The sequence below is a fragment of the Microtus oregoni genome, unplaced genomic scaffold (assembly GCF_018167655.1).
Source record: "Microtus oregoni isolate MIOR12 unplaced genomic scaffold, Mior012 000009F_ref0000495, whole genome shotgun sequence".
In the NCBI taxonomy this organism is placed as follows: domain Eukaryota; kingdom Metazoa; phylum Chordata; class Mammalia; order Rodentia; family Cricetidae; genus Microtus; species Microtus oregoni.
The window spans coordinates 37,564,252-38,072,829 of NW_024543068.1; the positions used below are offsets into that span (position 1 = coordinate 37,564,252).

The following is a 508,578-nucleotide window of genomic DNA, read 5'->3' on the forward strand; positions in this document are numbered from 1 at the left end:
ATGTATTTTCTCTGCAGTACAGGTAGCCCTGCCTATAAACTAGAAAACAGACTGTAGCGATGGTAGCTAGAATCTCCCCAAATCCTAACTCCTGGAATCTATGGATCAGAGTAACAAGGGTTACAAGTTAGATGATCTAGAAGTAGGGAGATTATCGTAGATGGTCTGATGGTTGCGGTAGATTCTAAAGCAGAAAGGAGAGACCGACAAGGATAGAAACGGGCAGATGGCAAAGGAAGAAAGAACAGAGGCGCTCTGTCGCTAGGCTCTCCAAACTGGAGAGCGTAAGGAAACAGGGTCATTCTTGTTCCAGGACAGAAGTGGTGCAGGTGGCCCTGCATGTGAGCCCACAGGAACCACATCCAAAGAGCGGTGCACAGACGGCAGGACGAAAAGCCTGCTCTGCTCAAGCCTCTGTGCTCCGAGCCGTTAATGCCACAGTGGCAGGGATCACGCGGCTTTCTTCTGTCTGCTTTCAAGGGTCTCCTTTTACCAGTACTTTTGATTCTCAGCATTTTTACACACTGCACACATCTTCGCACACTTTTCCCCAGAAGATAATTCAGAGAACAATCTTTTAAAATGTGCCATTAAAGAGAAAAGCAATACCTTGGAAGAGGAGAAATTTAAACCCTACATAGTTGAATGTTTTATAGAAAGCAAAATTTTCTGATGAAGACAGACCATAAAATGCTCATCTCTGGTTAAGTGCAGTCAATATCAACAATACTTCTAAGAGATTATACATTATTATCAAAGTCCTAAGGCTTTACGATAAAAAAGAAAGAAAAACAAGTGCACACATTACAGCTGCTCCATGAGGGAGCAGAGTCCACTAATCAATAATATCAATGTTTGATACACACCGCATACTGAAATGTGCTCGGCTCGTTTGTCTTACTTTGACTTAATAAGCTCATTTCATTTCAAGAATAATGAAAGAATAATGGGTTGGAGATGGAGCTTTGGTGGTAGAGGTGTCCACAAGGCATGGACAACGCCTCGTTTGATCCTCAATGTTAAGTAAACTGGCTGTCACCACACATGCCCAGAATCACAGAGGTGCTGAGTTTGAAACTGGCCTGGACTATTTAAAACTAGATCTCTCAAAAGGAAACATTTTGATGGTGCTATTTACTGATTCATCTAGTAACTTTCTTTCAGACATGTGTGTGTGTTGTCTGAACGTGTATACCACATGCATGCCTGGTGTCCACAGAGGCCATCATGTCCCCTGGAACTAGGGTTACAGATGACTGCGAGATGCCATGTGGGTGCTAGAAACTCAACCCAGGTCCTCTTAAAGAGAAACAAGTGCTCTTAACTGCTGAGCTGACACTCCAGACCCTCATCTGACAACTTTATATTTGATACACATATTGAATTTTTTTTTTCATTTTCTTTCTAAAGAGCTTGGAGAACTTTTGTAGATATAGCTCTAAGTGACAGGGAAAAAAATCCCAAAAATTTTATCAAAAGGGAATAAGTATTCCCAAATAAAGCCTTTAACCTACCCTACTTTCAAATGCTAACACTAGAAAATCTCTTGTTTCTAACTACAGAAGCCCTGGAAATAGCTTAATCTCTGTGTTGGGGGGCGGGTGTATGCATTTGTGTATGAGTGCAGGCATGGGCATGCCACGGCACATGCGTAGAGGCCACAGGATCTTAGGTCCTCACCTTAGGCTCAGCCTCTTGCTTGCTGCTGTCTTTGCCAGGCCAGCCTACCCACAGGCTCCTGGGGGCCTCCTGTGTCCACCTCCTACCGTGCCGTGGGAGCCCTAGGGTGCACGAGCACATCAGGCTCCTGGGGGTCTCCTGTGCCCACCTCCTACCGTGCCGTGGGAGCCCTAGGGTGTACGAGCACATCAGGCTCCTGGGGGTCTCCTGTGCCCACCTCCTACCGTGCTGTGGGAGCCCTAGGGTGCAGGAACACATCAGGCTCCTGTGGGGCAGATAACTCTGCTGTCGGAATCATCTATGCAGCTCCCTGGGGATACGGTCAACAGGCTTACATTTTAAAAGGGTCCAATTTTGGCAAAAGGAATCCACAATTTTCAGGTAATTTGAAGTAACTTACTTTAGAGAAAAAGAATTTTAATTTGAACAATGAGGCCCAGGCACAGTGATATATACCTTTAATCCCAGTGTCTTAGTTAGGGTTTCTATTGCTGTGAAGAAACACCATGACCACGGCAACTCTTACAGGGAAAACATTTCATTGGGGTGGTTCACTTACAATTCAGTGATGGAGGAGGGAGGGCTTGTTGGTTCCCAGCCGCCAAGGTAGCTTAGACCCGAAATAATCACACAGAAATTGTATTAATTAAATCACTGCTTGGCCCATTAGCTTTACCTTTTTATTGGCTAACTCTTACATTAATGTAACCCATTTTTATTAATCTGTATATTGCCTCGTGGCTGTGGCTTACTGGGTAAAGTTCCCAGCATCTGTCTCCAATGGCTCCATGGCTTCTCTCTGAATCTGCCTCCTTTCTCCCAGCATTCTGTTTAGTTTCCCACACCTAGCTCTGTTCCCCTATAGCCCTGCTATAGGCCCAAAGCAGATTCTTCATTTATCAATGGTAATTACAGCATACAGAGGGAAATCCCGTATCAGTTCAGTTCATTATCATCTTGATGGAGAGCATGGTGGCATGCAGGCAGACATGGTATTGGCTACATCTTGATCAGAAGGCAACAGGAAGTGAACTATAACACTGGGTGTTGCTGGTGCATATATGAGACCTCAAAGCCCACTCCCTACAATGACATACTACCCCCAACAAGCCCATACCTACTCCAGCAAAGCCACAGTTCCTAATAGTGCCACTCCCTGTGAGCTTATGCAGGCCAATTACAGTTAAACTATTACACCCAACACCCAGGAGGTAAAACAGGTGAAGCCTGTGTGAGGCCAGTCTAGAATCACAGAGAGTTCCAGGCCATTCAGGGTTTCAGAGAGAGACCTTGTCTCAAAAAGAAGGAGGTAGAGGAGGAGGAGGAAGATGAAGAGGAGAAAGAAGAAGAGGAGGAGGAAGAGGAGGAGGAGGAGGGAGAAGAGGAAGAGGAGGAGGAAGAAGAAGAAGAAAAGAGGAGGAGGAGGAAGTCACAGCTGGTTGTAGTAGCATAGCCTTTAATCCAAGCACTCAGGAAGCAGAAGTAGGATGTTTTCATCAGTTTAAGACCAGTCTGGCCGGGCGGTGGTGGCGCACGCCTTTAATCTCAGCACTCGGGAGGCAGAGGCAGGCGGATCTCTGTGAGTTCGAGACCAGCCTGGTCTACAAGAGCTAGTTCCAGGACAGGCTCCAAAACCACAGAGAAACCCTGTCTCAAAAAACCAAAAAAAAAAAATACCAGTCTGGCCTATTTAACAAGCTCCAGTCCCTACATAATGAGACTGTCTCAAATAGATATATGTATGTGTGTGTGTGTGTGTGTGATATGTCTATTTTCTAAAAACTGGTAAATACAATAAACAGAGAAGAACATTCTCTCGTAAGCCTAATGTCTATTGCTGAAATGTCCCCCATCCTATGATGTCACTGGAAAGTGGTGGAGTCTTTAGGAGCCAGACTCTAGTAAAAGCAAGTCAGAGCACCGGGAGGATGCCCCTAAAGAAAATGTTGGGACCCCTCTCCCAGCCCTTCCTGACTGATGGTGGGTAAACAGCATTTTCCTACCTCAGACTCCTTCCCATGGTCTTCTGACTCACCACAGATCCAAAAGGACTGGCATCAGGCAGCAGCCGACCGAGACAAACCTTTTGTCCCCCAGCAGTTGCTTACCCCACTTGTGCTGTCATGGTAACAGAAAGCTGACCCACACACGAGATGTCGTCTGTTCGTGCATGGGCAGGCATTTGCTGAACTCTCTGTTTGCCACACTAGTTCTGCTCTCGGTCCTCACTGCCCTGCTGTGCGCATCAGATCTATATAGAGTGATCTATATAGAATACACCCAAGGAGCTCTCTACAGTCTGGCTTCTGGCTGGCCTTGGAGAATGAGAAAACAGACAAAGGAAAAGAGAGAGAAGCCAAGACAGTAGTGGTTTGAATAGGAGGGGCCCCATAGGCTCATATAGTTGGATGCTTGGTCATTAGGGAATGAAGCTGCTTGACAGGAATTAGGAAGTGTGACCTTGTTGGAGGAAGTGTGTCCCTAGAGGTGAGCTTTGGGGTTTCAAATGCTCAAGGTTGGCCCAGTGTCGTTCTTTTCCAACTGCCTGCAGATCCCATTGTAGAACCCTAAGCTACTTCTCTAGCACCGTTCTCCCTCCATGACACCATGCATCCCACTGTGCTGACAATGGCCCAGCCCTCTAAGACTATATGCAAGCTTCAATTAAACACTTTCTCTTATAAGAGTTGTCGTGGCCTTAGGTGTCTCTTCAGAGCAATAGAATACTGACTAAGACAGTGGTTGCTAGGCTGTTAAAACTGTTTTATGTCTGGCATGTGAAAGACTTTGGAACTTTGGGTTATGAAAGCCTTCGGATGCTGCAAACATAGTTTAACTAGCCATTTTGGCAAGATCTTGACAGATAAGAATTTGAGAGAAATGTGGACTGTGAAGGCCTGGCTAATGAAATTTCAGAGGAAGCAAGAACTCTATTAAGAATTGAACTTGGGGCTTTTGTGTAGTGTTTTAGTCCATAATCTGTCTTAGACAATGGACCAACTTATTTGTCAGAAGAGAGGCGTGAGAACAAGGTGAGCGTTTCAGCCATGAAGAGCACAGACAGCAAAGCAGCTGTCGTGGCTGAAGAGAGGAACTCCATTAAAGAGAAACCTGGTGCTCTGTACCGAGACAGCAGGAAAGTCCTTGAGGCCAAGACCCCACCAAATGGCTCTAATTTATGCAGCTTCTATGACAGAAGAAAGCTTGAACTAAGAATGCATCTGAGACAGTTCTCGGCTCCTCAAAATCAACCGCATAGGAGCATGATTCCTCAGGGTCGGTACACAGAAGCTCATGCAACTGTGGTCCAAGAGGGCCATGCTCCATCCTGAGTTGGCAGCAGAACTTGCCAGTGTTGCCACACGATACTGTTTTGGAAGCATGGAAGAGACAAGATTGAGCGGGTCCGTGGAATCATGCTCCACAATTTCAGAAAGCAGCTGAGGCCAAGCAATGTGTGGCTAAGTTGAAGACCCGTGAGAAGGCCTGGAGAGGCCAATGGGCAAAGCTGTAAAGGTTAAGTCTAGACAGCAGTAAAGACCTAAAGACGTTGCAGAGCCAGGACCATGGGATGCCCACCAAGAAGAGCTGCAGGCATACAGAGTGGAGCTGGCCCAAAAGAGGGGCTATTTATATTGCAAGGAGCTACACTGGAGAGTTGTAGCTACTTTTGGAGACCAACCAGTCTCATCACAAGCCCTAGAATCGAGGTCCTATATGCTGGTCACTGTGGCAGACTTCAGTGTTTGCCACGCCTCATTTTGGTCTTGTTTTGATCTGAGCACATCTTGCTCTGCTCTGAATCTTCCCTTTTAGAATGAGAATATTTACTCTGACATTCTATGTTGCATGTGTCTTGTTTATTTTTATTTTATAAGAACTCACAGTTAAAAGACTTTAGATTTTCATTCATTTTGAGAGCATGTGTGTATGTGCACATACATAGACCACGATATTCACATGGGAGTCAGAGAACAGTTCACAGTTGATTTTTTTCTCCCCTGTGGGACACAGGGATCAAACCTAAGTCATTGGACTTGGCGTCAGGTACCATTATCACCCACTGAGCCATCCAGCAAGTCCCACTGTAGACATTAAAAGTGTTAGAAGACTATGGGTACTTTCATATTTGGACTGAATGAATTGTGTTTTATAACATGATCATGTCTTATGGGGACAAGAGGTGGGATGCTGTGGTTTAAAAGTGGTGTGTTTGAGAGTCAAGTTAACAAGGAGAGAAACTGTAATAATCAGTGTCAATTGTCCGCTCGACACAATCTAGAATCGCCTGAGAGACACCGGACACGCCTGTGGAGGGTTATTCTGATTGTATTAACTGAATTGGGAAGGTCTACCTGTTGTGGGCTGTGCTATTCCCTGGGCGGGATCCTGGACAGGTAAAGAAAGGAAGCTGTGCAGCAGGGTGTGTTTGTTGATCTCTATTTCCTCACCACGGGTGCAATGGAGCCATCTCAAGCACCTACGACTACCACTTCCCCTCCAGGTTGGAGAGTACTCCTGAGCTGTGCACAAGCTGAAATCAGCCCTTTCTACCTTAAATTGCAGTTGTCGGGTATTTTATCACAACAATGGAAAAGCATGACAGGATACATCCGACCTTTGAAAATTGCAACATGATGCGGCCGTCTACAAAGTTCATACTCTGAAGAACTTCACAATCAAGTTACCAAAAAAAAGACCTCATATTGTTAAAAGTTTATGATTTTGTTTTGGGTCGCATTTATAACTGTCTTTGGCTCCTTGTAACCATGTGCAGCCCGTGGAGCACAGATTAGATGCATTTGGTTGCAACAAGTATCCATATGTGTACTTTACATTATACTTTTTCCTCTCCTTGATGCTTTTGCTGTTGGATAAACTCCTAGTGGCAGTGTCTCTGAGATAAAGGTTATGTATATATTTAAGACATCTTTGTTACAGACAGAAAACCAGCCTCTTCACTTCTGTTGTCTTCACCCTGCTTGGCACTGCAATAAAACCACATCCAATGTCACCAAATTGCTGGATAAAACAACTAAATAAATAATTATCTTTTGATTTCAATTTCAGAAATTACACAGTAGTTTTTTTTTCTGATATCTCCTTTGTCTCAGTTTTGTTGTTGTTTTTCTGTTGCTGTAAGAAACTGACAAAAGCAACTTAAGAGCTGGCTCAGCCCATGGAGCTGGCATTTGCCATCGAGGCTCAGTTCATGGGCTGCTTTTCTTGTAACTGTGATAAAACATATGCTCTCGCACACAAACAATAAATGAATAAATAATTTTACATGTATATATATTTGTGTGCGTGTGTGCATGTGTGTGTGTGTGTGTGTGTGGTATATATGAGGGCCAGGGGACAACTTGTAGGCATTGTCTCTTTCCACCATGTTAGTTAGTGCCAGGGATCAAGTTCCGGTCATCAATTTTTGATATCAAAAACTATTACCTGCTAAGCCATCTTAACAACCCAACAATTCTTAATGTAAAGCAACATAAGGGATAGGGGTTTCTTTTAGCTCACATTTTGAGGTAAATTTCATCATGGTAGGGAATTCACGAGCTTGAAGAAACTGGTCACAATATGTCTACTGTCAGTAGAAGAGTGGGATGAAGGCAAGCTCTTGCTCAGCTCCTTCTCTGTTGTATATAGTCTACAGTCACCTGCCCAGGAATGATGCTGGCCACAATTAATACCTGTCCTTCCAAATCAACTAATGTAATAAAGTCATGACCAGTGCCTGTGGCCCAGTGGATTCTAAATTCTGTCAACTTGAAAACTTCTGCCCATCACAGCTCCAGCGTGTTACCCCCAACAGCGCAGCGTTTTAGCCAGGGAATATAATGTATAGTCTGAGGAAACTGTGCCTCAGTACGGCACCTGCCTTGCAAATGGGACTTCCAGAGTTCGGGTCCCCAGATCCATAGAATGCCAGGTCACCAGTGATTCCAGCCCCAGAAGGCAGAGGCGGATGACCCTCGGAGCAAACTGCTTGGATGATGTAGGAGGAACACGACCAAGATAACAGCAACAAAGGAGTGGAGATCACCTTAGGTGGACGGCTGATTCTTCGGCTTCTTTTACAACTACTTGGAGGGAAAGACGCACAAAGGGCTGCATAAAAAGCCGTTGTCATTGGGGATAAGTGACTGATACAACCAGTCTCATTAAGGCTAGGGCGAGGGTCAGAAAACTAGACACACGAAGATGTCCTTATTTTAAAAGATGAGAAGAATTAAAAGCATAAGAAGATCAAAGAAAATTATTTTTAAAAAATCATTCACATTCTAAAATCGAAAATTGAGTGGAGAGGAGATAGTGGCAATCACATGAGGACCCAGTTAAATTCTGACGTTTTCATTTAGAAAGGACAAAGACGGTTGTCAAGACGCTGACTGAAGGGCTAGGTGTGCGGAGGTCTGAGGTGAACAGCAGGGCCCTCTGATCCTGCAGTAATTCAGGTACTGTTTTCCCACCCATGCGGGCAGCATGAACGACTGGTTCTGATTGCTCCGATCTCTCCACCACTCGGGGTGGAACTGAACACTACACTGAAGCTTAAGCAAAGCTGTCTTTACCACACTGCGCAATATATATGTATTTTTTAAAATTTCAAGACACAGGTTCTTGCTAAGTTGCCCAGGTTAGCCTCAAACTTGCGACCCTTCTGTCTTAACCTCCCCCCCCCCCTCCACGTGGGCTTGTGGACGTGTGCTACTACTCTGAGCTCTTCTTGATCCTCAGATTTCTAGCATATGTAGATTGAGAACTTTCCAGGCGTTACTTTCAATCAAGCCTCTTTCCTTCTCTCCTCCTTAGATTCTGTTTAAACTCTGCTAGGGTATGAAAGGCAAGCTACACAGAAAGAATAAATATTTATACGTTTTGTCAGTAACCAACACCTGTCTAATTGGATTTAAGGCCAGCTCAACGGGGAGAAACCATGCCTGGTACTAGAAAACTAGCCATCTACCCATGACTAGTGAGGTCATAGACCCCAGAGGAAAACCTTCTACTCCCAGTTTAAATCAGTGCAATTCCTAGCTGTGTTCTAAACAACCTGTCCTTATGCCCCCACACAAATATAGCTCCCATCCCTCATCAAAGAAGCTCCCCTTTGCAGTAGCGTTCCCCTTACAGAACTCCACAACGGGTCAAAGTGTAGAGAACAACTGGCTGTGGGGTGTCCAGTTCAGGTTGATACATCTACAACACAACCCCGACATCTAAAGCTTGGGGAACATTGAGGAAGAGGAGGCAGAAAGATTATAACAGACAGAAGACACACATCAGCTGTGAGATGTACCTTCTAGCTATCACAAGGAAGACACGCCCATGATACTGCAACAATACAGCTGCTTAACCAAAACCTGAACAATGGTAACAACAGTTAACATGGCAACATGGATGGGTGAATCTCACAGGGCTCCACCCCTAGATGAAGAACTACAGGTAATTGATTGTAGGCGGAGACTTCTCGTTCATTTCCCTGGTGTGGGAGGTCCTTCTGTCTGTGTGTTGCTTTTCTTGGTTAATGAATTTAAAAAAAAATGCCTTGGCCTGATGATAGGGCAGAATTTAGGTAGGCAGGGAAGACGAAAACTGAATGCTGGAAAAAGTAAGGTGGAAAGGGAATGCCATGGAGCGGCCACCAGAGATACACGTGCTGAAGCTTTGCTGGTAGGCCACGACCTCGTGGTGAGATACAGATTAATAGAAATGGCTTAAATTCAGATGTAAGAGTTAGCCAATAAGATGTTAGAGCTAATGGGACAATCAGTGATTTAAAGAATACAGTTTCTTGCCGGGCGGTGGTGGCGCACGCCTTTAATCCCAGCACTCGGGAGGCAGAGGCAGGCGGATCTCTGTGAGTTCGAGACCAGCCTGGTCTACAAGAGCTAGTTCCAGGACAGGCTCCAAAACCACAGAGAAACCCTGTCTCGAAAAACCAAAAAAAAAAAAAAAAAGAATACAGTTTCTTGATGGAGGAAGGTCATTGGCTAATAAAGGAACTGCCTTGGCCCATTTTATTGGTTAGAGGATAGGTGGGAGGAGTAAACAGAACAAAATGCTGGGAGGAAGAGGAAGTGAGCTCAGAGTCTCGACACCTCTCCTCTCTGGAGCAGACGCCTGAGAGAGACACCATGCTCCTGGCTCCTGGGCAGATGCACGCTATGAAGCTCCGACCCAGGATGGACATAGGCTAGAATCTTCCCAGTAAGCGCACCTTAGGGTGCTACACACAGATGATTAGAAATGGGCTAAATTAATATGTGAGAATTAGCCTAGAAGAGAATGGGCCAAGCAGTGTTTAAAAGAATACAGTGTCCGTGTAATTATTTCGGGGCATAAGCTAGCCGGGCAGGCGGCTGGGGTGTTGGGGACGCAGCCCCGCCACCACCCCTGTTACTACAGTTTCTGTGTGGTTATTTTGGGGCTAAGTGGCCGGGAACAACCAAGCAGCCCCCTGCAACATTTCCTGACTGCTCAGATCTGAATACTTACACAGAAACTATATTAATTATTAATTACTACACTGTTCGACCAATGACGCAGGAATATTTCTAGCTAGTTTCTACACCTTGAAATAACCCATTTCTATTAATCTATGTATTGGCACAAAGTTGTTGCTTACTGGTAAGGACCTGGCATCTGTCTCCTTTGACAGCTTCATGGCATCTCCTTGACTCCGCCTACTTTCTCTATATCTCTGTTTGGGTTTCCCACCTGGCTTTGCTCTGCTAAGCCATTGGTCAAAACAGCTTTATTCAATAACCAATGGTAATAAAATAGATTCACAGCATACAGAAGGGAATTCCACAACATCTAATGACTGCTGAAAAGGAAGAATCAGTCTTCCCCAAGAACTGGCACCCTAAATGGTTATCAAGTTCAAGTGCCAAGCAGTCAGCCTTAAACACACATATATGCAAGCAACACTAAATAGAGTCAGCAGGCTGCATTTACATATTTATTCATATGTATATATATATGTGTAACAACAATAATTATATAAAAAGAAACAACGGATTTGAGAGGAAATGTGGAGGAAGACATGGGAAGAGTTGAAAGAGGGGGAAATGCTATAACTATACTTTAATAACTTCTAAAAATATGTCAAAAACTAAAAAATACCTACATTGTGAAAAGAAATGTCAAAATTCAAGAGTAAAAAAAATTAAATGACAAACATGACTGACAAAAAAACAATGAAATGATTTCTAATAATGTCCAAATATACTCATAAATTAGTGACTAGTCCAGTCGCCATCAGAGAGGCTGCCTCCGACAACTGATAAGAGCCGATGCAGAGACCCACAATCAAATATTAGTCGGAGAAAGAGTCCAGGTTAGAAGTCCCCATCAGAGACCTCCACTTAGAACTGAGGAACCTTGCAGAAAAGGGGGAAGAGGAATTGTGGGAGCCAGAGGGGTTGAAGACACCAGAAGAACACAGAACCAACTAAACGGAGCTCATGGGGACTCACAGAGACTGAAGCGGCAGTCATAGAGCCTGCATGGGTCTGCACCAAGTTTTCTGCATATATGTTGTGATTGATGGATTGGTGCTTTGGAGCGATTCCTGATAATAGACAGTGTCTCTGACCCTTTCCTGACTCTTTTGCCCGCTTTCGGGACCCTTTTCCTCCTACTGGGAACCTCACCGGCCTTAATGTGAGGTTCGTGCCTAGTCTTATCTTGTTGGGCAGCTTCCGGTTGATATCCTTGGGAGGCCTGCTCTTTTCTGAAGTGGATCTTCCAGTGAGTTCATCATAGACAGAAACTGTCGTTGTCCCAAAAACTCATTAACATAAGAGCGATTTTATAATGGAGTGTGGACTATGTCATATACACAGATGTGGTAGAAAACATAAAATACAACATGCTGAGCACACGGGCAACTCAGCACACTAGAGAATACTATTCATCCTCGTGATTGCATGGCTCACTGGGAACTCAAGCTTGATGCTACCACCCAGCATCAAGAGAGAGAAATTAACAGAGTATATAACCAGCCCAGGAAAAAAGTCAACATTCAAATTTGGGAGAGCTGTTACTAAGGCCTGTGAGATGGCTCCACAGGTGAAGCCCATGAGAGAAAGTGGGGCATTGTGAAGTAGCATCCCAGCACTGCTGGGAAGTAGAGACAGAGAATCACCCTGAAGCACACAGTGCGAGCACAAACAGTAAGAGAGACCTTGCCTCCAAAACAAGGTGGAAGGAGATAACAGAATCCCCAATGTTGTCCTGTAACCTACACATACACACAGTAATAATAATAATAATAATATAGTTAGTATATATGTATTTTTATTTTAGGTTCATTGATGTTTTGCATGCATGTATGTGTGAGGGTGTCCTGGAAGTGGAGTTACTTATAGACAATTTTGATCTGCCATGTGGGTGGTGCGAATTGAACCTGGTCCTCTGGAAGAGCAGCCAGTATGCTCAGCCACTGAGCCATCTCTCCAACCCCTTTGTGGGACTCTTAAAAGCCCTAATAGGAGTCATTCAGGAGACAAAAGCCAAACCCAGAAATCTCAGAAGCCACGCTCTCTTACTTTAAGCTTCTGCTTAACTGCCTAAGACCCAAGTCCTCAAGCTCCCCGGAATAGTTCTGTAAGGCACTCTGGGTCTCTTCTGTGATCTCAACAAAGGACTCCATATGCACATCTACAACTTCACATACAATGCTCTGGATCTGATCTGTAATTAGAAGCCATTTCTTAATGCTAGTGCAATTTGTTTTTGGAAAGGCTGGGCACAGAGAATGCTCATCCCTACTGAAATGATTCTCGTTTTGAAGACCATCCAGTGGGCAGAATATAGAAGTACACTTAATCACCTGATGCACCCATCTGCATAATTCCAATTTTAACAAGTTTCTGTGTGTTCTCTTCTTCTTTCTATTACCCTGTTCTCCTTGTAGTCATACGAGAATTTGGGCTCTCAAGGAGGAGGATGGAATAATACATCCCATAATTACTACTTGTCTTAATTTCACACCTCCAGTAGCATTACTAATATTCTCCCTATTCCTGATATTATACTGCTTGTCTGTCAGCGCCGTATGCTTTACTTTGTCTCTCCACCAATGGTGTGCAGAAGCCACCTCGCGTCATTGCAGGAGAGCAAACTTTCAAGAACTTTGCAAGCTGGTTGTTAGTTATTAAAGTAATAGAGACTTACAATTAAATAAACTATATTAACAGCAAAAAAAAACTTGTCATTGCTACTACATGGTACTATCTACACTTTGAATATACATTATATATTCATATATGCGCACATATAAAACATTGCTTGGCAGAAATGGTTTCATACTACGCATCTCCTCTTTTGCTATTGTTGAGTACAGGGTCTCGCTCTGTCAATCGGGGAGACCTTGAAGCTGAGCTCCTGCTGAATCCTCCTGAGTGTTGGCATCACGTGTGCCCAGTCTTACACGTCCCTTTTCAACCCCACATTCAGTGACATCCTGCTCGTGAGCCCAGATCAACCCACAGTCAACTGTCTGCACTAATGAAGCTAGGGAAGGCTAGAAATCAAGACTAGAGTTTGCTTTCCAAGACAAACCAACGTGAACAAAGGTGATTAAGCTGGAAAGTGTGTTGTACTGTGGTCATTCATTGTACGTAGTGCCCCCAAAGTGAGGAAATGTTTGAAAGCTATTACCCAGCTCATCAGTGTTCCCACATCACTGGAAATGAGGAAACTGCTCATCTTTATAAGAGTCATTCTACTTTTGGAATGATGTATAAACGGGGGATGGTATATGATTGCACATGCCCAAGGAGTCCAGAAGAAGGTGTCAAATACCCTGGAGCTGGAGATACAGCAATCAGGAGCTGCCAATGCAGATACTATGAACTGAACTTGGGTCCCCTGGAAGAGCAGTAAGTGCTCCTACCGATGGGATATCACTCCAGCACCCATGGCCTGCTTGTCATGTTTCACCTGTCATTAACAAAAGCGTACCAGTCAACATCTGCGTCAGGAAGCTCAAATCAACAATATGAGCAGTTTCTTGGCTAAATCATAATGATGATGTCATAATAGATCACCGCGTGGTTTGCTTTACACTGTTGTTACAAGACAATTTAGAAGAACTGATGGAGACTTAACAAGAAAGAGCACCTCACACTGGAATTATAGTTACAGACTACAGAACAAAGTGTTACCGGTTGAAACTGGATTAGTCCTAAAATAACACAATGTGGCTGTCATCTACCAGTTGGTCTCAGCCATACAGCTAACAGTATTCACCCCTCCTGATCTGAAAGTCTCTCTTGGTCATTCTAATCATCAGAAGCTCATCCTCTTGTACGCAGCAAAATTAAATATAATTTTTTTTAAAAATCTCATGTGATTAGATATCTTATAACTAATATACTTTATAAATTCATTTTTTATTTTCTTATTTATATGTTTGTTGTTTATTACAACACAGGCTGGCCTTGAACCGTTGACATTCTTGTCTCAGCCTCCCAAGGGCCAGGATAACAGGCATGAGCCACCACATTCAGCTTAACTCATTCTCTACATTTATTTTAACTATCTTAAAATTATATGTACCTTTATCACACAGTTTAGTTAACTTGATTACATCTGGGATCAATTAAAACCCAAGATGCTGGCACTCCTGTAAGAGATTTTCTTAATCCACTTATTTAAACAAGAAGACGGACCCTAAATCTGGCCGCACCCAGTGTCAGGTCTTATGAAAGGACATGGAAGAAACTTGGCTTTTTGCCTACAAAAGCAAAACTTCATTCTATAAGTTCTGTTCCTTTAGAGAGCCGACAAATACAATAAGGATAAGTAGAGCATGGGAGAATTTTGTTTAATGTGTGTGTGGTGCATGCATGCATAATGGTGCATTTTATAAGGACATGGGGACCAGGCAAACGGTTTGGAAAGCGCTGCCCTTGTTCACCAAGAAGGCTTTCTTGGCAGTGACTCTACAACCTCATCTTAGTGTTTGCTTCCTATCTACTAAATAAAAGCTCTGTAAATAAATAAATAAAATAAAATAAAACCGCGTCTATCCCTGGACTCCATGACAGAAGCCTAGGCGAGAGCAGCTGGCACTGGGAATAGGCTGGAACGGTGAGAAAATTCAGGGAGTTTCCACCCCTTCCCACTTACTCGTCCGGGCACGTCTCTCACACTCATTCCCACCACTGAGATGACAGGTGTTTAGGACGTTTAAGGTGACCAATCCCTCCTCAGTCCCAGAGTTTGTAAACTGAATCCAGGAAATTAGGAGATGTCAGGTATGTCTGCATCAACAAAGTCTGTTCTCGGACTACCTGGAATTGTAATGTAAGACTCCAAAGCGCCCTCTGCTGGCAGCCAGGAAGAAAACCCTGCAGAATTCATGGGTACACGCGGTTTACATAAATAGTTCACGTATACTCCATTTACCACTATGTGCCACAATTGACAAAATGAAATTCAAGCCCCATAAGTAAAAGTTTAAAAGGATCCTTTTGAAGCTTATGTCTTCACATATGACAGACAAATCTACATAATATGAAAATGAACAGACCAGTCATTCTGAGAAAGCTGTTAGGTGAAAAGCAACTGTTTGGAATTTTAGTATTGGATACTGCTGCTCCAGAATGCGTATAATTTACGTGTCCACGTGGACAAGCGCTCAGCCACTGAGGCACACCCCTGTCCACCAACATGCCTCTGAGCAGGTGCTGGACCATCCTCTCTCAGGCCTTGTCTCATATCTCAACCAACTAAGAATCAGGACTAATAGCGAGAACAAAAATTATATCCTGGAATTTGTTCAAAGATTGAGTTGTATGTGTTTAGGTGTTTTGCCTGCAAACAGGTCTATGCACCAAGCATGTGCAGTGTTTCCGGAGGCCAGGAAAGGGAGCTAGATTCCCTAGCACTGAAGATTCAGGCAGTTGTGAGCAGCCGTGTGGGTGATGAGAACCGAACCTGGGTCTTCTGGCAGAACAGCCAGTGCTCCTAACCACAGAGCCAAGTCTCCAGTCCCAATTCCTGGAATTAAGTTAAGTTTATAATAATGTAGTTTACCACTACTCTGTGAACTTGTATTTAAAAGGGTATTGGGTCGGGGAGGCTGGTGGACAAGTGTAGTGAGTTAAAGTACTTGCTACCGAGCCTGATGATATAAGTTTTCTCCCTGGAGTCAAATGGTGGAAAGAAATAATAGACTCCCATGAATTTTCCTCTAATCTACACACACACACACTCACGCACATAAGAAAACCATATGAAATCAAATAGAGTAGTGAATAGTATCCTGAAAAAATCAGATCATGTGAATTAGTAATTACTAAACTATTTATTCTTATGTAAGTCCAGCCATAAAGAAAATAACTTAGCCAGCAGTGGTGGCGCATGCCTTTAATCCTAGTACTTGGGAGGCAACCGTGTTCTCCTCTTCCACTGTATGGGTCCCAGGGATTGAACGCACACTGTCAGTTCAGTGGGGAGTGCTCTTACTTGCTAAGTCATCCTGCCAGCCCCACAAAATAGCTTTGATGAAAGACAGAAATGATGATGGTACTTTTTATTTATTTATTTTTGTTCGAGACAGAGTTTTTATTGTGTAGCCCTGGCTGTCCTGGAATTAGCTCTGTAGACCAGGTTGGCCTCAAACTCAAGACTCTTAACAGTAGCAAAATTACAGTTAAGAAGTAGCAATGAAATATATGGTTGGGGGCCACCACAGTAGGAGGAATTGCATTAAAGGGCCACAGCATTACGGAGGTGAGAACCACTACATTAGAGAATCTACTGATGTGAACCAAATGATTACATTTTAAAAAGCATATGGATTATATTGTTTATTTTAAGAGCATATTTATTTTAATAATTTCACAAGAGAATCAATAGACAAATACAAGCTATATTCCTGCCACATCCCTTCAAAGCAGTTGTTTGTATGAAAGTTCTAGTGTTTCTTTGTTTAACTGAATACTTTGTTACTATAGTAACTCGAAAGCATATAATTGGCTGCAACTTCCCTAAGCCTTTAACATGGTACATTCTTTTCAACTAGTAAACAGCAATAAAATATAATCCTTGTTTAGAACTTCATCATCTTCCTGAATATCCCTTAATTAGTATGCAATAGGATTAAAATCAACTTTAACCTCATTATAAGATTTTGAATAATTAGAAGGAAGAGTCCAACTTCTAAACTAAGCACATGTATCTTGCAGGAGTTTGCTGCCACCTACAGGTTTTAATCAAATGCACAGGAACTAGAGCTCCTACTAAATTTCCTGGAGGCGGCCCCTAGGCAGTGTAGTTGAAATGTTATTGTTTTTAAAAGAAAAATACAATTTAAATTAGCCTGTAGCTTGAGATAGGCCCTTCTTCCTGTCTTTATACCTAATGTGAGTCATTCAATAACATGTCATTGGAAACGAAAACTGGAGTTTATTTGATCAGCCATTCTAACTGCAATTATATAGTAGAAGCTGCCAAAACACTGCCACAAATACAAATATTTTTAAATTTTAAATCTAAAGAATAGTTCTCAGAACTAGTTTAAGGCCAGGCACAATGGCACATGTCTTTAATCCCAGAACTTCGAAAACGGAAGGGATTAGGAGCCCAAGACTGATCCTGTCTCAAAAGAACCAAGAAGGGGCCAGCAGGATGACTCGGTGGGTAATGGGTTTGCCAGACAAGCCTGATGACCAGAGTTCTATCTCCAGAACCCAAATGGTGGGAGGAGAGAACCAACTCCACAAAACTATCCTGTGACCTGTACATGTGTGCTGTGGCACGCACACACATACACACACACGGTTGATTTAAAATTAAAACGTTTTTTTAAAAACTAAAAATTATAATTTAACTGTCTTAAATGTTTCATGTAGCAAAAGCTGAAGAGATGACTTGAGAGGTTAAGAGCACCTCCTGTTTTGTTCCCAGCACCCACCCTGCCTGCATCACAACCACTTGTAATTCCAGTAGTAGCGGTTCCTATGCTCTCTTCTGGTTTCCATGGACATACACACCATCACACATATACATATAAATAAAACTAAAATCTTAAAAAAAAATAAAAGTTAGTCTTTTGTATATTGATGGTCCCCAAGCAAAGGTCAGCAGGAACTCACATTGGCCACGCTTAACTTCTCATACACACTGGTTGTGAGCACACTAGGAACAGCAGGCTTCTGAGTAGGACAGCATTTAGAAAGGACTCATGGGACTTGACTTCTATTAGAGCTGGAGTAGGGTTCCAGGAAGGGGGCTGTCTTGGATAAGATACTCACAGGAGTGCAAGGAACACTGTGATTTGGGGACATTAATACTGTTAACAAATCCAGATGAACAAAACAAAGCAAAAGCTCAATAAGGCAGCATTTACACAGCTACAAGAGAGACCTTTTGACCTCTTGTGGTTTGCAGCTAGACCTTCTGTATGTCTACAGTTAGACAAGCTCATGGGCATGGAGAGAGTGTTCCCTTCATCCTGTCAGAGTGGCCTTGCCAGATGCTGGTGTGCGATGTTGATTGCTGATGCTTATAAGAGAATGCAGAGGCCGGGCGATGGTGGCGCACGCCTTTAATCCCAGCACTTGGGAGGCAGAGGCAGGCGGATCTCTGTGAGTTCGAGACCAGCCTGGTCTACAAGAGCTAGTTCCAGGACAGGCTCCAAAGCCACAGAGAAACCCTGTCTCGAAAAACCAAAAAAAAAAAAAAAAAAAGAGAGAGAATGCAGAGTCTAGCAATGAGGACCAGGTAGTACTTTGGGAATCTCTCTCTCTCTCTCTCTCTCTCTCTCTCTCTCTCTCTCTCTCACACACACACACACACACACACAATATTCCATAAACACTTTAGTTTTTAGTCTTTGAATTTGTGGTTCAAAGTATAAAAGTTTACTATGTTCTTCAAGATGGAAATCAATAAAATATGAAGATCTAGAGTTTGCCACGTGCTTCAAGAATGTGACTGGCTAAAGAAAATTTAGAAGGCAACCTCTCCAGAAGTTTCTGTGACACAAGGAAGCCTTGAGTGCAGTCAGCTGATACCAGCAAGTTCAGTGCCAAGGAACTGTTAATCTCTCAGCTCTTCCCACAAGAGAAAACACTGCCTACCATTCTCAACTGTTATTGTCCCTGCTTCAACATCAGAGGTACACTGCTTCTCTTCAGTTAGGGAAGGACCCCACCTCATCAGGACATGAGGACTTAGACTGGATGGATGTTAGAGAGATGGTGTTCTTGCTGAAACCACATAGTCGGGACCAGGCAAGAAACATTTATTGGAGAAAGTAGAAACACGGAACTGCATAAGCAAATGAAGTAAAGTCCAGCTGGGAGTAGAAAACAAAACTCGGATCTGGGTTTTAGAAATACTGTTAACATTTCCTACAGAAAAAAAAAAAATGTTCCAGTAAAATAAGGTAATGGCCAAACTGGGGGCATTAGGAAGAGGAGAAAGGGGGCAATTTCAGAAAATGTTTATTAGAATCTGTAAGAATAATTACATAGACGTGTGGAGTACAGTAATATATATAATATATACTATGATATATAACATATAATTATATAACATATATAATTATATAATAAATTACATAATATATATATGGGGAATATGCCCAAAGGACTCTATATTCTACCGCAGAGACACTTGCTCATCCATTTTCATGGCTACTCTATATTCTTAACAGCCAGAAATTGGAAACAGCCTAGACATCCATCAACATATATATGCATGGATAATAAAAATGTGGTAGGTTTACACAACGGAATATTATTCAGCCATTAAAAAAGAAAGTCATAGGTAAATGGATGGAACTAGAAAAAAATCATCCTGAGTGATGTAACCCGGGCCCAAAATGACAAATTTTGTGTGTATGTATATTTTTTATGTATTACATATGTACATTAGCTTTTAAGTTTTTGGTAGGCATGCTACAATTCATATAACCACAAAACTTAGGTATAGAGTAAGGCACTAAGCATGAGGGGAAATAGAATATTTAGTAATGAATATTTACCAGGGGTGAAACTGGAATAAGAGAATTAAATAGGAAGAGAGAGGAAGGAGGTGGGTAAGGGAGGAAACAGAAGAAGGAATCATATGGAAACCTGCTACTGTTTTCCTTTATAAGAGTTGCCATGGTCATGCTGTCTCATCACAGCCATAGAAACCCTAAGACAGAAGTGTCAGTGGGTATATAACCCACACTAAATAGGCCCCATGTCCAGCAATAGGTGGCCAACACAATACAAACTTAATGGTAGTTTTGTAGATTTTTCTTCTTAAATTTTTGGTTTGGACCTCCCCCCATTTGATCTTAATCATTATTTGTATGTTATGGGCTCCAATTTTGTTTTGTTTTTGTGTGCATGTGTTTCTTGTACTTTTTTGATATTTTTTTATTTTATCTTGTTTTTCATTTGCCTGTTTGTTTTCTAAAGAGAGAAAGAGGACACAGAGTTTTATGGGTGGGGTATGGAAAGATCTGAGAGAAGCAGGAATCAGAATACATCGTATGAAAATTATTTTCAATTAAAAATTAAACTAAAACACATACATATACATATAACTTTTCATTTTATACTATGTAACAAGCACTCTTCTATACTCCTACATATATTATTAAATGCTCACTCCAACCCTATGAAGTCTAAATTATCACTTAATTCTCAGATGGGGAAACTGAGGCCTCAGAGGTTACGTTTCCAGGCATATAGTCAGCAAGCGGAAAGAATTCGCAATCAGAAATAGTCTAGTTCCAAAATCCAGGAGTCACGTCACCTACCGCAGCCTTCTTTACAAAAGTCTAAGTGTGGATGGTGGTGTGAACAAAGAACAAAAACAAAAATGGAGTCCATCTGACACAGGGAAAGGTGGAAGGAGAAGACACACCCTTTGTGTTTGTGTATGCTGTTTTGTGTATGCAGTACCAAGAACATGAGCTATGGGATAGCCCAGTTGCCAATATGGACTATGAAACCATAGTGAAAACAGTAATTGATTTGAGATTGCTCAGGATAACGATGATACTGAAGCCCAGGAAATGAGAGCAGTACTTCAAAGGGAGTACAGTGAGGGTCTAGCTGCCTAATTGAAGCAAAGGGATTAAAGTGAACAAAGAAAAATGAGATTAAATGAAGATACTGAAAATTACCCGTGTTTCTGTGATTAGGACAAACAAGCATCCCTAAATATTGTTAGTTGGATTACAAACTGGTACTGTTTATTTATAGCAAAGATTGGCAATATCTAGTAAAATATAAATTCCCCATTGAATCCAGCAATTTTACTTAGGATATGAGATACAACTGTCATCTGTAGACGGAAGTATCCATCCTACCCAGTCCTGCAGCCACTCAGTCCCAAAGAAACACACAGAGGCTTATATTAATTATAAGCTGTTTGGGTCGGGCTTATTACTAACTAGCTCTTACAACTTAAATTAACCCAAGATTCTTGTCTATGTTTAGCCATGTGGCTTGGTACCTTTTCTCAGTAAGGCATTTTCATCTTGCTTCCTCTGTTTCTGGATGATGACTGTATCTCTGCCTTTCCTCTTCCCAGAATTCTCTTGTCTGGTTGCCCAGCCTATACTTCCTGCTTGGATACTGGCTAATCAACGTTTTATTAACCAATATGAGTGACAAATCTTTTCAGTGTACAAGAGCATTACTCCACAGCAGTCCTCTTCACAGACTAAAAGGTTTATGTGCAAGAGTGTTCATGGCAGACTTGTTTGATTAAGAAAGAGGAGAGGCGGTGGAAGGAAATGAAAAATTCAAATATTGGCCATATGGTGTGGTATATGCCACACTGTCAGGCCACTTTATTTCAAAAACAATGAACACTATGTAGAAGGAGCTGCAGGCAGGCCTGCTTTCCGTCCTGCCCAGCTAGCTTAGCCCCGGAAATAACAACACACAAATTGTATTCTTTTAAACACTGCCTGACCCATTATATCTAGCCTCTTCTTGGCTCTCACATCTTGACTAACCCATTTCTAATAATCTGTGTAGCACCACAAGTTTTGGTGGCTTACCGGGAAAGATTCAGCATGTCTGACCTGGCGGTTGGCTCCATGGTGTCTGTCCCATGGCCTTCTTCCTCCCAGCCCTCCTCCATCAATATTATGTGGTCATGAAAAAGTTCAAGGTGGATCTCCAGAGAGTGATGGAGGTCACTGTACTGGTCACATTTTCATTACTGTGATAGTGAAACACCTAACACAGGGTACTGAAAAAAGTTTTAATCAGGTCCCAATTTTGGAGGTTCAAAGTCCAAAACCAGTCAGTTGCACTTGATTGGCCTCTGGTGAGGGCAGATGGCAACAGCTCATGACTGTGAGAAACAGATGAAAGGGCTCATGGCTCAAACTGGAGGCAGCTAAGCAAAGCCCTGGGCAGACTTCCAGAACAACCCTCACTAGAAATCTAAGGGCTTCCATGAGAACTATCTCCCAAGGGTGCATCCCCAGCGGGCTAAGGACAACCTCTCACTGAGAACTCACTCCCAGTGGTGCCCCCGCATCCCAACAGTACCACTCTGCGGACCAAGCCCTCAACCACAATAGACCTGGAAGACACCCACACCACAGCAATTACCAAGGCATATTGCACTTGCAAAAGAAAAGGATGCTGAGAGTAAAATACAGTCTTCCTTTAGTGTAAAACCCAGACCTTCTGTGTCCCCTCCTCCTTAACTGAAGACATATATGACAGAATCCTAGAAAATCTTCTAATCCTTGGATCGAGGTAGAAAAGCTACAGAGAATCGGGGTGTTAAGGAGGCAGTGACCAGCAAGCAACTTCCCTCTTCAGTGGCTTAAACACAGGCCATGACCTCAACTGAATGTTCCCTTGGACAACGCATAGCAAAACAGAAAACAAAAGCTTTCAAGAAAGGGAAAAATGAACGGTCTAAGCCCTGGGTTCCCCTCTGTAGAAGGCCAAAACTCTCAACAGAAACTCTGGGCCTGAGCAAGGTTACAGTGTGTGACTCTTGTGTAGTGGGTAACTGTTGTTTTATATACATAAATATTTACAAACTATAATTTAACACCACAGAGTATAAGGTTCAAATAAAAGACTTTCAATCTCAGGAGGCAGAAGCAGGTGGATCTCTGAGAGTTCAAGGCCATCCTGCTCTACAAAGTGTTCCAGGCTAGGACTATATAATAAGATCCTATCTCAAAACAAACAAAACTGCTAGGGTTAGGGTTCATAGATAATTTCAAGGGCTCGAGGTACTTGAGTAAAATGGCCCACTAACACACTTACATTACTTACTGAAATCTGACTTCCATGTGCAATCACGTGGGCTCCTATAGACGCCGGCTGCAGAGCCCTTCAGTAACAAACAAAGTAGAATATCTCTCAACATCCCTGCAGAGAAGGTTAAGCCTCTGACTAATGATTCTTCCTCACAGTTGAACACGATTTACAACCTTTAGTAAAAAAGGTTACCAAGCCAGAACGAAGGCAATCCTCTCTTCAGAGGACTACAGCTACCTTCCAGCAAGGTCACCCACCTGAGCCTATTTTAGCAACAAAAAGACAGAAAAGAAGACTCAAAAGGTACAGCTTGCTTTTAATCAAATGTGTCTTGAAAGAGAACATAAGCTTCAATTTTTGGGGAAAAGAATTTATACACTTACAAATTTTAGCTTTCCGTGGCAGAACATACACATATTTTTCTGAAAGCTAAGCTATTTGAGCCTGTTTCAAAACGTTCATGGTATTGACCTTTCATGTTTGGAGAAAAATATAAGGTCAAAAACTCCCAACATAGGACAAATATGTAGTTAGAATTCTGACATTTTATTCATTTTTGTTTTGAACATGCAAAAATTAATGAATTTCAGGTTCTACATTAAATACAAATAACACATGAAAGACACTCAAATGACGATTTTTTTAATCGCTGGATACTCATTAGTCACAGGTTCCACCCTGTTCCAATAAATTGGTCAGAGTAATAAAATACATGGTCTAAAAAGTACGTAGAAGGGGACTGGAGGAGATGAACTGGTGTTTAAGAGCATTTGCTGCTCTTCCAGAGAACCCAAGCTTGGTTCCCAGCTCTCTCGTCTGGTGGCTCACAAATGCCTACAACTCCAGCTCCAAGAGACCCAATGTTCTAATGACTAGCGCCCATATACCTGTGAGATCCTACTCACACAGACACACAAGCACACACACAAATGAGTGTTATTAAAAATAAATCTTGGGGCTGGAGAGATGGCTCAGAGGTTAGGAGCACTGCCTGCTCTTCCAAAGGTCCTGAGTTCAATTCCCAGCAACCACATGGTGGCTCACAACCATCTGTAATGAGGTCTGATGCCCTCTTCTGGCCTGCAGGCACACACAGACAGAATATTGTATACATAATAAATAAATAAATAAATCTTAAAAATTAAGTGGGAAGCTATGGAGGGCAAGATGCTGGCCCACAGTAACAATGGGGACTTCCCACAGGTCACCCACATTGCACCAGCCATGGTCTCTGCAGCTCCACGAAGACAAGAGACATGCCTCCTCTCTGCCTCTGAACTTTCCAGTGCTTTTTCATATTTTACATCTCTGAATTTTCACTAGCTTACATTCCAATTTGGCAAGACTGTAACAATCCTAGCTAATGTACTCGTTCACCCCTTATTCAATCCCTTTCCTTAGGAGACACGCGTTTTGGGTCCACTTCATCTTAGATAATGGTTGGGGTCTTTTGTCTTAAGTGTGAGATGGCAGGGCAAGGTGAGCTCGATGTGAACAAGGAGCTGTGGTAGGAAAGTCCAGAAACTGCCAGCAGGAACTGATGATAAACACGCAGCAGCAGCAACTGGCCCATCTCATCGCAGGGTTCCCAATGATCTCTAATAACTAACAGACTAATGGGAAACTGCCTGCAACAAGCTATCTCATGGTGCTCATATCGCTGACCAGCATGTGCTTGCCACAATCTTAATATGATACAGAAATTCAAATTTTCATAGTAAGCATGAGAAACAAGTCTTTATTTTTTTTTCTGGTTAGAATTTCAAAATACAGAGTATACTTGCTAAGGTATAACACAGCTGTGTGCATATTTTAGTTAAGTATAACTTAGGCCCTGATACCTGCACATGTCCCGCAGAGGTGCTAGTCTGGCTAGCCAAGTGCAAGCCCCTCCACACCGCTGTGGAGCTACCGATGACAACGGGCTCAAATCTGCCCAGAAGTGGACAGGGTAGAAACAACTAAGCATAAGTGAATAACACACAGTTCCACAAATGACACTCAAACACTTCTTTTTATTACATACTAAATTTAAAAATACAAATCTCATTAAAAATGTTTATCAAACATCATATATATATATATATAAGTACTGTCAAATGCTCCTGGATTGCAACAGTAAGTCCAGCTGCTAAGGTTGATGAGAAACAGAACAGAGCAGCACAACACTGCTGATACTAATTTCAAAAGTCGAACGGGTTACATTTGGCAACTGTGAAGTGGTGACCTACACAGGATACCTGCAGAGGTAAACTCATAAGGAACTAACGGAATCATGCAGAGACTCCTTGGCTGAGTGTGAGCAAGTGAATCTTCCTCGTCCTCCTAAATACCACGGTAACAGAAATTAAAGTGCATGAGACCACCAGAACACTTGGTTTGGTGGCACCCTAAACACATACTATAGCCAACTGTGCTGCCAAGTTGCAGGCTTCAGTGTTCTACCTGGTTCCAGAGGCTTTGGAAGTTAATTATGAATGTGGCTAAGGGAAGGGAGGCCAACATTTTCTAAATTGCACCAAATGGCCTTAAAATGTAAAAACATATAATATTTTAAAAATGCTAATGGGGAGGGCTAGATTCAAAGGAAGTGTTCACATCTATCCTAGCAATAAAATTAGAATAAGGATCTAGCTTTGCCTCTGGAAAATGCTTACTAAAATCTTCAGAAGGTCAGACATGTGCAGAGAGCACCGCAATACTGCCAGCCGCTGCTCCCGCAGACACTTCATTACCAACACCAGGGGGCACCTGCCCTCCAAAAGCTCACAATAAACACAGCAGCAGCGTGGTAACACGTGACACAATGCTACCAATACACCTCTAATATGATCAGGAAAAGAGGCCACCATCATGAGGCAGAAGAGAAGGAGATCCAGTCTGTAAAAGTGCTCCATTTACTTCTCAGACCCAACAGTTCAACATGGAGTAAAACACTGGACGGCTGGGCCGCCGGTTCTATGTAAGCTGATGATGCCATATATACATACTCACAGACATATGTATAAATTTCAATTGATTTAAACTAATGCGCTAATACAAATCATGTATAGGAAATATTTTCTCGGTCTTATTTACAAACACAATGAGTGACGAAGGCAAGGCGTGGAGACTTTAAAACTGCAGCTTAACTGTAGTTTGTAGTGCACTAAAAGATGAGACACTCACATAATTAAAACACAAAATGAAACAAAACTGAGGGAAAAAATACATACCAAATATACCTGCTGGCCACAGGACTTAAGAGGCAAATAAATGTGATGGTCATGATTAAATTTTTTCTCTATTTTTCTTAATGACTTACCAATATGGGTCTACTTAGAGTTCTACCTAAAAGACACATTCTCTCATGACTAGATGAAGAGATTCAGCTGCTGAATACATTTTCTTGGCTCCCATGGCACATTACACTTGGTAACACTAATAAGGTAGATTTGGATACACTTAAATTGTGATTACGAATGTTTAATTGAGTATTTTCCTTTCTGTAGCTGTGAAATGTAAAGCTTAGATTTGCTTCCATCAGGCCTCTTAAACCAAACTTCATCATGGTTAATTGTTGTAATTACAGCACTAAAAAAGAAAAAAAAAGTGAATGAATTACAATGTGGTTCATTTCATTTCACTTATTTTATTATTATGGGGGTTTATTTCTCTTTTTTTTTTTTTTTTTTTAGACATGCCATAGAAAGCCCAGGCTGGCCTTGAGCTTGCATTCTTCTGCCTCCTCTGGGCTTTACTAATCTCATTAGATTACTAGATTAACAAGGTTCCATACTTTACAAGCTCAGGAGGTTCAGGTATAAAACTGATGTTTACACAGACACTGCACTGTCAGCAGGGCATGGAGCAGAAAATATCACGATAACCATCAACAACTTACCTTCTAAATGAAATGGACAAACTCTTCCTATTAGACCTAAGCCATGCAGTATGTAACATTTTGATCAACAACAGATTGTATAGACAACAGTGGCTCTAGGAGCTAAAACTGAGGCTAAAGGCTCATAGTTAGGCTGCAATGTCAAACATCACAGCACAATGCGTTCTTCGTGTGTGTGCTGACACTGTTGCACAGAAACCTACTGTGCTGTCAATCACACGAAAGCAGAGCCTGACACTTTGCTACCTGCCTAGGTACTGACGACATCAACATTTTCCCCAGCTGAAGACCGACACCTGGACCTTGTGCAGGGTTGCCAGGCTCCCAACCACCGAGCTACATCCCCAGCCCTATATTGTATTAGACTCTTTTGTTATAATTTTAGCATATATGTTTTTCCAATTATTTTTTTAAAATAAAATAAAAAGTATTGCTGTAAAACATCTTACAACTCTTGGTAGCACCAAGTGGCTGCATTATGTGACCAGCCTATACTACGTAGGTGTGTGTAAGTGAGCTCTATGGTGCTGAAAAGCCCTGTGGCACATATCCCCTCATTGAGTGAGTTACTGGCTGTTCTAAAACACATCATTCCTTCCCCATCCACACTTCATCTTATTCAGTAGCATTAGAGCCTCTTCTACATCAACAGGGAGTCTTTCAAATACTAATCTGTCAATTCCCAGTGTTAGATCACCTGTTGGACTGATTTTCTCAACACTGCTCATCTTCACATAGAAAAGATATTCAAAATCTACCTCAAAAGATTTATCACTTTCACTGCTATCTCTTTTTAATCACTTTAATGCTAAGTAGTAGCAAAATGTCTCAAAACCAATAAAACAAGAGAATCCTGGGGCATCAAATGAAATTGGTATTATGATAAACGAACTTCTATGAAAAAAGCTGTTATGCATATTCTTGAAATCCAAACATTTACATATGAAATCATAATCCAATTATGATTATTTCAAAATAAGAAATCACACTAAACTCAAATGTTCTTATGTAGAAAAGACTGTTTCTTACTTAGAAAGATGATACTTTGGGAATTTAACCCTAAAGGATGAAAGCAATAACTCATCAATATTTTCAAAAAGACCACAGCAAGATAACTTATAAGCTGCATGAATAATTAATATAAACATTAAATCTAAATTAACTCTTAAAGACTAATTTCTAGTTTTCAAGTTATATTTTAGTTACAAAAGTACTCTTTTTTAATGCTTTTCTTTTTTGCTTTATGTGACTATTTTAGCTATACAAACTGTGTGCAGTGCTCGCAGAGGCCAGAAGAGGGAGCTAGAGTGAACTGACAGCTGCAGTGCTGGGAACCAAGGGTCCTCTAGGAGAGCTGCTCTCTCTCAGCTGAACCATCTCTCCAGCCGCACTAGGCAATTCTTAAAGTTTTCATTAATTTTCCATTTCTTTCCTGCCTTGATACTTTTTTGTCTGAAATGGAGTCTCTCCTGTATCCCCAGCTTGCCCTCCAACTCTAAAGTAGCTAAGTGTTGGGAACACAAAGGTCCTTGTGCTCACAGATAACATCTAAGGGAACCAGGAATGTTAAACACACGGTTTTCCACCCAGAAGGCTGGAAATGGAGGTGGCTAATAGACTAGGTGATCCTTGGGTTATGTGCACAGCCAGCTCTCCCAGGCTCCCACACACAGGACCCAGGATGGGGAATAGTCTAGATGACCTCTATGCTATCTGTATGACCAAGACCACACCAGATCCTCCCGAGGCCCTTAAGATAACATATGTAGCCTATCTTTAGAACCCACCTCCACAGAAGTCACATGTACTTTGAGAAGAGTTTCCATGTAATTATGACTCTTAGTGCACACACGTTTTTCCAAATGTACTGTATTTAAATATCCCAAAACTAAACTGGCAGGGTCATACTCCAAAGTTGAGCCCAGCACTGGCTACTGCATTATGATGAACTGGGTTTACTTCTTGCCTCACATGAACCGTTACTCTGCTGGCCCTGCCACTGCAGAGACCCCAGCTAAGACTGCCCTTGAACTCCTCATCTTCCTGTCTCCACCTCCCTAGTGCTGAGATTACAGGCTCTCCGCCTGCCCAGGTCATATAGTGCTGGGGACTGGAGCCAGAACTATCTGTACACTAACAAGCACTCTAAAAACTTAGCTGCATTGCCAGCTGATATGGTTTTTTAATCCAGAAAACTGAAATGGGACCAAAAGAGTTAAGAATTAATAGGCCCACCAAAATTTCTTAATAGTCTGGTTTGAAAGTCATTATATTAGGATTGTAACAACTAATATACTGTAAGAATTAACAAACAGGATCACTTCATGGATGAGTAACCCCCAACACATGCACTTTTTAATGTTCTGCTCAACTCTCACGTAAAGTCTCGTGTATGAACACTACCAACTGCACACACGACTGGATCCCGAGGAACAAATGAGACATGGCAAATATCCTACAGAAGCTGCAAATGTTCATGGACAACAGGTGTAAACAGCAATTCTCAGAACACTAAAGCGACAGGAAGCTTCTTACCTTGTAGGACACTCGTCTTTCTTATCAATACATATTGTTTGTCCACGTATATACCATTCGCCATCATAATACAGTCTTCCCTCTTCAGATCGAGCACTGTGCAGGTGTTTCTCCAGTTTCACGGGGGCTAAAGGGATCATTAAATAACTGTGATGTTAATAAGATACTGCCAAAACTTTACAAGACAACAGGAATCCATGTACATGTGTGTGTGTAAAAACCATCTGAAATATTCTTACATAGGAAATTCTCTGACTTTAGAGTTCACTGTCTAAGACGAACAAAGATCAGTGAGGAAGAATCAGGAGAGTGAGCAGGCACGTGAAAGGCTAACTACCAGCACCACTTTTAAGTGCTCCTGAAAAACATGAATTGCCTTATTTCCAATTTTGAAAATTGCTTTTCAAATCTCCTTCCCTACAAGGCATATCATACTTGGAAAAAGCAAAATCTAATGTATAATGAGAGGTCCCCAGAACTTTTAATTATCGTAAGCAGAACTTCCATGTCCAACCCTGAGAAATGGTCTGGCTTTACTAGATAAACGACTGCAGGGAAAACACGCTCTCAGGGGAACGTAGTCGAAACCACACCACGCAGTAGCTGCACCTTCACATTCAGCAGCCACCTCTGAGACAGTCTTCACCGCAGCTCACCCGGGCTCCGTATGGTTATCACCATCTGGTGCTAACTCACTCACTTACTAAAAGGAGCCTCCAAATCTTTCCTTCCCCATGTCTCTCCAAGAACCTAAAACAGTCTCTGGTATGTAGAAGGTAGTGATAAGCATATATGCATTTGTTTTTAGTGATTCGTTCGTTCATTACACATCTGAGCCCATCCTATACACAGCACACTGTGCTGGGTGCTAAAGAAAAAACAAGCAAAAAGATATGTTGCCAGCCTTTGTAAAGCATACACTCCAGTCAAGAGGCAGATAAACAAGGCAATTAATTTAAAAGTACCAATGGGGCCAGTGTGATGGCTCAGCAGGTAAACATACATGCTATGCAAGCCTGATAATCTGAGTTTGGTGTTTGATTCCTAAAACCCCCAGTGGAAGGAAGGAACCAACTCCTAAAGTTGTCCTCTGATCTCCACATGTGTGCATGGAATGCATGTAGTCACACATGTGTGCATGGAATGCATGTAGTCACACACGCCCCAGATGCACAACAATAAATTTTCTTTAAAAAGAATTGTGGAATTTATTATTCTTAAAGGTACAAACAGAGGTAAATGTTATGAATAAAAGTAGTAGAACATTAAGCTAAAGACAAGTTAGAAGAGCCATTCGATGGGGTGGCGGGACTCTAATCCATGAGGGGCTGGGAGACAGCTCACTTGCTACACAAGTGTGTGAAAACAAGAATCCACAGAAAAGCCAGGCAGGCACAGCATCCACCTATAATCCCAGCACAAGGGAGCAGAAACGGGGACTCCCCCGAGTATTCAGGGCAGCTAGACTTGCTAGCTCTATTCAACAAGAAATCTTATATCAATAAAAATAAATGGAGAGCCATGGAGGATATAGCCTCCGCATATACACATACATGTCCACACAAGTGAACATGCATATCACACACACGCACACACACACACACACACACACACACACACACACACACACACCAAGAAAAATCAAAGACCCAAAAATGATTCTAGAGATTCAGACATCAGTCCCTGCCAGACAAGGGTAGTACATAGGAACAATACTGCTGAAATTTATTGATATGAAATAAAGTTTAAAGGAACCATTAAAAGAAAAAAATGAAACTTTCTTAAAGATAAATACCTCTTAAAGAAACTTTTGAAATGAAGCAAGAAATTCTTTCCTCACTATTTAAAACATGTTTTTTAAAAGCTAACTTTTAAAGAATTACAAAAATGTACAAAAAAAGCAAAAACAGACACCAATATTCATCACAATTTTGGCAGCTGCCTCAGAGTTGAAAACATATATATATATATATATATATATATATATATATATATATATATATATATAATGCTAACACTAGCACTCAGGAGAGAGAGGCAAATAGATCCTAAATTCCAGGCCAGTCAAGGCTACTTAGCAAAGTCCTGTCTTAAAACACAACAGGTCAATCTCACTGGTAGATAATCTCTCAGTGTTCCACTGTCAGAACTCTAATCTCTGCTCACGGGCAAAAGAACTCCTAAGAAATTTAATACACAACCCCCAGAGAGTCTGGACTCCCTGAAAACAATTCACGTAGTGATATATTATTTGTATTTTGATAAATAAATCTTTCCTGAAGACCAGAGGCAAAGCTAAAGCCACTAGAGATCAGGCAATGGTGGCATACACCTTTAAATCCCAGGATTTGAGAGTCAGATGGATCTCTGTGAGTTCAAGGCCACCCTGGGCTACAAAAGATCGATGCAGAAACAAATCCAGGTGGTGGTGGCTAGGGCTGATCTCAGTACTAAGAAGTCACACGCCTTTAATCCCAGAACTAGAAGGAATATAAAATGCGAGGAGAGAGAGGCTTAGTGGCTTAGTGTCACCCCGCCTTGGTAAAATTAAGACTTCTCTAGTAGCTTGGCTGCTTTGCTTTTCTGGGTTTTGGGTTGAACCAAATTTCTGTCTCTGGGTTTTTATTATTTGTGCTACAAATTCATGAGTTCTCAACACTTTACAAATAATGGGCCAATTAAAAACAAAACAAACAAAAAACACTGGGAAAATACATCTTGAATTACAGAACTAATATCAGTAGTTAAGAATGATTCAGCTTAACAAGAAAGAAGAAATCGAAGAGATACATATGAAGCTTTTACATGAAACAGGAGACTCCTGAGTTCCTTGTAATATCAGTTAGAGTTTGCTGACTAATGAAACCAGTGATATGTAGTTCTTCAACGACACAGGGCATTTAACCACTCTGATTCAACAGCTCTCCACAGACAGGATCTCACAACTCATGACTTACGTTCTGTTTTAACTCGGTGTGGACCCAATGTAGCCATTGCCTTAGAAAAAAGAGGGAGAGAGGGGAGAAATCTGAGTTCAGACTGAAAATGCATTTTGTTATCTGTAACATATACAATTTTCTTCATTGGTTCAATAATGGAATAAAATATAAACATTAGCTGCTCTCATTTTATTCTGGTGCTGGGGAAAGAACCCAATGCATCCGGCACACTAACTAGGCAGGCACACTAACTAGGCAGGCACACTAACTAGGCAGGCACACTAACTAGGCAGGCACACTAACCAGGCACGCTAGGCAGGCACACTATCTAGGCAGGCACATTAACTAACTAGGCAGGCACGCTAGAACTGAGGGTATGCCCAGCCTCCAGACCATGTCTTAAGTCATAGAAAACACCTTCTCACATAGGCGTTATTAACAGCTGAAATCTTTTCTCTGGATAACTTATAAAAATGAAAATTTTTAATAAGGAAAACAAATCTCAAGCCAGGCCTGTTGGCACAAGCTTGTAATTCAGATCCCAAGAAGACCAAGGCAGGAGGTTCACAAGTTCAAAGTCTTTGGGTACTTTCTATAGAGCAGAAACAGAAAAGCTCTGAGTCCAAATACTCTAGAGCAAACTAAACATATTCAATTCCATATTCTTTTATAAACTATTAATGGCTTTATTACAGGAAAAAATACAAATTACAAACATGTAGAATTCTTAAAATATTCTACAGTCCACTGCAAAGCAAAGTATATTTACAACAATTATATTTTTATATACTGATGAACAAACTCCTTAAGGGTGACCCTAAGAATATACTTCTGCTGTATCATTTGTTAATCATACCTTTCTAATTGTTGTCCAGTCTTCAAGGATATCAAGATCCTGAAGCATATAAACTATATATGGACGTTGAGAGGTCAAGGTCAACTCAGCATTGAGCAAATTATACACTTTGGAGCCCAATGTGGTGCATGCATCTGTGATTCCAGCAATGAACTGACTCAAGGGGATTATGGGTTCAAGGCCAGCCTGGGCTACACACAAGACCTTGTCTCAAAAACAACAAAAAGCGCCTGTAAAAACTAATCACACTGTATGTACTATAAACGGCTGTCTCCCCTCAGTCCTGTGGGCGGGACACTATCAGTTTCCAAGCTGAGGTGAGGACTGGCATTCCTCCTCTCCCCTCCCCTCTATCTCTGGCTTCAGTCATTTTGTGAGTCACTGTGTACTTGTTAGGAAACAGTCCAGTAAGACCAGAGTGTGAAGAAGTAAGGAAGGCAGGCAGTGTGGAAACCAGACAGCGTGGGAAAGGATATCTGAAACAACAACGGGCTTCTTTTTGTCGGGGCTGAAAGGGTCCTTCCTCTTCTTCCGTGACTGAAGCTCATCATTCCACAGCTCTGCAAGCAAATCACAACAACAGCTGACTTCCAGGGCCACAGGAAGAAAGCGCAGTACAGAATTTCACGTTTACTGCTTACTTACATACAAAGCTCCAAGGACACTATACAGAGAGGGAGTTTGTTTTCAGTTATTATTTATTTATTTACTCATTATGTGTGTGTTGTGTGTACACACACTTGTACACCACAGCACACATGTGGAGGTCAGAGGGAACTTGTGAGAGTGGGTTCTCTCTTTCTACCACATGGGTGCCGGGGACCAAACTCAGTTTGCCAGCCTTGGGGGCAAGCTCCTTCACCCACTGAGCCATCTCGCCAGCCCTGAGGTGGCCATTCTTTTTCAGACAAGGACATCCATTTAGAAAAAACTAAGCAACTGTCCACAGACACCCAACTCACAAACAAGAAAACTCCCTCACTGATCTCATCAAATTGCCCCAACTATAGCAGAGAAGCCAAATGCAAACCATAAAGACAATACATACTCAAGAACTGTGGGCCAACCTAGTAAAACGTCTATTAGTGTGCAAGAGAAAACTTCTCTACTGCCGTCCTGAAGTGGACACATTTCATACTGACCTGATCTAATCATCAGGGTAGTGTTTTCTTTCTCCAAGGCAAAAACCTGTCACCCTGTAACACCTATCCACTCACCTGGAAGAACACGGAGCTGTCTTCCAGTCTGGTCCGTGTCAGCTCCTGTCATACTTCTGTCCCTTTTCCTATGCTGTACTTTGTACATCTTCCTAGACAACCTCAACCTGATCATTCTTTAGAAGGCTCCTCCCCTGCTCCCTCTGGCTGGGACACTGTATTCACACGGACAGCATTAACACAAGACTGAGGCTGTATGGGACACCATCACACCGCCCGCGGCCCTGACCTGAGGTAATGTCGATGCTGTGCCTGTCCTCCTCAAGCCTTCTTATCTTCTCCTCAAGCTCACTCTGGACTGTATCATATAACAAAAGCTTTTCACTCTGGAAAGAAACGTGATACTCAAGTGAAGAGAAAGAACATACCAGTTCATCTTAACAATACCAAATTACATGGTAGTTGTGCTTGCTTTTTTGTTTTCTCTCATTTTTACCCTTGCAGTTCTGAGTACTGAAGCGAGGGGGTGTGTGCTCAGTGCTCTGCCACTGAGCTACATCCTCAGTCCCACAACTGAAAACTTTTAAAGAAGAAATGTGCAATATGTAAAATAAAGCAGGGAACAATTATAAAAAGATTTAACTAAGTACAGTAACATCCTGTTTAAGAATGTCTTAATTGGAGCCAGAGAGATGGCTCAAAACACTTGCTGCTCTTGCAGAGGACCTGGGTTAGTTCCCAGCACCTATGTGCTGGCTCACAACCATCTGTAACTCTAGTTCCAGGGGATTGGATGCCCTCTTCTGACTTCCATGGGCATGCACACACACATATGCACGAGTTAAAAAAATACTTTTCAAAATTAAATAAAATAGATACTGAATTTTTATTATCTACATCATATAAAACATAGCAATATACTACAAAGAATATTTAGATAAACATTACAGTCATTTAAAGTAATTCAATAAAATAATACATTTCAGCTAGAATATATATAAGCAATAGACTGACTAAGAGAAAACTGACATGTTAATTGAATTATAAAATTATAGATTAATTACACCATACTTACTAAAACAACAGGGTGGGGATAGAAATACAGCCTAGTGGGAGAACACTTATCTAGCATATTAAAAGCTCTATGTTCAAACCTTAGCACCACACACAAAAAATAAAAACATGAATAAAATAGACAAGGAAAACAAGACAAATAAATAAACCAGCAGACAGACAAATAACAGAAAGCACTGGGACTAGAGAGATGGCTCCATGATTAAGGCACTGGCTGCTCTTCCAGAGAACCCGTGCTCCACCCCCAGCACCCACAGCAGCTCACACGCACTTGTCTGGAACTCCACTTTGGGGATCCAGGACCTTTTTCTTGCCTCCTCAGGCACCAGGCATGCAGGTAGCACGCATACAGGCAAAATATTCATATGCACAAAAATAAATGTATAATTTAAGAAATAGTAAAATAAATAAAAGAAAAACACTGTTTTACCAGATCAGGTTCTAAAAACACTGCTTTAGAACCCAGGCTACAAGGTCCAGTTCATTGATTTTGATTGCACGCCACTGTAGCTCTTTTTATAAAAGCCACAAAATGGATATAAATATACTACAAAGGCCTTTTCATAAACAGCTTATAAGGCAAGGCATGGTAAAGAAGGTCTATAATTGCAGTTTCATGGATGACAGAGGCAGTAGGATCCCAAGCTCAAGGGCTATCTGAAATCCAGACTGAACTCAAGATCAGCATGGGCAACTTAGTAAGATTCTATCACAAACTAAAAGTAAAAGACGGCTGTAGGACAGTAGTAGGCACTTGCCCAGCATGTACAAGGCCCTAGGTTCAATCCCAAGTACAAAGGTGAAGAGGGGACAAACCTCTAACAGAATCGAAACCCACCCCCACAAGATTAGCTCAAAATACTGTCTTATGAAATCTACTATAATAGATAGGACTTCTGGTGGGGAAGGTGGGGAAGCCACACTACTGTAGGTAGCATGCCCATGTCAATCATGAACTGTTCTAATATAGATTTGAAATTTAATCTGCACATACCTGAAGATTATTCTGTATGATAGGGAAAAGACAGGAGTTAAAGAGACAGCAGCTTATCTACGGCCACACTAGCTGAACTTGCCATGCTAATAGGAATTCAGAGGCTGAGGTGTGCTTAGTATCCAGATGGGAGAGTGAAAGCTAAAGCGGAATAAATGTCATGAAAAACCACAGCAGCAGATGCTGGAAAGAGGGCAAGAGAGGGTGGTGGAATGGATAAAGAAAGACCACATGGAACAAATATATGAAAACTTAACGAAACCTCTTGTTTTGTACATTAAAATATTTAATAAAACACTAAATATCAGGGCTGGAGATATGGCATAGTCAGTAAAGTGCTTGTCACATAAGGACAAGGACCCCAGAAGGATCCCCAGCCTCCACTTAAAAAAGCCAGGTTTAGTAGTTCACTCCTTGTGGTAATGTGAATGGAGTTGCCCCCTATAAGCTCATTGGCATTATTAGAAAGTGGAGCTTTGTCCGAGTAGGTATGGCCTTGTTGGAAGAAGTGTGTCACTGTGGAGGTGGGCTTTGTGGCTCAAACCACACCTGGTGACTCAGTTCACTTCCTACTGCCTGTGTAAGGTGTACAGTCTTCACTACCTCGCCAGCACCATGGGGCATGCTGCCGTGTCCCACCATGACGATAATAAACTAACTCTCTATTAAATGTTTTCCTTTATAAGAGTTGCCACGGTCATAGTGTCTCCTCACAGCAATAGAAACCCCAACTAAGTCACTCCTATAATCCCCATGCAAGGGATGCAGAGACGGGGATTCCTGGCTTGCTGGCCAGACAGTCTACCCAACTTAGCAAATTCCAGGCTCAGTAAGAGACCCTGTATCCAAAACTAAAGTGGAAGCTAACTGAGGAGACATCAGATGTCAACCTCTGGCCTCCACATGCCATGTATGTGCACAAACATGTACATACACATACATACACAAAATAACTATCTCATTACATGCTGCTCTCAATACTTCATTTTGCTTATTTCTCTGACTTATAAAAAGTCTTCTGAAATATTCCAACTATATCTGCATTGCATTACAGAAATGAAGAAGGAAAATGAATGAGGAAAATAATCCTCAAGAGCGAGGCCTCATGGAAGCTGTCAGCAGATCCAGTTTCCCCAAGCAGAGATGACTTACATCGAGTACTGAAGAGATAAGGCTTTGCATGCATGAATATGAAGTTAAACTGGTATACCCTCCTTCCTTTATGCTGGTATACTTGCTCTAGGCGACGCAGAAATTCTGAGTCCACTAACCATTCTTCATGATTTGTTTTAAAAATCCCACCAAAATAGAAACTAAAATGTTTGAAGCGTTCAAGTCCTTTTTAAAAATATTAGCTATATATCCTACAGTGGGCAGGGAGGGGTGGGGTTAGGAACGTAGCCTAATTGGTAAAGTGCTAGACTAGTCTTGACAAGGCCCTGGGCTGTAATTTTAGCACCTCACAAACGAGGCGAGGTAGGACACACCTCTAATCCCACTGAAGGGAGTTCAAGACCAGCCTGATCTACAGTGAGTTCCAGGCTAGCCAAGGCTACATATTGCATCCAGTCTTAAAAAAATAAAAGACAAAAGCCTAACACTAGAAACATGAGAACCTGTTTTGGAAAAGAAAGAAATTACAGAATGAAATGCCTTATATCTAAACACATTTCAGTACCTTCCTGAATTAGCACTTATTCCAATGCTGTCGCAATTATACATCTGGCAAAAGCAACTTAGGAAACGAAACTGTTTATTCTAACTTACAGTCTAAGGGGCTACGGTCCACTGGCCTGGGGCGCTGGGCATAAGGCATCCACTCAACAAGTAGAGAAATACTGTTAGTGTCTAGTTATCTTCCGCCTTATTGACTACAGGACTCTAGGCTGTGGAATGGGTGTTGCCCATAATCAGGGTGGGTCATTTTCTTTAATTGATTTTATTGAGCTATACATTTCTCTCTGTTTCCCCCACTCTGCTTCCTCTCCCCTCCCCTTCAACCCTCTCCCATGGTCCCCATGGTCCCAATTTACTCAGGAGATCTTGTCTTTTTCTACTTTCCATGTAGATTAGATCCATGTATGTCTCTCTTAGGATCCTCACTGCTGTCTAGGTTCTCTGGGATTATGATTTGTAGGCTGGGTTTTTTTTTTTTTGCTTTATGTTTAAAAACCACTTATGAGTGAGTACATATGTTAATTGTCTTTCTCGGTCTGGGTTACCTCACTCAATGTGATGTTTTCTAGATCCATCCATTTGCCCACAAACTTCAAGATGTCATTATTTTTCTGCTGTGTAGTACTCCAATGTGTAAATGCATCACATTTTCCTTATCCATTCTTCGGTCAAGGGGCATTTAGGTTGTTTCTAGGTTCTAACTATGACAAACAATGCTGCTATGAACATAGTTGAGCACATGTCCTTGTGGCACGATTGAGCATCCTTTGGATACATACCCAAAAGTGGTATTGCTGGGTCTTGAAGAAGGTTGTTTCCTAATTTTCTGAGAAATCGCCACACTGAAATCCAAAGAGGCTCCCACTAGTAATGCACTCCCACTAGTAATGCAGGAGTGTTCCCTTTTCCCCACAACCTCTCCAGCATAAGCTCTCATCAGTGTTTTTGATCTTGGCCATTCTTACAGGTGTAAGATGGAATCTCAGAGTTGTTTTGATTTGCATTTCTCTGATGATACTGGTTATGCATCAGTTACTGGTATCACCTCCAGAACCTCCCCCAAATGAACTAGAGTTCAGTTTATAAAGTTAAATCCAAAAGAAATAAAAATACAAATTTTTCTCAGAAAAGAACATGAAAGTGTCCTGATTAAAAGGCTCCCCCGAAAGTGGGTAAAGCAATGGACTCCTGCAATCTCTGCACTTGGAAGTCTGTCAGAAAGAATACAAGTTCAAAGCCAGCCTTGGCTACATTGGAAGACCCTATCTCAAAAGAGTAAAAGTTCCAAGTATCCAGCACAATGAAGGAAAAGGAGACCCATGCTTCACTGCTCCCCACACCAAGGATGAAGAGAAAAGTCCTGGATGCATTCAGGAAGAACACAGGGCAGCAGCAATCAAAAGGACTTCTCAAAAGCAGCAAGGAGCCAGGCCTGGTACACATTCAGAAGACTAAGGATGCTGAGGGTTAAGGACCAAAAGTGCAAGGTCAGTCTTGAATCCATAGCAAGATCCCATCTCGAAAAAAGCATCGGGAGTAGTGGCACACGCCTTTCATCCCAGCACTAGGGAGGGAGATCTCTGTGAGTTCCAGGACAGCCAGGGCTACACAGAGAGACCCTGTCTCAAAACAAACAAAAAGAAGGAAAATGAGCCCTGCACCTTGCCTGGGCAGCACAGTAGAGCTGACCCTGTAGACAGCAGCAGAGTTAGTACCTCCTCCCTCGTCTGTGGTATGGTGATGGGGGTGAGGGAAAGAGGCCCTCCCTCCTTGCCCCTACTGCCTCCAGCTGATGAGGGAGCCAACCCTCCCCTTTACCAGCTCCAACACTCGGGAAAGCAGGCCCTGCACCTCTTCTGGGCAGCACAGTGGAGCTGACCCTATTGGGGTGGAGGGAGTGACAGGTGAGCCAGCCCAGGAAACATGAGTGGGGAGATCTAGCCCTACCCCTCATCTGTCATTTGGTGGCAAGCAGGGGAGAGATGCCCCACCCACCTAATGCCTGAGGCAGGTGGGAGAGCTGGCCCTAAGATCCTAAGAGCAGCAGTGCCCCTCACCAGCTGCAGCACTTGGAACAATGGCCCCTACCCCTCACCTGGGAGGTAAGGACCTGGTAGACCTGGCCCTGAAAGTATGGGTGTGGGAGAGCAGATGCTGAGGATGTGAAAGCAGGAGAACTAGCCTCACCCCTTGCTCCCTGCTGCAAGGGGTGAATTAGCAAGGGCAATGCTGGAGAGCGCACCCTGGTGGTGAGGACAAGAAACAGCTGGCAGGCTGACCAATGCTTTAACTACCCAGGCTCAGATCCAGGGTTATAAGCTGGCCCACCCCAATGTCCACCCCAGATCTGCTGGAACACATGACAGCCCTGCAGACCCAAAGCTGCAGGATCTCCACAGATCAGCAGGGCAACAGCAGGGTACCCAAGAGGAGTCCCAGTAAGGGTTCAGCATCAATACTGTAATAGAAATCAGGGTCTCAAACCAGACCAATGACTCTCTGCAATGAGCTCTTGCACATAAAGATATATGGATAAAAGGGTTTACTGCATGACTCACATGTCTCAGTGCAGCTTCCATGATGAGATTTTCTTTTTTCTTTTTTCTCTTAAATTTTATTTTATTGAGGGGAGGTTTGCAAGGGGGTTTACAAAGGGACAGGAAATGAATAGAATCAAGATGCATGATACAAGATGCATGACACAAAGGATAAATAAAAAGAGCTTAAAATATAGTAATACAAGGTAAGTGAAGGGTCAGAGACAGAGCTCAGGGTGGAGCACCGGAGCAGCCTGTGCAAAGCCTTGCATTCAGTCTCGGTACAGAAGAGAAGAAACAAAGCTATCAAACAGTAAATGAAGGATTGTTAGTCCCACCATGATAACAAAAGTGATGTCGAAGATTAAGTAGACCATAACTTTTTTCATGTTTAATGTAAATTTTAATTGCTAAGCTTTTAAATATAGTTATTATCAACTTCTGCACATACAGACATGGTATACATGTGGTATACAAAGGCATTATCTGCCTCACAGAAAGAATCAACAGCAGACCATAGCTCTGGCCCATGAACAATACTTACAACCGGAAAAAACAAAAACTAAGACACAAAGACATAAGAACAATACAGTGAAGAGGCTCACAGAATGCTTGGCTTCTGCTAACAAAAAAACTAACCAAGTGTAAACGATAGAAATATGGCCTAACTCCAGGGCAGCATCTAAGAGTCACAGATAACAGTCAGTGAGATGCGGCTTAGAAAGAGGACAGCACACTTGTTTCACTGTCAGCCTCTGCCTTCGGGAGGATGTGTGCAGACAACAAAGAGCATCCAGAACCACAGCATGTGCGTGAAACCCTGCTTGAAAATACACTAGAGTACTACAGAGCTGCTCAGAATCACACCAGCTCTGTTGTACAATTTACACAAACATGCTCACTTATTAACAGTGATTATCTCTGCATGGTAAATTATGATTTCGGTTCCTTCTTTACACTTATTTTTCAAATTTTATCAGTAGACATTTTAAGCTTATAAAACAAAAGCAAATTTTCTTTTTTTTTAAGGATTTATTTATTTATTATATATACAGCATTCTGTCTGCATGTATGCTTGCACACCAGAAGAGGGCACCAGATCTCATTACAGATGGCTGTGAGCCACCGTGTGGTTGCTAGGAATTGAACTCAGGACCTTTGGAAGAGCAGGCAATGCTCTTAACCACTGAGCCATCTCTCCAGCCCCTAAAACTAGTCTTTTTGTTGTTGTTGTTGTTGTTTTTGGTTTTTCGAGACAGGGTTTCTCTGTGGTTTTGGAGCCTATCCTGGAACTAGCTCTTGTAGACCAGGCTGGTCTCGAACTCACAGAGATCCGCCTGGCTCTGCCTCCCAAGTGCTGGGATTAAAGGCGTGTGCCACCACTGCCCGGCCCCCACTCTCTAATCTTAATAGTCACTGAAAGACCTGCAGTAAGGTTCTCCCAAATAAATCATCTCCAGCCTTTTTCAAATAGAACACTAATACTCTACGCATGCAATTTCCTTCTAGTTTGATACATCCTACCTGCTGCCTCTATCCCTCAGCAAGGCAGCAGTACACTTTCTGCGTCTGTACCCATATGCACATGTCTAGTCTCAAAGCCAGGCTTCGCCTCACTGCTGCTACTAGAGCAGACAGACAAATGGAGCAATGTCTTCTGTCTTTCCTCTTCTCTTGACTCTCACTTCTATATAAGTTAAATATAAGAACTACCAAATAAGCAGGCAAAAAGCCCTGACTACTGAAGTTCAGAATTAATGGTAAAGCACATGAACAGAGAAAGAAAAAGGACTTCGGTGCTGGTCTTGCTGATCATTCACTGTGCGGCCCTGAGCAAGTCACTCAATCTCTCAGTTTCACTGATCCCATTTCACACGCTTAAAATAATTCCTATCTTGTCTGTTATAAAAAGGTTTAAAATACAAATTTAAATATTAAACACATAGCATTCAAAGTATAAGGTACTGGGCTAGAGATGGCTCACTGATGTCTCTAGAGCACTCACAGCTCTGGAAGGTTTGGCTGGGTTTGGCTCTTGCAGCTCACAACCATCTGCAACTCCAGTTCAATGGAATCTGATGCCTTCTTCTGGTCTCCACATACACAGCACACACAGAATACATATACATACACATAAGCAAAACTACCTACACACACGCGCGCGTAACTCATTTTTTAAAAAGTTCACTTTCATCTTTTATTTCATCTTTCTAAAATGCCCTTGAGCTCTGCCTTCTTCAGACTTTTTTATAAAAGTTAATTACACACTAAATATAAAAACACCAGCTTTTTACTATACTACAAGTTGAAGCAAATAGTTTGCATATCCATACATGAGAGCAGACTTTCAACACTGAAAAATTATAGAAGAGGAAGATCAATATTTTTCTGAGTTTAAAAAACTAGCTTTTGCTTCTGGCAATACAGCAGTCATGTTCGTCTCAAGAAAAAAAACCACACACCTAAGGGAATCCACCGGCTGAAGTAACACAGGCATCCATCCCAGACAGTAGCATGTTAGTTAACCTGATCCTAGAGCAGCAGCTTCCTTGAGGTGTCAACACCTCACAGCACCATTTTCAGTCCCCATTTAGGGAAGAAAGAAAGGTGTGGAGCTAAGCAAAGTGGGGAACTAGCAGGGGTCTCCAGACAGGCCTAAGGGAGAGATACCTGTCTCACACTAGACAGTTATGTCAGACCTGATAGATATCTGCACACCTGAGGTTCAAACATGGACTCTCTGCAGCTTCCAAAAGATCCCAAGTGTTGCATGAGAAGTCATGAGCCAGGGACACGCCAGACACCTGGACAAACAACAAGGAGAAACACTGCTGGCACTTCCTTTGGGGCTGCAGCTTCTGCTCACAGCCCCAGGATCCAGTGTCAGGAAATCAGAAGTTTAAATTGCAGTATTTGCTGGAAATTTACAAGAGGACATAGATCTAACTTCAGGTAAGGACCTAAAATTGTGATTCAAGTATTGGAGATCTGGGCACGGTAGCTCACACCTGTAAGTCTGGAGTTGGGAATCAAGAGGAATATAAGGTCAAGGCCAGCCTGCCCTACACAGCTAGACCATGTCTTACAAAATAAAATAAGGAGTTAGAAATACGGCTTATCAGTTAAGAGCACTTGTTGTTCTTGCAGTTCCCAGCTCTCACATGATGGCTGAAAACCATATATAACTTCAGTTTCAAGGACTCCAACACCATCTTCTGACCTCCGTCCAGCACCAAGCATGTACATGATGTGCATACATACTTGCACATAAAATAAATCTAAGAAAAAGAAAAGACGAAGATAAGGACTACAGAAGGAGGTCTCACTTACAGTGAAGCTGCAAATCAAGCAGAGAAAAGGGAATGGGAATAAAACCAGAAAAGATGATAGCTGCGAAATGTCCAGAATTTATGGCAATCACAAACTCCAAATGTGCAAAAAGTAAGTGAAAAAAGAAATGTATATGGGGACACACAGTAGAACAACGGAAGAAAAATGGAGAGAGCTTAAATGCAGCCAGAAAGGAGGAAATAACTTAATTAAAAATGACTACAGTCACCTGCAAGCACAGACTATGGAAAAAGCAAATCTAAAAAACGTTAGAGAAGCCGCGCTGGGGTGCAGCTCAGAAGTATGTCTGCCCGGCGCTCCATCGTGACAACACACAACATTAGGAGAATAGCTGCTACACGAGAGTTGCCATGTGCTCCCCTGTCCTTCCAGAAGTATAGCTGGGCACGGCGGCACACGACTCTAACTGCGGTATTTGAGAGGCAAAGGCAGGAAGTTAAGGGCCAGCATGGGGTACATCAAAAAAAAAAAAAAAGACAAAAGAAGTATTTCAAGTAATGCTATTTTGGGACAAAGAAAACAGACTTTTCTGCTAAGAGACTCTGGGTGACAGGCCAACATAGAATGGAGTCCATGATTCTACAAAGGAAGGCTGTGATTGAAAGCAGAGAGAAGAGCTAGACAAATAAAGATGAGCCTGAAAAGAACGGACTCTGGGAGACCAGCGTGGCTCATATAAGGGAAAAGCAAGATGAACCTAAGAGCTCTAATGTCACGTGGGAGAAGGAACTAGGTGTGCTCTAGCTCCAGACAGAGGCACGTTCAGGGTTAGAATTCAGAGCCACCAAAGGGAGATGTGCATGCTAAAAAGGTAACATAAGAGATACAAACACTCCCTAAAACACAAGAAATAGAGATTACAATCTTAGGACATACCAATAAAACACCCTTTGAAAAAGGTCAGAAAACAGTAAAAACTACAAGCCAGGTATGGTTGTGAACACCTGTGATTCCAGCACTTAAGAGGCAGAGGCAGAAGGATCAAAAGTTCCAGGTCATTGTCAGCAATTCCATAAGTTTAAAGTCAGCCTGGACTGCATGGATCCCTTAAAAAAACAAAACAAAACAAAACACAGGGTCCATGGCCTGGCACTTAAGAACACTCACTTCTCTTTCTGAGGCTGGAGCTCAATTCCTAGCACCCCTTTCAGGCTTCTCACAAATGCCTGTTAACTCCAGTTCCAGGGAATCTGATGCCCTCTTCTGGGCTATGTAAACACTGCAGCACATACAGACCAGCCCATACATACCCAGGTGCAAGTACACACAAAATAAAATAAATCTTTAAAAAAAAGAAAGAGAGAGAGAGAGAACAAATCAGGACAGTGTCAGGATCAATGGCACAAGCAGAGGCATACACAGAAAATACAAAATAGATTGGTATTAAACAACCTCTATAAAAATATGTGAAATAAAGTTATCAGTTAAAACAGATACAGTGGTTGGAGAGGTGGCTCGGTGGTTAAGAGAAATTACTGCTCTGGCGGAGGACGTGAGTTCAGTTCTAGTACCCACACCAGGCAGTTCGTAGTGCCTGTAACTCCAGTCACAGGGCATCCAACATCTTCTTCTGGCCTCTGTGGGCACTGGCATGCACACAGCACACATACATGTATGTAGGCACTCATATATATAGAAAAAATTAAAATGAATATTTTTAAAAAGAAAACACAGATACAGTTTTAATATAAAGGTATATGCTATCTGAGAAAATAATACAGAAAAATGCAAAGCCAGGGGGGGAAAAAGCTTAAAAATAAATTCAATGGGCTGGAGAGATGGCTCAGTGGTTAAGAGCATTGCCTGCTCTTCCAAAGGTCCTGAGTTCAATTCCCAGCAACCACATGCTGGCTCACAGCCATCTGTAATGAGATCTGGTGCCCTCTTCTGGCCTGCACACAGGCAGAATATTGTATACATAATAAATAAATAAATATTAAAATAAATAAATAAATAAATTCAAGCCAGGTGGTGGAGATCCGCATCTTTAATCCCAGCACTCAGAGGCAGAGGAAGGAAGATCTACGTGACTTCAAGGCCAGCCTGATCTACAAAGGAGTTCCAGGACAGCCAGGGCTACACAAAGAAACTGGCTGATCTTCCAGAGGACCAGGGTTCAATTCCCAGCATTCACACGGCAGCTCAAAACTGCCTATAACTCCAGTTCCATATGATCTGATCCCCTTATACGGACATGCATGCAGGTAAAACACCAATGTATATAAAATAAAAAATAAATATTTTAAAAAAATAAAGAAAATAAAAGAAATCTTAAAAAAAATTAACAGCCAACTCCCCCGGGCCAGATAAAACCAGGATAGCTGTTATTCAGATAAGTTAAATCTCCAGATCAAAATCATTATTGCAGAGATAGAAAAGATAAAAATTAAAGTTATTAAAATGTATAAAAAATGTAAGATATGTGTGACTATGTAAAAATTTATAGAAATAGAAGGAGATACTAGACAATGTTTAATCTCATTAAAGCCGTGCATAATGGCACATTTGTGTCACCTGGCACCTGGTAGGTGAAGCAAGAAGAGGCCAGCCACGGCTACACAGTAGGACTGTGTTGAGAGAGGGAGAGAGGGGGGAGGGGAGGTGAGAGGGGAGGGAACAGAAGGGAAAGGGAGGGGAGGGAACGTTTTTAAAATCCACTGACAACAGCCGACATCCAGCATGGTGCAGTGGTGTGCACGTGAAATCCACTGACAACAGCTGACATCCAGCACGGTGCAGTGGTGTGCACGTGAAATCCACTGACAACAGCCGACATCTATCACAGTGCGGTGGTGAGCACATGAAATGACAACACCGGAGGCAGAGGCAGGAGAAGCAGGAGCTCATGGTCATCTCCGGCTGGATAGTGAATAAGGAACTGCCTCAAAAGCCAAAAAGGAAAATAACGTAGTATGTCCAAGAGGCAGATGCACACCCACGTTCACTGCGGCATTATTCACGACGCCCACGCTATGGAATAATCAACCTAACTGACCACCCACAGATGAATGAATAAAGAAAATGTGATGCACAGAAAATATCCATATAAAAATGATGGAATGTTATTTAGCCTTTACAGAGAACAAAATCCTGTTACTTGTGACATGGATGAGCCTTATTCTAAGTACAACAATCCAGAAAGAGATAAACAAACACTGTAGGATCTACTTATATATGAACTCAAATGAAAAAGTGCCGTAATAACTCGTAGCAGCAGAGGCTAGGCTGGGAGCCACCAGACACTGGGATAGGAAAGGAACAGGAGACACAGGTTTAGAGCAGAGGACTAGGTCCTGGGCCTACTGCACAACAGTAGTGACTACTGGTACCAGGAACACACTGCACGCTTAGAAGTTGCTATGAGAAGAGCTCTACAGCACTATCTCAGAAGATGAGAAATTTGTTAAAATAGATACTGTTGTAGTTTGAGTAAGAATGGCCCCCAAAGGCTCACAGCTGAGAATACTTGGCATCCAGTTGGTGAAACTGTTTAGGAAGGATTAGGAGGTGTGGCCTTATTGGAGGACGTGTGTCACTGGAGGGATGGGCTGAGGACTTACATATGCTCAAGCTATACCCAGTGTAGGACACAGTCTCCTTCTGCTACCTGTGCATGTAGAACTCAGCTCCTTCTCCAGCACTGTCTGCTGCATGCCACAATGTTACCCACCATGAAGACAACGGACTGAACCTCTGAACTATAAGCCAGCCCTTAATTAAATGTTTTCCTTATAAGAGTCGCCGCTATGGTCATGTTGTCTCCACATAACAATAAAATCCTAACTAAGACACACATAAAGAAATTTTTAACATATTTCCATCAGGAAGTAGTAGGCAAAACAAACAAAAATAAAGAAGCAATGACTTCATATTAATACAAACAAACAAAAAAATGGAAAGTTGTTAAGAGAAACAAGTTCTTTGCACAGTTTTAAAGTTTACTTAGACGGCTGGAGAGATGGCTCAGAGGTTAAGAGCACTGACTGCTTTTCCAGAGGTCCTGAGTTCAATTCCCAGCAACCACATTGTGGCTCACAGCCGTCCGTAATGAGATCTGGTGCCTTCTTCTGGGCAGCAGGCATATAGACAGACAGAACATTGTATACATAATAAATAAATAAATAAATCTTTAAAAAAAAAAGAAAAGTTTACTTAGAAAAAACTGCAATTCCAATCAAGTGATTCACATAACATCACCAGTAATGGGACATAGCAAAATTGTGCACTCCTCATCAGAATTCAATAAAAATTTAGTATCAGTGATATTCCAAATTTATAAAACCTTGCTCATAAATATTAGCAAGCAAAGCCCTTGATTAAATCTGTAGCATCACAAAAAAATAAAGAACAGATCATGAAGTCAAAGAATGCCTACAGAAGTACTCCACAGTGTACCCAGCACCAACATGCAGGCTAACTGTCTATAACTCCAGTTCAAGAGAATCCAATGCCCTCCTCTGGCCTTTTGGGCACTGCACACACTTGGTGCATAGCAAGCAAAACACCCACATAAATAAAATAAAAATAAATAAAAATTCTTTAAATCACAAGCACACTTAACACATGCAGAACTACAGCTAAAGTCTTAAATTCAAATTTCTACAGCACAGAAAATATCAACTATTCCTAGCTCATCTTATACATCCTGAAATCAAAAAAAAACAGTACTGAAATTTGAAAATTAAATTTTACTTATAAACAAAGGAATGAAACAACTAAACAAAATATTACCAATGTGCTGGCATAGTGGCACACCTGTTATCACGATCTTAAAGCAGAGGCAGGAGGATGGAAAGTTCAAGGCTAACCTGTACTACATAGTAAGCTTCTGCCTCAAGAAGGAGGGGAAAAAGCAACAGTAGCCTGGGTGTGATGCATTCAAGGGTCTGCATGTTAATCCTAGCACTCAGGAGACAGATGCTCTGGGAGTTCAAGGCCAGTAGGTCTACACATCAAGTTACAGTCTAGGTATGGCTACATATGGAGATCTTGTCACGCACGTGTGACACACAAAGCAATAGGATCCACTGCTTTTATACATATTCAGAATGGCACATTAAAATAGGAGGGCTAGAGAGGCTAGAGAGATGGTTCCGTGATTAAGAGCATTTGCCGGTCTTGCAGAAGCCCCAGGTTAGATCCCCAGCACCCACTGGTGGATTACAATCATCTATAACACTAATTTCAGAGGATGCAATGCCCTCTTCCAACTTCTCAAGATATCAGGCACACACAGGTGCCCAGACATATATTCAGGCAAAACACACATACACATAAAATAATAAAATATTTTTAATTAAAAGTAGGAGTCATTCTAGAAGGTGTCCCCTTTTTTATACTTGTCTCAGTTTTTTAAGATATCTAAGTCTAAAGAAAAGTTATTTGTGAAATGACCATGATGTTTTAAACACTATTCAATATAAACATAACATTAAAAAAAATCTATATTTTTTCGTATAGAAAATGCTGCCCTAAAATGTGGAAACCAGTCCAACCATCAAAACTTAATTCTATAGCCCAATGTCCTTGCTGCATTATGCCATATTCATTTTTGGCCTAAAGTTCTTATTGTGTTAATTAGACTCTAATTCCAGTTGTCTGACGGCATGACCACTACAGCTCTCTACAGCAATGGTCGCGCCGTGGGCAGCTTGGCAGTGCAGCACTCGCCCGCTGCAGATTATGTACAGGGCTCTAGGGGGTTCCCGGTACCACAATGTAAATATGTTTTTAAAGTAACAGTTGAAAAACTTCCAAAATTATCACAAGTCTTTCTTGTGTTCCTCTGAGCTTCCAGGTGAACTGCACTTTCTAAAGCTCACCAAGTGATGAGCACCACTGAGTTTTGTCTCCCTCATTTTATTTACTTTTTAAGGCACTCTATTCAGAAAGGACTCAAAGTCAGACAGGACAACGGTACCTCGCAGTGCTGGCGTGAAGCCTGGACTTCACATTCGTACTTGTTCTTCACAGACTCTAGGCAAAGCTCTCTGTAGATGCCTGCAACAAGGACAGCGATTCTGATTATGTAGGCAACAAAGAGTCACAGGTATTCTCCACCATAGTATGAGTCAGTCAGAAAGTCACAATCAAAACACATAGCAAAGAAGATGAGAAAATAAGAGTTAATGAGCTAAGAAGTTATACAGTTACTTTTTGTTTTGCCTCACACTTCCAAGAACACTCCTAAATGTTTGCTAGAGAATCATCAAAATAAAAAGTACAATCCTTTTCTAATAAAAACAATACTCAGATTTCGGGCTGGAGGGATGGCTCAGTGGTTAAGAGCATTGCCTGCTCTTCCAAAGGTCCTGAGTTCAATTCCCAGCAACCACATGGTGGCTCACAACCATCTGTAATGAGGTCTGGTGCCCTCTTCTGGCATGCAGACATACACGCAGACAGAATATGTATACATAATAAATAAATTTAAAAAAAAAAACAATACTCAGATTTCTCCTAACAGAAGGGAGGCAGACAATAAACTCAGGTTTCATTGGGCATACATAATCAAAGCAAGAAATGGATACTTTACTCTGCCAAACCACTGTATCCAAACTAGGCTCTTCAGAGTCAAGCCTTTGAAGGAAGACAGGCTGAGCAAACTGGCGGAACAAGGCAGCTCATGCGGAGAGCGCTCCCGACAGGCAGATGCCCAGGCGCTACTCTCACAGGGAACAAGTAGCATTATAAAACAGGCAGCAAGGCCACGCACAGGCGCACATGCAGACGTGACAAGACAGTAACTCTATACATGTAAACTCCATGCCGAGCCACGAGTGACCTAGGGACATAATCAGCTGTCCGTTCCGTCAAGGAGGGTGGCAGAATCCTGGACCTATGCCATCTGCAACATATTGACCCAAACAATGTCACAAATCAAAGTGCCTCTGTCCTACCTGCCACCTTTGTGCGAATCTGCATATTTTCTTGCAAAGTAGCCAGTGGTTCCAAATACTCTGGGGCTTTTCCAGCTATGACTTCTTGGAGTTTCGCATCCACCTGACTCAACCGCTCTTTATAAAGTCTTAACAAAGCAAAAATTAAGACATTAATTAAAAGTTCCCACCAAGAAGAGCAACTTCCCCCCATGCATTATTGTTTACTAATAGAGCTCAGGTTCCAATAACCTATCAAAGGGACTCCTGCCTTGACTGCACTCAGAAAACTCACATTACTTGATTTTATATACATCCTAATATTAAATTAGATATAAGTCCAAGGTTTTTTAAAATTAGTATAACTCCCGAGTCACAAAAAATATATAAAGTTCAGGCTCAATGTCTTTCGTCTTGTTGTCTAACGTTGCTGGGGGATGGGAGTGAGGAAAGAAAATGGCTGGACGACACAACACAGCAAGAACAGCTCAAAAAATAAAAGTGGAAAAAATTGAAATGACTATTTGGGGACTCCTGATTTTTATTTTAATTGAACAACAATAAATCAATTCTAAAAGAAAAAGTTATTTTAAACACTAAGATTAAAAGAAATAAGGAAATCATTTTTAATAGTTTGGGTATAGATGATATTCCTGTCAAAGTACGTAAATCCCTGGCTGTTCTCCACAGTGCCATAGTCACCGGCTTAATTTCTGTTTGTTGTTTCTGGTAATGTGAGACAGGTCTCACTAGAAACACTCAAGCTAGTCTAACATTCACTGTGTAGCCCAGGCTAGTCTCCAACTCACAGGTCTTGTCCCAACCTCCTGGGGGCCAAGATTACAGGTGAAAGTGACTACACACGGCTTCTAGTTAGTGTTTAAAACAAAGAAGAAAGAGCAATGGGGTGAAGGGGTGATTATAAAGCCCAGAATCTGGGGTGCATAACTCAACCCAACTAGAAATGAAGAAAGTGAAATAAAATGAATTAATGGACGAAGAAATGAAAAACAAAAGTTAAGCACAGGAAGCACCACACAAGGCTGCTGCAATCCCAGCATTTGGACAATGGAGCTAGATAGAGCCTACAGTGAGCTCTGCAACACCTGGACTACGATGTGATAAACTACAGAAAAAGGAAAAAGAAGCCTGTTGTGGAGGCTCACTCTGGGGGATATGTGAAAAAGGTAGAAGCACAGGATCACAAGCTGGAAGGCAGCCTGGGCTACACCTTAGGACTAGTAAGACAGTTCAGTGGGTAAAGGCATTTGCTTCCTAAACTGATGACCTGAGTTTGATCCCCAGAGCCCACCGAGTAGAAGGAGAGAACTGACTCCTGCCACCTGTCCCCCGATGGGCACCATGGCCCAAGTGCACCCACACATACACTACATTCTTATATATGCACACACACAGATACCAGGTCCCAGGTTCAAATCCCAGCACCCACATGGTAACTAACAACCATCTGTAACTCCAGTCTAGGGGGAATCTCACGCCCTCTTATGGCCATCACAGGCTTGAACACACATGGAACACAGGCACAAATGTGGGTAAAACACAAATACACATAAAAATTTAAAAAACATAAATATAATAAATACAATATAAAAAATAAACAAATGCTTTGAAAAAGAATGAAATGAAAAATGGGTACAGGTCTCTATTGTCCCTACTCATGGACACTGTAGAAAAAGGAAACTTAGAAAAAGCGCCTTAATCTGAAGCTAGAAATATAACACTAGCCAGGCAGTGGTGGCACACACCTTTAATCCCAGCACTTTGGGGGCAGAGGGAAGTGGATCTCTGTGAGTTCAAGGCCAACCTGGTCTACAAGAGCTAGTTCCAGGACTGGTTCCAAAGCTACAGAGAAAACCTGTCTTGAAAAACCGGAAAAAAAAAAAAAAAAAAGAAACATAACACTTCCCTAGAATGTACAAGGCATGGGGTTCACTCAGCAATACCAGGTTTAAAAACAAAACAAACAAACAAAAAACCCTTACCAGCTGATGCAAAAAGATTCCACATGTGAGAAACTATTTTTTAAAATAATCCTACAATATAGGGTTCTTTTTAACAGGAAATCCTATTAATTCTTTTTTGTTGTCTTTGTTTTTGTTTTTCGAGACAGAGTTTCTGTGTGTAGCCCTGGCTGTCCTGGAACTTGCTCTCTAGACCAAGCTGACCTTGAACTCAGAGATCTTCCTGCCTCTGCCTCCAATAGACTCATTCTTAAATGGCAAGGCAAGTTTGAGTGTTAATATAATACACAGTCCACTTTTGTCTATGTGGTCCCTCAGCAACAACAACATATGATTTGTAGAGCTAACTGTTAAATAATTACATTCCTACATCTGGATTAAAGCTTCTTGGGCTCAAAATTCAACCATAAACATATAAAGTCAGAAGTATAATATGATGGACAGCTTTTTAAAATTCCAACAGATTTTAAGGAAAACTCACTAAAACACTAACAGAAAGGTAACACACCTGAAGAATGCCAAATATACACGAAATACTGAAAGAGCCCTTTAAATTTGTGATGGAATTTAAATGAAGAGGAGGTATAAATTAATAATAGCCTGTTATTTAACTTTTTGAAGACAAGGTCTCATTGTGTATCCCAAGCCAGCCCAGAATTTTCCATCTTCCTGCCTCAAACTCCTAGCACCGGAATTACAGGCATCTGCTATCATGACCAGCTCATCTAACCTTTCCAAAAAGCAGATTCCTCAAAATCAATATAAATTCTATAAGCCTGGTATTCAAGCTAAAATTCAAAAAATGCATGCCCTTCAACAGTAACTATTACCATTTATTACAGAGCAAATGCTCAATCGTTTGCTCACTGTCAAGTAGTAAAATGAATGAGGGAACCAGAGAGAGAGTTCAAGTCCCAGCACCCTGTGGTAGCTCACAACCATCCCTAACTCCAGGTCCAGGTGATCTAATGTCCTCTTCTGACCTCTGAGGGCACTGGGTACATATGCAGGTGACTGAGGGTGGTGGAAGACGTTACTCCACACTACAAAAACTGCAGCGGCTGGGCTGGCTGCTTTATGCACAGTGCTACAGCGCCCATGGGCGCTAGAACAGGAGGAGGAGCAGCACAATTGTATCATTCCCTATCTCTTCTAAAGCTTTAAGACACCCTACAGAGATACACAGCATGGCAGGCTAAAAATAGGCTAGACATTTGGAGCAAGACGAAGAAGTAAAGATTTAAAACCCAATGCAAAAAAATGTCTTTTTTCTGATATGCCATTCTACAAATCAATTCCTCAAGAAAGAACATTCCTATGCGGTGGTCATGGATCTACTCCTAATACATCCAGAGAAGAACGAAGATTCGAAGGGGAACTAGCTGGTGGTCACAGTGAACCAGAAGCAATGTGGTCCAAGGTGAACAAGATTGGATTCCATGACTCCTTGCAAAGCTGTCCCACATAGAACTTGAAGCAGTCTTCCCCTGCTGGGTAGCTCTAAAAGACACATCACAAGATTAACAGGGAAATCTCAATCAACTGTATGAGAATTCTTCATTCATGGGTTACTTCTGCTAAAAAACAAAAGTCCAAATTTGGGGCTGGAGAAACATTCCAGTGGTTAGGAGTGAGTGTTTGGTTCTCAGTGGGCATGTGCAGATGGCTCACAACCACCTGCAGGGAACCCAACTTCTGACCTCCATGAGAATCTGCACACTCATGTATGCAAATTGCATCCCCCAAACACACCCCCACTCACATCATACACATCATTTAAAATAATTCTTTAAACACACACACACACATTCACTTGCTTCCTCTCTGCCAGAATGATGCTAAACTCTCTATATTGCCTAAATAGACTTAAACTAATTCTAATATAAAATTAGTAGTGGAAATCTTTTTTTAAGATTTTTCTTGCTATGTGACCTAGGTTTACCTGCAATGCCAATCCACCTACCTCTACCTCTCAAGTGTTGAAATTACAGGCATGACAATAAACATGCTACAATAATTTAAACCGGTACAATAAAATATTATACTGCCAGGTGATAGTGGCACTCGCCTTTAATCCAGAACTCAGAAGACAGAAGCAGGCAGGTCTCTATAAATTAAGAGACCAATCTGATCTACAAAGCAAATTCCAGGACAGCCAGGACTACATAGAAAACCTTTGTCTCAAAAAAATCAAAAAACTTCTTCAGCACCATGTCTGCCAGCCTGCCACCATGCTCCCATCATGATGATAATGAACAAACTGAAACTGCAAGCCAGCCCCAACTATATGCTTTCTGTCATAGAAGTCACTGTGCTCATGGTGTCTCTTCAGAACAATAGAACACTGACGAAGATACTCCTTAATAACTTCACAGTGGATTGTGAGATCACTAACAGCATTGTTTTTATGTATGGGTTGACATATTTATTTACATATTAACTTCTGCTGCTGGGCATCAAACAGGGCTTTCTAACCTCTTGTGCTCAGCAAGTTCCATAGCACTAAACTCCCCAGCAACCTTTACATCTGTTAAGAAAGCCTAATTTAGCCAGGCAGTGGTGGCACACACCTTTAATCCCAGCACTTTTGAGTTCAAGGCCAGCCTGGTCTACAAGAGCTAGTTCCAGGACAGGCTCCAAAGCTACAGAGAAACCCTGTCTTGAAAAACAGAAAAGAAAAGAAGAGAAGAGAAGAGAAGAGAAGAGAAGAGAAGAGAAGAGAAGAGAAGAGAAAGCCTAATTTAGAAGCTGGTAAGATGGCTCAGTAGTTTAGAGCTGCTGTTCCAGAGATGGGAGGCTGACTCCCAGCATGCAAATGGGAGCTCACAACCATCTGTAATTCCAGCAATGCCCTCCTCTGGTCTCCGTGTGCATGTGATACACAGACATACATACATGCGAAATACACAGAGAAAGAGAAAGAGAAAGAGAAAGAGAAAGAGAGAGAGAGAGAGAGAGAGAGGAGACATTCAAATCTGATTCATCAGCGTCTATGCTCTTCCATTCTATAACAATTCCTCCAAAGATGGAGCCTTAAGGGAATGCACTTGTAACACTAGAGGCAAAAGCCCTGGCTTTATTTACACTTTTTGATAAACTATGGGAATAAATAAACTTCTCTGAGCATCAGTTTCTTCGTTATTAAAATGGAAGCCTTACAGAGCTATTACAAGTAAATTAAGTAACACACATGTGAAACAGGTAATATACACACTATTAAATGTTAAGACATAAAATCAAATTAAAACCAAATAGAAAACTGGAGGACAATACTCTACTTTATTCTCAAATTTTAAAAATGGTATCTCAGCCTGATGGCACAGAGCTGTAAACCCAGCTACACTGGAGGCTTGGTTAGAAGGATGATAAGCTCAAGGCCTACCTGAGTTATAAAGCGAGTTCACAGCCAGCCTGGGCAACTTAGCCAGACCCTGCCTCAAAGGAAAAAGGAAAAAGAGGGATGTGGCCATAGCTCAGCAGCAGAGCCCTCGCTTATCACGAACACGGTTTCATCTCCAGCACCAAAGGGGAAAATCTTCAGCCAATTATTTAACAAAGGAATGAACAATGCAGATTAGCACCAAGTGTGCAACAATACAAACAGCTGAATCACCAACGCCCACAGGCAGGCACCTACTCCATCCCACCCCCAAAAAGTCTGTTTGGTTAATGAGATCCCCACCGCATTAACAATAACTGAAGCCTCCTTCGGATCAGATCAGTCTGTTCCCATAAAACACAAAAGGGAACACAGTGGAGACCATGTAATTGCCCTTGTGCTAGTAAAAATGATACCACTGAGAGGCAGCGACAAAGACCTTCTGAAGTTGATACTTACTGATCTTTGAGATCTGTAAACTGTTTCTCAAGATTGGACATTTCATCTAAACATTCCATCCTTCTCCTTTCACAATCTTCATCGTCCATCTCTGTTAATAAAAAAACAAAATGGAAAATATCAAAGATAAAACTTCAAGGCAGGCCTGGTGGCACACATAGACCTGGATCCCAGCATTTGGGAGGTACAGGCAAGAGGATTAGGAGTTTAAGGCTACCTAAAACTATACGCCACACAGCAAGTTGGAGGCCAGCCTGGGCTACGTGAGACCATATATCAAAAAAACAAAAAAAAAGATAAAACTTTCAAATATATCTGGTTAGTCCAAACAGAAAAAAAAAATGTTGTAATATGAAATTGGACATCCAAGGTCTATACTAAACCTTAAAGGAAAATAAACAATTTTTTCCAAAATAATTACCACTATAGAATTAATTTAATGACAGATTAAAACCCCAGCAGTCTGTAGAGCTTCCAGAGTTATCCATTTTTCAGTCTTCTTAAAGGACTTTAAGAGCTATGTCAATGAAGGTAACTCACCCACCTTTGGTTTTACACTAATTCTTGAGAACTTAGCACCAAAAATGCCTATGCTCATAAAATGTCATTATTCAAAAAACACATCTGGCATCCGTCCCTCACAACTGCGGCGTGTCAGCTGTGCAGTGTATGACTCAGAGGCCAGAAACGATGAACGTTCAAAGCCAGCCTAGGCTGAAGGGAAAAATCAAAGAAAGAAAAACCAGAACTGGAAAGATGCCTCAGAGGTTGAGCATGAATCCTGCTCTTGCAGGAGCCCCACATTCAGTCCCCAATATCCATGCTATGGCTCACAACTGCCTGTAACTCCAGTTCCAGGGGACCAGATGCCCTCTTCTGACCTCCAAACATGCCACACACATACGTGTGACTTGAATTTTTTTTTAAGTAAAAAAAAAAAAAAAAGAGGATGGAGGTAGAGAAGTCACATGGCTGATTATCCCATCACATAAGAAAAAATAAGCAACTAATTGCTAGGCAGCATGTGGCACTTAAGAGGCAGAGCTAGGGGCTGGAGAGATGGCTCAGTGGTTAAAAGCATTGCCTGCTCTTCCAAAGGTCCTGAGTTCAATTCCCAGCAACCACATGGTGGCTCACAACCTCTGTAATGAGGTCTGGTGCCCTCTTCTGGCCTACATGCAGACAGAGTATTGTATACATAATAAATAAATATTAAAAAAAAAAGAGGCAGAGGCAGGCGGGTCTGAGTTCAAGGCCAGGTTGGTCTCCTAGAGGCTACACAGTGAACCTTATCTCACACCACAGAAAGTGAACTAATCCTGTTACATTTAGTTTGAGGAATCTTGGACTGCTACTCACCCACTCTCTGTTCCCTCTCTCTCCAGATATTGTCAGTCAATGAGAAAGAGCAAATGAGGAAAAAGAAAAGCCAACTTTCTGGGCGGTGGTGGCACACGCCTTTAATCCCAGCACTCGGGAGGCAGAGGCAGGCGGATCTCTGTGAGTTTGAGACCAGCCTGGTCTACAGAGCTAGTTCCAGGACAGGCTCCAAAGCCACAGAGAAACCCTGTCTCGAAAAACCAAAAAAAGAAAAAGAAAAGAAAAGCCAACTTCTAAAGACAGCTACTATTAATTATCACATCTTCTGTTTTTATTTACATATATGCAACATCAAAATAACAGGCACAAACTGGTCTGAATCTTGATCTTCATCAAATAAAGGGTCAAACTATGAGAGCCACAGAATGTATAGTTATTTTTATATAGCAAGGAAGTATATGATGATAATTTTCCAACACGGAAATATTTCTGCCTCTTTGGAGCTTGCTCTGCAGGGCTTTAAAACTCATCCCTCAACTGGAGAGCTAATCCCACATAAGAGCACGGGCCCAAACTGCTCAAGTCCCAAGGTCTGACAGGGAGCAGAAGGGACACGACAGAGACACATGATCACACACACAACATTTGCTCCCTCCAAATTTCCTATTTTCTGCATTCTGTAGGAAGTTTCTGTGTCCACAGGACCTGCTCAGTACCGAAGTCTAACAGGAAAACTCTGACAAGTAAAATACAAAGCGCAGTAGACGAAAAACAATCCCAGAAAAAGTGAAAAGACAAAGTGCATCTAAGTAATTTACCTTGTGCTGAAAAAAAAATGACTTTTAGTTCAAGTTACTACTATGATCCTTGGGCAGTGGTGGCGCACACCTTTAATCCCAGCACTACTATGATCCTTGTAAATTATGTTCTTTTCTAGAATGAGTTTTTCTTGAACATTTTAAAAACCGCGACAATGCAAATACTAGAAGGAAAGAAGTATAATACATTTAATGGGAACCTGGCTCCCATTAAAGCCTAAGAAGAACACGGACCGGAGAGATGGCTCAGGGAATCTGAGCACATACTATTCTTTAGTGGACAAATAAAATCTTATCTTTTTTTTTTTATTTTTTTGAGACAGAGTTTCTCTGTAGCTTTTGGAGCCTGTCCTGGAACTAGCTCTTATAGACCAGGATGGCCTCGAACTCACAGAGATCCGCCTGCCTCCCAAGTGCTGGGATTAAAGGCGTGAGCCACCATAGCCCGGCCCAAATAAAATCTTTTTAAAAACAAACAAACAAGAACACTTGAACATGAAAATGCTCCTGGGCTACACTGCACAACCCTGCCCTCTATACCCCACCAGGAAAAGAAAAAAAAAAAAGAACTAAACAAAAAACGTTTTTCAGATCCAAGAACTGTATTTAGAGTAAAATAATCCCTACTTTATGCTAAATAACTGGTTAAATTTGAAGTCTCGCCTATGTCCCTAGCTAGGCAGAGGATCTCAGAATCCTTCTTCTCATCTCAGGCAAGTTCCAATGTTAGATTTCCACCCATCAGTACAGGCATTCTTACCTAAGCAGATCATACTCAACCGCGACAGGCTCAAAACACTTTATTTTATATCTTCACCCCAGTATTTATCTTACCATCCAGCTGATGCTCCCCACACCTCTCCTGTATCTGAGTGTTCCTCTTACCTTCGCTCCTAAAGTTGGATTCCTCAATTTCAATTTTTGCCTTCCTTGAAATCTCTCACAGCGACTACGTTCTTTGCCTTTTCAAGCCTCTTGGTCTCCCAACCAAACTGGTTTTCTCATTCCCCTAGAAGCCTTGAACTCTGGCCTTTGCACCTTTTCTCACATTCCTTCCCCTATACGAACTTTCCACCTAACTATCCCAACCCAAAGGCTTCAAAACAAGGCAATCCCGCTTGCTCAACTCTGCATGCCGAGTCTTTCCTCCGTCTCTGAATTCCCATGGCATTATTTACATTCGATCGTTTTATTTGGCAACTTGTGGAAATTCACAACAGTATTTTTAGACACGTTTATTAACTCTTTGAGACTTGTACAATGTATTTTGAACACATTCACTCCCCTCCCCCAACTGCTCCAGATCCACCCATCTCCCTACTCACACAACTGCAAGTCCTCCACTTTTTCTTCTTTGCAAAACCATAGAGTTCAATATGCTCTACCCAATAGTTCTTGGGTTGGAACCTGCCCTGGCATGGGCTAACCTACCAGGGCTCATCTCATGTTATTAAAGAAAACTGACTCTCTTCCCCCACCCCCCAAATGCTAACAACTCCTGAGAGAGTGGTAGAACCTCATGGCCTCCACCCCTTCACACTGGGATTAGGTCTTGTGCATGCTGTCACGAGTGTCATGAGTTTGTATGTTCAACTGCTCTGTTGGGTAAGGAAAATGCCGTTCTTTATCTGAGACAAGATAACATAACTAGATATTTATACCTCAGGCTGAGTAGTGCCCACTACTGAGCAAAAAGTCTTCCTCACAATTATTTACTTTTGGATGGCTGATTTATGCCATTACATTCTTCCCGTGGAGGCAAGCCTGAAAATTAGTGCGGAGTGATAACACGCTGTCATTAACCCGTCATCAATGCTTCCCTCATTTACACGGTCAAAAACAGGGTTAGGCAAAGAAGCCATTCTCCGTCAGAGAATGAGCCAGAAAAATCACAACTGCTACTCGTTTTTGAATGACAATTATTAAAGATTTACAAAATCTTTTTTGTATTTGTGCTACTCTACCTCCCCCATCAAAAAACCCATGAAATACAAGTAAAGAAATCAGAAACTGTCTAAAGTTACAAAACTATGAACGCTAGAAGACTGGGAATGTCGACACTGCCCACGTCGTCCTGATTATAAACCCATAAAGATTCGAAACCATCCCTCTGGCTGGTCCCTTTTGGGTCTTGGAAACTTTAGGGACCTACTACGAGCCGGAGAGTTCCCAAGTTAGTCCCCTCCAGAGCACTGATGACAGCACTAGACAGGACGACCTAAAGCAAATGTTAATGAGTTCCAAGCCCGCCAAGGACCGAGTCAAAATCTATCCACAGCCCCGAAACACGCCGACAAGGGTGTGACTAAGTAGGTTGGGGAAAGGGACTTCTCCACGGTCTTCCAGACTAGCCAGCGGGGCATTCCACTCGCGAATCGGTAGCCCCAGAACACTGCCAGACGACCCTAGGGCAGGCCCCACCCTTGGCCGGAGCCGCCTCAGGTCGTCACAAGTCAGCGCCCGCCCCGCCGCCCCGGAGCCCGAGCTGGCGGCGCCCCGCAGCTCCCGGGTGCCAGAGGCCGAGCCAGTCCCCGCCCCTTCCCCGTCTCCCCGCCCCGCGCTCGCAGCAGGACGCGCCGCCCGGCGTGAGCACCGCGGCCTGTCGCGCGCCGGTCGCGGGGACCCGGCATCCCTGCCCTGCTGGGTCACGCACCTGAGCTGTCCCCATCCTCGGAGACCGACGAGCTCTCGGTGTCCTCGTCTTCGGAGCTGCTCCCCTCGTTCTCCGCGTAGTCCACCTCCATCTCATCGTGATGATTCGTCTCCTTCTTATCCCCTCGGGAATGGACCGGCATTTTCCAACCGCGCCGTCGCTTCCCACTCCCTGCTCCCAGCCCGGCCACTGCCGCTTCGGTGAAGGGCGCGCCGAACGCCCCGAATCACCGGCCGCCGAGCTCGCTCCGAAACCCTCGACTCCTCCCCACCCCCCGGCCCGGGCCTCACAACCTAACCCGCAGGCTGTGCGCTCCGAGCTCTGCCATTGGCCAAGTCTGTCCCGGGGTTGGGGGCGGGGCTTGGCCTTGTAGGAATACGATTGGTTACCCGTGATTACGGCGCGGCCTTCTGACATACGTCGGGAATTGTAGTCCTTAAGCCGCAGAGCTTCAGGGGCTGTGGGTTTCTAAGGTCCAGCTAGCTGAATCGCTTCTAACTTCGGACTTCAAGTCCCACAAGGCAGGAAAACTGACATACTAGAACGCAGTTTATAAACTAAACAGAAACAGATTGTGCTGATTTGGTCAGTATTTATCCTTTTCCCGCCAAGTGGTTATCTGATCTCCCTAGCTACGCGAAATGTGAAAAGGTCCTTTGCCTGAAAGGGTCTTTCCCTATGTACTCTGAGCCTGGGGAGCTGCAGAATCGTTTCTTCTACCGTATTAGTACATTTATTGCCGTGAACAAACTATTAAATTGAATTGTATGTATAAGAAAAAAAACTTGTACTTTTTTTAATTTTCACAAAGAAATTTAATCTTGGAATTTTTACAACCAAAAATACAGAGGGGAAGGTCAAGTTTTATCTTAGTATTTTGATCTAGCATTTTTGCATATATTTGTTTAATGGAAGATGCCACCAGTTGATTTAATTTCAGACTTCAGTGAGAAATACCTGTTTGACTTAAAGAGATTTCCTATCTTTTTTTCAAAGACAGGACACATTAAGTACTATGACTGTTGTAACTCATAATAGCTGACCTCTTTAGTGGTAGTGAACTCTCCAACAGGTTGTCTTGGTAAGCTCATTGCACGGATTAGATGAGTTTAATTTTCAGTTCAATAGCCCTGAGGCGGGAGTCAGTATTCTATCCATTTTGTAAACAAGAAAATCATTTCCAAACAAATCTTTTAAGATGGGAGTGGTGGCACAGGCCAGTAACCTCCACTTGGGAAATAGAGGGAGGGTGGTCACAAGTTCAGAATCGTCCTCAGCTACATATTGTCTACCTAAAACCCTGGAGGTAAAACGTGAAAACCTGCACTTCATCACTCATGAAGATAAGAGCAATTTACTATTGAAAGATAGCTCATAGAATGGGCTGGAGCCTTTAAGGGCGTGTTCTGCTCTCTCAGAGGACCAGAGTGTGTTTCCCTGCACCCATTGCAAGCCTCACATGCACACACCCACACACAGACTCAAATATAGTTAAAAATAATAAAACATGAATCTTACTTTAAAAGAACTTTTCAAATAAATAAATAAGTAAAAGATCTTTTCAGGGGACTGTAGAGATGGCTCGGGGTTAGAGCACTTGTTCTTGCAGAGGACCTGCATTCGGTTCCCAGAATCCACATAATGGTCAATCTAGGCAGAGTTTCTCTATGCCCCAGCAACTGCTTCATAATAACCACATGGAGCCTTTATATCAATTATAAATGCTTGGCCAATAGATCAGGCTTATTACTAGCTAGCTCTTATATTTTAAGTTAACTCATAAACCTTATTTACACTCTGCCACATGGCGGTACCGTTATTAGCATGGCACTTCCATTTTTATTTTACTTTTTAAAAAAGAAAAAAAAACTGTCTCTTTTCATTTTACATACCAGTCCCTGTTCCCACTCCCTCCCCTCCTCCCATTCCCTTTACCACCTTCCCCCCTACCCCATCCCCCATCCACTCCCCAGGGAGGGAAAGGCACATTGCTCCAAGGAACAACCAAGGCCCTCCCCACTATATCCAGGCTGAGCAAGCTATCCATCCAAAAAGAATGGGTTCCAAAATGTCAGTACAAGCAGAAGGAACAAAACCTGGTATCACTGTCAGTGGCCTCACCATCTACCCTAGCCATTCAACTGTCATCCACATTCAGAGGGTCTATCTTGGCCCCATGCTGGTTCTTTCCCTGTCCAGCCAGATGGGTAAGTTCCCATTAGCTCAGATAAGCTGTTTCAGTGGGTGTCTCCATCATGGTCTTGACTTTTAGCCCATATTCTTACTCCTCCAGCTCTTCAACTGAACTTTAGGAGCTCAGTCCAGTGCTCCACTGCAGGTCTCTGACCCTGTCTCCATCAGTTGCTGGATGCAGGTTCTATGGTGACATTTAAGATAGTCATCAAAATGACTAAAGGGCAAGACCATTTTGGGCACCCTCTCCACTATTGCTTAGGGTCTTAGCTGGGGTCATCCTTGTGGATTCCTGGGAATTTCTCTAGTGCCACGTTTCTTGCTAGCCCCATAATGACTTTCTCAATCAAAATATCTCTTTCCTAGCTCTCTGTCTCTGTCCTTCCTCCATCTTGACTATCCTGTTCCCTCACATTCTCTTCCCCTCTCCCCTTTTCCCCTACCCCTCCCCTTCTGCCCTCCCTTATCCTCTAACCCCCATGCTCCCAATTTTGTCAGGGGAACTTGTCTATCTCCTTTTCCCTGGGGATCTATATATGTTTCTCTTAGGGTTCTCCTTGTTACTTAGCTTCTCTAGGGTCATGGACTGTAGACTCGTTATCCTTTGTTTTACAGCTAGTATCCACTTACGAGTGAGTACATACCATGTGCATCTTTCTGGGTCTGGGTGACCTCACTCAGGATGGTTTTTCTAGTTCCATCCATTTGCATCGCTTGGCACTTTCATCTTCTGCTCCCTCTGCATATGGCTAGCAACTCCAGACTCTGCCCTTCTTCCTCCCAGCATCCTCCTAGTCTGTCTCTCCACCTGAACCTGTCTTGTACCACACACCTGTAACCTTTCCTGCCTGCATGAGGAAAGACCCCAAACCCACTGTGCAGCATGTAGTTTAAGTTCTCAGGCAGCAGCTGGGAGAAGCTTCTCTGTACCATTGCCCATGTGAGAGGCTGCAGGAACCCGCCACACAGGCTGGTGGCCGGCTTCATCTTGCAGGTATGTGTCTCTGCACTGCAGCTGGTGTGAGACTGTGATACTAGAAAGCTGCATTTGTCTGTTTTTGTGCATTAAGAAACTTTCAAAAACCTTTCTCAGGTTTTATGTGGATGTACACAGCCCTGAACATTGGGCATCATGTTCACAATCTTCTAACTTTAGTTTCAAGGGAGTCAGTGCCTTCTTCTGACCTCTGTGGGCACCATGCATGCGCGTCCTTCACATGCATACATGCAGGCAAAATGCTAATATTGTGAAATATTAGTTTAAGATATATTACATTCATCTATGCTGTGGAATATTTGTTTAATGATGCAAACACGTGCTGCATTCTTTTTTTTTTTTTTTTTTTTTTTTGGTTTTTCGAGGCAGGGTTTCTCTGTAGCTTTGGTGCCTGTCCCGGAACTAGCTCTGTAGACCAGGCTGGCCTCAGACTCTCAGAGATCCGCCTTCCTCTGCCTCCCTTTAATCTGCTGGGATTAAAGGCGTGCCCCACCACTGCCCGGCGTTTTTTTTTGTTGTTGTTGTTGTTGTTGTTGGTTTTTTTTGTTTGTTGTTGTTTTTGTGTGTGCTGTATTCTTTTATGTTGCATTTGTTTTGCCTGTCTCAAACACCTGATTGGCCTATAAAGAGATGAATGACCAATACTAGGCAGGAGAAAGGGTAGGTGGGGCTGGCAGGCAGAGAGAATAAATAGGAGAAATCTAGGCTCTTGAGAGAGGAGTGAGCAGTGAGAAAAAGGGGAGGACGGTGCCGGGGGCCAGTCACCCAGCCAGTCACAGAGTAAGAAAAAAAGAAAGATGCACAGAATAAAGGAAGGTTAAAAGCCCAGAGACAAAGCATAGCTAATGAGAAATTGTGTAATTTAAGTTAGAAACAAGCTAAGCTGAGGGCAGGCATTTGTAAGTAAGAATAAATCTTCTTGTATTTATCTGGGAGCTGAGTGGTAGGCCCCTAAAGACTAAAACAAAAAAACAAAACAAAAACCAACTATGCACTAAGACACATAAAATTAATAAATCTAAAATGAATGTTTCAAAATATTCTTTTCCTAGAACACAATGCATCCCACAGCATTTCTTTCTCAAGAATGAGGTCTATAGGCATTAGGCCAAATGTGATAACAACAACTAGACAAAACTACATTGAAAGTTAGATTTGTAATTTAATGACAGAAAACATTTCAAGAGTTGTCCATTTTCTACATGGTAAAATACAACTTAGAGACTTCTATTATTTTGTGTTAATCAATCCCAGCCAGTCACAGAGTAAGAAAAATAAACTCTGTAGGAAAGCTCCCGTTATGGTTGCCCTAATTTTTTGAGGGGAAAATTATTGATCAAAGTGTTTGATAAATATTTTGACAAATGACCTAGAGCAGTCACAATATTGAAATTAGGGTGATTTTTTTTGTCTTTTCTTTCTTTCTTCCTTTTTTTTTTTTTTTTTTTTTTGAGACAGGGTTTCTCCGTAGCTTTTGGTTCCTCTCCTGGAACTGGAACTAGCTCTTGTAGACCAGGCTGGCCTCGAACTCACAGAGATCCGCCTGCCTCTGCCTCCTGAGGGCTGGGATTAAAGGCGTGCGCCACCACCACCCAGCTTCTTTCTTTTTTTTAACATTTGAAAGACACTGCCAAAATAAGGTATGAATTGTCAGATGGATACAATGATATTAGAATAAGTCTTCCCATTTTATAGTTTTTTGTTTTTATAATAAATACCGTATTTGGGCTGGAGAGATGGCTCAGAAGTTAAGAGCACTGACTGCTCTTCCAGAGGTGATGAGTTCAATTCCCAGCAACCATGTGTGGCTCACAGCCATCCATAATGAGACCTGGCGCCCCCTTCTGGCTTGCGGGCACACATGGAAGGAATGCTGTACACATAATAAATAAATAAATAAATAAATAAATATTTTAAATAAATAAATATCGTATTTTATTATATTTTAAAGTATAGTCTACGTCTTTTTATTTTTTTAAATATTATTTATTTTGTATACAGTGTTTCTGCCTGCATGTATGCCTGCAGGCCAGAAGAGGGCACCAGATCTCATTATTGACGGTTGTGAGCCACCATGTGGTTCCTGGGAATCGAATTCAGGGCCTCTGGAAGAACAGTCAGTGCTCTTAACTGCTGAGCCATCTCTCCAGCCCCCTCATCTAAGTCTTATAGTAGCAGAAGTATAATTCTAGTTTTTACTTTGTATGGTGCAGACTTGATAAACTGGAGACTCTGAAATGGAAATCTCCAAATTGTTGTGTCAGGATTTTAGCTGGACCAGTTATTCTTTTTTTTTTTTTTTTTTTTGGTTTTTCGAGACAGGGTTTCTCTGTCCTGGAACTAGCTCTGTAGACCAGGCTGGTCTCGAACTCACAGAGATCCGCCTGCCTCTGCCTCCCGAGTGCTGGGATTAAAGGCGTGCGCAACCATCGCCCGGCCGGACCAGTTATTCTTATGTGCTACATATAATTCATAAAAATAAAACTTAGTTGCAAATTGGGTATGTAAGCAATTCTGCATTTCCATAAGGGAACGAAATGAATGGAATTTCATGAATAGATATAACTTTTATAATTCTCAAAAGATAAAAATTAGTTGCCTAAATGAACACTGTTAGATGGGTCTCTTAGACCATATGTATGAGAATTTCTCTACATCAGAATCACAAAAATGGGTTAGGTTTATGCAGAGAAGAAGGAAGGAAGGAAATATTAAAACTTTTATTTGTTGACTAATAAAAAATTGCTCAACTTTCATAACCATCAAGGAAACACAAATCAAAACACTGAAGTTTTACGTCATACCAGTCAGAATGGCTATCGTCAAGAAAACAAACAGCAAACATTAGTGAAGATGATGTAAGGAGCAGAGCGGTTCTTCCACATCGCTGGTGGGAACGCAAAGTGATGCGACCATTATAGAAGACAATACAGCTGTAGTTCTCAACCTGTGGGTCTTGACCCCCTTGGGGTCAAATGATCCTTTCACAGGGGCTGCCTGAGACCATCAGACACTACAGATATTTACATTATGATTCATAATAGTAGTAAAATTATAGTTATGAAGTAACAGCAAAAATAATTATATGGTTGGGGACCACCACAACATGAGGAGCTGTATTAAAGGGTTACAGCATGAGGAAGGTTGAGAACCCTGAAACAGAGGTTTCAAAAACAAACAAGCAAAACCAAACCAAAAGTGGAACCCTAACACAAAATGAGGGTGGTGGTGCATGCCTATAATCCCAGCACTCAGGAAGCATCGACAGAATTGCTGCAAGCTCAAAGTTAGCCAAGTCTGCATTGCAAGCTCCAGCCCCGATCCCGAGACTGCACAGTGAGACTATGTCTCAAAACTACACCAAAATAGAACCAAAATCATATCATATGACTATTCTACCCCAGTCTTCTGTATATATCTGGAGGAATCCAAGCAAACCACAGGAATAATTCCACATCTATGTCTACTGTAGCACTATTCGCAACAGCTAAGGCAGGGAACTAGCCTGGATGCCCATCAGCGGGTAAAATAAGAAAATGTGGCATGTATATGCAATGCATTTTATTCAGCCATAAAGAAGAAAGCTATGCCAGTTGCAAAAGCAGAAATGATGGAATTAGAGGCATGGTGTCGTAAGACTCAGGAAGACACATAATGTATACTTTCTTCTCCTCCTCTCCCTCCCCCTCGTTTATTGAGACAGAGTTTCTCTGTGTAGCCCTGGCTAGCCTCAAACTCACAGAGATCCTCCTGTCTCTGTCTTTCAAGTACTAGAATTAAAGGCATGCACTACCTCATCTCTTCTTTATGATATATATACACACAGATATATGTGTGAGATATGAAAACAGGGTAACTATTTTGTGGGCTAGGAAAGAAATCAGATGGAGGGGAAAGGTGAATAAGAGTGAAGAATAGTGATATACATATGAAAATGACCTAATAAATCTCATTATTTTGTATATTTTCTTAAAAAAATTATTTTAAAACTTATAGTGTTGGCTTGTGTGGCGGTGTATGCCTTTAAACTATACACTTGGAGCACTTGGGAGACAGAAGCAGGCAGATCTCTGAGTTCAAGGCCAGCCTGGTCTACACAGCGGGTTCCAGGACAGCCAGGGCTACACAGAGAAATCCTGTCTTGAAAAACCAACTCCCCCAAAAGAGCTCCAAACGTACAATGTTTTCAGTTCTACCTGTTTATAAAGTAAATACAGAGACAATGTTTCCTTTTTAAGATTTATTTACTTATTTAATATACAATGGTGTTTTGCCTGTGGATATACCTGTGTGAGGGTGTCAGATCCCCTAGAACTGAAGATACGGACAATTGTGAGTTGCCATGTGGGTGCTGGGAATTGAACCCAGGTCCTCTGGAAGAGTAGTCAGTGCTCTTAACCTCTGAGCCATCTCTCCAGACCCAACAATATTTCATTTTTAAATTTTCTTTTCTGTTTTGAGTCTAATAACATATCCAAACTATCTTTGATATTAATAATCTTCCCGCCTTCACTTCCCACTTAGTATTATAAGAACGAGCCTCTGCTCCTCTCTTGTGAGTCCCTGTTAAATTCTCCTTTATCCTCCTTATTATGTGTTTCCATCCTGTAGGTCCTGTGTTTGATGGAAAGCAAACAATTCCAATATCTGCCACATGGTGGGGCTCAGACACCAGTCACACAATTCCCAAACTTGTGATGGACCAAGGTCAGATGCTGGAAGCCCATAAAACTAAGACAAAATAGCAGAGGCTGTGATTTAATAACTAGTACCAAAGTTTTTTGCCATATCAACTATAAGACAAGGCTTAAGAGAAGCGCATTAACAACCAGAGAAGACTGGTTTTATGCCAGGCTAACCTGGAACTTACTACAAAGCCCAGGCTAGCCTCAAATTTATGATCTGCCTGTCTCAGCTTCCCAAGTGCTGGGATTACAGACATGAGTTACTGTATTCCATACTGTATATGTTTTTCATTTTTTTTTTTTTTTGGTTTTTCGAGACAGGGTTTCTCTGTGGTTTTGGAGCCTGTCCTGGAACTAGCTCTGTAGACCAGGCTGGTCTCGAACTCACAGAGATCCGCCTGCCTCTGCCTCCCAAGTGCTGGGATTAAAGGCGTGCGCCACCACCGCACGGCTCTGTTTTTCATTTTTTAAATGGAAGTAGTGAATAAAATATATTAAAATCTCCCAACATGACTTACTATTATTGTTTAAAATTTCCTTCTCAGTGGAGGGGTTGGGTACATGGCTTAGTGGGTTTAGTGCAAGCTGTGCAAGCATAAGGACCTGAGTTCAAATCTCCAGGACCCATAGAAGAAAGCTGACCATGCCAGTATACTCCTGTAGTCCCAAAGCTAGGAAGTTGAAAAAGGAGGCCGGCCAGTCTACACACACATATACTACACACTTACACACACACACACACACACACACACACACACACACACGGCAGTGGGGGAGGGAGGGATGGTGGCTCATGGCTATAATCTCCAAACTTGGGAGGTTGAGGCAGGAGGATCTTCTAGAGTTGAAGGTCAGCCTGGGCTATATAGTAAATTCTAGACCAGTCTGAGCTAGAGAAAGACCCTGTATCCCCCCACCCCCAATTCCTTTTCATATTTATAAGTACATCATTTACTGAATGTATGTTATTTGATAGGTGTGGTACAGATTTCAAGAGATGACTTGCTGAACAAAATAGGCACAGCTGTCTTTCTAGACTTCAAGAAAAGAGTAGAAGGAAGCATCAAACAGGTCAGCAAATTGAGGGGAGCATTCTTATGTGTTACAAGAACAGGTCTTTGCTTCCAATGACAGAAGTCAATCTTCTCTGGGCTGGGGATACATCTCAACTGTACTGGCTGGGGACACAGTAGAGAGATGGTTGGTCTTGCATGCCTCACATGTACAAGGACCCTTATTTAGCATAGAAAAAAATCAAATTCACCAGTAAAAATTACGAATTTGGAAAACCTGCTGGGCGGCGGTGATGCACACCTTTAATCCCAGCACTTGAAAGGCAGAGGCAAGCGGATCTTTGTGAGTTTGAGGCAAGCCTGGTCTACAGAGTGAGTTCTAGGACAGCCAGGGCTGTTACACAGAAAAATCTTGTCTCAAAAAACAAACAAATAAGCCGGGCGGTGGTGGCGCATACCTTTAATCCCAGCCCTCAGGAGGCAGAGGCAGGCGGATCTCTGTGAGTTCGAGGCCAGCCTGGTCTACAAGAGCTAGTTCCAGGACAGGAATCAAAAGCTATGGAGAAACCCTGTCTCAGGAAAAACAAACAAATAAACAAACAAAGAATTTGGAAAATCTTAATGACCATGATAGGCTTCCAATATTTAAAGGATTTTTCTGAAGACTATGATTATTTGATATTACTTTTTTTGGGGGGTGTTTTCGAGACAGGGTTTCTCTGTAGCTTTGGTGCCTGTCCCGGAACTAGCTCTTGTAGACCAGACTGGCCTCGAACTCCCAGAGATTCGCCTGCCTCTGCCTCCCGAGTGCTGGGATTAAAGGCGTGCACCACCACCGCCCGGCTATTTGATATTACTTAATGAAATTTAACATCTGATATCCAAGTGTACAGTTCTTTTCCAAATGAAAACATATAATGTTTCAAAGTTTTGCATAGATAAAAGATTTAGTTTTTTTTTTTGTTTGTTTGTTTTTGGTTTTTCGAGACAGGGTTTCTCTGTGGTTTTGGAGCCTGTCCTGGAACTAGCTCTGTAGACCAGGCTGGTCTCGAACTCACAGAGATCCACCTGCCTCTGCCTCCCGAGTGCTGGGATTAAAGGCGTGCGCCACCACCGCCCGGCTGATAAAAGATTTATTTAAGGTGTAGAATTTTGTCGTAGAGAGCAGAGAATGTTTGCCTTCATATTCCCTAGTGCAACCCATCTTTACAAAGCTGCTGATTCGAAACTTTCAGTGACATGGTCACAAGGGTTTGAAAAGAACTGATCAAAATATATCTGATTTCATAGAGACCTGGAACCAGGTTTTTTTTTTCCACACACTTCAAGCAAAAAATGGTATCCTCATAAGAATCTAGCTATTGCTAGGTGGCAGTGGCACACGCCTTTAATCCCAGTACTCGGGGAGACAGAGGCAGGCAGATCTCTGTGAGTTCGAGGCCAACCTGGTCTACAGGGCAAGCTCCAGAATATGCTGCTCTAAAGAAACAGAGAAAAACCCTGTCTCAAAAACAACAACAAGAAAGAAAGAAAGAAAGAAAGAAAGAAAAGAAAAAGAATCTAGCTATCTTCTATTTGAACATTAAAGAATTGGGGGCACAACAATGATACTTTTCTAACAAATACTTTTATTTAGAAAAGACTTTCAGAGGGGTTGGGAATGTAGCTCGGATGGTAGAGGGCTCTCCTAACACTCATGTGTCCCTGGCTTCAGTCCTAGCAGGGCATAAAACAGAGTGTGGTGGTGGTGAGTGCTTGTAATTCTGGCACTCACGACATAGAAGCAAGATCAGTTCAAGGTCATCCTTGTCTGCACGCAAGTTTGAAGCTGGTCTGGAATACAGAATATTCTGTCTCAAAAAAGTTTATCATCCTGCCATCTCTGGTGAACAGCACAATTTACACTTCAGTGTTTAAAAGATATAGTCTCCTTGTCTTTTTTCCCTATCCTCTGAACTTCGTTCTTACCTCAACCATATATCAGGCACAAATATGTTAAGATTTTAATAATAATTGAATTTCCCTCACTTGGTACTACACTTGGTCTTAGTCAAAGGCATAGAAGTGGTCTCACAACCGACACAGATAAAAATCAAACATTAAATATACGAGCCTGGGGCTGAAGAAGTGGCTCAGCGGTTAAGAGTACTGGCTGCTCTTCCAGAGTCCTGAGTTCAGTTCCTGGTAACGCATGGTGACTCCTGCCACAGTGGGGTCTGATGCCCTCTTCTGGCATATCATGGAGATACAGCAATAATATGCATAAAACAAACAAATAAATAAATCTTAGAAAATACGAGACTGGATATGTAGCTTAGTAATTAACACTTACCCAGCACTTGTCAAGCTGTGGGTTTGACGCCCCTAGCACGGAACCCCCCAACAGTTTCTTAAATGTAAGGAAAGCAGAGAATATATTTCGGTGTGCTTCCATCTTGCAAAGCATCCACCATTCTGACACTTTGGCTTGCTGTTATTAAGCGCAGTTTCCCATTTTTTCTGCTGCCCACCATCATCTCTCCCCTCTGGTGTTAGCCTTAGGCAACAACACTGTCCTTACGGAGCTGACATCAAAGAAAATGACAGCTCAGATATATTTGCATAAATCGAGTCAGCAGTTCCTACTGCTTACATAGCCTTTGCATACCTGCAGACTGAGTCTCTACTACACATCCAGCATTGAGGAGGGAGAGGCTGGGGAGGGAGAGAGGGAGATGGGAAAGGGGGAGAGGGGAAGAGAGAGAACCTTGAATTGTGAAGCATAGGAAAACTTCTTAGAGTTTATCCTTCTGTCGAGATTGTTGTCTAACATGATGTAAGGCAGAATGACTGCTGGGCAGAGTCAAGGGTGGTGAACGTCACTGGAGAGGACTTCAAATGGAGTTCCAAATTCTGGGAGGCAGGCAGGGTCTGGGTTCTTTTAGGGAAGTTACAGAAACTCGCTGTGTAGCTTGGTATTCACCACAAAACCCAGGCTGACCTGGAGCTTGTACCAGTTCTCCTGCCTCAGTCTCCCAAGAGCTGGGTTTATAGGAACAACAGCCATTACATGGGGCTTGCACAATTGCTTTCAAGTACCCCCTCCCCGTTTTTTAAAGGTTCTATTGATTCTTTGTGGATTTCATATCATGCACCCCAATCCCACTCATCTCCCTGTCCCTTCTTATCTGTCATCTGTCCTTGCAACTCCACCCCAAAAATAAAATTAAATTAAATTAAAAAGAGACAAAAACAAAGCCTCATTATGTCAGCTGTAGCGTGTCACAGTGAGTCACACAGCATACACTTTTTTTTTATTTTTTATTTTTATTTATTTATTTATTTTATTTTATTTTTTGGTTTTTCGAGACAGGGTTTCTCTGTGGCTTTGGAGCCTGTCCTGGAACTAGCTCTGTAGACCAGGCTGGTCTCGAACTCACAGAGATCCGCCTGCCTCTGCCTCCCGAGTGCTGGGATTAAAGGCGTGCGCCACCATCGCCCGGCTTATTTATTTATTTTTTTAGCATATGCTTTTGTCCTTTCATCTTTACTTGCAAATGTCATTGGGCCGGTTCGAGGCTTCTGGCTTCTGCTACACTATCAATACTGGATCCTCATGGGAACTCCTCTTGCATATCCTGTTGTCGCCCTGTGTCGCAGAGATCCTGAAGCTTTTGGATCTGCAGAACATCCCCTTCATGCGCTCTAGCTGTTCACAGATGAGGGGATGTTGGGATGGGCCAACTCACAGCCCTGGGTCCCGGCCTTGGGTCGTAGCTGAGTTGGTCAGCTTTCCAGCATCCTTACCACCAGGGGGAGCTCTCGAGCACTGTGAGCTCACCCAGTGCCATAGGCAGCAAGGGGTGAGGCACTTCTTCCACGCCCTCAGTGTGGCTCACCACACACATCACCAGGGCCAGCTCTGCCGTTCTACCCAGGCAAGGTGCAGGGCCCACTCTCCCAAGTGACTCAGTTGGTGAGGGGCAGGGTCAATTCTGTGCAGCTCTTGGATAGCGACATGGTCTCAAGCTGCAATCAAGACCAGGGACATCCACATGGACTTTGATAGTAACGTGGGTCATGGACATCGACACAGACCCCTGCTGTTGCTTGGTCATAGACCAAGACATGGCTCTCAGCGTCAGCATGGGCTGGGACTTCACCTCAGGTGACTTCACAGGCTACTCATGTCAGGCTCTTCCTCTCCACCCCTGAGTCTCCAGATCCACCTATTTTCATGGTGCCCAGGCTGTTCCCCTTCTTTCTCTCACACCTCTCCACCCCATAATTGCACAGTGTAGTGGCTTATACTATGGGTGGGCCACACACTGGGTAGGGCTCTTGGGAATCTTCCAAGTATTTGTCCAACCCGACACTTCCTAAGGAAATAAATCTCTGGCCAAAGTTAGACACAGCACAGTAAAACTGTAATTCAACGCAAGAGTCATCCAGTCTCGTGGTTGAGCCGACACCACAACCAACTAGAGAGATCAGCAGATAGGCCAACACAGCAGACATGTCCAGTCAGTCGTGGGTCTCCGTTCTGCAGGCACTGCTCTTCTTCCTGGGCTAGGATGCAGCTCTGGGGATCGCATACAGTGATTCGTACAGTGCTTGGGTTTCTCAAAGGAAGAGGACATAGGCCCACTAGCGCTTGGCTCTATTGATGGGTAGTGTAATTCACCGCCTTTGCCTTTCCTGTTCTGCCTCACTTTGTAGCGTGCAAATCACTCGTCTTCCCTTTCTCCACCACCTATCTGCTCGCTTCTTTCCCTCCCACCGCTTCACCATCTACTCAGCTCACTTCTGGCTGGGCCGAGACAACCCGTCATGCCTGGGCCCTTTTAGGACCTGGTCTGGTTCACTGTGTTGGCTAGTCATTCCCCAGTGCCCAGGATGTGTCTCTTGATGATCCCAACCCTGCCGGGTGCCCCCGCTGTTCCTCGCAGCCTCCTCACTTTGGTCCTCTCTCAGTCCTGCCTCACCAAGCTGGAGGAGAGGTGACAAAGCGCTCACTCTCTAGAGAAAGAGAGGCCCTAGCCGAGGCTACAGCAGTTGAAGCTGTCTCCGAAAGTCAAGAGCCTGGCGCTCAGGCCGCTGTGGCCCCTAATAGCATTTTTATTCCTTCTCATCGCTTCCCGCCCCCATTTAAATTACTAATTCCTATACATTGTAGCATAATCTCTTTAAATTATTTTTATGATTTATTTATGTGTTTATGTGTGCATGTGCCTGAGGAGATCAGAGGCATCCTCTGGAGGTAGAGTTACGAGCACTTGTGAGCTGCCTAGTCTGGGTGCAGTGAACTGAACTTGAGTCCACCGCAAGAACAATACATGATCATCTTAACCATTAAGCAATAGCTCCAGCCCCATAATATTGTTTTTAGGTTTGGTCTATAAGATTAAAAAATTGATGTATGTGCATGAGTGTTTTGTCTTTACGTGTATATGTGCACCTCTTGTACGCCTGGTGCCTGAGGATTCCAGAAGAGGGTGTCAGATCTCCCGGAATGGGAGTTACAGGCAGTTGGGAGTTGTCAAATTGGCACTGGGAACTGTAAATGCTCTTAACTGTTGATGTATCTCTCTAGGCCCTAGCATAGCTTTGAATGTAGAAGTCAGGGCAGGTCCGATGACTCAGAGGGAAGAGGTGCTTGCCACCAAGCTGGACAACCAGAGTTGTATCTCTAGACCCACACGGTAAAAGAAGAGAACTGGCTCCTATAAGTTGTCTCCTGTCTTCCACATGCCCAACGTAACTTGACTGAAACTGCGTTAGGCAAACAAGGACTTTAGTTGACATAAACGATCATAGTACTTAAGTTAACATCCAGTAGACCCATCTTCCTCACACTCAGTTCCTTAGGAAAATGATTCCTTCTTTCCAGTAGTGTAGGAAGGCGTTTCACTGGACTGACCTCCTCCCCACCCCCATGCGCTCATTCCTAACACCAAAGTGCTACTCAGGCTTCGTAGACTACTGAATAAAAGCAGGGCAGTGGAGTGAGCTCAAATGGCACAGAGAGGGATAGCTTTCCAAGCACAAGGTGTGGCTCTCAGAAAAGCACACACGCAAGCCACCAACATTTGTTCGCCACAATCGATGTATCTGCTTCTGTGCTCTTCCTTTTTTGTTTTCATTTCCACATTCAGGAAGACCAGAAACTAGCTCTGCTTTCTCTGTGTCTTCTAGGTCAGCGTGAAGACCCTGATCATGTTGAAGTAGAAACAAGGTATAAAGCTAGCTGTATTTAGTCTTAGTTTCTCTGACGTCTGTAGGACAGTGTGGGTTCTTGATCAGAAATGCTGTGCATTGCCTAAATATCCATAGACTGTGCCCCAGGATGATAAGTGCTGATGCCTGTACATCAATTGTGTGTGTGTGTGTGTGTGAGTGTGTGTGTGGTGTGTTTTCTTTAGCATGGCAGATTCTATACCCCTGAGCTACATCCCCTGCCCCCAGACAATCACATATTGATTCCAAAGAGGAAAGACTGTTGGTACTATTTTAGTTTTTAATTTTACTTTAAAAGGAGTGGATTTCCCTAAATTCTATTGAGTATCCAAAAAGCCCTCTGGTGGTTTCCCATCACCACATAATCCAGGTGTGGTGGTGCCATGTCCGTGATTCTGACGTTCAGAAGATGGAGGCAGGAAGTCTAGGAGTTCAAGGCCAACAACAACAGCACAGTGAGTGAAAATGGTTTAAACAAAGTCTTCGTGGGTAGTGGGATCTTCAGGACTTGGTTTGATCAGACATGAGGGGAAAAGAAGTCTCAAGAAGATTCTATTTGGGGGGAGGAGGCTAGGAAGATGGCTAGTGCTCATCATACAAGTGTGGGAACCCAAGTTCAGATCCCCGGTGCCCACGTGAAAGCAATAAACATTGGGTCTGGTCTTATGCTTAGAACCCAGTGCTGGGAGTGGGATAGGGACAGAAGGATCCTGGGAGACAATGGCCAGCCGACCTAGCCAATCGGTGAGCTGTAAAGTGGAAAGTGATAGACGACCCCTGAGATCAACCTCTGGCCTGCATTTGAACATGTGTTTACACACTCACACTAACATGTACACACACCACACGCTTACAGATACAATTTTAAAAAGATGATCCTGGTTTGTTTCTTGAAAACGTGTTAGCATTAGCACTGTCTACCCAACAAGGGAAAGGTGAGTTATGAGGGCAGAAGCAACACTTTTAAAGACACATCTTGTATTTAAAGAGTTTCTATTTACTTGTTTATTTGTAGACAGTCCCAGGCTCACCTCTAACTCCATGTGTAGTTGAGGATGACCATGAACTACTGATCCTCCTGCCTCTACCCGCACAGTGCTGGGATTACAGGTCTGAGTCACCATGTCACCCAAGCATCCTACCAACCAGCTCCATCTCCAGCCTGAGGGTTTATATTCATATTAGTTATTAATATGAATACATATTAATTTGTTTAGTTTAAAATTGGTATATTAGATTTTCTCAATTGCTCTAAAAATGTGAAAGATGGCAAAGGTTAATAAATTAAATACTGAATTTGGGTAGGTTTTAAATTTTTTGTTTAAATTTATTTATGTGAGAACACACACACACACCAGCACACACGTGGAGATCATAGGACAGCTGAAGGAAATGGGCTTTCTTCTTCCACCATGTGGGCCCTGGGGATTGAACTCATGTTGTCTGTCATGTTTGGCAGCAAGTGTCCTTACCTACTCAGCCATCTTGCCGGTCCTGAATGGCTGTTTTTAAAGAAAATCAGAGTCCCTGATTGTAAAGGGAAATTTTTATCTCAGAAAAGAAATTTAGGAAGCTGGGCGGTGGTGGCGCACGCCTTTAATCCCAGCACTTGGGAGGCAGAGGCAGGTGGATCTCTGTGAGTTCGAGACCAGCCTGGTCTACAAGAGCTAGTTCCAGGACAGGCTCCAAAACCACAGAGAAACCCTGTCTCGAAAAAACAAAAAAAACAAACAAACAAAAAAAAAAAAGAAAGAAATTTAGGCAGAGACAGAGACATGGGATTCTAGAATGCCTAATAATTTAAGACTACCTGCTATCTATCAGTTAATAATCCAGGTTCTGTTCCTCTCTGTTTTTCCTCCCCTCTTCCCTGTTTTGAAGCAGGGTCTTACATGGCCCAATCTAGCCTAGAACATTCTATGTAGCCAAGATGTCTCCCCCATTCTGGACTTGCAGGCATGAGTCGCCACATCCTTCCGTGAGATTGTTGTTGTTGCTGCTGCCATATAGCTTTTAAGACAAGTTCTCCATCTTAAGCCCAAGACGGCCTCAAACTCATGCCAACCCTTGCCTCAGCCTCCTTGGTGTTAGGATGACAAGTGTATGCCATCACACTTAATCCATTATCTAATTGTAAAATCAATAAACAGTTGGTCCACGCTGCAATGGGATATAAAGTTTTTTTTTAAGCACTACTTATTTTTAAGCAGTTTCTCCTCTTAGATATGTCCATCCTAACTTGTTGTTAAGTTTAAATTTGGGATGCTGGGGACTAGGGGAACTCTCAGTCATTTAAGTGCTTACTGTGCAAGTACCAGGACCAGAGTCCAGTGCCTGAACCCATCTAGGAAAGCCCAGCAGGTCAGTGTGTACCTGTAATCCCAGGGCTGGGGAGGTGGGCTCGGGAGGATCCTGGGGCTTGCTGGCCAGCCAGTCTGGCTGAATCAGTGAGCTCCAGGTTCAGTGAAAAACACTGTTTCCAGAAGAAGGGAGAGGACGTGGAGAGATGGCTCAGTGATTAAGAACATGTACTGCTCCTGCATGCTGCCTCAGTTCATCCAACACCCATGTCTGAAGTTCAGAAACCCCTATAGCTCCAGCACCAGAGGATCCAACACCTCTGGCATCTGTGCACATGGGTGCACACCACTATGCACACACACCACACACACGCCTACAATTAAAAACAATGACAATAAATATTTTAAAAAAATAAGGTGGAGGCCCGGTGTGGTTGTGAATGCCTTTTAATCCCTGCAGTTGGAAGGCAGAGCCAGGTGGATCTCTGGGAGTTCAAGGCCAGCCAGGATGGCGTAATGACATCCTGCCTCATAATAAGTAAATAAATAAATAAATAAATGGTGAAGAGTAATTGAGGAAGACACTCACTGCTGACCTGTCTCCATAGCATGTGAGCACATACACATGTTATGTGTACACATAAGATGAGTGCACTAGATTTTCTTTGTTAAAATTTTTTTAAAGATTTATTTATTTATTATGTGTACAACATTCCTTCCATGTGTGCCCGCATGCCAGAAGGGGGCGCCAGGTCTCACTATAGATGGCTGTGAGCCACCATGTGGTTGCTGGAAATTGAACTCAGGACCTCTGGAAGAGCAGGCAGTGCTCTTAACCTCTGAGCCATCTCTCCAGCCCCCTTAAATTTTTTTTTTATAAAAACAGCATATACTTTTTGTAAAGAAAATAGAAACTGAGAAAAATATTAAAAAAGAAAATTAAAAATACTTGCAATTCTACTTTGTAAATATAATCGCTATTTAGGAGTATTTTCCACTTTTATTTCCAATTATTTTACAAATACAATGTCTCTCAAAATTTAATAGTGTACACATTTTCATTTTGTATCCACATTTTTTTTTGTATTGTTAGGGACTGAACCATGTATTTGTTTTTTTTTTTCCCATCTGATACTGCCAAGTATCTTTCATGCCACGAAATGTCCCAGGGCCAACAAGATGACTCAGAAGGTAAGCCAAGCCTGGTGAACTGAATTTAATCACTAGTTTACATGGTGGAAGGAAGGAAGTGACTCCCATCAATTGTGCTCTGACCTCCACACATGCACATATGCATAGAAATAAATATAAAATAAACAAAAGGCTTCATAGCTGAGTGTGATGTTGCATACCTATAACTACAGCCCTGAGGAGGCTGAGGTAGGGGAATTTGGAGGTTCTAAATATATAAGTATATAAATATATAATATGCATTGTTATATATATTATGTATTCTTTTTTTGTTGTTGTTTTTTGAGACAGGATTTCTCTGTAACTTTGGAGCCTGTCCTGGAATTAGCTCTTGTAGACCAGGCTGGCCTCAAACTCACAGAGATCCGCCTGCCTCTGCCTCCTGAGTACTGGGATTAAAGGCATGTGGCCACCTTCTGCCTGGCTTATATTATGTATTTCTATATAAGTTATTACATATATATTATGTTGCATATTATATCTACATATTTATTATATGTATAATATGTAATATATAAATATATAATGAAGCCTTGCTTAGAAGCAAGACCCCAAACTATCCAGGCAATTGCCACTACTATTGATTGTTCATCAGAAGTAGATGGTGAGGCCCACTGCTGAAGCCAGCCAAATGCATTTAATGCAGCTATCCAGCTAGAGCTGGGCTGGCAGCCACCCACGCCAGCCTAGCTCTCATAGTGCTGGAAGGTGTTATGCACGCTTCAGAGGGAGAATAGCAATCGATAGCCTTTCTTCAGCTTCGGACACTGCTACCAAACTAACTGGACAGGCGAGCTGAGGCCTCTGCTGCAACAGTAGGAATTCTGTTCCCAGAGTAACCACTAGCTTCCTCCTGGTATTCGATATCTTCTCCACAGGACGAAATCCACATTGTAAATCTACTCAAAAGCCTGTGGCTGGGGAGGTCCGAGCCCTTTCGGAGAGAATTACTGTTGTTTTGCTAGATTGACAGGATGCGACTATCAAGTTTACTTCTAAATAACTAGGTTTATGCACATAAATATGCTGCTGTCAGCTTTGGTAGGAGAAGCTTCTGTTTCAGTGGCCAGCGGTTATTGCAGAATCATAACTTACCAAAGAAGTGAGAATAGATATTGACTGTTGACTGCCGGGCTGTTATGGGACACCCATATTGCTCTTTAAAGAGGGACAAGGAACACTGGCGAAGTGCCTCAGTCCAGCCATAGCCAGAACTAAAAGGTGATTGACATAGGCACATATTTTCAGGAACAACAATCTCATTCAAAACATATTTACAGAAATAGGGAAGACCTGCCTCCAATCCTGTCTGCATTGAGTCAGAACAGCTCCTGGGGTCTGGAGTGACAGCTGCACCCCCAGACAAGAAACCTGAGAAGCATCAGCTCCCAAAGAATTTGGAGGGAAAATATTCGAGAAAAAAATAGGGTTCCAGTAATGATCACATCTGCCCCACGCATGACTGACAAGATGACACTAAAAATAACCAAGAGAATCATCAACGTAACGAGAGGTAAGAGAGCATGCAGGCCGAGAGGCCCCAGCAGTATCCTGCACTACCCCGAAGTCCACTGGTCCTTGCTGAGACCTGTTTGACAAGCTCTCATACGCTGGTTTGAAACTGGGCCGCACAGCTGCCAACAGAGAAGGGGAGGAAAGACTCTAAGAGCTGGGAAGTGGAATAGGTTTGGAACACTGACCAGCCTATGGTAGGCTGTTGCCCTCTTGAACTCCCAGCAGCTCTGTGAGTTACTTGGTTACCTGCTGAAAATTTGCTCAGGATTGGACCCATCAACACACAGCTGCAGTGGAACAAGTAGTTTGTGGGGCCCCGAGCCTCCTTGAGAATCCATATGCAGTTTATGGCAGATGAGGGATGGAGAGACATGGAGAGCCATTTTCTTCAGCCGCATAGTCTCTGGTACGCTGCCCACGGCTCCTTAAGCAAACTCTTACCCAGACTGTAAATAACCCTAATGAAATGCATTGGGTCATGTGGAAGATAAGTGATACGGTTCATGTTTCAGGTGTTCTTGGAGGTCATCGGACTCACAAGTGTGCAAGAGGTGCTATGTCCCCCTCTCTCCTAGCTGGAGGTTGGCACACGCTGGCCTTGGAGCACTAAGGCGTGGAAAGTACCAGACAGTCTGTCAAACCAGCAGGATGGAGAATTTGGAAAGGACAAGAATAGTATCTTTCTGGAGAACCAGCCTACAGAAAAAGACAGCAGGAATTTCTTGCCATAGAGAATTTCACCAAACAAAACGCTATTTTGTGCCAAGTTGGCATGCCAGCCATTTTTGCCTTTCTTCTATGGTGGCATCCTATTCTGTAGCATCATATAGTACAGACGGTTTTGCTGGGCCTGGAGAGATGGCTCAGCGATTAAGAGCACCTGCAGGTTCAGTTCCCAGCACCCACGGAGTGGTTGATGACGGCTTGTTAAATCCAGCTCCAAGGGACCTGACATCCTCTTCCGGCCTCTGAGAGCACTGCATGGACACTGTACTTAGACACATGCTGGAAAAACACTCATGCACATAAATTAAAAATAAATCATAACAAGCTGTTCTGTTTTTGTCTCATTTTTTTTCCCACCGAGTGAGGGTGGGCTTCCTTATGATTACACACATTAAAGAGACATGAAAATTCGAGAGGAATGGGGGAGTGGGAGGCAAGACAGGGATCCAGGAAAGGTGAAGCGAGAGTAATCCATGATGTGTATGTCTGAAATGTCATGATGCGATGCATTATCATATAGAACAAATATAATACTAATAAAAACATTCTAGAAAGTGTTCACAGCAATCACTTCACAGTTGTATGGCTGCCCCAGTTAGGTTTTTATTGATGAACACCATGACCAAAAGCAACTTGCAGAGGAAAAGGTTTATTTCTGCTTTAAGAAGGGAAGTTAAGACTTGAAACTGGGGGCAGGGACTGAAACAGAGACAGAGAGAAATGATGCTTCTGGCTTGTTCCCCATGGTTTGCACGTACAGTATCAGGTTCATTTACCCAGGGGTGGTACCTACTACCCACTAGGTCCTCTTACTTCAGTCTCTGCTCTGTTCCTCTCCTGGCCATGTTCAGTCCTTCTCTTTCTCTCTCAGACTTTCTCTGTCTTCTCTGGACTCTTCCAGATGCCTCTGACTGTTCTCTCATATCTACAAAAAAAGTCTTGCCCTTAACCATGGCATGGAACGGTCATGTTGTTAGTTTATACAGTTAGAAATCATGCTTTAATAACTATTGAAATATATATATATTGGTTTTTCAAGACAGAGTTTCTCTGTATATCTTGGAGCCTGTCCCGAAACTCGCTCTGTAGACCAGGCTGGTCTTGAACTCACAGAGATCCACCTGCTTCTGCCTCTTGAATGTCGGGATTGAAGGCATGCGCCACCACTACCCAGCTCATGTTTTAATATTTACAAAGAATTTTCCCTCATTTCTGACACATTTTTAAAAAAGAGGTCTAAAAGCAGAACTTTGTAGTGGTATTTTAATTGTATTTTAATAAATAAAGCTTGCCTGAAGATTTGAGAGTAAAACAGCCCCACTGGTCAACCTACAGACAAGCCGTAGCCCTTGCCATCCACTTGCATGGTAATTTAAAGGAAAAGGATGTACCACACGCCTGCACATCTCTAAAGCACAGTACATTTTTGATTATTATTTTGCAAAACACAGGGAGAATCCAAATTAGAAAGTGAAAGTGAGATGACATCACAGCCAAGGGTTCAGCGCTGGCATTAAGTTGGCCTTGCCCATCTGCTTTGATGTTTAAGTTACTAGAAGAGCGGAGATGAAAGACCTTTTCAAAACAAAACTCTAGGTACTGCTGTTTACAGCGAGCACACGGTAAAGAACACCCTCCTTAACTTTCTTGCCCTTCTCCTTGTGTGCGAACACAGGAAACCGAGAGATAATAGCGGCAGGCATGAGCTCACGCTAGCATGACGTCACGAGCACTTGACGTCAGAAGGCGGTTGCTAGGGGGACCGTTCGCCACCGACGGCAGCGTCGTGAAACTCCATCCCCACACGACTGGGTTTGGGCCTCTGCGCGGTTGAAGCTGCAGGAGAAGCTTCAACCTTAAGGGGGCCTCAGGGAAGCGAGGAGTGGCGCCGCGGCGGAGCGCTCCTTCTCCGCGGCTGTGGGGCCCGGGCCGCGGCCTGGGCGGCGGCCCCCGCTCAGCGTCTCCTTGTCGCTGCAGCGCGCGGGGCGGATCCGCCATATTGGAGCCGGAGCCGCAAGTTCCCTGCAGCGGCGGTGGCGGCGGCGGCGCGAGGCGGGCCTGGCAGCGCGGCCCGCGCGGCGGGGGAGCGCATGAGCCGCCGCGGCTAAGCCTCTTCCCCGCCCACCGCCTGCGCTCGGCCGGGGGGACCCGGCCGGGAGGGGCCGCGGCGGCCGCAGGATGTTCTCTAAGAAGCCGCACGGGGACGTGAAGAAGTCCACCCAGAAGGTGCTGGACACCAAGAAGGACGCGCTGACCCGCCTCAAGCACCTGCGCATCGTCATCGGTGAGGAGAGGAGCGACCCGGGGCGCAGGGGGTGAGGGGTGGGTGGGGGGAGTGGCGACGCCTCGGCCTCGCTGCCCGGCCCGTCACCCCGCGAGCGAGCGAACTCCGGGTTCGCCCTCGCGACCTGGCGCGGTCGGGAGTGAGGGCCGGCCGGCGGCGCCTGTGCCCACGCGTGGGAGGGCAGGCGGGCGGGCGGCGAGGGAAGGGGCAGCTTGGCAGTTGGCACAAACCAAGCCGCACCAAGACAGAGGGACCCACATTTGAGTTCGTGGTCTGAATTCTTTTTCTAAAGAAACAAAAAACAAAAAACGAGCGTCAGGCTAGAAACTTAAGTCCTTGGTGAGACTTCAGGGACACTTGGTGTTGGGGTAATGGTGTTTAGAGGGTGTGTTTGCTAGATGACTACTGCCATCCCCGCCCAAGTGGAAAGGAAAGCAAACTGCTCGCTCGGGCAGTGGAACCCGTAGTCTTTCAAGTTTTTTTGGCAGGTGAGGGCCTGGAGGAAGCAGTTACACCTCTTTGGGAAGTGGGTGGTTCCTGAAGCTTGTGGGAAAGGAACCCGCCCTACCCTCAATACACCCTGTTCTTCATTTGCTGCCCTTTAGAAGGAAAAACTAAATATAGAGAACAAGATTCGCGAGAACTGTCAGTTTTCATTAAAAATTTTCTTGCTGTCAGCCGTCTTCAACTTCAGTTTTTCCAAAGATCGAACCGAGATGAGCTTGGGATAGAATGTTAAATGAGGGTTTTGGATACTTGGTCATAGATAACATTGGTAAGGACTGAATTAATGTACTTACGGAACTTTTGGTTCTGTACTTGATGAAGAAATTAGAGATGAAAAGTTAAGTTGGCCAGAGTTCATGTATAGATTAATAGCATAACTGAGGTTAGAGCCCAGATGCTTGGATTCTAAATCAAAGTTTATCGTCTTAAGCCTCCTTCCCAATGACTGCTAGTTTAGTGGTGTGTCTGTTTCAGGGATATATTTCCTTAGTGTGTTGACCAACGCCACTGATAACACCCAACATCTGTGTGGTGCTTAACCATCAATAAAGGATTTCACATGAATTATTACAGATCTTTGCAATCTTCTGGAAACAGAGATCTTATTGCCTTTTTTTTTTCGTACAAATGAGAAAGTGTAAGGTAAGCCATGTTTCTATTGAGCTGACGAAGTCCAAATGAAGTCCAGATTTTGTGTGTCTGATTTGATTTTCATCCTCCCTACGTGTATGACTGTGTACCTTTAGCCCAAGTTCTTATTCCTCTGGTATAATGAGAAAGGAATTAAATCCAGTTTATGTAAACCATTTAAACATGGTAGAGGTTTTTAAACATTTTATTTTCATTCTGGAGTTGTCACTGGAGCAAGATTTGGCTGAAAAGATAGGACCGAGACGTACAGAGTCATCGTGAATTACAAAATAATGGCGGTTTGAAACTGGACACTTGAGTGGAACGTGACACTCACTTGAGACGAGCTGTGGACTGCACAAATGCAGAACTAAAGAGCTGAGTTACAACAGGGGATTGGGATTTCTTAAATTAACCGCCTTGGTTGATTAAGGATTGGTTTCTTTATATTCCTTTGACATGTGGTTTCTGTGGTTCTGTGTGTCACACTGTGTGTGTGTGTCCTAACTTGGGAAACATGACATGCATTACAGCTTTACACGTTAGACATTTTTGTAGAACTAGCTTCCTCAGTTTAAGAATAGAATTTTTAAAAAGAAAATAAACTTTTTTTTTTGCTTTATTTAAGGGCTCTTTTTAAAAAATAGTCACTGGGGAAGACACTGTTCAGGATGTTCAGATGTTGGACATTCTTACAGACCTGTGCCTTGAGAGTAGACCACACTAACCATGGTGCTTAACCAGACACAGTTTGCCAATAGAGCAGTAACCACATCTTGAAATACTTTTTCTGTGAGGAATTGTTCCTAGGTATATAGTATGCTAGACACTGCTGAATGAATAGAGAAATCTGTCACAATATTCAAGTTCAAAGTGTCAGAATACTAGGTTCTGAGACCTTGTCATAATGCGTACTAAAAGATGGACCCCCAAATCTAAGCTTGGTTTTAAGTTCTCTCCTGCTGCAGGGCTAGGAATTGAACCTGGGGCTCAAGCTTGCTAGCAGGCATTCTGCTGCTGAGCAATATTCCAGCTTCAATATTTAAATTTAGTCAAATATTCTGTATTTTAAATGGTTACATTATTTAAAATAAGATTAATATGATTTCTAAGAATATGAATGAGAGAAAGTTGAACCCTTAGAGGCCTGCCAATTGGTATCCTCTTTTGTAGTTGGAAAAGCCAAAAATCCTTTTTGAAAATAAGTAGGAGTTTAAGTAAATACAGTGAGAAAACTAGTAAGTTGGTTACTTACTTGGCTAATTACACAGAACCATATTTGACCCAACGAAAGTGCTGTTCATTGCAGGTATTTATAGAGAATTAATTATGTACATCCAGCTAATAGAATAGCAATTCCGCTTAGGAATGGTGTTTCCAGACATGACCTGTCTCCTGTGGGCACCACTGTTCTACAGTTACTTTAGTGTGGTCTTTCGTCTAGATCCCTCCTCACAGGGCAGAGGTCTGGAAGAGTGCTCAACATTTGAGTCTTTGGAGATGTCTTCTTTAGTGCTTTTCATTAAAAAACAGTGATTTTTCATATGTATGGATGTTCTGCCACAATGTATGTCTACGCAATATATGTGTGCTTTGTGCCCAAGGAAGCCAGAAGGGAGTGTTGGATACTCTGGGAGTGGAGTTAGAGACAGCTGTGAGCTGCCATGTGGGTGCTGGGACTTGGACCTCTAGGTCCTCTGGAAGAGCAGCCAGTATTTCTTAACCACTGGGTCCCTTCTTAAGCCCACTTTTCTTTCTTTTTTTAAATTCCTTTCATTATTAAAAAGCAACAAGGCTCTTTTCCGTTAAAAATTATTATATAAAAACATAAAATTTAAATATCCAGTGTTAATCTTCCACTGTAGTGAAAATTCTAGTTAAATTTATAGATTTTAGCTAGGTGTGGTACTGCACTTCCAATGCTGAGGCAGGAGGATTACAAGTTAAGACGCTCTGGAATACACTGTTATAGGAGTACCCGGGCAACATAGTGAGACTGTCTTAAAATAAACAGAACAAAAATTCCTCTGTTGCTTTTGGCTTATTGCTGATCTCACGTTTGGTCTGTAGGCACTGGAGGGGTTAAGCAGAGAGAGAGAAGAGGCCTTGTCTGGTTTCTAGAGTTTGGGGATGGGATTTTTCCTCCCACTTGTGTTTTACAGCTAGTAGCTCTTGGGTGCTGATAGGAAGGCTAGCACATGTGAAGTGACTAATACAGTGCTTGGCATATTATGCATCTTCTGGATATGTTGGTTTGCTTCTGCTTAAAGTGACAAGTTAGAAGTTCAGTCATCTGGATGAAAAATATAAGTGCTTATTTAGCTAAGAATAGATTATTGCAATGGTTCTCAATCTGTGGTTACAACCCTTTCACAGGGGTCACATATCAGATATCCTGCATATCAGATATTTACATTACATTTCATAACAGTAGCAAAATTACAGTTATGAAGTAGCGGTGAAAATAATCTTATGGTTGTGGTCACCACAACATTAGTAACTATTAAAAGTCTCAGCATTAGAAAGGTTGAGAATCCTGGATTATTGCTGGGTCGTTTCAACAGCTTTATTAAGGTACAGTTGTCATCCAATAAATTGCACATATTTAAAGTTTGTACAGTAATTTTGATATGGGTCATACAATCAACATTAGACATATCCAAACAAGATAAATATAGCTAGGCGCTGGGTTTGTAGCTCAGTAATAAAGCATGCACTGTATAAGGCCCTGGAGTTATCTTCACCACACAAGAAACAGAAAAAAGAGGTCAGTGGAAGAGTGCTTGTCTAGCATGCTTGAGGTCCTGGGTTCAACCTCTACTACCATCAAAGCCAAGCACCAAAAGCTTATAGTCAGATACGTAAGATAATATGTCCTTAACCTCCCAAAGTTTCTCCATACTTCCCTTCCTCCTTTCCTTCTTCCTCAGCTTATGCCTTCCTATCCGTTCCTGGACAAGTCCCAATCTGTTCTCTGCATTTGCATTTTGTAGAGTTTTATATGAATGGGATTATATAGCGGATAACTGAAACTTTATAGTGTTTTACATTTTCTTTTACTCAGCCTCATTATTTTGAAATCCACCTGTGTTGTACTCGGGTGTGTCAGTGGTTTGTGTTTTTATTCTTGAGTTGTAGTCTACTAGACCACAACTTTCCTGCTTATCTGTTGATTAACATGTGGGTTGTTTGGGGGCTATTACAAGTGAAGCTGCTGCAAAGTGTACTTGATAGACAGACTTTTCATTTCAAATGGAGAGATACCTAGGAATGGAGTGGCTGGATCAAGTGGCAGTGGTATATTTAACCCATGAGGACCATACCAGCTGGGCGGAGGTAGTGCGTGACTGTGCAGTACTCAGGAGGCAGAAGCAGACAGATCTCTGAGGTTTCAGGGCTATACAGAGAAACCTTGCCTAGAAAACCCCCAAACAAAAAACAATGTGAAAACTTGGAAAGCCAGGTGCAGTAGCTGATGCCTGTAATCTCAGCACTTGGCTGAGACAGCTTCAAGTCTGAAGCTAGTAGAAGCTGCATAATGAGTTGTAGTCTAGCCTGGGCTACAGAATGAGAGAGACCTTGTCTCAACAAAACAGCAACAAAAGAAACTGCCAATCTCTTATTCACTGTTTAACATTTCAATAGCAGGTTGAGGGTACCAGTTCCTCCATATACATTAGCACAGCTCTCTGTGGCCAGTTCTCTTCATTCCAGCCTCTGTAATATGTGTACTGGTCATGTCTGATAGCATGAGATTACTATTGTGTAGCTTTTCCCGTAAAGTTTCTCAAAAATCTCTTAAAGTGTGTGTGTGTTTGTGTGTATGTACATGAGTATGTGCAGGATTAGAGGTTGAGGTTATGAATATTTCTGTTTTATTCTCATCTTATTTAAGGCAGAGTCTCTAAACTGAATCCAGAGCTTCCTGATACCAGCTAGTCTAGCAAGCCAGCTTGCTCCAGAAATCACTTGTCCCTGCCTTCCAAGGTCTAGGGTTGGGATCTGAATGCAGGTCCTCATATTTGTTTGACATGACCAGTACACATATTGCTTTATCTGCAGGTCATCTCCTCAGCCCTGATATAATTTTTTAAAAATTATTTTGTTTTCTAACTCAGTTTTTAAAGTTCTTTATATAAGTTTTTCTCTTTTTAAAACTGTTATTTTTATTTCATGTTTATGAGTGTTTTGTTTGTGTGTATGTTTCTGTACCATGTGCATGCAGTGCCCACACCAGGACAAGAGAGGGTGTCAAGACCCCTGGAACTGAGTGAGTATCCATGTTGGTGCTGGGAATTGAGCCCTGGTTCTCTGAAAGCTCAGTCAGTGCTGAGTCTTAACTTCAGACCAAGTCTCCAGCCCCTAGCATCCTTAATTTTTATTAAATGTTTATGAGTTGGGGATGTTTGCCTACCTGACACAAGTTCTTGGGTTTGATCCCCAGAAGGACCACCAAAATCAAAACTTTAGCTTAATTAAAAATTTATGTCAACCTTTTCTTTTATGTAATTTTTGGACAGTGTCATCTAAAATCTGCCTAACTCACAGGTACAGTTTTGTTGGTTTTTGTTTGTTTGTTTGTTGTTGTTGTTGTTTGTTTTTTTGAGACAGGGCTTCTTTGTATAGCTTTGGGAGGTTATCCTGAAACTCCGTTCTATAGAGCAGACTGGCCTTGAACTCACAGAAATCTACCTGCCTCTGCCTTCTGAGGGCTGGGACTAAAGATGTATGCTACCACTGCTTGGCCCAAGTGCATATTTTCTTACGTGCTTCTAAAAGTGATAGCATTTTAGGTTGTGTTTGGGTCTGTTATTCATTCTAAATTTACTTGGCTTTGTAGGTGTGATGTGAAGTGTGTTGTAGGGTGCTTCCCCACCCTAGTCTTTCTCAGACTTCTGCTTAAGTCCTGCTTTACTGAGTTACCCATGTGCTTTTGTTGAAACTTGCTTGTCTAAATATGTGTGGGCCTATTTCTAGACTGTTTTGTTTCAAGATCTGTTTTATTTGTACTGTTGCCAATACCACAATATTTTGATTATTGTAACTAAAATAAATCCTGAAACCTATTTAGTGTTCTCTAACGTTTCTCTTCATTTTCAGAGGTGTTCTTTGTTGTTGCTTGTGCTTTTGAAGTGCCAGATCCTTAGTATTTCTATGTGAGTTTAAAATTAACTTGTTAAGCCCAATGCATCCTGGTGGCACATGCCTGTAGTCTCATCTAGTTTGTAGTCTAGCAGTTCAGGATGTTGAAACCAGAGGATCATTTGTGACAACTGCTTCAAGCATAGCCTGGGCAACATAGTGTGAGACCCTCCAAAACAACAGAGGTGCTGGAGAGATTGTTCAGTGGCTATTCCAGAAGTCCTGGATTAAGCTCCCAGCACTCACTTGGTGGCACACAGGTATCTTAACTCTACTTTTAGGGGATCTAATTTCCTCTATGGTCTCTTATGGAGGCACCAGGCATGCACATAGTACACAGACATATTCAGGCAAAATACCCATACACATAAAATAACATTAAAAAAATGAAAGACTAGTCTTTCAGTTTCTAAACAAAACAGAAACCCATTGGGATTTTGATTGGGGCTGTTTTGAGTCTGGACAAGAGTCTGGGAAAACATAAAGACAATTTAAATATTTCAAGTCCTGACCCATTGTGTTTCTTTTAGGGCTTCTTTAATTGTCTCAGCAGTGCTGCATTGTTTTCAGCATCTTGTGGGTCTTTGTCGAGACTTCACCCCTAAATATCTTCTACTCTTGAAGCTCTTACGAAATGTTGTCTTAGGCATCTGTGGTGGCACACACCTTCCATCCCAGCTCTTGGGAAACAGAGGCAGGCGGATCTCTGAGTTCCAATCCAGTAAGGACTAGATGTAGACTCCATCTCAAAATAACAACAAAATGACTAAAAAAAGCCCCCCCCAATACTATCTTGTTATTTATTCCTAATTATAGTTAGTTTAGGGAAATACAGACTTCAAAAATGTGTGTGTGTGTGTGTGTGTGTGTTTTGCCTGCATGTGTGTTAATGCACTACCTGTGTGTCTGGTATTTGAGGAGGCCAGAAAAGGACGTTGCATCCCCTAGAACTGGAGTTACAGATGGCTATAAGCCACTGTGTGGATGCTGGGAATCAAACTCATGTCCTCTGGAAAGACAACCACTCTTCTTATTCCATGAGCCAACTCTGTATCTTGAGATCTGTCCCCACCCTCACTTGATGAATACTCTCGATTTTCTTCTATTTCCCTTTCTAATGCAGGTCCTCTATGTAGTGCCCCTCCCCTTTCCTCTCTTGCTTTGAACTGCTCAGAAATTCTGATTCTATGTGGAAGTTTTGGCAGACTTTTTCTTACACGAAAGAAGAGAGGATGGTGTGTGTGTGTGAGAGAGAGAGAGAAAGAGAGAGACAGAGACTGAGACAGAGCGAGAGGGAGCAAATGAGTGGTGACCAGAGGTCAACATTACAACATTAGGTGTTTCTTTATCTTATTTATTTATTTATTTATTTATTTGAGGCAGGGACTCTCACTGAATTCAGACTTTGCTGATTGTGAGACTAGCTGGCTGGCCAGCAAGCTCTTGAATTCTACCTGTCTCTTCACCCCCTAGGGATACAGATGCGAGCCACCACACCCAACTTTGTGTAGGTACTAGGAATCCAAACTCAAGTCCAGAGAGCTGTCTCCCCAGCTTTGGTTTTTGTCTTTTTAAAACAAGAGATAGATTTTATATTAAATTTAGAAATTTTTTCCTCAAGCCTACTTTTCTGGGGATTTTTACTAGGAATCAGCGTTGGAGTTTTCTGCTTACTACAGGTTATACATTTTTTTTTCATTTAGTCGTGTTATGAATCACACTCATTGTGGGTTAGGTTTTTGTTTTGTTTTTTCCTTCTTACAGTTTTTTTCTTTGTGATGCTGGAGATTAGAGACCAGAGCCTTAAGTATATTAGTACTCTACCACTGAGCTACACCCCAGTCAGTCTTGATTATTATTAGTATTGTTTTGTTATTGTAGAGTTAAAAAAGAAGCTCATTTTTATGTAGTTATTTTGTGCATATGCACTATGGTACCGCCATATGGGTCCCAAGGATCAAACTCAGGCTTGGTGGCAGGTGCCTTTCCTCACTGAGCCACAATCTCTTGTTTTGAGACTGGCCCACTGCTAGCCTGAATTTACTTTATAACTCAGGCTGCTCTAGAACTCATGGCTATCATTCTCCCTTAACTCAAGTGTTGGGGTTACAGGTGGGAGCTATAATGCCCAGCTAGCTAGCTTTTCCTCACATCCTCTTCTGAAAAACAGTCTCCCTATGTTGCCTAGTTACTAATGGAACTAGTAGAACTTGTTTTAATCTAGGATGCCCCTCATCTTCAGCCTCCTGTTCATGCCTGGCGCCCGTGGGGCCCAGAAGAGTGTTGAATCCGCTGGAACTGGAGCTAGAAACGTTTGTGAGCTACTATGTGGGATCTAGGAAGTGAACCAGTGTCCTCTTGAAGAGCAGCCAATGCTCTTAACTGCTGAACCTTCTCTCTAGCCCCTGTCTTTAGGTATCTTAAAGGGTTAGGTTGTGAGTTGTATTGTAGCCTTTTGGTTAAGATCCACTATGACATTTAAGTTTGTGAATTGTTTTGTCTTGTTTCTTTTCTCTTGAGAGAGTGTTGCTGTATTGCTCCAGACTGGACTTGAACTTCTGGGGCATAAGTAATTCTCTTGCCTCAAGTCATGATTTGGGAGCTGATTAGTGGCCCAAAGTAGAGGATATTACAGATACGTGCCACTATATCTGGCTTGTTATTTCTTCTTCTTCTTTTTTTTTTAAATAAATTAGCTCCTTATCATTATGGAGTGGCCTCTTTATTACTAGTGTTATGGGGTATCCACCAAAGACTGCTTTGACACAGGTTTAAGCCAGTAGAGAGTCTTTTATTAATTAGCTGTTGACTATATTGGGTGTTTGGGATCCCAATGTAACTGAGCCCTTCTCAGGGTGAGCTTTTAAACACAAAAACCATGTCCTGGGTTGTCATACTTCAGCTAAAGAGAACAGTTAGCTAGAAGTGGAACTATAGAAGTCAAAAATCCAAGATTTGTAGCAGGCTTTCTTTGGGCCACCAACCAGCTCCCAAATCATGACTTGGAGACTTACTAGTTTTGAATGCTTGACGTCAGCTTATGCTTGTTTCTGGCTAGCTTTTTTTCTTTAACTAAACCTGTTCTTCTTCATCTACGCTTTGCCTCAGAGCTTTTTACCTTTTCTTTCCTTCTGTATGTCTTAGTTTCACTGCCTCTTGTGTCTGGCTGGGCCTGGGCGACTCCTTCTCTTTCCCCCTCATTCTGTCCTCTGTCTTCTCTTTTCTCGAGCCTAGATTCCTTCTTCTATTTTTCTTTTTGCCTGCCAGCCACACTTATCCCTTTATTGGCCTAACTATTGGCCATTTAGGTTTTTATTAGACCAATCAGTGTCTTAGGCAAGCAAGGTGAAACAAGTGCAACACATCTTTATATAATTAAGAACATACCCTTACATAAACAAATTTAACACATCTCTACACAGTTAAAGTCATATTCCATAGCATAAATAAATTTAATACATCTTTGCCTGGTTAAAGTAATATTCCACAACAAAGATTAGTACATTTAGAGACTTTCCTGGAACTATGGACTTTGATGGATTAAGTTTTTTTTTTTTTTAATTTTAGCCGGTGGTACTGTCTTCATGCTGAGTTTTGTGGCCTGAGTAGTACTTCTGTCATGGAGTCAGGTCGTGCTAAAGCCTTGGGCCTACTAAATTTGGGGCCCTGTTATACTAGTAACAGTTTTTGTCCTATAATCTACAATACTATTTTAAAAAATTGATAGTGTATGGTGTGTGTGTGTGTGTGTGTGTGTGTGTGTGTGTTACAATGCTCATATAGAGGTTGGTTTGTGGAATTGATTCTCTCCTTCTACCTTTACAAGGGTTCTGGAGATGGAACTCTAGTTGTCCGGTGTGGGTGGCCAGCCCTTTTAAATTGCTATTAATATAGCCCCATTTGCTTTCATCTGATTAGTGTTGAATGATAAGAGTTTTTCCATTTTTTAAAATATACTATATGTTTAATGTGGGTTTCCTATTACTTGGTTGCCCCCCCCCCTTAATTTATTCATTTTGAGCCAGTGTAGGAAGCAGATGAAGTCCAGAGTGAATGTATGTTGTTGACATGGGCACAGCTATGTCAAAGACCTTAATGCCTTATACCCATGGGAGTGGCAAAGGCTTTCCTGGGTGAGGCTTAGAGGAATGGTAAAGCCCTTCCGTGGCCTGTGTGTGGATGTTGATAGTGTGTGCAAAATAATTTCCACCGTAGCTTTCTCCTCTTGGGTATTTATAGCCTGAAGACTGCTCGCTTACAAAGACTGCCCCTAGTGAGGTTAGCAATCACTAGCCTCCCAGTTCAACTGTATATGGTAACCACTGAGCTTCTGGGGTGCTGTGGTTTCCCATTAGGGAACCCAGACTCCAGTTTCCCAGTTTTTCTGTGTCTGTGTCATTCACTAGTCAGCCCTAGTTAGAGTTCCATCTATAGATGTGATAAGATGTATCTCATGCATCCCAGACTGGCCTCAAACTTACTGTGTAGTTGAGAATGATCTTGAATTTCTGATCTTCCTCCCTTCACCCCCTGGCTGCTGAAATTACAGGCCTGTGATTCCATGCTTGTATGTGTTGAGGATTAAACCAAAGCTTTATGCATTCTAGATAGACAAGCACTCTGCTGACTGAGCTACACACCACAGCCCCACCTGGTTAGTTGATGCTTTTTTTAGAGACACCAAACATATTGTTATGTAACCCTTGCTGACCTGGCATTCACTGTATAGCCCAGGCTGGCCTTGAAACTTGAAATTCTCTTCCTGCCTCAGCTTCAGGAATGCTGAGATGACAGGAGATCATCATCATGCCTAGTGAGAACCCTAGTGATCTGCCTTTTAATGGAGAGTTCATTGCATGTAATGATTATTGATGTAATGATTATTGATATGATCAAGTTTGAGTCTGCCATCTTGCTTTTTGTTTTCTGTTTGGCTTGTTTAGTTCCCGTCCTTCCCCTTCCCCTTTCCCCCTTTTGTTTAGTTCTTAGCTTGTATCCGTAAAGCAGTGAGGGTCTACACCTCTAAGTGATATTACAGCAGTTTGCATTTAAGGTCCTTCTAAGAGTAATGCTTCCATTTTCCCACTTGAACATTTGTGCTTTTGTTATTATGCTTTACCTGTATGCTGTAAATCCAATGCCATATTATTTTATCTATGCAAATAGTTATCTTTGTAGGATTTTTAAGTTTTTCAGGGCTGAGGATGGAACTTGGGGCTTCACAGATGCTTGGTATGTGTTCTGCCCGTGAGGCACACCCCAGCCTTTGTACGATTTGTAGATGACAATAGAGTCTTACACTCTTCTCTGTTTAGTATCATTCTAGTACCGTTATTCTCTTACATAGAAACCATATGTAGTCTGTGTAATAGATGTATTATGCAAAACATTCTGTAGTTGTGCTTGAAAAACTAACATTTCCTCTATGGTGATTGTCTGCTAATGAAAACCTACTCTATTTTTAAGACTGCCTTTAATACTTTTTGGAACATAGTTTTGCTCTTTTTAGCATCCTAGGTTTATGGGTTTGTTTTCCCCCTGTTAGTCTTTACAATATTTACTTCACTTTTTCCTTGCTTGTAATGTTTCTGATGAGTCTTTTTTCATCTGGATCCTATCCTGTATGCAACATATGTTTTCTTTTCCTTATTGGTTGTGAGCCATTAGGTTATCTTCATATTTCTTGATGTGTAGGTCATTGAGCTTCTTGGATGCAGATGATAGCCCGTGGCAGAGGGCAACTGTTCACACACCGTGATCAGGAAGCAGCCTTGGAATAATGTACTTGTAAGGATCTGTCTGCAGTGATTTACTTTTCTCAGCTCTGCTCTACCACTTAAGTTTCTAGAACCTCTCCAAAAATAGCACCATTAGCTGGATACCAAGTTTTTGAAACATAAAAAGATTCAAACCATAATTCTAGTTCATATGCTTACTAGAACAAGCTGTGTTAATATAGTAAGCCATTTTGTGACAGGATTTCATTTATTAAGGATTGTATTGTATCCAAGTAAGCAATGAATAAAGTGTAGCGTGAATAATTAGAGAAAGAAAGAACAACTCAGTAGTCACCAGGTGAAGAAAAGAAACATCTTCAGGTTAGAGATGAGCCGATTACAGCTATAAGTCATCGAGTTCTGTTCTTAAATTTCCTGGTGGCTCAGGTGAAAAGAGAAAGGTCATGTTACAAGTCTATGGTGTCTTTGTTTTTGGCTAAAACCTTCCTTTTCTTCGTTTCTGTCTGTTTCACTCACTTGCCTTGAGTTTAAGATAACCCTGCCTTGTCCTTTCAGGTGCGAGCATTGCACCATGACTGACTTTGAAATTTTTTAAGTTTAATTTGAAATTTACTTATGCCATGTGTGTGCACTCATATATTTATTATATAGTACCTTTGTTGAAGTGTTCATAGAATAGAAACAGATCTTGGAGAAAATAGTAGAATAGGTGATTAGTATTTATGTTTCTGTAAGTGATATCACCTTCCTCCAATTGGCATAAATCTTTAATAATAGATAGAAAATGGTAATTTATATTGAGACCTCAGAGTTGAAATATATGGGCCTCCCACCCTTTGAGACAAGGTCTCTCTATGTAGTCCTGGCTATCTTGGAGCTCACTATGTAGGCCATATTAAATTCACAGAGGCCTTTTGCTGCTGCTTCTGGGATTAAAGGAATGTGCCACCATGCCTGGTCTGTGTGGGACATCTTTACATTACATCTTCAGCTAAATATTGATCTTTTTGTTTGTGTGTAGGTGGATTGGGGTGCATGTGTGTGTATGCGCATATGTGTACATATGGAGGTCAGAGGTCAATGAAAGATATCTCAAGTGTTTCTCCTTATTTATTTATTTAATTTTGAGTTAGGGTCTCTCATTTGGCGTGGAGCTCACTGATTAGTTCTACTGGCTTACTAAAAAAAAAAAAAAACCCTAGGGATCCTCCTGTCTCTGACTTTGAGCTTTGGAATTAAAGTCCATAGTCCCTAGCTTTTTACATGGCTTTGGGGATCCAAACTCCAAACCTCTTACTTGTGTGGCAGCACTTTACCAACTAAGCTTTCGCACCAGCCCCAACCAACTCCATCCTGCTCAGGTTTGACTGTTCTTACTATCATTTTTTTTATTAAAATGTTTATTTTCTTTTGTTTAATAATTTGTAGCAGTTTATTAGTTGGTTTCCCTTTCTGAACTTTCTTTTTTTTTTTTTTTTTTTTTTGGTTTTTCGAGACAGGGTTTCTCTGTGGTTTTGGAGCCTGTCCTGGAACTAGCTCTTGTAGACCAGGCTGGTCTCGAACTCCCAGAGATCCGCCTGCCTCTGCCTCCCGAGTGCTGGGATTAAAGGCGTGCGCCACCACCGCCCAGCTCCTTTCTGAACTTTCTATAGCACATTACTAAGTATGCCACACCAACTGTTCTTAAACCTTTCATGGATCCCCACTGTAGGAAAATGAAGTTCAGAATGTTTAGCTTGTATTTAAACAATCAAATTATCTGATCTTACCATTCCAGCTGAGTGATATAGTTGAATCATCAAAAGCAAAGGAATGTAGTAGTACTTTATTCTGTTAAAACTCACTTAACTCATCTGAATCCCACTTCTCTCCTTGATAGCAGATTTCTTTGATGAGTGGCATTCCTCTCCCATGCATGAGGAAGCCGGCGTCCTGTATTTGCCTTAACTGCTCTTAAGCTTCTGTTTCACCTTTGCATTCATCTGAAAATACCCCATGATTTGGGATACATGTTATTTTCTCAGTGCTCTGAGTTCTCTACCTCTGGTCTCTCTCTCTCTCTCTCTCGCTCTCTCTCTCTCTCTTTCTGTCTTTCTCTCTCTCTAGTGTTTTTTGAGACAGGATTTCTCTGTGACCATAGCTATCTTGGAACTCACTATGTTAGGCCAGGCTGGCCTCAGACCCCCTGGATCCCTTGCTCCCCCTAGCCTGCCTGTGCTGCGGAGGCACCACATGATCAGTCCATTTCATTGATTACACTTTTGCAGACTTGTTTCTCTAGCCAGGTCCTTTCTCCAGTGTTAGTACTTTCAGTGTTCTCTTTACAAGTCTCGTTTCTGTACCTATATATAATCTTGGATTAAATTGCCCTGGCTTCAGATGCTCCCGTATGTCCTGTTGATGACTCCCATCACACTCCAGGCTTTAGCTCGGACATGCTTCCTAATCTCAGAAGCAGAATCTGCCCTGAAAAGACCTCTTCAAGCATCTTGAGATCTTTTCTACCACATTCATTGCCTACCTGTTTCCCCTAGTTACAACTCTGGCGTGTTACACTGTAGTGCCGAACCAGAAGTCATTGCACTGTCCCTGTGCCAGTCTGTCTTTCGATCACCTTTACCATCTGAAAGTTTCTACTTTTGCAAATTTCGGGGGGAGATGCTCCATAGAGCTTCTGTAAAGCCTTTCTGATGAGGTCAGCATAGGAACTGACATGAGGCTTTCATACACTGCTTATTTATCTCTAGTAATTTTCAAACTTTTGGGTGACAATATTATTTCTTTTTCTTTTTCTTTTTTTATTATTTATTTATTTATTTATTTATTATGTATACAATATTCTGTCTGTATGCCTGAAGGCCAGAAGAGGGCACCAGACCTCCTCACAGATGGTTGTGAGCCACCATGTGGTTGCTGGGAATTGAACTCAGGACCTTTGGAAGAGCAGGCAATGCTCTTAACCACTGAGCCATCTCTCCAGCCCCGACAATATTATTTCCATACCTAAGGAATGCCTCAAGTGTTTCCTGAGCAGAGAACTATCTTTTTATATCCCTATATAGAGAAGAATAATGGAAATTTCAAGATACTGACCTTGAAGATTGGAATTATGTGACCGCGAGGTGAATGGCAAATGGTTCTAGAAGATGGTACAGGCAGGATGGACTGGTTCTTCTCTGCAGTGTCTGCAGGAAGACAGTGGCACCGCTAGTGCCTTGATTTTAGCCCATTGATTTCAGACTCTGGGCATTAGGTCCGTTTGATATTTTGGGCTGTGGTTTCTTGAAGTCATAGAAAGCTAAGAGCAGCTTCTTGGCTGCTTTTGGCTTTTTCCTCTCTCCCATATGTATTTGGAAATCAGCTGGCTAACTTCCATGAAAAGCTTTGATTGGATGTTTTGTGTTTTGAATTAGGGTATTTTACTATATTGCTCAGGCTGGTCTTGAACTAGAAATCTTCTTGTCTCGCCTCCTGCTAGCCCAGCTGTGTATGTTCTTGGTAAGTTTTTAGAGTGAATATTTTTATAAAAAGCAGCTGTCATGTATTGGTAATAATAGTATTTTTGATAGGCTCTATACTAGGTATTTTTTTATACTTTTTTTTATTTTATTGAGCTCTATGTTCTTCTCTGCTCCTCTCCCTGCCTCTCCCCTCCCCTTCAACCCTCTCCCATGGCATCCATGCTCCCAGTTTACTCAGGGGATCTTTAGACTGGTATTTTACATGTAGCATTTAATCCCCGCAGTAGCTTCATGTGGTAGGTAGTGATTAACCGCTGAGAGACTTGAAGACTGGATAAATAGGGAGAGAAAGCAGACGACCGGAGTCTGATTTCAGTCGTTTATTACTTAATACTTTCAATCTTTAGTTTACCTGTCCATGAGACTGTTATAACAGCACCTCAAACACAGAGATTCACAAAACATGCATTTGAACTGCGAAGTTTATGGGGGCATTTGAGGTATTTTTCAAGTTTAATTAAATCGGAGGGTTGGGCTTGTAGCTCAAGGTAGAACACTTGCCTAACACTTTCAAGACCTGGATTCTGGTAAAGAAAACACAAAAATGGATGTTATATGCTACTCAGTCAAGTAATCGAATTTGTTTTTAAAGAATAAATGAGCCCTGCATGTCTGGTAAAAATTAGCGACATAGAAAATGGTAAATTTATGCTAGAAAACAAAGGAAATAAAATTGACTACTGGTATTTTATTTCAAATAATGCAAGGAAGCCACAAACTGTTATCTTTTCTCTCCACCCAAACCTAAAATAGAATGACCAGGCTAAAATGGTGTTTATTGGAATTTGTTGGTTTTGTCTAAATTCCTTTAAGTTCATAGACTTGAGGGTCCTCCTCATCTTTCTATCAAGTGTTCTTTTTTTTTTTTTTGGTTTTTTTTTTTTTTTTTTTTTTTTTGGTTTTTCGAGACAGGGTTTCTCTGTGGCTTTGGAGCCTGTCCTGGAACTAGCTCTGTAGACCAGGCTAGTCTCGAACTCACAGAGATCCGCCTGCCTCTGCCTCCCGAGTGCTGGGATTAAAGGCGTGCGCCACCACCGCCCGGCTCTATCAAGTGTTCTTATAACTTTCTAGAAGCAGGTTAGTTGTTAATGTAAGCCTTTTAAAAATAATAAACATGCCATTTCTCATCAAACATGTTTAAGAGGAGCTGGAGAGATGACTCTGTGGTTAAGAGCACTGGCTGCTTTTCCAGAGGATCTGGGTTCAATTCCTGCAGCCACATGGCAACTCACTCATACCTGCCTGTAATTCCAGTTCCAAAGCTTCTGACATGCTCACACAGACATACATGCAGGCAAAACACCAGATAACATATAATAATAGTAATAATAATAATATAAAAATAAAAATAATTAAAAACCATGTTAAAAACATAACCATCTATGTATATGCCTATTTGAAAATTTAAAAATGATGGATCTAAGCAGTCATATTCTGAGCAGGTGGTGGAGCACTAAAGAGGTGATGGCTTGGTAATGTGGGGTCATATGCCAGCTGTGAAACATGCTGTGCACACAAGAGAGAAGTAGTATCTAAATACTACCTCCATAGGGACGGGGGCATTTGAGCTATGCCTTGAAAGAGAATTCGAATTCAGAAGGTGCACAGTAAGATACAGCAGTTTGGGTAAAGGTTATGAATGACAAGAACACGGACATGATTGCAGGAAAGCCAGTACTCCTTGAAGGTTTTAAAACAAAACATCAGACTTCACTTTAGATTTTCAGTTTAATTGAAAATGAATAGAAAAATAAATAGAAGAATCCGTGTTGTATACTGTGTAGAGATACTTTGTGATTTCGTTAAAGGCTTTCATGAGGGTTTAAGTGGAAATGACTTCTTTGATGCCTTTTTTTCCCCCCTGTGTAGACCTGGCTGTCCCAGAACTTATTCTGTAAACCAGGCTGGCCTTAAATTCACAGAGATCTGTCTGCTTCTGCTACCACACCCAGCTATGCCATTATTCTTTTTAAAAATCGTAGTTTTGTTGTGTATTTATATCAGAAATTCTTTGCTCTGGTACCACCATCAGGGCTGTTCAGCTTAAACACTGAAACTGTACCATTCCTTCCATAGTGGATGCTCCTGGGACACCAAGTATAGTTTGTAAACTGGCACACACACACTGGTGGCTTATTACAGATCTGCAACAAGGCAAACATACAAGTCGAATGTGTCGAGAGGTTCATCTCCCTTTGGCAATACCATAACATCCAAATGTGCAATTATTGAACTTAACAAATAGGATTCAGAGCATAGAACAGTCCACCTGCTTTTCACTTTATACAGGTTTTATTTATAGTTAAACTTACAAGCATATACACAAAATTTCACATATGCAAATATTTGCATTGTGTGAAAACTCATTGCTTATTATGTCTGCCTGGCTGTTTTAGACTTTAAACTCCTAAAAGACTTATGCCTAATCTCTTCAGTATCCAAAAGAATATTTTCATTGCTAGAGGACTGACTTTATGAACTGCAATACCTATTTTGGGACATGTGCAACTGGTTATAAAATATTAATATTACTCTTTTGACTACTTTGAAAACAGATAGCATCATCTGTTGGACTAGAGCCTTAGCTTTTACATAATTTAGATACAAGAATTGGAAACCCACCACACTAGTGTAATTTCCCATTAGAATTCTTATTTGTGCTTCTTTATATTTTGAAATAGTTGTACAAGAAAACTTCCTGCTTACAAAAAACAAAGCCCAAAACAATTTCTATAAAATATGTTTGTTGTAGAACTCTTTCTGGAATAAGCACCCAGACACCAGGGAGAGTGGAAGAGAAGAGATGTCACCAGTACACTGAAGCCAGCACACCTGAAAGCTTTCCATGCTGGGTCTAGTTTGTATTTTCCTTTTATACTCTAAAACCACAAGTGGGGCAGGCAAGCAAGATCTTAGAGAAGTGTACCTGGCAGTCAACAGGTTGTTAAGGGCAGCGACCCATTGTTTCAACTGCTTGTCCAGTCATTCTGTTCCTGGTAGTAAAGTGAAGCCATGCTTGGCACATAGGCAGTATGAGCAGTACTTTAAGTAAGTTGCTAAATAAATCAGTATCTAATAATTGTTTTTTCTACCTTATTTGCTTTTCATTAGCCTTCTTTAATTTGTAATTCTTGACTTTGTCTTTAATTGGTGAGTCAGTATAATTGTCTGGATTAGGATCTAGGTTGTGTTTCTTTTTTTTTTTTTTTTTTGATTTTTCGAGACAGGGTTTCTCCGTAGCTTTTGGTGCCTGTCCTGGAACTAGCTCTTGTAGACCAGGCTGGCCTCGAACTCACAGAGATCCGCCTGCCTCTGCCTCCCGAGTGCTGGGATTAAAGGCGTGCACCACCACCGCCCGGCTAGATTGTATTTCTTAAATTTTATCCTTTTCAATCATTTTTAGATTTTGTTTGTATGTGTACATGCATTTTAGGAAATACTTTGTAGTTTTTTTTTTTTTTCGAAGAAAGGACTAATGTATGGCCTTAACTCTCTAGGTAGTCAAGGATGACCTTGAGCTCCTGATCTTCCAGCTTTGTCTGCTAGACAAATTTTATACCAACTGAATCGCAACCCGCCTTTATGCTTGTGATAGAGTTAAACTGTGTGTAGCCCTGGCTGACCTGAACTTGCCATGTAAACTAGGCTATCCCTGAACTACCTATTCCTCCCAAGTGCAGGGTCCCACTATGCCTGGCTTTATTTGACTTTAAAGAGTGTGTGTGTGTGCACATGTGTGTGGGTGCCCTCGGGGACCAGAGAGTGTGTTGGATGTTTTGGTGTTAGAGTTACAGGTGTTTGTGAGCTACCCAACATGAGTGCTGGCAGCTGTATTAGTCAGGGTTCTCTAGAGGGACAGAACTGATAGAATGGATGGGTTGGCAACTAAGGTTAGCCATTCCAGGACCCAAACTCTGGTCCTCTGAAAAAGTAGTGAGTGCTCTTAACCACAGGCCATCTGTCTAACTCATTATCCAGCATTTCAGTGTGTGCCCTGAAAGAGTGGTCTGTGGATAGGCCACCATATTGCTGGACCCATCTTCATTATTGTTGATTGCCTTAAATGTTTGCTACTTCATTATTAGAAGCAGATTATTTATGTTACATCTTACAGGCTAACAAATTGTACCACCGTTTGAGGAAAGGTTGTTCTAAATGACAGTTACTATTTAGTAGATGAAGGATAATTAAATTGTTGAGTTTAAAAATTTTTTAATCTCGGGGGCCGGAGAGATGGCTCAGTGGTTAAGAGCATTGCCTGCTCTTCCAAAGGTCCTGAGTTCAATTCCCAGCAACCACATGGTGGCTCACAACCATCTGTAATAAGGTCTGGTGCCCTCTTCTGGCCTGCAGGAAGAATATTGTATACATAATAAATAAATAATTTAAAAAAAATTTTTAATCTAATTCTTTATTGACCCTTTGGGAATTTCACATGAATGAGCCCTAACCCTGTTCACCTCCTAGTCTCTCTGTATCCGCCCCTTACCCCTGCAGCATGTCCCAAAAGAACCTCTCCAAAGTTAATTAGAAACAAAACAGAAAAACAAAAAAACACTTCTCTCCTCCACCTTTCCAACACTTCTTCAGTCATCCCAGTGGCTTTGGGGGCTGAGGCGTGTCACGCAGTATATCCTTTTGTCTAGTCAGCCCTACCCACAGATTTTCATTGTGAGAAGTCATTGGTCTGGTTCAAGGCCTCTGGCACACCATCATCCCTGGATCCTCACCAAAACTCCTCTCAGATATCCTGCTGTTGACCCAAGTCCTGGAGATCTTGTAGCTGTCCTTCCACAAGAGCAGTCCCTTCATATACTCCAGCAGGTCCTAGATGGGGCAGATGTTAGGATGGGCCAACCAAAAGGCCCACACAGTGTGGGTCTGAGTGATAGCTGAGCTGGTCAATCCCAACACTATGACCACCCCCTCAGGCATGGGGATAGCCAGCTCTTCGAGGCCCATGCTGGCAGGGCCAGCGCTACCGCACCTGTGGTGAGGGCTGGGGCAATCTCTCCTGAGTGCCGAGGAAGGGGGCAGCTCTCTCTTGGTGGGTAGGGCCTGCTCTCTTGCTGCAGTATCTAACAGGGGACAAGGCCAACTATCCTAGACCCAGTGAGAGGTGGTGCTGGCTCAGCATGAACCTCAGACTTCAACACACATGGTTCATGTGACCTCTCTGGTAACACAAGCCATGGACATCATCACAGACTCATCTGCAACAGGAACACAGGCTCAGACATGGCTCTTGGCAGCAGCTGAGGCCTAGAAATCACCATGGCCTAGTGACAGAACAGGTCCCCCAGATCAGTATGGCTCTGGCAGCAGCAATGTTCTTGGACATCATTATGATTTTAGGTGGCTTTCCAGACCCTGGGCATCCATCCACATAGCCCCTGGTGGCAACAGAAGCCACAGATATCAACACAGACCTCTGCTATAGTAGGACCACAGATCCAGACATGGTTCTCAGCTGCAACCCAGGCCCAGACATCACCAAGACACCTTGTTGCACAGTGCAAGTCACTTAGATCTGTATGACTCAGGCTGCAGCATGATCCTCTGATCCCCATCTGCATGGCTTTGGTATATATTCGGATACCAGGAGCCATGTATATCAACCCAGACCCTGGTGGCGATGGGGCTCAGACTCAGATGTCGTTATGGCCCTAGAATGATAGCACAGACCATTCACATTAGGATGGTCCTGGTGGCAGCATGGTCCCTGGATACCAAATGGACTCAGTTTTCTGACCAGACTCCGATCATCCTCACGGCTTTCAGTGGTTATTGAAGCCATGGACATTAAACAGACCCTGGTTGCTGCAAGGACCATGGACCCAAACATGGCCCCTGGCAGCAGCTCGGGCTGGGGTGTCATCATGTCCATCTGTGGCAGCACAGGCCACTCAGACCAACATGACCCCAGTGGCAGCACAATCTTTGGACACCAACGGGGCCCCAAAACGGCATCCCCATGGTCTTGGTGGTGACATGGGCCACAGACATCACACAGATCCCGACTGCAGTAGTACCACAGACCCAGACATAGCCCTAGGCAGAGCCCAGGTCCAGGCATTACTCTGGTCTCAGGTAGCAAGCAGGCTATCAATACTAGTCCATTTCTCTCAGCCCTTGCTTCTTCAGAACTTCCTCTTACTACAGCACACACAGGAACCATCTCCAATTTCACCATCGTATATTTGCTCATCATATTGACAGCTATGGCGCCGAGTGGGCATGTGGATACCTTCAGGCAGGACGGATCGTGAGGACCGAGGCTGCCCCGTGAGCTTCAACCCTCCTGAGCCTGATTTTTTTTTTAAGATCTTCACTTTTTTTTTTTTTAAATCATATAAAGACTAACACGATCTTTTTTACTAGGTGGACAGTCTTGAGTAATCCATTCAAGGTCTCTTAGTCCAGCTTAATGAAGCCTGTGTCCTTTGAGTGCTGTCAGAAACACTGACAGCACGTGTCCAGCCCAGATTTCTGGGTCAAACCATGGTGGTTAGAGCAAACGTGGCAAGAGTGAGAACCCTGGCTGAACTTCCGTGAAGACTCCAGTAGAGTTGCTGGGGTCCCATCTTGCCTTCAGACAGCCAACAAGAAAAAAGGACGAATTTTTGATTTTCACCCAGGTTAATTCAGTAAACTTTCAGGGACACATTTACTATCTAGGCTTTAAAAGGAAAGTTGATGAGTCTGGAGAGATGGCTCAGCAGGTAAGAGCACTAGCTGCTCTTTGAGAGGTCCTGAGTTCAATTCCCAGCAACCATATGGTGGTTCACAGCCATCTGTAATGGGATCTGGTGCTCTTTTCTGGCATGCAGACAGAGCACTCATGCACATAAAATAGAGAAATAAATCTTAAAAAGAAAGAAAGCTGACCTCTGACTTTTAAAACTTTTGTTTGCATACATGCTATAGTATTGAAATGTTTAAAAATATGTGAAATGTGAAAAGGGGCTGAAGAGATGGCTCAGTGGTTAAGGCTGTTCTTCCTGAGCAACCAGCAACCACATAGTGACTCACAATCATCCATAACGAGATTGGTGCGCTCTTCCGGTCTGACCTGCAGACAGAAAACTGTATACATAATAAATAAATCTTTAAAAAATAAATATGTGAAGGAGAGTAAATATATTATCAGGTTCTTAAAGGTTATCCCTTTATTTAAAAAAAAAACAAATGAAACATCTGAGAAATTTAATCTGTGGAAACTAAAGTCTAGAATTATCCTGCTACTTAAATTTAGTATTCTCAAGGATCTGCAAAGCATTCCAAAGCCTAATTCATTTTCTTCTTTTTCTTTTTCCTTTCCTTTCCTTTTTCTTTTTTCTTTTTCCTTTTTTTTTTGTTTGAGTTGCTTTTAAAATTCAGAAATCTTAATTTGGATTTCTGGTGAAATAATTATTTAGTTTCTTTTGGAAAATACTGGTTCACAAGCACTTTCCAACAGAAGTGTTTCTGAAGATAGGTAATATTTTTTGATCAACTTTGTGTGTGTGTGTGTGTGTGTGTGTGATGATGGTGGGTGGGTCATCACCTTGTAAAACACTTCCCCTAGATTAAAATGTTAAAGGTTTGTGCAGAAAGTAAGGCTCACTCAGTGCTCCTGAAGACTGTGCAGTGACTGTAGGATATCACTGGCTTCTGTGCCTGATTAATACTTCACTAAAGTAGTCAGAGCCTTCAGAAGAGAAGCAGAAAAGTTAGTGGGCATTTGGAAAGGTAAAAATTTGGTATTATGATACAGAATTGATTGATTTTTTTTTTCTGTAGCCTATCTGCAAATGTCCTTTTCTATTTTCTCTTGAATTGTTCTAGAGAGCGCCTTACTATTCTCCAGGTTTATTTATTTATTTATTTTAATTGATATTTATTGAGCTCTACATTTTTCTCTGCTCTCTTCCCTGCCTCTCCTCTCCCCTCTTCAGTCCTCCCCCAAGGTCCCCATGCTCCCAATTTACTCAGGAGATCTTGTCTTTTTCTACTTTCTATTTCCCATGTAGATTAGATCTATGTAAGACTCTCTTAGTGTCCACATTGTTGTCTAAATACTCTGGGATTGTGGTTTGTAGGCTGGCTTTTTTTGCTTTATGTTTAAGAACCACTTATGAATGAGTACATGTGATAATTGTCTTTCTGTGTCTGGGTTACCTCACTCAAAATAATGTTTTCTAGCTCCATCCATTTTCCCGCAAAAGTCAAGCTGTCGTTATTTTTTTCTGCTGTGTAGTACTTATTGTGTAAATGTACTACATTTTTCTTATCCATTCTTCAATCAAGGGGCATTTAGGTTGTTTCCAGGTTCTGGCTATGACAAACAATGCTGCTATGAACATAGTTGAGCACATGTACTTATGGCACAATTGAGCATCCTTTGGATATATACACAAAAGTGGTATTACTGGGTCTTGAAGAAGGTTGTTTCCTAATTTTCTGAGAAATCGCCACACTGAAATCCAAAGGGGTTGTACCAGCTTGCATTCCCATCAGCAATGCAGGAGTGTTCCCTTTTCTCCACAACCTCTCCAGCATAAGTTGTCATCAGTGTTTTTGATCTTGGCCATTCTCACAAGTAAAAGATGGAATCTCAAAGTTGTTTTGATTTGCATTTCTCTGATGACTAAGGATGTTGAACATTTCCTTAAGTATCATTCAGCCATTTTAGATTCCTCTGTTGAGAGTTCTCTGTTTAGGTCTGTACTCCATTTTTTTTTGATTACGTGAACTTTTGGTTCAATTTCTTGAGTTCTTTGTATATTTTGGAGATCAGACCTCTGTCTGATGTGGGGTTAGTGAAGATCTTTTCCCATTCTGTAGGCTGTCGTTTGTCTTGTTGACCGTGTCCTTTGCTTTACAGAAGCTTTTCAGTTTCAGGAGGTCCCATTTATTAATTGTTTCTCTCAGTGTCTGTGCTGCTGGGGTTATATTTAGGAAGTGGTTTTCTGTGCCAATGCATTCAAGGTGTACTTTCCACTTTTTCTTCTATAAGGCTCAGTGTGATTGGCTGCATGTTGAGGTCTTGATCCATTTGGACTTGAGTTTCGTGCATGGTGATAGATATGGGTCTATTTTCATTTTTCTACCTGTTGATATGCAGTTATGCCAGCACCACTTGTTAAATATGCTTTTTTTTCCATTTGATATTTTTGCTTCTTTATCAAAGATCAGGTGTTCGAAAATGTGTAGATTTGATATCTGGGTCTTCTATTCGGGTCCATTGATCTTTCTGTCTGTTCTTGTGTCAATACCAGGCTGTTTTCAGTACTGAAGCTCTGTAGTAGAGTTTGAAGTCAGGGATTGTGATGCCTCCAGAAGTTCTTTTATTATATAGAATTGTTTTGGCTATCCTGGGTTTTTTGCTATTCCAAATGAAGTTGAGTACCAATCTTTCAAGGTCTTTGAAGAATTTTGCTAGGCATTGAGTTGAATCTGTAGATTGCTTTTGATAAGATTGCCGTTTTTACTAGGTTAATTCTGCCTACCCAAGAGCATGGGCACACCACTTTCTGGTGTCTTCTTCAATTTCTTTCTTCAAAAATTTAAAGTTCTTGTCATACAAGTCTTCCACTTGTTTGGTTAGAGCTACTCTGAGATATTTTATGCTACTTGTGGCTATTGTGAATGGTGTTGATTCTCTGATTTCTTCCCCAGCCCCTTTATCATCTGTACAAGAAGGCTACTGATTTTTTTATTTTAATTTATTTATTTATTAAAGATTTCTTTCTCTTCCCCGCCACCGCCTCCCATTTCCCTCCCCCTCTCCCAATTAAGTTCCCCCCCCAGCCCGAAAAGCAATCAGGGTTCCCTGTCCTGTGGGAAGTCCAAGGAACCCCCACCTCCATCCAGGTCTAGTAAGTTGAGCATCCAAACTGCCTAGGCTCCCACAAAGCCAGTGCGTGCAGTAGGATCAGAAACCCATTGCCATTGTTCTTGAGTTCTCAGTAGTCCTCATTGTCCGCTATGTTCAGAGAGTCCGGTTTTATCCCAGGCTTTTCCAGACCCAGGGCAGCTGGTCTTGGTGAGTTCCCAGTAGAACATCCCCATTGTCTCAGTGTGTGGGTGCACCCCTCGCGGTCCTGAGTTCCTTGCTCGTGCTCTCTCTCCTTCTGCTCCTGATTTGGACCTTGAGATTTCAGTCCTGTGCTCCAATGTGGGTCTCTGTCTCTGTCTCCTTTCATCGCTTGCTGAAGGTTAATATTCAGGAGGATGCCTATATGTTTTTCTTTGGGTTCTCCTTTTTTAGCTTCTCTAGGATCACTAATTATAGGCTCAATGTCCTTGGTTTATGGCTAGAAACCAAATATGAGTGAGTACATCCCATGTTCCTCTTTTTGGGTCTGGCTTACCTCACTCAGGATAGTGTTATCTATTTCCATCCATTTGTATGCAAAATTCAAGAAGTCCTTGTTTTTTACTGCTGAGTAGTACTCTAATATGTATATATTCCATACTTTCTTCATCCATTCTTCCATTGAAGGGTATCTAGGTTGTTTCCAGGTTCTGGCTATTACAAATAATGCTGCTATGAACATCGTAGAGCATATACTTTTGTTGTATGATAAGGCCTCTCTTGGGTATATTCCCAAGAGTGATATTGCTGGGTCCAGGGGTAGGTTGATCCCGAATTTCCTGAGAAACCGCCATACTGCTTTCCAAAGTGGTTGCACAAGTTTGCATTCCCACCAGCAATGGATGAGTGTACCCCTTTCTCCACAACCTCTCCAACAAAGGCTATCATTGGTGTTTTTTATTTTAGCCATTCTGACAGGTGTAAGATGGTATCTTAAAGTTGTCTTGATTTGCATTTCCCTGATCGCTAAGGAAGTTGAGCATGACCTTAAGTGTCTTTTGGCCATTTGAAGTTCTTCTGTTGAGAATTCTCTGTTCAGCTCAATGCCCCATTTTATAATTGGGTTGGTTAGCCTTTTACGGTCTAGTTTCCTGAGATCTTTATATATTTTGGAGATCAGACCTTTGTCAGTTGCGGGGTTGGTGAAGATCTTCTCCCAGTTAGTGGGTTGCCTTTGTGTCTTAGTGACAGTGTCCTTTGCTTTACAGAAGCTTCTCAGTCTCAGGAGGTCCCATTTATTCAATGAGGTCCTTAATGTCTGTGCTGCTGGGGTTATACGTGAGAAGTGGTCTCCTGTGCCCATGTGTTGTAGAGTACTTCCCACTTTCTCTTCTATCAGGTTCAGTGTGTTCGGACTGATATTGAGGTCTTTAATCCATTTGGACTTGAGTTTTGTGCATGGTGATAGATATGGATTGCCATTTTTACTAGGTTAATTCTGCCTACCCAAGAGCATGGGTACACCACTTTCTGGTGTCTTCTTCAATTTCTTTCTTCAAAAATTTAAAGTTCTGGTCATACAAGTCTTCCACTTGTTTGGTTAGAGCTACTCTGAGATATTTTATGCTACTTGTGGCTATTGTGAATGGTGTTGATTCTCTGATTTCTTCCCTAGCCCCTTTATCATCTGTACAAGAAGGCTACTGATTTTTTTTTTTTAGTTAATCTTGTATCCTGCTATATTGTTGAAAGTGTTTATGAGTTGTAGAAGTTCCTTGGTAGAATTTTTGCGGTCAGTGATGTAAACAATCATATCATCAGCAAATAGGGAGAGTTTGACTTTTTCTTTTCCAATTTGTATCCCCTTGATCTCCTTTTGGTGTCTTATTGCTCTAGCTAGGACCTCAAAAGCTATATTGAATAGATATGAAGAGAGTGGACAACCTTGTCTTTGTTCCTGATTTCAGTGGAATCACTGGGAGTTTCTCTCCATTTAGTTTGATGTTGGCTGTTGGCTTGCTGTATATTGCCTTAACTGTGTTTAGCTATGTTCCTTGTATCCCTGTTCTCTCCATGACCTTTATCATGTAGGGATGTTGTATTTTCAGCATCTAATGAGATGATCATGTGGTTTTTATTTTTCAGCTTGTTTATATGGTGATTACATTGACAGATTTTTGTATGTTGAACCATCCCTACATCTGTGCTGTGGAATGAAGCTGACTTGGTCATGGTGGATGATGGTTCTGATGTGTTCTTGGATTTGATTTGCCAGTATTTTATTTAGTACTTTTGCATCAGTGTTCATGAGTGAGATTGGTCTGTAATCCTCTTTCTTAGTAATGTCTTTTTGTGGTTTGGGTATCAGGGTAATTGTAGCCTCATAAAAAGAGTTTGGCAATGTTCCTTCTCTTTCTATTGTGTGGAATAATTTGAGGAGTGTTGTTATTAGTTCTTTGAAAGTCTTGTAGAATTCTGAGCTGAAACCATCTTGTCCTGGGTCTTTTTTGGTTGGGAGTCTTTTGATGACTGTTTCTATTTCTTCAGCAGTTATAGGCCTGTTTAATTTGCTTATGTGGTCTTGATTTAATTTTGGTAAGTGATATTTATCCAGAAAGTTGTCCATTTCCTTTAAGTGTTCCAATTTTGTGAGGTACAGGTTTTCACAATATGACCTGATGATCCTCTGTATTTCCTCCGTGTTTGTTTTTATGTCCCCCTTTTCATTTCTGATTTTGTTAATTTGGATATTCTCTCTCTGCCTTTTGGTTAGTTTGGATAAAGGTGTCTATTTTGTTGATTTTCTGGAAGAACCAACTCTTTGTCTCATTGATTCTTTGTATTGTTTTCTTTGTTACTATTTTGTTGATTTCAGCTCTCACTTTGATTATTTCCTGCCATCTAGTTCTCTTGGGTGAGTTTGCTTCTTTTTGTTCTAAAGTTTTCAAATGTTCTGTTAATTTACTAGTGTGGAATTTTTTCAGCTTCTGTATGTAGGCGTTTAGTGCTGTGAACTTTTAACACTCCTTTCGTTGTGTCCCATAAAGTTGGGTATGTTGTATGGTCATTTTCATTAAATATTAGGAAGTCTTTCATTTCTCCCTTTATTTCTTCCTTGTCCCATTGATGATTCAGGTGAGCATTGTTTAATTTCCATGTGTTTGTGGGTTTTCTGGAATTAGTATTGCTGTTGACTTCTAGTTTTATACCATGGTGATCTGATAAGATACATTGGGTTATTCCATTTATTTTTTGTATTTGTTGAGGTTTGTTTTGTTACCGAGTATGTGGTCAATTTTTTAGAAGTTTCCATGAGGTGCTGAGAAGAAGGTATATTCTTTTCTGTTTGGATGGAATATTCTATAGATGTCTGTTAAGTCCATTTAAGTCATAACATCTGTTAGTTTGTAGTAATAGGAGCGGCGGGGCTGCGTCCCCAGCACCCTGGCCGCCTGGCTAGCTTATGCTACGAAATAACAACACACAAACTGTATTCATTTAAACACTGCTTGGCCCGTTTCTATCTAGCCTCTTCTAGGCTAATTCTTACATATTAATTTAGCCCATTTCTTATCATCTGTGTAGCACCGGTCTTACCGGGAAGATTCTAGCCTAGGTCCATCCTGGGTCAGAGCTTCATCGCGTGCGTCAGCCTGGGAGAGAGGAGCACGGCGTCTCTGCTCCAGAGAGCAGAGCTGTCGAGTCTGAGCTCACTTCCTCTTCCTCCCAGCATTCTATTCTGTTTACTCCTCCCACCTATGTTTTAACCTGTGAGAGCCAAGCAGTTTCTTTATTGCTTAACCAATGAAATCAACAGATTGATATATGACACTCCCACATCATTAGTTCTCTTATTTCTCTGTTAAGTTTTGTCTGATTGACCTGTCCAGTGGTGAGAGTAGAGTGTTGAAGTCTCCCAGTATTAGTGTATTGGGTTTAATGTATGATTTAAGCTTTAGAAGTGTTTCTTTTACATATGAAGGTGCCCTTGTATTTGGGGCATAGATGTTCAGTATTGAAGTTTCCTTTTGATGGATTTTTCCTGTGACTAATATGAAATGACCTTCTTTGTCTCTTTTGACTGATTTTTAGCTTGATGTCTATTTTGTTAGATATTAGGATAGCTATACCCACTTATTTCTTAGGTCCATTTCATTGGTATATTTTTCCCAACCCTTTACTCTGAGACGATGTCTGTCTTGGAGCTTGAGATGTGTTTCTTGTATGCAGAAGAAGGATGGATTCTGTTTTCGTATCCAGTCTGTTAGCCTGTGCCTTTTTATAGGTGAGTTGAGTCCATTTACATTAAGGGATATTAATGACCAGTGATTGCTATCTCCTGTTAATTTAGTTTTTATCATTGGTGATGTTAATTTGTGCATTTTTTTCTTTGAGATTTGCTGTTATGAGATCATCAATTCTCTGTGTTTTTGTTGGTGTAGCCATCTTCCTTGGGTTGGAGCTTTCCTTCTAGTATTTTGTGTAGGGCTGGGTTTGTGGCTAGGTATTGGTGAAATCTAGATTTGTCCTCCTATGGTGATTGACAGTTTTGCTGAGCATAGTAGTCTGGGCTGGCATCTGTGGTCTCTAAATGTCTGCATAATGCTTGACCATGACCTTCTGGCTTTCATTGTGTCCAAGGAGAAGTCAGGTGTAATTCTGATAGGTCTACCTTTATATGTTACTTGACCTTTTTCATTTGCAGCTTTTAATATTCTTTCTTTACTCTGTATATTTAGGTTTTTTTTTTATTATGTGACGAGAGGACTTTTTTTTGGATCCAGTCTATTTGGTATTCTGTAAGCTTCTTGTATCTTCATAGGCATATCTTTCTTTGGGTAGGGAAAGTTTTCTTCTATGATTTTGTTAAATAAATTTTCTGTGCCTTTGAGTTGAACTACTTCTCCTTCTTCTATACATATTATTCTAAGATTTGGCCTTATGGTGTTCCATATTTCCTGCATATTTTGGGTTAAGCTTTTGTTAGATTTAATGTTTTCTTTAACTGATGAGTCTATTTTCTCTATTGTATCTTCAGTGCTTGAGATTCTCTCTTCCATCTCTTGTATTCTGCTGTTCATGCTTGCGTTTGTGATTCCTGATCTTTTTCTCATGATTTCTGTTTCTATAATTTCTTCGGTTTGTGTTTTCTTTATTGTTTCTATTTCAGTTTTCAAGTCCTGGATAGTTTCTTTTATATGTTTGATTTCTTTTTCTTGGTTTTCTTTAAGTTATTTACTGATATCTTCCAATTCTTTGTCTTTTCCTCCATTTCTTTAAGGGAATTTCTCACTTCATCTTTAAGAATTTCTAACATTTACTTGAAGTTATTTTTTTGTTCATTTTCTTCTTTTTCATCCATATTTGGTTGTTCAGGTCTTGCTGTTGTAGGGTCTTTAGGTTTTACTGGTGTTGTTTTGCTCTTTGTGGTGTAGTGTATGATCTTACCTTTTCTACTCATCTTTTCCTCTAGTAGGTGTGGTTGGGGCTGTCTGAGATTCTCTTGAATAATCTTCTAGGCGCCAGTGAATCCAAAGCTCAGATGGTTGTTCCTCGTGGTACAGTTAGTGTCACAGTTCTAACCGCTAGGTTACTCGGTGTTCCTGGAGATAGCTCAGCGCTCTGGTCCTTGCTCTGCTCACTTGCAGTTTGCTCTCTCAGGCCTACTTTGGCCTAGGTTGCCGGCTTTGCCCTGTTTCTGTACATTCTGGTCTGGATCCCCTCCTGCAGAAGTCCCTGGCTTGTAGTTGAACATGTTCTGGCGGAGATCGCTGACTCTGGATTTGGTTACTAGTTCAACCTTGATCCGCCAGTGTCCCAGGACTGGGTTGGCTCCCAGGACTTGATTTGCTCCTGGCTTCTGCTTCCGGTGGAGCTATTTGTGAAGCTATTTGCTCTCTGTCCTAGGTTCTGCCCCACTCCTATTCTGGTGGAGATAGCTGATTTGCTCCTGGCTTCTGCTCCCGGTGGAGCTTGTTTCTCAGGCTCTCAGTCCTAGGTGGCTCTTAACTTTAACCTTGACCTCAGTCTGAAATAGGATCCTGCATCCTGGAATCTCAGAAGGAGACTCCAGGTTTATTTATTTTATATAATATACGAATAATTTGCCTGCTCATCTGTCTGTGTATGTCTAATTCTTGTGGATACTAGAAGAGGGTATTTTTAGCTCCTGGAGCTGGAGTTATAGATGGTATACACTGCCATGTGTGTACTAGGAATTGAACTTGGGTTCTCTGAAACTGCACCACATATCCTTAATGCTGAACTGTGTCTTTGGGAGGGAGGAAGATTTTAAATGTGCAAAGACCTCTTATATTTTATCTAGTTTGTCCTTGTTTTTTCCTCTGCTATGTAAACTTTGTTAATTGACTATCAAACATTTTATCAGAGTTTTTGCTTGCTATTGTGTTTTTAAATATAAATATAGAGGGGCTGAAGAGGTAGCTCAGTAGGTCTGAGCATGTAATACCCTTGCAGAGGACCAGAGTTCAGTTCCTAGTGCCCACACCAGATGACTCATAATCACCTGTCACCCCAGTACCAAGGAATTCAGTGCCCTCTTCTGACCTCCATAGACAATTGCACTCATATGCACATACTCCCCCTTGTCCTCCTCTGCAGATATATAGGTATACACATTATTTAAGGTAAAAATAAATCTTAAAGTAAACAAGAACAACAAAATCAGCTTAATTTGGATAGACCCATCTCCCCTGCTTAGTCAGGATCGAGCTATATAGCTCCAAGACTGGCCTCAACTTTATAATCTTCCCATTTTAAACTCCACTGGAAGTTCAGGAGTGCGTCATTCTGCCTGGCTTCAGTACTTGTTTATTAGGCTTACCCCACTGTGCAGCTTCCAGGCTTTGTTCATAGCCAGCCATCTGGGAAGGAAATGGAGGGACAATATCTCAGCTCCTAATATGTTGGGAAGTCTTGGATTGAGTCACATGTGCTTTAGAGTTTTTGTTTTGTTATTCTCATTTTTTTGTTTCTCTTGGGACATTGTATTTTTAAGATTGGAAAATTTAGAGGTAACTATAATGTATTTCCTTCTCGGTTCATAGTTCTTAAGTTTATTCAAAAGGAAAATGTTTTCCTTGATCATATTTGTCTAAATTTTTTTTTTTTTGGTTTTTCGAGACAGGGTTTCTCTGTGGTTTTTTTGTTGTTGTTGTTTTTAATTTAATTAATTAATTAATTTATTTATTAAGGATTTCTGCCTCCTCCCCGCAACCGCTTCCCATTTCCCTCCTCCTCCCCCGATCAAGTCCCCCTCCCTCATTTGGAGCCTGTCCTGGAACTAGCTCTTGTAGACCAGGCTGGTCTCGAACTCACAGAGATCCACCTGCCTCTGCCTCCCAAAATTTTTTTATTTTCATATTCACAAAATAGATGTATTCTATGACTTTCTCAGGTAACAGGTAGTTTTTATAATGGAGACTATACAGAATAGCTGTGCAGAGCATGGGCAGCAGTTGCAGTTCATTAAACTTTGAATGTAATTCTGTGTTTTGAATTTCCATATATGGTTCTTTCATTTCAACTTCATAATCTAACTTTCTTTTGTGCATATAATTGTATATTTTGTTTGTATTCTGTACTGACAAATTCTTGAGAGCAGTTTGTGTTTCAAGTTTTATAATCCTCAAATGCTCACTAACAAAGTCTGTTGTTAGGTTATTTATTTACTGAATTATTATAAATTACTATTATAATAATTCTTTAGCTGTTAGGGAAGATAATAGAAAAGCTGGAGCCAGGAATTAAAAATAGATCTTATTTTAGAGATTTATTTATTTCCGTATTGTGTATGTATATGGGTGTTTTTGTCTGCATGTACATCTACATACCAGAAGAGGGCATCCTATCCCACAGGACTACAGTGATAGGTGGTTGTGAGGCACCATGTAGTTGCTGGGAATTGAAGGACCTCTAGAAGAGCAGCCAGTGCTCTTAATTGCTGAGCACTCTCCATCTCCATCCCCAAAATAGAGCACTAGATTTTGAGTCAGTCAGTCAGTTTCTGTCTGTCTATCTTCACCGGGTCCCACTCTGCTTCTTAGGCTAGCCTTGATGTCTTGATCCTCCTGCTTCAGCCTTCAGGGTAGCTGAGATTACAGCTGTGCAGCACTGCACCCAGTTACATCGATTGTTTTTAAAACACAAAGACTATGATAACTTTACCCATATGTAAAACTTAAATATGTAAGGGCAAAAATTGCAAAAATAAAGAAGCAGTTATATACACATTTGTTTCGTATATTTGAAAATGATAGAATTTCAGGTGCAGATCTTTGACATTGAAGGAAATTTGGCACTGTGCATGTTTGCTAATGACCATTTAACCTTGGTGGAATAGTTGTTAAGGACTATTTTGTTGTTGTTGTTTTTCAGAGAATGCAGAATCTATTGACCTTAAACAGTTTTTTGACCAACATTTTTCACATATATACTATGTGTTTTTTGAAAATTTTGTGACTATTGAAGCTAGTCTTAAACAAAAAGGTAAGATATTAACATATATTATGACTTGTATGTTTATGTTTCTAATAATCATAAGCATTAACTTAAAAAGAAGATCTAGGCATTAGAATTTTAGTAAAGTTTTATTTTGATACCTTTCTTATACTATCAGAATTTACTTTTGAAAGGAAACCAATATACTTGTATGACTATCCTTGTTGCTTTGTGAAGGCTTAGAATATTTGCATTTTTCTGGTCAGGCTTCCTCAACCTACCTTCTTTGTTTTGCCCTAGGAATGTTTGAATAGGAAAAGTGTTTTTCATGTTCAAATCTCATTTAGAACCCACAATATATGATTTGTTATTAGATGTTAGTATAACCTAAATCTTTGTGTTTATCCTGGGTATTGAATCGAGGACCTTGTACATGTTAAGTGTAGTCTTCCCAACCCCCAGACCTAGAACTCATATTTAGAGTAATTATGCTAAAGAATAGAGAGAGGGGCCGTAATACTGTCTGTATAATAAATAGACTATGCTTTAGCATTTCCCTAAAGAATTTCTGAAGAAAAGCCCAGGGATTGAAATATTTAAGTTCATTAAGTATTGTTAACAGTTCAAGTATTTTTCTGTTAAAAATGTTTCAGGTCACAAGTCTCAAAGAGAGGAATTGGATGCTATACTTTTTATTTTTGAGGTAAGTACTGTAATCATACCTTTTAAACTTTCCCAAAAATAATTCTGGGAGGCTGGAGAGATGGCTCAGAGGTTAAGAACAATGATGTTCCTCAGAGGTCCTTAGTTCAATTCCCAGCAACCACATGATGGCTCACAACCCTCTATAATGAGATTTGGTGCCCTCTCCTGGCCTGCAGGGATACGTGCAAGGAGAATTCTGTTAACATAATAAATAAATCTTACAAAAAAATAATTCTGGGAACATATGAAGAAATATATTAAAATTATCAGATACATAATGAAACACAGTTAATCTGCCAGATTTTTTGCAGAACTTAATTTATAACTTAAAAATGTATCTGACTAAGTTTGTGTATGATTGAAGCATAATGTATTTCTAGGGACAAAATTATATATGCTTTTGATGACACAAAATTAATAGCATATTTGCAAAATGAAAATTTTAATTTTTATAAAGTTTACACAATTATTTTAACCTCTAGAATCTTTGCGTAGGTGATTTATCATTTATTTATTTTGCTTTTTTTTTCCTCAAGACAAAGTCTCTGTAGGTGGAGTTTCTCTATGTCCTGGCAACTGCCCCACAAATAACCAGAGCCTTAGTATTAATTATAAATGTAAGGCTGATAACTAGCTCTTATAACTTAAACTAACTCATTTCTATTAATCTCTGTGCTGCCTGAGGCTCATTTACTTCATCTATGAACTTCCCATATTGCTTCTTCCATGTCTGGTTTGCAACTCCTCAGACTCTGCCCTTTTTCTTCCCAGCGTTCTCTATATCCTGAAAATCCTGCCTAGCTATCGGCCAATCAGCTTTTTTATTAACAATGAGAGCAACACATTTTCACAGTGTACAGGATTATTTCACAGCTGGTCTCACTATGTAGCCCTGACTGATCCAAAACTTGCTATGCAGACCAGGCTGGCTTTGAACTCACACAAATCTGCCTGCCTCTGCCTCCTAAGTTCTGAGACTGAAGGTATGTGTACCATGCCAGGCTTTATCATTTAGTTTTGATACAGGGTCTTATAGTGTTGTATGATACTATTCCTGTGGGTGTGAACAAACATTTACGCACTCCAGATAGAGAACTGATGGAAGATCAAAGCAATACGCACTAAAGTCTAACTTTATGGACCAATGAATTTATTGGGTTTACAGGAATATGCATGACTGACTCAGAGACAGCTGAAAGCCCACCACAGCATGGGTGATGACTCCAGAAAGTTGGAACCCTTGAGCTTTGTGCACCACATGGGAGATCTCTCCTTAGCAGTCCTTACTGTTGGTTTAGGAGATCTCTCCTTAGCAGTCCTTACTGTTGGTTTAGCCTTAGGGTTGGGGAGGAGGGTGTATGTAGTAAGTTTCAGGGACTTTCTGAGACTTGTGAGTTATTTATTTCCTGTGCCTTAAAGAAATCACTTTAGAACTTCCTGAATCTTAATCCCCTCCAGGATGGACTGTTTGAATTGGAAAGAAATTGCTATACAACACACATAGCTCAGGCTGGCCTTGAACTTCTGGTCTTTTGTCCACATGTGTTTGGATTAAAGGCATATACCACCACACCTAGCTCATTATTTCTACTCTAATGGCTTTTCATTATAAATTTGAACAAAATAGCCTTGTTTTGTAAATTGTTGTTTTATATCACTTTGAATTGGATTGGGAAAATATTTATAAATAAACAGAAAGCATTGCTTGGAGGTAGATAAGCTCTGCTAAAATTTGTTTCTATTTTTAGCACATTCAGAAATTATGCCCCTCTCATCCCTATTTTAAAATAACTGTTATCAGAGGAAATAGTCGTAGAAATATTCTTGTCTTTACTGAGACTGTAGAGACCGATAGAAAGCCAAGACTAGAGCTGATGACTTCAGAGATCAGAGAGAGAGAGCATAAAAGCCCATTTCTCATAGTTGAGATGCTTGTGCATCTGCAGTCCCGCTACTCAGGGGGGACAGATAGTGAGGCAGGAAGAATGCACGAACTGGGAATTCATGAGCACGTCAGTCACCTATGTCGAATAGGGTCTTCTAAGAATGAATGTATCTGGACATGGTGGTGCATGCCTACACTCTAACTATTGTGAGGCTAAGGCAGGAGACTTACAAGTTTTTAGGCCAGCTTGGGCTACATGGTGAGCTCCTGACTCAGAAAAAAGAAAAACAAAACAAGGTACTAGAAAACAGTAACTAATACTCTGAAATTAATTTTCACTGGTCTCGAATTCTTTGAAACCTGATTTTATTTGGTAGGTAAACTACCTTAAGTCGCTACATGAGGAGCTTGTAAGTGGAATAGTGAGCACAAATGTTTGGGGAAGATTAAAAGTGTCCTGGAGAATGCTTGGACATTCTTAAATTCTTAAATTTAGGGTGGGTCTTCCAGATTCAAGTAAATCTCTCATAGGACTGCCCAGATGCTTGTATCTTAGTTCATCCCAGATCCAGTTAAGTTGACAACCAAGATTAGCCATCAAAAGGACAACATACTTACTTTTTATCACTGTTAAAGATAATTTTTATTCATTTTTCTCTTCCAGAATTTCTTTAATATTGCTTATTACTTTTTGCGTAGGAAAGTTCAGTTATTTTACTAGTTTGTATTTGCTGTACTTTAACATAAGAAGCTCTTCATTTGGCCTTCATATTTCATACTTCACAATATATTGACTCATTATTTGATTTCATTCTTTATTTTGCTTATATTGATTTTTAGAAAATTTTACAACTTCTTCCAGAAAGAATTCATCAGCGATGGCAATTTCATAGTATTGGTAAGTAATATAAATATATATTTCACATCTGAAATAAATTATACAATAGCTTATCAGTTATTTTTTTAATGAGTTCATGTTTGTTTTACTGAAAACAGACTATAAGAGGCCAGCGACATGGCTCAGTAGGTAAAGTGCTTGCTGGCCAGCACCCAGGTCTAAAGAGCCAAGGGTGGCAACCAAGGGTGGCCACATTCATACCAGTAACCCCAGTGCCATGGTAGAGACAGACACTGAGCCTCTCTGACCTACCAGTCTAGCTAAAACCACAGATTCCAGGTTCAGTAAGCGACCCTGTCTTAAAACATAAGGTGGAAAGCACCAGTATTAAATCTCTGGCCTCCACTTTCCACACACATATGCATATATGTACATACATGAATTTAGGGGTGAGCTAGGTGTAGTGCCACAGGTTTCTAATCCCAACTACTTGGGATGCCAAAGCCCAAGGATCACAAATTTAGGGCCTGCCTGGGCAAGCAAGACCCCATCTAAAAATGAAAGAGTGAAGAATGAGCTGGGTATATAATCAGTGGTGGAGTGCTTGCCTAGAATATGTAAGCTTCTAGATTTCATCCTCAGTACTATAGAGAAGAAAATACACAGGCAGACTGGGGATCTAAGACTAAAATTTAAATGAAGGGCCAATTGGGTCAGTGGTAGATCTCATGGTTTGCATGTGAGGCCCTGGTTCAGTTTCCTGTAAATACACACAAAGGAGGGGAAAAAGATGAGTTGAGGAACAGGAGAGAGGAGAATGTGTGTGTGTGTGCGTGTGTGTATACACACATATATTGACTTGGTACACAATACTGTGTTTTTTATCTACCTCTTTACTCTGAATGCATTAGCAATGATGATGAATTATTTTTAAAAATAGAAGCAGGCTTCAACTCAAGATAAATATCTTTGTGAATCAGAAATAGGAGAGAAATGCAATGCAAAAAAAGGGAGAATCTATGAAGCTATGGCTTCTGGCTTGTTTTCTGTGGTGGGGTCTCTCACATTATAGTCCAGATTGTCCTAGAGCTTGTCATGTAGCATGAGCTGCTCCTTAGCTGTGCACAACTGCTCAGCAGTCCTCCTGCTTCAGCCTTTGATTACTGAAGTAATTTTGGGATAAATTCTCACTATGTAGTCCAGACAAGCCTTGAATCCATGATCCTCTTGCCTCTGCCTCCCATGTGTTGGGATTATAGGCATATGCCCCATGTATGATAGCCCCAAATTTGAAAACAAAGCAGGGGGACTGGAGTTAAGCTTACTGTTACTTGAATGATCAAAATATGGCTGTCTAGTTCATGAAACAAAAGCTGAAAAGAAGAAAGAAAGAATATGTTGTAGATTACTGTGGAGTCCAAGTAGGAGAAAACAGACTTTCTGTTTTTCAAGAAACAAGCTAAAACAATGAAGTCAGGTTTTGCTACATTCAAATTATAACCACAGGGATTTTGAGCTGTTATTATAAGACTTATTTCCAACCCCCTTGGTTAAAAAAGGGATCAGCAAGTAAGTGGTCAGTGCTTCTTCAGTGTTCGCACTGTCTGCTTTGGTTGCTGGAGATTTTCATGCCTTTTGTCATAGGGAGTAAATGGCCCTATGTCTACATTGTTGAGCCAGAACGCAACTGATTAGAAATTTGTGTATGCTTGTATTTGAAAAGAGAGTCACAGTGTCTAGAGAGATGGCTCGGTGGCTAAGTGTGCTTGCTGCTCTTACAGAAGGCCTGAATTCAGTTTCCCAGTGTCCACCTCAGATAGTTTACAGCTGTGCCTCCAGCTCCAGGGAATCTGTCACCCTTTTCTGGCCTCCTGGGGCACCTGCACTCACATGCACACATTCCCATTTAGACACAAACATATACACATAACTAAAAATAAAAATGAAGTTTTAAAAATCTTGTGTATATGTGTATGTGCTTTCTTGTCTCTATATGCACCACATGCATGCAAGTGCCATGGAGGCTGGAAGAAGGCAGCAGATCTATAGAACTATAGCTAAAGATGGTAATGAGCAACCCACCTGAAGGGGGCTCAGAGAACTGAAGAGAGGAATGAGTGTTCTTAACCACTGAGTCATCGTCCAATTCCCAAAATAAAATTTGAAAAGAAAGGAAAATCAGAGGTTTATTTAGGCCTCAATTTCTTGGTTAGTTGTGCAAATAGAAGCTTTTTCAAATTATCCCAGGAAAATAAAGGAATATTAGACAGAGATGGGGGAATATTGATATAATGAATAAAACATCAAAATCTTAAATAAAATGAACTTTAAGGATTGACTTGGGGCTTTAACTCAACAGTAGGATGTATGCCTAGCATACAAGTAGCCATGGGTTAGAGCTCAGAACTGCCCCCCAAATTAAAATTTTTTTTGCATTACAGCATACAATATTCGAAAGACAAGCTTTAAAAGGTGTCCAAATATTTTAATATACATTACACAAAAGATATTACCAGTGAGCACATAACAAAGTGCTCAAAAGAATAGTGAACTTTTATTTGAACTTCCTTATCATGAAACTGTTCTTGAAGATTGTCTTTGATGATTGTCTTTGTAAAACTTTTTTTGAGACATCTGAACTTTTAATGTATTTCTTTATCCATTTCTATATAATGTTGAACTTTTAATGTTGTATTTATTTATTTATTGGTCTTTTTTTTAGAGGCAGGGTTTCTCTGTGTATTCTTGGCTGTCCTGGAACTAGCTTTATAGACCAGGCTGGTCTTGAACTCAAGAAATTCTCCTGCCTCTGCCTTCTGAGTGCTGAGATTAAAGGTGATCCACCCCTGCCCAGCTTAGATGTGTTATATTTCTTGAGGACTGCGGCCTTTAATCACCAAAAGATCTTTATGTTACCTAGTTGTCATAATTGTATTCCAAAAATGTGTATAACTTGTGAAAATTCATAAATGGTGATTTTCTTTGTCATTCAGATGATTTCTACAAGCTGTTGGCTTTATGAGTTATTAATGAAAGAAAATATAACTGTAGTTGATTTAAAAAAATCACTTCATTAAGATACACAATTTGCATAGATAAAATTTATTCTTTGAAGTGAAATTCAATATTTTTAGAAAATAGTCCTCATAGTCCAGTTTTATATGTCTATCCTCCTCACATAGTTTTTGAAGCCATTTGTCAAAATTCTAGCCTCAACTATGTTATAAACTCCAGGCCAGCCTTGCCAAAATCCAAAATTAAAAAAAAATAAAACACCTCACAAGGTTTTTTGTTGTTGTTGTTATTTTTGTTTGTTTGTCTATTGTTTTGTTTTGTTGTTTTTTCTGAGACAAGGTTTCTCTGTATAACAGTCCTAGCTGTCTTGGAACTCTGTCAACCAGGCTGGCCTTGAACTTACAGAGATCCTTCTGCCTCTGCCTGCTTCCCGAGTGCTGGGAATAAAAGCAAACACCAATGCCTGGCACCTCATAAGTTTTTGAAAGAAGTATTTGGTTTATCTTTGTAGTACCAAAGTCAAGGATTTCTTTATAAAAAGAAAATACACCTAAAATATAAGTGTCAGTCATAGGGAAATTTATACACACATAAACACAAACATGCAGACACTTGCTTTTTGCTGTTTTAGATACAGTCTCACAAAGCCTAGGCTGCCTTCTTACTTGATCTGCAGCTGAGACTGGTCTTGAACTCCTAATTCTTCTATTTCTACCTACCTAGTGTTGGGACTAAAGCCATGAACCACCGCACCTGGTCTAAACTTTAAGACATTTGCTGTATGTGAAAGAATACTCCTCCCCCAACAAAAACATAACTTACTGGTCTGAGAAAAGATAGCTCCAGTTTATAGAGCTGGCAGAAAATTAGTAGGACACACACACACAAACACACACACACACACACACACACACATAGAACTGTTAATATTAAACAAAAGCAAAAACTTGAGGGCTGGAGAGATGAACCAGTGGATGAGAAGATGTGCTGCTGTTCTGGAAGATCTGGGTTCAATTTGCCAGCATCCACAGCAAGCAACTCACTCCGAGGGAATACTGATGTCCTCTTCTGGCTGCCAACAGCACCTGCACACGTGGCATTTGTTCACACAGACACAAACACATACATGCAAATAAAAACAATACAGATCTTTAAATTACAAAGGTTTGTCCACTTGAAAATTATAAAAGAACATAATAAACAATTGAATAAAATTTGAATGGACAGACAAAAGGACATTTATTGTCACTAGAAAACATCAAATGGAAACATAAAAACTTAACACTAATTAATTATCAAATGTTAGAGTCTGTCTTTGGGTCATGCTGCCATCACATACCAGAGCAGTGTCACATACTGCTTGGTATTGTTAATTTTCATTATATTGTAAAATTTCTTAACATTTGGTAAAGCTGAAAGTGAGTGATTTTGCTGCAGTTTATATGTCTAAGAAAAGTCATATTGTAACAGTCATGAATAACTATAACATTTGTTATAGTAGTCTTGATAGTGGCAGAAAATTGAAAGTAAGCCAGATGTAGATGTCTTTGTATAAAGTAGATACATTTTGTAGTATATTTGCATAATGATAAAATTTAAAGCAGTTAAACATGAATTATCTAGAATTACATAGACCAGTGTAGATAAATTTGAAAAGTTAATACTAGATATAAGAAGCAATAACTTATAAATGAGTTGCTGTATATGATACCCTTTATATAAGGTTTTAAGTGATTGATGCCAAGAAATGAATAGGTTTATAAGTAAGTAGTAATATAAAAATATTTTTGTAAGTGATAATTCCAAAACATATGTAATGCTTTCCTCTAGAGAAGAAAGGAAGAAAATGATTTAAGCTTCAATGTGCCATTGTATGGTTAAGTAAAACAAAGATAAATGTTTAAATAATAACCAACGTAATATTGTATTTGGATTTGTTCATAGTGAATATTCATTTCTGGATGTTACTGTAATGAAAATAATTATTAGGAAATAGTGAAATTAATGAATGTTCTTTTGGTTAATTAAAACCTTTTTACAGTAGTTTTTATTAGTGGTAAAATGTTTTCTTTATATTTTCAGCATAAATATGAGGTGGATAGATTGTTGCGTTAAGCAAAATTTTAGGATCAAATTTTGTCAATAAAGTAAACACGTTTAACTGTGTTGAAAGGTGACTTTTTTATATGCCCCTCTGATCTCAGTTTTGATCAAAGGGTTTACCAAAGTCACCAAGAACAATTTAGAGATTGCCAAGGACTTGTTTAAAAGTGTTTTCAAGTCTGACCGAGAACTCTGACATTTATAAATATATAAGAAGATAGGAATATTTAAAATCATGTTTTTTTTTCAGGTTTGATTTTAAAGAAACTACTCCACACAGGAAACTCCTTAAAGGTATAATATAATTATACTTATTTTCTATGACAAAAAATAGCCCCAAAAAACCCTGAGTAAAAGAGCTGGGGTGACTCAGAGTGTTTGCTAAATATATGCAGGGCCCTGAGTTGGTCCCCAGAACTGCATAAAGTAGGTGTGATAACGCCTTCTTGGAACCCCAGCACTCAATAGCTGGAAGCAGGAGGATTTCAAAATAGTGGGAGTTGTAGAGATGTCCTGGGTGTATCTGTTTTCACTCTCTATCCTGTCTTTTTCTTTCTTCAACAAAATAGCATTCTAAAGAACTGTGTTTTAAGGAGCAAGAAAGTATGTCCATTAAGAAATACTGTATTTCATTTTATTTTATTTTAGATCAGACGGGAAGGTGTTCGTCTCTTCTTGCTATGGTTGCAAGCTCTTCAGGATAACTGTAGCAAAGAACAACTCTGGATGTTTTCATGCTTGATCCCTGGGTTTTCAGCACCACAATCTGAATATGGACCTCGAACTTTAGATAATCTTATTAATCCTCCACTCAACCTTCAAGAAAGTAAGATTGATGAGATGTTTTCTGTCAGCATGTTTTCTGTAGAATTTCTTTTTTAAAAACGTGTTCGTTTATATGCATTTTGTGTAGTATGCAGTATGTGTAGTATTTTGGTGCACAAATGTTTGTAGTATATTTACATGTGTGCAAGTGTACTTGTCCATGATGGCCATGTGGAGGTCAGGCATTGACAGCTGGATATCGTCCTCAGTTGCTTCTCCGTCCTGAGTCTGAAATTCACCGTTCCAACTGTACTCGCTAGGGACAATCCCCCACTCCTGCAGTCTACTTGTTTTTGCCCCATAGTATTGGGATTACAGGTCTTCAAGGCCATATCAATCTTTTTTTAGTGTAGGTGCTGGTGATCTGATCTCAGGTCCTCATATTTGTTTAGTAGGCTATTTACTCACTGACATCTCTGCAGCCCTCTGTATAGTTTTTGTTTTTAATGTCAAATGTCTGTACAGTTATGGTACATGGTATTTCGAGGCAGGTAAATTGGAATTACTCTAGCTTGGTGAGGCCTGCAGGTTAAGAGAGCTGTTGGAACCGTACTTTGCTACTTAGTTTCCAAGAAAATGCACATTCCATGCCATTGGCCTATGTAGACAATGTATGTGTGTAGCTCTCTGCGTGAATGATCAGGGTTAGTCAGAGGGAACAGATGTTCATAAGTTATTGTGGGCAGGAGATTTTATTGTGGTTTCATGGAAGGAAGTAACAAATCAGTAAGAGCAAGTAAAAATCAGCTAGTGTAATAATTTAAGTGGGTTTTCATACAAAAAGGTGGTCCCTAGTTGTTTAGTCTTTGGCCCTGAAGTGATCAAGGCAGGAAAATAATACCCTTGATTCAAGAGTATAGAGGACTGTATGGGGTTGTGGACTTTAGACCGAGTGGTTTGTATCTGAGAGTCATCATTAGCAGGTTAGTCAATTACTATCTCTAGGAATTAACCAGCCCCGGTAAGGACATTATCTCTGGTAGCCAAGTTCTAGATATCAGAGCATCTAAACCATATTAGGGTTAATATAGACCTCTTCACATCATGTTTTGCTGTGTTTTTTTGAGATAGAGTTTCATATATTTCAGGCTGGCCTTAAATTCCCTATGTAGTAAAAGATGACCTCAAAAACAAGATTCTCCTGTGGGGATGTATTGGATACTACTCCTGGTTTTAATTTATAATTTCTATTCTTATGTATTGTTTTGTATGCGGGAATTAGCTTATGTGTACAGAGAAACAGAAGTGTGCTTTTCTTTGTGCAGTGACTATAAACTGCTGCATGTAAAATTTTATAAATCGAAAGTTGCTTTTTTATTTTAAATTTAATTTGTGATTTTAGAAGTGTTATTTAACTTCTGTTTTTTTCACTAGTGAATCTGTGTCCTTTTTAGCCCTAAGATTTCTGATGTTATTTTTTCTTTACATTTTAGTTTTTTCCTTTTAATATTCTGCTTAAATATCAAAGGTTTTTTTTTTGTTGTTGTTAACATATTCTTCTTGTACTAGTAAGCATTTGTGATAAATGTTGCTGTGTTAGTTGACTAGGGCTGCATAACAAACTACCACAGACAAAGTGGCTTCAGGCAGAAGTACATTTCCTGGAGGTTGGAGCTCACAGTAGATGCTGACAGGTCCAGTTTCTGGCGAGCCTTTTCTCAGCTTACATATAGCACCCTCTCACTGTGTGCTCGCATGATCTTTTCCTTAGTGCATTTGCATGCTTGTGCACACAGAGCAAACCCTCTGATGTTTCTTCTCTCCTTATATCCAGTTTCATACATTTAGGATTGAACCCTAATAGCCTCAGTATAACCTTACATGCTCTCTGTTTAAATACAATCACATTGAGGGTTCATGTTCCAGCAAATGAATTTTGGGAGTACACAGTTTAGTCCATAACTTGTACTCAATTGGATGTTCCATATTATTGTAATATATATTTCCAAAAATTACAGGTTTTTATAGCAAAGCAAACTGTACTTGTAGCATAAAATTTCAGAAACAAAACCAAGTTTGCATAAAAGTCTATAAATATACCAGCTTAAGCAGACCACTTAAATCTGCTTATTTACATACATGTCATTCTGAAGTCTTCAACTAATGTTCCTTGAACATTTTTTCTTTTGGATCACTGCCGTCCATTCCATCTGTAAGTTTCCTTTTGTCTCTATTTTTAGATCTAGGTTTCTTTTTTTTTTCCATTAGTTTCAAATGCATTTTGACCAACTATTTTGCATTCTCTTTCTGAGAACAAAATTTGAGCTTTCCTTTAATTTTTTGTGCGTATGTATGTGTGTCTAATTGTCTGTGTACCATTTGCACATAGGTGTCCACAGAGCCCAGAAAGAGGTCTCAGATCTTCTGGGATTGGAGTGTCCAGTGGTTTTTGAGCTACCTGATGTAGGTTCTGGGAACTAAACCTGGGGCAAATAAGAGCAGTACACACTCTACAGTGCTGAGCCCTCTTTCAGCCCCGAGAATAGAAGTTTAGCTGTTTACAGAGCTACATTCCTCTATAGCTGCTTAGAAGTTCTTGGGTCTTAAATAGGGGCTTATAGCTTTGCAAAATAAAACACTGGTACTACTCTGTGAGGACAGGGTGCAAATAGTAAAAGGTTGTTCTTTTAAATAGTAAGTTTTTAAAATGGGTGTAGAAATGACATACTGTGTATTATTTTAGAACTGAAAAATACCTTTGTTGTGGGCTTACTAACTTGGGCAGTATAACCAGTTACTGATTGTTCTGTTTGGGAAATTTGAGAACATTTTGCTAACTGTGGGTTTAATTAATTAATTAATTAATATTTATTTATTTGTTATTTATTTTTGCAGCAGCATTCATTATAGTGAATTAATATCTGAAAAGTAAAACACAGATTTCTCACATATAATCAGAATGCTAACTTTATGTAGTAATGTTTCTCATCATATTGTGGCAACCTGTAATTGACACTCCCAATGTGAATCTTCTCCAGTGAGGTCCTTGCATCCTCAATCACTACACACCTGCTCATCCCTGTTCAATTTCCTCTCAATCATGGATTCACAAAAAGCCAGTTTTCAAGTTTACAATGATTATAGATTGCCAGGTTATACTCAGATATATTTCAACATAAAATAATCAGAAAAATTTGAGAGCAGTTTTCATTGCTTAATTATTTTGTTAAATTTTATTTGGTCATATTTTTGTATAATATGTAATGCAGTTTGTCTTATGATTATACATTTTTTTTTTTTGTCTTCGGATAGCTCAAGTAACTATAGAGGAAGTTACCCCTCTTGTTCCCCCGCAGTCAGGAGATAAAGGACAAGAAGACCTCACAAGCTATTTTCTTGAAGCACTTTTAAAATATATAGTAATTCAGGTATGTTACCATCTTTCTACTGCATGGGCACATGGCCTTTTCTCTGTGCTTACTTGCATGCGCACCCAGAACCTCCTGGTGTTCTTTCTCTTCTTTTTTCTCCTTATGAAAAGATACTCTCCATTCTGCTGAATATTTTTCCAGTCTTTTATCATTTCTTTGTTATAGTAGATATTTGCATATTTTCTTGAATAGTGACACAATTTTTAATTTTGAAGATATATGTTATTGTCATTTCCTCAAATGAAAATCATTAGGAGATTATGAAACTCAGAGAACTTGCATCTTTCTTTTGGTGTGATAAAGCACCATGAACAAGAAAGACAAAGAGTTTGAGCTTACAGTTGAGGAGAAACAGCAGGGCAACAGGAGTGGAGGCTGAGAAGATGAACTGGAACTGACACAAGTCTTTACATTCTCAAAGCCTGCCTCCCATGACATACTTCTCCAACAAGTCCTCTCCTTCCAAACACTACCGTTCTTATTCAAACTGCCTTAGAGCTGAAGAGAGAAATGTGTATGAAGTAGATTCTTTTATGTATGTGTGCATGTGTGTATGTACATGCACATCTGTGTATGGAGGCTAGAGATTGACATCAATTGTCTTCTTCAATTCCTTTTCCACCTTTCTTTTTGATCCAGGATCTGTTATTCTGTCAGTGAACCTCATTAGTTCAGCCAAACTGGCTGACCACTGAGCTTCGGGGATCTATTTACCTGCCCCTCTGTCCTGCCATAGATGCAAGCCACAGTGCAGTTTTTCCTTGAGAACCTAGCATCCATGTTCAGATCCTCATGCTTCCAGGCACTTTACCTCCTGAGCCACCTTCCCAGCCCCATGAAGTAGTGTCTTCCGTTTATATTTTGAGACAGGATCTTACTATGTATCTCTGGCCAAGCTGGAACTTGCCGTGTAGCTCTGGTGGCCCAGTACTCAGAGATCTGCCTGCCTCTGCTTCTTGAGTGCTGGGTTTGCAGGTGTGTACTATCACCCTGCTGTGAAGTAGACTCTAGATGTGTGTGAGCTTCTTACACAAGTAGTCAGACTTACTTTCTGATCCTGCCATTATTACCAGCACTTCTGATGCTTAAGTGAAATATGAACAGCTGCTTGATTTAGGATCAATCTCTCAGGATGTAACAAGAGGGTGACTGACAGGATAGGAATCAGGGAAAACTAATTTACATTTAAACACTTAAACAATAAGTGTTTCTCATCTCTAGTTGTGAAATATGCGTGTTCTAGTTGATAAAAATACCTTTTCACATACTTTTACTATTTGTAATTATTCACATGCAAAAGTTCTTTTACCTGAGAAACAAATACTATATTGTTAATGTGAATCCTGAGCAAGATTAGCAGAGTTTTAATTCTGATTTTATTTTTTTTAGTTGTTAGTGACTTTATTATTTTTTATTTATTTTTATTTTTTTATTATTAAAAATTTCCGCCTCCTCCCCACCTCCCATTTCCCTCCCCCTCCCCCATCCCCCTTTCCCTCTCTCTGCAGTCCAAAGAGCAGTCAGGGTTCCCTGCCCTTTGGGAAGTCCAAGGTCCTCCCCACTCCATCCAGGTCTAGGAAAGTGAGCATCCAACAGGCTATGCTCCCAAAAAGCCAGTACATGCAGTAGGATCAAAATTCAGTGCCATTGTCCTTTGGCTTCTCAGTCAGCCCTCATTGTCCGCCACATTCAGAGAGTCCGGTTTGATCCCATGCTTTTTCAGTCCCAGTTCAACTGGCCTTGGTGAGCTCCAATTAGACCAGCCCCACCGTCTCAGTGGGTGGGCACACCCCTCGCCATCCTGACTTCCTTGCTCATGTTGTCCCTCCTACTGCTTTTCATTTGGACCTTGGGAGCTCAGTCCAGTGCTCCAGTGTGGGTCTCTGTCTCTATCTCCATCCATCGCCAGATGAAGGTTCTATGGTGATATGTAAGATATTCATCAGTATGGCTATAGGATAGGGCCATTTCAGGCTCCCTTTCCTCAGCTGCCCAAGAAACTAGCTGGGCACATCTTCTTGGACACCTAGGAACCCTTCTAGAGTCAAGTCTCTTGCCAACCCTAAAATGGCTCCCTAGTGTGACCTTTGTTAAATTACCTAACCATTCTACATTTAGGTTTCCTCATTTATAGAATACCGTCTGTTCTATTTAAACCTTCAGTAGTGCAAAGTGCTAAGATTCAAGGGGTACAACGCATAGGAAGTGTTCTGTAATGGGCACTTGTTACTCTCATCATTATTTTTTGTTTTTGAAAAGTTTATGCATCATATGAGTTTTTAAAACTGCCTTATAGGTTAATTGAGATGTAATTGCTTATACAGTTAATTTTGACATTGGGTTTTATCATTTGCTGGATCTTTCTTCTCGTCTTTTCTTTTTCTCCCCCCTCCCTCCCTTCCTTTTGTAGTCTCATAATACTTTGAAACTACCTACATAGCCTTTCCTAGGCTGGCATCAAATCATAATCTTCCTGATTCAGCCTCTGGAATACTGAAGTTGTAGGCCAGACACGATTTATTGAATCTTGTTTTATGACACCATCACATATTCAGCCTTTGGAGTTTTCTTTTCTTGATCCTTTGACTTTTACATTCTTTCCATCTGTTCTGTAAGCCTTGGGTGGGGATGTATTTTGACCCGTCCATGGCTGGGCATTCTCAGTCACTTCTTATTAGCACTTTGACTAGTTTTTTTACTAACTGTTACGGCAAGAAAAAGCTTTTCTGACCATGATTCAGAGTAAAACAAATCTGTGGATGTAAGCATTAATATTTAGAAAACATTTTGACTGCATAACCATTTAGCAAAACATCACCTTGGGTTCCTTACTAGGGCCTATGAGCTTTCCAGTCAAGAGACTTTGACCAAGTTTATAGTACTAGACATGAGCTCCCTCCTGTGAAGCAGGCCTTTAATCCACTAATAATTGTTTACCTCCATAACATCATGCCTGTTCTTACATCAGTAGGCATAACTGTCCTGGCAGCTCAACATTGTAACATTCAGGGTCCAGTCTTACATAAGATCACCAGAGTCTTCTCCCACTCCTCACAACAGTCTTCATAATATCTTCCAGAAATATGCTAGCTAGCCAACAGGAGAAAGTTTTCTGGTGAGTTTGAGACTGATTTCTCTATGACCTTTAACCAAAGTGGGTGGCGTTTTCAGCAATAGCATCTTTCTGTTGTTGGAAGTTTCTGTCTTGCCTGGTTCTGTAGCCGTTCAGTCCCAAAGAAACACACAGAGGCCTACATTAATTATAAACTGGTTGGCCTATTAGTACAGGCTTCTTATTAACTCTTATATCTTAAATTAACCCATAATTCTTGTCTGTGTTAGCCACATGGCTTGGTACCTTTTATCAGTGAGGCATGCGCCTGGGTGACTTCTGCAGACTGGATCTTTCCTCTTCCCAGAATTCTCCTGTTCTGGTTGTCCTGCCTATACTTCCTGTGTGGCTACTGGCCAATTAGTGTTTTATTAAACCAAAACAAGTGACACATCTTTACAGGGTACAAGACCATTGTCTCACAGTATCTTTCTATTTTCTTTTTTAGATTTTGTCATACAGAAATACCACAGTTACTTTATAATGTTGGCGGGCATTTGGGCATTGAACTCAGATGATCAGGATTGTGTGGAAAGACTTATCCAGAGAGTCACTTTGCCTGCCCTATTTTCTTTTGAAGAAGAGATACCTTTTAATTTGACAAAGTATAAGAAATCAAGGCTTTTTTTTTCCTTTTATGAACCAGATTTTTGATGCTGCTTTCAAGGAGAAAAAGATCTTGCTAGGATAAATGGCGCACTCCTTTAATTCCAGAAGTGGGAATAGCAACAGGTGGCTCTCTTAAGAGTTGTATGCCAGTATGTTCTAAATTGTGAGTTCCAGGCCAGCCAAGGCTATATAGTAAGACCCCACCCCCACCCCATACCCTAAGGAATAAAAGAAAAAAATCTTTTTCTACTTCAGTGTCAAAAAGATATTTTTCTAATTTTTTAGTCTTATAATTTAATGATTATTTTTGAGATCTCTGGGTCTTTTTGAGTGAATTCATGTACATCTGTAGTGTAGATCTTGATGTTTTTATTAGGTTGTATCTACCAGGCTTTTCAAATGTGATAATACTATTAATACTATTTTTCCTTTTATCAGTCAATATTTGGGGGAAATACATTCTAATTATGTAACCTCTTCAAAATTTTACTCATAGTTTTAGTATCTACTTAAGGCTTCTGGCTGAATTTTTTTTTACCTTGAGACAGTTTTCTCTCTTTAACAGCCCTGGCTGTCCCAGAACTCTCTTTGTAGACCAGGCTGGCCTTGAACTCACAGCGATCCATCTGCCTCTGCCTCCCCAGTGCTGGAATTAAAGGCATATGCCACCACTGCCCAGCCATCTGGCTGAATTTTTATTATGATGGTTGCCAACTAGAAATTGTTTGAGTGTGGCTTATTGAACTGTCATGGACATGCAGTCTAGCTGTCACATGGAATATGCAGTGTAGTGGGATGTTCTTAAGGACTGTCCTGCTGTTGTTACATGCAGTTTTGAAATATTTTAATTTCCTCTCATAAAATAAAATCTCAAGCCTGTTAAGAGTCTTATTCCAGTGTCACTCCATGTTCTGCTCTAGGAAAACACTAATATTTTTGCTTATCTTAACATTTCAAATAAATGAATTCATTTGGTGAAGTCAAAATGGATTCACACAATGTATTCTTTTTTAACCTGCTTCTTTTACAAATTAGCAAATGCTTTACAAATTCATTCATGTTTTAGCGTAATTAGTTGTTTCTTTTTATTATGTGTATATGCCAAGTGTGTATCTGTTGGGATATTTGAATATTTCCTCTTTTTAGCCAACATTGTAAAATAATCCTTTCACAGAGTGGAAGGTGATTAATCTGTGTTGCTTTTATTCAGCATGTGTGTGGTAGCCTGTCGTAATGCCAATAGAAAGCTTATGAGATATGTTATGTCATTTTAGCTTTTTAAAACACCTCGGCAATTTAGTACAACCAGAGTCTCAGATTACAAATGAAACCCAAGGGTGTAAGGCTGTTTAACGTGGCATACCCACATACAAAAAAAATAATAATAATAATCCTGTCATAGCCTCTACATTCATGTAGGCCAGGAATTATCTGCAAAGGTTTTCTTCCCTACTTATTTTCCATTGTCTCTAATAATATTCTTTTAAAAATTTGTTGCATTTTTATTTATTTTATTGGAGGGAAGCAAGGGGTGTCCATGATGCAAATGTGGAGGTCAGAGAACAGGATTGTTTTCTTCAACCATGTGTGTCCTAGAGGATTGAACATAGGTTTCCAGGCTTGGTGGCAGTACCTTTACCCACTGAGCCATCTTGCTCTTCCTCAGTATAATTCTTTTCGATCTCGTAGATCCTTTTTTTCAGTTATTAAATTTGTTTGTTTTGAATCAGAGTCTGTCAGTGTAGTCCTGACTGTCTTGGACCTCCTGTGTACATCAGGCTGGCCTTGAACTCATAGTATTTCACTGGCCTCTGTGTCTTGAGTGTTGTGATTAAAAGTGCTCCAGTATAATTCTTTACTGTTACAGTTTTGTCTTTTACTTTCCTTTGCCATCTCTGGAGGCTCCTGCTTGAAATCTAGTATCTAGGTACTTGGATTGCTCATTACTATCAATACTGAGTGTTGCTATTTCTGCATCCTCTTAAAGACTAAAGTCAAAGAATAAATATGTATACACACATCTATCCCCTTTGGTCCATCTTTTCCTTTGTGACAAACTTGTCTCATATTCTCAATATATTATTTAGTTAGCCTTCTTAAAAGTGATCATATTTACCCAAATACCATTTCCATGCAGACATTCTCCTTAACTTGTCTGGGCTCCAATAATTTACCTTGGGCCTTTGCAGACTCCTTTCTTAGGTATCTTTCTCATTTTGCTGGAAGTCCAAAATGGAGTATTATTACTCTGTGTCTTCCTACTTCTCTACTTTACATTGCATGAACAATCTGTAGACATCTCAGTCTCCAAGTCTCCACTGAGCTGCTGCCTTTCATGTATAATCTGCTTCCTGTTCTTGGGTTTTGATATCTGCACTTGCCTACTACCACTGTGAATGCACACACACATAATCCTGGCCATATATACCTCTGTCGTTGATCACAGTTATCCAGGAAGAGATAGAAAGAACATTACTGTATTTGTCATTAATACAGCCAAACAAGTCATTTTCACAATTTTGCAATATACAATATAGTGTAAGAATTTAAAAAATATATGTAATACAGTTTTATATAGACCAATTTTAAAGGATGGATTATAATTAAAGCGCATTATATGTGTATGTATGAAAATTATGTAGTGAAACCACTTTGTATGTTAATAAAATGAAGAATAACATTTGCAATATAGTATGATGTTCATAGTCTAAAAGGTTCAATATATTATAACCTCTATAAGCTTGTTTATAACAGCTAAACTATATTCAAGAGATTCTGTATTGGAATGATTCTAACAATATCATTTATTTTTAGGTAAAAAGTTTAGAATGGAAGAACAAAGAAAACCAAGAAAGGGGATTTTCATTTTTGTTTTCACATTTTAAGAAGTTTTACTTGCCTTATATTTTCCCAAACATCTGCAAGGAGAATAGTTTATATCATCCTGTACTTGGTAGGTATAATTCTGAATTTTATAAAAGAACACACATAAGAATAGAATGTCAGTGTAAAGTTGGTATTTACTTAGAGAAAACTGATCATTTGTATTGATTCTATACCAGATTCATAATGAAAGTGCATTTGTGGTAACAGATTTTTACTGAGAATGGAAAGGTTTCAATAAAAGTTTACTCTCTGGATCTCATCCATTGGAGTTAGCAGTAGATTAAATTGAATTCTCATGTTTCTATGATCATTAGGGTGTGTGTGTACTTTTTTCTTTTCTTTTTTAAATTTTGATCAGAATTGGTAAGCTGCCTAAGTTGGTCTGGAACTTGATACATAGCCCAATATCTCAGACCCAGACTGGTCCCAGGTTTGTGATCTTCCTGTCTCAGCCTCCTGAGTGCTGGGATTACAGGTATGTGCCATCATGCTCAACTTTAAAATTTATATTGTGAATTTGTTTTCCTACGATTTCTCAAGGGTTCAGCGAACAATCAAATTGTAGAAATTGTTAAATTGTTTATTTTTGTCATTTCTTGTCCAATTTTTATGTGGTTTTGCCAAGTGACCTGTTGGAGCCTTGCATTAGAGTCTTGTGTACAAATCTTGATAGACCTGGGCAATGTGTATATGAGAGGAAGAGATAAGTCTGTATGTAGAAAATTTATTTTGAAGAAGGATGTGGCAAATTCAGGCAACTAGCAGACTCAGGTGTTGCCATCATGACCATCTCATTGAATGTTTTTTTGTTTGTTTTCAAGATAAGGTTTCTCTGTGTAACAGATACTCAGAGATCCACCTGCCTCTGCTTTGTGAGTGCTGGGATTGATGGTATTTTGGAAAAGTCATACTTTTATATATTAGTCTAATATAAGGTTCATTCTTCTAGGTTCTTAACTAGCATCTCACATTATAAAATGATTATTTTTTAATTAACACTTCTAAAACCAGTATAGTGTCAGAATATCTCCTAAAAATTTAAAAATATAGGCTTAGCTAAGAGTAATTGCATTTTTCATTTTATGTTTTGCTTTCTATTTTTCACATAGATATCCCACAGATCAGACCAAAGCCTCATTACGTGATGATAAAGAAGGATGCTGAAACCAATGAAGCAATATATTGTACAAAAGAGCCTTTCATCCAAGCTCGGGTTATTGTCATTCGTTGGCTGGTTTCTTTCTGGCTTGAGCCAAAACCACATTCAGGACCTAATATTCCTGGGATGGAAGGTGAAGTTTTGCCAAAGAATATTCAGGTAATATACAAATAAAGCAAGGCTGTTAAAGCTAGAAATGGCTTCCAGAATTCATCTGCCTTAGTTATACAGTATGTTTAGAATAGATGCTAGAGACAGCTTATTTGCATAAATCTATCTCATAAACTCAAACTTTAACCATTATTATTGTAGAAATAGTATTAGCTGGGTTGTGGTGACACATTCCTTTAATCCTAGCACTTGGGAGGGAAAGGCAGGCAGCTCTCTGAGTTGGAGTTCAGCCTGGTCTACAGAGCAAGTTCTAGGACAGCCAGGGATAAACAGAGAAACCCTGTTCCAAAAATGGAAGAAAAAAAGGAGAAGAAAAATTAGTATTAATTTCTTAATGGAAAATAAAGTTTGTATAATAAATATCTAAAATTCTTTTTTAAAAAGTTAAGATAGCCTGGGGGATATAGATGGTAATTTTAGTCCTGTATTATCACAGAAGTTTAATAGAAAATAGTCTCCTTTATTCATAGAGTATAGGTTTGGAGGTCCCTTGGATCCCTGAAGTTGCAGATAGTACTGAACCTTTGTGTGATGTTTTTCCCTATTCAGGGTATGGTAAGTTTAATTTAACTCTGATTCTCATGCTTTCATAACCATCAATTTGCCTACTAATTTATCTTCCAACCTCATTCTTTTTACATTCTAAACAGTCAAAGAATACAGATTTGAAATCTGGCCCAAATGCTTCCATTTTAACAGACACTGAGTCTAAAAATATAAATGAATGTTACATAACTATACAGTGGAGAAACTAGGATTTTAAATTATGTTGTTTTTTTTTTAATTCAACAGTATTTCATCCTTATACTTCTTTTTCAGGTTCTCTTTTCCCCTAATATTGTGCTTTCCCCAACGTGTGTGTGTGTGTGTTTACTGAGTGATGCCATTTATTTGAATCTAATGTTGGCACAAACTTAAATGTCAAATCCTTATTTCTTTTTATGAATTTAAACAATTTTACTGAAAATAAATTATATTTTGATTTCATTTTTCGTTTTTCCTGCTTCCTCCCAGATCCTTCCCACTTCCCTATCCACCCAACTATATATTCTTTACCCTATCTCTTTAATACAAACCCAAAACAACAACAAAAGCAAGAACCACACACACCTACAAAATGAAAATAAAAACAAGCAGAAGACCAATAAAATAAAAAAAATTAAAACAAAGCAAAATGAGGCAAAAAGTCTACAAAAATATCATTGAGTTTATTTTGATTGGCCAATTCCTCCTGGCCATGGAGCCCCCCTGAGGTGTGGCTAATACAGCCAGTGAGATTTCCTTAGCCAGCGGGTATCAGCTGCAGAAAGCTTCTTGGTAAAGGTGGGATCCCATGTCCACTTCAACCTTGCAGTGCTGGGATTCCATCTGGCTTTAATCTGTGCAATATATATGCTTTCACAGTCTCTGTGAGTTCATATGTGCATCAGTCCTGTTCTGTATGGAAAATAAGGTTTCCTTGCTGTCATCTGTCACCTTTGGCTCTTACAATCGTTTTGCCTTTTCTTCCAAGTAGATCCCCGAGCTTTGAGAGGCGGGTTTGATGAAGAAATTCCATTTAGAATGGAGTGCTCCAAAGTCTCTCATTCTCTGCACATTGTTCAGTTGCTGTCTCAGTGTTAACCCCCATTTACTGCAGGAAGAAGCATCTTTGATAAGGATTGAGTGAGGCACTGACCTATGGGTAGAGCCATATGCCAGTGTCATTGGAAACCATTTTATTGCTGTTCACTTGTAGCAGAATCATAGTATTAAGGGTTTTTTTTTCCCCCCTAGAAGCATGAACTCTATGGTCTCAGGTTCTTGGCCACTTGAGCAGATGGTACCAGATATGAGTTCCATCTCCTGAAGTCTACCTGAAATCCAATCAGAAAAGGATTGTTTACTCCCATGACATTTGTGCCATTGTTGCATCAGGATGTCTTGCAGTCGGGTTATAGCTGGGTGATACTGATGATGTAAGTGTCTTCAGCAATAGGTTCGTTCCATCAGGTTATTGGAGAGTAACCAATAGCCTTGGTAATAGCGTTGATGTTTGGGTGTTTCCATTGGGTCCCTTTAGCCAGCGACCAAAAGTGCAATCCATTCCTGGCACTGGAGGTTTTATTTGGTGGCAGAATGTCTAGGTGGGGCATTGTCTCCCTTATTTGATGACTTCACTTAAATTCTTCATTTATGTATAGATTGTAGGAAGCTTCTGCAGTAGTAGGTTTCATATGGTTTTTCAAATGGCCATAGTGTTAGATGTTCCTCTCCATATTCCCTGCTTTACCTTTCTCCTTTGTCTCTCCACACTGCTATACTCTATTTCCCCTTCCTTGGGAAATCCTCCCCTACTCCCAGTCCCATATTAAAAACTTAATTTTTGTGGGAATTGTAGCATGCACATCGAAGATTTGAAAACTAACATCCACATATAAGAGAAACATACAATATATGCCTTTTTAAAGTTTGAGTCACCTCTTTCAGGATGATTTTTTTTTTTTTTAGTTCCTGTGACTCATTTTTATTATTCACTCACTAGCTGATGAACATCCAGGCTGTTTACAATTTCAGGCTATTATGTATAGAGTAAATGGACATGGATGAGTAAGTACCTCTATTAGTAGGCTATAGAGCCCTGTATATCAAAAGAACTTGTGTCAAGAGTGATATAGGTGGCTCTTGATTTATATAGATTCCCAGCTTTCTAAGGAACCACCACACTGATTTCAATAGTGACTGTACCAGTTGGCACTCCCATTAGCAGTGAATAAGTTTCCCTTTTCCCTATATCCACACCAGCATGTGATGTGATTTGTTTAATTGATCTTGGCCATTCCTACTAGTATAGGATGAAATCTCAAAGAAGTTTTAGTTTGCATTTTACTGTTAAGAGGGCTGACCATTTATTTCTTTAAGTGTTTTTCAACCACTTGTGATTCGTCTTTTGGGGACTCTGCTTAGTTCTGTATCTCAATTGTGTTGTTGTTGTGTTTTTGTTTAATTTTTTTAGTTCTTTATATATATTTAGATACCAACCCTCTATCATATGTTTTCCCATTCTGTAGGCTGCTACTTTGTTGAAATGATAGTGTGTTTTGCTGTACACAAGCTTTTCAGCTTCCTGAGGTCTCATTGAGTAGTTGTTGATCTATTGTTATCAATGTCCTGTTCCGAAAGTAATTTCCTGTTCCAATGAGCTTGAACCTTTCCAGCAATTTTTCTTTTATCACATTCAAGGTGTCTGTGCTTATGTTGATATCCTTGATCCATCTGGAGTTGAGTTTTGTACAGGTTGATAAATAATTGTTCTATTTGAATTCTTCTTGACTAGAAACATTTGTTAAAGATGTGATCTTTTCTCCAATGTCTATTTTTGACTTCTTTGTCAAAAACCAAGTATCCATAGGTGTGTGGACTTATGTCTGGGTCTTCAGTTCAGTTCCATTGATCAGTGTGTGTTTTTATGCCAATAACATGCTGTTTTTCTTAAGGTAGCTCTGTCATACAACTTGAACTTTGGGATAATGAACTTCTGTCAGTTCTTTTGTTTGCATGATTGTTTTGGTACCCTGAATTTTTTTGTCTTTGCATATCAAGTTTTAATTTCTGTGAAGAATTGTGTTGAGCTTTTTGGGGGATTGCATTGAATTTGTAGATACTTTTAATAAGATAGCTGTTTTCACAATAATCCTATGGGTCCATGAGCATGGGAAGTCTTCCTATCTTCTGATGTCTTCAGTGTCTTTTTTTTTACTTTTTAATTATTTATTTATTTTTTTGCTTTATTATTATTATTAAAAATTTCCACCTCCTCCCATTTCCCTCCTCGTCTCTCTACTCCCCCTCCCCCTCCCTCTCCAGTCCAAAGAGCAGTCAGGGTTCCCTCCCTGTGGGAAGTCCAAGGTCCTCCCCCAGGTCTAGGAAGGTGAGCATCCAAACAGGCTAGGCTCCCCCAAAGCCAGTACATGCAGTGGGATCAAAACCCAGTGCCACTGTTCTTGGCTTTTCAGTCAGCTCTCATTGTCTGCCACGTTCAGAGAGTCCGGTTTGATCACATGCTCCATCAGTCCCAGTTCAGCTGGCCTTGGTGAGCTCCCATTAGATCAGCACCACCGTCTCAGTGGGTGGGTGCCCCCCTCACGGTCTTGACTTCCTTGCTCATGTTCTCCCTCCTTCTGTTCCTCATTTGGACCTTGGGAGCTCAGTCCATTGCTCCAATGTGGGTCTCTGTCTCTATCTCCATCCATCGCCAGATGAAGGTTCTATGGTGATATGCAAGATATTCATTAGTATGGCTATAGGATCGGGCCATTTCAGGCTCTGTCTCCTCAGCTGCCCAAGGACCTAGTTGGGGACATCTCTGTGGACCCCTGGGAATCCCTCTAGAGTCAAAGCTCTTGCCAACCCTACAATGGCTCCCTTAATTAAGATATATATACTTCCCTGCTCCCAAATTCATCCTTCCATTATCCCAACCATCCCATTCCCCCAAGCTCTCTCCATCCTCCCCTTCTCACTCGGCTCTCCCCATCTCCCCTTTCCCCCATCCCACCTCACCCCCTAGTTCCCAATTTTTGCCCAGCAATCTTGTCTACTTCCAATATCCAGGAGGATAACTATATGTTTTTCTTTGGGTTCACCTTCTTATTTAGCTTCTCTAGGATCGCGAATTATAGGCTCACTGTCCTATATTTATGGCTAAAAACCAATTATGAGTGAGTACATCCCATGTTCATCTTTTTGGGTCTGGGTTACCTCACTCAGGATAGTGTTTTCTATTTCCATCCATTTGCATGCAAAATTCAAGAAGTCATTGTTTTTTACCGCTGAGTAGTACTCTAATGTGTATATATTCCACACTTTCTTCATCCATTCTTCCATGGAAGGGCATCTAGGTTGTTTCCAGGTTCTGGCTATTACAAATAATGCTGCTATGAACATAGTTGAACAAATACTTTTGTAGTATGATAGGGCATCTCTTGGGTATATTCCCAAGAGTGGTATTGCTGGGTCCTGGGGTAGGTTGATCCCAAATTTCCTGAGAAACCGCCACACTGCTTTCCAATAGAAAAAAAAAAATGGGGCACTGAACTGAACAGAGAATTCTCAACAGAAGAAGTTCAAATGGCCAAAAGGTCATGCTCAACCTCCTTAGCAATCAGGGAAATGCAAATCAAAACAACTTTGAGATACCATCTTACACCTGTCAGAATGGCTAAAATCAAAAACACCAATGATAGCCTTTGCTGGAGAGGCTGTGGAGGAAGGGGTACCCTCATCCATTGCTGGTGGGAATGCAAACTCGTGCAACCACTATGGAAAGAATTGCCATTTTTTACTATGTTGATCCTACCCATCCAAGAGCATGAGAGATCCTTCCATTTTCTGGTGTCCTCTTCAATTTCTTTCTTCAAAGACTTAAAGTTCTTGTCAAATAGATCTTTCATTTCCTTGGTTAGAGTTACCCCAAGATACTTTATGCTATTGTGGCTATCGTAAAAGGTGAAGTTTCTCTGAATTCCCTCTCTGCTTCTCTATCCTTTGTGTATAGGAGAGCTTCTGATTTTTTTGAGTTGATCTTGTAACGTGCCACATCGCTGAAGTTATTTATCAGCTGTAGGAGTTCTTTGGTAGAGCATGGGAAGTCTTCCTATCTTCTGATGTCTTTAGTGTCTTAACGCTTTTATTATAAGTCTTTCCTTGCTTGTTTAGAGTTATTACAGTATGTATTTTTGAGACTATTGTAAAGGTACTATTCCCTGTTTTCATTTATATATGAGAAGACTACTGATTTTTGTGTGTTAATTTTGTATCCTGCTATTTTGCTTAAGTGGTTAGCAGCTGTATAAGTCTCCTGGTGGAGTTCTTTGGGTCTTTTATATATAGAAATCACATCATCTACAAATAAAAATACTTGAATTTCTCCCTTTCCTATTTGTATCCCCTTGATCTCCTTCAGCTGTTTTATTGCTCTACTTAAAACTTTAAGTACTATATGAATTGGTATAGAGAGTTGACATCCTTGTTGTGTTCCTGGTTTTAGTGGAAGTGCTTTGGTATTGTCTCCATTTAGGTTGTCATTGGCTATGGGCTTACTGTAAATTGCCTTTATTATGTTGAGGTATATTCTTTGTATCCCTAGTCTCTCCAAAACTTTTATCGTGAAGTAATGTTGGATTTTGTCAAAGGCCTTTTCTAATGGAATGATCACGTAGTTTTGTCTTTTAGTCTGTTTTTGTGCTGAATTATGTTTATTTATTTATATATATACATGGAGCCATCCCTGCATTTCTGTTAAGAAACCAGTTTGATCAGGTTAATCGTGGTCTCCAGGCTTGATGAGTATTCTGTTATTATAGTGAATAGCATTTTCTCAAAATTCCGAAGATTTTCTCTTAATTTTATTTCTTTGTTTTCTCTCATGAATCTTGCTTCCTCCTCTCTGTACTGTCGGTACTACTACGTGTACTACGGTACTACCCCTGTAGTGCAGCGCCTGCACTAGGAGAGACAGTTCATGAGTCTCAGGCAAGGGCCTGAAGATTTAAACACACACACATATAGAGATAGAGACATGGGTCACCGTTGAAACAAAAATGCCCCCATTATTGTTTTCAGGGGCAGCTTGTATAGGGCTCTGGCCATGCCCCAGCTCTCAGGATCTTTCAGCTGCAGACCCATCATAAACCACTCCCCTGCCATCAGGGTCTCCTGCTCAGAGCAGAGGGAAACAATTGTTTACAGGAAATTCAGGGTCTGGTGGTCTGCAGTCCCCAAACTCCTCTTGTTCTGCTTCAGGAAAGTTTAAATACTTAGCATTGTGAAATAAATAGCCTAGTGCTGTTTTCTTGTCAGTTATTTACTCATTCTTAAAGACCTCAGCTTCCTCTCTGTGACTGTGTGTTGAAAGTTTTTTCATATGGGTTTAATGATGACTTAATTGAATTACCTCAGTTTAATTAAGGGTATGTAGATGATTTGTTATTACACATTTTGAGTTTTTCCTCTGTCACTTAGGTATTATCTGCATTTCTGCTTAGTTTTTCAGCATGGATTGTAATTGTTTATCTGGCTTTTAACAGTGTTGGATGTAGCCTTGGGGTATGCTAGTATTTACTAAAAGCAAAACATTGAGTTGAGTGATAATGATATCTTTCATTTTTGTTTTCATTAGAGAGCAGCTGCTAGTTTGGTATCCAGAGAAGACAACAAAAATGATAATGTTGATAAAGCAGACAAAAGTGCCGAGCCAGAGCAGTCCCATTCCAATACCAGCACTCTCACGGAGCGAGAGCCTAGCTCCTCCAGTCTCTGCAGCATTGACGAAGAGCATCTCTCGGACATCGAGATTGTTCGCAGAGTGTTTTCATCCAAAAGAAGCAATGTAAACTTTGTCACAGAGATATTTCGCCAGGTAAAATACAAGGGAACAGTTTCAGATTATAATGAAAATTATGTCATTATTACTGAATATATTGATGTTTAGCTATTTAAAAATGATTCTATAAAAATTTTTTAAGTTAATTTTAAGTTTCTTAAACCTATTTGAAAATCCTTTACATTTCTCCTTTCTCCTCCTATTTCTTGCTTGTTGTTTTCTTCCCGTAGTGAAACAGAGATTTGTGCGTGCAGAACACATGCTCTACTGGAGTTGCACCCTCACCGTTCCTTTCTTTTTCCTCCCCTTCATATTCCCTAAATTATCCAAATAGTTTGTAATTATTCACTGTGCGTCTTAGGGTTTCTGTTGCTGTGATAAAACCCCGTGACACCAAAGGTAACCTGGGGATGAAGGGGCTTATTTATAACGTGTAGTCCATAACCAGAGAAGTCAGGGCTGAAACTCAGAACAGGAACTTGAATGCAAGAGCTTATACAGAGACCATGGGATGTTGTTGCTACTTACTGGCTGCTCCTCGTGGCTTGTGCTCAGCCTGCTTTCTTACAGAACTCCAGGGGTGGTGGTGCCCACCTGAGCTGTGCCCTCCTGCATTAGTTACTAACCAGGAAAACGCAGCACAGGCCGGTTCGGTACAGGGATTTCCTCACCTGAGGTTCCTTCTTCCCAGGTGACTTTGGCTTGTGTGAAGTCACTATAAACTGGTCAGACACTGTGGTAATTAGTTTGTCAGCCCGACACAGCTTAGAGTTATCTAGGAAGAGGATCTGATGAATGGTCTAGATCAGGTGGCCGATGGGCATGGTGGGTTGTTTTGATGATAACTGATACAGGAGCAGCCAGCCCCATGTGGACAACATGATTCTTTGGGCTACTACTGTACTGAACCGTGTAGGTGTAAGGAAAGAGAGCTCAGTGCTGGAAGTATGCATGTTTCTTTCTTCTCTGCTCCTGTGTTATGACTAACTGGTCCAGCTCCTGCTGTCAATGACTTTCTAGCAGCAGTGGGCTGTACCTGGAATTGTAAGCTAAAATAGACACTCATTATGACATTTTCAAGCGTGGACATATACACGTCATAGTCCTCTGTTACTCTCTTTTGTACCCTCCCACTTGTGCTCTCCCCCTTCCTCATCTCAGCTATCTCTCCTCCTTCTCATGTCTAGTTTCATTACAGTTGTTCATTTATGGGAGTAAACTGTGGTTATACCACTGAAGAAAGTGTTTCTCCCTCCCCTGCAACCCTTTATTGTGTATAAATCTTCAGAGCAAGGTGGGGGCCCATGACTCTTTCCCTGCTCAATGACAGGATGTTGACCAGCCTAGTCTTAGGCAGATCTTGTGGAGGTTAGCAGAGCTACTGAGAGTTAAGGAGTGTGACAACCACGGCATTCCTGGAAGTCAGTGTTCCACACTTGTATACCTCCCACTCAGCTCTTACATTCTTTCTGCCCTCTTTCTGTATATTCTCCATGGGGAGGTGTTATAGAGTCACATTGTACCTGGCCATTTCATAGTCATTTATTCCCTGTCCTTGACTAGTTATGGCTCTTCGCAGTCATTGCTGACCTCTGTACAAAGTATTTCTGACTACCCTAATAGCGCTAACCTGTGAGTATAAACATAGTTATTTAAAGAATAATTTCAGGACCAAATTTGGTGGTTCATGATTTCTAATTCCAGAACATGGTCTGTAGAAGCTGGCAGGCCAGACAGAAGCAGGTGGATCTCTCAGAGTTGGGCCAGCCTGGTCTAGTGACATCCTGTCTCATAAAAGGGGCACAGGGATAGTTTTATAGACATATCTTATTTACCAGAATGACAGCAATAGCCTCCCATCTAAAGTTTATGATTTCCCTAACCTAGGCATTTGAATGGGTTTACAATACCAGATGTGAACTTCTTATGAAGCAGGCATCAAACCCAGTTAGAAAGCAAGTGGTTACTCACAACAGACTTAGAATATTGCATCACTGGGTTATCTTGCCTATCTAGTTGTTTTTTGTACTTTTTTCCCCTTTTTGATAGAGATTCTCACTCTGTATCCATGGCTGGCTTTGAACTCACTCTGTAGGAAGAGCCACTTTCGGGGGGGGGGGGACTATTGTGAACGGGGTTGTTTTTCTGATTTATTCTCAGTGTGTTTATCATTGGTTTATAGGGAGGCTACTGATTTTCTATGTTAAATTTGAGTCCTTGCTTGATACTGAAAATGCTCATCAGCGCTGAGTTTTCTGGTAGATTCTTTTGAGTCTCAGGTGTAGTGCTGAGGGGTATACACCAGAGACCACTGCTTACAAATGGGTTTAAACCGATAGAAATCTTGATTAGTCTGCCAGTGAACATACTATGTGTTCGGAATTCCAGTGTAGACCCAGGCCTTTCTCAGGCTGAACTTTTAAGCACAAAAATCATGTCTTGGGTTGGCTTCAGTTAATGAAAACTATTAGCCAAAAGAACTACAGAAGCCAGAAAGCAAGGTTAGTACATTTAGAGACTTTCCCAGAACTATACACTTTAGTGGGTTAGGTCTTTGTTTTAGTTTTGGCAGGTGGTGTTGTCCATGTACTGAGTTTTACAGTCATACTTCTATCATCGAGTCATCTGTGCTAAAGTCTAGGACACTGCTACATATAGAATCAATCAAATGAAATAAGGACACATTGACTTAATCCTTTCCTATTTATAGCCTTTTTACTTCATTTCGTCTTACTGCTCTAGTTAAGTCTTCAAACACTATATTGAATAGCAGAAATTCTTAATTCTTGTCTTGGTGGAAATGTTGCTAAGTTTTGCATCATTTAGCATTTTGTTGACCATAGGTTTGTCATATTTTACCTTTATTATATTGAGACATGTTCCTTCTATTCCTACTTTCTTCTACATTTTTAATTGATATTTATTGAGCTCTACATTTTTCTCTGCTCCCCTCCCTTCCCCCCCTTCAATCCTCCCCCAAGGTCCCCATGCTCCCAATTTATTCAGGAGATCTTGTCTTTTTCTACTTTCTACTTTCCTTGTAAATTAGATCTATGTATGTCTCTCTTAGTGTCCTCATTGTTGTCTAAGTTCTCTGGGATTGTGGTTTGTGGGCTGGCTTTCTTTGCTTTATGTTTAAAACTTACCTATGAGTGAGTACATATGATAATTTTCTTTCTGTGTCTGGGTTACCTCAAAATAATGTTTTCTAGCTCCATCCATTTTCCTGCAAAAGTCAAGCTGTTGTTATTTTTTTCTGCTGTGTAGTACTCTGTTGTATAAATGTACCACATTTTCTTTATCCATTCTTTGGTCGAGGGGCATTTAGGTTGTTTCCAGGTTCTGGCTATGACAAACAATGGTGCTATGAACATAGTTGAGCTCATGTCCTTGTGGCACAATTGAGCATCCTTTGGATATATACCCAAAAGTGGTATTACTGGATCTTGAGGAAAGTTGTTTCCTAATTTTCTGAGAAATCGCCACGCTAACATCCAAAGGGGCCGTACTAGCTTGCATTCTCACCAGCAATGCAGAAGTGTTTCCTTTACCCCACAACCTCTCCAGCATAAGATGTCATCAGTGTTTTTGATCTTGGCCATTCTTACAGGTGAAAGATGGAATCTCAGAGTTGTTTTGATTTGCATTTCTCTGATGACTAACGATGTTGAATATTTCCTTAAAGTGTCTTTCAGCCATTTTAGATTCCTTTGTTGAGAGTTCTCTGTTTAGGTCTGTACTCCATTTATTTTTATTTTTATTTTTGGATTATGTGAACTTTTGGTTCAATTTCTTGAGTTCTTTGTATATTTTGGAGATCAGACCTCTGTCTGATGTGGGGTTAGTGAAGATCTTTTCCCATTCTGTAGGCTGTCGTTTTGTCTTGTTGACCGTGTCCTTTGCTTTACAGAAGCTTTTCAGTTTCAGGAGGTCCCATTTATTAATTGTTTCTCTCAGTGTCTGTGCTGCTGGGGTTATATTTAGGAAGTGGTTTTCTGTGCCAATGCATTCAAGGTGTACTTTCCACTTTTTCTTCTATAAGGCTCAGTGTGATTGGCTGCATGTTGAGGTCTTGATCCATTTGGACTTGAGTTTCGTGCATGGTGATAGATATGGGTCTATTTTCATTTTTCTACCTGTTGATATGCAGTTATGCCAGCACCACTTGTTAAATATGTTTTCTTTTTTCCATTTGATATTTTTTGCTTCTTTGTCAAAGATCAGGTGTTTGAAGATGTGTGGATTAATATCTGGGTCTTCTATTCGGTTCCATTGGTCCTCCTGTCTGTTCTTATGCCAATACTAGGCTGTTTTCAGTACTGTAGCTCTGTAGTAGAGTTTGAAGTCAGGGATTGTGATGCCTCCAGAAGTTCTTTTATTGTACAGGATTGTTTTGGCTATCAATTTTTTTGCTTTCCCAAATGAGGCTGAATACCATTCTTCAAGGTCTGTGAAGAATTTTGCTGGGATTTTCATGGGCATTGCATTGAATCTGTCTTCTACATTTTTTTTATTATTGTTTTTTTTTATTGAGAAAAGGAGAAAAAAAAAACAAGTTTCCACCTCCTCCCAGCCTCCCATTTCCTTCTCCCTCCTCCCACCCTTCTCCCCCTCCCCCCACTCCTTTCCCCCTCCCTTTCCAGTCCAAAGAGCAGTCAGGGTTCCCTGCCCTGTGGTAAGTCCTAGGTCCTCCCCCCTCCGTCCATATCTAGGAAGGTGAACATCCAAACTGGCTAGGCTCCCACAAAGCCAGCACATTGCGTAGGATCAAAACCCCGTGCCATTGTCCTTGGCGTCTCATCAGCCCTCATTGTTTGCCATGTTCAGAGAGTCCAGTTTTATCCCATGCTTTTTCAGTCACAGTCCAGCTGGCCTTGGTGAGCTCCTAGTAGATCAGCTCCACTGTCTTAGTGGGTGGGTGCACCCCTCGTGGTCCCGACTTCTTTTCTCATGTTCTCCCTCCTCCTGCTCCTCATTGGGACCTTGGGAGCTCAGTCTAGTGCTCCAGTGTGGGTCTCTGTCTCTGTCTCCATCCATCACCAGATAAAGGTTCTATGATGATATGCAAGATATTCGTCAGTATTGCTATAGGATAGGGTCATTTCAGGTTCCCTATCCTCCGCTGCCCAAGGAACTAACTGGGGACATTGCCTTGGGCTCCTGGGAGCCACTCTAGGGTCAAGTCTCTTGCCCACCCTAAAGTGGCTCCCTTAACTAAGAATTGTGGTTCCGTGCTCCCCTGTCCAACCTTCCTTTATCCCAATCCTCCTGTTTCCCCAAGTCCCCTCCTCCTTCCCTTCTAACTTTTCTCTCCCCATCTCCCCTTACCCCCATCCCACCCCACCCCCAAGATCCCAATTTTCTCCCCGGCAATTTTGTCTACTTCCCTTAGCCAAGAGGATAACTATATATTTTTCCTTGGGTTCACCTTCTTACTTAGCTTCTTTAGGTTCACCTATTGTAGACTCCGTGACCCTTATTTATGGCTAGAAACCAATTATGAGTGAGTACATCCCATGTTCATCTTTTTGGGTCTGGGTTACCTCACTCAGGATAGTGTTTTCTATTTCCATCCATTTGCATGCAAAATTCAAGAAGTCATTGTTTTTTGCCACAGCGTAGTACTCTAATGTGTTTATATTCCACACTTTCTTCATCCATTCTTCCATTGAAGAGCATCTAGGTTGTTTCCAGGTTCTGGCTATTACAAATAATGCTGCTATGAACATAGTTGAACAAATGCTTTTGTCATATGATAGGGCATCTCTTGGGTATATTCCCAAGAGTGGTATTGCTGGGTCCAGGGGTAGGTTGATCCCGAATATCCTGAGAAACCGAAACACTGACTTCCACAGTGGTTGCACAAGTTTGCATTCCCACCAGCAATGGATGAGGCTACCCCTTCCTCCACGGCCTCTCAGCAAAGGCTATCCTTGGTGTTTTTGACTTTAGCCATTCTGACAGGTGTAAGATGGTATCTCAAAGTTGTTTTGATTTGCATTTCCCTGATCGCTAAGGAAGTTGAGCATGACCTTAAGTGTCTTTTGGCCATTTGAACTTCTTCTGTTGAGAATTCTCTGTTCAGCTCAGTGCCCCATTTTTTAATTGGGTTAATTAGCATTTTAAAGTCTAGTTTCTTGAGTTCTCTATATATTTTGGAGATCAGACCTTTGTCTGTTGCGGGGTTAGTGAAGATCTTCTCCCAGTCAGTAGGTTGCCTTTGTGTCTTAGTGACAGTGTCCTTTGCTTTACAAAAGCTTCTCAGTTTTAGTAGGTCCCATTTATTCAATGTTGCCCTTAATGTCTGTGCTTCTGGGGTTATACATAGGAAGCGATCTCCTGTGCCCATCTGTTGTAGGGTATTTCCCACTTTCTCTTCTATCAGGTTCTGTGTGTTCGGGCTGATATTGAGGTCTTTAATCCATTTGGACTTGAGTTTTGTGCACGGTGATAGATATGGGTCTATTTTCATTCTTCTACAGGTTGACATCCAGTTGTGCCAGCACCATTTGTTGAAGATGCTTTCTTTCTTCCATTGTATACTTTTAGCTCCTTTATCAAAAATGAGGTGTTCATAGGTTTGTGGGTTAAAATCCGGGTCTTCTATACGATTCCATTGGTCGACTTCTCTGTTTTTATGCCAGTACCACACTGTTTTCATTACTGTAGCTCTGTAATAGAGTTTGAAGTCAGGGATGGTAATGCCTCCAGAAGATCCTTTATTGTATAGGATTGTTTTGGCTATCCTGGGTTTCTTGTTTTTCCATATAATGTTGATTATTGTCCTCTCCAGATCTGTGAAGAATTTTGATGGGATCTTGATGGGGATTGCATTGAATCTATAAATTGCCTTTGGTAGAATTGCCATTTTTACTATGTTGATCCTCCCAATCCAAGAGCAAGGGAGGTCCATCCATTTTTTGGTATCCTCTTCAATTTCTTTTTTCAGTGCCTTAAAGTTCTTGTCAAATAGATCTTTCACTTCCTTGGTTAGATTTACCCCAAGATATTTTATGCTGTTTGTGGCTATCGTGAATGGTGAAGCTTCTCTGATTTCCCTTTCTGCTTCCATATCCTTTGTGTATAAGAGGGCGACTGATTTTTTGGAGTTGATCTTGTATCCTGCCACATTACTAAAGCTGTTTATCAGCTGTAAAAGTTCTTTGGTGGAGTTTTGGGGGTCGCTTATGTACACTATCATATCATCTGCAAATAACGAAAGTTTAACTTCTTCCTTTCCAATTCGAATCCCCTTGATCCCATTATGTTGTCTTATTGCTATTGCTAGAACTTCAAGCACTATATTGAAGAGGTATGGCGAGAGTGGACAGCCTTGTTGTGTTCCTGAGTTAAGCGGGATGGCTTTGAGTTTCTCTCCGTTTAATTTGATGTTAGCTGTCGGCTTGCTGTATATAGCTTTTATTATATTTAGGTATGACCCTTGTATCCCTAATCTCTCCAATACTTTTATCATAAAGGGATGTTGAATTTTGTCAAATGCTTTTTCAGCATCTAATGAAATGATCATATGGTTTTTTTCTTTCCGTTTATTTATATGCTGGATTACATTGATAGATTTTCGTATGTTGAACCAGCCCTGCATCTCAGGAATGAAGCCTACTTGATCATAATGGATATTTTTCGGATGTGTTCTTGGATTCGGTTTGCCAGTATTTTGTTGAGGATTTTTGCGTCGATATTCATGAGTGAGATTGGCCTGTAATTCTCTTTCCTGGTTGAGTTTTTGTGTGGTTTTGGTATCAGAGTAACTGTAGCTCCATAAAAGGAATTTGGTAATGACCCTTCTGTTTCTATATTGTGGAATACATTAAGGAGTATAGGTATTAGCTCTTCTTGGAAGTTCTGGTAGAATTCTGCATTGAAACCATCTGGTCCTGGGCTTTTTTTGGTAGGGAGGTTTTTGATAACAGCTTCTAATTCTTCGCGACCAACAGGTCTGTTTACATTGTTCACCTGGTCCTGGTTTAACTTTGGTATATGATATTTATCTAAAAAAGTGTCCATTTCTTTTACATTTTTCCAGTTTTGTGTTATAGAGGCTTTTGTAATAAGATCTAATGATTCTCTGAATTTCCTCTGTGTCTGTGGTTATGTCCCCCTTTTCATTTCTGATCTTATTAATTTGTGTATTCTCTCTCTGCCGTTTGATTAGTTTGGATAGGGGTTTATCAATCTTGTTGATTTTCTCCAGGAACCAGCTTTTTGTTTCATTGATTCTTTGGATTGTTTTCTGTGTTTCTATTTTGTTGATTTCTGCCCTCAGTTTGATCATTTCCAGTCTTCTTCTTCTCCTAGGTGAGTCTGCTTCTTTTTTTTCTAGAGCTTTCAGGTGGGCTGTTAAGTCTCCAATATGTGCTTTCTTTGTTTTAAGTGGGCACTTAGTGCAATGAACTTTCCTCTTAGCACTGCTTTCATAGTGTCCCATAAGTTCGAGTATGTTGTTTCTTTATTTTCATTGAATTCAAGGAAGACTTTAATTTCTTTCTTCATTTCTTCCTTAATCCAGGTGTTGTTCAGTAGTTGACTGTTCAGTTTCCATGAGTTTGTAGGCTTTCTGGGGGTAGCATTGTTGTTGAATTCTAACTTTAATCCATGGTGATCTGATAAGACACAGGTGGTTACTAATATTTTTTTGTAACTGTTTAAGTTAGCTTTGCTACTGAGTATGTGGTCAATTTTCGAGAAGGTTCCATGAGCTGCAGAGAAGAAGGTATATTCTTTCCTCTTTGGGTGGAATAATCTATAGATGTCTGTTAAGTCCATTTGCTTCATTACCTCCATTAATTCTCTAATTTCTCTGTTAGGTTTCTGTTTGATTGACCTATCCATTGGTGAGAGTGGAGTGTTGAAGTCTTCTACTATTAGTGTGTATGGTTTGATGGCTGCCTTGAGTTTTAGTAATGTTTCTTTTACGTACGTGGGCGCTTTTATATTAGGGGCGTAGATATTCAGGATTGAGACTTCATCCTGATGAATTGTTCCTGTTATGAGTATAAAATTTCCCTCTCCATCTCTTCTGATTGATTTAAGTTTGAAGTCAACTTTGTTAGAAATTAGTATGGCCACACCTGCTTGTTTCTTAGGTCCATTTGCTTGATAAGCCTTTTCCCAGCCCTTTACTCTGAGTAGGTGCCTGTCTTTGTGGTTGAGGTGTGTTTCTTGTAAACAGCAGAATGTTGGATCCTGTTTTTGTATCCAATCTCTTAGCCTGTGCCTTTTTATAGGTGAGTTGAGCCCATTAACATTAAGTGATATTAATGACCAGTGGTTGTTAACTCCGGTCACTTTTTTAGTAGTAGGGTTTTTGTGTTTCCCTTCTTTGAGTTTCGCTGGTGAAGGGTCTCTAGATGTCTGAGTTATTGTGGTCATTGTTGGACTCCTTGGTTAGTGATTTTCCTTCTATTATTTTCTGTAAGGCTGGATTTGTGGCTACGTATTGTTTAAATTTGTTTTTATCCTGGAAAATTTTGTTTTCTCCATTTATAGTGAACGAAAGCTTGGCTGGATATAGTAGTCTGGGCTTGCATCCATGGTCTCTTAGTTTTTACAGTACATCTATCCAGGACCTTCTGGCTTTCATGGTTTCCATATCGAAGTCAGGTGTAAGTCTGATAAGTTTACCTTTATAAGTAACTTGGCCTTTTTCCTTTGCGGCTCTTAATATTCTTTCTTTATTCTGTATATTTTGTGTTTTGATTATTATATGGCGAGGGGATGTTTTTTTTTTTTTTGATCCAGCCTATTTGGTGTTCTATATGCTTCTTGAACCTTCATAGGTACATCTTTCTTCAGGTTGGGAAAGTTTTCTTCTATAATTTTATTAAGTATATTTTCTGGACCGTTGAGCTGCACTTCTTCTTCTTCTACTCCAATTATTCTTAGGTTTGGTCTTTTTATTGTGTCCCATATTTCCTGAATGTTTTGTGATGAGAGTTTGTTGGACTTGCTGTTTTCTTTGATCAGTGCGTTTATTTTCTCTATGTTATCCTCAGAATCTGAGATTCTTTCTTCTATCTCTTGTATTCTGCTGGTTATGCTTGTTTCTGTAGTCTCTATTCGTTTACCTAGATTTTCCATGTCCAGCCGGCCCTCTGTTTGTGTTTTCTTCTTTGCCTCCATTTCAGTTTTCAAGTCATGAACTGTTTCCATTATCTGCTTGATTGTTTTTCCTTGGTTTCCTAGGGTATCATTCACTGATTTACTCAATTCCTCAAACTTTCTGTTACACTTCTCATCCATTTCTATAAGGGCGTTTTTTATATGCTGTTTAAGGGCCTCTATCACTTTCATTAAGTCAGTTTTTTCTACTTCTTCTTGATTAAGGTGTTCATGTCCTTCTGTTGTGAGGTCGCTGGGTTCTGGTGGTTTCATGTTGTTTTTCAGATTGTTGGGTGAATTCTTGCCTTGGCGCCTGCCCATCTTTTCCTCCGAATGCTCCCCTATGGATCTTCCTTTACAGGATCAGGTCTTCTTGCCCACTGATGTACCTTCCCAGTGATGTCACTCCCCAGTGATGTTTCTCCTTGTGTCCAGCACGGATCTCTGTGCTGCTTGGGTGGCTCGCAAACAAAGTGCCCACCTTGCTTGCTGCAGGCAGGCTATGGAGACAAAGGAGCTACCGCCCTTCCCTTTGCCCTCCCGATTTGGGTTCGGTCCCAGCGCCCAAGCAGGCTGAGCTGGGATGTGCTATGCCGCCAAAGAAGGGAGGGAGGGAAAGAGACGGGGGTGGGGGGATCTGGATGTAAGCTGGATGGGATAGGAAGAGAGAGGAGGTATTGCGCAGTATAGCCCCTGTAGGATGACCAGGAAGTGTTGGAGGGATGAGGAACGTCTGAGCTCCCTGTTCCTGGCTGCCGCAGCACTCACTCACCACAATGATGTTTCACCCAGTGCCCAGATCGAAACTCCATGCTGCTTGTGTAGCTTGCAAACAAAGGGCCCTCCCTGCTTGCTGCAGACAGGCTATGGAGACAAAGGAGCTACCACCCTCCCCTTTGCCCTCCCTATTCAGGTTTGGTCCCAGCGCCCGAGCAGGCTGAGCAGGGAGGTGCTATGCTGCCAAAGAAGGGAGGGAGGGAGGGAGGGAGACAGGGGGTGGGGGGATCTGGATGTAAGCTGGATGGGATAGGAAGAGAGAGGAGGTATCGGGCAGTATAGCCCCTGTAGGATGACCAGGAAGTGTAGGAGGGATGAGGAATGTCTGAGTTCCCTGTTCCCGGCTGCCGCAGCACTCACTCACCACAATGATGTTTCACCTCTTCTACATTTTTTTAAATCAGGAATGGATACTGAATTTTATCCAAAGTGTTTTCTGTATCTGTCGAAAAGATCATGTGATTTATGAGATTTATTGCATTTATTGACTTAGATATGTTGCATATTTAAGAATAAAACCAACTTCATTATGATTAATGGTCTTTCTGTATGTTATTTAATTTATTTTTAAAGTATCTTCTTGACATGTTCTGCATATATATTTATTAGAGAGATTGGTTTGTAATTTTATTTTTTGTCTTTCTAGTTTCAATCTGTTATTGGTCGATTTAAATTGTTTATCACATCACAGTTTATTTTTAGCTTTTCTAACTTAATGGAATATGTTTGTAAGGTACAACCTATGTTTTTTTTTTAAATCTCAGTGGTGTTTGTTGTAATGGCTCCCTTTTTATCTTTAATTTTATTAGTTGGAATCTTTTTTTTCTTTTAGTTTGTCTGAAGGTTTGACAATTTTGTTTATCTTTTCTAAGAAACAGTTCCCTGTTCTGTTGTTCCATGTTAATTTTTACTGTAGTCTTAGTGTTCTTTCCTCTAATGGCTTGGGGTTTGGCTTGTTGGTTATTCAGAACCCTAAATTATTTACTTGAGATCTCTTCTCTTATTTAATATGGGAAGTAAGAACTCCAAACTTTCCTTTTGGGCTGCTTTTATTGTGTCTTAGTAGGTCTTTATTGTGTTTTTGTTTTCATTCAGTTCGGGAAATTTCTTATTTTTTTCAAGGACTCATTCATCATTTAGTAAAATGGTGTTTAATTCCCATGAGTTATGTTCTAAGGTTGTTCTTACTATTGATTTATAGTTTTACTCCATTGTGACCATAGGATACCAGAAGATAGTTCAGTTTTCCTGTGTTTGTTGAGACTTGCTTTGTGGTCTAATATATGATCTTTTTTGACAACATTCCAAGGGATGCTGAGAAAAATTTATATTTTTGCATGGAATACATATTTCGCTGAAATAATCTAAAGGTATCTGCTAAGTCCACTTGATGTACGATTTCATTTAATGCAGATGTTCCTGATTGTTTTCTGTCTAGATGACTTGTCAGTAGACGAGAGGAGGATATTGAAGTCACCCACTACTATAGTGTTGGGGTTAATGTGTGCCTTTACATCTAGTAGCATTTGAGGAAATGGGTGTGCCTGTGCTTGTAACACATTTGTAAAGAATTACAGTGTTTTCTTGATAGTTAATTTCCTCAGTGACATGAAGTGGCCTTCTTTATCTTTCCTCTTAGTTTTGTAGTGAGCTGTGCTTTGTCTGATGTTACAGGAGTGACATCTGCTTTTCTCCTAGGTCCGTTTGCTTGGAACACCTTTTTATTTCCTTTTATCCTAAGTGTTTTTTTTTTTTTTTGTGGTGAAGTATTTTCTTAGAGGGAACAAAATGTTTCCTGCTTTTGATCCAATCTGCTTGTCTGTATCTTGGTTTGGAATATTGAGATCATTAATATTCAGAGCTCTTATTTAATGCTGTGCACTGATTCCTGTTATTTTGTTGATTTTTTTTATAGTGTTTTGTTTTTTTCCTTTCCTGGTGTGACTTGTTTCATGTGGATGGGTTGTTTGTTTGTTTGTTTTTAGTCTGGAACATTCCTTTAAAGTAACTTCTATAGAGAGATGACTTAATGGTTGTAAGTTCTGTTAGCCAGTTTTTATCATGGAAAGTTTACTTCTGCTTCTGCTGTGACAGATATCTCTGCTTGTTCTGGCAGCATTTGTGGGTTTGCAATTGACTTTTAAAACTTGAAGTGCATCTTTCTAGGACCTTCTACTTTTTCACTAAGTTTTAGTTGACAAATCTACTGTTATTTTGATGGATCTGCCTTTATGTGTAACTTCATGTATTTCTCTGCTACTTTTAGTATGCTTTCTTTGTTCTGTATATTTAGTATTTTAATTAGAATCCAAGGGGAAGTTCATTCTTGGCATCCTGAATACACACCCTCCTTATATGGATGGACATTTCTTTCATGATTATTTTGAAAAGTTTTGTGTGTTTTTAAAATAAAATTTTTCTCCTATGCCCCTGACCTTTCGACTTGGTCTTTTCATAGTATCACATGAGTCTTGGAATTCTCACGTGTACGTTTTTATTACCTTGGTTTTGTCCTTACTGAATTTTTCCAGTTCCTCCATCTTGTCTTTCGGCTCGGATATTTTTTCTCTCTTTCATCTATTCTGTTGGTGAAACTTTGTACAGAACTTTTAGTTATGACTTAATATTTTTCTTCAGTATCATTTTATTGACTTCTTTCATGCCACACATCATTATTCTTATTTTATTCAACTGTCTATATTCTTTATCTGCAGTAAATCTTTTTATGGGAACACTTTTTTCTTCTGGTTTTTCAAGACAGGGTTTCTCTGTGTAACACTCCTAGCTGTCCTAGAACTAGCTCTTGTACTCACAGAGATCTGCCTGTCTCTGCCTCCTGAGTGCTGGGATTAAAGGCTGTGCCACTACCGTCTGGTTTATGAGAACATTTTAATAGTAATAATTCTCAAAATAGCAGTAAATATAAGTTTATAAAATGTGGCTTATCATGAGAAGTTATATTTATTTGGAACTTTGTAAGAGTAAAATTTCATGAAACAATATTACCATTCAGAAGTAACGCAATTAAAAAAATCTTTGAAAAAAAAAATCTTTGTTCCTTCTGCTTGAATAGTTATGTACCGTATTTCTCCTTCAAGGTATTCACAGAACATTTGGAGATAAAAGGCTTTTTGTGAATTGATTAGTAGTTAATGAGTTAAGTTTGTGAAATTGTTAATATCCTCATTATGTGAGATGAGAAATATATTAGTATGTTTGTGACAAAATAAAATGTATCATTCTTTTTCTTTTTTCCTATTTAATAGGCATTTTTATTGCCAATTTGTGAAGCAGCAGCTATGAGAAAAGTGGTGAAAGTGTATCAAGAATGGATCCAACAAGAGGAGAAGCCTTTGTTTATGCAGGAGCCTGACGAACGTGTGCTCCCTTCTTCAGATATACCTTGTCTCGAAAACATTACAGACCAGAATATTTCAATAGAAGATGGAGAAAAAAGAGAAGAGGTAAAATGATAACTTATATATGTTTTAATGTAAGGTCAATAGATTAGAGTTTTTCAAAAGTATAATAATGTGATGATATGAATTTGTTTAGATAAAGGTTGCTTTCAGTATAATTTACGTTTTATATCACAGTATTTATCTCAGTACTCTTTTGCAAAGTTCTGTGATGTCACAATTTTATTTTATTTTTATTTTGATGCTATAATCTAAAAGCAAAAAATAAACAAGTAACAGCAAGGTTATGTTGTGTACATCAGGGCTTTGTAAACTTTTTTCACTGGCAGTAAGTTTTTATACAACACTATATATCAGCGTAAACAAAGGTACCTGAGATAAATAAGATGGCACTTGGGGGGCAGAGGCAGGCAGTCGCTTCTACATAGCAAGTTGCAGGCCAGCCAATGCTACATGGTCAAAAAAAGAAAAACAAAAGATATATGAATCATTCATTAAGAATAAATCATAAAGAAATTTATTTTTAAAGAGTTTGATATATATAATCTTATCATTTATTAAAAACAAAAACAAATTTCCACTCTAATAGACTGGATAGGAAAAGAAATAGACTTGACTGAGTATTTGATACTGGAGGACATGAGAATTTTCCTCATTTTTAATATTTAATGGATATTTTTGTTATAATCACCACTGCTAACTATGCCACTTTGTGTAAATATGTAGTGCAAAATATTGGAAGTTATCTCTCAGGCCATTTTAGAAATTTTGGAAGTTCTATCGTAATGTCAAGCTAATACTCATTTTTTAAAATTGCTGCTCAATTCAGCAACTTAACAACAATTTTTTAAAAAATCAAATATTCTGACACAGTTCAATCCAAAGAAATACTAATTTGATACTTCTATGCTGGGGAATGAAAAACATGAAAATATTAAGTCTTTGTTTCATAATTATGCCATTATATTTTCTAAAAGCAGGAAACTTGCATGTATAGTAAAAACACTGCAGTTCATAACACACTGTAGTCCTTAATCTGATCAACATTTATTGATGTTTTGTCGTGTGAAGACATGCTCAGTAGAAATTGTGTATATTGTGTATTCAGAGCCAGGGACTATAGTCCGTCCAGCCATGAAATGAATGAGCACAGGCCAGTGTGCCAGGAACAGCTTAGATTCATTATGTGTTTGATTGTAATTTTCTATTATACATTCACTGTTGCTAAATGGTTCACTTATCTGACGTTCATTTCTTAGCCTATGGTTAAGAAAATGTTGGGGTATATATCAGAGGTAGAGCCTGCTGTATTTTAAACATGTGCCAAATCAAAATTGCTACTAAAGGACATACATTGTGTGTTATGATTATCAAATTATTGTTCCTTTTCTCAAAATATTGCCTGCTTATACTGTGAATGGCTACCCATTACAAACTAGAATGTTTTGAATTCTTCTCTAGAGTCTTTTGCATTAGGGCTAACTGCAGAATTCAAAATTTTCCTGACATGATGAAATATATTGCTGGTGATAAGAAAGCCTAGAATTTATTCACAGAGCAGAAAGAAAAGGGAACAGAGGTAGAACTGGGTCACTGATTCTATTCATTCCTGAGACCTAAGCAAATTTTTGAATGTTCAACTCTTGTCATGTATCAGACTTTCTAGGACCTAGAAGCCAAGATGAAATTAGGAGTAAAAAAGACTGTCTGGCCAGGCATTGGTAGTGCACACCTTTAATCCCAGTACTCGGGAGGTAGAGGCAGGTGGATCTCTGTGAGTTTGAGGCCAGCCTGGTCTATAAAGCAAGTTCCAGGACAACTAGGGTTACGCAGAGAAACCCTGTCTCGAAAAAAAAGAAAAAAAAAAGCAGACTCTTTTTATCTGATTTGCTTTTCTATAGTCCAAAGTTTGAGGAGCAGGTTAATTAACCTCACCACTGGAGTTTAATCAGGATAAGGATGCATGAAGAATAGAGGGGTTCTTCATGGATTAATTGAGAGAGGGATTGTGGGTAGGGAATACAGAATCTGCCTAGAGAGCCTAGGATGGTCTTGAACTGTCAATGTTGGCTTAGTGTTTTGAATGATGCTCTTTATAAGATAAGGAAATGTTTAAGTAGTATTGCTGAGACAATGGTAGAAGCCTGATTAGCATTTATGAGACCTTGAGTTTTATCCCTAACTATCCCCAAAAAAGTAAATAAAAGAAAAAAGGACAAATGTAATTGTATTATATAAACTATTTTTTTGTTTGCTTGTTTTTGTTTGTTTGTTTGTTTTTGAGACAGGGTCTAATGTATTCCAGACTGGCGTCAGTCTCACTATATAACCTAGGGTGATTTTAAACTCTTGATCATACCTGTCTCCACTTCCCAAGTACTGGGATCACAAATATATACCACCAGGCCCATCAAAGTATATAAAATTAATCATAAAATTTGTGAAAGATAGTTCAAAGTACTGTTAGGTATTAGTAAGAAATGTCAGATATTTCAGTTATGGTAGAAAGTACACCTATCAGGCTAAATGATGTATTTTCCACCACCCTTTTAGTTATACTGTGCCTATGTACCTACCCTCCATCATTTATATAGTAATAGTATAATAAATATATACAGAATTAAAAACACAGGCTAGACATTTTGGTGTATGCTTTTAATTCCATCACTGAGGAGGCAGAGGTAGATGGATCTCTGTGAGTTTGAGACCAGTCTGATCTACATAGTTCCAGGACAGCCAAGAGCTACACAGTGTGAGACCTCATCTCAACAAGAACAAAAACAAACAAGCATGAAAACAAACAAGCACACAAAAGACCAATCAAACAAACCAAAAACCAAACTGCACCCAAAAAGCAAATAGAAGTAATGAGTGGGTTGAGGGAAGGTGAGTTGATAATACAGATATATTGATAGCTTCATCTTCTGTTGGTTATTCACATAAATATTGCCATTATCAGTGTGATTTTTTAAGAGCTAGTAGTTCTTGTAAGGATATTAACCCAAACAATATAGTCACTAATTGATTGACATCTGATTAGTTCAATATATATTACAATCGCATAAATTTTGGTGTTATAAAAATGAAATTATAGAGTCAGATAATTATGAATGGGTTTTTATTTTACATAGCATTTAACATGTTTGGAAGACACTAGGCTGTTTTTCTGTGAGTTTTTCGTACTTTCGTGCACCTTGTAGGACATTTCCTAGTGCATCTCTTTAAATTCCAGTGGCATTTTTCAATAAAGTACCCACAAAATGTTCAGAATGTCCTCTAAAGCACAGTATGTGTTATAAAACTGTTACTGCTGTGATCCTAGAGCGTGAAGGAGAACACTTTATACTCTGTAGGAAGGTGGTAATACCGTATGAACAGCCAACAGCCGGTGACTCAGTGGGAAAGGAGTCATAGAGTCTAAGTTGTAACTAATATGGCTGGAGTAGGTAGGAATGGGGAGTTTGTGGGGAAAAGGCTTGTCTTTATACTTACAGGTCATTTAGGAAGACTTCAGAAGACATATTGTCATAGAGATACAGAGAAAGGCTGGGCTAGAGCTTTGAGTGTTGTATTGACTCCTCACAGAGCTGAGTTCCCGGTCAGTTTCTATTTAGGACAGAGTATTAGATAAAACTTCCTATATGTTGTAGGTATAACACTGCTCAAGCTGTAAGAAGGCAGCTCTTTGGAACTATTGGTGACAGAGGACTAGGAGTGTCACTGTGGTAGAGTGCTTGCATACCATACGGAAGGCCCTGAGTTGGTTTCCTGCACCACAGAAGGGCAGGAGCAGGCATAGTGGCTTCTACTTGTAATTCTAAGCCCTTGGGAGACTGAAGCAGAGAGACTTAATAGTTCAAGGCCATATGGGCTACAGAATGAGACCCTGTCTGGGAGGGAGGAAGAAAAGGAGGTATTATTGATGAATATTCAAAAACAACAGTGGTGGGGGCGGGGTAGCTCGGTGGATTAAGTATCCACACAAGCACACTTGGATACAAGTACTTTTACACACCTGTGTACACACATGCACACAACACACATACACCTTACAACACTACAAAACAGGCTTTTACTTGAGGGAGCTTGTAGCCTGTACCTACCAGCACCAACTCAAGCAGAAAGCTTCAGTAGTAGTTGTCTGAAACAGTGCCTTTTGTTTTTAAGAATTTTACTGTTATTAAAAATCTGTTTTCTAGTTATTTAGATTTTGGCATTCAGTATAGAACAGAATTAATCTTTTATAAAGCAGTGAATAGTGTAATATGATTGTTGAATATGTGAGAATATACACAAATGACTCCATATATGATATGATATTAACTCTAGCTAGTCATTATCCATAATTTTTTCTGTTAAAATTTTTTATAGTGAATAGATATCACTTATTAGTTAAACCTTTTTTTATCTTTTGGTTTATTTTTATTATTTTTAGTTATGTATAGGTCAGCGTGTGTACATGTAGGTATGTGCACATGAGAGCAAGTGCTTTCAGAAGCCCCAGAGTCTTGTGGAGCTGGAGTTATAGAGAGTTGTAAGCCTGCTGATGTGGGTGCCAGGAACTAAACTCAGGTGCTCTGGAAGAGCAGTCAGTGCTCTTCACTGCTGAGTCATCTCTCCACCCCCTAAAACGATCTGTTTTGAAGGAAAGACTCAGTTTAATAGTGGGATCTAATAATTTCATACACATTTTATGTTACTGACTTGTTGCAGCATTCTCATTGATGAAATATTTGACATTTTGCTTCAGGAAAATGGGACCAATATTTCTGAGCATGTTCGAAATTCTAGTTGGACCAAAAATGGTTCTTATCAAGTTGCTTTTCATGCCTCTGAAGAAGCCACAGAACAAAATATTCAAGCTGGTACACAGGCAGTTTTGCAGGTGGGTAGCTTTATACTTACTGTTGTTTGTGTGTATATTTATAGTTCCTGGGATTGAACCCAGGGCTTTGTGGTATGCTAGGCAAGTTTTCTACCAATGAACTACATATCTAGCCCTTCAGCTTAAAAAAAAAAGTCATTAAATATTTCAAATGCCCATAGTTTGGTTTTCATATTATATTAAATTTATATATAAATAAAATTTATATATATACCACTCACATCTGTGAGTTATCACTATGCCATATTTGTCTTTCATAAAATAAATACTGACAAACATTACATAGTTCATAGATGGAAAAAGATGTTGAAATTCAATACTAATAAAGGAAAGGTAAACTGAACTAGGAAAATATAATTTTGTTTTTACATTTAGTGTGTGTATTGGGGGGTACAAGTGTGTGTTTGCCATGCGGAGGTCAGTAGATAACTTGAGCCAGTGTGTTCTCTTCTAACCATGTGTAAGCATGTGTATGCCAGAGATCAGACTTGAGTCATCAGACTTGGCAGCAAGGGCCTTGCCCACTAAACCATGTCACTAGCCTCAGAATTTTTAAAAAACAACATTTCACATCCTCTGTAGACAGTGAAGAACTACAATATGATAATTCATGTAATGGGCGAGTGTACAGAAATAGGAATCCATAAATGCTTCCTGAGTCTCCATCTGCACATCTCATCTGACTTGCTATGTGTTTCATTATGCTTTTCTCCCACTGTTAGATGTTTGCTCTTTTAAAGGATTTGCAGGAGTTTCTTATATTCCTTTTCTCCTTTTCCTTCTCATCAGTTTGTGCTTTTTTTAATGGTACTTAGTACAGCACCCAAGGCATAGGACATGATGCTTGAGCATCCTGTCACAGAGCTGTGCTCTCACCAATTCTTTTTTCTTGTCAAAACCACTTCTAACATCTATCTTGTTAAATCAAAAGTCCTTTTTTATTTTATTTTTATTTTTTTTAACTTTTTTTTTTATTGAGAAAAAAAAAACAAATTTCCTCCTCCTCCCAGCCTCCCATTTCCCTCCCCCTCCTCCCACCCTTCTCCCCCTCCCCCCACTCCTCTCCCCCTCCCTCTCCAGCCCAAAGAGCAGTCAGATTTCCCTGCTCTGTGGTAAGTCCTAGGTCCTCCCCCCTCCGTGCATTTCTAGGAAGGTGAACATCCAAACTGGCTAGGCTCCCACAAAGCCAGCACATTACGTAGGTTCAAAACCCCGTGCCATTGTCCTTGGGTTCTCATCAGCCCTCATTGTTCGCCATGCTCAGAGAGTCCAGTTTTATTTTTTTGAGGTAGAGTTGCACTGTATATACCAGATGGCCTCTAACTCCCAGAGATCCATCTGTCTCTGCTTTTGCAGCAATGTGGTTAAAGGTACACACATCTGTGTTTTACATTCTTACCTGACTGCTGGCCTAGTGAGGAGCATATGCAGGGAGAGGGTTGTTCTCCCTGAGACCCTCCCACACTGTCCTCAGAATAGCCTATCCTCCTGTTCTTTTCTCACCGACCGCTCTCTAGGTAGATGATTTCACATTGACTTTTTCGTGTCTCCCTGACTGTTCTCATGGAAGTACCTAGAACTGCGTACTTGATTATGACTATAGACCACTCATTTTAGAAATGTGCTTTTAATATGGATCCGTTTATTTGAGTGTTAATGAGCTTAAATATCATATGCCAAAATGGTAGTAGAAATAGGAGTATTAACTAATATATGGTGGTTTTAAATTTATTCTAGATCAGTACTTGTTTCTTTCTGTCTCTCTGTCTCTCATTCTGTGTGTGTGTGTGTGTGTGTGTGTGTGTGTGTGAGAGAGAGAGAGAGAGAGAGATAGATCAAGTCTTATTTTTAGAGGGGGGGGACAGAGAGACAGAGAGACAGAGAGAGACAGATAGATCAAGTCTTATTTTTTTATCCCAGACTGGCCTCACACCTTCAGCCTCCTTGTCATCTTTCTGAGTTCTGGGATTACAGATATTAACCCTGCATGCCAGTCTAATTTTTTTTCTTTAAATAAGAAATTTATCATTCAGTCAGATGTGTTGGCTCATGCCTATAATTTTGGCACTCAAGAGGCAACAGCAGCAGCAGCAGCAGCAGCAGCAGCAGCAGCAGCAGCAGCAGCAGGATTGCAACATATTCAGCTTATCTTGGTCTGTGTAGTTAGTTTCAGACCAACAGTGAGATCCTGTTCTAAAGAAACGAGAAAATGAAAACCACCATTGAAATGTCATTATGAATAATTAATGATTTCTCTTATTATAGGTGTTCATTATAAATTCATCAAATATATTTCTTCTTGAACCTGCGAATGAAATAAAAAATCTTTTGGATGAGCACACAGATATGTGTAAACGTATTCTTAACATTTATCGATACATGGTTGTGCAAGTATCAATGGACAAGAAGACCTGGTAACAATTCTTTATATAGTTATTGTTCTCTGTATAAGTATAGTAATTTTTCAAGGGATAATGTCTATGAATAGGGCATGTGACAATATTAGCGTGTTATTTCTGAATGAGTACAAATATTTATATACTAATTATGGTGACAGTAGACTGTCTCATTTTATTCCAAACATCCTTGATTAAGCTTCCATAAGACCCCTCGAACTATCTAAAGTATACGTATGTTGTAATTTCTTTCTCCTATGAATGAATGCATGCATTTCTATATATACAGAGAAATTAAATTTTGCTTGTGTTAAGTGATTGAAGATGTTAGTAGATGATTGACTGAACTTTTAAAGCCTATTTATTTACTGTGGCTTTCAAAGCCTTGTGTTAACAGGCCCCTTCCTGCTTTTTCCTTATGTTTGACTTCTTAAATTTAACTTACACCTTGCATCCTTCCCAGAATTGTCAAAGTGATCTTTCCTGAGCATGTTCTGAATTTTGCTTTAGAATGTCTACCATGTTTTCTGTGGTCACTAAAGGTGGTGGATTCCACCTTCCTCTTTCTTTATTTCTTTTCTATGTATTTTTCCCTCACTTCCTTTTATTCTAGATGGGCACTACTGTATAGTTCTCAAAATTGTCTGGATTCCTAAGTTACTTGTATTAATGTCTGTTTACTCATATGTGTTGGAGCCCACCACCAAGAATAATAGAGTTATCTTAATTTTGTATACTTACTTTACTTAGTGTAATACTATATACTTAGTCCTTTATGTACTTGGTGAGTTAAATAGAAAAGTAGACCTTTGAGGAAGAGCAGTTTTATTGCTTTTGTTAGAATAATGCTTATAATGGTTATAATACTTATGGTTATAATCAAAACAAGAAAAGTTAAAAAACAAAAAGGAAAGCCTAAAGTTCCCATATCCCATTCTCTTGAGGTGTTTGTCCTTTTGTATACATTTGACTCATTAGTTCACAATGCAATTGTATAGTAATAGAGCATGTGAAACATATTTTTGTTGTGTGGGTTTTTTTTTTTTCAGTATTAGGTACTGAACCATGGCCTTGCACATGCTAAGAAGTTCTCTAACACACAATTATATAGCTATATCCCTGGGTCCTTTTTTTTTTCTTTCTTTAAAATTTTATTTATTTATTTACTTACTTACTTTTTGACTTATTTTGTGGAAAGATCTTGCTATCTGTGAATTCCAGGCTGACTGGGCTTCTTGACTCTCCTGCCTTAGTCTCCTGAGTGTTGGGATTATGATTGTAAGCTACCACAACTTACTGATTTTGAGACAGGGTCTCATTAAGTTGTCCATCCTAGCTCAGGCAGGCCTTACATGTATGATCTTCCTGCCTCAGCCTCCTTAGTAGCTGGAAACACAAGCCTGTAACTATCCTAACCGACATCTATTAATGGGCACACACACACACACACACACACACACACATGTATGTATGTATGTATGCATGTATATGTATGTATATATATATACATACATATACATGCATACATACTTATTTTGGGGCAGGAGAGTATAGGACCTTACATTTTTTGAGTTATTTTTAACAAGTGGGAACACTTGGTTTAAGGGTGTGCTTAATTTATGTTTCCTTACTTAGAAGGAAATGGCTTTAAAGATTTATATGTGTATTAGTGTTTTTCCTACATGTTTATAACTACACTATGCCTAGGTTCTGTGGAGGCCAGAATAGGGCCTCCCTTCCTCGATCCCCTAGAATTGGAGTTAAAGAGCCTTGTGAGCTGCCATATAGTGCTGGAATTGAACCCGGCTCCTCTGCAAGAGCAGCCAGTGCTCTAACTGCTGGACCATCTCCCAGCACTCTAGCTACATTCTTTACTGAAGTCTATATAGAATTGCACGTAGAAATGCTTATTAACATATTTGGAACCCTTTGTGCTCCAGACATTTTCAAGCATTTCACATGCATTCTCATCACATTGTTCCTTAATAATGTGTGTCTCCTTGAGTTTGCCACAGGGGATTCAATGACTGGATTTTGTCTATGGAACTCATGATGAGTGATAAACAGAGTTTGCATTATAGTCTTTCTCCTTTTGAAAAGTATTCTATTTAAAAAACCAAACATGGATGTGTACACTGGTAATCCAACACTTGGGAGGCAGATGTGGGAGGATTGCAGAGTTGAGGCTCACCTGGGCTACATAGAGGTATACTCTCTCCAAAACAAAACCAGGAAATCATACCAAACTGAAGTATAGTTTTTTTCTTTACTTTCTTTAGTTTGCTTTGTTTTTCAAGACAGAGTTTCAGTGTATAGCCTTGACTGTCCTGGAACTCACTTTGTAGACCAGGCTGGTCTCAAACTCTTCAAGATCTGCATGCCTCTGCCTCCAGAGTGCTGAGATTAAAGGCATGTGCCACCACTGCCCATCATGAAGTATGCTTCTTTTGATCCTATGATTTTTTTTCTATAAGTTTCGAATCAATGATGAGCCAGGAATGTTGCCATGTGAAACACAGTTTTAGAGTTTATTTCAAAGTTTTAATTAAAAATTTAAATTTTATTTTTACATATATGAGTGTTTTTCCTGCACGTGTGCTTGGTGCTGCAAAGGCCCAGAAGAATGTACTGGATCTCCTTGGTCTGGGATTACAGGAGATGTGAGCCACCATGTGGGTGCAAGGAGTCGAATCTAGGTTCTCTGGAAGAGCAGCTCATGCTCTCCACTGCTGAGTCATCTCTCCAGCCCTCAGAGTTCTTTGAAATCCCTTTAAAGCTGAAGTCATAGTGCCTAAGGCAATATGAGTACACATATTTTTCATTGATTTTATGAGATTTTCTGTGCTAATTAAAGTTACTCTTTTTGTAGTATAAATTATGAGTCACCTTATATATGAATTAAAGTTAAGTAGTAAAGCCAAGCGGTGGTGGCGCATGCCTTTAATCCCAGCGCTTGGGAGGCAGAGGCAGGCGGATCTCTGAGTTCGAGACCAGCCTGGTCTATAAGAGCTAGTTCCAGGACAGGAACCAAAAAAGCTACAGAGAAACCCTGTCTCAAAAATCCAAAAAAAAAAAAAAAGTTAAGTAGTAAATAAGATGAGATTTATTTATAAACTGTGTTGTATGTAGTTAGATTTTCGTTTCATATAGCTAAGCTAGAAGCCTAAGGTAACAAATATTTAACTTAAAATTTTAATCTGTGGTGACCGTGTGGTCATAAGAATGGGAGAGCTGACCCTGACCCCCACAAGCTGCACCACTAGGGAGAGCATGTTCTGCACCTCACTTGGGCAACACAATGGCGCTAACCATGTTGGCAGAGGTATGGGTGAGCCCCCTGAAGTAGTGGGCAAGAGTGTGCTGTCCCCATCACCCATCACCCATCCGTCCTGTTGCAGCATGGGCAGGGACAGTTACCCCCCCCCCCATCAGTGCCTGAGGCAGATGCAAAACTGGCCCTGAGGTCACAAGAGCTGGAGAGCTGTCCCTGCTGCCCACCAGCTGCAACACTTGGGAGAGCAGGCCCTGCACAGTGTAGGTGAGCCAGCCTGAAGTTGTAAGCATGGGAGAGATGCCCCCATTACTCATCTGTCAAGTGGTGATGTGGGAGGGTGAGAGATGCTCCTCCTTACCCCTTGCCACCTGCAGCATATGAGACAGCTGACCTTATCAGCTACAGGACTCGGAAGAGTGGCCCCTGTTCCTCACCTGGACAACACACTAGAGCTGGCCCTAATGGTGTAGGAGTGAGAGGACCTATTCTGAGTGTGAAAGCAGGAGAACTGGCCCCACCCCTCACTCGTTGCTGCAAGAGGTGAATCAGTAGGGGCAGTACTAGAGAGCTCAACCTGGTGGTGAGGACAGGGGAGAACTGTAGGCAGACCAAGGGCCCAGAACCAGAGTTATGACTTGGCTGGCCCCCAATATCCACTCCGTCTGTGATTTGCTGGGGCATGTGAAGGGACCTGACTCACAGACCCAAAGTGTCAGGATCTCCATGACACAAGGCAACAACAGGATATCTAGGAAGAGTCCTAATGAGGGCCCACCAGCATCTTCAGTGTAGCAGAAACCAGAGGCCTCGAGCCCTAGCAATGACTTTTCACAATGCGTGGACAAAGGGTTTAGTGCATGACTCACTGTGTTACACTGCAGATTTCATGATGAGATTTTTAATTTTTTCCCTTTTTTCCCCTTTTGTCTCTTAAATTTGTTTTATTTTGGGAAGGGGTGAGTGCAAGTGTAGAGGGCAGATGCTAAGGGATGGAGAAATGAATGGGATCAAGATATATGATGTAAAATATGCATAGAATAAATATAAAGGAAGTTTTTAAAAAATTTAGAAAATAATTATAGAAAAATCTAAAAACAGATTTTATTCTCTGAGCAATGGCTGTGTGTTTTGTTTGCTTTTTTTTTTATGGTGTTGAGTCTTAGCTCACACACTATAGGCAGATGCTTTGCTATTGCCTCTAGCCTCAGGAAATTTTATTTTTATCTGATTGTTAATTTTCTATTTGATTCACTTCCTCCCTCCAAATGACATCTAGATCTGGGACATCTTACTGCTTTACCCACATTTCTTAACAGTGACCACCCTTAAAGCTGTGCCTAGATAGGGCCTGTACAATAGCTTCTGTGGTGGAGACTCTGATCGGGGCTTGGACTCTGGCTTGCCTCTATACTCAACTAAAACTCTCTTGTCAGTTTTCTTTCTTTCCTTTTCCTTCCTTCTTTTTTATTTACTTATTTATTTTTTTGGCAGACAAGGTCTTACTGTGGTCCTAAACATACCACCGTCCTGCCTCAGTCCCCTGAGGATTACAGGTGCATTCCACTATGCCTAGTTTTCAGCCTCATATGTCGGTATGTTGCTGAATTTGTTTCCAAATATCAGCTGTAGTTTTATGGTATCAGCAGGAAGCATCTAGAAGAATGAGTTTAAGGTAAAGACAATGTTAGAATTAGTTCCATTTCCAATACACATGTAGAACAAAAGACTGAAACAGTTGTTAAATGGGGCTCAACAGTTAAGAGCTCTTTATGCCCTTCCAGAGAACCTGAGTTCAGTTCCCAGCACCCACATTAGGGGGTCCACCACTGCTGGTAACTCCAGCTCCAGGGAATCTGATGCCTTCTAACTTCCTCAGGTGCCTGCACACATGTGACCTATACTCACACAGATACACCAGTAAACATATAAATGATTTTCTAAATCACTGAAACTAAAAGGGAGGAAAGGGTATGGTGGCAAGCTTCTGTATCCTAGGGACATGGAATCAGAGGGATTAGGAGTTCAAAGTCATCTTTGGCTATATAGGAATGTTGAAGCCAGCCTAGGTTTTATGAGACTCTGTCTCAAGAAACAAATGGGGAGGGGGAGTTGGGAGGAAGAGAATCAATATCCTTGCCTTTTCTTTTTTCCCAAGTGTTCATTATTAAAACCATACAACATAAAATTTGTACCGGAAGGCATTGTACCCTTAAGGGTTTCATGATAGCTTCATAAAGGCTTATAAACTTCAACTCTTAATTTTAATATTAAAGAATACTAAAAACTTGGTACTCTTTCAAAGATTTAGTATTTGAGTTATTCCAGTGGTAATGTTATTTTCACAACATATGGATATGAAAATTGATCAGTAACCCAAAGCAGGAAGAAACATTAATGGATCTTCTTTCTTTAAGGGAACAGATGCTGCTCGTGTTGCTCAGAGTCACGGAGTCTGTGCTGAAGATGTCATCACAAGCTTTTCTACAGTTCCAGGGGAAAAAAACCATGACCCTGGCAGGTCGACTTGCAGGACCACTTTTCCAGGCAATAAAAATAAATAGATAGCTAGAAGCGTGTTCGTTTTTAAAAAGATTCATTGAAGCTGAGCTTGTTAGTAGGGGAAAATGCTTTAAATCAGAAATCTGTTTAAGTATTTTTTATAGAGCTAAATTAAAAGCCGCTCAGCTGAATAGCCATGCACACAAATTCACCACATAATGGAAGAGAAATGTTGTGACGAAGAGTAATGGCCTTATTTTCCCTCCAGTGTGGTGCATGCTTATGATTTCAGAGAGCTAGCAAAGGGCTTCAGGAATAATACCTGAGTGTTTTATGAGTTTCTGAATTTCTGGGATCATTAAGGAAAACATTTTTCATTTTGTTCTGTAGTAATAAAAATGTAGTACATAACCAAGAGTCATTCTTGTGCTGCAGCCCCATAGACTTGTATTGTTCTCCTTCCTCGAGTTGATTTGATCAGTGGTACTTTTGATTATACAGGAATTGCATAGTTTTTCAACATGAAGGTAATGTACTGACTTTAAACTTACTGTAAACTCTGAAAACAGGAAATATTTTTATGGCGACACATTAAATAAAATTACATGGTTAAAATAATTCTTTATGTCAGAGGTAAAGACTATTTCCTATCTAATCCTTAACCATAAATGTAGCCATTTATAACTGGCAATTTTCAGCTCATAGTCACTACCTAAAAATCTCTGCTGATGGTAAATTAACTTTTAAAATAGAAATGTGTTATCTAAACTTTTAGAAAATTCTTCATTTTTATAACTAGTCCAATGATAGGAGCTACAAAAAGATACAAATTTAGCTTGCTGTGCAAAATAACTTTTTTTGAGGTTTGAACATTTAGAGACAGAACGAAAGGTCACTAGTCACTTCAGTGCTGTCTTTACATTTCATGTGTGAATTTATAATAATTCCTTAGCAAAATCCATGAAGTTACAGTTTTGAAAACTTTTTGTTACTTAATCATTAATATGATAAATATTTAGTAACAATTTATAAAACCTCAGGGGATACCAGATAACCAGTATTTTCTGCCCTCTAAAGTATAAACTTTTAATACTGTAATTGGATTTATTACAGAATGCTCTTAATTGCTGTTGTATCTTTAAAATAAAATGTAATTTTAACCTTTAGTTTGTGTACTATTTTTCAAGAATATTTCATTAAGTACATCTCTAGGACCCCCTCCTTTTTTGTAGTTGTAGTAGAAAAGCAAACCTCCACATTATAGTCATTTCCATCTTTAGTTTGGGAATGTCGTTTGAAGTTTTTCACTTAAGAACTCAATTTCAGCACAATTTCAACACTAAATAATACAGAACCATCTCTTACAGAAGTTTTACTTAGCAATAATGCAGTGCAACATAAAAGTTATGCCTTAATGTTACTGCGAATTAGTAGTTACCCAAAATTCTTATCAGGTATTAGTAATTGCATTAGTTGCTTGTACAACATATTCTGTGATAAATTTTTTTTTGGTTTTTAGATAAAAAGAATTGAATAGTTGATTTTGAAGTCACACTTCAAACAAATCTCATTGTTATTTTTGAATATTTGTCTTTGTAGACTCTCATTGTTGCCTGGATCAAAGCAAATCTAAATGTATACATCTCTCGAGAACTCTGGGATGACTTGCTGTCAGTGCTGTCGTCGTTGACCTATTGGGAGGAATTGGCCACTGAGTGGTCTCTGACCATGGAGACACTAACTAAAGTGTTAGCCAGGAATTTATATAGTTTGGATCTCAGTGATTTGCCATTGGATAAGCTGAGTGAACAGAAACAAAAAAAGCACAAAGGGAAAGGTAAGAGTTGTTCAAAGATTCTCCATAGCAGTCTGTTTAAATAATTGAGTTGGGGAAAACCAAGCCAGAAAGATTTTTTTTATTCTCCCTTCATTTATCCTGGAGGTTTAAAACTTCCAACAATAAAATTCAGAAATATATTGTTATTTTCTTAATCTTAAAATTAGTAAGATAAAGAATGTCATATATATGTGTGTATGTATGTTTGTATGTATATTTATATGTGCTATGGTCAGTCTTATATTTAACTAAAATTAAATAATATAGAATGTTAACTTTTATTTTAAATGATTAATGCAAGTCAAAATTTATAAACTGTATTTGCCTTTTAGTATTTTTGTAGTTTTTATGTAGAAATGAAAAGAAGACTTTCTTCTATGTTTAAAGTATAGAGTAATTACTTGGAAAATTCTCTTGAAAGCATTTTATTTTAAACTACAAGTAAACATTCTCTAGGTGTAAAATAGTATTTATGTAATATTAAAGTGAAGTGGGGGCAGTGGCATAATTATTATATTACTATCATGTCCTTGGCATTTTAAAAAATAAGTTGCCAGCTAGAAATTATACTTGTCATATTTTATATTTAGTCATGATAACTAAGTATATTTCCAAACTATTTTCCTGCACTTTTTATTTCTCAAGTGGCTGTTATTGGAGAATTTCAAAAACTGTCACTACAAGATGACTTTCCTTTAGGAAATTTCTTATCTCTAGATGTAGAGCATTATAATAGTTTATTGTTGATGAAATAATTAATATAATTTTGAAAATCTTCCTAAGTTCTGACTATGGTTTTTATGCAAAATAAAGTTAAAAAAATCTTTATAGTGACTTTCTAATGTATTGTGAGGCAACCTTAGAATCTGCAACAATGTATCCCTGATAATTTAAAGATGGCAACCAGGCAACCACTATTCTACATACTAATGCTGCGTTTCTAGGGGTTGGACATGAGTTTCAGAAGGTTTCAGTTGACAAGTCATTTTCTAGAGGATGGAGTCGTGATCAGCCTGGCCAAGCACCCATGAGACAAAGAAGTGCAACAACCACTGGCTCCCCAGGAACTGAAAAGGCAAGGAGTATAGTACGGCAAAAAACTGTTGGTATGTACTCTAAAATCATGGGATTAGACGAGCAGTACAGGGATAGATGCTATCTGCGTACGCTTTTTTCTTTGGGGAGATAAAAAACTTCTAGCACCTCCTTTCCCAGTAGTTTGCATAGTCCAGTAGCATGCCTATAAGCCTAATATATATACTCTTGTGTTTATGCAGTTTACTTCATTCTAGGATCCTTGTTTCCAAATTATATTTTATATTATTATATATATTATATATCCAAAATCTATATTTCATAGAATTCAAAAAGTAGAACTTGGATTCAACATGCAGAACTCAAGAATGAGCTGGTATATTTTTATTAAGTAATTATCTTCACAAATATGGAGATGTTGGCGAACTTTTATATAATAGAGAGGATTCTGCCAGAAATTCAAGGAGGGCTTATGCCATAAATTCTTTCTTACTCTTTTTTCTTACTAAATATCTAAGTAACCTTGGACAATTTGCTAAATCTTTCTAGGTTTTATATTTTAAAAATGGTCTTGTGTGCATGTGTGTGTGTGTGTGTGTGTATTTATGTGTGTTTGTGTGTGTTCCACTTTGTGCATAAAGAGGTCAGAGAAAAACTTTCTTGAGTTGGTTCTGTTTCCACCATGTAGGTCCCAGAATTTAATTCAGGTTGTCAGGCTTGGTGATTCACTGACCATCTAGGCTCCCCTTTCTAGGTTCTAAGTGCTTCATTTTTTTAGTGGTAGCGATACTACTTCTCCTACCTGAAACAGAATTGCATGATATTGTTTCAGGTTTCAAGTCCAGTAAACAAAAAGTAAATCATGAAAAGTTTTATGAAGAAAGGTACCTGCATAAAGTTGGAAAGTGCTTTGAAAGTTAGAGTTAAATTTTATTTGTTTGTTTCTTGCTTTCTGAGACAGGGTCTCACACTGTATCCTGGGCTGGCCTGAAACACTTTACCTCAAACTTTAGGTAATTTTGTCACAGCTTCTTGTGTACTGGGATTATAGATAAGAGCCACCATGACTGACTAATTTCTTAATTTTTAAAGTTAATGTTTTATGACCATGGTGAATTAATGTGCTTATTTAATTCAGTCTGAAACCCATGCATTCCATTAAGCCCTCCTAGCATCCTCTGCCCTGTCTTCACCGTTTACTTCACTAGAGGCAGACCTACCAGTTTCTTATACATTCTTCTGAAGACCTTTTATTCCCTTAGAGGCCTAACATGCATTGCCTATATACTGTGGTTAACCATGGATTTTATACGTTTGCATGGACAGAAAGTTAAATATTCAGTATTAATACACTGTTCTAAACATTAAGGATATAGTTAAGAACAAATACTTGATCTTGATTAAAAACCTAGGAAGTGATAAAGCAAATCAAAATTTAAAAACAGTCACTGGCACTTACAGTTTTAATGTTGAGCTTACAGATCCAGTCGACATAGCATGTAGTAGGAAATTGCAAAGAATGCAAGGCAAGGTCAAAGACTAGAGAATAGCAGGAGGGAGAGCAAGATTTAGATCAAGGTAGGCTTCTGTATTATACAATTTGAGAACGTAGATTTGAGGAAGCATACTTTGGAAGAATCTGTAGGAGATAGGAGATATATTCTGGGCAAAGGGAAAATGTAAAATCCCTGAAGCCAAGAGTTTTTTTTTTTTTCTGTTTCTTTTTGCCTCTGTCATTTGCACTGAATACTATGCAGTGCAGTTTAAGTACAGTGTTCTTACATAGCAGTGCCTATAAGTTCATATAGTCAATAGTTTCTAAACTGAAGCAGAAATTACTGAGAAGTTTAAGTTACTAGTTACTGCTATGGGAACTAAAAGTTTCTACCTTTGTGATCTAGTGACTCTTCTATCAAACTATCCAGTGCAACCAAAAGTACAGGTTTTGGAAAGTACCCAACAGTTTTTGTCTTTAAAAAGAGACTTTGAAGTTTTTATGTGTTTATTATTTGTATGAGCACAAATTGTATATTTTTCTTAAGAGCTTGGTGCTGTATTTGTTGTCATTGTGTGTTTGCTTTGCTTTTAGAGAGGGTATGTTGTGGACCAGGTTGATCTAGAACTCACTGTGTGGTTGGAAATGACTGTGAACTCCTGATCTTCCTCCTCTAACCACCCTAGTGCTGGGAGTACAGGTGTCCACCCATGTCCACTCAGGAATGTGATTCTTCATGTTGATGAGAGTTCTACTTTCTATAAATGTTTCTAATTAAAGCTTTAAAGTTGTACTATACCCTAGTGTAAGTGACAGACACTGGTTTGCTTAAGTTTTCTCTCACCTGGAACAACTACTAAACACAAGAGTACGTCATGACAAATCAAACTGCATAAAAGGACCTATTAGTAATTAGAAGGCTTTATTTGGGTAAGAATATGAAAATGGAATGATTTGCTAGTAGAATTTAGCTTTCTTAAAAAGAATTGCTCAGACAAATGACCAGCTAGGGTACCAGCCTTGTTTTGGACTAATAATATGGAGTATTTTTCAGTGATTCCATTTGATAGCTTTTTCATTTCTTGTTTTTTTTTTAAACGTGCTGAAGTGTCTGCTGTTTTTTTTTAATGCTGTTCCATTGTAATTGCTAATAGTAGGCATTTTCCTGCTTTACACCAAAAGAATTACATTCAAAATGTGTGTTGTGATTTCTTTTCTTACAGCTTGCCAGTATTTGCCGTGCTGAAATGTTTTTAATTTAAAGTTTCCTTCCTTTGGATCTTTTAGTTTTCTCTGTTGCTGCTTTTTCTGTGACACAGCCTTTCATTGTAGTCACTCTTCTTTTTTCCTCCCCACTTCTTTCTTTTCCTTTTTAAAGCCATGAGAAGCCGATCCATTGGTGAATGTGCTCTGCCATCGGCCTATATTCGCAGTGCTAAAAGTGCTCCTGTTCTGATCCATACTTCCAAACCCTTCTTGCCTGATATTGTTCTCACTCCCCTTTCTGATGAGCTTTCAGGTAGTGCCACCTCTGCTAATTTCTGCACCACCCTGTTCACTTTTTAATCCTCTGCTTTCCAATTTGCTTAATCAAATAAACTCTTCAAAAGTTAATTTCTTTGGGGGGAGGTATGGGAAATTGGAAAATAATTGAGAAATCAACATTTTGAGTTATTTGAACTATTCTTGCAGTTCATTCTGGAAGTGCTAAGTTTAGTGCTGTGCCAATGTCTTACATTTTTTATTGTAAAAGGTCAAGTTGTTACATTTGATTTTTTTCTTTCAGATGATTAAAAGATATAGTAATGAATACCTGTATCATAGATGTCTCATGACAGATAATAGACTTTGAATGTTTTATTGTTTTGATTAACAATATGGCAAATCTTAAATATTATTTCCTCCCTTCTGTATTTTTGGAACTAATTAAGTGTATATAATCACTAAAGAAAACATTTAATCTAATAGTTACTTTGTATTAGATAAAACACTATGTAGAAAGTCAAAGGATGCTCTCAAATCTCTTTAAGCCATTTCATGTAGCCCTAATTCCAAGGAACTTAAAAACCTCAGCTTTCCCTTTGGATTGGATCTTGATTATCAGTACCAGGATGGCATGCTCTTTTATTAAAACAGTTATCATTTAATAAAATGCATGTATTCAGTTCAGTGAGTCTGGAGAATTATACATATACCATCCACCCAAATAAAATATGGAACATTTCCACTGCCTTAAAATTTCCCTAGTTAGTCTATGCCAGTAACCACTCATCTCCACAGTGAGTGCTGTTTACTTCATCACCACAGTTAATATTGCCTTTAATTTATGTTGCTTATATATAAAATTATACAGTATCATATCTTTTGGACAGAAGCAAACTTGAGTATAGTTATTGTGAAAAATGTGGTATTTCAATGAACTTACCTGGGCATTATGAGGTACCTTTCCTAGAAGTTTGCTTAGGTGTTTCTGTGACATTGCTGGTTTTAAGAGGTACTGGCGTCTTTTGGTTTTGTGTGTGTGTGTAGGGTGTTTTTATCTTTTCTTTTTAAAGCCTATCTTAAGTTTAGTGGACTGAAAGATCTGTGCTAATGATATTTTAGTTAATTTTTCTTTCGTCTGTATTCTATCAAGATCAAATTTTCTTTTCTTTCTTTTTTTATTCTTTTGTTGTTTGTTTATGTTTTTGTTTTGAGACAGGGTTTCTCTGACCTGGAACTAGCTCTTGTAACCAGGCTGGCCTTGAACTCATAGAGTTCCACCTGCCTCTGCCTCCTGAGTGCTGGGATTAAAGGCATGTGCCACCACTGCCCGCCAAGATCAAATTTTCTTTTAAATTATCAGGGTTCCAATAATTGAGAATTACTTATATGTAAGTGCAGAAATGTCTAAATATATCTTATGTTTGATGCTTTGTGAAGAGTTATTAATGACAAAATATTTACATTTCTCAAATTGGAACAATAAAGCATTTTGTTATTAGATATATGCAATTTCTAGATAGAATATATAAGAATTACTTCTGAATAGTATTCTATACTGTTCTTGTTTTGAGTCAGGGTTTTACTTTGTAGCTCAAACTAATCTAAAACTACGTAGCTTAGGCTGGCCTACAATAATGATCCTCTTGCCTCAGCCTCCTAAGTTCTGGGATAGCATGCACAAACCATCATGCCCAATCTCATATTATGGTGTATTTGGAAAATATTCAAGTATTATTTTGAAACCATAATGTAATAAGTTAGAGCTAGTGTATAATTAAATTGGTATTTGAACTTGTAGTTAAATGCCAAAAGTAAAGTGGGCAATTTGGCCTTAATCCAAACCTTGATGACCCATAAGATTTTTTTGGTTTTTTTTTTTGGTTGGTTGGTAGGTTTTCCTACAGAGCACTGGCCGTCCTAGAACTCACTCTGTAGACCAGGCTGGCTTTGAACTCAAAGATCACCTGTCTTTGCCTCAGAGAGTGCCTGGATTAAAGATGTGAGCCACTGTGCCAGATGATCTATAACTATTTGATGAATACATCAGTAAAATTTAGGGCTTCAGTGCAGACTGTAGGACAGTTGGATGGTATATACCTGGAATAATATAACTTTATTTTTTTAAAATATTTATTTATTATGTATACAATATTCAATCTGTGTGTGTTTGCAGACCAGAAGAGGACAGCAGACCTCGTTACAGATGGTTGTGAGCCACCATGTGGTTGCCGGGAATTGAACTCATGACCTTTGGAAGAGCAGGCAATGCTCTTAACCACTGAGCCATCTCTCCAGCCCCCCTATATACTTTAATTCATGAGAGAAAGTGGTACATATTTCTCTTAAATGTGGCCCTTAGTTCTAAATAAATGAATAAATGAATATTTTGTCTTTGGCTATAAGTATTAGCCATAAAAATATGAATATTTTGCCTTTTCATTGCTCCTTCCAAATAACAAATATTTCTATGCAAACAGCACAGATTTTCATTTGTGTATGTGTTACTGTAATTGATTTCTTTAAATTAGCAAACAAGGCAAAGTTTCTGATAACGGAATTAGATACAATTCAAGAGAACCTCCTTGTTTATTGTAAACAGATAATTATTTTGCTCTAGGCTTTTAAAAGCAATCTACTTAAAATATTTTAAAATCTTAAAAAACACAATTTTTAATTATTTAGAAAAATTTAAAATAATTTTGGTCACTAATTCTTAACTTTTGGTTGGGTAAGATAGTCTCCTATTTTAAAAACTGTCAGTAAGTTTCTTTTTTGTTTTTAGAACCTTTGGGCTTTAGAAAATTTCTTGTCAGAAACTTTATATTTTGACAAATAATTATCGTAGGTGCTAAAATTTTTAAAAGCAGGAATTTTATTTAAACAAGAAGATGCTTGACTTGAAGGGAAAACTATCTAGAATTCACACCAGTTATTTGTGTACAATAAAGAAATAGGGATGGGGAAATTAAAAAAACAGAAATCTATACTTCAGCAGTCAGGATATTTTGGAACCATATTTCTGCTTGCTTGCTTGCTTGCTTTTAAATTTCTACTTTCTAATTGAGAATGTATTCTTTCATTTTTATTTTGTTTTGTTTGGTTTTGTTTTTTCAAGACAAGGTTTCTCTGTGTAACAGTCCTAGCTGTCCTGGAACTTGCTCTTTAGACCAGGTTGTCCTTGAACTCACTGAGATCTGCGTGCCTCTGCCTCCTGAGTGCTGGGATTAAAGACTTGTGCCACCACTGCATGGCAGGAATATATTCTTGGTCTATAACAACATGCTATAGTAAAGTAGCAGTCTCCTTGTTTATTAGACACCTCCTGTCTGCTGCTGGAACACACCAAGTTTATCTTCTGCCTCTATTTCCAGTTGCACAGGTGTGTTTATTACACTGATTGGTTGGTTATCCATCAAACCAATGTCTTAATGACAAGCCCTGTGATTCACAATAGGCTTTCATTGGTTCACTGAGAGGTGTTTGCTTCTTAAAGTGCACCCCAGAACTATCTGCCTACAACCTTCAAATTTATGTGATTATTGTTCTCAGTCTTGACTCCTTCTTTGGGTTTCTCATCTGCGATAATGGTTACTGGCATCTCCTCAGCTACTACTCCACAGAAGAGGCATCAGGTCTACCCTGAAGGAACACACAAACAGCACCAGAAGCAGCAGTAAAATGTGTTTTTAAATGCTAAAAGAAAAATGAAATATTTCCTCCTTACCCCTCAGATCAGGTGACCCTGTTGTTTGAGACAGTCTCATGTAGTGAAGGCTGGACTTGAACTCAGTATGCAGCCAAGGATGGTGTTAAATACCTGATCTTCCTGCCTCTGCTTCCCAAGCACTGGGCCCAGGCTATATTGTTCCTTTCCAAATATTCCAAGTGTTATCTTAAGTAGTATGAGATGTTTCTACTTCACAGTTCTTGCTTTGTTATTATATTTTAATAAGTAATAAAGATTACCCTTTAAAAATACCTTTAAATATTTATTGATAATATTTAAAGATTTTCTAAGGGCCATGTTTTTTTTTTTTTGATCTTCATTTTCCTCATTTGAGATAGAATGCCTTGTATGACAAATTTAAGTGTTTAGATAATATTGGTATACTAGTCACTGGAACAAAATATTTTATATCTTTCTTTCAAAATGTTGATTATTTATTTTTTTTAGACATGTTCTTAATATATATCACATGCTGACCTGGAACTCATGGCAATTCTCCCGCTTTAGCACCCTGAGAGATTACAGGCATGAGCTCTCTGTGCCCGATGTCCTTTTAGACAGTGCAGATTATCTCAAAAAGGACAATTTTTAAAAACACAATTCTCCAAAACCAGTTTGTCCATAAGATACTTTGCCACCAGTGTTTTATGAAAATGCACACACACACAATGTCAAAGTATAATTACTTTCAATTAGAAAGTAATTTTTCTCTTAGGACTCAAAAGAGGCAAGGCACACAACATTTTAATATAACAGCAAACCCTCATCTTCCTCAGAACTGATTTAAGATGAAGTCACCATGTGTAAGCTGGTGCACTCAACTGTTAGAATACTAAGATACAATGAGATTTAAAAAGGATCTGAATGAAGATTCATAGTGTCTGCTAACATACTGAAGGCTCCCCAAAAGTCTGTTAACACATAGAAACTGCAGAATTCAGTATTTTTCAAGTTTATTTCAGCATATACACCTTCTCTCACATTTTGACAGTTTAATATATAATAACATCAAGGTTCATAGAACACAAATTTAGAAGACACTGAACTAACCTTTAAATAAACACATGCACACTATGAAATCAGATGATTATATTTGTTTATATTGTAGGAATGTGAATTATTGCTTTATTTTTTGCATTGTAACTCATGGAAGTAGATTGATGGCTTGCAGTTTGTTTCTTCAGGGGGTAGGTGGAGAAGAGAGAAAAGATAGTTGTAGAGGTATGTAAAATTAGTGCTAAGTTATAAGCAAATCATGGCTTGAATCTTCAACCATTCCAATTGGTTAATTATTTATGTTTTTTTCAACATTTGAGTACATTTTACTTTAAAGTAGTTTAGTGTGTGAACAAACCATTGATGGGCAGTCAAGCCATAAGTAAGCCAACCGTAATGATTTGGGTCTGTTGTCCTAGCACCAGTGGGACTGAGGGAGGAATGGGAGATCAAGGGCACAAAAGATAACGTCTTTAAATAGAAAAAGAACTCAGAGAGAATTAGTAAGAAAGTGGACTTCATAAACTGGGTGTGGTGGCATGTGTCCTTAGCTACCACATTGGGAACTTCCAGCCAGGAAGTTGTGAGTAGGATGTTAGGCGGGGCTACATACCAGGCTCAGTTCAAACAAACAAACAAACACATTACCGCAACAAAATTCCACAAAAGAATAAAAGAACTAGATAGAGAAAAGCACTGTTTTTCATGGTTTTCTATATTTCTCCCCATGCTTATAACCTTAAATGGACACATAATAAAGTGTATCGTAGGCAGAGACTGCTCATTCGTTCCCAGTCATCCAAGACCCAAATAATCACACAGAAACTGTATTAATTACAACACTGCTTGGCCAATCACAGGTGTATTGCCAGCTAGCTCCTGTATCTTTTTTTTTTTTTTTTGGTTTTTCGAGACAGGGTTTCTCTGTGGCTTTGGAGCCTGTCCTGGAACTAGCTCTCTAGACCAGGCTGGTCTCGAACTCACAGAGATCCGCCTACCTCTGCCTCCCGAGTGCTGGGATTAAAGGCGTGCACCACCATCGCCCGGCTAGCTCCTGTATCTTAAACTAACCCTTTTCCATTATTTTGTGTTTTTTTTTTTTTTTTTTTTTTTTTTTTTTTTTTTTTTGGTTTTTTGAGACAGGGTTTCTCTGCAGCTTTGGAGCCTGTCCTGGAACTAGCTCTGTAGACCAGGCTGGTCTCGAACTCACAGAGATCCGCCTGCCTCTGCCTCCCGAGTGCTGGGATTAAAGGCATGCGCCACCACTGCCCGGCTTATTATTTTGTATTTTACCACAAGGCTTGTGGCATACTGGCAAGGTTCCAGCAGTTTCCCCTGATGTCTTTCTTTTTTGGCAGCTACATGGCATCTCCCTGACTCCACCTTTTTTTCTCTTCTATCTGCTTGGAATTCCCACCTTACTCTATTTTGCCCTGCCATAGGCCTAAGCAGCTTTATTCATTAACCAGTAAAAGCAACACATATAGGGAAGGGCTTCCCACACCAATATATCCTGTGTGTGTGTTTAAGATCAGGGAATTGAGGATCTGTAACAAATTTACCAAACACAAATAGTGACACTGTTACAAACAATCCCTCTGCCTTTGGTTAAAGTAGCAGTTTATCAGAAAAATGTCTAACCAATGGAGGCAATCCCTATCACTGATGTGACTGAAATCCTAGCACTCCAGAAGCTGAGGCCAGCCTGAGTTACTTAGCAAGACCTTGTCTTGATACAAATAAAAAGGTGAGAAAAGAAAAATATTTCCTCATAGTTTTTTGAAATTAAAATACAATTGCATCATTTTTCCATTCCCTTTCCTGGTACTCTTGAATAGCTTGGGGGAAGCAGGGAGGTAAATTAAACTTCTTTAATTTTTCCTATACCTATTGATTTTTAAAAACATACTAAAATTGTTAAGATGAACTATCAATTCTCAAAGTACCATTTTTGCCAGCCGTTTTTTCTCCTTTATTTTTAGAGAGCCATTCTACCTACATAGTTGTGAGTGCTGTGATGCCCAGTCTTAGAACTTCATATGTAGTTATGGACTAAATTATTGAATATCTTTGGAGAGTTTTCCTATACTAGTAACCAAGTGAAGGTCATTGGCATTATCTCAACACTGTTTCTTAACATAAGACTTGTCTTTAATAGTTGGGGGAGGGTGTTTTCTTAGGCCCTTAGCTCAAATTCTAATACAGCATATTGGGGCTTACATAAACTCTGAATACACCTTTTTAGTAATGTTGGCGTCTAAGGAAAAATGGTCTCTGGTCTGCCCCACAGCGTCTGTTGAGAATTATTGCACTAGATGCCACTTATGTGCATTTGAGGGTGAGCTTAGCAGACTTTCTGGTCTCTTTTGCTTTTGAAACAGGGAACTTTTTTTTGCTTGTTTTGAGACAGATTTCTTTGTGTTGTCATGGTTACCCTGAAACTCGCATTGTAGACCAGGCTGGCCTCGAACTCAGAGATTCACCTGCCCCTGCCTTCCGAGTGCTGGCTGGTTTTAAAGACATGTTCCACCACTCCCTGGCTTGAGATGGGATTTTTTGTGCAGCCCAAGCTAATCTTGAACTGAGCACTTTGTGCCCTCACTTCCCAAGGGGCTACCACTATGACTAGCAGTGCTTATTTTCATTCTTAGCAGTTTCTTAAGCAAATTTGTTTATAGTACCAAAATAATGCCTTCATGAAAGGAGGGTATTTAAAATTTTAACAATAGTGGCAATTTATTATTTATAATTATGTTTTCTGGTATAAGAAAGATGGCCCTTTTTTACTAAATTTTGCTGAGTAAGAATGAAAAAAAAATCTGTCTCTAATTAACCTAGTATGCTCCTCTTTATGCAATGATACTTCTTTTTTCCTGTCATCAACATGTAATAGCATATCCATCTTTCGTAGCTCTTTGCACTTATAATATGATAGTTATAGCATAATTGCAAATTGCATATTCTTGGCCCTGAACTCACTTGTAGAGCAGAGGACAACTTTGAACTCCTGTCCTCCTGCGTCTACTCATGAAATACTGGGATTATAGGCATGTACCATCACACTCAGCCTCCAAAATCTCTAATTTAAGACGTTCTTTCTGTTCTCGAATTATTTTTACCCGTGAGCAACAGCTTAAAAAAAAAAAAAACCTCTGTATTGGTGTGCATTTGTGTGTGGGCTTGTGCAGGTACCCATAGAAGTGCAGGTACCCATAGAAGTCAGAGAGGATCAGATCTAAAGCAGGAGGCTGCTGTGGGTGCCCGTGTGCTGCTATGGGCTACTGTGCACTGTCTGACCTGGGTGCTGGGACCCAAACTCAGATCCTTTAGAGGAGCAGTGCATGCTCCCCAGCATCCAGTTATCTGTCCAGCCCCAGTGAGCATCATTTTAATATAATTGGTGCTTTCCTTCTTCTGTATTGTATCGATTTTGTATGATAAATACTTTTAAAAGAAATGGGATAGTTGTATGAACAGCATAAAAGAAACCTACATTCTAATGGAAGGTTTTTTCCTCTTATATGCTGCAAGCTAACAGTAATACTTTAATGCACAATTTACCTCTCAAGCTAGCAAAATAACCTTTCTTTGAAACACAATATCCAGAAAGATGTACCTTTTAATACAGAAAATAATTTTCAATGCTTTAATGCTAAATATTACCAAGGAAATGTAAAAATAAGACTTGCCACATCTACAAGTTATAGGATTCCATGAAGCATTGACTCAGTGGTCAAGAATTTTTTTTCTTGTTTATTTAAGATATCAGAAATACCACCATTTTAGCTATCTTATGGATTCTGAAATTACACTGACTAACAATTTACCGTTTGTAAACAAGGAAACTGCCCTTACCTTCTAAAGGATGTAAATCTAAGTCTAACTTACTTTGTATTTGTAGATAAATGATAGCTTTACTCTGATCTAAATGTTTAGTTAGAATGCTTCTGTGATAGTTTATTACTTTTGTGTTTTGAGACAGAGGTGCCCTTTTGTAGCATAGGCTAGCTTTGAACTCAGCTCTTCATCCCTCTGCCTCCCAAGTGCTAGATTATATCCCTGTGCTAGCCACCTTGGCAGGCTTAGTTCTGTTACTTAGCATTTACATTACAAGTGTAATAAATAGCAATGATAGTCTCTTAAAATTCTCATTTTGTTTTCCTGGTAAATACAGGTTTTTAATTTCTAAATAAGCTAAAGACATACATTTATTTATTTATTTGCTTTTTTGAGACAAGATTTCTCCATGTAAAATTCCTGGCTGTCCTGGAACTTGCTCTGTAGATCAGGCTGGCCTCAAATGCAAAGATCCATCTGCCTCTGCCTTCCAACTGCTAGAATTAAAGGTGTGAGCCATCACTGCCTGGCAAGACTTTATAATGAGGTCATAGGCATGGTGTTAATTTCCACAATTACACTTTGAAAATTTTAATATATATATATATATATATATATATACACACACACACACACACACACACACACACACACACGTTGGTGAGGGATTTCTATCCTGCCCAGTTCCTGCAAGTCGTTAAGTCCCAAAGAAATCACACAGAGGTCTACATTAATCGTAAACTGATTGGCCCATTATCTCAGGCTTCTTATTAACTCTTATAACTTAGATTAGCCCATTATTCTTGTCTATGTTAGCCACATGGTTTGGTACCTTTTTCAGCGAGGCAGTCATATCTTATGACACTCAGGCCACCTGCAGAGGGCTGGCACCACCCACAGTGTTCAGGGCCTTCCTATATCAGTCATTAATCAAATCAAGAAAATGTGCCACAAGCTTGCTAACAGGCCAGTCTGGTGGGGACATTTTCTCAATTAAGGTTTCCTCTTCATAGATGACTTTTTTTTTCTTTTTCCGAGACAGGGTTTCTCTGTCGCTTTGGAGCCTGTCCTGGAACTAGCTCTTGTAGACAAGGCTGGCCTCGAACTCACAGAGATCCTCCTACCTCTGCCTCCCAAGTGCTGGGGTTAAAGGCGTGCGCCACCACCACCCGGCCCTAGATGACTCTTAACTTGTGTCAAATTGATGAAAAACTACCCAGCACAGTGGTTGTTTATGAGAAGGGCCTCTCATAGGTAGATAAAATTTCTCTATAGCAGATTTAAATATTTTTATCAAAAACAAAAATAACTTAATTATATACTGATCATACTTTGTTTTTTACTGATTATATTTGATGATAAAGAATAGAACTTAAGATTATAGTAAATAAAGTAAACAGAAGAGAGCATACAGTGTCTTGATAGAGAGAATATTAAGGACAGGGGGGAGATTTCTGTTACTATAATATGTAGAGCCGCTGTTGGGGAAAGGCAATGTCTTCTTCCTGCCTAGTGGAGCAGAATTTCTAAAAGTCTGCATGGAACACCTAGATCAGCTTTGCATGTTATGATCTTTTTTTCTCCCTTGCTCACAACCTGAATAGGAAAAACTAACTGGTCTGAATTGCTCGGTGTATTGGCACAGCTCTATCTTAGACTGCACTTCCAAGTGTTTCATCTCCACTCTCCATATGCATGTTAACAGTTCACGTGTATCTTGGTCATTTTCTAATGCATTGACACCACATGCCTTGGGCCCATCATAGTTTTGAAAAATCAGCTATATTTTTTTAATTGGTTTTCTTTAGTTGAACTTACAAAAAGAATCAGAATTTTATTGGGAAGCATATTCCTGGGTTGTGGGTGAAATAATTTTTTTTATATTTCTGTAGTTTCTACTATAAATAATTTTTTCTTTTGCAGATATTGATGATGCTCAAATCCTTCCCCGTTCCACCAGAGTACGACATTTTTCACAGAGTGAAGACACTGGAAATGAAGTTTTCGGAGCTTTGCATGAGGACCAGCCATTGCCTCGAAGCAGCAGCACTTCTGACATCGTGGAGCCATTCAGTGTTGAGCGAGCCAAAGGTGCAGTTCCTGTCGTTGACAGTTCATCCCGTCATGCTCCAGGCTTGCAGAGCTCCACAGAGGCTTCTTCAATAACTAGAGCCACTGAAGGCCACATCACTGATACTCATAGCAGAGAGTCTTCTCTGGAAGTTGGTGATAGCATATATGACCATCTTTGTCATTTAATAGGTCCAGTAGAACTTGCAGATGCAGCTTTCGAACAAATCCAGTACATTGACCTTGAAGGAGATGAGGATCTTCTTTCTTCCCTGAAAGAATACTTTAAGGAAAACCAGGAAAATCATAGTAAAAATGAGCTAGGTAACGATACAGCTTCTCAGAAGGTGATTATTGCAGTAACTAGAGATGAAATACCATCTTTAGATAAATTAGAGTGCATAGGCCAGGAAATAAAACCAGAAAATCTAAAATCTTGTGTTGGGACTCCTGAAAATACAGCGTTTCAAAAAGAACCAAGCTCAGCTGTCTCCACGAGTACTCTTGCACCTAACCAGTCAGTTAGTTTTGCGAGAACACAAACTGCTGAAAAATCTAAACAACTAAATCTTGATGAACAGTCCTTGGATCCTAGTTCAGGTAGCCCTTGTGATAAAGAAAAAAAGAAACCTCTGTATAGACAAACAGCCACAGAAGTAGATGCCTCTGTAGATATAACACTAGGTGAAAAGCTTAAGAGTATACAAGTTAATGAAAAAGTCACCCCATATATTATGCATGCCAAGAAAACTGCACTAAAAGCACCAGTAAACCGCAGAATGCCTCATGTTTCCAACACCGGCAAGCTTTCTCCAACCAAGAGGAGCTTGTCTGAAACAGTAACCCATAGGGCCAAAATCATGAAAATTGCTGCTAAGAAACGAAATACTGTTCATGTTACTTTTAGGCCATCTACTGAGTCTGTTCAGTTTTATAATCCACTGGAAAATAAAGAGGCTCCATGGAAGATGAGACTACGGAAGCTCAGTGGCTTTAGCAGTAGTAGCAATAGCAGTACCAGCAATACACAGAGCAGCTCAACTAGTGGTACAGACCTTGTAAAACCTGGTGTGTACAGACCTCTAGATATGATTGGTGCAGCATCCGTTAGCAAAACAGTGAAGGAATCCACAGAGATCCCCACCGCCACATCACAGAAAGAAGGAATTGCAAGTAACCAGTTAGGGAGTCGCAGTACTCTTAGGTCATCGAGTCACGAGGCAGGACTACAGCAGGGCTCCCTGGGTGGCGTTTATAAAACTGTTGTACATGCTCTTTCGAAGCCGAAGGCAAATGTTTCCCCACAGAGGCAGAACAGAATGCCACCAGAGGCTCCACTGAGGGATCTGTACAGTCATGTAATGGGCTATTTTGGAAGGAAAGCTGCAGGTGAGCACTTACAGTGTGCAGAGCGCAAAAGGAGAAAGACAGCACCAGTTTGGCTTAATGCAACTGAAGCAAGCTATAAGCAATCAAAAAGCTTTGGGATGGTCACTGCTTTCTCTCTGTTTGGTTATGCATGCGCCTTTCCCCAGCTGTATTTTTCCCAGCATACAATATTTATTTAAATTACTAATTTCCCTTATGAGGCATTTAGTTAAACCTCTTTGCTGCTGAACAATAAAATAGAAAGGGGAAGATACAGAAACAAATTTAATGACCTTTCAAAGGTCAAGGATTTTTCTGAGTGTGCACTATGAGTCTTGAAGTTTACTGAGGAGTTGGCTGTACTTTCTCTCTTGCCCCCACTACTTTATGTCAAAATGGGCATTAGTTGTATCTAATTGAATTCGCTTATTCTTACTGCTGAGTTGGTCTTGTATTTTTTCCTTTGTAGATGGTTACTTTGACATCTAACATAACAGAAATCAAAGTCCTACAACCAACATCAACATTATACTTAACTATCATTGAAGAGGAAACCCTTTCTTTAATCTCAAAGATTTAATCACTTTCCATTCAAGGCATTTCAGAAAAAAAGTGCTGTAGGCCTTTAGACTTTCATTCTTGTGTATATAATATGTTATATCTTTGCAAGATTTAAATCTTTATTATGAGATTTTAAATGTGCATTAAGGTTTCATAATAGCTATTGTTATTTCAATGTGGAACCTAAATGTGCAGATTAGAAAAAGGAAGCAAGATTGTAGTAACCACTTTATCTTGTTTCAAAATTAAACAACTTTACAGATACAGAAACTTAACTTTCAGCAGTAAGGTAGGTTTTGATTTCATTTATTTTAACATGTTTTTTGTTAGCATGATTAACAACGCTGTATAATGCATCTTGCATTGAGCCATTAATGCCACTTGAGGGCAGTATATTACAGCTTAGCAAAGCCTGGCCAGTAATATAAAGACAATGGTATTACACAGTCTGAAATTCTTTGTGGTTCAGTAGGAATATAAATAGCGCTGTTTTTTCTTCTACAGAGAAATGAACTTTTCAACAGTATGATACTGACATAATTATCTTTTTTCCCACAAGTTAGTTTCCCAAGTGAAAATAATTTTGTTACTATAAAATCATATTGTAGTGTTAATATTAAGCAAATCTAGTAACTATTTTGGTTTTATTTTTGCTTGAATCTTGCGAAAATTGAACCTTTTTTCCTTTGAGCATCGAGGTTAGATCTTAGACTAAATCTAAAAAAAGTATACCAAATCATGAAATTTTAATTTGTGTTCAAACTTAAGTGTGTTTGTGTCTCACTGAGATTTGCATGATTTGAAAGTATATATTCCTTACAGTTACTCTCTGGAGAAATCTGAGGGAGTTGTGAATTATTAAGGCTCTGGAGAAGCATAGAGTAGGAAGAAAGAAAAATATAATATACCAGTTTCTTTATAGGCAATATTAACCTGACTTCAACTAGTGCTTACCTCTAGCTTTCTTGCTGTTTAAGGTCATACTGAAGATTGACTAACATCTGCTTAGTTAAGTAAAGTAAATACAATTTACTAATTCTTAAATATTAAATCCAAAAGGAGGGAAATTATTCAGAAGTGCATGTTTGGCAAATAATTGATATGGCAGAGGTACTTTATTGTGGATTATTTTGTTTCAAATTTAGAAAGTACAGTTAAGTTGTTGCTCACTATATGTAGTTATTTATTTGCTTCTAGTAAGTAAAGAGGACACGAGCCCCAAACTGCCTCCTCTTAATAGTGATACTGGTGGCAGCAATGCCAATGTTCCTGATCTAATGGATGAGTTCATAGCAGAACGGCTTCGAAGTGGGAATACCTCGGTGAGCTTGCCTTTTCTTTAATTTATTTGGTTTTTGAGATAAAGATAGAGAACTAAAAATAGGTATAATGTATATGTGGTGATTTTTATTCAAAACTTTATTTTTCCTGAAATTTAGCCCTCACTTAAAAAGTAATTTAAAAATTTTAACATGAATTTATTTTATGTGTGTATATATATGATGCTTGTATGCTATAGCATGCATGTGAAGGTTCACGGACAGCTTCAGAGAGGAAGTTCTCTGCTTCTGCCCTGTTCATCAACCTTTATAGTAAACACCTTCACCCCTGACTTACCAGTCCTTACAACTTTTTAAAGCTGGACTTAGTGCTACAAAGTTCTGTCCAGCTGCTCAGGAGGCTGAGGTAGGAGGATACTAATTCAAGGCCTTGCCTAGGGTGCAGTGTAACTTCAAAGCCAGCTGGTACAACTTAGTGTGATCCAGTCTTATAAAAAGTAAAAGGAGAGCTGACTGACCTCAGTGATTGAGTGCTTGTCTAACATTTACAGATCATTAGGTCAGGTCCCAGAAGGGGGTGGGAAGAGGAATATGTGTGTGTTTTAAATTAAAGTTTTTAAATTATATGTTTTTCAAAGACATAAAACATTGAAGCATGTAGCTTTTCACTACAGACATCCTGGACCATCTGTTAGTAATTGTGAGCCACTTCTTTCCTAGTTCCTCTTAACTGTCTTTCCAGTTGGTATCACCTGCTGTCAATAGGAAAAAACAACAGAAGTCACTTAGCCCAGTTCCCATAGTTTTGATAACAAACAATGCTTAAACAATTCAGATAACTTCTAGAGTTCATGTTAAAATTTACCTTTTATCTTAAATATTGAATATCAGAATGAAAATAGAAGCTAATGTATCTCTAGTTCTCAGTTGCAGAATTGCTTTTAAAAACTGTTTTATTTCATTTGGGTTTTAATTTGTCTGTGACTATTACATTTCCTTTTATTTGAATTTCTTAATGAGTAGGGATTATTTTAGAATCATAAAATGACATCTTTGCTATCTTTTCACTTTCTCTTCTGTTTGCTTTTTTGTCCCACTCTAAACTTTATTTTTCTGCTGTTTAAGAGCTTTAGATGCAACACCATCTCACCTGATACTTAGGTCTTTGCTTTAAGTAGAACTACCATAGCTTAGGTATCAGGTACATATCATTACGTATTATTTAGATTGTTCAGTAAGTATATTTCTCCTTTCCAAATGAGGTCCTAAATATCAGCATTTATACTGATGATTATCTTGAAAACTAAAGGTTTTTGGGTGCTTGATTTGAAATTTAAAAAATTTTAATTGTAAGCAAGAAATTTAATGTTTCTTGTTTTAGACATTGACAAGAAGGGGAAGTAGTCCAGGCAGCCTTGAAATTCCGAAAGATCTCCCTGATATTCTAAACAAGCAGAGCCAGATGCGTCCTGTTGATGACCCAGGTGTACCCTCAGAATGGACATCTCCTGCCAGTGCAGGGAGCAGTGATCTTATGAGCTCCGATAGTCATTCAGATTCTTTCAGTGCTTTCCAATGTGATGGACGAAAATTTGACAGTAAGTATCATTTACTGTTTGAGCATATGTTTTCAGTCAGTTGTTTTCTGACTTGTGGGTGGCATAGCTTTTACTTTACTCTCTGTTGTTACTTAGGAAATTACTCTATATGTTCATTTCACAATTTCTGAAGTTTAGGGAATCATCTCAGGTTGAGACCATTTTAATTTGAAAAAAATGGGGGAGCAAGAGTTATTTAAAAAACCAAAACCACCGTCCCTCATAAGAAATTGCATTTTAAAGACAAAAGATATGAAAAGAAAATTATTGAGAATGGTGTTAATGTTAAAATAAAGCGCCAACATAGTTATGAGATGCTATTCTTTAATCCACTCATATTTGCTGTCTGTTGTCCAATTCTCTACCCAGACTCTTCCTTGAATATTCCTCTATGTTAAATATCAGCTATTATTATTTGGTACCATATGTTACTACGTGATCAGGCTGTTGAAATTCTGTGTAATTCTAAGTGTAGACTTAGCATTCAGGGAATAAAATTAAAAACTTTAGGAATCAAATTTGTGAGTTAGGAGGTATACTGGAGTATTGTATGTTTCCTTTTTTTATGAGTTGATTATATACTATTCTGAGCTCAAACAGGTGAGATTTTAAGAGATGATGATGATGTGGGGGGAGGGGAGAGAGAGAGAGAGAGAGAGATTTATAAGAATACTTAAAAAGTAGTAAGTGTATTTTATTACCAGCTATCAGAAACTACATAAGAATTACATTTTAAAATAATTGTTTTTTGACAAAGATTTCTGTCTTACCCAGTCCCACAGTCATTCTGTCCCAAAGAAACACACAGAGGCCTACATTAATTACAAACTGGTTGGCCTATTATCTCAGGCTTTCTTATTAACTAATTCTTACATCTTACATTATAACCCATAATTTTTGTCTGTATTAGCCACGAGGCCTTGCACATTTATCAGTGAGGCATTCTTATCTTGCTTCCTCTGTGTCTGGGTGACGACTGCAGACTCAGCCATTCCTCTTCTCAGAATTCTCCTGTTCTGGTGGCCCTGCCTATACTTCCTGCCTGGCTACTGGCCAATCAGCATTTTATTAAACCAGTGCAAGTGACAAATCTTTATAAAGTACTTGACCATTGTCCCACAGCAATTATTGTTAATAACAAGTTGTTACAATCTTAAAGTGTTTCTAGTTGAGATCTTCTTCAAAATTTTACTGCTGCTTATATGTTCCAGAATGAAACAATGCAGAGTAGATTAGGAAGAATGTGAATATTTGCTTATTGTGTTGCTGAAGTACTAGTGTTTCTTCTTCCTACAGACTTTGGCTTTGGGACTGACATTGGGATCCCCTGCTCTGCTGATGTGGATTTAGGTTCTGGCCATCATCAGAGCACCGAGGAGCAGGAAGTGGCTAGCCTAACAACACTTCATTTAGATTCAGAAACAAGCAGCCTTAATCAGCAAGCCTTCTCTGCTGAAGTTGCAACAGTTACTGGTAAAACAACTCAAGGGAATGTTACTTAATCTTGGCTTCTAAACTTCCAAAGAATCTGGTTAAGTTTCTACAGCTTGTATGATCGACTGCTATTTCAATGGGGTTTTGCTTGTTTGTTTGTTTTGTTTTCATTTAATTTTTATTTTATTTTAACAGAGGAGCAAACAAAACAAAACAAAAACCCAGAGTAGTTTCTTGACGTGAAGTACATGTAGGTAAGCATTAGTGGACTTCATGTATATGCACCAGACTAGAAGCAGTTGTTAAACAGACAATCTAGAAGAGGAAACAAGTACTTCACTATATCTTTTTCCCTGTTGTTCAGAGTCAAACCAGCTTTTAAAGCATTTGTTGCAGGAAATATAAAGCACTCTGCCAATAAGAAGACGTATTTGTTAGTGTACTAGAATACCTAGTGATGCAGCAAATTATCCTCTTCAGATACTTTTTAAATGTGGCAAAACCCAACTTTAATATAGTAAGTGGAGTCCTGGAAGTTGAGACATAATTAAATAGATAAAAATGTTACTGCAGGGTTAGTGTAGAGATTACAATGATCTTGAAGGTTTTACTGCGTGATCTGAACTTACTCTGGTTCCAGCTATACCCTGATGCACCTCACTCAGCGGTTAGCCATTCCAGTTAACAATCATGGTAGTCGCTTATGATTCCAAGCACCATGATCTCTTTAAGAACAGAAATACTCATCAGCCCTCATTGTTCGCCATGCTCAGAGAGTCCAGTTTTATCCCATGCTTTTGAGGGCTGATGAGAAGCCAAGGACAATGGCACGGGGTTTTGAACCTACGTAATGTGCTGGCTTTGTGGGAGCCTAGCCAGTTTGGATGTTCACCTTCCTAGGAATGGACGGAGAGGGGAGGACCTAGGACTTACCACAGGGCAGGGAACCCTGACTGCTCTTTGGACTGGAGAGGGAGGGGGAGAGGAGTGGAGGGAGGGGGAGAAGAGTGGGAGGAGGGGGAGGGAAATGGGAGGCTGGGAGGAGGTGGAAACTTGTTTTTTTTTTTTTCTCCTTTTCTCAAAAAAAATGGAAAAAAATTAAATAAATAAATAAATAAATAAAAAAGAACAGAAATACTTCCCCATGCAGGCTTGATTCTAATTCTAATTTATTTAAAACATTAGTAAAACTGCTGGGTTTTCAAAGGTTATTACAATGTAAAAGAAAATGTCACCATACTTTTTCTTATTTCTCTTTATTCATCAAAAATAAAGCTCCAAGAGTTAGGGAGACAATTCAGTGGGTAAAGTTCTAGCCTAGCAAGCATGTGGATCTGAGTTTGAATGCCCAGGCAGTGCATTCCTCTAACCCCAGCTTTGAGGTACTAAGACAGGTGGATTCTAGAAGCTTGCTGGCCAGCCAGTCTACCCCAAACAATAAACTCCAGGTTGAATGAGAGGTATTGTCTCAAAATAAAGTTGAATAGCAATAGAAAATGATGACACCCTATTATCAATAATCTGGCCTTCCATGCTCCTACATGTGCCTGTGTGGATGAGTGCACCTGCATGCACATTATACACACACAAAAGGAAATCAGTAGTTCAAACAAAAATGTCTAAAAATTAAAATTTATATTTCAAGGAATTGGTTTATATGGTCTCTTTTTTTATAACTAAATGTCTAAGAATTTGTAATATGAATGCAACTATGTGCTACCTTGAATGGCTGATTTTGTTACCCTATTGGGAGGCTTTATAAGGAATAATAACCTTAATCACTGACATTGTCAGTAGTGCAGCAGTGTTTGAAGACAGCTGTGTTTTTATTCACAAACAGAATATTTAAGAGTGAGTATAATTTCATATACTTAATGTATAAAACTTCGACATAGTCTTTTCTGATGGTCAAGCTTGCGTGCATTATCACACTATTAACTGTGTTTTTTCAGAAGGATGCCAGTTGCCCTGGAATCCTCCCTTCTGTTAATATAGAAGTTTTTAGATACTACAAGAAATCTAGTGGGAAAGATGAAAAGATATGACATTTAATAATATAGCTAATATAAGCTCTATGTATATTTGGCATATGAGTATCAGTAAAAAATGTCTTTTAAAAAGCTCTTTTAACAGGGAAAAACTTTGTCAGCTATTATAGAATCTTGGCAATAAAATTAAAGATAATATTGACTCTCTAATAGTTTGTATAAACTGATTTTAAAATCTTAGGTCTGAAAAAGTGAATTTAGGCTGGGCAGTGGTAGCGCATGCCTTTAATCCAGCACTAGGGAGGCAGAGACAGACGGATCTCTGAGTTCAAGGCCAGCTGGTCTACAAGAACTAGATCCAAGAGAGGCTCCAAAGCTACAGAGAAACCCTGTTTTTTTTTAAAAAAAAATGAATTTAGGGATAACAAGATGATTCATTGGGAAAAGGTTCTTGCTTCCATTCCTGAATCCCAGATTTATATAGTGGGAGAAGAGAAGCAGCCCCTCAAGTCGTCCTCTTACCTCCACACACATCCTGTGGTCAATGAGTACACATGCACAGAGAGTAATCTAAAATATCTAATGTAGTGATTGTTATGAAACAGGATAACACACGGAGATCAAAGAAATAGATTTGGATTCCAAAGCATTTGATGAAAATATTGTCTATTGGAGTATGCTTGACGTTTTTGATAAGTGTTAAGGAGATTCTTCTCCATGTGCCTCTCGTGTGACAGTGCTTATGCTAAGCTTCTGAGTCCTCAGGTTTCTGCAGCTGTCTTATCATAGAAATTTTCTTGTATGTCAAGTAAAAGGAACAGCCGCCTAGTTAATAATGTGACTCCTGCATCTAATTAATCCTAGGTAGAATCAAATTCTTTTGATATATAATTATCATATGACCAATTATGTGATTGCTATAACATGGTACATATAATATAGTTCTTTATTATTTGGGGCATTTATTGTGCCATTTTTAAAATGTGTTCCATACTTTTGGAGATTGATACAAATATGTAACTTAAGTTGATTTTTGCTTTACTGTATAGAAAAAAGTAAAAAGGGCAGATTTTTACAATTATTGGGTCTAGAACATTGATATTTCTGAGCTAGAAATTCAACATTAGAAAATGAAATTATATATATATATATATATATATATATATATATATATATATCCTGTTTAGTGCCAATGGACTCTCCTCTGCAACTACCATCGGCTGTTCTGTAATGCAATTTATGCTACACATTACTTAAAGTAGTAAGATGGTTTGCTGTGTGTCATGCACTGTGGTAGACACCAGCAGTGCAGCAGTATAAAATAAGTAGCAAACCTGTGATTAAGGCATTTGTATGCTACTGAGGGGTGTTTCAAACTGAACAGGCATGTTGAAATCGGTATGATAGTGGTATAATGTGAAGGTATGAAATCAACCAAACTATATGGCAGGGAGTTACACTTGGTAAGGTCAGAAGTTGGCATCAGTAGAAAACAATGTCTAAACCAAGAATTTAATCAGGATTCTTTCCACAGAAAAGAAAACATGGAAAAGGTCTAGACTCTGATGATTTTAATAAATACAGTTCATTTGGCTAGAATACAGAAGTTATACGTAGATTGTGGAGTACAAGAGCATTTCAGAGGCGTCTGAACACTAGGAAATGAATTGAGGCTTTACTAAGATCAGTGAGAAAACTTGGAGGATGTTTGTTTTGTTTTTGAGATGGGGTCTCAGGTGTAACCCAGGTGACCTTAAATTCATGAGCATCCTGTTTTAGCCATCCAAGTGCCAGGATTACCGGAATGTGTCACCATACCTATTGATTTGCAAGATTTTTGTTTGGTTGTTGTTCTGTTTGGTAGGTTTTGAGGGGAGGGTTGACTTTTTCACATGTATGTATGTAGTAACGGTATGAGCTGTGGTGCATACCAAGATAGAAGGATGATTTACCAGAATCAGTCAGCCTCGCTCTATCATGTAGAGATTCTGGGGATTTCAGGTTGTCAGACTTCTTAAACAGGTGCCTTTAACTGACTGAGTCATCTTGCAGACTCCATTTGCATGTGTTTTAAAGACAGGGTTTCATTAAGCCCAGGCTGGCCTCAAACTGCCTATGTAGCTGAGGATGATGACACTGAACTCTTGTTCAGTTTGTTGTTGTTGTTGTTGTTGTTGTTGTTATTGATTTTTATTGAGTTCTAAATTTTCTTTGCTCCTCCCCTAACTCTTCCCTCCCCTTCAACCCTCTCCCAAGGTCCCCATGCTCCCAATTTACTCAGGAGATCTTGTCTTTTTATACTTCCCATGTAGATTATATCCAAGTATATCTCTCTTAGAGTCTTCATTGTTGTCTCTGGGATTATGATTTGTGGGCTGGTTTTCTTTGCTTTATGTTTAAAAATCACCTATAAATGAGTACATGTGATTATTGTCTTTCTGTGTCTCAGTTACCTCACTCAAAATGATGTTTTCCAGCTCCACCCATATGCCTGCAAAATTCAAGCTGTCGTTATTTTTTTCTGTTGTGTAAATGTACCACATTTTCTGTATCATTCTTCTGTCGAGGAGCATTTAGGTTGTTTCCAGGTTCTGGCTATGACAAATAATGCTGCTGTGAACAATAGTTAAGCACATGTCCTTGTGGCACAATTGAGCATCCTATGGATATATACCTAAAAGTGGTATAACTGGGTCTTTAGGAAGGTTGTTTCCTAATTTTTCTGAGAAGTTGCCACACTGACATCCAAAGGGGCTGTACTAGCTTGCACTCCCACCAGCAACTGAGGAATGTTCCCTTTACCCCACAACCTCTCCAGCATAAGATGGACTCTCAGAGTTGTTTTGTTTTGCATTTCTCTGATGACTAAAGATGTTGAATATTTCCTTAAGTGTCTTTCATCCATTTTAGATTCCTCTGTTGTGAGTTCTGTGTTTAGGTCTATACTCCGTTGTTTTTATTGGATTATTTGTTCTTTTGATGACCAATTTCTTGAGTTCTTTGTATATTTTGGAGATTAGACCTCTGTCTGATGTGGGGTTAGTGAAGATCTTTTCTCATTCTATAGGCTGTCGTTTTCTCATTCTAAAGGACCATGTCCTTTGCTTTTCAGTTTCGGGAGGTCCCATTTATTAATTGTTTCTCTCAGTGTCTGTGCTACTAGGGTTGTATTTAAGAAGTGGTCTCCTGTGCCAATGCGTTCAAGTGTACTTCCCTTTTTCTCTTCTATTAGGTTCAGTGTGGCTATGTCTTTGATCCATTTGGACTTGAGTTTTGTGCATGGAGATAGATATGGATCTATTTTCATTCTTCTACATGTTGATATCCAGTTATGCCAGCACCATTTGTTAAATATGCTTTCTTTTTTCCATTTGATGTTTTTTGCTTCTTTGTTCAAAATCAGGTGTTCAAAGGTGTGTGGATTGATACTAAGGTCTTCTATTTGGTTCCATTTGTCCTCCTGTCTGTTTTTATGACAATGCCAGGCTGTTTTCAGTACTGTAGCTCTGTAGTAGAGTTTGAAGTCAGGGATTGTGATGCCTCCAGAAGTTCTTTTATTGCCCAGTATTGTTTTGGCTATCCTGGCTTTTTTGCTTTTCCAAATGAAGTTGAGTACTGTTCTTTCAAGGTCTTTGAAGAATTTTGCTGGGATTTTGATGGGCATTTCATTGAATCTGTAGATTGCTTTTTGGTAAGATTGTTATTTTTACTATGTTAATCCTGCCTACCCAAGAGCATGGGAGATCTTTCCACTTTCTGGTATCTTCTTCAATTTCTTTCTTCAAATATTTAAAGTTCTTATTATACAAGTCTTCTACTTGTTTGGTTAGAGTTACTCCGAGGTATTATATGCTATTGTGTCTATTGTGAAGGGTAATTTTCCTCTGATTTCTTTCTCGTCTTGTTTATCATCTGCATACAGGAGGGCTACTGATTTTTTTTTTAGTTAATATTATATCCTGCTACATTACTGAATGTGTTTATGAGTTGTAGAAGTTCCTTGGTAGAATCTTTGGAGTGGCTTATGTAAATTATCATATTACCAGCAAATAGTGAGAGTTTGACTTCTTTTCTGACTTATGTCCCCTTGATCTCCTTTTGGTATCATATTATTCTCTCTAGGACCTCAAGAACTATATTGAATAGATATGTAGAGAGTGGACAACCTTGTCTTATTCCTGATTTCAGTGGGCTGAGTGGGAGTTTCTCTCCATTTAGTTTGATGTTGGCCGTTGGCTTGTTGTATATTGCCTTTATTATGTTTAGGTATGTTCCTTGTATCCCTGCTCTCTCCAAGACCCTTATTATGAAGGGATGTTGGATTTTGTCAAAAGCTTTTTCGACATCTAATGAGATGATCATGTGGTTTTTATTTTTCAGTTTGTTTATGTGGTGGGTTACGTTGACAAATTTTTGTATGTTGAACCATCCGTGCCTCTGTGGGATGAAGCCGACTTGGTCATGGTGGATGATGGTTCTGATTTGTTCTTGGATTCGATTGGCCAGTGTTTTATTTAGTATTTTCACATCAATGTTCACGAGTGAGATTGGCCTATGATTCTCTTCCTTAGTAATGTCTTTCTGTGGTTTGGGTATCAGGGTAATTGTAGTCTCACATTTGAAGACTTTAGAACAAAAAGAAGCAAACTCACCCAAGAGAACTAGACAGCAGGAAATAGTCAAATTAGAGATGAAATCAACAAAATAGAAACAAAGAAAACAATACAAATATCAATGAGACAAAGAGTTGGTTCTTCCAGAAAATCAACAAAATAGACAAACCTTTATCCAAATTAACCAAAAGGCAGAGAGAGACTATCCAAAATCAGAAATAAAAAGGGGGACATAACAACAGACATGGAGGAAATACAGAGAATCATCAGGTCATATTTTGAAAACCTGTACTCCTCAAATTGGAAAACTTAAAGGATATGGACAACTTTCAGGACAAATATCACTTACCAAAGTTAAATCAAGACTAGATAAGCAAAATAAACAAACCTATAACTGCTGAAGAAATAGAAACATCATCAAAAGTCTCCCAACCGAAAAAAGCCCAGGACCAGATGGTTTCAGCTCAGAATTCTACAAGATTTTCAAAGAAGAGTTAATACCAAAACTCCTCAAATTATTCCACACATAGAGACACTGAACTCTTGACAGCTCTTAGTGCTGGGATTATAGGCATATGTGTTATTTTCAAGAGAATTTGCAATGAGGATATAATCATTGCATTTTCATGCGTTTTTGATGTTTTATGAGAATAGATTGGTAGGAAAAAGTAGAGATAAGGGCTCCCTGGGAGCTGGGAACTACTGTAAACCAAGCTAGCATTGATCTATATTATTATATAGAAGAATAGTTCCATCACTATTGACCTGTTCCAAATTCAAATGAGAAAAAGAGAATAATAGCAGTGGTACCTGAGTTTCTATAGTTAGGCCAAGAATCAAGATAGAGGTTGCCACTGTCACTGGTGGTTCCAGTTATCTTGTATTCCTGATCCTGTGTCCATCCAGTGGTAGGCAATATTATGATATTTTTGACATCTTTGGGCAGTATATAACCTGGTTTATCTTTTGATGTTTTAAAATTATGTCTTTTTGGTATTTGAAGGTACCCTGAATATATTCTTCACAGTGATTTTATGAAATTAATTTTGCAGGTTCAGAAAGCGCTTCCCCAATACATTCAGCTCTGGGATCCCGGTCACAGACACCTTCCCCATCTACACTAAATATAGATCACATGGAACAGAAGGATCTGCAGCTCGATGAGAAGCTCCACCACTCCGTTCTGCAGACACCAGATGATCTAGGCAATGTTTGCAACTCAGATATTTGCTGTTCTTACAGAGTACTAGTATCAGAACCTAAGTCATCTTAGATGTGATTATTTATACTTATTTAAAGTCTTTGAATTTTCTGAGTCTTCTGTTGCTTTTCTTGCCCTTAAAAGGGGCTATTATTCTTATAGATTTGTTTTGCTTTGTTTGTTTGTTTTTTGTTTTTTTTTCATTTTATCATAGTCTTAAACATTTTTTATAATTAAGGCTTTTAATTGGGGATAGTGATTGCACTATTTGGGGTTGTTTCATTTATTGATATGATATTTGTCCTTTCCCTCTCCCTACCCCCCCCATCCTTCCTTCCCTCTCTTTCTTGTTTTGAGACAGAGGCTCACTGTGTATACCTAAGTGGCCTGGTCTAGAACTCACAGTGAGTTCTGCTGCCTCTGCCTCACAATTGCTAAAATTAAAAGTGTTTCACCATGTCTGGTTCCTTGTTTAAATTTTGACTTTGAGACAGGGTTTTGCACTGTAGTCCAGGTTGGCCTCTAACTCCTTCGGCCTCAGCTTCCTAAGTGCTGGAGTTCTAGGTGTGCTCACTATGTTTCAGGTCTCTTAATACTGTACTTGAATACATTGCTCACTCACAGGAGGAAGTAGTAGTACTATCTTTTGACAGCCAAACTTTCAGTAAAACAATTTGTCAAATTAGTAGTTTTATCTTTTTTTAAAAAAAATAAAGGGAACTGAAATCCTGCATAGTATAAAAAGCATCAGATAAATACTTGGCCACATATTTTGAAAATTAGTTAATGACGTAGTTGACCAAATATTTATTTATAAGTCATAGTAAAAGCCCATTTTTTATTATCCATATATCACATTTATTCTTATTAAAGGAAGAATTGAAAGGTGCTTAATTCCTGGACTACTTTAAAGGGCTCATTCCATTATATATATATATATATATATATATATATATATATATGTTCCTGAAATTACATTAATTTGTTTTTCTATTTATTGTTGGTATTCTGTTTTTATTGAAAATAGATTCTTCTCTTTTTTTTATAAATATTTATTTATTTATTATGTATACAATATTCTGTCTGTGTGTATGTCTGCAGGCCAGAAGAGGGCACCAGACCTCATTACAGATGGTTGTGAGCCACCATGTGGTTGCTGGGAATTGAACTCAGGACCTTTGGAAGAGCAGGCAGTGCTCTTAACCACTGAGCCATCTCTCCAGCCCTAGATTCTTCTCTTATACAATACATACTGACCACAGCCTCCACTCAGCCTAGAACCCTCCCACTTACCCTTTCCCAGATCCACTTCCCCTACGTTTCCTCTTCAGAAAAGAGACAGCCAAACAGGACAAAACAAGATATAATAAGACAAGGCAAAAGCACTCATATAGAGGCTGGAGAAGGCAATCCAATTGTAGGAAAAGAGTCCCAAGATCAGACAAAAGAGTCAGAGATACACCTGCTCCCACTCTTAGGAGTCTCACAAAAACACCAGGCCGACAGCCATAATGTATGCACAGAGAGCTTTGTGCATATTGCATGCTGGCCCTGTGCTAACTGCTTCAGTCACCGGGAGCCTATGTGAACACTGTCTAGTTGATTTGCTGGGCCATGTTCTTCCTGGTATACTCCATCCCCTCTGACTCCTACAATCCTTCCTTTCCCTGTTCTCCTGGGGTTTCCAGATCTCTGAGGGAAGGGATCTGATGTAAACCTCCAATTTAGATTCTCTCTTTACAAAATGTCTGGCTGTGGGTCTCTCTGTATACTGCTGGAGGAAGCCTCTCTAATGATGGCTGGACAACCATCTATGATACATATATCTCATATCTGTACTCATAGATGGTTTCAATCTATGAGTACAGCACCAATCTATGAGTACAGCAGAATATTATTAGGAATTATTTCAATGATTTTATTATTTGTTTGTTTGTGTGCCAGTTGTTTGGTCTCTGGGCTATCCAGTCTCCTGTTCACGGCCATCCAAGCAGTATAAGACACTGACTCCCTCTCATGGCATAGGCCTCAAGTTAAACCAGATGTTAGCTGAGTACTCCCACAAGTTTTCTATCACCACTGCCCGAGCACATCTGGCAGGCTAGATAGATTGTAGGTGGAGGGTTTTGTGGCTGGGTTGGTATCTCTTTTTCTAGCCTGCACAGTACTTTCCTGCACTAAAGAGATTAGAATGTAGAGGTAAAGGCTCCAAGATGCAAGGCCAACTCAATCTCTCGACTTTTCACTGAGCTGTGTGGATGTTGCCCTCTGCAATGGTGTCTTGCTGTCAGTTTTCGGAGAATGATCTTCTATTCTAGCATCAGCCTAGGTTTCAGGGATCTCCACAAGACCCCTTTGGCCAACAGCTCAACCAAATACAACCCAGTCCCACCACTGGAAGCCTTGCCTGGCTACAAGATGGCCAGTTCAGACACCATATCCTCCATTACTAGGAGTCCTCACTAGCTCTACCCTCATAAATTCCAGGAAGTTTCCACTGCACTAGATTTCTACACTGCCTCCAATGCCCCCCAGTTTCAGTTGTCTCTCCCTGCACTGTCTCCCTCTACTCCCCGCATATACCTGATCCTTCCCTTTCCAGTTCCCACCTGCAAAATCTGTTTCTTCTTCCTAAAGAGGTCCATGCAGCCCCTGTAGAGTAAAGGGCTCATTCCTTAGCATGCAGTTATATGTTTCTGCTTTGTGGATTATGGTGACCTTTAACATTTGTTTGTATATTGTTTTCCTACCATTTGGAAGAAAAATTTTAAATTACAAGAGAGTTAACATGACTAGTTAAAAAATCCATAAATCATTCAAATAAATTTTACCAGGCTGTTACTATTTTGCTGGTTTATACCTGTTTTTCCATATAAAATTAAAATTTTTAATATTTTATACCTGTAAACTTAAGTAGATCTGTCCGATTAATATAGGCATACTTCCCTTATAGCCACAGTGTATTAGCTTCACTCACAATATTTAACATCAATTGCTGGTCTCTTAACTGTAGTATTTTCCTCAGTTATCTCATCAATGGCATTTGTAGCTGCCCCATACAGCTTGATCCAGATTGTAACTAAATACTGTTTATTATTTCTTGCCCTCTTAGTTATTTAATATTTTGTAGTTTACTTTGTGAAAGTTAAGTCAGAGACAAATGAATTGATTCATCTCAATATTCATACACATACACACACACACACATGTATAACACATACACACACATGTATAAAGAATCTGTAGAGGGGGCTGGAGAGATGGCTCAGCGGTTAAGAGCATTGCCTGCTCTTCCAAAGGTCCTGAGTTCAATTCCCAGCAACCACATGGTGGCTCACAACCATCTGTAATGAGGTCTGGTGCCCTCTTCTGGCCTGCAGGCATACACACAGACAGAATATTGTATACATAATAAATAAATAAATATTAAAAAAAAAAGAATCTGTAGAAGCCGGGCGGTGGTGGCGCATGCCTTTAATCCCAGCACTCGGGAGGCAGAGGCAGGCGGATCTCTGTGAGTTCGAGGCCAGCCTGGTCTACAAGAGCTAGTTCCAGGACAGGAACCAAAAGCTACGGAGAAACCCTGTCTCGAAAAATCCAAAAAAAAAAAAAAGAATCTGTAGAACAGGAAGACATTACAACTCTATGTGTTAGAACTCAGTCTCTTTCTTTTGATATACTTACTGGCTTTATACTGAATGCCAATTTTTAATCTGAAGATTAACTATATAATACCTTTTAAATGTTATTAGTTATTGTATAATTTACATACAAAGAGAAAATTTAAGCATTATAAATATAAGATAAATTTCTTGCAAAAATGGACCAACTATAAATTATCAATATATTTGGAATATTATCAAATATGAAAGATCCTATTTAAGTTGGGAGATGGTGGCACATACCTTTAGTCCCAACATTCAGGAGGCAGAGGCAGGTAGATCTCTTAAGTTTGAGGCTAGCATGGTCTACAGAGTGAGTTCCATGACAGCCAGGGCTACACAGAAACAACCCCACCCCCGCCAAAAAAAAAAAACGGTTAAAATTCATTTTGTCCATAAAACGTTTAGTTTCTTAAGTGCATTAGCTGCAAGGACATTAACATTTTTGTTTATTTTTGTTTACCTGTTTACTGCAGGGTCTCATTGTGTAGCCTAAGCTAGCCTTGAACTCTCTTGAAACAAAAGTCCAGGCTGACCTTGAATTGGCAAAGATCCTTCTGCCTCAGTTTTGCTAAGAGCTTGGATTACAGGCCTTAGGCACCATTTACACTTTCTTATAATTTCCTATACAATTGTATGCATGTAATAATGGATTTTTTAAGCTGTAAAAAAAAACTAGCAAAACTATCTATTTTATAAGTGAGGAAGTATAGCCTTAAGTAGTTAAAATAATTTGTTTAACGTGGTTAGTGGCAGAAATGAGACAAAGATCAAGATTGCCTGTATTTATTACTTTTCACCTTTTTAGTATTAAAGATAAAAAACATAGTTATGCTGGACAGTGGTGGCATGAGGCAGAGGCAGGAAGATCTCTGAGTTTAAGCCCAACTTGAACATGGTCTATAGAACTAGTTCCAGGACAGACAGGGCTATACAGAGAAACTGTGTCTCAGAAAACAACAACAACAACAAAAAGGCTTAATTACACTATTATTATGTTCAAATTTTAGTTCAAGTATCTTTTTTATGTTGTGATACTTCTTTCATTGTTACTGTTTGCATACTCTAGCTTCAAAGAAATTGGCTTATGAAGACTTCCTACAGGAATTACTTTTAGCCTAAAATTTTCTTCTTGATTATATAGTCTAGTTATTATATAGAAGTGAGAGTGTGTGCTTATAAAATTGATATTTTATAATACTATCTCTATCACAGGCTGGCAAGATGGCCCAGTGAGTAAGAGCACTGTAGCACCAGCCCCAGCACCTGCCTTCAGTCCCCAGACCCACAGTGTAAGAGGAGAACCACCTCTACACATGCGTGCTCTCTCACACATATATCACGTATATATGGATAATAATTTCTCCTTTTGGTAGCTGTACAATAAGTGCTAGTTGCATATTTTTCTTCAGTAAATCCCAATAAAAACCCTATTACATAGGGAATTATGTATTGGAAAGATTTTGGCATCAGAAAAAGTTACTTATATTTACATTCCGTTAGTTCAGATTTGTAGATATTTGAGATTATTCACTTAAGTTGTCTCTTTCAGGTACTAACACTATTGTGTTTTTTTTTTCTTTAGAAATCAGTGAATTTCCATCTGAATGCTGTAGCGTAATGGCAGGAGGTACTCTCACTGGGTGGCATGCTGATGTTGCTACTGTTATGTGGCGAAGAATGCTGGGCATTTTGGGAGATGTCAATGCTATTATGGATCCTGAAATACATGCTCAAGTTTTTGATTACCTCTGTGAACTTTGGCAGAATCTAGCCAAGGTGAGAAAAAAAAGGCTATAAGAGGAAATGGAAAGAAAAATAAACTATTAATAAATAGAAGAAGGCTGGTTGTGGTGGTGCACACCTATAATTCTGGCACTTGGAAGACTGAGACAGGGTAGAAGCCATGCTAGGCTACATAGCAGGCTCCGTACAAGCCCTATCTATTCTGTCTGAAGAAACAACAAGCATCCCTCCACCTCTCCCCAACAAAAAAAGAAGAGGCGTTTGAGAACATAATTACAACCTTGATCTTGCTTTGAATTAAACAAATGCTCAACATGAAGTCACTTGGCCATAATTAGCCGTAATGAAATAGATTGTTATGGTAGAGACTGGATTTGACTTCTGTTTAAGGTAAAACAACTAAAAGAAGAAATAGTTTTAATACATGTTTGTTACTGTTTATTTGAAAATTATAGATCAGAGATAATCTTGGCATTTCAGCAGATAACCTGACTTCACCTTCTCCACCTGTTTTGATTCCTCCATTAAGAATTCTTACACCTTGGCTTTTTAAGGTAAGCTTGACATATAAAACATTATTCTTTACTAAGTTAATCTTGAGCAACTGATAGAAATTTTAAACAGTTATTTGGTCTTCAGAACACTTAGTTTGTAGCCAGTATCTTTAAGAAATTTTACATAGAAAGGAGAGTTATGCATAACAGAATTACATTTTTATTTGCTTGTTTATTTATGTAATCAAGCAAAAGTAAGTGTAGAAAAGTATGCCAAAAATTTTTTAAAATGTACTTATTTTTATTCATTTTCCCCTGTTAGGGATCTAACCCACAGCCTTGCATGTGCTAGACAAGTGCTGTAGCACTGAGCTATATCCACAGCTCTAGAGGAGGCTGTCTTCATTGTATTTAGAGAAAAATAAAGCACAAACTAGTTCCTAGTCCTGACTTCTAGCTGGGTAATAGAATTGGACCAACAAAGAAATATATGAAAACAGATATTGCTTATTATATTTGATTGTTTAAATATTTATAAACAATATTTGGTTTTTAGTATTAAAACTGATTTCTTCATTTTAGGCAACCATGTTGACTGATAAGTATAAACAAGGTAAATTACATGCATATAAACTTATTTGTAATACAATGAAGAGAAGACAAGATGTATCTCCAAACAGAGATTTTTTAACACATTTCTACAATATAATGCATTGTGGATTGCTTCACATTGATCAGGTAAATATGTGTACCTACTAAAACATTGTTTTATCAGCTGTGATAGTTAGTGTTAGTTGTCAACTTGACAAAAATTAGAATCACATAGGAGATGGGCCTCTGAGCATGTCTGTGAGAGATTGCCCTGACTACATTAACTGAGATGGAAAGACCTGCCCATGTGAAGGGCACCATTTCCTGTGCAGAGTATCCTGGACTGTATAAGATAGAGAAAGGAAGCTGGGGACGGCATGAATTCACTCATTGCTCTCTTCTATCTGTGCACGTAGTGTGCCCAGCTGCTTCAAGTTCTTGTTACTATGGCTTCTCTGCAGTGATGGACTGGAACCTAGAGGTCTGGGTTAAGCAAACCATTTCTCTCTTGAGTTGTTTTGTTTAAAGTATTTTATCACAACAACAGGAAAGAAAACTAAGACATTGGTTTTTAATTATGCCTAACTCTTGCTCTAGAAGATGTAGAGTTAAAAATGTCTTTCATATGTAGCAATTTATTTATAATTCATTTCCACTTTATGACCTCTTTTATTCTTGAAAGGTGATTGAAAACAAGCTATTGCAGTACTTAATGCACTGATGTCAGTATTCAGTTTTTTATTATTGTATTATTTTTTAAAACAATCTTTTTTAATTTTACATACCAATCCCAATTCCCCATCTTTTCCCTATTCTCGTTCCTCCCACCTTCTCCCCACCCCAGCTCTCATCCACTCCTCCAAGAGGGTAAGGCCTCCCCATGGGAAATCAAAAAAGTCTGTCACATCACACTGAGGCAAGATCAAAGCACCACCTTTCCCCCTTATCTAGGCTAAGCAAGGCTCACTCCATAGGGAATAGGCTCCAAAAAGCCAGTTCATGCACTAGCGGTAATTCTCGGCCTCACAGACTGCCCAAGCCTTACAACTTTAGCTTTCACATACTAACCAATTTACTTTTTGAAGAGATTAAACCATCCTTTGGTTACGTTGGTTTTTCTTAATATTCCAATGTGTCTATTTTTAAGCATTTTATAATTAATTCTTAATCGACATTTGAGGCATATGAATTTGCTCACCTTTTCATACAGCAATCATAAGGTTTATTCTACTCTAAAATTTACCTCATATTTTCTTATTACTAAATTACATTGCCATAATGATAATTACATTAACGTGGGAGCTGTATCATTTATGATCATTGAATAATCATAGATAAGATTCTAGGACACATATTTGAGTGATCTTGATCTTAGTTGGAAAAATAAAAAGTGTGGAAGAGTACTGTAATTTGTTTAAATGTCCATTGGAGAACACTAATATTCAAAGCTGATAGTTATATTTCTTTCTGAGAAAATGAGAAAACTTTCTTCATTAATTTAAAAATAATTGTAGTGTCCAAACCTTATAAACATATCTCAAATACTATTACGTACTTACTACTATAAAAGTAGAGTTTTCCTTTAAGGTCAGTCATATTTAGTGGAAGGATGACTGGTTGGAGAAGGGGATCAGTAGGAGGAGGTGGGGCAATGACAAGAACGGGTTCAGGGTGAATATGACCGGAGTATACTATGTACCCATGTGACAATATCATAATAAAACATATTATGTTGTTGCAGGGGGCTGCTTGTTCATCCTGGCCACCCGACAGTTCAGCCCCGAAATAATCACACAGAAACCATATTATTTAAATCACTGCTTGGCCCATTAGCTCTAGCTTCTTATTGGCTAACTCTTATATATTAATTTAACCCATCTACATTAATCTGTGCATCACCACAAGGTTGAGGCTTACCAGCAAAGTTTCAGCGCCTACCTAAGTTCTGCACTATCAACAGGCCAAGGCAGTTTCTTTAACTAATGGTATTCACAGCATATAGAAGGGAACTCCACATCAATGTATAATCAACATAGGCTAAACCTTTCCTGAAAAGTCACATTGAACAATACAACCAAATGCACTGCATCTTTCCTGGCAAATCCAGAATCATAATGCCATATTAAGAATATTCACTTCAAAACACCTACCTTTAGGTTTCTGAAGCTATATATCTATTATTCAAGGACTTCCACTTTCTCCAGTTGCCACATAGCAGATCACATAGGTTCAGTGTAGATGTAGGGTGTGAATTTTCACACAGAAGCAACTAGGTGGCTGGAGAAACTGCTCTGTAATTTTTGGAAATGTGGGGCTAAAATTTGCTGTGAAGCAAAGAGCCCTCCTTGCTTTCTAATGTGGAAAAGAAAGTTCTATCGTTGATGTCATTTAATCAGATATGTTTTAAGTTTACTTTCCTAACAGAATATATGAAACACATATTAATTGGAAGAATTAAAATTAGTCTTTCCAGGTAGTCAATCAGTATATTTTTTATTTCACACTTTACCTATTTTTAATGAAATTGATTAGCTGATACCCAATAATACATATGTGATATCTTTCTTTCCTTTTTTCCTTCTTCTAAGGACATTGTCAATACAATCATCAAGCACTGCTCACCTCAGTTTTTTTCACTTGGTTTGCCTGGTGCCACAATGCTGATTATGGATTTTATTATAGCAGCTGGGAGAGTGGCTTCTTCAGCTTTTCTTAATGTAAGTCCTTATTTCTAGTTCTTTTAAGGTAATAAACTCTATTGATCAAGACTCAGCTCACAAAGCAACAAAAAGTGTTATTGCTGATAAAATATAACAAATTTATTTCCAGGAAAGTTTAGCATTTATTTGGAATTGATTGCTTCTCCCACATTAAAAAGAAAGAAATTCTGATGTGTTAAGAAATCAATAAAATTAGTTGGTGAATTGCCCCCAAGAGCTATAAAAAATGGTTTACATCTGATAGAAAAAAAAAGATTTAAAATGGGGACATGTAGGGAATGAGGGACGGAAGTGAAGAAAGGGTTGCAAGTTACTGAAAAAGATAAGGAACCATGGAGAGTAATTATTACTGCATGTTTATTAAATCATCACGTTTTTTAATGAGAATTTTTATTTGACAATTAAAATTTTAATATAAAGAACAAACATTTATGGGACAACCCAGAAATGTGCCCTTGGAGTAACCTTTACATGTTAAGAAGCTGTGAGATAATTGCACAGAAACAAGGGTAGGTGGACTGTTTCCTATGTAAGTAGCAGAAGTGAGCTAGCTAGAAAGATAGTAGCTGAGGATGTAGTGCTAGCATGGGTTAGATTTTCTCTAAGGAAAATTGAGTCATCATTTAAGGAAACATGATCAAATGTGTATTTTAGAAAGATCACTTTCTAATGTCCTGTTAGAAAAAATATTAGGGTATATGGAAGAGAAAATACTGGCATACAATTTCAAAGAATGCATAACCATTTAATAGATTATTTCTGTTTTGCAAAAGCCCAACAGTGAATGAGAAAAGTGCTGTTTGTGGCCTGATGTAAGGTGTGTATTGGATACTGATGAGAGGTCAAGAGAGATGTTTTAGAAGTATTTTTAAAGCCCTGAACAGGAATACAATTGATCACCCAGAGGAAATGTCCAACTGAAAAGGAAAAAAAAAACTGCATTTCTAGACAGTTTTGTTTCCACTGTTCCTGGAAAACATTCACAGTGTCTTGTATCTTGGTATCACCAGGGTCTAGCACAGAGCAGTGCTTAGTAGATACTGCTGAAAATGTTAAGTACTTATCCAGTATCAGTATATGCTCAACATTGTGCTTAGACTTTGGTGGTTTATGAACTTTGTCTTCATTTTATATATGCAGAGGATGGTCTAAAGAGGAACAGGAACTTGTCCTTTCTTATCACTGAAAGCATAGTCAGCACAACAACATGCACTATGGTCTGGGTGCTCATTAGCAATACTAAAGTACTGAATCAGAACCTAGGTTGTGATGAGATTATAGATGATGAATGACATCATTGGGAGATGCATCTTAGTATGTTTTAAGTGCTATGGACCACGTTATAGTGCTATACTGACTTAAAGAAATACTTTAAAATAAGTAAAGAGATAATTAAACTGTCTTGAGAATATTAAATAAATATATTACTTTTGGAGTAGATTACATGGAAAATAAACCAAAGGTGAAACACAAGCTACAAGTCCATTGTAGTATTACTACAGTACCCAGATAATCAGCCTCTTAGACTGGCAAAAGTTGATAGAACTCAAAGGAGATTGATATTCATATAACTGTCACTTCTTATTAAGTTACTGTGAAAACTTTTCTTTATCAATGAACCAGTTACTCCAGATTACTAAGCATATTTTCTGCAACTTCTCTCAAAGTTCTGTAGAAATAAACCCTGATGCTTTTTATGTGACTAACTTTCCTCCTCTACATCTAGATATTGGTTATATAACAGCATCCTTTGGATAATGCAAGCAACAGCCCCTTTCTCTGCTAATTCGCATGCTGCCTATTACTGAGGAAGGCTACGTAGAAACCAAATCATTATAAGAAAGCAGTTGGACACTCACATGTGCCCTGTAAGGTTAGAGGCAGTCTTCCTCTGGATGGTGTTAAAAATACTAATTTCAGGTCTTGGCTCTTTCAATTCTCATTTTAGATCCCATCCATATCATCTCTCATTGTTAATGATTCCTTCCTTCCTTAAGCAGATTACAAGTGATTGAATTTTTTCTTTCTTAACTATTACATAATCACTTGTTCCTGTTGTAGCTTCATATTCAGACATTACAGTTACCTTACCCAACCTTTAGCTAAATATCGAGTTTTTAAAAATTAGTTCTATTTGTATAGGATAGTTTTTATTTTATATTTTTTATTGATTTTTATTGAGCTCTACATTTTTCTCTGCTCCCCTCTTTGCCTCTCCCCTTCAACTCTCTCCCATGGTCCCCATGCTCCCAGTTTATTCAGGAGATCTTGTCTTCTTCTACTTCCCATGTAGATTAGATCCATTTATGTCTCTCTTATGGTCCTCATTGTGGTCTAGGTTCTCTGGGATTGTGATTTGTAGGCTGGTTTTCTTTGCTTTATGTCTAAAAGTCACTTATGAGTGAGTACATATGATAACTGTCTTTCTGAGTCTCGGTTACCTCACTCAAAATTATGGTTTCTAGCTCTATCCATTTGCCTACAAATTGAAAGATGTCAATTTTTTCTGCTGTGAAGTACTCCATTGTGTAAATATACCACATTTTCCTTATCCATTCTTCAGTCAAGGGCATTTAGGTTGTTTCCAGGTTCTGGCTATGACAAACAATGCTGCTATGAACATAGTTGAGCACATGTCCTTGTGGCACAATTGAGCATCCTTTGTATATATACCTAAACTCAAAAAAATCAGTAACCCTCCTTTACACAGATGATAAATGGGCTGAGAAAGAAATCAGAGAGACATCACCCTTCACAATAGCCACAAATAGCATAAAATATCTTGGTGTATAGGATAGTTTTAAAGCAGGGTGGTAGATGTCGATTTACTCTGCCCTTTCAAACCTGTAAGTCTAGATTGTCTTTCAATCTGGACATGAAGTGTTTTGTCTTTTGTTGTGTTGTTTTGTTTGAGATAGTGTCTTTCTGGTCGTACAGGCAGGCTTTCAGCTTGCAATTGTTCTGCCCCAGCCTCTTTAGGGTGGGGATTTTGATATACTCTAACAGGTCCTGTAAAAATGAGCTGTTCTGTTCTGTTGAAAGTCATATAAGCTTAAGTCATACTAAGATGAAAATCTTTTAGACACTGAGTCTTGATTTATGTGAATGGAAATACTGTGTTGCTAATATACTGGTGTTTCACATTTTTATTAAGTATTCTTAAACCTAAAAACAATTAGTCTGTAAATTAATGCTTTGGTCCCTGTTTGGTGGACATGCAAGAGGGCAGAAGAGGAAATGTTCAATATTGATACTTAAGAGATGACTTAATAAAATGAAAGACAACATGAAATACTTCTTATGATTTATGTTGACGTGAATTATAATGTTAGTAAATATTAAGGATAGTGGTTTTGTTCATATACATAAAAAGATAAAAAAAACATCTATTCTGGTACCTATTTCTTAAAGACAGAATTAACATTTTAATCTCTTCTTATGCACTCTAAAGTAGTGACATCAAGTCATTAACTTATTTGAACAATAGGTAGTGAAATATGAACTACATTTAAAGTAATTTAGTCAGGCATGGTTGCACATGCCAATAAGCCCTGCACTTAGGATGCCGAAATAGGAGAATCGCAATTTCAAGACCAGCCTGTGCTACAAAGTGAGTTTAGGGCCAGCTTTGACTATGTAGCAAAACCCTGACTCTAAATAAATAAGGAAATAAAATATTTTTTTCTTTAATCATGTTAAATGTATTCTGGTTACCATCTTATGTTCCTATTTAAATGTCATTAGCTGCAGATAGTTTCTGTTTATTGGTTGCTTTTAAAAAAACATTTTGCTATTTGTCCATTGTATTTACTGAGAATAATTATACTCTCTTTAGAAGTTCTAAATGGAAACTTAAATCTTTTATTACATTCCCCTTTGAATCATTGAATGCTCTCACTGCCCTGTATAATGTAATTCTAGAACAAAATATTTAATGGTAGAACAAAATATTTACTGGTAGTTTAAGAACACAGCTAGCATTTTATAGAGTGTTTACATCTGATACACAGGCACCAAGAGTGGAAGCACAAGTTCTTCTGGGATCCTTAGTTTGCTTTCCCAACTTATACTGTGAACTGCCTGCTCTCCATCCCAACATCCCTGAGATTGCTGTGTCTCAATTTACAGACGTTAAGGTAAGAAATCAGATGCTAGTATTTAGCATATATGATGAAATCTGCCATCTCTCTTTTCTTTTTGAAATCTAGTTACTAAAGAATGTTAATATTCCAGTCATAAATCTCGAATGTCTGCTAGGAACAAAGCCTTTTTAAGGTTTAAACCTGAAAACTTTGAAACCTGTTCTCATTATCGAGTCTACTCACATGTCTGTCCCTTAGGAGTCATTAATTCACTCACTGAATATGTGACCCAAGACTAATACAAGACTTCTCAGATTGAGATGTCACACTAAAACTAAATGTTTTAATTTCCACTTTCTATTCTTGATAGAACTTTATTGTTTTGTATGAAATATGGAATATCTCCTGTACTTTAAGTATTAAAGGGGCTTGCACATTCATCAGGAACAGGCATGACAAATGACACTTGTGATTGTACACTTCTCAAAGTTTTCAGGTTAGAAAACTAGTGAAGAGTAATTCTAAGCCTCTGTTTAAAGAGGAAATATGATTTGATTGCATGTTTGGTCCTATGACTCAATGCCTCTTAGACCAAGGTAGAGGAGGCTGGCGTGAAAATTCTCCCGTTAAGGTTCTGGGCTCAGCAATGTGAGCCCTAGTGAACAATTCTGTGACTAGGTCATTGTCTCTGACTATAGGCCTGTGTACTCTCAATGCCCAAGGGCTTAGCACTCCTGTTGATAAAATGTGCTGTGACAGTAACTAACTTGGTCTTTAGCCTCAGAAGAGCTGAGGAGAAGACACTGTGGCTCCTGGGGGATCATGCTGATGCTTTATTTTTCCAAGTTGCTTTTACTGAAAGTTTTGAGTTGAATTTCATCTTAAGCATTTAAAATTGTTTTTACTTAGTATATAGAGTATGGGTTTCATTTGTAGGGATAAGTCCTGCCCCTTAGGGGGCATGTTCGCCTCGGGCTAATGTTTACCTATAAATCTGGTGAGCATGCTCGCAGCTTGCTTCTGCTTTCCTTGTCTCCTTGGGAACGGTGGTTCTGTAAGTCTATTTCGCCATTAAAGCTGTATATATTTTTACAATCTGTCTGCATTCGTTTACGCCGTTACATTCATTATAGCATATTTTGAGCTGTTTTGAGACAAGGTCTCACCAAGTATCCTAAACTGGCCTAGAATCCACTCTGCAACCCAGAGTGTTTTTGAACTGGTAGAGATTCTCATGCCCTCGCCTCCCAAGTACAGGTATCACAGGCTTATAGCACCAGGAATACCGTTGGAAGATAACTTTTTAATTTGTTTTGTGTTTTTAGACGAAGATTTCCCTGTGTAGCCTAGACTAGCTTGGACCTTGTGATCCTTCTCCCTTTGCCTCTGGCTTCTGAGAGCACAAGCATGACACAACGCCTGCATGTTCTGTGGTCTTTCTGTCATACTGATTTGTTTCCTTAGATAGATAAGTATAAATGGGATTGCTTAGAGTGGAATGGCTGTTTTAACAATATTAATACTTCCAAGAAATTAACTACCATTTCTTTCCAGGAATAAATTCTATTTAATCATGTACAGTTTTTTAAAAATGTACTGCTCAGTTTGGTATAGAATACTAGTAATTTTTTTGAAAACTTTTCAAAAAATAGAGTGGTATCTGTATGGATTTGGGTATTCAGATAATGAAGCCTCATGAAATGAGAATGAAGATGTACTTGTTTCTTCAGATTTTAAAAGGGTTTGATAAAAATTGGCCATTGAAGCCATCTGGCCCTGCTGTTCAAATACTATATCTAAAAAACATTTAAGGTATTCATGCCTTTTAGGTATCAGTTCTGTTGTGTAATGATTCTTTATTATTCTCCTAATCATGAAAAAAGTTATTTTTAAAGATACTTTAGTTATAAATTTCAGGATTTGTTATCCACCTGAAGGCGTAAGTCACAAACAATGCCACACCAGTTTGGAATTATGATTAATAGGGTGGTATTTATTTAAAGGGGAAAAAACTTACAGATCACTGTTCCAGGCAACAGCCCTTTATGCAACCAGGAAGGGAGTCTAGTCGCCAGCGGAGCAGGAAGTGAAGAGAGAGAGGAGAGGGAAGTGGCCGCTTTTTTAAAGGGAGAGAGACCACGCCCCAATGGGCTGGTATCTCAGCAGCTATAGGCTGGAGGAGTGGAAGGACCTCCCGCAACACCTCCCCATTTTGTTTAAATAAGAGAGTTCTAAACCTACTATGAAATTATATACAATAAGTACAAATATCCTATTCTAACTAGCTTGGTCTTATATAATAAATAACTTGGCCAACTCATGAGAGAAAGTAACTACATTTATATAATCTTCAACCCCATCGAAGATCTGAGAAGGGAAATAATGTTACCTGGGTAATTAGGAAGTTCAGTAAAACAACTTCCAAAACATGCAACAAATCACAGAGACAACTAGCTACCTGGGCAATCACCCAAAGTCACATTAGCAGCGTTGAAGCAACCAACTTTGGCTAAGGCCTAACATAACTGACAAACCATTTTCTAAGGCAAGCAACTTTTCAAAACTATCTTACCCTGTCTTGGCAGGATATGACAGTCCTGTTTTATCCTTTGATGCACGCTCTGTATCTTTGTCAGTCGTTGAGGTATGGGCATTTCTTTGCCCAAAGGCCAGTTCTGCCAAAAAGAAAGGCTCCAGGTGGAGTGTCTTTGGTGCTCAACATTCTCCCGGGAATAGAGTGCTGTTGCCAGGAGCAATTGTGTCTCACTACCACAAAACTCTGAGTTAGATTAAAGGCCATTTTCTTTTTCTTTTTCTTTTTTTTTTTTTTTTTTTGGTTTTTCGAGAAAGGGTTTCTCTGTGGTTTTGGAGCCTGTCCTGGAACTAGCTCTTGTAGACCAGGCTGGTTTCGAACTCACAGAGATCCGCCTGCCTCTGCCTCCCAAGTGCTGGGATTAAAGGCATGCGCCACCACCGCCCGGCTCTAAAGGCCATTGTCTACAGCTCTTTGAAGAAGTTGAAGATTATCTATCTATACTGAGTATAATCTCTATATATCTAAAGAACCTGATTAGTCTAATTATAAATGACAAACTTAGATGACTATTAATCTATATAATTCTCAATATCTAACTTAAAGACTAGGAAAATAAACGACTGTGAAACAAATGAGGACAGTGACCTCCAAATATAAACAATGTACAAATATACATTGCAGTAGATAAATATATATCAATACACAAATATTATATAAGTATCTTAATCAGAGGTAGAAATGTACACTGCAATATGGTAAATATATACAATATATATATCAATACAATATATGTCAATACATAAAAAATGTTTTAAACAGAGGTAGAAACATGCATGCATACAATAGTCAATATAATTTAACATTGTATCAATATACAAGAATCTATACCAATATATTTGTCTAAAAACAGTAACTCACAATTAAAAATCTATTATCCCATCATCCCTCTTTTTTTTTTCAAAATGATCCCTGTGCTTATAAAATTCCTCCCCCAACCCTCAATCATATACTAATTATAATCAACCCATAAATGATGTCCCTAAACCCAAGGGCAAACTTTACTGGGAGAGGGGACGTCGTCCTCTAGAATTACTTCCAGCTGTCATGGGGACGACGTTCTTACTGGGGGATCCTGTGAAAGTAAAATGATGGTTAAATTTCAAGATCAATGTCTTTTAAAATTGCCAATAGTCTCTGAGTATTTTGTGCAGGTCTGGCCAAAATGTTGTATAAGATGTGCACCATTTCAGCTAACCAAGTTGGAACTGTCTTGTGCAGCTGGTACCCAAAGCAGGTCTTGTAGTAGTGCTATCAGTATCATGACGTCATATCAACCAGGTGGAGTTGTTGTTATGGGGCCCCATCTTCTTCCTGGAAACTTCAAATGTCACTTCAGGAAAAACTCATTGTTCATTGTGAAAAACTTAAACATTAATCATATAAACATATATGTATATATTCACTGAAAGGCATGATAGATATATTCAATGAAAAGTATGATAGATATGAAGAAAAGCAAAGACGTTTTCTAAACTCATATTTCTTTCTGTCCCATATCATGGCTCTTCACATGAGACAGAAACTCCAGGAACTCTGGATTTTTCTCTTACTAACAGGCTTGGAATTGGAGAGGGACTGAGCCAAAGTCCAACTTCAAAACCAGCTTTATAAATTTAAAAATATGGTTTAATATTACTTACACAACCCATTCAGTTTTCTTGATATTTCCTATTGGGCAGGTATTTTTCCATCTGTCAGTATCCAAACATCCAGGGTCCCTTGAATTTTTCAAAGATGAGTGTTTTCCTGTGGAGATAGGAACAGAACCCTGCCCCCATTTTATATGTTTTTCTTACCACCTGTATGAATATCATCATTGTGGATGAGTTGTCATTTCTCCTTTCCAAGAGGTTTCTCCTCTTCAAATCGAAACTTTATTAATTTTGATGGTATCCACAATTTTTCTTCTCCTGTAGAAACAAGAGCAAAACCCCTTCCCCAACGTAGCACATCTCCTGGCTTCCATTGAGAGGTCAGCACATCTTTGAAATAAATCGGTTGATTTAGTTCAGCAGACTTTTCCATTATCCAATGTCTTTCTGCTGCTGTCGTTCCTTTCTCATTAACGTTAAGAAAATTCAAGGTTAATAAAGCATTATGTAATCTATTTCTGGGGGTATTTTCTGTCCCTTTCTGTTTGTTCAGCATATCCTTTATAGTATGATTTGATCTTTCTAGAACTGCCTGACCTGTAGGATTATTTGGTATACCTGTAATGTGTTTTATATTATAATAATCAAAAAATTGTTTCATTTTCTTAGATACATATGCTGGACCATTATCTGTCTTTATTTGTGCAGGTATACCACATGATGGCCATAACTTCCAATAAATGTGTGATTACTGAATCAGCCTTTTCTGAGCTCAGGGCAGTAGCCCATTGAAAACCTGAATACGTGTCTATGGTGTGGTGTACATCTTTTAATTTACCAAATTCCATAAAGTGGAACACATCCATCTGCCAGATTTCATTTCTCTTTGGGTTACTCCCTGTAGGCAACAGTGTTTGATTATAGAAAGAACAAGTAGGACATCTCTTTATAATGTCCTTAGCTTGTTGCCAAGTAATGGAAAATTCTTTCTTTAAGCCTTTACTATTGACATGATGCTTCTTATGAAATTCTGAGGCCTGCAACACACTTCAAATCAATAATTGATCAATCTCAGCGTTGCCTTGGGCTAGAGGACCAGGCAGACCTGTATGGGACCGGATGTGTGTTATGTACATCTGACAAAGCTTGTTCCTGATTATGTCTTGTACCTGGATAAACAATGAAGTCAACTCTGTGTCATCTGGTATAAATTCAGCGGTTTCAATATGCAAGATAACTCTTTCTACATATTGTGAATCTGTAACTATATTAAGAGGTTCTTTAAAATCCCTTAGCACCATAAGAATGACATATAATTCTGCCTTCTGGACAGAATTATAAGGGCTTTGTTCCACCTTACTCAATTCATCTGACTTGTAACCTGCTTTCCCTGATTCATTTGCATCAGTATAGAACGTACGGGCTCCAGTTATTGGAGCATCACGTACAATTCTAGGAAGAATCCAAGAAGTTCTTTTTATGAGGTTAAGTCTACCACTTTTGGGATAGTTGCTATTAATTTCTCCCAAAAAATTAGCACAAGCTCTTTGCCACGGTTCATTGTCTTCCCATAACTTTTTTATTTCTTCAGTAGTAAAAGGCACTATAATTTCTGCTGGGTCTATACCTGCTAGTTGACGAAGTCTCAGCTTACCTTTTATAATTAATTCAGAGACTTTTTCCACATAAGTTTTTAATTTTTTACTTGGTTTATTAGGTATAAATATCCACTCTAAAATAATATCTTCCCTCTGCATTAGAATCCCTGTAGGAGAAATTCTGGAAGGCAATATGACTAGGATGTAGCTAAGATTTGGGTTCACCCTATCCACATGTGCCTCCTGTAATTTTTCCTCAATCATTGTCAGTTCCTTTTCTGCTTCAGCTGTCAGTTTTCTTGGACTATTCAAATCTTTATCAACATCTAAGGTTTTGTTTAAATGAACTATTAGATCAGGTGTTATCCCAACAGCTGGTCGTAGACTGGAAATGTCTCCTAACAATCTTTGGAAGTCATTAAGAGTCTTTAACCGGTCTCTCCTAATTTGTACCTTTTGTGTTTTAATTTTCTCTAACCCTATTCTGTAACCTAGGTAATTAATAGAATTTGCTCTTTGAATCTTTTCAGGGGCAATTTGTAATCCCCACCTAGGCAAGACTTTCTTTACTTCTTCAAACATCCTTTCTAAAGTATCTTTATTTGAATCAGATAACAAGATGTCATCCATGTAATGATAAATTATGGACTTGGGGAATTGTTTACGAATTATTTCCAATGGCTTACTTACAAAATATTGGCACAGTGTAGGACTATTGAGCATACCCTGTAGGAGGACAGTCCATTGATATCTCCTATTAGGCTGAGAATTATTATAAGTAGGCACTGTGAAGGCAAATTTTTCTCTATCCTTTTCTTGTAATGGTATAGTGAAAAAACAATCTTTCAAATCAATAACTATAAGAGGCCATCCTTTTGGTAACAGAGAAGGCAAAAGAATTCCAGATTGTAGTGGGCCCATAGGTTGAATTACTTTGTTGACAGCTCTTAGATCTGTCACCATTCTCCATTTACCAGATTTCTTTTTTACAACAAACACAGGAGAATTCCAAGGGCTGGTTGATTCTTCAATGTGGTGAGCATCTAGTTGCTCTTGCACCAGCTGTTCCAATGCCTGTAGTTTATCTTCAGCTAGAGGCCACTGTTTGATCCATATTGGCTTCTCAGTTAGCCATTTTAAAGGTAGGGCTGTTGGTACCTCTAAAGGTTTGGTATTTGCTGTATGTCCTTCTATAGCCTGAATGGCTGATGACCTTTTTCCATAATTCCTCATCATATCCTTCCCAGAATTATGAATTCCTGGAAATACAGGAATGTTAATCTGGGTATTCCATTGCTGTAGCAGGTCACGGCCCCATAAATTTCTGGCAGTATTGGCTTTATATGGCCTTAGTCTTCCTATTTGCCCTTCAGGCCCTATGCATTCAACCCATCTTGTGCTTTGTTTTACACGAGATAGGGTTCCAATTCCCAGAAACTGAACATCTACCTCTTGAAGAGGCCAATTCGGATGCCAAGATTCTGGGGTAATGATACTTACATCCACACCTGTGTCTAATAAGCCTTCAATAAAAGTGCCATTTATACAGACTCTTAGCTTTGGTCTTTGATCATTAATAGAAGTCTGCCAAAATATACGTTTACTCTGTCCTATTGGTTTTTTTGACTCATCCTCCACACGTAATTCATCATTTAGACCAGTATTACTCTTTACAGCAGAAATTGGAGCTTTTAATTTTCTTGGTGAGGCACATTCTCCACTGTGACTGGGAATGACTGGGCCACTGTTGGCTTGGGGGCCTGCGAGATGCCCCCCAAGGAGTTTCCCGATGATATCGGATTGCCCCGTCTGTTGTTGACCTACATTCGTTGGACCAATGCCGGCCTTTACTGCATCTCCTACATATACCTGAAAGCCGAGCTCTCCTATTTTTGTCATTCCCAGAAGAGATATTATTCCTAGAAATTCTTTGCCTGCAATCCCTTTGCAAATGTCCTAATTTACCACAATTAAAACACCTGGCAGTTTGATGTCTCCTCATTGCTTTGGAAATCGCTTCTCCTACCCAAGATTCATCATTATAGCTAAACGTCTCAACATTCATTGTATGCTGAATCCATTCATCCATAGGTGCTGATCTAGACTTTAAAGGCCCAATTATCTTTTTGCATTCTATGTTTGCATTCCCAAAAGCTAGAGATTCAAGAAGTATTCGTCTAGCTTCTGGGTCTGTTACCCCTATGTCCAAAACCTTAATTAATCTTTGCAAAAAGTCAATAAAGGGTTCTCTCTGTCCCTGCCTAATTCTGGTATATGATTCAACCCTTTTTACTGGATCTTGTATCCTATTCCAAGCATTTAAAGCTGCTTGGTGACATAGACACAGTACTTCATCGTCATAAAGAGCTTGGACCTGTGGATCAGCATATTCTCCTGCACCAAGAATTTGATCTTGGGAAACCTCAACACCTTTTGCTCTTCCTTGCTGTTCCATATGTTTGGTTTCTTCTCTGAAATACATTCCAAACATCAAGGAAGGTCCATTATCTAAAATTGCAGACACTAGCTGATGGAAATCATGGGGGGTAGCTCTAGCATTAGAAGCCCAAGTCCTTATCATTTCCTTTACATATGCATTGTGCAAGCCAAAATTAACAACAGCTTGCTTAATTTCTTTCAGATCATTCATTGCTATTGGCGTCCATCTAGCTTCTTTGACTCCCTTTGAGCCTTTAGAAGTTGACGCTTTGTCAGAATTAAGTATAGGGTATGTTGCTAGAACCCTGGGTAAGCCAGTTCTAATAGCTGGTGGAGGCATTGTATCCTGTCTTTGTGCCTCCTTACTCTGTTCACCAGCTGCAATAATTTCTCCAATCTTTTCAAATCTTTTTATCATTGTCTCTCTTAATTCCTGAATCTCCTGACCTGTTTATATTTCCAGTGATTTCACTGAGGCATCAATTTTTTGGTCCCCATTCTGCACCTGTGATTCCAAAGCTTTAATTTTTTCCTTCAAAGATAACATGTCCTCCTTAAACTTTCCTTGTATATCATGTAGATTCCCATCTTGGAGGTACATTCTGTCTGTTACCTTATCAAAACTTTGTGATAAAGTCTGAACGTCAAATTCAACAGCCTGAACCCTTTCAGGTAACTTTCTAATACCCTTGAATATGGAGTCAATTTTGTCTGTCATAGCATCCACTTGTTCAGATAACCTGTGATCTTCAATAATTTTAATCTTGTCAATTAGTTGTTCATTATTAGTTCGTAAAGATTCTATTGTTCTTAGGAGTGCCATATTCTTCCTTAATGATAGAATATGGAAAAGAAAACTGACACCTAGTAACAAGCAAATCAAGGTATCCCCATAATCATATAAACCTTGTATGACGTAATCCATTGTATTAGTAAATATAAATTTACTAATCCATTGTATTAGTGAAAACAAAGCAGTAAAATTTGCGTTAGAAACAAAAACTGCCATATTACCTATTATCCAGCAGGTGGCGCTGTTGCCAAGTCGCGATGAAACCGGGGTCCTGTTTCAGTGTCTTAGTAGATGTTAAAAACTGGAAAATGCAAGTTTCTCAACAAAGTAAATGTAATTAAATCAATTCCAGAGACGTAACCAAAAACCCAGAATCCAGGGGTAGAGAAGAGCAACCTGGAAGCCGCTTATGCCTCTACGTGACAGAGTCACCCTGAGGGGTTTCAGCTTTCAGCAACCGCGTGCTCTGGTTCGTGCCACTAAAGAGCTGTGCTTGCAAGGGAGATTTAAAAACAACTCAGAAAAGAGCAAACCACGCGGGCAGAGACTACGCGGGCCTGTGGAGTTTAAATCCACGTGGGGAGGCCAAGGCCGCAGCTGCAAGGCACAGGCGGCGGCTGAGGAAGGGAGGGCTCCCGCCAAGCCGAACTCGCGGCTGGCCGCGGGGAAAGGAGAGGTTCTAAAACCAAACGTTGGGCGCCAAAATGAAGGCGTAAGTCACAAACAATGCCACACCAGTTTGGAATTATGATTAATGGGGTGGTATTTATTTAAAGGGGAAAAAATTTACAGATCACTGTCCCAGGCAACAGCCCTCTACGCAACCAGGAAGGGAGTCTAGTTGCCGGAGGAGCAGGAAGTGAAGAGAGAGAGGAGAGGGAAGTGGCCGCTTTTTTAAAGGGAGAGAGACCACGCCCCAATGGGCTAGTATCTCAGCAGCTATAGGCTGGAGGAGTGGGAGGACCTCCCGCAACAGCCACCTTTTAGAATAATTCTGGGTTTTTATTAAAAGTAAATTTAAGAATGGATTGTTCACTTACCCACTCTATTTCTAATGCCCAGAGCATTAATGTCTGGTCCAGAATGGCCAACTCGTAAATATTTGTTGAATTAGTACACTGTACTAATTCATTCCTTATACTAGTACATTAGAAATTGTAATCATTTCTTCTGTTTCTTCTTATTTTAGGAACTTATAATTAAAACTGTACTAAGCTCAGCAAGAGATGAGCCCTCTGGTCCTGCAAGGTAGGTCAGATATTCTTAATGTAACAGCTATCCCTAGCAGTTTGTAAAAATTACAACACTTCAAATTGTTCCAGACTTCTAAAAGCCTTCATCTTTCATAAATAAAATAATTTGTTTTAATCTTATTTGACTACCTTTTACTTCATCATTATGTTTCATTGGTTATTTATATAGTGCTTTGAAGTACAGAGTAGAGGTCAATGTTCATTAAAATATTTAGATTACAAAAATTGATATATCTAAGAAAATAGTATACTTTAATAGCCACCTATTTGATCATGATTTTTAATAGACTATCAGAAGATTTTTACTTTCCTTTTTGTGCGTATGTGTATATATGTATGTGTACACATATCTATGCAATTCTCGCGCATGCATGTGTGCAGGCCAGAGGAAGACATCAGGTATCCTCTGTTGTTTTCCACCTTATTCCATTAAAACATGGGATCTCTCCCTGAACCTAGAACTTGCCAAGTTTTGGCTAGGCTGTTGTCCAGCACTATACTGTTTCCCCTGTCCTCATCGGGGTTGCTGGTTTACACAGACATGTCTGGGGTTTTACAGGTATGGAACGCTGGGTATCTGAACTCAAGTCTTCATGCTTTGTAGTAAGCACTTTTACCCACTGAGCCATCTCCCAATCCCAAAATAATCTTAATTATTTTAATAAATTAGGGAAGAAACACCATAGTCTCTTATATGCCCTCTACTTTCTCTTGGTGTACTCACACAAATTTAGAAAACATCTTGTTTGTAGCCTATTATTTAATATTTCAGTGTTTTAATTTAATTCATTGATTTTTGTTTTTTGAGACATGATCTCATGTAAATATGGGCTGGCCTTGAGCTCACTATATAGCCACGATTGCCCTTGAACAAGACCTGATTCTCCTGCCTCAGCTTTGCAAGTGCTTGGATTATAGGATTACAGCCAACTCTTGGTGTTCCAACAAAAGCTAGTTCATATTGGCACTCTCCATCTGTGCTTTTGGTCAATTGAGTTTATGGAACACTTTGCTGCATTTCAAAATGCATTGTTGCTTTATGACTTCATACACTGCTATTGCTGAAACCTGGAACTTAGTTGCTTTGATCTATGTAAGAATTAGGGGTTGATGCCAAAGGAGGGAAAATAAGGCAGTAGCCCTTACTCTGAAGACATCTTGATCATCTCTGGTGTAAACAGTTGGGTAACAACAGTCTGCACCATAAGAGAAGACTTCAGACTCCTCTGTTCTAGAAGAAAAAAAATTCATTGAACTATTCTAAAATGTAGTGTAATAATATCAGTATTAATCCATGTACGTATGCCAGAATTACAGATAGTAGGCTATTTTTATACTTGGAGAGAACTGTTAAACAGTTTATTAGAAGCCTAAACTTGAGTACATTGAAGTCTTCCTGATTCTGATTACCAAGTAACTTCCAGCTGAATTTTAGCTGAGTCACTTTTAGGAAGATAAAACCCCACAAGGTTAGAGAAGCAAGTAAAGCCCTACAAGGTCTATTTCTTCTGGAGTTTTTAAAAATTATTTTTAGTAGCCGGGCGGTGGTGGCGCACACCTTTAATCCCAGCACTTGGGAGGCAGAGGCAGGCGGATCTCTGTGAGTTCGAGACCAGCCTGGTCTACAAGAGCTAGTTCCAGGACAGGAACCAAAAGCTACAGAGAAACCCTGTCTCAAAAAATAAAAAAAAAAAATTATTTTTAGTTTGTTTAAGAAAATTGTGGCTAGTTGTGTTAAATTTGAATAACAAAAATATTTTACTTACTCCATCAATTATATTTATCTAAGCTAATTGTCCTGTTGCTAGTCAAGAATATTAGACTCTCTCCTGTAAAGCAGGCTCTCTGTTTGTTTGGGAAGAAGACTTCTCGTCAATTTAATCTTAGGGATTTGTCAGAAAGGTGCTGCATGTTGTTCCCAGCACTCCTGCTCTGTTTGTTGTGTCACTATTGGTGATGAATTACAGGAGAAAACTGGCTTTCTATTGGCAGTGTTTTTATTTCTGCTTTTCCTCACTTATCAGCTAACTAGCAAAGTCTTTGATTCATTTAAACAGTGAATGTACTGAATGTTGTGTTTTATTTGAAGTCATTGTAGGGTATCTTTTTTTTTTTTCAGATGTGTAGCACTTTGCAGTTTAGGTATTTGGATTTGTGAAGAATTAGTTCATGAATCTCATCATCCTCAAATTAAAGAAGCTCTGAATGTAATTTGTGTTTCATTAAAGGTAAAGAAATCTATTTCATGAAAAATATCGAGATCATTAGGACACAGGATTTTTCCCCCCACACATTTAATAATCCTGGGACCCTGTGACTACAACATTCAATAGTCATTTTCATCATGTATTATTACATTAACTCCTGATTCTGACTCACTTTAAGAATAGTTCCACTCTTGAATTTAAGGTATTTTTGTGATGAGCTCTTATGTCTGAACTTTTCTATATTTGATTTCTTTCCTAGAAAATATGTGATTGACATCTTAAAAATAAACCAGTTATTTAAAACAGCACATAGGAGGGAGATGATTTAGTGTGTGTGTATGCATAAGAGAAGGGAGAGGGAGAGAGGTATGGTGTATGTTTATGTGTATGCTTGTGTGCTGAGGTCAAAGTCATGGGCAGCTTTTCATAGAATGCTGAGAACTTGAACTCAAATCCTCACACTTCAGCTGTAGGCACAAGCTGAGCCACCTTCCCAGCCCTCTTGATTTTTAACTAGTATTTTTGTGACTTACTTTCTGATCTTTATTATTCCCTAAATTACTGAGTTTTTGACTTTATTAATCAAAATAAATATCCTCTTTATAACCAGAATAGAAATTTGTTTAAAAGTAGTAATCTAGGGGCTGGAGAGATAGCTGAGTGGTTAAGAGCACTTACTGTTGTTTCAGAGGACCCTGGGTTCAATTCCCAGCATCCATGTGTCAACTCAGAACTCCTTATAACTAGTTCCAGGAGACCCAGTGCCCTTTTCTGGCCTCTTTGCCTACCAGGCACATATATGGTGTACATCCATAGATGCAGGCAACCAACACAAAAAGAGTTTAAAAAATTAGTGATAATCTAATCAAGTAGAATATCGAATAAAATTATAAAATTTACTGCATTTCAGTATTATTTAGGGGTTTCTTTTTGCTATTATTGTTTAAGACAGTCTCACTATTTAGCCCAGGCTACCTTCTAATTTCAGTAGAATGCTCAGACTGTCACGAACTCAGAATTTTCCTGCTTCAGCGTTCTGCATGCTGAAATTTCAGTCATGCTCCACTATTCCCTGCTTATATGAGTATTTTTACTTATGAAAGAATACTTATTATTCTTGTCTTAAAGCTTTTAATACCACAGCATCTGTTTAAGGCTAAATATGTGTTATGCATAGTAAGCACTTTTGAGTAACCCCAGTGAACTGACGATAATTCTGATTATGTGCTATGTTTGAGGCGCTTTACTGAGCAAAGTGAAGAATAAAATGGAAATTGTAGGTACAGCTTTGAGAGATGTACGGTACAACAGCTGATATTTATGCCAAAAGGAAACATGAGGTTTAAATCACCAGAAGCTAATATTGACGAGTAGGCATAAAGAAGGGTTTTTTAACAATGGCTTTTGTTGTTTCAGTTCACGAATAAAACAGTTGCGCATGTGGCGTGTCACATGCTTCACATGCTGGTTCACTATGCACCTAGACTGCAGACCTACCAGCCCGACTCGCCCTTGAAAATTATTCAGGTGAACAACTTTTTCTTTATTTTTATTATAACCATATATTAAAATTTATTAGATATGGATACCTTAAATATGAAATTATTTTAATAGGTGCTGTTTTTTTCATAGGTAAATATTTGGTTTTTCTACATTTTTGTATCAAAGTTCCTGATAATTCCTTTATATTTTTAAATTATTTATTTATGTGATTAGTTTACATCCTAACTGCAGTTTTCCTTCCTCTTCTCCTCCTAGTCCTTCTCCTCTCCCTTCACTGCCCTCCCCCGCCCAATCCACACCTCCTCTGTTTCTGTTAAGAAAAGGGCAGGCCTCCCATGGGAACCAATTTTTTAAGAGATCTTTATTTTATATGCATGTATGTATGTGCACCACATGCATGTAATGCCTGCAGAGATCAGAAGAGAGCATCAGATACTCTGGAACTGGAACCACAAATGGTTATAAACCATCCTGTGAACCAAGGCTTTCTGCAAGAGCAGTAAATGCTCTTAACCACTGAGCCATTTCTCCAGCCCCCTCCTTTGTAATATTTGTTAGAAGTATGGTTTCCACCGGGTGATGGAGCCACACACCTTTAATCATAGCACTTGGGAGGCCAAGGCACACGGATCTCCTAGTTCAAGATCAGCTTGGTCTACAGAGGGAGTTCCAGGACAGCCAAGACTATTACACAAGAAACCCTGTCTCAAAAAATAAATAAAACAAAACAAAACCAAAAAAAAAGTATTGTTTCCTGGTTTGGAATGAAATTTTTTTAAGTCATGAAAATAGTTATTAGTTGTGAAAGTTATATTTTTTATACAAACTTCTTAATGCCATTGTGTTTATAAATCTATGTTCTGCCTCATTTTCTTAGGTAAGTTAAACATGCTCTCCTTTCAGTTTACCAGAATCAGGGCATTATTCCTTCCTTTTTTAGCCAATCATTTTTGCTACTGCAGTGTCTTGCTTCTGGCAAGTACCTTTAGGGCACTTCCTTCTTCCTGTAGGAGGAAGCCATTTGTTGGTTCCCTACTGCTCAGCCCCAAAATAATCACACAGAAACTATATTAATTAAATCACTGCTTGGCCCATTAACTCTAGCTTCTTATTGGCTAACTCTTATATTAATTTAACCCATTTCTATTAATCTGTATGGCAGTGGTGGCACATGCCTTTAACCCCAACACTCGGGAGGCAGAGGCAGGTGGACTCTGTGAGTTCAAGACCAGCCTGGTCTACAAGAGCTAGTTACAGGACAGGCTCCAAAGCCACAGAGAAACCCTGTCTCAAAAAAAAAAAAAATCTGTATATCGCCATGTGGCTGTGGCTTACCAGGTAAAGTTCCCAGTGTCTGTCTCTGGCAGCTAAATGACTTCTCTCTGACTCTGCCCTTCTTTCTCCCAGCATACAGCCTAGCTTTCCCCGCCTAGTTCTGTTCTTCCCCAACAAAGGCTCAAAGCAGTTCTTTATATATTAACCAATAAAAGCAACACATAGACTGAAGGACCTCCCACACCATCTTCCCCTTTAGGGCATCATGAATATTCACATGACTTTTTGTCATGTTACCTATAACAAAAATGAAAAAAGGTTTTTTCCACATTTATCTTTGGCCATAAAATAAAGTTCCTTTCTTTGGCTGTGAATTCAGACCTCCAACTGAAGACCCATCTCATCTTTCCAGAACAATATACAGTTTCCCATGAAATATGGGGCCTATATTTGGGCAACTAAGTCTGCTTACTCTCTCCCAAATGTACCTCTAACTCTCATCTTCTCTGAAATGCTTTACTTCTCTCAAAATCCTCTCCCTCTGTATGCCTTTCTTGGTATTCTTACATCTTCAAGAAAGCTGAAAACAAGTATTTATTAAGTTCCTACTTGATAGCAGTTGTTATATCATTTGCCTCTTCAGAAATAACTAATTTTTATTTTTTGGTTCAGGTCTCACTATGTAGCTCTGATTGGTTTGGAACTCAATATATAGATAAGGCTAGTCTCAAGCTCATAGAGATCCACCTGCCTCCTCCTTCAAGTGATGAACTTAAAGGGATGCACCACTGCTCACAGCCCAATATGTAACTTTTATTTTATATGTATAGGTGTTTTGCCTAATATATGTGTGTGTATATGTTTGTGTGTAAATGCACACACAACACACACACACATTTATGTTTTGCACCACTTGTGTTCTTGGTAGCTACAGAGGCCAAAAGAGGGTATCAGATCCTTGGACTTGAAGTTGCAGAGGTTGTGAGCCACCTTGTAGGTGCTGAGATTGAATGTCCTTGTTAGATACTGGATTCCTGGTTGCTGAGCTCCTCCTCTGCTGATGCAATAAGCCAAATCAAACTGAATTAATAAATCCAGATTTAATAAAGAGGGCAATGCAAAGCAGAACACTCCCAGGTAACCCTTGGGAAGGCAGGGGACAGATCATAAGGGCTCCCATGGCAGATCTATGGGTTGGATCTTAAATAGTTGGTAAGCATAGTCTTGAGCATCTCCAGGGAGGAGCTTTCAATGATGGGCTTTCTGGAATGAGACAGGGTTTAGGGAGAATGAGATCAGGGAGGGGTTTTGAGGTGGAGCCTCCACCAGAATATTCCAGACTCTGGGTATATGAATACCAGGGATTGTCTTCTTGGTTAGCTGTTCCTTGGGTAGAATGAAGTGTTTCTCTTTATCTCTTACTATTTTCAATTTGAAGCCTATTTTGTTAGGTATTTCTTTGCTTCCCAGTCTTATTGAATTTGAGTGCTTTTGTCCCTCCTTTTACTTTATGGTGGTTCCTGTCTTTAAAGCCAAACTGTGTTTCTTGCAGACAACAGATAGGTGTCTTTTTGTTTCCAGATCTATTCAATCAGTCTGTATCTTTTGGGTGTAGAATCAGGGCCATTGATATTTAAAGTTATTATTGACATGTGTGTGTCAATTGTGGTCATTACATTGTTAATTTTTGGTGTTGTTTGTGTTCTCAGTGGAACTTTGTGTTTTAATAATTATGGCTTCATATTTCTTTCCACTGTCTCTCTGCTATGCTCCTTTCTCTCTTCTGTCTGAAGTCATGCTTCTTATACGTTATTTAGATTTCTTTGGTTGAATATAAATTTTTTAGTCTGATTATATCTTGGAAAGTTTTTCTCTCTTCTTCAATTATGAAAAGTAATTTTGCTGGGCAGGCATATTAGTCTAAGGCTAGCTGTTATAGTCTTTTCGGACTTAGAATACATGTCTCCAGGCTCTTCTTTCCAAGTTTCTATTGAGAAATCAGCTGTTATTCTTGTGGGATTTTTTTCTTTATTTGTGATATTTGCCTTTTCTCTTGCACTGTGTAGTGTTTTAACTATTATATGCTTTGGGGATTTTATTTTTTGATCTTGTCTATTTAATGTTCTGTGTTCTTTCATATGCTTTTCTGTAAAGGTGTGTTTTAGTTTGGGAAAGTTTTCTTCTATGATCTTGTTTAAGTTCTTATCTGTCACTGTCCTAGAATGATTCTTCCTCATCTATGCCTATAATTTGAAGGGTTTTTTCTATTGTTTCCCTCATTTCCTGTATGTTCCTTTGACTTTTCATATTTCTTGCATATTTGTTCTAGATCCTGCTTTACCTTCAAGTCCTGTAATTGTGTCTTCTGCTTGATTCATTCTACTTAGAAGACTTTCCTTTGAGTTTTTTAGTTGAGTTATTGGGTTTCAGTTCCTTCTTCATTTCAGCTCGAGTTCTCTTCAGTGTTTCTATCTCCTTACTGAATTCTCTTGTCGAGTCCTGCATCGTCATTTCCCTCAACTATATGTTTGTGTTTTATTGGCCATCACTTGGATGTTGTTCTCCTTACTCTTTCTTTTTTCTTTCATTGAGCTGTTTCTTTGTGTCCTCTGTAAACTCCTCAAATTCTTTGATGAACTTTAAATCCTGTGTTGGGTTTCATCTAGGTCATTCTCACTGGCAAGCATTCCCACCAAACTGGTAGGTTTTGGAGAGAAGATGCTGGTTTGATCATTTGTATTATTATGATTTTTGTGATGGGATCAGGTTAGATCCTGCAGATGGATGTTGAGATCTGACTGTGTGGAGAGGCTGGATGCAGTGTCGAAGATACCTGTGGGTTCTGAATTCATTGCATTTGGGAATTTATCCTGTAGTGAAATGATTACATTATATATGGAAGTCCTTTTTTAAATTTTTGAGTAACCGCTGTGCCATTTTTAATGTACTGATTTGCATGTCACAACACTTCTCACAAACATTTTTCTTTTGTCTTTTTTAATACTATAGTGAATGGTTATCTCATTGTGAGTTTTTGCTTATCTTTTGGTACTGGATATTGAGCCTCAGATCTCTAAGTATTCTCTTTGTCAAAAGCTAAACGCTAGACCTCACTTTTTATTTATTTGCACTTCTCTTTTGAGTCTTAATGTTTAGCTTATTTCCACATATACATATATTGTTTTTGATTTTTCGAGATAGGGTTTCTCTTTGTAACAGTCCTATCTGTTCTAGAACTCGATTTGTAGACCAAGCTGGCCTTGAACTCACACATATCCACCTGCCTCTGCCTCCGAAGTGCTGAGATTAAAGGTGTGTGCCACCACTGCCTGCCTGGTTGTATATGTTCTTTTGATGAATGATCTATTCAAAAAAATTTCCCATGAAATTTCAGTCTATTTCATTACTATTGAGCTATTTGAATTTGTATGGTAGGTATATTTAGAAGTTTTCTACTTAATACATGGAAACAGTTGGTTAAAAATATATAATAGTGTATAAGTACAATTACAGTAAGAATGCAATAAAAATTATTTCCAGGGGTTGAGGAAATGGTGTAGTTGATAAGTCCTTGCTTAATACCTATGTTCCATCTCTAGCATTCACATAGAATTTGGGTGCTGAAGATCACACCTGTGGTCCCACAACTGGGGAAGTAGACTCAGAAGGATTTCTAGGGTTTACTGGCCAGCGAGTCTTGCCAAATGAATGAACTTCAGGTTGAGAGTCCCCCTCTCGAAACTCAGGGTGGAAAGCGACTGAAGAGGACAACCCAGCGCTGACCTTTGGCCTTCACATATATACATGTGCTCCCTCACAGGCTTACACATACTTAGTACCAGCACCTTTACTGCATTTGCAACATGTATATGAGATTGCTCTATTAGTTAGGCTTTCTATTGCTGTGAAAAGACACATGACCATAGCAATGCTTATAAAGGAAAATACACAATTGGGGCTGGTTTACAGTTTCAGAGGTTTAGTCTGTTTTCATCATTCCACAAACAAAAGGAGACTGTGTGCCACACTGGACGTGGCTTGCACATAGGAGACCTCAATGCCTGCGCCCACAGGGACACACTTCCTCCGACAAAGCCATTCCCTATGGTCAAGTATTTAAATGCGTGAGTCTTTGGGGGCCATACCTATTCAAACCCCTATACCCCATAGGTTTATAACCAGAGCATAATGCAGAATGTATTGAGTCCAACTTTAAAAGGCCCCATAGTCTCTAACAGTCCCAATCCTGTTTAAAAGTTTTGAGTTTTTTCTGAGATTTCATGAAATCTCTTAACTGTAATCTCCTGTAAAATCAAAATCAAAAAGCAGATTACATATTTCCAGCATATAATGGCACAGGGTATATATTACCATTCCAAAAGGAATGGAAGGATAGTAAGGGAATACTGGGCCAATGCAAGACTGAAAAGCAGCTGGGTAATCTCTAATTTCTGCTTCTCCATGTCTAATATCTCATATATGAGACCTAACAGCCCACCTCCACAGTGGACTTACTTCCTCCAGCAAAGTCACACCTACTCCAACAAAGCCCTGCCTACTCAAACAAGGCCACATACTGTGGCCAAACATTTAAACACATGAGTGTATGTGAGCCATACCTATTCAAACCACCACAGCTGGTTTGTGGTGACTGGTGTCTGTAATATCAGCTACTCGGGATGCTGACGTGGAGAATTACATATTCTAGGACACCCTGAACTACTTAGTGAGACCCTATTTTAATTAATTAAAAATTAACTAATATAACTGTTGAATTTAAAAGACGAGGTAGCATGGTGGTAGAGTACTTGCCTAACATGCCAAGGCTTAGATTCAATCACCATTACTACAAAAGAAATGTTAAATAAAAGCTAAGAATAGGGACTAAAGAGCTGCCTCAGCAGTTAGAGCATCTACTGCTCTTGCATAGGACCAGAGTTTAGTTCCCAGCACATACATCAAAGGCTTATGGCTGCCTGAATCTCCAGCTAAAGGAGGATCCGATGGCTCTGACCTCCACACAGCCTGCACTCACATACACATACCCACAAATGGGCAAATATACACAGAAATTTAAGGGGAAAAAAAGGCTAGGGATTGGGCTGGTGAGATGGCTTAGCAATTATAAGCACTGACTGCTCTTCCAGAGAACTTGAACTCAGTCCCAGCACGCATATTAGGTGCTCCCAACTTCTTTAGTGTCGGCTCCATGGGATCAGTACCATTATCTGGCTTCCTCAGGCACCCACACACAAACAGCATACAAACCTTCAGACATACACATGTACATATAAGTCAAAATAAAAATTATTAAATGTGGGTGGGGCTGGAGAGATGGCTCTGTGGCTAACACTGTTTAATGCTCTTCTAGAAGAACCAAGAGCCATATTGTGACTTAGAGCCATCTGCAGCTCCAGCTCCTGAGTTCCAGGGGTGTTCGGCACCTTCTGACTTCCTGGGCTACTATGCATGAATGTGATACACATACAAATACACATGGAAAATACACATGTAGATAAAATAAACATCTCTTTTCTTAAAAAAAAATGGGAATAGTGCCACATACTTATACTGATGTCTACTCAGGAGGATCAGATCGGAAGGGCACTTGAGCCCAGGAGTTTAACACTAGCCTGGGCAATGTAGCAGCACTGCATCTCAAAAAAAGTCATTGCAATTTAAGTGTTTTCCAAATAGATGAAATTTACCTTAATGACGTCCTTTTTTTAATTTCATATTTCTATTTCATATGTGTTTAGGTAACGTTTGATGCTTTTAATATGTGTTCATTTAAAACACTTACCTCAAAGACTATATTTACATGTTGCACATATATCTATCTTGAATATTCCTTATGTGAAATGTTTGTTTATCAGAAGTATTTTCAGATTTCAAGTATTTTTTGTTTTGTTTTGTTTTGTTTTCTTACCTTAGAAAACTTTCATATTTTCCTGTCTTGGAATACTTTTATAGACTCCAGCAGTCAAACATCCCTAATTCAAAAATTTGAAATTCTTTAAAACTCAAAATTTCTACATTTGGAGACAGAGTCTCATATAGCCCAGGCTGGACTCAAACTTACTGGCTAGTAAGGATGAGCTAGAACTCCTGATCCTCCTGCTTGTCCAGTGCTAGGATTACTGGCCTGTTCCACCATTTTTATGTGTTTTTTAGCTGTGAGCCAGTGTGTCTTGCATGCTAGGCAAGTACTCTACAACTGCGTGATACCCCCAACCACAAAATCTTTTGGAGTGTACAGTAAAATTTTTGGATTTTGAAGCATGTCAGTTGTGGGCTGCTCAGTCAGCATAGATAGGGAGATCTGGAAAGGCATAGGAATGTAGTTCTTGAGGTGGTAGGATTATAAAGATATTTATAAATCCTTTACCTCTGTCTTTGAATTTCCTCTAATGGACCTGAATATCTGTTTTTATACTCATTGATTGACCTTGTGAATTGAATTTGTATGAAATGATTTACCATTGACAGAACTTATGTATTGTAATTTTCATTCTGTATATGAGGATTATAAATGATTAACAGTTAAATGTACTAAAAAAGTTACATTGTACAAATTAATATAACAGTATATGGGTTATAAACTGTGTTTAGATGTTATATTGATGTTAAATTTACAGCAATAGATTTTCTATCACTTAAGCATGTAGTACTTAAGTTTTAGGGAATTCAATGAATGTCATGTGTTTTAAACTCATTTACTTTTTCATCTTTTGCCTACAGATCCTAATAGCTACTGTCACCCACCTTTTGCCAAGTACAGAAGCTTCATCATATGAAATGGACAAGAGGGTAATTTTATTTTTGAAATTTAATATATATTTATATTATATGTATTGAATGTTTAAGATTTTAAAGGTACTAATATTTGTATGATAAATCATCTGTATTAAATCAACTATGGGGAACTATAGCTTTCTATTACATAAATATTAAAAAAAATTCATTTTATGTACTGGAGAGATGGCTCAGCAGTTAAGAACTCTTGTTGTTCTAAATGCCCCTCAACTGAGGAATGGATAAGGAAAATGTACATTTACACAATGGAGTACTTCACATCAGAAAAAAAGTAACAACAGCTTGAAATTTGCAAGCAAATGCATGGAGCTAGAAACCATTATTTTGAGTGAGGTAACCCAAACCCGGAAAGAATTATCACATGTACTCACTCATACATTTTTAAAACATAAAGCAAAGAAAACCAGCCTACAAATCACAATCCCAGAGAACCTAGACAACAGTGAGGAACCTAAGAGAGACTTACATAGATCTAATCTACATGGGAAGTAGAAAAAGACAAGATCTTCTGAGTAAATTGGGAGCGTGGGGACCATGGGAGAGGGTTGAAGGGAAGGGGAGAGATAGGAAGGGGAGCAGAGAAAAATGTATAGCTCAATAAAATCAATTTTTAAAAAAAAAAGGAAAAAAGAAAGTAGCAACAACAACAAAAACGAACACTTGTTGTTATTATAGAGGACCCATGTTTGATTCCCAGTACCACATGGAAGCTCATTGGAGTCTGTAAATTCAGTCTCAGAGCATCCAACTCCTTTTGACCTAATGGCACCAGGTGTACAAGTGGTGAACAGACATACATGTACACAAAATATTCATACACATTAAATAAAAGAAATAAACAAATTTCAGTTTAGTTTTAATTTCATGAACATTTGGCTATCTGGAAATCTCAGAGTAGTAAGGAAACTTAGCAAACATTTTGTTTACTTATAATGATTTTAATATAGCTTGCCAGATTGTGATATTGTTAGAGATTCAGAGAAATTTACCACTGAAGACAGTCACTTGTTTTTTTACAGCTGTTATCAGTGGAAGGTACAGACATTTACAATAAACAGAGTACAAGAATATATTAAAAGTATACTTCCTTTGTTTTTGTTTTTGAGACAGAGTTTCTTTGTATAGCCCTGGCTGTCCTAGAACTCTCTCTGTAGACCAGGCTGGCCTCAAACTCAGAAAGAAATCTGCTTGACTCTGCCTCCTGAATCCTGAGATGAAAGGTGTACGCCAAAATTCCAGGCCTAGAAGTACACCTCTTAAGAGAAGGAATTTTCTCTGCCCCCAGAAAGGTTCTGCCATGTGACATTTACCTTTAGACCTTTTCCAAAAGGTCTTTAATATTCTTTATCCCTTCTTGTATCCTCTCCTCTGTCCTTCCCTTCCATTCCCTACCCCATTTAACCCTTCCTGTTCTATTCCCCTTCCTCCACTTTTACTGCTGTGTTCTACTATCCCTTTTAAAGATGAAGAATAATTTACTAAGAACTATAAATATAAAGGTTAAGAAGTATATATAAAGGAGATATATATTACATATATATGATGGAGGAGGGTCATCTGTCTATGTGTTACTTTCATTGGTTAATAAAGAAACTGCCTGGCCGTATGACCCTCCTCCATATATATATATATATATATATATATATATATATATATATATATACACACACACACACACACACACACACACACACACACACACACACATACATGTGTGATAAGGAATGTTTGAGACCATATGAATATTTTAGACTTTTGACTTTAAAAAGATTTTCACTGGTTTTTCTCCATGTTTTGCATCTTTATACCTTTCCATTCATCCTTTCACCTTAGCATCTTCTATCAAGAATTTGTTTGAAGCTTATGTATTACACTTAGACAAGCCTCCTACTATTTTATCTAAGAACTATTAATATTGTTAAGCATGGAGAGGCATTTCTTAAGTCAAATCACTTACAATGCGGTTTATACACCTTTCTTAATTACAGGCTTATAAGAGCATGAGTAAGCTCTGTCTAAGCAAGGAATTTCAGATTTATTGTTATTGGTGAATATATCATTGTAATTTTAAACATTAGTAGACAGAGGTTAAAAACGCGCTAGAAATACACTTCACTTAGAGCGCACTTGCCTAGCTTGCATGAAGCCCTGTGTTTGATCCTCAGCACTGCCAGAAAAACAAAAGAAAAAGGAATAAAGATCATTTATATGGTGATTCAAAAAAAAAAAAGAAAAAGAAAAAATCCTGTCACTATGCACTTCATAGGGATTATTGCTACTTCAAAACAAAGCAAATAACAACAAAACATTTTTTTATCCCCAGTTGACAGAAATAAAATTTAGGTTAAGTCATATAATTGTTACTACATATGAAACTGAAGAAAGGAGCCTATCATTGGCAGATCGAGTCTAAAACCTTTACTCTCTCTATTGACATCAATTCAGAACTCTAATTTCAGTTCTACTTTAGAACATTAATTTCAGGGGTTAATTTGGGTTGATTTTTTATGATGCTGACGATGGAACTCAGAGCCTCCTCCATGTTAAGTAAGCCCACAGAGGCCATAAGTTCATGTTATAGGGAAGTTTCCAGAATAGTAGGAGGAATCTTTGTTAAATATTTCGTCCCCTTAGTCCACACTGACTTTATCCCTCTGCGGTGTTGTGTATGCATTCTATATACTACAGTGTATGATACAAACTTCATTATGTTCTTCCTAAATGCAAGCAGTTCTTCTTTAGAAACACAGTACAGCTACCAACATTTAGGTGATAACATTGATTTGTTAATTGTAATGTAATCTATAAATCTTACTTAGATTTCACTAGCTAGCTCAGTAATGTCCTCTATAACAAATGAAAAGCCCAAACCTGTGTTCTCTTTGTAAATATACTATTATATCTTAAAGGTTTTTTTTTTTATGGGCTGGTTTTTCAACAGTTGTTGGTTTATTAGAACATGTATTTTTCTGATAAATGGCATGTGATGACGCAGCTCCTCCAACAAGGTTGCACCCTTAATCTTTCCCACACAGTTCCACTGTCTGGGGACAGAGTCTCCATATGAGCCCTCGGGAGCTAGTCTTGCTCAAATCACCATAGATAATTTCTATCTTACGATCGTATGGAATGTTTTGGTTTTGTGAGGTTAAAACGGGATTAAATCTTGATTTAGAGAGTTTATCTTTAATGATGAACAGATCCTAGTTGCTGACTGATTGCCACTTTTATAACACTATTATTTATTTAGCATTAATTATGATTTTTAATCTAACACAAAAACTAATCCCGGTATTAGACTAAAAGTATTGTGTTTATGGTATCTATTATTTTTAAACTGAAAGGTTTTATTTAATAAAAGGAGGAAATGCTTTCTGGCAGGATACTCAATGAAGTATTACAAAAGGAAAGGAAAATGGAGGGAGCTAGGGAGATGGCTTAGACTGTAGAGTGCTTGACGTGCAGGCATAAAGACCCCACTTCAGATCCCCATCACCACATAAAGAGCCAGGCATGAGAGTACACGCCAGCAGTCCCAGTGCTAGGGAAGCAGAAGCAGGGGCTACCTGGGGCTTGTTATCCAGCTAGTCTAGCTGCATCCGTGAGCACTCAGTGCAGGGAGAGATTGATTCTGTCTCAAATAATAAGATGGAGAACAATTGAGAAAGACAACAAACATGGACCTCTGGCCTCCATATACATATACACACAGGAAAGTTGGGGATATGAGATGGTTCAGTGTGTAAGGGTGCTTCTTACCAAGGTTATGACCTAAGCTTAATTTCTGGAATCTGCATGATAGAAGGAGAAAACTAACTCCCACAAGTTGTCCTCTGACTTTCACAAGCTTATTGGCACATATGCTTCAACATACACATAGAAAAATAAGTAAATAAATAAATAAATAAATAAATAAATAGAAAAAATGAAAAAATGCATGATTTTAATATATGAACTTTGTTTAGTTACTTGAATGCAGTTATGTTTTCCTTATTCTTTTTTTGTCAAGCTCAGGATATTCTGTCCCCTGGCTGTACTCTCAGCCTCAATGTATATTACTGTTAAAATTAACTAATTGTTTATCAGTATCAGTGTTCATAGTTGAATTTAGGATGAATTATGGTTCCCGTAATAAATTCTAGAAACCCAAGAAAAGTAAAGTGATTTATTGCTTACTAATAATGTCTTATTGGCAATCTAGAGATAAGGCTCACTTGGTAACATGCTTGCTTAGCATTGACAAAGCCCTGACTTCAATCCCCAGCACTGCACAAACCTGGTATGTTGGCACAGGTTTGTAGTCTCAGCACTTGGGAAGTGAAAACAGGAAGATAGGAGTTCAGGGTCATCCATGGCTAATGTGTCAGGTGTTTTTCTTCTGTCCTCAATAAAATACTTGACAAATCAAACTTAAAGAAAGACTGTGAGACAACTAGTTAGACTGTGTGTAGTCAGGGAGCAGAAAGCGGAGAATACTAACACCCTGCTTTCTTTCATTTTTTTTATTCTGTCTTGCACCATGGTGCATATCAAAGTGCTACCCACATTTAAGGTTGTACCCATCCTTCTTATCTCCCCAACTTTCCTGTGTGTATGTGTGTATGTATGTGTATGCTTGTGCACACATGTGTGCATATGTATATTGAAGCCAGAGGTCGATGTTTGGTGTCTTCCCTTAATTGTTCTCCACCTTATTATTATTTTGAGACAGACTCTCTCAATTCACTTTAGAAACTCATAGACATATAACAGTTTGTCTCCTAGGTGATTCTAGATCCTGTCGAGTTGATTATCAATATTAAACCATCATCTCCTATATCTTTAGCTACATGAGATCCTTTCTCACAGGGCGGGGGTGGTGATGGAGAAACCCTTCTCTAACAAGTTTACATTGATATTCGTTTTATTGTTGGTACAGTTGGTTGTGTCATTACTTCTTTGCCTTCTGGACTGGATCATGGCCTTGCCTTTAAAGACACTACTCCAGCCACTCCATGCTACAGGAGCAGAAAATGATAAGACAGAAAAATCTGTCCTCAACTGCATTTATAAGGTAAATTTTTGCTTGCTTTATTATTTTTGATAACCAAATGTTTTTAAAACTTCAGAAACACTATTCAGTATTGAATAATATTTCTAACTATAACATTTTATTATTTAAAACTAGATATTGTCTAAAATACATAGACTTTGCTTATAGAACCTTAAAGTAATTTATGAGTACTTCTTACAAGACAGCCTTGTTCCATCACAGAAGTTTGAGAGGGGTTAGATTGTGTTGAATATGAGAATCACTGATTGGGTTTCATGCATCTTTTTAAGAGTTGCTAAATATTATTTTCATTGAAGAGATAAGATTTAAAATATTCAAGTTTTTGCCAAGCTTTTATGTTGCTGGTTACTTTGTTTTGTTTTCATATTTTCTCTTCCCTTAGGTATTACATGGGTGTGTATATGGAGCACAATGTTTTAGCAATCCAAAGTATTTTCCAATAAGCCTTTCTGATTTGGCGTCTGTAGATTATGATCCTTTTATGCATTTGGAAAGTCTAAAAGAGCCTGAACCTCTACACTCTCCTGATTCAGAACGGTCTTCTAAACTCCAACCTGTAACAGAAGGTACTGTGAGTTAGTTTTCCTCAAGACAGTGTTTTTTGCTTGGGTTCTGACAAGATATGCTTTGAGGCCTATTTTCATTAATAGGTTTCTGGTTATACCTGTTTGCCTAACCATGTAGTTACCTATCATAAGATAGCTTTCAGTTTAAGAAATAACTTCATATGTACAATTACTAACTAATATTTCATATGATAATATTCCCTTTATATTCTGGCTGACTTACACTAAGGAATATTTTATTGTAGATTTCATAGTATTTTTGAAGAATAAGAAAATTTTGAAGTCTGACAGGATTTGTAGTGACTCTCAGTCCCTGAGACATTTTAGTTCCTCATTTATAAATGCAGGTAATAATATTAGTTCCAGCATGAATTGTTTTGAGTATTGAGATTATATATGCAAATCCTTTGCACAATCCTTAGTATATAGTGAGTTCAGCACTCAGAGATTGTTAAAATTTTTATATTTGATTTGTATATATATATATATATATATAAGCACAGGGGACAACTTATGGGAGTCAACTCTCCTTCCATCATGTGAAGGAGGTTCTTAAGGAGGAAGTGAGTTGAATTTCCTTAAAATAAGTGATAACTAAGTAGAGAGTTCAGTTACCATGAGTTTGTAGGCTTCCTGTTGTTTCTGTTGAAATCCAACTTTAATCTGTCATGGTCCGATGAGGTACAGGGGATTTTTTCAATGGTTTTCTCTATTTTGGGACTTGCTTTGTGGCCACATATGTGGTTAATTTTGGAGAAGGTTCCATGAGGTGCTGAGAAAGTACATTCTTTTATGTTATAATATCTATTAGTTCTGTTATTTCTCTGTTTAGTTTCTGTCTAGATGACCTGTCCATTACTGAGAGTTAAGTATTGACATCCTCCACTATTACTGTGTGAGGTTCTATATGTGATTTAAGCTTTAGTAATGTTTCTTTTACAAATGTGGGTGCCCTTAAATTTGGGGCATAAATGTTCAGAATTGAGACATCAGCTTGGTGAATTTTCTTTGAGTATAAAATGCCCTTTTCCATCTCTTTTGATTAAATTAGGCTTGAGATCTATTTTGTTAGATATTAGGACAGCTACACTAACTTGCTTCTTAGGTCCATTTGATTGGAAAATACTTTACCAACCCTTTACTCTGAGATAATGTCTGTCTTTGATGTTGAGATGCGTTTCTTGTGTATAGCAGAATGATTAATACAGTTTTCATATCTATTCTGTTAGCCTGTGTCTTTTTATTGGTGAATTGAGTCCATTGATACTGAGGGATATTGAAGTAATTAAATTTACTCAAAATAAGTGAGTAGAGTACTATTTAAAGAATAAAGTCCATGAACAAGTATACTGGGACTCATTAGTCCTAGGATTTGCCCTTATTTGATACTAGAAAGGAAAGAAAAATGAGAGTGTGTAGTAATAGGGGCAGCGGGGCTGCGTCCCCAGCACCCCGGCCGCCTGCTCGGCTAGCTTATGCCCGAAATAACAACACACAAACTGTATTCATTTAAACACTGCTTGGCCCATTCTCTTCTAGGCTAATTCTCACATATTAATTTAGCCCATTTCTAATCATCTGTGTATGGCACCCCAAGGTGCGCTTACCAGGAAGATTCTAGCCTATGTCCATCCTGGGTCGGAGCTTCATCCCGGGAGCAGGGCATGGTGTCTCTCTCAGGCGTCTGCTCCAGAGAGGAGAGCTGTCGAGACTGAGCTCACTTCCTCTTCCTCCCAGTGTTCTGTTCTGTTTACTCCTCCCACCTATCCTCTAACCAATAAAATGGGCCAAGGCAGTTCCTTTATTAGCCAATGACCTTCCTCCATCAAGAGTGAATTAAAGGAATTGGTAAGAGTTATGAAGAACCCAATGAAAAATAAACTATCAAAAACTTTTGGTTGAACTAGTCATCAGTTAGTGAGGTGAGTCTAATCAGGCAAAGGAACTATGAATATCAGAGTATTGGTTTGCTGTTTACATCTGGAACCCAAGTTTGGTGAAGAACTGCTTCCAGGAGTAACCAACAGCTAGGGAGAAAGTAGATGTGGATGGTATAAGAAAATAAAATAGTGGTTCTCATTTTAGCCCCCATTAGACTATGGATACTCCAATTCCCTCGAGAGATGTTGATGGTCTATCTTCTAAGATTGCTGGGCTTTCCAAGGCTGCAGCAATCATTACCTGTGAGTCATCTGCACCCATGGTTGCAAGTCACTGAGAGTTGGTCTACTAAGCCAGCGGCACATACAGTGGTGTTTTAGGGAGTAGAATTTCTTCAAGAAAGTTTTATAAAGAAGCCCAATTTGTAAAACTTTTTAAAATAAAGCTTCACTAGAGTGGAGCCTAGAGATCTAGCCAGTCACCTTTCCAGGGCTTTTTTCAAGGGCACCTCAAATACAATTAGATGGATGCACTTCCGGAAGTCCTGAGTTCAGTTCCCAGCAGTCACATGATGGCTCACACCATCTGTCATGGGATCATATTTTTTCTTCTGGTGTGTATGAAGACAGAGCACTCATGCATAAAATACATGAATAAATAAATCTTTAAAAATCACACAATTGGACTAGGAATTATGGTTAAAGAGTAGTCTATGAAGGAAGAGTTTGGTTTTTCCAACATAAAAAGAAAAAAAAAAGTTGCAAATGATTAAAAAGAGTTAAGACTTGACCCTAATAATAGATTGATGACATACATAGAATTGAAGTTATGAAATTAAAAGTCAAGGAATTTGGAGCTTTATTTTTGATGAATAAAGAGAAATAAGAAAAAAGTATGGTGACATTTTCTTTTACATTGTAACAACCTTTGAAAACCCAGCAGTTTTACTAATGTTTTAAATAAACTAGAATTAGAATCAAGCCTGCATGGGGAAGTATTTCTGTTCTTAAAGAGATCATGGTGCTTGGAATCATAAGCGACTACCATGATTGTTAACTGGAATGGCTAACCGCTGAGTGAGGTGCATCAGGGTATAGCTGGAACCAGAGTAAGTTCAGATCACGCAGTAAAACCTTCAAGATCATTGTAATCTCTACACTAACCCTGCAGTAACATTTTTATCTATTTAATTATGTCTCAACTTCCAGGACTCCACTTACTATATTAAAGTTGGGTTTTTGCCACATTTAAAAAGTATCTGAAGAGGATAATTTGCTGCATCACTAGGTATTCTAGTACACTAACAAATACGTCTTCTTATTGGCAGAGTGCTTTATATTTCCTGCAACAAATGCTTTAAAAGCTGGTTTGACTCTGAACAACAGGGAAAAAGATATAGTGAAGTACTTGTTTCCTCTTCTAGATTGTCTGTTTAACAACTGCTTCTAGTCTGGTGCATATACATGAAGTCCACTAATGCTTACCTACATGTACTTCACGTCAAGAAACTACTCTGGGTTTTTGTTTTGTTTTGTTTTCTCCTCTGTTAGAATAAAATAAAAATTAAATGAAAACAAAACAAACAAACAAGCAAAACCCCATTGAAATAGCAGTCGATCATACAAGCTGTAGAAACTTAACCAGATTCTTTGGAAGTTTAGAAGCCAAGATTAAATAACATTCCCTAGTGTATGAACTGGCTATTTGAAGCCCATTTCCTGTGGAGGGATACCTTGCTCAGCCTAGATACAGCGGGGAGGGCCTTGGTCCTGCCTCTAGTGTTGTGGACAGACATGGGAGGCCTTATGCTTTGATGGGGGATGGGGTGGGGAGGTGGGGGAGCCGGAATTGGTATGTAAAATTTTTTAAAAAATGGTTTTAAATTAATAAATAACATTTTTTTGGAAAGTCAAGGAAATTGATCAAACCGGCTTTGAGTTGAACCTAATTGAATAAGTTGCTAGTAATTATCTAGAGCACAAGTACATAAAATAATAGGAACATAAAAATTTGTTATTACTTAGCTCTGAAAAACATTCTGGGTAGTGTAATAGGACAAAAAAACTTAGACAATAATTGATAGTAATGAAAATCTTTCTCTTTAGATATCACAGAGTACAGTGTTTATTTTACTCAATATTATAGAAAAAGATGATTGTTCTTTATATTTAATGGTAACATTCTAAGACAGTATATTTTAGACAATAATAAACAAAATTTGCTTATAGAAAGGGTTTTTATTACTTTTAAAAATATGTAGAGTCCATATGCACCCATGTGTTGGACGTCAGAGGACAACTTGTTGGAGTCAGTTCTGTGCTTTCTCTTGTGTGGGGTCTCAGGATGGAACTCAAGTCATCAGGCCTGGTAGCAATTGTTTTTGTCTGCTCAGCCATCTCACTCCACCCCCAAAAAAGTTTTAATGTATTTTATATAAAATTTACTATAGAGTACAATAAGTAGAGGAAAAGATATTTAAAGGTGAGCTTAATGCAGATAGCAAACACTCCACCCTTTTGTTGTCTGTCATGTGTCAGTTCAGAATCGAGGACCTGCATGATGTATCAACAAGTGATACTGCTTTACTCAAGTTCTGGACTCTGGACTACATGCAGCGGGTTTGCTTGGTTTGGGGTGGGGTGCTTTGTAGGGATTTTTTTTTTGAGGCTTTTTTTAAAGGCAGAGTTGACTGATCATTGTGTCCTTGTCTAAGACATGCTACATTGTCTTCAAGTACTTTTTTGGGCAATGAATTCTAAACATAGAGTGCCCATAATCAGCTCAGTATTGGATTGAAAAGTGATTTGAAAACTATTGGCAAGAGTGGTTATAATTATTAAATTTACCACAGAACAAGGGAAGGTAGTGAATTTGGCTTTTTGTCAAACGGCAGTATTTTATTAGAAAAAAAAAAAGTCATCATTTGCAGGGCCAGAGTGAAAGAAAGCTCCAAAGATCCATTCTTCCCTAATTATAGTTTCACCTATACATATTATACAAAGCTAATATTTAAAGCATTTGCCAAAATTAACTTCCTCTGCATGTCTTTTACAGCACAGTGAATTGCAGCAGCTTTTTATGGCTTGCTGCTTTTGTATGCTATAATAATCTGTAATTATGGGTTTGCCGCAAATGATGTAGGGCTTGTTTAATGTGACGATCTGAACAGATAACCCTGACTAGCTGGGTTTATTTAATGAATGCTGGTTTTACAGTGCCTTAGAAGCATTGGTATCTCCATTTTGCATTTTCTCACCAGACTGGTTATTTTAAATTTTTATTTTAATTTTTAAATTAGAGAATTTTTGTCTTCTTTCTATATTAGCAGGTAAGTATGAGAGAGATATTTCTTTAGTTTATTGCTCAAAAACAATAATAAATCTAATACCCAATTAACAAGTTAAAAGATTTTGGCCTTTTCATATATATACATATATCCTGAATTTAGCAAAGCAACTTATGAGAAAAAATGATTTTGCTCATATTTAAATTTGAAATTTATCCTTTAAGTATTTTCAGTGTTAATAATTATAGTAGATTATAGCAGTTTTATGGCTTGCTGGTTTTGTATTCTACTTAAAGCATTTGATGAGTATTTAAGTGAATAAGTCTTTTTTTTTTTAATTTTCGTGATTTTTGAGCTGGGTTTTACTATGTATTCAGGCCAGCCTTGAGTTCCCCCTGTTACTCAGCCTGCCCAAGTGCAAGATTACATCCGTGCACCTCCTTGTCCTGTTCCACAAGCTCTTTTCAACTAAATTCTCTGTCTCCTTCTTTGGGCAGAGGATGTGTAGGGGAGACTAATGCCCAGGCTTGAGGTTTATGTTCTACAGAATGAGCTGAACCATTCTTGGGGTTTATTTATAAGCAAGTTCAAAAGAGAAATGTTTAGAAGTTGTACCCTTATAATGCTATCAAAATTGTATAGTTTATATTGTATTTATTATTTTGAGCCTTGTACATAAGAGTTTTTAATTCATCTTTACATGTAAGCCTGGGCTGTTCTTACAAGATAATGGGATTCCTGTCTAAATCTTAGTAGAGGCAAGAGCACCAACTCCTCCCCACCCCTCATGACACAGCATCCTCTTCTGGCATGAAATCTAATGCATCCTTACCAGCAACAGTCTCCTCCCAGTCTTCCTAACACCACTCCAATACCAGCCTCTCCATCATCCCACCTTAGAACTGCAGCAGCAGCTTTGTTTTGGGACATGTCCCTCAGTATCAAGTTTATTACTCCATTGGCACTCACAGCTGGGTGACTGTCTGCCTTCTAAGAGCTACCTACCCAGCCCACCCTCTAGGGAACTCCACCTAGCCATAGACCCATATACATCTTGGAATTTATTTACTTAGTTTTGTACATCTCCATGTTTCCCTGGAAAATGACAAAGCACTTGTCTGTATATATCATGGCCCAACATTTTAGTAGTTGGCTTTGTACCCTACCTCTTTCTGTGGCTTTTGTCTTCATCTTCTGTCTTAGGTCTGTTTCTGTTGCTGTAATAAAACGCCATGACCAGAAGGAAGGGGGTTATCTGAACTTTTGATTTCAGGATTGGGGACCATCACAATTATGGCAGGGAACATGGAGGCAGGCAGGCAGGGTGCTGCAGCTGCAGCCGAGAGCTCACTTGAAATGGCATTTGGAATCTCATCTACAGTAGCATATTTCCTCTAGCAAGGCCACAAGTCGTAATCCTCCAAATAGCCTCCAACTGGATATAGACAAAGTATGCAGATGCCCAAGATCTATGGGGTCATCTCATTCAAACCACCCTCCCTCCCCAGGTCCTCTGTCCTCCTTCAGGTCCTAATGTAAGTCAGACATCTTGCTTTTCCAGGCCTCTAAAATTACTGCGTTGTCTATTTTTCTTATCTTGCTCTTTCATATTCATACTCATGAATATGCTCAGCTGGTTTCCTAATGTGAATAGGGAAGGAAAAATGCTTTTCACATGCTTCTAGACTAGAGCATATTAATCCACAAAACTTACTTAAAATGCTGTAACATCTGAACAAGTAGACCTATTATCAGCTTTGAATTTTTTATTTTGCTTTTATTTGTTTATATTTTTTATAAAGCACTGGAGATCAGTCTTAAGGTCTCGCTGTTGTTAGGCAAATTTTCTACAACTGAACTATACCTCTGCCCATATTTTTTTAGGTTTAGTTTTTAATTATGTGTATAAATGTCTCTTATAGGATATATGCACATAAGTACAGTGCCCATGGAAGCAAGAGGCAGATTGTGTCACTTTGGGCCAAACTTTCAGGCAGTTGTGAGCCTCCTGATTTGGGTGCTAGGAACCAAACCTGGGTCCTATGAGAGAGCAGCAAGTACTCTTAACCAATGGCTCATTCCTCCAGCCCCCACAGCTTATATTTGGAGTTTGGCCTTTAAAGTTTCCTTATCATATAAGGATTTACTGTTTCCCTATTTTAATACCACTTTTCTCTGACGTACTTTTTATCATCAGTAAAACCCAGAATGAAATGACATTTAAAGATGCTGCAGACTATGGCTCTAAATTTGGAATGTCTTCATGAGATAAACATATCAGTTAGATAGATTTCATTGGCTTTTTAATTTGCATGCTTAGTGTATTTCAGGAAATTGATTTCTGATACTTTTGATCTTCAAAGGTGATCTACATTTAAAAGCTTTTGTTTAAATTGTGCATCCATTAGCAACAGTTTCAAAAGGGCTTCCTTATAAAATAAATTAAACTACTTCATCAGTAAAGTTTCCTCTACTCGTTGCCATTATTCCTATAATAAGAAAGCTAGATGGTATGCATTAATGTTTATTCAGATATTTGGTTGTGATGTTAGCAATGTGTTAAAGTCCTCATTTCTTTTCTAATATGTTTTATGATTCCTGGGAAGCAGTATTATTTCTATTCATTTGTGATTTTTTTTTCCTTCTTTTTTTTTTCAGTGAAAACTCAAATGCAACAAGGATTGATCTCGATAGCAGCCCGTACTGTTATTACCCATCTGGTGAATCACTTGGGCCATTACCCAATGAGTGGTGGTCCTGCCATGCTGACCAGTCAGGTCTGTGAAAACCATGACAATCATCACAGTGAGAGTACTGAACTCTCTCCTGAGCTGTTTGAAAGTCCGAACATTCAGTTCTTTGTGCTGAATAACACAACCTTGGTGTCTTGTATCCAGATAAGAGCAGAAGAGAGTATGCCTGGAGGAGGGCTAGCCGCTGGCCTTGTGTCAGCCAACTCAAACGTTAGAATCATAGTGCGTGACCTCTCTGGAAAGTACTCATGGGATTCTGCCATTCTGTATGGGCCACCCATTGTGAGTGGTTTGTCTGAACCTACATCTTTCATACTTTCAATGTCTCACCAAGAGAAACCAGAAGAGCCTCCTACATCTAATGAATGCTTAGAAAACATGACAGTAAAAGATGATCTTTCTCTCCAGCTTAGAAGATTTAGAGAAACTGTACCAACTTGGTCTACAATAAGGGAGGAGGAAGATGCTCTTGACGAGCTCCTGCAGTATTTAGGCACTACAAGTCCTGAATGCTTGCAGAGAACTGGGGTCTCCCTCAATGTTCCTGCTCCACAACCTGTGTGCATTTCTGAAAAACAGGAGAACGATGTCATTAATGCTATCCTTAAGCAATACACGGAAGAAAAGGAGTTTGTGGAGAAGCACTTTAATGATTTAAACATGAAAGCCTCAGAACAAGATGAGCCAACACCTCAGAAGCCTCAGTCAGCATTCTATTACTGCAGATTGCTTCTTAGTATATTGGGAATGAATTCCTGGGACAAACGGTAAGGAGAAGAGAAGTTCCCCCCCCCCCAAACATTAGTTCTTCTCATCAAGAATTTTAGTCTCAGTCAATAGCGGCACGCGCCTTTAATCCCAGCACTTGGGAGGCAGAAGCAGGTGGATGTCTGTGAGTTCAAGGCCAGCTTGGTCTACAGAGTAAATTTCAGGATGGCCAAAGCTACATAGTGAGAGTGTGTCTTGAAAAAAACCAAAAAGAGAAAAAAATTGTCTGTATTCTTTTTCTTATTAAACCCTATCTCCCATGCTAGAGAGGTGGCTCAACGGCTAAGAATGTATCCTGCTCTTTCAGAGGATCCAGATTCAGTTCCCAACACCCCAGTAGGCACCCCATAGCCGGGACTCCGCTCCAGTGAGTCCAGTGCCCTGTTCAGGCCTCGCTGGGCATTGTGCTCACCTACACACAAGCATACACAATGCACATAATTGAGAAAATTCAAAACACTGGGAGCTGAAGAGTTGATTCAGTGGTTCGGACTGTTCTTGCAAAGACTCCACATTCTGTGCCTGGCACCCACATAGTGGCTAACAATTGTCTGTAACTTTATTTCTGGAGGATCCAGCATCCTCTTCTAACCTCTGCACCAGGCATGCGTGTGGTATGTGTATATACATACAAGCAAAACACTCGCACATATGAAATAGCATGAATCTTTTTAAAAAATTCTTTATAAAGAAAACAAAACTGATATTTTCTATCCACCAATCAGTTTTTTAGGCAATAGGCAAATTGTTTGGGTTTGTTTGTTTTTAAACTGTTGATTCATATTAAAATTCAGGGAAATAAAAAGATAATTTAATCCAATTCATTCTTAACATTTTCATAGTAACTACTAAAACTATATAGCTTAGAAATTATACTCATATAATTGAAAAAATCAAATTTATAAACTTTTATATAGCTTATCAGTTTTCAGACCAGTCAGTGTTTTTGTTTCAGATTTGAATTAAGAAAGTATTTCAAAATTCAGTAACATATCAAGAAAAGAATATTTTTTCTCCTATTTTGTTTTCTTATAAATGTTAAAAGATCTTAATAAAAACTTAAAATTGAATAGAGTGCATGTTGGTCCACACCTATAATTTCAGCATTCTGAAGGAATAAGCAAGGCCAGCCTGGGCTTTTAAGAAACCCTCTCTCCAAAATCAAAACAAAATAGCCATAGGATAGGGTTGGAGTGTAGTACAGTGATTGCAAGGCCTTGTGTTTAACCTCCTCTACGGAAGATACCAAAAACAAATATCTACAATAATTAAGTTAGGAGTTAAATGAAAAGAATGTTGGACTTAAATCAAATCTAGGTTAGAGATACTTTGTCTTTGAACTTTGGCCTAGAGTATCTAAATTGAGAATAATTTTTACATCAATACTAAAAAGAAATAATGTACAAAAACACTTAGGAATTACTTTATGTAAAGCATTGCTAATAAATATTTAAGTCTTTTGTTTGTTCTGATTTCTTGAGACAGGATCTCATGTAATCCAGGCTAGTTTTGATCTGGCTTCATAGCTGAGGGTGACCTTAAGCTCTTGGTTCCTCTGTCCCCACCTTTCAAGTGCTCAGAGCATGGGCGTGTGCCGATGTGCCTGCTGCCTGTCAATTTTGTTGTTGTTTTTATTAGGAATTGAACACAAGACTTTAGGCATGGTGTGTACAGTCTCTATATTTTGTTTTTAATTTTTGTGCTGTCAAAAGCTGTAGGAGAGTGGAAGGTGACATATTATTTACTTTATCATTAAATAATAGAAATATATCATTTCTAAATAATAGAAGTATATCAGCTTATAGTAGGAGGGAGAAGCTTAGAAATGACAGAAGAATAGAATAAATCTGATACTTCAGGTACATGTGAGGTATTAAGATGGACTTGTTCTCCCCTTTTACTTAGTATTTATGTTTTGCTTGGTTTAAAACCTTCCATTTGGCCAGGCGGTGGTAGCGCACGCCTTTAATCCCAGCACTCCGGAGGCAGAGGCAGGCAGATCTCTGTGAGTTCAAGGCCAGCCTGGTCTACAAGAGCTAGTTCCAGGACAGGAACCAAAAAAGCTACGGAGAAACCCTGTCTCGAAAAATCCAAAAAAAAAAAAAAAACAAAAAACAAAAACAAAACTTCCATTTGTTAAACAGTATCCTTGCAGTTTCTGAGGAATGAGGGTACATGCATGCAGTGGCAAATGTGTGGAAGTCAAAGAACAACTCGCAAGAGTCATTTCTGTTGTTCTACCATGTGAGTTTCAGGGGTTACACTCAGATTCAGACACTATTACCTGCTGAGTCACCTTACCGTCCCCTAAGCCATTTTATATAAAGAGCACAGTTTGCTTTTTGTTTGGCTGACTACAGATAATTGTCCTTTAGTTATGATAGAAGTACATTGTAGTTTTTTGTTTTGGAATACTCTATATGTTGTCTCCTAAGGAAAGTTAAAGATAGAAAGCTGTATTTTATGACAGTAAGTATTAATTTTATTTACATATTTAGTACACATAAATTAAAACTGCATATTTGTTCATATTTTAAAAGAACACCTAATAGGACTAAGGGTATATAAAATATGTGTATACACATACACACATGTATATGTAATAACAAGACTCAGGGTGTGTGTATACTATACATAGAGAGAGAAAGACAAATAGATATAGATATAATACTTGCCTGGTACATGTAAGCCACATACACTACACTATACACATACACACACACACACACACACACACACACAGCAAAAAAAAATGTTTTAATACTTGTAATATAAAACAAGGGGGAAAAGCAAATTCTTAGAAGTACTTGTATCATTTCCTCTGGATGTAAGTTTGGGATGCTCACAACATCTACAAGGAGAGTTTGAACTGGCCTTGATAACGGTACATCATCAAATGAATGAAAGCCTGGGAGGAATAATGACATATATTCTTTACATCTTTTTTAGGTTCTGTTCTCCTTTGTGTTAGAAGTATGGAAAGGCAAGAAAAGTGTAAAAAGTTGCATGAGTAGAATGGGAAGTATTTCCAGACTGTCTTGTCCTTCCCTGCAAAGGTATAAAATGTTTATAAATCTCTCTATTTAGGAGGAGCTTCCATCTCCTGAAGAAAAATGAAAAGCTGCTTAGAGAACTTAGGAACTTGGATTCAAGGCAGTGGTGAGTTGTTGGGAAACTTTCATATTTACAACTGGAAACACTCAGCTATTAGCAGTATAAACTGTAATGCTGTACTGTCGAGTTACAGCCTTTTTAATGGAAACTGTGGACCTTAGATAAATTAATTTTAAGAAAAATTTAGAACCTCATTAAGATGCTTGATATATTTGAATCACTTATATTCTTTGTATGCATTTCACAATCATCTTTTGAATTGGAGAAAACCAGTTGAATGTGTAAAATATCCTTAGATTTCTGTACAGTACTTAATCATAGCTCACTCCCTGTTCTGATGCTTGAGACGGATTGGGAAGCCAGTCTGAATAAAGCTGCCTGCTATGTATGACATCACTGTTGTACAGTAATTCAGAGTGAAATGAACTGATACGTACCTTTGCTACATGAGCATCTCTGCATCCTTCAAAGCCCTCTGCTGAGCCGTTTATTCGCTTTCAGTTCCAGAAACGTTACCCTTTTTCTCACTCATTGCTCCAGTTTGCCTCTCTTCTGCCTGGGTATGGTCCTCTTCAAAAAGGAATCTTTTTGTCTTGTATTTCTTTGTATTCACAAATGTGCTTGACGCATTCAGGAGAGGGAATTTCATTTAAGGAATTGCTTCCATGGGATTGGCCTGTGGGCATGTCTGTGGGGCATTTTCTGATGTAGGAGCACCTAGCCCATTGTGGACAGTGCCATCCTTAGGCAAGTTGTTCTGGGTTGTATAACAAAGGTGGCTGGCCATGAGCCTGGGAACAAGTCAGTAAGCATTGTCCTGCCATGATCTCTGCTTCATTAACTGCCTTGTTTTTGCCTTGGCTTTCCTGGATGGTAGACTGTAACCTGTAAGATGAAATAAACTCTTTCCTCCCCAGGTTGCTTTTGGTCAGAGTTTTATCACGGCAATAGAAAAACAAACTAGAACAGCTTTTAAGCTATAATCTTTATTCCTTTCATGCTGCTTTCTACCAAATATATGGGGAAATGTCACCATTGACTCACTTCTATATTTCCTAACTGCTTTTGTTGAGGTGTTTTGGCTTTCTTCAGCATGGTCTCTTTAAATTTTTTACATTTGTGTGTGTGTGTGTGTGTGTGTGTGTGTGTGTGTGTGTGTGATGGATTATTTTATATCTGTGGAAACTGTTTATCTTTCAGTTTTGAGCTTCAGATCGATGGAATTTATTCATTTTTGCATAGTCATCTTTCTTAGTATTTTTCTTTCATTTCCTCAATCACTTGTTGTGCTTACAGAGTTCTGTGTTGAAATCATTCATTCTGTATTTTTTAATAAATCTTTGTTTAAGATAGTTATATTTTACATTTAGTTCTTTATTCTTTCTAGAATGTTTTTTTTAAATTATGGTATATAAAAATATCTATCATATAAAGGTATCTTTCAAGCCTTTTGACCTGAGTTCAATCCCTGTGACTCACATGGTGGGAGAAGAGAACCAACTTCTAGAAAATGTCCTCTGACAACCCTACGTGCACACATATACACATGATAATAATAGTAATGACAATAATAATAGTAACAGTTAATAAAAAAATTTAGGAAAGGGTAGAGTTGGAGAGATGACTCAGTGGTTAAAAGCTGGTATTTCCCTCGGAGAGGACCAGAGCTCAGTGCCCAGCACCCATGTCAGGTGGCTCACTACTTACTGCCTTGTAATTCCAGGTCTAGAAGACCTCACACCCTCCTTTCCCTTTCACAGGCACTGAACATGTGCATACCCATTGCAGACACACATACACATAATTAACAATAATAAAATAAATCTATAAAAATAAATACATAAATAAACAATTTTAAAAGATAATTAGAACTAAGTTAAATCTTGGAAATGATCTATTTCTATAATTTCTTAAATTAACTCTATAATCTTTCCTATTGATTTACTATAGCCTTTATCAAACATTTAAACTTTGTACTTCAAAGCTATGTGTATTTCTATTGATTTGTCTGTTTTTGTACATATATTAATGTTTAGTTTATTACAGCTATATAATACATTTTCTGTACATAATTATGTTAATATCTTTTTACTTATTTTGAGACCCAAACCATACCTATGTGAGTAATTCCTGGGTATTTTGTTATCTTATTGTTAATTCTAAATAGGATCTCCAATGTTATATTTTTGACATGTTGGTTGTGAGCCTAGCATTTAATGGCTGAGTCATCTCTCCAGTCCCTGATATTATATTGGCTTTTTTTTTCACTTTTAATATTTATCTTGTATCCAACACTTTAGTGAGCTTTCATACTGCTTTTAAGCATCTTTTGGTTTTAGTCATCTTTCTTTTAGATTTGTTTAGGAATACAGTCATTATCTCCAGTCTCTTTTCTGATAGTCAGTTTTGATTATATCTATGTGCCGAATAGAACTTTGAGGTTAATAGTAAGTAAGGTTGAAAAAGTGTATGGACATCCTTGCCTGTCCTGATTTTAGTGAGAGTAACTCTTCTTTCCTTCTTCTTCAGGAAAAGCTATTGATTGTTTGTTTAAAATAAACCATTTTGATCATGCTATGAAAGCAGCTTATCCTGTAGGATTTTTTTTAGTAAATATTAAAATAAAATAAAATAGTGGTGATATATGTTATTTTTTTTATTTTTGAGATTATAACATAAGTGCAACATTTCTCCCTTCCCTTTCCTCTTCAAAATTCTTTTTTAGCCTCTATTCAGATACTCCTGTAGTTTGAATTTCTTAACTCATTGGTGTCTATTATATTTCAGCATAAAAACTGTATATATTTGGAGAGTTGGCACAGCAATTCCAAGAGCACTTGTGCTTGCAGAGGGCCCTGGTTTGATTTGCAATATCCACTAAATTTAATTCCAATTTGGGCATGTTTTAAAATCTGAGCAGTGTTAGGTTTGAAAATAAAATTGGTAAGAAAAGTATTAAGTGTTTCCATGTGGCATCTTGCTCAACAGCTTCTCTTGTTGTTGACATCTTGTTGTCTTAGTGTGCAGCTTTAAAATTGACAGACCAATATTGAAACACAGTTATTAACTAGTATGTTAACAGCAATGTGTTTACCGAATAAGCATCAGTACAATCCAATTTTAGAGCTGATTTTCATTTAATTTGTTGAGTAAATGGCAACCTGATTTGTATAGAAGCTGCAGCGTTTCTGATCCTAACCAGCCGTGTGTGCAGGCTCTGCTTCTCTGTCATGGCCTGCTTATTACTGCCCACCTTTTAAATTCAGCTTCGTAGAATAGGGAGTCATATCTTGTGTTTTTGATTTACCATATAATATGAGGCATTTTTAAGTAATTAAAATAGCCATTTGTGTATCTTTTGGATATACAATATCCAAAAGGATATATTCAAATTTGTATAGGATTAAATGATGTCTTCCAATTTTTTCCTGTCTACCCAGAATCTCAGAGTGTAATTTGGAAATCAGGGCACAGTTAAAATTAAGATAAGGTCATACTGGATTAAATTTGCTCCCAAATCTCGCTGCTGTTCTTATAAGAAGGAGACATGTACATAGAATGTAAGTGGCCAGGGAGATTCCCAGATACATTAGAATGTGAGGAATGCAGAGGATTGCTACAGCTACCAGCCAAGGGAAGGCTTCTCACCCCTTGCCTTCAGAGACAGCATTGTCAAAACCACCTACTTCATATTCTTTGTCACAGACATCCTAGGAAACGAAATTCTTCGCCTGTCATTTTTTAAAGATATTTTTATTTCATATGTATAATGTGTCTGTATATATGTATATGCAACATGTGTGTGCCTGTTGATTGCAGAAGCCAGAAGAGGATGTTAGATGCCCTGGAACTGGATTTATAGATGGTTGTAGCCTCTGTGTGGGTGCTGGGACTGAGCCTGAGTCATCATAAAGAAGCCGATTCCTTATCTGCTGAGCCATCTCTCCTGCCCATCTTTGCCAGTCTTTTCTGTTTTTATTTTTAGTATTGCATTGTAAGAGTTCTTTATACATTTCTAGATTCAAATTCTCCGTTAGTTATAACTTACAAATACTTTTCTCATGATTTAGGTTGTCATTTCACTATTTTTGATATCATCTGTAGCACTGTAAATTCAGAGCTGATAATGGCTTTTTTATACTATGGTGGACATTAGTAAGGGTTCTTCTTTACTAATAAAATTAAGACCTGACCTAACTCATAGTCCTGGAATTCTTTCTGAGACTTGAATAGTTTCAGCTCTTATATTTGGGCCTATGATTCATTTTGATTTAACTTTTTTAAATGATGTAAGAGTTTGACTTCATTCTTTTCCCACACCACTTGTTTTTTTTTCCTTACCTAATTTCAGTTTTACCATTATCAAAACACAACTGACCAACTAGACTTGGCAATTGTATAATGTAAACATTGGAGAGGCTGAGGCAAATTTAAGGCTAGCCTATGCTACGTAGTAAGTTCTAAACTAGACTGGACTTAGCTCCATAGTGAGAGCTTTTCATTTCTAGGCATTTGATTGTTGTCAGATAGTACTACAGTGCCTTGATTCATTTTTGCCACAAGTTTTGAGACTGTAAAGCATGAGTCCTCCAGTGGATTTTGGTGGCACACGCCTTTAATCCCTGTGCTCGGGAGGCAGAGGCAGGCAGATGTCTGAGTTCAAGGCCAGCCTGGTCTAGCAGTGAGTTCCAGGAAGTCCTTGTGCAGAGAAACCCTGCCTTAAAAAAAAAAAAAGATTCCTTCAACTGTCAACTCTATTCTTTCTCAGTTTGTTTTGTCTATTGAGTCTATTATATTTTGCTCTGAATTTTAGAATCAGTTTGACAATTCTTGTAAGATGGAAAGCCCAGATTGTGACAGTGGCTGAACCGAATCTAGGCTTGTGGAGAGTACTATAACATTAACAGTAGTAAGTCTTTGAGCCAGTGAGTAGAAGAGTCCTTTTGTTCAGGGCCTTAGCTTCTCTCACTTCTTCTCAGCAGTGTTGTCTGGCTTTCAAAGTATGTATTTTATACATATTAGATTTATACCTAAATGTTTTATTCTTTTTTATATACCAGTACGAAAGTATTTTTTCTCACTTTTGATTCTACATTGCAAATATGCATAGGAATACACTGAAGTTTGTGTATGGACTGCATATTCTCCAAACTTACTGGATTCACTTAGTAGTTCTAATGGTTTTCTACTAGATTCTTGAGGATTTTTTTAGTTTAATTTTACTTATCATTTGTGCATGTGTGTGTGTGTGTGTGTGTGTACAACTTCCAATAGTTAGTGGTCAGTTCTCTCCTTCCACAGTGGGCTGTGAGAACAGCACTTAGGCTGTCAGGCTTGGCAGCAAGCAGTTTAATCACTGAGCAATCCTGCTGGTTCCATGTCTTCTATATATAAAATCATATCTACAAGTGGAAATAATGTGACATCTTCCTTTTCAGAAGATTACTATATAGTTAAAAATTTGTAGATATTCAATTTTTTCTTAAATTTAGTTTTAGCAGTATATGTTTTTCTGGGAATTGTGTTTTTAATTTATCTATTGTCATACTGTCATACATATTTATTAATAGTACCTTTATCTTTTTGTGTAAAGTATGGTTTTGGTAACATGACTCCTTTTTCTTATTTTAATTTTTTATTGTGTAGGGAGAGGGTAAGGGCGAGATAGAGATGAGGGGGCAAGATAAAAGGACAACTTTTTGTAGGGGCCAAAGACTAGACTCAGGCTGTCTGACTTGTGTTGTTAGTGCTTTTGCCCACTGAGCCATCTTGCCTGCACAGGATTCTTTTTTTCCTTCAACTAGATAAAAATATTAAGAAAAGTTGGTTACCTATCTTAAAGAACCAGCCTTGGTTTCACAGCTTTTTCTATATTGTCTGGGGTTAATATGTTAGTGTAGCATTGGTAGAATCATTTCAGCTCTCGTCTACAGTTTACATGGTGTCTTCCCGTTTTGTTTTCACTTGTATCTGCAGTTTGAATTAGAAGTTTACTAGTGGAGGCTGGAGAGAGGATTCAGCGGTTAACAACACATGTGTTGCTCCCGCAGAGTCTAGGTTTGGCTCATAGCACTCATATGGCTGCAGCTCTAGTTCCAGAATCCAGCTCTCTCTTCTGCCCTCCTCAAGCACTGCTTGCATATGATGTATAAACATGCAGACAAAAAATATCCACACAGGACTGGTACTGAACGAGCATGGGATCAAACTGGACCTTCTGAATGTGGCTCACAATTGAGGCAGACTGAGAAACCAACGATAATGGCACTGGGATTTGTCTCTACTGCATGTACTGGCTTTTGGGGTTCTATTCTATTTGGATGCATACCTTCCTAAGCCAGGATGGAGTGGTGAGGGCCTTAGACTGCCCATAGGGCAGGGTACCCTGCCCTCTCTTAGGACTGGAGGGGAAGGGGGGAAGATTTTCTGTTTCTTTATGCCTTAGGACACATTAGGCTAGAATTTTTTAAATAATAACTTTCACCAGTTAAATTGGGTTTTACTTGGAAAAAAAGGCCATCCAGATCTATACTCTGCAATTCTGGCTCTCCCCCCACCCCATCACTACCCCAGTTACACTTGACTGCTTAGACTGGATTATGCTAACATTCTATTGAGCACATTGAAAGTTTCCCTGTGTCTTTACACAGGGAATGAAATGAAAGGAAATGAAATGCCACCAGTGACAGACCCTTGCTGAAGCTTGTGTTGCTCACATAGAAACTTGTAGTCATGGCTTAACTCTTCAAAATGTGTAGGAAAGTCTGGCTGCAGACTTCAGTTTTAAATATTTGTTTGTATCTCTTTGTTGGTATCTGTGATCTATTTTTTTTTCATTCTTACATAATTTGGCAACAAAATTTACTTCTGGTCCAATTTTAAAGTCAGTAAGTATGTATGAGTTCTTCCCATTTTTTTTCTGGTACTAAGGTTTGCCAACATCCATCAGACATAGATGGTTTAGCTCGCCTGAGCGACTAGATGTGTCATTAGAAGTTTGCCTTTGTGAACACTTTTCTGTAAAGCAAAGGACACTGTCACTAAGACAGAAAGGCAACCCACTGACTGGGAGAAGATCTTCACCAACCCCGCAACTGACAACGGTCTGATCCCCATAATATATAAAGAACTCAAGAAACTAGACTGTAAAAGGCTAATCAACCCAATTATAAAATGGGGCATTGAGCTTAACAGAGAATTCTCAACAGAAGAAGTTCAAATGGCCAAAAGACACTTAAGGTCATGCTCAACTTCTTTAGTGATCAGGGAAATGCAAATCAAGACAACTTTAAGATACCATCTTACACCTGTCAGAATGGCTAAAATCAAAAACACCAATGATAGCCTTTGCTGGAGAGGTTGTGGAGAAAGGGGTACACTCATCCATTGCTGGTGGGAATGCAAACTTTTGCAACCACTTTGGAAAGCAGTATGGCGGTTTCTCAGGAAATTCGGGATCAACTTACCCCTGGACCCAGCAATACCACTCTTGGGAATATATCCAAGACAGGCCTTATCATACAACAAAAGTATATGCTCTACGATGTTCATAGCAGCATTGTTTGTAATAGCCAGAACCTGGAAACAACCTAGATGCCCTTCAATAGAAGAATGGATGAAGAAAGTATGGAATATATACATATTAGAGTACTACTTGGCAGTAAAAGACAAGGACTTTGTGAATTTTGAATGCAAATGGATGGAAATAGAAAACACTATCCTGAGTGAGGTAAGCCAGACCCAAAAAAGAGGAACAAGGGATGTGCTCACTCATATTTGGTTTCTAGCCATAAACAAAGGACAATGAGCCTTAATTAGTGATCCTAGAGAAACTAAATAACGAGAACCCAAAGAAAAACATATAGGCATCCTCCTGGATATTAACCTTCATCAGGCGATGAAAGGAGACAGAGACAGAGACCCATATTGGAGCACCGGACTGAAATCTCAAGGTCCAAATCAGGAGCAGAAGGAGAGAGAGCACGAGCAAGGAACTCGGGACCACGAGGGGTGCACCCACACACTGAGAACATGAGGATGTTCTATCGGGAACTCACCAAGGCCAGCTGGCCTGGGTCTGAAAAAGCCTGGGATAAAACTGGACTCGCTGAACATAGCGGACAATGAGGACTACTGAGAACCCAATATCAATGGCAATGGGTTTTTGATCCTACTGCATGTACTGGCTTTGTGGGAGCCTAGGCAGTTTGGATGCTCACCTTACTAGACCTGGACGGAGGTGGGTGGTCCTTGGACTTCCCACAGGGCAGGGAACCCTGATTGCTCTTTGGGCTGACGAGGGAGGGGGAATTGATTGGGGGAGGGGGAGGGGAATGGGAAGCAGTGGTGGGGAAGAGACAGAAATCTTTAATAAATAAATAAATTAAAAAATAAATAAATAATTCAGAGAAAACTAAAAGTTAAATGTCCAAGAATTTGGCAGTTAACCCTTGCATATATGTGTGTGTGTATCTGTGTGTGTGTGTTTGTGCATGTATGTATGTATGTATGTTCATATTCTGTTGTATGCAGTTTGAGGGAATACACTACCTACTGATGGTTGCTTAATTCTAAAACTGTCACTTTAACGCTGAGATTCAGTCACGCTGCGCAATGAACAACTCTTTAGATGATCATGCATCCATATATATCTATCCTTGTCCATACTCTGCCTTCATTTTCCAAATTCATACCTTTATCTAATTCATTATTACTTTAAGTATTAGTTTTTCCAGTCAGAAGTAACCATGCCTTTCTTCTGGTCCAGTGGCAATTTTGTTACTTTTTTGATTCCTCTATTTAAATTGCAATTAGTTATCTTCTTCTGTAGACTATAGCATCTAAGTCTTTTTCATATTCTCTGTATATGGAATTTAATAAGCAGACAAATGAATGATGTAACCTTTTGTTTTTGTAGCCGAGAGACACACAAGATTGCAGTATTTTACGTTGCTGAAGGACAAGAAGATAAATACTCCATTCTCACCAATGTAGGAGGAAGTCAAGCATATGAAGATTTTGTAGCCGGTCTTGGATGGGAGGTATTGTTTTTAGGTTATACCAACCATTATTTTATATTTAGTCCTCAGTCAACCTTCATATACCAGAATCCAAGGATGTTCCAGTCCCTCATACAAAACAGTGGAATACTTGCCTAAAACTAATGCGTATCTTTAAAGCATACCTAAGTTACTTATCCAAAGTAATCTAAATGCTGTATATTCCATTGCTCTGCTATACTGTTTAAGAAATAGTTACAAGAGGGACTGGGAAGATGGATCAGTTGCTCGTGAGCTTACCTAGTAAGAATGAGGACCTGAGTTTGGATCCCCAGCACCCATATTAAAAGGTAGGCTCAGTGGAGGAGTCTGTAATGCAGCACTGGGGAAATAGAGACAGACAGATCCCGATTGCTCACTAGATAGCCAAATCCACAAACTCCAGGTTCAACAAATGACTTTGGGTTTGATGGATGTATATTTAAAGCAGTATCATAGAAATAATAACCTTGGTAGCCATTTAAACTTACAATAAAAAAATTTTTCTTATAGTTGACAGTTATTTCACAAAATTTTTATTGAGAGTATCTGATAAAGTTGTTGAAGACGATTGAACTAGGCAACAAACTTTTCGAGGGCTGGCACTCTGTCTTACTGACTTCTGCTCTTAATACCAGTACTTTCCACAGTGTCTAATATGTCAGCTTTTCTTATCCCACTCTATATTTATTATATGGGTTACGAGCCAGTTCACCTTATGTGGATTATGTAAGCTCTCTAAGCCAAAAAATTCAGTTAAGATGGTATATGTAAATATGCCTTAAAAACATAACAAATGGATTTTTTGTATTGAAGAACTATAGAATCATTACTAAGAGTGAGGGGTACATGAGAAGAAGAGCAAATTGGGAGGGCTATGTAGTAATATGAGCGGCAGGGCTGCGTCCCCAGCACCCCGGCTGCCTGGCTAGCTTATGCCCGAAATAACAACACACAAACTGTATTCATTTAATCACTGCTTGGCCCATTTCTATCTAGCCTCTTCTAGGCTAATTCTCACATATTAATTTAGCCCATTTCTAATCATCTGTGTAGCGCCCCTAGGTGCGCTTACCGGGAAGATTCTAGCCTATGTCCATCCTGGGTCAGAGCTTCATCGCGCATGTCTGCCTGGGAGCTGGGAGCATGGCGTCTCTCTGAGAGAGGAGAGCTGTGGAGTCTGAGCTCACTTCCTCTTCCTCCCAGTGTTGTGTTCTGTTTACTCCTCCCACCTATCTTCTAACCAATGAGGGCCAAGCAGTTTCTTTTTATTTAACCAATGACCTTCCTCCATCAGGGCTATATATACCTTCTGATTTCAAATTTGCTACTAAGCAATACTAATCAAGATAGTATGGTATTAGCAAAAGGATAAATATACAGATCAGTGGAATAGAACATAGAGTACACATGTTTATAGTCAACAATTTTTTACCTAGACCATTCAGTGGAGAATGAATAATCTTTTCAACAAATGTTGCTGACATAACCAGATAGCCATACCCCCCCACACACACACACATAAAAAGTCAGGGGACTCGGCAGTTAAGAGAGTGATTCCCAGCACCCATGTTGGGAGTCTCACAAGTGCCTGTAGCTCAAGTTCCACAGTAATCCAACAACCCTCCACTAGGCTCTACAGGGCCTGGCCATCATTGCACATACCTCCCCCACCACACGTGCACACAAACACTAACAACATCAGCATACACACATAATTAAAAATAAAGTAATTTTTAAGTGAAGTCAAACAATACTATATATAAGAATTAACTCAAAATGGATCAAAGACTTAAAGTTATAAAACACTTAGAAGATAATATAGGTGCAAGTATTTATGACCTTAGATTTGATAAATATTTCTTAGATCTAAAACTAAAAGCATGAGCAAGGGGAAAAGAACACTCATCAAAATTATAGTTTTTGTGCTTCAAAGGACCCCACAAAGTAAAAAACTCCACAGATTGGGGGATGTAATTGCAAATTCTAGATTTGAGAAGATATTTGTACATAGAATATTTGAAGAACTCATACAAGTTTTAAAAAAAAAGTAGCATGTGATTCAGTTAAAAAAAAATGCCCAAAATCTTTACCAGGGGACATGACAACATAGATGGAAGGAAATTTCACAAAATTTCCCCAGATAAATAACAACAGGCAGTCAGTCAGTGGCTGCTGAGGGAGGAAAAAACAGGTTTTTGCTTTTGTTGTTTGTTTGTTTTCAGGTATAGGACCACAGTCCTCAGTGGTCATACCTACCTAAACATGCAAACATGGGCAACACTGATTGGACTCAGAATAACAAAAATAGAGAAAAAGTGGTCATGAATTCAAGAAGAGATTATTGAGGGGACATAGAGGAGTTTTAGAGGAGAGGGGTGAAAATAATGCAAATGTACTCATGTATTAAATCCTCCAATTTAAAAAATGGCCGCAGGACCATGATAGATATACTCCAAAGATAGGTAAATGTTTAGTAAATACATGAAAAGACTCTTGATATCATGAGCCATCACGGAAGAAAAGGAGGAAACCACAATGAGTATCTCTTCACACCCAGCAGGATGGTTAGATTTAAGAAATCAAGTCATATCTTTGGCTAGGATTTAAAGCAATCTGAACTCTCATATTCTGCTAGAGGAGACATAACATGCTGTAGCATAGTTGATTGGGTAGTTAAGCATAAAGGTGCCATATGTTCAAGTTAGGGTTACTATAGCTGTGATGAAACACTATGACCAAAGCAACTTGGATTTGCCTGGCTTACACTTCCACATTGCTGTTCGTCACTGAAGAAAGTCAGGACAGGAACTCAAACCGAGCAGGAACCTTGAGGCAGGAGTTGATGCAGAGGCCATGAAGAGGACTGCTGCTTACTGGCTTGTTCCTCATGGCTTGCTCTGCCTGCTTTCATATAGAACCTAGAACCGCCAGCCCAAGGATGGCACCACCCACAATGGGCTGGGCCCTCCCTGATCAATCATTAATTAAGAAAATGCCCTACAACCAGATCTTATGAAAGCATTTTCTCATTTAAGGTTCCCTCCTTTCAGATAACTCCAGGTTGTGTCAGGTTGACATAAAACTAGCCGGGACACCTTGTAACAAAATAGTTCTGCTGTATGCATACCCAGGAAAAGTAAAAGTTTAAACTTATACAAAACTTAAAAATCTTTGTTCATTGCTGCATAATAAATTGGCAAAACAACACATTTCTATGTTCATTAGTGAGTAAATGGGTAAATAGATGTAGTGTATTGTGATAAGTGAGTATTAGCCAGAAAAAGGAATGAATGCTGTGGTGCTTAATTTTTATTGTCAACCTGATGGGAATTAGAATCACTATGGAAACAAATTCTGGACATGAGGAGCCTTTTAATCTAGATTGATGGAGGAGGGAAACTCCACTCTAAATTTGGGTGATATCATTCCATGGGTTGGGGTCCCGATGGAATAAAGGGGAAAAACAAGCCGAGAAGAGTGTTCATTGCACTCTGCTTCCTGTTTGGGGAATGCAGTGCACCTCAGCTGAAGAGCCAGTACCCTAAAACATATGGACACCTATAAAAGCCAGACAACCAGGAAAGGAGCCCTTGGAGGAACTGCACATATATGCCAAAGGTCAGACAGGAAACCTAGACTTCCATCTCCTGCCTTCCATCTCCACAAGGCAGTAATGAGGTACTATCAGATGGCATCAGAGAAGGCCAAGAAAGCCAATGATTTCGTCTCTTACCAGAACAATTTCTTACCTTCTGTGCATTAGATAGGTCAAGGGGACCATCCAGTGCTACAGCCCTGATACTGGCACATATTATATATTGTATCATGACCTAAAATGTTTCCAGATCTTCATACAGATCAATTGATAGGTTTTTGTAATTGAAGTGCAGTTAAATTTTGTGATTTTTTTTTCAAATTTTTTTATTCTAGTCTGTAATGGGTATTAGGAAGACAGTTTTATGAGTAAATATGAGACATCTAATTGATCGTTTTCGAAGTTGACATTGTTTTAACATTCTTCTAAATCATCTTAGATCTGATTTTTACTCTGATCTTAGTGACCCTGCAAAGCCTTTCTAGTTTACTCTTAAAACCTAGTTTTCAATGTAAGTTTATAGTAAACAACAGCTGCTTTCTTTCTTCTACTAGTTAAAGCTCCTTAAATACTTTTTAAAAAATTACTGATGTGAACAAATCACCTCTAATAAAGTTGCCTCTTGGATTATGTGAGGATTGGTTCGAGGACCCCCTTCAGATACCAAAAATCCACAGTACTCACATCCTTAATATAAAAATGACAGCATAATGCACATTTTCCTGAATGATATAAGAATTACTTATAATACCCAATAAAATGTAAACATTGTGTAAATAGTTGTTACATCAGGCCATGTGTGGTAGCACATGCCTTTGAGCCCATCGTTTGGAAGGTAGAGACAGGAAATTAGGAGTTCAAGGCCTGGGCTGTGTGAGACCCTGTGTCAAACTAGTTGCCATACTATATTATTTAGGAAATATTAATAACAGGAAATAAAAGTTTGTACCTGTTTGGTACAAGCTCTTTTTTTCTCTGAATACCTTCAATCCATAGTTGGTATAGTCTGTAGATGTGGACCCCACAGAGACAGAGAGCTACCTATAATGCTAGATTTAATATTGGCCAGTAGCATATAAAAGACCTTCTTCCTTTTCCCCCTTTTAATGTAAATGGATTTTTTTCTCACATACTATATCCTGATTATGTATCTCACATACTATATCCTGACACTATATTCTTCCCTCTACTCCTAGTTCCTCCCACCTCCCCTCCTATCCAGATCCACCCCTTTTCTGTCTCATTAAAAAACAGGTTTCTAGAAGATAATAATAAAATATAATAGAAGATAAAACAAAAACTAACACATCAGAATAAGACAAAACAAACCAGAAGGTAAATAACCTAAAAGAAGGCACAAGAAACAGCGACCCACTCACACATTCAAGAATCCCATAAAACAAAACAAAACAAAATTTAAAAAAAAAACCCACTAAACTGGAAGCTGTTATATAATATGCAAAGGACCTGTTGGGTAAAACAGTAATAAGATAAAAATATTTTAAAACGTTAAAAAGGAGAAGTTCTGACACATAACATTATGAGACAAGGAATTTCCAAAGATACCATTGAGTTTGTTTTCTCTTGTCCATTTACTGCTGGCCAGGCAACATACCCTTAACAATAGTTGGTTTCCCCAGTGAGACTTTCTTGGAGAAAATTAACTTTTCATTTGCAAGTGTTTATTAGTTGGAGATGAGTTAGGGATGGGGCCACATACCCATTTCTCCTTTCAGCTCGAGGACTCCACATGCAGGCCTTGTGCGTGCTGCCTCAGCCTCTGTGAGTTCACACGTGGGCCAGTCTTGCTGATTTAAAGGCCTTGTTCTCCTGGTGTCCTCCATCTCTGTTTGTTCCCATATGCCGCAGGAAGAAGCTTCTCTGATGATGGCTGAGCAAGACACTATCTATGAGTTTAGCAGGATGAAAAGACTTTATTCCTAACATCTTTGTAGATTTTTTTTTCTTTTTCAACAGTGTTTCTGTGATTTTGTTGTTGATGATGCTTATGTAATTCTTCATTGTCCCTAGGTAAATCTTACCAATCACTGTGGTTTCATGGGAGGACTACAAAAGAACAAAAGCACTGGACTGACCACGCCATACTTTGCTACCTCTACAGTAGAAGTGATATTTCATGTATCAACAAGAATGCCTTCTGATTCTGATGACTCTCTTACCAAAAAAGTAAGTGCTGAGTTAAAATACTTTGAAGTTAAATCCTATTAGTTAAGAAAATTAACACATAAAATACTAACATCCAATTGATAGAGCCCTGCTGAAGGATGAAAAGCTTGTTTCTTTAACCAATGCCTTTTAATCACTTTTGTCTGTTGTTTGTGTTAGTGTGCACATGTACACAGTATAGAAAAGGCCAGGAGAGGCTCTCAGATCTCCCTGGAACTGGAGTTAAAGACCCTTGTGAGCCCCCCAGTGTGGCTGCTGAGAACTGAACTCGGGTCCTCTGGAAGAGCAGAAAGTGCACAATCTCTTTAGCTTACTTTGCTGTTTTTAATAAAATTTATTTTGTATATTTGAAGTTTACAGCATTTTGGTTAGAAAGTATATATAAGTGATAAATTATTTCTATGATGAGGCAAATGAACTTATCCGTCATCCATTAAGTAGCTATTTTTCTGTGGTAATAGCAGCTAAAATGTCTTTGAAGACAAAAATGTCATTATTGAACCAATCCTCTTGTTCACTGGATTCCTAGATGTGTTAACCTATACACCTGCTACTTTCTATCCTTAGGCCTTTATCTCCCTATTTCCCTCCCTAACTGAATTGCTGTTTTTGTTTTGATTTTGATTTTTTATTCATTTGGTATGTGCCTTTTGTTTTTCTATTTGTTTGTTTGTTTGTAGACATAGTTTTCCTGTGTAGTTCAAACTGTCCCTGAACTCATGATCCTTTTGCCCAGTATCTTGAGTAGTGGGATTATAAGTATATACCAAAACAAATCTACCTTATTATTATATGTTTTTTTATATTTGATTTTTTTAAATTCTGTACATAAACAAGGTCAAATTTTTCTTTATTTGACTTATTTGTCTTAGCATAATCTCAGGTTTTTCTATGTTGTAGTAAATGACAGACTTTTCTTTTTTAAAGCTAATCAACAGTTCAACACACACACATCACATTTTATATATCCATTACTCCTGGATACTGTTCTGCTTTCATTTCTGTTGTTGTGATAAAAATTAGGGAAGAAAGGGTCTATTTTAGTTCATGATTCCAAGTTACAGTCCATCATTGTGAGGAAGTCAAGGCAGGAACTTCAAATAGCCAGTCACATCATCCACAGTCAAGAGCAGAGAGACATGATGCACACATGTGCACCCACTTGCTTGCTTCTACTTAGCTTAATTTTTCCATTCTTAATAGTTCAGGAACCCCCGTCTAGGGACTGGTGCAACCCACAGTGGGCTGGTCCTTCCCTCATGAGTTTTATTAAGACAGTTTCCCACAGGCATGCCCACAGGTCAGCCCAGTCCTTCATTGAGACTCTCTTCTGAGGTGATTCTAGGTTGTGTCAGATTGATCGATAAAGCTAGCTATTACAGATCTGTAGGCTGTTCCATTTCCTAGTTTTTATGAATATTCTGCAAGAAACCTGGAATTGTGGATACCTTTATGAGATCATAGCCTAGTTCACTTTGTCAACTTAATACAGACTACAATCATCTGAGAAGAAAGCTTCTGTTGAGGAATTGCCTAGATCAGATTAGCCTATGAAATATGCCTTAGGGAGAGGTGGTTATTATTATTATTGATACAGGAGGGTCCCGCCCACTCTGTATCCTTGGCAGATTGTTCTGGACTGAATACAAAAACTAGCTAAGAATAGACCAGAGCTGGCAGGGAGTATTTCCCATGATTCTTGCTGTATTTTCTTGTCTGTGAGGAGTTCATGCTTGAATTCCTGCCCTGTTTCCTTTGGGAATATATTATAAGCTGTAAGCTACAATAAATCCTTTCCTCTGTTACGTTGCTTTGGGTCCGAGGGTTTTCTCACAGAAAGGAAGCTGGAGCGGGTGGTGGCTTCACCTCTTTGCGCATGTCCTCAGGGAGATTGGTAGTTCACATGCAGTTCTCTTCTTAGCAGTCTGTACTGTGTTCCGTGATTGCTCCATTTCTATACCCTGCACAGCAGTGCTTTCCATCAAAGCCTGTCATTATTTTAATTTCACATTCTCAGGAAAATAACTTCCTGACCTGACCACCTACCTTTCCATACACCTCTTTGGTTTAACTCCTCTTTGGAGAAATATGTGTTCTGGTCTTTTGCCCATTTTTTACTGTCTGTTTATTTTTCTGCCTATTGAGTTGTAAATGTTCTTATAAATTTGGATATTAACCCTTTATAAGATACGTGGTTTGCAGATTGTTTGGTTTTATCCAGTTGGTAGGGTTGCCTTTCTTTCCTTTTGACTTTGATCATTTTGGTTTTGTAGTACATGTATTTGATGTGACAAACCAAAACCAAAACAAAACAATTGCTAAAACCAGTGTCAAGTATCTGTCCCCATATGTCATTTCAGGACTTAGATTTAGGTCTTTTGTCTACTTTGAGTTTATTTTTGTGAATGGTGGAAAATACAAGTCTCATTTTATTAGTTTGTATGTAGAAATCTAGGTTTTCCATTCTATTTATTGAAGAGATTATCCTTCCTTGCATGTATTATTGGTATCCATATTGAGACTTTTATACTTGTTTACACATTCTCTATTCTATTACCTCAGTCTACACATCTATTTTCTTGACAGTGCCATCCTGTGTAATGCGATTTCTAATTGATCTTAATAAAAACCCAGAGTCAGAATGGAGTTCTACATAGCAGAAAAAAAAAAACAAAAAAAAAAAAAAAAACGACATTTTGATTTTTGCAGGAAAATGGATGGAGCTAGAAAACATTATTTTGAGTGAAGTGACCCAGACAATTATCCCATGTACTCACTCATAGGTGGTTTTTAAACATAAAGCAAAGAAAGCTATCCTACAAACCACAATCCCAGAGAACTTAGACAACAATGAGGATACTAAGAGAGACTTACATAGATCTAATCTCATGGGAAGTAGAAAAAGACAATATCTCCTGAATAAATTGGGAACATGGGGACCTTGGGCAATGGTTGAAGGGGGAGGGGGAGGCAGGGAGGGGAGCAGAGTAAAATATAGAGCTCAATAAAAATCAATCAAAAAAAAAACCCAGAGTCAGATATTAGGAGGTAAAAGCTGAAAGATCAGAGAAAGCGGTCAGCCACTAGAGAGACCTTTTACCTCTACCAGCGCTCAGACCAAAGGGGTGATCCTGTCCTCAGACTGCTTCCTCTGACTATAACCTCTGACTGACTGTTTTAGACTGCATCCAAGCTCCTGTCTCCTCACACCTTATATTCCTCTCTCTGCCTAGCCATTATCACTCCTGTCTCCACCTCCCTAGTGCTAGGATTAAAGACGTGAGATCCCAAGTACTGGGATCACCTTTATATGAACTCTATTTCTCTTATAGATTGGATGAATTTTGTATAGCCCAGGGTGGCCTTGAACTAATAGGGATCCATCTGCTCTGTCTCCTGGGTCCTGGCATTAAAGGTATGTACTACCACTGCCTGGCCTCTAGTGGCTTAGCTCTGTACTCTGATCTTCAGGCAAACTTTATTTGTTAAAACACAAACAAAATATTTCTACAATCCTGATTACATTATTTTACCCATGAATTCTGGTTCATTTTTAATTCTGGCCCTTGTTATTTCCTGAATTATTAGTGTCAGACAATAAGCATGTATTTTTATGTTAGAGTACTTTAGACATCAGAAACATGCCTCAGAAAGAAAAAATAAAACTTTCTCTAACCTTTGTCTTGGAAGCCACAATTCAATATTTTGACATGACTTGTCTGCAAGTAAATCCTAAGATCCCCGTTTCAGAAGAACTATCACTCCAAACCCATGGGAAAGGAATGCTTCACACAGAACAAGAATCACAGACAGGCTTTACTGAATTCCCCCACTCCATCTGGTACGTTAGTTATATTCTTAGTCCAATGACATGGAGTCTCCACATATGAACTCAGAGGACAATGTTCAGAGAGACAGCCAAACATGCAGGACTTCTGGTGAATGGCATTGCCCCAAACACCCCTTCTTCTGTGTCTTAGCCTGCACATTTGCGGTGCCTAATCTTGATTGTCAGCTTGACTAGATTCGGAGGGATCATTCTCAGGGCATTTTACTGAGGAGGGAAGATTCACCCCTCCTCAAATGCAGGTGTCATCATTTTCTAGGCTGCAGTCTCAGGCTGAAAACGCAGAAAGTCAGTTAAGTAATAGTACTTCCTTTTCTGTGCTTTTGGTCAGTGCTCTATTCAAACCACTCAGCAGATAAGCCTATTCCTCAGTTCATTTCCTCTCACACTCTTGTCTTACTTTCTGCCTCTATAATTTGCCAGTTCTAGAAGTATAATAAGTAGAGGCATATAATATTTGTCCATTTGTACTGTCTTATCTAGCTGAATGTTCTTAAGGTTTCATGTATGTTGTAGCACCTCAGAATTTCATTGTTTTATATGTCCAGATATCTAATTGTTTGTATTACTGCATTTTGTTTATCTGTGTTTAGACATTCGGGTTATGTCCACCTTTTGACTATTGTGAATCATACTGCAATGAACATATCATACTGCTTAGATGCTGGTCTTTTGTTCTTTTGGCTATATGTCTAGGAATAACATTGTTGGGTTATGTTTGCACTCTATATTGAACTTTTTGAGGATGTTCAACATCAGCTGTACCCCTTTACATCCATGTCAGACACACACAATGGTCCCAGCCTTTCCACATCATCACCAATACTTGTTAATTTGAATCTTTTTAGAAAAAAACTATAGACATCCTAATAAGTGCAAAGTAGTTAATTTGTTTGTTTGTTTTGTGGCAGAATTTATCTATCTGTCCCCAGCTTTTCTTGAGCTCACTGTGCAACACACATATGGCCTCAAACGTCATGGTCTTCCTTCCTCTTTCTTCTTTTCTTTTAATTGATTAATTTATTTTTTTAAAAAAAATAACTCTTTTCTTATTTTGCATTCCAATCCCAGTTTTCACACTCCCTCCCCGCCTCCTGCTCCCTTCACTTTCCCCCCATGACACCCCATATCCACTCCTCAGAGAATCCGCATAGTTTTACTTCACATTGATGTAACAGCTGACGACAGTGAGCACCTTCTCTTACTGTACTGAACAGTTGTTTGTCTTCTTTGGAGAAATGTCTATCCAAGTCCTGTACTCATTTGTTTATTTTTTATGTCATTTTAGGAGTTCTTTATATATTGTAGATATTAATCCTATGATTGGTCCCTATTTATGGACTTCAATTTTTTTTGTTACCTTTGTTTTTAATGTCAATCCAAGAAACCATTGCCAAATCCGCTACCATGGAGATGATTCTGTGTTTTCCTCAGAAACCTTTATAGTTTTACCTCCTAGCATCTAGGTTCTCTATTCATACTAAGATACAGATACTCTGTAGCTGTAAATGCCTGCCTTTTTCATCACTATTTACAGAGAAACTGCTGCATTCTAGTTCATTAGTCTACATATCTGTCCTTATACCAATTCCATATTCTTGATGGCTATCACATTCAAATTTGGACTCAAGAAATATGACTCTTCCAGCTTTTTCTCGGAATTGTTTTGGCTTTAAACAGCTCTTAAAATTCTATATAAAAGCTTTAGAATGGGTTTTCTATTTCTATTCCAGAATCTACTAGAATTCTTTCTTTTCTAATTACCAAATAGAAAATAAGGAGTTATGACATTTTTATACATACATATAGTGTTACTTTGGTTCCTCTGTTAAATTGTTGGGATTTTGATAGAGATATGTTGAACCTGTAGATAACATCAGGTAGAATTAATGTTGTGCCTTTGAGGTTTTTTGTTGCGTTTCAGAATTTATTTTGTGTACTTGTAATGACACAAACATGGAGGTCATTGAGAACCCAATGTCTGCTTCCATCATGTGGGTCACAGTGGTGCACCTTGACTCATCAGCCTGGCAACAGGAGCTTTTTCTGCTGAGCTACCTTTCTGGCCTGTTGATTATTTATGTATGTTTGTTTGTTGGGATGTGTGTGTGTACATGAACACATGCTTGTCTATATGCCACAGTGCATGTGGAGGTTGGAGAACAACTTGAGGAGGTTGGTTTTTTTTCTTCCCCCATATGGATTCTCAAGGTTGAACTCAGATTGTCAGGTGCCTTACCTACTGAACCCTCTTGTCAGCACTTTCTAATTTTTTTAATGTAATGGTAATAATTTTTAAACTTTTATAATATAGACATGTGCATTACTGTTAAAATAAGTATTGTTGAAGAAATACCCAGCCTAAATTAGCTTTTTACTTAAAGCAGTTTTAAAGGGTTTATCTGTCTTAAAATCCAACAGAAGATATAAATATAATCTCATAATTCAGTATTGCTACTCTAAACCTTTTCATAGACATCAAAAACAAAAATATACTGTTTTTTCCATATACTGATTTTCCCTTTTCTTTATTCTTTATAATGCTTCCTGTTAATATGCTCTTGAAGCATCCTATTAATATTTTTTCTCAATAGCAGCTTTATATTTTAGTTTTATTATAATATCACTTTCATTTTAACAGGTTAAATGTTTAAACTTAATCATAGAAGCCAGTTGTCTTACACCAGTTCTTCTCAATAAAAAATCACTTTCTGTATTGGTATTTTTTCTCCCGAATTTAATAAATTCCACATTAGTGGTAATAAGTTGAGGCCTAGAACATGTCCTATTACAAATGAACAATTGGATTTCATTACGTTGTCCCCCCTGTCCTTTGTACATATATCTTCAGGTGTGTTAATCCATTCAGTAGACACATTAATGAGCACCGGTTGCAGTGTAATATTGGAGGAAGTAAAGCTTGTTGACCTCAACATGGAGTTTAATACCTCTAATTAAATTAGATAGTCGACAGTCAGTATAAAGAAATAGCCATGCCTCTGGCAAGCTAGAATTATTTATGACTCTGATTCTATGTTTTAAACTTGGTTGAAGAAAAGTCATTTATATCCATTTTATAAAAACTAAATTTAGTCCTGACTTTTTATTTTAAATATTATGTGATACTTTTGTAAACATTTTATTAAAACATTTTTTAAACATTTTATTTTCTCATAATACAAAGTTAATGTCCCTGGATCTATTTAAGTATAGCGTTTGTGGGTGTGTGTAAAGTGAAGCAAGGTCTTTCAGAGCCCAAGATAAGAGCAGCAGAATTTTTTTAATGTAAACTATACTTTTTGAACAAATTAGCCATTCAATCTAGTAAAATCTCTCTTAGGAATATTATGCCACTGTATCAAAAATCCTGATATGACTCCACTCCCAGCCAGCCGTTCTATAAATTATTTCTACCTGAGAAAGAGTGATGGAAAATGGTTAAAAATAATTTCCACTTAGCTGACTGTATTCACCCCTAAAAATCAAAAGTGCGGCAAGCATTGGTGTAAAGTGCTGAGCAGAGGCGCTCTTAGCTCCTCTGTCTCCTTGTCACAGCCACTTGCTGATACTCTGCTACCAAGGTAGCTGAATCATCCTTTTAGAAGTTTGTTGAAGATCAAGTTGAGATAATTGTAAAATACTTAGTTGAACTCTCTAGGCTCTCTTTCATTTTCTGAAACCCCAAAAGAGGAAAAAGAAGTACTCTTTTTAAGTCCATTTCCTTTGAAACATCACACTATAGTGTGATGGACAACTAGTCATGTCTCAAGGCTGGACCACAGTAGTTTCTCAATAAGTGGGTCTTAAAGACTCTACTTGGTCCAGCTTGTATTTCAGATCTATTTTTATTTTAATTTTAAAATAAGATTAGCATATGAGAGACTTCCCAAAAGACTACAAGCTAAATATTATCTCTAAAATTAACTGGAAAACAACTATGGAATAATATCAAAAAGGTTTTATTATTTCAGTAAAAATTGGGTTAATAATATAATTGATAGGCATTTTGAAATCGTCCTAGAGCTTCCTGTCGCTATGGTAAACTCCATGACTAAAAGCAATGTGAAGGAGGAAAGGCTTGTGTAAACCAGTCACAGTCCCTCCCTGAGGGAAGCCAGGCCAGGAACTGAAGCAGAAGCAGGGCTCATGTAGGAACGCTCCTTAGTGGCTTCCTTGGCTTCCTTTTTTTATACAAGACCAAACTGCCCAGGTGTGACAGACAGTATCCATTGTGGGCTGGGCCCTCCCACATCAGTTATTACTCAAGAAAGTGCCCCCCAGACATGTCTGCAGGTCAGTCTGAGGGAGGCATCTTCTCTGTTGATGTTCCCTCTTCGCAGATTGCCTAAGCCTTGTCAGGTTGACAAAACAAACACAGAAATTCTGCTCATAGTTTCAGATCAAAAATATAACAATTAATGTTACAATCCTATTCAATATCATATTCCCCCATAACCCCAGCTTTCTTAAGTATACTCCTGATGAAAAAGACAGAGGATAGAAGTAATATCAGTAGTTCCATGCCAGCCTTTCTCACTACTGCGAACAGCATGATCTGGACAGGAAAGCAGTAGCTCCTCGTTGCACACTGAGTAAGACTTAAGCGCAGTGTCCTCCACATGTGTGACCACCTTCTACTTAGCTCTCTGCTCACCTCTCCGGTCGTCTTTCTATCCTGCTCATTTCACTTTTCTCATCGCCCTCCAAATCAAGTGCACTCCCCTGTCTGCGGCTGTAGACCCTGGAGGGTTTGCTCAGTCTGCATTTCCCCAGGCTGCTTCGTTCTCACTGTCCTATTCTCACACTTGCACGACAGTTTCTCAGATGCCGCATTCTAGCTAAAGATCTCCCTCTACTCAGGAATGCTGTCCCTCTGCTCTACATTGCCTTTTTAAATCTATGTGGTGTGTGTATGCATATGTGTGCATACTTGCAATGCATGCCACACATGCACATAGTCATCAGATAACAACCTCAGATTGTCAGTCCTCACCTTCTACTTTGAATTGGGCTCTCTCATTCTGTCGCTGTGTACACCTGACTAGCTAGCTGGCAAGCTCCTGACTTCTGGGTTCTGAGAATCTGGATGCATGTCCTCATGCTTACATGTCAAACACTGCCCTCTAAGTCATCTCCTTACCTTAGCATTTTTCTTTATAGCACTTGTCACCGCGCAAAGTTATCATATTTGCTTATTTTATTTTTATTATTTAAAATATACATATATCATCTATATATTGGTTTTTCAAAACAGGGTTTCTCTGAGTAGCCCTGCGTATCCTGGAACTCACTCTGTAGACCAGGCTGGCCTCAAATTGCCTCTGCCTCCCAAATGCTGGGATTAAAGGGTATTCTACCATTACCTGGCTACAATATATTTTAATCCTATTTTCGCTCTTCCCAGATTCTCCACACCTCCACCCAACTTCATGTTCTTTCTCTCTCTCTCTCAAAAACAAAAAAGAAGCAAACAAATTAAAAAATTATTTTTTAAAAATCCAAAAAAAAGATAAAACACAGACAAAAACAACCAACCATGGAGTTCATTCTGCCTAGGCAACTACTACTCCTTCCTGGGCATGGGGTCTGTCTTGAAAGTATGGTTAATATACAGTATCACTCCGTTGGCGAAAACTGGTTTTCCCTTTCCCAGAAGGTATCAATTCCACTGTTTGCTTAGTCTTTATATATTTATTTGATTCCCCACATGTACACACTATAATACCAGGAACTACAAGAAAGATAAAGACTTTCTTAAGTATTGTGTTTCTAGAACCTAGAACTAAGCCTGTTGGTGTAATGAACAAAATGTTACTTAATCTAGCCAGGTGGTGGTGGCACACGCCTTTAATCCCACCACTTGGGAGGCTTTTAAGAATTTGTTTTTCTTCTTGGAGGAGAGATGGCTCGATGAGGAAGAGCACTTGCTGCTCTTCCAAAGGACCAGAGTACAGTTCCAAGCACCCAGGTCATGTGACCCACTACTGTCCCAGCTCCAGTACCCCTGGCTTCTGTGGTCACAGACACCCATGCACATACCCATACGTGAATTAACACACATAACATAATTTAAGATGATAAAAAATTAATCTTTGAAAAGAGAAACTTTAGTTTGTTTTTTGGAGACAGGGTTTCTCTATTTAGCCCTAACTGTCCTGGAACTCTCTTTGTAAATTCAAGATAGCCTTGAATTTAGAGATCCACCTGCCTCTGCCTCAAGTGCTGGGATCCAGGACTTGGACCACCATATCCTGTTAAACTTTTCTTAATTGATTATAATGAATGATCCACATAGCTAATGAGTGCTTGAAAATATGTAAACTATAAAATAATATATGATACTCAGGATACTGAGGCAGGAAGATTGCCATAGTTCACTTTGAGGCCAGCCTGGGCTACATAGTAAAACCCTATCTAGCTCTATGGGTGAGTGAAATGATGAGATTGGAGCAGTAAGAGTCCCGTTTGGATTTCCTCACGGAGGCTGTTTCTGCTTCCATGTGTACTTTAACTCGTAGTTTAAATAGTGTATGTATACTTTAGCTTTTAGTGCAAGTGCCATTATAGACTGGTGTCCTTTGCTATTTATATTCAGAAAAAAAAGACTGTTTGGAACATTGTAACTTATTTGGTGTTTGTTTGCTTATTTTACTGTTGTTTTCATGGAACCCAAGGCTTTGAGCTCAGAGATTACATTTGTCAGTCCTCAGAGCATTTGCAAAAGCTAGCATGGTGCATACAGACAGCTTTCAGCCTCACCTAGTAATAAAGAAAAGAAGGTAGTTGAAAGGAAGTAAGGAAGGATAGAAGAGAGAGGACCTTTTTAAGAATTCATGAACTAGTTTGGATATGTGGATGAATTATCTAATGTAGAGCACCTGTAGAGGAAATAGGAAGGAAAGAACAAAAACTAATACTTTTTTCAAATGGAGAGCTTGTTAGAGGTGTAGTGATGCAGCCAGTAGGATCAGAGAAGACTCAGGTTTTGATTGAGAGTGTAATTAGTTGGTTCCTGCTTTTAACAGAAATGGGGGAGTTGGCCAGGCAGTGGTGCCCACACCCTTAATCCCAGCACTTGGAAGGTAGAAGCAGGTGGATCTCTGTGAGTTCAAGGCCAACTGTTTCTGTCCTTACTTTTTTTCAGAAGTCACTTTCTTGCACTTCATGCTTACTCAATTAATATTATTTCCTTCTCAGGTCTCTGAGGCAGTTGAAGATTAGATAGTTATAGTTATAGTCTCCCTTATTTACAATAATCAGAAAAACCCACTAAAGAAATGTAAAGTATATAAAGTTGAGAGATATCAAAAGATAGCTTGGGATGGTAATGCAAGTTATGGTAGAAAGTAAATTGGGTACCAAAATTTGGACTCCCCAGGATAGGATAGATGTGAAGTATTTTCTCTGAATTTGTCAAATGCAAATGGACTGAACATTGTTGATGTACTTGTTGCCTGTACATATTGTATATAGTTATTGTACTTGTTGTATATAGTTTTCTTGTATTATTTATAGCCTTTTTATCATAGACAAAGATGGAAATATAGTGATATAATATTTGTATTTTAATAAATACATATATTGCTTATAAATAAATAAATATATTATTTGTATTTTAATAAATCCAGGACAGGCAGGATTGTTACACAGAGAAATCCTGTTTCAGAGAGAGAGAGAGAGAGAGAGAGAGAGAGAGAGGATAGTCTAACTTATGAGGCAGAAATAGTTACCTTCCATGATTTCTAGTCTCCAACCCCATTTCATGGCGCTAAGGAAGTAAAACATTAGCTCCAGATTCTTTGTTGATAAAAATGAACGTATTGTATTGCCATAAGTGGATGTTTTAGTTCTTTTATACTACTGTAAAAAAATGCCAAAGATTGGACAACATACAAGTTTCTCCTCACAGTGGTAGGGGCTGGCAAGATCGGGAGACTGGCAGATCAGTGTCTGTTGAGGAGCCACTCACCTGTTCACAGATGACTGGGCTGCCCGCAGTGACCACATATGTTGAAAGTGGCAAGCAAGCTCTCTGGAGTCTTTTTTTTTTTTTATAGACACTAACCCCTTTAAAAATGATGTAATCACCTCTCCAAGTCCCTACCTGGTGGGACCCAAATTCCTCATACCATCCCAGTGGAGGCTAGCATGTAAACTTTAGGAGCATGCAGACATCTATAACAGTGGCAAACATCTAATTTTACAAAGGGGTGTAAAACAGGTCGTGCCCCTGAAAATACCAATGCTCATCAACTCCAACAGCAAACTAGGATTATTAAGCAGATGGCTTGTGAGTATAGATAATGAGGGGGTGATCACTAGGAGCCATGGTAAGTTCAGCACAACTAATCACATAAAACTGAATTTGTTTTAATAGGATTACTAGATCAGGACCAACCGTAGACTGTATGAAGTAATTGTTGTGTGTAAGTTGAAGCAATATGGTCATAATAGTTTGGTATGCATGGTGATGACTGGTTGCATAATCATATTTAGAACACAAATGCTTTAACAGGAGGAAATATTGCAAAGTGTTTCAAGTTTGGCTTCTAGAACCAAATTGCCTGGGTTTGAATATTGTTTTTCTCACAGCTTTTTTTTTTTTTTATCTTAGCCAAACTTCTTCATCCTTTAAACTTCAAATGTTTATCTGGAAAAATAGTAGTAATACTGATTGTACTTGTTTTTTAATTGTCATGATAATGAAATGAATTATCATAGAACATGTAGAATAGTGTACCCTTAATAAATAATATGTAATAAATTCCCTCAATAAATGAAAGCTGTCTTTTTAAGCAGAGTGGAAAACCTGCAATGACTCTGTTATGTAAGCTATTTGATATTTATGTTCAGAACTTGAATGAAGTCATAAGAATGTTAACTTAATGTTAACCCTGATCTAGAAAAGAATGAACCAGCACATTGAATAGCAGAATCAGGCTAACAATAGACCCTAGCAAGCTTCAAGATAACCTAGACTTGGCAAAGTAAAATGGTAACAATAAATATGGAATCCTTTCTTTAAATGGAGCAATTGATTTTACCTGCTTAAAAAACTTTGAGGATGCTTCAGTAGATGGAGGAGCTTGCTGCCAATCCTGGCAACCTAAGTTCAGTCCCCTAGAACAAGCACCAAAAAGCTGACTTCCACACTTACACAGTGGAATGTGTGCAAACACATATTCTCGTTCTCTCTCTCTCTCTCTCTCTCTCTCTCTCTCTCTCTCTCTCTCTCTGTCTCTCTCTCTCATACACACACACAAAAATGTTTTTTAAAGTCTGTAAATTGTAAGAATTTTTTTAGATTTTTGAGACAGGGTAGCTCTGTGTAGCCCTCACTGTCCTGGAACTTGCGTTGTAGATCAAGCTGGCCTTGAACTCAGAAATCCACCCGTCTCTGCCTGCCAGAGTGCTGGGACTAGAGCGGAGTCACTAGGCCTGGCAAGGTTTTTAAAAAAGAACTTTGGCTAGCTGTTTGGCGCCTTAATGTTTCAGAAAATAATTTAGTGACAGAGGAAGAAATAATCCCATTAGAGTTTACTGTATCAGAGCATATATTTGATATTCATTCCAGACATTGCAGTCTCATAGAATCTCCAGAAAACTAAGACAGTAGTCCAGCAAAAACACACTTTTAACCTGATAAAAGGTGAAGATATTAAAATAACCTTCAAATACCTGAAAAGATATAAAAAGATAGAATACATGTTGGATTCATATAGTAAGACCCATTTGCTTCATGTAAAGAGTGTTATGATTTTCACTCCTTAAAGGCAGACTGGGCTAATTGTGAACAACTACACTCCAGCTTCAAAAGTTTTAAAGCAGAGGTCAGATATCTACTCTTTGGGATATCACAGTTCAGGTATTGGGTGTGAAATTACTCCTTTAGGATATCTTCCAATACTAACATCCATCCTCTAATGGATAAAAGACTTCAGTTTACACATGTTGACTTTCATTGTATTTTCTTCATGGATTAATGCTGGTCATTTGTAACATACAGTACAGTTTAGGTTCCAGAGTGATGTTAGTACCACTTGAAAGTGAATTTAGATGAATACTTTGGTTGCCAGTCATCAGAAAGATCTATACCATATACACAGCAGTCTGCTGCTCTTTCAAAAAGTGATTTGCACATGGGTTCAAAATCAGATAGTCTGGATAGGGTGGTACATGCCTTTAGCACAAATATTCAGGAGACAGAGGCAGGATTTCTGTGTTTGAGGCTAGCCTCATCTGTATATTGAGTTCCAGGACAGCCAGGGCTGCCCAGAGAAACCCTGTCTCAAAAAACAAGAGAGAGAATATCATATAGATAGGCACTCCTTTGAGAAATTTTAGAGTACAGAAAAACTTACTGAGTATACCCAGGATATAGTCTTTTAAGTCCTTAAGAGGTAAGGAATAAATAAATATAAAATTGTCTAAAAAGTTCTGCATCAATATAGACATGTGTTTGCTAACTTATTTTTATTGCTCGCATTATGACTTCTGCCACCTTTTGGTCACTAGAAAGCCGTCTTTGAGTAGTCTCTCAGAAAACCCCCAATGAACAGCGATGATTAACATCTCAGTTTAGCCATTATATTTCATGTTTTAAAGTTAATGATATCATTAAGACAGTGATATAGCCTCAAACAACTATATTTTTAGCATTGGAATCTAAATAATAAAGTATTTTTCATGAAAGTTCTTCCTTTAAATATCAAACACATATAGAGTGATTTGTTGGTGCACATGTTTCTATGCAAAAAAAAATACAACATCTTGACAAAAAAAAGTGTGCTTTTTTAAGCTTCTATAGCAGACCTTTAAATACTATGTGGAAGATGTTTGAAGACAGCCTTGGTTAAAAGATAATAGTACAGTGCCTTGTTCTCTTATTTCTTTAGATAAGTGGCACTAGAAATTATAGATAATTTTGGCAAGAGTTCAAGGGTTAATGTAGCAGATAAATAAAAGGAATTTTCTGTAAATTGAGACCTGCATTATTTCAGTTGTCTTGTCTTTCCTAACCTAACTCATTTAATTTTAAAAAGTAAATACTTAAATTCTTCCTGACAGTGTGCTCAGCTTTTACTATCATTTATTACTTCAATTATACTTGATATCACTTAGAACAATCTGCCATTTGGAAATCTCAGGATAGCCTGGAGCTTAGTATTAGATCTGGCTGCTATTGTAACATGTACAGCATATGACATTAATGTATCAGAATTAGATTGGATCATCCCTCCTGGTTACATTTATTTCACATTTCTTTTGTATTCAGTTAACATAAACCTATTAGGGAAGCTGACACATGGGGATGGCTGTATAGGAAGGATATTTTTAAAGTATTTTGATTAAAAAATGAAATTATGGGGCCATAGCTTTTCTAGGCTCTGTAATCTTTTTCTTTTTGTTTTTTTCTTTTTCTTTTTTTCTTTTTCTTTTTAGAAATGGCATAGTCTAAGTCTGCATTTATGTCATGCCTGTTTGTATACAAAGTGTAAGTAGTCAATTCCTGGGCTAAGGAGGAACTGAAAAGATCCTTTCAGAAATTGAACTTTAGTCCTCTTTTTGTTTGTCAGACATTAAATTCTTCTATACCTGTCGTATGGTTTTTAATCCAACAATTGCATATATAAAAATAGAAATCACCATACATTTTCTCAGACTGGCTTTATTCTTCTTTCGTCTTCTAAACTTTCCCAACCACAGTGTGGCTAGATACCCGACAGTAATGGAAAAGCCAGGGGAAAGCATCTACCAAACATAGACTCACATGTTCCAGATATACAGATGACAGAATTTTATAATAAAATTGATGTTTATACCATAATCTCTATGAGGAAAAGTCAGTAATATAGATTGTGTTCATTTTTTAACAACTCACTAGAAACACAACTTTTAATACTTTTCTTTCTTACAGTTTTAATTATTATAACAAACCCTCTCAAGATTGCCAGGAGCACCTTTGTCAGCAGCACAAGTATCTAAGTAACATTCTTCAGGCCTAATCAACATCCAGGCTCTGTTTGGAGGGTGTCTAAGTTACATTGGGGGGAGATGCTGAAATTAATTTGTTAGACCAACTTTCTCATGCTGAGTAAGGATTATAAAATGCACAGTCACCTATTGTTTTGCTTCTCTTCTGACTGCCTTCTTCAGACCACCTTGCTACTCATTAGCACTTCAGAAATGCATAGAAGGGGAGAAGAATCTTAAGTCAGTCGCTCTTTAAAACAGTCTCCGAGAGGCTTGAGCATGGAATTGCATTGGCACAGTTGCTAATTGAAACGGGCTGTGTCTCTTCTCTGCGGTCTTTCTGTCTTGTTGACTGGGAATTGAGAGTGCCTGGTCTTCTTCTTGATGGCTTTGAGTGTTTGTATTTTGAGTGTCGTGAAAATGATCGACTGTTTCTCTTCAGTATGCTCTGTTGTCACTAGCTGTATAGCTATGCTCACACGGCTTTTATAAATACTATAAACTGTTTCCTTGTTTTTTCCAGTTGAGACACCTAGGAAATGATGAAGTACACATTGTTTGGTCAGAACATACTAGAGACTACAGAAGAGGAATTATTCCTACAGAATTTGGCGATGTCCTCATTGTTATATATCCAATGAAAAACCATATGTTCAGTATCCAGATCATGAAAAAACCAGAGGTGAGAACTCCGCTTCTGCCTTAGTAATAGATTTTCCATTGTAAAATAGGGGGAAATGCCACAGACTCTGTAGCTGTGTCGATTGTCTTAAGCCTAGTTAGAAAGATCAACCCAGCTAGGGAGACAGCTGGGTGGGACCTGGGTGGAAGTTCCTTTGTGCTTAGCTCACCATTTAGTGACACAGAAAACAGTTACAGTTCCCAAAAGGCACAGTAAGAGCAGCCATCTGTTAGTGAGGTATAGTCTTAGTCCAGCAGAGCAGAGGCAAGATCAGTCACCACAGGTTCAAGGCTAGTCTGTGCTGCTTATTAATGAGCCTCTATGCAAAAAATAATTTTAAGATAATAAATGAAATGCCTGCAAATATTTTTAGATGTTAAAGAGACATTACCTATCCTCCAGTTGCGTATCTAACGTACATATTAGATGTACCACAGTATTTCAACAACTATTTCACCAGTATTTCTTTCTAAGATAATAGAAGTTTGGCATTATTTTCATGTGTTCTTTTTTTTAAAATGAATGCTTTTAATAGAAAATTGTTTTGACAGTTGATTCAGAATCTTCAGAATTTCTTGAATTGGGCCAAGTTTCCATCTGTAAATTTTTCTGAATGACAAGTATTTTTTAAGGTTTATATAAACCAGAAGTCAGCTCATGACAGGCCACAACCTAATTTTGAGTAGACTACAAACTGAGAATGTTTTTTATATTTTTCAAGCATTTTTACAAAAATTGTAAATTTTACAAAAGTGAGATATCATATGGCCACAAAGTTTAAAACACTGTGTCATCCACAGAGAATTGTCTTGCCTTGAGCTACCATTTTTATCAGCCATATTTAATAGTTTTTTGTTTTTTGTGCCTTACACCCAGCTAGGTTAGCACTTTACCACTGACCTATATACATCACAGTTCTAAATTGTCAACTAATAAAAGTGACCATTAGTTATCAAAGCACAGATTTTGCTTTTTAACTGACCAAGCCAAGTGTGTCTTAGGTTCTATACTTACTTTGTGTCACTCTGACAAAATCTTGGAAAACATGCTACAAGAGGAAAGATGTATATATTTTGTCTCATAGTTTCAGTCCATGGTCTTTTGGCTTCTTGCTTCTGTGCCTTTGGGTCAAAGCTCTCGTGACCCAGTCTCTTCCCAGCGCTACCCTTCTAAACATGTTCCTGGGAACGAAGCATTCAGCATGAGTTTGGGGAAGACATTTAATGTCCAAACCATAAGGATAAAAAAAACTGGTATCTCACAAAAATGATCATCTAACTGCCTACCTTTAAGAATGTATGTCTTTTCATATGTTTACTTAGTAGAGGAATTGATTTGTGTGTGTGTGTGTGTAGCTGAAATTACAGAACTTTAGAAACTGGCAGAGGATATAAATTACATAATTACACAAAGTACATAGTTCTTTTGAATAGACACCCTGTTGACCTTGGGCATTTTGTTTGTTGTCCTAGTATGGGTGATGCATCATGTAAAGAACTGAATTTGAATGTTTTTAATTGAAAGAACAACCAAAGAGGAAGCAAAAACATATGTGTGCGAAAGATCTTGTTTGTTTTACTCCAGTCTTTCTACAGTTAAAGTTGTGTTCTGATCTTTCCATCAGGTTCCCTTCTTTGGTCCACTTTTTGATGGTGCTATTGTGAATGGAAAAGTTCTGCCCATCATGGTTCGATCCACAGCAATAAATGCTAGCCGTGCTCTGAAATCACTGATTCCATTGTATCAGAACTTGTATCCTTTCTTAACTGTGTGGTTAGGACACTAGTGTACATCTGCTTTACAAAAGGTAAAGGTATCTTATGTGTTAAGACTCAAGCGTTTCTGTTTCTTGAAGTGGCAGAGTTCCTCCCTAGTGACTGAGTAGTTGTTTTATTTAAATGGCTTGTTTTCTTACATACTTTTAATAAATATTAATCTTTGACCTAGTTAGTTAAATGGAATCATGTATCATGCTCTGGGCTGCTCTGGAGGTGCAGAAATAAAACAATCATTGAAAAGAATTCAGTCTACATGGAAAAACATTTTCTTCATTACTGTATTTTAAAAGAGGAGTGTGCAGGATGTATACTAATAAGGGGCCTGCCACTCAGCTGGAAGTGTGTGTCCAGAAACACTTAGAAAAATGATTGAGCCAGTCTTAAATGATGAATAATCAGATGGAAGAGAACCTTCTAAACCAGGTGCAGCATACTGAGGAGACATGCAGGTGTGAGAAGATGGGGAATGCTTAGGAACATGATGTATGGAGCCAGTCTGTCTGATCAGGTGCTGCCAATCTGGAGCTGGATAGCCTCCCTGAGCCCGGGCATACTTGCCTAGGGAATGAACTCAGTACCAATAACTACCTCGTGATCTTGGTCAGGCTACAGAACCAGGTTTTGTTTTGTATTGTTTTGTTTCTCTTCTCTTCTTTTCAGCGTCTAGAATTAAACCCAGGCATTGAGCATACTAGGCAGACACTCTACCACTGAGTCATAATCCAGTCCAAGTTACGGTACCCTTGAACCTCACTTTCTTTATCTATAAAAGGATTGCAATATTATGTCAGCATTATTATGAGTGCTCAATCAGATTTTATGTAGTTATTAATTATACTGTTTATAAGTATTACAGTCAATATAAAACATCTCCACCCAAGATTAAGGAGTTGCTTAATTGAAGCTTTTATATTAGGCTGATTAGTTGCTTAAAGTGAATTCTCAGTTTTACTTTATGACATTTTTAGTATTTTATCATATTGAGATAATGGTTGCCACATTCAAAAATATTCTAGAATGAAAAAAAATAATTTCTGCTCATGGTAGGCATGAAAACTTTTTTTAAAACATCAAATCTGAACAGTTCCTATCAACAGAATCGCTTGTAGAATACTTAGAATGGGGTGCTTAGTAGTTAAGATCGTGTACTGCTTTTGCAAAGGACCTTATTTGGTTCCCAGCACACACATCATACAGCTCACAACCATCTGTAATTTGAGCTCCAGAAGGTTCTGATGCTTCTGGCCTCTTCAGGAACCTGTACTCATTCACACACACACAATTAAAAATATTTTAATGTAATGTGAAAACAAGAAAAAAAGCAACTTTTAAAACTCTAGAAATGACAGAGACATCTCGCTGCCTGGACAGTCACCCAAAGTTCCTCTGTACTGTTGGGGCAACCATCTTCAGCCTTCAGGCCCATGGTATCCAGCAGACATAAAGCAGGAAAATTCAAAGTCAGTTCAGTCACTATCTGTTGTGTCCTGCAGAATGTCTCGCAGACTCTTTCATGAATCAGGAACCCTGAAAGATCATCTCACCTTAGGCAAGTTCAGTAGTCCTCTCTCTGTGGGTTCTCTGTGTCCAGTTTATGCAATAGTCCAGGCAAGAGCAGTTTCTTGCCCAAATGGCTATCAAACTCCATAACGAGCCTCTTCGATGCCCATCTTCCTCTTGAAGTAGATTGGTACTGCCAGGAGCAGAGTGTCTCATTGTCATGAAAAGTCCTAAGTTATTAAAACATTTAAAATGCCATATTCTATAATCTTTGAAAAATATGAAGAATGCCTATCTAAAATATATCTACGCACATCTAGAAAATATTAACTAACATGACTACAAACTTGACTATTATTTATGATTATTCATCAACAACCTATATTTCCTAATTATACATTACATTTTAATAATGAACTACACAATCACAATACCTTAATCAATATCAGAAATACATATACATATAACAAAATTGACCGTAAATCTCTATCAATAAAGCAAAATCTATACTAATGCAAATTATTCATACCTATATCATATCCCCCTTTAAATGTAAAAGAACATTTATAAACATATTTTGGGAATATGGGCACAGTTATTTCTCTCCAAACTGCTTCCTGCTGAATGGGGGCGTCGTTAATTAGGTCTTTCATGGTATAACCTGTGTGCTAGTTTCATCTCAGTTGGCAGTTGAGCGTAGCAATTTTCTGAAGGTGTTCACACCAACCCTTCAGAAGGGCGTGGTCCATCATACCAAATTGGAATAGAAGAAATGAACAGGGTCTCATCCTCTGTAAAAACAAAATAAGAAACTCCTTTCCAAAGCATCATGTCCTTAGATCCAAATTTCAAAGTCAAGGTATCAAAATATCTATGTTGGATTAGTTCGGCAGCATTTATAAATAAATATCTTATAGCATCTGTTGCTCCTTCCTCAGCATTTAAATAATTTAAAGAGAGCATAATAGCATACAGTATCAAAATTCTCTGTGTATTTTCCATCTTTGTGCAGCTTTGTTTTAACCTCTATTTTGTTTATTTTTACTTTTAACTCTTTGCTTTTTGAGACAGGTTCTCTGTATCTTTGACCTGAAGTAACTCTGTAGACCAGGCTGTCCTTGAACTCTCAGAGATCCGCCTGTCTCTGCCTCCCAGGCATTGGGATTAAAGGTGTACACTAGGACACCTTGAACTCACAGAGAACTGTTTGTCTCTGCCTTCTAGGCACTGGGATTAAAGGCATGTGCTACCACACCTTGAAGTCACAGAGGTCAATCTCCCTCTGCCTTTCAAGTGTTGGGATTAAAGGTGTGTACTACCACACACAACAACTCTCTTCCTTTTTTTTTTTTTGTTTTTTACTTTAAGAATTTTACATTACATTAAAATAGTATACATTACATAGTATACCAAACAATTTTTTTCCAAGGCGTAGAAAATTATTTATTCACACAATTTAACAGTAGTTGGCCTTCCATATCCATGAGTTCCTCATTTGAAAAAAATTCATCCAATTTTATGTGAAAAATATTTAGGAAAAAAAATGACTTTTGTTTTATCATTATCCCCTTAACAGCATAGTGTAACAACTATTGATATGCTACTTATATATTTATTACTATAAGTAATACAGAAATTTGATTATATGCAAATACTTTACCATTATACAACGGGGACTTTAGTGTCCACAGATTTTTGCTATCCATGGTGGTTCTTGGGTGGGAAAAATACCCTTACATACCAAGAGAAATATGTAATAATATATATTCCTATTGTTTGTTAACTAAAGAATATTCTATTGTGTGGGGTTGGGAGGATCACTTCAGATCAAGAATTGAACATAAACCACATCCCGAGTGACCCCAGCTCAGAAGCGTGAATGAATGAATGGAAGTAGGGAGGAATGTGTGGGAAGTAACGCCTTTACTTGATTTTAGCATGAAGGGTTATATAATAAATTACAACTGGATACTTGATTTACAGGTATTTAAGTATAGGGATATCTGTTCATTTTAAGAACATTCTGGTTTCATAAATGTGTCAAATTTTAAAATGTATGTTTTTGACATCAGATTTTCAGTGAGGAGAAAATTGTGTATTCTAAAATATACTTAACATGAATTATATCAATACACTTAACATAAATGTTAGTAGGAATTGAAATAGAAGTCAGTTTTGAAAGCCACCAGAGCTAATACTTTAATCCTCATCAAAGAAGTGAAGAGGTAGAATGTGATAAACTCAGTTGTAATTACACTGCTGGGTCAGTTATCTCATGCCCAGTAATAGTACCTACTAAGATTCCACAGCATACATTGTGCTATTTATGATCATTAAATGGAGTTTAAATTCTATCCTAGGAGCATCTTCTCTAACCATGAATCTAATGTTCAGAAAATGAGGACAGTATTGATTGTCATATGCTGCCCAAATCGATCATGCTAGCGACCAGAATTACAGTAATCTGTCAGTATTGATGACTGTCTTTCAAGCTTTGAAACCCTCTCTCACTTCACTTGTTGTTTCTTACATGACTTGTACTTGAGAAACATTTTCATGCAACCTCTGATTTTGTCAGCTAGGTACTTTCGTCTCTTCAGCTCAATTTGTTGGTTTGATCATACAATTAGAATTGAATTGGCACACTCGGGTCAGACTCTGGGTGGCCGCCGAGCCAGAGGAATGAGTGCTTCAAGTCTCTTAGGCCGTCACTGGATCAGCTACCTCAAAAGAGTTCCAGTTGGTTTGCTTAGTTTTAGGTTTTACAATGGAAATAATTCTAAAACTTTTATTTAAAGGCCTTACTAGTTGTGACTATTCCTTAAGTAAAAAATTTTAAAGAAATCATTTTGATCCTTAAGATTCTTAAGTTTCACTGTGACTCTAAACATACGTGTGTTTAGTATAGTGCTGCCATTGTTGTGCTTTCTGTTTCAGAGTGGGGTTTTGGAACATGTAGGAATTTTCAGAATTTGTAGTGTATGATCACATTAATAAACCCAGAGCTCCACTCTCTTAAATTAACTGATACATTTTCATATAACCCACACAAATTCCCTTTATATGTTAATCATCTTTAGATTACTTATGATATATAATACAATGTAAATGTTACATAAATAATGAGAAAGGTGCACTTTAAGGAATTGGCTTCCCTGGCTGTGGGGATTGGCAAGTGAGTACCAATTCTGTAGATCTAGGAAGAGCTGATGTTGCTGTCAGTCTTAAGTCATCTAGCAGTAGAATTCCTTCTTTTCTCAAGTGGCCTCAGGTTGTTCTCAAAAACCTTGACTGGATGAGGCCTCCCTATGTTACAAAGGTGAAGGGCTTTGCTTGGGTTCACTAATTTAGTAGACAAAATAGTCTGCTGTTTAGAAAAACACTGTGTCTGTGACCAGCCAAGTTGACATACAATATTCACTAACATATTATGATTTGCTTTATATCTTAAATGTTGATGTATTATTATACTTATTATTAAGAGGTCAGAAATATACCTGTAGGTTTTTTTTCTTCTTTCATAAACATTTATTGGGGTGTCAAGATGGCCAGGTGGTCTATGGTGCCAGACTCAAGTATATTTATTAAAAACCGGGGCCGGTGGCACATAGCTAAAAGTTCCAGCATGGTAGTACCTGAGACAGGAGGACTTTGAGTTTGAAACCACATATGTATGTATGTATGTATGTATGTATGTATGTATGTATATGTATACATATATGTATATACACATATAGCTGTGTCCATATAGGTGTATATATACACATATTACTTACACATTCACAATGATTTTGAAATGATACAAACATTCAGATGATACTTACTCTTATAAAAGTAATAACTTGATAAGGAAGAATATGGATAGTGATGATTATGATTTAAGTAAGGTTACAAGCAAATTGATATTAGAGTCCCATGGAGGAAGAAATTAGTGTGGAATAAAATTTAAAAAGAATATGTAGAAAGTCTGGATCTCAACGGATAGGATTTGAATAGATGGAATGTCACATGCTATAATTCTTTTTTGTTATTGGGTTTTTTTGGGGGGGGGGGTTGGTTTAGTTCTAAGACAGGGTCTTTTTATGTAGCCCTGACTGTCCTGGACCCCGCTGAGTAGACCAGGCTGGCCCAAATTCTAAGAAATTCATCTGCCTCTGTCTCCCGAGTGCTAGGATTAAAGGCATGTGCCTCCAGGCCCAGCCAATGTATAGTTGTTCTGATTTATAGCTGGGGCTTTGTATGTATCTATATATAATATATGTGATACTCTGAGAAACACAGTATAAGGTACTATACAGTTAAAAGGCATCTTTAAAAAATTCTTTACACCTGGGTTTAATATGCTTTCCTACCACAACCAATATTATTTGGTTTTTTTCAGTCTGTGTAGATTGACTTTTTCTTGAATGCCAGAATTGGCTTTGTTTAACTTTATCAGACAGATTTCAAAATCCAATGATAATTCTTCAGTTAGTCACAGTTAATGCTGCAGTTGTACTACTCAAATGTAAGGGACCTGTTGCAGAAGTATGAGAGCCAAAACTAAATGAATGGTAATTGATTGGCTCCACTAATGCAGCTCCTTTTCATCATGATGGACATTGTAAAGCTCCTTAGGGGGACCTCATCAATATTGCTACCATTCCGTGTTAGAAGAAAATGAGATTCTTGAAGAATTACATAATTTTATGTATTTACTGTCTTTTGTGAAGCATTTTCTTAGAAACTAACATCAATAAATATGGACCATCCTTAATTTAATCTGTAAGAGGGAGATAATTATAGCACCAAACTCAAGATTAGGGTAAGGATTAAATAAGACTATCCTGTGAAGAGTACTAGTCAGCCTTCCTGTCATCTCCAGCAGCAGCCCAACCCCGTAGCTGTGTGGGAACTGATGACATACATTATTGCTGTCTAGAACACAGACCTGGGCACGCTAACAGCTTGCAGCAGTTCACTGCCTACTGAAACAGGTCTACGTTTGGTTGGTCATCTGCAAACTGTTCTTTTATCTTGCCCTCCAACCTTGTAGTTCTCGTTATAGCTTTGTCAGCACAGCTGCACACCTCCTCAACCCCACACCCCTTCTCTGCAGTGCTCGCCTATGCACTAACACCCAGGAAGCTACCTTTGTCTGGCTAAACCCAGTTCATCTTCTGTGAATGCTCATGGTTTAAACACCAAGAATATGTATCTCTGCTGTTTCTATCTAATACACGTGTTCATTATGACCTAAATGAAACATCTTTAGGGGGCAAAAAAATAAAAATAATTTCTCCACTAAGCAAAATTATTGCTCACACTGCCTCAAAACATTTTGCTATAGTACTTATGTGTTTGTGCACATGTTAGTAAACCTTACCTTCCTCCTGATTGCTCTGACTCAGCACTGTCTGGTCTGTGGTAAGTGAGTGATAGCTTATTATAATAAAACAAAGGGTATCATTCGTAAATGGAGGCTTAGCTAACTTTTTCTTCAGCAGAAAATTGCTACTCAATTCCAGTATACTCTAAAGTTCCTGAAGTTCACATGTATTCTTATTACCTATGTTTTTAAAGATTTTTTTCTATTGTGTTTTAAGATAGAGTGTGTGTGTGTGTGTGTGTGTGTGTGTGTGTGTGTGTGTGTGTTTACACATACGTGAGTGCAGAGACATCAGGTCTCCCTGGAGCTGAAGTTATATGTGGTTACAAGCCTTTCAACATGGGTGTCGGACATAAACTCAGATCCTCTGCAAGAGAAGCACTATGCTTAACTACTAAGCTATCTCTCCAGTCCATTAACTATGTTTTCAAAGTTTATGATTAGTTTAATTTTTGAAAAGTAAAAGAAAAATTTATTTGTAATTCATATTAAACTAAGTTGCATGGGGTTGGAGAAATGACTTAAAGGTTGAGCACTCGTTACTCTTAAAGAGGAACTAAGTACAATTTCCAGCACCCACTAGAGACACATAACCATCTATAACACGAGTTTCAAGGAATCCAGTGTCCTCTTGTGAACTCCATTGACACATGACATACATGTGGGACATATACATGCCTGCAAGAAAAGTACTCACACATATAAAATCGGTCTTTAAAACACTTTATAACTTAGCTGCCACTTTGAAGAGTGTGCTAGGTAGGTACAACGAGGAAACCTAGAACCAGAAAAGAGGGTCTTTGATGTGCTTGCAGCTATTGTGCTTAAGAGTAATTGTGTTGGGACTTTTCCAAGAGTTGAAAATATTCTTATTTGACCGACAATCTAATTGGAGTGTTTACAACTTCTTACTAAAGACATGGATATTACTTTAAAAGAAATTTTTGGTATGCTTATATATCCCATTGACCTATATTTTGTTGTCGACCCTAATAGTGTTTCTGCAAACAGAGCAGTTCTTTAAACAGGGGCCCTGGATATATGCAGCACATCTATAGTGACACTATAGATTCCTTACTACGTAATTTTTTTAGCTACTCATATTGAATGGAAAGTATCTGCTCGTTGGTGACACTACTAATTATCTAGTAGATTCTTTTCAGTCATTATAGAAATCTTTTATCACACATTTTTAAAGTTATTACTGGTTTGGAAATACCAAATCTGACTTCCACTTTCAACAAGGGAAAAATAAAAGCAACCAGCTATAGTGACAAACACCTATAGAACCAACTTCTTGGAAAGCTGAGGCAGGAAGATCACAAGTTTTAGACCAGATTAAAATGCATAGGTTCACTGTGTCTCCAAATTTAAAAACAAAAAGGTTTATTTTTAAAGGGGCCGGAACTTTATGGAAGAACATTTGCCTGGCATACATAAATCTCTAATATTGAAAGAGGTTGAGGGAGGAAGAAGAGGGAGGGGAACCCAAAAAAGAAAGGGAATATATGTGAAGCTCTGGTGTGTAATAAATATGTGATGATAGTTGAGAAAGTTTGTTCTGTGAAACTGAACCAATAATCTAAAGGTACCATATTCTTAATCTCCTGTACTTCCCCCTCACCCTGTGCAGGCTTTCTCTGTGTAGCCTTGGCTGTCCTGGAACTCACTCTGTAGACCAGGCTGGCCTTTAACCTGCCTCTGCCTCCTGAGTGCTGGGATTAAAGTTGCACCGCCTAGCTTCAATATTATTTTTTTAAACATTGTTGTCATCTGAGATACAGAGTTTATCCTCTACCAAGAACTAATATTAACCATATCACTAAGGATTTTGAGGTCATTGACTTACGTATTTGTTGTCCACCTTCAGTCTAGAGACGCTGTCAGAGAAAAACTGGAATTGAAAAAGCCACAGCTTACTCCAGGTGTGGATGCAGAGGCGCAGTTTTTAATTCTAGCACTTAGGATGCAGAGGCAGGTGAATCTGTGAGTTCCAGAACAGCCAAAAATGCATGTAAGACCTTGTCTTTTAAAAAAAAAAAAAAGTCCCCATTTTGAGGAGCACACAGCGTAGTGTGGGAAAAACCCTGTGAACTAGATTAGTGAGCTGCACACAGAGATCCCAGCAGACAGAAGTGACACCTGCAAAGCAGGAGAGGAATGATGATTAATTGTCAGGGAGAAAAGATGGTGTTGGAATGGAGCGGATTAGGAATGACTTTACCAAAGAATTCTGTTCTGCAGATTAAAAATACACAGGACTTAGAGAAAATCAAAGTTTTTCAGGTAGGAAAGGGACGTGGCAACATACGAAATGTAATGTGGTCAAGAAATGCAAGTTGGGACCAGTCCAGGGTGATAATTGAGTGGGTAAAACTGAACTATCAGCTATGAAAACCCAGCAGCTTGAGTTCATCCCTCTTGGCCCACATGGAAGCCAGCTGCAGTGCTGTGCATCTGTACCCCAGCTCGTCTCTGTTAGGTAGACGCTGGAGATGGGAACCTTGGCCAGAGGCTTGCTTCAGGGCTCCAGCTGCCAGAATGGAAGACCCCGCCTCAAAACAAAGCGGAAGAAGAGAACCAGCTCACATAAAAGTTGTTCTCTGACTCCACGTGCATTCTCTCTGCCCCAGATCACACTGTTGGGTGATGCCGGGCAGATGGAAGAGCAGTAGCAGGTGAAGATGAAGTGTCTAAGCCAGATAGCGTAACCGGAAAGAAAGAAAAGCAAAGTGATGTGGTTTTCTAGTGTTCTGACAGTATGGTTCCAGTGACAATCCCGTCTGCTTTTGTATGCCTTTTGCCTGATGATTAGTAGAGGAATCACAGTTTGAATTAGTAATTCTTATCCTTGGAGAATCCTTGCAGGTGTATGCTTTATTAACTGTCATTTTCATAAATCTCAATTTTTAAATATTTTATCAAGCAATTCTTGTCAAGCTATTAACAGTAATAGCGAGTGTCTGTTTTTTTCTTAGTGAGATTGAGAAGGCATTTGTACCTGTTTGATATTTACACTCATTTGTCACTTTTTTGAAGAGCATTTGAGATTTTCTGTTTCCTGTGACAGGTTCTTTGTAGTGCCGAGAATCAAGCTTAGTGTGTGTGCACTGCACAAGCACTCTACTGCCTCCCAAGTTACTGAGTTTACGGATGTGCACTCCCATACCTGGTTTAGACTATGCATTCTTACATAACAATCTTAACTTATTGTTTTTATGTATTACGCTTTTATACAGTACTGGCAAAAAAAAAACCTACTTCTACTATCTTATACATTTTTGTCAAATCTAGTGTTAAAACAGTATGGTCCACAAATACCAGTCTAGACAGTTTGGTCATATCTCAGTATACCAGAGGTAAGATAGAGAACTCATTGAGGGCCTGGACATATTGCTCCTAAAAAACATCCAAAGTTGATGTTGGTCTGCTTTTATCTTTAACTTCTCACCTGTGCTGAAACAGGATTTTCTTCCCCATGTTAAAAACCTGTTTTCTGTGAGTGATAAGGATAGGCTGGTATATTTATATTATTATTCCCCACACTGATGCACAAATTGCATTCTAGTCTTTGTTTAAATATTAAAAAACTGTAGATATTTGGGGGATTCAGAGAACAAACAAAGAAAGCTATAAGACAGAAATCAGTCTAATTCGTTAAACCTGCTTGACATAGGGCCTGAAGTGCCATTAATCCTTATCATTTTACTCAGAGTTTTTAAACTGAATTTTTATTAATTCAATAATAGAATTAAAATTAAAGCATGGGTCACAAATCTCCCCATTTTCTTCTAAATATATTCTCTCAAACACTGCAGTATAGCCTATTTAAATCTTAACTTTTGCTTGCCAAACCACTGTTAGTGTCCATCTGTTCATGCCAGTTGCAAAGAAGGTTCAGTTTTTAGTAAAGCTCTGCATTTCACATAAGGTATGTGCAGTGAAATTGCACAGGGGACATGACGGATCCTGATTCTTAGTGATAAACCTTCAGGGCCATCAGGGTTGGCATATGGTCCAGCATGATATGAAGGCTTGGGCTCCCTGGCTTCACTTCTTTGGCGTGAAGCTGATAAAACCTGGCTCTTGAGTATTATTTCACTGGACACCAATCATGGGCAGCAGGAACTGCCCATTTAACTCTCTGTGGGAAGGAAGCCCAGAGAGCATTCACAATGGTACCATTGTCAAGTCGCAAACTGCCATGAACAGCTTGACAGCTAGGGAGGAGGGGAAGGGCTTGCTTTACTAATTGCTGCTCAGAAAGGAGAAGGAACAAAAATAGCTGCTGTAGAACTGATGTTTCCACATTTACTTACTCTTGATACGAGTGTTGACTTTCCTTTAGTACCTAGCTACTATCAAAAAGAAAGCAAATGAATGTATTTAAACACAGCACCTGCAGTACTCCCGTGTTAACATGCGTGTCTGTTTTCAGCCCACCAGCTTCTACTACAGCAATGTGATTTTATTTCATGATATATCTTTGTTTAGATGAAAATGTATTTTAAATCCATAAAATTTCTAGATGAGAATGGCTTAAAACCCCCACAATTCACATGTCAGATAAAGCTATAAATCTAGTTTAGTTTCCTTTACACTTTGCCATCTTGGAATTCCCAAGTGACATCTGAATATATATATATATCATATATTATAGAAATGTAAATCAACTGTGTAACAGTTACAGATGCTAAAATAATTCACTAAAATAAATGATTCAGCACATCTTAAGGTCAGTTGTTACATTTACCATTTGATGAGTCACCAAGGGCAGTTTTAATCATGTACCCTTACCTCAGTGAGTTCTGACTAGTTTGAGTATCTTTGGAAAACAGGACGGCTGTTTCCTTTCTATGAACTATCATATGCCCTAGTATTTGTGTAAACACTCCAGGAGCTTTCTATGTCCTTCTGGAACTTTCTCAACAAGCCATTGATCATTCTGAAGCATGCAAACAGTGATCTGCTTTTAAGGAATCTGACTCCACAGTGTATTTCCAGCTGAAATTAAATTGACTAAGTTATGTTTGGTGTTAGAATTTAGGCAGCTGCCCCTATATAAAAGCAGAAAGAGAAATTTTTGAAACTTGTTACTGTAACTTCTTATATATAATGAGATGTTCTTGTTGAAGTTGAAGAGAGTCATGTTTATAAAATTAGGGAATCTGTAAATTTACTAGAATTCCCTCTCCTTGTATCCTCTTAAGTGATTTTAGTAAATGGCACTAGTGCAGTATTTCAAAAACAGTAATTCATTGAATGCCCGTTCTTCCTTCCACTGCAGAGCAGATTATATTTAAAGTCAAGATTAATGGACAGATTTTGATGTTAAAGCCCAGTGTCCCAGGCTATCATTCCCTGGGGGCACATAGTGCATTAGTTTAAGCCAATGTACTCCTTATCATAGATTCTATGACCACGTTTGAAATGGCAATTTGCTGTGCTTTGTTAATACTTGCTATGATAATAAAATCACTTTTCTATATTCCCAATAATTACAGCATTTAAAATCTTAATTACATTAGTGCACATTTAAGTAAAGATAACACTTAAGTAATTGTATACTGTAAAATCTCACTTTAGAGTTTAGGAAACTTTTTGGTTTGGGGTGGTTTTCACTTTTGTTTTCTGTGTATGTATTTGTATGTTGTTGTTGTTGCTCCTTTTTGCAATCATCTGAGAAGGTTCAAGCTTAATATTTAACTGAAACTCCTACATTAATTTTCTCTACTTTGATGTACTGAAAATTTGTTCTCCAATGAAACAGCACAAAGACACTGTGTTTCTCGGACCTCCCAGTAGTTTTAAACTTACTCTAATAGCAGTAATTTTGGAGCAGTTCTTAACTCAGTATGAAAACTTTATTATTACAAATTAATGATAGTATTCTCAAGTATATCTTAACAAGAATAGGTACAAATTTTTAATTTCATTACACTTAAAGTACAGATAAGTTAGTTTTTCTTTTAGATTTTTGTTTCATGCACCTTTTTTTGAAGGTAGGAGAGGGATATATAAATATTTGGTAGTCATGCTAGTGACATTGGGAAATCACCAATGATTATTAAATCAGGAAGTATTTTCAGAGACTTTAGATAGGTTTGAATTTTTAAGCCTATTTATTTGAGGATAATCTTTCTTAATGTATTTATATGAACATTGGTAGAAATGGACTTATCAACTCTTCTAATGTTTTCATTTAGTAATTGACTGATTTACGAGCAATTACATATGGTACAAATGTATTCCACTCCAGCTTTCAGCAATGGGCTATGCTCACACTGCCTTAGCACCTGCTATGGATTTTGAGTCATCTGGCAGCCATGGGACTCCGATAAAGAAGTACCAGGTGTCCTGCCTATCTCTAATTGAGACGCAGGGAAAACAATGTGGACTTGGCAGTGTGGCTAAAGGATGGATTAAAGCCCAGCTTTGTCCGTGCTGACAAATCACAGCTTTTCCTAATGGTGTAGATAGTCAGCTACTACAGAACTGAATTAATACAGGATGTCAGAAAGCAGACAGTTGATCATAACCTGTTGCAGGCTCTTTGAGAAGGACTTCTGCTAGCGTGGTGCAGTTGAACTATGATATTTAGGAGAATTTGTTTTCACTGCAAGTGAACTAGACTGCTTGTTTCACAGCGGAGTTAGTACAATAAGAAAGAAATGGAATATCCTTCCCCCTGCCAGATCACTAGTTTACCAGACATTGCTTTATAAGGTAAACAATGTCGTTTACATTCATTTTATAAATGAATAGTGCCTGTTAGTTCATCAGGTGCTTGAGATGCCCTTTATATGTCAGGCTCACATAGTACTTTATGATTAATAGTAACATGAAATTTTTGAAATGTATTTGTAAGATATACATACACATACTGCACATCTCAATAAAATTTATCTTCATGATTCAAGGCTACTCAATGATTTTTGCCTCACAGTGTATAAAAGTATACCATGACCTTCTAAAACTAAAATGTTAAATATTACTTGAATTCTTTTCTTAGTTTTTATTTTAGGACAAATATGGGTTTTTTACTATTATATATATATATATTAAAGTACAATAATTATAGTGTAGAGATACAAACAGATGTTTTCAGAACAGCCTCAGAATTTCGCTAATGCTCATTGTCTTGGCCATCTTTGGGATAACATGACTCTTAGCATTTTTTGTCTCCTCCTCAAACACACAGATCAGTGAAATTGGATATAAAGAGTACTGAGGCATTCCATTAAAGACCAGGTGTCTCGCCCCACATTGGCTCAGCAGCAGCTTTGTTTTTTGTATAGTTTGCAGTAGTCCTCCTCAAAGCAAGGAGGCCTTATTGCTGAATAAACATTCTTCTGGTTTTGAGGTGGACAAAAACAATCAGGCATATGATGAGGTAGGATGATGATGAGTTTTAGGCCAGCCTGAGCCCCAACACAAGACTGTCTCTAAAAACATTTAAAAAAAAAAAAGATAGTTCATGTTTCTTTTGGGTGAGCTTTATTTGGTCCCCTTGTGTAGAAAGAGGGACATTCAGAAGAACTGCATTTGCATCCCCTCGACTATGGAATGTGCACTTGCCCCTCCTCCTCACCCACAGGACAGTGGACATTAACCCTGGATTCCTCAGCGTGCCAGTGTCCTAGCTGGGATGTTCAGTAGACTTGCTGTATTAAATGCATTTTAAACTTATTTTTTACCTGCAGTAGATTTAATCGGAAAATAGCCCCCATTATAAGTTGAAGCTAATCCATATTTAAATGTTTTTAAGCTCTTATTTATTTTTGTCAGTTTCTCTCACCCTTTAGCACAGGCTGACCACCTTGAACTCACAGCAATCCTTCTGCCCCAGTCTTCTAAGTATTGGGGTTGTAGGCATGTGCCACCACATCCAAATAGTCCCTTTTCCTTGTGTACCAAGCTGATACATGCCCTAAATGATTTTAAATTACCCCATGGATTACCTACATGGGTTTTTTTTTAAGAATGCTATTATAAAATCACAAAAAATTTTAAATGTTAAATTTCCTTTTAAGAATTATTAAAAGTGGGGGCGCATAGTTGTTTCAGTGCTGAATTATGATGCATTATAATTCTTTCCAGCATTCATATAATGTTTAATCAGTTATTAAAAATATTTAAAGAGCAGAATCCAGTTTTCCTTTCTGCTGATGTTAAACTTTACCTATTTATACTGGATGACCTAGAGCTCGTGGGGATTGGCCTGCCTCTGCTTCTGGAGTGCTGGGACTAAAGGCATCTGCGTCTGCTACACTGGTTTTTCTTTTCTTTTTTCTTTTTTTTCTGTTTTTCTTTTTTAATTCAAAGGGTCAGCAAGATCAAGAGGTGGGACAGAACCAAGTATACTCATAAGTATAACTGGAAATGGGTTGTGGTGGGATTAAGGGAGTTGGCTCAATGGGATAAGTGTTTACCGGACAAGCATGAAGACCCAAATTCAAATCCCAGAAGGACAGGTAAGAAACAAGACACAGAAAAGTACATAGTTCTGCCCGTAACTGTGTCCCTTCATGAGACAGGAGGGGAAATGCTAGAATACCTGGAAGATTCAAGCTAAGTAAACTGGTGTAAGCAGAGAGAGATAAGGGATGTGTCTCAAGGTAGAAGGCATGAGCCTGTCTTCTAACCTCCCCACATATGCACTATGGCCCAGAGGTACTTGCATATCCATCCTCCCTCCCTCCCCCATCTCTCTCTCTTGCTCTCTTTCACACATTTTTTTAACAATTGGTATTGGTGCTTTTCCCTTTCCGATCTCTATAGTCTCTTTCCTGGTGTTTATTCTAGTAAACTATGCTCTCTTAAATAGGTTCTGTCAGGGTCAGTGACTCACACCTATTGTCCCAGGACTCGGGAGTTTGAATCAGAAGAATCAGGAGTTCAGGATCATCCTTGGCTACACTGAGTTCTAGGCCACCCTGGACTACTTCAAACCTTGACTCAAGAAACAAAGGAAAGAAGAGAATAAGTCCTTTCTGTCACTGACTTTGAGGAGTAGATTCTGGTGGGATTTCAGTGCTGCTGTTGCATTTCATAGAGTAGAGGTTCTGTGCATGTCTGTCTGTGTTTTAACTGCTTTGTGGTGAGACTGATGTCTAGGAGCAGAGGCAGAGGAGGCCATGCATTTGATCGTTGTAGTTTTGGTACCTAGCACAAGTTACAAAGCTGTCTTACAGATAGCATGTTTATTGACCAGTTGGTTCTAATGATTTAAGTAGTACTCAGATTATAGTTATTTAAGTTACAACTCAAAGTGCAGTTTAAATAACACTCTCCAATACAATTGTTCATTCAGTAGTCAGAATTTCTAAATAATGGTTTCTGTCAGAATTCTCCCTGGGATAATATTCTTGGAATACAGAGAAGAGGCAAGGAACTCCTACTCCTCAAAGCTACAGAGAAGGCACAGGCTGAGTGTAGAGTTGCCTAAGATGGCGATTCCCAAGCAGGCTTTACATCCCTCCGTGTGACTGTCATCAATAACAGATACCAACTTCAGGCTTCCTTTAAAAGAAACTATCTTTGTGGTGCCCCCCCCCCCCATTTAGGAGATAAGTCATTAAACCATAAAAGAGAAAAGTAATCAATATTAAAAATATTTGGTATTTACAACTATTTCATGACACATGAATTCTGTTGTACTCATTCTGTGTATATGTGTTTAAAGTGCATGTGCATACAAAACTTTTCAGGTGGAAGTTGGAGGCCAGCCTGGTCTACAGAACAAGTTCCCAGACAGCCAATGCTACATAATAGGGAGACCCTGTCTCAAAAGAATAAAAGAAAATTGTAGAGACTGAAGGTTGTAACTTCTTTTTTTTTTAATGAGATGTCTTCCTGTCTCGCTTTTTTTTATTTTTTATGATTTATTTATCTTTATTTTATGTGCATTCGTGTGAAGGTGTCAGATCCCCTGGAACTGGATTTTCAGACAGTTGTGATCTGCCCATGTGGGTGCTGGGAATTGAACCCAAGTCCTCTGGAAGAGTAGTCAGTGCTCTTAACTGCTGAGCCATTTCTCCAGCCCCAGGTTGTAACTTCTTTAAGAACAAACCTCCCTTTTAGTCTAGTCTCCTTGCAGTTTAGTAAAATGGAAATATTTAGTGCTTAATGTTTTCTTCGTTTTAATTTACTTATATCAGAATAAATGAAAAGCCCTCTGTACATACCACAAATAAGAAACATCACTGACATTATACAGTCCTGACACATGAATATGGCTATGTTTTGGATGGATGGATGGATGGATGGATGGTTGATCACTTTGTAGCCCACGTCTCAACTTTCGAAGTGCTAAGATTACAGGTGTGTATGCAAGCATATCTGGCAACAGAGATGCCCTTCCTTCCTTGCATTGAAAACTTTCCTAGAGCGGGCATGGTGGAGTGCACCTGTAGTTCCAGAAGGTCCTGTGTTCAAGGTTAGCTTGGGCAGGATCGGAAGGGGGGGCTGTAGACAGCACCTGCCATTTACAAAGTTGTGTGCCAAACATTAAACTAGTGCAAAAATAATGTAATGTTATATTGGTTACATTGCTAACAAAGGAGAATTTGTCCAGTAGAATAGATGAAGAGTTACTTTGAGTTTTATAATTCCTAAAAAGCTCATTGAAACTATTTATCCAGCCACAGTCCATATTTCATTAAGTATTGGACATACTTTTAAATAAATTTTAAGTTCAAGAAATATATAACAGCATTTGTACTACAGTAGCAATGAAAATAAATAATTCTCCAGATACAGAAGGACCTTTGGATTACAGTGTATTTATATTCTTTAAAGCCCTGATAAAGTAAATAGGACAGATGGTGATGTCCCTGTAAACTGTAGAAAAGAGAATTCATACTTCTTCCAGGGTCAGGATAAAGCTGGTCTCTAGTTTCTTAACAGCCTGTCTTGAAATTTAAAATTAAAAGCAATTACTCAAAATGTCTACTAATGTAAACTTAATGAAGTTCAGTTTAGATTTAAACTATTTTGTGACAGAATGTGTGTAGTGTCCTTCGTCATGTTCAGAACTGTAATGTCCCTTTCCTTTTCTGCTTTGCAGAAAGTATAAGGACAGGATTCGTGGGTGGTTATAGTGCTAGGATTGTACCACCTGTATGCATGGGGAGGGGAGCAGTGTGTGGCCATGGGGTGTGGGTAAGGGTGGGTGTGAAGTGTGTGTGTGTGTGTGTGTGTAGGTGTTGGGAAGTGTATTTGTAAGGGTGTGATGGGTGTGAGGTTGTGTAAGGGTGGGTGTGGATGTGATTGTGTATGTAGGGTGAGGGTGTAAGGGTGTGTGGGGGTGGGTATGTAGGTGTAGGGGTGTGGGGGTGGGGAGTGTGTAAGGATGGGGGTATAGAGGAGTGTTGTAGTGGTGGGGTGTATTGTAGGGCTATTGTGTAGGTGTGAGCGCCTATGTAAGGGTGCAGATATGTGTAAGGGTGTGGTGGGGTTGTAGTGATGAGGTTTATGTTTGTGTGTGTGTGATAGACTACTTCTATATTAAAGATTCCTACCAACTAAGTCTCCTTTATCAAATTTTTAAGATAATTTTACCTTGAGATGTCTTAAAATTTATAACAAACACTTCTATGAATTCAGCTGAGGTCTTCACTTTAAATTCAGTTTTGCTTCTGATTATTTTTGTTAGTTCCCCTTCACCTTTTATCATCTTACTCATTCCGGTGTTTTAATTTTAATGCTACTTACGACACTCAATTACAGTATGACTGTAGCTTGAATTGTTCTCTTTTTGCTAGCCCCATAGTCTGTGTAGCCAACTTATAAGTACTAATAACTCTTCCCTAGAGAGCTGCCTCTTTAAGAGTCTTTAGGATCTCTTATGAAGAGGTACAGGCATTAGCTGCTTCAGGTGCTAAAGCTACTCTTTAGAGCTTTGTAATCATTGCAGTCACAAAGTATGGATCCAGGACTGTGGTGCAGGTTTATCCATCTCCTAATCATATGTTTTCTGAGCCACAACTTGTGATGGTGTTTGTACAGTAGATTAAGTTGGCTCATTTTTGTGTTACTTAATTTGACTGCAGCACTCTTAAAGGGGAACTATAAAGAACACTCACTTTTAGAAGGTGGGTTCCTTTAAGTTGTAAGTATTTACCAAGCTAGCAGTATTTTCTGAACTTAACCCACAAAAAGGAAAGTTTGGGTGTTAGCCTGTGCTAATATGTGGTGAGTTTCCTGTGTAAAAGCTAATCTTTCATCACAGAGACTTAAACTTCTCAAAATTAAGAAGTCTGTTTTTATTAAATGCATTGTGTATTTTATATAAAATGTTAGATGTCTGGAGCTCCTCCCATTTTATAGGGCTATGTGTTATGGCTTAGAGTTACTTTATATAGTGCAGGAGGTTACCCTTCATTGTGCTTTATTTACCTAATCTTTTTTTTTTTGCTTTGATAAATTTAGCACAATGAAACGATCCTCCTTGTTTTAAGAATATTAACATTTGCTTTTTCTGCCTAGTTTTTTATGTAAACTCTAAATAAGATAAAGTAAAATATTTCATTTATAGACCCACTAAAGTAGAGCATTTTCAAAGCAGGTAGCTGTCTCCACCCTGCTTTTCATGAAGCGTTTTTACCCATTCAAGCAGACTTTTAAAAACAGCTTGTTTTGATAGCAGACTGTTCTCCTGTGGGCCTTCAGCCTTTGCTTCCTGGCAGCACCTTTGGTGCGAAAAGCGAGTGATCAATTGGGAGACTATCAGTGCCAGCATGCATAGAGTGATAAGTTAACACACCACTGGGAGTTTCTAGGGCCCACCAAGATACTTCACTTCTAATGTGCTAACAAGCTCACTTTTCTACCTCTTGCCTCTTCAGTTATTTTTTTTCTCAGAAGAGCTTAGAAGTTGAGTGCATCAGGCATAATGAAAAGCTCTGTAGGAGGGAGAAGCAATAACCCCATTTTTCCCTTTTCAGCCAAATAGAAAATTAGTTTCTGGTAATACACAAAGGCCAGTATTTTTTGTACAAGGGGCACTGCTGTGAATCAAAGGACTCTATTAACTGCAGAAAATTCGGCAGCTGTGAATCTCCCCCAATGAAAAAAGTACTTTCCAACAAGTTGTGAGATATATGGTATTATTTAGATTGAGCAGTCAGCTTCATCCTCCTCCATTTAGAACCATACATCTTCTTTAGAAATGTGCTCTGCTACGTTTCCATCTTAAGTTTGCCTCATAAATGTCTGCTATCCTTCCATAAAACCCTTCCTTACACCGTCATTTTAATACGTCTTACCCTGTTGCTGCTATCTCAGAAGTAAAATTCTTTTAGAGTTCAGCTGCAATGTACAGAATTGAAAATAATAGATTATAAAGAGCTAGCATCCAAGTTATTTCAATATTTGACACAAAAATAAATTGTGATCCAGGAAGCTAGAATACAAGCCATTAAAAAAGCAAATGATTCATCAAAGTCAAGTCCCAATGGTGTTCAGTCTGGCCTCTAACTAGCAAGCTTTTCACCGCCTCTTATTAAACTTTTGTAAACATAGCTGTCCGTAATATCACCCATTGAATTATCAGTTTAAATTAGCTCCCAAATGATTTTTCCTAGTTTGAATTGTAATTCCTAGAATTATAGAACTGAAATATTGAATTATAATTTTTAAAAGAGAATAAAAATTTTAAGACAGAAATACTGAAATGGCTTTTAGGGGGAGAAAAAAAGCAATGAAAAAGAAAAACTAATGTGTGAATTTTTTACTGCCCCTATGTAAATGTCTGTGTGCATTTCCTTTGTCTTTGTTTATTCACTGTCCCTATGTAAATGTCACCAAATGCAGCAGGAGAACTGAAAACCTGAAGAAGAAACGTTAGGTGGTTTCTCGGTTCAGGAACTGTACGACTCCAAGTCGACATGTGTTTTTTCCTGATAATTGTCTGTTGCTGCCTGCTGCTCTACACTTTGACAGCCATTTCCATAGTTGCTTTCATGAACAACAGAAATATTCTCTCCCTTTCTTGCCCTTTCTATGCTAACAGCACAATCAGACCTGCTGAAACAGGAAGCCTGGAGTGGGTTGTTCAAAAGCAACAGCACTTCAGGGTACTGGTTGCTTGTCAATAATATCAGGGAATAATGTGTGGTACGAGCGGAGTACAGTCTCTCTCTGTCAGTGTCAGTGCCCTGGAGAAGCTTTGTTGGACAGTAGTGAGAAGCCCCGTAGACTCCTCACAAATACTCCCGCTTGTTTCCAGGTTGTAATTGATGGGGTATTTTTTTACTGACACGCAGATTCAGCTATGCATTTATCGTAACTGCATGGAGTTATTCAAGGATTATAGCAACACTAGTCTTCCATTCAAAAGGAGAACAATTGTTGAGAAAATACAGAGATTTTAAAAATTGAAGAAGATATGTAGGAATTTCACAATAAGACTTTACAAATAAAAAATGGAGAATGTGGGACATAGTATTTTAAATGCAACATAATACTTTAATTGAATGACTTTTGGGAGTAAATCTGCAGATGAATGTTGCTTAACAGGGTAGGAAGGGCTCAGGCTGACCAGCTAACAGTTGCATCTTTCCTCAAACTGTGCTAATAATAAACCGGTGTAATTATTCTCTAGTAAATTCCTGTTAAACTATCAATTGTCACGGAGTCAATAGAAATAAACTGCCACTAAAAAGTACATTTTTGTACTTTAAGAAGGGGCACTTTTAGTCATGTGTAAGAACAGGAAACAGTTCACTAAGTAAGGATGCGCTCTTATGGTCCTCGCATAAAATGTGCTTGCTCCCAGTGTACACTGCATCTCAGTTCATCCTTAACAAAAGGGAACCAGCTATGAGGAGAGAGCGCGGTACCTGCAAACAATTGTCCAGCACCATTTAGAGCCAACTACATTTGAAGACTTCGCAGCACAGGTTTTCTCTCCAGCTCCCTACCATCACTCACCTTCTGATGCAGGTAAGAAGAAACGAAGGTCTTGGTTACTTGTTACAAACTCAAAATGCAATACCCTTTTCTTCTAAATCTTGGTTGAGTAAAATTCTGATCATTGAAATATATTATTTATGACTATTTGAGTTTGGCCTGTAAATTTGTTTTCTTTTATCTGAATGTGGCTCCTTAAAAAAAATCCATAATCTTCATAACAATACATGGTCCACATCACAGTCACTGACTCTTGTGTTTCCTGGGGTTCTGAAGCAGAGGGAACTCCCCGCTTCAGAGGATCAGATTTTAAAGCCAAAGATACGATGTCATCATCTCTAACTTTATAAGTAAAGCTAAACCAGTCTAGATTTAGAAGCAATTAGTACAGAAAATTATGTTTTGATATTTGAAGATTTTAAGAGGGTAATGCATTAATACAATTAACTAATTTTAAAAAAATCAGAAAAAAATGACTCGTGGCCTTCCTATTCTGTAATATCTTGCACTCCTTACGATTGTTTCATTTATTTTATTTTCCCTCTTTAGATCATTAAGTATCAGTTCTGTTTATCTGAAGGTAAGACAAAGTGTCAACCAAAGCATCTTCTTTCTTCTCCCATTCCCTTTTTCCAGAATTAGCAAGCTCTGTGCTTGTAACTCAGACAATAAGCAGACTTAACACTGCCCTGGTTCATACTAAACATTTCAGAAGTTGTCACTAAATTCTTTCCCAGAATTATACTAACTAACCCAGGTCTGCATGAAACACTAACATGGTTTGGGGATAAAGTAACCAATGGTCGACTCCTTGACTGAACTAGTTATGCCCTGTTATATTGACTTCTTCTGTTTGTTTGTTTCTCAGCATGAAAAGTAGCACTATTGAATTGACTTCGTGTGTCTTTGTATTTTTGCAACACATTCTATTGTTACCAGATATCTGAACTCATGGTTGGCTTTTCTCTGTGTGCCTTGCACTGAACTGGGCACCTGAAGTCCAGGGATGGGTCTTGTGGTGATGTCAAGGGAAGCAGGACGAACATAATAGGAACTTGGCCACAATATACTGCTTCCGATTCTCGTTACATCAACTCTGTCTCTTTATAGCAGATAAATTTAAACACACAACAATTTTTGTAACCTAATCTGTTTTTAAATAGAATTGTAATTCTCAGTTGAAGTTTCATTAGTGAAATTTAAGTTTTCCTTCCGGTAATAATTAATTTGCCATCCGAAAAGTAATTTTGCCAAAGAATTTAGAAACCTTTCAACTAAAATAAAAGACCTAGCAAAGAGAAATAGGTTATCTGAGATGAAAATAGTATAAAAAGTGTAAGATTAATGTTCATAGATGGGCACTAAATAAAAATGATCAGTTTGGCATTAAGATTAAAAAAAAAGGTGAAAGATAGGTATCAGAGGTGAATTAGTGAACGGCAGAATGAAAACCCCTTTGTATACCTGGGCATTGGCATTGTCAGTCATGGAGCCATCTGATGAGAGATGTGAGGCCATGTTAAGTGATAGGAATAAGACTTTGTCCCTTGTAGCCAACAAGTTCCATGGTCAGGAAATAGTGGGCTCCACACTGGGCTCGCTCTCTGCATCTGCTCCCAAGTGCTGCTCCACTCCTATTGCTGTTCACCAGCTCGAATCTTTAGGGTTTGTTTGTCGTCTTGAAGTTCTTTTTACTTTTGCTGTATTTCCTGAACAGGTAGACACGTAGGAAGTGACATTTTGAGTGTCGGAACATTTAGCACAGGATGTTGTTAAAGTAGCCATCCAAGGCTCTGTTGACTTCATTTTAAATGTGTGAATGTTCTTATGAATTTATTCAACGTGACACTTGATATGATTGTTATCTAAACAATAATTAAAAATATGAATTTAAACATGGACCTATTATTGTGTTATAATTTTTAAGTTAAAATCTTTTAAATTATCTCTGCCTTTTAGACCATTAGACATATGCTCTGGTAAAGGTGTTCTAACTCTGAATGACATGTAGCAATATTAATCATTTATTGTAGACTTTAATAGTTATGACAATTTTTATCAGAATGATACTACACAGTTCAACACAATAAAAACTATAGTTACAAAACATAGTACCTGAATAATAATTTTTCTTCCATTTATTTTTTTCCTTTCATATTTCACCTCTTACATAGAAAACAATCCTTTATACTTTAAGTCAAAATGAGAAACTTTGAAATAAGTATGTCATAACAATTGGGATCTAACTGCTCCTTTGCAAAACTGACATAGCACGATGTTTATTGATTTTTTTTTTTTTTGAGACAAGAGTCTTACTACATGGCCCAGGTTAGCTTTGAACTCTTCTGAACACTAGGATTGTATATAGGCTTGCACCAAGTTTTTTAATTATCAAGTTTCTTTGCCCCCTTTAGGAAACGGATTATTGCAATTGAGAATCAACTTTAGATATCCTGTGTATATAAAATAATACTAATCAATAATTATATACGTAAAATTAAGTTCTTAAAGAATGCTAATATATAGGTATTCCTTGTAGCCAACCCTGTAATATACTTTATTTAGACTCAGTGGAATGGTATTGAGAACTATATTCATAGAGGACTGGAAGGATAGCCCAGTGGTAGATGTATGTTTACCAGACTCAGAGCCCTGGCTGAGCTCATTCCCTAACTGGGGAGGGGGTAAATGGGGGGAGTATATGTGTATTTATATAATTTGGCTCATCTAAAATTTCCTGGTTAACAGTAATCGACTAATAGTGGTGACATTTAAATCTAAAAAAATTTTCATGTAACTTTATTTAAATAGATGTGAAAGATTTCGGTATATAATTGATCCATAAATTTCATAACTGTGTTTTCTCAAAATGTACTGTCTGTGCCACTAGACTGATAACTTAAGGGAAATTATTTTTATCCCTAAGGTCATTGAGGGAAATACTGTGATGTCACACAGTGTTGATCTTCCATAACTACATTAAAACATTATTAAATTTTTCTTGTCCTTTATTTAAAAAAAAGTTACAGGAAATTTTGCTTTATCTTTGTCAGGCATGAATGTGGAAAATATCAAATATATGTATATGTATATATATGACACATTTCTTCTTACTGTAAATTTGAAAATAAAATTGTTCTTGTTCCTGACCATATTACAGTGATAGTTCAAAAATATTCATATTTTTCCCTCATGTAACCTGGATTTTTTGCCATTAAAAATTATAAAATTATATTAAGGAACAAAATCCTATTTTGTTATGAACAATAAATACTAATTAGTTTGTCTTTCATAATTTCACCATTAAAAATATACCCAGAATTCTAGTCCTAGTATTTTTGTTGTATCAATCATAAAATATTATATAGTATATGGAATTACATGTAAATCTAATACTACCTATTTTTGAGTTGTTTTTTTAGCAGCTTAGCTATTCTTTAACAATTAATGAGTTGACTAATAACTTGATTATCTATGTATGTACATGAATATATGTATATATAGATAAGTTTATATTTACACTGTATTTATATGTGTATTTAGAAAATGTCAGTCTTACTGTTCTTTCCCATGCTAGTGTTGCCATGTGTGATAGTTTAGAATGTATGGCTGTCAAGTCTTTCTAAATCTTTAAGGAGGACATGTCATCAAAATTAGACATTGTTTTAGGTACTTTAAGCTCAGAGTCCTTTAAATGTTAAAGTATTTCCTGCTCAAATTTGTGTGTCAGTGGATTAATCCAAATTGTAGACAGGAAGATAAGTTCTTTTTAGTATCTGCAACTTGGAAATTTGACTTTTATGTTATTAACCAGTAGATAAAATTGAGTTAAATAGCATAATTTGTGGCAATAATAACTGGCTTCAGCTTTTATATAGAACACTCATTAAGTTTTCATATAGAACACTCATGAAGTAATAATTGAGTGTGAGACACTGTGCCTACTGCAGTCTCTGGACCCTTTCATTACATCCTCACAGCATGTCTGTGCAACCTTGAAGGGGAAAGAATGATCCCAGGAGCACCTCACAGGTGGCAAGGTCAGCCTTGTACCCTGACCCTGTCTGCCTCAGAGCTCACGGTCTCAACATCACAGTTGTCATTGGTCTTTCAGCCCTTACTATTGCTAGCAGTGAGAGAGGGAGAGAGTCAGGGGGAGGGAGAGAGGAAGGCAATGGAGGGGGGGGAGAGAGAGGGGAGAGAGAGAGAGAGAGATAGTTAGTTAGTTAGTTTGTGGGTTGCCAGGGAAGAAGTATATTTTGAAATAGACTAGATTTAAATTATACTCCTGACATTTATACTGCATGAAGTCAAGACAGTCTGTGCTATACCAGTTTTCTCATTTGTAAGGTAGAGAGAAGATACAAGAAACCTGACCTTGTTTATTCAGGTCTACAGCGATAGTTTTTCAGTTCTTAAAGTGAAACCACTTGTTGGCCTATTTTTCTGTACAATTTGTTTTGAATAATGTGTTACTTCCTTTGTGACAGTTTGGGGCAGTGTCCATGTAATCTCAGTCATTGACTCTGTGAACCTTTAAGGCTGTATTTTATAGTACAGTCAACATAAAAGAGGACAAATTCTTTGATTTCTGAAAATTAAACTTAAATGTACGTTACAGATATTCTCCACATTTGAATGATTTCATAGGTAATTATTTTATCCAAAAATATTTCTAGTTTCTACTCTTCCTTCCAAATCCTTATCTGTTCTGATTCAGAGTCTCCTATTTGCTCTGTAAGAACTTTTTGGATTTTTTTCGAGACAGGGTTTCTCCGTAACTTTTTTTTTGGTTCCTGTCCTGGAACTAGCTCTTGTAGTCCAGGCTGGCCTCGAACTCACAGAGATCCGCCTGCTTCTGCCTCCCGAGTGCTGGGATTAACCACCACTGCCCGGCTCTGTAAGAACTTTTTATGTAGCTATACTTACTTTGTACCTGTTACACACCAGGCCCTTTGCTACATAGTCATTAATCTCCACAACTTGACAAGGTAGCTATTATTGTCCCCATTTCACAAATAAGAAAACTACTCCAGTCAGCTTGCCCGATATGGAACAGTCAATAAAGCAAGAGATGGGCCAGCAAAATGACTCGGCAAGTAAGGTGTTTACCACCAAGCCAGACAACCTAAGTTTGCTCCTCAGGAACATATGGTAGAGGAAGAGAAGAGGTTCTCACAAGCTGTCCTCTGCAGTCCACACATGTACCATGGCATTCATGCACACAGATGGAGAGGGAATAAAAAACAAACAAATGTGAATACATAATAATTATTATTATTATAAAGAGTCCAGAAGTCCCTAACCTATTCTTTCTAATATGTTTACATTGTCTTTTAATTCATATAATTGAAGATGCTTTCAAAGTAACAATATTTCAAAGACTTTATTAGCCAAATACTTTAGGAAGTTTTAAAGTGGTCATGCTTACCAACAGACAGTATAGACCAAACCAAAATAAATTTTAAAACCATTTATATTCCCTTTTAAAATGTCTGTGGAGCCCCCAAAGTCATATCCATGGTATCACTTATGATGGTTTATTGTACTCAGCATGTGGTATACCAGCTTGTACTGCATGAACATAGGAGCCATGGGTACTTGCACTACCCTGGAAGATACAGTAGACACAGGAATAACTCAGTCCTATCTTCATGACTCACGTGGTGTAAATCAATAATTAGGAAGGATAGGTTGTGGCAGGAAATGGCAAGTGTGACTGTTTTCTTTCCAAATCCAAGCTGAGGCCTCCTCGTCTGCGCTGCTGTGGAGTGGCTGTGCTAGTGTCCTCCACATGTGTCGTCTGCAGAGGCGTTAGCGTGACGCCTACACCAGCCCTGCCTGCCTCCATTGATTTTTAATTGTGCAAAAGGAAATTTAATCATTTTTAATGTGGCTATAGCTACCTCGTTATACAGTTCCTTTCTCGAGTTCTTATGACCGAATTGGGAGGCAATAAAGAAGACATGGGACAATTGCTGATTTTGAAGAAAGCCGATTCTAAATAGGGAAATGGGGCATGCACCCTGATTCCCAGAGACGGGCTTTCTTTACAGCCATTAAAAAGTCATGGGAAACCAGTAATTCTCATTGTCAGGCTGCCTTCAAGAATTTGAGAGTTTCAACCAACAAAAACAGTTGATGGAAAAATTTTGGTTTTCTCCAGAGTCTTCATTCTAGCACTAGGTTTGAGGTAAAGAAATACTCTCCTGGGAGGCTTGACAGCAGGTTCTTGTCGGTAAACTGCTGTGGTGATGTAAATGTCACGTGTCTGCTCTATCCAAGATGACAGCAGCTAACCAGGCGTGACTCAATGCTTGAATATGGATAGCGTAGCAAGGAATTTCAATTTCCAGTTTTAATTATATGAAATCTGAACTATTACCTCATACATAGTTGTAGCTATTACCTCTTTACACTGTCTCTCTGAGATCCAGTGACTGAATTGTAAGACAATCAGTGCACACGTTAGACAGTAGTTTCTCGGCTCTCTCACAGACTTTTTCCTATTCTCTTTTCCTGTTTGAACTTGTTTTGTTAGTTGGTAAGTATGGCATCTGAACCAGCGGAGCACTGGCCACTGTGGAACGTCACCACCCGAACTCATTGCATGCCAGTTGTGTTCATAATACCACCCTGATTGCTCTCCGTTACTCGGGTAACGCCTGTCGTCTATCTTCTCTTTTGTTCTCCATTCTGCCTGCTACTACGTTTCTTCCTTCACAGCAGAAAGGCATGTACTGCTAGTTCTGGCCCTCCCAACCTCCGCCAGAGACACTGGCCTTCGGGAACAGCACTGGGAGGGAAGACCTCTCCTCACAGCAGCACCTGCGTGGCACCGGGAAGCTCAGCTACTGCTCCTTGCTGTCTTTCCCGCTCTGGTGCCAGGCTTCCCTAAGGGGCTGTGGATGCACATTCTCTGAGTATTCTGATCTGCGTCTACTATGAGCCCCCTCAGATCATCGGGAAGAGAAATTTTGGAAAAAAAAAAACTTCCTGCTTTATAGACCAGCCTCATCCGGGCTAGAAAAGAAATGTTGGGGAAGAGATGGGAAATGTTGAGCAGGCAGTACACGGGTACAAGTGGCAGAATAGTTTCCCTTGGAGATGTCTGTCTGTCCCTAAGTATAATTTTAGTACTTTTCCTTTAAAAGTACTTTGGAGAATTCTTTGGAGATATGTTCTTAAGATACCTCAGCAGGATCTGTTATTGAGCATTTTTGGTTTTCTCTTAGAAATATGTATACCTTCATTTTAAGCATGGGTGTTCCATTACATTGAAACACTAGCATAATTACTCCCAAGCCAAATGTCAGTGAGAAGAAATGCCCTGTAAATGACACAGGGTTTCCCTATTTGAATTTGTTTTGCCTATTTTTAAATTCCGTGTCTACTAATTCTACTGCTAACTGTAAACATCTAAGCTAATGAACACAAAAATCAATACCTAAAGACATTTTTCTGAGGTCAGTTTGTCTTTTCTGACTGGCTTTCAAATGAAATATCTTTTTCCTTCTCGCAAGAATTTGTCTGCTCTTTCTACAACTACTTACGTACCTAGCATGGTCTCCTGAGGACCTTCCTGTTTGGAGTCTCGCATGTAGTGTGAGGGTGTCCTATGGCTGCGCAGTGTGGCTGGTCTTCCTTCCCACCTTCCGTGCCCTGCTCTGCATGCTGGTGGTGCTTTGGGTCGCTGTTCTTTCAGACCCAAAGATTTTATTTCCCATTGCTGTTTCCAGGGTGCTGGCTCTGGATATGATGATTGGTGCTTTCTTTAATATGACATGAGCCACCAGAGCTCAGGGTTTTGGATACATTAGTAAACTCTGGGGATTGCTTTTTTAACTTCTGAAGTCCTTGTGAGGGGTGGGGATCCTGCTCCGGATAGCAGCAGGAGGTGGTTATGGTCTGGGACTGGAGAATACTGACATGCTCGCTCTCTCCCACAGGATCCTACCCAGAGAGTCTACCCAGTGACGCTCCCACAGCAGCACAGGTAGATGGGGCTGACCTGGCCTCTCCAATGTCTCCTCGAACTAGCAAAAGCCGCATGTCCATGAAGCTGCGTCGGTCCTCTGGCTCAGCCAATAAATCCTAAGGAGACACACAGCCCAGCAGTGATCAGCAGTAGCCACCCTGGCACAAACATAGTGTTAACTCTTTCAGGCCTCATGTTTGCCACAGCATTCATGTTTCTTCCTGTACACTTCTTTGAGAAAACACTGGACTTAAAGCAATTTGCAACTTGTTATTTTAAATTTGGACTATTTATTTAGTTCAGGTTTTTTCCCACACTCCATGCTGTCATATTCTGAGGGGATCGAGTTTTAATTCATACTCTTGACCTTCCTAGATAATCATGTCTAATTAGTGCTACCTTCAAGTTCATGATTAATGTTGAGCCAAAATATAATTGGACAGATAGTCTTGTGTTATTTATTGTGCCTCATTACAACTTTATAATTTAATAAATACATAGTTTTTACAAATGTAACAATTTTTGTAGTGCTGGGAGTGGAAGCCAGCATCCCAAACATGCTAGGCAAGCACACTGTCCTTCACAGCCCAGTTCTACAATATAAATGACTGTAAGCATTTATAAAGCTAGAGCAAAAACTGCACATGTTCGTTATGTAGGATGTGCACAGACTGTTTGTTACAGACAGAAACTTTAATGGCCATGCAGCAGCTCAGATTCCAACTGAAATTACATTCATTAACTTTTTCCTCCCAAGTCAGTGTCTCATTTCTCGGCAGCGCAGATGACGACACAACCTCTCGAATAACTAGGAAAATCACCACAGGACTTTGATTTCTTTTAGCTCCCAAACAACTTTGTTCTGCTGTTTGAGGTGGTATCACTGTTGAGTACCATTTCTGTTTGGAGGTTGTGGTCCTATATCACTGACCAGTTTATCCTGGTGTGTCTGTGTGCGCTCCAGAGTACCAAAAGAGAAGGTTGTAGAGAGGAGGGTGGAAGACTGTTCTCATATAAATGTTTGCTCAAATTATGTGTATTGTTTAAAAAGTAAGGGAACATAACCCAGGAGTCTAAGTTAAATCTAATATTTTAGTACTGAACTTGCTGCAGGTGCAGGTTGTTATGCATCCCACCTCCAGAAGTATTTCCTGTACTCAATAAGCTGCCCCCTTTTGTTTAACATGGGCATCTCCTAAGGAAATGTAGCATGATTGATACCAACTGCATGTGTAAATACATCATCCTGACAAACCACAGAATATAAATTATGTATCATTCATGTAGTGTCTACAGATTTGTAATGGGATAAAAAGATGACATGGTATTTAATAAAACAAAATAAAATATTCTTCACACTTCCTGTCCATGATTGTATTCTATTCGTGTGTTTTCAGACTTAAAAGCAGCAGGGCTGTGTAATTGGGAGATGTAACATGCCCCCTAGGGTAGCTTAGCTAATCATGAAAAAATAAACATAAACACAAACGCCATTTTCAGAAGCAGCCCAGTGCGCTTCTCGGAGGTCCTCCCACTGTCAGTTCCAGCACAGGAAGTCTACCGCTTCCTAAGTCTGCCAGAAAGTCGACCAAAATCAACGTATCTCTCTCATGACATTTGACTTGTTACATTTCAGTGTTTTTTAGTATACTTTCAGGAATAAAATATTTTACCAAATTTTGGAGTTCCTGTACACCTTTTAAATTAGTGCTCATAAATAAAACAATTAGATGAGTAGAGAAATCCTGTGGGAATGTGTTTAAAACAGTGTAGTTTCCCACAGCCAACAGAAAGAATTTTTCAAAGAAAAATCAAACTTCCTATATATTTCTATTGTATTGATAACAGGTAACAAGACAGACAGAAATGCTGATTTGAAATAGTGAAACTGATTAGCACCATTTATATAATTTCTGTAACCCCGTTGAATGGACTTAAAACAAGCAAAAAAAAAAAGTGTATTTTCTCCATGGAGCTGCAGTCTGCAGCTAGACTCTAAAGGAGGAAGTCCCACTGCATTTCAACACGATGGCATTTGTTTTTTTTCAAAATAGGTCCCTAAGGTCCTAAAGTTGAGTGTTGGTATTGAGGAAGTAAGAGATGTGCCTTGGAAAATACACTGTGTCCAACCACTTAAGACAGAATGAAACAGGCACGGTCTACATACATTTATTTGGTGGAAGCAGCTTACAAATCTATTGTTGGATAGTGCTCAGCCAGTATCCCAGACTCTGGCTATTGAGGGAATAGATACAGAATATACATTGAATATGATTTACAAATAAATTCAAATGTTCCTGAAAAGAATATATAGAATATTGAGTGAATTGATTGACATTCAGTTCCATAGTGGGCTACAGGTGTTAACATCTTCCTTAAGTTGAACAGTTTACAATGCAGTGTGCAGCAGATTTACAGCAAATTGTAATAATTTGAATGAAATCTTTCTAAAACATTCAAATTTTAGGAATGAGTATAGTATTTAAAAAAAAAAGAAAAAGGTTATGTAAAGAAAACCTTTAGCTCCTGGATGCAGCACATAAAATGGGTAAAGAATGCAGAGGTCACACCAACTCCTTCCCGCACCTCCAAAACCTAATTTAAAAGAAGGGACGAATACATTCAATTGAGGAAAGAAAGTTCCAGGGATATTTTCACACCGGACAGCAGCATCCTCTTATATTCCTGTCCATCTACAAGGGTCTAAGTCTTCCTTCCCTGCAAGTTTGGCATCAGTCACATAGCTTGGTTCACAGAATATACAAGGCAAGAAATCTGACCCTATTGAGACAGAAACGACGTAAGTGCCTGCGGTGGCAAGAGGAGAAATGGTCGATGACCACCACTTCAGGAAAAACCTTGTATACACACTGAGACTTGCACGCATTCACTGCGACTTTCCATAGGAACTACAAACCATATAGGATTCATTGGGGTCTCCAGCGTTTTAAGGAAGGGGATGCCCTATTTTAGTGGAGAAATGAGGATTTTAAAGCTGTCAGCTTTGATCATGAATTTTTATGCCAGATACATACCTGCTCTAGAGGGGGTTTTACAACTCGCTGCCTTCTCCCCGGGCGGATCATGACTAGGAGAGTTTTAAGAGGGAAGGCAAGGGAAGAAAAGAGGAAATTGCAAGATGAAAAAAAGCCCCACAGGAGTTCCCGTATTGTTTTCTCCAGCCATTCTGGAAATCTCGCCAGGCCTGGGACCCTCAGCAGCCAGGCCTCAGTGGCATCTGCAGCAGCAGCACTTGCCGGCTTTCTGAGGGGTGACACTTATTGATGTGCCGGGTCAAGCCCGGGGAGCTAAAAAAAGTGGAAGGGCAGTACTTGCATGAGAAAATCTGCTGAGTGCTACCGTCGGATCCCCCTCCAGGGCCCGCTTCCGAAGGAGCCCCGACCAAGGCGGGCAGTAGCAGCTCCTCGCGGACAGCATGCCATAGCCGGTGCTTCTCTCGGATATCCGCGGACGGGAAGTGCGCCCCGCAAAGCGGGCACGCAAATGCAAGTGGGGCTGTGTGCTCCGAGCCGAAACCTGGGGCTGGTGCTCGCGCCGGGCCCGCCTCGTGGGTGCCCAGGTGCTTGCGCAGATAGGCTTGGCGACGGAACTTTTTGTGGCAATACGGGCACACGAAGACCTCGGATGTCGCCCCCGGGCTGGCACCGCCTGGCCCAAGACCGCGGCGCCCTAGCATCACCTCGGGGTAGGGAGCCTGCGGTCGTGCTGCCTCCGGGTGCACCAACGCCTGCAGGCCTGGGCGCGCGGCGCTGTCCCGGTGCTGACCGTCCCCGGAGCTGTCCCGTACCTGCGGGTGCTGATCGTCGGTCCGCGGCATGCGGCCGTTCTCCTTGCCCGCCGCCAGGGAGGGGTCCGGAGGGGTCAACGGCGCGGAGGGAGGTTTACTCGCGGCGCAGGACGGCGCGGGACGTGGCTTGTGCCAGCGGCGGTGGGAGGCGAGGTTCGCGGGGCAGCTGAAGACCTTGTCGCACTCGGGACAGCGGTACTCGACGCGCACGATGCGGGAGCAGCGGTGTTGAGCCAGCGCGAAGGGGTCCGCGTACTGCTGCTTGCACAGTTGGCAGATGAACTCCCCCAGCGGCGTGCGGACGCCGCCCAAAGCCCGCGCCGGCTCCCCGGGCTCCTCCTCCTTGATCTTTAGACCGAGCACCGGGGACGTGGTCACCTCGTCTGCAAAGCTCAGCCTCCTCACCGCCTTAGGCTTCCTGACGGCCGCGGGTGCTGATGCGCAGCCCAGGGCGCCCTTGCCCCGGCGCTGGAGGCTGTGCGGGGCAGGGACGGGCGCCGGTGCGGGGACAGAGCTGGGGACGGCAACCCGAGACGGCACCAACTGCTCCCCCGAGGTCGCGGCCGCGGGCGCCGCGGAGCAGAAGGCTGTGGCGCTGGGGAAGGACTCGGCCGAGACTGGTGAGCGCAGGCAACGCTCCAGGAACGCGCGGCGCAGCTCGGGGCCCGCCGGCCTCGCGGGGCTGGGTCCCGGGCCGTCTCCGCCACCCGCGCCCCACTCGGCGCCGTCCAACGCGGGCTCGAAGCAAGGGGACCCCGACAGCCCCCGGCTGGGCTCCTCGGGGGAGGGCGGTGCAGCGCGGGGACCCGGAGGGTGGAAAAGCGGTTCGGCCGGGCGCGAGCGGTAGGAGCTGCCCGAGCGCTTGGTTCGCTTCACCAGGAAGCCCCTCGGCATGGTGGGTCGGGTGCGTGTGCTAGCCCCGAAGCTAGGCGGGCTGGGCCGGACCGGGCATGCGGCGACCCGCTTTATAGCTAAGACGCCGGGCCGGGTCGGGCCGGGCCCCTCGAGCTGCGCCGGCCAATCAGGAGTGGGAGCGGATCCCGGGGCGGGGCCTTCGCCGGGCCGGGCCCCGGGATCGGGACGCGGGAAGATGAGCGGGCGCGAGGGGCTTGGAGCGCCCTGTCCTGCCTCCAGGGACCGCGCGCTGGGGACCCGGGCGCCACCAGCCCGCCACGCGCCGGGAGCAGACCGAGCCCGCGCCTGGGCGTCGGGCTGAAAGACTACGCCGCCGCGAGAGGACAACGGAGGGACGACCGCCGCGACAGGGTGGGAATCCGTGCGGGAACGGGTTAATGTCCTCTGCCAGGACTGAGCTGATGAGAAGCAGAGAACGAACTGCAGGGCGGCTCAATCCGCCGTCCTGTGCCTACACTTGACGGCGAGAGCACGTCTGCCATCCAGTATCGATCCGGACTGCGCGCGTCTGTGATACTATGAGAATTCATCTGGAGAGAAGGGCTCTCGGCGCCGCCGCAGATCGTGCGTGCTGGCAAACCTCTGGAGCTCAGAACGCTGCACGGTTCGGGCATTGAGCTCTTGGCTGATAAGTGCCTCCTCCCCTGGGGGAAGAGGAGTGGGGAGGGGAAGGGATCTAATTTTCGGCTGTCCTCACATAAAGTGGTTTCTCTGTTCACACTTTCCACTTAAGCTACCCAGAGACATGACTTAATGCCTAGCTGGCCTGTTTAGCATGGAGGAGATTGAGTGAGAAATGCTGGTGGAATCGGCCTCGCATCTGCTTCCCTGTACATGACAAGGGACTCTGCAAGGGATGTGCGGTAGACCCAACTCAACAGATTGTCGTCTGGCCCCCTGCCACCAGTCCTGCACTTCGCTGTTGTTGTTAAGAAACAGAAGAGATTTTAAAGTTTGTAATACTAAGTGAACAGTGAAATAATCAGCCAGTATTCAGCAGAGGGACCGTGCCAGCCTTTTTTTTTTTTTTTTGGTTTTTCGAGACAGGGTTTCTCTGTGGCTTTGGAGCCTGTCCTGGAACTAGCTCTCTAGACCAGGCTGGTCTCGAACTCACAGAGATCCGCCCACCTCTGCCTCCCGAGTGCTGGGATTAAAGGCGTGCGCCACCATCGCCCGGCGTCGTGCCAGCCTTTAATAACAAAAACCTGTGCAGTGTGAGAAGAGGAAGGGCAAAGAACTGTGCTCAAGACTGCTCGCAAAAATAATAATAATAATAATAATAATAAAATAAAATAAAAATAAAAATCTGGAGTGTAGACTAAGGGCCCCACTATCAGTGAAGTGATTTTACATGGAGGACACTATTTAAGGAAAGGGGCACAAATATCTATTCGACTCTGATTATGTATCAGATTATGCAGAGAGAGAGAGAGAAAGAGAGAGAGAGAGAGAGAGAGAGAGAGAGAGAGCTCTTTACACAATAGGTAGATTAAGTTAGAATGTAGATGACTAGCAAGAATCACACAGGACAAATTCAAACCAAAGCCTGGCAGATTCCAATGCCTAGATTCTTTCTATTACACCAGTAACTTCAAACTACTTCTTTAACTGCCTCTCACAATGAGCAGGAAGTCTTAAAGTACACACACACACCTGAAAACAAGTTTCAAAAAATAATACTTAACAACACACTAGATTCTCAGGTTTTCTGGCCAGTCCCATTGTGTCTTAAGGACTGGATTAAGACCAGAAGTTACGGTGCTTCTCATTAAATAGTGTGGAGTCGTGTACAATATTTTGCTATCAAAACTCATATCTGAATCACTAAAATGCTGTGGTCCTAAGTAGCTTGATAAGCTCAGTTTCCCAAGCTGATCATTTCTGACATGTCGGCTACACATGACATCACTTCTAACACAAACTTATCTCTGTCTTCCTCTTATTCTTTCTTCTCATGACCCAGAAATACTTGTGATGTGGAAACACAGGTGTAAGGATGGTAATACTTTAAGATAGACCCTTGCCAGGAAGGCTTTTTCCCTGAGCCAAAAAACATTGCCACGTGTTTTCCCTAAGATCCTATAGTGCCCCGCCCCCTTCAATAACAGCCCTCTGGAAAGCCGTGTACACCAGGAACTTTTTTAAAAAATATCTTAATCTGACACTTTCTGGAAAATATTTCTAAAGAAAATTGTTTACCACCTAGTATTGGTGATTGTAGATGATCTGAAATATCATTGTGAAGCTGGAGATGGCGAGTTAGCCATAAGCATCCACAGAACTAAAAGTGAACATCATGGCGGTAAGCGTAAATGACAGGGCATCAAGGTGCTCAACTATGGGGGAATAAAATGCAGACACTGGGAGGAAACTGTGCCAAAGTGTTGTTGTAATGTTCCTCTACCCAGTAAGAATTGTAAGAGTTTTTAGATTTTTTAAGTACCCTGCAAAAAGAACACACAACTCTGGTTATCAGAAGGAAAAAAAAAAAACAAAGAATACATCACCAAAAAAGCTAGGATTAAATGTGGCAGCTTTCCCTAGGACACCACAAACACCAAATGGAGACTTGTATATTTCCTAAGCATTCTCTGTGTCCCTGACAGAGGTAGCGGTCTCTGCCATATAGAACTTCCAACTGGAGAGCACTCCTAGGAATTGAAAATTGGAAAGATTTAAAACGTTGGTGAACGAAAGGACTTGTAGCACACTTCCCACTCGGGTAGAAACCTGGAGGATTCTTCAGAACACCAGCAATCCTTTCTGTCTTCTCACATCAAGATGTAGAGAGTGGAGCCCAGAAAGTGAGTGAAAGTTTGTGGTACCCACCTCCTTCCTCTTCAGGCTGCCAACATGTTCCTCCTTTTAAACATGTAGAACCTTCTTCTGCTCCATCATACTTGGACAAAAACTCATGTGTGCAGAATCATCTCTCAAGATTAAAGTCTTTAGTTGTGGAATAAGTTTGACTTCAATTCATAAATTTTGAAGGGAGAAAGGACTTGACAGCAGAAGGGAGACAAGTGGGAAGAACGGGGGGGGGGGGGGACAAGGGCAGGCATGAGCCCAATATAATCCACACCTACTGCACTGCTTAGATTTCATCGGTTTGACACAAACTAGAGTCACCTGAGAAAGAGAGAACCTCATTTGCAGAGTTGCGTGCATCGTATGGGCCTGTGGACATATCTCTGAGGCATTCTTTGAGTAATGATGGATGTAAGAGGCCAGGTTGCCCTCTCTCAGAACAGCCTTAGCTGCTTAAGAAAGCTAGCTGAACAAACCAGAGGGACCAAGCCAGTAGGCAGCATTTTTCTATGTCCTCTGCCTCAGTTTGCCTCCCTTCATGGTGGACTGTAAGCTGTAAGATGAAATAAACACTTTTCTCTCTAATTTTCTTTTGGTCATGGTATTTATCTTTTTTTAATTGATTTTTATTGAGCTCTACATTTTTCTCTGCTCCCCTCCCTGCCTCTCCCCTCCCCCCTTCAACCCTCCCACAAGGTCCCCATGCTCCCAATTTACTCAGGAGATCTTGTCTTTTTCTACTTCCCATGTAGATTAGATCTATGTAAGTCTCACTTAGGGTCCTCATTGTTGTCTAAGTTCTCTGTGATTGTGATTTGTGGGCTGGTTTTCTTTGCTTTATGTTTTAAAACCACCTATGAGTGAGTGCATGTGATAATTGTCTTTCTGGGTCTGGGTTACCTCACTCAAAGTAATGTTTTCTAGCTCCATCCATTTTCCTACAAAATTCAAGATGTCGCTATTTTTTTCTGCTGTGTAGTACTCCATTGTGTAAATGTACCACATTTTCCTTATCCATTCTTCAGTCGAGGGGCATTTAGATTGTTTCCAGTTTCTGGCTATGACAAACAAAGCTGCTATGAAAATAGTTAAGCACATGTCCTTGTGGAATGATTGAGAATCCTTTGAATATATACCCAAAAGTGGTATTACTGGGTCTTGAGGAAGGTTGTTTCCTAATTTTCTGAGAAATTGCCACACTGACATCCAAGGGGTTGTACCAGCTTGCATTCCCACCAGCAATGCAGAAGTGTTCCCTTTTCCCCACAACCTCTCCAGCATAAGTTGTCATCAGTGTTTTTGATCTTGGCCATTCTTACAGGTGTAAGATGGAATCTCAGAGTTGTTTTGATTTGCATTTCTGATGACTAAGGATGTTGAACATTTTCCTTAAGTGTCTTTCAGCCATTTTAGATCCATCTGTTGAGAGTTCTCTGTTTAAGTCTGTATCCATTGTTTTTATTGGATTATGTGTTCTTTTGATGACCAATTTCTTGAGTTCTTTGTATATTTTGGAGATCAGACCTCTGTCTGATGTGGGGTTAGTGAAGATCTTTTCCCATTCTGTAGGCTGCCGTTTTGTCTTGTTGACCGTGTCCTTTGCTTTACAGAAGCTTCTCAGTTTCAGGAGGTCATGGTATTTATCAAATCAATGGAAAGCAAATTAGGACACACTACATATATGCATGGGACTGTCATCATGAAACTCATTTTTTTGTACAAACAATATACCATCACCTCAGCAAAATAACTCAAATACTGAGGAAATATTTAGGAAGAAAGAAGATCCCCTTGCCCTGAGATCATCGTGTCTATGAGACAGGCTCGGTGGCTGGTCTACTTTTTAATCCCTTGGCTATCTGGGACTTGCTCAAGAACAGCTTTATCTCCTGTTTCCTACCCCATCACATCTGCCTACAGATGTTCCTGTAAAAACTAACATCATTTGTCTCTGCGAGAGGCCACGGATCGCAAGGACTTGGAAGTCAATCATAGTTCCAGAATCTAATAGTTAACTACCGATATTTCCCCCCTAAACTTAATCCTGTCTAGGTGTCCTCATTTTAGCAAATGGCACTCATGCCAAAATCCAAAGTCCTTTGGCTCAGGCTACCCCATACTCAGCCCTTAGCAGTTCTTAGCATTTCTACCTTCAGACCCTTCCTGACTCCGAATCCTTCTCAGGTTCCCCACCGTCACGTTCGGCCTCTGCCTCCACCACTGCTCTCTCCTACACAGAGGGAACCGATGTCGCTGTTTTACTTGAAAATGTCAGGCGAAAGCATCAACCCACCTACAAATGTCTCTGGCATATTCTCAACCAGGTCCCTGCTCGGTTGGTTGGTTGGTTGGTTGGTTGGTTGGTTGGTTTTCCTCAATGCTGGAGGTTTAGCCCATGGTCTATTGCCTGCTATGCAAGTGCTTTGCCATTGAGCCAACCCTTAGCTATTTTAAACCACATTTCCTACTCCACTGCTCCTCATTCCATCCACGCTGACCTTCTTAGTTTCCTCAGATGCAGAATGCACTCTCCTACCTTAAGGCTGTTTTCTCTGCTAACACAGTGGTTTTCAACCTTCCCGGCACTGTGACCATTTACTACAGCTCCTCATGTAGTAATTTGTGGCTATCCCCACCACAAACATACAATCATTTTTGTTGCTACTTCATAACTGTAACTTTGCTACTGTTATGAATCCTAATATAAATATCTGTGTTTTCCATCAGTCTTAGGTGACCCCTGTGAAAGGGTCGTTCGACTCCCAGAGAGGTTGAGACCCACAGGGTGAGTCTGGCTAGTCATCTTCCTGGGATCCTGTCTCTGCTTCCAGGGGGCTGGGAATACAAGCAAGACATCACCTGCCCTGCCAGATTTTATGTGGGTGCTGGGATTCCACCTGTCCACCCAGTTTTCATGTGGGTGCTGGGGATCCCACCTGCCCATCTATCTTTTATGTGGGTTCTGGGAATTCAACCCTGCCCCTCATGCTTCTGGAGCAATTGTTTTATCCACTGAGCCATCTCCCAAGTCCCCAGTAGCTAACTTTTAAATTTTCTTCTACAAAGAAGTGGGGTTTATAGTGACATTTTCATGCATACTTTGTTTTTATCACTGCACACCCTTCTCCATGTCCCCCTTCCATCTCACCTCTAATCTTTATTTTGGAAAGATCAGTTTACGGGCTGTGTTGGAGCCAAGCTGGGGGGCTGAGGAGATGATGTGGAGAAACTGAGAGAAAGATGAACCGTGAGGCAAGTAGGTCAGGCAGAAAATATCATAGTCCGTGATAGACGGTAATGCGGGCTTAATCATTAAAATGCTGAATATATTTAAATAATTGATTGAAACTATGTAATTATACTTATCCAAGTGCTCTCCCTGTGTTAAGCAGTAAAGCAGATGCACATTTGAAAAACTTGAGAGTAGAGAACGTACCACTTGACCTTCACTTGCCTGTGAAAGGCTGGTTGCCTTTTGAAATTGGGATTCATTTTAAGAACTGCAAGTAATGAGAAAATAGCGAACTTGAACTTGCAGGGAAGGGTTTCCAGTGGCAGGAGATGTCCTACAGGAGAGTTCAGTTTCCATCATGGCCGGTGCCTGCTGGGTCCTTCCAGCCAGCGTCACACTCCAGAGCTCAGTCTTCCCTTCCAAGACCCCTCACACATTTCCTGTGCCCAGGGTGTAGCACTCCCACACCACAGATGCTTAAAGCCTTTGTCAGCAGTGCGTGAAGGTAGCTCTCAAATATTACTACAGATTCTCCTGTAAGCACACTTCCCTCCTTCCTTCCAATCTCAAGGGAATAAGTACTTTCCGAAATGCATTCACTGCACAGGAAAAAAAAAATGCAGGTTTGAATCCTGGCACTGCAGCTTACTGGAAAATGTTTAAATGTGTTTTTCCTTGGCTCTCAATTGGGCATTGCAGTATGTAGAATATAGAATATAAATTAAACAAGATAAACTAGAATCCTCTGCAGGGTTGGCTCATGGTCACGCTCGTCGTGAGAATACAAGTCTCCATACGTGGTAGTGTGAACCCACAGGGGTAGAGACAATCCAGTCCACTCTTTGTTATACAAATAATGGACGTGTGTTTGTTCCAAACAAGCCTCCTGAGCACCTTGGACACTTGAAGAAAGTGTTGCCCAGCTGGGGGAGTGAGGCCTTGTCAGTCTTTATTCGCGTATGTTGTTAGACTTACTATCCCATCATATGCTTGAAAAGAACGTGCACTTTGCAGCTGAACATGCCAAGACTGTGTAAGTGTATCTATCTGCCCGCCCTACCTGGCAAGTTACAAAGTGTTCTCTTTGCTGTCTCCCAGCTGCTACTGCATATAATTCTGCTACACAGTTCCAAGGTTCACACAAACCACAGCCACGTCTGTTTAGCTCAGCAAACCCTTCACCACCATCAACTCCCAGTATCTGCAGGGATGTTTTCTGCCATAAAGTGCTTTGTCTGGGTTGTTCTTTCGGGAGACATGTCAGCTTTCTTTTGGTTGTTGTCCCCAAGGTACATAGCTTCATTTTCAACTTTTCTTTATCGTTATGTCGGCAGTGAGTCCTACTAATGACAGTCCCCATTTATATTAGCCAGTGATGGCTTGAACGTAACTGAACTTTTAGCCCCTCCCTGTGCCTAATCGCTACTACATTTGGAATGAAATCCACCGCTCTCTCGAAAGGCTTTGTGTTTGCTCAGTCGCATTTCTTTCTTTCTCCTCTTCTCTTCCTTGTTAGATTAGTGCCTGGTTCTTTTTTTTTTTTTTAGATTTATTTATTTATTATTTATACAACATTCTGCCTCCATGTATGCCTGCATGCCAGAAGAGGGTGACAGATCTCATTACAGATGGTTGTGAGCCACCATGTGGTTGCTGGGAATTGAACTCAGGACCTCTGGAAGAGCAGCCAGTGGCTCTTATCCTCTGAGCCATCTCTCCAGCCCCTAGTGCCTGGTTCTTATACATACAACGCCTCTTAACCAGTTTAAAGCCTTCACTTATGTTCCTTTCTTGTTTTTAAAGCTAGATAACAGTTTTATCACGCAAAATTCTTCTTTAATAATAGAAAGACATTAGACCACCTGAACTCTATCTATGCTTTCCTGACTCATGGAACCTTTCAGGGGAAGGGTTGTTTCAACATTGATTTTAGGCCCAGGCCTCACACTTCAGAGAGGACCTAAATTTGCTTCTCCTGGACACTGTAAGCCAGAGTGCTCTAATCTGAGTTCAGGATTTGAGACTCAGTGGAAAGCAATTTGAATGAACCAATAAAAACTAGAAAGGCTTGGATCCCAGCATCTTGTAAGGGAAGATCTGCTGTCAAACCTCCTTTATCCAGGCCCTGCTTCTGGTTCTTTCTCTCTTGTCCTGCACATCTGTCTAGACGGATCTTCCTAACTATCATGGACAGGAAAATTCCACCATCTTCCGCCACGTGTGTGTTCTGCTTGCCGTTATTTCTTCACTTTGGCCTAGCCACTTCACACTGTCCTTTCAGATCTTTTTACGCTTTAAGAATGCTATTAAGTGGGGGCTGGAGAGATGGCTCAGCGCTTAAGAGCACCGGCTGCTCTTTGCAGAGGACCTGAGTTCAATCCCCACTACCCACATGGCAGCTCCCAACTGTCTGTAGCTCCAGCTCCAGGGGATCCAGCATCCTCACCCAGACACGAACGCAGACAAAACAGCATGCAAGCCGGGCGGTGGTGGCGCACGCCTCTAATCCCAGCACTCGGGAGGCAGAGGCAGGCGGATCTCTGGGAGTTCGAGGCCAGCCTGGTCTACAAGAGCTAGTTCCAGGACAGGCTCCAAAGCAGCAGAGAAACCCTGTCTCGAAAAACAAAACAAAACAACAACAACAAAAAAAAAAACCAATGCACATAAAATAAAATCTTAAAAGAAAAAAACTGTTGTAGGGGCTGGAGAGATGGCTGAGCAGCCAAAAGCCCTTGCTACTTATCCTATCCACTAGTTCAGATTCCAGTAGCCATGTCAGGCAACTCACACCCCCCTCTGACTCTAGCTACAGACGATTCTGTGCCCTTTTCTGGCCTCAGCAGATATCTCTACATATGTGGCATAAATACTCATAGATATACACATACACATAAAGAAAAATACAGTGTTTTTTTCAAACTTTGTATTAAAAAATTCATACAATATATTTTGATCATGTTTTTCCCACCCCCAATTTCTCTCCATCTCCCTACCCATACAACTTTATGTTTTCTCACTTTCAAATAAAAGAAACAAAACAACAATAACAACAACAACAAAACAAAAAACACATCTGAGAAAACCCACAAAAACAAAAACCAAAATAAACAAGCAAAAGATCAAGGACAAAAAAAAAAATGCCCAAACAAAGCTAAACAAGATAAGAAGTTTACAAAAATACCACTGAGTTACTTTTGTATTGGCCAATTCCTCCTGAGCATTTTGGCTTGGCCTGGGGTGTAGTTAACATACCCAGTGAGACCTGCTTTCTTTCTCATTTAGAGAGAAATATATAAATTTGTCATTTATATATTGGAAGACTGTTGATTTTGTGTATTAATTTTGTATCATGTTACTTTACTGAAGCATTTAGCAGCTATAGAAGTTTCCTGATGGAGGAGTTTTTAGGGTCTTTTACATATAAAATCTTACATACATAAACCGGACTTGCTGAACATAGCGGACAATGAGGAATACTGAGAACTCAAGAACAATGGCAATGGGTTTTTGATCCTACTGCACGTACTGGCTTTGTGGGAGCCTAGGCAGTTTGGATGCTCACCTTACTAGACCTGGATGGAGGTGGGCGGTCCTTGGACTTCCCACAGGTCAGGGAACCCTGATTGCTCTGCGAGCTGATGAGGGAGAGGGACTTGACCGGGGGAGGGGGAGGGAAATGGGAGGTGGTGGCGGGGAGGAGGCAGAAATCCTTAATAAATAAATAAATTAAAAAAAAAATAAAGATACTGTGACTTCGTTCTTTCCTGTTTGTATCCCCTTCAGTCATCTTATTGCCCTAAGACTTCAAGTGCTATACTGAGCAGGTATACAGGGAGTGGACACTCTTGTCTTGAATTCAGTGGAAATGCTTTGAGTTTCTTTCCATTTAGGCTGATGTTGGCTGTGGGGTGGTCTTTGATATATTGAAGTATGTCCCTTGGGTCTAGTCTCTCTAGGACTTTATCATGAAGGGGTGTTGGGTTGTGTCAAATGTCTCTTCTGATCCTGTGGTTTTGTCTTCCAGTCTCTTTATGTGGTGGGCTGTATTTGTTGATTTCATATGTTAAATCACCTCTGCACCTCTGAAATGAAGCCACTTGATCATGGTGGATGTTCTTTTTGATGTGTTCTTGAGTTTGGTTTGCAAGTATTTTATGAAGATTTTTGCATCTATCCTGCAATCAGGTGATGTCGATAGGGTCATGGTGGCATCCAAACCTGGGCCTGGGAAAGCTGGACCCATCCCTCACCGTGGGCGTGGCAGAGCTGGACCCATCCCTCACCGTGGGCGTGGCAGAGCTGGACCCATCCCTCACCGTGGGCGTGGCAGAGCTGGCTCTGCAACTTACCAGAGGTGAGTGGTCCCAACTGCCTGACTGACCAGCTCAGCTGCCACCCAGGCACACCTCCAGGTCTTTGAGTTGGCTCACCCCAACGTCTGCCCCATCTATGACCTGCTGGAGTGCACGAAGGGACTGGTCCTGCGGAACATAGACACGGGAGGAGCTAAGCTGGACCTTCACCAAGAGCTGCAGGAGATTTAAAAAAAAAAAAAAATTCAGGGTCAACAATACGGTTTAGTGGGTTAAAGTGCTTACCACCAATCCTGTGAGATGAGTTCAATTCCTGGGGGTCCATGTGGAAGAAGAGGAACCCCCATACTCACACCGTGGCAATGCACAATCACTCGAGGGCATTTGCGGGTGGGCACACACAGAGAGAAACAGACATACAGGCAGGCAGACAACAACAACAACAACAACAATAATAATAATGTTTTAAAGAATGCTTTGAAATCCCGCTTTTTCCTTTTCTGTGTTTATGAGTGTTTTGCCTGGAGATGTGGAGGCAGAATGTGTCATACCCAAGGAGATCAAAAGAGAGTGTCAGGTCTGGAGGTGCTGGGAGGTGTGGGAGCGGCACACAAAACCCAGGTCCTCTGTGAGAACAACAAGAAACTGAGGAGCCACCCTGGCCACCGCCAGTGCTTTTCCTGTTTTCACTGGGAGGATGCAGCTAAGAGTCGGCCATTATCAGAAGTACCACATTAAGCATCTTCAAAGTTTTTACTAAATATTGCAAACTATCCTTCCAAACACCTATCTGATGCGGATCAGCAGGCAAAAAGTTCCATTTTCTTTGGTTATTATGTTCTGTCACTGATGAGGGACGGAATGTCAATTAGATAAGCTAAGAGTATTGCTGTCTTCAAACAAACCTGCATTTATTATTGATGTAATTCAACATCTCGTAATCTGTTAACGTGATGGTTCACTTCCTTTTATGTTGGAACTCGAACCTAGGGCCCCGTGAGTGTTTGACAAGCTCTCTAACTGAGCCACATCCTCAGTCTTTCTTTTTGTAATTTAATCATATCCGACTTGCTGTTACGTAGCTCCCTTGGAGTCCTCTGGCAGTTTCACAGCTGGTACCCACCAGCAAAGCTACACTGGTTGTTAAAATTTGAAAATGCTTCCGCAGAGGTTAGAGAAAACTTTCCAGTGCTCTCAGCCCGCATCTCCAGCCTCAGCCAAATCCACACCTCTGTTTTCCACCATCCCAACCAGAAGGTCCAACCCAGCAGACTCTCGAGGCCTGGGGTTAGGTCTGTGGCCCTGCCTTTTCTCTGATTGGCTAGTAGCCACCTCACTTACATTATTTTTATTGTCACCCTTCTGGTTATATACAGGAAATATATATATTTAAAAAAAACAAACCATTAAATAAAACATAATTCTACTTTCTTCCTTATCCCTTTTAATTTCTTTAATTTGATTATTTTCTGCTTTTATTTCTCAAAAAAAAAGTATGACAGCTTTTTTGGGTTTTGTTTTGTTTTGTTTTTGTTGTTGTTGTTGTTTTGTTTTTTTGAGACAGGATTTCTCTGTGTAACAGCCCTGGCTATTCTGAAAGCCTCTGTCTCTCGGGTGCTAGGATTAAAGGCATGCGCCCATCTTCATGGTTATTCTCTTATAAATTATCTTTCGGGTCTTAAAAATCTGCAAGGGAATTTATTTACATAAAATTTTCACTCAAATTGACCCTGCTTTGGACACCACCCAGACTTGCAGTACTCCATCGTAATGCCTTTGAGGAAAACCACAGATTCCAAATTCTGTGAACCTCAGCAGAGGGCAAAAACAAGCCATGAGACATTTTAGACAAACCTCTCATGTGTGCACCTCAGAAGAAAGGAAGAGCTGATGTAAGTGGGCTAAATCATTTTCATATTTCCTTACAGCGTTAGTCTGTGAAGATACTGGCCCTTTCTACTGTCTGTGCCAAATATAATAGCTAGACATTATGATCTGTTTTACGATTATTCTGGTTTAAATCTGATAGGCGCACAATTGCATTGTTATCTGGACGGCATCTTCCGAGCATTCAATTACCCTAATCCTATGCAGACCCACATCGAAGGCTTTTACAAACATTTAGATATATGCTTGTCCGTGGAGTTTTCTGTAGCCACCAACTTGTCGAGTAATTTTATAAGACCAAATAAATCAGATTTGCCTGGCATTATCTGTCTTCATAAACAAATGCTTTCCACTGCCCATCACATTGTTATCTAAATGATTTCAGATCAATTTGGCCAGCTCTAACTTGGGCAATTGCATTCTGCCAGCCCCAAACTCCCTCTGTTTTCCAATTGGAGACATTATTCTTCCTTTCACTTAACGAAGTGTTCTGTGCAACAAGCAGGCAAGTATCTAAACCAATCAAGCCTAGCTCCGAAAGGTTTGTATTTGATAGGTTACCTGAAACATACTATGTGTTCAACCATGCCACAGCTGGAGCTGGCAACATTGTTTCCTAAACCATGGTATTAAATATCTTAAGCTGTGTTTTACTACATTGACAGGAAATGTAAAAAAAAAAAAATTCTTCCTTTATACGTGCCTTTAGTATCTATTAATACTAGATTTCCTGGTAATTGACAACATTTAGTTGAAATTGAATTTTATATCAGAAAGTAATAATGAGATGTATTAGATATGATCTTATTGAGAAATGTTATACCTTGTGCTATGGAAGAATGGTCAACAATGTCCTTCAAGGAAAATTATGGTTGTGTCAGATGTGGTAGTACATGCCTGTAGTCCTAGCCCTGGAAGGTTAACTCGGCATGATTGAGAGTTTAAGTATAGCCGGGACTTCATAGTAAGTTCAAACTCAGTCTAGATTAAATCAAAAGACCCTGTCTCAGACAAACCCACACAAAAGGATAGGCGCCCTTTATTTTAAGATATCCGAGCAGCCCAGACATGGTGGCACACACCACTAAGCCCAGCAGCATCCAGGAGGCACAGGAGGGCGAATCTCTGTGAGTTCTGGGCCAGTCAGAACTACATAGTGACATCTTGTCTCAAAAACAAACAAACTAATGAAAAAAATCAAAGTAAATAAGCAAATGCTATTCACCATCCAGCATAAGATCCCCTCCCCTAAAAGATGTGATATTGTTGGTGCAATTTCACTTACTTATGACGGCCTTTGAAGTCTGTGGCTGACCTTTATAAGTGGCATTTGTCTAAAACTATGCATTAACTTTGAGGCAATCAAAAGAGGCACCAGGCTACCTGAAACAGTTAACGCACGAGCAAAGTGCTTTTCTGGAAAGGGAGAGAGGAGCGAACTTCCGCTTCCTTTCTGTGTTGCTGTCTTACCTTCGGGCTCAGCTTGGACTGCTGGGGCAGGCTCCCTGATGCTCTCGGTGGATTGCTGGAAATGCTTAAAACAAACCCACGTTTCGAAATCCACTCATAACTGCTAGGGGATAATGTACCCACTAAGTGTGTGTGATGCCTTGCTGGACCTGTTACAATCAGCTCAGGAGAGTGCCATTTGTGAGAACAGCCAAACAAGCAAGGAGAGACAAAATAACAAAACACTCATCATTATTTACTCACCCAAACTATCTCCTTTACCAGAAGAGTGTAGCTGAAGTATCTATAAAATAATAAAAATCCATTGTGATAACTAAGTGGCCCAAACCCAGGAGAAACATGCAGGAAGGAATTCCGAAGGCCTAAGGTCAGCGTGTCCTCTGGTCCTCACTGCTCTCACTGGGAAGCCGTCTGTTTCCTTTGCTTTTTTAATGAAGGACATAACTCACAGGAGCAATTATCCTAATGTTTTCTTGCTTTCTGGTGTTCTACTCTCAGATATCAGCCACACTTCTTTAGTGCAATGCATTAAATACTCTGCTGGAAAGTGTTGGGAAAGGATGCGTATTAAGTCTTGGTTTCATTTCCTTTGCCCTTTCCACGTCTCTAGGTACTTTACACGGGAGTCATGACAACACTGGCCTGGATAGCGTTGTATAGCAGAGCTGCCAATCATTAAGAAAGCTTTCACCTGCCCAGGTGCAGGGTAACTGCAGTGCCTTTAGGGAAAGGACTACCTTGCTTCCCAGTAAAGATCTGACCAAAGGCATGATTATTACTGTGCGTGTGGAGGAGGGGAGGTTGTTAAGCACATGTAGAGGGCCATGATGGTAAACACATTTAATCCCAGCATTCGGGAGACAGAGGCAGGTGGATCGCTGTGAGTTTGAGGCCCGCCTGGTGTAGACAGGGAGTTCTAAGACAGCCATGGCTGAATCAGTGAGCTCCTGCTTCAGTGAGAGAGCCTGCCTCACAGAGAAAAGAATAAAGTGGACAGTAACTGAGGAAGACCCCTACAGTTGACCTGTGGCCTCCATGCACGCCTTCACACAGAACACATGTGCTTATCTGGAACACACACACAAGGACACACTCGTTCTAATTAGGCATCCAGATCAATAGACTCCATTCATACAACTTGTTGATGGACAACCCCGCTTTCTGAATGGTTTAGCCTCCAGCCCTCCACTGAAATGCTAAGAGACATGTTGTCAAACCGTCTTCGTGATATTGTGTGTGCACCCAGAGCTTGGTGCTGCCCCCAACCCTGGTGAACTAGGTGGATTGTTACACAGAATAAGGAAGTGAGATGGGCAGGAAGACCTGAAGATGAGAGTCGGGGGAGGGGTTGGGTGAATTTGATCAAGACACACTGTCTAATGTCAGGTAATAGATAATAAAATTCTAAACAAAAGAGCAAGGTAGAGGGAGATCTGACTCACAGAAAGAGAGACCATGCGACCAGATGCAGACGCCAGAAGAATGCAGCTGCAAGCCAAGGATGCTGCCAGCCTGGAGGAGAGAGATGTGGCCGTCAAGGAACTGTCCCTACTTCCCTGAGGACGTTTCAGCATGGACTTCCTCTCTCCAGAAGCTTCAAAGAGTGAACACATCTGCGGCAGAACAGAAGGCTCCCCCTACTTGTGGCTTTGAAGGTTCCACACGGCCAATACTGAGAAGAAATCAGGGTTCCTTTCTCCGGACACCCATGAAAGGGGCTCAGAGCCAGCTAAGGAGCTCCCTCACCTGGGGTGGGTCAGGGCATGGAGCCTGCCCTGGGCTTTGCACGAGGCTCCCCACTGGGGGAAGAGGAGCGCATTGCCTAGCAACCTCAGGCCTGGCTAGGCTTCCCACCGTGTCCTGGTTCCGCAGAATGGAGCATGCATGCGGTGATTAAGAGTGTGGAGGCTATTTAAAAACTAGAAATAAACAAAATGAAACAGCCTGGGGCTGTGGTTCAGTGGTAGGTTGTTTTTTTTACAGCAAGAGGACCTAGGTTCAACTCCCAATACTGCCTTCCAAAAGTATATAGAACCATATGTGTATAGATGTGGACGCACACACATCAGCTACTCGTGAGTGTCATTTACTCAGAGGGCTGAGGCAGGAGGATCATTAGAACCCAGAAGTTCGTGGCTAGCCATCCTGGATAACAGATGCCATCATCTCTTTAAAACGTGCTTAGAACTGGAGCGATGTCTCGGCATTTCTGAGCACTTGCCGCTTGTCTGGAGGACCTGAGTTCTCTCAGCACCCTCCTTAGGCAGCTCACAACTGACTGGGACTCTGGGAATCCAACGTCTTCTTCTGGCCTCTTGGCATGCATATATGTAGCACACTCACATGAAGACAGATAGACACACACATACATAAAAATAAGTATGTATAATATATATGTGAATAACGATGGGTGCCATTTTTCTCGATGGCAACATTGGGACTAGGAGTCTTCAAAGGAAGTTACTGTGTATGCAGATTTTATAGACTTTCTCATAACTATGAAACAGAGCAATATTTTTCTTATTAAGCGGATTACATCTTAATAGATGTAATAATATGTGTAGAATTCCTTCATGGAAGTTCCATGAAACCAATCACAGAAATGGGTTACAAAGCAAGAAAAGCAGGATGAAAAGGACAGGACCAGAATCAGGCTGTGTTGGGTCTCCCTGCATGTACCGCAAAAGTCCGCGCCATGTCCTGCAAATATTTAATAGTCCGCCCAAGAAAGCGTGTGTGCCTAGCGGAACAGTACAGACACATTTTGGACGATTGTGCCAGAAGGCTCATCATGGCCGTTTTCACCCAACTGTGAGTGCAGGGTTCTCTGGAATCGCTCTTGGCGGGATGCGCCGCTGCGTGGAAGCAGCCAAGGCTTTCATCCCACTTCTCTGGGCACGAAGATCCGCTCGCTGTATTAACGTTCTCTAGACACTTACGCCGTGTGAAATTATGCCCCTCGATTACAAATTCTTCCAGCCTCCACTCTCTTGCTCCTCTAGCTTCAAGTCTCTTTTCAAATACTCCACAAAACAGTTGGCATAAAAGGAGTAACCCTTTGTTCCTCCTTCCCTCCACCTTTCTCTGGAGATAATAGCGCTTTCCTCTTTCACGGAGGGCGAGGCATAATATTTTGTAAAGTACTTTAAAAGCCTTCGCCGTGAGAGTTAATGGAGACAAAGCTGCTCTGTCACCTGCCCTTCTCGCTCCTCTCAAGTTGGCCATTTTCTTTTTTGCTTATTTATTTTGTGTGACTGTTGAGGAGAAAAGTTGTGCTATTGGATGTTGACGCTTACTTCTGCTTTCTTCGGTGTCTTTGTGACCCCACAGAGTTTAACTACCACAGAACCGCAGATCATTCGCCGGAACTGACAGGAGTATGGTCTGTTTTGTGACTGAAGCGCCTACAGGTGATTTCATCTCAGACCCACAAAGACTCCAGAATACCAGCTCCCCACACGGCAGGATAGGGGGGCAGCACTGTGCACCACCGCTTGACACCTTGGGATCTCACACTCTAGCCATCAGCTCTGTGCTTACGTTAATTAAACATGGGACAGCCTTAAGTGAAGGAACTAATTGGACCTATCCACAAAGTGCCCAGCACAATGTTTTACTCAGAGCAAATATTCAAGAGACAATCCTAGGCAATTAAATAGAACTAAATCATAGACTTTCTTAGATCGCGCACTGCAGAAACTCCTGAGCCAAACCGAACTCAGTGTAGTGAGTCTTCTGCCCCGTCCCTTTGTTGAGAGTCACTCGGCAAAGCCCTGGAAGCTGATCTGGGACAATTTTACGGATATTTGTGTAGACATCTACCTGAATTCCTCTCTGTGGAATTGTTAATAAAGATTACACTATACAATTTACAGATTAGTTGGACATGGAAGTTTACAGCTATCATCCCGGCGTTTAGAGGCTGAGGCAGGATTGCAGAGATCAAAGATAGCTTGGGTCATACAGCAAGCCCTTGCCCCTGTCCCTGTCTCAAACACAAGAGACTTAGGACAGTTCAGACGCTACAAAGAGAAGCCTTGTACAAAAAGGACACTGGTGCCAGAGAGAGACACGAGTCATGCAAGGAGAGCCAGCATTGGGGAATATTATTTTCAGGTGTGTGACTTTTGCTTCCATTGCATTTATTTAACTCTGTAAAGCTGTGGTTCTTAGACTGTCTAAAACACCTGATGGTCCTAATAAAGAGCTGAATGCCCAATAGTGAGGCAGGAGCAAGGCTAGGAGGAGTTAGCAGGCAGAGAGGATAAACAGAAGAGGAACTAGAGAGAACAAGGAGAGGAGAACAGGAGAGGAGGATACGAGGGGTCAGCCACCCAGCTACACAGCAAGCCGTGGAGGAAGAAGTAAGGTATACAGAAATAAAGGAAGATAAAGGCCCAGAGGCAAAAGGTAGTCGGGATAATTTAAGATAAGAAAAGCTGACAAGAAATAAGCCACACTAAGGCCGGGCATTCATAAGTGATAATAAGCCTCTGTGTGATTTATTTGGGAGTTGGGTGGTGGGCCCCCCAAAAGTCAAAAGGGCAAAACATCACACAACAAGCAGTGCTGAGTAAATTTCGCTTACTGACACCGCCTGAAAACCACACACATGTGACTTCTCATCCCGACTAGCAAACTTGCTCCGTTACCTTGAGGGACTTGCTTAGCCTCTGAATCTGCTTCCCTACCCTCCCGGTGTAGGGATAAGTCCCGCCCCTTAGGGGGCGTGTTCGCCTCGGGCTAATGTTGGCCTATAAATTTGGCAAGCGTGCTCCCAGCCGTCCCTTTCTGCTTTCTTGGTCTCCACAGGAACGGTGGTTCTGTAAGTCTATTTCTACATTAAAGCTATATATATTTTTACAATCTGTCTGCATTCGTTTACGCCGTTACATTTTGGCGTCCAACGTGGACTATTTTGCCCCCTACTCAAGCGGGTAGCCCGCTAGCTAACACAGCACCCACTATATTTCACAATAATAAATAATAACTGTGACAAAGCAAATTATTTAGGATAATGCTGGTTTTCCCTCCCTATAAACTGGGGAAATGATTGACAATGTGGATGTTTTTAAGTAAATGTTTTTGATAGACTTAAGCAAGGAGCATGACATGAAGCCGCCATGTATGTGTGTGTGTGTATATATATATATATATTCTGTTCTTTATAAGCCACCTGGTTCCTAGTAACATTGTTACAGCAGCCCAGATGGGTCAAAGAAGGTTTCCTTCCTCAACAGTGGCTTTTTAATAATCTCGTCACATTTCTTAACCAGTGAACTAAGCGTCTCGGATATCCATTTTCCCATCCCAACTCTTCCCTGCCTTTCTTTTAAAAAATTCATAAATCTCTACTTCCTGATGCTTGCGAGAACTCTGAACTGAGTTTTGTTCTCTTGCTTGTAATTGCTGCCTGGGTTTTCCTTTGCAATGCCTTGCTGGACAGGGCATTAGAAACACCTGTGGCTACAACGCCACTCTTGCTGTCTTGGTGTCTCCCTTGCCACCAAAGCAATGGAACCCTTGCTCCGCTGTGGGTCAGCTTGAATTGGAGACTATGTCTAAGTAGGACCTGCCAGGTGCTCTCATTTCTGTTTTCAGAATTCCATTACTACCAATCTAAAGCAAAGAAAGTCGGTTTTTCTTTCGCTCCTGTAGAAAGAGTGGTTCTCACCATCTCTAAAGACAGTCCTGTCCAATATTAAAATTCACTGTAGAGAAGTCATACACAGTTTTGTAAAATGCAATTATCCTTGTTTTATAGATTTTTTAATTACAAAATTAAGCCCAAATGTATTACTGGGTATACTGATACACAGCTGTCACCCTGGAAGATAAAGCAGAGAAGACCTTGAATTCAGGGCCACCCTGGCCTATCTAGGAAGACCCTATTTTACAAACAACATACATATTAAATGTAATTTTAAAATATCATTTATTCTTTATCCTTATTTTCTGCCAAAAAAAATCTGCAAATGGCATTTTATTCTAGAATTTGTAAAGCCAGTAATGTAGGAAACATACTTGTTAGTTTTCTAGAATGATGGGGTGGTTTACTGAGAAAATACAGGGAAGGGAGAAACATCCATGTCTCTAGAGGGCAGGCGTAACCATAGACACTAGGATTTTGACTCCTGCCAGAAGATTTTGAAGCCCCCACCCTCCAGGGGGGAGTCCTCTTTTAATTCGGGGGTTCCTACTCTGGTGTTACCTTTTCACCAAAGAACCTTAAAGTAAATGAAACTGGGGTTCACCAAGATCTCGTCACTCACAGCGTGAAGGTGCCCGTGCCTACAAATGACCTTACCCCGGTCTCTTCCTGACACTAAAGTTTTATCACATATTAATTGCTGCTCACCCGAACTCCACATTTCCCTGCCTTCAGTAGCTCTAGACGCCTACAAATATGTTTTGCTATAAATTACTGGCACCGTTTCTGTTGATATTCGGCATAATCAAACATTTGTAAGCAGGCTGCCTTTTCAATCTGCTCAGTTGATGCACTTTACCTGATCTTTCATTAAAGCAATCAAAACACGCGCTGTGTCGCATCTAATGAATGCTGCATGTATGATTAAGTGCTTTCATTCATATTGCAAGTTTGATTTAATGTAATCTGCCTTTCAGACAGCCATTAGCCCAGCTCCTATGTGAATTCGATTAATTGGCTGAATTCTTCCAGATGTCCATTAGGTATTACAGGAATTTGTGGAAACAGCAGGGACTGTCTAGCACAGAGAACCAAACAATGAAATGTTAGATTGCTGCCATGACTTACCAAAAGCTGGATTCATTTTCATTAATAAAACATCTGTACTCCGCACAGCTATGCATTGAGATGCGTTTATTTTATATGTTTATTTCTCTTATGACTGTGAAAAGATAGTTAAACACATTTGCTGATATGTAGACCCGAGGCTTGGCAGGTGCTGACTGTCAAAACAGACCAGTTTTCTAAGTTTACAGTAGGGTCTAGGCAGAAGGCAGGAAACGAAGAAACACCTGTTTGAAGTGGACTTGCTGCAACGGGAAGGCTGTAAGTGATATTAGAGACATACCCTGAAGATGATTTTTTTAATATTTATTTATTTATTATGTATACAATACTCTGTGTGTATGCCTGCAGGCCAGAAGAGGGCACCAGACCCCATTACAGATGGTTGTGAGCCACCATGTGGTTGCTGGGAATTGAACTCAGGACCTTTGGAAGAGCAGGCAATGCTCTTAACCTCTGAGCCATCTCTCCAGTCCCCCCTGAAGATGATTTGATGTTCTACCCCATCCGCTCCTATCCAGTCTTCGAGAGAAAGGGGTGGAGGGGGCTCTTTTGTCCCTTATATATATAGTTGTTGACGAGCAGCGGGCTAGACAGGGTGGCAGAGTCAGCATTCACAGACAACACCACATACCAAAGTCATGAGGGGCAGCAAGAGTGACTGACAGGAAAGAGCCCGGAGGCCTCCTTCTCAAGAGCAGGCGGGTAGGCCGGGACTGAGGTGTTGGAGGGGCATGGTTAGAGACAGAGAGGGGGTCAGCTGGCTGCTGCCCCTGACTTGGAGTGTGGTCGGTTACTTTCTTTCACAAACGAGACTGTCAGCTAGGGCACACTTAATGTTCTCCCCCTGGGCAGCCTTCATGTTCTCAGTTTTCTCACTCACACCTTTTTAGAAGCTTGCAGGGCTCGGCCATAGGAGAATGTCAAGGCCCATGGCTTCAGCAGGGGGAACTCATTGATAGCCTTGAGGTTGGCGGTGCCGCCTCTTCCTCAGGGAAGGGATCCCGGGGACAGCAGGGGGCACCGTGCGAGGAAATGCTGTGACATGACCTGTGGTGACCATGATCAGCTTAAGCAAGGTACCTTCCAGGTAGACAAGGTGGCTCAAAGCCAGTACCTTCTCAGTTACACACTGATGGCGCTTCAAGTCATGGTCACCATCAGGGAGGATTTCCGGCTCCAGGATGGGTACAATGCAATTCTGCTGGCAGATGCTGGCATAACGAGTCAGAACACTGGCATTTTTCATGACGGCAAGGACTGAAGGGATGTGTTCCCCAATCTTCAGCACACAACGCCGCTTGGCAAAGTCGGCTTCATCCTTATACTGGGCACAGTGTCCAGACAGCTCATCCAGCCCTTGGGTGGTGGTCTCGCCATTAGTTCCTGCCAGGGGCACCACGCGCTTGTCTACCTTAACACCCATAACACCACCCTTGGGCTTGATAATTTGGGGGAAAGGACTTCCACCACTGCCCTCTGGTACAGTGTCACGTGATCACGCTCCCACTGCAGAGATTCACACAGTCGGCAGCAGTCAGCAGCAGCCGGCGGTAGAAGCGTCTGTTCTCCGTGTTCTCCGTGTTCTCCGTGCCGATGACTGCAGCCTCTTGGCGATGCCTCCAGTGGACTCATCTGCAGCCAGGATGCCCTTAGCTGGAGTCACAACTCAGTGAGCGACATCTGACAGCTCCCTCTTCCGCTCCGGGGTCAGTGCTCAGTATGGGTAGGACACAGTGCTGGTGGCCGCATGTTTCTGGCACGGAGGAGGAGGGGGTGAGCCGGCTGGTGAGCGAGAGGCCTGTGGAGCCAATGCTGCTAGGGTCACCAGAACCTGGATCTGTGGCGTGTTCCGAGAGGACGCAGCCTGTGCGGCTGGTGATGTCGGGGAGTGAGTGCATCACACCGGTCTCACTTAGGGGATCACCAGTCTCTGACTCCCCAGTACTGGGATTAAAGATGTGCACCACCACCGCCCAGCTCAAAAGTTAATATTCAACAAGGAAAGTGGCAGTTTCCAACCGGCTAATCATCTGAAATTCAAAGAATCACGCTAAAATTACTTTTTGTGTGTGTTTCTTTTACAAGGATCTACAAATTAATTTCACTTAAAATCTTGGGCTGGGGTTCGGCAGTTGAGAGCGCTTACTGCCTTTGCAGAGGACCTGAGTTTGGTCCCCAGCACCCACTGGAGTGGCTCACAACCACCTGTAACTCCAGCTCCAGGGCACCCAATACCCTCTTCTGGAGGCCTCGTACACTGCATGCATGTGTTGACCACATGTACACAGAAACAGTCCTACACATAGAATAAAAACAAGTAAGCCTCCTTTTCAAGCTAAAAATCTTCTAATGGCATAACTTTATAAAATACTGTTTTATAATTAAGTATAATCTCTGATGTAAAGACAGTATAAAAATTTAAGACTGAAATACCTATTATCCCTTCCTTTTTAAAAAAAAAACTTTTTATTATGTCTGTGTGTGAGTGTGTGTCTGTGAGACTGTGAGTGTGTCTGTGTACATCTGTGTGAGCGTGTGTATGTGTCTGTGTGTGTCTATAAGTGTGTGCCTGTGTAAGAGTATTGTGAGTATGAGTGTGTGTGAGAGAGAGAAAGTGTGTTAGTGTGTGTGTGTGAGAGAGAGAGAGAGAGAGAGAGAGAGAGAGAGAGAGAGAGAGAGAAATTTATGAGTCACTCCGTGCTATGGCCCAGCCAGTTCACATAGAGGCTGAGAACCTAGTAGTTGCTCAGTTCCCGAGGCAGGCTGTCTCAGCAGTCTTGGTCTGGTGCTGAAGGGGGAGGATTCCTGGAGAGCTGGTCTTCTATCAGAAGCTGCCTCTAATATCCACAGAGGAACGCTGCTGCAACAAAACAGATGAACCTGCCTACCAGAGTGAGGGCAAGCGGGCAAAGCAAAAGCTTCCTTCTGTGTCCTTTGACTGAGCTGCCACCAGAAAGTGCTGTACACAATCAGGGTTCTTCTGCTTCAGGTGATCAACCAAGAAAATCCCTCCTGGGAGTTCCCGAAGGTTTCCATTTCAGCTGATTCCAGATGCCGTCAAGCTGATGATCAAGATTAGTCATCATACTAAGATAGTCTATTTAAGAAGATATATTCTTCTTACTCTAGTAGAGGTCAAGTGTTTCTGAGCTATTGTTCAGGGATAGGTATTTCCATGAATGAACGTAAGTTGCTGGACATTTAGGGACTTGATTTGTTGGCTGCTTTATCTTAAAAATACTGGGGACTTGAAATTCTGTTAGACACCCAGTAACCAGCCCAGGAATGGCTGCGGCCTGAGATCCCAGCAATCGGGGCTAATGCAGGAAGATCGGGAGTTTGTTGCCAGCCAGAGACATTGAATTTTTATTTAATGTGGTCAATAAAATATTTTTTGTTCTTTGGAGTTTTCATTGATTTGTTTTTTTGAACGAGGAGCCTTACTGTGCTATCCAAGCTGGCCTTGAACTCCTGGCCTCAAATGATCCTGAGTAGCAAGCAGAGACAAGTCACACTGCCACATGGCTTGTATGTTACGTGAGTGAATGATTCAGGCTATTGCACTATATGACCTCTGTTTTAGATTTATTCTCAGAGGAAACCTTAATTTCAAAGCCATGGGCAACATTAGTGTTGCCTCCCACGGGCTTACCATGAGAAGCAAAATCAGCCACTACTTTAGCCCTTTTGCAACACGGGTGTTTTGCGTGGTTAGAAACTTGATTTTTTAGGATCCACCTTTGACAAGTAAATGTTTGGTGAGTTCCCAACCAAAGAATAAGATGTGTGCTTACTCAAGAATAAACTGGAAGAGAAGTGGGGGTGGATGAATGCCATTTCTTGGGGTGCTTGGGATGGGCAACTGGACCCGAAAGCTTTGTCATATGTAAGCGATGTTGCCAGATACGCCTGCGTTCACAGCAAACGCAAGGGGCAAGCTCTTCAGCGTCTGCAGAAGCAATGCTCCAAAGTTCCCTGAAACTTCTACTAATTAGAAATGAATCGTAGCCAGCGAAGCCCTGGCCATTTCTAATTTACAATATTGCTTTGCTTCCAAGGTAAATGCGGACAAGTCACAACTCCTTTTGATGCCTGAGGGACAGAAAAAATTAAATCAGCAGGATTGGCTATTGATGTTTTCTAGCAAATGTTTTGAAATCTCTGCCTTTCATCCATCTTGCAGGAAACAGGATTGCTTTCTGAGCCTTCAAAGATATTAATTCCTTTAATAAATCCTTCCTTGGACGTTGAGAACTTCCCGGGTTAGCTCTCTGTAGCAATCTCTCCATCAGGGGTGAATGTTGCCCGCAGGCAGATTCCCAATCTTTTTCCCAAGTATCATCACTCTTGGTCTGAAACTGGAGTGAACCAACATTACAAGAGATTAAGCACACCTTCTGTCCGGTCCTTTCAGAGGATTTCCTGATTATATCCTTTGCAAAGCAAATCTTGAGATAGGCCGTTTGCCTTTCTGGGGACCTTCACGAGATAACCCAGAGACACCAGCGGTCACCGTAACCACCTCTGCTCTTTGACCGCTGCCCCAGCCAATGCCAAGAACATGGAGAGGGTGGGGGCCGGGGCTGGGAGGGGCTAGGGGGAAGAGCTGGATAAAGAAGATCAAAACACCTTGTATGTATGTGTGCTATTCTAATGATTAATTGAATATCATATTTTTAAAAACAATGATGGAGGGTGAGATTCCTAAAATATGGTGGCTATTTATCAAGAAAAACAAAGTAGAGGAACAAAAAAAAAAGTGTTCAGCCATAGTAGTGCGTGTGTCTGCCTGGTGGGGAGGGACAACGGCAGGGTGGGGGGGGGGGGGTTCTGTAATGCATCCACTCTTTAATAGGCTTTATCTAAGGTTTATACAAAGATAGTAGAAATAAGAGGGTACCACCTTGCTCTTGAGGACAGCGTTAGGTCGGTGTCTTTCATTAAAGGGAACATCGAGGACATTGGTCTAGCACGTTGTCCTAAGGCGTTTTCCGTACATTCCTGTTTAAGGAGGGGACATGAACGTGCCTCTGCTGAAAGAGGAGATTTTTTTTCTTTTTGTCCAAGCCTTTTTTAAAAAGAGAAAAGGGAAGGACACATAGACTGGGGAAGAAAGATGTTTGATGATAAATACAGCCAAGCACTGCTGAACACTAAAGAGAGGGTGTTTGTAAGCCTTTTAACTATAGAAAGCGGGATGGCACGTGGGGAGATGAGGGTGTGATGACCAGTTCGGATGGCAGGATTTAAATATTCTGGGGACAAGAAGAAAGCCTGCTACCATTGGGGTTCCGGGCTCTCTTCATGATGAACCTTTAGCTATTGGTCTTTATGATTTACTTTAGACTGATATTTCCCAAAATCAAATGTGCTAAACAAATTAACCCTACAAAAATAATCAATACCATCACGTTGCTAACGACTATTGAACTATATAATTACAGATCTATTTCATCATGCCAATTGTTTTCTTATTAAGATGCAATGATGCAAATTTAAATTGAGGTTACAGCTCCATGGCAGACCGCTTGTCCAGCAGACACAAGTTCTAGTTTATTCCCAGCTCTGTGAACGTAGGGAGGGAAAGCACACTGTAGAGAGCAGAGGACAACCTTCAGAATTCAATTCCCACCTTGTCCAGGCAGGGTCTCTCACTGTCAATCTTGTCCAGGCAGGGTCTCTCCCCGCCCACCTTGTCCAGGCAGGGTCTCTCCCCGCCCACCTTGTCCAGGCAGGGTCTCTCCCCGCCCACCTTGTCCAGGCAGGGTCTCTCCCCACCCACCTTGTCCAGGCAGGGTCTCTCTTGATTTTATTGCTATGCTCTGTTCTCCAGCATAGCTGGCCAGTGAGCTCCTGGTATGATTCTCCCTCTTTATCGTCCACTGTAGATGTGCTGAGATTATAGACGCACACCTACATCTCATCTGATGTTTCTTTACATGTGGGTTCTGGGCATCAAACTCAGGCTCTCAGTCATGTGTGGCTGGCACTTCTACCCACTAAGCCATCTTGTTGGATTTGTAGAACTTTTTGTTTTGTTTTGTTGGAGAGAGGGTCTCACTGTGTAGTCTTGTCTGGCCTGACACTCTCTATGTAGACCATTGTGGTCTTGAACTCAGAGAGACTGACTGCCTCTACCTCCCCAGTGCTGGTTTTTAAAGGCATGCACCATCATATCTGGCATTTTTCTTTCCATTTTAATTTACTTAGTGAGTGAGTGAGTGTGTGTGTGCGCGCGCGCGCACGCACACACATATGTACCCACAACACAACCCTGCACACTTGTAGAGGACAACCCTTCACAGCAGACCACTGGGCAGAACCCTAGTTTCACTCTTTGCCCCAAGAGCTTATGATTCTCCAAGTGTGAAGAGAATTCTGAGCATCTTTTTTTTTAAAACCCCATCGATGTAGCAAGGTCGAGAACTAATGACTCACGGGAATCTATACACAAATTCCTGCAGCCATTGGAGACAACCTCTGTCTCCAAGAGGAGAAATGAACTAGGACCAATGCGTGCTCAGACTACTCAACAAGCAGGGGGTCACTGCAGAAGTGAGAGCTACTTTATAAACCAAAATTCAGTCTGCCAAGCGTCCCTGAATCTTCTGTAAGCAGCAGGGAAGGGTGGCTCCAAAGGTCTCCTGTGTCTTGTCTTCCGCAGAGAGCTGGGCAGCTCCCAGCTCGCCTGTCCTGTTCTCTCCCAACAGAGATACTACAGAGCACCAGCAACTGAGAAACTCAGAGCACAAGTGAAATCCAGCCAAATGTTTACAGCATCCGAATAAATAGTCAAGAAAAAGGCAATTGGGGACTAGTGGGAAGGCCAGGGGTCTCCTACTGGGTAATGTCTGGGTTGAAGTGGCAGCCACTTGTGTTCCTAGTATAGGCCCTAGCTTCTGGTCCCTGAGGGAGAAGAGATTAACTTATCTGCAAATTACTATGCATGTCTTTGCCTACAACTCCAAGGCTGCCCAAGAGACTGATTCAAGGCGCACCTCAGTTTTCTCTAACTCTGAACTCACTCAAGTCAAAACAGCAATGATAACTCATGGCTGCACACCTGTAGTCCTGGCTACTGCAGAGGCTGAGACCAAAGAGTACTGTATCAAGGGACAAACAAAAACTTCAAAGGCAAGCTAACGACCCTCACACACTGAGGGTAGAAGATGAGGACTATCACAGATGCCCCCACGGCTCAGGAGGAGACAGTAAGGGTGATTCTTTGGGAAATCACCTATGGTTCATCCAGTAAAGAGGTGCCTGCTGCCAATCTGAGTTTAGTTCCCAGAACCCACCTAACGGATGGAGAAAACCTCCTCCCACAAGCTGTTCTCTGACTCTACATGCATCCCCTTACACACACACACAAAATAAATAAATTTAAAAATAAAAAAAGGGCACCTCTGTCCACAAAGACTCCCAGGGGAATTTGGAAAGCCACACGCGTGATGAGGACATGGTGGGAGGCCAGAAAAGATCTGAGACGCCTCAACGGACTTAAAGGGAGACTTGATTTGGTCTGGGGTGGGTTTCGTGTAGTGTAGGCTATCTCAAATTCCCTATGTATTGGAGGGTGAGTTCGAACTTCTGATCCCCCACATTTGCTCCTAAGCACTGAGAATAAAGGCATGTCGCCCACAGTTGGCTTTGTGTAGTTGTTCTTCAAGCAAGGGTCCCAGTGTAAAATAGGTTAACCTCCAGGTCATTCTGGAGCTGAAGTGGACAGTGAACACCTGATCTTCCTCCACTCCCAGAGTGCTGGGATTCTAAGGGTACCACCACGACCAGCTAGAATTGGAAATTTAAAGACAGGTTGATTTGCATAATTAAATCTGAGGGGAAAAAATGAAGAAGATGAATAAAGACTGAGGGATTTGTGGAGACCATGACAGATTATTTCTAAGAGCCATGACCTAAAACTTCTGTCAAAGACAGAAGTCTGTGACAGGATGACTTTGGTGATGGAGTCTATGATGTATTTAATGAAGACTTAATACCCGGGCATGAATGTGGTGCTGTGGCTCCGTGACTGCTTATCTGCATGAGCCATCAGTTTGATTCCCAGCACTGCAAATCAATAAATAAAATCAGATTATAAAATTCTACCTGTGTTGTAATTTCAATTGCATAGAGTTATATATACATATATTCTAGTACCAGAGGCAACACAGAATAGTCAATTAAAACTCTTGATTACATGTGAAAGACATAGATATTTGAAATATTTTGCTATAATGCTATTTATGCTGAGAAATAAAAACTATCTTAAAGCATCATAGTTATCAGCTGAGCATGGTTGGTACATCCCCATGATACCAGCACTCAGAAAGCTGAGGTAGTAGGATCACAAGTTGAGGGACAGCCTGGGCTACTCAACAAGCCTATGTCTCAAAAACAAAACAACAGGGGCTGAGGAGGTGATTTGACGGGTAAAGCATTTGCCATACAAACATACGGACCAGATTCTAGGTGAAGCTGAACACAGACATGAGCATCTGTAACCCCAGCACTCCAGAAGCAAGATGAGACAGGAGAATCCACAGAGGCTAGCCTGAGGTAAGCCATGCTAAACACGGGACTGTCAAACAAGGTGTGGAAGGAGAGAACCCAAGGTTGTTCTCTGACCTCCACATATGGATACTGTAGATACATGCACCCACTCCCACATACAAACACACACAGACACACGTGGATCACGTGTGCCCACACTCCCACATACAAACACACACAGACACACGTGGATCACGTGTGCCCACACTCCCACATACAAACACACAGACACACGTGGATCACGTGTGCCCACACTCCCACATACAAACACACACAGACACATGTGGATCACATGTGCCCACACTCCCACATACAAACACAGGAAGAAACAGAGAAAGAGGGAGGAGAGAAAGAGAGAAAGAGAGACACACACACACACTAAACTTTTTGAAGCCATAGTTAGTGCAGGACATAGAAGAGAATGAAATACCACAAGAGGGACACCACAGCTAGTTATAGGGTCTAAGACAATGGGTCTCAATCTTCCTAATGCTTCCACCATTTAATTCAGTTCCTCATACGGTGCTATCCCCAACTGTAAGATTATTTTGCCGCTACTTTATAACTGTAGTTTGCTATTGTTATGAATTGTAAATATCCGATATGCAGAATATCTGATAAGTGACCCCCAAAGGAGCCGCGACCCACGGGTTGAGAACTGCTGGTCTAAGATAAACCCTTTACTTAAATATGATTAAAATTTGCATTTATCACATAAATATTACAAAATAATTTTGAAGTACATTAAAGCAGGTGTGGTAGCATATCTGTAACAACAGCACTTGAGAGATGGAGGGAAAGGAATTCGGGAGTTCAAATCCAGCTTTAGCTATAGATCAGCTTCAAGGTCAGCCTGCGTAATATGAGATCCTGTCTTGAATAAAAAGAGAAACCAAGGGGCTGGAGAGATGGCTCAGGGGTTAAGAGCACTGGCTGCTCTCCCAGAGGTCCTGAGTTCAATTCCCAGCACCCACATGGTGGCTCATAGCCATGTGTAATGGGATCTGGCGCCCTCTGCTGGCACACAAGCATACACGCAAATTGCACACCGTATACATAAAATACATAAATAAATTGCACACCGTATACATAAAATACATAAATAAATTGCACACCGTATACATAAAATACACAAATAAATTGCACACCGTATACATAAAATACACAAATAAATAAATCTTTATTTATTTGATTATATTTATAGAGAAAGAAAGAGACCAAGACCGGCTCATAAGACGATTCAGCAGCTAAAGAAGCTTGCAGAACAAACCTGACAGCCCACTTGACTTTGATCTCCAGAACCTATGTTCAAATGGGAGGGGACGGACTTCACAAAGTTGCCCTCTGCCCGCCATGCGTCATACACACACAGCCATGTGCACACAGACAGGTGCTAAGCAATTTTCAGTTAAAAAAGAACCTCCACTCTCATATCTATAAACATAGTAGCAGTATATCGGTGTTGTCTTTACAAAAATAAAAGGAAAGCCAGGCAGGGTGCTATATGCCCCGCTGCCCAGCACTTAGGGAAAGAGGCACGAAGATACTGGGTTCAAGACCCTCCTGGACTGCATGACAAATGTCAGAAGACCCGGTGACAAAACCCCAATGGCTCTGTTTTTGACCTAGGGGTAGAGCGCTTGCATAGCCTGCAGAAGGACTAGGGTCTGTCTGGGGTAGAGAGCAGAGAACAGCTACTGCCCTTGAGTCTGGGAGACACCAGAATTTTTTTTTCTTTTTATTTATTTATTTATTAAAGATTTCTGCCTCCTCCCTGCCATTCACCAGCAGACTGCTCTCAACTTCCACGTTCATGGCTTCCATGAGACTAGTATCGGAATATAAAACCCCCAAGTTCAACCTTTTTTTTTCCCCCGTTTATTTATTAAAGATTTCTGTCTCTTCCCCGCCACCGCCTCCCATTTCCCTCCCCCTCCCCCGATCAAGTCCCCTTCCCTTGTCAGCCCTGTCCTGTGGGAAGTCCAAGGACCACCCACCTCCATCCAGGTCTAGTAAGGTGAGCATCCAAACTGCCTAGGCTCCCCCAAAGCCAGTACGTGCAGTAGGATCAGAAACCCATTGCCATTGTTCTTGAGTTCTCAGTAGTCTTCATTGTCTGCTATGTTCGGCGAGTCCGGTTTTATCCCAGGCTTTTTCAGACCCAGGCCAACTGGCCTTGGTGAGTTCCCGATAGAACATCCCCATTGTCTCAGTGTGTGGGTGCACCCCTCGCAGTCCTGAGTTCCTTGCTCGTGCTCTCTCTCCTTCTGCTCCTGATTTGGACCTTGAGATTTCTGTCCGGTGCTCCCGTGTGGGTCTCTGTCTCTGTCTCCTTTCATCGCCTGATGAAGTTTTGCATACAAATGGACGGAAATAGAAAACACTATCCTGAATGAGGTAAGCCAGACCCAAAAAGAGGAACATGGGATGTACTCACTCATATTTGGTTTCTAGCCATAAATAAAGGACATTGAGCCTATAATTCGTGATCCTAGAGAAGCTAAATAAGAAGGTGAACCCAAAGAAAAACATAGAGACACCAGAATTTTAAGAGGAAGGGATCCATTGGTGTGTCGGTCAATACAGCAGGACAGTTGTGGGCCATCACAGGCCACAGGCACAACCCCGGTAAACTCCACTCGTGCTTAGAGCCTAAGAGGAAAATTCTTACTTTCACTTTTTATTTTTTTTAATGGAAGAAAAAACCCAAGATACCAAAAGGGCCATTTGGAGTGGACTGGAGAGCACAGTTGTGTGGCAGGTTCTTGGATTTCCTCTATCACTCGTCTTTCTTGCTATTAACTGGCCTGCCAATTCCTGAAGTCTTTCCCAACAAGATAAACAAAGGATGCCAATGCATCCTGATCATGAGAATTAACAGAATGCCGTATTGGATGATTGCACCCTGGGAAGCAAAACAGGCTAAAAAATATCACAGGTAGCATCAGCTAGGGCAGCATTGGGAAAAAAAAAAAACACACACATTGCGCATGCGCGCACACACACACACACACACACACACACACACACACACACACACTCCTCGTCAGAACACATACGTTTCTCCATTTTCTGCTTATTATTATAACCTGCCCGGAGAAGTTAGTTTCGGTGGTGATTATAGACACAGGGAAACAGACATGAATAGGGGTGCTTTGACAGCCTCCTTGTGAGAAAGAGGGCGCAGCCTCTTCCACAGGAGCTGCCAGTAGCCCCACATACACCACGTTGCACCGACCACAACTCCCTGGACGATAGGAAGCTTCCGGCTTCATAGACGGCACAGATGACCGCTGGCGAAGTTGAGACGAAGTTGACAAATAGGTTGTGTTGTGTGTGGCCCGCTTATGTGACTGCTAAGCTTTTTTGTTTTGTTTTGGGGGTTTTGTTGTTGTTGCTGATGTTGTCGTTGTTTTGGTTTGGTTTGGTTTTTGGTCTTTTGAGACAGAGTTTCTCTGCATAGCCCTGGCTGTCCTGGAACTCCCGCTGTGGACCAGGCTGGCCTTGAATTGAATCCGCCTACCTCTGCCTCCCCTAGTGCAGGAATTTAAGGCTTGTGCTGCCACAGCCTGGCCGAGGAACCTTCCCCCGGGATGGACGGGATCCCAGGTGCTGCCATTCCTACGCATGCCACGCTCACTGTCTTAGGAACACAGCAGAATTTTATGAAATCCTAGCAGAGTCGTGCGGAAGGTGGGATGGTTTCGCTTCATCTTCCTCTTGTCACCAGTTCGGGCAGACTATTTCTGCAGGTGCGTGCGCGGGTCCCCAGAAGCGCCTTCTAACGCTAATCACGCTGTCTGGAGAGGGAGCCGAGCCGATTTAATGCGGAGTAAGTGGTCTCAGGTCTGGAATGAGCACTCGGGATGGGTCTTCAGTTCCCCTGCTGAGGGCTGAAGCAGGCATGCACCGCTCAGTCAGCATTCGACAGCTGCCAAAGTCATTTCTTAAACATCATCTCATCCCATCTTCAAAATATTTCTCCCCTTGTCTAGACTATTACTGGGTCATGTTGCCTGCCTCTCAGAAGTCCCATTCCCTTGCCTGTCAAGGAAGGAGTCATTCCATTTTCTTAATAGACTTGCTTCAAGGACTAAAATGAGTGTAGAGAGAGAAACCAGACCCACGCCTCGGCCCTTTCTTTTCTTCTTAAAAAAAAGGGGGGGGGGGGTATTATATTTATTTGTAGGTGATGGAGACAGGTGCACCACTGTGGGCGAGTGAGGTGGGAGGAGTGGAAGGAGGGGGATCACAGGACAACCTGAGGGAGCCGGGTCTTTCCTTCTACCACGTGGGTCCTAGGAATCAAACTCCAGTTATTATCAGGTTCAGCTGCAAGCAACTTCAAACCTTCTCACCACCATTTTTTTTTTTTTTTTTTTTTTTTTTTTTTTTTTTTTTTGCAGGCAGTCACTCTGTAGCCCAGGCTGTCCCGGAAATCATCATGTCTCCCAGAGAAGCCCTGGAACTGGAGCTGTCTTCCTGTTCCAGCCTTTCAGTTGCTGGGATTGTAGGCGTGAGTCACCACACACGGCTTGGCCTTGGCCCTTGCGGTTCTCTCCTTCAATACCAGGTCTGAACAGAGAGCCTAGTCTTCCTTAGAGATCTGGGAACCAAGGAAACATGAGGACAGGAAAGTGACCCACCCTTGCCTATCCTCATGTCTTGGTGGGTGGAGCTGTGCACACAATGACGACCAGGCACAGCTTAAAAGAGGCTTGCTCCACCTTGATGTCCCCTCTTTAGTGTTAGAGATCAAACTTGGGGCCTCAAGCACGCCAGGCAAGTGCCCTCCTTCTGCCCTAGACCCCCCCAGCCCCAAGCTGGGGTTAATCTCGATTAGTTTATCCTCTTCTCTGCCCCCAGCCTTACCAGGCAGTGTCTTTAAGTTGTATTCTAGTTTGGTTTCCAAAACATTATATGGAGCTAAAAATAATTCCATGCTAAACTCTCGTGTGGAGAGAGGTTATCTTTAAAGCCTTCACATAAACAGTCCAACCTCACATGGAAATTAGAACAAGTCACAGTAAAACAAAAATGATTGCTATTGATTGCCTTTTATTCTTAGCACCGGTTAAGTAACTATGTGCAAAGTGTAAAATCTTCACTTGTTGATTTCTAAGATTAAAATCAATACAACTGTCCATAATCCATAGCACTCAGCTTCTGCCTCCCCAGAGCAGATGAGACAAGAGTAATTAGATTTCTGCCTGACTAGCAGGAAGAGAAAATGGTTTCATTTGGGATCAAAACCGTCCTCTTAGACTGAGTCACACTTTTCCTTTGCTCGTTAGCGATGGCTTCTGTGTTAGATTGGGTTCAGACTATCAAAATGCTTCCCCCAGAATCTTCAGTAGAAAGGGTGCCGGAGATTAAAGTTTGATTCTGATTCTCGGTTTCAAGGATTGTGCTACCAACTTCACTTCCTTCCCGAGTTCTCTTCCGGGCAGAATTTTAAAGGCGGCTGGTTCTGCACCCCCTCATCCCGACAAGAGAGAGATCAGTATGGATGCAAGAGCCTCAGACGACACAGAATGAACTCCAGTTTGACAGGGCCTCACCCGCAGGGGGACAGCAATGAAAACACTCTTTTGTGACCGCAGAGTGTTACCAAATAATTGAGAGGTGTGTGTGGCTGGGTGGTAATTTGTCTGTGTAAGGTGTTTGTTTGTTTGGGGGTTTTTTTTGGTGGTAGCTGTTTGGCTTTGGCTTATTTGGGTCCGGGTTTTGAGGTTTTTTTGTTGTTTTGTTTTTGTTTATGTTTTTTTTAGACAAGAGTGTCACACTGTAGCCTTGGCTGGCCTTGTCTTCCTAGCAACAATCCTGCGTCAGCCTCCGAAATGGGTGGTTTATAGCCACAAGCCATAATACCCTGCTTGCTTTGGTTTGAGGTTTTTATTGAGACAGAGTTTCCTGGGCAGCCCAGGTTGGTCTTGAATATGTGAGCTTCTGCCTCGGCCTCCCCAATGTTTGGATCAGAGGTCTGCATACTGCACTTTGTTTACCACACTTGTTTCTGAAACAAGGTTACAATTTTTTGGAGTTTGAAGGAGAAATGTCCATCATAGGCTCAGGTATTTGAATGTTTCCCAGGATTAGGGGGTGTGGCCTTGTTGGAAGAAGTGTGTCACTGGGGGTGGGCTTTGAGGTTTCAAAAGCCCAAGCCAGAGCCAGTCTTTCTCACTCTCTCTGCCTCCTACCTGTGGATCAGGATGTAAAGCTCTTGGCTACCGCTCCAGCACCATGCCTGCCTGCCTGCCTGCCGTCACACCCCCTTCCATGAGGGTCATGGACTAACCCTCTAAAACTGTAAGACCCCAGTTAAATGCTTTCTTTTATAAGCTGTCTGGTCACGGTGTCTCTTCGCAGCAACACAATAGTGACTAAGACACTCTCTGCTTCTCTCAGCCTGCCTGTGGTCTCTAGTGCCAGCTACCATGTCTGTCTGCTGCCACGTCCCCTGCCATCACGAGCTTGTGTCCCTCTGGAAATTCTTCCATAAGCTGCTTTTGGTCTTGGAGTTGATCATAGCAACAGGAAAGTAACTCAGTCACAGTTCTTCCCAGCCTTACTGTGCTCATGTCAAATTGTAATCTCAACCTACCTTCCATGAAGATAACCGCAGTTTCTTGCAAAGAGACTTTGATCTTTGGCATCAGCATCCCTCAGTTACAATGGGCATAGGGAAGAAAGGCAGCTACAGCCAGTTACATTCAGGTCTGCTGACCTACTTTGGATCTATGATTCCCCCAATGAAAATACAAAGTTATATCATTTAAAAAGTAAGTCTTCCATAGCCTTACCATGGCCAGGGTCTGTGTTGATGTTCATGACTTCAGTTGGCAATGGCCTGCTAACATTCTGAACTGAGAGACCTGAGCCCTTGAGTTCTGTCAGGAAAGATGGAAGAACTTCCGTGATCTTTTACAACTCTGGGAATTATTCTTACAAATGAGGTTAGGGATAACGTGACTGGCGTGAGGCTTCCCTTCCAGGCAGACCTAGAGTTGGTTAATTTGTTGTTGCTGTGGCTTTTAAAACACTGGGGATAGAGAACATGACCTCACATATAGCCAAGTACCCTACCATTGGGCTAAACTGCCAGTCCTTATATGTCATTGCATGGTCAGACTCTCGGGTCACCACAGGGTAACACGCCCTGTGTCATTGGACATTAGAATAATATAGGAAGCAGTGGACACTCACAGAATGAGACTGTGTGGCACTTATGCCACCAAAGATGGCAGGGTTTGCTGCCTTGCCCCTGCACTTACGAGGCTTGCACACCGGGGTGAGGAGGTTGCCGTGAGCCAGCTTGGTGTCTCCTCTTACTGCTCAAGCCCAGGCAGGACCTTGCTCAGTCACTGAGCAACAGTCTCCACCTTAAAATTTTCTTTAGTGCTGGCCAGAGTTAAATGTTCAGTGAAAACAGACTTTTTTCCCCACTCTAAATCTAAAAATAACCCATACCTCTTCTGTCTTGGTAGTGCAGAAAACCACAAGGGACGCAGTGTAATAAACCAGAAACCCCAGCAAGGGGAGCAACTGCTCTTTCCGGGCTCCCTCAGAGCATAGGCACAAGCTCATGTCACGAGTGCTCACTTCTTCCTGTGTGGGGTTTTCATGCCCACTGAGCATGTCACCCTGAAATATCAGAGCTCAGCAGATGCCATTCAGGACGGATGCTTGTCTGCCCCGACCATCACTTCGTGTGCAGATCACAGTCCCTGGGGCTGTTCTCCTGTGCCTCTTGTGAACCAGGGTTACAAACCAGGGTTCCCACAATTCCTTCTTCAGACCCAACCAGTTTGCTAGAACAGCTCAAAGAATCCAAGAAATGCTTTCTGACGGTTGCTGGTTAACCATGAAGACTAACGCAAAAAAAACAAGCCCAGAGAAGGAGATGGGTTGGCGAAGTCACACAGGAGGGTGGTGTGAAGCCTCCGTGTTCTCTCTGGCTTGTCACTCTCCAGAGGCCATGAAGAATGCCAGCTATCCCATCAACTTTGAAAAACCTGTCCTTTGGCGTTCTGTGGTTAACTCATTATCTAAACATAATTGGCTGATTAGTTGATTCAACCAAGGCCCACTGGGGATTGCCTTCATTTTCAACCATTCTCCCATCCCCAGAGGTTAGAGAGAAGTGGCTAAAAGTCCCAACCCAGAAGCCTGACTTGATCTTTCCAGTCAGACCCCATCCTGAAGCTGCCTTGGGGATGCCGGCCATCCATCACCTCGTTAGCGTACCAGAAGGTATTTCTTCAGAGATTCCAAGGGTTTTAGAATGCCAGGAAGCAGGGTGTGCTTTGGTGAATACCAAATATGGATACATAAACCAACAAATAAATATAAAATATCACTGATCCGTAAACACAGCTTCTGGACTCAGTATTTTCACTATAGAATCTTGAAAGAACTGAAACCATTTGTTACTGCCACATTGAAAACCCACTAAGGGGAACCCTTGCCTCCTAGCCAAAAGAGCGTATTCTTCTCTGGGTGGAGACATCATTGCTTCTCCCTTAAGAGTTAATGTAGGGGCTGGAGAAGTGGCTCAGTGGTTAAGAACAAGCACTGTTCTTCCAGAGGACTGGAGTTCAATTCCCAGCACCCACATCAGGTAGCTTCAACCACGTGTCACTCCAGCTCCAGGGTGTCCAACACCTCTGGCCTCCATTGGCATCGACATTCAACACACACATACACACTCACACACACACACACACACACACACACACACAGTCAAAAATAAATCTATTTTTAAAAAGAGTTAATGTAGGGGTCTGGAAAGATGGCTCAGTCAGTTTCCGTTCCCACACCCACATCTGCTATTTCACAAATGCCTGTAACTCCATTACAGGGGACCAACACCTTCCCATGGACTCCCTGTGTGCATATATTCATGTGATACACACACAGGCAACTAGGTGTACACAACACATATTAATAAAAACAAAACTTGAGGAACAGCGTTAATCCAGATGAGCGGGCCAGTCACCTGGGCACGGCCCCACTCCTCAGGAATGCAGGTTTGCCTTTAGCCAACTTGCCAGTGTAAGAAGAAATAATTGACCCTTTAATAAGACTATATAATGGAAATGTATATTTCCAGCCCAGAATTACTCAGGAAAGCATAACTTTTCCCTTTCTTCTGTCTCTTTCCTGAGCATCCTGCCTCTAACATTAGGCCTTGCTCCTTCCCTAAGTTCTCTCCTGCCATACAGCTGTGCTCCTCCGTGCCAGCTAAACTCAGAGGGTGTGACTCTCTCTCCCTCAGCTCCATCTTCCTCCTCCTGGCAGCTGTCAAGACCCACAGCTGACCAGCCTTGGCTCTGCCTTTCAACTATAATAAAATCATCCTCAAGACTTTTTAAATCTGTTCTTAAGTTCTTTTATTAATGAGGCTAAGGGCCCTAAGAGAAGACTCTATTTTCCCTGGTCAGTCCCACCAGGACTCCCCAAATCTGCACTAGCGGGCAGAAATTTTGGGAGGGATCAGCACCTTTGTCTTTTCATATAAGATTTTATATAAAATTTTCCACATGGGGGTACACTGGTCCTTTTTCTACTATTTTTCACAACTCCTGAGAATCTATAAATGTAAAAAGGAGAAAAGAAAAAAAGGAGCCATTTGTCTTAGAATATTTTTTTGCAGAATGATGAGGACAAAAGCCAGACAGCAAGAAGGAAATAGACAGGATGTGGTCTGGTCTTCCGACCAATTCACAGTCTAGCCCCTGCCAACCAAAGCAGAAGAGGTGGGGTGCGGAGTGCGAGCATTTAGAGGTGGCAGAGCATTTATCTCACGTGCACACAGCCTTGGATTAGGTTCTTCAAAACAGCAAAATACAAAGCGCATAAGGGATAGATTCTTTTTCAACCTAGAGCAAACAAAAGCAGAGCTGGAGAAACCTTTGGGAATACTCTACCTAACATCTGATCTGCTGGGTCCTAAGGTGAGAGCAATATGATCTGTCTTTCCCTGCCTCCGTCCTCTCAAATCATCTCTGTCTGAGCTAAGAGTCAACATCCCAAAGGGCTGATATTGCAGGCCAGCAAGGACCTACCACCACGCCAGCTATTATCACTGAGCAGAGCGGAATAACTTTCCTCTATTATTTTTCGTGGAATAACTTAAGTGATTAAGTCACTAGGGGAGATATTTGCAGCTCAGCATGTGGGACCAAAGAAATTTGACTCATTGCTTGGTCTGAAAATAATCACCCCCAGTGCAGACTCCTGTTCAGAAATTTAATATATAAGGCAAAATGCTTTGCATATTATTCCAGAAGTTCCTTCATATGTAACTTGTATCGACAGACATGACTGTCTAAAAGTCTGCTGGGCCTCTCTCTAGCTCTCTCCTCACATGCTCCTTGAAGAAGGAATACGTTCTCCAAATCTATGTGTGCCTTGCTCAACAATGGCTTCCATACAGCATCTCATGAATGAATATATAAATCTGCTCAGTCATGGTTTCCAAACATCTCATGAATGAATATATAAACCTGCTCAGTCATGGTTTCCAAACATCTCATGAATGAATATATAAACCTGCTCAGTCATGGTTTCCAAACATCTCATGAATGAATATATAAATCTGCGCAGTCATGGTTTCCAAACATCTCATGAATAAATGTATAAATGTTATGAGTGACTTGGGGACAAATCTCAGAAAATCTTATTCATCTATTTTGGTTTCATATAAATGGAGGTGTTTTCAGTGAACACACAAAACAGAGTAAGGGGTGAGGATTTAGTATTTACCGAGTACGCATGAAGTTGTGAGTTCAATCCCCAGGACCATGTAAGCCAGGCTGGGTGGTGCATGCCTGGACTCTCTGCAAGTGGGAGATGCAAGCAGGAGGAACAGGAGTTCAAGGCTACAGAGCAGACGAAGTTAGCCTGAACTCAGGAGACTTGATCTGAAAGGTAAAAAGGCAGAATTCATTGACATTTTTGGAATTGCGAGGACTTTTAAAAGCTCTCTCAACTGGAGAGATGGCTTTTGCAGTTAAGAGCACGTGTTGCTGTAGAAAGTTGAATTCCCACATAGTGGCTCACAACCATCAGTTAAGTCCAGTTCCCACACTCCTAATGCCCTCTTCTGGACCCAGGCACCAGGCACACACATAGTGAGCAGACATACATGCAACCAAAACTATCAAATACAAAAAAATAAATTAAATAAAATTTAAAAATTATTTTAAAAAAATGTTTTAATACTCTAATCTGAGGAGACAGTGGCAGGAAGATTATGAGTTCAAGGACAGCATGGTGAAGTGGGATTCCCCTCTGTATGCTGTGAATACCACTGGTTAACAAAGAAGCTGCTTTGGGCCTATTGCAGTGCAGAATAGGGAAAGGCGGGAATTCCAAGCAGAAAGAGGAGGAGAGTAGGAGGAGTCAGGAGAAGCCATGTAGCTGCCAGAGGAGACAGACTCCTGACACTGGACAGAGCATTGCCTGCTCTTCCAAAGGTCCTGAGTTCAATTCCCAGCAACCACATGGTGGCTCACAACCATCTGTAATGAGTTCTGGTGCCCTCTTCTGGTCTGCAGACATACAGACAGAATAATATATACATAATAAATAAATAAATATTTTTTAAAAAAAGAAATATATTAGAAAATTAAGAAGGAAGCAGGGACGGGTATGATTCCCTATGCCTGTATGGAAACGTCATAACAAAGCCCCCACTTTGTACAATTAATCTACACTAAGAAAAAAGAAACTGTGGAGCATGAAGCCCCTGACCTAGAAGAGGAATTACAATCATTACCCTAATTTGACCCTTACATCTTGTATATACAAATCAAATTATCACACCCTACCTACAAAGATGAATGAATGCTCCATCTCCATGGTACAGGGCTGTGAGATGTCTCAGTGTCTAACTCTTCTTCCAGAAGACCAGAGTTCAGATCCCAGCATCCATCCTGGATAGCTCATCCATCTGATACTCAGGCTCCAGGGACTCCAATGCTCTCTGCTGGCCTCCAGTGTGCGCCTACACACCCACACACAAATAAAACTTAAAAATAAATGATTAAAAATATATGGGGCTAGAGAGATGGTTCAGTGGTGAAGAGCATTGGCTGCTCTTGCAGAGGGCCTGGGTCCAGTTCCTAGCACTACATGGTGGCTTGCAGCATCTGTAGGTCCAGCTCCAGGAGATCTGCAATTTCTGCTCTCCACAGGCTCCTGCACGCTTGTGGTTACATGCATCCACTCACAGGCACACAGACGTACATAAATAAATACAAAAAATAAAATAATTATTATTAGTAGTAGTAGTATACAATCATTATATATAATAATATATTATTAATGTAATAATTAATAACTATTAGTAGTAGTATTATATAAATCATTTATTTTTTAACCCACTTAGTATAAAAGTGACTCCTGTCACATAGCTAAAAGAATGTGTGAGCCAGTCCATGCCTGTCTGTGTCTACGCAGGTACTCCATGCCTGTCTGTGACTACACAGGTACTCCATGCCTGTCTGTGTCTACAGAGGGTACTGCATGCCTGTCTGTGTCTACAGAGAGTACTGCATGCCTGTCTGTGTCTACACAGGTACTCCATGCCTGTCTGTGTCTACATAGGGTACTCCATGCCTGTCTGTGTCTACATAGGGTACTCCATACCTGTCTGTGTCTACATAGGGTACTGCATGCCTGTCTGTGTCTACAGAGGGTACTGCATGCCTGTCTGTGTCTACACAGGTACTCCATGCCTGTCTGTGTCTACAGAGGGTACTCCATGCTTGTCTGTGTCTACACAGGTACTCCATGCCTGTCTGTGTCTACATAGGGTACTCCATGCCTGTCTGTGTCTACAGAGAGTACTGCATGCCTGTCTGTGTCTACACAGGTACTCCATGCCTGTCTGTGTCTACACAGGGTACTCCATGCCTGTCTGTGTCTACACAGGTACTGCATGCCTGTCTGTGTCTACATAGGGTACTGCATGCCTGTCTGTGTCTACACAGGTACTCCATGCCTGTCTGTGTCTACAGAGGGTACTGCATGCCTGTCTGTGTCTACAGAGGGTACTACATGCCTGTCTGTGTCTACACAGGTACTCCATGCCTGTCTGTGTCTACACAGGTACTCCATGCCTGTCTGTGTCTACAGAGGGTACTCCATGCCTGTCTGTGTCTCTGTCAAACTGCAAAAGCTGCATTACCACAGCATGAACACCTGAAAACCAAAAGCCAACGATTATTGTTAACCCATATACATTTATTTTTGCATTTTAGAACTATTAACTATTTCAGGCTGATGTGGGGACACATACCTTTCATCCCAGCACTCAGGAGATAGAGGCAGGTGGATCTCTGTGAGTCTAAGGCCAGTCTGGTCTACACAGCGAGACCCTACCTTAAAAACAATCAACTACTTAAAACATTCTGAAAAACAGGAAATACAGCAAATGTATACCCGTCAGCATTGTCCAATCTTCAATTGTGTTATACATTTTCTGTCTCCCCCACATACACCTTTCTCCCTCTTTGTTTCTCCAGCAGTCTTGCCCGGCAGCTAGCCTCAAATTTAGCTCAAATTGATCCTCCCACCACAGCCTCCTAAGAAACGTAATTCAGGAACTCTGACGCTTTTGCTGTTGTTTTAATAAATACTAGAAATGCTGTTGAAACTTCCCTCTCTCCAAAATGGCCACGAACTGGGATTTGATGCTGTGTGGTCCCATGCATGTTTTTCCGTTTTAGCTCATATGTATCAATATAAGTGCATATGTTTTAATAATAGCACACCTAAATCACCGTCATAAGTTTGCTTTTTTTTTCTGCATACTCTAATGATTTCTGAGCTGTATACATGTTGAAAATATTTTGGCAAGAGTAAAGGGGGAAAGGAGCCCTGAGGCTCCAGGGCATGAGGCCTGAATTTGGAGCCAATCACCACAGGAAATGTGTTTCCTTGGTCAGACTTGGCTGCAATCCCAGAATTTGGGAAGTTTGGGCTAGCCTGAGCTATTGCTTAAACAAACAAACAGACCAAACCAAACAATAAGCAGGAGATGGCTCAGAGGGTAAAAGCACTGGCCACTCTTTCAGAGGACTCTGGCTAGTTTCCCAGCACCAACATGGCTCACAGCTGCCTGTGATTCCAGTTCCAAGGGACCCAACACCCTCTTCCTCCACAGGCATTGGGCACACACGTGGTGCACAGATATGCATGCATCCAAGCAAAATGGACATACATATAAAATACAAATAAAAACTAAATTAAAAAGAAACAAGAGGAAGAGGAGGCAGGAAGGAAGGTGAAGGAATAAGAGAAGTTGCTTATCAGCCTCAGAAGAGGAAGGCAAACCCTCGGATTCTGCTGGCAGGATGCACAATTTAAAAAAAAAAAAATACGAAAATGAGAAATACCATTCCAGCACGTTCCTGCTTTACCTCCTGGGTAAACAACCCAAAGCAATCAGGGTCAGCATAGAATAGAGAACCCGCACAGCCATGTTTTCACGGTGCTGTCCATAATAGACGAGCTGTGGAATCAGTCTAGGAGTCCATCCGTGGATGGGTTGACAAAGACAATGTGGATAAGCATCCAATGGAGCTTTACTCAGCTGTAACTGTAAAGAAGAAATGAAATGGACAGAACTGGAGATCCCTGCCATGGGGAAGACAAGCCAGATGTGGAAAGACCAATGCTTTATTTCATATGCAAGCCCAGGTCATTATTTTGGCTTTTTGAGAGACAGTCTCCCGTAGCTCTGGCTAGCCAGGAACTCACTAAGCTGTAGCTGAGGATGACCTTGAACTTCTGACCGTCCTGTCTCTACCATCCAGGTCCTGAGTTATGGGCGCGTAGCAACACGCCTGCTTTACAAGGTGCCGGGGTAGCATCCAGGGCTGCCATCCTGGCACCTCTGTTCCTGGTCCAGGTGCCTCTTCTCTCTTCCCGAGCCTGCTCCGGGAGAAGCTGTTCGTTACATGCCCTCTGTGAACTAATAATTGCTGTCTTCCCAGTGAGACCGTGTCCTGTTCCTTTCCAGCAAGCAGACGAGTCACTGAGATAACACAAGTGGGGGACACCGGGGAAGATTTAAAAGTCGGAAAGGAAGGGGGGCAGTGAAAGCATGGCAGCGGACTTGGTTCTGCCCGCTCCAAACAGCCCACGTGCCCAATCATTACCTTGTATCTCTACAGCATAGAGTTGTCGGAAGTACTGGTGATGGTGGTGACCTGTAGTGTGTGTGTGGGAGGGGGGATGAGTGTGTATGTGAGTGTGCATTTTGGTGGGGGAAGGGTCCATCTGGGCAACTAATTTTAACCAAAAATAGTTTCTTTCTTCTGTCCCTTTCTTAGCAAGTCATTACCATGGACAAAGCCTCCTAACTAGGCTAATAGCCGTTACCTTGTGATCTCTACGGATTGTCTTATTGCTGTGTTTTCTTTCTCACTGCCCCTCCATCTTTTCCACTCTTCAGAGGCATAAAGGATACATATAGCCCACATTTGTGTCCTCGGCCATAGGAATTACACGGGGGCTATTTCCAAACAGACAGTATTCCAGTTTCTCTTCAGATGCCAATTAGGAGATTAGCGTCTTTTCTCTCTCTCTCTCTTTGCTATTAAATAGTCACACAAAAGCTGAGCTGACAAATTGCTCCCTCCATGGTGCTCCACAGACAGACAATAGACCATCATCATTTACTACACTCAAATCCTATTAATCACAGATTAATGAGAACATGTCTAGTGGGGAAGAAATTACCAGAATGTGGGCCTCCTGGCTTGTTACCCACGTAACATCTGCCGGCTTTACCTCCAGTGTCATGTCATCTTTTATCACATTGAGATAATGTTTGCTCCAGAAACATAATTAAGATAATGGAGCGGATTCAGGGCCTTCCCTTAATAATTAAAGAGCCGGGGTTATGCTTCTTAGTCTAGTGGCTTTTAAAAAACTAATTTCCCTCTGTTTTTGATTATTTCCTTTTTCTTTTGCTCATAATGAACTATCGAACATTGGGGTTTGGGCTTCTCTGGTTTTTCCTCTCTGTAAACTAAGAGATTAATCTTCATGGCCAAACTAGGGCAGAGTCGGGCCTGTAGTTCATTGTTCTACGGAAATAAATCTATAGGACACACGATATACCATTAGATCCATATGTGTGTATATGTATGTATGTATGTATGTATATATGATTAGTCCCTTTTGGAATCTGAAATATCCTCAATTAAAATTAGCACTTAAACTCCCATCTGAGCTTATAAGAAACATTAAATGCCAAACTGGCTTTCCCTGATTCTTAACTAGAATGTGCTGTTTTGTTTCTTTAATAGCCTCAAACACTTTCCTTTTTTAAAGTCAGGGTTTTGTCAGTGACTTTGTCTTTAGTCCTAAGGTAAGTTTCTGCGGCAGAAATTGAATTTAGGGTCTAAATACTTGTATTCTTAGTAGGGGTAAACATGAAGGGAAGTGATAAAAAGTTAAAAAAAGAAAAAAGAAAAAGACAATGGCATCTGTAATCGGCTGATAGAGAGGGTAGAAGAATCATAATTCGTGATCATAAAATTGAGGAAAGCTCTTTAAACAGGGACTGTGTGCTGCCCTCTTGGAAGGGAGTGGCGATTAGCAGGGGCCGGCTAAACGGAGATCGGCAGCGGGCTTCTGATTAAGCCATGACTCGGCACCACAGGAATTAAAACAGCTCTTCCACCAAGAGCCGGCCAGCGCCAGCCCGGGAGGAGGGAATGGATTGTGAAGAGCTTCTTAATTAAATTTTAATTATTGCTAATTAGAACTACTGTTTTTTATATCCCCAACAAGCAAGACAAGAGTTGGTCTTGCCTTTTTATTATTCTGCTAATTAGTTTCCCAAGGAGAGATCTGAAAGGGCGCGCACGCGCACGCACACACACACACCACACACACACACACACACACACACACACACTGCTTTTACAGTATTCAAGTTGTGAGCTGAGCTCAACCTTCAGGCAGGTCCCACCCTTAAGTGAAGGCCGGACAACTCTCTTCTGAGATACCAAATGGAAACAATCCTCCATTTTCCGATTTCTGTTGTCCTGTTGCGTTTCCTGTTTACCCTACCTCCACACAAATCTCGAAAGCTTTGCTCAATTCTCAAAATAGATAACAAGCCCTCTACACATGCTGGTGTGCTCATGAAAACTGTGCTCCAGGGAATGACTCGGTGTCAGAGAGGATCTCCACCAGGTTTAAATAAGCAGATGAGTTCACGAGAAGAGACTACTGGTTTCTCTGGCGATGTGTTTGCCATAGGTAAGAACACGGGGTCCCTAAGCTGAGTCGCTCCCACATCCTAGTAAATGCCACATAAGCTAACACGCTCCGGGTAGCCATGCTTGTGGGGGCGATGCAGAAATTCTAACTGGAAGTATGAAGACATAATCCCAGAAGATTTCTCGGACCTATTAGCAATATAAGCCCTCAGCAGGATATGAATCCTATCTTGTAAGTACACGAATTTCATAACTCCTCCCAAGACACCACGCTAAGAGTTCTGAGTTGATGCAACTCCTGTGTTAATTACAATAAAATCCATCAAATGAAATTACATTTTTGGAATCAACAGCATTTGGCCATACAAGCCCGCATGCCTTGACAGCATCCCTTTGCAGTGGGAGTCGCATTAACACATGTGTTTGTTTCCTCACCTCTTACAGGCACGAGAGCCCTGTGATATGTTAATTCACACCAAATTCCAATCCTTTTCCTGTCTTTATCTTCCCAACTCAGTGACATGATGTGTCAACACCTTTCATACTAGGGAGGGAAAAAAATGCTTAGGCAAGATTCTTTACTCTCTTTAATTAAAATTACAAAACTAGAAAACAAAGAGTAAATAAATTAAATCTGTCTTTCTGTGCCACTCACCAGCTGCCCTATCAGCATCGACTCTGATCTGAATTAGTCTAAAGTCAACCGGGTCTTTCTTGGTCTGATTAGTCAATTAGCCAGAGCGCACACTGGTTTGAAATGTGTTTTTTCAGGTCAGTAAGTTGCCCTCCCAATGTGTGGTTGACATACCAATGAAGACAGACTTCTGACTGTCCCCATCAGAGCCCTAAGATTTCCGTGGCTTCTTAACGTAGGCGATATTTGAGAGCTGCCTGAGGCTTTCCACTCATTGCCTCAGTTTCCTTCTCTGTACAGTACTGTGTTGGACACAGGGACGGCTGGCCACTTCATTTCACAGGGGAAGAGTCTTCTAGGTGACTTAACCCGGCGCACTCCTTTGGAACCTGTTAGACGCTTGTCTATGTGAAAACTGGATATTTGGTTTCTGTGGCGCTGTTTGATGGGAGGTTTGGATTGGTTTGGGTTTTCTAAAGAGTGGAGACAAAACCTAGGACTTCATTCATACTAAACAACAGTCTACCACTGAGCTATAGCCCCAGCCCAGGAGCATATTGTGATTGTGTGTGTGCAAGTGTGTGTGGTGTGTGTGTGTGAGTGTGTGTATGTGGTGCCCACTGAGCTATTTACTCAAACCCTTGGTTTGGTTCCTTTGTGACGGGGTCCCATTACATAGCCATCGCAATGGACCCACTGTGTAGCCCAGGGAATTGTTTGGGGTTTTTGTTTGTTTGTTTTTATGAGATACTTGGACTGTTGAGATCCTCCCGGGGTCACCCTGGGAAAAGCCTGCAGACTAAGTGTCTAAATGGTATGATGGTTTGGGTCTAAAATGTCTCCTAAAAGCCACAGGACAAAGGCTTGGTGACCAGCCTAGTGGACCTTTAAAAGGCAGAGCTTTGTAGTAGAGGCTTGGTTGCTGGAGACATACTATTGAAGAGCATGTTGAATGCTGGACGTTCCCTCTCTCTCGTCTTCCAGGCTGCCATGAGGTGCCTGACATAAGCTCCACACAGTGATGCTTGCATCCTGCTCCAAATCAGCAAGTCATTCCGACCACCACCCAAGACCCCAGAAACCATGAACCCAAACAAATCTCTTCATTGAGTTGATCTTCTTGGATGTTTTATCACACTGATGGACAGCTGGCTAAGGGAGGGGGAAAGATAATAAAGCCAGAGAAAGATTCTCGGACACGGTGTGTGCCAAGAACTGAAGAATCCTGTCTAATCCTCTCCTCTACCTACTCTAGCTGTCTGCTTTGTCCCAGCAGCATTCCCAACCATTGGCACATGAATTCTACATGGCTGGAGCTGTGTTTGGCTTCCTTAAACACTGGGGTTCCTTCAGCTTTGAGTTTAGGCAATTTTAGTGAGTCTCAGCAATTTAATCATAAATAGTAAGTAGGCATTGTCTGAATATTTGTGGCACTCCCCAAATTCCCATGTTGAAATACTTGTTTGTTTATTATTTATTTGTATGAGTGTTTTGTTTACATGTGTGTCTGTGCTCCACATGCATGCCTGGTGTCTATGAAAGCCAGAAGGGGATATCAGATCCCCAGGAACTAGAGTTACAAACCATGGTGGGTGGCCATATGGGTGCCGGGAATTGAACTGGGATCCTCTGGAAGGTCATCCAGTGCTCCTAACCACCGAGACATCCTTCTAGCCCCATGTCACCTCCAAGTGATGGCATTTGAAGGAGAGGTCTTTGGGAAGTGGTTTGGTCATGAGGGCAGAACCCTCAGGAAGGGGATTAGTGGTCTGGTAAGGATGAGAGAGCAGAAAGGATTCTTCTTTATGCCATTTGAAAACAGAAAGAGAAGATTCCTTCTATTAGCCAGAAAGCAGGTCTCACCAAGCCTGCCAGTGCCTTGATTTTTGGCTTCCCAGCCTCCATGGCTATTAGAAACAAACTTGTGCTGTTGATAAGCCCTCCAGATAGAAAGATATACAAGGACATAGATATAGATATATGCAGCCTAAATAGAAGAAGGCACTATGTAGATTTGGTCATATAGAGAGAAATACCACTTTACATAAACAATTAACTTCTGACTTAACCCCACTATTTGTCTGGGAGAGACAAATTGTTTAGATTAATGCCTGTTTGTTTTGAGACAGGGTCTTGCTTAGGTAGCCCACACTGCGTCAACTTACACTCCCGATCTTCCTGCCTGATATTTCCAGATGTCTGCTGGGATTGCAGACATGAGCTACCATGGCAGTCTTTGTGTTGTGTTGTGTTTTAAGCACATCACCTACCTCTTCTGAGTGAAGACTATTGCCTTTCACATTTGGAGTAAGGCAAGTTGAACAGACCTGATCCAGCAATCATTACCTCTGTACAGGTTGCCACGGAGTCCCTGAAACCTCACCTCAGCACCTCCTTCACTGTTGGCTCTTCTCTTCTACTTCTTGTTTGAAACTGACTGAACTTCACACACTCAGAAGCAACAGCTCCTCGCCCTAGCTGTCTGCTGCAGAAGAGCCAGGAGTGGACAACAATGCTCTGGTATTTAGATATGCTTCTTGTGCTGCCATCCAGGGATGTATTGTGAATTGTATGTGTGTGATGTGCGTGTTTCAGTTTGTCTGTCTGTCGTGTTTGCTGGAAAGGAGTGCTGAGAAAACCCTTTATCTTCATCTCTCTGGAACATGTGTCTTAAGTTACCAATGCTGGGATGAAACACTATGACCAAAAGCAGGTTGGGGAGGAAAGGGTTGGCCTGGCTTACACTTCCATATCATAGTCTATCACGGACGGAATTCAGGACAGAAACTCAAACAGGAGAGGAACCTGGAGGCAGGAACTGATGCAGAGGCCATGGGGGGGGGGTGGTGTTTACTGACTTGCTCCCGATGGCTTGCTCAGTCTGATTTTTTTATAGAACCCAGGACCACCACCATCCCAAGGGAGACCGTACTCACAACGGGCTGGGCCCTCCAGTATCAATCACTGATTTTAAAAAGATGCCTTACAACCGGAACTTAAGGAGGCATTTTCTCAGTTGAAGTTCCCTCCTTTCAGCTGTCTCTAGCTTGTGTCAAGTTGACGTAAAATTATCCAAGACAATTGACCCTTTGTCAACTTGACACACAAACATATCACTGGTAGGCCTTTCCTTTCTTGTTCACCCCAATGCCACACATTAACACCAACATCACGATATAAAACATTTTATAAACTTTAAGTCTCATAGTCTTTACAAATTCAAACACATTAAAATTCAGTCTCTTTTAAAAAAAATCAAAAGTCTCTTTGAAACCTAAAATCTCTTCTAAACACTCAGCTTCTCAACTGTGGGCTCCTGTAAAATTAAGGGAAAAAGTTAAATATGTCTTTACTTCAAGAAGGAAGAATCAGGGAACAGCCATAACCAAATCAAATCAAAACCAAACTCCAAAACTGTAAATAACTCAGTGCCCAATGTCTGGGATTCTCTAACAATCTTCTGGACCCCTCCCAGGGGCTTGGGTGACTTCTGCAGCAGACAGAGTCTGTCTTCTTGGCTCCAGCAGGCTCCACCCACCGTTGCTGGTATTCTTGGTGGTCATCCCATGGCATCTGGCATCTCCAAAGTGCTGGGTTCTTCTGGGGCACTTTCTGGACTGCACTTGCCCCAAAAGCCTCTCCTAGGCTCCCCTCATGGTGCCAAGCCTCAACTTCTTTTCATGACCTCTTCAGTCCTGGGCCTTCATTTGCCACTGAGGCTGCATCTTGACCAATGGCCTCTCCTGGCCTCACCCAGTACCAAGGCTCAGCTGTTCTCCATGATCCTTTCATGCCTTCAAAACCAGGTACACTTGGGTGACTCCTACATTAACTACCAAGTTTGGTTGCCAGTGTGAAATACAACCTTGACTGCTCCTAGAACACAGCTTCTGTGCTGACACAGGAAACACTTCCCAGAAGATTTCAACTTAGTGGTGCTGGTCTCTTTGTTTTGTTTTGCTTTGCTTTTCGAGACAGGATTTCTATGTGTAGCTTTAGAGCCTGTCCTGGAACTTGCTGTGTAGACCAGGCTGGCCTTGAACTCACAGATGATTTGCCTGCCTCTGCCTTCCCAGTGTTGGGATTAAAGGCATGCGCCAGCATCACAGGGCAATGGTGGTCTCTTCTTAGTCACTGCAAATTTCTGCACTCCAGCTAGCCAGCATTAAGAATGCCAGCAAATGTTTCACTTTACTAGTTCTGGTATCTTGTTAACCACAGCTGATTCTTCAGCCCTAGCTAACCAGAACCACAGAATCTTAATTCAAAATATCAAATGTCCCTGAGAGTCTCTTTCAACTTCCCTCTGAAACTTCAGAAGCCAGGCCTCCATCATCGACACTGCTCTCCACGTTCTCATCTTCGAAGCCCCAACAGAACAGCTCAGTGAGCATTGAACACTCTATGACTTATCTTGCACAAAGTTCCAAAGTCCTTCCACAGTCCTCACAAAAACATGGCCGGGTCTCATCCCAGCAATGTCCCACATTCCTGGTACAGACTTCTCTCTTAGTTTGGGTCACTGTTGCTGTGATGAAACACCATGACCAAAAGCAAGTTGGGGAGGAAAGGGTTTATCTGGCTCACACCTCCACACTGCAGTCCATCACTGAAGGAAGTCAGGACAGGAGCTCAAATGATGCAGGAACTGATGCAGAGGCCATGGAGGGGTGCTGCTTACTGACTTGCTCCCCATGGCTTGCTCAGCCTGGTTTCTTATAGAACCCAGGACCACCAGCCCAGGGGTGAGCCCACTACCAAGGGGCTGGGCCCTCCCACATCAGTCAGTAATTAAGAAAATGCTTTACAGCTGAATCTTATGGAGGTGTTTTCTCAACTGAGGTTCCCTCCTTCCGAAGACTCTAGCTAGAGTCAAGTTGACATAAAACCAGCCAGGACAACATACAACCTCCAACGGAGAACCTCTCCTTCTCTTTCCCACAAACTCCAAATTTTCCAAAGATTTAAGTTTTGAGAAATGAAATTCCAGTCTTGAGCAGGCTTGTTACTTCAATGGATGATTTTCTAATTTAAATACATGGATATAAAAAAAACTATTTTAAGATACCAGCAATTTATCACACCACACATTAGTGTGTCAAGCAGATGGAAGGAAAGCAAGGATGGAGGAAGAAAAGGGAAGAAGCAAGCAAGAAAGGGTTGATGGACATGGCACACACCTCTAATCCCAGCACTGTGGAGCCAGAGGTGCTGTGGGAGCTCCTTCCACTCCTCCAGCCAAGAGCCTTTAAGATACCAGCCCACTTGGGTGTGGTCTCTTATACTATAAATGCTGCTGTAAAGCATGTGTTTGCCCTCTTGCTTCCGGCTCTCACTTCTGGCTGCTAGACTCTGTTCCTATTCCCCATTCATGCAGAGGACTGTGATCTAGGACAGTGATCTGTGAGTCTCCCCTAAATAAATAACCCTTTTATTACGTGTAATTCTGAACTAGTGTGGGATTATTTTGTATTTTCCACCATCACGGAGTAATAAGAATCAGGAATTCAAAGCTACTCTCCTTTGCATAGTGAATTTGAGGCTAGCCTGCACTACACTGAGAGAGACTCCCCCTTGGAACTGTCTGCACTACAAGGAGCCTGCTCACTGACTTGAGAGCCATCGTCATTAAATAAAATACTGATGAATTCAACTACATAAAAACATTTTTAAATTTTTACATGGCAAATAAAATCCTACATGAGCTATTAAGAGGCAGTTATGAGTTGGATGTGGTGGCACACATCCCAGGACCTGAGAGGCTGAGGAGGGTAATGAATTTGGTGTGAGATTCTGTCTCAAGCAGACAGAAGGTCCTCACAGTCCGAGCTGTTTAAAGCATCCACAGGATCCCTGATGCCATGTGACTCAGGCAGACAAAAGACACCCACGAGGTAGCCTGGGTCTTCACGATCCAGACTACCTGAAGCATCCCCGTGGCCTTCCAGAGTCCTGTGGCACCAAGTTATTGGGTGCAGACACATGATGACCAAGTATACGGTGGTGAGATGGGAGAGAAAGAGAAGCTGTGGTAAGAGGCAGTTCTGAAGAAGCGAGGGCTGAGAAGAATGGGCTGATGTTGGCGGCTTCCTTGCCACCCGGAACCCCGGTGATGTTCAAGCCTGGGCTATTGTCTACAGCCATATCTGGGTCTGTGACAGCGGGATCCATGTTGACACCCATGACCCATGTTGCTGCCACCTGTAGCCCACACCATTCTCAGTCTCACCCCCACCCTCACCTCCTATGTCTCCAACCTTTAAAAAAAGATAGAAGAAGCTCTCAGCTACTGCTCCAGTGCCGTGACTGCATGCCTGTCACCACGCTCCGGTCATGAACTCCCCCTCTGAACTGTAAGCGAGCCCCCAGTTAAATGCTTTCTTTTATAAGTTGCCTTAGTCATTGTGTCTCTTCACAGCGATAGGAAAGTAACTGAGACATATCCACAAGAAAGAGGGCGAGAACTCAGGAATGAATGCTCAGGTCTGGAGAAACAGTCTTCCCAGGGAAGAGCGTACCGATCCGATTATCCAGCACCAAATGGTTAGCCCTGAAATGTGCACCTACTAGTGACATTAGGTTGCAGTTATGTGGTTAGAAATATATAAATACACACAAATATTTGTACCTGTGCAACGACAGTTGAAGAAAAAGAGGCCATGGTTTTGAAGGAGAGCGGGAAGGTAGTACCTGAAGAAAGGGGGAATGATGTAATTACATTGTAACCTAAAAAATTACTTTAAAACAGAATATATAGATTGCCATGCTGCTTGTAGTAGCAGGAAATTAGGAATAATTAAAATAATAACTCATTAAAATATAAAAGAGAGAAAGGGTAAGGAAGGGAGGGAGGGAGAGAAGGAGGGAGGGAAGTCCAAGAGGTGAGCACGGTGATGCAAGGCTGTGAGCCAAACACTGGGGGAGACACTCTCTCATTCAAGGCCAGGCTGGTCCTGGCTATTGCTTTTGAGGCCTAGCTTGTCAGTGAGACTCTGTCCCAAGCTAAATAAATAAATAAATAAAATTCCAGAAACTTCCAATCATACTTTCTGTACAAGGAGTTGAGTACTACTTGAAACACACGAGCCAAAAATAAGCTCAAAAGAGTCGTTCAGAAAATGTTTTCATTTTAAAGTTTTTTATGCTCCTTGATCTGATCCAAATAATGAGTGTCATCAGAACACGGCTTCTCCCTGATCCTGGACAATACAACCTGTAAAAGGTCATCTGGGTTCTGTGGCCAGATGGTTGGGGTCATGTCCTGACTCTACCACTTACTAGTCCTGTGACCGTGGCCTGTGTCTTCTTCATAAAGTGGGGACAATAACAGCTACATATAGAACAACTCTGAAAATGAAATAGCTTGTGTTAGCTATGCATGGCGGTATATCCATACACCTGTAATCACAGCTCCAGGGAGGTGGAGGCAGGAGGGTTCAGGAGTTCAAGGCCAGACTGGTCTACAGAGTGAGTTCCAGGACTGCCAGGATTACACAGAGAAACTCTATCTTGAAAACAAACAAACAAACAGAAATAAAAAAGACTAAACTGGGGCAAGAAAGCTCTTTTCACACAAAAAAATTACTCAAAAACACAGAAGCTGTGTTCTAGGAGCAGTCCAGGTTGTATTTCACACTGGCAACCAAACTTGATAGTTAGTGTGGGAGTCACCCAAGTGGACCTTGAAGGCATGAAGGGGTCATGGAGAACAGCTGAGCTTTGGCACTGGGAGAGGCCAGGAGAGACCATTGGTGAAGATGCAGCCTCAGTGGCAAATGAAGGCCCAGGACTGAAGAGGTTATGAAAAGAAGTATTATCATTTTACACATTAGAGAAATTACATGGAATTCAAGGAAAAATATAAACAGAAATTTATGGGCAAGGTATGGTGGCATCCAAATATAATTCCACCAACATGGTAGATAAGGCAGGAGAATGGATGTCTAAGACCAGCCTAAGCTAGGTAGGGACACAGAAAGTAAAAAAAGAAACAAAGAAAAGAAAGGAAGGAAAGAAAAAAAAGAAACTTGTGATAAGCCATACGCATACAGACACTCCGAAAAGCCACAGAAAAGGGTGCTTCAGGGCAATGTTTTCCTCCGAGACGCATCTCTGATGATATTACAATCATCTTCGAGGGCGGAGAGCTGCAAAGACGTCGTTTGTGAAGCTCTTAATCATCAACGTGGTTTTCTATCTGGAGAAAAAACTCCTCTCATTCTCTTAATGCCAAGACAGAAAAGCCAGGTACTCATTCTGGCTAGTGAAGATGTGCAGGAGAGAGCGTGCTCCTCCGCCAAAGGAATGGCTTTAAGCTTATAATTCATGTTCCTAGAGAAGCTAAATAAGAAGGTGAATCCAAAGACAAACACATAGGCATCCTCATGAATATTAACCTTCATCAGGAGATGAAAGGAGACAGAGACAGAGACCCACATGGGAGCACTGGACAGAAATCTCAAGATCCAAATCAGAAGCAGAAGGAGACGGAGCACGAGCAAGGAACTCAGGACCACGAGGGGTGCACCCACACACTAAGACAATGGGGATGTTCTATTGGGAACTCACCAAGGCCAGCTGGCCTAGGTCTGAAAAAGCATGGGATAAATCCGGACTAGCTGAACATAGTGGACAATGAGGAATACTGAGAATTCAAGAACAATTGCAGTGGGTTTTTGATCCTACTGCACGTACTGACTTTGTGGGAGCCTAGGCAGTTTGGATGCTCACCTTAGGAGACCTGGATAGAGGTGGGCAGTCCTTGGGCTTCCCACAGGTCAGGGAACCCTGATTGCTCTTCGAGCAGATGAGGGAGGGGCACTTGATCGGGGGAGGGGGAGGGAAATGGGAAGCGGTTGCGGGGACGAGGCAGAAATCCTTAATAAATAAATAAATTTAAATAAAAAAAAAAGAGTCTTCTCCGGCGGCGTGGGCGAGGGTGGCAGGACTCAGGACGGGAGCTATCCTTCACAAGGGACTGCACCAGGCTGCGGGAGTAGGAAAACACTGTTTTGTTTTATTTTTATTTTTTTTATTTATTAAAAATTTCCACCTCCTCCCCTCTTCCCATTTCCCTCCCACTCCCCCCACACCCTCCATTCCCCCTCCCTCTCCAGTCCTAAGAGCAGTCAGGGTGCCCTGCCCTGTGGGAAGTCCAAGGCCCTCCTAGGCCATCCAGGTCTAGGAAGGTGAGCATCCAAACAGACTAGGCTCCCAAAAAGCCAGTACATGCAGTAGAATCAAAACCCAGTGCCATTATCATTGGCTTTTCAGTCAGCCCTCATTGTCAGCCACATTCAGAGAGTCCGGTTTGATCACATGCTCATTCAGTCCCAGTCCAGCTGGCCTTGGTGAGCTCCCATTAGAATAGTCCCTCCATTTCCGTGGGTTGACGGACCCCTCGCAGTCCTGACTTCCTTGCTTATGTTCTCCCTCCTTCTGCTCTTCATCTGGAGAGAAGGGAGAAGGGAAGGATTGGGGAGAGCTTGGGATGGTTGAGACGGAGGAAGGGAAAACAGTTTTAAACACAGCCAAGCTAGCCAGCCAAGTGGCCATGCCTTTAATCCCAGTACTAGGGAAGCAGAGGCAGGAAGATCTGAGGTTGATGCCAGCCGGGTCTATATAACAAGTTCCTTGCCAACAAGGAGTTCATAGTGAGATTCTCTCTCAAAAACAAACAAGCTGGACTGGAGAGATGGCTCAGGGGTTAAGAGCACTGGCGTGTTTGCGGATGACCTGGGTTAATTCTGGCAACCAGGTAGTGACTCACAGTCCGTTCAATGATCCTGAGGCCCCTTCAGCCCTCTGTGGGCAGTAGGCACCAAAAAAAGTACATACACACAGTCAGACAAACCCACCCCCATACACATTTTTTAAAAATTAAAAATAAAACCAGCTAAGCTAGATATGGAAGATCACCTATCCAAACGGAAAGTTCCAATCAAAAAAGAAAACTACCTTCAGCTCATGGTTTTCGCTGTTCCCGCCCTACCCACGAGCATACGGATTTTCTTTGATTGTTTTGTGGGTGGGAATTTGTTATTAAGCAAGATGGCGGGTGTATATCTTTCTTTCCTCTGGGGACAACCTGAGACCCGACGCTCCACCTCCCAGACTTCCCGTTCTAATAACGAAATTCCATGACGACGAAAACGATGGGGTTCCTATGGGGCGGTGTGCTCTGACTTCCTAGGATATGGTGGCAGCGGGACCGCAGGAGCAAGCTCGCTCCCTCGAAGAAGGGAGGCGTCTGGATTTCTTTCTTTTTGCCTGACTTCAGTCGTTTGACGTCCGTTAGAATTCGTTTCCGTGCTGATGAGGAAAAACTAATAATAAGGGGAAATAACAATGATAAAGATAAATTGCCAAGCAGCTTCAGAAGGCAGTGTGTGTCACCGAACAGTGAGGGGCCAGGGACCTTCTTCCTTCCCGCCACCTCCTCCCCCACCAGAACCACACTGATCAATTCTCATTATTAGCTCTCAGAAAAGCACACAGGCTCTCGGCCCAACCTGGCTTCAGATCAGAGAGTCAATATTCTACTGTAACAATCTGCCAAAAACGGCAATTCAAGCGCATTTAAAGTGTGTCTCCCCAGAGGACAGCAAGAAACTGGGAGCCTGTAGTTGAGTGCGCCTCGGCCACAGCTGCCTCTGACATTTCTGAGCCAGCAAGCAAATGCAGAGCGACAGCGACGAAGCACAAAGGCTGGGGGCGTTGATCCAGCTCCCTCTCGGGCAGCGAGGGGCTGAGTTCCCGGGGTTGAGCGCGGCGACAGCGGCGGCGGTGGAAATAATGTCTAAGGCGCGCCGGGTTTGGGGTGGGGGGACAATTGAAGGATGGTTAGGAGGGGCAGGGTGCACAGAGTACAGCGTTAAGTAATCCCCTGCGTGTCGTGTGTGTGTGTGTGTGTGTGTGTGTGTGTGTGTGTGTGTGTAACGGCCGTTTTCATCACCAAATGGCAATTTGATGTCACTCAACTATACGTACTTGCATTTGACAAATAAAACGCATACATAATCAAAATCAAAGTGGGACAGAAGTGACCCTGGAGAAATCAACACGGAGAAGCCAGAGGCCTATAGGGAACAAGTGACTTTTTCATATACCGCTAAATCGCTCAATATCCCTTTTTGATTAACACGATTTAATTGTACTTAGTTCTTAATTCAAGTGATGGGATATACATAGCTCCGAAAATACCATTTTAAAAGACGACTTAAGGGGATCTGAGTATAGTTCAGTGGTAGAATGCTTTTATCCCACGTTCATAAGGCCTGGGTTTGACCCCTAGCACTCTCAGAATAGGAAGTGCAGGGAGAGAAGAGGGGGGGAAAGGAAAAAGGGTCTGGAGAGATGATTCTGTGGACAAGGCTGGGCGTGGTGGCGCCCGCTTTTAATCCCAGCGCTCGGCAGAGGCAGGGGGAGCTCAGTAAGTTCAAAGCCAGCCTCATCCACATAGCAAGTTTCAGGATAGCCAGAACTAAAAGATACCCTGCCTCAAAAAAAAAAAAAAAAAAACTAAACACAAGAAAAAGAAAAGAAAAGAGCACTTGCTGGAGACCTGGGCTGCATTCCTGCCCCCATGTTGGGTAGCCTCTAGATCTCCAGGTTCAGTTCCAGCTCTCAGGGCGCCCACGAATGCGGCATTTGCTCACACAGACATACACGTACAAATAGGTAAAGCAGTAATAAAATAGAGGGGACCAAAGAGATGGCTCAGTGGTTTAGAGCGTCCGCTGCTCTTACAGGGACCTGGATTCCTCCCAGCATCTCATGGTGTCTCACAAGCATCTTTAACTCCAGTTCCAAGGGATCGGATACCCTATTCTGGCCTCCATGGGCACCAGGCACATGTGTGGTGCACACACATGCATGCAGATAAAACACTTACATACATAAATAAAAAATTAAGAAAATAATAATGTTTAAGTTCCAATATGTACTAGTAATAATTTTATAAACTAATAAAATTTTAGTGCTACTTTCAAACTTTATACAAAATTCTCTAAGATATATACAGAAAAATTAACAGCATTTCTGGATCCTCAGATTGGTTGCAATTTAAACGACATTTTCTTTCTATGTAAGAGTATTTTGCCTTCATGTATGCCTTGTGATCATGTGTGTGCTGGTGCCCTTGAAGATCAGAAGAGGGTTTCAGACCCCCTGGAACTGTGTGGTGCTGAGAGTCACCACACATGTGCTGGGAATCAAACCCAAGTCCTCTTGAGAGCAACAAGTACTCTTAACCACTGAGCAATCTCTTCAGCTCCAAATTTTCCCAAACTTTAAAAGATGGAGCCAAGCTAGGCAGTGGTGGTGCACACACCTTTCATCCCAGTACTCAGGAGGCAGAGGCAGGAGGATCTCTGTGAGTTCAAAACCAGCCTGGTCTACAGAGCAAGTTCCAGGACAGCCAGAGCTATACAGAGAAACCCTGTCCCAGGAGAAAAATGTTTGAGCCAATATACAGAATTTTTTCTTTTCTTTTTCCTCAATATCAAAATACTGATTTTTCTCTATAATGAAATGCAACTAGTATATAACAAGAAATTCAAAAGTATGTATGCAAACTGTATGGTGACCAATGCCTGTAATCCTGGCTCTCAGGGTGCACATGAGTTTGAGGCCAGCCCTGAGCTACATATTGGGACCATCTCCAAAAAGAAATATGTATGCAATATATAAATTATATACCTAAATGTGTGCCTTACTTTCTTATGTGTACCAGATAAAATCGAGACCTAGTCAGATTTTAAAAATCAAGTGTCGGGGCTGGAGAGATGGCTCAGAGGTTAAGAGCATTGCTTGCTCTTCCAAAGGTCATGAGTTCAATTCCCAGCAACCACATGGTGGCTCACAACCATCTGTAATGGGGTCTAGTGCCCCCTTCTGGCCTGCAGGCATACACATAGACAGAATATTGTATACATAATAAATAAATAAATATCAAAAAAATAAATAAAAAAAATAAAAATCAAGTGTCAGCCAGGCGGTGGTGGCACACGCCTTTAATCTCAGCACTTGGGAAGCAGAGGCAGATGGTTCTCTGAGTTCAGTCCAGTCTGGTCCACAGAGGAAGTTCCAGGACAACCAGAACTACACAGAGAGCCCCTGTAGTATGGGTACTGAGTTGGTGCGCCCGATGTGTGGTCTGCCTGATACCAAGGCGATTCCAGAACGAAGGGACTAAAAGGTGCGCTTTACGGTCCGTGAACGTTTTTAATGCTGACTTAACTTTCTAAGACCTGGCTTTCTAGAACTGGAAACAGAACAAAAAGCCAAGAACCTTACCAGCTAATTCTGAGAACAAATCTTAGGAGGACTGCCAGGTCCAGTCGGACTAATGGAACCCTGGAATGGTGCGTGGAAGTCACGGTGGATGAGGGAAGCGAGGAGAGAGGAGAGAGGGCTACTGAAGGTCCCGGCTGTTGAAGCATCAGTGAATTAGCAAGAGTTGGCCAGGCAAGGGACCCCGCCTGAAATCTGTTCTGTTATCTACTTCCAGGTGAGGCTTTAATCTTCTGTTTCACTTGGTGGGGATGGGGGTAAGGGTAGGAGGCAGACTCTAGGGTTGTTCAGAGCTTGGGTTAGTACTAAGAATTTGGTCTCAGTCAGGAACTATAATTACTTAGAAGGAACACCTGGATGATGGTAACTGAGAAATTAAGGTTGGGTCTTGGGAATGCATGTGTCATGGGTCAGGAAACACAGGCACATGCTGTGGTGAGCTTCATAAGGGACTCTCATGTCCTGGTTAAGGTTACTTTAGAGGACGCTATGGCCTCCCATTGAGATTCATCCTTTCCCGGCTATAATCCCAGGCATCCACATTCTTTTTGAGATAGGGTTTCTCTGTGTAACAACACCAGATGTCCTGGAACTAGCTCTTGTAGACCAAGCTGGCCTCAAACCCAGAGATCCTCCTGCCTCTGCCTCCCGAGTGCTGGGATTAAAGGCGTGCGCCACCACCGCCCCTATTTCCACATCTTGATCCTGGAGTGACTCCATGGGCAAACCAGCTGCTCAGACTCAGTATACGGGGATCCCCAAGCATAGCCGCAGGGGCTCTCACGGCTAATGAGAAAACCTAAAGAAAATCTTGAAAATTTTCAAGCAAGAATGTGATGCAATAAAAACTCAGAGCTTTCTGCAAGTTAATCTGGCATCTGCAAAGTGGATTTATGGGTAGAAGTTACTGGATTGGGGATCAGTTATTGCAATCATATGTGACATTCCTTGGACCCAATTTTGCGAAGTGGTTGTAGCAAGGAAAATACATATAATTAAGGAAAGAAAAGTCAACTAAACTTAGTGAAAGTTTTACCTAGAAGAAAAAAAAAGCCCTGAGAAAGATGGAGGGTAGATTTGACATGATTTAAAAATAGAGGCATGGCTTGGGGAAGTACAAGCTGGAGAAAGCTGGTATTCCTGAGGGGTGAGCAATTTTAGGGATTATTTAGACAAAGCAAACCACGAATCATACAGAAAGCACTGAGCTCCATGCACCAACAGGGAAATAAACATTTGATTTCCTTTGTGTCTCTGTGAATGGGCTCACCGTTTTCCACATTCAAGAGCAGCTTAGTAAAGAAAGGAGCCAGAATGGACAAATCACAGGGGAAGAAATCCAAATGGCCGCTAAGCATTTAAAAAGATGTTCAATAGTAGACTTGGAACTGTAAGGACTGGCTTCTAAAAATAGAATGCAATGCCCAAGTCAAGGGTAGTGCAGCCAATTGCCCTTGAGAACCTCTTGAGTCCACAGTAAAATACCATATGTGTGCGTGTGTTATGTATGTATACACACACATACACACATGTAGGCAGAAGTTTCTGTACCATAAGCCACTCCCAAGTAACCACACAGAGGTTTAATATTAATTATAAATGCTCGGCCAATAGCTAGGGCTTGTTAGCTAGGGCAACTCTCGCACTTAAATTATTCCAATTTTTTTAATCTATGCTTTGCCATGTGACTTGGTACCTTTTCTCAGCATGGTATGCCTGTCTTGCTCCTCTCAGCATCTGTTTGCGACTCCTCTAACTCCGCTATTCTTCTCCACATCATTCCCAGTTTGGTTCTCCTGCCTAACTTTATCCTGTTCAGCTATTGGCCAGTCAGGTTCTTTATTAAATGAATCACAGCGACATATAATACTCAGGATAAAGGAATGTTTCATGCACACACATACCCCCCCACGCACACACACATTGACCACACAGAATCCTACAGGTATGTGTGAATTTAAAGTAGCTTACATCGGGGGTTCTCCAGATCACTCTCATCTTCATTCACCAGATGGACTCAGATCCAACTGTTAGACTCGAGGCTACAGTTTAGTACGGCGAAGGTTAGAGACTCGAGTCAGCAATGGGCTAAGAACTGTACAGGACAGAGCCAGGGGGATAAGCAAGCACGAGTTTTGAGCTGCCCCTCCCATTTTAACCAGTAGATCACAGCCTACACTATGTGTGAGGTACTAATAAGGAAGGACTGACACCTGCGGCTGGGCAACCCCGGTCTTTATCGGACAAGGTCAATCCACAGACACCGGCACTTCTGAGCCTGGCTAATCTCCACACGTGTGAGCTTCCACAGCATAGTGGGGAGGACAAGAATGGGTGTTCACCATACATGACACTTCAGCGTCTTAGTCATGAGGAAGGAGCACAAATTTAAGGCCAATCTGGGCAGCATAGTGAGTTTCAAACCAGCTGAGGCTACAGAGCCAGAAACTGTCTTAAAAACAAAACAAGCAAACAAAAACAAAACAGAAAGAAAGAAGAAGGAAGAGGCAAGAGGAGGAAAGAAGAAAATTAAGAATTATATTTTAAGAAATAATTAAATACCCAGATCTAGAGGAGCAGGGGGGTAGTCCCTGTGCTTGGGAACCTGAGACAAGACTCACAAGTTCAAATCAAATTTGCAGGAGGAAGCTTGTAACTGTGAAACTTTCCCCCATGTAAAACTGTTTCTTTCTGGACTTGGTTAATGGGTTAATTGTTATTCTTGCTATCCATCTAGATTTTAGGACTTAAACACAAACAGGTAGTTAGCTGGGCCTTGAATTTTGTATCATAAACGGAGGGGGAAAGTTTCACAGATAGCCAGGGCCACAGAAGATGCTCTGGCCTCACAGCCTTGAATTAACAAAGTTACAAGCTTCCTCCTGAAAATTCCATCCTTTTGCTCTGGGACTACACACAGGATAAAAAAAATGTATCTTTAGCTTTGGGACACTTCCAATGCCACTGGCTGGGAAAGTGCCAAACACCACGGCCCCACCTATGTGTTGCCATGGAAAACAACCCTGCCCCTTACTGCTTACTCAAGGAATGCATTGTGACTCTAAGAAGTTTTTGTAACCATTTTTATTGTCAAACGCTTGCTGTTGAACGTGTATATAAGCTTTATGAACAGGGGAGCTAAGAAGAATTGGAACAGAGAATTGAAGAAGGGGTAGGTTTTACTTATACACACACCCGGAAAGGAATTTTAGCAATACACTGTCCAAAAAATAAAAAGCAGATGTCAGGAGTCCGAGGAAGTGGCTCTTGCTGTGCAAGCATGAGACTTGAGTTCAAGGGACTGGGTGGTGGTGTCATACACCTTTGAACCCAGGCAGGGGCGGGCGGATCTCTGAGTTTGAGGCCAGCCTGGTCTACAAAGCGAGTTTCAGGACAGCCAGAACTGTTATACAAAGATGCCGTGTCTTGCTTAAAAAGCAAAAACAAAACAAAAAGCAAACAAACAAAGACTTGAGTTCAAACTCCCAGGACACAACTAAACAGCCAGGTATGGTCTCAGCACCTGAAGCCCCACTGCTGTTGTGAAGGAGCAAAGGGTCGCTGGGGCTTGCTGGCCACCAGCCTAGCTCCTGGTTCAGTGAGACTCTGTGTCAAGGGAATGAGGCAGAGGGTGAGAGATACCCAATGACTTCCACACATAATCAAACACCCCACCAACCACATACATGTCAACACACACACACATGCACACACAAATAAGGTACGTATGTCAGCAAGTTCAAAAAAAAGACATAGCTGATCCACGTTATTCACAGATTCTATACTTGTGACTTTACCTATTTGTTAAAACTTATTTGTGAAGTTAAGTATCAGCATTGGTAGCCAATTTCTGCAAGCTAATAAAAAATAATAGCAGGGCGGTGGTGGCACATGCCTTTAGTCCCAGCACTGCAGAGGCAACAGACAGATTTCTGAATTCAAGGACAGCCTGGTCTACAGACTGAGTTCCAGGACAGCCAGGGCTACACAGAGAAACCCTGTCTTGGAAGCAAAACCAAAACCCACAATATTTGCATCACTTCGACCGTTAGGACTCGTACATTCCCAGCTGAAGTTGAAAAGACGTGTTTTGCCTTCTTGTTCCAGCTCTCATACGGTGAACAAGTCATGGTTCATTTACTACCATGGATTTCATATTTTTCTGCTTTTCTTGGTGACGTTGGAATTGAAACTTGCCGCAATATAATGCTGACGTGTTGTCTACTGTTCCTAGACACGATAGGCTTGAGATGTGCTGTCCCATAAAGATGCCCACGTCATCTCCCTCAGGTATAAGTTATACTGCTGTTGGCCATGTTCAAGGTTAACGAATCAACAATATTAGTGTCTTTAAACAGAAATACGCATACATTAAGGTTGTTTGTTGGTCAGTTTATAAAATGTGACTGGCGGGACCCTAGCCCTGTACTTCCCCAGGAGCAATGATTGCATTCATTAAGTCATTATCACCTATAATACCAAAATAAATTGTGAAAGTAATGAGATCCCAGGGCATATAAATATATCAGACAGGCAAGTGCTGCGCCACGCAGCTATATGCCAGCCCTTGTATATGTCCGTACGACACAGAACAATATAGATCATATGAGAAGCGGTCATCTTTGATAAGAATAAGCCTGTCTCTAATCCTTCTACACGTTTAGATTTTTTTCAGTAATATGTATAATTTAAAATAGATCCTGAGAACAGAACATGCCAACTCAAGGCCTTTGCATCAAGATATCATAAAAGGCAGTGGACAAATCAGATCTGAACTCTTTAATGGCCGAGTGACATGACTGACCCGAAGCAAGACCCCAGCACACAAGGACTGGGACTCGAAGTTTGGGAGGATGAGTGGGGGCCAGTACAGCCATGTGCTGAGCACGGTCACACTCAGTCAGGAAACGGTGGCAAGGCACGGTGGCTCAGGCCTGTACCCCCAGAACTGGGCGTGAGAGGGTGAGGCAGGAGGATTGCCCTAACTTTGAGGCCAGCCTGGGATACAGAAGATCCAGAGAATCTGATACCTTTTTTCTGACCTCCAAGGGCACCAGGCATGAACACAGCGCACATACATGCATGCAGACAAACCACTCATAAACATAAAATAAATCTGAGAGAAAAAAACGAAAGCAAATCAATAACAACAAAAACCTTCAGCTTCTTCATTGTCAAAGGCACAGACAAGGCCATTCTTGTTAGTTGAGCCCCTGTTCGAGCCTAACAACCATTAATTCAATTGTTACATTTACTTAATCAGAGAGCCATGAGTTCCCACAGGAGACTCTCAGCAAGATCAGGCCTATTGATGTTCTCATAGGAGGGACTGGGGTGGGGGGGTCATCTAAGATTCCCTGCCTGCCCGTTCCCACTTCCAGATGCATGCAATTCTGCCCCGGCTGCTCATGGACTCAGAAGGGGCTAGAATATGTAGTGAAGAGGTTAACGGAAGGGGTACTCCACCTGTGCGCTACGAGGAGGTCACATCCATCACCCACACCCTTCAGGGATGTAACTGTTTGGGGGTCACCCATGTACCTGTAAGCCCATAAACTCTCTGGTCCACCAAGTTAGACGTGGGCGGAATCATTGTTTTGCTCTGTCACGGGTGCCCACATAACGTTATCACAGCCCAGCTCATGGCCAAATGAAGCTTGTTGACCGTCGGGGAGCTGAGATGGATCAAGGATGCCTGGTTTTCTCCCCTGAGAGGTAGTGAAGCTGGGATGGACCGCACAATCGCCACAGCCCAGAGCAAAGCTGTCTGCTTTAAGTGTGTTGTTTGAAAGTCAATGCGAAGACCAAGTGTTGTTGATTTAAGGGAAGGGGGCGCCTGCAGTCCTGCGACAGTCTCACTGCAAGTTCCCTTTGGGGACTCTAGGTGGTCAGCACTCCACCTCACATCACTCACAGGCCACAGCAGCTGTGGCAGCATTTTTTCATCCTTGGTTGGTTTTCTACTCCCTCGAGAGCCCCCCATTTATGCCAACTCTTCTTTTGTGAAGCATCCCTCAGGGCTTCATTAATTCTTCAATCCAGCCCACGGGTCACCACGGCTGCTTCTGGGGCAGAGCACACGAGTTTTAGCCGAGACCCGAGAAGGCCATTGGAATGTGGCGCGGAAGAGGGCGCCCGCTACCGGCAGCTCGGGAAAACTGCACAAGACCGCTAAGCCGCCATCAGGCAGGTCTCCTGAGCCGGGTAAAGAGCTGATGGCTGTCCTTGGCTTTTACCGGAGGTCCTTATCTCGAGTGTCAGAAACACTTAGCACCCGTGGACTCCAGAGCTAATCCAAAGGAAACCCTTTGGTTTAAAAAAAAAAATTAGAGAAGTCTTGAAGTAGGGTGCAACGGAGTTACCTTATACAGCGGTTCCAAAAAATCAAAGGAATTAATTTTCTGAGAGAATGCAGCTGGATCTTAGTAAGAAAGAACTACAGGAAAAACCCAAGATCAAATGCATCACTCGGGAAAACACAAAGCAATTAAGGCAAGAGAAAAAGAGGATGGCGGCTCCAGAGGAAATGGAAACCCGGTGCTATTATAGCCCTGGCCGAGCGCAGGCCAGCCCTCTTCAGAGGAAACGGTTTCATTAACTAAATGGCTTGGAAGCTCTTAACACGGGATGAATCAGGGAGAAAGAACGTGTTTCTGGGGCAAAGGAGGAAAGAGGTTGACTTTTAAAATGGGAACCAAAAATAATTCTTCCAAGACAAAATTTTCTAATTATCTAAAAACGAGTGAGAAAATTAAAGTAACTCAATAGACCCATGGGCAAAGAGTATGAATACACACACGCGCACACACGCGCACACACACACACACACACACACGCCCCAAATTGCTAAGAGATTCTCAACTTCCCTTATAATTAAGCAAATAAAAAATGTCAATAGTATGACTTTGTCATCCTGGTGAAGACTTACACACTAAGTATATTCAGGAGTGACCAAAGGGCTGGGGGTGTAGCTCAGCATTAGACAGAGTTCAATCCCAGGCCCTGACTGAAAATTGGGGGATGGACTTGATAAGGGTAAGACTACACAAATTAAAAAATAATGATAATAAGCCAGGCACTGGCATGAACACACCTTTAATCTCAGCACTTGGGAAGTGGAATCAGGCAGATATCTGAGTTTGAGGCCAGCCTCGTTTACAGAGTGAGTTCCAGGGTAGCCAGGACTACACAGAGAAACCCTGCCTCAAAAATAAACAAACAAATAAATAAGGGCTTTTGTTAAGATTATTAATTACTGCAAATCTCATTTGAGGGAAATGTACCTATTTTATTGCATTTTTTTGGCCATCTCCTTTTTAAAAAAATATTTATTATGTATACAATATTCTGTCTGTGTGTATGTCTGCAGGCCAGAAGAGGGCACCAGACCTCATTACAGATGGTTGTGAGCCACCATGTGGTTGCCAGGAATTGAACTCAGGACCTTCGGAAGAGCAGGCAATGCTCTTAACCTCTGAGCCATCTCTCCAGCCCTTGGCCATCTCCTTTAACTCAACAATTCTGTTTCTGATGTAGTACATATATATGTGTGTATAAACATGTATTCGTGAGTGTGAGTTCAGGCACACGCATGCCAAGGTGTGCTTGTAGAGGTCAGATCTACCTGGAGTTGCTCCACCTGGAATCAGGTTCTCCACTGCGTTCTCCAGGCTTCATGGCCAATGAGCTCAGGTCTCCCCTTCTTATTGTCCCATAGGAAAGCTAGGATGGCAGACACTCGTTAATCTAGATTTTACAGGCATTCTAGGGATACCATTTCAGGTCCTTACACTTGCACAGATCTTAGTTACTTTTCTATTGCCGGGAAGAAACGCCACAATTAAGGCAACTTATAAAATAAAGCATTTAATTGGGGGGCTTGCTTATGGTTTCAGAGAGTTAGTCTGTGCCCATCATGGCGGGGAGCATAGCAGAAGGCAGGCAGACAGGATGCTGGAGCAGCTGGGAGTTTACAGACTTATCCACAAGCACCCAGCAGAGAGAGAGACCTGAGTTGGGCTTTTAAAACCTCAGAGACTACGCCCAATGACGCAACTCCCCCAACTAGGCCACACCTCTAATCCTCCTTTACAGTCCACCAACTGGGAAGCAAACATTCAAGTATATGAGCCAATGGGCGCCATTCTCATTCAAAGGTTTTATTCAGTAAATCATCTCCCAGGCCTATTCCTAATAATTTGTCTCATAAAAGTATGAAAGTGCCTAGTATAACATTATCTATAATATTGAAAATAACAATGGCTCAGCTGGTCGAGCCTGATGACCTGGGTTCAATTCCACATGGTGGAAAGCAGGAATCAACTCCCACAAGTTGCCCTCTGCATTCACACAGTGACAAGCACAACCCTAGACACATGAGCTCACGTGTCGGGGAGGGGAGAGAACACGTTAGCAAATCCGTGGTTAAAAACACTCGCTGCCTGGGGCGGTTTGAATGTAACTGGCCCCATAAGCTCGCAGGGAGAGGTGCTACGCGGAAGTGTGGCTTTGTCTGAGGAAGTGTGTCACTGAGGGGACAGGCTTTACGGTTTCCTGTCCTCAAGGTACTGCCCAGTGTCTGAGTCCACTTTTATTGCCTTCTGATCAAGGTGTAGCCAGCACCATGCTTGTCTGAACACCCATGCTCCCCACTATGGTGATAATGGACTAAACCTCTGAACTGTAAGTGACCACCCAATTAAACGCTTTCCTCTCTAAGAACTGCCTTGGTCGTGGTGTCTCTCCACAGCAATAGAAACCCCAAGACTTCTGCTCTTGCAGAAGACCCTAGTGTAGTCCCAGCACTCAGCTCACAGCCTTCTGTAACTCCAGTTCCTGGGACCAAATGACCTCTTCTGGCCTCTGCAAATCCCAGGCACACAAGGAGTACACAGATACCTAAGTAGACAAAGCATTCATACATATAAAATAAAATCATTTCTTTTTAAAAATAGGTAAGTTAAATAAATAATTTTCTAAAATGCTACTTTAGGGGCTACAGAGATATAGTTGTAGAACCAGGCTGTGTGAGGCTCTGATCCAATCTTCACTGTAGGACACGTACAGAAGCTACAGCAGGCTGGAGCAGACAACCATGAGTTTTGCTCAGTGTGCAGATCTATAGCTTTTAGGGTACAAAATGCCAAGTTTCACGAAGAGAGTAGGTATACTGGCTATGGAAGAAGTGAAGAAGGTTCTATAATTAATATTTTTTGTTGCACAACAGATAATTTATTAAAAGGTACTGAATTAAATAGTTTGAAATAGTAAAAACAGTAAGTTTTATGTGAGTTGGATTTTGCCTCCGTTAAAAGTTCAGGCTGGACAGTAGTGGCGCACACCTTTAATCCCAGCACTCAGGAGGCAGAGACAGGAGGATCTCTGTGAGTTTGAGGTCAGCCTGATCTATAGAGCGAGTTCCAGGACTGGCTCCAAAACTACACAGAGAAACCCTGTCTCTAGGTAGGGGGGAATAAAAAAAAAGAACAGGCATCAGGTGTGGTGGTGCATGCCTTTAATTCCAGACCTCAGAGGGAAGAGGCAGGCAGACCTCTATGAGTTCAAGAGCAGCCTGAGTTCAAGGCTAGCCAAGGTTAAATAGTGAGACTCTGTCTCAAAACAAACTCCATTAGTAGAGCGACTGCTGTGAGCCCCTATGCGGGTGCTGGGAATTGAACCTGGTCCTCTTGAAGAGCAGCCACTGCCCGTAACTGTTGATTCATGTTTCTGGTCCCGTTATGTTTTCTCTCTCCCTCTCTCCCCCTCTCCCCCTCTCCCCCTCTCTCTCCCTCTCTCCCCCTTTCCCCCTCTCCCCCTCTCCCCCTCTCCCTCTCTCCCCCTCTTCCCCTCTCTCCCCCCCACCTCTCTCTCTCTGCATTTACGCCTGCTTGCCAGAAGAGGGCATCAGATCCCACTATAGATGGGTGTAAGCTATCCAATGGTTCCTGGGAATTGAACCCTGGAAAAGCAGCAGATGCTCCTAACCCCCGAGCCATCTCTCCACACATTCTTAAGAGAGTTGTGCGTCGGTGAAAGTGTGAGGACCAGAGTTTGGCTCCTCAGAACCCACGAGCTGAGTGTGCAGCTCGCCTGTGATCCCGGCAGGGGAAGGCGGAGGCAGGGGCTCCTTGAAGCTAACTGCCTAGCCGGACCATCCAAACGGGTGCACTCGGGGCTCAGCGGGAGACTGCCTTAAAATGTAAGGTGGGGGGCTGGAGAAATGACTCAGAGGTTAAGAGCACTGGGTGCTCTTCCAGAGGTCCGGAGTTCAATTCCCAGCAACCACATTGGCAACTCACAACCATCTGTACTGAGATCTGGTGCCCTCTTCTGGCCTACTGAGATCTGGTGCCCTCTTCTGGCCTGCAGGCATACATGCAAGCAGAATATTGTATGTATAATTAAGATATAATATTGTGGGGAGTAATCAAAAAGACACTTCCCAGCCTCTGCATGCGTACACACGTAAGCACCCATGCGTGTATATGGAGGGACAGTGGGGGCGGGGGGGGGGGAGGGGGAAAGAGAAAGATGGAGCAACTAATCACAGAGCTGTGGTTTACAGAAAGGAAACAAAAACATATTGTGAGTGTAAGTCCCGGTCTCTGGCCTCCATCTTTGGAGGCCTCGTCCCTGTGGCCACAGGATGCCTCCTTCCATCCACTCTGAAACCCTGGACAAGATATAACTATGAAAAGGTGAAAAATAGGGGCCTCCTAGTTCAGATCTCCCTCCAGCCCTTCTTTCCCAAATGCTGGGCTGAGGTACCCACAACCCCAACCACTTCTCTCCAAGACCTACACATAAATCTTGTTCAATAAAAACGATTAGCGGAAGGGAGGCCATCCACCAGTTGTAATCACCTAAATGTCCCGCCATTAACCATCGCAATGACTCAACCCTCTACATTGATTGTTCCAGTGAACGATAATTAAAACCAAATAACCTGTAGCTTCGTCTGATTTCTACTACGACAAATCCAAGCCCCCGGGCATTTTATCTCCAGGCTTTGATCAAGCCAGGCAAAGCGAAAGTACAAGGTGAACTGTTCACCAAGTGAAGGCGGCCGTGCAGGGCAGAGAGGGAAGAAGGGAGAGGTGTCCGCCTCCCTGCCTCCAACAGGTTCCGTAAACCAACAGGCACCTCATGCCTGACCTCCCTCGTGGTGACGCCCTCTGCTGTTTCCAGAATGGCCTAGGAATACCACGTGCTTACAGCCCGGACATAGCACTGAGCACTTCCTGTTCATTTTACCTAATGTAAGAATTTGTGCAAGACATTTCTAACAAACCCACCCCACATCGGTGCTAGACTAAAATGAGACAGGCCGTATTTGCTGTGCTTCTAAGTCAAGGGGCAACTGACAGGAGGCAGCCAAGGTGGGAACCGTGTTACTTTCACCGTCGTGCCCTTGGAACTGAACAACTTGACACGAAGCAACTAGTATTGTGTGTGTGCACGCACGTGTTAGCATGAGCCGTGTGTGCGCGTGCATGCGGCTGCCAGATGTAGACTTCAAATGTCTTCCTCGGTCCCTCTCCACTTTATTTTTTGAGACAGTGTCTCTCACTGAATTAGAAGTCTCCCAATTCAGCTAGACTGGCTGGCCAGCAAGCCCCAGAGAGCCTCTCTCCACCCCGGCAGCGCTGGGGTCACAGGTGAAGCTGCTGCCGCCTCTCCTGGCATTTGCTATGGGTGCTGGGTGTCAAACTCAGATCTCCATGTTTGCACAATAATGCCCTTTGCCGGCTGAGCACAGTTCTTGTTGGCAGCCGCGTTTTTTTTTTTTTATTTGTTGTTGTTTATTTTTTGAGACAGGATCTCACTTTGTAATCCCGGCTGGCCTGGGACCCACCATGTAGTCTTCAGTCTCATAGAGATGCCCCTGCCTCTGCTGGGATTAAAGGTATGCACCGCCACACCTGGCTCCCATGATGTGTTTTGAAGTGAATTTAACCCAAAGTAAATTAAATGAAAACCTAGGCCTAAGGCATAGTGACACCTGGAAGGTGGAGGCAGGAGAATCCACCACTCAAGGCCACCTTAGGTTACAAGTTACCTTGTAAGACCAGCCTCAGTGAGGGAAGGAAAGAGGAAAATGGGAGGGGAAGGAAAGAGAGGGGAGGGAAAAAGGGTGGAGAGAAGGAGGAAAGGAAGACCTGTGACTGACATTAATGACAAACTGTGCTGACAGACATTTCAGAACCACCACATCTTGTAGAATTGGTTTCAATTTGTAACAAGTACAGGTTAGGTCCCAAACCTGGGGAAAATGCCTGAGGTAGTAGTGCTCTGTGCTCTGACTTCATCAGGCTGTGTTCTGACATCAGGACGCACTCTGACTTCAGGCTGTATCAACGTGGACCTGGTGACCAGGTTCTCCCTGTGTCCCTCAGTCCCTACCTGTTACAGGGCCCTCCTTAGCTGGCATACCCTACCCCACCCTAAACTCTCTAGTCCAGGGGCTGGGCTGCTCTTCCCCCTGTTGCCCCTCCCTATATAACCTAGCCATTTTGTTACCTGGCTCTTTGTCTAGCTTTGGACCTCCTGGCTGCCGCACCTGGTCTCCCTCTTTCCTTTCTCCCTCCCCTCTCCTCACATGACTCAGGGTCATGTCTACTCTGGACTCTGGGTGTTTTGCCTGCATCTGTGTCTGTGTACCACCTGTGTGTCTGGCGCCTGCGGAAGCCAGTAAAAGATGCTGGATCCCCTGGAACTGGAGATACAGGCAGTTGTGAGTGGCCATGTGGATGCTGGAAACCAAAATAGGGTCCTCTGGAAGAGCTGCAAAAGCTCTTAACCAGCTGAACTTTCTCTCCAGTCCCAAGAAACAACTACCTTTTGTGTTAGAAAAACAAACGGGTAGGTATGGTCATGCTAGGGAAATTGTTTCTGCAGTCCCATGAAGCGCCAGTAGGTGGCGAGAGCACAATACCAACGAGATCCTGGATGATGGCTTTATTGAAAGCATCCATCTTCTTTCGCTATTGAAGTTACCATATTTATTTTTAGTGTGGCTTGATAGGTCCCGTCTGTATGTAATTTAACAATATTGAAATCAAATTCTGATACCTACTCACGCGGATGTAAGCCCTATTAGATTTCAATTAGCATTCACTCTGATCCGATTAGAAGACTTTAGCCAATCCAACGGCTAATAGGACACATTTAGATAATTGCGGCTGTCTGCCGTTATTACACGCGCTATCATTTTCACGGAGCGATTCGTAAAAAGGCTGGGCCATACATAAAATTCATTGTGTTGGTGGAGACAAGGAGTGATGAGTGGCTGGCCCCCAGAGCAGCGTTAGGGAGTTTGTTTTTGCAGCCTGGCATTTGGGGTGTTTTCATTAGGGTAGAAGACAGGAGTGTAGAGTGTGGCCCAGTTGTCCCCGCTCCAGATACTCCCGAGTCTCCACGCTCAGCGTTGTTTCACTTGGCAACAAGAAAGAGGCGGCCAGGCCCTCTTGGCTTCTCTTTTCATTTAAACCGAACACAAGCACACTCAAACTTACCTTGTACAAAGGCTTTGCTCAGCAAACGGAATTAGGGTCTCGAGGCTCACAGGGGGTGAAGTGAAACCCCTAGGATGGTTGTTAGACAGGGGTTGCACACCGCGCAGGGATGCTGAAGGCACGCTTCAAGCGTGAAAGGAACACCAAGAGGAAATCGCCTTACTGACTGCCGGCTCCTAGTCTAAGGTTCGAGGCAGCAACCACAGGAAAACATCCCTAGGAAGTAACCTGCAGGTGATGTCTTCTTAAGGCTGCAACAGAGATGAGATGTGATTCCTGCTGTAGAGACGTGGCATATAGGAAGTCACCCTCTCAGTTGGCCACCAAGAGTGTTTTTGTTTTGTTTTAATCCAGATAATTCAATATTTTGCCCGACCACAGCCACCGTTGGAACTCTCTCAGTGGCCTTCTGTGATCCCGATGGTGCACCTCCATTTGGTCCCAGGAATATGCACCATATCTTTCCTGCCTAATATTGTCTTATACCTCCCTCTGCCAAAGGCCTTTGGACGCACTGCTCCATACCTCTGGTGTGTTCCACCAGAGGCTTGCTGGAATTCTACACACACACAAGATGTGGTATATTTGTACACTGTGTGAAGGTGTATTGCTGTGATTGGTGTAGTAAAAAGCTGAATGACCAATAGCTAGGCAGGAGGTATGGGTGGGACTTCCAGGTAGAGAGAAACTAGGAAAAAGAACTAGGCTTGAGAGATACACACAGAGACGAGGGGGAGGCAGGATGGGCAGCAAGTGACAGGATGTGATGAACAGAGATGGGTTAATTTAAGTTATAGGAGCTCTGGAAACAAGCTCAAGGCCAAGCTTTCACAATAAGTTTCTGTGTCGTTATTTGTGGGCTAGCGGTACCGACTAGAAAGTACGTTACATGTGGCACCCAACACGGGCTCGAATATATAGATAGGGCCTGAGAAAGAGGTCTCTCAGATAGGCTGTGTAGCTGAGTGTTTGAGCAGCCAGCGCTGGATACAAATGTCTGCTGTGTCTCAGACTCAGCAACTTCCCAGATCCGGGGCTCCTCAGGAATGAGGCCAGCTGTCACCAACCAGAGGCAGGGAGCAGAGCCAGCCACCAGAGCTGCCTGTGGTAGCCTAGCCAATTAAGGTCATGTTGGTCTCATGTGGTCAGAGAAGGCTGCAGACATGCAAAAAGCCAGGCCCAGACAGAAACGAACCTCTGAACAGGTAGAATATGCTTTAAAATGTGCTTAGATACCTTAGATACTAAAGAAAGAAAGGAAATTGAGTATAGACAGCCATACAAAAAATAATTTTTTTATTTTATTCTCATTTTATTTATTTATTAAAGGTTTCTGTCTCCTCCCCACCACCGCCTCCCATTTCCCTCCCCCTCCCCCAATCAACTCCCCCTCTCTCATCAGTCCAAAGAGCAGTCAGGGTTCCCTGCCCTGTGGGGAGTCCAAGGACCACCCACCTCCATCCAGGTCTAGTAAGGTGAGCATCCAAACTGCCTAGGCTCCCACAAAGCCAGTACGTGCAGTAGGATCAAAACCCAGTGCCATTGTTCTTGACTTCTCAGCAGTCAATAAATTATTTTAAAATAATAAGTAAAGTCTTTAAAAAGTGAATAAAGTAATATTTTAAAAATTAAGTCATATAAGGATGGTAAATATTATAACACAGAGAATTTGGACCTGACATGGTGCTTTGTTAATTTTGAATTTTTTGACTTCTAATAAACAGGAAATGACAGCTGTTGAGAAATATTCAATTGCGGAAGAGACTGCTGAATTAAACCAGCCTAATGTACGTTAGAGATAACTTGGCTTCAGAATGGAAACTGGGAAATGTGTTGTGTTGGAGAAGAAGTTATGCTTTTGTTTCTACAGTAAATGAAAAGCTTTGAATTCCTTCAAAGTTAATTGAGATTGGATTTGACCAGGAGAAACCTCCTGCGGATCTTGGCTACAGACATGAGGGGGGAAAGGCAAGAAAGACTACAGGACAGGGGGTGTAGATACAGATCCCTCGATGTGGGAACAGCTCCAAGACATATGAGACATGACAAATGTTGTTGGCTACAGAGTCCTCATGACTTAGTATTATATACCATCCCTTCATATGAAATGATAGAGATTTATATTATAGTTTGTTTATACAGTCCACGTGGACCTATACACTTTTACCTGCTCAAACATAAAACAAAAGTCATCTTTAACTGACTTGTGCACACCACACATTCCATATGTGTGCTAATGCAGATATGCATGCTGCCTTTAAAAATGTGCATGTTTTCAGAACAAAAGACCACACACAAATAAAGACAAAACAAGAAGCATAAGTGATGTGGCCTCTCAGAATGCCTGTTACAGTTTCCTCAATCCTCTGCATTCAGAACAGCTTCAAAGCTGCTAGTTGGGATGGTCCAGCCTCACACACTACTCCAGCCAAGACTTCAGATAAGTTCTGCACTTTCCTATCACACAGAGACTAAACAAAAATAATACAATTAACTGTCCCAGGACTTGACCATTATCTTAATTTTTCTCAATATCCCCTAAGGAGGCCATCTCACCCAGACAGCAGAAAGTAATTTCAACAATATGATGCCTACATTCCCAAGAGGTAGGGTGGGTGGTTTTGATGATGACATTGGATGGGTTATGGATGTTTGTCATGTTTAGGGGACTTGGTTACAAGTTATCATTGGTCATAGTGAGGGAGGAAAGTAAGAAAGGAGATTAGATTCACGGGATCTCATTCTAAAAAGAAAAGGAGGGATATAGAAATAGTAGAATAAAAGGGTAGATTATTGAATCTACTTTTAGATTAAAAAACAACTACTAGTCTTAAATATTTTACAGTGGTATGGATTTTTGTATCTTGATACAAATTTAAGGTTATTTTTTGTTATACTGTATATATGTTTCTACTCTTGTTTAAAGTATTGTACTTATGTAGCTCATTTAAAAATTTTAAAATGTAATGCATAATTAAGAAATATGGGTTAGTAGTTAGTCATCTATAATAATCAAACATGTAGTCATGTTAGGTATGTTTTCAAGGTCAAACAGAGACATATTCTAGATAGATAGGTGATCTTCAGCTATTTCAGAGACTTACAGAATATGACACTTAAGATATTTTAATAACTTAAGGCTTTTCATGATAGTGAGACACATCTGCTCCTGGCAGCACCAGTCTACTTCATAAAAGGATTATTGTGCATTGAAGACCCCCCATATGGAGTTTGCTTTCATTGTGGCAAAGCTAGTCATTTGGGCAAGAAGCTGCCCTTGCACCATTGCTGACAGTATGTGGACAAGCAGGACACAAAGGAAGGTGACTGCCAAGCTTTGCAGCACAAGGCAGAACCGTCCTTCAAAATCCCTGCTTCACAGAAAAGTCTTTAGGTTTCTAGGTCTGTAGGCCACAGACGGATGCCCCGATGTTGCAGAGGAACCTTGACTGACTACCTAGGCAGCCAGCCGTCTCTGTAATTTCTATGGTTTTGTAAGTTGTTTGTTCTGCACTTCTTGTTTACTCAGGCAATAGTATATCCTTCTAGGTCTTTGATGAAGTTGAAAATGGGATAGTTATAGTTACAGTATTCCTTGTTAGCAATTTTTAAAAAAAAACTCACAAAAGAGATGTAAAGTGCATAAGGTTAAGAAACATAAAGGTTTAAGTTGCTTGTCTAAGAAAATGTTAAATCTAAAAAGATATTTTAGAATGGTAATGCAAGCTTTAGTAGAAAATGGTTTAGGTATACAACTTTGGACAGATAATACAGCACTTTCTCTGAGTTTGCCAAATACGTATGGACTAAACATTGGGAGTGTAATTCTCGGCCAATAATTGTTCTTCCTGTATAGAGTTTTACTGTGTTGGAGTAAAACCCTTTCCTTTTTATTTAGACAAAAGGGGGAAATGTTGTGGATATTTGTACACTGTGAAGATGCATTGCTGTAATAAAAAGCCAAATGGTCAATAGCTAGGCAGGAGGTAAAGGTGGGACTTCCGGGCAGAGAGAGAAAAAACGGGGAGGAGGAATCTGGGTGCTCGAGAGAGACACGAGGAGATACAGAGGAAACAGGGTGGGAGGCATGTGACACCCAGGGGAACAGTCTGCATGTCACCTCACTGTCACCTCGACCCTTTTCCTGTGGGGCAGAGGTGATCAAGTTGGAGCCTTTTGACCTTTATGGGGAGATTTCCCTACAAGTGCACTTCTGTGGTGTCTGTGGCTAGGAAGGAGGCGCACCAGGAATCCCCGCCTATTTTTAGCACCAATGTAACACCCTTGGGCCAGCAACCTCATCTGTATGCTAATTTTCACTTTTACTGATATGAGTCACCCAGGGCAGTCCCCACAAACTGTTAGGCCTGAAGCTGAGGATGCAGGACTAAAGGGGAGGACTGGGGTTTGCAACAGTGGGATGCTGGGATGCTAGCACCCACCGCCTCTGTAACCACATCAGCACTTCTAGAAAACCCTTCTGGGAGCGTTCCCCGGAAATCCTACTGGAATAACGCAGGCTGCACTGGAGAACCTCAGTTTTCCTCTAGGATTTCCTCTGCCAGGAAACCTATCTAGGAAACAAACTGTCATAAATATTATCTACTCAGAAAGCCAAAACCATTCTTCATACACCCGCAGGCTTCCCACTTGGAATTCTAATTGCGTTTATCTAGGTGTCCTTCCTTTAAAATCAGGCCAAAGTGTCGCAGGCTGGTAGTTTGTGTCAGAAATGGCCCCATCAGCAAGAGTCTGGTAGGCTAGCTAGAGGACCTCACGGGCTGGATGTCCCAGCCTGGACAAGCTATGACTCTACAGAGACCTGCCTGGTGGCCTGAGTTCTGTCCCCTCCATCCCAGCGGGCTATGCCCTCAAAGCATCCCTAACACAGAGGACAGCCTCAAGCAGAACCTCCGCCAGCCGGACACAGGGGCGCACACCTGTCACCCCAGCATGAGGGAGGTTGAAAGGAAAGAATCATGAGTGTGAGGGCCAGCCTGGGCTACATAACAAGAATCTGTCTAAAATGTAAAACTTCAATGAGGACAATTATAAAACAGCTTCTCCCTGCAAACTGAGGCCGGCTGAAGCCATTGCACCTGTAATCAAGGTCCTGCTGACTCCTGACCTCGGCTGAGTCATTGGTGAGAAAAGGAAGGCCACCAGTCCAGAGCCAACGTCATCGTGACTTATCTTTGGATCCTTTTAATAGCCACGTGCCATCAACCTCTATGTCTGGCATGACACCCTCCGGCTTTTTCCTTTTCCTTTCAGTATTAGAAATTGAGCCCAGGGCCCTGAGAGAGCTAGGCAGGGGCTCTGAGCTCCAGTCCCCTCTTGGCTTTTACTAAAACTCTTGAGAGTGACGCTAAGCTTGACCGTCCTCGCCTCCACCCACTCTAAAGCTAAGAGCGTTAAAAGGGCAACATTAAGGTCCTCCGGACTGCCTGCCTCGCTGTAACCCCCACCTTTACCTGAAGGCCCACTCATTCGCAAGTTCATGCAACCATTTCCATGGTGATGGTCTTCTTTGGCTATGTTCCTTAGCCATGGCCACTCATATTTCAACAAGAATTTTGTGCTTATTTGGCAGGACTAGAGGCTGAACCCAAAGCCTCATGGTGTGTTAGCCCTGAGCTACACCTTGGCCTTATGTTTGAATAAACCATTTTCTTGTTTCCCGAAAGCAGAGTTTAATTTTATTTACTTATTGTGCACGTGTGAGTGTTTCGCCTGTGTGTATGTGTGTGCACCACTTGTGCGCTTGGAAGAGGGCAACTGACCCCCCGGAACTCCAGTTGGGGTGGCTATGGGTTCCATGTGGGTGCTGGGAACTGAACCTGGGTCCTCTGCAAAAGCAACAAGTGTTCTTAACCACTGCGCCATCTCTCCATGCCTCTTGTCCTGGAAAGTGACAAGAAGGGACACCGCCTTCAGGCCCCCAAGAGTCTCCCTGACCCTGAGCTCGCCTCCAGAGCAGAGGCTCCCAACCTTCCTAGCGCTGCAATCCTTTCATACGGTTCTGCACACTGTGGTGATCCCAGCCGTAAAATTATTTTTGTATTGTAATCTGCTACTGTTATGAATCATACTATAAATATCGGATACGCAGGATATCTGATATTCGACCCCTATGAAAGTCATTTGGTCCCCCAAAGGGCTGTAGACTCACAGGTTGAAAGTGAGCATCTTTTTCTAATGCTCCAAACCTGGGGTGCTTACAGCAGGATGGGCTGGATTCTAGGGGGCACTGCTTAGCACCCATTCTCCCGAAAGCTTTCATTGCCTGCTTCACGGTGACAGCCCACTCGCTTGAAGGCGGAAGCAGAGCAGATAACCCCCGCAGGTAACTTCCGGGTGGAGATGGACAGTTATTGGGTGACCTTGAAAGGCAAGGGGGAGTCGTGGCAGGCACAAAGAGCGTGGAGCTGTCCTGGCCTTCAGAGCATTCTCCCTCACAACAGAACCCACTCCACACCCTGACGCGCCAAGCGTGGGGTCAAAGCGGCTTCCAAGCTGTATCGAAGCTGCGCGGGGCAATGCGGGCCCGACATTCAAGACAGACCAGGAACTAGGGAACCTGGAAGAGGACTGCCCACTCCTGGAGATGCAGCCGAGCAGAAGCCTTGGAATGGTCTGGAAGGAAGCTGACTGAGGCGGCTCTTGTACTCAGAACTGGGTCCCAGTGTGGGCACGGGGAGCCATGGGCAGCCACTGAGTGCTCGCTAAGGAAATCACACTGTTCCTGAAGGCTGCAGCTCACCGCGTGCTCTTGCCCAGAAAACAGTAAGATGAAAATGTGCACTAGACACAGTAGTAAATGCATTTCTATTTTCTTGGAGTGCTAATAGTTGAACACAGGGCCTTACATGCTACACAAGTGACCTACCACTAAGAACACCGCCGGCCCCATAAATTCCATTGTATAGTTGCAACTTTTTTGTTTGTTTGTTTTTCGAGACAGGGTTTCTCTGTAGCTTTGGAGCCTGTCCTGGAACTAGTTATTGTAGACCAGGCTGGCCCCAAACTCACAGAGATCTGCCTGCCTCTGCCTCCCAAGGGCTGGGATTAAAGGCATGTGCCACCACCTCCCAGCTAAATTCTCAACTTTCTGAGCATCAATTTCTTTGAAAACAGAGCGGATGAGCTGGTCATGGTAGTTTATACCTTATTCTAAGCACTTAGAAAACGGAGACAGGAGGATTGCTGTGAGTATGGGACCAACCTGGGGTACAAAGGGGGTTCCAGGTCTACAAAAATAGACCCTGACTCAAAAAAAAATCAAAAACAAGCAAACAACAAATTTTAAAACACACACACACAACTATGCATGCTAAGTCATTGCTGTCATCCCAAATGCTGGTCCGAGAGCTGTAATTCCCACACTCGGGAGGCTGTAGCAAGAGCATCACACATTCCGTTGGGCTCCATACCTATAACCCTGCCGTGCAAAGCAGTGAAAATGGATAGAGATGATGTTTGAGTGTCATTTCAAAATAGTAAGTGGCCTAAGATGTGGCTAAAAACTGCAAGGCCGAGTGTCCCAGGCAAAACAAGGTCTTTTCTTGAGTTTGTGATATCCAGCCTCAGTTCACATTCCCCAGCCAGCGGCTTCCTAATCCACAAAGACGTTATTCCAAAAATGACCAGAAGATGTCGCTGCAGACAGCACCATGTGCACTGCATGCCTCCTGGCGACTGAATTTCACCCTGGCTCTCTGCCTTCTCTAGTAAGCCACGATTCTGCTTTGCAGGGAAATGTTCTTCCTCCCCTGTGCCCTCCCTCCCCCCCCACTCCCACTCCCCGTGCTCCCGGCCCTCAAGTCCAGCTTGGTGCTCTCCAGATGTCCTGGCAACCTGAGGGTGGACTTGAGTCCTTCAAGATGGCAGTACCAACCAACATGGGAACTGGATTCTACCTGTCCTCCCTTCTCTCTTCACATTTAAACCCACAAAAATTGTCAAGATCCATGCCATGCTGACAACCCCACCCAGCTTCCTCATGATCCCTTGAAGTTTCATTGTATCCTGTTTCTCCTGGTCAGGCAAACTGGCTCCATTTTCAAATATTAGCCTCAAGTGACTTAAGACACCCCAATTCACCTCATTTTTTTTCCTGAAAATGTCACTGCTTTAGTATTCCCTGAACCTCAGTGTAGAAGCAGCCCTAGTCTATAGGAAACGATGAGCATCCCTGAGCCAAGCTAAATGACTGATCTAGAGGGAACATGACAGTCATGGGACTGGACTTCAGCAGCTGAGGCCTAGTAACAAAGAAAACAACATCCCAGGCCAAGGTAGGCCTTCCTTGCTCATATCTTCCAGCTATGACGCTTGTGCTTCTGTCTGCCCCTTGCCCTGAGTGTGTAACAATTAACTAACCATGACTTTCAGACTCTGTTTCTACAGGTCCCCTCCCAGCAGTAGCCCTGGAGACAAGACTACTGCTTACCCCAGTGATGGGGGGACCAGCTCCAGAAACCAGTGTGGAAAGCGAGGCCTAGAGCTGCTCCCAGGAACGTGCTGAGGTCAAGGTTCCCTTCCTTTAGTCTAAAGCCATCTTTCAGCAACCTCCATCTTGTTTCTCTTTGTCCAAACCATTCCCCAAACTTAGAGCATGAGGAGGGGGGCTTAGACTCCCCAGCAGTTTCTGCTGGTGGGCGGGGTTCATGCCACGGAGCATACCTTCGCCCAGTTATGCTGCCCATACTTAAGAACCTCGGTCTACATAAGACCTGCCAGGTACCAGGCTCCTCTGTAGGATCCGCCTTCTTTCTAAACCTCCTCCTCCCCTGACTAAACTCAGAATGAATTTACACCTGAAAACAGCATCAGCACCCGAACGCACGTGAGGAAGCCACGTGCGTGCGGGGAAACCTCCAGGGCATTCCTGACCCGAGCACCCCTCCCGGAACAACAGTGGCTAACCAAATCGTGCACACCTGTACTTGTTGCCAGGTTACAGTCAACAAGCAGAGAAGCGAGAAGCAGTTCTGGCCCAGGCTGACACCACGGGCCTCCTCCCACTCCTGCAGCAACTTCCCCAGGGAGGGAAGCCAGGCGCGGGCGTTCCCTGAAAGGAGGCTTTAAAGTAGGCACGAGTGAGAAAAATCAGAACAAATGTTGGACTTGTGTTCTACAACGCACGATTTCAAAGCTGCTCTAGAGGAGGGACATTTTTCAGGGCTCAGAGTCTCTAGTGCTGACTTTGCCTGCCAGGAGCAGCCTTGCACATTGTAAATGGAACACACACACACATACGTCCACACACACAAATGCACACACTGCGCACACGTGCACACACACGACCGTGCACACACACACACACACGAATGCATCCACGTGTACACACAGAAGCAGACATGGGAGTAGAAGTTAGAAGCTTCCCCAAACAATCACTCACATCATACCATGGGAAATGAAGAGGTTATCTCAGGGCCCGGGCACTAACTTAGCCAAAAGATGTGAAAATGCCCATTGTTTGGGCTTCATAATCCCTTTATAATTACATTACATCATACAGATGTATAAAACTGCCTAAAAAGATATCCAGACAACAAATATGCTTGTAAAAAAGGTGTTTGACACTGTCAGTTATTACAGACGTAGACATTGAAGCTACACGTGATCCCGCTACACACCTGAGAACGGTTACAATGGAAAGGCCCCTATTCATCAGCTGGAAGGCTTGAGGCCACTGCAGTTCACGCTGCCCTCCGCGAGTGGGGTTTGGAGGTTTCTCTATTCAAGGAAACATACCGCCTGCTCGACAGCATGGCCATTTCACTCCCTTTTTAAAGAATTTGTGTTCTTTCTCTCGATGAAAAACAACAAACAAAAAACAATATGACAAAAAACTGCCAAAACAAAATGAAACAAAAAGTCTCTCATACACATATAACAACAACAAAACAAAAACGTGGGGACTGGAGAGAGGGCTCAGCAGTTAGGAACACTGGTTCCTTTTCTGAGGACCTGAGTTCTGTCCCTGGCTACCACAGGCAAATCAAGTGCCTAAAACTCGAGTCCCAGAGGGGATCTGACGCCCTCTTCTGGCCTCTGTAGGCAGTGCATACACGTGGTGCACAGACACCCATATACATACAACAAAAATAAAGATGAAAACAAACACAGAACCGTTTGTTTTGTGTTGACCAACTACTCCAGCCCTGCAGTGTGGCTGATCTCCAGGGAAACTCCTTTGGAGAAAATTAAATTTCCTTTTGCCAGCAGGTAGCAATTGTACAAAGCTTCTTGGTTAGGAGTGGGACCTGGTGTCCACTTCCCCCTCAGTGCTGGAACTGTTTTATCTACTTTTCGGTTTTTGGAGACAGGGTTTCTCTGTGTAGCCCAGGAACTCAGCCTGTAAACTAGGCTAGCAGCTCTGCCTGCCTCTTCCTCTGAGTGCTGGCTCTCATAATCTTGAATTATTATATGTGATAGGCCAGTGCCTTAGCTGTGTGCTATCTTCCCAGGCCCCTTTTACGAACCTCTTCTGTATAGGCCCCACTAGTCTAGGCTGGCCTTGAACTCAAAGGTAGTCCAAGCAGGCCTTGAATTTTGATCCTCCTGCCTTGGGCCTCTTGAGTAGCTGGAATTACAAACCTGTGCCACCAGGACTGGCTGTCGTAATAGCTTCGAAACTGGAAAACTTCACATCAAGATTCATTTGATAAACTGAAGACGAACTGAACACCCTGCACATCAGACAACTCGGCCTGACCTCAAAAGGAGGGAAGTTAAAAAAAGGTGCAGGCTGCTGCGACCCACCGCTTCCTCCGGACCCTCCTGTGAGACCAGCCTGGCCTCTGTAGGTGGGTACTTGCTGCTGACATCCTCCAAGGCTTTGATCTCCATTACTGTGTAAGATTTGCAGCAAAGGAAGCACACAAAGACTCTGATGGTTTATTTTTATCTCGGTCAAATCGAAGTCCTGACAGCTGCCTTTCTGTGGGAAAAGATCCATAGCTGGGGGTGGGGTGGGGTTTCCAGGGTCTGACAGAGCGGATGCTAGCCGTCACACAAGTCTGGGTTAGAGACAGAGGCACGTTTGGCTTCACACTGGCCCAGCAGAGTTGGCCATGGAGCATGTCTCCCATGCCCACTCCTTAGGTCTCCTGCTCCTCTGTCTTCCAGCCCAGTTCCGCTGGGGATGGATGGTCGAGTTCAGGAGTTCTGTTGACTGAGGACAAAACAATTTCGGACTCATTGGCCAATTGACACAAGCCAGCCTGCCCATAGTTGGGGGAGGGGGAGGAGGGGCAGAGAAGGGAAAGGTTGGAGCACCTGGCTAAACTTGTAAACTGTCTCCATGACGGTGGGAGGTTTCGTCTCACCGGGGAGGATTCAGGAAGCTTTGACAATGCCCCTTCCCTGTGGAGGTGCCCAGTCCACAAGTCCCACAGTGCCACTGGCCACCTTGTCATCGCTGGAGGCTACGTCCTGGCCTAAAGCACTAAGTTGCTACAAGGTACAACTTATTATTTTTGCATTCTGCATTAAACAGAGAAAAGAAAAAATATCGAGGTGTAGTTCAGTGGCAAAGTATGTGTTTAGCACCTTTGCAAGGGACCCTGGGGTCATTTCCCAGGTCTGCACACACAAACACAGAGCTGGGGCTGGGCATGGTAGTGCACAGGAGGCCGAGGCAAGAGGGCAGTGGCTGGAGCCCAACTAGAGCCCCATGGTGAAACCTTGGCCCAATAAATAAATAAACAAAAGTTATATAAAGCATTAACAGTCTAAAAGTGGTTAACCTAGATAAAATGTTTGACAAGAGAGAAAACTGAAGTATGTAAGGATCCACAAGTTCTCTCAATGCTGAAAAGTCAGACACTTTCTTTGTCTAGTGCCTTCCTTTCTGTACGTCCGCATGCAACCTGCTTATGATTCTGATATTCTTTCTCCCAAGTTGTAACGTTTGTTGACTTAAGCCATATGGAGTTGTCCGTGATGGGGAGACTACCTGCCGGCTCACTTTATTCCACCCGTCTCCCTGGCAGCAGGTAAACAAAAGGTTCCTCCCTGGGAAATCCCAGGGAGGGATAAGTCATAGAGGTTCAGCCCCTCCCAAAGTTTCAAAAGGTTTTGCCATGACCCAGAAAGGGTCTAACTCCTGCCACTAGGTGTCACACTACACAATACAGAGGTAGATCACAAGGCCTGAGGTGGTGGGGACAGGAAATCTCAAAGGACACATAAACACACACACTCCTTCATTTTTATCCTTGCAGCCCCAAATCATCCTCTGATGCGTCTTGTATAGGTAAGGCTTTTCCTTAGAACTGTGGTAATTTTTTTTTACAAAGTTTAATTTAGGATATATTGTTTAAAGTAATGTATTAAAATTTAACTAAATTTTAGGATACAGTGTTTAAAAATAAACATTAAAAAAGGATACATCATTTAAAGTTTTTATTATTTAAAAAATGTTATATGTATCAATGTTTTGCTTGTATGTATGTGCACCACATTCCTTGCCTGGTGCCCAAAGTCCTGTGGTTGCTAGAAATCAAACTCAGGTCCTCCAGAAGAGCAGCCAGTACTCTGGGCTGAGCTGAGCCATTGCTCCAACCCCTGCTATACTGTTGTTTTTTTTTTTCTTTTTTCTCTTTTGAGACAGGGTTTCTCTGCGTATCTCTAGTTGTCCTGGAACTCACTCTGCAGACCAGGTTGGCCTCAGATTTGGAGACTGGCCTGCCTCTGCCTCCCAAATGCTGGGATTAAAGGTTGTACACTCCGCAGCCATTACCATCACCACCACCCAGCTCCTGCTATACACTTTTGAGGAACTAATCTCCAGATAGAAAAGTGCATACCCTCAACTTTACATCCAAGGTGGAAGAGAAAATACTTTTATGAGGGGCTGCGAGGGAGGAAAGGGATTTCAAGACAAGTCTTGTGTTAGCCATGTTGGCCCCGAACTCAGTTAAATACTTTGAGTATATTTCAAATTGCACTATATTTTGTCTCTCTCTCTCTCTCTCTCTCTCTCTCTCTCTCTCTTTTTGCAAGGTGTTTCCAAGCACGACATCTACTTTAGCAAAATGATTACTATATTGTGGTAGAGATTAGATAAGCTGTCATGGGGTGCCTGGGTAAATTCTAGTATTTCGTCTTTCTTTTTAGGAAAATGGGAACCACACCTGGCTTACAACATAACTTCTGAGAACAGTGTGAGGCATAAAGAGCTGGGGATCCTCCAAAACTTTACACTGTGATGCTTCCAAAAGCCCATGCTCATACTTCCAGAGCAGACTGGGGCATGCCTCTGTAGACAAATGACACAATTTTGAAGTCACAAAGTATCTCAAAAATGCCAGGACTGACAGTTCACAGCTGCAATCCCAGCACTCAGGGGAGGCTGAGGCAGAAGTCTTTACTAACAAGACCAGGTTAGCCTGGACAACACAGTGAGTTTCAGACCAACCTAGGACTACAATGCCTGGAATCACCTCACCAACACAAATCCAATCCCACTACTATAAAAACAAGTATAGCATACCCCCCCCCAAAAAAAAGGTAAGCTACTTCTTCATCTAATGTATTTAATGAAAGACAGCGCCTGGAACTGAGGTCTCCTTCTTACAATCAAGCCCACTTCGCCTCAACAATTGCAAGTGGAAAAGAACTCACTGGGGAAGTTTTTATTTTAACATATGATCCTTTCTATCTCGAGGGTTTGGGTTTTGGTTTTTCCTGGATTTTACATCTTTTTCCCCCAGTGTCCTCACATCCATGTACTGGGGAGGAATGGAATTATGAAGAGAGAGGAGAGTTGGTATATGGCCCATGAAGAGGGAGATCATTCAACTCTCACCAGAAATCTGCAAACTATAGAGGCCTCTTGTGTCTAACTAATTCCCATCTGTTTTACTTTTCCTGCGCTAATTCTAGGAGAAGTTAATGAGTTCAGCTCACAATTGCAGGCTCGAAGGTGGGGAAGGGGTAGAAGCAGCTGTTCTATTTCTGCTGGTGGAATAGAGGGTCACAGGCTCAAATCCCTCTCTCTGGGGAGTAGCGGAAGCTGGTAGAGCCAGCAGGGTTCAGATGTGGTCACTGTGAGGACTGACTGCCTTGAGCCTCCAACAGGATGCCCTGCAGCTACTTTCTTTGCTGTATTTAAGGTCCAGCCTTGGCTAAAGCACAAACCCAGTTGCTCTGCTAGGCACTCACCATAAGCCCAGCCTCCATCTCTGCAGTAAGAAGTAAATCGGACACAAGAACTCAACAGTTACAGTTGCTAGGAAGCTACAACTACTACAAAGACTAACACCTCGCTTAACTTAAAAAAAATGTGGTTCCTATTAGCACTTTTCCCCCATACAGAGCTAGGGTCCGCCCTCCCCCAGGAGACAGATTATCGACCCCTAGAAAAATGATCTAGGGGTTCTCCAAGCGCTTGGATACTTTTAATGTCAAAGCTTCCCAGCTTCATAGAAGGGGGGAGGTGAGGGAGAGCCAAATGTCCCTGCACTACTAAGAGCCTGGAATGGGCAAAACACAGACTGCCTAAAACCACTCATCCGTCCTTCCTCGAAGAAATTTAAGAGAAGCGAATCCCTGCAGCCAGCCAGCCAGCATTTCCACTCTTGGGTTTTCAAAAGATCAAAAACCGGAAAGGACCTGCAAAGTGGCAAGTCGCTAAGAGGAACCGCCCAGCAGGTCTGCGTCCTTGGGATCTCAGCAGCTCAGGACCCCACATCGAAGGGACGGTGGGAAACCCCAGGGAAAGAAGGGTTCTTGCAGAGGCCTGGGTTTACTGAGTGCAGGCTGCAGGGAAGTACCTAGAGGGGAGGGGGCCTGGTCGGGAGGACTTTCCAGCCACTCAGGGCTCATCAAAAAGTTCCCCGTACATGACCCCAGTGGCTCATCCCAGGGAGTTTCTCCAATGAACCCCAGCCCTGGGTTTAGGCTTAGGCTCCACAGTCCAGGACCCAGCCAGTTCTTTTTCTAGTCTGACTGGCTGGAAATTCCCCCGCCTGACCCCGCCCCTGAGAAATCCCCTGCCAGCGTTTATAGGGCGCCGCGGCGGCGCTGGCGAGCCTACAACAGTCGGAACTCGCAGCCCAGCAGCCAGCAGCTTGCAGCCCCGCGCAGCCCCGCACGCAGCCCCGCGCAGCCATGTTTCAGCCGGTCGGCCAAGGCCAGGACTGGGCCATGGAGGGCCCGCGGGACGGCCTCAAGAAAGAGCGGCTGGTGGACGATCGCCACGACAGCGGCCTGGACTCCATGAAGGACGAGGAGTACGAGCAGATGGTGAAGGAGCTGCGCGAGATCCGCCTGCAGCCGCAGGAGGCGCAGCTGGCCGCCGAGCCCTGGAAGCAGCAGCTCACGGAGGACGGAGACTCGTAAGTGGCGGCGGGCACGGGCGAGCCGGGTTGCGCGGGAGAGAGGCCCGCGGCGCGCTCAGGGTTTTGCACGGAGGGGCCGGCGGGGCTGCGATCGCCTGGGCCTCTGCCTTCTCCGCCCCCCCCCCCCCCCCCCCCAGTTCTCCCTTCTCCCCAGCTCCCCTACCCCCCTCCCGGGCGCCTGAGACCTGGCGTAGCCGCCGATCGCAGGCCGGGGGGCGGGGCGGCAGCGGGGACGCCAAGTCCCAGCCTGGCAGAGTTTAGCGCGCAGCCGCGGGGCCGCGAAGGGGAAGTACAGGGCGTTGCGTTCCGAGCGGCCGAGGGGAGGGCGGGCCGGTCTCGCCGGCGCCCGCCCGGAGGGGGTGGTGCACGGAAAGTCCCTGGGCGCCTGCCAGGAACACTCAGCTCATAATAACCTCGCGGAAAACACCGCGGGCCGCGGCCTCCAGAAACCCCGGCCTTGCGCAATCCCCCGCAGCCCACGCCTCTCGGGGGCCCCACGCAGTGCGCTCACCGCCCCTTGGGGGCTTTCCCTGTCATCCTTCAGGTTCCTGCACTTGGCAATCATCCATGAAGAGAAGACTCTGACCATGGAAGTGATTCGGCAGGTGAAGGGAGACCTCGCCTTCCTCAACTTCCAGAACAACCTGCTGCAGGTGCGCGCTTGCCCAGCTGTGCCCTCTTTGACCTGGTGGCGGAGTTGGATGTTAGCTCAGTCGCCCCGAGTTTCTAAATTAATAGTCACTGAGCTCTTATCTGCCCTGGCCTTTTACAAAATTCAAATGAGCCAACGTCTTAGAGCTTGAGGAAAATCCCAGGGGTTTAGTTTTGGTTTTATGACCCACCTGGGGCCTCGCGTTTGCTGATGTCCTGTAGCCATCTGGGAGGAGCAGAATCCACAGCAAAGAGGTGTCTGGGGTTCAGGAAACCCAAGACGATGGGTTTGCCCCATGGCTTATCCCCTTTCTGTTTCCTCTTCCGTTTGTAGACTCCACTTCACTTGGCTGTGATCACCAACCAGCCAGGAATTGCTGAGGCACTTTTGGAAGCTGGCTGTGATCCTGAGCTCCGAGACTTTCGAGGAAATACCCCTCTACATCTTGCCTGTGAGCAGGGCTGCCTGGCCAGTGTGGGAATCCTAACGCAGACTTGCACACCCCAGCATCTCCACTCCATCCTGCAGGCCACCAACTACAACGGTAGGTCTGCCCGTCCATCCCAGGACACAGGGAAGGGAGAGGTGGGCCCACTTTAGGCTAGAGCTTCAACTCTCAACACATATAAAAAGTTCAGACAATATGGACTTTTAAAAATTCCCACTTTGGTGTCTATGTAGTGTTCAATCTGAACCTAGAACTAAGTTCTTAAAAACTGGGGATATTTGTGATTGTCCCATAAGAAGATAGGGCATGCGCTGTTGTGTGCGTTGAAACAAGTAGTTATGGTTTTCGTCTCTTCCCTAGGCCACACGTGTCTGCACCTAGCCTCCATCCACGGCTACCTGGGCATCGTGGAGCATCTGGTGTCTTTGGGTGCGGATGTCAACGCGCAGGTGAGTACATCTCCTTCCAGATGGAGCCCCTCGGGTGCCTCCTGAGCTCTTCCCAACCCGCTCTTTCTGCAAGCGTGTTTCCGGATGGCGCCCTAAACATGCCCTATGGCTTTTGGTTTCAGGAGCCCTGCAATGGCCGGACAGCCCTCCACCTTGCGGTGGACCTGCAGAATCCTGACCTGGTCTCGCTCTTGCTGAAGTGTGGCGCTGATGTCAACAGAGTCACCTACCAAGGCTACTCCCCCTATCAGCTCACCTGGGGCCGCCCGAGCACCCGGATACAGCAGCAGCTGGGCCAGCTGACCCTGGAAAACCTTCAGACACTGCCGGAGAGCGAGGATGAGGATTGCTACGACACAGAGTCCGAGTTCACGGAGGATGAGGTGAATGCTCGTTTACTGCCAGGACGGCCCAGTCTCCCTCAGCCCTCTTACGTCCCTAAAGCTAGTTTTTATTCTCGGGATCACAGCGTAATTATTTAACTTCTCAAACTCAGCTTGCAAAACCAGTATCCCAAGAGCTTGTCTCTCTGATTTGCTTTAATAGCTTATCCTTGGGGGCGGGGGTCCGGAGCTTGAACCCAGGCCTTCACACGTGGTATCAGGCACGTGTGTTCCACCATTGAGGTACACCTCCTGCAATAGCTTAGATTTTAAAGCTCCTACAGCCTGGGGGATTGATTATATTTGGGTTCAGGAGGAAAGAGACCAAGAATATGAGTTATTGCCAGAAGCAGCCCTCCTGTCTTCACAATGTCTAGGAATTTAATTCGCCTTTCCCCCTCTTGTTTCAGCTGCCCTATGACGACTGTGTGTTTGGAGGCCAGCGTCTGACGTTGTGAGTGCAAAGCATCAGAGAACACGGACTTGTATATTTGTACAAAACAAGAGCTTTATTTTTCTAAAAAGAAAGAAAAGGAAAAAAAAAAAAAAAAGAAGGGTATCCTTACCAGCACACGGTCTCACCCCGAGCATCCCCCTGCGGTGATTTCAGCCTTCGTTTTGTTGTTTCTGTGAAATTTGGGGAAACAGATCATCGGAATTCAAAGAAAATGTCTTTTGAAGTTGATGTTTGTGGGATTTGGGGAGGTGGTTTTCCAGACGCTAATGAAAGGACCACAGTTTATTTATTGTGCTTTTGATTGGACCGCCCTAGATCTAGTAGCCGACCCCAGTGTGTCCTCCCATGTGAGAACCAGGTGTTCAGTGGTGTGTGCTTACGTCACTCCGGCTGAGGTGTGTGTTACCCTCCTGTAAATGTTGTATATCGTGTATTTTGTTGGTAATTATTTTGGTACTTCTGAGATGTATATTTATTAAACAGATTTTTACAAACAGCATCGTCCTGCTCATTAGTTGGTCTGAGAGTAGCTTGTTCCTGAGGGCTGGGGGGCTGAGAGCTGGGGCTGTGGGGGGCGGGGTGCACAGCCAGCTAAGGAAGCCCAGAGCAGCTCCTCACTTTAGGCCCAGCCTCCCAGCGAAGCTTCGCAGCAACCCTGTAACCCCTGTGTGGGCGAGAGGCTCCTGCTAGGGTGACAGGAAATGCCAGCCTTGGGCTGGGGTACCAACGAGCCACCTGCTCCGTCACTGAAGGCTCTGTTGTCATTTTCTCCTCGATTTAAGCGGTTCCAGAACCCTGCTGTCACTTTAGAACTTAGTCTGCACGAGAGGAATTTGCCGAATTCATTTGTCGTAGCTGGGAAAGTTCTCAAGAGCGGGCCTGGACTCAGAAGTGCCGTCCTGACACCCAGCAGACAGACACCTCGAGACTTCTCATTTATTGACTGGGCTGTCGTAAACATTGCACAAGAGACAGTGCTGGGCATCTAGTGCTGAGGAAGAAAAAACACGCTATTGTACAACATCCTGTGTTTCACAGGGCAAGCAGGAGAGCCAGAGAACAGCTTGTGTGGGGAACACTGAGGAGAGCAAGCTGGCTCCCTGACCTAATGCAGGCTGTTAACCATAAGGTCGCGCATCTGTTTCGTCACTAACCGTAGTCTCAGGGCTAGTAAACTTGGGGGAAGTCTCTTCATCCGCACAGTGTACTGATTCTACCGAGTGATTCTGCCAAAGGTGATTTCACAATTGTCAATCACTTGTGAAATTGCATTTAGACACTTGGTAGTTAATGTTTTTGTCCTCAGAATACATCTCTTGTTTTGGGAGAAAGAAGTGAGGTGACATTATGTCAAATGCCAGAATGATAGGTAAATAAAATGAACGTGCTTCAGCTTATAGCCGAGCAGATACTGCTACTGTGCTTCCTTTTCCGGTTCTGGATCTACACATGATGTCAAAAAGGTGATCATCTTCCTCTTACCCCAACACTCTGTGTGTCTTAAATAGAAAAGCACTATTGCAAACTGAGCAAAGCTAGCCACGTCCCACTCCTGCAACCATAGTCTGTCTGGATCTAAGCACTGTGGTGGTCCCTGTGTCCCCTGCCAGGTGCCCCAGGATCTACCTCAGAGCACCTGTTCAGGTGTCCAGTGCTGACCACAGCAATGCTGATTTAGGCTCGCTCAGCTAAGTGAGAAACGTGCCTTATATTCTAATGAACAAAGGGGAGAAACTTGGTCTTAGCTTCTTAAGGCAGGTTCGCTAGCTAGCGCATGCCTTTAATCCCAGCACTTGAGAGGCTGAGGCAGGAGGATCTACATAAACAAAAGCATGTCAGTCACATAAAACCAAGGCACACCTATACAGGCTCACTTTTGTTCTGTGTGGAAGGTTGGGGAAACAACAGAACAAGAAGAAGTGGTCTACCTTTCCTTGACCTCAGACCAACTCTTACCTAGGGCCATCATTCTCTGTGGTGATGGAGGGAAGGTCCTCTTCTGAGTCACGTGAGCCCATGGAGTTAATGCCCTGCACAAATCCTGAGGGAGCTAGGCTCAGTGAAAGACTGAAGTTCATCCTCATCCCTCATCCTTGTCTCTGTTCTGTCTGCTGGTTAGATGGCTAGAGAAAAACTTAGAACAGAAATGACTTTAGTAAGTCTTCAGTTTGCTCCCAATAGGATAGTTTGGACAAAAAGCCCTCCTTCACACCCCTGATTTTCTCCTGGAAGTTTCGTTGGGACAGGGAAAGATGAAGGAGCCTGGGAAAGATGGAGCCTGGGAAAGAAGGAAATAACAGCATGCGGGGAAATAGAGCCACGTGAGCAACTTCCTCGAATTTTGATCTTCGTTCATCCTGCCTGTACCTCCTGCTGCTGCAGGACACACTGCCTTGACAGGGCAGGTGGACCGGTTTTTTCCATCCGGAAAAGTTTTTATATAAAGGAGAAAAGAAACTCCAGTCTGAGCAATCTAAGGCCTGGAAACGCTGAAGGATGGGGGTGGGGGTGGCTTACATTGAAACGTCTCATGTCCTGGAAGTGATTAAACCATGACAACCAGAACTGAGCAAGGAGGAGTGTTCTCCCCGTCTCCCGTTCCCGTCCCCGTCCCACCCCCACCCCCCCCCACCCCGTGTCCCCAAGCCCCACAACTTCACTAACCCGCCTAGGGTAATTGTTTGATGAGAAAGGTCAGGTTTCTCGAAGCTCATTCAATTCAGGAACTCAGCCAGAGAAGCATTCCCCAACCTCTGATCCCTGTACAGAAACATCCAGGTTGTTTCCACATTTTGAAGTAAGGGAACGTTACAGGAACCGAAACTTGCCGTTCTGTGTGTTTCCCTCCTGAGAAGTGGGACGGACTCTCGGTCTCATTCATGCGTTTGCATTATGAAGAATTATTCTCCAGTCCTCCCAGAGGCCCACAGATGAGCTGGCCGGGGCCTCTGTCTCAGAACCCCTTGCTCAGGAGGAGAGAGAGCCAGAGTTCCAGGCAGGGTCACCCAATGCAGAGTAGGGGGCAAGGGGATCTGGGGCTTCTGTCCCAGTTAGCTAACAACCCAGCATTGGCACCCTTTTGACGGGGGCAAGAAAGCAAGCTGGGTTCAGAGCAAAAGTGACGTCCAGTCTGGGATTAAGTCCACCATCCACAGCACGGTTCACCGTTCATTTTACGTCTGCGGGTGACGGCAGACTCCAGAGATAAGCCTGGAAGAAGTCTGCACCCCGTCTCCATTAATGCTTGCTTGCCCAGGACTTCGCAGTCAACGTGCACTTGAATTGCCTAGGCAGATTGTTGAAATTCGGGTTCTCGCCCAAGTGCTTTGAGCCTGGTATGAGGTCCCACATTTCCCGACAAGGTAATGGATCGCATCATAACGATCTGGGCCTTGGCGGTTGTGCTGGCCAGTTTTGTGTCAACTTGACACACAAGCTAGAGCCATCAGAGAGGCAGGAACCTCGACTGAGAAAATGCCTCTATAAGACCAGGCTGGAGAAAGACTGTAGGGCATTTTCTTAGTTAGTGATTGATGGCCGGCCCATTGTGGGTGGTGCCATCTCTGGACTGGTGGTCCTGGGTCCTGAAACAGTGGTCCTCAACCTTCCTAAGGCTGTGACCCTTTAATACAGTTCCTCATGTTGTGGTGAATCACCCCTAACCATAAAGTTATTTTTGTTGCTACTTCATAACTATAATTCTGCTACTGTTATGAATTATAATGTAAATATTTTTTGGAAGTAGAGGTTTGCCAAAGGAGCCATGACCCACAGGTTGGGACCATTGTTCTAGAAGAAAGCAAAGCAGAAGGAGCAAGCCAGAAAGCAGTACCTTTTCATGGCCTGCAGGTTCTTGTCGTCTTTTTTTTGTTTTGTTTTGTTTTGTTTTTTGTTTTTTTGTTTTTCGAAACAGGGTTTCTCTGTGATTTTGGAGCCTGTCCTGGAACTAGCTCTTGTAGACCAGGCTGGTCTCGAACTCACAGAGATCCGCCTGCCTCTGCCTCCCGAGTGCTGGGATTAAAGGCTTGCGCCACCACCGCCCGGCCTCTTGTCGTCTTTGAGATCCCTGTTCTGGCCTCTTTCAATGACAGACTACGATGTGGAAGTGTAAGCCAACTGAACCCTTCCCTCCCCAACTTGCTTTTGGTCATGGTGTCTCATCACAGCAGTGGTGACCCTAGCTGAGACTGTGCCACTCTGCCAGCCTACACGGCCACTACAAACCAGGGCATGCACTTCTGCACCTGCTCATACAGGACCCAACATAAGGCAGCTGAGCTGCACGCCTATATCCTAGCAAGGGGAGGAGCAGCAAGGAGCTCAAGGCCAGGCCACCCTGCAGTTTGTAGCAAGTCTGAGGCCAGGCCACTGGGGCAATCCTTCGACCTCATTTCCTGTGAGAGTTAGGATTTTTTTGTTTGTTTTGGTTTTGGTTTTTGGAGACTGGGTTCCTCTGTGTAGCTGGGGCTGTCCTGGAGCTCGTGCTGTGCCTCTAGATCGCTGGGATTAAAGGTGTGTGCCACCAGCACCAGCGTGAGTTTTAGGATTTCAAGCATGGGCTGCCATGCCCAGTAGTCTTTAATAAAATGTTCTTAAGAAGCAGGGCATGTATCTAGTGAGAGGGCTCGGTGAGCAAGCACTTACTTGCTGCAGAAGTTTAATGACCCCGATTTGATCCCCCGAACCCACACAAAGGGGGAGGGAAAGACCCAGCTCTACAAATGTGTCCTCCAGACTCCACACAGTCATCATACATGTAGGTGCCCTGCACCCCATCATGTACATACATGTAATAATAAAAATAATAATAATGATGATGATGATGATGATGATGATGATGATGATGATGTTAAGAAACAAACAACATAGTGGCTACTTTAATCCCAGCACAGGGTCTCTGTGAGTTCAAGGTCAGCCTGATCTACACAGCTAGTCTAGACCAGTGAAGGCTACATATGTGCCCCTTCCCCAACACCATACACAATAATAAATAAAGTTTAATTTAAAAACTTAACCATATTTTTATTTTGTTCCATAATGGGTTGATTTCTTTGGAGGCCACAGTAAGTAGAGTAACCCCATGGAACTCGGGCACGGGCTTACACCGTCTTTCGCCTTCCCTGACATTTTTATCTGTGAATTTTAGCGGCACTAAATAAAGGAAGTGAGGTTTTAGTCTCCTTCCAGGAGTTTCCAGTCGGGTGGTCTGACTGAGGCTCGGGTCACCCAAGGCCACCACATTAAACAATCTGGTCAGACATTAAAACCGTCACAGCACTTCACCCATCTCTAGGCATGCCCAGGGACAAGTGCAACAGACACGAGTGTGACAGAGACGAGTGTGTGACAGAGACGAGTGTGAGAAAGATGAGTGTGACAGAGATGAGTGTGACAGAGACGAGTGTGACAGAGACGAGTGTGACAGAGACGAGTGTGTGACAGAGATGAGTGTGGCAGAGATGAGTGTGACAGAGACGAGTATGACAGAGATGAGTGTGTGACAGAGATGAGTGTGACAGAGACGAGTGTGACAGAGATGAGTGTGTGACAGAGACAAGTGTGACAGAGACGAGTTTGACAGAGACGAGTGTGACAGAGATGAGTGTGACAGAGATGAGTGTGACAGAGACGAGAGTGTGACAGAGATGAGTGTGACAGAGACGAGTGTGTGACAGAGACGAGTGTGACAGAGACGAGTGTGACAGAGACGAGTGTGTGACAGAGACGAGAGTGTGACAGACACGAGTGTGACAGAGACGAGTGTGTGACAGAGATGAGTGTGACAGAGATGAGTGTGACAGAGATGAGTGTGACAGAGATGAGTGTGACAGAGACGAGTGTGTGACAGAGACGAGTGTGACAGAGACGAGTGTGACAGAGACGAGTGTGACAGAGATGAGTGTGACAGAGATGAGTGTGACAGAGATGAGTGTGACAGAGATGAGTGTGACAGAGTTGAGTGTGTGACAGAGATGAGTGTGACAGAGATGAGTGTGACAGAGACGAGTGTGACAGAGACGAGTGTGACAGAGACGTGTGTGTGACAGAGACGAGTGTGTGACAGAGATGAGTGTGTGACAGAGACGAGTGTGTGACAGAGATGAGTGTGACAGAGACGAGTGTGTGACAGAGACGAGTGTGACAGAGACGAGTGTGACAGAGACGAGTGTGACAGAGACGAGTGTGTGACAGAGACGAGAGTGTGACAGAGACGAGTGTGACAGAGACGAGTGTGTGACAGATGAGTGTGACAGAGACGAGTGTGTGACAGAGATGAGTGTGACAGAGATGAGTGTGACAGAGACGAGTGTGTGACAGAGACGAGTGTGACAGAGACGAGTGTGACAGAGACGAGTGTGACAGAGATGAGTGTGACAGAGATGAGTGTGACAGAGATGAGTGTGACAGAGATGAGTGTGACAGAGATGAGTGTGACAGAGTTGAGTGTGTGACAGAGATGAGTGTGACAGAGATGAGTGTGACAGAGATGAGTGTGACAGAGACGAGAGTGACAGAGATGAGTGTGACAGAGACGAGTGTGTGACAGAGTTGAGTGTGTGACAGAGATGAGTGTGTGACAGAGACGAGTGTGACAGGCGAGTGTGACAGAGATGAGTGTGTGACAGAGACGAGTGTGACAGGCGAGTGTGACAGGCGAGTGTGACAGAGAGGTGAGTGTGTGGCAGAGACGAGTGTGGCAGAGGGACAACAGGTGTGACAGAGACAAGTGTAACTTAGTGAAGGCCAGGGAACGATTTCTGGTCCAGAGCTGTCCTGCTTGTTTTTGGAGGTGAGGTCTCACTGTGTGACTGACAGGTCTCAGACTCACAGAGAAACACCCATCTCTGCTTCCTGAGAGCTGGGACTGAAAGCAAGTGCCGCCAGGCCCGTTTTACGTTTCTTGGTAATGTTTTCCTTTGGATGCCATTTCACTGTCACTAGGGACCTCTTCCCACAGTAGGCCCCTGCCACACAGCAAGCTCTGTGTCTGGTCAAAGCCCCTCGGGGAGACCTTTGGAAAAAGCCAAACAAACTAATTTTTAATTGTATGTACATGTGTCTGTCTGTCTCTTGCTCTGTGTGTGTTCTCTGTCTATGTCTCTGTCTCTGTGTGTGTTCTCTGTCTCTGGTCTCTAGCTCTGTGTGTGTCTGCATGTCTCTGTCTATGTCTCTGTGTGTGTCTGTCTTTGTCTCTGTCTCTGTGTATGTGTTCTCCGTCTCTGTCTCTCTCTGTCTATGTGTGACTCTGTGTCTCTGTCTGTGTGTGTGTTTGCATGCGCGCGCAACTCTGTCTTTCCGTTTCTCGCTCTCTCTCTTTCTCTCTCTCCACGTCAGGTGACCAAGGGTGGTCAGTGGTGTTGGATCCCTGCAGAGCTGGAGTTAAAGGCAATTATGAACTGCTGAGAATTGAACTCGGGGCTTCTGCAAGAGCAGCTTGGACTCTGCTGAGCCATCTCTCCGTTCCCTAAAGACCTCTCCGTCTAAGAACATTCAATTGTTGTCCCTGGTCTGAGGAGAGACCTAAGCTGTGCGTCTGCAGTCTGCATGAACAGTGGAAGTGGGGAGTTTTCTCTCTTCAGGTCTTCTTTGGGCCTAGACTAGGGAATAACTAGTCGTCCACCGTGACTAACCACGAAAGTCTCTGAGGGCCGGAGAGGAGTAGCGTTTCACCGCCAGTCAAGGGTCACGAGGGGCTCTGTGTACATGGCTGCCTACTCATGTCCCCATAACACCCTAGAGCAGCTCTGTGTGCTCAGATAACATAAAGATCCCTGGCTATCCGGGCTCTGGAGGTCTCCTGGCCTGGCTCTCTCATCAGGGCTCAGCTAGCGTCAGTGCAAACAAGCTCCCTGGGAGGACTGCTTCAGACTTCCGCTCAGGAGAAAAGCAATGTGGGTGGGCTCATAGTCATTGATCTGGAGCATGGATCAGCTCATTTCCAGCCAGCCAGGACAGCAAAGGGCTTAGCAGGGATGGACCAGCACCAGGGAGGGGAGAGGGCAGGTCTCACCGAGAACTACTGTTTGATATCACCCGAGAGGGCCTTTCCACAGCAGGGGCATTGTTGGCTTTGGGGCAAGACATAACAGCTCCACGTTGGAGTAAAGAGCAAGGTCAGGGCTTGGACCGCCACAGGTGAGAAACTCTCGCGGATGCTTCCTCGTGGAGAGTCGTGGGATCTTTGGGGAAATTCCTGGAATGAATAATCTGTGCTTTGCCTGGGCAAGAGTCTCCTGGAGTAGTAAAGTTATTGTAATGCAGATAATGGAAAAATAAGGTCATATTCACGTAGACAATGAGCTGGGGGAGAAGAAGGCAGTCGCCATTTAGCCAGCCATTGAGCCTAAAGAGCTGAGTGATAGACACGGAGAAGGGTGAAAGATGAGACATTCAGGACATGAACACATAAGCAATGTGTGTGTGTGTGTGTGTGTGTGTGTGTGTGTGTGTGTGTGTGTTTGTGTGCGCGCACGGGGAGGGGGGGCGCTGGCCTGGACAGGGAACGTGGAGTAGGGGGTCAGAAAACATGTTTCGCCTTTATTAGAATCTCACCTGCAACTCACAAGCCTTAGCTCTAATCTACCTCTCGGTCTAACCCACACAACAAAGCACACTGCAAAGTACCAGGTGATCAGCCACGGGAGAATAAGACGACCCGTGGGTGTCATTTATCAAACAATCACTGCTCCAGGCATACGAAATCATGAGAGCATCGGGGAGAAGCCGAGTTCAGAGAGAGCTTTAGTGTCTTGTCTAAGGCGAAGCCACAGGCTTGTGGCAGTGCTGGCTCCCAGCCCTGCCCCCTCCATCTCTCTTACTGGTCAGGGTGAGCCTCCCCATCCTGCCAAGGACAGTCAAAGCCGCCACTGTTAATCTAAGTAGCTGCAGCTGCTGCAGCAACCTGTGAGACCCTGCACTTCCATTGTCTAAACTCCCTTACTGAAGAAGCTGAAACACCGCCTCGCCTCGTAGGGACTGGAGAAGTGAGAGTCGGTTGTCTTGTCTCACAGGCCGTCCTTAACTCACTGCTTAACTGAGGAGGACCTTGAACTTCTGGCTCTCCTGGCTCCATTTCTTTAATGCCAGGGTGATAGCGATGAACATCCGTACCCCGTTGGTGAGGGACGGGAGATATAAGCCAGGGCTTCACACACACTGGGCAAGTGCTCTCTGCCCACGGAGCTATGCCCTCATCCCACGGACGGCGCAGCGGAAACTGCAGCCCTTAGCCGGCAAAGACTTGTTCAGGCCGCTTACATCCAAATACCGCAGGGAGATAAACAACCAAGATCCATTTCTTATAGTTGTGAAGGTTGAAGTTGAAAATCGAAGAGCTGGCAGGTTGGGTGTATGGTAGGGACCTACTCTCTGTTTATATGGCACCCCCACACACACACACACATCTCAGCATGGCGGAAGGAGAGAGCTAGCTCTCTGGGTTCTTCTTTACAAAACTTTGATCTCATGACCTAATCTTTGACCCAAAGCCCACTTCCTGATTTCATCGTTTGGGGACTTGAAGATTATCCTGGCTGGTTTTGTGTGTCAACTGGACACCAGCTAGAGTCGTCAGAGGAAGGAGCCTCAATTGAGGAAATGCCTCCATGAGATCCAGCTGTAAGGCATTGTCTTATCTAGTGACCAATGGAGGAGGGCCCAGGGCGTTGCAGGTGGTGCCATCCCTGGGCTGCTGGTCCTGGGTGCTATAAGAAAGTAGACTGAGCAAGCCAGTAAGCAGCTCCCCTCCATGGCCTCTGCATCAGCTCCTGCCTCCAGGTTCTTGACCTGCTTGAATTCCTGTCCTGACTTCCTTCAGTGATAAAAAGCAACGTGGAAGTGCAAGCCAAATAAACCAAATAAACCCTTTCTTCTCCAACTTGCTTTGTGGTCATGTGTTTCATCGTAGCAACAGACACCCTAAGTTAGTCAGGGGGCATAAGTGTCTAACCCATTGCAGCGGCTGTGGGTGCAGCCCTGATGCATTAGACTTTAGTGTGAGGGAAGCCTATGGGCTGCAGCTAAAAGGGGCTCCAGCGCAGCTCTGCACCCCGCTCAGGGACTACCACAGAGCAGTGTGTGTGTGTGTGCGTGTGTGTATGTGTGTGTGTGTGTGTACATGTGCGCCCGTGTGCTTGAGAGCACATGTATACGCGTATGTTTTAACTTCTACAACGTTATGGATGAACCCAGAACCCTGTGTATGCTAGACAAGCCCTGTACCTCTGAGCTACACCTCCACCTCCACCTCTACCTTCCATGGGACTTTTGAAAGCAGGAACTCGGCAGCGGGGAGAAAAGTCAGCTGCTCAGAGCCTCAGGCAACCCTAGTGAGGTCATCTGTGATTAAGTTTCGACCCTGTTTCCACAGACCCACCAGAGTGGGATGAGGCACCTCAAACACACGCCTGGCTGCCATGACTGAGTGGCCTCCGGGGTGACAACTGACCCCTGGGAGATTCATCCGGACCTTGCTCAAGCACTTGTGACCTAGTGTCACCTCAGTCACCCTGATTCCCTGCTGTCAGAGTTACTGGGAAGCCCAAGTATCACTCACTGTGACAATAAAACTCTGGTAAAGGACTGACACACAGTGGATGTTCAGCAAACAATTGCTTCTGCTGTGAGGGCTCTCGATGCCCTGACGAGCATCTGACGGTCGTTTCTCAAGCCAGTGTTCCTTCCTCTACTCTTAACTGCCCGAGACCAGAGGAACCGGATCCCCAGGATGCTTTGGGGCTTCTAGTCCTCCCTCTTGACTCACGATGGCCCTATTCCAACAGAAGGTGGAAAGGGGCGTCTTTGCCCATATTTCTCAGCTTCTCGATGCCTCTACCTAACCCAGAAGCCCACAGGAGTGGCTACGAGGCTGACGGGAGGTAGGAAACTGAGGGTCTTACTGGGCCCATGTCAGGGAAACTTCTGACCTCTGAGAGGCCCCCAAAACAGCCTTTGCTCCTGTCGTCGGTACTGGACCAGGCCACAGGTCATTAGGACATTGGTGTCCTTGGAACATCCCACTGAGTGATGGACACACTTTGCTGGGGTAGTTACTAGCGCCTCCAGGGTGGTGGGTGATGCCCACTATTATGACAGCTATTAGGAAGACTCATAGACCCTGTTCCCTCCCCTTTGTAATGCAGAAAGGGAACTTTTCTCCTTTAAGAATTTTTTTTAATTCATAATTTGTGTGTCTTTCTGAACCTATATGCGACAAGAGTGCAAGTGCCCTTGGGGACAAAGATAGCATCACACTGGTCAGTGGTGGCGCACACCTTTAATCCCAGCACTCATGAGGCAGAGACACGCAAATCTCTGAGTTTGAGGCCAGCCTGGTCTACGGAATGAGTTCCAGGACAGCCAGGGATATGCACAGAGAAACCCTGGCTCAAAACAAACAAACAAAAAGCTAGCATCAGATCTCCTGGCACTGGAGGGTGCAGGCAGTTGTGAGCTACCGGAAGCAGATACTGGACTCTAAACTCTGGTCCTTCCGGAGAACAATAAACATTTAAGGGCTGAGCCAACTCCTCAGTCCGGGAAAGGGGATTTTATTATGGAGGCCTTCCTTTCCTTCTCCCACTGTGGGAGAGGCAGAGAGAGAGAGTTCATCCCTGTTACGGCACTAAAGGTGTATGAGGGCTGAGGGGTAAGGACATTTGTAAGCTATAAACACACCCTCGGTGAGCAATATGAAAGGGAAAAGAGTGTTGCCAAGTAATTCGCACAATCTACCCCTATCTGACACACTAATGATCCACTACCCATACACAGGCCATAGCAAAAGAAACTACTTGTGGGTCATTTAGGGAGATAGGAGATTTGTAGGAAGAATTCCAGGGAGCCCTAAGAATCTCCAAACAGTTTGGAGAACTGGAGGGAAGGTAAGTTTTCAGTGTGGCTGGCACCAGTCCCTCAAAGCTGGCCTTGCTGACCCTGTGTCTCCATGGATTCCACACAACCCATCGATTCAAGGTTCCAGGAAATAGCTGGAGTTGCTCAGGTCGGGCCACGTAAGAAGGCTGGGCCAGGACAGTGAGCGGCTGGCATTTCTTCAAGTTAACACAGCCTTCAAACACAGAAAACGGTAGACGATAGATTTAACTGGCAGATGTCTTAAAATTTCAAGAATAGCTGTCTTTGAGTAGTTGCGTTCTAGTTTTGTTGCTGTTGTTGTTTTCATTAGAGAAAGCTTGGTCTGCCCACCCCTGTGGACAGAACACTAAAATAACCCCCTTTCCCACTTAAGCTATGAGCTCATGAGCAATTTTGTTTCCTTTATACTTGGCACCTGCCTCCCTCCCCAGTCTCAAACCGCCCAACCAGCCAGAATAGCATCAAAGTCAACCCCAAATATTTTACCACTTAGCCCAGAAGCTAAGGGTTACACAAGTGTATTTTTTTTTTTTTTTTTTTGGTTTTTCGAGACAGGGTTTCTCTGTGGTTTTGGAGCCTGTCCTGGAACTAGCTCTTGTAGACCAGGCTGGTCTCGAACTCACAGAGATCCGCCTGCCTCTGCCTCCCGAGTGCTGGGATTAAAGGCGTGCGCCACCACCGCCCGGCCCACAAGTGTATTTTAAACTGGTCTTCGTTTTCTGAAACATAGTTTCAAGTAGGTCAGGCCTCAGACTAGAGGTTGCAGCTGAGGTGGCCTTGAACACGTGGTTATCCTGCCTCTCTATCCCAAAGGCTGGGATTGTAGGTGTGAGACACAAAGCCTGGTTGTTTGTTTTCTTGTTTATCTGAGACTGTCTGAAGCCCAGAAGAGTCTCTAACTCCTAATATAACTGAGGATGACCTTGAACTTCTTGCTTCTCCTGCCTCTGCCTCTCAAGTGCTGGATGGTAAGAAGCCAGCACAGCTGCCCCTAAGAATCATATCAACGTTTGCTGGGGAGGAGGGAGAGAGAATACCTGGAGACTGAACCCAGGGCTTTAAACATACTCAGCACATACCACCCCTCAGTTACATCCTCATGCATAATAGAATTTTTATACCAATTAAAAAAACAAAGAGATATAACTCTATTCATGGCTTCCCCATCTATAAAAATAATGAAGCTCCCCTCACTTTTAGTCTTTAATTTTAATTTTAGATTTATTTTTATTTTATGTGAGTGGGTGTTTCACCTGGGCATATATCTGTGTACCACATGCATGTCTGATGCTCTGGGGGGGCGGGGGGGCAAAGAGGACATTGGATCCCCTAGAACTGGAGCTACAGACAGTTGTGAGCCACCATGTGGATGTTGGGAATTGTACCGGGGTCCTCCTAAAGAACAGCAAGTGCTCTTAACCACTGAGCCATCTCTCCAGCCCCTGTCCTTATTTTATTAGGATGGGTCTATCTATGCAGTCCAATGTGATCCTGAATCCAAGGACCTCTTGCCTCTGCTGCGTGAATTTTTAGATGATAAGATCTGCTAAGATTTGTTCTCGGTAACAACAGCACACAGTTGAGCATGACCTACAAACCCGGTCCTTCGGAAAAGGAGAGCGAAAGACATACAGAACAAGACCTAAGTCTTTGTGGGTGTTGCTTGCATCAAAGGAACCTGGCCCTTGAGTGATGACCTCAGGAAGGATGTTAGCAGCGGCAATAGTGAATCAGGAGGGTTAAAAGGACTTCAGGAGTCCACTACTCCCGCCCCCACGCAGCTCTGATCCCAGAGGATGCCTTGCCTGTGTTCTTCCTGCAGAAGAGAGTCCTCTGTGTCCTGCTGCTCAGCAGGAGAGTGCAACCGTGCTGCCAAAATGCTCCTGGATGACAAGACGGTAACAGATGAGCCCATCCTCGGTCCAGCCCTTACAACCCTATACCTCCATCCCCAAACATTCCCAATATTCCCTCCCAGGGAGAGGATTCAGACAGATCTAATTATATTCCAAGAACTAGGGCATACCTAACTCCTAAAATCTCTGTACTAAACCCTGGCTACATCTAGACACTTCAAGGGCAATGACCAGAAGGAAGAGCAGCCTTGGAAGCTGGACAGACAGCCCAATGGGTGACTTTCTCAAAATGGGCCTGTGCTTGCACGTGCTTGGCTGGAGAAAAACATTCAGAGCAGAACTGATCAGAGAGTGATTCAGGGCTGGACTGTGCCCACTGTGTAGAAGTCGGGTGGCCTGGACAGCAATCCACAGCGGCGGGTCCTGTGGGGCACAGCATCCCAGGCTCTACCTGGCCAGGCCTGTTGCAGAGCTGTGGCCAATCAGAAGCTCTGTCCGTGCCTTCCTGCCCAGCGGCAGTGTGGGTCTTCAGGTTCTGAGGTTCAATGGTACAAACCCACCTGCCCCCCCCTAACTCAAGGGACTGTCGCACCACGGGAAGGAGGCCAAGAAAGGGAGTGTTTGAATGATTCCTCCACGGACCAGACCACACGACCCAAGGTTTCTACAGACAGAGGACAGCAGTGGCCCCCCCAGGGAGGGTCAGTGGCTGCCCCGAACCAAGTTCCCGCAGTGAGATGCAGAGCCAATCAAACTAGACCCAAACTCTTACCAGGCTCTGGACAGAAAGAAAGGAACGGGACCTCCCGTGAGGGGAAAACAACAGCACAGCAAGGCGGTCCCGTGGAGCCTCTCATGGAGGTCACAGGCTTCTCAGTCAGATTACAGAGGAATGGCTTGTGGCAGAAGCCATGGACGTCTAGATTTGACCTGTGCACAGCAAGAAGCATGCTGGCTTTTTTTTTTTAAGACGTATTTTTATTGTTTTAAATTCTTGTTTTATAAGTCTGCGTCAGGTACGTGCACGCGGCTGAAGGTCAGGCTCCCTGGAGTCAGAGCCTCATGCAGTTGTGAGCCAACCAGTCTGGGAGCTGGGCCTGAGGCTTCTGCGTGAGCAGCAGAAGCTCTTAGCTACTGAGCCATCTCCCTGACCCAGGACAGAGCTTGTGCTTATTTTGTTGTTGGAGAGTATCACTAACCAGCCTGCCTGGCCTTGAACCCAAGACCTTCCTGCCTTGGCCTTCTGAGCACTCGGCTCTTGAACAGTAAATAACTGGATTAAAAAAAAAAAAAAAAAAAAAAAAAAAAAGGTGTTATCAGGGCTGGAGAGAGGGCTCAGTGGTTCCGAGTATATATTGCTCTTGCTGAAGGCCTGAGTTTGGTTCCTGTCACCCATCAGGCAGCTCATGATTGACTATAACTCCATCTGGGCCTCTGGCCTTTACAGGCACTGGCATACAAGTTCATATAGTCCCACCCTCACGTGAAAAGTAAAATAAATCTTAAGAGAAAAAAAATGTCACCAAGGCGGTGGTGGTACACCCCTTAATCCCATCACTCTGGAGGCAGAGGCAGATGGATTTCTGTGAGTTCGAGGCTACCTTGGTCTACAAATTGAGTTCAAGGACAGCCACAACTGTTAGACAGAGAAACCACGTCTCAAGAAACAAAAAGAAGAAGAAGGAAGAGGAGGAGGAGGAGGAGGAGGAAGGAAGAAAGGAAGGAAGGGAAAGAAAGAAAGAAAGAAAGAAAGAAAGAAAGAAAGTCAGTCAGGGATGCTTGAGGGAGTTAAGGGTGCAGAGGAAGTTTAGGGAAGCTGCTGCAATCCACAAGAGAGAAAGTTCATGGGGGTGAAACACAAAACTCAACGAAGAGCAAATTGCAGTATCAACTTTTGTCGCTAAGTGGTAGATTCCAGCCTGGGGCTCACCTCACGGGCAGTAACCAGAACCAGCTAATTGCAGCACCGAGGAATTTAATGGCAGTCCATAGGGGTGGAGCCCTCCTAAGATGGACAAGAGAGACAGAGCTTGGAAGAGCTCAGGGGGCCAGAGGCGATCGTGGCCAGGATACCCATAGGGCAGCCATGCCCACTGCACCTGCTTTTGGAGATGACCTTTAGCCACAGTGTCCTCGGCTCACTCACCCTAGGTGTCCAGTTGGTCTGTAGACACCACATTCCAGTTCCTACCAGCTGGGGTAAGAGTCAGGAGAGGCGGGGACTTGACCTCTTCCGCTGTCCTGGAGGCAAATGGTAAGAGATGATCTCCCCCAAGGAGGCCAGGTGCTCTTGGCATTGGGTCATGGGCACTCTACTATGGCAGCCAGCCTCAACCTGGCTTGTTTCTGTCCCAAAGGCCACTGTACCCTTCCAACCTTCCCCTTTGCCCCCGGGCTCAGCTGGGGCTGGCAGACTCTTAGACCTGCAGATTCTCTGGCCTCCCTTCATGGTTCTTCAACACCCCTCCAGAAACCCACTATGTTTATACATCTCAACCTCCCGGAAATATCGTATTTGCAAAGGGAAGTGTCCCCTTTAGTAACTCAAGCTCCTTCCCCTCCCTCCCGGCTCTGCCTTTGGAGAGCAACCTTCCAGGCCATCCAGCTAGTTATTTAGGATACATGCTCAGGGCATGGGCCTGGCTTTTGGCAGTTGTTGGTTTTGTTTTTATGATACCCTAGGCACCATTCTGGGTCAACGTTTTTCTTCCTGCTGTATCGTTCTGGCAGTTGGCACACTGTGTTGTGACTACTTACCACCCCTTTGGTACCCGATTGGGGCAAAGTTTGTGCCTTTGACTCTCAGTGTTCCCAGTGAGGTGCTTGAAAATGGTTTTTAATAAATATGCTTGTAGTGGTTGTGGTGGCAGATGCCTTTAATCCAAGTACTCGGGAGGTCAAGGCCAGTGGATCTCTCTGAGTTCGAGGCTACGTCCCACTTTACATAACAAGTTCTAGGCCAGTCAAGGCTTCATACTGAAAACTCATCTCAAAAAAAAAGGGAGGGGGCTGAAGAAATGGTTCAGCAGCTAGGGGCACTTGCTGCTCTTGCAGAGGTCCAGTTCTCAGTACCCATATGGCAGCTAACAACGCCCATAACTCCAGTCCTAGGGGATTTGACACAGCCTTCTGGACTCTGTGGGCACACGTGATGTACATATATGCAGGCAAAACATTCATGCAAATAAAAGTAAATATTAAAAAATTAAAAAACAATAAATAAATAGACATTGAGCCTAAGAATTTCTTTTACTTTTCAATATTTCTATTGAAACTGTCATGTTTGTGTGAAGTCCCAGCAGCCACCTCCTTTCCTTCCCGTTGGCTCCACAACCACCATGTCTACTTTTCTCTTGGCTCTTCATTGAAAATCCACATACACGGGGCTGGAGAATTGGCTTGGCCGTTAAGAGCTCTCATTGCTCTTGCAAAGGACCCAGGTTCGATTATCAGCACCCCCATGGAGGCTCATCACTCTCTAACACACCAAGCACACATGTGGTGCACAAACATACATGCAGGCCAAGTTCTCATACGCACAAAATAAAGTAAATCTAAAAAGAAATTTAAAAAAGAAAATAAAAGCCATATGCCAGATCCCCTTTCCTTTTCTGGGCTGCCTATCCAAGACTCTCGGCTCTGCTCAACACTGGGGGAAAGTTTGAAAAATACAAATAAAGCGAGAATAAAACAGCCATTATCCGTCATCGCTAGTACACAGCCAAGTCCCTGGGATCAGAAAGGCTCTCTGCTGTCACTCACACATTTTTTTTCCTTATAGTTTACATCCCTTTCATTGTAAAGGCATTTTCTTGAATAAAATATCCTCCACAGTAGAGAAAACTGGACTGAACTTTCTGTGGCTTTGGAGCCTGTCCTGGAACTCACTCTATAGACCAGGCTGGCCTCAAACTCACAGAGATCCGGCTGCCCCTCCCTCCTGAGTACTGGGATTAAAGGTGTGCGCCACCGCCGCCTGGCGGACTGAACTTTCTTTAACAAATGGAAAACTCATCATGGCATCCGGGTGTTCTCAGCATGGCTGCAGTAAGTGACTGTTTTCCTCATCTTGGGTAGTGTCTTTTTCATGAAGTTGGACATATATAATTTTGTAACCCCTTAAAAATCTTTTTATTATCTAATCTGTATGGGAAATAGAAAAAGACAAGATCTCCTTAGTAAATTGGGAGTGTGGGGACCATGGGAGAGGGCAGAATGGGAGGGGGAGGAAGGGAAGAAAGTGGAGAAAAAGATACAGCTCAATAAAAACAATTTTTTAAAAAAGAGGAAAAGATTTTTTATTTACGTATGTGTGCACGCATGCTCGTGTGCACACACGCAATCACACCTACCTGTCTGTGTATTTGCCACATGCAAGAAGGTGTTGGAAGAGACCAAAAGAGGGCTTTGGAGCCCTTGGAAACCGAGTCACAGGCAGTTGGGAACCCCCTGATGTGGGTACCAGACAGAACCTGAGTTCTCTGCAAGAGCAGCCAGTGCTCTCAGCTGCTGAGCCATCTCTTCAGCCCTGTATTACAGGTGACTTAACATAAGCAGTTACTTTATGATAAACTTTATTTAAAGTTAGTTTTAATGACCCTGATGAAATTTACCTGATTAGTTCTCTAGTATTAGATACTTTGTTTATTTCTACTTTGTAGAGTCAGAAACGAATATCGGGCTGAACACTGTGGTCCATTCCTTCCTGTAATTCCAGCCCTGGGGAACAAAGGTAGAAGGACTGTCAGGAGTTTGAGACCAGCTTGATCTAGAATTTGAAATTTGCTTCAAAAGCTGTCTGTGCTCTTGGGTCCTCTTAAGTGGCTTGACCTTCAAGAAAGGAACTTCAAATAAGCCTGGTGTAGAGGTGTGCACCTTTAATCCCAGCGCTTGGGAGGCAGAGGCAGGTGGAGAGCTGATTTGAGCAGCCAGTCTGATCTACAGAGTGAGTTCCAGAATGGCCAGGGCTGCACAAAGAAACCCTGTCTCAAAAACAAACAAACAGCCAGGCAGTGGTGCATGCCTTTAATACCAGCACTTGGGAGGCAGAGGCAAGCGGATCTCTGTGAGTTCAAGGCCAGCCTGGTCTACAGAGTGAGTTCTAGCACAGGCTCCAAAGCTACAGAGGAAAAAAAAAAACATAAAGAAAGAAAGGAGTTCCAAATAAAAGGCTTGCAGGGACTAGAGAGACGGCTCAGACAAAGTGCCTGCTATACAAGCAAGAAGACCCAAGTTCAGATCCCAGGACCACATACAAGCTGGTCAAGCCAGCTCACATCTGTAACCCTGGTGAGTGTAAGCAGAGACAGGTGTACCACCATGATGGTGCCTGTGTCTCTTTTCTGAGAGGCATTCAAGCTAGGTATGGCATCACATGCCTGCCGTCCCAGCACTGGAGAGCCAGGAGCAAAAAGAGGCAGAGTCCAAGGCCAGCAAGAGCCACACAGTGAGGTTCTATCTAAACAACCACGAAAACCAAACAGGCTTGGTGGCACATGCCTTTAATCCGGGCAGGCAGGACGTAGAGATGGGAACACTGTTGTAAATTCAAGGCCAGCATGGGTTATATAGAAAGTTCCACATCAGTCAGTATTGACCTTATACCAAAGGAATATGAGCAAGCCATCAATGTAAAAAGGGCAACTCTGGATGAATTGTTTCTCCTGAATCAATTAATTAACCTTTAAATTTTATTAATATCAGTAAATGTTTACTGTGTGGCAATGTTATTTGCAGCAGGTATACCTGGAGTTTTGCTGGAGAGGAGGCGTGTACACAGCTCCTTAAACTGATCACACCTTCCGAAGGCTCCTGTGTGTCCTGTGTCCGTTCTTATGCTTTTTCAGCCATCTCTTACATGATGCCCTTTTCTTTCTTTTCTTTTTTTCACAAAGAGAAGAAGTGTTGGCCATGCCACACCCTGTCCTCAGCCAAGTCGAGTGGAGACCCACCAAGCCTTGTTTAGAGACAGGTGCTGGGTGGGTGGCCAGGCTCGCTCATCAGCAAGCACGCACTTCCCTGCCCCTGGGCCAGAGGTACACAGAACAAACCTTGTCCTCTCACAAAGTCAAAATTGTGACATCAAGTGTGCCCTCAAATATTTGTGCTGGAGAAGGCCATGCTGCTAATGGGTCTCCTGGGATAATAAGGAAGCTGTGGTGGATTATAAACCTTTAGCTTGCTGTCCAAGCGGACATTTTGCCTGGAGTTCATGCCCTTTCATAGGTTCCTGAAGTGCCTACACCAGTCTTGGTCAAAGGGATGGCTTTAAGGCCTGGTATGATAAGCACCAGGCCTTCAGGAAGTCTGACAAGCTAGCTACTGTGTGGAGACACTCTAGAACGAAACAGTTCTCGGGGAAGGACAGAGGTGCCTGGTTGAGTGACCCACTGAACACAGCCACCAGAGTAGCAACAGGAGTGGCAGAAGAATCCTTCCTGCCCACCCCCAGGATCCTGAGGAAGAATACATGAATGTTGTGGCAAGCTTCACAAGTTGGAAGCCGTCTGTTACACAGCCATGGACAAAGGGAACAAAGGCATGCACACAACATACATACCATAGCGTGGGAAAATACAAAGAAAACATACACAGTGAATAAATCAAGCCTGTGCCTGTAGAGCAACCAGAATAGAAGCCATTTTAAAAGTATGGACTGGGGAGGCAGAGGCAGGAGGATCTCTGTGAGTTCAAGGCCAGCCTGGTCTGCAAAACAAGTTCCAAGATAGTCAGGGCAGTTACACAGAGAAACCCTGTCTTGAAAAACCAAAAAGAAAGCATGATGGCTCCTGTATGTAGTTGAAGCAGTTGAGATGTTAAGGCAGGAGGATTATAGTGAGTTCAAGGATGCATAGGTCACATAAGAAGACCCTGACTCAGGCTTGGGGGACACAAAAACAAAATTATAAAAAGTATTGTCTGGGGCAGACTTGACGGTTCATTGGGTAAACTGTTTGCCATGAGGGCCTGTCCACCTGAGTTCAGTCTCTGGAAGATAGAGGGAGAAAACCACCTCTACAAAGTTAACTTCTAATCTCCTCATGTGTGCCACAGCCTGTCCTTACACATTCCATAATAATAAAGTATAAGCTTTTGTTTATTTATTTTTAGTTTTATGTATGTACTCCTGGCTGGCCTAGAACTTCCTATGTAGATCAGGCTGGCCTTGAACTCACAGAGATGATTCACCTGCCACGTGCCATCACACACAGCATAAATCTTTTTAAGAACATAAAGTTAATATGCTCGACAGGTTACTTCTTGTGACATTTGTTTTTGTTTTTCGGACAGGCTCTCTTTCCGTTCAGGCTGGCCTGAGTAAGCTGTGGGGGACCTGGGATTCCCAATCTTTCTGCTGCTTCCAGCTCCGAGCACTGTGGTTTCTGCATCAGCTCCATTGGGCTCTCTTAGGTACAGATTTTCAGAGAGCTGTGAGTGAGCCCAGCGACACTGCTGTTTCAGCGCTGGGGCCTGATCAGCACAGAGAGAGCTTGATTTCAGGATGCTCTTCAGCGACAGCGTGAGTTCCAGATCCGCCTGGGCCACGTAGGACCCTGTCTCACCAGAACTAATCAACACAGGTGTCAGGGTGTCGTTTCGTAAAACTCGGGTATGAATGGGGTCTGAGGGTGCGCGCCTGTAATGCCAGCACTCAGGAAGTGGAGGCAGGAAGGTCAGGGTCAAGAGGTGGAGACCAGTGTGAACTACGTGAGACTCTGTCTCCAAAAAAAAAAAAAAAAAAAATTGTTCAATGTGACTTCTGTTCTCAGAATTTCTAGTCCTTGGGAAGTGCAGTGCCAGGCGGCTCAAGGCAGAAGCCGACAGTTTCCAGAGGAGAGAGTTTTGAATGGACATTGTAGAGCTAGCTGAAGTAGAGTGACTTTCAAAGGACCATGACATCATCTTTCTATAGACTGGTGCTTGGAGGTGAGAAAAAAAATTATATCCCCAAACAAAAGGAGTGCGTGTGCGCGTGTGTGTGTGTGTGTGTGCGTGCGTGTGTGTGTGTGTGTGTGTGTGTGTGTTAATCCAGCCTCAGGGAGAAAAGCATTATGTCATTACATATAATAATATATAATAATAACGACAAAAGAAAACTGCCATCAGAGCCTCTATGACTCGGTTTCATTCCAGCTCTGGAGCCTCTCTGGGACTCTGGGGGCAAGTTCAGTACTCTCTTAGCTCAGCTCCAGACTAAACCACACTGTGGTTGTCTTTGGCAAATCGGGGACAATGAGATCTGCAGAGCTGGTATGCCTAAGGCCGACAGAGCTTTGTGGGTTGAAGTATACACTATGTAAAGCCTAGGCAAAATTAAGAAAATTACAGCGTGGGTATGACTGTACAGGAGGGCATGGCATCTTCGAAAGACTTGAAAGAAGAAAATAAACAACTATCTTGCCAACACGAGCTATTTTAAGAACATATACCATAGTGGCATACTGCATGTATGCCAACACTTGTGAGGCCGAGGCAGGAAGATCTCTTGTTCAAGACCAGTCTGGGCGACATAGCAAGACCATGTCTCAAAACCAGCAAGACTAAAACCAAAACATCAACAACACCAAAAAAAAGGACAAAAACTTTATCTCTATTATTCCAAATTCTCTGCTAGCTCCACCTCATGCTCATATGTTTTAAAACTCCTGTAAAACCGCTGGACACGGGATGGAACGGGACAGATGGACTAGGAACGTGTTGATCACACTGCGTATTTCAGTTAGCAATGTTGCTTCTGGTTCCTGAGACGAAGGAATAACTGCACATGCCACTGTTCCAGAACGTGTTGACCCCGGGCCTGCGCTAATCACTGCTCCTTACACAGCCATTTAGTTCCAGAGCTAGCTGTCTGAAAGGGGGCAGTGGTATTCCTGAGAACAGAGCCCGGGGCTTCTGCAGAGAGCTCCGGAGCCAGGATCTTGTTTAATGTACTTATTTAGGGCAAAGAGCATTGCGTTTGCAACACTTCTGGCTTCCTTTACAGATGAGGTGCTGAGTCATGACTGTGAGTTATTCCTGTAATGAGCTTTCTAGATTTCCCAAGGCTCCTTTTATATCTCAGATTTCCTTACTGTGAGGAAACGGGTCTATCGCAACGGGTACGGAGACCCCAGCAGGGGCAGGTGGGGCTGCTACAGAACGGAACCGTGAAACAGACCTGCCCTTCCTCTTCGCCCAGCACTGCTCACAAAATGGGAAGGTGGCCCAGCTCCTCCCCTGGGAAAGGCGTGTCCGGCTGCATGGTGGGGTCATTTGTCTTCCAGGCTGGCCCCATCAGCGGCTCTCTTAGTCCTAATTGGAACTCTCTGTCCCTGCTGCTCTGTGGCCAGGCCCCCATGACCTCAATTAGGAAAGGCGCTCTTCCTTCCTCTGGCTGGCCACGCAGTTTTGCTGCCAGCTCTCTGCTTTGCAGGCAGAGGCAGGGGCGAGGGAGGGAGCGAGGCCCGGTTGCCCACAACAGTGTCATTGGACATCAGAGGGTGTGGTCTGGACAAGAGCTCACAGTTCGGGGTCAAGGGATTGCTGAAGCTCTCGTGAGTGACAAGGGACAAAAAAAATTCTTTGATGTTGGAATGCAGATTGCCTGGGTGACCTTTGTAAATCTGTATTCAGAGGACCCCACCCCCCAGGGCCCTACAAAATAAGGGCCATTGCAGAATCACATCTTGGGAAGGACGATAGAACAGATTCCTCAGTGGTTGTCTCCTGACCTCCGTACCTGCTGCTGGTGAGGCCTTGTGGCTTTTCTGCATCTCAGTTCAGTAGTTTTTAGACAGGGTGAGGTACAGTAAGAGAAATAAGACAAATACCTGTCCTGTGGTGAGCTCCCTGTGCAGCCACTGGGCTGGGGACACAGTTTGGTGGTAGAGGGCTTGTCTAACATCAGTGAGACCCTTGGTTTGATCTCCAGCACTGTCAACAACAACTCCTAACACTCCCAGTAGGACACTGGGAGAGCTGTGAAATCTTTTCCTTAGTTCTACGCAGGGAACAACAGCAGCTTGTCCCTTTATAATCCAACAGCAGTACCTGTCTCATCCCTGCCTAGACAAAGGCCTTGGCCCAGCTGGATGGCCCAAAGGACACAGACCTTCCGTATCTGTGGTCTCTGTCCTAGAATGATGGTCCATCCAAATTCAACCGAGTTTCCCTGGCGTGGGCAGGAATGGGAGAGAGAAGGCTGCCTAGGGTTTCAGGTACCACACAAACAGGCAGGATACTGGCAGCTCCCTATCAGGTCAGTGTTGCCATTCAGAACGACTTAGGAAAATTCTGAGAGAGGTCTCCAGTGAGTAAGTGGTCGATACACAGGGGTCACAGAGGCTGCAGGAGGAAGTGCATTTGCTAGGGAGCCCCACCTTTTACAGCCCTTGGCCAGAGGTTCAGAAGTGCCACTCAGAAGATAAATGTTAGGGCTGGGGATGAAGCTCGGTTGGCAGAGTCCTTGCCTAGCATGCACGAAGCCCTGGGTTTGATTCCCAGCACTGCACCACAAGAAGGACAGACACTCCAGGGGTAGGGGCAGGAGAATCAGTTCAAGAACTGTCTCAGAAAGGCACACACAGGCGCGCGCGCGCACACACACACACACACACACACACACACATTCAGTCAATGTTAAGAGGAAGGGGGGAGCGCAAAGGAAGCTCAAGAGGGGGATACTGAGACCGTACAGCTCTGTGCCGGGCCTCCTAGACAGTGGTCAGCCTAGAACCTCAAGCAGAGGCCCCAGCTCCTGGCTCCTTCCCATGTCCTGAATCAGAACCACGCGGGGAGTTAGTGAGAAGCTCCCCAGCTTCTGCTCTAGGTGGCAAAGTCCAGGCACCTCTGAGTTCCAGTCCCCACCCTGACCCCAGGGCCGTACATTTATGCACCTGGGAAAGAAGCCACATCGGGGCCTGTCTGACTCACATTACGGTAACAGGATGCATTTTGTGGGACTCTGGATGAGGGGAAAGCAGGTGGGGACCAGTCTCTGAATGTTTCCTGTCTCACGATGGCTATCAGTGTCCATGTGCGTGTGCCACACAGGACAAACTGAAGAAGGAGGGGTGGCTTCACAGCCTGGGTGCTCAGGGAGGGTCCTGAGTGCCCTCCTGCCTACAGCTTGGCTCAGAGGAGGGCCATGCTGCCTCAGTCAAGGAGGCTCCACCCAAACAGGAATATGCTTGGCACACTGACACGTTTGAGCCAGGAGTTTGCTATGGGGTCTGCTTCTAGCATGCTTCGTGTACCCAGAACAAGGAAACGGTCCTTCCAGTTCCCTCAAATCCACTCAGCTGGCCTCTTCTGGGCCTTGAAACCCCTAGACAAACGTGACATTGGGGTGATGTGAGAGGCGAGGGCTAGGGACAGTTATGTGTGTGTGTGTGTGTGTGTGTGTGTGTGTGTGGTCGCTAGTGTGCCAGACAGGAGTCAACCACTGCATGCCCAAGGGTGGATAGGCAGAGAGGGGCTGATAAAGGTGGGGTCAGGGTGTGGCAGAGGCTAACGCAGAACCCCAGACTCGTGGCAGACTACTGTAGCTTCCAACACCTGGAGACCTGAAACCAGAGACAACACAAGGTTGCTGAGAACTGTGTGCTGCCCTTTGTGACCTACAACTGCCCTTGGAAACCCCTCCTGCAGTTGGAGAAATAAACCACGGCCTCCCCCTTTTCTGCCTTCCCCACATAAGATAGCCCAATAGGATTCCTTTGGCTGCCCTCACAGGGAACAAAAGTCTCAGCTAGCTTGTGTTTAAGTGGTTTTTGTCTTTGAAGTTTAAAGATAACTCTAAAAATAATTGCATCTGAATGTCCTGAGAGCCAAAAATGATCGTTCCCAAACACTCCACTTCTCGCTGACTCTGCCCACCCCTGTAATTTGGGGACTGGATGGCTGTCCCCAGGCACATGCTCTCCTACCCTGATGTCACCCAAAAAACCCGCACACAGCCAAACCCTCTGTGCAGGAAAGCCCCTGGAGTGGGCTCAGCGTGCGGCCTCTGAATCACGCATTCCACCTGCTGCAACTCAGAACTCCGTCAGCGCCCCTTCTTCGGACCTCTTTGTAGAAAGAAATCCACTGAAGGAAAGCATCCGTGTTTACAAACTGCCTAAAGGTGAGGACAAACAGTCTTCTCATTCCAAGTATGAAATGGGAAAAGGGAGTTTCGCTTTCACAAAACCAAATGCGCAGCTCCCAACTGAACCCACCAAAAAAATGCAGTTTGCTTTGTAACCAGACCGAGGAAACCAGGCTGAGGCTAGCCCACGTCCAGATCTGAGCTTTAGGGACCAGCCTCTTCCTGCCCTCGAGGAGTTAAAACATCTAAAAGAAAGTTACATTTAGTTACTATAGTGGCTCACACCTGTAATCCCAGCCGCTGGGGGCTGAGGCAAAAGGATTGCTGCAAGTTCAAGGCCAGCCTGGGCTACAGTGGGAGACCCCGCCTCAAAAACAAGCACCAGCAAAGAGCAAAAGATCAAAATTATTGGATACTTCCTAGTTTTATGATCTTAGACCGATTGTTTCATCAGGACTGATGATGCTGTTGTTCGTTGTTTGTTTTAGGGCTTTGCTAGGATTAAGCAAACCCACCACTAGAAAGCACTATGCCACGTGTAGCACTCCAGAAAAAAAAAAAAATCATGTGTGTCACCTTATTTTCAGGTGAGGCCGGAGAGAGAAAGACACTTTCCCCGAGGAAACTGTAGCTTTGGAGACTAAGGCTGTGACCCTTCCTCCTTGCCCAGGGACAGTCAGCTGTGGGGCAAGCGCCAGCTGAGGGAGCCCGATTTCCTGATCTTTGTTCCCAGATGTCCCCAGCACTCTCTAAGTCCTACCTCCCTCCTCCAAGTACCAGGCGCCCGGACTGGTCTGCGGGCACGTGGTGAGGGAAAGTGGCCCTGGGGTGAGTCCAGCTGATCATAACTCTCCCAGCTCCTTCCCAGACATTTGCAGCCATTTCTGTGCTTGGGGCTCGGTGGCGGAGCATTTGCTTAGCATCCCCAAGGTCCCCCGTTTGATCCCCAGGACTCGGTGTCAGGGACATCACAAAATCATAAGCTGCAAGTCCTTCCTAGATACTTCTCACTGCACTGTGATCCAGCTCGTACTCCCCAGTGTTCAACAGAGAGGAAGGGACTCTTGGAAGCCCTGAGCCGATTGGAACCCTTGTCTGGCCTGCGATGCCAGACGGCTGGGGAGCAAGATCGGTTCTGATGAATCTGAATCTCTGAGCACAGCGAGCAGAGCAGAAGGCTTTTCCCAGTTGGTTTCCGGGTTCTAGGGAAAAAAAAAAAAACTGGATCCCACTCCCATCAGTAAGATTAGACGGTCTCCTGGAAGAGGTGCGCCCCCTACAGGGCTCACAGGGAGGAAGGGGAGGTGGCTCGCGTTGTAAACGCAGGGCAGTTGAGGACCCTCTGACGGGGAGATAAAAATAGAAATAAAGGCAGCTGTCTATAATCTCTGCTTTTGGGAGGCAGTGGAAGGAGGTCCAGAGCCTAAAGACATTTTCAGCTATTTAGGGAGTTTGAGGCTGGTTTGAGGCTATGTGAGGCTCCGTCTCAGGGAAAAAAGAAGAAATGGCCCACCCCAGCTGCAGAACGCCTGTGTGAAAAGTCACTCCGCAAGGAGGAAGCACAACCATGTCAAGGACCTAGCGCTGGCCGGGGCCACAGTAGACACGCAACAATGCTTGCCCAAATGCAAAATGCTGCTCTCCTTCCACACTGGGGAGGGGAGGCGGAAAGAAGTCTTTCTCAGTGGTCAGTCTCGGTGGTCAGTCCTTGGTGGTCAGTCCTTGGAGCAGTGGTGCCTCAAGCTGATTTTGGAGATAACCACAGCGAAGCCCCACCTCTCCTTCTAGCCACACATTTGCATGAAGGACTGGGAGGTGGATATGGGGGAGGAAAGGGGAAAACTCTTCACGTTGAGCCTGGGGGTGCGCGCCAAACTGGAATTTGCCCAGAGCAAGCCGAGAACGAGGAACGTGCAGCCAGGACCTTTGTCCGTATCTATTCTCATTTAATCTCACCACCAACTTTGTCAATGTCTTGTTTTTATATGCAGGGTAGGGAGTGAGATTGAACCCGGGCCCCGTGCATGCTGAGCTGGGGTTTTATAACCCAGGCACGTCTCTGTTTCCCAACTTTGTGAGGTATGTCTTTAAGACTGATTGGGGAAACTGAGCCATGGAGCATTCGCTTTATTTTCACTGCTGCTGTGTAGAGACCATGTCTTGCTTTGTTGTCCAAGACGGTCCCAAATCCCTAGGTTCAAAGCAAACCTCGTGCCTTAGTCTTCCAAGCACTTAGACTATAGGTGTGCACCCTTGAGCCCCAGTGGGAGTTCATTTGATTGCCCAGAATCACACAGCTCCCTAATAGGTGTAAGATTTCTCCCCGCTGAGGATTGTTCATGAGCGTCTGCAATTTGTGTGCGTCTTCTGGGTGAACGGATGCAGGCGGCCTGGGGGCTGTGGCTCAAGGAATTGCGTGGGTCAAGGTTTTCTTGGTGAATAAGCAGGGCCAGGACCCGTCACAAATGGGTCAAGGTATAGTCACTGGGTCCTCGTCCACAAAGTTAGTGGGGGTCCCAAGCCTTGGGTTCCAGATTGGGTGGCTTTGCTTTCGGCCTTCCCAGTTGACAGCCCTAGAAAATTCCCTGCCTCTGCCATGCGCCACACAGCTCTGTGTAATTTCCTTTGTGGGTCAGTCCTCCTCAGAGGGCTATGATGAGGCCATGACTCAAACCTTGGTCTGACATCCACAAGCCACCAGTTGCCTGGCTTCCAGCTGGCTCAGAGGATGTGAGGCAGGAGTAGCTGCCCACTGACTCTCCTGCTCCACTTCCAGATACGGACAGACGTTCACTCTGGATCCGAAGCTTGTCAGGTTCTGGAGTATGACCTCAGCCCGTGTCCAACAAGACAGTCCCGGTCCTCTCTAGAGTCCAGCTTCAAGTTCCTTCAGCAAGCTGTTGGAGCTGGGCCCCATGTCTGCATTCCCAAGTAAGAACACTCTCCACTTTCCTGCCCATCCAAAAAGACCCACAGAGCAGCTTGCTTGTGCTTTTATTTTTTATTTCTTTACTTTATTTTATATTGGTTTTCTGAGACAAAGTCTCTCTATATAATAGCTCTGGCTGTCCTGGAATTCACTCTGTAGACCAAGCTGGCCTCAAACTCCTGGAGATGGAGATCCTCCTGCCTCTGCCTCTTGAATGCTTGGTTTAAAGGCATGCACCACCACCACCCGACTTGCTGCTGCTTTTAATGATGCTTTGCTTAGATGGAACTGTACACCATCCGGCGCTTACCTTGAGCTCATGTTAGAGAACCTGTCCAACACAGAGAGGCCCTACAACTCAGCGGCTAACTGCCACCTTCAGAAACAAACTGGTGGCTCCCTGATTCTGAATTGACACTGCTCACTCAAGAGTCCCTCAGGGTGGGGAGGCACAAACCAGGAGCCAGTCATACTTCTGGGCAATTTGAAGTCACGTGCTGTGTGTCACCGAGGTCATGACTCAGCCCAGGCTCTTTAGTAAAGGGTGAAACTGCTGGGTAGGCACTTTTTAAAGGGCAGCTTAGGCGGGCGCTTCCCGACGGCAAGTGCGGTGGGGTTCCATAGCCCCCACCCCTAGGAGTTTCATACCCGGTTTGGTGATGGAATGAACAACAGAGAAGAGGCAGCAAGACTGGTTTAGACTAGCAGAGCTGACACCACTCCAGGCAGGAGAGCTGCGGTTCTGGGGTGGCTTCTGGGAGGGGCCTGGCTCTCAGAGGTGTGGGGCTGTCTGCCTCCTTCCAAGAGGAAAGAACTATTCCTGTAGCTAGGTCTTTTCTGGAATAATAAATAGCTGTGTCGGCTGAGGCCCTGGAAAGAGTTATTTGTATTATTGTGCCCTTTAAAAAAAAAAAAAAAGCGTGATGACAGCAAATATCCAGGTGAAGCCAGCATGACCAGGCAAGATGAAGGAGCAGCCACGCATGGACCTCGGTCAAGCTGCACCCGGTCAAGCTGTCCGTGATCAAGCTGTGCTCAAAGACTGGGTGGAGGCCACTGCAGGCTTTGGGTTGTAGCACCTCCTCCCTCTTCCTTCCTTGGGCGCTCTGTTGGGCGGGGCACTATGGCTGGAATACCTGCCTGCCACCGGTCACAGAGAGCAGGAGCAGACCCCTCAGGCTCCAGTTGGCGTTGTATTTTTTGTATTTTCCCTTTTCTTTCTCTTCTTAGTAAGTCACATTTCATAATGGTCAGCCTGGTGGGTGGGAACCGGAACCAGAGAGGCTGTGGTACCTGGTAGACTCCCAGGGGAGCAGATGGCTTGGCAGCTAGGACTGGGTGAAGAACCCAGGTGGCAGACAGACCACCTCTCCAGGTTCTACCTGGGAGATATCAGAAGAGGGTGGAGACCAAGGGTTGGGTCTCTAAAGGGACAAGGGTGATAAAGACGTGAGCAGATGAATCAGGCTGGTTACACGAATGGCCAGCACCAGAGCTGAGCAGATTACTAAGCAAGTGTGCTGTGTCCCCAGGACAGGTGGTCCCTGCGCCCCCAGCTGGATGGCTTCTCCCCGTGGCGCCCCCAATGAGCATTCACACCATAATCAATAAAAGCTCTTTAGTCAAAACAGCCTTCAGGGGCTGCTGTCTCTAAAAGGAAATCAGCACTACATTTTCCCACAAGAAATTCAAAGAATGGTGATTACTCAGAACTCCCACTGCACATTCTTGTGAACATTTGAGAAATTCCCAGTGCCTCCCATTGTCATCAGTCCGGGAAGCCAGGCGTGCACGGTCTCATAGACCGTAGCAACTGAGCTCATAGCAACCGCACAAACTATGATGGAACGTGTGTGCGCACGCGCGTGCGCGTGTGAGCCAGTGCAGGCGCACGTGTATGTGTTTGCACGTGTGTGTGGGTGTGTTACTTCGTTTGATAAGGAAAGGAAATGCAAATAAAGAAGTGATGGCTTCTGGTAATTTTGGGCCTGGAAACTGACGGTCCCTTTCCTCTCAGAGCCTTCCTCTTGAAGCTTTCTTCCTCTGAAGCCGTTTATCAGGACGTTCGGAGACACGAAGCCACTTAGGTAATTAATTCTGTGAGACCTCCTACTTTGGGTATCAAATTAACTTCATACTCGGAGACTCTTGAATGATGAAGGGCCTTTTGGCCACTGGCCTCGTTCCAGGGCAAAGTGAAACTACTGTCATGAAAAAGACCCAGCGAGTCTTGGCAGAAACTGAAACTCCACCAACTAAGTAAGGATAAAGGGCCCATTAAGCCTGCCCCTGGGGCTCCCTGGAGACAGACAGCTCACCTTGGTTTCCTCCAGACCAGGAAGGACGCCTCTGTGGGAGGCTGAAGAATGTTGCAGGTAGACTGTTTCAATTCCTAACGAATCCAAAAGTAAAATAGAAAGGGAGGATGGAGAATAGAAAAGGGAGGGACCCAGACCAGGCGCTGCTCCGTGTCTGGGATGCTCCATGTAGCTGGACCAGCCGGGAGTCCTATCCTAGCTCTCCTGAAAACGCTAGGAGCTGCAAGTTCATAGGCCTGGCTGCACCGTGGATTCCAGGAGGTCTGGACTGGACGCAGTGAGACCAGCTTGAAAGATCAAAACACAAAACAGCAACAACAAAAACCTGGTGCCCACTGCTTAGATTGCTATCTCTCTCCCCCTCCCTCCCCAGGGCCTGCTGCTAGGCAACTGCTCCACCTCTGAGCTACATCCCAGCCTACTACTGGAACTGTGAAAGGTCTGAAGCAAAATAGGCTCTAATATACGCTGAATTTCAAAGACTTAGTACAAACAAAACAAGGAGTGTTGCTACTTGAGATCTTTTCTCAAAGATAAAATAAAATAAAAAGCAAAAAACAAAAGCCAGAATGTAAAAATTAGTGAAAATAATTTTTTATCAATTATATGATTAAAAGTACATTTTGGAGTTTTTATTAAATAAGGTTAATTTTCCCTATTTTCGTTGTAAAAGTTTATTTTTTATTTGTGTGTGAATATGTGTGCATGTGTGTGTGTGTGTGTGTGCTCGGGCACGCCAGTGCAAGCACATGCCAGTGCAAGCACAGAAGCCAAAAGAGGTCCTTGTGCCTTCTCCCATTTGTTGTGTGCATATTCCATCGAGTTACGGTTCCTCTCTGAACCTGGAGCGTGGCTAGGCTGGAAGCCAGCAAGCCCAAGGGGTCTTCCCGTCTCCACCCCTCTAGAGCGGGAATGCCGGGCACACACCTGCCACCTGTACTTGACTGTACAGCAAGCGCTCTAAATCCCTGAGCCGCCCATCTCTCCAGCCCTCCTGCCTAATTCCTAATTGTTTATTTTATTCTAGTCTCCCAGGTGTTTGAGACAAGGTCCTTAAACTTACCACAGCAATGTGTAGCCAAGGCTGGCCTTGAACTCCCGGTCCCCCTACCTCCACTCCCTGAGTGTGAGGGTTATCAGGGTGTGCCATCATGCCGGGTTTATTTTATTTACCTATTTCTTTTCTTTTTTTTTTTTTGTTTTTGTTTTTGTTTTTTCGAGACAGGGTTTCTCTGTGGCTTTGGAGCCTGTCCTGGAACTAGCTCTGTAGACCAGGCTGGTCTCGAACTCACAGAGATCCGCCTGCCTCTGCCTCCCGAGTGCTGGGATTAAAGGCGTGCGCCACCACCACCTGGCTTATTTACCTATTTCTTAAATATGGCTACTAAAGCATTTACAACTCCTTCTTGTCTTTCCAAAACAGCACTTCCCAGAGAAGTTGCTTCCTGGAAGCTGGTACAGCCAAGGTCCCAGCTCTTTCTACTTCCCAGCAAATGGCAGACATCTTCAGGACTGAGAGTAAACTGTCCCAAGAACAAGGCCTTGGCTCTCAGCTTCTCCAGAATATCTTCACATCTCACTGAGATAGTTTTTAAGGCAAGAAGCTTTTTCTTTTTTCTTTTTCTTCTCTCTTTCCTTCCTTTCTCTCCTTCTCCTTTTATGAGGCAGGGTCTCAGTATGTAGTTCAAAGTCAGCCTCCTGCATCAGCTTCCTCTCTGAAGGGTTACAGGTGTGCACCATCGAGTTTTCTGAGGCCAGAAGATCCCAGGTTCAAGATGTACTTTTGGCAACCAAGCAAGATTGAGGACAATCTGGAGCAACAGGAAAGATCTTGTCTCAAAAATATTCGAGAGAGGAGCTATAGCTGGGAGCCCTTGCCTAACGTGCTCGACGCTCTGGATTCATCAGTCAGTCGGTGAAAATAAACCCCTGCACTTCAGGTGACGGTACTGAGGGGCCCTGTGCTGCTGGAAACGGCTGTAGGCAGCTATATGGTAGCAGCAGACAGTTTAAGGGGATGTGTGAGTCATGAGAACGCCTTGGTAGGCCTCACAGAGGCCAGCTGAAATGTGAGTGCACTGTCTTTTTACTTGCTTTTAAGTGGGACCACTGAATACCCTAGCAACACGAACAGAGCATTTCTCCCAATAACATGCACTGAGCGCCCTCTGAAAGCTGGGGTTCGCTGGGTAACAAACCAGCTCTCTCCCATGGGATCCTGACCGGGTGTGGGACACTTTCACGTAGCTGGCACTGTAGGACACTGCAAACTTGCTTCCTGGTTTTCCTCCAGCAGCTCCCATGCTCCTAGGCACGCTGCTTCTCTTCCCTTTCGTCCTTTCCGTTCTCATTCGCTTTTAAATTTTACTTTATTCTTTTGTGCGTGCAGGTGTTACGGCTGCGTGGGTGTTTGTGCACCATGCATGTGCTTGGTACTGGATGAAGGCAAAGGAGGGGGTTGGATCCCCTGGGAGTTACAGTGGCTGTGAGCCACCATGTGGGTGCTGACAATTGAACTCAGGACCTCTGGAAGAGCAGCTGGTGCTCCTAACCCCTGGGCCATCTCTCCAGCCACTTTTTCATTTTTCTCTGTCTCTACCTCTCTTCCTTCCTTCTCTCTCTCTCTCTCTCCTCCTCCTCCTCCTCCTCCTCCTCCTCCTCCTCCTCCTCCTCCTTTTCCTTTTGTGCTCACCATTGAAACCAAGGTTTGGGCATGCTAATTCAACACTCCACTTTTTAATACCTGGATCCCATTTTACCAAATGGCTATATCACACCATAAGCCTCTAGAGAACACTTAGTCTCCCGCTTTTCAAACAAAAATAAGACAGCAGTGAAAACAGAATGTGTATTCCTTTTACAACTCTCCTTCTCTCCCCCCCCCCTTTTTGGATTTGTGTTCTTCTTAAGATAAGTTCTCAGAAAATCAACTACTGTGTTAAAGGCAAGGACATCTCCTAGTTCCTGAGGTACTGCCAAGATCCGCTCCAAAAAGCATGTATAAACTCATATCGCTCAGAGCAGTGCACACATGTATTAAATTTCTTGCAACTCTGCCAAGAGCGCATACTCACAAACATAATCAATTCTAAATGCTATAGAAATAAGAGCTCTCTGTTTTGTTTTGCTTTTCCTTAGTGCTGATGCTGGAAATTGAGCCAAGTCCTAGCAAAAGTGATGCCACGGAGCTCACAGCTAGCCCGCAGCATGCTTCTCATGAAGCCCAAGCTGGCCTCGAACTTGCTCTGTGGCTAGGGACAGCCTTGAGCTTTATGCTTTCACCAGCCTCCACCTTCTGAGTGCTGGGAGTTCTGGTGCCAACCACCACATCTGGCTTTACAAGCACTTCAGGTCCTTATTTCAGGGAAACTGGTCACCCCTGTTGAGTTTTCTTTCCAGAAGTATGGTATTAAGGAAGAGAGACAATTCTGTCGTGTTAGCAACAATTTTAATTACTCATAGCTACAGGTGGAAAGCATTGTTGGAGGTACTGAGCAGTCTGTGTGGGTCCCCAAGGCAGAAGGGTTACTTAAGCCACCCTACTGGTCTAGCTGTGTGTCAGCCGCTTCAGAACCCACAGAAGGGTCTTGAACACATCTGGTGTGGGATATTTGTACACTGTGTGAAGGTGTTTTTGCTGTGATTTGTGTAATCAAAAGCCGAACGGCCAATAGCTAGGCAGGAGGGATAGGTGGGACTTCTAAGCAGAGAGAGCTCTGGGAATAAGTAAGAAAGAGATGCCATGGGGTATGGAGAGGAAACAGGAGGTGCAAGATGAAAGAGAGGTAACACCACGTGGCAAAATGTAGATTAATATAATTGGTTTAATTTAAAAGAGCAAGTTAGGAACAAACCTAAGCTATAGGTCAAGTTTCCATGAGTATTAATAAGTCTAGGTGTCATTATTTGTGGGCTGGCGGTCCTGATGAGAAATTACTGCTAGACACATCTGTCTCTGTTCCAGAGTAACGCTCTCCTCAGTTAATTGTGTACCTTTGAACAGACGGGCTTCCCTGTTCAGTGACACTGGCTGCCTCAGGTGGGCTCAGCACAGCTGGAAATGAATTCTGTTGGTCCATCTGCTTGCTTGTTTGAACCAGTCTCACTAGGTAGTCCTGGCTGGTCTGGAATGTAACAGAGCCCCAGACCTTAGCACAACTGACTCCCTGATGGAAGTGCCATCCAGGCTGCAACCTCAGCACACAGGCAGGACCATCTGCCAGAAATGAAAACTAAGACCTAATCTATCAAAGTTCATAGTCCTGGGAACGTCTCTAAATGAACTAACCTTGCTTTTTGGCTACTATAGTTCTGCTTCTGGCAAACAGTTCTTGTTAACTGAAATATGTCAACCCAGGACTGGGGCTATACTGAAATTCCCAAACACCCCATGTAAGCTAGCTAATAAAGACTTTCTATTGGCTTAAACCTGTGTCTGTGCAGTCTTCACTGGTGAATACCCGACCGACAGGGGATTTCCCAAATAGACCAGACTGACCTTGACCTAAGAAACACCCACCTGTCTCTGCCTCCTGAGTGTTGTGATTAAAGGGCTTGGGCCACCACACCCAACCCTGGACAAGAATTTCTGCCAGCACGGACGGACGCTGTCCAGTGTGAAAGCCTGCTACTTAGGGAGTGGCTTTCACGGGCTACTCAGCCTCCTCCTCCACCCCCACAGGAGGATGGGGCCGTCCGCGCCCTGTAGATGCGTGCAGTGGGCACCCCTCTTCTGCAATTCATGTTCAGGCAAACCAGGGCCTTATTAGGATGAGAGTTTCACAGAGCCCAACACCGCCTACTTGAGAAGCAAAGCTTGTATTTACACAAGTAACAGTAGCTAGAGCATCTATGAGCTAGGCTCTGTTCCAAGCGTTTTGCTTGTATCAACTTATTTAATCCTCACTTAGACTTTTTTCCTGGTGAGCTGTGCTTTTTCACGTGCGCACTTCTGGTCCTGGCATCGGAAGGACTGTACTGACCGAGACATCTCCCCGGTCCCTACCACGGGGGAAATGAAAGGAAACTGCCTTGAGGTTTTGGGCTATTTGGTTGGTTAGTATTTTGGAGCTCAGGCTGGTATCACAGTCATGGTGATGATTTTGTTTCAGCTTCCTGAGCCTGGGGTTACAGGGCATTGTTGTTGTTGTTTTGTTTTGTGTTTGTTTTGATATTTTTGGAAGTACTAGAAATTAAACCTAGGGGCTTGCATGTATTAGGAAGGAACTCTACCACTGAGCTATAGGCCCAGCTTACAACTGTCTTGTTTATAAAAGATGTAATTTCAGGAGATAAGAAGGACTTCAAATAAGTAAACAAACACATGCAATACTATGTGTGTCAATTTTTTGACTTGCCACTTTAACCTGTTCATGCTCTAGAGATCAATCATTCCAAGTCAATATGTATAAATCCCCCTCAGCCTTTTAAACACTGCACCATGGGGACATACCGTAAGTTTCCATCTTATGGTCCGCATGCTCTTTCTAACGCTTTACTGGATAGACAATACTCGATATCCTTGCATGAGGCTGCCAGAGAGTGAACACCCAGATGTGAATTTCCAGAGAGAAGGCAGTACACAGTTCACCTATGACCATCGCCCCACTTTTCCCAAACCGCCTGGCTCAGTTTCTCTCTCTCCACCAGGGCTTGAGAATGCTCGCCTGCCCACAGCCTCAGCCATGTTGACTTCTCTCAGCCCTTAAGGGCTCTGCTCCTGCGGCAGATAGCATGGCCCCTGCGTGAGTGTGGACGCCTTTTGTTTGCACTGCACTCGTGTATTCCCAAGCCCTGAATTTCTTGACTTACTCATTCTTCTCGGTGGCAGTCTAAACTGACCTTTGAAGTTTTGTTGGCCTCACCTTTGAGCCGGTGCAGATTTTGTTGAGGAATAACAATGTCCACTTGGAGGCAGGTCCAAGTCTATGCAGAGTCATCAGCGCTGTCCCCGTGGGACTTGGCAGGGTGGCAACTCAAACAGAACTTCCTTATTTGTCTTTCCTATTCCTCCCAGAGCTGTTCTAGAACATGCCAGCCTTTGAACTGCTGTGGACCCATCACTGTGACTCAGGCCGTGGTATCTAAGGTGGTTTACGTGGAAAGCAAGAATTCCCTACACAAACTGCCCACTGCCACCCTCAGCTCTTTGAGCTGTCTTATTGATGGACAGCCTTGCCATTTCTTTATGAGTTCATGTAAGAAAGAACTCACTATTCTTGCCACGTGTAACACAATCCTTTCCCTTGACCTATTGTCTTTTATTTGTAAGCTTTTACTGTACAAATTTTATTCTTACGGATTGTGGATTTTGTGTCTTTTTGATACAGGGTCTGTCTATATATATCTGGCTGTCTTGGAACTTACTGTGTAGACCAGGCCCATCTTGAACTCACAGAGATCCTCCTGCCTCTGCTTCCCAAGTGCTGGGATTAAAGGCATGTACCACTATGCCCGGCTTTCTCGTGTCTTATAATAGATGTCACAAAATAGAATTTCAGGGAATTGCTTTTTGCATTTCAACCATGTTTTTCTTTTAGTTCTTGTTCCTTGGGGGGCAGGGACAGTTACTTCATCTCAGTACAAAGTGGCTATTCCCCTCCCACCTCCAGCTAGCTCCTGGGATTTTCCTGAGTCTGGGCACACTGACACAGAACACAGGAGGAGACTGGAGCTCATGCGCTCCTGGGCCAGCTGTCCACCAGGCATCCACTGACATTCTCGGCCTCATCACCTCCAGGTGTCACTTCTTGCCCTCCAGACCCCCAGGCAGCTGGTCTCTTCCTTGCCTGTGTTGTCCCAGGAACACAGGACTTCCGGCAGCAGGTGGCAATGTAGAGGATCATGTGCCTGGACGTGTTCCATAGCCGTCTCTTACACAGAACTCCACCACCTTTCCTAGACCTGGGGTAGAATCTGGGCTAGGGTCCCCCCTTTCAGGACTTCACCAGGTTCGATGTACAACTCAGGACAGCCCTGAGTTCCACTAGAGACCGAAGTCTTACTGATTCTCTGTAGGCAACTTCCTGATCAAATCTTGTGTCTTTGCAATTCTTTAGGGAGTTGGAGTTCAGACATCCGGAAAGCAGGAATCCTTCCCCGTGTATGTTCCACTCGGTTTTCTCTCACGTCTCTTGCCTGGGATTCCCTGGTCTTCTGTGGAGAGGAATTGAGCTAAGTGAGAGAGAGGCTGGACCAGCCTGCTCCTCAGAGCCCCTGCCGATGGCTCTCTGCTCTCCTTCCACCCGCTGCCTGCTTGTCTGCTTCTCCAGTCCTCCTCTGACACCACAGGGGCTTCTTCTGTGGTTTGTGGACTTGCCGACAGCTCTCATATTGGAAGGCCCTCTGTGAGCAATGGCTGGCCCATTTTGCTGGCCTTTTTGGCCTCTGGCCTCACCCAAAGGCCTGGACTCTTAGTGGGCTGGGTGGTTCTCAAGTACCTGTCAATCTCAGTGGCTAAGCAATTCTTGTTCTTAGTACTCACCAAGGAGCCCAGAAAGGTGGAAGTGAGCACAGGGGACAACTGGTTATCCTCTAGGTGGTCTCTGGTATTTGCTCCCCTCTAAGGACTTTCTCCTGTCTGTGAAAGTTAATCTTCACGGTCAACTTGGTCGGTGTGTTGGCCGAATGAGAATAGTCCTCATAGGCTCATAGATTTGAATGATTGGTCACCAGAGACTGACCTTATTTGGAGGGATTAGAAGGTGTGGCCTTGTTAGAGGAAGTATGTCAACTGAGGGTGGGCTTTGAGTCAGGCCCAGAGGCTCTCTCTGCTGCCTGCAGATCTGGATGCAGATCTCTCAGCTGCTTCTCCAGCATCTGTGTACCGTCACGTGGCCCTCCAGCATCTGTGTACCGTCACACGGCCCTCCAGCATCTGTGTACCGTCACGCGGCCCTCCAGCATCTGTGTACTGTCACGTGGCCCTCCAGCATCTGTGTACTGTCATGTGGCCCTCCAGCATCTGTGTACCGTCACACGGCCCTCCAGCATCTGTGTACCGTCACACGGCCCTCCAGCATCTGTGTACCGTCACGTGGCCCTCCAGCATCTGTGTACCGTCACGTGGCCCTCCAGCATCTGTGTACCGTCACGTGGCCCTCCAGCATCTGTGTACCGTCACGTGGTCCCCCAGCATCTGTGTACCGTCACACGGCCCTCCAGCATCTGTGTACCGTCACGTGGCCCTCCAGCAGCTGTGTACCGTCACACGGCCCTCCAGCATCTGTGTACTGTCATGTGGCCCTCCAGCATCTGTGTACCGTCACGTGGCCCTCCAGCATCTGTGTACCGTCACACGGCCCTCCAGCATCTGTGTACTGTCACGTGGCCCTCCAGCATCTGTGTACCATGATGCGGCCCTCCATGATGATAATGGAGTAAGCTCTGAACTGTAAGCCAGCCCCAATTAAATGTTTTCTTTATAAGAGTGGCTGTAGTCATGGTGTCTCTTTGCAATCATAGAACACAAACTAAGACATTGAACCACCGTGGAAACACATCCCTAAGTGTGTTTCCAGAAAGGTTTGACTGAGGAAGGAATGGCTCCTGACTACGTGACCATCCCATGGGCTAGGATCCTAGATTGAATGAAAAGAAGAAAGTGAACTGGCGGCTGGTTTCATCTCTCTGCTCCCTGGCTGGGGACACAATCTAGCCAGCTGCCGCCTTCTCCTGCCACTGAGCTTTCCCTGCTGGACTACATCCATTCAGACTACAAGCAAAGAGCCCTTCTCGCCTTATGTTGCTTTCGCCATAGCAATAATAAAAGTAACTAATACAATATCCAAGATATATACTTAAAATAAGAGCTTGTATTCTTATTTATTATTATCAAATAGGGTTTCTCTGTCTCAGTTGGTAATGATGAGAAAGTTCTTAAAATGGATGGATGGATATTTGTACAGGAATGCGAATGTACTAAATGTCACTGAACTATATACTTCAAAATAATCACCAGAATCAAAATAGATCCAGGATGGAGAACTCCCAGCACTTGGGATACAGAGACAGGACAGTTAAGAGCCAAGATCACCCTTGACTACATCGCAACAAGAGACATGAGACACTCTGCCAACAAACAAACTGACCTAAAATGCTAAATTCTGTATTTATATTAGCTACTTTTCTCCGTGTTATAAAAAAATATCTGACACGTTATAGACTTCTTTTTTAACTTATTTATATGCATTTTCTGTGCGTTGGTGTTTTGCCTGCATGTATGTCTGTGTGCGGGTGTCAGACCATGGAGTTACAAACCATGGTGACTGCACACAATGATACAGAGGAAACATTCTGCTTGCCTCTGCCTCTGGAGTGTTGGGATTAAAAGTATGCGCCACCACCACCTGGCCCCAAAATCTTACAAAGAGAGAGAGAGAGAGAGAGAGAGAGAGAGAGAGAGAGAGAGAGAGAATGTGAGAAGCAGTAAGCTGATGAGGCCCAGGACAATCTAAGCTTTGTTCTGTACAAAGCTGAGAAGCGGTGCAGGGGGACTGTTTACCAGGCTGGAAGGGTGGAAGCAATGCAGGGCACTGGGAAAGAGCATGGGGCTGATGGTAGCAGCACTAACATTACTAACATTACTAAATAGAAGCCGGGTCAGAGCCTAGCCTGGGTGACCTTATGGCGGGGAGGGGTGGGGGTGGGCACCAAAGACATGAATGGCTTCCCTCTCTTCCCTTCCTCTGATCTTTGAGATACCCACTGACCAACATTAAAAGTCAGCAGGAAGTCAACAGCACTTAGGCAAGCAGCCAGGGGCTGACGATCCCCACAGGGCACTTACCCTATGAGATTGTCTTGAGGAATAGATTCGCCAGCCCATAGCAAGTGCTCATGCCCATGGCAGCACTACACACACACATATATATATATATATATATATGTGTGTGTGTGTGTGTGTGTGTGCATATATATACATATATATGTGTATATATATATATATATATATATATATATATATGGTCTATGAGATACCTCTGCAGTAAAATGCCTGTCAGGCAAGCTTGAGGACTTGAGTTCAATTCCCCAGCACCCATATAGACAGTTGAGTGTGGCCTCCCTGGCTAGTCATCACGGCCTAACCAGTGGGCTCAGATCCTCATGAAAGACCGACCTTATCTCAACACAGAGGGCGGGCCCTGGAGTCAGCTCACTGGTTATGTGCATTTGCTGTTCTTGCAGAGGCCTCAGGCCTGGTTCCCAGCACCTCCACAGTGGCTCACATACACACGTAGAGGCAGAACATTCATATACATAAAATACAAATTTTAAAAATCTGAACAACAAAACAGGGTGGATGGGTCCTGAGGAACAACAGCCAAAATTGTCCTCTGGCTTCCACATACACATGCATGCACGAACATGTGCACATGAAAATAAACACCCAAAGTCAATTTTATTAACTTAATAATATAATTTTGAAGAGAAGCTCAGAAAATTTATAGAAAATTTTATTTATTCAATTATTTGTTTATTTTTGAGGCAGCATTCTCTCTATGTAGCCTTGACTGGCCTGGAACTCACTATGTAGGCCAGGCTGGCCTTGAACTCACAGAGTTCTTCCTACTTCCGCCTCCAAAGTGCTGGGATTAAAGATATGTGTATTATATGTAGCTTTTTACATCTTTTTCTATTTATATAGAGATAGAATACATTGTGGGCCACCATGTGGGTGCTGTGAATTCAGCCTGGGTCCCCTGCAAGACGTGCTCCCTGGCATCAAACCCTTGGGCTCTAGTGATTTTCTGGCCTCAGATTCGCGAACCCTGGGATTACAGGCATGCATCACCATGTTCGGCCACACACACACACACACACACACACACACACACACTGTCGACCTAGGATTCGCCTTTCCGGCTGTCTTTCTCCCTTTGAGTTTCAGTACAGCCTGGAGTCATTCTAGGAGCAGAGATGCTCCAGCCAACTTCTTCCCACATCTCCTTGGACCCAAAGCCCGGGATGGAAAGGAGTGGGCGGAAGCCAGAGGGTGTGAGAGGAATGGAGCTGTGACCAGTAGAGGCCTTGGGACACGCGTCAGTAGAGCAGTCCTTGAGGGCCTGGGCACTAGGTTCCTCAAAAGCAAAACCACTTGAAGCAAGTCGTCTGGAACAGCTGAGGCCCTGGGACCAGCCCCCAATAACCCAAGAGTCTTCTGTTACAAAACCCTCAGCCAGAAAAAGGCAGCTGCTGCCTGCAGATGCCATGGATCTCCTCACTTGACTTCACTTCTACGAGTGGTGAAGGAGCAAGGGGCAGAAGGTCCGGGGGCCGAGAGGGACCATGGAGAAACAGCCACCCGAAGGCCTTCGCTAAGACCCAGCCACAGGTTTCAGGCCTCTCTGACTTGCCCTGTTGTTGTGTCCTTCTGTCTCAGCCCTTGTTTGCCCTGCTGAAGCTGGGTTGGAGGTTTGACTGCCCTGAGAGGCGGCTGACAGACAGTAGAAGGCATGGGCCCTGGCAAGCACACAGTGTTGCCTCTGTGAAGGCAATGGGGCTAATTATACTCAGCTGGCAGTGTGGGGACGGGAGTTTCCCAGCCCGCCCGCCTCCCCGCCTCCCTGCTTGCCTCTTTTTGTGTGGTAGACACTGTGGGGAGGGGTGGGGACAGAAGGGCCGAAAGCAAGTAGGAGGAGTTGGAGTCAGCCTTGAAAAAGAGCCAGGCCCGGTCCTTGCCTGGCTCCAACTAGGGACTCAGCCTGAAATCCTAGGAGAAGAGGCATGTCCTGCTCCTTTCAGGATCCATGGTCCACTCAGAGGAGCAGATGGCCAGGGGTTCGCCCCATATAGCTTAGAAAGAACAGAACACTCTGGTGGAGAAGGCTGCCTGCTTTTCCTTCTTCCTCGACCCAAAGACTTTCCTGGGTCAAGGACGCTCTGTCCAGCCCCTAGGTGTTGGCTGAGGTGGAGGCTGGGGGTAGAGGGTGTTCAACCCAGATGATGCTGGGCTTAGTCCATCTCACTTACCAGTAACTTTCCCCAAATCACAGCCGGACTGTGTAGGCCAGAGCCTGCTGTGGGCCAAGCTGGTTTCAGGAGGGCAGCTCTTTGGTGATGAACCTGCACATTTGGCTTGGATCATCATGTCAGGCTCCCGAGCTGAATTCCCAGCCTCTTAGGCTGTTGCACCCATGTCCTTCCCTGCCTGCACATCAGCCTCCATCACTGTGGCAAGGCGAGCTCACAGAACCTGCTGGCTTCCATCCTGCACAGCTGAACCACACAGAACTGGACTGAAGCAAGAGCCATGGGCACTGAGGCTGCAATCAGTGTGGCACCTGCATTTGATCTGAAAAGTAGACTGGCGGGTAACTTACCTAGGTAAGGCTAGGGTTACATTGTATTGGCAAACTGTCATCTGCGATTTAATTCACTGAGAAGCTGGCTCTGGAACTGGGGTTGCCTCCCCTCCTTTCAGGCCCAAGCATATTTGTTTCAAAGTGTCCTCCAAACCCTTTGTTCTGGGACTTGCTGTCCAGATAGCTGTGCCAGGGAGGGGACAGAAGGGGACAGCCCAAGGGAAAAACATTGTGTCCTTGAGAAAAGTTAGAAGGTAAACCATTTCCAGTAGGGGTGACAATGTTTACCCTGTGATATAAAAATGCCTGCAGTGGGGACAAGAAGCCCAGGGCTGCCATGGGAAGCTTATCTTTCTGGGAAGGAAAAACTCAAATGGGAAGCCCAGCTGGCTCACCCTCCACAGGTGACTTCTGCTGCCTGTCTGTCAGCCCCAACCTGATAATGTCATCTGTCTGCTCTATTTGTTGTTGCACTTGAGGGCCCATCCTGTCCCCGCCGGGACTCTCTGGATCCAGAGCTCCAGCTGATGGCATCCCCGGACATCTGTGGCTAGTTGTTCGTAAGCTCCAGTGTGGTGATGCCAGCTCTGTTGTCTCTCAACCAGGACTGCTCAGTGTCTCTCCTGGATGTTGGGAGGCCCTGATTTAATGGTGTTTCTTCTTCCTGTTGCTTCCATTCATTTGTCATGTATAATTTATTCTTTTTTTCCTTTTTTTTTTTTTTTTTTTTTGAGACAGAGTTTCTCTGCATAGACTTGGCTGTCCTGGAACTTGCCCTGTAGCACCAGACTGGCCTCAAACTCAGAGCTCCTCCAACCCCTGCCTCCTGAGTGCTGGGATTAAAGGCGGGCACCATCACCATCACTGCCCAGCTATAATTTATTCTTTTGCTTTGCTTGCCACCCACTCATTCGAAACAGAAAGCCTTGTGATTGTAGATCATCCTCCGGATCATACAAAACAAACAAATATTTGGGGGACAGGAACAATTAGCCTAATTCATAGTTGCTCTTACATAATTCACAAGGATTTTAGATTCACAAAACTAACCGCAAGCCATCAAAATGGCTCAGCAAATCAAGGGTGCCTGTCTCCAAAACTGAAGACCTGAGTTCAATCCCCAGAACCCACACGGTGGAAGGAGAGAGCCTACTCCCACAGAGCTGTCCTCTGACCACCACACAAGCTTGGTGGCGTGTGCAAGACCACATAGCACAACATTGATGAGTGTGCAAGGCCACATACCACAACATTGATGAGTGTGCAAGACCACACACAACATTGATGAGTGTGCAAGACCACATAGCACAACATTGATGAGTGTGCAAGACCACACACACAACACTGATGAGTGTGCAAGACCACATAGCACAACATTGATGAGTGTGCAAGACCACACACACAACACTGATGAGTGTGCAGGTGGCAGCAAAGCATCATTGGAATGCTGGTCGCACGAGGGACAGCATTATCATGTCGGAAGCCTTGGAAAGGGCCTAAACAACAGCGGTTCAGCAGACGCATTCACATCCCTCCCCAGAGAGCCTGCTTGACCGGGGTGTAGAACTGGGTTATGTACGTTTTCATATGAAACTTTCTGCTAAACAAACTTTTGTAATAGAAAACAAAAACCAGGGCCCGTGAGATGGCTCAGTGGTTAAAGGTATGTGTCATCAGGCACGAGAACCTGAGCTCAAGCCTCAAGACTGCATAGTGTAAAGAGAGAACCAACTCCTACAAGTTGTTCTTTGACCTTACACAGTGCTCACACACACACAGACACGCACAGACACGCACACCCTATTTGAGTGCACGAACTTTCTCTTGATCTCCATGTCTGCTTCTGTTCCCTCCACTGTAGTCTGTGCCAGGTGGACCTCCTGGACACCAGCCTATAAATTTGAATTCATCAGCTCCTCCACTTTTTTTTTTAATGAATCCATCAGGATATGGGGTGGACTCCTCCCTCCCTCCCTCCCTCTGTGGCACGTCCCTCATGTCTGTCTTGGGAGGTCATATCTAGCCCTCATATTTGTAGGTGGTCACTGCCCACTTCCTGTCAGCAATCAAAGCCCCTGCTGGCCTCTCCACTGCTGGTAGCCACAGCTTTGAGCAGGTGTAAAGAAGAGCTGGTTCCTGTCCTAGCTCTTTGATTTGGAGCCCTTCAAGGCTTTTTCCTCCTGGACTTGGACTGGGGTGAGTTTTCTGCTACGCTTCGGAAGTCGGTGTGGTGAAGATAAGCCACACCCTCAGGACTTACAGGCGATCCATCACTCCTTGTTCCAGCATGCATCCCCTCCCAGAGATTTTACAATTTGCCATTGTCTTGTTTGTTTTCTTGTCTCTTGGTCTGCGTGTCCATTAGAATGCAAGCTCATGAGAGTGGCGACACCCTGTGTTTGATTCTTTACTGGGTCTTCAGAGACGGTGTGGAGTGGGAGGTGTCCGGAGGGCTTTTCAATTAAATAACTTATTCTTTTCCATTTATTTGTGTGTGGAAGAGTGGTGACCACCCACAAACATGGGGCTGGGTGTGGCTTTCCGAGACAGACGTGAAAGACGTGTCAGGTCCCAGGCACCACAGAGGCAGGGAGGGAGGAATCAACTCTTTGTCCTGGTGGATTCTTGAAAAAAATGGAGGAACTCATAAATTCAAATTTGTGGGCTGATGTGGGGGAGGTCCACCTGGCACAGACTACAGTGGAGGGAACAGAAGGATCAAGAGGAAGTAGGCACACTTGAATAGGGTGAAGCGGTCACTCAAAGGGGAGAAGCCTACAGCCAGGCCGGGGAGTGCGGCAGGCCTCAACCTGGGCAGGAAGCCAGACAGCACTCAAGGGAAGGAAGATGCCAGCCCTTGGTGACTCCTTCCCTCCCTACCACCTCTGCAGCTGCAGCTGCTTCTGCCACTCCCTCGGGGGTTTTCCCAAACTGTCAACTGGCCAGAGTCCTGCAGGGCAAGGCCTGGACAGGACAACAGGGGACGAGAACTCTAAAGAGTGTGCCTTGGGAACAAGACTGCTGCTCTCACACCCAACTGGCTAGTTCCTTTGCAGGGAACTTCGAGACACAGAATCAGCAGCAGTGGCCGCAGTTCTAGCCATCAGCAACTTGGAGTGAGGCTGAAGGAGAGGAAAGGTGCCTGGTGAGGGTCTGCCTTTCTCAGCAGGGTATACCGAGTGTGCCCGGCCTATGCAGAACAAAAGTCCTCAAATGCTCACTGAGAATTACGAGGGGGTGAGGGGCCTCATCCCCTCCTCTGAGGTCAGAATGTCTGCCTTGAAACCCAGGATATAACTTAGGAAGGCTCTTAGGCAAAGCGGGGGTTTTGGTGGTGCATACCAGAAATCCCAGGACCCGGAAGACTGAGGCAGGAGTTCAAAGTAAGGATGGGTTGGAGTGAGAGTTTCCCCCAAAAACAGGCAGACAGACACACAGGGAAGCAAGCGATTTTGATGCAGCTGGTGAGCCCCGAGTGCTGAGCCTTAGGTCATAGGTTCCAGAGCCATTAGGGAGGTTGGAAATGGGCAGCTCGTGTCGGTCAAGCAGCACAGGAAACCCCAGGACTTTCCCTCTGTTCATATCAGTTCCCCAAGCCTACCCTACTGCAGAGGCTATGGAGTCAGATCTCCCAGCTGACCAACTGCCGCCTGCTCCAACTGAACTCCAACAGCCTGGAGCTATGCTACAGGCCCAGAGCCGTCTCCCCCAGACACAACAGTATTGTCCCACAGAAGAAACAGAATGAAGATTGGCAGCAGCCTCGGGTCTGATAACCCAGCACTGAAGAGCATTTGCCTATGCAAAATCCAAGCCCCCGGCGTCTCAGCACTCAGGTCACTGTGATGGCGGACAACGATGAACATTCCAGAAGACTTGAAGCTACCAGGTGACAGAGAAAGCTCATGGCTGCTGAGACTGAGCTGCTTTGGGCTGTCCAATCCCACAGCTGCTGAGCTTGAGAGGCAGGAGAGGAGGGCACTCTGGTCAGTCAGGACGGTCAACGTGGGACGAAGAGGCCATGGTGGACCTCCAGCAGCCCCTCTCCAGGGCCAAAGTCTGGTTGAACAGAGGCACGTGTGCTTGTTTGGAGGTAGAGAAGAGTCGGTGAGCTCATTATTCAAGTTTGTGGAACTTGTTAAGAATCTTAGTGTAGCCATGGTGGCGCACGCCTTTAATTCCAGCACTCAGGATGCAGAGGCAGGTAAATCCCTATGAGTTCTGGGCCAGCCTGGTCTACAAGAGCTAGTTCCAGGACAGATAGGACTGTTATAAAGAAAAACCCTGTCTCAAAAAAAACAAAAAAAATAGCCGGGCGGTGGTGGCGCACGCCTTTAATTCCAGCACTTGGGAGGCAGAGGCAGGTGGATCTCTGTGAGTTCGAGACCAGCCTGGTCTACAGAGCTAGTTCCAGGACAGGCTCCAAAACCACAGAGAAACCCTGTCTCGAAAAAACCAAAATAAAAATAAATAAATAAATAAAAATAAAAAATATAGTGTAGATCTTTTCTCATTCTGTAGGCTGTCGTTTTGTCTTGTTGACCACATCCTTTGCTTTACAGAAGCTTTTCAGTTTCAGGAGGTCCCATTTATTAATTGTTTCTCTCAGTGTCTGTGCTGCTGGGGCTATATTTAGGAAGTGGTCTCCTGCGCCAATGAGTTCAAGTGTACTTCTCACTTTCTCTTCTATGAGGTTCAGTGTGGTTGGCTTTATGTTGAAGTCTTTGACCCATTTGGACTTGAGTTTTCTGCATGGTGATAGATATGGATCTATTTTCATTCTTCTACATGTTGATATCCAGTTATGCCAGCACCACTTGTTAAATATGCTTTCTTTTTTCCATTTGATATATTTTGCTTCTTTGTCAAACATCAGGTGTTTAAAGGTGTATGGATTAATATCCAGGTGCTCAATTCAGTTCCATTGGTTCTCCTGTCTGTTTTTATGTCAATGCCAGGCTGTTTTCAGTACTGTAGCTCTGTAGTAGAGTTTGAAGTCAAGGATCTGATCTCCAAAATATACAAAGAACTCAAGAAATTGGTCATCAAAAGAACAAATATCCAATTAAAAAAAATGGAGTACAGACCTAAACAGAGAACTCTCAACAGAGGAATCTAAAATGACTGATAGACACTTAAGGAAATGCTCAACATCCTTAGTCATCAGAGAAATGCAAATCAAAATAACTCTGAGATTCCATCTTACACCTGTAAGAATGGCCAAGATCAAAAACACTGATGACAACTTATGCTGGAGAAGTTGTGGGGTAAAGGGAACACTCCTGCATTGCTGGTGGGAGTGCAAGCTGGTATAAGCCCCTTTGGATGTCAGTGTGGCAATTTCTCAGAAAATTAGGAAACAACCTTCCTCAAGACCCAGTGATACCATTTTTGGTATATATCCAAAGAATGCTCAACCATGCCACAAGGACATGTGCTCAACTATGTTCATAACAGCTTTGTTTGTCACATCCAGAACCTAGAAACAACCTAAATGCCCCTCAACCGAAGAATGGATAAGGAAAATGTGGTGCATTTACACAATGGAGTACTACACAGCAGAAAAAATATGACATCTTGAATTTTGCAGGTAAATGGATGGAGCTAGAAAACATTAGTTTGAGTGAGGTAACCCAGACCCAGAAAGACAATTATCACATGTACTTACTCATAAGTGGTTTTCAAACATAAAGCAAAGAAAACCAGCCCACAAATCACAATCCCAGGGAACCTAGACAACAATGAGGACCCTAAGAGAGACATACATAGATCTAATCTACATGGGTAGTAGAAAAAGTCAAGATCTCCTGAGTAAATTGGGAGCATGGGGACCTATGCAGAGGGTTGAAGGGGAGGGGAAAAGCAGGGAGGGGAGCAGAGAAAAACGTAAAGCTCAATAAAAATCAATTTAAAAAAAAAGAAGGAAAAACAGAATCTTAGTGTAGTGGGGTGTGGCGGTACAGTCCCAGTAACACTAACACTTGGGCGGCAGAGGCAGGAGTTCAAGGTCGCTTGACTACAGAGTAAGTACCAGCCAGCCTGGGCCTCAATGAGTCCTTTCCCAAAACAAGCAAACTAGGAAAGATTCTAAGTCATAGATAGTTGTGGTGTTGTGCGCCTATAAGCCTAGCACTGTGCTTGGAGGATCAGGGATACAAAGTCATCATTGTCAACACAGTATTTTTAAGGCCAGCCTGGGCTACATGAGACCCCCACGTACCAAAACAAAACAGCAAGTAAACAAACAAAACAAAAAAAGGAAAGAAAACAAAACAAAAACCCCAGCACTAGAGTGAAACAGGATTCTCACTCGTGTAAGGCCAGCTAGGAGTGGTGGGTACATGCCCTGTAATCCCAACACTCAGAAGACGGAGGCAGAAGGTGGCCTCAAGTTTGAGGCTAGCCAGGACTATGTAGCAAGACCTTGTCTCAATATAAATATTTAATAAATAGGATAAAGCCACAGGGCAAACCAAAAAAGCTTCTTAGTTATGAGGCAGGGGAGTACTTGCTTTTGGTTTAGTACCAAGCACCACGCACACATTTACAGACATAGCCACACCAACACAAGTTCTTAGGCTTCTGCAGCCTGCGGTGTCCTAGATCATAAACACAGCATGGGGACAGGGTGAGGAGACCCTGTCTGTGGGGCTGGACAGGACACCTGTCTTAGGAGTTGCCACGCTGTGCTCATAGATCCAGTGTTCTTTGCAGGGAGCAGAGATTTTGCCCCCTGCCCAGCTCTATCTTTACTCCTACCCAAGGCCCCTCATCCTTCAACAGTGGCCCTGTGAACTAGGCAGGGCCCTGCCCTGGATCCACCACCCAATGCCGAAACACACTTAGCTGACCACATGGAATAAATTTAACCACGCAGCAGGAAGCAGATTCTGCTTTTAAGTCGTAAGTTGCTCTGTTTTGCCTCCTGTGAGGTTCACATCCTTAGAGAACACACGATGAAGGCTTTGTGTGTCCTCCCTGTCATTGGGCTTTCCTGCTCAGCAGTCCCAGGCCCTCTTGAAAGCCCAAGTGGAGATGCTCACACCTCTGTGACCTCCAAGGAGCCTCTGGCCCCCTTGGATGGGTGCAATGAAGCTATGAAGTTTTGAGTTGGAGCTCGGCGAGAATGTGGATTAACCGCTGGATTCTGCAGGCAAGGGCTGCACACTAGACTAGGTAACACATCCTAGTCAACCACGCAAAACTCAAGATCACTCGCTGAATTTCAGATTGGCTGGATTTTTGAATTGATATACCGTCTGTGAAACCTTGGGCCAGTCACTAATCTCTCTGAGGCCCAGAATCTGTCAGAAAGAAAACATCTGCCTCCCAGGATGGCTACTGCGAAGCAGGCAGTGTTTACAGTCCACACTCACCCAAGGGCCAGGTATGTGGTAGCTGGTCAATATGCTGCTGTTACCACCTCACCTCAGTTAGGAGGAGCCCAGCAAATTCCATTCCTCTCAGAGTGGTCACAGCCTAATCACGGGAGGCACCTACAGCAGGAGCAGAAAGGAGCAGAGAGAAGATAGCATTCTCCTCAGACCTTCGCCCAGGGTGTGGGGGGATTGAGCAGGGCTGGGAAGACTGTGGGCAGCGGTAAGAGGACAAGACGATGCAGCTCCTGTAAGCCCAAGAGCCTGAGGAGGAACACCCTGAGTTCAAGGCCAGTTGGGCCATACAGTGAGATTCTGCACCCAACATTAACAACCCAGACGGGCTCCTAGGAGGAGTGTGACAGCAGCCAGGCCCATCCCAGTCAAGGTTTAACCAGCTCCCCTCCTATTCTTCTGGCCTACCTGTGGGCACACCTTCACCTGCACCTGTCAGGAGCGCCCTTCCCCCTTCCTTCCTTTCCTTGTCCCCTTCTTTCTTTATCTCCTCTCTCCTTTCTTCCCCCAGCTCTGTTTCTTGGCAGGGTTTCATGTAGCCCAGGCTGACCGAGCCACCAGTCCAGCCCCACATAAACCTTATGATACATACGAAAAGTCAATGCCTCTACACCATTTGTTTATTGATCAGAAGGAAAGGCCTTGGAACATCTGAGGGTTTTGCGTGGCCTTTCCTGGGGTGGAGCTTGACTTTCACCCTCTTGCCTGTCCCTGATGGCACAGTGCAGCCTCTTCATCCATCAGGGTGCCCGCAGGGATACACTGAAGGGCTCACAACCTGCCCCGCCCCCCCTCTTCAGTGCTCATGGAGACAGAGACTGAATGTTGCCTGGCAGCCAAGCAACATTTGCATTATTTTGTGGCAACAAACAAATTTCCTGGAGGGGATTTTTGGGGGAGCTGGGAGCGGCCCAGGGAACAAGTCAAGGAAGCAGGAGAGGAGCCCAGGCAGAAAGAGGCCTGGGCTCGGTTGAAGAGGACACTGTTGGGTCTGAGACTCTGGTTGAGGGAGACCTGAGCTCCTGAACCATCCTCCACCCTTCCAGGTGGCAGAGTGGGAAGCCTGGGTTCCGAGCAGGCCTGGGTACTTCCTGGACCACCCTCTCTGACCTGGAGGAGAGCTTGGCCAATGCCAACCTTTGTCCACAGCAAGACGACCTAAAGATCTGCCAACCAGTCTGCAGAACAAGATGGAAAATCGCTGCCACACTCCTGCATCGGGGCTGCTCCTGGGCTGGGACCCAGGACTGTGCTCCTTTCTGGCCCCGAGGTCAGCAGAGACGCGGTGTCACAGGGAGGGCACTGGAGGCCCAGGCTTGCTCTGGTCCTGTCTCTCCGTCCTGACTGTAGGCTAGGATCTGTGGGGAGGTGGAGGGGCCCTGGAAAGGAATGTGGAAAGGAGGGAGGACAGGCTTACTTTCTAGACCTGAAGGTGTCAGGACAATAGACAGAGGATCTGAATTCCACTCAGGCCTGACAAGTGTGTAGCATAAAATGTATTCCCCCTCCTGCTGCATGGGCTTACGGATCTTAGGAGCCATATTAGCGACACTCTTTTCTGTCCACTGAACCAGGATATACCATTCAAAGATTTTGTTTTCGGATCTATGTGGTAAACTATCTTCATTCCAAAGCATTCCCTTAAAAAAAAAAAATTCTAAAACCATGGTGGCACACACTTTTAATCCCAGCACAGAAGACAGAGGATAGCCTGATCTACACAGAATCCTAGGGCAGCCAGACATATAGAAAGAGACCCAGTCTCAAAACAGAAACATAGCCTGGCAATGATGGCCTCATACCTTTAATCCTAGCACTTGGGAGGCAGAGGTCGGGACAGGTAGATCTCTGAGTTCAAGGCCAGCCAGCCTGCTATACAGGATGAGTTCCAGGACAGCCAGAGCTACACAGAGAAACAGGGGGGAAAGATTTTAAACTTAGCAACTGTTACAACTCAGATGTGTCCATTTCCAAGTGAGGCTGACTAAGCACTTTGTCGGCCTAGGGCCTTGAGACGGCATTCAGGGAGCTCCTGCTGTGGGCTGGGCAGGTTCACACTGGGTTTATAACCCCAGTCCTCGGCTGAGAGTGCCTTGCCAGTAGGAGGACATGATCTCTGTGAGAGAAATGGTCCTGACCAGCGTTCCTCAGTTTCTTCCAGGACCAAGTGGACAAGCCAGCTGGACACCCAAGGCCCTGACAAATTCAGGTGTTTTCTACTCAGAGCAGGAGGCTCATGGTCCCTGGCCCCAGGGAGATATGAAGAATCCACTGTCGGTTGGAGTGGAGTGTGTCCTCTGGATACTTGGCTGGGAGCCCAGCAGGCAGATACCAGGTCCGGGAAGGCCTTCCTAGCTCGGTGGGGCCAGTGCAGGGGGCAGGAAGGAAGCTGTGCAAGATAAGATTTTCCCATCCCAAGGCCCTCAACCCCTCCTGGCTCCAAGAACCTGATAAGCAAGCCGGCTTGTGAGCCTGTAGTTCTAGATTGGTGGCAAAAGTCACCGTGAGGTTGCGAAATCTCTTGCACAAGCGAAGCTCCAGGCAGACGTATCTTCCAATAGGAATACAGAGTTGGAAGAGCTAGGCTTTCTGTAGGAGCTGGTTAATGTCACCGGCTACCAAGAGTGGTGCCATACAATGAATTTATTGCCCAGTCTCATCTCATCGCCCTCTGAGGCCTCCACAGCAGACCTTCCTTCCTCTGCTGGCCTTGATTCACACACCCATCTTCCTCTCCCTTCCCCACTCTACCCCCCACCACCCCGTGAAGAAGCTGGGGTGAGGAGTCCTTGGGAACGCAAGCTGTAAGTGCAGCTCAGGGGCCTCACGGATCTGTGCTGGGGTCCAGCTGCACCAGGACCACTTGGGCTTTGAGGACCCTGGAGACCCCAGAACAGAACATGAGCTAGATCCTGAGTCCAAGGCCCCTCTCAGACCACAGGTCTCTCTTGGTTCGTGGGAGGGTAAGAAGCAGCTTGTTTCCTGATGTCAAGTCATGTGCATTTTCAGGAAGAAACAGTTCTCTTTAGGGAAGTGCCATTCCCCAAAGCCTGGAGACCCCACAGAGAAGAAAGAGTCTGTTGTATCCTGAGCAAGTTAGTGATCAGGGCCCAGAACAGCTTCATTTTGTTTTGTTTGTTTGTTTCCAGATAGGGCTTCCCTGTGTAACCCTGGCTGTTGGCCTTGAACTCAGAGATCTGCCTGCTTCTGCTTCCCAAGTGCTGGGAGAGCGTCACCATTCAGAAAAGGTGGGAAGTTCACTCCCTGGCTGAAAGAGGCTCCAGTAGCTTATCCAGGGCCATATCTGCTCTGCCAGGTCCAGAGCCAGTGAGAGAGGGGACTTAGCTTCAGGCTGGCTGCTGCCTTGCTGACCTTGTCTATTTGATGTAAAAATATTCTCAGGAAATCACCTTTTAGAAGGTTAGGATGCTGTGGAAACGTCAAAGCAGTTCTGGAAGGGCCTCATCAGATGCTGCTACTAGTTATTAGTGTTTCGTTTCGAATAGCCCAGGCTAGCCTCCAGTTATGATGATGATCTTGAGCTCCTCCTCCTCCTATCTCCACCTCCCAGATGCTGGGGTTACAAGCACGCACTAGCACGACTGGTTTGTGTGGTGCTGGGGATCGAACCAAGGGCTTCATGCAATGCCAGGCAAGCACTCCAGCAACGGAGCTACATCCCCAGCTCAGCGCTTCACATGCTCTGTCTCAGGGCAGGCGTGGTGGCACACACCTTTAACTCAGCGCCCCGGAAGCAAAGGCAAGTGGCTCTCTTGTGAGTTTGAGGCCAGTCTGGACTGCATAGTATGTTTCAGGCCAGCCAGGGCTACACAGCGAGACTCCGTCTAAAGAAATAAAGCAACAGCAACAAAGGTGTGTTATAATCACCGGCATGCTTTACAGACGCTAACACGGAGTCACCCGCGAATTCCTCCGCGGTGGAGTGAGAAGCCCACTGATTTGCCAGTGGTACCAGCAGCTGGAAGTGTGAGATGCAGGTGCCAGGCCTTACCTTAGCAGTCCGTGCTTTTATCACCTGGGCCTTTCTGAGGCCAGCTTTCACACAGAGCAATGCACGGCTGTGGCTTTTGTACAAGCCTGCCGTCCTGGGGAACTGCTGGCTCCGCTTTCACTGTCCCTAGTCTCTATGGAATGGGGAGGGCGCAAGCGTCTGAACTGGGGTTCCTGTGACTTTTGAGAAAGTCTCAGTATGTAGGCCAGACTGATCTCCAACTCAAGATGGTTCCAACTTCTGGGATAATCGGTTTGGACCATTACACCAGCTTCATGGGTCTATTCCCCCCCCCCCCCCATATGCTCTGGGGCCATGTTGTGCAAGGAAGCCCGGAATTGGAGTTTTTTACAAATGAAAAGTCAACCGAGCTCCTGCAACTCTGCAGGATCCCCCACTTCATGGTGAGCATGGAAATACACCGCACAGTAAGAGAAGGAGAAAGGAGAAGGGGGAGAGGAAAAAAAAGCAAGGTCCCTGAGGAGACCATCACATGGTTGGTGGCAGGAAAGGTCTTCGAATGAGTGTCGTTAAGAACATGTTCTCACAGACCAAGGGCTGTGGGTCCCTGGGACTGTCCCTAGCAGAGCCTGTCTGGAAGGGGGCCAGGAGGCCGGCTTGCCAAGTCTACCGTGTCTAATTTGCATCTGCAAAGATCCAAACTTCCACCCAACTGGAAGCAGACAGGATGCAAAGCTGCCCCAGACAGCTCAATGATGGTTTCCTCAATAAGAGATGCAAGGGCCTTAGTCCCCAGTCCCCATGGGGCTCAGCCAGTCTTGCCTTGATCAGTACTAGAGTTTTATTGCTGGTAAATCAGTATGACATTATTTCTTTTCTTTCTTTAATGTTATTGTTGTAGTAGATTATTTTATTTTGTTTTCTGTGTATGAGTGTTTTGTCTGGGAGGATGGATGTGTACCACCTGTGTACCTGGTGCCCTTGGAGGTCAGAGGAGGGCACCAGGTCTCCTAGAACTGGAGTTTCAGATGGTTGTAAGCCACTGTATGCTGCTGAGAAACAAAAAACAAAAGTCTTTCTTTCTTTCTTTTTTTCTTTCTTTCTTTTTTTTAATTTTTCGAGACAGGGTTTCTCTGACTGTCCTGGAACTTCCTTCATAGACCAGACTGGCCTCAAACTCACAGAGCCCGCCAGTCTCTGCCTCCCAAGTGCTGAGATTAAAGGCATGTGCCACCACCTCTCCGTCAGAAATGTTTCTTAAACTGAGGAGAGATGAACCATGAACCATGACCTCTGTCTAGCCTTCTTCCTCCGCTCCCTCTAGGATTTTAAGACAGCCTCACATGGCAGAAGATGGCCCTGAACTCCTGATCTTGCTGTAGTACATTTCTAGGGTTGTTCCTGAACAGAGAGGGAGAAAGAAGCAAGCAGCCTCTCCAGGTCACCCTGCAATGAGGGGACTCTACAACCATTCTCTTTGGACAAGCGGACTACTTTTTAGAGGAGGTGAACTTGTCCCGTTCTGTTTTGTTCGTAGCTTAGTTCTTCCCACTTAGAATAAAACACCAGCACAGGCTGGGGTGGTGTGCACACATACACATGCAGGCAATGGGCTCATACATATAAAATAAATCTTAAAACACCAGCACAGGCTGGGGTGGTGTGCACACATACACATGCAGGCAATGGGCTCATACATATAAAATAAATCTTAAAACACCAGCACAGGCTGGGGTGGTGTGCACACATACACATGCAGGCAATGGGCTCATACATATAAAATAAATCTTAAAACACCAGCACAGGCTGGGGTGGTGTGCACACATACACATGCAGGCAATAGGCTCATACATATAAAATAAATCTTAAAACACCAGCACAGGCTGGGGTGGTGTGCACACATACACATGCAGGCAATGGGCTCATACATATAAAATAAATCTTAAAACACCAGCACAGGCTGGGGTGGTGTGCACACATACACATGCAGGCAATGGGCTCATACATATAAAATAAATCTTAAAACACCAGCACAGGCTGGGGTGGTGTGCACACATACACATGCAGGCAATGGGCTCATACATATAAAATAAATCTTAAAACACCAGCACAGGCTGGGGTGGTGTGCACACATACACATGCAGGCAATGGGCTCATACATATAAAATAAATCTTAAAAAAATATATTTTTTTAATTCCAGCGTTAAGAGAAAGTCTTCCCTTTCCCTCCTGGTGTAGAGTCACATAAGCCCCCAGAAACAAGTGCCACCAGGCATCAGGGCTGCCTGGTTGTGTGGCCCGGCTGTACTGGAGTTGGTAGCTGTGGACTAGAGAGCTATATCTAGCCAGTGACCACTCCAGGCCTCTGTACCTGGAAACCCCAGCGAGGCTGAGCCCTCTGAGGCTGTCAGTTGGGCCTCCTGCAGAGCACCTCTCCTTTGCGCAAACAAACCAGGTCTTTCCTGTTCTTCAACACAAGGCCTTAGTCACTTCAGCGTTGTCTGTGTGGGAGCTGCATAACCCGGTTAGCTAGGTTTTGCAAGTCACCTCATACCTTAATGTCAGCTGATGGTGTCTGGAGCAGAGGGCGCTCCTAATGCACATGGTTTTCTTACGGCAACTGCTCAGAAGAACATCAGTAGCTTCACCAAATTCAAGCAGCACCGCTCCCCACCGGAGACGGCCATCCTTCCCGTCCTTTAAATCAGAGTTCTTTGGGCTCTCTTTGTAACCCTTTGGGCCCCCGAGAAAGGCCTCTTATGGAAAGCGGATGGCAGACAGCCAAGGTGGATGTGTCTCAAACCCTTGAACGGAGAGCCCCAAGGTGAGGCTGCTGTGCTCTCGGCGGGGGTCACTACTGGCAGACATTTGAGCATGTCTTATTCCTTCCACAGGCATAGGAGTGAATCAAAGATACAGTCAGCAGAGATGCCGCCAACATGAACCTAATGCACAAAGTCACTCTCCAGAAACCTGACCTCAGCCCACTGCAGGGTACACACTGGCCAAAGGGCAGTGAGGTGGGATGAGTCCCCAGGACACTGGGTCACATGCGACCATGTCTTCTACGGGTGCTACTTTCTAATCATCAGTAAACAGACTCCATTTGGGGGTGCTTGCAAAATGCATGTGCCCAGAGCAGCAGTGTCCAGGGAGCCTGATGGGCCAGCTGTGTGAACCTGTGTGAACCTGGCTTACACACTTCCAAACTCTCCCCCAGGGGACTGACTGGAGAGATGGCTCCGCAGTTAAGAGCCATTATCATTCTTGCAGAGAATGCACGTTTGGGTCCCCGCGCCTGCATCTGTAACTCCAGTTTCCAAAGATCTGATGACCTCTTCTGGCCTCCTCCGGTACTGCACACATGTAGTACACAGACAAAACACTCATACACATAAAATAAAGAAATCTTTTAAAAAAAATAATTAAAAAGATCCCCTCGACCTCTCACGTGTAACGCGAAGGACCCCTGAGTTTAAACTGAGCACACTTCAGTTGCAAATTCTTCACTTCCACTTTTCTTTTTAAGAATTTTGTGTTTGGGCAGCTCTAAGTAGGATGTCTCCATCAAATCCGAACCCCATGAAAGAGGAGGCAGAAAGAGTGTAAGAGCCTGAGGGGATGGAGGACACCAGGAGAACAGGACCCTCAGAATCAACTAAAAAGGGACCTATGAGCTCACAGAGACCGAAACAGAAGGCACAGGGCATGCATGGTCTGCACCATGTGTACACACTGTAGCTTTCAGTTTAGTGACTCCTGACTATGAGAGACTCTTGTGCCAGCTCTTGGGGCTCTTTCCCTTCTGTTGGCTTGCCTTGCCCAGCTTCCGTGTGATGGTTTGTGTTCTATCTTACTGTATTTTATTTTGTCATCTTTTGTGGTTATCTCTTAGAAGCCTGTCTCTTTTCTAATGAGAGACAAAAAAAAAAGGGAGTGGATGTGGATGGGATGGGAGGTGGGGAGGCACCGGGAGGAGGAGAGGGAGGGGAAACTAGAATCAGGATAAACTGTATGGGGAAAGCATCTTTGTTTATTTTTGTTTTGTTTTTTTCAAGACAGGGTTCTTCTTTTTAATGCATTATGTATACAGCATTCTGCCTGTATGTCTGTCTGCACTCCAGGAGAGGGAACCAGATCTCATTATAGACAGTTGTGAGTCACCATTTGGATGATGGGAATTGAACTTAGGACCAGGCTGGCCTTGAATTTGAACCAAGCCTTCTCTCGGCCTCTTGAGTACTCAAGTTACTGGTGTGTGGCACCCTGTCAGGCTCATTTCCTGGGTTCACTCTACAAGGGGTGTCTGAGGCCAGCTGTCTCAGAAAGGGGGGTGGCTGAAGAGACAGCCCCATATGACAGCACTTGTTGTCCTTCCAGAGGGCCCAGGTTCTGGCCTCAGCACCTACACTGGGTGGGTTCCTGGAGTTCTACAGCTGCAGTTCCAGGCACCTGAGGCTGCCCCCTGCTGGCCCCTGCAAGTGCTGCACCTACAGATACATTTTCCACCCAAACACAGGGGCTGAAGAGATGGCTTACCATTTAAGAGCACTTGCTCCCGTTTTCTATATACCTAACTCCAGGCCAGTCAGGGCTACATAACAAGACCCTGTCTCAAACAAACAATGCCAAGATTAATAAAATAAAACATGAAATGCAGAAACTTATTTTAAATGACATGCAGTTTCAACTTCCCCAGAAATTACCAGTGAGCATTCTGTCGCCATTCAACTGCTTCCTTTCTTGGGAAGCAGATTTCTCAGAATATCTTATGAAAGCTGAGGGTCTCTCCCAGGAAATCCATACGTGCGCTATACTTTCAGAATTCTAGTGATGCCTCTAGTCCATCCCAGAAGTGCCCACAGGAGGCTGGGAATTAATACATCAGCTCCGGTTGGCATGCTTTCCCTGCACTTCCAGGCTGCTGAGTTTGCAGACTGAGCAGGTTCCTCTGACACCAGAGAGAACCACACAGAACACTGTGAGTGGGACCTACTGCTGGGACTCAGTAGGTCCTTCTGATCACCATACAGAAGAAATTAGAAAGGGGTTGAAAAAGAATTTGTTCCATGAATTCTGACGCTGGGGGTTGGCCGAACACAATGCCTTGTATTTGTGAAAGCGAACACTTGACCCCTGACAGTGGATATTTTGTGTGTCTTGTTTCTTGCATAACATTACATTATGTAAAGCTGGTGCAGGTCTGTAATCTCAGCACTTAAGAAGCTGCAAGTTGAAGGTCAAGCTGGGCTATGTAGCAAGACACTGTCCTTCTCAAAAAATGACACTTCCTACACCACTAGTTTTCAAAACAGGTTTTAATGGCTGCTTAATATCTTACAGTAGTAAATGTTATCTAATTTATTGTTTATAAAAACTGTGATCTCATAAGTAAAAATTACATGTAATTCTGCCTCTCTAGTTACCTCATGCATTTTTGCAAATAGAATGACCTTTCTTTTGTTTTCTCTCTCTCTCTCTCTCTCTCTCTCTCTATTCCTTCTTGAACACATGTACAAGTTTATGGGTCAGCATGCTCAGCTGGTAAAGGCGCTTGTCGCATGAGCCTGGAAATCTCAGAGCCCATACAAAGGTGAAAGGGGGAGCTAGCTCTAAAAGTTGTTCTCGGACCCCCACAAGTGTGATACAGCTTGTCTGCCCTCAGCCAAGTACACACAATAACAATAATGAAAAAACAATAACAACAATAAAGTGTCTATACTTTTATCAGTAGTACTAGTAGTTAGCTCTTTTAAAAAATTTTTGTCTTGCTTGTTACTTTTCTATTGCTGCGAAGAGACACCACAACCCAGGCAACTTATAAAAGAAAACGCCTAATTAGGAGCATGCTTATAGTTTCAGAGGACCCATCCATGATCATTATTATGGCAGGGAGCGTGGCAGCAGCAGGCATAGAGGTGTGGCACTGGAGCAGGAGCTGAGAGCGTACATCCTGATCTAAAGGTAAAGGGAAGGGAGGGAGGGAGGGAGGAAAGAGTCTGAGACTGATAGGGGCTTTTGAAGCCCACACCTCCTACTCCTTCCTGAAAGAGTACCACCACCTAGGGACCTAGCATTCAAATATTTGAGCCCCTGCAGGCCACAATCTTTAGACTCCCACGCTCAGCTCACAGAATCATGGTTTCTATTCTAGCATGTTCCTGTATCACTATATTCTTGCCCCTATATTCTTGGCCTCCTGACCCAAGTCTGATTTTATTAATTAATGCAAATGAAAACTTGGGGTCCACAGTGTGATCAGACATCCCACAACAGTATGCTGCTTCAGGTGCCCAGGCAGGGGTGGCTTAGTGGATTCTACAACCTGTTCTATTTTTAGCTTTCTTCTATATTTAGTTCTATTTTTAGCTTTCTGAGGATTTCCATGCTGATTTCCACACTTTGCATTCCCACCAATAGTTTTCTTGAATGACAGTCATTCGGGGGAGAGTGCATGGGATATTGACGTCGTTTTGTTGTTGTTGTGCAATCCTGGGGATCAAACCCAGGGCCTTCCCACGTCAGACACTGTTTGCCTACTAAGCTCTGTGTGTGGGCTGAGTGAACAGAGGAAATAAAGGGAAATGACTGCTCCTAGGAGCGGTGAAGGGGAGAGTGCACTGTGGAGAGAGAGCACGGCCAGAGGCGGGAACATTGGGAGAGGCCAGAGTGCAGTGACCCTGTCGTGTGCGTGCGTGCGTGTGTGTGTGTGTGTGTGTGTGTGTCTCTGTGTGTGTGTGGGGGGGGGGGCGCAGAGAGGAGAGGAGCCAGTCCAAGAGGCCAGGAAAGTAAAGGGTAGACCAAAACAGACCAGTAACCAAAATGGCTGGATTATATGGGGAAGGCAGCCCAGCCCCTGGACTGGAGACCTTTTGGGTAGGGCAGGGTATGCCAGCCATTTCCTGTAATAGGTAGGAACTGAGGGACGCTGGGAGAGCCTGGTCCGCTTTGATGTGTTTAACAGGTGACTCAGCACCCCAGGTTTGAGACCTAATGTAGCCTTTGTGTAGGTTTGATTTCTGTTTCCCTCAGGGCTGAGGAGGTCGAACTTTTTGGTTTTCTGCTTTGTTTTTGTTTCTTTCGAGACAGGGTTTCTCTGTGTAGCCTAGCCTGTCCCAAAACTTGATCTGTAGACCAGGCTGGCCTTGAACTTGGAGATCTGTCTGCCTCTGCCTCCAGAGTGCTGGGATCAAAGGTGTGCGCCACCACTGGCAGCTGTAACCTCAAGTCTGAACAGTCCGCTCCTCTCAGAATCCTAAAGCCACTCATGGCCATCTCGGCCCAGGGTGACAGGTGACCTTGAATTTTGACAGCCTCCTCACAACCCAGTTAGCTTTTGTAAACAATGAAGGAAAATGACAGTGTGGATTCTTGACAACCTTGATACACATGACTTGAGAGTCACTCAAGTCCTAGATGTTCGAAAAATGATTCCAAAGCAACTCTCTCCCTTGAGAGGCCACACCCATATGTCTGCCTTGTTCTCTGGGCTTTAATAACCCCCCAACTCATACTGACTTATCTTGAGCTTTTTTGTGTCAAAGCCGTGGAGTTGTGTATGTGTCTCTAAGAGAAGTTCTCTGGCTGCTCATTTTGATAAAATTATGCATTAAAAATTTATTCTTGTTCTCAGAATTTGTATCCTTCCATTGGTATTTTTTTTAACCTTAACATAACCTGTTCTAATACTTTTTCAACTATCCAGCAGTTAATCCTCATACAGCTAGATTTTTCCATCAGATTGATTTTAGTTCTCTATGTCCAAACAATCTTCTTAGAAAAAATTCCTTGGCTAGTTTCTCATCTGATTCCAGAGTGATGAAGTCAGTCAGTCCAGGCTCTATGGATGCTGTCTATTCGGGGAGCAGACCTTCCAGGGCCCACTTTCAAATGTGGCAGCCACCCAGAACCCAGCAGATGCAGATGGGTAGTTCCCAGAGCAGTGGCCACTCAACCGAAGGAACTCTGCTTCCCTGCAGGAAAACCTACAGCCCCTGACTCAGCCTTGAAGAGGATGTGGTTGGTGAAGTTTCCTGCTTCTAGTAGCAAGATGCTCAGATGGCCTTCCTATACGGGCAGTGGCTAAGGACAGGAACTCTGACTTCAGGAACTGGTATTTTATTCATCTAGTAGACACTCTGACCACTCAGGTCAACAGCTAGTCTTGCCCAGTGCACACAAGGGCATAGAATGTATTGAATATTTTCCAAATGACCGATGATTTAGGTCACCAAAGAACTACTGTAAGAATTTAAAATTTTGTTTTGTTTTTGAGACCGGGTGTCTCTGTAGCTTTGGAGCCTGTCCTGGAACTAGCTCTTGTAGACTGGGCTGGCCTCGAACTCAAGAGATCTGCCTGCCTCTGCCTCTCGAGTGCTGGGATTAAACTAAACCACTGCCCAGCAAGAATTTAAAATTTTTATCCTGTACATAAAAAAAAAAAAAAAAAAAAACTTAGCTGGATGTAGTGGTGCACGCCTGAGTTTGAGGCCAGCCTGGTCTACAGAGTGAGTTCAGGACAGCCAGGACTATACAGAGAAAGCCTGCCTCAAAAGCAAAACAAACATATACCAAAAGGGGCTGGAGAGATGGGTCAGCTCTTGCAAAGGACTAGGTTCCAGTTCCAGGGGATCGGAGAGCCTGGAGGGTATCTGCACACATGACATGTATACAGTCACATAGGTACCCACACAAAAGCGCAAGTAAAAATAGCAGCTGGGCAGTGGTGGCACACGCCTTTAATCCCAGCACTCGGGAGACAGAGGCAGAGGCAGGTGGATCTTTGAGTTCGATGCCAGCTTGGTTTACAGTGTGAGTTTCAGGACAGGCCCCAAAAAGCTACAAGAGGCCCTGTCTTGAAAAACAACACACAAAGAAGCAAGCTTAAAAATATTTTGAATATGTATTTGCCCACTAATGGTGTTATCTCTAAACTGTAAACCAGTTCCGTATTTCCCACTTTGAGTACTTAATCTTAAGGAAACAGAAAACATATCCTCCTTTTCTAGTCCGGTTTCCTGAAGGTGGCTTACAGCAGGGTGTGGTAGCACACACTTTTAGCTCCAGCACTCAGGAGGCAGAGAGAGGCAGGTTCGAGGCTTGCCTGGTCTATACAGTGAACTCCAGGCCAGAAGGAGCAAAACAGTAACTTGTTTCAAAACACAAAAAACTGAATCTCCACACAAAACAAAGATAAACACTTACTGAACATGGACTCAAGTACTGAAAAGACAGCAGAGCACACACAGCGTGCTGGGTCCAATCCCAACAAGAGTGAAGACTAACACCATGCAGCTCAGCCAGGGCATCTCAGTGTGAAGTCTTCCAGGAAACCTGAGCCCAGCCATGTCCCACTGGAAAACGGAGTGTAAATAAAGCCTGTCTCATATGACAACCCAGACAATCCCAAAGTCGGCTCCCAAGTCTGCTATTTATTATGCCAAGTTAGTGGACTAGGGCAACAAAGGTGCACTCTGTGGAAAACACAAAATGACCAGAGCTATGACCCGAGGACGGCGAACACTTACTTATCTGTGTGTACTAAGGCGTAACACCTGACATTAGGGTTAAGAAAGACAGGACACATCCCAGCACTAGGGAGGCAGAGGCAGGCGGATCTCTGTGAGTTCGAGACCAGCCTGGTCTACAAGAGCTAGTTCCAGGACAGGAACCAAAAGCTACGGAGAAACCTTGTCTCGAAAAATCATAAAAAAAAAAAAAAAGAAAGACAGGACACGAGTATTCCAAAAGCAGTTTTATTTATACAGTCCTAACCAGCTCAGTGGCAGGAGGAGTGGGAGAGGTTCCATCTTCAACCCAGGGGCCTCTGTGATGTTGGTTTGCTGTCACCAAACACACAGGCAAGTGGCATCATGGATTTGGTAAAGCAATGACAACGTTCAGTCTCTCTCTGCCAAAGCAACAAGGTGAGCGTCGATCTCCGCTTCTGAGAGAATCCTGGAAGGCAAAGGATAAAAAAAAATCACAACTGCCTATTTCAATAAGGTTTTTAATATGGAAAACATACAAAAGTCAGTACAGCAAACTCCCATGTACAGATCAACTGACTTCAGCAACTACCAATTTATTACCAATCTTTTAAGTCTACATGCTCATGACTCTTTCCTCAGATTATATTACAGAAACTCCCAGACAACACATCAGTTTCATCTAGGTAGCGAAGTGTTCTTTGATATCAGATCCAGAATTTAATTGCAGCTGAGTTGAAAACATTTTAAGTGAATTAATATGAAGCTAAATTATATGAACTACATTCAATTTGTTTTGGGTGTCAATGCCTTAAAAACATAGTATAACTCAGGCTGGACAGTGGTGGTGCACGCCTTTAATTCCAGCACTGAGGAAGCAGAGGCAGAGGGATCTCTGTGAGTTCAAGGCCAGCCCGGCCTACAGCGCTAGTTCCAGGGCTGTTACACAGAGAAATCCTGTCTTGAAAACAAAAAATAAAAAACAAAAACAATAACAACAAAACCCATACTTTGATATAGCTATACTACTATAACTCAAATTCATAGTAACTGAGAGACGAGAAACTTAAGTAAATTCTTAAAAACTGCTGGGGAAGAGGGGCTGAAGGGATGGCACAGGGACCAAAGTGCTCTCTGTACCTGCATGAGCTCTGACCAGCACAGGCAGGCGTGGCAGCCTCTGGAATCCTGGAGCTCAGCAGGGCGCTGGCTAGCTAGACAGTTGAATCAGCAATCACGTGAGATTCTCCTTCAGCATAAAAGGTGGAGGATACCTTCGAACATTTGGCCTCTGCATACACATGTGAATGCATGCACATACCCATATCCATGTGTGTGTGTCCCCAAAAGCTGCTTGGACTCAGTAACCATCCATGAAAAAAAGTGTGGTAGTTTGAATGTGATCGGAACCCATAATCTCATGGAAATGGCACTATTAGGAGGTGTGATTTTGTTGGAGTGGGTGTGGCCCTGTCAGAGGGTGGGAAGAAGTATGTCACTATGGGGGTTGAGATTTCCCATGCTCAGGATACTGCCCAGTGCCTCAGTTGACTTCCTATTGCCTGCAAGATGTAGGACGCTCAGCTATCTCTCCAGTAACACGCCTGCCTGCACAACATGCTCCCTGCCATCATGATAATGGACCGAAAGCTCTGAACTATAAGCAAGCTCATTCAGTTAGTTTTTCTTACAAGAGTTGCCATGGTCATGGTGTCTCTTCACTGCAAAAAAATCCAAGACATAAAGTTATAATAGTATCTAAAATCTATTCACCAGAAGGTGCTTCATGTGGAAGATGTATTTTCTAAATATCTGTCTTAAAGGAATCAGTTGCTTGGCAACGCTGCTGACATAACTTGTCACTGCTGGGATTCTATTTGATGCTTTGTTTTGAGACAAGGTCTCATAATTTAGGTAGCCCAGGCTGGCCCGGATCTTACTATGTAGCCAATGATGACCTTAAACTTCTGATACTCCTGTCTCTACTTCCCAAGATCTGGAATTATAGGTATGTGTGACCATGCCCCTACTTCATTACTAAACTTCTAAAAAGGTAAATCTGTCAAAACGGCCATTTTTTTTTTACAACTTGGAAAAGAAGTAGCTTATAAAGTTGTAAAATCTTATGCTATTTCTAATGTTTTTGTTACGACTCAAGTACACTCACTATCACAGAATTCAGAAATTACACAAGGCTTTTTCCTCTTCCCAGTACTGGCACTGAATCCAGGTTTTCTGCTGCTGACAAACACTCTCCCTAGCTATGCTCTCAGCCTTTTAAAAGACTTTTATTTTGAGACAGGTTTCACAACTGTTCTCAGGCTGACCTTGAACCTATAATCCTATCTTAGTAGCCCAAAGTCTGGAGTTCTGCCTGTGTAACGCCCAGCTACACTGGTTTGCTTACACAGATATTTGGTTTCTTGCTCCATTTTAAAATAACAGATGCAAATAACATTCAGATGCAGTTTTAAAAAAAAAGGTTTCATAACAGATCAGAAAGCAAAGTGCCTGTTGGAATTTCAGTGCTTAGAAAAAGGAAGCTGATGGGTGTGGTGGTCTATAACCCCAGTCCTGAGGACTGAGGTCAACCTGGGCTCAAAAAGAAACAAAACAACAACAAAAAGGGGAACATTTTCCTATAGAAAAAAATTATTAGACTAGATGCACCTGTTATTTTCTTAGTTCTATAGGGCTTTCATGTTTATATCACTTACTGGCAGCCAACCAAGAAAGCAAAGCAAATCAGAAGCGGGGGGGGGGGGGGGGATACATATTATGGAGGTCTGTTTGGGAGAGCAACTTGCTATAGTGGTATCTTGTTTGTTTTAACAAATACAGCCTGACTGAAGATCAGAGCTCAGAGATAAGCCACTAGAGGCCAGGGAGTCCTTTAATCCCAGGACTCAGGAGACAGAAGGATCTCTGTTAGTTCAAGGCCACCTTGGGCTATATAAGATTGAATCTGTCTAAAAGAAAAACAGAGCTCACACAAAGGTGACCCCATGCCTTTAATCCCAGCACTAGGGAGGTGGAGACAGGAGTGATGTGGCCGGGCGGAGAGAGAAATATAAGGAAGGAGAAGACAGGAGCTCGGTACAGTCTGAAGTTTGGTAGAGACAGCTGCAGTCTGAGGAGCAGTACAGTCTGAAGCAGTTAGTCAGAGATGCAATCTAAGGATGCAGTCTGAGGACAGGATCGCCCCAGCACTGGTAGAGGTAAAATGTCTCTAGTGGCTGGCTGCTCTGCTTCTCTGATCTCTCAGGTTTCATCCCCTAGTATCCGAGTCTGGGCTTTTATTAAGAACAATTAGAATTTGTGCTAGAACCTGCAATCCAAGTACTCGGGAGGCTGAGAGAGAATGATCCGAAGTTTAAATTCAGTTTGGCCTACATCCCAAGACAATGTCACAAAATAAAAACACACACACACCACTAAAAAACTCTTCAAGGTTTGAAACAGTTTACTAATTCTCCAACAATAACACAGACGTAGTCTAAGAGGAGACACACTGAACAGGTAAAACACTGAACAGCTCTTTGAATATGTGGATTTGATTATGTTTTTCACTAACAACAACAACAGCATCCTAGTCCATGGCATACAAACCCCTACAGGTTGCTGGGAGGATGAGCTGACTGACACACTTGGATCACTCAAGTTGATGCGTGAGAGTTAAGACACTTGGTAAGCAAGAACACTCGAGACCAGCACCAGCGACTCAACTGTGGATCAGTATTTCACATTGCTCTTCAAAGCTCCCTTACCCAGCAAATAATCAAATTTCCACCTGAAAGTTTCCACCGTGGACCTGTTTGTCTACTTATTTGTTGTGGTGTCAGGGATCAAATCCAGGGCAGCGTGCCCGCCAGGCCAGCACCTGGCCAAGCCGCATTTCCTCATTTTATTTGGTATAAAGGTTATTTTGTGTGTGTGTCACCTCTGGTGTTAGAAGAGGGAGAAGAGCTGCTTCTGTTTTAAGAGACTCAAAGTTGTTCTGTTTCCACAGTGCTAGGGATTGAACCCATGACTTTTTTTTTTTTTTTTTAAATTTATTTATTTATTAAGGATTTCTGCCTCGTCCCCACAACCGCTTCCCATTTCCCTCCCCCTCCCCCCGATCAAGTCCCCCTCCCTCATCTGCTCGAAGAGCAATCAGGGTTCCCTGACCTGTGGGAAGCCCAAGGACTGCCCACCTCTATCCAGGTCTCGTACGGTGAGCATTCAAACTGCCTAGGCTCCCACAAAGCCAGTACGTGCAGTAGGATCAAAAACCCACTGCAATTGTTCTTGAATTCTCAGTATTCCTCATTGTCCGCTATGTTCAGCTAGTCCGGATTTATCCCATGCTTTTTCAGACCTAGGCCAGCTGGCCTTGGTGAGATCCCAATAGAACATCCCCATTGTCTTAGTGTGTGGGTGCACCCCTCGTGGTCCTGAGTTCCTTGCTCGTGCTCCGTCTCCTTCTGCTCCTGATTTGGACCTTGAGATTTCTGTCCGGTGCTCCCGTGTGGGTCTCTGTCTCTGTCTCCTTTCATCGCCTGATGAAGGTTAATATTCCTGAGGATGCCTATGTGTTTGTCTTTGGATTCGCCTTATTTAGCTTCTCTAGGAACATGAATTATAAGCTCAATGTCCTTTATTTATGGCTAGAAACCAAATATGAGTGAGTACATCCCATGTTCCTCTTTTTGGGTCTGGCTTACCTCACTCAGGATAGTGTTTTCTATTTCCATCCATTTGTATGCAAAATTCAAGAAGTCCTTGTTTTTTACTGCTGAGTAATACTCTAATATGTATATATTCCATACTTTCTTCATCCATTCTTCCGTTGAAGGGCATCTAGGTTGTTTCCAGGTTCTGGCTATTACAAACAATGCTGCCATGAACATAGTTGAGCATATACTTTTGTTGTATGATAGGGCCTCTCTTGGGTATATTCCCAAGAGTGGTATTGCTGGATCCAGGGGTAGGTTGATCCCGAATTTCCTGAGAAACCGAAACACTGCTTTCCAGAGTGGTTGCACAAGTTTGCATTCCCACCAGCAATGGGTGATTGTACCCCTTTCTCCACAACCTCTCCAGCAAAGGCTATCATTGGTGTTTTTTATTTTAGCCATTCTGACAGGTGTAAGGTGGTATCTTAAAGTTGTCTTGATTTGCATTTCCCTGATCGCTAAGGAAGTTGAGCATGACCTTAAGTATCTTTTGGCCATTTGAACTTCTTCTGTTGAGAATTCTCTGTTCAGCTCAGTGCCCCATTTTATAATTGGGTTGATTAGCCTTTTACGGTCTAGTTTCTTGAGTTCTTTATATATTTTGGAGATCAAACCTTTGTCAGTTGCAGGGTTGGTGAAGATCTTCTCCCAGTCAGTGGGTTGTCTTTTTGTCTTAGTGACAGTGTCCTTTGCTTTACAGAAGCTTCTCAGTCTCAGGAAGTCCCATTTATTCAATGATGCCCTTAGTGTCTGTGCTGCTGGGGTTATACATAGGAAGTGGTCTCCTGTGCCCATTTGCTGTAGAGTACTTCCCACTTTCTCTTCTATCAGGTTCAGTGTGTTCGGACTGATATTGAGGTCTTTAATCCATTTGGATTTGAGTTTTGTGCATGGTGATAGATATGGATCTATTTTCATTCTTCTACAGATTGACATCCAGTTTTGCCAGCACCATTTGTTGAAGATGCTCTCTTTTTTCCATAGTATACTTTTAGCTCCTTTATCGAAGATCAGGTGTTCATAGGTTTGTGGGTTAATGTCAGGGTCTTCTATTCGATTCCATTGGTCGACTTCTCTGTTTTTATGCCAATACCAAGCTGTTTTCAATACTGTAGCTCTGTAATAGAGTTTGAAGTCAGGGATGGTAATGCCTCCAGACAATCCTTTATTGTATAAGATTGTTTTGGCTATCCTGGGTTTTTTGTTTTTCCATATAAAGTTAATTATTGTCTTCTCCAGATCTGTGAAGAATTTTGATGGGATTTTGATGGGGATTGCATTGAATCTATAGATTGCTTTTGGTAGAATTGCCATTTTTACTATGTTGATCCTCCCAATCCAAGAGCAAGGGAGGTCTTTCCATTTTCTGGTGTCTTCTTCAATTTCTTTCTTCAAAGACTTATAGTTCTTGTCAAGTAGATCTTTCACTTCCTTGGTCAGGGTTACCCCAAGGTATTTTATGCTATTTGTGGCTATCGTGAAAGGTGATGCTTCTCTGATTTCCCTCTCTGCTTCCTTATCCTTAGTGTATAGGAACGCAACTGATTTTTTGGAGTTGATCTTGTATCCTGCCACATTACTAAAGCTGTTTATCAGCTGTAGGAGTTCTTTGGTAGAATTTTTGGGGTCGCTTATGTACACTATCATATCATCTGCAAATAATGAAAGCTTAACTTCTTCCTTTCCAATACGAATCCCCTTGATCTCCTTATGTTGTCTTATTGCTATTGCTAGAATTTCAAGCACTATATTGAAGAGGTATGGAGAGAGTGGACATCCTTGTCGTGTTCCTGATTTTAGTGGGATGGCTTTGAGTTTTTCTCCGTTTAATTTAATGTTAGCTGTTGGCTTGCTGTAAATAGCTTTTATTATATTTAGGTAGGACCCTTGTATCCCTATTCTCTCCAAGACCTTTATCATAAAGGGGTGTTGAATTTTGTCGAATGCTTTTTCAGCATCTAGTGAAATGATCATATGGTTTTTTTCTTTCAGTTTATTTATATGGTGGATTACATTGATAGATTTGCGTATGTTGAACCAGCCCTGCATCTCTGGGATGAAGCCTACTTGATCATAATGGATAATAACCCATGACTTTTGAGCAAGCTAGCTAAGCACTTCTCTTCAACCATTTGTTTGAGATAAGGTTTTTTGGTATAGGAGCCAGGCTGGCTCTTGAATTTGTGACCCCCTCATTTCAGCTTCCCCAGTACCAGGATCACAAGTATGTATCACCACTTCTAAGAAATTTAAAACAGAGTCCTTAGATCCTGGAAGCAAAAAAAGATGGCATTTCGTCACACCACCACACACAAAGGAACTCTTAACATCTCTAGTTTTTTAGTCTAGAATTTAACACCTGACTAAAAACGTAACTCACCTGAATTTAGGATTTTCGACTGTAACTACTCCAACTTCTATTTCTGAAGGCTTGAAGTCAATTGACAGAACAGTAGACAGGCATGTGATTGCAGTCTGAAAAGAATGCCAACAATAAAATATAAGACATTCCAGCTATCACGGTCCCCGACGACCACAAGACACTAGCTCCTGTGATTCAGTGACAGTCCTACAGGTACATTATTAACCAACTGCTGACATAAACCTGCTTCTATTAAACAGCCCCAAATTTAAAGAGTTTATCAAACAAAATAGATGGAATATATAACAATTTATTTACAGTCCAGCGTGGTAGTGCACGCTTGGAATTCCAGCACTCAGGAGGCAGAGGCAGGTGGATCTGAGTTTGAGGCCAGCCTGATCTACAGAGTGAGTTCCAGGACAGCCAGAACTACACAGAAAAACCCTGCTTCAAAAGACAAACAAATAAACAAATAATAAAAATTTGTTTGTTTGATGGCCACTATAGTCAAGGCTTTATGTTTAGTACGTGGCGTGAAAGAGACTAGAGAACAACTCAACCATCCAGACTGATGACTGACCTTTTAAATGCTTGTGGTTTGGAGGTGGTAATTTAAGAATGTTTTAAGCAGTTTTCTATCTGATGTGATTAACATTACTATAAATTATACTTTAAGAAACATTTAAAGCCGGGCGGTGGTGGCGCACGCCTTTAATCCCAGCACTTGGGAGGCAGAGGCAGGCGGATCTCAGTGAGTTCGAGACCAGCCTGGTCTACAAGAGCTAGTTCCAGGACAGGCTCCAAAACCACAGAGAAACCCTGTCTCGAAAAACCAAAAAAAAAAAAAAAAAAAAAAAGAAACATTTAAAGAAGGCATACCATTCTATTTTCTAGATCAGAACTAACTTATTTTATGCTTTCTTTCAATATAAGATAAATTGTTAAACAATTAAAAATTTGTCTGTTTCGAGAACAGGTCTTTGTTTGAAGCCCTGACTAGTTAGTCTGGAACTCATGTAGACCAGGCTGGCCTCAAACTTATCACGATCCTCTCGCTTCTGCCTCCCCCAAATTGGACTACTGGTGTACACCAACACATCCAGGTTATAAAAGTTTTTAAAAAGTGTAGAGTGTGTAGAGGTCAGAGGACAACACTGGGAGACAGGGTCTGAACTGACCACGTGGGCACCTTGAGTCTACAGTCACAAGCAGAATCAGGGTTATGCTGGTGCTGTGGGTCGAGGCACTGAAGTGAGACTTTTCTGACTGAGCTCTCTTCCCAGCCCTCTGAGCACATATTCTTTTACTAGGGAACAATCTGCTCTCCAAGAACTTGGATTGTAGCTGCTTTTATTTAGGACCATAAAAATAATTATTACTAAGAAAAAAAAATTATTACTGGACCAGTAAGATAGCTCCGTGAGTAAGGGTGCCAGCTGCCAAATTTAACAACTTGAGTTCAATCTCGAACCCTTATGGCAGAAAAGAACTGACCCTGCAAGTTGGTCCTGGCTTCCATGAGTGTCATGGCACACTCAAACACACACACATGCATGTATACACACAAAAATAAATATTAACAAAGCAAATCTTAAGTCTTTTTAGTTTTTTAATCCAGAAAATTTAAACTCAATTTGAGTCTGTTAATCATATTAACCACGCCAGTCTTTGAGTCTTGATTCTTATTTTATTATGTGTTTGTTGGATATTGTTTAAATTCCATTATGAACTAAGATAGGAAATGAATAAAAGCATCCCCTTTTCCCCCAATGTCAGCCAGATGGTATGAATTGTACCATTAAGCTAACAAATTTGGATCTTGTGACATCATTAATAGCCCCCCGCCTTTCTTTTTTGTTTTTTTAAGACACGGTTTCTCTGTGTAATGGCTCTGGCTGTCCTAGAACTCTCTTTGTAGTCAAAGCTGGCTTGAACTCACAGAGATTCTCCTGCCTCTGTCTCCAAAGTGCTGGAATTAAAGGCGTGCACCAGCACCACCCAACTAAGAAATAGCTTTTATAGACTATCAATAACACAACAATGCTTACTCTTCTACAACAGTAAAAAAAAATTCAACTCCTTTTGGCTAACTTACTTCCACTGTTTGTTCAAATGTCCAATCAAATTTCTTCTTCACTTTCTTTTCGAGGAAGCTGGTGGACTCTGTCTGTTTGACGCCGGCTGCGGTGGCTTTGAAGCCGCAGTAGTAGCCTGCAGGGTCACACTTGTACACCTGAGGACCTTGCTCTTCATCGATACCAATTAAAATCATACCTGGAAAGAAGGTTCCAAAGACACAGGTTACACTGTCCTACAAAGACATTTCCTTTCTTGGTGTCACCACACAGTTATTGTTAATCATTATTTGGACACTAATTTTAGGCTCATGTATTTTCTCAAACCATTAAAATCTAACTTTACAACCACTGTCAGATCAGGTAACAGGTAAGCTGCTGTTTTGGAAAAGGATCTATCTATCTATCAGTCTGTTGCTGTTTAAATAGGCTCAACATTTTATTGGCCATGTTAAGAAGCTTAGTAAAAAGACCAAAGCCCATGTCATCACCAGTCTTCTCAGATCCCTTTCTTTGCTGTAACAATCAAAATTCATTTTTAGAGTAATTCATGGATACAGAGGACAGATTAAAAAAGGAAGGGACAGAAGAAATAAATTAGCTGAAAAATAACGGCAATATGACAGTGAGAGAATGACAGGAGGAGGGAATAAGATACTCTGGGCAAAATCAGACGACCAGGAAGGTGAGTAAGACTACGAAGGGGAAGCTGAGGATGCATGTAAGCAGTAGGGACCCGTTGTCACAGGGCCTGAGAGATGGGAGGGTGGGGTAAGAAACCAGGTGAGCGACTGGCATAGAGGAAAGAAGAAAGTAAGTGAAGCCACTCAAGGGTGACATTAACCCGAGAATAAAGCCTGAGAAGCAACAACATTTAAGGGATCAACAGAGGAGCATGAACAACAGAAACTGAGCAGGGAGAGCACTAGGAGCCACCACACCTGTATGCTAACACTTAAGAGGCTGAGTTGGGGATCACAAATTTGATGCAAGCTTGAGCTACTCAAACTCAAGAGTTAAAGGAGGGACAGGGATGAAATTAGGAACTGGAGAGACAGCTCAGCAGTTAAAGGAACACTGGGTGCTCTTCCAGAGAATCAGGGTTCAATTCCCAGCAACCCCGTGGCAGCCTACAGCCATTTTAACTCTAGTTCCAGGGATCTGACACCCTCTTCTAGCCTCCGCAGCCCATCACAGGGTGCACAGAAATACATGCAGGCAAAACACCACACATGAAGAAAATAAGAAACTAAAGAAGAAATAATGTTTAAAAGGTCAACAGAATCATTTGCTAAAAAGAAACATTACACTTAATTCTTTTTTTTTTTTTTTTTTGGTTTTTCGAGACAGGGTTTACACTTAATTCTCAGAGCTAGGTCTATAGTTCTGTGGTAGAGCACTCGCCCAGCAAACGCAGCCCTGGTTTGAAGCCCAGTACCACACACACACAAAGGTCAGGGGACTGGAACATTAAATTTTCATTAATGAATGATGTCAAGAAACAAATATGACGCCAGGCAGTAGTGGCGCATGCCTTTAATCCCAGCACTCTGGAGGCAGAGGCAAGTGGATTCGGGTTTGAGGCCAGCCTGAGCCACATAGAGAAACCTTGCCTTGGAAAACAAAAACAAACAAACAAACAAACAAACAAAAACCAAATATGCATTGAGATTGTCAGGTGAGTTTAAAAAACATTAAATTTAAAGATCAATAAATCTTACTCTTCCTGAACGCGCCTTTAATCCCAGCACTTGGGAGGCAGACAGGCAGATCTGTGTGAGATCGAGGCCAGCCTGGTCCACAGAGTGAGATCCAGGACAGCCAGGGCTCTGTTACAGAGAAACCCTACCTCAAAAAGCCAACCAAAAAAAAAATTTAAATTAGAAATACAAACATAAGCTGTAAGGCTATGTGTTATCCCAATTCTTTATCCCATGACCAAAAGCAGCATCGACACTGTTAAGATGCCTTCTAAATTTTCACAGAATTCATAACCTGGAATCACAGAAGAACCCCCATTACAAAAGCCTAGTAAAATGGGGACTTGGCTGTTCCACGTCACATATCCTAAACAGAACTCAAAGCTTTAGTTTCAAACTACACGTTCAGAACCCAAGTGTGGTCTCAGTCTCCATCTACACGCTTTAAAGACAATTACATTTCAACTCTTCAGAAGATTTCTGAGCATACTTACAACAACCGAGCGGCCTCATCTCTGCATTCTGTGTGTAGACCTGAGAAATATCAGCGATTCTTTTACACAGCATGTCCACAGGAATCTCATAGCCGTACTTGTATTTCCAGTTAGCTGCCTCATAGCGTGCCCTCTGTACCTGGGATCTGCTGTCAGCTTCATGGATAAACAAAACCCCAAGATTTACCACTTCAGAAGCACAGAATGAACGTGAAAGCCTATTTCTTCACTATAAATATCTTTATGTTTATTTCAAATACAATTATAGAAGAACAAAGGGTCCACTGTGGCTTTTTCCTGTGATAATGAACATTGAGTAACTTGGCATGTAAGAAAGGAGATTAAAACACGGAGCTAAACTTATATACCATATTGCTCTTTTACACCAAGTCTTTCACCAGCAGACAAAACAGCGTCTACAAAAATGTAATAAATTAGCTGGGCGGCAGTGGTGCACGCCTTTAATCCCAGCACTCAGGAGGCAGAGCAGATGGATCTCTGTGAGTTTGAGGCCAGCCTGATCTACAAGAGCTAGTTCCAGGACAGGCTCCAAAGCTACAGAGAAAGGGCTTGCCACCAAGCCTGATGACTCTGAGTCTGATCCCTGAGACTCAGTGTGGAAGAAGAGCACCAACTACCACAGTTGTCCTCTGTCCTCTACACACACTCCATGGCTTATGTGTACAAATACTTATGTAATAATAAAAAGTCTAGTTACTCTAAAGAATAGGCTTTTTAAAAAGGTTTCAATGGAAATACTATTTTTCAAAGATTTATTTTAGGCCAGGTGGTGGTGGCACAAGCCTTTAATCCCAGCACTTGGGAGGCAGAGGCAGGAGGATCTCTATGAGTTGGAGGTCAGTGTGGTCTACAAAGAGAGTTCCAGGGCAGCCAGGACTGTTACACAGAGAAATCCTGCCTTAAAAAACCAAAAGACCTATTTTAATTTCATGTGTATGAGTGTTTTCTTGTAAGTGTACCATGTGTGCTTAGTGCCCTAAGAGGACAAAAAATATCATGGATGGGGGTTATGAACTGCTATGTGGGTGCTGGGAAATGAACGTTGGTCCTCTGCAGCAGCAAGGGCATTAATCCTTGAGCCGTGTCTCTTGCCTCCTAAAATAGATACTTAAGGGAAAAGAATAGTATCTCTTCATCTATGTTTTAACTTGAATTTTTTCTTTGAATTCAGAAAACTGAAAGCCAAAGTAACTTTTATATAAATGTTCACTCACTTCTAATTAGTGTTGTGACTAGATGTGAGTAAGATTAATTATTTAGGTCTCTTTAAATTACTAACCACATCTGAAATACAGTATCTAAGATGGGTCCAGTTTACCTATCAGCAGCATAAAGACCTAATCCCAATATACTTAAGATTTCAAAATAGCTCACAAGCCACTCCTGTATTACCAGCACTTAGTAGGCTGGGCATAATTATTGAATATGAAGTAGACTGGGCTATACTGCAAGACACTGTCTCAGAAACCCAACCAGCCAGCCAGGCATAGTGGCACAGGTTTTAATCCCAGCATTCGGCAGGCAGGAGCAGCTTGGTCTACTCAAGTGGTTCAACCTGTGGGTATCAAGCCCTCTGGGAGGGCTGTAGAACAACCCTTTCACAGGGGTTGCCTAAGACCATCAGAAAACAGGTATTTGCATTACAATTCATAATAGTAGCAAAGTTATAATTAAGAAATAGCAACGAAAATAATTTTATGGGTTGGGGACACCACAGCAAGAGGAACTGTATTAAAGGGTCACAGCATTAGGCAGGATGAGAATCACTGGTGAGTTCCAGACTCTATCTCAGACAGACAAACAAACAAGCCCCTCTAATCAAAAAAGCCACTCGGTCAACTAAATAACCATAATGAGTCAACTAAACTAACTGAACAACCAACCAATAAATTCACTATAGCCTTAAAATATTGATACTGGACTCTGGGGCCTCGGCTCAGTGGGTCCAATTCTGTGCAAGCACAAGGACCAACGTTTGGGTCCCGAGTACCCACCCTGGTAAGAGCTGGGTGTGCACCTGTAACCCTGGGGGCTGGGTGAGGGGCATGCTAGCCACACAGTCTAGTTGAAACAGACAGATCCAGGTTTGGGGAGCGATCTTGTCTTGAATACTGAGGTGGAGAGTGGTGGGAAGACACCTCTGGCCTCCACAGACATCCACACAAGTAAGCACACTTGTGGAAACACAAGTTAATACTCACCGTGGAAGACAGTGTCTACTAGCAACACTACAACTCAGACACTAAAGGATCTTTAAAACACAAAAGACAGGGCTGCAAGATGGCTCAGCAGGGAAGGGCGTTTGCTATAGAGTTGATGACCTGAGTTCCATCCTCAGAACCCACATGGCAGACAAGGCCGACTTTCACAGGGCACCCTCTGACCTCACACACACCACAGCATGTACACCCCACACACAATCAATAAATAAATGCCAAAACAAACAAACACAAACACAAACGTAATTATGATGGAATAACATCAGGCCTGTATTCCCAAGAAGGCAGCTGGTCAGTTACCTGTCATCCCAGTCATCACACAGCCAATGTTCTCGGTTATCTTGAACAAGTGGGTCACTGTGCTGGAATCCAGTAATTTGTCCTAAAGAACAAAATAAATCACAAACATTTCGATTTAAGGTCCACAGGCTTCTGTGTGTTTATGAAAAACTAACAGTATAGAATTGCAATAATAAACTGTCAAGTAGAAGTTATGAGACATATATATTCTGTTCATTTTACAGTTAAAACCAATCTTGAAAAACAGGGTAGAGATGCTTCTGCTAGATGTTTTCTGTGGGTTAAAAGTCCAGAAAACAAAGGACTTAGATATCTCGTTGCATTTATTATAATTACATCACAGAGTTTATACTTCTATCTACTCGGCCGACCCATCTTCAGCTGCTCAATGGTTCTTGAATGACCAGGAACACTGCTAATGTGAATAGGTAGTAATAGAATGCTGCTCAAAATCACAAAGAATTCTTAGATGTTAACACGTAGCAATCAACTGCCTGGCTAACTACTTACGGGTACTTTCTTCTGTGTGACAATTACTGCACAGTCTTTTCCTCTGACAGCCACAGATGTGAGTCCACCCTGGTTAATAGCCTTAAAAGCATATTCTGCAAATACAAAACAGGTTTAGTTATTTTGGGGCTGGGATGTGGCTCAGTTATAGAATGCAGGCTTAGTGTACACAAGTACTGGGTCATTCTGACTGTGGGGACTAAAACGCCAGCATCAGAAATTCAAGGTAAGGGGGAGTTTGAGGCCAGCCTGAGATACTAGAGACTCTGTCTTTAAAAAAAAAAAAAGTACTTTCTTCATCCAGGGGTAGGTTGATCCCGAATTTCCTGAGAAACCGAAACACTGCTTTCCAGAGTGGTTGCACAAGTTTGCATTCCCACCAGCAATGGGTGAGTGTACCCCTTTCTCCACCTCTCCAGCAAAGGCTATCATTGGTGTTTTTTATTTTAGCCATTCTGACAGGTGTAAGATGGTATCTTAAAGTTGTCTTGATTTGCATTTCCCTGATCGCTAAGGAAGTTGAGCATGACCTTAAGTGTCTTTTGGCCATTTGAATTTCTTCTGTTGAGAATTCTCTGTTCAGCTCAATGCCCCATTTTATAATTGGGTTGATTAGCCTTTTATGGTCTAGTTTCTTGATTTCTTTATATATTTTGGAGATCAGTCAAGGTCCAAATCAGGAGCAGAAGGAGACAGAGCACGAGCAAGGAACTCAGGACCACGAGGGGTGCACCCACACACTGAGACAATGGGGATGTTCTATCGGGAACTCACCAAGGCCAGCTGGCCTAGGTCTGAAAAAGCATGGGATAAATCCGGACTAGCTGAACATAGCGGACAATGAGGACTAATGAGAACTCAAGAACAATGGCAGTGGGTTTTTGATCCTACTGCACGTACTGGCTTTGTGGGAGCCTAGGCAGTTTGGATGCTCACCTTACGAGACCTGGATAGAGGTGGGCGGTCCTTGGACTTCCCACAGGTCAGGGAACCCTGATTGCTCTTCAAGCAGATGAGGGAGGGGGACTTGATCGGGGGAGGGGGAGGGAAATGGGAAGCGGTTGCGGGGAGGAGGGAGAAATCCTTAATAAATAAATAAATAAATAAAAAAAAAGTAGAGTTGGGCATAGTGGCACACACCTTAGAGGCAGACAGAATTCTGTGAGTTCAAGGCCAGCCTGATCTACAGAGTAAATTCCAGGACAGACAGGCCTACCAGAGAAACCCTGTCTTGAAAAACAACAACAACAATAATGATAATAATAATAAATTTTCTTTCCATTTTTGAGACAGGATCTCATTATGCAGCTCTGGCTGGCCTGGACCTCCTGAGTGCTGGGGTTAAAAGCATGTGCCACCATGTCTGGTTAAGGTGGGATAAAATTTATAATCGATTCTTAATTAACAAATTATCATTAAAAGAATGAGGTTACACTATATGAGCATGGAATACCAACCATGGAAAGTAAAGCCAAAACAATAAAAACGCCAATTAATCAGTCAAACCAGTTCCATTTCTTCCAACTTTATTTTATGGATTTTCACTGGGATCAAGCACCAAATTCTGACAGTCTTACTCTAACTTCAGCACAGCAGATCTTAACAAATCTCAGCACTTCAACATGTTCTACAGGCATTAATTAGACCAAGCCCGGTATGCCTAGGTCAACATTTGCTGCTCTAAAGATTTAATACTTCTGTTAATTTTTGGTCAATAACTAAAACCACATACAGTTTTAATTGCTATTCTATTTCATGTTGATACTCTGTCTATCAGTTGAAGTTTGATCCCAGCATAGACCCGGCCAGCCAGGGTTACATAAATGATATCCTGTCTCAAAAATGGAAAGAAAATGTTGTAATTTTTATAACAGTCTACAGGGTTCTTTGGTTTATTACAACTTCAGATTGTGTACTTCTAGCCACTGCCAATGCATTGTTTTTAAAAACAGGCCTCAAGATGGAAACCACACACAAACTACACGGGTATCACATAGTTTACTTGACAAGCATGGTCTTTCGGGGGATAAGGTTAGAAATAAGACTATCGTTTTCTATGATAATACAGAAAATATGGAAGATAGATTTTTTTTCTTTTTTGAGACAGGGTTTCTCTGTGTAGTCCTGTCTGTCCTGGAATTCACTCTGTAGATCAGGATGACATCAAACTCACAGAGATCTGCCTGCCTCTGCCTCCAGAGTGCTGGGATTGATGGTGTGTGCCATCACTTGGCTTAGAAGATAATTTAAAAATTATTTTTAATCTCAGCTGTGGCTTAAATTTTGCTACATAGTAGACAACCTCAAAATCTTCTTTAAGTGTTACTCTGGACACTGGCTCTGAGGACCAGCCAGAGCATCCATAAGTGACCAGGATAACAAACATAAGTATCCAGTGCTCCTCCATGGCTTCTGTTTCAGTTCCTGCCTCCAGGTTCCTTGCCTAAGACGCTGTCCTTCTTCAGAGATGACTGTGACTGAGAGGTGTAAGCAGCATGGACTTGCTCCTTTCCAAGCCGTTCTATCAGCAGCTGGAACCTAACTAGGGGAACTACTGACTCAAGGTCAACGCACAGAACTGACATAATAATGCAGAAGAACCAGCTCCTTAAAAGCTGCACTTGAATACCACTGAGAGCACTGTGGCACATGTACCCACACACAAAGTAATAAAAAATTTAAAAAGGAAAACCACAGTATCAGAAATATAAAAATTTACCCAAAGAAGTTGGCGGTGGTAGCCTTGGCCTAGAATTCTGGTACTAAAGTTGAAGAAGGCCCAAGGACATATTGGTCAATAACAAGACTGTTTCAAACAATGAAACAATCATTCAGAAAAATCTATTAAGTGGATGTTAGTGCAGACTGGACGTGCTAGAGAGGACCTGAGTTCGGTTCCCAGCACCCCTACCAGGTTGCTCACAGCTTCCTTTAACTCCAGCTACAGAAGATCTGATGCCCTGTTCTGTACTCGATGGGCATACTCATACTCACACACATACCCATACTCATACACATAACTAAAAAAAATAATAATAATTAAAAAAAAAACCAGGGGCTGGAGAGATGGCTCAGCGGTTAAGAGCATTGTGTGCTCTTCCAAAGGACCCGAGTTCGATTCCCAGCAACCACATGGTGGCTCAAAACCATCTGTAATGAGGTCTAGTGTCCTCTTCTAGCAGGCATATATGCAAACAGAATATTGTATCCATAATAAATAAATAAAAAAAAACCAGATCCAAGTGAATCAAATTATTCAATCCTTTGTGTCTGTGTGCAGGACTCATGCACACATGTGTGATGGCCAGAGGACAACCTTAGGTGTCATTCATTCCTCAGGGATGTCCACCTTGTTTTTTGAGATAGGGTTTCTCCCTGGTCTGGAGCTTGCAAAGTATGGCTGGCTAGCCAGCAAGTCTCAGAGATCATCTGCCCGTCTCTGCCACACCACAGCTGGAACTACAAGATTACAAACACAAAACACCTATCATGCTTGGTTATTTATTTTGGTCTGTATTTTATTTTGGAGGCAGAATCTATATAGCCCTGGCTAGTCCTGAAATCATATGCAAGAACACATCTGACCCTACTTTTTTTTTTGGAACCCCAGCCCGTCATTTTTTACACATTAAAAAATAGTCTTTGGGGGGGCTGGAGATATGGCTCAGTGGTTAAGAGCACTGACTGTTCTTCCAGAGGACCCGGGTTCAATTCCCAGCACCCACATGGCAGCTCACAACTGTCTGAAGATCCAGTTGCAGGGGATCTGACACCTTCACACCAATGCACATAAAATAAAAGTTAAATAAAGCATAAAAAAAAAATAGTCTTTGGCCGTGTTTGGTGGTGCATGCCTATAATCTCAGCCCTGGGGAGCCTAAGGCAAAAGAACTGTCTCAAGTTCAAAACCATGCTCAGATACACAGCAAAACCCTGTCTCAAAACAAAAACAAAAAACCCACCAATACCCTCAAGATGGTTCAGCAGGTGAAATACTTTGGACTAAGCCTGATAACCTGAGTTTGAGCCCCAGATTCTGTAAGGTAGGAAGGAGTAACTCCTGCAAGTTGTTCTCGGATCCCCACACCACTCCTCTCCAAACTGAAAAACCAAGTCAAACCTGGGCAAGGAAGATGACTCAGCGGGAAGGAGTGTTTGCTGTGTAAGCATGAGAACTGAATTCAAACATCCAGCACTCACATAGGAAGCCAGGCATGGTCACATACCTATAAACACGAGCATGTATGTGTAAGTGGTGGATGACGGGAGGCTCACTGGAGATTGCTGGCAGCCAGCCTCCTTCTAGGTTTCTAGGTTCAGTGAGAGTCCCTGTTCCCTGTTCAAAGGACTAGGTAGGCTGGAAGAGCAAGGTCTTTGATGTCTTCTGACTTGGAGTGTGCACCTAGCATATGCACTTCACCGTGTGCACACACAGCCCTGTCTCCTCCCCACTACACACACACACACACACACACACACACACACACACACACAAACTGCCAAACACAGTAGTTCTGTGTTCAATATAAAAACAAGTTATTAAGATGCAAATTGTTGGGATGGAAAGATGGTTCAGTGGTTATAAGCAATTGTTGCTCTTACAGAGGACCTGGTCTTGGTTCCCAGAACCAATAATGCAGCCACAACTCCCTGAACTCCAGTCCCAAGGGATTCCTGCCTTCATCTGGGATCTGCAAGTACCCCAAAGTATATGTCGCATACACATACATGTATGCAAACACTAATATACATAATTTTTTTAAAAATTGTTTTTTTTTTTGAGATAGGGTTTCTCTGTGTAGTCCTGGATGTTCTGAAACTCTCTCTGTAGACATTGAACTCAGAGATCTACCTGCTTTTGCCTCCCAAGTGCTGGGATTAAGGGCATGCACCACCACTGCCAGACAAACAAATCTTAAAAGATATAAATTCTTTCCTTACAAATAACAGGATTAGCAAACAACTGTTCTAAATATAAGGACTTTTCCTATATTAACCTCTTACAATTTGCTTATTATACTACAATTATCCTACAATTCCTACCACTCCGTCAACTTTTCATTTATGTAACATTAGTGGAGAACAGGCCAACTATAGAAGGTACTATGTCTATTATATCAGAAATCCAGGATAAGAAGCATATCAGGTAATGAATGGCTCAGTGTAGGCCAGCACACAGCAGAGAAGCACATCCCCCTTTGGACAAACAGTGGGCCTCACAAAGCATACACAAGTGATTCTGAGGTGCTAATAATTAGCAACACAATGTAAGACTCTTTCCACCCACACTTTTGTTTTAAATGCTATACTGAATTTGGGAATATAAATTTAATTTCTTCCTCCTAGATAAACAAGAGTTGGAAAATTAAGATGAAAGATCCAAACAGCCTGTAAAGTTTGATAATAAAAAAAAGATGAGAAACTGGAGCGATGGCTCAGCAGTTAATGTGTTATTACTCTTGCAGAGGACCCAGGCTCAGTTCCCAGCATCCACGCACGCGCAGCAAAGACACACACACACACACACAATTAGAAATAAAATAAACCTCTAAAAACAACAAAAAAGAAGAGAGCTGTTTCCCAAAGTTTTAAGGCTACACAATCAGGAAGCATGGGTCATCTATAAAAGCAGTGATCCTCAAGAGTGGGTCATCAGCAGTCTTTGTACTGCCATAGGAGAATATGAGACTCGAAAATATAACAATGTGAGCCTATAGCTTTTTTGGTGCAAACATGTGTGTACACACACACACACACACACTGAACACTCTCCTCTCTTCCTCTTACCCGACTCCATGTTTTTCTCAGGTGCGATAACCACTGAGTCACACCCCAAACCTTAAGTGAAATTTTAAAGCAAGGAGCTCTATAATTCTTAACAAATGCAATTAACACATTAAGAGAAAACACTTCAGGGTCAGAGAGATGGCTCAGGGAGTTGTGGGATACACAACCACAAAGGACAACCTGAGACCCACAGGTGGAGAGAACCAGCTCCCACAAGTCGCCCTCTGATGTGCACATGAACACTCAAACAGACAATTAAGGCAACATAATTAAAAAAAAAAAACAAACTTTAAATCTATGTTTTACAATTCCTAACACGTTTGCACACAAACACAATCTGCACACATGTTAAAAAAATTTTTCAGAGGCTAGAGAGATGGCTCAAGAGTTAAGAGTGTATTGGTCTTGCAGAGGACATTTGGTTCCTAGCACCCATGTTGGGCAGGCACACAAGTGCACGAGTGCGTACGCACACATAACACACACTATTTGCAAAATAAATATTTGGGGGAAAATATTTCAGGGCCAGACAGACAGCTAGTTCAGGAGGTAAAGACACCTGCTTAGTAGCAGGACACCCTGACTTGATTCCCAGGACCTACACGGTAGGAGGAGAGAACTGACTCCTAGGTTGTCCTCTGATCTCTGCACATACAAAATACATAAAATGCACTTTTAAAAATTATTTTAAGATCTAAAGAAAAAGATTCAATAGTTACCAAGGTGTTATTTTTTTAAAACTCTACTGCTACTGTTAAAATTACAGATCCTGTTTTTATTCATACTTAGAACTGTAATTTAAATGTATACCTTCATTACTGCTATGTATTTATTTTGGTGTTGGGAATAAATACAGATGCTCAGGCATGCTAGGCAAACACTACTCCGAATCCCTTATGGGACCTTCGAGTCTTAAACTATGGCAAATGAGGAACATTCTATCAATCCTTACTTCCCTTACCATCACTCCAACTGGTTATATTATTCTTCAGCTGTCTAGGTTAACAGTTTGTATTTTTATAGTTCTTAGATGTTGTGTCTTTGAGGGAGTCCGTAGTTGAACCTGATACACAGCACTTACTGTGGATGGTCACACATATTTCACCAGCAAACTAAGCAAGGCTGGACCTAAAGAAAGGGACTCCTTATCTATAGAGATCCCAATTTAACAGACTTTTTCTTTTTAAAGCCAAAGAATAGGCATTCTGTCATACCAAATGATCACACTAAGTGATCTATAAGGATTGCCTTATTTAATCCTCACAACAACCACAAGAGGAGGAACTATTAGGCCAATTTTGCAAACACAAATTGAGCAAAGAGTATATAATTGCCCAGGCTAGCTAGCATGGAGCACAGTCAGTACTGTAACCCAGGCTCAGCTGCAAGGCCTGCACTCTGTGAGGCCTGCACTCTGCACTGCTTGCTCAGACTACTCTTTCACTTTCTTTTTCTCCACAAGGCCTAACTGACGTCCTGAATAACAAAGGGAACCTCTCCTATTAAACTTGCTCTCAGCTCCATCTTCTCTCCCGAGTCCTACTAAAATGTCACGACACGCTGCCTTTTTATCAACCAAACTCAGGAAGCACTGAGACTGCTTGCTGGCCAGTTTCTACAAAGCAGTTTACAGAAACAAGATACAAGTTCAAGTGTGGTTTTTTCTGTTAACTTAAAAACAAAAACAACACTTCAAACAACAATAATCTAATACACAAAAAATTCTCTGAAACTCAGAAATAAAACACTAAAAAAAGTCCCTGATTGGGACACCACTTCGTATCACAACCTTCAAACGAGGTGGATTAAGTGGGTTACAGAATTACTTAAACGCTGATGGCCTTTGCCACACCACATACAATGGATGTAGCTACACTGTACAGCAGGCCACCTTCTTTAACCTGACTTCTCGATGTGTAGGTGTAGAACTCCAAGTACAGGCCAACTCTAGGCTTGTCAACCAAGGTAGTACATTCTCCTTGCCAAGACACTGAGATAAAAGACTTACTCCAGAATAAAATTATCATGGACCAGATGTGCATCAGGCCCTACTGACACTAAATTTTCTGTGGCAAGAGTTTATAAATCTGTCCTATAATCCTTACCTAAACCCTGCCACGATCTCAATTTACCAAAATCTGTTACACGCAGTAACCGACAGTTCAGGTTTCTGTCTATTAAAGCTGTTCTTTCAGTAAAGATTAACACTGTGCCTCCACTAGATCGAGCTTCAAAAGTACAGGGCGCAGTTTTAAACTCTGCAAAGATTGCTCTCCTCTCTCTTTATCCGTTCGGCTCCACATCTGTCACTTCCTTTAAGCTGTGAGCTTCATTAGGGGCGAGTGACATTTATCCCTTTTCCAGAGCAGTAGTGTCTGTCGGGTAAGGCTTTGCATGCTTGTATAGAACTGACCACAAAGAAAGCCAAAAGGGGAGAGGGGTTGCATTTTAGATGGCTGGGTAAGGAACCAATCGCTCTCAGCGAAGACTCGGGCTCCAGGTAGGATGGAGCTAAGGCAGCGGTTCTCAACATGAGGGTCACGATTCCTTCGGGGTCCAACGACCTATTTCACAGGGGTCGCCTAAAACCATTGAAAACACAGACATATTTACATTACGTTTCATAAACGTAGCAAAGTTACAGTTTTGAAGCAGCAACAAAACTAATTTTATGGTTGGGGATCACCACAACATGAGGAACTGTGTTAAAGGGTCGCAGCGTTAGGAAGGCTGGGAGCCGCTGAGCGAAGGGGACTCCGGAAGCCGGAGGCAGGCACTGCAGGGCAAGACCTAACTCTCTGTGTCTGGACAGTGAGGCCCTTCTGGAGGCATCCCGGTTCGGTTTCGGCCTAAAAGTCCGCTTGCAGACGGGGATGGGAATACGAGATGGAACCCGACCTCGATCCTTCTCCTTTCCTGGTCCGGGCCCTGCCTCTAGCCCCAGACTCTGCTTGGGCCGCGTCTGCTCGCTCCAGGCCGAAGCATGACAGAGCAATTCGGGTGTCCCACCGGCGGCCCCGGTTCACTCACCTACTTGGTAGAGTCGGCCCTCGGGAGAGAAAATAGTAATGTGGCGGTCAAAACCGGCGCTGGACCCACGGGACATGGCGTACCCCCTATTTCAAACACAAAATGCACCCCGTAGCACACACCCCAGGCACACAAGTCCCTCACGGAAGTAATGGCTACTGTTTCCGGAGCACCGGCCGAGGGACTTCCGCTCTGGTTTGCCTCTCAGGGGACCCGCGCTGATTCCGGGAGGGGAGGGGCGAGTCCTGAAGCCCCGCCTCTAAGTGGGCGGGGCACTGAGCCCCGTGGCCGCTCTCCGGCGTGCTTTCCGGCGAGTGGCTCTGGGTCGCGGCCGTTAGGGCTTTCTAGAGAGTAAATTGGCCAAAGGAGGAAGTTTTCTAGGGGTCCGCAGTAGTGATTTGCCTATTTGTGACCTCCTGTGCCCTCAGGAGACCGTGTGAGCAACGCGACCGCCGTTCATTCGGGCACCTGTACTTGCTTTCCTGCTTGCTGGAGTTCTGGCTTTGTTTTTCCTGACCTTCGTTTTACCCGCCGCTTCTACGATTTGGGGAGAAAGGAATGCAGCTACCTTAACTGCAACCCTTAATGTAGGATATGAAAGAGGGCTGGTTGATGAAGCCACAGGCAAAAACAAGTTTTCTTCTAGTCTGGCAAACCTTCCTTTGAACAGCGGGCCAGTTTTTTTGTTGTTGTTTTGCCTTGTGTGTGTGTGTCTTAAAAGTGGAATTGAGGTTGAAATACAAGTAATGGGAACCTGAGGTTAAGCAGTCTTAATTGACAATGTGCAAGATCCAAAGCCTAGGCGCTTCACAGAAGGCTGGTGTTGGATGGATACCAAAAGTACTTCCAAGAAGGTGAAGTAGGTCCTGGAGAACTGGTGGCTTTGCAAACTGTAAACTGCGCATTGTACACCCCAAGGCACACCTGCTTAGTGAATGTACAATTTGAAGCATAATATTAACCTGTTTTCCTCCTAGATAAAAAAGGTTTGTTCACACCAATATTTGTAACAGCTTATTGCTATAGTACTGAAATATTAAGATCACTGCATACTCTCTAAAACCACTTATTTCAAAGCAAAACATTTAAAGAAGAGATTCTTCACAAGGAAGTTTTAATTTCTCGAGTTAAGGTTTTTCTTCTTTTACACCCTCCCCCCCAGGGTATAAACTATAAGCGAGGTGTGTTGGGGCACATCTTTAATCCCAGCACTTGGAAGTCAGAGGCAGGGGGATCTCTGGATTCAAGGCCAGCCCTGAGTGAGTTCCAGGACAACCAGGACTGCACAGAAAAAGAGCGAGGAAGAAAAGGACATCCCAAAGTGAAACACGGTTAAAGTAGTCCAAGTAAACAGCTCTCTGGAACACTCGGGACTTTCCAGCTCCAATTCCCAAGATCTCAGATAAGAGCTGTTGTCCTTTGTTTCCAGCGTGGCCCTACTTCAGAATTAACTCCTGACCTTGAGTGCTTTCTTCAGTCTCTCAGCCAGGTGGACCAGGTGGACCGCAATTCCTACGATTTGCCTTAACAGTCATGGATAAGGAGTTCTCTGTAAGACTGTGCGTGTGTGTGTGACACACTCCTTTAGTCCCTAAGAATCCAGATGTCTCTCAAATTTAGGTCTCACACTGGACACTTCTTGGAAGCAGAATTTTCCCTAGTCGCCTCTGTCAAGTAAGCAGACATTTCAAAATCCAAAATAGGTACAGATGGAATTCCTTCTCTCTTTCCTTAAGCCAAAGCCTGCTTTTGTACTCACGGCAGTCAATTCCAAAGTGTCCCCTCCTCCTGCTCCTGATGTCAGCTGGCTCCTTATAAGTCATCATTTTATTCATTTTATGGTGGCACTGAGATTTCTTAGGATGAGCTGTATTGCAGGCAGTGGGTTCTTAATGTATACAATCCGGATGTTTTACCGGCTCTTGAGCAATGGCACCAAGAAATGGGCGATCAGACCACTCATCCCTCATTGTCACATGACCACCAGCAACAACTAGACATATCACCCTCTTCAATTTGATGTGGGTTGCATCAATGTGACCCAAATTTTACTTTCTTCTCTCTCTCCTCTCTCTCTCTCTCTCTCTTTCTGTTTTGTTTTTTAAGACAGGGTTTCCCTGTGTAGCTTTGGAGTCCGCCCTGGAACTCACTCTGTAGACCAGGCTGGCCTCGAACTCACAGAGATCCTCCTGCCTCTGCCTCCCAAGTGCTGGGATTAAAGACATGCACCACCACCACTTGACTGATCCCATATTTTCATTATGTGCCATCAGGGAAGGGAACTTGCCAGCATTATTTAGACCTGGGCCCAGGATTTTGGGATCTGCTTGATCAGAGACTTGGAGGACAAAAAGGCATGGCACTTCTGGGCCAAATTCTTGTCCTATTTCTTACTCTTGCTAAGCTTCTTTAATGCCTCAGCCTTGGCCTCATCACAATGCTGCCAGTCCTCCAGGATGCACACAGAGAACCCAGGACAGGGAGTGAACTTAGACTGATGGTGCCCGAGGAGCATTTGCCCTCCTGACATTCTCTAGGCTCATTTGCAGCTCCACTATTTCCAGGCACTTATGCTGTGCAGGATTTCCCACACTGCCTGATTCAGAGTGTCTCCAGAGACTCTTGTTCATGGCTGCTCACACTGGGAAATCCAGAAAAACAAAACAAAAACTGTATTCACTTCTTATTGTCCTTTTACCCTTACTCTTAAGCTCCAAGAAGGCAAAAATCAGATGAATTTGGACGGTGCCTAGCATATATAAAATGCTCAATAAATATTTGGTTGTGAGTCCAGCATTCTCTTCAGCCCAAATGGATTAATCCTTCAGAGCACATAAATTAAGAATGTAAGAGGTAGCTCAGTGGTTACGAGCACTTGCTTTTCCAGAGAACCTGGCAGTTCACTCACCCAGCATACCTCAGGCAGCTCACAACCACCTGTAACTTCAGCTTCTGGGTACCGGGCTCCAAGTGTACCCCCCCCACACACACACACATGGCATATTCATGTAAATACAAACTTTTTGGATTTTGTTTTTCAAGAGAGGGTTTCTCTCTCTAGCCCTGGATGTTATGGAACTCACTCTATAGACCAGGCTGGCCTTGAATTTTTAAAAAGTTGCCTCCTTTGCCTCCCGAATGCTGGAATTAAAGGCACAAACCACCACTGCCCAGCTCACTTTAAAAAAAAAAAGTGTAGGGGCTGGAAAGATGGCTTGGTAGTTAAGAGCACTGGCTGCTCTTCCAGAGGACCTGAATCCAATTCCCAGCAACCACACGGTGGTTTACAACCATCTGTAATGAGATCTGGTGCCCTCTTCTGACCTGCAGGCATACATGCAGATGGGACACTGTATAGTAAACATAAATAAATCTTTTTTAAGAAGTTTATTATTTTCTATTTAAACTTGAATTTAAATTCCATTTGCAACAGTTCTCAGATATGTGACCTAATACAAGCTGGATTCTCTTGCTAACTTGCATAATAAGATCCGCTTTATGAGGGTAAAGATGAAACGAGAGGTACTAAGCAAAGTCCCTAGCATGTAATAAATACTTAGCAAACGACGGCTGTTAGCAATATCGCTTCCTGTGGGTGTGATGGAATGCTGCTGCTGCTGCTGCTGCTGCTGCTGCTGCTGCTGCTGCTGCTGTAAAATGACTCCCCCCTCCAGCTTTTCATTCTTTCTCCCACTGTGCAGACTAAGAGTCCTTTCGGTCTTCCCTGGTACAACAGTTGCCTGTTGATAAATCAGTTTTCAGCACCGATTTTTTTTTTTTTTTAGAGCCATCTCGAGTTGCTTCTCTGCCCAGATTCCTTTGAGTTCCCTACCATCTGCTGATTGAAGCCCACTATCTAGGTTAGGGACCAGGGTTGTTAATAAACTGACCTTCTCTTCCGCTTCATCCTCCACTGCCCGGTCACTCCTCGAGGACCGTCCCCTCTCACCGAAGCCCAACTCTGCCAGTTGTCTCTTTCAAACTTTCAGTCCACTGCATAGATTCATATCTTTTATTGGCTTGAATCCTCAAGAAAACTTATTTCAAAAAGCACAAAAGAGAGTGTGTCTAACCACATTCAGCTCACAGTAAGGACAACGGGTGAGTAGACTAATCCATGCTTTGGGTGTTTAACGGACTGCCAATAACGTTGGTCAAGGGCAAGCAGAGGAACTTTGTCTTGTAAGAAAGAGAACCGGACGGCTCCAAAATCATCTGGCATCTCTGTGGTTAGAAATGTACAAGATAGGAGGAACTCGAGGGATTCTTGGCTTAGGATCACAACCAACTGTGCCTCCTGTGCTGAGCTAACTCTCCGCACTAAGCAGCCACACGCACAGGTTTTGTATGCACGGCAATTGCTGAAATCTTGGCTCTTTGACCATCCTCGGAGCCACTGGATACCACCGCCCTAATTTCTCAGTGTGGGTCACTGCACAGTCAAACAAGGGATCTAGCTGGCATATGGACACTTTTGATATCTATGCACTGCTGCCAGAGAGCCTGTTTGATTAGTTTTGGTGTTGGTGAAGGTTGAACCTGGGGTCTCACAGACGCTAGGTAAGCACATCCAGCCCAAGCAGGCCATCTGGGAGTGAAACATTGGCAGCTGTATGGTTTAACTCAAAGAGCTGGATGTCTAGGCTTCAGCAGCTTGGCAGAGCAAAGCCTGGCTACCTCTGGATCCTCTACTATTCCCGGAACAGGTCGTGGCTCACAATAGTTCAATAAATGACTGGTATACCAAACTGAAAAACGTAGAGAGAAATGTAGCAACAGAGATGTTTTCATAGCCGTAAGTCTTTGGTTCCCACGTAGACACGACTAGATTTCCATCCCCTTGTAATGGTGGTATGTTTCAAATCACACACCCTACAGGCCGTGAGATTTTACAGATTCAAACAAACCTTGATCTCTTAAGGTGTGGCTGCATTTAACTAGGCCGAGAAAGAGGCACATATGATTTGGGGTGGTATGCTTTAACATATTAGGACACTTCGTTAAAGGAAGCACCTTTATTTTCAGTA

At 41.9% G+C, this 508,578-nt stretch overlaps 6 protein-coding genes, 1 long non-coding RNA gene and 3 pseudogenes across 14 annotated transcripts; 4 read left to right on the forward strand and 6 right to left on the reverse strand.

Moving 5' to 3' along the window:
• Nucleotides 1-23,975: 23,975 nt before the first annotated feature.
• On the reverse strand, nucleotides 23,976-61,719 carry Brms1l (BRMS1 like transcriptional repressor). Its single transcript, XM_041658624.1, has 10 exons — nucleotides 61,442-61,719; nucleotides 56,651-56,741; nucleotides 50,852-50,979; nucleotides 49,873-49,952; nucleotides 34,609-34,705; nucleotides 33,639-33,722; nucleotides 33,163-33,227; nucleotides 32,325-32,364; nucleotides 29,368-29,494; nucleotides 23,976-26,522 (listed from the first exon to the last, which is right to left on the reverse strand). Exons 1-10 carry the CDS (start codon nucleotides 61,581-61,583, stop codon nucleotides 26,405-26,407), a joined length of 972 nt encoding a protein of 323 aa, XP_041514558.1. The 5' UTR covers nucleotides 61,584-61,719; the 3' UTR covers nucleotides 23,976-26,404.
• A 22,339-nt stretch (nucleotides 61,720-84,058) lies between these two features.
• Nucleotides 84,059-321,302, forward strand: Ralgapa1 (Ral GTPase activating protein catalytic subunit alpha 1). Of its 8 annotated transcripts, XM_041658520.1 has the most exons (43): nucleotides 84,059-84,561; nucleotides 118,296-118,406; nucleotides 119,012-119,061; nucleotides 121,789-121,846; nucleotides 127,155-127,198; nucleotides 127,553-127,730; nucleotides 130,982-131,097; nucleotides 137,636-137,774; nucleotides 138,817-139,025; nucleotides 146,197-146,436; nucleotides 160,563-160,760; nucleotides 165,466-165,600; nucleotides 167,866-168,014; nucleotides 173,685-173,814; nucleotides 175,369-175,606; nucleotides 176,551-176,712; nucleotides 179,515-179,655; nucleotides 190,105-191,640; nucleotides 193,378-193,502; nucleotides 194,842-195,058; nucleotides 196,355-196,531; nucleotides 204,146-204,298; nucleotides 209,542-209,735; nucleotides 210,158-210,256; nucleotides 210,779-210,934; nucleotides 213,376-213,504; nucleotides 217,518-217,643; nucleotides 227,797-227,855; nucleotides 229,980-230,088; nucleotides 231,484-231,594; nucleotides 239,587-239,655; nucleotides 244,580-244,714; nucleotides 245,097-245,280; nucleotides 253,106-253,967; nucleotides 257,056-257,127; nucleotides 266,000-266,123; nucleotides 271,750-271,905; nucleotides 288,249-288,407; nucleotides 290,032-290,159; nucleotides 311,875-311,999; nucleotides 312,516-312,546; nucleotides 318,508-318,510; nucleotides 319,916-320,035. In XM_041658520.1, exons 1-41 carry the CDS (start codon nucleotides 84,456-84,458, stop codon nucleotides 312,521-312,523), a joined length of 7,617 nt encoding a protein of 2,538 aa, XP_041514454.1. In that variant the 5' UTR covers nucleotides 84,059-84,455; the 3' UTR covers nucleotides 312,524-312,546; nucleotides 318,508-318,510; nucleotides 319,916-320,035. The 8 variants fall into 8 exon arrangements, with proteins under 8 accessions (XP_041514454.1, XP_041514450.1, XP_041514453.1 ...); XM_041658516.1 differs by lacking the exon at nucleotides 312,516-312,546 and having other exon boundaries at nucleotides 319,916-321,302; XM_041658519.1 differs by lacking the exon at nucleotides 318,508-318,510 and having other exon boundaries at nucleotides 319,916-320,048.
• LOC121452396 lies at nucleotides 106,514-106,683 on the reverse strand (annotated as a pseudogene).
• Nucleotides 182,933-183,219, reverse strand: LOC121452456 (annotated as a pseudogene).
• A 1,856-nt stretch (nucleotides 321,303-323,158) lies between the features above and the next one.
• Insm2 (INSM transcriptional repressor 2) lies at nucleotides 323,159-324,646 on the reverse strand. Its single transcript, XM_041657931.1, has one exon. It carries the CDS (start codon nucleotides 324,644-324,646, stop codon nucleotides 323,159-323,161), a length of 1,488 nt encoding a protein of 495 aa, XP_041513865.1.
• A 21,299-nt stretch (nucleotides 324,647-345,945) lies between these two features.
• LOC121452159 lies at nucleotides 345,946-377,759 on the reverse strand (annotated as a pseudogene).
• A 35,669-nt stretch (nucleotides 377,760-413,428) lies between these two features.
• On the forward strand, nucleotides 413,429-416,214 carry Nfkbia (NFKB inhibitor alpha). The gene is made up of 6 exons (XM_041658829.1): nucleotides 413,429-413,745; nucleotides 414,293-414,401; nucleotides 414,734-414,944; nucleotides 415,209-415,297; nucleotides 415,420-415,680; nucleotides 416,091-416,214. The coding sequence occupies exons 1-6, from the start codon at nucleotides 413,519-413,521 to the stop codon at nucleotides 416,136-416,138; spliced, it is 945 nt and encodes a 314-aa protein (XP_041514763.1). The 5' UTR covers nucleotides 413,429-413,518; the 3' UTR covers nucleotides 416,139-416,214.
• Nucleotides 416,215-421,432: 5,218 nt separating this feature from the next.
• LOC121452160 (keratin-associated protein 4-4-like) lies at nucleotides 421,433-422,681 on the forward strand. Its single transcript, XM_041658011.1, has 3 exons — nucleotides 421,433-421,555; nucleotides 421,969-422,171; nucleotides 422,456-422,681. Exons 1-3 carry the CDS (start codon nucleotides 421,433-421,435, stop codon nucleotides 422,679-422,681), a joined length of 552 nt encoding a protein of 183 aa, XP_041513945.1.
• An 18,071-nt stretch (nucleotides 422,682-440,752) lies between these two features.
• LOC121452188 lies at nucleotides 440,753-442,551 on the forward strand. The gene is made up of 3 exons (XR_005974819.1): nucleotides 440,753-440,784; nucleotides 441,821-441,970; nucleotides 442,522-442,551. It is a non-coding gene; the product is annotated as an uncharacterized LOC121452188 (long non-coding RNA).
• A 38,037-nt stretch (nucleotides 442,552-480,588) lies between these two features.
• On the reverse strand, nucleotides 480,589-503,723 carry Psma6 (proteasome 20S subunit alpha 6). Its single transcript, XM_041658400.1, has 7 exons — nucleotides 503,552-503,723; nucleotides 494,735-494,829; nucleotides 494,225-494,306; nucleotides 491,685-491,840; nucleotides 489,511-489,689; nucleotides 487,434-487,528; nucleotides 480,589-480,804 (listed from the first exon to the last, which is right to left on the reverse strand). Exons 1-7 carry the CDS (start codon nucleotides 503,625-503,627, stop codon nucleotides 480,747-480,749), a joined length of 741 nt encoding a protein of 246 aa, XP_041514334.1. The 5' UTR covers nucleotides 503,628-503,723; the 3' UTR covers nucleotides 480,589-480,746.
• Between the last annotated feature and the right edge of the window lie 4,855 nt (nucleotides 503,724-508,578).

Coding starts and splice junctions, on each gene's coding strand:
- LOC121452160 (XM_041658011.1), top strand. CDS start 421,433: ATGCCCAGGGACAAGTGCAACAGACACGAGTGTGACAGAGACGAGTGT. Junction 421,556..421,968: donor CGAGTGTGACAGAGACGAGT/GTGACAGAGACG, acceptor TGAGTGTGACAG/AGACGAGTGTGTGACAGAGA. Junction 422,172..422,455: donor GAGACGAGTGTGACAGAGAC/GTGTGTGTGACA, acceptor AGTGTGTGACAG/AGACGAGTGTGACAGAGACG.
- Brms1l (XM_041658624.1), bottom strand. CDS start 61,583: ATGCCGGTCCATTCCCGAGGGGATAAGAAGGAGACGAATCATCACGAT. Junction 56,742..61,441: donor CGAGGATGGGGACAGCTCAG/GTGCGTGACCCA, acceptor TTTTATTAACAG/AGATGGACGATGAAGATTGT. Junction 50,980..56,650: donor TTTACAGATCTCAAAGATCA/GTAAGTATCAAC, acceptor TGCTTTGTTAAG/ACTTTATAAAGAGCGGTTGA.
- Ralgapa1 (XM_041658516.1), top strand. CDS start 84,456: ATGTTCTCTAAGAAGCCGCACGGGGACGTGAAGAAGTCCACCCAGAAG. Junction 127,199..127,552: donor ACACAGGAAACTCCTTAAAG/GTATAATATAAT, acceptor ATTTTATTTTAG/ATCAGACGGGAAGGTGTTCG. Junction 146,437..160,562: donor TCACAGAGATATTTCGCCAG/GTAAAATACAAG, acceptor CCTATTTAATAG/GCATTTTTATTGCCAATTTG.
- Psma6 (XM_041658400.1), bottom strand. CDS start 503,627: ATGTCCCGTGGGTCCAGCGCCGGTTTTGACCGCCACATTACTATTTTC. Junction 491,841..494,224: donor TGTGATGACTGGGATGACAG/GTAACTGACCAG, acceptor TTATCCATGAAG/CTGACAGCAGATCCCAGGTA. Junction 480,805..487,433: donor GTCGAAAATCCTAAATTCAG/GTGAGTTACGTT, acceptor TTTGCCTTCCAG/GATTCTCTCAGAAGCGGAGA.
- Nfkbia (XM_041658829.1), top strand. CDS start 413,519: ATGTTTCAGCCGGTCGGCCAAGGCCAGGACTGGGCCATGGAGGGCCCG. Junction 414,402..414,733: donor TCCAGAACAACCTGCTGCAG/GTGCGCGCTTGC, acceptor TTCCGTTTGTAG/ACTCCACTTCACTTGGCTGT. Junction 414,945..415,208: donor GCAGGCCACCAACTACAACG/GTAGGTCTGCCC, acceptor TCTCTTCCCTAG/GCCACACGTGTCTGCACCTA.
- Insm2 (XM_041657931.1), bottom strand. CDS start 324,646: ATGCCGAGGGGCTTCCTGGTGAAGCGAACCAAGCGCTCGGGCAGCTCC.